The sequence below is a fragment of the Phodopus roborovskii genome, unplaced genomic scaffold (genome assembly GCF_943737965.1).
Source record: "Phodopus roborovskii unplaced genomic scaffold, PHOROB, whole genome shotgun sequence".
NCBI lineage: Eukaryota > Metazoa > Chordata > Mammalia > Rodentia > Cricetidae > Phodopus > Phodopus roborovskii.
This window is the reverse complement of record NW_026126433.1, coordinates 24,464,269-24,972,113: the sequence shown is the minus strand read 5'-3', so window position 1 is coordinate 24,972,113 and position 507,845 is coordinate 24,464,269. Positions and strand designations below refer to the sequence as shown.

General features: G+C 42.0%; 6 protein-coding genes across 13 annotated transcripts; 2 read left to right on the top strand and 4 right to left on the bottom strand.

Moving 5' to 3' along the window:
- Nucleotides 1–37,140: 37,140 nt before the first annotated feature.
- Nucleotides 37,141–94,349, top strand: Smg7 (SMG7 nonsense mediated mRNA decay factor). Of its 6 annotated transcripts, none has more exons than XM_051185974.1 (24): nt 37,239–37,386; nt 53,346–53,484; nt 60,592–60,623; nt 63,258–63,375; nt 65,041–65,173; nt 70,112–70,283; nt 71,439–71,510; nt 72,454–72,604; nt 72,944–73,079; nt 76,095–76,257; nt 76,852–77,005; nt 77,794–77,864; nt 79,939–79,999; nt 83,341–83,460; nt 84,124–84,412; nt 86,912–87,056; nt 87,462–87,844; nt 88,861–89,232; nt 89,878–90,027; nt 91,680–91,760; nt 92,065–92,224; nt 92,870–93,040; nt 93,162–93,307; nt 93,835–94,349. In XM_051185974.1, exons 2-24 carry the CDS (start codon nt 53,381–53,383, stop codon nt 93,946–93,948), a joined length of 3,498 nt encoding a protein of 1,165 aa, XP_051041931.1. In that variant the 5' UTR covers nt 37,239–37,386; nt 53,346–53,380; the 3' UTR covers nt 93,949–94,349. The 6 variants fall into 6 exon arrangements, with proteins under 6 accessions (XP_051041934.1, XP_051041930.1, XP_051041931.1 ...); XM_051185972.1 differs by having other exon boundaries at nt 84,124–84,544; XM_051185977.1 differs by lacking the exon at nt 53,346–53,484 and having other exon boundaries at nt 37,141–37,386; nt 60,596–60,623; nt 84,124–84,544.
- Nucleotides 94,350–97,106: 2,757 nt separating this feature from the next.
- On the bottom strand, nt 97,107–125,007 carry Ncf2 (neutrophil cytosolic factor 2). The gene is made up of 15 exons (XM_051185984.1): nt 124,614–125,007; nt 122,450–122,532; nt 116,775–116,883; nt 112,812–112,946; nt 109,852–109,959; nt 108,205–108,264; nt 106,925–106,968; nt 104,201–104,342; nt 103,920–103,988; nt 102,966–103,041; nt 101,387–101,412; nt 100,861–101,012; nt 100,624–100,735; nt 98,148–98,325; nt 97,107–97,365 (listed from the first exon to the last, which is right to left on the bottom strand). The coding sequence occupies exons 1-15, from the start codon at nt 124,785–124,787 to the stop codon at nt 97,253–97,255; spliced, it is 1,581 nt and encodes a 526-aa protein (XP_051041941.1). The 5' UTR covers nt 124,788–125,007; the 3' UTR covers nt 97,107–97,252.
- A 22,964-nt stretch (nt 125,008–147,971) lies between these two features.
- On the bottom strand, nt 147,972–157,422 carry Arpc5 (actin related protein 2/3 complex subunit 5). Its single transcript, XM_051185987.1, has 4 exons — nt 157,104–157,422; nt 155,052–155,124; nt 151,991–152,167; nt 147,972–149,315 (listed from the first exon to the last, which is right to left on the bottom strand). Exons 1-4 carry the CDS (start codon nt 157,244–157,246, stop codon nt 149,253–149,255), a joined length of 456 nt encoding a protein of 151 aa, XP_051041944.1. The 5' UTR covers nt 157,247–157,422; the 3' UTR covers nt 147,972–149,252.
- A 495-nt stretch (nt 157,423–157,917) lies between these two features.
- Rgl1 (ral guanine nucleotide dissociation stimulator like 1) lies at nt 157,918–396,681 on the top strand. 3 transcript variants are annotated; one of them, XM_051185979.1, is made up of 20 exons: nt 157,918–158,067; nt 247,941–248,104; nt 289,836–289,946; nt 327,193–327,401; nt 343,282–343,359; nt 357,482–357,666; nt 360,487–360,611; nt 362,158–362,373; nt 365,434–365,537; nt 369,692–369,776; nt 374,108–374,197; nt 376,212–376,298; nt 378,179–378,211; nt 380,882–381,003; nt 382,893–382,982; nt 386,485–386,671; nt 389,710–389,964; nt 392,642–392,756; nt 394,314–394,773; nt 394,810–396,681. In XM_051185979.1, exons 2-19 carry the CDS (start codon nt 247,973–247,975, stop codon nt 394,499–394,501), a joined length of 2,412 nt encoding a protein of 803 aa, XP_051041936.1. In that variant the 5' UTR covers nt 157,918–158,067; nt 247,941–247,972; the 3' UTR covers nt 394,502–394,773; nt 394,810–396,681. The 3 variants fall into 3 exon arrangements, with proteins under 3 accessions (XP_051041936.1, XP_051041939.1, XP_051041937.1); XM_051185982.1 differs by lacking the exon at nt 289,836–289,946; XM_051185980.1 differs by lacking the exons at nt 157,918–158,067; nt 247,941–248,104 and adding an exon at nt 288,421–288,833.
- On the bottom strand, nt 168,180–173,492 carry Apobec4 (apolipoprotein B mRNA editing enzyme catalytic polypeptide like 4). Its single transcript, XM_051185985.1, has 2 exons — nt 173,212–173,492; nt 168,180–169,309 (listed from the first exon to the last, which is right to left on the bottom strand). Exon 2 carries the CDS (start codon nt 169,278–169,280, stop codon nt 168,222–168,224), a length of 1,059 nt encoding a protein of 352 aa, XP_051041942.1. The 5' UTR covers nt 169,281–169,309; nt 173,212–173,492; the 3' UTR covers nt 168,180–168,221.
- A 6,914-nt stretch (nt 396,682–403,595) lies between the features above and the next one.
- Nucleotides 403,596–507,421, bottom strand: Colgalt2 (collagen beta(1-O)galactosyltransferase 2). The gene is made up of 12 exons (XM_051185988.1): nt 507,132–507,421; nt 442,463–442,573; nt 439,067–439,184; nt 437,428–437,562; nt 431,428–431,632; nt 425,850–425,969; nt 423,772–423,848; nt 419,832–419,938; nt 410,260–410,392; nt 409,043–409,170; nt 405,730–405,936; nt 403,596–404,244 (listed from the first exon to the last, which is right to left on the bottom strand). Exons 1-12 carry the CDS (start codon nt 507,392–507,394, stop codon nt 403,968–403,970), a joined length of 1,881 nt encoding a protein of 626 aa, XP_051041945.1. The 5' UTR covers nt 507,395–507,421; the 3' UTR covers nt 403,596–403,967.
- Nucleotides 507,422–507,845: the final 424 nt, after the last annotated feature.

The following is a 507,845-nucleotide window of genomic DNA, read 5'->3' as shown; positions in this document are numbered from 1 at the left end:
CATCTGTCTCCAGCAAACCTCAGACTATACTGAGCTCCTGTCTCCTCCCACCTTATATTCCTCTCTAGTGCAGGGATTAAAAGTATGGGGGTTCAAGTGCTGAGATCACCTTTGTGTGAGCTCTGTTTCTCTTTCACACTGGATCAATTTCATGTAGCTCAAGGTGGCCTTGAACTAACAGAAATCCATCTGCCTCTGTGCTGGGATAAAAGGCATTTGCCACCACTGCCTGGACTCTAGGGCTAACTAGCTGGCTAGCTTTGCCCCTCTAGTCTTTAGGCAAGCTTTGTTAGAACATAAACAAAGTATCACCACATTGTTTTCCTAAACATCAATCAGCCTGCACGGGTGAGGTGGCCATGCAGTTTTCTCCCTCCATTTCTCTAGAGGGGTCCTTGTCACTGTCCAGACTAGTGTGAGGAAGTAAGTGTTTAGGGGCAGAAAACGAAACTGCGCAAAGAGTGGGGAGACAGGAAAGCAGATGTGTTTTTATTTTCCTCTTTTCTCCCTGTGTGTGTCCAGTAGAACTTTAGACGAATTATCATCACATTCTCCAACTGAGGAAAGACTCCAAGAATTCAAATGGCTTGCCTAAGATCATCCAACCACCCTGCTTGGAAGAGCCAGGAAGCCCATGGCTTGTGCGTGCTAGGAGGCTCCAGGCTGCCTTTGGGAGGGAGACTTGCCTCAGAGTCCAAGGCTCCTCTCCGGGTCCCAGGACTAGGAATCCAGTCAAGGTCTCCAACTGTTTGTTACCTCTGAGAGCATGACAACTAGTCTAAAGGGGGACAAAAATACTTCCATCAGCCTGATTGACACCTCATTGATTTCAGCTGGGGACCCCAGAGAAAACTCCAGTGACACAAAGGAAGGAAGTGTACCATTCTCTGTGGCGACAGCAGTGCCTCACTCTGCCATGGCCTGTCCCCTCACCCACCTCTGCTGAGGCCTCTGCTGCCCACTCAGCTGTGGGACTTTAGACCTCAGACACAAGAAAGACTGTCTAACACAGGGAAGAGCAGACCATTTGTGCTGATGATGCTTTAAAGCTTCCTTTAGGTCACTAAAGTGGCTTCCAGAATGATCTGAACAGATTAATCACATACGGAGCCATCATTGATACATAGCAGAGTGTTCATTTTCCTATATAAATGTACCAAAAGGACACTTGGAAGTAATCAAACTTAACATAATTAGAAATTATGGGTCTTTTGCTTTGCCAACTTCTCTGGAAAAAGTGTAGGAGCCATAATGTGAATTCAAATTAAATATGCTACCAAAAGGCGGCAATTTCACAGCACTGTGGCAAGCAGCTTGCCTTCACTGCAACTTTGCTGGCACACTGTTCCTTGGGCTCTTTACCTCCTCCCTCTTTGACATGAGGGAGAAACGAAGCACTTTTCTTCTCATGAGAATGGCCTAGTGCAACTGTAATTCATCATCTAGAAAATGATGGAGCTGGACAGGGTGTGGGTGTGTGTGCACACACACGCGTGCCATGTGTGCATGCATGTCAGACCTGCACCTGAAAGCTCCCTAATAAATAAAGCAAGCTTGGACAAGACAAAAGTTTTTCAGCATAGATATTTGATCTGCACATGTGTGCACTTGTGTGTGCTTGCATTGAACAGAGGGAAGCAGGTAGGGGTTAGGGAGGGGAGGAGGAGGAAAGCAGCAGGGCAGGAGGGGGAGGAGGAGAGGGGCAGGGGCAGGAGGATGGTGAGGGGGAGGGGGTCAGGGGCAGGAGGAGAAGGCCACTACTTTAAGGATTAAGAGTTCAACATAGGAGGGTTGGAGAAATAGCTCAACAGTGAACTATTGCAGAGGACCTGGTCTCAATTTCCAGCACCTGCATCTGTAACTCCATCTGTAACTCCAGGAGATTCAATACCTTTCTGACCTCCAAGGACTCACACACACACATTGAGCATATACATACATACATACATACATACATACACAAACACACACACACACTCAGGCACACATACATGTAAGATGAATATATTTTTAAAATATTTCAGCACAGGAATTTTGGAGGCACACATCCATACCACAGCAATAAGCTAGGGATTTAATTATTTATTTATTATGACAGAAAGACTCTGGGCTGACAGTTTTAAAAATCAGCACATTGTCAACTTCAGAATATCCCAATTTCATTGTCTTGTCAGTGGACACTGGTTTCCAGAGTACCGAAATAGATGCAGGAATGGATCAGGGTCAAGACGATGCAACCGACTTTACTGTGTAGGCTCTAACTTCACCAACATAACTGTCTGAGCCTGTGTTTTAAGACTGTTAATCATCAGAAAACAAACATCTAAAAATGAGGCTGCTAGGAATGTATGGTAGGCATGGGTCTTAGCAGATCTCCAGCGTTAGCCACACCTCTGACTTCCATAGTGGTCAGTACAGTGATGGCCCAGGCAGTAGTGAGGGTCAGCTATGGAATACGGCAGACTTATCACCAGCTGATTGTTTCTTCACCTGCACTCCATCCTCAGTTAAGTTATCCAGGGTTTCCCTCTCACTGGAAAATGCTTTGTAGTTTTATCTGGCTGAGCTCTTTCTTGCTAAGAGGGTTTTGTAAAGCCACACTGAGGTTGTCTTTGCTTATCATTTACTCTTCTACCTTCTTCCAATCCTTCATTCTTTTCCAGACCATCTGTTTCTCTTCGCTGTGAAACCACAGCACTGTATTTATGACAACACAATCATTTCCATGGCAACAGGATATGGTCCCTCACCATCGGATCCTGATTTCACTCTGACCAAAAACAAGCGACTATAGTATGGGTTACTTATCTCATTGTTGTGATCAAATACATGACAAGCATCAATTAAAGGGGAGAATGGTTTGTTTCTGCCCATAGTTTGAGGGGCATACAGTTCACCATGGTGGGAGAAGGTATGGTACTGGCTGCTCCAGGGTGGCAGGATCATGATGTGACACTGTGTTCCCCCTAGTCAAGAAGCAATGATGGGGCATGAGATAAGACTGAGCTGTAAAACCTCCCGGTATACCACAGTTGTCCACCTCCTAAACCAGTGGTCCACCTTCTTAATGCTGCGACCCTTTAATTCAGGCATGGTGACCCCAACCATAAAATTGTCCTTGTTACTTCACATCTATAGTGTCTCTAATGTTATGAATCATAGTGTAAATATATCGGTGTTTTCTGATGGTCTCGGGTGACTCCTGTGAAAGGGCCATTTAACCTTCCAAAGGGGTCACAACCCACAGATTGAGAACCACTATACTAAGTTTCCCCAACCTTCTAAAACAGCATAACCAGCCAAAGACCAAGTGTCCAAATACTTGAACCAGTGAGAAATATTTCACACTCAAACCAGAGCTGGAACTATTCTGATATTTTCTCTTTTTAAGTCTATTTTTTCTTTGTTATTGTTACTATGTTTTGTTTTGTTTTTGAGACAGGGTATCATGTAGCCAAGATCAGTCTTGAACTCCTGATCCTCTTGGGTCAGCCTCACATGTACTGGGGTTATAGGCATGTGGCATTATCCCAGTTCTTTTTCTTTGTTTGTTTTGTTTTCTCTTTGAAGTTTTTTCTACCTTTGACTCTGTAATCTTGGACTCAGCCTGAATATATGTTTGGAAAATTAATTTATGAAGTTTTTGTTCAGCAAACAACTAGATATGCAGGTCAAAAATAACCATAATTTGAAATAAAATCATAAACCTACCTCTTGCATACTGCACTATAAAACGTGATTGAATGTGCATGACTAGCTCACAGCCTTCTGGCTTGGGAGAGAAGAGAATGAGAAATCCATTTAATAGACATGAAGCTTCCAAGGCTAAGAAACAGGCTTTGATGACTGATAAGCAGCGGAAGGCAGCTGACCTAGTTCCTACTCAATGGTTTTCTTATCATGCTCAGCACAAGAAAGACACAAAGGGCCTTTTCATCTGAGTTCAGATTATCTAACCAGAGGAAGATGGATGGGAAGTTTTATTCACATAATTGACCAATACCTGGATACTTTGTTCATTTGCTTTAATCATATACAACTTAATTGCTATTTGGGGGGAAACTTTGCTATGCTGTGATATTGAATAGGGGTAAGAATTTTTAAAATGAACTAGTTGAAGGAGCATCAATAAAAATGTCTTATTGGCCCACTAATTTGTTAGTCTTTTAAACAAATGAAAAGGTCTGTTTAGTGGCACTCTGCTGGACATACAGCATAATGCACAGGTATGAGTAGGATATATGTATAAGTATTTTGTATAAAATCTGTAGGTCAGAGACAAGTGTACTTATAAGAATTGGCTGTCTTCTTCCTTCTGTTTCTATTCAGCTTTGTTGAAAATAGAGTACATGGAAGTAAGCTAATAATAAGGGAATGATGGTGTACAAAACGTTAGAAGAGAAGCTAAAGTCTTTCTATTACTAGAGAAGAAAAAAGAAAAGGAGGAAGAGGAAGGGGAGGAAAAAGAGAAGGATGAAACTAGGTGGGAACATACCTGTCATTCCAGCAGTGGCGAGGATCAAAGTTCAGGGTCATCCTCTGCAGCCCTATTCAAATAAAAAAGAGGGGGGAAAACTACAATGGAAAAGATCTAGAAGGAAGAAGAAAGGGATAGAAAAAAAGGTAGGGAAATGCTAGATGAACACAGTGACTACAAAGGAGAGCCAGGATACTAGAGGCAGCTCTGCACTGTGGATGGATCTTCAGGGGAAAGAACAGGAAAGAAAGACTTTAACCAAGTCCCATTGTTTGCTATGCACTATGATTCAGCATCTTGCTTCTCTTTCCAGAGATGAAAGAAAACAAATTATTTTTCAAACTCTTAAAAAAGGATTTTGTAATTTTTTTTTAAAATGGGACAAAATAGTCAGATGAACACTAAGGCTGGAGAAAGACTATATTATATTCTGCCCCCTACACACACACACACACATACATACACACACACACACACACACACACACACACACACACACACACGACACATGCATGTATGCATGGACACACATACACATACAAATATGCATACACATACTCACCCTGCTCAGATTTTTGTTTTTATCAATTTGATACAAACTAGAATTATCTAAAAATAGGAGCTTCAATTGAGAAAATGCTTTCATCAGACTGGCTGGTAGGCAAATCTGTGGGAGTATTGTCTTGGTTAATGATATGGGAGGGCCCAGCTCACTGTGGGTGGCATCACCCTGGGCAGGTGGTCCTAGGTTGTATAAGAAAGCATTCTGAGTAAGCCATGAATAGCAAACCAGTAGGCAGTGTTCCTCCAGGGCCTTTGCCTCAGCTTTGGTTTCTGTATTCTTGCCTTGAGTTCCTTTCATGATTGTGGCAGTTTAAATAGGTATGGCTCCCATAGACTCATGTGTTTGAAGGCTTAGTCCATAGGGAGTGGCACCATTAGGAGGTGTGGCCTTGTTGGAGGAAGTATGTCACTGTGGAGGAGGGCTTTGAGGTCTTGTATCCTCAAGCTATGTTCAGTGTGGCCCATTAGGAGGTGTAGCCTTATTGGAGGAAGTATGTCACTGTGGAGGAGGGCTTTGAGGTCTTGTATCCTCAAGCTATGTTCAGTGTGGCACACAGTCTCCTGCTGCTGTTTGCGGATCAGGATATAGAACCGTCAGCTCCTTCTCCAGCACCTTGTCTGCCTGCACGCCATCATGCCCTTCTATGATGATAATGGACTACACCTCTGAAGCTGTAAGCAAGCCCCAATTAAATGTTTCCCTTTATAAAAGTTGCCATGGTCATGGTATCTCTTCACACCAATAGAAACCCTAACTAAGACAATGGTGAACTAACTATAAAGGTGTGGGGTGAAATAAAATTTTCTTCCCCAAGTTGTTTCTAATCATGATACTGTATCACAATAGAAAGCAAACTAAGACAACCTACCCCACCCCCACCAACACATGATCAACTTCCATCTCTTACCATTAGAGACTGTTGGTCAGGACTGTTTACTCTCAAATCAGTAATCTATGGTCTAGAACTTCTAACTCTAATGAAATTTAATTTTAACCTCATCAGATTTACACCCCCCCCCCCTTTTTTTGAATCAAAGAAAGGCAAGTGAGAAAAAAAAGTATAATTTCCTCAGGGAACCCTAAGGTCAAAATCCATTTTTGAGACCCAAAAAAGTCAGGATAGCATTCCAGAGAGGAGCACGGTGCCCAAAGAACAGGCGTCTCTGAGATGCAATATGCAGGCCTATCTGACACTGTTCTGAGTCTTGTCATACATTGTAATTACTTCAGAAGATGGGACATAGCCAGGTCTAAGGCCAGCCTGGGACATACTGTGAGACTCTGTTCCCAAATCCTTGAACCCAAAACTGAACCTCCTGTTGGGAGCCACACACTGAGGTGTGGATGTGGATGCTATAAGTGACCTGTGGTGAACGTTCCCTCGTTTCACATCACGGGTGTCTTCCAGGCTTGAGCCATCCTACAGGGTGTATACTCATTCAGGAGGAGAGTAAAGCAAAAATGGCTATCTGGGTAGAAATGGGAGATGAGGGCCAGAGTAGGAAGTAGCAGTAAATCCAGGGCCCCAAACAACAGTCTGAGCTAAGTCATCATGAAAGAGAGTGCTGTGAGAAGATAATTTCGGGTACCCTGCATAGTTTCCCACGGGGGAAGGACACACATTGATTTTTAGAATTCCTCAAATACCATCAAGAGTAGGAAAACCTACTTGAATTACATAATGAATTTACCTGCTCCTGGGAACACACATTATGTTAGCAACATTACTAATCCTACAAGTCACCAGTATATTTAGAATAGGCATCAACAAATATTTGGAATAGATGATATATGTATAAGTTTTATAGTAGGCATACTATTATGACAGCACCCCTACCCCCACACATCTGAAATACCCTGGGCTCTAGGATTCAATCTCTGTGAGTATTGACTTTTCTAGAATTTCAGTGTAGAGCTTCACTTCTGTAAGTCAGGGTGCTTCATAAATCTGTATCTGACACGGTGTTTAAATTGTATCCTTCCTTTAATTTCTCCTAAACAGTTGGTGACTCCACAGTGACTCTTGCTACTCAGGAAATCCTATGACAAATGTCTAAATGTCAACTTCTTTGTAGGGTTATATGAGTTTTTCATCTTCCAACATTCTAACTTCATTTCTCTAGAAACAGCATTTTTCCCAGGGAACCTGCAAATGAACCCACCCTGATGTTAGCAGATGAGCCATGTTAAATATCTGCAGCAGAACACAGGCTAATGGAGTGCTTTCATAATAAAATAAAACATAAGAAGAGCTTCTTAGACTGGTGCAAACAGGAGGAAATGTTTTGGGTTAGATGGCTCGTTGGTCATCCATGAATGGTACTACTTGAAAAGTAGCTTTAGTTGGTTAGTTGGTTGGTTGTTTGGTTGGGTAGTTGAGCAAATGAGTGAGTGAGAGTGAGTGAGAATGAGTGAGTGAATGAGTGAGAATGAGTGAGTGAATGAGCGTGAGTGAGTGAGCGTGAGTGAGTGAGTTTTGGCTTTCTCAGACAGGGTCTTGTGTAGCCCAGACTGGTCTTGAATTTCTAATCCCTCCTACCTCCTACTTCCAATTACTGGGCTCAAGACAGGTATCTGTACCATGCCTGGCTCACCTCTTTTCAGAGGAAGGATATTCAACCTACAGAACAATCTTCTATTTGAAGATTTATGCTCAACTATGTGGTATATTTCTTCAATTGTCAAAGAATTGCTGTTTCACAACTAATTTAAGTACTCTGTGTGAGTGGGGGGTCTATTTTAATTTAATGAATATGCAAATGGATATTTCTGACTTCAGGCAGATTTTTATTTCATTTTCTGTTTGTTTTTGAACATGTACAAATCATACACAAATCAGAGGCAGGAAAAAGCACATTATAAAATGTGTTTTTCCTCCCTGTTCCATCCCTCAACAATTCTGCCCCCTCCCCCACTTTAGCAGTGTCCTACATCTTCACAAACATGCATGCCTTCTTTCCCTCTCACAGATAACACAGTAGACACACTACATTGCTGATTTTCACTATCTTAGATGTCCTCTGCATGAGTACAGTGCTTGCAGAGTGAGGGCTTGGCTGTTTTATCAGCTGCTTGGTTCTCATTGAATGCCTGTGGTGTTTTAGTTTACGGTTCCACCAGACAGTACTGTTGCCATGATAACATATTATTAGCAATATGTTTGCTGACAAATGCTCACAAGTAGAATTTGTGTCCAAGGCACACCTACTTTTAATTTGAGAGATAATTGCAAATCACTTTGCAGACATCAACTATGTATGGTCATTTCCCTAAACCTGTTATCACACCAGCATTTTACAAAGAATTTGATTTTTGACAGTATGAGAGTGAACACACACACACACACCATGGGAACTGTCATGGTTAAAATATGAGATATCGCTCACAGGCTCACATGAGAAACACTTAGATGTTATTTTGGGAGGTAGTGGGAACTTTAGGAGAGGATACCTGGTTATAGGAAGTAGGTCCCAAAGGTTACACATAGTCCTTAATCCCTCCTTGCCCCCCCACACTGCTCTTTGTCCTCCAGGAGACAAGTTTCTTTCTTTACTCATTTCTAGATACCATAGTGTTCAGCCTTACCTCAAGCACAAACTAATGGATCCAGCCAACTACAGACAGAAACTTCTGAAAGCATGAGCCAGTGTAAGTATTCTTCCCTTTGAAAGGTTCTCTCAGATACACTGATCACAGCTACAGAAAGCTAGCAGGAGCCAAATAATTAGGGACTTATTTTCCAGCCATTGATTATCTTTTCCATTGGTATTGAGGTCTTTGATGGAGTTGAAGACAGATAGTTATGGTTATGGTTTCCTTAGTTATGATAAAAGATAAGTTACATATAAAACTTTAGACTCACTAAGATAGAATAGATGACAATGTATTTTCTTTAAATATTGCAAACCTTAATGGAATAAATGTTAACTATAGTTCTTGGTAGATAACTTTTGTTACACATAATTTTACTGTGTTAAAGTTAAAGCCTTTATTTTTATTTAGACAGAAAAGAGGAGATGATGGGGAATGTCCTACTGAATATATGTTTTTCTTATTGGTTGGTGAATAAAACACTGATTGGCCAGTAGCCAGGCAAGAAGTATAGGCAGTGCTGCCAATTAGAGAATTCTGGAGAGAGAGAGGATTCAGAGAGAGGCATCCAGGGAGGCACCATGTAGCAGCTAAAGTAATAACATGCTAGATTGCAGCTTTATGACATAAACCATAGCTTTATGACAATACAGACATTACTAAAAATAAGTTAATAATTAAGAGAGAACCAGCCAATAAGAAGCCTGAGCCATCAGCCAAACAGTTTCTAATTAATGCAAGACTCCGTGTATTTATTTAGGGCTAAAAGGCAGTGGGACCAGGCTGGACAGAAACTTCATCTACATAGTTGCCAGGCAGTGGTGGTTCACACCTTTAATCCCAGTACTCGGGAGGCAGTGGTAGACAGATCTCTGTGAGTTTGAGGCCAGCCTGGTCTACAGAGCTAGTACCAGGGCAATCTGTAAGGATTTAGGAATTATGATGGCTTGCTCCCTGTCACCTGGCAGGATGTACTCAGGCAATACCCTAGCTAGTCCAGAGTTCTATGGCTGCTATTTCACTAAGCACTCGGCACCCAGGTGTAAAGGGCCTTTAAGAGAAAACCTGTGCCCACTTTGACTCTCTCTTTCCCGCCTTCCTTTGAAGGGGCAGACAGGACTTTTTCTGTCTCTCTCTTCTCTTTCTCCCTATCTTTTTCTTCTTTCCCCCTTTCTCCTTCCCATTTTTTCATTCCCTTAATTCCAATAAAAGTGTGTACTTAAGCTGTGTCTACCTGGTGTTTGTCCCTCACCCACCATGGAATCCTCTTAAGGTCCACCTAACCCCATATTATATAACACAGGCTCCAAGGCTACAGAGAACCCTGTCTCAAAAAACAAACAAACAAAAAATGACCCTGAAGGCTCATAGATTTGCATGCTTGGTCACCAGGGAGTGGCACTATTTGAAAGGATTAGGAGGTGTGGCCTTGATATAGGAAGTTTGTCCCTGGGGTTGGGCTTGCCCCACTTCCTGCTATCTGCTTCCTGTGTGCAGGTTAAATGTGATCAGCCAGCTTCCTACTTCTGCTGTCATGCCGTGGTTTCCCTGCCTTTATGGATACTCTCTCTCTCTCTCTGAAACCATAAGCAAAAATAAACTCTTAAGTTGCTTCTGATCAAAATATTTTATGGCACTAAATGAAGAAATTGAATTCCAGGTGGAATGAGGCTGTTGCTGTGAAGAACCTGACCACATTGTGCTTGGGAGGAATGTGGAAGACCTTGGAAGTTTTGGGGTGGGAGAAGCCATTGAATACTATATGTAGAACTTAACAGGCCATTCTGGTAGGATTCGGGAGACAGAACACTGGGAGAAATGTGGAGAGTTTATAACTCAGTTTATAATGTCTCACAGAAGAACAAGGGCTCCATTAGAACAACACAGGCCATTCTTGTGATAGCTGGCTGTTTTCTCTCCATTGTCCAAGCACTAACCTGAGACTAAATAAAAGTGAAATGGATTAATTTCTTTGGCACAAGAAATTTCAACCGAGTCTATGGCTTGGTTATTTCTAATTACTCTACAGTGAGAGAGAGAGGGGGGGGAGGGACAAGTGAAGCAGAAATAAAAAGGATGTGCAGCATGGCAGGGAAGGGAGCCTTAGGAAGCTCAGGGTTGCCACCACATAAGCTGCAAGAGGCTGCAATTGTTGAGATTAACTCCATTAGAAAAGCCTCCTGCCAGATCTGCACTGGGATACGAAAGATGCCCTCAGAGCAAGATCACCCCAGCCAAAGCTCCAATTTGTGAAATAAAAGAGCCCAAGGGGTTCCCTGCTCCTATAATGCTACAATAGCTTCTGCCACTGTGGTCAAAGAAGCCAGGGTCCATCCCAAGCTGACAACCGAATTGACAATGTCAACCATTCGGTACTGGTTTTGGATGCCTGGCAGATGGGAGCAGTAGGTTATGGGTTCTTCTTCTGTGGCTTCAGAGAGCTGCTGCAGCCAGGAAATACATCCAGTGCTGGAGTCACTGTGAGTAGACACTGAGAGGCCATTCCATGAATCTCTATAGGTGAAGTCTAGGTTTCCATGGAGACCCTAAAATGTTGATGATGCTGGAGCAGTGAGACAGCTGACAAGGAGAGTTATATGTTAGAAGTGACCAGCTCAAGAAAGAGATGCATGTGGCAACCAACAAAGCTGGAGGGGTGGGATCATTTAAGTTCTTTGAAAATGAAGCCCCAGATAGTAGACACGAAGCTACAGGCTTTGCTAGATTCTGGGTTTGCTTATGTACAGTGTTTCCTTACTGTGCCCTATTCTAGCCCCTTTGAAGAGGGAAATGTATAATCTATGACATTCTATATTAGGAGTATGTAACTAGTTTTGGGTTTTGTTTGTTTGTTTGTTTTGTTTTGTTTTAATCATACAAGTAGGCACAGTTAAAGAGATTTAGTATCAGAAGAGACGTTGGGCCTTTGAACAATGTGAAGGCTTAAGTATTACCAGCACTTTTTAAGTTGAACTAAATGCATCTTGCATCATGAGATGGCCACGAAGCCATGAAAGATGTGGTCAGGGGCAAATGTGATGGTTTGAATGAGAACTATCCACTGTGGGCATGTGCGTTTGAACACTTAGTCCTTGGTTGGTGGTGCCATTCAGAGGATATTATGGAATCTTTAGGAGGAGCAGCCTTACTGGGCAAAGTATGTCACTGGGTTGGGGGGGGCAGCTTTGAATATTTACAGCCTTGCTCCTCTTCCTGAATTCTCTCTGTTCCCTGTATAAAGATGTAATGTAGTCAGCCAGCTCCCTACTCATGCCATGCCTTCTTGCTATTTTGGACACTATGCCTTGGGAACCAAAAGCTAAAATAAACTCTTTCTTCCTTGAGATGATTTTGATCATGGTATTTTATCACAGTGACAGAAAAGTGTGTGTGTGTGTGTGTGTGTGTGTGTATGTGTGTGTGTGTGTGTGTGTGTATCAACCTGTCTCAGATTTTGGCTTTCCTTTTAAATATATTTTTGAGATGTTTTGTCAAACAAGTACTAAACTTAGGGTGTTCTAATTTATTTGCCATTCCTTTATAATTTGTGTTGCTAATGCCATAGTTAAGGAATCTTTACTTTGGTAATGTGTCTTCTTACAACATAGCTTTTATTTTCTTTCAGGTTTAGACATTTATTTAGCTTTTAATTTGTAGAAATTGCTTTTAAATTATAACATGGAGGAATCTGGAATCCCCAAATATTTTTGCATGGTCAAAGGCATTTTTATGTTATTAAAATACTATCCCTTCCATTCTGATTTCATTGTGAGCAATGGGATCTTTCAGAGGCTTAACATGTGATGATGTCAACATTCTGATGACTAATGAAGTGTTATTTCATCATATGATTTACAAATTTAATTTCTAATGTAATAAAGATCAGTGGCTATAATTCCCATAACCAAACAACTGTGGGAACCTCAGTTAATTTTTATCCAAGAGGCATCCTGAAACAGTTTGCAAACTCTTAGATATGAAAACTCTTATCTCATAAGATTATGAGACACTAATACAGTTTTTTCTTTTTCCTTTTCTTTTTAGGACAGAAAGTCAACAACCCCTGAAACCATCAGGTTTATGATGTATGCTTTATCAAATATCAAGCTCCATATTTGCCTGTGTCCCTTCATTGCTGTTTTTTAATGTTGATACATTGCAGGATCTAATTACTGTAATTCTACAATGAACATCCTTTCTTGGCGGAAGAGGAGAAAAGTGTGCTCCATTCACTTTGTAGAACTGTTTTGGCTTCTCTTAGCCCATTTCTCTATGTAAGGGACTTTAGTGTCAGCTTGCAAGTCCCATACAAAATGTTGTTGGGATTTTGAAAAAACAGTGAACTGTGGATAATTATAATCCTTACCCTATTGATTTCCTATTCTGGCTTTAATATTATGTGCTTTTTATTCTAGTCCTCTTTTTGCCTTTAGGCACTCAAAATATTCTTCATGAAGGTTTTCCACATTCTTGGTTAGGTTGCAAAGTGTGTGAGACTATTCCTGTTGTGACTGTAAAGATCTTTGGTGCACAGTTGTATGAGTTTCCTGTTACTAGGGAACGAAGAACTGCTATTGATTTCCCATATCGACCCCACACTTAGCAATAATGCTAAGATACTTGGTTTTTTTTTTTTTTAATCTCTTGTAAGGAATAATATTATGTACACACATTTTTCATGTTTCTTTGCTTATCCTTTGTAGCGCCCGCACTACAATCTGTTCCACGAATCGGGTGAAGGCCTAGAGATTGAAATAAAGACAAGACAGCGGGTCATTCGTTCAATGGCAAAGTTGGAACACCAAATGCCGAATGCCGTTTATTGAAAGGGAAGAACGGGCTTAAATACCGACTTATAGCACAGTGGAAAATTACAGGAATTTTTGGCTTAGCTCCTCCCTGTATTGTCACAGGGCGTGTGTCACGAGGTGTGTTGTCACGAGGTGTGGTATCAAAACGGGAAGAGTACCAACAACAGCCTTGGGGCAAGGAGTTCCCGCCAACAGCTTCAGGCTAGCTCAAGGTGCCTTGGGGTCCTACAGGTCCCCCTTTCTTTTAATATAAACTAACACCTGTCTTAAGTGACAGAGGACGTCAGCATAATTCCTTACCCGTCATTGGAGAGGTCACCCAGGCCTGTAACCTTCCTGTCTTAGGTTGGATATTAGCCCCCTCTGCCTTACCCGTCACTGGTGAATAGTTTGTCAGCCACACATGGGCAGAGGCATTTTCTCTTGAGCAAAAGACAGTATCTGTCTTGTTAGAAAGTTGGCCTGGGCCTGTTTAATGCTGTGGCAAAGTTGCACCAAGTGCAAGGGCTACAAACCCCAATGTTCTGCCCACAAGTTGAAGTCCTTGTAAAAGGCCTTCTACATTTGCAAGTGGCACTCAGGTCTCATAGATGTTAATGGTCTGCATGGCTAAAGCATGTGTATAGCTTAAAAACTCATCACTCCAGGATTTCTGGAGAAAAAATGATGCATTAACACAGATATGTGTAAAAGATAGATAACAAGAAGCCATATGAGCTTCTCACAAAAATTCAAGTGTTCCTATAGGAGGTTAGTTTGTAAATTTAGTTTAAAAATGCCAATTTGTACTAGATAATTAAGTGTGCTTTGGGTAGCTAAGGCTTAAGCCAAATCACCTGCTAGTTGATCCACTGTGCTTGCAGTATTTACAGATTGGGAGAGGGCTATGGTAGAAACTGTTGCTTCAGTGGTGAAGGCGGCACTGGCAGCCGTGATCCAGGAATCTCCTTTCCTCGCTGCTGCACACCTGGGGTACCTGGCCCACAACAGCTGTTACAGTCAGCAGACCTGTTGAAAACAATTGAAACTTTCTCCAAAATTAGTAGCATTGATTACAACAAAAGAATGAAACCAGAATACAGTGCCTAAGATGAAGGTGAAATTCTTGTCCTTTGGATCAGTGTAAATTTATATAGCAGCTTGATCCAAACTATAATTAATGATCAGGAAAAAAGGCCACATATAGCTACTCAGATGCACAGGCATCAGGATAGGTAGATTCTGGAAGACCCATCGGACCTTCTTTCTGGCTGTTACAATCACCATCCCTCTGCATATGGCGAATCAGCCGCTCAGGCACCCAAACAGGGTTATCTGCGTCTTGTGGAAAGACACAAACTGACCCTCGGGCCCATACTAGAACTGGGTCAGGGCCACACCATTTTCCAGTAGTGACATTCTTCCACATAACTGAGCCATAGTCAGATGACCGAGGACACCAATGCCTGTCGGCCGCAGATCGAGCAGCACCATCAATAGTTAAAAAATTTAAAATGTATAGGACAAGAGAAAGGTGATTATGAGGAGATCCTGTAAACTCCCCCTTTTTTGTTTTATGAAGATAGGCTTTAATTGTGCGATGTGCACGTTCCACCATGGCCTGACCCTGAGAATTGTAAGGGATACCCGTCTTATGTTAGATAAAAAAAAATTTTGCAAAAAGAATTAAAACCCTGACTAGTATAAGCAGGGCCATTATCAGTTTTTAATTGTCTGGGCATTCCCTTATAAGCAAAGGCTTGTAAACAATGGCTCTTAACATCCTTGCGCCTTTCTCCAGTATGAGCAGAGGCAAATATGAGATGAGAATGGGTATCCACAGATACATGAACAAATTGTAGTCGACCAAAGGAAGGAACGTGGGTAACATCCATCTGCCAGATATCATTAGATGTGACACCACGAAGGTTAACTCCAAGGTGTGGAACAGGTAAGAACTCTGCACATAGGGGACAATTCTTAACTATATCAATAGCTTGGTCTCTAATAATTTTAAAATGGAATTTGGGTGACCCTGCATTAAGGTGGAAGGTTGTATGAGCTTTGCAGGCTGCTTCATACCCAGACTCTCTCATCATCATGATGGAACTATCTGTTTTAGTATTAAAATCAGCAATGGTATTTCCTTCACTTAAAGGGCCAGGCAAATCAGAATGCGCTCAGAGATGTCCTACAAAAATTGGATGAGAGCGCTTCCATAGTAGGCTTTGTACGGCTAGTAAATGTTCTTGTACACGAGACACTGGAGCTATTTAAACAGCAGCTTCTAAGGGAGCCAATATATGATACACATATTTACTGTCTGTGTATAAGTTAAATGGCACATCAGAAAAATGTTGAAGGGCTAATTGTACTGCAGCTAGTTCTGCAAATTGTGCAGACTTCACTTTAACTATAGAGCGTTTGATAATGGGAAAAGAAACAACTCTACTGCACAACCATTTGAAGAGCCATCTGTAAATACATTACAGGCCCCCTTCAGAGGATTTTGGGAAATAACCTTGGGGAAACACACAGGGTGATTTTTAAAAAAATGAGCTAACTTACTGGAAGGAAAATGACTATCAAAGCGGCAGGGTGTGGAACACAAGAAATGTGACCACTCCTCAAACTGTTGTTGAGTATAGGGAGTAACAATTAAATCCGGCATCTTGCCAAAAATTTAAATACTCATTTTGTATGCCTTTTGAATAATAGAAAGCATTGCCTGAGGATAAGATCTGACTGTCTTTCTTGGGGATGCATGTTCATGTACCCATAATATAGGATCAGTTTGCCAAAATACCGCAGTAAGGGAATACGCTGAAGCAAAGACTAATAACATCAAATTCTGAGAATAGTCAATATAATTTAAATGTGCAGATTAGAGACATTTTTGCACAAGCTGTATACATTCTCGAGCACCTTAACGCCTGATGCGAGGAGAAGTGGGATCAGAATCTCCTTGTAAGATATCAAATGGTCTAAGCTGCCCAGTGGTTAGGGCCAAACTAGATCGAACCCAATTTATGTCTCCCAATAATTTTTGAAAATCATTAAGGGTGGTCAGATTATCCAGCCTTAAAGTAATCTTTTGAGGACGGATACCAGAAAATAACAATTGATGACCCAGGTATTGATAGGGAAATTCTTGTTGCACCTTTTCTGGGTCTAATCTTAAGCCAGCTAGTTGAAGATTATGTTGCAATTCCCCAAAAGCCTCATTCACTTCCTTAGAATCCGGGCCGGCTAAAAGAATATCATCCATATAATGTAGAATATATAGGGATTGAAATTTCTCTCTAACGGGGGCAATGGCCAATGATACATAAATTTGAAAAATAGTGGGACTATTGGCCATTCCTTGAGGCAACACCACCCATTGATATCTCTTAAAGGGCTCTTTAAAGTTAACAGAAGGAATGCTAAATGCAAATCGCTCACTATCCTGAGGATACAAAGGAATGCTAAAAAAGCAATCTTTTAGGTCTATAACTAAAAAATGATAGCCTTGAGGAATACCCACAGGGGAAGGCAAGCCAGGTTGTGTTGCTCCCATAATTTGCATACAATTATTAACAGCTCGGAGATCTTGAAGGAGTCTCCATTTTCCAGTTTTTTTCTTTATAACAAAGATTGGGGTATTCCATGGGGAAGTGGAAGGAACAATATGTCCTGCCTCTAATTGTTCCTTTACAAGTTGATGTGCAGCCTGTAACTTCTCAATAGAGAAGGGCCATTGCTCCACCCATACTGGGTTATCAGTTTCCCAGATAATAGGAATGGGAACAGGCTGCATAGCAATAGCCCCTAGGGAAAATTTCCCAGCCCAGAGCGATCTCCGGCTCTTTTGATAATTAAATTTTTGGATGCAACAGACTGAGGGTCACCTTGTACGAATTTACCCAGTCCTTTTCCTTGTACATAACCTTGGTCAGCCAGCATATTTTTAACAGGCTCAGTAGTAAGGACTGCTCCCATGGCCTGAAGTACATCTCTCCCCCAAAGATTAACAGAGATATATGACTTAACACAAAAGGCTGAAAAATTCCTGTATGTCCTTCATCATCTGACCATTTAAGAAACTGAGTACTACGTTCTGGAGCCACAGCAGTTCCCACTCCTTGTAAATGAGTGGAGGCTGGCTGAAGAGGCCATGCTTGTGGCCAATGTTTTTTTGCTATTACTGAGGAGTCCGCTCCCGTGTCCCCAAGTCCAGAAAATCGTCTACCTTGTATGGTAAGGGTGAGCATGGGGCGCTGTTCAAGAGTTGATACCCAAAAGGCACCCATGGAGCCTGTGGACCCAAAACCAGCAGATCCCCTGATGTCCTTTAAAAAGGGGTGTTGGTTTTGAACATAGGGAGAAGAACCAATTGCGCTATCCGAGCACCCTGTGGTATCATTAATACCCCCATTTCTGCCCTAACCATGATTTTTATTTCTCCTTGAAAGTCTGAATCTATTACTCCTGGAATATCTCTAATTCCTTTCAACAAGGCACTACTGTGTCCTAACAATAGCCCTATTGCTCCTGGTGGAAGAGGCCCAAAGACTCCTGTTCTCAAGGCTTGAGTGCCCATTTGTGGTGTTAATATTGCTCGGGTGGCAGAACAGAGGTCCAATCCTGCGCTTCCTGGGGTACCTCTGATAAGGTCCTGGACATAAAGGGGTTTCTCTGAGGGATCATCTGTATTGGGCGGGTTACAGGTGTATCCATTGCCCCGTACACCTGGGCTTGAGGGGCCCGAGGCTGGCCCCGCTTCCAGTTTCCCTGAGCCGGTAAAGGATTACCAAGGGCATCTGTCTTTGACCTACATTCCTAGCTCCAATGATGACCCTTACTGCAACGTGGGCAAAGCCCTGGCCTAGTGCTCAATTGCATTGCCACACCCTGGGGGCAGTTCCTTTTGAAATGTCCTAGCTGTCCACATCCAAAGCAACTCTTTGGTCTGGCTCCTCCATTGTTCTCCCCTCTTTTCACAACTGAAGTTATAACCTGGCCCATAAATGTGATGACCATCTATGTCCCGACATATGCGTATATAGTCATTAAGACTTTTGGCCTTATGGGGACATAAAGCCTCTTTACAATACTTATTTGCATTTTTGAATGCCAACTGTTTAACTTTGGGCATGGCATTTTCAACATCACCAAAAATGCGGCCTGCCAGCTCTAGGAGGCGGTCTGAAAATTCTGAATAGGGCTCAGGCAGTCCCTGCAATACCTTAGATAGTTGATCTCCTGCAGCCTTATTAGGCAAGGCTTCCCAAGCTCTAGTAGCAGCAGCAGTAATTTGTGCATAGACCTCTGGGTCAAAAAGAATTTGAGTTGCAAGGGTAGTTTATTGACCTCCACTTGTTGCACTCATGAACATATCTAAATTCCTAGCAGGAAATCCGGCAATAGCATTATTTTGCAAAATTCTTGAAATTCGCCTCTCCAGAGCAAATAGTCACCCCCACCCAGCCTGGCTCTACAGAGCTGCATACAATCACTAGGGGTACAATTTAACGCTGTGAAAGACTCAAAAATTGAGTAAAAGGAGCATGGGCCCATAAGCAGTGACAGCCTCTTTAAGCTGTTTTATTTATATCCTTAAAATTTAATGGGCTGTGCTCCCTAACCCTGTTATCCTGAGGATCCACTGTCTCAATCACTGGAAACACCTGTCTTTCCTTTTCTAACATTTCTACCTTCTTCTAAATCTTGAACTTGCTCAAAAGTCCTATTCATCTATGCCATTTCTTTTACTTTATTGCAATGAATTCTTTAGCTGTCTTGTTTTAATCCTGGTGCCCTGCCTTTTCAATAGGGCCACTAATTGCCCACCGAGCTTTTCCTTACAGTTACTGGCACCCATCCTTCAATACACCCTCATTCACTTACTTTTGCCGGCCGGCCTTCGAGGGTGATCCTTTCTTTCCCGATCTCAGTGGAACCTCCACTTGTAGCTCCCGCGCTACAATCTGTTCCACGAATCGGGTGAAGGCCTAGAGATTGAAATAAAGCCAAGACAGCGGGTCATTCGTTCAATGGCAAAGTTGGAACACCAAATGCCGAATGCCGTTTATTGAAAGGGAAGAACGGGCTTAAATACCGACTTACAGCACAGTGGAAAATTACAGGAATTTTTGGCTTAGCTCCTCCCTGTATTGTCACGAGGTATGGTTGTCACAGGGTGTGTGTCACGAGGTGTGTTGTCACAAGATGTGTTGTCACGAGGTGTGGTATCAAAACGGGAAGAGTACCAACAACAGCCTTGGGGCAAGGAGTTCCCGCCAACAGCTTCAGGCTAGCTCAAGGTGCCTTGGGGTCCTACAATCCTTTAGTAGCTTTTTCCCCTCTTAAATACAGAGAGTAGAACTTGCGATAAAATGTTCACACAGGCCACAGCAAGCTTATATTCTTGATTCTAGCAGGAATGGTTCTATAACCTATTTATGCTTATTTTTTAAACTCTTTATACATTGCTATACCACGTTAGCCAAGAGATTTTATTTTTAATTGTGATTCTTAAACCCTTAATGTTTTACTTCTTTAATTTTTAGTGTTTGCTGAGGCTGGGGAAACATGTGTGCCCCAGTGCACAGGTGAAGGTCAGAGGACAGCTTAACGGAGTTGATTCTTTCTTCTGCCATGTAGATCCTAGGGATCAAACTCGTTGTCAGACTTGGTGGCAGTGCCTTTGCCTACTGAACCATCTTACCTACCCCTCATTCTTTAATTCTACTCACTGAGAGAAGCTATGGGTTTCTCCTCACTCTGATAATAAGGTAGCTTAGACAGTTCTTAAGAATTGTAGTTCCTTCTTTACAGTTCTGGTGAACTGTCCTTGGTATATTATTTTATATTCTTCACTGGAGTTGATAACATAGCTATTTTAAGGTTTTTGTGTCAGGGTTCGGACTGAGCTTCAGAAAGCCTTTTTTCTTTTACATACAGAAACTAGAACTTGTAGTCTGATATTGGTTTAAAAAAAAAAAAAAAAAAAAGACTTGACTCCTAGGGACAATTCCTAGCACCAAATGTGTTGTGGTGTAGAGCTGTGGTCTTGGCACTCAGAAGGTGAGAACAGGAGAATCAGAAGTTCAAAGTCATCTTCGGCTGCAGTAATGAGACACTTTCTCATATGGGACACAAGGCAGGGTGGGGAAGATGCTCACAAGTGTGTGTGTGTGTGTGTGTGTGTGTGTGTGTGTGTGTGTGGGTGTGTGTACCCATCTCACAGGGCCCTTTATAGTTTTCTTTTCTTTTTATTTGAAACAAAATCTCATGTAACCCAGAAAGTTGGTAGGCTAGCCTTGAATTTGCATATAGTTGACAACACCTTTAATCTCAGCACTTGGGAAGCTGAGGCAGGAGAACTGCCAACAGTCTGAGCCAGTCTAGGCTATACAGTGAATTCTAGGCCAGCTTGTGTTAGAGTGAGAACCTGATTTAAAAAAAAAATTAATATTGAGGCATGGTGATATACACCTTTAACCCCAGTACTTGGGAGACAGAAGCAAGCAGATATTTGAGTTTGAATGAGGTTGTGACTAGGAGTGGAAATGATATCTTATGACTTCTGAGGGTAGATGTCAAAAAGCCACGAAAGCTACATTTGCTGGAACAGTCTTTGCTGGATCCCTGAAATCATTATGATATGATGAGACCCAAACCACTTAGAAAAGTCACGTGGCAGTATTCCAATCCAGGCCTTGTCACTCCACCCTTGTCTTTTTAAAACTCGCCAGCAATTTCAAGTTGAAGTCTTTCGTGGTTGACATCCTGGACACTGAAAGGGAGACAAACTATGTCTGACCTATCTATCAGAATTCCTATCATGTGTGAGCCCAATAACATGGTTGCTGTTTCTTGCCAGAGTGTTCTGCAGTATTTCTATATACAGCAATATATAGAACACAAGAAGGACACACCTAACAGTACTTTCAATAAAGAAACATCACAATAGTGGAAGTAACAACTGAGATGACATAGAATTTTCTAAGGTTCTGAGAACTATATACATGACCAAGAGGGGTGCTGGGAACTGAATTCCAGTTCTCTGGAAGAGCAGCAAGCACTCTTAACTGCTAAGCTATCTCCCCAGACCCTAAATTTGTATTTTTATTGGAAAAAAAAATACTAAATTATGTGTTGCAACAAGAAAAGTGAATCTTTAATTAAATCTTAATATAGATAAACAAATGGTAAACATAAAAATTAATTGTATCTGTAAATTGAACTCACTGCTTGTGTAATGGTTTTATGCCCCCACAAACATGGAATTAACTTCTAGATGAAAATAACTACCTAATACATCAAGCAGCTAAAACATACCTTTGGGGGGGGGTGGAAGAATAGCTGTATTTTTTTTTTTTTTAACTTTTTGAAACTGTGAGGAAAAGAAATAATTAAGTATGCTTATCAGAAATTTCGGATAACTTTTAAAACTATAGACAAAATGTAATCTTCAGGGCCGGTGAGATGCCTCATTGAGGAAACTCAGTTCTCTGAGTTTGATCCCTGGAACCCACTTGGTGACAGAAGAGATAACACTTCCATAGGTTGTCCCCTGGCCTCCGCACATGCACCCTGCCTACAATAACAAATAAAAACAAAACAAAAATAGAATTTACAAAGTCCAAGTCAGCAGAGGTAAAGTAAAATGGATTGTTTTTTAGTTATCAAGCAACACAAAAAGAATTATATATATATATATAAAAAATAAGTCCATGAAAGAACCAGGCACGGTGGTACATGTATTTGATTCTATCACTCAGGAGGCAGAGGCAGGTGGATCTTGATGAGTTTGAGGCCAGCCTGGTCTACATAAAGAAGTCCAGGCCAGTCAGCACTGCATAGTAAGTCCCTGTCTCAAACAAAACAAACAAATAAACAAAAACAGAATAGACCAGCAAACCAAAGTACACAGTGGAGAATAGTAGAGATAACCTCAGACTGTATACGTCTGTGAAAGCCAGTTGTAAACAGAAAGTGCCAGGATTTAAATGAAGTAACACCCCAGCTATCTGCTGTTTATAAAAGAGGTGGCTATGAAGGAAATAACGAAGGCTGAAAATAAAGGGTAAAGTTCTAAACAGAACATGCTAAAGAAAGTGTAGGGGGCACAGCTAGAAAGTCCTTGTGCCCACATATCTTCAAAGACAGCAGGGATGCTAAGCACACCGGATTGTCTTTCCAATGGAAAAGATGTAAAACCTGTTCTTCCATCCAGAGAGCTGAGAATTGGATGTGAATAATGGCCTGCTGATCTGTGTTACCTGTCTGGCCATATCAAGTTCCTACAACCAGCACCAGAGGTAGCTAGTAATCTAAATGACCCTTTCGGGCAGGGACTCCTCAAGTTCCCAAACCAGACCAAGAAGTGGCTAACAGCCCAAATGACCTCTACTCTAGCTGTATGACTGAGACCAGGCCAGACCCTTCCTTAGGTCATTAGGCTAGTACAAGCAGCCATCTCTAGAACCCACCTCCTTGGAAGAAATGGCATGTACCCAAGTTTCTGTGTAATTACACTTCCTTGTGTACACCAGGAAACAATTTTTCCAAATTATACTGTGTTTAAATGTGTTGGGAATAAACTGTCTGCCATCAAATTCCCTGAAGTCTTGATCCAGGTTAGTGAAGTTAATTTGAACCGAGTTTGCACTCTCATCTGTTCACCGTTCACTTCCTGCCTGCCATGAACATCTGCAGGGGCCCTCTGGGAAAAGCAAGGTAAACATTACTATCAAACAAAACAGTATAAAGCAAAGGTATTGATACTGATGAATCTGATTTATAAGTACTGATAAATACTAAAACCTCACAATGCAAATTTTTAAAAAACTTATAAAAGTTCTATCCTGCTAACTACATAGCCATGATATGAAATAAGAACTAATAGAACTACAAGAAAAAATAATAATAATAATGGGGCCTCTGGTAGTGGATCAGTATGTATCCCTAGTATACAAATGGACTTTGGGAGCCCATTCCACATAGAGGGACTCTCTCTCTCTCTCTCTCTCTGTCAGCCTAAACACATGGGGGAGGGCCTGGGCCCTGCTCCAAATGATATGACTGACTTTGAAGTCCTCACCCTCCCTGGGGAGCAGAAAGGGATGGGGGTTGGTGGAGGGACCAGGGGAGGACAGGAGGGTGCCGGAACTGGGATTGATATGTAAAACAAGCTTGTTTCAAATGTAAATTTAAATATATATATATATATATATATATATATATATATATATATATATATAAAAAAGAAAAATTTCCCATGGGGTGGGGGGGATATAAAATATTAAAAAAAAAAGTTCAACTCAATTGGAAAGTTTTAATGTGTTCTTATTACAAATACAGATCCATTAAAATTTAAGAGGTTGGATGAAATTTTGTGTTAATTTTTCTCGTGCACAATTTATCTTTTAGCATGGTTCTTACTATGTTTGTTTTGTGCATGTACATTTATGCCCATGGCACTGACCATGTGTGGAGGTCAGAGGGCAACGTTCAGGGGTCATTTCTTTCTTTTTTTAGATGGTCCCCAGAGCTCAAACTCAGGTGCTCAGGCTTGGCTGTCTCTGCCTTTCCAGCTGAGCCATCTTACTTGTCCAGTTCATTCTCATGCAACAGTTTTTCTCTAGCTTTCTTCCTTCTCCACCCACTTCCCACTTTACTGCCGCTTCGCTATAGTTCCCAGACCGTGTTCCACCACACTATTCCTGGGGAGACAGGAAACAGGACCTACTCACCCAGACAGGGAATTGTCATCAGGCCGAAATAAAGGCAGCACCAAAGTTCAGCTTGGTGAAGCAATGATTTTTACTGGGGTGACTTACAGGCACGGAAATGACTCAGTGACATCTGCACGAGTAAAGCCCACCCCAGCATGGATGACTTGCTGGGAATCTGGAGAGCACTACATAGCCATGTCCTTTCCAGGTCTGCTCAGTTGGTCTGAGCCACTTCCAGTCACCTTGGCTGACTTGTTTTGTTCCTCCCGTTGCTTGGCTGCTCTTAGACAGTCTTGTGTCTTTCAGCAATCCTTACAGCTTATATATACTTGGGAAGGGAGGAGCCTAATAAATCCGATCCTTTCAGGGACTTCATGAAGCCTGTGAGTGGGCTTTCCTACAGAATGGGATGTTTCATCTCCCCTGAGAACATCCTGTTGTTTTGCCCCTCTTTTAACATCATGTCTTAAAATATTCTGTGGTTTCATCTGTCCCAACAAACGTTCCCTCAAGATGGAAGGAAGGTTTAATTTTAGAGGGCACTGCTACACAACAGACTCCTACCCACTAATCACTAATCCAGGTATGTTGATTGGGTTTTTGTTTTGTTTTGTTTTTGGCAGAGTCTCATAGACTAGCTCAACCTCCCTCGCTCTCACTAGTTGGAATTACAGGTGTATGCTGCCCATTATATTGGGTGATCTTTAATTTCTGAAGCTCAGAAATAAAATATCATGCTAATGAACCCAGTGGTATTTCTTGATTTCTTTCAATATTGAAAATTTGGAAACTGAGCATGGTGGCTCAGAATCTGGAAGGCTGAAGCAGGAAGATTGCTGGGAGTTCAAGGCAAGCATGGGCTACAAAGTGAGAACTTATCTCAGGATAGAAGGAAGACAGGAGGGGAGAATAGGCATGAGGAATACACTGTGGAGAGGATGTAGAAATTCCAAGTATGAGCTCACGGCAATGGCATTTCTACTACTTTCCCTTGGTTCTGTGGATGTAGGAATCTCTGGCTTAACTTGGCATCAGGTTTCTTCTACTCTCAAAAGCCAGAAACCTATCAAGAATCTTTGTAAATTTCCCCAGGACATCTGACTTGAGGTGGGAGGCAAAATATAAAGTATTTTGTTGTGTACTTATGTTTTTCCCCAATGACTTTCTGTATATATCAATCAGAGAAATTTTTTTTTTAAAATGTATTCTGATGTTAAAGTGCTTTTAACTTATCATTCTTGAACCTAAATTTCTTTAGTCCATAAAGTTTTGTAACTTTAAAGTTTAAGATTATTCACAAAGGGTTCAGGTTTAGTAAAATTCCACTAGAATAAAGCTACAGTTTCCTGTCATTATTATCCCATCAGAGATTGCCTTGCCCATCTGCTTTCTGGCACCCATCTTCTTCACTTTTCTCAGAGCCCTCATTCCTGTCTACTGGTCTCTCCTATCTGCAGTTTTCTATGTTGGATTGCTTCCTTTGCATTTTAATAAGACAAAGCCCCTCTGGTCTTTCATTCACTATGTTAGGTAAGCTCTGAGAAGCCATTCAAATAATCTACCAAACCACTGATTCCCAATCAGATTCCACTTAAATTTCTCCAGATTCATAAACTCTTAATCCAGACAAATGCAATGAGTTTGATGGAGATAGATAGCTCAGTGGGTAAAGGCTCTTAACGTATAAGACTTACACCTGAGTTTCATCCCAGAATTGACAGAAAAGCTAGAGGAGAGAACTGACTCCACAAGTCATCCTCTGACCTCCACATGTCCCCAATGAACAACACACACACATAAGTATATATATTTTAAAGTTTTAAATGCAGTTCAACACATCCAAAGTGAATATACATCCCACATGCCTCCAAATCCTTACCTTTAGCTCTCTACTTTGATACAGTTTTCCAAGTAGAAACCTGGATTTTTTTTTTTTATTCCTTTTCCTTCTTTCTTCCCAACAAGCAAGATATTGGTTATTATATTTCATTTAACAAAGTATTTGCAATCACAAGTTTGGTAAGTGCTGCTACACTAACTAAATTTGGCCTAAGAGTGACTGAGTCCATACAGGAGTACTTACTCAATGAACTTTAACCTTAGCCTATAACCTACACAAAGCCAACCTTAGATGTATATATTTGTAACAAGTAGCTGTGTCTCAGCCAGTCATAGCTAAATGCAGTAGTCTGCTGTTCAAAGCATGCTCAAATAAGGCAAAGGTTGACCTACAACCATTCCACCTGTCTGTGGGCCTCTGTTCCATTTCCAACTCAAAAATACTGATTGATCACATTGCAGTTCTGAAAAGCTGTTCTGGACCAGAGGCTGCCTGATTCTAGAACCATGAATAAAAGCCAATTAAGATCCCTTACTTCATTATAACTTCTAACAGTACACATTGAGTATCCTACACCAGATCTGTAATCCCAGTACTTCTGAGGAAGAAGCAGGATTGCTTCGAATTCTAGGCCAGCCTAGGCATATTTGCTTGGGACAATATCAGTCTATTTTTTTTTTTTTTTTTTTTGAGACAGGGTTTCCTTGTGTAACAGTCCTGGCTGTCCTGGAACTTGCTTTGTAGACCAGGTTGCCAGGTCTTTCAAATGGTGATGTCAGCAGCAGTGGGAGAAGGGACAGGGCTTCACACTGACACCTGTAGCAGCCTGAGGAGCTCTGTGCAGAGACCTGTACTATGGTGAAGCCAGGCTTTTGACTTTTCAGTGGAAAAGAATCTCAGGATGAATCAACACGGAGCAGAGTTAGTGTTTATTAGAGGAAATGTGTATGTAGACTTAATCGCAGGGATTACTAAAGAGAGGCACGGAGGAAAAGGACAGTACATACCAAGTGTGGACATAGGCTCCTCAAGTGTCCTTACAGAGAGTCACACTCAAGTGTCCTTACAGTAGTCATTTTTATGATTCTGGTGCCTCCTGAAGTCACACCTCTAAGGATTCCTAAGGGTAGTTCTTGAGGAGCCTCGGGCAAGGTTGCATGATAAGGGTTATACAAGGCAGTTAAGTCACACTTTTACTGCAAATAAAATTCATAATCTTGTGAAATAACTAGAACATTGCAGGCCCCTATCTGCAAAAGGAGTAAGGCTGTACTCCACAGTCATGCTTGCTTAGTTCCTTTTTTATTATTATTTTTTTAAATTTCATTTTATATTACAACCAAAATTCTCCCTCCCACCCCTGCTTACTTGGCTCTTAAACATCATTCACTGCTAGTTTAGCAACCTGACTGAAAATAACTCCAAATACAACCAGATATGGTGTGCATGCCTGTAATCCCAGCATTTGGGAATGGAGTCAGAGATTCAAAAGTTCCAGGTTGGTCCACCAAGATGGCTCCTCAGAGGGTAAAGGTACTTGCCAAGAAGCCTAATGACCTGAGTTTGAGTCCTGGGTCCCACTTAGAAAAAGAATAGAACAGATTCCTGGAAGTCATCCTTTGACTTTCTCTCCCTCTCCCCCTCTCCCTCTCTCTCTAAAATAGTAGTCTTTAACGACACAATGATTCCCAGGCCAGCCTGGGCTACAGGAGACCCTGTTTAAAAATAAGTAAATAAATAAAAAGGATAGCATGAGGAAATATCCCTAAATAAAGAGAATATTGTCTTTGTGGGCAACCTTCCGAGCAGATTTTGTAAATAAATGGTTTGAAATTCTTTACTGACAAAGGATTTAACCCAGATTCCAGAGTGAGATCTGCTTTCCTTTCCCATATCCTAATTGTCCTTGTTCTTCTGTGCAGCCTCAGCAGTGTTGTCCCTCAAGGGGTTTGTCGGGCTCCTTGAATTGGGTCTTACATGGAAGCATCATTGCCATAGATTATAGCCAAAGAACTAGGAATGGCCCACTGACAGCTAGAGGTTCCTGACTAGTTACATTCCAGAGAAGCCAGGAAGTTCGTGTTTTAGGAGAGGCCTTAGGCATTTGGGAAGGAGGAGGGAATTACAAAGTTAAGAGAACACAAAAAGCTCAGACAAAGGCAATGACTGTCATAAATCTTACTCAGGCCATGCATGCATGCCATCTTTTTCAGTCTGTGATGATTCTCAGAAGTGAATCCCAAATCTCCAAAGGCTGTTGGTCAGTAACAGTATATTAGAAAACAACCACCCTGTAGGTATCAGTGTTGGACATGGATTCAGACCACAGGGATTATCTGTATTGAGATCCTCCAATCAGCACGTTATAAAAAACTATTAGTTTTAATTGGACTTCTTTCCACTTCCCACATTACTTCTGGGCTCTGTAACATAGCAGATAGCTCAGGCATTTAGAAAAAGACAAATAAACAGGGTTGAGGTGTAGATCAGTGGTAAATACTTGTCTAGAACTCATGAGGCTCTGGATTGGAGTCCCAGCTTCACAAAACAACAAACAAAATTCCTAACTACAGTAGCAACAACAAAGAAAAACTGAAGCTAACTGTGGTGGTGTATAGCCATAACCCAGCCTGAACTGAAGCTAACTGTGGTGGTGGTGCATAGCTATAATCCAGCCTGAAGAAAGCTGAGGCAGGAATGTCAGTTCTCAAAGAAACCTGGGACATGCCTCACTCACTACCTGTGGCTTGGCTCCATCCTGCCCCTACCTTCAACCTCCCTAACCCAGAGGCTGGGCTTTGCCTCCCCTTTCCCACCTTCTGATTCCTATAGATTCCATTTTGGCTATGAGCTCTCTTGGCTCCTAGCTCGCCCTCTCCTGGTTCCTCTTGGTCCACTTGCCCCCACCCCCATCTCTTGTTCTCCTCTTCTCTCCCCTCATGGTTCCATCTGCTGGCCATGTTCAGTTTGGACCCTTCCAGATACTGTCCCCGGTGGTACTGTCCCCCGTGTCTACAATGGCCCTTCTCCTCAACCATACAGGAGCAGTCATGTCCTCATTTTCCATTCAAGAATGAGTGTGAGTTTAAGGCCATGTCTCAACAAAACAATGAAAAAGCAAAAGAAGATAAAAAGAGATTGGCTGTGACAGAAATAACTGCCATTAGTATTTTATTATATATAGTCTCATCGTTTTCTAGGTATATCTATTTTACAGTAACACTTTACACTTTTCTGTTTTCTGGGTATATTTTAGTTTATGGCACTTCAGGCATGAAAATTGCTACCTTCTGGAAACTTTAATTGCATAGTTTCCTCTTCCAAATGGGAAATAAAATTTGAAAATGAAAACTCCAACATTTCATTCTAGAAGTCTTTGTAGTGGACACTTTTCTCGGTTGACTGGGATGCTTAGAAGATTATCTTGATTACGAGTCTATATTTCATCCTAAAGTAGAATGACTCTGGAAATCTTTACTGTAGCATTATCACTTGAAGGACTGTTGCCCCTTTACTTAATTCCCTCAACTTTGAGCACTGAAAGCAAGACTTGCTTACCATTGGCATCCCAGCTGCCAGCATAGGAACCAACCAACGGAATTTCGAATGCATGGCTGAAGATTGAATGAAAGAATAAATAAACACTAGATGATTCTTTTGGCACACTTCCCCTTAGCAGTGGGATAGGCACAGACAGGGGTTTCCAGAGGTAAAATTGTGGTTTAGGCAGAACCATGTTTTAAAGTTTTGTTTTGGGGACAGGGTTTTTATAGACCATACGCCAGACTAAGATATTTGTCTTGGAAGAGCAGAGATTTCCTATTTAGGGATTGATTGATCAGACATTCTCTTTACATTCCAAACTTTACTACTTAATCTCCCTGTGCTTTAATTTTGCAAACTGGTGAACTCTTAAATGTTTACCTCAACTTAACCCCACCTTCTTTCTACAGCTAATATATACTGCTGTATACAGTGGGGAAATGATGCAGTCCAACACTTGTCATATCCTATAGACTTGGTGCAACCATAGGACCACATGCTGAAGAACTAAAACCATGTATGTCTTATTGAACAAAGGACTGGGTGACTTGGATGACAGAAACAACCAAAAGTTCAGAGAACACTGGAGAGGGAATGAGCAGGACAGTGGGAGATCTGGTATGCACATCCTAGCCAAGCCATCTGGGTTAGCTCCTGTCAAGTTTCTCTGTCCTCCTTAGCTTTCAGACAGCTCTTCATCTCGTCTTATAACATGAAATGAATGAGGTGAGACATCCCCCATCAGTAGATGTAAGCTGGTTTCTCTCTTGGCAGTTTATTCTTGGCATATGACATAACTGATTTGGAGGCAGTGCACTCTGTACCCCCTTCTCCTTGAATGAATTTCCTGTTCTTTTTAAAAACAAACCTACATTCACAAGCATATGTAAGTTCTTTTACATTTTGTGTATACAATAAGAGTAGCAGCATTTGTTGAGCTTCTATCGAGTGCCAGCGATGTTCAAATATTACATGTGAGGTACTGTGATCAGATAGTTTGCTTTCAGAAATTTAAATATTGCGTTTGCTTTGAAGTGACTTTTCAAGAATCTTACATCAATCTATTCACTCTATTCCATTATAGAAGAAGATAATAACAATAATGCTAGAACTCAATAACATTTTCCTGGTGAAGAGATTCTTGAACTTTTCATCCTAGGCCCTGATGCAAGTTTCTTTGTGATTAAATATATTATTAAAATGTTATTACTGTGTATGGGAATGCATAATGTGTGTGGGTGGATAGGAGGTCAGAGAACAACTGGGAAGAATTGGTTTTGTCTTTCTATCTTTATGTAGGTTCCTGGTATTAAAATCAAGCTGTTAGGCTTGTATGACAGGTGCTTTATCCACTGAGCTAATTTTTTGGCTCTTTATATTTATTTGCTTTTTACTTCATTTTTATTGAGACATGGTCTCAGTCCATAGGTCAGGCTGGCTTGGAATGTACAGTGGTCCTCCTACTTCAGTTCAGTGCTGGATTGCAAAGGAGAGCCACCATTCCAGATTCTTTACTTCTTAACCCTCAATTTATTTTCTGTACTAGTTTCTCATTAGCTGACAGCCTTTCCTCTTGTTTTCTAGAAGAAAATGTGCCTTCTAAAAGAAAATGTGTGTTTTTCTCGGGCTATGTAATGAACTGCTTGAGACAATTCCAAGTTAGAAACAAAGTTACAGTTAAAAATAAAAATGTCAATGCTTTTCTGTAGAAAAGGATCATCAGATTTTTCTGTGAAATAACCTGAATTTTATATTGAATTCTCTTTACTCACTGCCTAAGTTAATTTTATTTAATTAAAATTTTCTCTTTGTTAAGTATAAGAGCAGGTTTCAATTACCAACAAAGATTGAAGGCCCAATAGAGTTCTTTTCTAATTGTTTAGGTTTTTCCTTTAGAGAACATACCCAATAAAATGATGAGGACATTTGAGCGTGTCCTTAAAAGTCATGCTCCAAAGTTCTATAACTTCTTTTAGGTTAACTGATTTGAGAAACACTTAAGTGAACATGGATACACTAGCTACTTTGCCAGAGGAATGACTACAGTTAGTGCAAGAGGAACAAAATCCAGTGATATGGGGCTACAGACCAAAGTAACCAACCTGAACCCATAAGTGTCAACATGACTGTAATGAAGAAGCGGGGGAGACACTGTGGTGATATGATTTGTTAAAACTTGCCTGAAGATTCAGAAAAGAAGCCAGCCTCGAGCTACAGAGATCAGGCAGTGGTGATACACACCTTTAATCTCAGTGGCCAGAAACTAGGAGGTGGTGGTACACACCTTTAACCCTGGGACTCAGGATAAACAGGTAGACAGATCTCTTTGAGTCCAAGGTCACTAAGATATGCACAAGACAGATCCAGTCCTAGAGAGAAACAGCCTACACAAAGATGATCTCAAGACCTGGGGTCTCTATACTTTAAATTGGTAGATATTCTGGTATTATAACTTCTCAGAGGTATCTGCTTATTGGTGGTTGTGACAAATTCTTGAAGATTAAAGTTTTCTTTAGCAAACACTAGGAGAATAGTGAACATGTGTGTATGCTTGTTTGTACATGTGTCTGTGCACATGTGCACATGTAAAGTCTGCCTAGCTTCTAAAAATTATAATTATTATTTAATATCATCATCATCATAAATGCCATGGATCCAAACTCTGATCCTCATGCTTGCTCAGCAAATGCTTTATCCACTGAGGCATCTCCCCAGGCCCCACACCCAAAGGTTTTTAACCTGAACTTTGGACTATAAAGCTTTGAAACTATTTTTCGGGCTAATTAGGAATGAATGAATAGATGCACACTTGTAAGTTCTTTGAGGAAAGCTTCTAACCCCTGATCTAAGTTTACATGCCAACTTGTATCTGACTCACTATTTGAAGACTATGAATCAGTCATTTGACTGAATCAGCTTTATAGTTTGAGGTGTGGCCCTCAGCAACACCAGCCCACTTCATGTGTATTGTAAATGTGGGTGTGCAATTGATAGACTCATCTCATCAAAATAAGAGCACATATATTGGTGCCCAGTTACATGCATATGATTTGGAAGCATTCAGAATATGTAGGCTAAATATTGGGATACATTAGTGCTTGGTAAATCTCCTGCAATGGGTGAGATGTCTATCATTATAAATAGGGAGGAGGCTTGCTATGTATTAATTGTTGGGTTATGGAAGCTCTGGTTTTATTCCTATGCCATAGGAATGTTAGAAATAGCTTCTTAACATATTCTTATTGTTTGGTGGAAAAGTCACTTCTCCCTGTATGTAGGTAAATGGTTATACTCAGCTGTTTGGTAGTAATAAGGGTAATTGAGGTTTTAAATATCTAAAGAGGAACTCACAGTGCCTTGGTGTCATGTTCTTTTTGGTAATCAGGATCATAGATAACAAAAATTTGTATTATAACACTGAATAACAATAGATTTGACAATGTAGCCCATACTCTGAGTTCTAGAAAGGAGCAGACTGAGCAGGCCATGTGAGTAAGCCAGTAAGCGGCACTCCTCTATGGCCTCTGCATCAGCTGCTGCCTCCAGGTTCAAGCCCTTCTTGAGTTCCTGTCCTGACTTCCTTCAGTAGTGGATCACAATGTGGAAATATAAGCCAAATAAACCTTTTTTCTTCCCAAAACGATCATGGTGTTTCATCTCAGCAACAGGAACCCTATCTAAGACAACCAGGCTGGCTTCCAGATTTATAATGATACTCCTTCCAATTCTATTGATTTTTGAAAATAACTTTAAAGATAGAATCAATGTTTTATATTCTATGAGACATAAATACTAGCATTATTCTATCTACTTAATAGGCATATTCTAAATGATATTGAAGATTCTTATAAAATTCTAAGGAAAGCTGATATAAATACAAAGTGTATTTCTGACCTCATCTGTTTCTGTTTTGTTATCTCAATTACCAAATCCATCATTTGCATTCTCATCACTTCTTGTACTGCGATGTCTCTACCAGAAGGTGAGTTATTCTAAGTATCATCCCTCTTACACTGTGGTATCCATGGTAACCTGGACAGTTCCTGCAATATAATAATGCTCAGTAAATGTTTATTGAATATGTCAGCCAGCGGTAATAAAAGAATTCATCTTTCTTATCTCAAGTGAGAAGACATGAACACTTTCATAAAGTTAGTATCAGAAGTATATGGCATGCTTCCTATTTACTAGAGACATATGCCCCAACATAAAAAGGTTGTTGTGGTGATTATTTTATTTATTATGAAATTATATTGTTGTTAAAATCTTGAGAGTGTCCAACCATTATATTTCAGAAAGGAAACAATATTTAGCATAGTTCTTGAAAACATAGATAGAGCAATAAGACAAGAAAGATAAAAAATTATATATAAATAGAAAAGAAAAATCAAAGTATCTTTACTTGTAGATGACATGATGCTATACTTAAAAGACCTAAAGATTCCACTAGAAAAGTCTTAGGACCCCTATCCACTCTCATTAAAATATTAGGGTACAAAATCTATACATAGACATCAGTAGCCTTTTAAATATAGTAGTAATGAACTTACCCACAAAAAATAACATTCACAATAGCTTTTAAAACACCTTGGAAAAATTTAATTAAGGAAATGCAAGACCTCTACAATGAAAACTTTGAGGCACTAAAGAAAGACCTCCCCTGCTCTTGGATTGACAACCACCAATCTAGAAGATTTAAGGAAATACAAAAAATAACACCAAAAGACAAATCATCAGTAAATGGGCTAATAGAGGTTTTCAAAATAATAAATATAAATTTTTGTGAATGTGTTCAACCTTTTCATGAAAGTGCAAATTAAAACTGCCTTGAGATTCTACCTCACCATTAAGAATGGCTGTCATTAAGAAAACCAATCGCCACAGACACTAGAGAGGATGTGGCAGGGAAAGGAAGTCTCATATACAGTAGGTGGTAATGTAAGCTGACCCAGCCTCTGTGGAAGTCCCCCAAGAAACTAAAAATAGAACTACCATATGACAGCTCTGCCACTTCTTGTGGGTATAGACCTTAAGGACTGTAAGTCAACACAGCACAGAGATATTTATGCTGCATGTAGCTAAGAAATGGGACCAGTATCTACCAACAGATGAGAAAATTTGTTACATATATACACAATGGATTTTTCAGCCACAAAATGAAATTATTGCATTAAAGATTTTTTTTTTTGAAAAGGCAAGGAACTGGACATCAAACATTAAGGAAAATAAAACTAAAAAGACAAATATATTTTTCTCTCATACATAGCATCTAGAGCTAAATTGTGTATGTGTAATGAAAGTTCAAAGAGGACCACGAAAGGGGAAGGGTCTTAAGGGAGGGAAGTAGGGGGCGATAATAGAATTCATACCACTATGAATGCAGAAAAGAGGACTACGTGGGGAAGGAAAGAAATGTAGAGGAAGTCAGTGGGGAGGGTGGATAAAAATATGACATATTCGTAAAAAAATGCCATAACGAAACCCATTACTTTGTATGCTGACTTTAAAAAGAAAAAACCTGTTTTGATTATATATAGTAGTAACTTCTATTCTTTGGCTCTCAGAGTTGAAGGAAAGCACCATTCTACATACTGGAGATGTGGACAGTTTTTCACTAGGTGACTCTCTTTCCCGTGAGTGGGCGGTGCGTTGGTGCTGGTAGAAGATTGGGCCCATTGTACTTCTGCAATCACAGCACGTCACAGCGTCACAGAGCATCATACTCGCGTTTGCTTGCAGCATGAGGGGGCATAGTTCACTTTCTATTTCGTTAATGACAATCTGTCCTTGAGATTTATTTCCAAGTGGGCTGTACTTTCGTTTCCAAATAAACACTGTTCTAGGTTTTTAATAGGCATTGGATTCAGGAAAGGATCTGGAAAGCGTTTATTTAGGCAGTATGAAAACCAGAAGAAATCAGGTATCTAAAACCAAACCAAGATCCGATTGAAATGCTGGTTTGAACTATACAGTGAGGATTGTATTCCTGGGGGATTTTATGACCTTACATACTTTAAAACATTTTGGGATAGCGGCTTACATAACTTTTCAATAGGAATTGAAAATAAAACCTGTAAAATGCTCCATCAGAATAACTTCCTCGTTATTGGGAATCATTATTTCTGTTTAAACCCTAAAGCTGACACAAAAATACACATGTGCCAAAATATTTTTTTCTCAGAATCAGAAATTATTTTCGTAGGCTAATAAATCCAAGTACTTCTTTTCGTACAAGGTTTTCTTTTCAAAAAAAAAAAAAAAAAAGTGCCAAGTCCTAAAACACTGTAGATTTCTGAGGAGGGGGGACTTTGGAGATCAGCTTTCGATGATGGAGCGTGATCCATCCCCACTGGGGGGTGCCCCTGGAAAGGATGGCGGTAGTCAGCCTTCCAGATCACCCTCAATTCTTACTACGTGTTAGCCTTCTAGGCCGGGTCTCAGCTCTCACCCAGCCTCTGTCGGGAGGGTTCGCAGGTGACATAGAGTAGGAATTAGGGAATTGGTCGACCCACTAGGAAAAGTCGAACATTCCCGACTGCCGGAGCGGCATCGCGGTTGCTGCGTGCCATTCTCCTCCCTTAGGGACCCCGTCGTCGTGGTGGGGGGCGGGGGAGGGGGTATCCCGCCTCCCATCCTCAGGCAGTTGTGGGGAAACTCCTTCCCCTTCCTTGCAGCCAGGCACTGCAGTGTCGCCCTCGCTTTTCCGCTCCAACCCGTCGCCACCTTCAGACCCCGCGTTTTCTTCTGAGGCCCGGCCCTCTCCGCACCCGGCTGAGAGGAAGCTGCGGAGGTGGTTTCCACCCGCAGAAGGGTGGAAATGCCCCCGGTGAATGCCCTAGGGTCTCCCCGCAATTTCTGCAGGGAGGGACTAAGGGAGGAGGAAATGAACTTCACCGCCCGGTGACAATCTCGATTCTCAGCCTTTAGAGGGCAGGGAATCCAAGCGGGGAATCCTGGGCGGTTTCCCGGGAATCCGTTCCTCTAGGGGAGGGTCACCCGGTCTACACACACCGGTTACTATGACAATACAACCACAGTTTCCATGGCAGCGGCCTGCCCAAACCGATTGGTCTTTCTATTTCTCCCTGGGCTCCGCCCTATCCCCCTCCAACACTCTCCAAGAGTGCATGGGGAGGGGCAGCGGAGAAGAGGGAGACCTTTGCGTCACTCTTCGGCGCGCGAGGGAAGACAAGAGTCGAGGGATTGGCGGGCGGAACTGTAGGAGGAAGGGGTGGCGTTTCCGGTGGGGAAAAGTGAAGGAGTGGGAAAAGGAAGCGAGAAGTGGGAGGGTTGAAGGGCGGAAGGCTTTGAGTGTAACTCCCGGCAGATTCGGGCTCGATGTTGGCGGTGATCGTGGGGCTGCCCCCTCGCACGGGAGGAGCGGGCCGGACCCTTACCAGGCCGCCAAGCGCTACCACCAACCCCCTCAGCCGGCGCGCAGGCGCCTCACAGCTTGCTGAGCCCAAAAGGGAGCGGTATAGAGAAGCGGAAATCACTCCGAGGGGCCAGCACTGCTAAAGTCTCGCGAGAGCGAAGCCGACTTCCTTCCTCTGGTTTCCCTCTTCCCCCGCCCCCTTCCCTTCTCCCTCCTCTTCCCCCTCCCGAGCCGGAGCGTCCCTGTGTCCCACAGGCCAGAGCCGCAGCCAGAGCCGCTTTCCCCACTCCCTCCCCCTCGCCTCACTCCCTCTCCCCCCACCCCGCGCCGAGCGAGGAGGAGTCGGAGGAGAGGAAGATGGCGGCGGCCGCCAGCACCCGCGGGGCTGCGGGGCCGCTCCGAGGAGCCTGAGAGACCCACGGAGGCTTCGCGGGGATACGCGGCGGCGGAGGATGAGCCTGCAGAGCGCGCAGTATCTCCGGTGAGTGCCGAAGCCCGGCCGAGGCGTCGTGGGACCGGGGGGAGGCTTGGGGGCCGGGAACAGCGAACTCCCAGGTGGTGGGGGAGTTGCAGCGTCCTCCCGTCCCCGGACCGGGAGGCGCGGGCAGCTGTGGGAGGTGGCGGGCGCACACACGGCTGCCTGGCCCCCGGCGGCCGAGCTGAGGTCCCGCCAAGCCGGCGGTGAGCAGAGGGAGGTTGGGGAAGCGTGAAAGAACGTGTGTGTGTGTGCGTGTGCGCGCGCGCCTGTGGTCTCAGCCTGCGGGCCAGGGTGGGGAGAGGCACCCCGGGAGCAGGCGGCGACCCGGAGTGGAGGTGGGTGTGGAGGGGTCTGGTCCCCACCGCAGGGGAAAGGTGGAGTGTTGGCCGGAGCGATGCATATGCCGAGAGTCGAGGATGGAAGTCAGCACACCTGGGGGGGGGTTGGGAGGGCACAGACTGGAGGGCAAATTAGAGGAAGGGGAGACCGCAGGGAACGAGAGCTTGTTTTTATCGCAGGCTGTGAGTACTAAAAACAATGCCTTCTGTGGTTAGTTGGAGGGAGATAGAGGAAACCCGCAAAGGGGGGAATGGATGGGGAAATGATGGGAAGAGGAAGGTGCTATGAACAAGGTTATGTTCTCAGAAGAAACTGTTGTTGGAAGATACCATTCTGTGAGTCCAATGCATTCATTAAGTGCGATGTAAAGAACTTGTGTGATAGAGACGCATGGGTACTAGAGAGAGAGAGAGAGAGAGACTGTGTGAGTGTGTGTGTGTGTGTCTGGGGTAAAGAAGGGATTGATACACACTTAAAGAAGGTGCCCATGCATTGACACTATCTGACGTCGAGAACATTTTGAAGGGAACGACAGCAGCTGTTGAACAGTCAGAGTGGTTTCATGGATTCTGAGTAAAAGCTTGGAGGAAGCTAAAGGGTAAAATAAAGCCTTGACGGTAAAGGAAAGTAAGGTTGGAGCCTGAGATTAATTGGGGACTTATGAAGACTTAGAAACTTAAACACTGGGCCTTCTGTCTTTCAGGAACAACTTTGAAAAGACATGTCTTATGGGAAGATGCTTTTTTAAAAGTGGTTTCATACCTTGTGGAGAAGGGAATTGAATGGGTAGATAACTGATAATGAGTTGCTTTACCTGTTTAGAGATTAGTGAAGTGAAAGAATCGATGTGTGAGAGTGGACCCACATATATTTATATTGCAAGAGAAGGTATGTTGTTATGTGATACACGAGGTGGCTATTCTGTCTTTGAAAGTTGTTATTCATTATACTGGAGAGGAAAGAATAGTGGGATCGCTGAACCTTTGATGCATGGATTCCAGAGTTTAGCACAGCATACATGCCTGTTACTGTAAGTCGATCCCTTTTTCTTCTCTGCACCCTTATTATTTCACATATTGATGAAACTTTAAATTATGAATATAGGTGCTGTAGTCAGAAATAGAAACTACCAGGCCAGTTCTTAAACTTAAGGAATTTGCAGCTTAATATCCATCCATTAGGCAAGTAAATGAACAGCACAGACTAATGTAGTTATTAATACAAAAGGTACCATGTTGATGAGTCCGAAGGCAGCAGGTGACCAGGGCAACTGGGGGAAATCAGGAAAGGCTTCCTTTGTTCATTTTCTCTTTTATATGCTTATGATTCATCAGTTGTTTGGTTGATCACCTGTATGGGAGGCATTGTACCAACTGCTAAGAATAGAAAGTGAGAACTCCACCCTCTCAGAGAACTTACAACTTTGTTAGGCTTCAAAAGAAAAGAGCACTTAAACTCTGAGGACTAAAAGTGAGTCCAGAGAAGTGAAAGTATTGAGGATCAGATGGTCGGTGTGTAAAAACAAATTCAAATAAATGCTTGTCTTCTAACTTAAGGTCAGCTTCCTGGGCATGCTCATTCTTCCCCCATGTGTATATTGAGGGCTTCCTATGTTGTAGGAGCTGAGACTCCACTGGTGAACATGGACAAGTTTTTCTTGATAGAAAGTCAATAAACATGAACAGATAAGTACACTGTCAGATCCTGTGAAGTGCTAGAAAATAAAATAAGACACTTTTTCTTTTATGTAAACACAGTAGTTAAGGAAAACCTATTCTGTAACTTGGTGCTAAAAGGACCTTGGATTTTATGATCTTTATAGGTACAATGGATAGACATTAGAAAATTTGTGATGAGGGTTTTGGGATATAGCTTCATTTGTAAAATGCTCACCTAACGTGCACTACATAAAACTGGGTGATGTAGGCAGCCTGTAATTCTAGATTTCTTTGAGTAGAAGTAGGAAGATCAAAAGTTCAAGGTCATCTATTTAGCAAGGTCAAGGTCATCCTGGGTTTTGTGACAAGAAAGAGAAATCTGAGATGATGTGCTTAGAGGCAATCTATATGTTCATAGTTAATGCTTTGACAAAATTACTGTGTCATAAGATAATGGATATTTAGAGGTTAAAATGAGATCTTGGTAGTAGGACTTGGAGGGTATGATGAGGAACAGATTGGGAAAATGCTGATACTTCTAATGCAAAGAAAGCTGGCCTTGAGAAGCTTGAGTGCTGGTGTATTTTTTATTTCAGAAATCATCCTGGAGGGAAGGATTATCCTCAGGTATGGAATCAGTGACAGCTTGGGGTTAATTTAGCTCTGAAGAATGGAGAAAATAGAGTGAGCAGAGTTTAAGTGACTGATACATCTCCAGCTGCAATTGATAGACAAAGAGGGAGCATGGGTTCTAGAATCCCTTCACAGTTTCTCAGATCCAGTTTTACTTTAGTGGATCCGTCTGAAGTAAAGAAATTAAGTCTTAAAAGCCCGATACTTAGTGGTATATGCAGGAGGAAGATAGCCAGCAATAAAGATTTGTACTAGCTTCAGTTTTCTTCTGAACTTTATGTAAAGACTGCTGAGGGGAGACTGGAGGCTATCTCCAAGGAATCACTATGTTGAGTTTCTTTGAAAATAGAAGTGTTTTTTTTTTTTTTTTTTTTTTTTTTTTTAATTTAGTAGGTTTATTTTTATTGTATATGTTTGGGTGTTTTGCCTGTGTTAATGTTTGCATTGATTGCAATGCCCATGGAGCCAGAAGAGGGTGTCAAATTCTTTGGAACTGATGGTTGTAAATGGCCCTTTGGATGCTGGGAATCTAACCTGGGATCTCTGGAAGATTAGCCAGGGCTCTTAACTGCTGAGCCATCCCTCCAGCCCCCAAAACAGCTGAGACTTAGGGTAGGTGGTTTGTGATCTTGACTTTAGGAAGAGTTTTGTTGTCTTTTTGTCAGTGGGAGACGACCATGACTGAACAGTTTAGATGTCCCTTGTGTAGATGAAAATTGATTTCATTTAGCTGAATTTTAGTTTGTTAGAGTAAGTAAGCAGGGGTGGGGTAGTGGAAATGTAGGGAGCAAGGTGACAGTTTCAAAGAATGAGAAGATTATGAAGTAAGAACGAGAAAGTGAACTTAACATTAAGGGAACTGAATTCATCTCAAAGAAACATCAGAAATGAAAAGAACACCTCTGTAGAGAGGAAAGAGACGAACAAGACAAGACTGCAGATTTCTTTTGTTAGAAGTATCCTTTTTCTCCCTAGTAGTAGGCTGGCATGACTCCTGCTCAGAAGGACGTTGAAAAGACTTAATTGTTATAAAATGAAGACAGGTCCTTAAAAATGAATATTCTAGGTAGGAAACATTGGAAGTATATTACCCAAATCAAAGTAGAAGTCAGATGTTTTCTCTTGATTTTGACAAAATGAGAATTTTTTTTTTTTTTTGAAAGATTTTTTAAAAAGATTTTGACATTTCTGTTGTGTAAGAGTGGATTGAACATAGTTTTTCTGTTAGGGGCAGAAGGGTGAAGATAGACCATAGATGAGATTGTGAGGTGTAATATTATACTTTAAAAGAATAACTTCTTTTTTGAAGAGTAGAAATTTACATATTAAAGGCACTCTTGGGTTTCTGTGATAAAGACTATGACTAAAACAGCTTGAGGAAGAAAGGGTTTATTTCATTATACACTTTGTAGTCCATTGTCATTCAGGGAAGTCAAGGCAGGAACTGTCAGAGAAGCGACGGAGGATTGCTGTTTACTGGCTTGTCAGCCTTTTTTCTTATACCATGAGGACCATCTGCCCAGGAGTGGTACCACCGGCAATATGCTGGGACCTCCCACATCAATCAAGAAAATAACTCTACAGACTTGTCTACAGGCAATCATATGGAGACACTTTCCCACATGAGGTTCTCTTCCCAGGTGACTCTAATGTGTGCCAAGTTGACAAAAAACTAACCAGAGTACACAGAAAAAAAGGGGTGAAGGAAGCGGGTATTAAAGTACAAGACAGAAGACATCATAGAATATGAGAAAGGAATAATTATAGCCATAGACAATACTAGTCAAACAGCTCAAATCCTATTATATATGGTGTCAGAGATGGTACCAAATATCATCTGCTGTCACTGAGAGGTGCTAATTCTATTTTGTATACCTTACAACTTTGCTTTCATTCTCTGTCTTGAGTTTTCTTCTGTGCTGTACATGTTTCAGTGAAAATCAACTTGAAGTTGATTCTCTGGTGTTAGACTCCTTTAATGGTCCATAAATGCTTGCTTTGTTAAGATTTTCCCCTTTGATACTCTATATTGAAAGGACATTCCAGTGTCATAATCCATGTTAGGAACTTCTAAGCAGCAGCCACAGAATTGTTGAGATAACAGAAAAATGGTTGCCATTTGAATGGAAGGAAAATACTTCCATATTATTGTAAGATAAAATATTTCATGGTACATCTTGGCCGAGGCTGGTTAAGTAGCAAGCATAATCCTAGCCTGGTGTGAGGGGTGGAGAGGACAGAGTATTAGGAGAAATAGGTAAATATAGAGTGGGCTCTACTTTCTAGAACAGTCTGGTAGTGCTGAGTCTGGTAGGAAGCCTCAGAAAGACTTGTAAGCTGCACACTGATTTTAATCCATGTGGTCTGTTGTTGTTTGCCCACCCCTTCCCACCACTCTTAACCTTTCTAGGATGTGAAATAGCCTCAGTTCCAGAAAAATCAGTCAAACATGGCTGGCTGGTTGACCAAATATGGCAAATTTTTAAAAACTAACTTGATGCCCAGAAGTTTTTATTATAATGATGTTAATAGCACATTGCCTGCTTGAATTTTGACTAGCTGACTTATCTAGGTTAATTTCTGCTTCCTTTGTGGTTTCAGTTGGATTAAAAATGTGTACTTCCTGTCTTAGCTATGTTTGATTTCTTTGCCTTCTCACAGCTGCTATCATCTGTCTTTATGATAGAGGAAGCAATCACTGAGCTTTTTGTTGATGTTTTTAGTGAATAGACTATAGTAAGATCTGGACCCACTAGTATGGCCAGTTTCTCATGAGGCACTTCTTGGGGGTGGGGAATGGCTCGTATTTTAAAAGGACTAGCTTGTTCATGCTGTATTAAGTTGTTTGAGTCTTCAGCTACATCTCTAACCCTTACTAGACTTGTAGATTTTTATTAACTTTGAATTTGTGCCTGAAAGTTTAGCTGGTTAGTTTAACTGATGGTCTTGTTTAGAGATGAGCAGATAAATGTCTTTTCAGAAGTTTGTCATTGAAGTTTGCCATAAAGGTGTATTTCATTGCTGTAGCTAAACTTTCCAAAGGGCCTAGGAGATAGGAACAAAGAAGAGCTAATCATCAGTTACAGGAAAGTGATTTGGCAAGCATGTCACATAGTATGTGGGAACTTGTAACCAACTCCTTACTGGTTAACATGTAATGGAGCTGCTTGGGAAAGTTGTTTGCAGCCCAATTTTTAGTTAGTAGGATGAAGAGGTGACTAATTGTTAAAGAAACCTTTTAGGAATATCAGGCACACTAAGCAACAACTCTGTCCATTTTTTCATGTTTGCTTTATTTTGAAAGGTTTTTTTTTTTTTTTTTTTTGGCACCTAGTTCACATAGCAGGCTAAATATTCTTCATGTGGGTGGACATGTTTTATCTTGTGCACCTTGGGCCACTTAGAAGCCTAGCCTCCATAGTCTATATCCATTAGATGCCAATATCATTCTCCTCCAATTTTTTAAAATTATTATAACCAAAAAAAGTCACCATGCATTGTGTGCTGTTCTCTGGAGTATAAATTCTCTGCCAGTTGAGAACACTGATTTAAAGACTATGTGTATAGTATGTTAATCAGTTTTGCATCATTATAACCTAACTATATAATCAACTTAACAGAGAGAACAAATTTGTTTCAGCTGAGTTTCTGTCGGTTTCAGCCCATGGCCAGTTGACCCTGCTACATTTTGGCCTGGGGTTGATACAGCAAGTATGTGTGTGTATTCATGTTATGGTGGCTGGGAAGCAGAACAAGGGATTCATGCCCTAGTCTTCTTTGAGGGTACACATGTGCTCAGTGACCTCAAGCCTCCTATGAGACCATACCCTGAGAGTTCCATAACCTCCCTGTAGTGGCCAATGCAGGGACCACACATTTAACTCTTGGGCCTTTGGAAAATGCTTCAGTTCCAAACTGTAGACATAGCATGGATCCCTGTTCCTCTAAGCAATAGTTTTTTTTCTTAAGCTTTCTTATCAATTTCCCCTTAGGTAATCCTAAACTAGCTACCGTGTTCCTACTTGTAGACACATGTAAATATTTGTTTGGTTTTTCCAATTTTAAATTTTGCTCTAATGGTAGTTACTGAATATTACATGTAGAGTACCATCACAGAGTTCTTTAGTGGCAAGTTTAAAGTTACTGGTGACACATGAGTGCTTCATTTCTCGGTTCTTGCATTTGTGAACTAGAAGTAATAATATCTGCTACATAGAGTTAACACATAAGGTGATTAGAATGGTTCTGGTACATGGAAAGTACTATATGTTTTAGGTGTACATAATCTGAAAGTTTGCTTGTAGCACTGACTAATCATTTTTGTACCTCTGCCTTCTGGGTATTTGTCATTTGAGAAGGCTTACTGTCTGTCTTCAGTTCATTTCTATTGCTGAAGAAAGCAACTTAGGGGGAAAGAGGTTCGTTTTTGCTCAAAGTTCCATATTACAGTCCATTATTTGTGGGGCAGTCAAGGCAGCAGGAACTTGAAACAGCTAGTTACATCATATCCATGGTCAAGATTGAAGAGATGAATGCATAAATCTTGCTTGCTTTCACTCAACTCATTTTTCCACTCTTACACAGTTCAGGAACCCCCCACCTAGGGAATGGTGCAGTCCATGGTAAGCTAGGTCTTCCCACTTTAGATAACTTAGAGGTCACTTTCAGGCCAGCTCTCTTCCCGGGTGACTATAGGTTGTGTCAGATTAACAGTTAAAGTTACCATCAACTGCCATATCAAACTCCACACTTAAGAGTAAATAAACAGTGTGAGTTTGAAGGCAGCTTGGGATACATGAGACCTTGTCTATCTAGTAAGTAAATAAATAAGCTTTATATCATTCCCTTCTTCCATACAATTCTTTAAGCTCCCTCATTTCCCTCGTTGTAGGTGCTCTTTTGACTGTCTCCCATCTCTCCCACCTAGGTTGAACCTTGCAATCAGTCATCTTTGAGTTCTCCTCGTTTCTTTATCCTCTTGAGTATGTATACCACTCCAAAAAATGCTGTTTTCCACTTGTTTGTCCTGTTTTCTTACTGATTCTGTCAGTGTCTCACTCATACTGTGGAAATACTTTGCCTGCAGTTCTTCCCAGACCACAAAAAGTAGTACAGCACTGAGGTATTTAGTAGTGAAATTGACTGGAAAAAGTTGGACCCCCTGCCCCCCCTCAGGGATTTTCCTATGTAACAGTGCTGGTTGTCCTGGAATTTGCTCTATAGACCAGGCTGGCTTCAAATTCACAGAAATGCTCCTGCCTCTGCCTCCCCCGTGCCAGAATTAAAGGTGTGTACCACCACTGACTGGGTTAATATCTAATTCTATAAGATTACATTTCTCAAATCTAAATAACTGTAACAAAAATGTCATGTTTGTCTGAACCAATCATTTGTTGTTCTTTAATAATAATAAAAAAAAGAATTAGAACGTTTTTTAGTAACAACTCAAATGATGAGGCATATTGGCTATAAATTCTGACTTATAAATGGATAGGAAAAGAAACCAACAGATTTATTTTCTGATTTAAAAATAATTTGACTAAATTTGTACTCGGGGATTTTTTGTTTGTTTGTTTTTGTTTTTGTTTGGTGTTTTTGCTTTTTAAGGGTAGCAGCATGGTTTACCAAACTGACTGAAAGGTCTTTGAATTAAGACTGCCTTAATTTGTATTTAGGTTCTGAGTTCAGGTCCCTGACCTTAAATACTAATATTGTAACCTTAAGCCTTTCTATCATTAATTTTGCTGCTAGTGATCATGGTAGGTTACTAGAAGAATTTCATGAGAAGCTATAACTTCCTCATGTAAAGTCCATCCAATATAGCTTTAGATGGACAAAGAGCCTAGTTTCTGCATTGACTTAATTTTCTGTATTTTTAATATATTAATTTATAAATTTGTTAATGTAATCCTTGAAGTAGGTAGAATCTGTTGTGGTGTAAAGAGTTGTAAGATAATTGAGGGGTCTGTAGTGTGCAGTGAACATCTTCATTGCATGAAGCTACCACCTTTATTAATATATTTCATACTTTCAAAATGCCTTTATGTAATTATCTTCTAATCTTTAGAACCTGTGAATATTTTACTGTATGTTACTTGGTGAGAGGAAATTAAGGATTCAAATAGAATTTGGATGGCTAACTGGCAGACTTTAAAGTGCTATTATCTACTGGGCCCAGTATTTCCAGCCATTGTGGAAAAAGATCAGAAAAGCTAGAATTAGAGATGGCATTCTTTTGTTTTTGAAGATGAAAGAGGGCCAGGAGTTAAGGAATTTAGGTATTCATCAAAACCAGAAAAAGGCAAAAATACTTATTATTTCCCTACAGTCGCCAGAAGGCAGTACAGCCATGGTGACACCTTGGTTTTAGTATGCTAGAATTCGTATTGAACTTCTGATGATGTATGTTGTTCTAGGCCACAGATTTGTAGTAAGCATTAAACGAAACTAGGAAGTTAGAGCAGTATTTTCTTTCATAGAGCATCCCAAAGTTTAAAGTGTTGATTTTGGTTCCAGCAGTGTTTAATAGCACTATTTCTTCACCTCCTCAACAGTACTGAAGATTCTATGCATCTGTTCTTGTAAAGCAGAGCCTTTCATGTTTTTTTACTTGTATTACATATGGCAAACCTATCCGGAACTGCAGCATATATTAGAATATGTTCTGCTGATCAGCTTTCTGTTATATATAGAAAATGAGGGTTATCAGTACATTCAAGACAAAATAAGTTTAAGAGCACCAGATTAAACTGGATCTTTTGAGGACCATACAGGATCTTGTTATATAACCTTGGCTGGACTGGTTCTCACACTGTATGCAGTCTATGCAGTCCTTAAATTTGTGGCATTCCTTCTGCCTCAGCCTTTTGTGCTATGATTAGAGATAAGCACCATTCCACCTGCCTATAAAACTCATAACTTTTAAGGAGGTGTAGTTGTTCCTCAGAGTTTCCTAAGTTTCCTTAGGGAAGAACATGATGTAATGCTATTCTTCAAGGTTTTGTTTTTTACCTTCCTCTTAACTTCTCTTAACATGCCACAGCAGACATCACTATTCTTAGAATTCTACTACAGTCTTAACATGTGGCCATTCCAACCACAGCCTCACCTGCATTAATCTGCCTCTAGTTAGGACTTCCTGCTTATTCATTTTTCTGCTTTACTTGCCTTTTTTCTATTCATCCTCACTCTGTCTTGTCTTTTCCTGTCTTTTGACATCGGTTTACTATCTTACCAGTATCATCTTTCCCTCACCCCATTTCCCTTCCTCACTTGTCTAGAAAAATCTAACACTAAATAATTCTGACAGTCTGCTTCTTCAGATAACCTGTCATTAAAAAAAAAAAAGTGCATTTTCCCTTACTGGCTTGCCTAATTCTTTATAGTAATTATTTTACATTTTTACTATTTCTTGAAGATAGATAGATCTTGAGGTTTTCAATAATAATAATATTAATAATACTGCTTATTGCTGTTTTGTCAAGCTACATGTAGTAGTTTGCATTTCATTTAAACTAAATAAAAGTTAAAATTCAGTTTTTCTGTCTTATTAATCCATCAGGAGATAATATGGGTATTGTACAGCCTAAGTCTAGACCAGTGGTATAGGATATTATGTATAAAAGTCAATTCAAGAAATAGAATATATTTAAGGCTTTTTTAAATCCTGTAATTTTTTTTTAAGTAGTACTTTGACATTTCACATGTTAAAAATTTTCACTGACAACAAATCCTGCAAAACAGACATTATTAATCTTTACTTTTAGGGAGAGAGGATAGGATCTCATCACAGGCTGGCCTCACACTTGCTATGTAGTTACAAAGCTGAGGACATTGAATTTCCAGTCTTGTCTTTACCTTTTAAGTGCTGAGATTAACAGGCTTAAGACAAACCTCACTTAGTTTACTGGTGGGAAGGGGTTTGGGGATGGGGACATGGCTCAGATCAAACTTAGAAATTTATGTGTGCTAGGCAATAACTATACCTTATTAACTATGCCCCTTGGTCCTTGGGCAAATTTGTTTAATTTGAACTGTAAAGTTATGCTTAAGTCACTCAAGCTAAGTATGTTAAACAATTTGGATATTAAAAAAAAGTCTACATTTAGAGGACCATAGAAATGAATCAGCAGTTAAGAATACTAACTGCTCTACCAGAGAGGACTCTGGTTTGATTCCTAGCACCCACGTGGTAGTTCACAACAGTCTGTAGGATCTAGTACCTACTCTGGTCTTTTCAGGCACAGAAGACATTCATGCAGGCCTGAAAAATCTTTCAGTAGTTAATTTTATGTAATCTAAGCAAAATTCAGTTATTGAAAATTTACTGAATTTAGAGATGCTGTATAATTGTGAAATAGTCAAATTTTGACATTCTAGAGTGAAAAGAATTTTAAATCTTTAATTGGCTTTATATTGAGTATATGTTGAAATGGTAATATTTTGGGTAAGTTAGATTAGCTAAACTATATTATTAAAACCATTGTTTCTTTTTCATTTTTCATTGTCACTAGAGAACTTGATTATATATTTCTTTCCATTGGCCAGTAGTAATACAGATCATAAGGATTTTCCAACAAAGGGTTTTTATTGTGTTTAAAAAGAGCCATTTGTGTGAAATGGATGTTTAAATGTACAATTGTTTTTTGTTTGTTTAGGTAGGCTGTCCTGGAACTTGACCTGTAGACCAGGCTGGCCTCAAACTCAGATATCCACCTGCCTCTGCCTCCTGAGATTAAAGGCTTGTGCCACCACTGTCTGGCTGTTTAATTGTTATGTTTAATTATAATTTATCAATTTGCTTTATATTGCTTTGATAAACAACATGACCAAAAGCAACTTGGTTGGGAAGGAAAAGCTTTATTTACTTTACCTATTATGAAAAGCCAAGGCAGAAACCTGGAGATAAAAGCTAAAGCAGGTACCATGGAGCATTGCTGCTTACTGGCTTGCTTTCTGAAGCTTACTCAGCCTGCCTGGGAATAGCACTGTACACAGTGGGCTGGACCCTCCCCACATCAGTTATTAATCAAGAAAATGCTCCATACACCCACCAGATCAACCTAATGGAGGCATTTTCTCAATTGAAATTTCTTCTTCCCAGATGTCTGTGACTTGTCAATTTGTCAAAAAAGAAAAAAATCTAATCAGGACAGTAGTCATCCAACATATTTTTACAAGGATAACTATATTAAATACTTCCCTAAAGAGGAATTGAGTATGAATTGTACTTTTGACTTGCAAAAGAGTCAGAGTGTAGAGTTCATGAAGGGTTGTAAAAACAGAATTGGAAGGTAAGTTGTTGGCATATTGGGTGAAAGACTTTTTTTTGGGTTGTAAATTGTTCTGTTCTCAATTGGCGTGGTAAATTTTGAGAACTCTGCAAAAGAAGACATGACATAGAGATGGGAACATATCAGGATTATTGGGATAATGGAAAACATTACTGAGAGATTTTGCAAAGATGCAATCAATGGGTTTTAATAACTGGTTAGATATGAAGGAGAGATAAAGAGAAGATATTGAAGGTGACTAGGGGAAAAAGGATAGTGCTTTTTAATGAACATAAGGAATAAAGGTATGGATAGTAAGTAGACTAGGTAATGTATCATATCACTTTTGATGAGATACCAACTAGGCATGTAAAATGTTATCATACGGGGCTGGAGATGGCTTGGTGGTTAAGAGCAGTGGCTGTCCTTCTGTCCTCACATGATGTTTCACAACTGTCTGTAATGTCAGTCCCCAATTACCCAACCTTCTGACGTCTGTGAGCAACAGGCATGCACATGGTACACAGATACACACGTCGATAAAACTCCCATCCATGTCACATAACCAAAAAAATTATGTAAAATAAAATCATAGTGTGGACTGATTGCAAATAATGTGTTCTCTCTCTCTCTCTCTCTCTCTCTCTCTCTCTTTCTCTCCTCTCTCTCTCCTCTCTCTCTCTCTCTTCTCTCTCTCATTTTTTGAGACAGAGTTCCTCTTCATTGCTTTGGAGCCTGTCCTGGAACTAGCTCTGTAAACCAGGCTGACCTCAAACTCACAGAGATCCACCTGCCTCTGCCTCCCTAGTTAGTGCTGGGATTAAAGGCATGTGCCACCAACACCCAGCTCAAATAATTTCCGGTTATGGTGTAAGATTTTAGTATTCAACAAGCTGGAAGGAATTTCAGAACTTCTACTAGCTCTAAATATGTGCGTTTAGCTAACCCTGCATCAAATATATTCAGGAAAAACAAATAATAAATAAAATAAAAAAGAAAACCTTTGGACTTGAGGGAAGGCTAGCTCCATGATAAGAGTTCATATTCGTGAAGCCCTCAGTTCAGTTCCCAGCAATAATAGTAACCAGCATCTTTATTAAATATGCATGGATTTTTTCTTGTCATTCTCTAAACTATATAGTACCTCCACTGCTTATTTACTAATCATTTACATTGTATTAGGCATTAGAAATAATTCAGAGATGATTTAGAGTGTATATAAATAATGTGTATAAATTACATACAACTTAGTATATTTTCTATGAGAGCTGAAGCATATGTGTATATTGGTAGGGTTCAGGAACTAATTCCCTCTGAATACCAAGGGATACCTATGTGTAAGGGTATCAAGGCCAGAAAGTGTCCTAGAATCCAGGCTGACTTCAAGCTATGTAGCTGAGATTAACCTTGAATTTCAGATCTTTGCCTCCCGAGAGCTGGGGTTGTAGAGAACTGGGATTACAGGCCTGCTACTACCTCACCTGTTTTTTGAGTTCTCGGAATTGAACTCAAAGCTTTGTGTATAATATAGACAAGCACCATGCCAGCTGAGGAACGTCGTCAGCAACTGGATTATATACCCAGCTCAACTTCTGTTCTTAATGACTTTTAGTGATGTACTGTTGCAAATATATGTGAGTTAAGATTAGAACATCAAAGGGGAAAAGTGATAATACCATATTGCTACCACTACTGATAGTTAACACCTCCCAGTCATTTATATGAATCAAGAATTTGCATCTATAAATACAAATAAGTATTATGTTTAGAAACAACACAAACTACTTTCTTTGCCTTGCTATCTATCACATCACAAGGTGCCAGCCACATTGTCTTCTAATCCAGTTCAATCATTCAAACAACAGAGATTTCTTTCTCCCTGCTTTGGAGTGTGAAATCCATTCTGGGTGTTGGCATGGGGTCTGAGAGCACGGTCACAAAGAGCCCTTGCTAGTTGTCTATAGCCCCTTTATTAGATACTAGTCCCATGCCTTCATATGGCATAGTTTCCAAGAATCAGCATCTCTTAATATTGTTGCATGCATTTGAGAGGAGACAGAACATTTAAACTAAAACTAGTAAAGAGTTACTTTTACTTCTAAATTGTCTTTTTAAAATTTTATAGGTTAAATCTGCAACCTATATTGAATCAATTTTGTATATGTTGTGATATTATTTGAGGCTTTTCTTTTTCATTCATTTATTTATTTATTTTTGGTTTTCTTCAAGACAGTGTTTCTCTGGCTTTGGAGGCTGTTATGGAACTAGCTCTTGTAGACCAGGCTGGTCTTGAACTCACAGAGATTCACTTGCCTCCCAAATGCTGAGACTAAAGGCATGTGCGACCAATGCCCGACTAAGGCTGTTTTCTAGTTAAAATTTTTTTCATGCAGTTGTTATAGCGTCATTTGTTGAGAAATTATTTTCTCCTTTAAATTTCTTGGTACTTTTGTCAAAAATTGGCTAAATACAAAAATACATTCACACACACAAGTGTTTTAGTGCTCTGTTGCTATGAAGAGACACCATGACCACAGCAACTTTTATGTAAAGAAAGCATTAGTTGGGGATTGCTTACAGTTTCAGAGGTTTAGACAATTATCCAGGCGAGAAGTATGGTGATATGCAGGCAGAGGCATGCTGGAGAGGTAACTGAGAGCTCTATATCTCTATACACAGGCAGGCATCAGAAAGAGAGCCATTAGCCCTCTGTTGGGCTTCTGAAACCTCAAAGCCCACCTCTAGTGACACACTTCCTCCAACAAACCCACATCTACCCCACCAAGGTCACATCTCCTCCTACCCCACCTCAGAACAGCTCAGTGAGGTGGCTTACTTAATTATCTCTATCTTCTAACCAAACTGGGGCATATAGAAAAGTGATTCACCTCATGGTATATGGCTAGCAAATAGGGGAGCTTCATTTGAACCCAGGCAGTTGAAACACATAGTAAGAAAACACATAGCAGTGTGTCTGTTCCATGCTGTCAGTCTGTGAGATCATATATATAGAACACTTGAGTATAATGTCTAGCACATAAGAACTATAAATGAAAATAATGATCAGTGGCCAATAATTACCTCACTCTGCCCAAGTCTTTTGAGTTAGTACCTTAGAAAATTGTTCTTTTTCCTGTGGCTTACTTTCTATCACACTGCCAATAGCACATGATTCTGGAACCATGCTTTAACCACTACCTTCTTTTACCTGCTTCTTTGTTGAGCTGTTTATACAGTCTATATTGCATCACTAGCAAGGATTGTTACATGTTCCTGAATGCAGTGTCTCTCACATAAAAATGACCAAATACTGTTGAGTGACTGAGTGGAAACCTAAAAACCTGACATTTGCTGATCTTAGAATTTAAACATTGTTTATACCACCTGTATCTGTGATTTAATTGTTTTTATGTGATTTTCTTTTATTTATTTTTTAATTTTTAATTTAAATTAAATTTTAATTTAATTTAAACAGTCTTATTTGATATATCAATCCCAGTTCCCTCTCCCTCCCATCCTCCCATGCCCCCCACCAACTCCCATCCCATCTCTCTTCTGCTCCATAGAAAGTGTCCGTCTGTTGTTGGACTATGTGATGGCTCAAGCCTTTAATACCAGCGCTCGGGAGGCAGAGGCACAGGTGGATCTCTGAGTTTGAAGCCATCTGGTCTACAAAGTGAATTCCAGGATAGCCGGGGCTGTCAGAGAAACCTTGTCTCAAACAAGAGAGCCCATCTGTTTTGATGTTGAGGGCAGTCTCGCTCTGCAGATCCTTCCTAAGAGACTGGTGTTACACTATCCTGTAGAGATCACTCAGCTTGTAAATAGTGAAGTACATGAGGGCAGCATTTAGTGTTCAAAACCAAAGTCTGTTAGACATACATACAAAACAACATTTAAAGGTGTTTTAAAAAGCTAATATAAAAAGAAGAAAAACTTTTGATATTTTTCCTTTGCTTTTTGAATTAAGTCATTTCAAATAAATTTTTAAAAGTTTTTCCCCAGGGGCATTCTTTATTTTTTTGTGTTAACTCATATTTTCCTCCTCTCCTCTATCTAGAGTGTCTTAAACCATTCTACCTTGTGAGAAAGTGGATGTTCTTGCAGATAGTCATTGTGGGAGAAAACGTTTCATTTAAGTCCCAGATGAGGACCGAAAACTTGAAATCAGAGGAGCATCTGAAATCAAGTAATATTAGGTAGGATAAAAATACAAGGGATTTCTGCATTGTTATTAATTTCCAAGGTGTATATTAAAATTTTCATATTCTGTGGATACTTCAAAAAGAATTTGAGACTTTTCTGAAGGATGGGGGAAGGATATGTTAAAGATTCTATTTTTACTTATGTGGCTTTTTGAGAAATTAAGCTAGTAGGTTTACTTTGAAATTAACATTGATGTCTTGTCATCCAAGGAAACTTTTAAAAATGTCCTAAAACACATTTCAGGAATTTTTGTATGTTTAGATATAAAGTTTCTGAGTATATATAAACTTAGGGATATGTGATTTATATTTTTCATATAAATTTTTTTATTTTTATCTTATGTATATGAGTGTTTTTGCCTGCCTCTGTGTATGTATACCACAAGCATGCAGTATGCAGAATCTAGAAGAGGCTGTTGAATACCCTGGGCCTGGAGTTAAAAATGGTCATGAGCCACCATGTCAGTACTGGGAAATGAACCTGGGTCCTCTGGAAGAATAGCCAATGCTTTTTAACTGCTGAGCCATCTTTTGCTTGCTGAGGTTCATCTTATAAATTATTCTTTAGAGTTAAGGAAAATTCCTTTTACATATTTAGTGATTTTATTTGAACGCAGGAAACATCAGTTCTGAGTTCTACATGTCAGCATGGATGCAATTAAATATCACGAAGACCTCTTTTACATGACCAGTTGGTAACTCTTGCATCTTAAAATGACAACATGTCTGATTAATATCAGAGATATGGTTTTATACTTGGTGTTATACTTAGAGGTGGTAGTTGCCTCTGTAAGTTGATACCATGATTGATGGTGACATTTGTAGCTCTTCATTTCAGAAAACCTGCTACATTTTTATAATGCTTATGAGCTCTGGTTCTGGGATCACATTGCAAGGTGAAATCAAAGCTCTGGTACTTTCTAATCCCACGGCAGTGGGAAAATTATTTCATCCCTCTGTTCCTGCTTCATCATCAACAAAATGTACACATTACTACTTATCTGATAGAAAGACTGAAATTTAAAGTTGTTTGCTTGTTTTCAGTGTTGAGGGTCAAATATGGACTATTGGACATGGTTCAACAAGCACTCTACCATTGAGCTACACCCCTACCTACCCAGTTTTATTTTTCTTTTTTAAGGTAGAGCCTTGTTATATAGCCAGGGCTAGCCTTGAACTTACTGTCTCACCCAGGAATGACCTCCATACTTTCAACTCCACTGCCTATTTCTTGGAACTGCTGGTGCGTTACAGACATTCCACCTCTATGTTGGGTGGGATGTAAAGATTTTATATTAGATGAAAGCATGACAAGAAGATCTAGCAAATAATATTATTAGGCTATTGATTTTTAACTGATGGATTTGGACTCTTGTGAGCATGGCATTTCAGTCATTTATCATTTACTTCATAAGTTATCGAGTCTCGTTTTTAAATGTTATTTTGAAATAATCATAAGTGATGTTTAGAGAGAAATGACAAAATATCCTGACTCAGTTATTTTGTATTCTGTGTCTGCCACCAATGTTATTTTCTATTCATACTAAAAATATATTGGTTTTATTTTCTGTTCATAATTCTAAATAGCTTATCTTTCTGTCCTTAAGCATTATGTGGAAGTAAAGAACTCGGGTTTTTGACTGTCACTGTGAACTGTGGTCTCTAATCCATTGTGTTCTTTCAGAAGAGATCCTAGGAAGCATTAGGGGAAGGGGCAAGGGAAGGGACACTTGCTGACAGTTAGAATCCAGAATAGCAAATAGTTTGGTGGTCAGATTGTCTTTCTTTGAGATGTCATTTAACATGCTTTGTCTTATTTATTCTTCATGACAACTGTCATCTCTAAATGCCTGCCTGTTCACTTCAGCTTTCAAAAGTACCTCCTGTCCAAGCTAACTACCTGAATGAAGTGATGTTCTTCTCTGCACTATATTCTCTCTACTTTCCTAGTTTTTAAACTTTACAGATTTTTTGGAAAGGAGTTTTTCTACTTAGCAGTATCACCACTGACATGTTTCCAGTCTTGACCTTTAATCTATGCCTCATATATCTGCTGTCATTTTCCCGTTGTGTATGATCTGCCCTGTATGTATGCAGTGCCCACAGATGTAAAGTTACTATTATACTTTGAATTCCTGTTACAGGAATCTGCTGTCTTCCTTGGTTCTTTAACTTTGCTTTTTTTTTTTTTTTTAATTTTTGTCTGTTTTACTGTCTTAGTTTTGTCTTTTGCTCTCATCCCTGGAATTCCTAGATCAGAGTGGACCTTCAGAAACTGTATACATGTACTCAGAATATAGCTCACGGAGTGAATGTATGGTGTAGAGCAGTGGTTCTCAACCTTCAAATGCTATGACACTTTATTACAATTCCTCATATTGTGATGACCTCCAATCATATAATTATTTTATGTTACTGTAGTTTTACTACTGTTAAGAATTATAATGTAAATCTCTGATGTGCAGGATATCTGTGACCCCTGTGAAAGGGTCATTTGATCCCAAAAGGGGTCACGACCCACAGGTTGAGAAATGCTGATGTAGCATTTGGCATGTACAAAGATTTTATAGCCTGAGAGAAAGCAAATTCATATTTTCTTTAATCTGAACTGAGGAAAACTCAAAGTAACAGCATCTTCCCTAGAGTTTCTTCTAAATGACAGCAGTACAGCAATAGTTTTTCTCCAGTTAATTTGTTAGAAAACTTGCTGTCTAGAGAGCTATATATTTATATGTTTCTGTGTGTTCATGAGTACATTATGAACTGTATGACTAAAATAAGTGAATATTGTAATTATCCCAAATTGTTCCTTAGAACTATTATGTTGAACAAATGAACCTGGGCTCCTGCTTGGTAGGGAAAGGGGGAGGAACCCAACTACTTTTAGCAGCTTCTCCCAAAAATAAAATAAAGTGGCTTAGCGTTTGTGTGTTTTGTTTTGATAGCTGTGCGTTAGAATGGTTTCATTTTTTTTTTTTTTTTTAAACAAGGAAAATGGGTCTGAAGTTCAAGTAGAAAGATCTTTATTTTATGTGTTCTGGTGCTATGGGCTATTACTATCATACGCTTGAGTTTTATTTCCTTAGAAATAAAAGAGCTTAGCTGTAGTGATTAGGAACTAAACTCTGAAGCCAAAGTGCTGAGTTCAAGTACTACTTGAACTGTGACCATGGCTTGTTACTTAACCTCGATGTATACACTTATGTTTTCTTCAAATATAAAATGGAGACTGTAAAGCATTTAGTTTACATTAAATGATTACTTATACAAGGCCCTTAAAGAAGTGCTATACTGTAATGCTAACTCTTATAGTAGCTAGTGCTTGTAGTGCATTAAATAAATCTATAGGCCTTGATTATGTTATCTCCATGTAAATTGTTTCAGATTGTAGCTTCCAATGTATATATTATTGTTGATCCATACTTTTTTCAATCTCACTTTTATCTTTTTTATTGTTTAACATAGTTTATTTCTCTTAATGAATGACTAAGAGCTACTGTGTAGTAACACACCTGCAGTCCCAGAACTGGGAGGAGACTAAGGCAGGATGATTACGGAAGTTAAGGCTGGCTGGTACTATATAACAAAATAGACAAACAAAAAGCCCAAAGACAATATATACAATATTTTGAAAGTTTTACATTTAATAACTATCTAACTGTGCTGTTTTATTATGAAGAGTTTGGTGATTTAATTTTTGGATTCTTGGTATTTTCATTTCTTTCACTAATTATTTCAGTTTAAGAACAAACCACACCATTGCTCATATTCTTCTGAGAAGGACATTAAGACCCGTCACATCCGGACAGGTGGCACTGTAGAGGCAGGTGTATCCTGTAAGTGTAAATACAGCCTGTTCTACAACAAATTCCAGCCCAGCCCTGGGTATTTTTCTTGTTGTTGTTTACACATACATACATACATACATACAGACAGACAGACAGACAGACAGACAGACAGACATACATACATACAGGGAGGCCCTGGGTATTTTTCTTGTTGTTGCTGATTTTTTTTTTTTTTTTAAAGAAGATGCTTTTATATGAGCATTGACTATAAACTAGAATTAATTTGAAGTTCTTTATCAAGAATTGTTGGAATATAGTTTGTTTTTTGTTTTTGTTTGTTTTCTCCTTTAGAGGGAAAACTTAAAATTTCACAGATGGGAGAATATTCCATTTTGGGAAAAAGACAAGGCAGCTGTGACTGGTAGAGGAGGGTATGTGTTATTTTCTTAAGTTGTGTGTCCTTGGATTTTTAAGGTCATATGCTTTCAGCCTTGTAGAGATTTTTCTAAATGGTGAAAGTTAAGACCTAAAATGATAGTGAGGCGGGACTATCTGAATGATGAAATTTGGTATATAGCATTCAGTACTAAGCATTGTAGACAAGAGTTTTTCCATCCCATCTGCCTCATCCCCATCCCAGCAGCTGCTTCCAAATTAATACACAGAGACTTAGTATTATTTATAAATGCTTGGCTGATAGCTCAGGCTTATTACTTACTGGCTCTTAAATTTAAATTAGTCCGTTTCTATTCATCTTTTTTTTTTTTTTTTTTTTGTCACATGGCTTGTGGCTTTACCTATCCTCTAGTATGCCTTGTTCCCCCCCCCAGTGGCTGGCTGATGGCTCCCTCTGACTCCACCCTTTCTCGATGTATCCTCAGTTTGATCACCCCACCTATATGTTTTGACTGGCTATTGACTAATCAATTTTTATTAGCCAATGAGAATAATACATATTCATAGAGTACAAAAGGATTGCTCCATAGCAAAGCATAGCTATCTAGTGAGTATTGTTCATTTGCATTGATAGTTCTTTTGTGTTAGTCCCCATTGAGGTTCTTTTTAAAACACATACACACATACACACACGCACGCATGCGCGTGTGTGCAGGCACACAAGCAGTGGATATCTTTAAAGACTTAAAGGATAAAAAGATTCATTTTATACTTTACTGAAGTTGATATTTACAATCATGGGGGCTGGATGCTTGTTCCATTCCATTCCATGATAGCTCATAACCCTTTGTAACTGAGTTCTCTACCCTCTTCTGGCCTCTGCTGGTGCCAGCCACACAAGTGGTGCTCTTGTACACATAGACTGCCTTAGTTGGAGTTTCTGTCACTGTGATAAACACTGTGACCAAATGCAACTTGGGGAGGAAAGGGTTTATTTCTAGTCCATGATGAAGGGAAATCAGGGCATTGCTCACTTTTTTTTTTTTACAACTCAGGACCACTTGCCTAGTGGTAGCACCTCTCCCAGAGAGCTGGGCCCTCCCACATAACTAATCATCAAGAAAACACCCTGCAGACTTGTTCACAGGCCAGTCTGGTGATGTCATTTTCTCAGTTGCAGTTCCTTCTTATCAAATGACAAACTTGTGTCAAGTTGACAAAAACCAGGACACAGGCATAGCACCTGTACACATGAAATAAAAACAATTTTTAAAAATTTACAATTGCTATAAAATAATTATGTAAAATAGTGCTTTCTATAAAATGTTAGTACCTTAATAATCTTCTAGTTTTTGTTCCAGTTCTTTTGAAATGGGAATCTCATGTTGTAATAACCTTTAATTTTGTCAGTAGACATGTAATCAGACAGAGGGTACAGTGTGATGTTTGAATGCATTCATTCATTTGCTTATGATCCAGCCTCAGGATGTTTGGCATATTCTTCACCCAGTGAATGTATTTATAACTACTTTGTGGAGATAACATTCGAAATCTATTTCTCTGGATGTTAAGATTAGATAGTCAACATGTATTGCTAACTGTCATCATTCTTCTATGCAAGAGAATCCCAGAACCTTGTGGGAGAGCATGTTTTAGAGTTCTTGTTAAGCAATATGCTAGTCAAAAGGGATTCTAATGATGTGTTTTTAGAAGCTGTGATACTATTTACTGTAAAGTGACTTTGGTAGCCAAACCATTTTTTTACCCCCAGATGTGTTTCCCAAGGAAATGTAGTGCTCTGACTCAGACACAAAGCATGAGCGGTTGTTAGCCAGTAAAGGGGGGTGGTGTTCTTAGCCCAGGGACTCTCCTTTTCAAAAGTCCAAAGAGAGACCACTAGAGTAAAGAAAGAAGAGTGGTGAAAGCTAAGAGTTCAGAGACTACAGAACTTATAACTGAAGACTTTGTAGTGAAAAGTCACTAAATCACTAAGTTCAGGTGGATAGTTGGTAAGGTGAGCATGCATTCAAAAATACTTTTTGTACTAGTGCAGGTGGCTAAAGATGTAATGCAGTGGAAGTTCAATAGGTATTTAGAGGACAGCATTTCTCTAGCATTGCTAGCCTTTGGGAAAAGACTTTGGGAAAAGGTGGGTATGAAGGACATCTGGGGGGTTGCCTTCCACAGCTCGAAAACCTGGATAAAAGTACCAAGATGAAAAAGACACTCGTGAGAGAATGAAGAATAGAATTAAGGATGGACCATGAGGTCAGTTTAGGGCCTCTCCAATACAGACAGTTCTTGAATTTCAGAGGAGGAAATACTAGTTGTTGTTTTGTTTTGTTTTTGTATGGGAAACTTGAAGGTTTGACTGTCAAAGAGGTAGAAAGGTCCAATAGCAAAGGAACTCTCAAGATGTCAAAAAGACAAAAGAAAAATCTAGTCTTGATGAAATGCTAGAAAGAGTATTCCATTGAAATGAACTTTGCTCATAAGGAGAGGGCTCTGTAAATTTGGTAAATGTCCAGTCATGGGAATTGTTTTCCCAGAACCAGGCTATCAACTGTCATTTGCCAGTGGGAAAAGGGACCAGGAATAAGCAGCTTGAGAAGAGTGGAAATTTGAAATGTTTGTGGTAACCAGTAAATTGAAAATGAGCTAGTCTTCAAGGCATTGGGGGAAAACTGAGGAAGTTACCGATTTAATCGGTGAAGTAATTTGTAAGTTGTGACATCAATTTTTCAAGACTCAATGCTATCTATACTGGATGTTAAAGGGGGGCATAAATTTCTGAGCCATATACCCTTATTTTAGTGCATTGTTTCACTTGATAATTCAATGTGGATATATTTATTTGACTTGTTTTTTTGTTTTTTTGTTTTTTTTTTTTTAATTTATGTTCTTTTTTCTTATCTAGGCAGGCAGAAGTCCTGAAGGCTGAAATGACAGGTATTGGCTGTCTTAATTCTTTTTTATTACTTACTTTATTCTGGTAATGGAAGAAAATTCCCTTTCACACATTAGGTATAGTACAAAGTCCTATGCTGGTTTCCTAGAACAATAATAACTGCTTTAAATGCTTATTGGTCTTTGGGTTCTTCCCTAAATACTTCTCAGGAGTTTAATGTAGTATATGCCACATTGGAATTGCTGTTACTGCATATGATAACCAGCTGTGTTTGATTAATATTTTCCTGGCCAAGTGCTCTTTTTAGCTTATAGTAACTCAAACCTCAGTAGTAGGCAAGCCCTTCAGGAAAGGTGTTTACAGAGAAACTGTGCTGAAAGTATGACATTTAGAGAGCTGCATTTTCTCATGCATCTTTTCTGCTCTGGTTAATACCAGAAGCCCTTTGGTAAGAATTTTGGACTTAGCTGCTAAAATAAACAGAAAATTCAAAGCTAGTGATCAGCTTTTCTTTAGCATGTATTATCCTAACCAGTCAGAGAGATGCATGGTAATAGATAGTATTCTAGTTTGGGAGGAATTTAGTTGTATGGCTAGCCCATGAAGAATTCAGCATTCTGGCTAAGATTTGTAATTGAAACTGGAATATACTAATGTAGCTCCCGTGCTACCATCTGTTCCACGAATCGGACAAAGGCCTAGAGATTGAAATAAAGACTAGACAGCGGGTCATTCATTCAATGGCAATGTTGGAACACCAAATGCCGATTGCCGTTTATTGAGGGGGAAGAACCGGCTTAAATACCTACTTACAGCACAGTGGAAAATTACAGGAATTTTAGGCTTGTGAGGTGTGTGTTGTCATGAGGTGTGTGTTATGGAAATGGGAAGAGTACCAACAACAGCCTTAGGGCAAGGAGTTCCCGCCAACAGCTTCAGGCTAGCTCAAGGTTGCCTCGGGGACCTACATACTAGTAGGAGGTGGTGTTTCTTCAGCTTTGACAGGTACAGGCTAATGTTTATGAGGAATCTGATGATTATTTCATAAGAAACAGGACAAAAAGAGAGCAAGGCTTACAGTGTATTCACTGCTTTCCTTCTCTTAACACATTTGTGGCCATCATCTACATTGTGTACTACCACTGTAATTAAGTGACATAAGTACTGTTTGTATTAAGTGTATGGAACAACATCAAGCTGCACATATATATCATCTACTTTTCCCAAAGCATTGGACATTTGTTTAAGTTTACTCATGAATGACTCCTGCGGTCCTCTAAAGCCCAGTGTACAGGTTACACCTGTAACCTCAGAAGATGGGAAGTGAAGGTGGGAGGAACACAAGCTCAAGGCTCCCCTTAACTACAGTGAGACCCTGTCCCCAAACAAATGAATAAAAACACTTTATAAGACCAGTTATTACTAGCCAGCAAACCTCTATTAACTCAAATGTCCAGGGCCTTCTCTTTGCTGCATAGGATTGTGGTGACTTATAAATACTAATGGCCAACCTAAAAGAGGAGTGGAAATTGTGACAGTGTATAGCAGCAAACTTCTATATGAAATTAAATTGCTTTACTGTATATTGGCAATTTGTAATTGAAAAGTTCAGTAAGTAATTCTGTGGAGGCAGCTTACTGTCAGCATTTGAACTATTCAAACCTTAAAGGACTTTGGCAGAAAATGTGGCCCCAGTTCTTAAATATATAATCAGAACCTGACTCCTTAATTTTATTCCACACAGTTACTCTTCTGGTCTTTTGATCATTTTAATACCAGGCTTCTGCTTTTCTTCACATTAAATGGCTATAGTATAGACTGATCACAGAAGTGCCTTGGGTGGCCATGTACCATTCATGAAAATAATTCTCACTGTTAGAATAGGGTAGCATAATAGAGTAGGAATAATCCAGGCATCTGCTGGATGGTGAGCTGAAAGGAAAAATTTGTGAGGATCCTTGGAAGAAATGATTCAAAATAAAAAGGAAACATGGTTTGAATAGAGTTACAGTTTACAGGGGTAAACAAACAATTTGATATAACTCCATTATTTCAAGTGGAGCAACTTACTAGGATATATATGATCTGCTGTGACATGAACAGGCAGAAATCCAAAGCAAAGTGAATCTTTTTTAATGGCCATCTTAATTTCATGTTATTTTAAAACTGAAAGACAGGATGGAGAGAGTATGTCAGCACACAGAGTTCTTGCTGCATGACCATGGGAACTGGTGTTTAAGATTCCAGCAACCATGTAAAATCATTGTGGTCACACCTGTAACCCTAGCATTAAGGAATGAGAAGGTGGAGACAGGAAGATCACTGGGACTTTCCGACTCCCTCAGTGAAAAACAGAGCCTGCAGGCCCAGTGATACCTTGCCCCAAAGAAACAGGATGCCTAATGCTCTCCTTTGCTCTGCTCACCTAATGCATACATGCACATACACTCACATAAGCTTCATACACATGCACACACTTACATGGTTTTAAAAAATAGCTAAAAGACAAACCAGAAAGCATCAAACTTAGTCATTAGCCAAAAGGCAGAAGGTGAAAGCCATTTGAAATATAGTAACAAAATTTATGCAGCAGTGAATGGAGAGGAATCATTCATATGTCTCATGGATTGAATGACTTAACTATGTGGTGATGTTTTGTTTGTTTTATTATGCAGATTCTAAGCTGGGTCCAGCTGAAGTCTGGACATCCAGGCAAGCTCTGCAGGACTTGTACCAGAAAATGCTAGTTACTGATCTGGAATATGCTTTAGACAAGAAAGTAGAACAGGATCTGTAAGTATTATCATTTGAGATGTTCCTGTGCAATCGAGAATCACTTTAAGATTCTGAAACGTTATGGTTAGTTGTTAATCTTTCACCCTACCCTAATGTAAGCTTTTTCAAAAAATTCTAATACTTGTAATTTTTTTTTTTTTAAACACACATTTAACCATTAGTGTTTTCTCAGGAGCAATCTTGGGAGGTAAAAAGAGGAATGTTTAGGTCTGAATTTTACCAAAGGCAGCTCTTAGAGCATACTAGAGTAAACAAATTTGAACAAATTCTAAGAGTTTGTCTGTATTGAGTCTTGTATGTAAGCTGTGATCTTAAAGATAAACTGTTCTTTAATCAGTGGGATTTTGCATTTGGTCTTAGCTCAAAATCCAAGAAACTGTGATCATTATCACCCTGTTTCTTCAACAGGAAAGTGTATTTGACAATAAGAAAAGTTCATTTAATCAAATTCTTGGCTATATATAATCTTCCTTCCTGAAAATTAAAGAAAGATTTTGTGTGTTTGGCTGTTCTACTTGTTCTTTCTATGAAGGATGAAATAGCAGATAACCAGATTCCCCAGTGAGTAAATAAAGGTCTTTTGTAGAAAATCTTGTCTTATAAATTGAAACAAGGACAGTTAACTTGATGAAAAGTTAAGCAGCAGTTAAGAACGTTCTGTCTTTAATCCCAGCACTTGGTATTAAAATCCCAGCAGAGGCAGTCAGATCTCTGATTTCGAGGTGAGCCTGGTCTATAGAGTGAGTTCCAGGATAGCCAGAGCTGCATAGTGAAACCCTGTCTTGAAACCCTCCCCCCCCCCCCCCAATAAAAACATTCTTTCTAGTAAGGCCTAATAAATAGTCCAAGTTGTGATAAAGTTGGTTTTCCTTTTTTGCTATACTTTTTGTGCCCTGTGTTGTTAGAAAACTTAGTAGTTTAACTAAAGTAATCAAAACTCATGTCTATAATATTTGAGTCCGTGATGAGAAAGCATCACCATATTAAGGGAATATTGATGTCCTAAACTAGTGTTTTTAAACCCTAAGGTTCTAGAGCCTCAAAACTGAATGTTGACATTTGGTACTATATTTCACTATTACTGAATTTAAGCTGATAATATAATGACTAATACCATTTTGGCATGTTACATTTCATCATTGTGTTTTTTAAGTAATCAAAATTGAAATGTGACTTATATCTCATGCTGTAAAGAAAATATTAAGCCTTAGCCTATAAAATAAATAAACAAAATCATTAAACAGGAATGGAAACGAATGCTGTGGATAATTAGCTGGGGAAAGTAAGGGATAGAACTAATATGTACAAAGCCCAGTGTGTTAATTTGTTAATTAGCTTATTTTACTTTGATCTTACTACTGTGGTTCTAGTATTTATACTGAGACTCTTAAGTAGTTCTTACTGTAATAGCTCTAAAGGTTCATAGTGGAAGCCACATTCTGCTTACTGGAGCATTTGGTTAAGTGTCCACTAAAGTCAGTTGTATTCTACTGCTTGTCTAGTCTTGTTCAAAGAAAAGCATGAAGTTATTTGAATAAATAACTTTAATGCTAGTTTACTGTTTAGTGTAGTATAACAAATAGTTCTTTCTTGTTCTCAGGGAGACCAGTGTCTGCCCAGTGAGTCACTACTATACCAAATAGAATTACATTTTGTTTTCAGCTGGAATCACGCCTTTAAGAATCAGATCACAACACTACAAGGCCAAGCAAAGAATCGAGCAAACCCAAATCGGAGTGAAGTCCAGGCAAATCTTTCTCTGTTCCTAGAGGCAGCTAGTGGCTTCTATACTCAGGTGAGTTTTGCTTTATGTATGAATTTTCCTGGCTTTAATGGTACTCAGCTCTTTGTACACATTTTTTTTAAATAAAAGTAAATACTATTAACTACCTTAGAAGACATCTGAAAGTTGATCACATATAATGTCTGAAATTATTCATAATACCTTTATTAAAAGAATATAGTATGAGGTCTTACATTCAAACCCCAGTATTGCCAGAGGGAGGGAGAAAGATAGAAACTTAGGATGGAAGTTTAATTGTATGAATAAAAACAGGTGTAATGAGAGCCAAGCCTCGTGGAGCCATGGAAGTAGTCATGTGATCAAACCAAATGTAGTCATTATGAAAGTAGTAGCTATGTTGTGCCAGATAAGTTGTTAAAAGTTGCAGTGCTGGGATGAACAGATGGCTTAGTGGTTAAGAGCACTGGCTGTGCTTGAAGAGGTCCAGAATTCAATTACCAGCAGCCACATGGTAGCTCATAACCATCTATAATAGGACCTAATGCCCTCTTCTGGCAAACAGATATACACGTAGAGCACTAATACATAAAATATAAATTAAAAAAAAAAAACTCAAAAATAAAATGTTTCAGTGTCAATTGAGTTTTCATTGTATTATTTACACAGTGGAATTTATATGAATCATGAAATGATTTTAAACTACCTAAGAAATTGAGTCTTTTTTATTCAGTTTGATAAATAAGCTATAGTATCTTCACATATTTTCCTTTTCCTTAGTCACATCCTGATATAATTAACAAAGAAATAAATGTTTGTGGAATTTTCTTTAAGCATAATTATTTGGAAGAATTGCTATTTCAGACTGGAGAGGTGGCTCAATTAAAAGCACTTGTTCTTACAGAGGACCAGGGTGCTCACTAACATAGCAGCTCTCTGAACTGTAACCTCAGTTCCAGAGGACTTTCTAACTGCCATGGGATGCCACATTGTTTTATGGCACATGGATGTAAGTCAGGATAATTTGTAGGAATCAGTTCGCTGTACCTCATGGCCTCCAAGGATCAAACTTTGATCATTAGCCATTTCATCAGCCCTTGTAATGATAGGATTTTAAAGGTTGTGTACTGGAGAAATCTTTAGCCAGTTCTCCCTATGCTGCTTGCCCCCACCTATATATTAGCTTTATTTTGGTCTAATCATTTCTTTAAATGAAAAAAAAGAGAAAAAAAAAGTCTGTATTGGAAGATTTTAAATAATTGTCATCTTGTAGAATTATTTTAGGGAATGATAACATGTACCTTTAATTCCAGCACAAAGGCAGAAGCAGCTTGGTGTACATAACAAGTTCCAGGCCAGCCAGGTCTACACAATAAGACTCTGTCTTCAAGGAAGGAGAGGGGAGGGAGGGATTTATCTTATTTACACTATAAAAATTCCACCACAGTTCTTTGTTTGTTTGTTTGTTTGTTTGTTTGTTTGTTTGTGACAGGGTTTCTCTGTGAAACAGTCTTGGCTGTCCTGGAACTCACTCTGTAGACCAGGCTAGCCTCAAACTCACAGAGATCCACCTGCCTCTGCCTCCTGAGTACCATCACAGTTTTTTTATTGAAAAACCTCAAGTACCATTTTTATTTTCAAAATTTATATTCAAATTCATGCCAACTTTTACTAGTATAAATTGATGCTTCTGGAAAGGGGTTGATGTTCAGCAGAATAAATACTGAAAAATTAAATAAGTAAAGCATGTATTGGGCCAGCAAGATGCTTCAGAAGAAGATAAAGGAGAGAACTGACTCTCACAACATGCTCTCTGACCCCAACAAGTATATAATGCACACACAAAAACACACAAATAAATAGAAATTAAAATTTAAAGCAGGAATAGGAGAGGTAGCTCAGTGCATTTCCAGAGAAACCTGGGCTCATTCTCAGAATTTACATGGCAGCTCACAACATTCCATTGAATCCAATGGTACATGGATATATGTGCAGACAAAGCACCCATAAAATGAAAGTAAAGCAGGTAGTAAAGACATGTTTGCTTTACAGGTAACTGTCAAAAAGCCCCATGCTTTTTCTGCTTTGTGATTTTCCTTTGTTTCAATTCTATTAGGTACTAAGACTTTTCAATTTGTGGAATAAATGCTATTTGTGCCAATGAACTATATTATAACTAGAACTCTAAAATGTTTGTTCTAAGATACAATATTAGATACTGAAACTATGAAAGAAGTGATGAGCCATGTGTGGTGGTTCATGCCTGTATCGAAACACTCAGGGTTCACTGTAGGTTCAAGTTCAAGACCAACGTAGACTGAGTTCAGGATAACTAGGATTACATAGCAAGATCCTATCTCAATGTGCCCCCACCCCACCCCATCTCCCCCCAAAATAGAAAGTTACTCTATATTGTAGTTAGGGATGGAAATTAGATAGGGTGTTATTATAGGAAAGAATTGACATTTTGAAGTGGAGTCAGTAGGACTCCCTTTGGATTCAATTAGATATGTAGAATCAGAGTTAGGAGGAGTCAAAGCTAGTAACTACAGTAGCAGCAAATTGAATAGTTGTACTGGGGAAAACAAATGTGTCCATGTTAAATCAGTTAAATAAGGTGCTTCTTATATTTTTGAGAGGCTATGCCAAAAAGATAATTAGATAAGCTTGGAATCTAGTAGAAAGATCAAAGTGAAAGTCAAATTTATAATTAGTTCACTTTAATCAGAGGGGAACAGACTTAATATAGGAGAATCACTATTACAATTGGAGAATGTAAGAGAAATAGTTAAGTTGGAAGACCCAAAAAAAAAAAAAAAAAAAAAAACTAATAATCAGTGAGGGCAGAAGTAAGTCATATATGTACCCTGTTAAGTCAGATGAGATTTTTAAAAAGTGGGGGAGGGGGGGAGAACTAGATTCGGTGTTTGTAGAAGTCATTGGAAAACTTACTGTGTACTATATTTCTTCCTTTTTAAAAGTTTAAAATATATTTTAGCCAGGTGTGGTGGTGCATGCCTTTAATCTCAGCACCCAGGAGGCATAGACAGGCAGATCTTCTGTAGGTTCAAGGCCAGCTTTAGTGAGTTCCAGGACAGCCAGAGCTCTGTAGAGAGACTCTCAAAAACAACAAAACAAAAATCGTATTTTAATGTTTCTATAATAGAGATAAGCTTATGATAGACTTTTGGATTACCAGCATTTTAACAGGACTTTTTTTTTCCTCGATAGTATAAGGTATAGTGTATTGGGTTAGATGAAGTGTAATTAGAGTGGTGGAGAGTGGAGGATTGTCATAATTTTAAAAGCTTACTATGTGATTACTATAGTCAAGCTTTTTCCCCCCCCCTAAATAGTTTTGACCTTGTAAACTTAAGTGCCTCAAGCTCTACCAAATTCTTGGTAGAGTGGAAGTGTTTAACATTTCATGTAAGATGTGTTTGTTATTTCCATCCAGGAACATAGTAGTTGTCTCAGTTAGGTTCCTGTTTCTATGATAAAACACCATAAACAAAAACAACTTGAAAAGGATAAGGTTTATTTCAACTTGTGGTCTGTAGTTCATCCAGAGAACTCAGGAAAGAAGAAGCTCAAGGCAGGAACCTGGAGGCAGGAGCTAATACAGAGGTCATAGAGGGGTGCAGCTGAATGACTTGCTCCTCAGGTTTGCCTGTTCTCTTAAATATCCCAGGACCACTGCCCAGGAGTGGCACTAACCCTAATAAGCCAGGCCCTTCCACATCAATCAAGCCTGTGGTGCATTTTCTTATTTGAGATTTTCTCTCCCCAAATGCATCAAGTTGACATAAAACCAGCCAGCCCAGTAATAATCCTTACTCTAGGAAAATGGGAGAAGAAAGCATTAAGCACATTTCTATGTAGTGTGACAAGGTAATGATCTGCTTCATAATTAACTCCTATTTTTGGCAGAGTGAGGAGCTGAGTAGAAAAGGACAGTACAGTTTTCCCTTGGTGAACAGGCCCTAGGAACTGTCTAGTACTGTAGTGCTGACTGATTGTTGTTTACTATGCACCAGATAGAAGGCAGACATTTGGATGAATGCAATTGAAAAAAGAGGTTAAGTGAAAAAGCAATGTGAAGAAAAAGGAGATGAGAATCAAGTGCTTGGCAAGATAAGCGAGGGGTCATTGAAGGAAGAAAAATGAACAGAATGGTTGGAAAAACACTCAACTGATCCCTTAGATCTGCTAATTTAAATGCAGCAGCAAGTAAAAAAAAAAAAAAAATGGCTGAAAGGAAATGATCTTTGTATTTGGGTACTATATAGCAAATTGTCTGACACCTTAGTAAACCAGTGGTGAACAGTGGGTAGAAGAGAGTTGATAGAAGTCATATGTTAATGGCATTAAAGAGTGAGTAGGTATTGAGAAAATAGATGAGTAAAAGGTAAACTGCTTTAGAGGAGTCCAGTTGAGAAGAAAAAGACATTAGAAGATAGTTGCAAAGGATCTGGGGTCAAGGGGAAAAAATGTTTTTGTTTTGTGTTCTGTTCTTGTTTGTTTTCTTTGGGAAACCTTGATTGTTTAGACCGGAGGAAATGCGATAAATGGTTAAAGATGAAAAAACTGGTGTAGGGAGTAACAGACAGGAGACAGAACAGAACGGACTGACCAGAGAGAGAGAGTCTCCTCACACCTTCAGAACAAAGAGTGAATCATTCCAGAACTTAAGAAAATAAATGTCAAGACTTTGCCTTGCATTTTAGAAACCATCCAGTATTTGTAACCATCTAATATTTAAGGATTTTTATGTGTTAAGAGAATAGATTATGGGATTCTTTGTTTTTATGTGCTTGCTGATTTTTTTTTTTTTTTAAATGCCTTACCCAAAAGTGCTTTGATAACGAGAGTCAACCAGTACAAGATTACATTTAATCTCCACACAGTTTGTCTTGGAGTCTCAGCAGAATATACTTAGATACATATTGTTAGAACATTCTGACTTTACTAAATTTTATGTTTTTTCTTCAGTTATTACAGGAACTGTGTACGGTGTTTAATGTAGATTTGCCATGCCGTGTGAAGTCTTCCCAATTGGGAATTATTAGCAATAAACAGACGCACACCAGCGCCATAGTGAAGCCACAGTCTAGCTCCTGTTCCTACATTTGCCAGCACTGCCTCGTCCACCTTGGAGACATTGGTAAGCCTTTGGAAAGGAATTAATAATACACTCATCTTTTTCTTCTGGGTAGTCATAGGAAGAAACTTGGAATATGCATACATGGTTTAGATTGATATATGAATAAATTATAAAATTCAATTTTAGGAACTTATATTTCTTCATGTTTTGAGATTGGCAGAAGAATTTTGAAAAAATGGTCATTTAAAATTTAAATTCTCGTCAGACTTGATCCAGGTATAGGCAGATAGTAAACACTAAAAATGTAGTCAAAGGTAAATCATCCAAGTGATGCTATATTTTCTAAATTTTAGAAACTTGTCCTCCTTTGGAATGAAGTTTATAAATTAAACTCTTTTAGAACTAGATTGTCTATTATTTCTTCCTACTGGTGCACTGAAAGCTCATCTTACATGTTGCTTCCCTTCAAAGGTTATATTTGCATTTCTGTCATACATAAATTTTGCCTGGGGTTATTATATGACTTACCTTTCTGTTCGTTCCTTTAAGGTGATCTAAAAAGGTTATAAAACAAATTAACTATAGGATTATGTTTTGTCCTGAAATAACAAGGAATGTGGAACACTAGTGTGTTTAAATTAGATTTTAGATTTCCTAATGCCATAAATGAGTAACACTTTGAGAGGTCACATCAAAGGTATCAGTGACAGGAGGTTTAGGATGGTTTTGCTTTAAATGTCTGCACACACATATTAATACTGCAGTAAATGCGAGGCATTTTTCAAAAATCACTTTATAAGATATTGAAGAAATACTTAATTTTCAGATCATATTGTATAGTGTTTTTTTTTTGTTTTGTTTTGTTTTTAAGTGCCATATAACTCACCCCTTCTTGTGGGCCGGCTCCAGGTCACCAGCATAGTCCATAGTGGGAGCTGGTGATGCATGACACTGGAGGACCTGAAAATGGGGGCTAGGTAAGCTTTAAAATTGGTTACATGCTGAATGTCCCAAATAGAGAAGGCTGATGGACACTTCACACATAATCCTATAGTTAATTTGTTTTAAATTTTTCTGTCTTTAAAGTAATTTTAATGTCTTTATTATCTTTAGAATTTAAAGCTCTAGCTGTTTTGGACATGCCCTCCTGATGGTTTTTGTGTATGTTTATGTATATCTATTTGGTTTTCAACTGAGTTTTCTTTTTCTCCTCAGCTCGATACAGAAACCAGACCAGCCAGGCAGAGTCCTACTATAGGCATGCAGCTCAGCTTGTCCCCTCCAATGGTGAGTGGGCCTGCCACCTTAAGGTTGATCATGTCAGTTTGTTCTTTATCACATATAGCAGATAGGCTCTGCTTTTTTAAGTGTATTAAAAACAATAGATGTTGAATTTCAGGACCATTGAGTTGCATGTTTTCTTTTTTAACTTATTACTCCATATACTTAAAATGAATGTTTCTTTGAAGAAAGTTACTTTGTTAGAAAGCCAATATAAGTGGAATTAATGTGACTTAATAGTGTTTCTACAACTCTAGCATTCTTAATTGGCCTATAGAGTAATGATCTTTCAGGATAACCATTTCTCCTTAAAAAAAAAAAAAAAAAAAAACTAATCAATAACCTAAAAAAAAAAAAAATACTTTTGATGGCCCCAAAATAGGCACTCTTGAATTAAAAAGCTTAGCATCAAATACATACATTACAGATCATTCATGCTAAACCATGTTGAAATTTCTTTAGATTCTAGAACATATCTCAGAGCTGATGATAAAGATACACTGTCCATTTCAGTTGCCCATGTCAGCCTTCACCCATTAATAGCAGAGCTGTTTTGGATGAGTCCTCAGCACCCACAGAGCCAAGGAGATTTACTGGCCAACCCTTTCAGAATTCATGAATGCTTATTGTATTGATCCTATTTTACAGTTTGTTTGTCTTGAGACAGTCTAGTTAATATAGCCCAGTATGCCTTTTGAGCCTGAGTGCTCAGATTACAGTGTATGCTGTCATACTCAATATTTTATTGTGTGACTTTTTAACCTGCACATGATAGGGTGTGCCATCACTAATGTGTACAGTTTCACATTATATCCAGCTGTAATTGATAGTCATGAGATTTGTCTTATACAGTACTTTGCATTATTAATTCAAGGACTTGACTAAGCATTTCTATCTTGATGGCAAGATTAGTTCTTGGTGACATTAGAATCTTAACTTTCTCCTGTAGGTCAGCCTTACAATCAGTTGGCTATCTTAGCTTCTTCTAAAGGAGACCACCTGACCACAATTTTCTACTACTGCAGAAGCATTGCTGTGAAATTCCCTTTCCCAGCTGCCTCCACTAATCTACAAAAAGCACTTTCTAAAGCACTGGAAAGGTAGGGCTGACTTTTTTCCAAGAGAATTTTGTGTAACCTGGAACCTTAATCTTTTACATTTTAGTGTTCAGGAAATACTGCCCAGTGATGCAGCCATCTTTTATTTCTAAACCTATATCTAACATCATAATTATTTTGTGTGCAGTCACTGAATTTTACACAGTGTGTGATTTATTGCAGCTAAATGATGACTCATCTAAGTTGTAGCTGTGAAGCTAGATTAGACAGAATCCTTTTCTTATCTGTTGGGTATTCAAGGAACTTGCAACCTAAATCCAGTTTTAGGGGTTTTGCTAATTGTGCTGATTAAGATTCATGCAGGTTTTTCTTTTATTTCAGCCGGGATGAGTTGAAAACCAAGTGGGGTGTTTCTGACTTCATCAAGGCGTTTATTAAATTCCACGGTCATGTTTACCTGAGTAAGAGTTTGGAAAAATTGAGTCCTCTTCGAGAGAAGTTGGAAGAACAGTTTAAGGTTCGAGTTAAAAACAAAAAATGTTTGTCTTCTCTAAATCAGAAAGCTTAAGATTTGGAGAAAATTAACTTAAGAGTTTTTTTTTTTTTTTTTTTTTTTGTGGTGTTGGGAATGGAACTGAGGACCTAGCATAAGCTTAACAAATGCTTTCCCACTAAGCTATATATATCTAGATCTAGAGGACCAGACTCCTAGTTCCTATGTTTTTAGTTAATTGTGAACTCATAATAAAAGCTAAATCTAGAATATATGAAATCCTTGCATCTGGCTTTTCTCTTGTTAACTGAACTATGGTATCCAGGCATGTTATTAGCAACATTCTCATTGGCCCCTTCTCTCCCCCTTCCCTCACCAACTGGCAAAAGCCGGTCAAAGTAGAAGTATATTAAGAAACAAGATAATTGCATATACATTATTTTAAATGTATTTAAGAATATTTAACATTATTGAAATATTTGACTGTTTAGTGGGGTGCTGGAATCAGCAATGAACCAGATTCTCTGAATATTGTATTTCTTGGTTGCTCCTTTGTACACTAAAAGTTGTCTATAACTGAATGTTGAAAAGGCTTGTGATTCAAGGGGTTTAAATGCTTGTGTGGGTAAATGTTTTCAATGTAATTCCAGGATTTGGGAGGCAGAGGCGTGTAGATCTCTGTGAGTTTGAGGACAACCTGAATGAACTTCATGGCGAGTTCCAAGCCAGCCAGGGCTACGTAATGATAAACTGTCCGAACAACAACACAAAACTTAGAAAGTGAAAGCATAAATAAGCCAAATATAGGCAATATAAAATAATTACATAACCATTTGAGTTTATAAGGTTATATCATATTTGCAATAAAAATAGTTCATTGCAAAATAACCTTTCCTGGTATTTATAGGGTTGAGTGTCAACTGTTTAGCTTAGAAAAGAATGTGGAATTTGAATAGAATTTTTGGATTAAAAATATAACCAGCATAAATGGTTAGTTTAGCATAAATTGAAGGGGAATTTTTATTGGAAAATTTTGTCAGATATTAAGGAATTAAGTAAAGAAATGTTTGTCTTTGGAAAGGGGCTTAACATTCTCAACATGTACAGTGGAATGATAGATCACACAGAGGTTGAGTTGTTATCAAAAACAGGTCAGAATTTTCCTCCAAAAGTAATGTAGAAGACTTTGCTTATGTAACTTACTGTGGCTATTTCAGACTATATATAAATAAAAATAATCTCAGAATACAGTAGAGGTGACTGGCATGTGACATGGCAGGATCTCTAGTCGCTGGTGTGGAACTGTAAGAGCAATCTATTCTAGATCTTCAAATCTGTTTTTTTTTTTGTTTTGTTTTGTTTTTGTTTCTATACATCTTATTCTCTAGCCCTTGTTGACCTCAAAATTGCTGCCATCATTACAATCATGCCAAACCTTCTGTCTCAGCTTCCCTAAGTGTTGAGATTACAGGCATAAGCCACTACATCTGGTGTATTGTCAATTCTTACCAGAAGACTAATAGACTTGAGTCTGCTGTCTTCCAGACTGTTTGCTGGAGGGATGAAGGAAGGCTGGCCACAGCTAAAATTATCCATCCTAGTAGTTGTCAACTTTGTTAGGAACTTAGGTCTGGAAATTATTCCATGTGGGAATAATAAATCCCATCACAAATGTTAAAAGCAGAAGTATTTTAACTACATTGAGACCACCAGCTATAAGAATCTCCCTGGTAATGTCGTACGCTGCTTAAACAGGTTACTATGAACACAGTCACTACTATGTAAATGAAACTTGGATAAAAATCATGTTGGCATTTCTATGAATTTCAGTATGATCATTGTGAAGGAGCTTATTAGACATTCCAATGTCTGCTTCAGCATATCATTTGTTCTGTGTTCCAAAGTATGTGTTTTTTGACTTGTTTTTAAAGTTTTTGTTATTAAGTGAAAAGTACAGGACAAATTTTAAGTCATGCTTCATGTATCAAGGGTTCAAAAGATGCTTGAATTTTATTTTTGGAATTCTTTTACTACATATATCTGCTTTCAATCATTTGTCCTTTTTAAACATTTTATTCAATATATATGTCACTTACAAGGCAACCTCTAATGGATTAAAACATCTAAAGTATATGTATAGCTCCAAATACTATATTCTCAAGTCATATTAATATATATTGTTTCTGGGGCTGGAGAGGTTGCTCAACAGTCAAGAATGCTGGCTGCTCTTACAGAAAACCCAAGTTCCATCCCCAGCACCCACATGGGAGCTCACACTTACCTATATGTCGTGGAATAATAAGGATTGGGAAAAATATACAGGCTGAATAGATGTTTATTTAGGGAGAAATAACTTACAACAGAGATAGATGAACGCCAGCAGGTCCCCGTCCCAAGGATGCCTCTGGATGCTCTCTGCCTCCGTCCAGCGAGAGAGCGCTCCAGGGTCCCCTCCCTCAGACCTAGTTCCCCCAAGTCACATCTGCACCTGTCCCCACCCCCAATGGGCATGGTCAATGTAACAGGTGGGGACAGAGTAAATATCTACACCTATAACTCTAGTTCTAGGGAATCCAACACCATCTTTTGGTCTTTTTGGGTACCAGGCATGCATGTGGTGCACAGCATATACTCAGGTAAAACCTATATTCATAGTTTCTTTGGGCAAAAATGTTGCAAAAAAAAAAAAAAAAAATTAGTTTAATTGCCAGGCAGTGGCAGCACACGTCTTTAATCTCATCACAGGAGGTAGAGGCAGGTGGATCTTCTGTGAGTGAAAGCTAGCCTGGTCTACAGAACTAGTTCCAGGGCAACTAGGGCTGTTACACAGAGAAACCCTGTAGGGGGCGGGTGTAGTACCTAAATTAATTTTTTTAGAGAAGAGTTTTCTTTGTAGACATTAGAACCATGTAAGAGTGGGATAGTTTATAGTCATCCAATTACGATACTCCATGATTCTAAACATAGACTACTAATTCTTGTGTCTAAGATGGAACCTGCTCTTGATAATACATGCAGTATTTTTGTCTTCCATTACAGAGGCTGCTATTCCAAAAAGCCTTTAACTCTCAGCAGTTAGTGCATGTCACTGTCATTAACCTGTTTCAACTTCATCATCTTCGTGACTTCAGCAATGAAACAGAGCAACATAGTTACAGCCAAGATGAGCAACTATGCTGGACACAGTTACTGGCCCTCTTTAGTGAGTATTATATCATTTAACTTTGAAAGAGGTAACTTACATAATTAGGCATTTTTGTAAATATAGCCAAATAAGTCCTATATTTATTTATTTTTCTGAGACGCTTTCTGTGTAACAATCCTGGCTCTCCTGGAATTCACTCTGTAGACCAGGCCGGCCTCAAATTCACAGATCTGTCTGCCTCTGCCTCCCAAGTGATGGGATTAAAGGCTTATCCCACTACTACCTATCAAATCCTCTATTTTTTAATATTGAATCAGGAGACTTAAACATCAAATTCTGTCTTTTTGTCTGTAACACTTATCTGCTTTATATAACATTTGAACACAGAAAAAAAAGTTTTTTTCTTTTTTTTATGATAAGAGTCTCACTGTTTATTCTCTGGTGACTTTGAACTCATGGTTCTCCAGCTTTTAGCCTCAAGTACTGGGATTGTAGTAATGTGCTACTATGCCCACCTGAAAATTTATTTAGAAACTAAGATGCATAAGTGTTTAATTTCAGCAGAAGGCTCATAGTTGATATTTTGAACTTGTATGCTGTTCAAAATGCCTTACACATTCTGAATCTTTTTTTTCCACCCTACTCCCCAAGTGTCTTTTCTTGGCATCCTGTGCAAATGTCCTCTCCAGAACGATTCTCAGGAGTCCTACAATGCCTATCCCCTTCCTGCAGTCAAGGTCTCAATGGACTGGCTAAGACTCCGACCTCGAATCTTTCAGGAAACAGTGGTGGATGAAAAACAGTAGTAAGTGTAAAATTTTAAGGTAGTTGGGATATTTTGTGATATTCATAGACATAGGAAAACTGCCTTCTTAAACAATATTGAATAATTGAAGACTGTTGCCTTTTTCTATGAAAATTGAAGTGAAAATCTCTATGCCTGCTTTCATTTATTTGAATTCTTCATGTGAGACACAGTCTTTGATAGAAATTTGTGATTCCTGTATTCCAGATGCCATATCATGAAGAGACATTTTTTATATTTCAAACTGACTTGATCATTTTTTTTAAATCCATATACGTGCCACTCTTTTCTGCTTTTATTTAAATAATAAACTTCCTTTTTTTCCCTACACAAACTGATCATGCCTTGGATTATACCTAATTTATATTATATTTAACTGTAGTTGACTAAAAATTATTTTTACTTTACTCAGGACAATTGAGACAGTTCTTAATAACTTGATTTTAGTAGTGAATGACATTTTCAATGTTCTTTTGACTGTACAAATAATGTTTCAAAAAGATTTTGCAGTGGTAGAAAGTTCCTCCCCTGCATATTTTAGTTGTTCAAGTCTCTGAAGTTTTTGCTGTAGTCTGGCATGTGTATACTTACAAGTAGCTAATAAATGATAGAACCTCATTAAGACCCTGTGATATCTCTAGTTCAAATTCTTTTTCTTTTCCTATATGCCTTCATTTTTGATATTGTCATGAGTGGAATTTGGGAACATAGATACCATTTTTATAATTTATTAGTATTTTGTTTTCTCTTGTATATAAATAAAATCTGAATTTTTCTTTAATTTGTAGTATTTGGCCCTGGCTAATTTCTCTTCTAAATAGTTTCCATCCTCATGAAGATGATCTCTCAAGTACTAATGGTAAGAGCTGCCTAAATTGTATACTGATGCTGTGGCTCTCCATCACCCAGTGTGGTAATTGAAAGCCAAGGAAACTGAGCTTTTGGTGAAGCTTATTTGTTTTACTTGAATTCAAAAGGGCTCTCACTTGTGGTACTAATGAACTGGGTAATTCTCCTGAACTCACTCATAGTTTCTCTGATAGACCTTAAAGTAGACATTCATGACTTTTAAATTCTATCCATCTTCTTTCCTGTCTCTTACCATTGCTAAGTTGTTCTGGGTTTTTTGCTTTTGTATTGATATATTTTACATGTATGAGTATTTTGCCTGCATGTACATATTCATACCATGTATTTGCCTGGTGCCTACAGCAATCAGGAGAGGGGTTTGGATTCCTTGAAACTAGAGTTACAGACAGTTGAGAGCCACCATGTGGGTGCTAGAAACCACACTCAGGTTCTTTGTAAGAACACCAGGTGCACTTAACTTTTGAGCTGTCTCCCCAGCCTCAGTAATGATTTTGTTTTGTTTTAAGGAAATGATGTGAATATCAGTCTATTAGATACCTACATGTCACACAGAAGTTAACACATAAAGCATAAAAGACACAAATTGCAATAGTTTTCCCATAGTATAATGTCCATGTGATAGTGCATGATCTTAGGGCTATTTCCTATGTACAGACACGGGTGTCATATACAACTTTAAAACTGCTTTTAAATTTAACAGTGTAATATTTTTATTTGCTGCTAAACAGTTTTTATAATATTTTATTTCACATGTGTGTCATAGTCTATTGACCGATCTTTGAAATTTTCCTTATTAAGGGCCTGGGAAGATAACTCAGTCAGTAAAATGCTTCACCTCTCAAGCATGAGGGCCTAAATTCAATATCTAGACCCCATGTAAATAATTCCCAGCATACCTGAAATCCCAGGACTGGCAAGCCAGCAACAAGAGGATTCTTAGGTTTCTCAGTCTTAGAATTCTGGGAGCCCTAAGAATCTAGACTTGCCAGCCAGTCTAGCCTAATTGGTGAACTCCAACCCAATAAAGGACCCTTTCTCAGAAGAAGTGGGCAGCATTCCTGAGGGTGACACCTGGGGGGGATGTCCACTGACATCTACTGGTACACAAATACACATGAATGTACCTTTTTTGCGGGGTGGGGGGGGGTGTTGTTGAAATGAGGTTTCTCTGTATTGCTTTGGAATCTGTCCTGGAACTAACTTTGTAGACCAGCTGGACTTGAACTCACAGAGATCCAACTGCCTCTGCCTCTCGAACACTGGGATTAAAGGCATGCGCCGCCACCTACACCCGGCAGCATGTACTTTTATAATTTAAATTTTCCTCATTGATAGTGCTGCACTGAGCAACATGGAACTTCAATCTCTTCTCCATTAGTAATTTGCAATAAATCACCTGGATCTATTTTTAGGATTTGAAACATTTGGGATAATGCCCAAGACTATTTCTTGTAAACTCTCAATGATATTAGTGTTGTCACTGGATAACTTACAGGCCATGTGTAGCATGAACATTGGGTTACTGGAACTGATCTGAAGCTCTGAATTCTAACTTTGGCTTATTGGTTTGTGTTTTCTCTTTTTGGGGAGAAGGAGCTGGGTTTTGTTGTTGTTGTTGTTGTTTGTTTGTTTTTTGTTTTGTTTTGTTTTGTTTTTTTCATTTTTTCTTTTTTTTTCTTTTTTTCATGATAGAGTTTCTCTGTGTAGCCCTGCCTGTCCTGAAACTTGTTCTGTAGACCAGGCTGGTCTCAGACTCTCCTTTAATAGCTGAGTTAAAGGCATGTGCCACCTCATCCAACTGAAGCTCTAAATTCTTGAGACAGCTGATGAAGTGCATTGTGCTGGCACCTTGAATGTTAGGGGTTAGCCAGGTACCAAAGCTAACATGCAGCTTTTGTTGGATGACATGTCTTCAGCAGGGATATGGTGTAGGAAAGCAGAGACTGGACATTACACATTCTTTCTATAACTTTCCCACTCACTGCTTTCATATCATAAATATTACTCTTCTAAATAATAGGGTTTTAATTAAATTGTTTACAAATTTTGGTGTCTTTCTTTAGCCACACCACTTCCAGAGGAGTTTGAATTACAAGGTTTCTTGGCTTTAAGACCTTCTTTCAGGTAAGTAGCTATTAAGTTGTTGCAGTGTTAAAATTTATAGTAATCTGACTTGTGTGTCTTATCTTTTTAACATTTATTTGGCAGGAGGCATGGGCCATGGCATGGATGCATGTATGCACTCGTGTGTGTGTGTGTGTGTGTGTGTTCGTTATTCTTTATGTATATATGAAGGTTAAATCAGCTTAAGTATTTTTAAGAATTATAGAACAAATGAATGGAAGAGAATATTGCTTTCCCTAGTAATACTTAAATTCTATTTTTTAAACTTAGTTTAAAATTAAGGAATGTCTCTAAAGGAATTTTTCTGCCATTCATTCATTCATTCATTGTATTTTGAAATAGGGACTCACAATGTAGCCCCAACTGGCCTAGGTCTCTCTCTGTAGACCAGGCTGGCCTCAGACTCACAGAGTCTTCCTTAGTGCTAGAACTAAAGGCATGGGCCCCAGACCAAGCTATTTTATTTTTTTGAGGCGATCTCCAATAATCATTGCTGGACAGAAGCTTTTACATAGACCACATTGGTGTTGAACATACTGCAGTCCTGCTTCCTCTGCCTTCCAAGTGCCAGGGTTAGAGTCATGTGCTGCACCATACCATACTCAGGAAACAAAAAGTTACTACTTTACATTGTGTTCATATCAGTAATAGTGACAGGCCAGTGGTTCAGTGAGTAAGAATACTTGTATAAGCATGAGTGTGGGTCCCAGCATCCATATAAGAAACCAAGCATGGCTGAATGTACGTGTAATTCCAGTGTGTGACCGAAAAATAAACAAACAAACAAATAAATAATGCCAAACTCCAGTTCATTGAGAGTCTTAAAGGAATAAGGCCAAGAGCAATAAAGAAGACACTACAGTTCTTCTCTGTGTGTGCATGTATTTCCTTCTGTATTATGCACCAGTTTTACAAGAACATTTTCAAATGGTCTCTTACTGGCTTCTTAGTCAACCCTCTTTCTTGCTTTTTCCTTCATACTTTCCCATGCTGCATGTTTTACTCTGTTTACATTGTTTTTTCCAGTATATCCCCCATTGTTTTTGTTTTGTTTTGTTTAGCCATCTCTTCTCACATAGCTATCTTCCTTTAGCCTACTGACATTTAGGTCTGTTCTTTTTTAGTCTGTTAAATGAAATAAAATACACAATCTTTGTCTTTGTTGCTATTTTCTTTACTACAAGTTTTTATTTTTATTTATTTAATTATTTTGGTTTGCTTTTTGTTGTTGTTCTTTCTTGGCTTTAGAGACAGGGTTTCTTTTTGTAGCCCTGGCTGACCTGGAACTTGCTGTACAGACCAGGCTGGCCTCAAACTCATAGAGATAGATCTGCTTACCTGTGCCTCCCGAGTGCTGGGAGTTAAGGCGTGTGCTGCCATTACCCAATGTCTTTAAATTTCTTAAGAGCAGTGTTGACTACCCTTACTGACTTCAGTGTTTAGTCATTTCTCAACCTGCTACAACTTAAAACTGTTGTTGTATTCTTAGTTACCAAATACTAATAATGACTTGGTTTTTATGAAAACTGAATTTTTGTTAACTGCTACATACACTGTGTGAAAGATATTTAACTTGTAGAAAGTGAAAGCAAAAACAAAGACAGTTTAGTCACAGGTAACTCTATTTAACATCTTTATAACAGTTTATCTTCCCTTGTTTATTCACTTTTAAGCAGAGCTTTGTTTTTTTAAAATCTTGTAGCCTAGAGTCTGTTGACACACATTCACCAATCTAGAAATCAGAACAGCCTTTATTCCCTGCTTGTTTTATTCATCAAGATTTATAATTCTATAACTAAAACGCCTGTAATATTCAGTACTTTTCAACCAAGGAGCACTGACATCTCATCACAAAGACAAAGACTCAGATTTTCCTGTCTCTAGTCACTCTGCTATCTCCTTTAACCTTGTCCCGCTCCCACCCCTCCCTCCTCAGCCCTGTTTCCTGCCCCTTCTTTCCCCTAACCCATTTGTGTATATTATGCACTCACCTTTTGGAAGGCTCTGTATTTTCCTCTGTTGCACTTTGTTCATGCTATACTAGAACATTGCCTTCCCTTTACCATTGTGGTCAGCAGTTGTCCTGCCTGGTAAGTGCCAGCTCAGGTGTCACTCTGAAATTTTCCAAGGATCTTTTGGAAGGAACTCCATTTTTCTTTCACTTTGATTTTCTTATTCTTTGTATAGTTTTATTTAAGTCTGTATTGGGTTTGATTTTAATTACTTATTCCCGAAGATAGGTACTATTTTTCACTTTGTGTATCCTTTAGCTGCTAGTTTACTTGATGTCTTTTGGAGTTGGGGGTATGTGTGGTTTTACTTTCTAGCCCAGCTATCCTCAAACCTGCTGTCTTCCTCCAGCTCCCAAATGCCAGAATTATAGGCATGCACCATTACCCCTGACTTAAGTAACTTTTTTTTTTTATTACAATTATTGGCGAGAGACCTCAGGAGCTCTTTTTCCACATTGGCTTGGACTTCTGTCTATATAGTTTGTAACATTTGCACATTTTTCTGATTTAGAGTAAAGTGGCTTAAAAGTACATTGAGACTGTATTTAGTAGGCTCCTCAGGAGTAAGACACATGGGTAAGAGCAGCTGTTTTCTCTTATGAAGGACCCAGGTTTGATTCCCAGTACCTACAAGTCAACTCAAAACCACCTGAAACTCTAGTCTCAGGGAATCCAATGCCCTCTTCTGATCTCTAGGGATATCAGACATACACATGGTAAATGTACATACATGGAGGCAAAACATTCAGTCACATAAAAAAATAATAAATTTAAAAATGCATTTCAGAGACCTTAAGTATTATGATTATATTTTAATAAGACAAATTATTTAGAAAACAGGTGTTTGTGAAACTGCATTTGCCTAGCATTAGGCAAGGACCTGGGGTTCAATTTTAGGACCCCCAAACAAGCAACAACAACAAAAAAAGTTTATTCTTCTGGCTAAGAATCTTTAATAACAAAGCTTACGGATTATTTTTACTTCTTACCCAGAAAGTAAAAAATACTACTTTTTGTGGTTTGGTTTTGGTTTCTTAAGACAGCAGAGTTTCTTTGTGTAACTTTGGAGCCTGTCCTGGAACTCATCTGTAGACCAGGCTGGCCTTGAACTCAGAGAGATCTGCCTGCCTCTGCCTCCCAAGTGCTGGCACCAAAGGTGTGCACTTGTTTCTTGTATTTGAAATCTTTGGAAGTATAAATTCCAAATAAACACCATTGATTACTGTGCTCTGTATCCTGTGTGGGAAACATCTTCAAGTTTTTTGCATTTGGTTATCAGGAAATTTTCTTTAGTATTTAATCTTCTGTAATGTGCTATGCCATTTTTAGGAACTTGGATTTTTCCAAAGGCCATCAGGGTATTACAGGAGACAAAGAAGGTCAGCAGAGACGAATACGACAGCAGCGTCTGATCTCTATAGGAAAGTGGATTGCTGACAATCAGCCACGGTATGCCCATGGCTTTCTCCTGCATTCCTTTTTGATTACTTAGCACACACACGCACGAATGCAAGCACACCTCATGTATATTTAGGCTTTGTTGTAAATACTATTGATGATGAACTAAGGGGTATTTATAGTGTATCTCATGACCCATTAGTTTATTTAAAGGTCTCTCTTCTCCCTGTTACACTAACTGTTATCTATGATAAGAAGAATTAGTCTTGTCTGTCATGTGCTGCTCCAATTTATAAGCATTATTTCAATTGGATTGGACTCTCAGGTCCAGTGAGTGATTGTGTGCTGGTCATTTCCAGTCAGTACAGAACAGGATAAAGCTAGAAGCTAGAGACAGAGCAGATGTGGTTGCTGGGGTATGGGAAGAACACAAGTTTTGGAGCCAGGTTCAAGTCATGCTTTGTAAATAAATATAACCACAGTTAGTAGAAACATGGGAAGGACAGAAGAATGAATGTATTGTGGTGCTGTGAAATATGTAGTCATGATACTTTTTGTGCTAGCTGGATCTGTATTGTTCTATTTCCATTTTTTTTTTAATTTTGCCTAAAATATATATTCACTTGAAGCTACACAAAGTTGAGTTACTGTTTTCTTAGTTTTATATTTTTTTCATATATGGATTTATTCTTGTGCTTTTTTTTTTTTTTTTAGACTGATTCAGTGTGAAAATGAGGTAGGGAAACTGTTATTTATCACAGAAATTCCAGAATTAATACTAGAAGACCCCAGTGAAGCCAAAGAGAACCTCATCCTACAAGAAACATCTGTGATAGAGTCACTAGCTACTGATGGGAGCCCAGGACTGAAGTCAGTGCTGTCTACGGGCCGAAATCCAAGCAACAGCTGTGACACAGGAGAGAAACCAGTGGTCACCTTCAAAGAGAACATTAAGCCACGAGAAGTGAACAGAGAGCAAGGAAGAAGCTTTCCTCCCAAAGAGGTGAGAAGGGACTGTAGCAAAGGTGTAACTAAGGAGGATGGAAAGAAGGACAGCAACAAGAGGAGAGCTGAGACCAAGAGATGCACCTTAGGAAAGTTACAGGAAACAGGAAAGCAGAATGTGGCAGTGCAGGTAAGCTGTATTTGAACTTTAAAGCAGGTAGAAGAAGGCTCACACGAATGGCAAGGTTTCTCATTTGTTCTTAACTACCAGTACATTGGCCATTCTTTGACTGCATAGGAAGGTATGTAAAGAGTTGTGGTAAATTGTTGATTTATTAATTCGAAGGAGTTCCTGAGTCTGTAAAGCCTTCTTTAAGTGCTCCACACAGGATTGTATTTTTCTTTGTATTATTACCACTTAACAAATCTTTCAGAAGAGTTTTTGGGTTTCTTAACATCCAGTGGAATTAGAGGCATATTAAAGCTTTTATAGTTTGTGTGTCATTTTTTCCCCCTTAAGAGTCACTGTGCAGGCTGGGTGGAGTGATATATACACCTCTAAACTAAGCACTCAAGAGGCAGAAGTGGGTGGGTCTTTGAGGTAGAGACTAGCCTAATCTAAATAGTAAGTTCTAGGCTAGCCAGGGCTACATAGTGAACTTAAAATGATTCACTGCACAAAATAAAACTTAACTTTTTTGATGCACCTTTTCTTGACATTATAACTGTTCGAGCCATGCTGCTATGTGGAATTTAATATCCTGGTTCAAAAAATTGATAAAGCAAGAACTCAAGTCTTGCTGAGAAAAACATTTCCCAGCTGTTATCTTTTTTTTATACCTTTCCAAAGAAATACTGGTAATTTTATGTAATACAAAAAGACCTTGGCTGTTTTATTAATACCATTATTGTTTTGATGATTACTTAAAGTAGCTGTGTGATTTGTTAATTCATTGTGGGAAATGCAGATGGCTGTTTGAGGAACTTCATTGTGTAGGAGGCTGCTTGTAAGTAAGAATACACATGTTCAGTTTACTTGCCTGATAGAATTGGGGAGGGGGCAAATAAAATGTGGTTCCCTTCTTTTTTAATGTTTTTGTGAGCACGCTTGTGTGTGTTCGTATGTCTTGCTGGTACACATGTGTACATATCTGAAGGTGAGAGAACAACCACAGGTATCATCTTCAGAAAAGCCATCTGCTCCCCTTGAGACAGGGTCTCTCATTGACCTAGAGCTCACCTAGGCTCGACTAGCTAGCAAGTAAGCCTTCCCCCTGATAGGATTATAAGTACACACCACCATACCTGGCATGCTTGTGTGAGTTTGGAGATTGAATTCTCATGTTTGCAAGCATTCTACTGACTGAGCCATTCTCCAAGCTACTTGCATATATAGGGAAAGACCTGAACAGAGAAGGGCATGAAGGGAAAGAAACAACAACAAAATCCCATCAAATTAGCCAGACCTGTGTTTGGGGACTAAGTCCAGCATTTTCTGTCCTGTAATGGCCTCCCAGTAAGATCCATGCGGATAATAAAGTTTCCTGAAAAGATGTGCTCTATCCATCTCTGATCAACCAGTAAATAACAAAATAAGTCTGGCATACCGGCATGACTGTTGTTTATGCCTATATCTCAGCACTTAGGAGACAGGAGGATTGCTACAAATTTGAGGCAAGTCTGGGCTACATAGCAAGTTTTCTAAGCTAGCCAATGCTTAGCAGAACTTGTCTCAACAATACAAAACAACAACAAAAATTTGGGATGCATAATATTACCAACCAACTTTTTCTGTTAACACTGCCCTTTTTGGTTTCTTGTGTGTGTTGTCGTCATCGTTCCCCCCCCCCCACCCCCAAACAGGGTTTCTCTTGTGTAGCCCTGGCTGTCCTGGAACTTGCTCTGTAGACCAGGCTGGCCTTGAACTTAAAGAGTTCAACCTGCTTCTGCCTCCCGAGTGCTGGTATTAAAGGCGTACACTGACACTGCCTGGCCACTACTGCCTATATTATTGCCTTTTGCTCAAACCTTGAACATGCACATGGCATTTTATTGGCTTGATTTTTAGGACTTTGGGCCTGTTTGTTACTTCTAGAAATATTTTTCTCAGGTTTAAATAACCTTGAGTAAGTACTACCTAGTTGAAATTAAAGCGAGAGTCATAGTATGTCACCTGTGAGATAATAGTTTTCATTAAATCACAATTCAGCATGAAGAACCCTAGATAGACCCCTTACCAGACAGCTAAAGATCATAGGCAAGTCTTCTAGCCTGTTGGCATGAGGTATCTCAATTATACAACAGATGTTTGTTCCTTTTTCTTATTTAGTTTATTTGTGGTTGTGTGAAAGCAAAATAATTCTACTAGTAAATCTAAGAAGCTCTTGTTTCTTTTACTAGTAATTTATTTTGATTTTCCTGTATTTAACTTAGATGAGCTTAGGTTTCTTCAGCACACTTTGGACATAATAAGGCTTTAAATATTTTCTTAGAGTAGGTGTTTTTTCCCTAATGCATGGGGATGAGGTTTTTATAGTTTTGCTTCTGTTAATTATAGGTAAAATCCCAGACAGAACTAAGAAAGACTCCAGTGTCTGAAGCCAGGAAAACACCTGTCACTCAAACTCCAAGTCAAGCAAATAATTCTCAGTTCATCCCCATTCATCACCCCGGAGCCTTCCCTCCTCTTCCCAGTCGACCAGGTAGGTACACACTCTCTACCTAATTCATCTGTATGGAGTTTTTTGGGTATACTTTGTATCCTTAGGGTCATGCTGCTAAGCTGTAGTGTATAGAAGAGAGAAGTTCAACTTTTCTAATACAGGATTCTTGTTGAGTCTTTTTTTTTTTTTTTTTTTTTTAAATCACATATAAATGCTGGTTAACTGCTGTGAAGGATTTGTTATCATTAAACATGAGAAGTATCTTTAGTATAGTCTGATTTAATGTGTAAAGGAAAAGTAACTAAGTCTATCTTAAGGTCATGTTAAAGACATGCATGGTTGATTGTTGCTTTTTTAATGTATTAGAATGTCCTCCCCTCAAATTTTGACCCTTTCTTTTGTTAAGTTTCTTTAGAACTAAAGCTGTGTTCTTCTGTTTTGAAGGGTTCCCGCCCCCAACATATGTTATCCCCCCTCCTGTGGCATTTTCTATGGGCTCAGGTTACACCTTCCCAGCTGGTGTTTCTGTCCCAGGAACCTTTCTTCAGTCTACAGCTCACTCTCCAGCAGGAAACCAGGTGCAAGCTGGGAAACAGTCCCACATTCCTTACAGCCAGCAACGGCCCTCTGGACCAGGGCCAATGAACCAGGGACCTCAACAATCACAGCCACCTTCTCAGCCACCCCTTACATCTTTACCAGCTCAGCCAACAGCACAGTCTACAAGCCAGTTGCAGGTTCAAGCTCTAGCTCAGCAGCAGCAATCCCCTACAAAAGTCATACCAGCTTTGGGGAAAAGCCCACCTCACCACTCTGGATTCCAGCAGGTAGGCAATAGTTCTGTGTACTGCCGGCTAGAATAGTGAGAAATGCTGAGATTATTCAGTGTTTTACCATTTAAAGGAATGGTGTATTAATTAGTTCTTCACTATCATTTTTCCATGCAACTTAATTACTCACTCTATTAATAAAGATTTTCTGTAAATCTTATTTTCTTAATGTGAATGTGTGCATGCATATAGGCATGTGGGTGGGTGCATATGCACGTTTGTGCTTTAGTGTGGAAGCTGAAGGGCATTGTAGTGTCATCCTTAAAAATGTCCTATACCTCCTTTGAGACCGGTTCTCTCATTGGCTGGAGCTCACCAGTTAGGATAGACTAGCTGGTCCTAGGTCTTCCTATCTCCCCCTCTCTAGCACAGAGATCATAAGAATGTACCGTCATGACCAGCATTTTTGCATGGGTTCTGGGGACAGAACTTGGGTTCTTTATGAATTTTGTCATTCTTCTCACCCCCCCCCCCCACATCATAATAATTCTTACTTGGACATAAATAACAGAATGGGAATAGAATTATAATCTTGAGGTGATGGTAAGATGAATGTGACGCCAATCTTAGATGCCATGTCCTTACAGCACATAAAACAAGGGAATGCACATCCTGCCTGACTCACATACACATTCATTGCACTTAAGTAATTGAACTGAACAAAGATGGGGTCTTGGGGACCTTGTCAGAATCATTGAGTGTTAAAACGCTTATGGAGAAGGAAACTGCATTTTTGTCTGGAGTCTTGGTGTTAATTTTCCACAGATTCATTGTTTAAATCTTGAGTATTAACTATCAGTAAAGTTGAAGTTTATCAGCTGGGTACTGATGACTTTAATCCCAGCACTCAGGAGGCAGAAGCAGGTGGATTTCTGTGAGTTTGTGGTCAGCCTGGTCTATAGAGTGAGTGTCAGAACAGGCTCGATAGCTACTGAGAAACCCTGTCTTGAAAAACAAAACAAAAATTGTAGTTTATCTTCGACTTGACAGGCACCTCTTTTTTTTTTTTTTAGTATCAGCAGGCAGATGCCTCCAAACAGCTGTGGAATCCCCCTCAGGTTCAAGGCCCACTAGGGAAAATCATGCCTGTGAAACAGCCCTACTACCTTCAAACCCAAGACCCTATAAAACTGTTTGAGCCGTCATTGCAACCTCCTGTAATACAGCAGCAGCCTCTAGAGAAAAAAATGAAGCCTTTCCCCATGGAGCCATATAACCACAATCCCTCAGAAGTCAAGGTCCCAGAGTTCTACTGGGATTCTTCCTACAGCATGGCTGATAACAGAGCAGTAATGGCACAGCAACCAAATATGGACCGCAGGAGCAAGCGGTCACCAGGAGTCTTCCGTCCAGAGCAGGACCCTGTGCCCAGGATGCCGTTTGAGGTGTGTGTCCTTTCCCATCACCAGATTCTGTGAAGATAAGCCTGGGGTTATGGAGCTTTAGAGTTTCTCAAATTGACAGTTTAAAATTTATACATGTTTATGAGAAACGGACATTAATAAAGCCTACTCATGGTATAGGACTTGACCTCTTCAAAATCACATGTGTTTAGGGAACTGAAGAGTTTAGTAGTTGATTATTGAACTGTATTGGTGGCAGAAAAACAATCTAATGGCATCACGGTAGAGAATTCTGAGAAGAGCTGCTTAGTTGGGTTGAGTCATCTAAGTTTAAAAATAGGTTTCATGGATATTTAAACAAATTGCTTTCTTAAGTCAGCCAGTCATCTCCTTGCTCTGCTTACTCAGGAAAAACCACTGTAAACTTTGAAAGAACTGCTCTATGTTACTTTACTGACTAGCTGCATGAACATTATGTCCTGCTCTAGTGGTAGTTTACTCTTCTGTGACTTGTTCTTCCTTCCCTATTGGCTGTGTCACTTTGCCTTTGTATTTCAGCTTGTTCCTTGTATGCTACATCACAGTTAATTACCCTTGGCTTTAGTTGTGTTAGCCAACTAATCATGCTACTATTCTTATGTGCTTTTGTCCCTAATTACATCTCACAGTGATCCTTTCTGTCACTAGGACCCCAAGAGCTCCCCTCTGCTTCCTCCGGACCTGTTAAAGAGTCTGGCTGCCTTGGAGGAAGAGGAAGAGCTGATCTTTTCTAACCCTCCTGATCTTTACCCAGCTTTGCTGGGTCCTCTCGCCTCTCTTCCTGGACGAAGCCTCTTTGTATGTATTTGACATAACTCTGCTTCTTGCTCTAACCACAGCTGCTTTTCTGAGGCTTTTATAATACTTAGTGTAGGTGAGCTCTTCTTTCTAGGGCTTTCCTCTTTATGAGAATATAAAGTATATTTCCATATTGCCTGAAATTAACCTGATAATGTAGTAAAGCACAACCAGAGGTACTGACTCTAGTTCCCCCAAATTATAGTCATAGCCTGGATATGTGTCAGCTGGAAAGCGTCTGTGATGCTGGCAAGCTAACTCCCTTTTCAGGTAGTATGTACACCTGAACTCAAATGTCAAGTGTTTTTAATTCTCAGATGTATTCTAAATTAAAAGAAATACATTCCACCCTTTATAGCTGATTGATGGATTTCTCTTTTGGCTCACTGAACCATAAAAGAGCCCTGATCTAAATTCAGAGTTGGAATCATAAAACAAAATGGGTAAAAATGAAGGACCTCTCTGGAAACAGGGTTAGAGTAATATAAATGAGTGCCTGAGAATGTAAAGAGTAGGGATAATATAGAATAAAATGCAAGAGTTGGTTACAGATACCTATTTGAGAAGTCTTCTAGACCCCAGCCTGCAGAATGTCACCCATTATGCTCACTAGTATCTACATAATATTTTAACTCAGGGCGTGGGGTATAAATAATAGGAAGGAAGGTGTATTTCATGAAACTCCCTCCCCTTCTCTACATCTTAATGTAACATAAAAAGATTTTGAGGTTCCCCCCCCAGCCCTTTCCTACCTAGAAATAGAGGACAATAAAATAACTTAGAGAATTAAAATGTATTAATCATAGAATCAGGAGAAATAAAAATAGCTTTATGATAGTTGCTGCCATCCCTGATACTTGAACTTGCCTGGGTAAGTGGTAGTAAAGACTTCCTTGGGGATGGAGCATGGGACCATAAAGGGTGGAGTACTCAGCTGCTACACTGTTGGCTCACATGTGTACCTGTCCTGTGCCTTTTTCTGCTGGTGTGGTTTGAGATTGCAGATGGTACCTGTGTGTCCACTGTGTCCTTGTCCATTAACTCTTCTTATTCCTGCCCATTTGGTTAGAAACAGAGTGATGATAGAACAAGTGGGGCCTTGAATGTTTCTCTTATTTTGCATGTTTACAAAAAACAGTGGAAAGCAATAGCCCTTCTTGTACTTAACATAGTTGATAATGCAATGTGTGTGGAAATGCTTTACATATAATCGGTATTGAGCACGTTATTGAACTTCTGTTCAATGACAGCAAGCCTTAAACCAACTTTCTCTCTCCTACCCCCAATAACTAAATAAAAACTCAACTTAAAGTTTAATGTATATCACAAGTACAGCTGCTTTAGGAAATAGGAAAACAAAAGCAGCTATCAGAATGGATTTGAAAGGCTTTTTAAAGTCATCAATAAACCCAGGAAAGGAGGTTGACTCACCTGTGGCAACTGGCACTTTACTTAGCTGGTCATGGTATTGACATATGTGAATTTAAACTTTCCCAAGTCTTAAACTGTGTACACGCGAGACTGATAGACACGTGCTTAAATGTTAGTCTTTTATTGTGAAAGTACAAGTAAGGATCTTTTACTTTTTTACTCTAAAATGGAAGGAATCACTGTTTCTTTGTTTTGTCTCTCCCCCACCCCCGGGACTGAAGAAATCCTTACTGGAGAAACCTTCAGAACTCATGTCACACTCATCTTCTTTCCTGTCCCTCACTGGATTCTCTGTCAATCAGGTAGGTAAAGTAGTTCAGAATCTTACTTTAGGTTTTTATTATTTCTTCTTTGCAGTGTAGTAGTATTTTGTGAGTCTTGGCTCTGCCTCATTTGTCTCATTGTAATTGAACAGACTAGCGACTTAATATGTGATAAGTTTGGGCCTTTTAAATTTCTCATACTGAATTTCTGAGAGCTTGGTTGTCCATTCAAATAAAAGTGAAAGAAGTTAGTCTTTGGGAGTTTGTCTTGCCAAGAAAGCTGTGGCTATGGCATTGTCTTTCTTAATCTCTCTTTCTAAACTGTTAACTTAACATCTTTCAGGAACGATATCCAAACAGTAGTATGTTCAATGAAGTGTATGGAAAGAACATGACAACCAGCTCCAAAGCAGAACTGAACCCCTCAGTTGCCTCCCAGGAAACATCATTGTACTCCCTTTTTGAAGGGACCCCTTGGTCTCCATCACTTCCTGCCAGTTCAGGTATCAGCTAGTCTTTAAATTGTAAAATTTGCCTTGTCCTTTCTTTCATTTGAGTAATAATTAGTCCTTCAATAATGAGAAGGATTTTTTTAATTATCATATTTGTTTCTTTCTCTTTAAAAAAAATGTTTTGGGGACTTGTTTTTATGTGTATTTGCATTTGCCTGCATGTGTATTTACCATATGTGTGTAATGCCCATGGAGGCCAGAAGAGGGTATCAGATGGTTTGGTGGTGGGTGCTGGAAATCAAACCCAATTTCTATGGAAGAGCACCCAGTGCTCTTAACTGCCAAGATGCCCCCTTTTGTTTCAATTTCATAAGGTGCAATTTATAATTATTCTTAAGAACAAGATATTCTGATTCTGAGGGATAATTAAATATTTAGATGAAACAGGTCAGAACTGCATGTCTGACAGATTTGTCTGAAGTTTCTTTTTAGGGTGGAGAATGTGCCTTGGATATGTGCAGTCAGGCACATTAGTGATCTGACAGACTGCCTCATGGGCCTTCATCCATCCCTTTCTCCAAAGCCTTATATAATGCTTTCATCCACACTTTGATGATCAAATCTGAAGGAAACATTAGTTCTTGGTTTAGTTTGTGAAACACCTCTTAATGTTCTTGTGTTGTTACTATTTAACAGATCATTCAACACCAGCCAGCCAGTCTCCTCATTCCTCTAACCCAAGCAGCCTGCCCAGTTCTCCTCCAACACATAACCATAATTCTGCTCCTTTCTCTAATTTTGGACCCATTGGGACTCCAGATAACAGGGATAGGCGGCCCACAGATCGATGGAAAACTGATAAACCAGGTAGATTCACATTTCTTTATTTGCCAGGCAAAAGGAAAGTGACTTGCTCTAATTTTGCCTGGAGCTTGATATGTGCTGCTGATAAAAACATTTTGAATTCTTACCCATTTTCATCTCTTAGCTATGGGTGGTTTTGGTGTTGATTATCTCTCAGCAACATCATCATCTGAGAGCAGTTGGCATCAGGCTAGCACTCCAAGTGGCACCTGGACAGGCCACGGCCCCTCCATGGAGGATTCCTCTGCTGTCCTCATGGAAAGCCTAAAGGTGAGTAGATTGTGGGGCAGGAAGCACGAGGCTCCACTATGGAAGTGTCTCTGCTTTTTCCTCCATAAGATTGAGAGGAATATGGGTTAACCCAATGTAGTATCAGGGTGTGCAAAATGGGTTTGGTTTCAATCTTGTGTTAAAACTCATTTGTCTTGGTGTGCTTGATTTAAGGCTTTATTTGACCAATTAAGAGTATTTAAATGTTTTGTTTGCCTAAAACCTTTATAGTAAAGGGTGGTGCATGCTGTAATCACCAAATGGTGTAGGTGGGAGGGTTAATTTTTCCAGGCCAGTCTAAGGTACATATCAAATCCTGGCTTAGGGTTAAAAAACTGCAATTTTGCTGTTTGAAGTTTTAAAATAATCTTAGGAACAAATCTTTTCTTAGAGCTTTTCTTAGAGCTGAGTTGCTTGGGATTTAGAGGATATGTTTACTTTTACAGCTGGATAGGATTTAAAACAGATCCCTGTCAGACAAGCAAGACATTTGACCTCTGCTGACAACTTTCTGGGCTATTTTTCAGTCTATCTGGTCCAGTTCCATGATGCATCCTGGACCCTCCGCTCTGGAGCAGTTGTTAATGCAGCAGAAGCAGAAACAGCAGCGGGGACAAGGTGCCATGAACCCTCCACACTGAGGCCACAATAGCGACCCAGGGAATGAAGGCTCCATAAACCATGGCATGTTGGGTTTGCAGGACTGGCCCACACAGTCCCTGCAGGTGGCAGCCCTCTTGTCTGTTTCTTGCTGTCGAGAGGGTGTAAGTGTTCCACCAGCCCGCTGAGTGTGCACGAAATGTTCGCAGTGCAACAAAAAGAAAAAACCCATGCGGAACTCTGGTTCCCCGGGGCTTTCCGGAGGAGAGAGGAGCTGCTGTTTGTCTCACTCAGTTACTGACAGCACGCCTCTCACCTTCTCCACCGCGCATGTCCCCAACACGTGGGAAGTGGAAGCTGAGAAGGGAAGGCAGATGGGAGAAGCCAATAGGAACTTCTCAGTCCTTTTTTCCTCTTTGGGGAATAAAATAGGAATCCATTATGAGTGCTTTGCTGACTGAGAATGTAGTTGAAATTATTCTTAAACATCTTTTATTGTTATTTCTCTCAGTAGCAAAATATCACACTGAATTCTTCCATACACAGGTGTACTTCTAAGTCAGTGTGGAGCAAAGACAGTCCTGTTTGCTGCTCCTGTGAGAGGTCGGTGGTGACAGGACAGGGAACTGACCTCTTAAGCCAGTGGGAGTGTTCCGTAAGGGAGAGTACAGGCCTCTTAGAAGGTTCTGGTAGGCCTTCCTCCAGCCTGGAAACTCCAGCAGGAAATGCCCTTCACTCTGTAGGTGCTCGAGCCCCAATCGAGGATGCAGTGTGGGTGGTGCTGCTGGGCTAGACCAGCAGGTGGCTGCTGTAAGATTTCAAATTAATGTTTTTGATTCCTACACTTTTGCAGTAGCGTAGCAAGCAGTCTCACAGAAGGCAGGCTAGTCCATTCATAGCCTGGAACACATTTTAATAGGTGGATGCTTTCAGTGTGGTTATTTTTTAAGTTGGTTTTGTGTCCCCATCCTGCTTACCAGCCTCCACCCCTTTAGCCATATGCTGTATCCTAGTAATTGTTTTATCCCTAATGTGTACAACATCTCACCAAGAAGCAGCAACACGGGGCCAGCACTTGGGACCCAAAAGACGGTCTGAAGAGGAAGGAAGCAGTAGTGCCTGCATCGCTACAGAGGAGTCGGGCCTTTGCCCAGTCTCAGGCTCCCAGCCTTGACCTCAAGAACAAAACTGAAGGCAACAGGGACAAATGCACACTGTGCACAGAGGAAAACACAACGAATGCCGCTTTGGAAAGGGCGAAAGAAAGGAATAAACTCTTTATTTGATATTTATTGGGAGGAAAGAGAACTGAAGATGTTCTGTGTAGGAACAGAAGGACAGCATTTCTGTTAGTCATTTCCTGGAAAAGTAATATTTTAAGGGGAAATTATGGAAACAATCTAAATGTCCAATTGCTGTGCTAGGGTAGGGATTATTTTCTGGGAGGTAGGTGTGTGCCTGTGTGCATGTGTGTGTGTCCACACATGGCCATCTACTGTCCCAGAGGGCAAGGGCTAAGTGGAGTTAGTGTGGAACTTAGCTGGAAGACAGCTGTAGAGCAAAGCACATCCAGGAGCCCCGGGTGTCACTGGGGTCTGGGCGGCCCCGGCAATGAGAGGGGTGAGGTATTGCTCTTCAGAAAGAGTGCTTGGAGCCCCAGACTCACACTATTGCTCTTTTGTTTGACATGGTATTTGGGTTTTCTTGGTTTTGTTTTGTTTTTGAAAGGTCTGGAAGTGAAGCCCTCCCCCTTCCCCACCCAATGGCAAATGAAACCCTTTGTGCTGCTCCAGTCCCCTCCCTGTGTCCACCTTTGTCCTGTTCCCTGTTCCTTCCCTGCTACCTTCACCCAGTTTGTGTATGTAAGCTCTGCATTCAGACAGCTGCAACATTCCGATGTTGGAAACGTCACTGATTCTTGCACCGTAGACCAGCCAGCAGGTCTACCAGCTCCTGCCCAGTAGTACCCGCTTCCCATCTACAGCCCCAGTCTGCATGAGAATTTGATGTTTGGAATGTTTGATGACTCTCGGCAGGGTTCCTTGCCTTGCCATCCTCACTGTGGGGTAATGAGGAAGAGGAGGAGAATCTTCAACTGGTTTTGTGTAATACTTTCCTTTGTATTTTGATTTGGTTTGGTTTTTTTCTTTTTACTTTTTTTTTTTTTTTTTTTTTTTTTTTTTTTTCCTTTCTGATCTGTCTGTCTGTGCAAGATCTGCAGCTGCTGAAATCAGCTTTGCCTTTAATTAAAACCGTGTTCTCTCCAACCAGCTTTGTGTGTGGTGTTTATTCTGCCTTAAAGGTACAGAAGTAAAAACAGAGCTTAGAGCTTAACTACTCACCCATCTTCAGGAACAAACATAGATGATCACAACCAGCTATGCTGGACCATGGTGATGTGTGCCTTTAATCCTAGCACTTGATCACTGAGTTCAAGGTCAGCCCGATCTACAGAGCTAGTTCCAGGACAGCCAGGGCTACATAGAAAAACCCTCTTGTGAAAAACAGAAGGAAGAAAAAAAAAATTCATTTTCTACCTGATTTTCACTAGAAACTTGAAAAGTAGTAAAACCGTATGTGCTGCAGAGAGTGGCAGGGCAGTAAGGTCCCAAGGTGTACTGCTTAGGGATCCTTGTTCCCAGTTAACATGAACCACCAAAATGACATGAGTTTTTATCATGTGGGTTAGTCTTGAAAATCATGTAAAGCAGCAAAGTTTCTCCTGAACACAGCTTTTCATCATCCAAGTGCTAGAGGAATATGTTTACTGTTCAGCTCCACTAAGTGTCCATCTTACAAGACATAAAGAACTATCACTGTAAGAGTTTAATTATCCATGGGACTGAATCTTCTATTCCATGAGTACCTGATTAAACCTAGCTCCTCTTTAATGAAACCTAAGCTTGTTTTTCTACTGAGTTAATTTACTATATATATGTCTTCTGTATTTCATGTAAATTTGCTTTAAGCTCTTAATATCAGGAAGAATATTCTCAGTCATCTGTTGGCCCTAGACACTAGGTGTCAAGTGTTATTTTCATAACAGAAGGGTGCACCCATTGGCATGCATGTCCAGAAGTTCTCAGGAAGTTGAATATAATCTGGGTAGCCAGCACCCAATAAGAGGCCTCCATTGCCCTTCTAGAAAATTCATCTCCCCCTCCTCATGTACAAGGAAATCATCCCAAATTCTCACAACTGTGTGATGGGTTCAGTTTTAATAGGGAAATGTTAAGTTAGAGACCATTTCCAAATATGTCTTTATAGTGCATAGCAGAGATGGGTAAATCTTAGCAAAAAAAAAAAAGCACTCTTTTTCTTCAGCTTTGTAGCTTATAGAGCTTCTTACACTTCTCTGGGAGTGCCTTCCAATTCCTTGGCTTCACATTCTTCAACAAAGGCTTTAGGGAAAATGCCAACTTTCCCTTTACACTCTCCTTCCAGCCATTCTTCATTCACTGATAAAAAGCAAAGTATATATTGATTACCAAAACCCCATATAGAAAAAAAATGGCGCCATCATGAGTGGTCAGCACTTAACACAGCTAGTTTTCTTTCCCTGTTCACACCGTTTATGGTAACAAATACTGGAAAGTAATTTAGGGTTAAAGTGAACATAAAGTCTACCAGGTTCTGTTGTAGATAAGACAGTAAAATGTAGGATGAATTATATAAGGACTGAACATGAATCCTCAGGTGAGTTTTGTTTTTTCTGGACATTCTGATAACATGAAAGGGCATGCTTTCATGTGAGTGATTAATCAAAAACCTTAAAAGTTGGAGTTAGTTGGGTTTAGTACATTTGTAAAAATAAGCTTTAATAAGTAACTTCACAGTAATTCGGTTAGCAGCTATTCCCATTTTAAGGACAGGGGCACCCAGAGAATAAACATAGCCATCAAATCACATGATACTGGTTAATTATTATATCCATCTAAACAGGCCATAGAGCCTCAGGATGGGCCCTGCCCTTCTCTCTGGAAAGTACAGTTAAAGGCTTCCTGGTTTATAGCAATGGCAGAATAATTTAAGCCAATTACATATTGGAACAACCAAGATGCTATCATGGTCTTGTGCCTAATAGAGGAATGGATAAGAGGAAGCCCCACACTTGAATTAGCTCCTTTTGCCAGAAGCTAGGACATCAGTTGAAGCTTTTGGCTAAGAGTTGATGTTCTCTGTCTGACCTTGACCTTGTTTTTGCTAATACATGAGTTCGGTTCTGTGGACTTGGACTTACCATGGGAGAGTACCAAGATTACATCTCCTTCTACAAACTCTAGGTCTTCCGGCTGAGTGGCTTCATAACTGAAGATTGCTGTTACTTGGCTTCCTTCCTTAGGCTGAGGCTTTGCTGTCTGGGTATTGGCATCAAAGTTTTTACTTTCCTTGGGTTCATCTACCAAGCCTTGATCACCCTGAAATAGCAAGGAGCCTATTAAATGTGTTAATTTGTTGACCAGTGAAAGCCACTAATGGAAGCAGTTGTTACCATTGGCCTAAAACACTTAATGAATGTAAATAGAACTGAAAGGCATGCAGAACCCTATGTAGGCCTAAGTTGCCTTACTGAAATCTTTTTAAATAGTCCCAGGGAAATGTAGATGTTGTTCTTGCCCTTCATATTGGGAAATAATTTGAGGCACAAGTAAATGACAATCTATGGTATAAATTCAGCTAGCTTTGTGTGTATGTGTGTGTGTGTGTGTGTACCTGTGAGCCGTGGTGTGTGAGATCAAGGGACAACTTGGACAAGTCAGTTCTGTGGGAGTTGAGCTCAGATTATCAGGCTGAGGCATCCTGCTGTCCCTAAAGTTTCTTGGCACTGAACTCTTCCTAGCACAAACACTAAGGATCTTGTTAGAAATTCTGCTTTTGCACTCCATCTCAAACTTACTAAACCATTCTACCTAAGAGCTAGCTCTAGGTAATCCTCACTCTCTGAAGCTTCAGAACATGACTTTTAAAAACATTTCTGAGAAGCCGGGTGTTGGTGGCACATGCCTTTAATCCCAGCACACGGGGGGCAGAGGCAGGTGGATCTCTGTGAGTTCAAGACCAGCCTAGTCTATAGAGCTAGTTCCAGGACAAGCTCCAAAAGCAATACAGAGAAACCCTGTCTCTAAAAACAAACACACAAATAAATATGCCCTCCCCCAAGGAAGTAGCCCCAACTGAGTCTGCACACCTTGTTTTTTATGTTTTGCTTGCATGTATGTCTGTGTGCTACATGCATGCCTGGTGCCCATGAAGACCAAAAGAGGGCAATTCCTGGAACTGAAACTAGAATAACAGATGGTTGTGAGCTGCCATGTGGGTGCTGCGAATCGAACCTAGTTCCTCTAGAAGAAAGCACTATTAACCACTGAGCTATGTCTATAGCCCAATCCTAGGTTTTTATCCCAGCTTCCATTTACTAGCTGTGGGTCCCTTAAGTAGCAGTGTAGCCTCTCCTGACCAGAGAATGAAATGAGGTGTGGCATCATAACTGGCCCTTACTGAATACTTACCCTGAAGCAGTACTGTTTTGAGAATGCGGAAGTACTTGAATTTGGCTGGTGATACATATTGCACTGAGTGGATACGCAGTAAATGGCTATTTGCTTTGCTTTTCCTAATTAGTGAATGAGAATAATTTACAGCCTCCCCAGAAAACAGTAGCAGAGAACACCAACCATGATGAGCCTGGATGGAGCTCTAAAAAGATTATGTTGGGAGTATGGGGAAGATCTGTGTATATAGATGGAAATAGATTAGCCTCACTGGAGGAAAAAGTAATAATTTACAAAGACATTTTATGTGAAATCATTAACATTTAGAGTAAAGTCCTTTCTAGGCAAATATTCCCCCAACAGAGTAAATTGAAATTATCAGTACAGCATATACCATTTAGTAATCAAAAAGGAAGGTCAACCCATGTGTAAAATCCACTTATAGGCTGACAGACTGTGAGTGCCTTTTAGGGGACATAATAAGAAATAGAAATACAAACTTTTCTCTAGAAACTAAGAGGGGAAAGTTCAACTGTTCACCCATCACTGCCACGTCTGTCCTCTAACTTTGCTCCTGACTCCTGTGAATCTCACTTTGAAGTCAGGTGACTCCTGTCTGACTTCATGCCTTATAAGACAGCTTGTATTGTCGATACAGCATGATGACTGAATACAGACATGAAGCTGGGGTCTCCACCCCTGAGCAGCTCTGTTGTCTAGGTCAGGTCCCTTGACCTTTCTCTCCCTTGCCTCCTAAACATGATATGCCTACATGTATAGGAGCACTGGGGACCTTTAAGAGTTCCTTCCCGGAGTGCACGGTCCCGCAGGGCATGACCATGGGCAGTTCTCAGTAGATGCCAAGTCTCAGGAAGTGGCTGCTTTCTCCGTAGTGAATAAATGCTCAGTTTTCTGTCCCCCCTAAATGTGTCTCACAGAGACCTAAGGTGAAGAGTATAAGCTTAGCTTAGTCGTGCTGTCACCCCTGTCCTTGTTGAAAGTGATGGCCATGATCCTTGACCCAGCCAAACTGGTGGAGGCAGCTCAGGCTTGCTGTCCACTCCTGGCCCCATTCATGAGAAACCCTCTCCTTGCTGTAACGGAATGAGCCTGTAAGCCACCATGTCCCTGTCACTGTGCCTATTGCCTGGCATGTAGGAGATATTGGATCAATGCTGAATTCAGTTGGAAATGGCCTTAAATGCCCTGGCTCCCTCCACTCACCACGGTGTGCTCACACCAAAGAGTCAGGCAGTAGTTTTTCACTTGGTTCCAGGCATCCTTCATGGTTTCCTCCGATAGGAGCAGAAGCTCAGTGCTGTCCCGAGGCCGGTAGCTAGCAGGGATGATGGATAAAGAGCAAGGCAGAGAGTATCAGCACAGAAAGCACACCATAGCCAGCAGTCTGCATCTGCACAAGACCCTGGCTGTACCCCAAGCTGCCGCCTTCATGAGGCTTACCTCAGTTTAGTGTGTCCTGGCAAAAGCCCCAGTTTCTTTGACACCATGTCCCGAAGCTGGCTGTAGGGGAGGCCAAGCTGAGTCTCCATGACCACCGTGTATTTGTAATGCACCTTGAGCATGTAGGGCATGGGCACACTGGACTTCACTTCCTGACCAAGAAAGAACAAAGGACACCTTAGGGGTGGAGGCTTTCAGCAGCATCCTGGAGCACCACAGCCTCTCTCCACTTTGTGTGCAGGCCCCCCAGGACTGGCCCGGGAAACGGGAGGGGCTGATAAACAGCTGGTTTCCACATTCCCCGAGATGCCTTCCATTCAGAGGGCTCTAGTCCATCTCACTGGCACAGTATGTGCTCAGCTAGAGGCTAGTATGATGTGTGTAGAAGTCCCTGTCCTGTAGAGGCAGTGTCATGTGGCAACTAATTCAACCCTTTTGGTTGATATTCCACAATCTTAAAAGACATCCCCCAACCCAAGCCAGACCCATAAGTTATCTTCCTGTGGAAACAAGAAGAAGAACTTACCTTGGGCTCTTCTTTTTGCTTGTGACCTGAATGGAAAAGAAAATAGTAAATGAAGACTCATGGTGGTACCTGCCATCCACAATGCCCAACGTTTTACCCTTTAACACCTAAAAAAAAATCTCACTCTCTGAAGAATCTCAGAGACCACAAGCATGTGGACACAGCCAGTCTCTGCTTCTCAGGCTATCATAGGATTGGCCTAAAGGCCAATTAAACCAGTAGGATCCAAGGTAGAGAGAGAAGTCAGGTGACATGAGCCCAAGCTCCAGGCAGAAACAGTAGAGCCATTACCATTTCATGGTCCTATAGTTTTGAGTATGTTTGTGGTTTAAAATGCTTAATATATTCACAGCAGTGTGTGGGCAAGAGGAGTTATTTACAACCAAAGTTATTTATCACCAATGGTGAGAACCATTGATCACAAATTGACTCCCAGCTGATTATTAGAACCACTTGGGACGTTTTGCCAACATCAACCAAAGGCCTAGGTATATGGTAGTTCTTTCTTTCCAGCATTGTGTCCTTTCATGAACCTCCAGATAAGGAAGGTAAGAACAAAAAAGCTCTGAAGGACACTGTACAGGGCCACTGAAGGATTTACATGTGGAATAGGTGATGCCTTAGATGAGAAATTCACTCCTTAGGCAGAAGCTATGCCTGTTCGTAGGGGAGTTATATCCAGGCAGATTGTATTGTGTGTCTGTAACATATTTAAGTGGCTCATAGGGGCAGAGAGGTACTGACATGTTGTTTGCATTGAAATTTTTTGTTTTAGCATGTGTGTATCATGAGAAGGCAAATGCCCTGACGTGTAGAGGTCAGAGGACAGTTTCTTTGTGGAGCTGATTCTCCATGGCCTGCTTTATGTAGGTTCTGGTCATTGCAGTCATCACCAGATTTATGTAGCAAGTGCCTTTAACTATGGAGCCATCCTGCTGGCCCATAGCTGATGTATTCCAGTGAAAAAGTGTTGTAGTAATCATTGTACCCTACTTCCAACTTTTCAATAGGTCTGCAACTTTCTCAAATAAGTATGCAGGGGAGGAGCATAAAAGCAGTTCCAATAACATGTCCAGGTGGTCATGGACAGACACCTCCGTCATCTCCATCAGAATTGGCTTAAACTCACTAGGAACAAAAAGGCATTGCTTTCCCAGACAGTAGTACCCAGCTTAAGAGAGATCCTTCTGGAAAGATCTCCCATCCACACCATCCAGTGAGTGGTCCCTTCATGCCCCAAAACTCTGGAGAGCACATATAACTCAGTGGTTTGGAGAGAGCTGAGGGGAGAAAATGTAGTTACTGCTGCCTTTCTTCTTGGACCTGGTTTAGGTCATTTGATGAGTGCTGTCTCGACAGGCACTTACTGCCCCTTCATCTGCACTAATTTCCAAGCAGGTGGGAGAGAGGCATTGCCATCACCGTCCAGTGGGATGATGATGCAGGCAAGACAGGCTCTGAGGAAATAGTCATCAGCCAAGGGTCATGCTGAGTAAAGAAATCAGAATTTCCTAGGTGGCTAGGGAAGAGCTCTTCATCATGAAGCATCCCTGCAAGCTCCTTTTCCAGGGCCACCAACCTGGTAACAACTGGGATCTTCCTGGAGCACTGGTATTAGGAGGAGGTGGAATATCAGATTCTGGGGTGGTGTCGTCCTGGAGGTGACAAGAGGAAACAGTCAGACAAAAGCATGAGGGCTTCCCTGGAAAGAAACTGGATACAAATTTCTTCCTAAAAGTTAAGGTGATACAATACAGGAAAGGGGGCCAATTCATAGCAGCAATAAGAACCCTAATGCCCACAAGGCCCTTCGCCATCTCACCAGCCATGTTGAAACCCTACCAAAGTGGGATGACATGCCATGCTTCTATCTCGACTGCAGAGTGTACTGAGAAAGGGAAAATTCTGCTTCCCATCTGCAGGGCATTTGAAACTTTGAAGTGCCTCAATTTCATGACTCACCAGGGAGGACTCCACACATGTGCATCTTATTACACAATGTAAAGGGACAGACCATGTGCTGTCCTCAGAGGGCCGTGTAGCTAAGGGTGACAAGCTTCTGATCCTCCTGCCTCCACTTTCCAAGTGTTAGGAGCACATGCCATCATGCCTGAATTACTCAGTGCTGGGAATTGAGCCCTGGACTTCACGCATGCATGCTACACACACTCTGCCAACTGAGCCATATCCCCAGCCCTTACTTTGTTTTAAATTGTAGCAACTGACACACTGATCATTCTCCCTGGTGAAAACAGGTGCCTGGGAACACCTAGCTCTAACGGTAAGGCTTCACTTTCCAAGTCTTCCTGACCAGGACTCACAGGGTGTAGTGAGTCTGGTGGATTCTTAACAGCTACCTCTACTTTGCATAGCTGATCTTTTCCCCTCAGGCTTAGGCATTCAATACCAGCTCAAGTGGCCCAGAGCTAGTGAGTCTTTCTTCCATGACAGGGAGACTGTCCTCACACATTCTTCCCTCTGGAAGGCTGTGTGAAGGTTGAAAGGGATGGGCTAGGCCTTGACACTGCGTTACCTGGGGCTGTGACTGAGGATGGATCCGAAGCTCAACTGGCTCCAGGTAGTTGCAAGGGACAAGCCCCTTCTGCAGTGCCACATCCCAGAACCCAAAAAAGGAAAACAAAGACTCATTAGTACCCAAAACACAGAACAGTCTGCAGTCATACATAGGGACAATACACGGATGATGGCCCTTGGCAGGTCTGCAAATAATGCAGCAGATACTGTCCCATGGAAAAGCTCTGCCCTTTGCTGGGACCCTATGCCCTTAGCACCTCCCCCTGACCCTCCAAATACCTGTCCATTGAACATGACTGTGGCCCAGTTATCACTGCCCTTCTTCAAGACAAAAACGATGTTCCCTGGCATGACCTGTAGCTCTTCTGGTGTCTCCGGCACAAAGCCAAACAGCACTCGATGTGCCTCACCTTCCAGAGCCCTGAAGGGTACACAGAAGACCCAGCCCATCATTCAGCTTGGACCACACATATCTCCTTAGTGCAGGAGAAGCACTGGAGGCCAGAGACTTAGCTTGGCGCTCACGCTAACACCACATCTTACTGTCTATGGGACAAGAGCAGGGTGCTGGCCTGCATAGGATCCCGAGAGGACTGGGTGAGAAACTGCAGGTGAGTGTATTCCATAACCACACAGGAGTTCCCCTTGTCCTCAGGGAATACTACTCAAGCATCCAAGACATGGATGAACCCATATACGGTACCAAACCCTCATATGCCCTATGCTTCTATACCTCCGTGTACAAATGTGACAGCTTGCACGTCTGAACTGAACACACCACCCACGTCATTGTAACTCTTATAGTCCCTGGTGTGCCAGCAGAATTAGCACAAATTCCTTTCCGTTAACACTTAGTCAATGGAACACGCTGTGTAGAACACCCCGCCTCCATCACTCATCCATTTCATATTGTCTTTGTTTTTTGAAATGGGATATCACTCTGTAACTCAGGCTGGCCTGAGCTTTCAGCATCCTCCTGCCTCAGCCTCTCAGAGGCAGAGGTTAGAAATATAAGCCTCTATACCCTGCCCTTTTCCCTATTAAGTCAACTTTCACTTTTTAACATAAAAGACAGCCTTACAGCTTTGGCATAAACAGATTGCTGGTGTTGGCACTACTCTTGTGTTTTGGGTCCATTATTAATCAACACAGGGGGTACTTGATCAAGCACCATAATACCGTGACAATCCTTTTCAAAAGATACTATCGTTGCTTTATTTTACTGAACTTATTTTATTTCCATTTTTATTTTCTTATTTGTTGTGTCTGGGGGACATATTGCCACAGTGTGCGAATGGAAGTCAGAGGATAATTTTTGAGTTATTGCTCTCCTTCCACCTTGCTTGCTGGTCATGTCGTTTTGATTCTGTTTTGTTTTGTTTTATTGTTTTAATTAACATGCACAGTATTCGGTCTCATTATGACATTTTTCAAATGAAAATTGATTTTGTTGATTCTCCTCCCCCCTTTTCTCTCTAATCCCACGTCTACCCTTGTGCCCCTTTAAACACAAATAGCCCAGCCTCCTGCTTTCATGTCACGGGTGTTCTGTTTCACTCTCCCACCCCCTCACCACCCCCCTTTCCCTTTCCTGGTGTGACAGACAGTCATGCTTAGCCAGGTGACTTCCAAGTGACAGGTGGCATATACAGCATGATACACACCCACTCTAGATGCAGGGGATTTTCCTCCCAGCGTTCAGAATGTAGAGCAATTTAAAACATCTGCTAGTTGTTTCTTTGCTTGTTTTTCAGCAGGGAGGGCCTTGTTATTTAGCTCGCACTGGCCCCTAACTCCCTAAATAGACCAGGCTGGCCTCAAACTGGTGGCAGTCCTCCTGTATGCTAGGATCACAGGCTTGTGCTCCCACACCCAACATAAAGCTAATGGTTCACTTTTGGAACTTTGTAGTTTGGGGTCGCGGTAGGCCACAGGCATGTGAAATGGCAAGACTGTTTATAAAGGAAGACACTGAGGAAAACAGTGGGATGCCATCACCAGGACCACTACCAGATAATTCGGCCCGGCAGTCCTCATCCTCCCTTCCCTGATAAGGAGAAAGTTAGTTCCCAGGTTCTGGCTGGGGTGGACAGGAAGGATGGCCAGGGGAATCGCACAAGTGGAAATCAGGGAATTGTGGGAAGGGGATGGAGAGCCTGGCGCTGGGAGGCACAATGGAGGATCTGCAACGCTTTGCTTTATGTTAGGCCTGCCCTTTCCCCTTCACTGCCCCCGCCCCCCAGGCCCTGGTTACCCTACACCTGGAGGGGTTCCTTTCTGTCACCTGGAATGTATGCATGAAGTTGCCTTGGAAACTGCCCACAGATGGGTGTCAGGTTCCACCTTTTCATGCCCACTGGGCCTGGTGATGTGGGGAACTCATCCTCCAGTCTAGAGGGCTTGGGAATGGACCCCTTCAGCCCCTCACTTTGGGATCACCTACAATACACACAAACACTTTTTTGACGCCCATCAGAGGGGGAACTAAGCTTGCTTTGTTCTTCAGAGGGAGCTCTTAAGAAATCTGAGGTGAGGCCACTCTGCTGCTCGGTTTACAGAGTGACTTCCTTTTCTTGAGTCTTTCCCCTTTTTCAGAAAACACGTGTCAATTGTGTGTGAAGGCACTCACACAGGAAACAAGACTCTGTGATAGTTTCCAGAATCTAGAGAGTCGATACAAAACTGACTTCTCACCTCTGACCTGGGCCCTGTTCCAGAGGACACACTTCACATTTTAATGACCTCCCATCCTATCAGGGGCCATGCCCATTGGGATAGCAGGTTACTGCAGCTAGGCCCCCCAGTGGCCACCCCACCACAAGGAGGACAATTATCTCCCAACTCCATCATTTGGTTCTAGCCTTGAAAGCAGGAGGAGGCTAACGTCCTAGAAAGGGACACAGGGTTTGGACCTGACCCCATCTTTATTTCTGCACACCCTTACTGTCATCAAGTCAGGCAAAAAGTGTAGGCATTCTCCACACAGATCTCAACAGAATGTACCTGAAGATCTCTGGGGTTTTGGGTCTGGGTGGAGGCTCCGCTGCCTGTGGGACATTCAGGAAAAATGAAGAAAGGGAGGAGGGAGGAGAAAACAGAACGTTGTTAATGGTAATTTGATCATTACTGCAGATCCCAAACCACAGACTGCATTTCTGGGAGAAAGGCACAATTTGGGAAGCCAGCAGCCTGCCAGCTTGTCTGGGGCGGACTTCACCAGTACAGCAACAGTCATGACCCAGGCCCGGTGTCTGGAGAAGGTGTTCTTGCTGGAGGGGTTCTGACCTAGAGCCTTGTCCCTTTCCAGTGTTTGCCACAGTGTGTGACATTTCTGGACATTTAAAATCAACTCAACATCTACTGGCCATCTAGAATCCCCTTTAACACGTGTTTCTTGTTCTGCACTGAATGTCACAGAGTCTGTTACCTGGGACTTTATGTCCTTGTCCTCTAGCTGGGCTGAAGTTCAGCAAGCCTCTGAGGTTTTCTCTGACTTCATCATGTCAAAAGGAGACAAGGAATCTAGATGTTGGCCGTCATCATGCCCCTGTGTTCATCCTGTCCCCATTGCCCAAGCATGGGTCGCATGGTCAGGCAGTGATCATCCTGCCCCATATTTGGGGTAGAGGTCAGTGCTACCCTAGAAAGTGTATGTACTCAAGGCAGGGAGGTGACCATGTTCAAGGCCCTTTCCTCCTCCGACAGTGCTGATCACTGCTCTTACCCAACCCTGTGTCATGCAAACAAGCTTGGGTCTTCATTAATCTACCATCTTCCTGTCACAAGCTTTGTCTCTGTCTCTGGACCCACTGTCATTGGGGACCATGTCTGAGCCCAGCTTGGGCTGGTACTCTGCCTGTGTCCCCAAAGGACTCTCTTGTGCATGAACAAATGGATAGAGCCAAGAGAATCAAAACCTCAGGCTCTGTGCCCTGGTACCCCGCCACACACACACACTCCTGAACCTACAAAGAGACTTTATCACAAAACTTTCAGGTTGTGCATTTCAGTGTTCTGAGAGAATGTTCAGGGTCTCACAATGTGATCAACAGGTCTCTTAGAACTTGAGAAGGGTGGATTGGGATTTGGAGAGCTGGCAAGTTAGCCTCAGAGAATGTAAAAGAGCTGACATGGTCATAGTCTGCAGCAGCCATGTAAACTAGGGCCTGGGATAGAGGGCAAGCCCCTCAGCTCTGTCGAGAGACAGCTGAAGGAAGCCTATGAACAGTGTGTCAGCCTAGCTCTCTCACGGGGGACTACTTCCCAGATAGATCTGGTCTCACCTGTGGCTGCAGAGGGGCGAAGCCAGAAAAGTTGTCTTGATGAACCACGGATGCTACAACCTGAAACACAGACCAAAGAGGGGTGAGCTAGCTGTTGCTGGCTCTTCTTGCCCATCATCTGTGTCTTTCCCCATGATCTCCTCCTGCCTCACACCACAGAGCCACCGTCACTTGTGTAGCTTCCAGGCGGAGATGGAAGCTAAAGATTACCGTGTGCCTCTTCTGGGTTAGAACTCTCACACTCTCCTAGAAAGAAGTATTGCTGTTATTCATATACCATCATGTTGCCCATTTTAAGTGAAAATTTTCATGGTATTTCATACACCCACTAGGCTTTGCAGTGCTATCTTGTGCCAAATATTTTAATCACGCCAAAAGAAGATGTTGGCCCTATGAAGTAGTGTACAGTCTCCTCTCCTAGACCAGCAACATACATTTCTAACTCTCAATGGGTTGGCCCATTTAAAGACTTTATATAGAACTATACACACTTTTCTTCCTATTTGTGTGTGTGTTGTGTTTCATGTCTATGTGTGTGAACATACAAATAAAGCCCGAGGTTAATGTGAGAATCATACTCAGTTACTCTTCCTCCTAACTCAATGAAGCAGGTTCTCAGTGAAACTCAGAGCTCACTATTGTGGCTAGTCTTGCCAGCCAGCTTTCTCAGAGGATCCTGTCTCTACCTTCTGAGTCTGCAATTACAGGCAGGACTCCATGGCTACCTGGCAATTAAGTGGCTCCTTGGAACCTGATCTTCATGCTTACATAGAAAGCACTTTAACAACTGAGCCATTTCACCAGCCCTGGCACGTGACATTCGTATTGGTCTTCTTATAGACAGCATACATTTTCATCCATGTTGTGCGGCGAGCGTGATAGCCACTACACTATGGAAACACACCTTATAATATGGATAGGCTGGGTTGACCAGGAATTGAACCCAGGTCAACTGCTTGGAAGGCAGCTGTGCTCACCACTATACCACCAACTTCATCCATGTTGCAGCATACATTAATTAGTACTTTATCCTTTGTGTGGGTGAGTAGTATTCCACTGTCTGGAAACATCATATTGTATATATCTATTCACATATTCACAGATTCTGTTGGTCTCTGTGATTCAGCCAGCTCCAGCTACTCAGTCATTGGACAACTCCCATTTCCAAACTGTCAAAGTCAAACGCTGTTTGGAAAAGATACTGCTGCCTCACTTCAAGTCATGTCTGAAAGAATTTAAGACCTGGATTCAGAAGAAATATTGCTGAAGAAGGAATCCAGTTGTAGAACTGTGAAAAGGGGAGTGATTCCCCAGAATCCTGAGCAGCAAATTGCAGGAGCATTGAGCCAAGGGCTTTTCCTGCTGGCCCTCTACCCTAACATTCTCTCGACTTTCGGTGAGCCCTAGCTATGTCTTTTACCCTATGCCTCGGTCCTGAGACTCAACATCTCCACAGGAACCTCAGGAGTTACTGAGGGCTGGCCAGGATGATGAAAGAAACTGGAAGTGTTCATTCCTTACTGTCAGCAGGATCCTCATTGCCACCCCTGAACACCATAGCAGGGAAGTGTCTTCTTGAATCCCTTCTGCCTGGCCCCATGTGGTCCAAGGCACAGGAGAGGTGGGAAGATGAGTGGTCCCACTTACTGTAGCCTTGCCCAGATAGTCCTTCTTGGCCAGCTGAGCCACCTGCCTCTCATTTGGCCGGAACAGCCTACCCACGGGGATCAGGACGGGCTCGAACAGTTTCTGCTTCTGTAATAGAATGGACAGTCAATCACGAGTCACTCAGCAGTATTGGGTTCATTCTAAGCAATGTGCTGTTAGGTGACCTTGTGTGAGCATCATAGAGTGTACTTATACAACCTTGGTAGTTCAGCCCTGTGGAATGTGGCCCGTTGGTTGACTAAAACATCTATTCATCTCTCATGATTGTATCTCCTCATCTGAAAATGCAAGTGATGAAATCATTCTTGCTTTCCTCTTCAAATGGACCTCTGGGAAAAAAATCTCAAGAGAACATCTTTTTCAAACCATAGAGACTTGTCATTCTAGAGGGCTAGCAGGAGCAGTCGGGTTTATTAATTCTTTGGGAATTTCTGTTTTGATCTTATTCACCCAAGCCCTAACTCCTACCAGATCTACCCTCACCTCTTTTCTCCCCATAATTTAGTGTCCTTTGTTTATTTGTTTGAAACAGAGTCTTACTGTATAGCCTTAACTGGCTTGGACCTCACTATGTAGACTAGGCTGGCCTGGAATTCATAGAGATCTGTTTGTTCATGCCTCTGAAGTGCTAGGATTAAAGGTGTGTACCATCATGTCCAGCCTCTTTTTTTTTTAAATAACCCCTCAGCTCCAATATGTGTTATTCATATACTCCAGTGTGTGACCATCAATTGGTGAATGGTTGACCTACCAGGAGTCACGCCCTTAATTAAAATTTGGCTCTTTCTTCCTCTAGAAACCACCAGCTGTCCATAGCTTTTCAGTTATGGGCCCATGAACCCCTTTCTACTCCATGCTACAGTGTTGACTGGCTTGATAGTCTGCAGGCAACCACAGCTGTTCTGTGTTTGGTGCAATGGTCCTGTCCTGTCTATAAGCCATTATTTTGTTCTGATCCTCCATGACCCCTGGATCTTACAATTTTTTTCTGACTACCTCTTCTGTGATGGTCTTGAGCCTTGGGGCTAGAATGTGACACAGATGTCCCATTTGTGACTGAGCACTACTCAGTCATTGATTCTCTGCACTTGGAGTAATTGTGGTACTGTCTGTGTCAACACCATGTGTGTTAACCACCATCCACAGCTCCATTGCACAGGAAGAACTGAGAGCTGCAGTAAACTATGGGTATAGGGACACAAGTTTCCAGGGCAGTGTGACTGTGGTAGTTTGAATGTAGTTAGCCCCCATAAACCCATAGAGAGTGGCAGTAGTGGAGGTTTGGCTTTGTTAGAGTACCCATGGCCTCATTGGTACTGTGCCACTGTGGGGGTGTTCAAGCTATGTTCAGTGTAGAAACCATTCACTTCCTGTTGCCTTTGGATCAAGATGTAGAATTCTCATCTCCTTCTCCAGCACCATGTCTGCAAGCATGCCACCATTTCCTGCCATGACGATAATGGACTAAAACTCTGAAAATGTAAGCCAGCCTCACTGAAATGTTTTCCTTTCTAAGAGTTGCCATGGTCATTGTGTCTCTTCCCAGCAACAGAAACCCTCAGACAGTGATACTAGCCCATTTAGCAAAGCAATAGTAATAGCTTTACCTTTGGCATCTGTGAGTTCCCCAACGATGGGTATTTGGTCAGATTCACAGTACCAGGCATGTGTTTCCTCCTATGGAATGGGCCTTAAGTTCAGGCATAAAGCAGTTGGTTACCCCGTAGCATTCATGCCCTATTGTACCCATGGGCGTATCTCACCAACGCTGATCATTATTTCAGTTCACAAGGCTCACAGCTATGTAAGACTATTGATGCCTACCCCCCCCCCAGAAGTTGGCATAGAACCTTCTAGTACTATTAGAGTTAGCTAGCATGGAGAAAGCTTCCTGGTCAGTACCAACCTGATTTCTCCATGTCCTGTGACCCATGTATGTGCTGTCTTAAGCAATAGGGTCTTGTTGGAGCTATCCTACACAGAGGATTATGTTCATTCCAGAAGTCATAGGTTGCTGAATAAAAAGACCATCAGTCAGGGGCATCCAAGAGGCCTCCAAAACAGTACAGACTATTTCCATTGCTCTTGGTTGCCCATGGAAGCAGTTAGCTTTAACATCGCCTTACATTGGTATTGTTCACCCAACACTCTTTTCTAGAGCACTGACCTTTCTCACTCAGTGTGGTTTCTTGAGTTTCTCTTCTGACATAGAGGGCACCATTCCAAGAGTGACTCAAGAGCTGAGCAAGGGTGGTGACAATGCCTTCCCGGGACTAGTGTTGCTCTTGTACACAGGCATACAAAAACTTGGGCCCCTTTCTTGGTGTTTAAATATAGCTTATTTAAAACAACTTTTGGGGGCTGGAAGATGACTCAGAAGTTAAGAGCACTTTCTGATCTTCCAGAGGACCAGAGTTTGCTTCTCAGCACCCACATCGGACAGCTCACAACTGTGTATGACTCCAGCTCCAGAGGATCTAACACCCTTCTGGTTGCTATGACCACCTACCCATACATGCATATTCTCACACATAGACACATAATTTAAAATAAAGTATCACCAAAGAAAGAAAAACGAGTTTTGCTCCCAAGTAAAAACAAACTATGAATAATCATTTTTTTCACAATTACTTCACAGAACTGGATTATTTTTGTGGGAGCCGCATTGAGCCTGGCACTGTGCCAAACAGTGAGGATGCAAAGGTAAACAGAAAAATACAGCCTCTCTCTTCACGGTGTCATTGCCCAGGGCCCCTATGAGAGATCCAGGGACTATGCCGTTCTGTTCTCTAGCTTGTGGCTTCTCAGCTCGGATTCAGGATGGAAGGTGTTGAAAGAACATTTATTAACCAGAACCAGCAAAGAAAAATGTTCCCCATCGTGGTGTTCTAGGAAACAAGATGAGACTCCATGGATACGCTTTCCATCATCACACTCACCCAAATGCTTTCCATGGCCTTGTCAATTTTGGAATGCCTGGGTTCGGACTTCATGTTTGTTGCCAATGCTAACTGTTCTTCTGCCTTTTTCCATTCCTCTTTCTTGGCATGCATAAAAGCAATATTATACAACACCTAGAAAAGCAAAACCCAGACAAAGCTTGAAACTACCCCAATGCCAGGTACCAGGATGGATTCACATGTACACACAGGGAATGCTGTCTGGTGACACAATCCCCTTCCCCAGCATTCAGAGAAGAGCCAACAATTAGTCTAGCCACTGAGTACTGTCAGACATAGGGGCTGAGTTAAAACATTATAATGCGTAAAGCCGGTGTCATGTGCATTCTTCTAACAACCAACTAGGTCAGGAGGGGAGGAGAACTAGTGTGTTGCTCTAATATAGGAACCCTTGGGGAGGTGAGGCAGAGTTGAGAAGAGAAATGAAGATGTGTAATCTCTAATTCCTGCTATTACTATTGGACCTGGGTCCACAGGCCAGGTGCAGGGCAGGCAGATGCTCCAGACGCATTGTTCTGTACTTGAGCCAACAGAACCTGGCTGGGGTTACGTGAAAGCAAGGCTGTTACATAGTGGTATGCATGAGACAACTCCATGGTCAAAGTCCAACGGGGCTGGAAAGAGAATTGGCACACACAGAGCCCAGGGGAACAGTTTAGCTGCAATGGAGAGGCAATGGCAGAACTTTCCAGGTCTTTAGTTGGATTGTAGGATCATCAGTCTGCTTTATTATAATACTGTCAAATTTTCACATAGAACCAATTAAACTGGGTACACCAGTAAGAGGAAAGAAAGTTATGGACACAGAGGTGTGACACTGAGTTCCAAAGGACACTGATGCTCTGTCTTCCCTCTCTTAGATCATGTTCCTTTGGGGACACCAGGTGGCATGTCCTGACAAAACATAAGTAGTCCCATGGGGCTGTTTTGTAGCAAGAATAGAGGCCTCTTGCCAAACAACAATTCTACTAACCTAGACACACCTGGGTGACAAGATTGGTATTTCCACGGAGTTAGGGGCTGCCGCTGGTGCTAGGGGAAGAACTAACCCAGGAGTAGAGTTTAGATGACCTTTCCTGCCCTTCCTGAGCACCAATGAGATGGCGCCTTCTACATAGGTCTTTGGCTTACAATGGTTGAAATAAGGAATTTTTTCACACTGATTTATTGTGTGTGTGTGTTTGTGAGTCATGGCACATGAGGCCAGAAGACAATTTGTAGCAGTCAGTCCTTTCCTTCTACCATGTGAGTCCAGGGGCTTGAACCAAGGTCATCAGCCTTAATGGCAAACAACTCTTACCCACTGAGCCATCTTGCTAGCCCCCAGGATTCAGGATTTGGACTAGAGAGTATTTTTTTTTCAACTTAACAATAGTACAAAAGAGAAATACATGCAGTAAGGAAAAGCTGCTCCACATTTCAATTTTGTCCTTTTCCCAGGCTAATGACACATACTATAGTGCTCTTACAATTTGGTTAGTGTCATAGAACCTTGCCTACTAACCAGCTATGCAACCACAAAGAAAAGCAAGTGACACACTGGGAGAGTGTGGAGGCTTCAAGGGGTAGGGGTGGGATTTCTCTGTGATCACCAGAGCAAGTAGAATAAAAATCCATGGGAGGCAGGAAGGTACTTTGGTTCAGCACAACTAGGTAGCCATGTTGGTTCAGACTTTGGGAGTCTGACCCTGAGTGGTTTATTTTCAGCATATTTAAGCATGGCACAATTTGGTGGAAACTTGTCTAGTGATAATTAGGTCAATCCTGTGTGCACACTCATGCACAGAGTAAACTAAATAAAGATCAGATGTGACTACATTGCAACTCTTTGTAAAGTGCATGTGACACCTTCCATAAAGATGGGTTCTATAGATTGACTGAGAAAAACAAACTCATCATACAGGTCTAGGGAAGGATCCAGTGGGGTTTGAGCCACAGCACCAAGGTTACCAGGTATTAATCATGTCCACCCCCAGCCTTCTGGGTGGATAATGGTTAAGCACCCTTCCCTTTGAAAGAGTAACACTGTGTGTTTAACATTCCAGGTTTCCCTAGTGATGATCTGTGAGCGCAGGGACCTCCATTCCTCCTATGACACACTAGTGTGGTATGCCATAAAAGAAGGATGTATGTGGTATAGGTGTGTTAAATGCATTATTTACTTAAAATAATGGGTTTTTATCCTAACTGGGACTGGGGGTGTGGCTGAGTTGTGCTTGCTTAGCATGTGCAAAGCCCTGGGTTCTCTCCCCAGTGCCACATAACTACTGGAGGTGTACGACTGTGTTCTGAGCACTGTTGAGGGGGAGGCAGGAAGACTGGAAGTTCAAAGTCATCCTTGGCTGCATACCAAGTTTAAGGCTAGCCTGGGGTATAAGAGCCCCAGAAAGAGGGAGGGTGGGAAAGAGGCACACACACACACACACACACACACACACACACACACACACACACACACAAAGAGAGAGGGAGAGAGAGGAGACAGAGAAGGGAGTTACCTGGACAGAACCTGTTGTCCTAAGTTGAGAGGCATCTGACACAAACTTGGCTGCCCTAACTCATCCATGACATGTGAGGACAGAAAAGAGACCACAGGGAGCTTTGGAGTTTTTTCTCAGTCATCTTCTCTTGAGGCTTTTCCCTGTAACCAAGGCCTTGAGGTGCCATCATAAGAAATTGTAAGTAGGGATATGACTGATTTCCTGCTCCCTGGGTCATTTCAACCTTAACCACAGTAGGGACTCCTTCCTGTGAAGTTCTGTTTGCTACCACAGGGCACAATCCTTTTTTCTAGAGCTGTCTGCTCCCCCCATATGTGTAAGTGGCAAGTGGCCCTCAGCAGGATGAATGACAATCTTTGGAGACCATTTTGATTGTCACAAGGTGAGGTGAGATGCTCCTGGCATCTAGTGGGAAAGGCCAGAGAGAAAGTCAAAATTTCCACAAGAACAGTCCCTGCAACAAAGTGTCTGCTCCAGCTTGTCCAGCGTCCTCCGGAGCTGGTCTCAACACCAGCCAATTCCCAGAGTAAAGTTGACATCTTTCCTTGGGAGCCTGGCATAGCTGTGTGCCTGCTGCAGGGCAGAACAGGCCACATGTCCCCAAGGATTCGGGCAGTGATACAATCTATTTTTACTCGTAGCTCTGAGCAACCCTCGGAACACTTCATTTCGTGTGCCTGGTTCAGCAATGTTTCTAAATAAAGGTCTACGACATTGGCAGGGGTTTTTGGTTTTCAAGCTAGCGGTTTATATTTGGAAGCTTGATAGGGAAAGTTATTTGGGGAAGAAAAGTTCATAAACTCACAAGCCAAAGCCAGCCATGCCTGTCCTTTTTGGTAACACAGGAAAGAGGCTGTCCTTGTTTGGAGAACTTTACCACACCATGTGCATTGTCCTGTTCCTGGGCAGACTTGTACCGAATGACCCACTCTCTCTCTCTGAGTGTTAACCAAGTACCCAGATGGGTTACAATGGCTTCCTCAGACAGAGAATCTGTGATTTTTGGATCTGTTAGCATAATGCTGAACAAATAGCTTGTCAGATTGAACTGCTAAATAAAACATGCAAATGTCTACAAATACTCTCACAGACCTGCACATTCCTGTCTGGTCCCTTCAAAGTACACAGTAACCTTGTTTTTTTGCACAGACTTTTGAGCCACAAATTAAGGAAATGTTCATGTCAGGTAGCTAACTACTCTAGGAGGAGCCTGAAGTCATTGGATATCCCTCCCTCCTCCCTGCTCTCCTCCCCTCTCATTCCCTCTCCTTTCTTCCCTTGTCCATGTTGGGATCAGGCCCTCACACAGGCCCAGCAAATACCTTATCTCTGGATGTTTTCTTAACAGAGAGCCTGAGACTCGAGGCACATGAGTCAGCATGAGTTTAGCACGCCTTCACAGGACCACCACTTCCTAAATGTCCTCTGCAGGCCACCTTACCTCACAGGCAAACAGCTTGAACTGCAGCCCCAGGATCTTGTAGTCTATCAGTTGGTTCCCTCGAAGCTGAGTCAAGGCCTCTTTAAGGTCTTTGATAGCTAAGTCGTATCTGCAGGACAGGGAGAAGTAAGTCAGTCCGTCCATCCAGGTCACGGAGAAAGAAATGCAGAGTACATGTCTCTGTGCTTCCCCATTCTCCATCCATTCCAACCCTGAGGCCAAGCACTCGACAGAGGAGGTGTGAGTTTGCACCCTGGAGAACCTCAATCTATGACAGTAATGGGGATTTTCTTCTCTATGGGGCTGTGTACACATTTCCCACCTTCTGATGACCCCGGTGACCTTCATACACAGCTCCCACTCTCCCTGGAGAGCTCCAAGCAGTACCGCACCTGCCCACACTGCTTCTCTTTGGAAGATTCTAGGGGCAGATTCAAAGCAGTCCCTACCACCCTCACTCAAGATCATATCTGCTGGACACAGCTGCTAGCAGGGGGGAGGTGGGAGGAGGTATGGGGTGGGGTGGGGTGGGAGGGTTCCTTGTCACAGCCATAGCTTGGGCATCCTCCTCCTGCCTACAGCCGTCTTCTGCTAAGTTCAGTCTAGCTCTCAATTTTGTGGCCCCTTTCCTCCTGTTCACACTTTGGGGAAAGAGGGAAAAGTTACTCGCAGATGTCTCTGGGCCATCCTGTGAAGTAGGAGAGGGTAGGCTTCCAGGACCCCTCTCTGTAAATATGCAGGCTGTGTGTGGCTGTCTGTGTCCCTGAAGCAAGGAGGGGCAGGTGGGGGCACAGGTGTGCTGCTCCCTGAGCAGATGCAGTTTCCACCGCGCTCCACAGCCTGTTTGGGAGCTGGAGAAATCTCAGCGGGTACGCTGTCAGTCATCAGCACTGACAAATGTGCCCTGCTCCCCGAGGAGCTGGCTGGCTGAGCAGGTGTCTGCAGCTGTGGAGATGCCCCAAGTCTACCTGGCACTGCAGGGACTCAGCAAAGCCCTCCATGTCATTCTCTGTCTCATCAAGATGTCCACAGTGTGAAGAAGACAGCTTACCCAGATGCTTGTTTTGTGTGAAAAAGCTGGGTGGGGTTAACCCCGCTAAAGTCCATTTTTTGCTGTTGTTTGTCTTTTGAACTAGGGTCTTCCAATAGCCCAGGCTGGACCTGAACTCAGTATGTAACCTGGGATAACCTTGAACTTCTGATCCTTCTGCCTCTGCCTCTTGAATGTTGGATTGCATCCAGTTTATGGTGGGGATCAAGTGGCCTAGGGCTTCTTGCACGTTAAGTAAACCCTCTACCAACTGAGCTACATTTCCAGCCCTGATGTCCACTTTTAAACTTGGCTTCCCACAAATCATCTGCTTGGCGGCCCCTCCTGCCCTGCTGCATCTTCTCTCCTCATCCCTGTGCTTGTGGACCTCAGCCTACCCATGGCGGGGACTCAGCTTTCACACCGCTCTGGACATCACTGCAAGGGTCTGAATAGGGTCAGTTCTTAGGAAAAGCCTGAAAGAGACTCAGCCCTGGATCCTGCTGGCCTGCTTCAAAGTCATCTTCTGTGCCATCTGGAAGCTTCCTTAGAAGTCTGCCTAGAAGCTGCCACACCCCAGGGTGGGAGGGCTCTCTGTTCCAGCGTACTTTCCCTTGTCATTCCTGTAACAGGCCCTGCAAAGGCACCTTAGCAACTGCTGGAGCTGCTGCTTGCTTCTGCTCCCAACACACACACACACACACACACACACACACACACACACACACACACACAGAGAGAGAGAGAGAGAGAGAGAGAGAGAGAGAGAGAGAGAGTGTAGAATCCCAGAGCTCATATGCTCAGCGCTCTCCAGGGTAACAGTTTCAGGGTAGACAGGTAGACAGGCCCAATCTTCCCACTTCCGCCCAGCAGAAAGAAGGCCTGGTTTCCTCCTCTGTCTAGGTCAGCTCCACCTTATTCTGAAAGGTCTCACCACGATCTTATTTCCACAATCCTAAGATCCAGGAGGTCCATGGTATGAAAGACAACTTACAGACCCTCCCATTTTTGGGATGGCAAAGGTGGGGGACAGATGATTTGATGGGATGGAGGGAATCATCCTGAGCTACCATCTGCTGCTTGGGAAATGCCTCTGGCTTTGTTGTGTTAGAACTGAAGACAAAAAAGCAACACAACACTGAAGCCAGATGAGGGGGTGGTCGAGGGGAAAGAACCTTCCTTAGTGTGACCCTTGTTAAACCCCACTCTGCAGTGGGAATAAGTGCCCAACCCATTCAGCACTAAGTCACCCATCTGGTCACCATGTCCTTCAAGCCTGCCCAACTTTGTACCATGATCACCAGCAGATGACAGATTTCCCCTTGTCATCTACACCTTCCTTGAAGCAGAAACTTGCTTACATCCATTTAATTAATCCAACAAGTGTGGGTTTGTCAAGATTCGTGGACATGGATAATCCCAGAGTTTGGGAGGTGGAGGCAGAAGGACCAAGAAATCAAGGCTAGCCTCAGCTACGGAAACACTCACAAACAAACAAACAAACAAACAAACAAACGTAAAGAAAAAAACAAACGTAGAGAAAAGAAAATGAAAAGGGGAGCTAGGGAGGTGGCACAGTTGTAAAGCATTTATTTCTGGAACATGAAGACCTGAGTTCAGATCTCGAGGACTCACAAAAACAAAGACACGCAACTGGAGAAATGATTCAGTGGTTAAGAGCTCTGGCTGCTCTTGCTGAGGACTGGGGTTTCCTTCCAGCACTCACATGATAACTCATAACCATCCACAACTTCAGTTCCTGGGGATCTGAAGCAAGTTCTGACCTCCAGGGGTACCAGGCATGTACGTGACCCCCATACATACCTGCAGGCAAAACACTTGAACACTTAAAATAATCTTTAAAAAAAATGCCAATTGTGTCAGTATGTCCTGTAATCTTAGATCCGGGAAGACAGAGACAAGGCAGATTATGGGGTTCTGCTGGCCTGCCAAATGAGCAAAGCAGCCAAGTCTGTGTTCAGTGAGTGACCCTGGAAGGCTTTGATCTGAGGGTATTGTCAGTCTAAGTAGTGCAATGCTTAGCTGTCATTAAGAACAGCCACCAGTGCGCAGAGAACTTCAAAGTTTAGATGTGGTCAGTTAACCTGCTTGAGTGAGAGTAAAATGAGTCTTCTTGGAAGAATAGCCACAGACACGGAGTGCCTTGGGAGAGAGGGCTGGAGTGGGGGAGAGGTGGAGGTGGCTGTTGTAGACAGTGTGGCTGCTCACTTCTCAACACGATCTTCTCACCCTGCTTCCTGAACCCAGTATCTTCTCCAGAAGTCCAGAATATATACAGAGGCCAGCCGCAGCCCAGCACAGCCCACCCCAGCCTATTTAACCTCAAAAGACAAACTCCAAGGCCATCCTTTTCACTAGATCCAATAACTCATGGTAAAGAGACAGCAGAATAGAGAACAGACATCCAGAAGGAATTTCTATAGGAAAATATCTGGAAGTTCCAGAGCCTTCCTGGAAGGCTAAGATTTCGAATGACTTAAAAAAAAAAAAAAAAAAAGCCAGACGTGGTGGTTTATGCCTGTAATCCCAGCACTTGGGAGTTGAAGGCAGGAGGATTTGGATGACAAGGTCATCCTCAGCTAACAGACATTACTATACAAAACCCTGTCTCAAAAGCAAACAGAGGTGGAGAGGTTGATGGGAGGGACCAGGCAGCTGCTGTCTGTCGTGGCAGAATCTGCTCAGAACACGCCTGCCCCAGGCTGGTCGCCTTGTCAGGATGACCCCCTCCAAAATCCATTTCTTTCTTGTCCTTTTCTCCAGTGCCTCCCCGAGTCAGACCCTCATTTGCCACCAGGACAACTGTGTTCACTTCCAAATCGATTTTCCAGGCACCTGTCTTGTTCCCTTTAATTCATATTCTAGAGTGACTGAAAAAAGCCCCTGTCTCCGTGATCTGCTTGAGAATGTCCAGGGAGTCATCATCCAGCTCCCTCCCCACTCAGGCTGTCCTCTGCAGCATCCTTCCGTGCCCTGTGCCCACCCACACCTCTCAGGCCAGTTTCACTGTTGGAAAGTTCTTTCTTTCTCTCCGCCAGTCTCCTTTTCCTTAGAACTTGTGCACACACAGAGATACTCTCCTGTGCCAGTTTGCTGTCTGAAAAATCATGTTTTTAACATCACCCCTTTGTTATTTATATACTTGTTTTTTGGGGGCATTTAAGGGAAAGAAGGGGGTTGAGGTTAAAATTCATTTTGTAGTTTTGTCTTTTTAGTATCTGTCATGTTTTTCAAGAAAGGGTCTTTCTACATAGCCCTGGCCATCCTGGAACTCACTCTGTAGACCAGGCTGGTCTCGAACTCAGAGATCTCCTACCTTTGCCTCCCGAGTACTGAAACTAAAGACATGTACCACCATGACTGACTTTTTTTTTTTCCTTCCTTCCTTCTTTCCTTCCTCCCCCCCCCCCTTCTTTTCTGTCTCTGTCTCTCAATTTTTGTGTCTGTGTCTTTTTACTGCTTTATTGACTGTAAATAACCCAAAACATACACAGTGTGATAGAGGGAGGGACCTCACTATCATCCCACCATCCAGAAGTGATGATACATTCATTGGCCCTGTAAGGATGGAAAATTTAGCCTAATTTTCCCTAGACTCTGCCCCCTAGCAGTGAGTAGGCAAAAGGTCACATTCTTGACTGTTTATGACAGGGCGGATGTACCACAGCACCTGTGAGTGAATGAACAGGAAATGAGCCTTGTTACACTACCCAGAAGGCCTAGCGAAAGCAGACTTCCTGGGCTAAGTGCGGGCTTGGATAGTTCAAATTGATTGGTTCACACTGGATACTATGAGATGACTGGTTTGTGATGCCTGGGCTTTGTTGTAACCCTATAAAAGCTGTCTGAACCCTGTACCCAGGGTTCCCAGTCCTCCACCCCATGTGGAGTATGGCTGCGGACCCCAGTGCACTGGAAATAAAATACCTCATGCTTTTGCATCAAGACCGCTTCTCGCTAGTGATTTGGGGGGGGGGGGACGCCTTTCCTAAGTGGGGGCGTGAGGGTCCACACCCTCCATGGGTCTTTCAGCCCATCCCTTCCAATCTATAGTTTGTGTAACAAGTGGACTTTGTGCTAATACAATGCTTTGAAACCTTTTTTTTTTATTTGCCACCCACTGAGAACTTTTTCTAATGGAATATATACACTATTTGTATCAATTTTTACACACGAGGCTAACCGTTTGTATTTTTATTTTTGTGTTGGATCATCCCCCAAACCCCACCCAATAGTTTGAACTGGGCTTAGCAGACAACTTTCAGCAGGGATGAAGCCAGGGTTAATTTGATTTCACAATGACTCTTGTTTGGGGACTACTGAGTCCCTCACAAAGAGGCACAGTGGGTGTCCTCATTAGAGATACTGGTTCGAGGCCCAGCAGCTAACAGACAGCTAGTGGTTGTGCCCAGATGACTTACATGTGGTCAGGCTTGCCTCCCTTCCCCAGAAAAGCCTTTTGCGTGCTATTTATTGCATGACTGCCCAGAAAAAGCTAGCCAGCTTTGCTTCCCACTAAGGCTGGAGGGTACCTATAATGCTAGGTACACCATCACAAAGACCCATCTGTCAGACTTGTTGGCACCTTCTCCCAGTGTGGGGAGCATAGCATTGGACTACTTACTTCTCCATGCTGTAGTAGAGCATTCCTCTCTGGAAGTAGGCCACTGCCAAGTGCTTGTCTCTGTTGATGCTTTTGGTGAAGGCCTGCAGGAAGAAGGGTCCATACATGACCGCAGAGCCAGGCAGAGAGGAAGTATAAGAGTAGCCCCAGGGTGAGCAGGCAGGTCTGTCAGAATGATTCAGCAACTCAAGGTGACAAAATAGACCTGGGCTACAGACATCTTGGGTTGCAATGCCTTGGGGTGTTATTTCCTCATTTTATAGCCTGTGGTAAATTATCTAATCTCCCTGAACTTTTTTTTCCCCTATATAAAGTAAGTGATAGAGTTGGAAAGATATCTCAGCAGTTAAGAGTGCACTCACATGTTAGCTCACAACCATCTGTAATTCTAGTTTTAGGGGCTTCCTTGAAAATCAGGTATGAACATGGTGTCAAAACATACAGGCTATCAAAACACCCACTCACATTAAAAACAATAATAAAAGTAAAATGAATGTGATATAGTTAAAATAAGTTGTATTTGCTTGATATAAATTTATTGTATGAGTATATCACTAAAATAATAACAAGAATACATGGATAATGTTGTCAATAAATGATTTAACAGGCAAACAAGGGCAGAGATGATGAGGGAACCAGCAATAGAAGAATGGGAGGAGAAATCTTGACCAGTAAGAGTAGAAGAAGCTATTGATCTGAGTGTGTGAGGTGACCTGTGGATCAGCCTGGCCAAGAGTCCCAGGTCAGGCCAAGGTGTGAGCACCCAGGGCCAGCAGAAGAGCTTCATGCAGGATAGCTGCCTCCTCTCTCCACAGAGTGCTGTCTTCACAGCTCTCAGGATGCAGCCAGCCCCTGAGGGGAAGTGGAGGGGAAGTCTTCCCTCCAGGCAGGGGCTGGGCCAGCTTGCTGACAGAGAGCCTGAAGATATCAAGGCAAGGTCTCGGTCTGTTTTCCTGCCCAGATGTGAATGTGTGGACAATGTTCGTTCACCTGCTGCTCAGGGGATAGCTGGTGGGAACTGTTTCCTTAGAAGTGGCGTGGGGGGGGGAGGGGGCGTGGAGATGGGGAGAGAGGGGTAATGGGGAGGGGCTGGGGGAAAAGGGGGGAGAGCTGGGGAGAAGAGTTAGTAGCTAAAATGTGTGTCTCACAGCATGAGGAGCTGCATGTGACCTCAGCCAGGTGTGGGGCCATGTGCTTTAATCTCAATGCTGGGGAAATGGAGATAGGATCTCCAGCCAGCCTACTGTAATAGGCAAATCCTGGATCAAAAAGAGACCCTACTTCAAAAAGCAAGGAAGCAAACAATCAGGGTGGACAGTGTTTGAGATGGTTGAGCAGGTAAAGACACTTGCTGTGCAATCCCGGCGATCTGGGGTTGATCAATGGAACCAGGTAAAGATGTAAAGAGAGAACTCCACCAAGGTGTCCTTTGACCTTAACATGTTCACCATGGCATATGTACCCACCCCCACCCCATCACACACATACATACATAGTCAGTCAACTAATCAATCAAGTCAGTAGTCAGTCAGTCAATAAAGAAGCTGGGTGGTCATATCAAACTCCTTTAATCCCAGCACTCCGGGGGCAGCGGCAGGCAGATCTCAGGCTGTGAGGACACACTGGTCTACACAGCAATTTCCAGGACAGCCAGGGCTACACAGAGAAACCTTGTCTCAAATTTGGGGGGGGGGAGCTAAAATGCCCCATACCCTTGGTGGAGTTCATGGCTCAATTACAGTGTGATTTCCATCAGCTGGCCTCGGCATCCTTAGAAGAGCTCCCTGCATCGGTGATCAGAATTGTTTGAGCCAAACTGACCAGATGCTGAGTCCCTGGAAGCTGTAAGAGGCACCTTACAAGTGGGCACAGGGTGGTAAGACAGAGAAAGCAGGTGTCCAGCAAGAGTTGGTAAAACCTAACTGAAGGAGGCTTCACAAAGAGGTTACAGGATGGCCTTAGGTTATGTGCAGTTATTGGAAAGAACAGAGCCCCACCCAGGTGGCTCAGAAAAACCTGTCCTGGGAGCTTTTAAAACTGCCAGGCCAGCTGTTAGATGGGGCCTCCTGGAGCAGTTCTGAAGGGCTTTTGTTCTTTTATAGCTTTGGGAGGTGAGGTTTCCAGCAGACAGAAAAGCTCCCTGCACAAGGGCCCCTCAACTCACCTGCTCGGCTGCTGGCATGTTTTCCAGGATGGTGTACATACAGCCTATGTTAAAGCAGATCCTCGAGTGGGGGTCCTGCACCTCGCTGAAGGCCTCCAGAGCACCTTTCCAGTCCTTCTTGTCGGCCGCCAGCACCCCTTCATTCCAGAGTCTGATGGCCTCCGCCAGGGACATGGTTAGCTGTATGCCGGTAGGCAGGGAAATTCAAGGTGTCTCTTTCTCCCCCCTCCCAAGCTGCAGGGCACGCCAGGCCTCAGGGTCCCAACCTAGTGCTCAGGATGGGGTCTAGCCTCCCTCTGGGTGACTTCATTGTGTCAGGAAGTTTCCCCACTTTTCAGGAACTGACGCATAAGCTAGCATGAAAGAGAAAAGGAAAGAAGAGAGGGCTGGAGGAGGCGGGCTGGGAAAGGGGAAGTATTAGATGCTGCCTGCCATGGGCCAGTCAGTTCCTCTAAGTGCTTCTGCTACGCCCTAGGCACCTCCTCTGCCTCCACACCCTCTGTGGCAGCTTCAGAGCAGGGGAACCTCAGCAAGTCTGGCCAGGCATGCCCCTGTAGTTGTCTCTTTTCCTTGGTCTGATCCTCTGGGTAGCTGGCTGTTGACACTCTTGTTTGTGGTCTATGGATACAACCCATAGACCTGAATTCCCAATCTTCTGACCTCAAGACTCCCAAATTCTGGAGTTACAGGTGTGCAGCCACTACACTAACTGTTTTGTTTTGTTTTAAAATCTCGGGCAGAAAAAATAAGAATGCTACACATATCTGAAACAGGATGGGGTGTTGTAAGTGTTCATCCAGGTCTGAGATAACTTTAAGAGAATTCAGACATCCAGTTTCTTGTAAATACTCAAACTGGGGTGTGGATGTGACAGTAATTATCACCTGTCTGTGACAATTCACCAGTCTCTGTAAATAGAGATTTGGAATTCCTTTACTTACTGCCCTGGTAAAGCCAAGTTAATACAAAGACAAACAATAACAACTAAAAAAAAAAAAAAAAACCCCAAACAACAACAACAAAAAAACTTTCTTGAGGAAAAGCCAGGTAGTGTGTCTAAATGATGAAATCTGCTGGTCTAGACGTCTTGGTAAGCAAAATGCTTGTTAATGAGGGTAAAATACACGGATATTTCTTGTTTTGTGGTACCTGAAAGAACTCAACACAGGGTTGCAGGATGAAGGTAGGAGGGTTGAAAAGACAAATGTGTTGTTGCATAGACTCACCCTGTCTTTGGTAGGCCTTCTCTCACTTCTTTGCCTGGTAATCTCTTCAAAGTTCCAGGACTGTCCATCTGGTCTCCCTCCTGTGACAGCCAGACTATTTTCTCTTTGTCTTAACTACTCCTAAATACTGACTGTATTGTTGTGAAATATTCCTTTACAAGATATTTCACAGTGATTAGTTTGATAAAAAGCTAAAGGTATGTGGGATTTTCAGAGCTGGGAGAATGCTGGGAAGGAGGAGGAGTTGCAGGGAGATGTGGAGGAAGCAAGACATGTAGGAGATGAGGTAACAAGCCATGAGCCACGTGACAGCACATAAATTTATTTAAGTTATAAGAGCTAGTTAGAAACAAGCCTAAATATCAGCTGAGCTTTCATAATTAATAGTAAGTCTCCATGTGGTTATTTGGGAGCAGGCTGGCAGGACAGAGAAACACTCACTACATACAGTGTCCAATGTCCACCCATGTATATCCACATAAGGCCTGAGAAAACAAAATAAGTTCAAAACATGGAATCCAACATGGCTGCCTGGTGCAGCTTCTTGGTGACAGAGGTCTCTTGGGTAGGCTTGGTGTACAGAGACTGCCTACACCATGGGCTAACCTAAGCCACTCAGACAACTGACCTGGCAGTTTAAGATTTGTCTCACATGATCAAAGAACATTGCATATGCTCAGTAAAGACAGATCCAAACAAAAACAAACAAAACAACAGAAAACCAACCCTCTAAAAACAGTTACCATGCGTTTAAAAAATGTACATGGACTTAAAAAAGAAAAGAAAATGGGGTTAGACAGTCATAGAAAAAATAGTTTATAAATAATAAAACATAAAACAAAGTCTTTAAAGAGAAAATAAAATAATATGAAAAGATAAGCCATGTAATGATGAAAATTGCACAGAGAGCCTAGGTCCGATATGGTGTCCTTTTGACTCTAAAGTTTTTGATTGCTGATGAATGAACAATAGCTGTTAAAGGACACCAGATTATAAAAACTGCTAAATTAAACCAACCTTTATATTTTAAAAATGTCTGAATTTCAAAATGGAAGCCAAAGAATATGTTGCTTTGGGGAAGAGGTTATGTTTTTATTTCCACCGAAAACAAAAGGCTGTGGTTTCATTCAAGGTTGATAGAGATCAGATTTGATTGGGAGAGACCCCTGAAAATCCTGGCTACAGACACAAAGAAATAAACCTGGTGGTGGTGGTATATACCTTTAATCCCAACACTTGAGAGGCAGAGGAAGATGGAAGATGAATCTCTGTGACTTTGAGGCCATTGTGGTCTATAGAGTGAGTTCCAGAATAGCCAGGGCTATCTCAAAAAAAAAAAAAAAAAAAAGGAAGAAGAAGGAAAGGAAGCAAAAAGCAAAACAAACAAAAAACCCTACAATACAGGTGGTGTATATTTTACTTGTTCAAACATAAGAGAAAAAGGTCATCTTTGCCTGGCTTGTGTACAACACACTTCATATTTGTGTTAATGCAGATGTGTGTTACTTTTGAAAGTCTGTATGTTTTCAGAACAAGGGGACCAGACACCAATAAAAATGGGTGGCCCGTGTGATCCAGCCGATCAGAGTGCCTCTGTTGCATTTTCCTCAGAGTTCTGCATCCAGAACAGCTTCAAGGATACTGGCTGAGATAATCCAGCCTCAGACTATTCTAGTCAGCACTTGACCATTATCCTAATTTTCTCAGGGTGCCCTAAAGATACCAGTGCCCCAGACAACAAGAAGCAGTCCAGAGAAGCATGACATGTAGGAGATGAGTAGCAAGCCATGAGCCACATGGCAGCATATAAATGAATAGAAATGGTAAATTTAAGTTATAAGAGCTAATTAGAAACAAGCCTAAATTAGCAACTGAGCTTTCATAATTATAATAAGTCTCTATGTGGTTATTTGGGTGCTGGCTGATGGGACAGAGAAACACTCACTACACAGTATTTCCTCTCTATCTGCTTAGCTCTTAGGTCCCTTGAAAGCTGGGACACTACCTTTTATTCTCAGATCTTTGGCACTAACTCTTAAGAAATGATGGAAGAGTCAGGCATTGGTAGCGCACACCTTTAATCCCAGCACTCACTCAGGAGGCAGATCTCTATGAATTAGAGGCTAGCCTGGTCTACCTTGTCTACAGGGCAAGTTCCAGGACAGGCTCCAAAGCTACAGAGAAATCATGTCTTAAAAAACAAAAAAACAAAACAAACAAAAAGAGAAAGAAATGATAGAAGAAGTTAGATCCAGGCCTGGTGGCAAAGGCTTGTACCCCTAGCTTCTTGGGAGGCTAAGACAAAAGGCCAAATTCAAGGCCTGCCTGGGCAATCTAGGAAGATCCTGTCTCAACATAGAAACATGATGGAAAATGACCCTGAGGTAACAGCCACACCTGTGGCTCTGCCCAGTGGATGATTAGAACTTGACCTTCACAGTGATTATTCTCAGGAAAATCAAGTGGATCCATAGCCAAAGTAGATTTTACATAAGAAATATTTTAGTCATCATCATCATCCTAGCCTGACATTTAGACTTCCAAGTGATCTCCCAGGCCTTAGGTCCTCATTTTCTTTCTACCTCTTTTCAGGCTTCTATGGCTAGTTCCTCTTCTCAGCCACCCGTTCAAATCTGTGCATGGGATTCACCCAGCCCAGCTGTCAAGGCAAGTTCATATGTCTTCCAGCTGTCCTGAAGTCAGGCCTGTGGGCTGCAGCCCACAATCTAGTCTTCTTTCTCAACTTCTAAACCATCGCCTTCACCTCCCACAATGCAGCCATTCTTCACTCACGGGGTTACATGTGCTCTTACGTCTTCACCCTAGCACAGACCTCAAACCTCCAGGCAGAACTTAGGGTTGGGGTAACCCACCCTTCTATCCTCAGGATATAAGCAATTGGGTTGGGCTCAGTTTTGTTCACTTTCTCAAATCCCTGTCACCAAACAGGTTAAGCCATCATTAGCTCCAAGTTAACACAGTCTCCTAACCGTCTCTGAGTAAAACCTACTCCCTTCACTGTGCAACTTTCGAGCTGTTTCCAAAATCCACATGTCTTAGTTATGGTTTCTATTGCTGTGAAAGACACTGTGAGTACATCGACTCTTACAGAGGAAAACATTTAACTGGGGCTGGCTGACAGTTCAGAGATTTAGTCCACGGCTACCACGTCAGGAAGAATGGCAGCATGCAAGCAGACATGGTGCTGGAGAGAGAACTGACAGTTCTACACCTGGATCCTAAGGCAGCAGGAAGAGAGAGTGAGACTGGGCCTGGCTTGAGCATCTGAAACCTCAAAGCCCACACCTAGTGACAGACTTTCTCCAACAAGGCCACACCTACTCTAACAAGACCACACCTCCTTATAGTGCCACTCTCTATGAGTTTATGGGGAACATTTTTATCCAAGCCACTCCATCACTTCAAACAGGTCATATCACAGTTGTAAAGCACTTTCCAGACTACTCATTGGGCAGGCAGATCCTGCCTGTTGTCCTATGCTCACCCCAAGTTCCCCATCCTACCCTGTGTCCCAGCTGCAAGGGTGACTCCCTCCACTCCAGTGTCCCCCACCCAGTTCTGCTTCTTACTATCTTTCACTTCCCCACTTGGCCTCTAGGACAACTGACTGTGATCCCTCTGCTCTGTCACAGCACACACTTCCCTTTGATCACCTGAGGGTCACAGTTTGTTATCGTCCCCTGTGCAGACACTGTCTGTGTAGTCCCTGCTTCCCACTGTCAGTCAATGGGCTTTCAGCCACTCTTCCCTCCCAAGCATCCTTCTGTCAGAACCCAAGTTCTGTTCCAGTATCCTGAGTCAAAGTGAGGTGTGAGCCACATCTCCCACACTGCCCCAGGGAGAGTGTTCTCATGGGTTCAGTCAAAAATGCTGAGTTTTATCTTATTTTATTTTGGCTCTGTAGCTCTGGCTAGGCTGCGATCTGCAGCAATCCCCCTGGGCTGCCTCCTAAGTGCTAGGATTACAGGTATAAACTGCCTCACCTGAATTTGAACATTTACTCATTTATTCTGTATGTATGTATATGTGTAAGCATGCGTGTGCCACCGCACGCTTGTGGAATTTCAAGTAAAACTACATGAGCTATTGTTTATCCCTGTGTTGGTCTCCCACCTAAACTGTATGCTTTAGGAGTACAGGATCCGTGTCTGGTTTCATCTGGCTTCCCACGGCATCATTCATGCCTGTCATTTGTTTGATTATTAAATTGTTAAATATTGATGCTGTGCATAGTGCCTGAGGATGGCAAACACAGGCCGGAGCACAGCAAACACTGCTGACAGGTGATGGGAGATGCCATTATGTATGTATGTTTCTCATACTGGTTAATAAATAAAGCACTGTTGGCCAATAGGAAGGCAAGATAGGAGGGACTAGGAGACAAGGAGGAAATAGGAAGTAGGTAGGAGGAGTCAAGATGGAGAGTCTGGAGAGAGCTGGACGCCAGCAGCCTCCCCCATAAGAGAAGGCCATGTGAAAATACATAGGTTAGCAGAAATGGGTTAATAATTAAGGCAGAGCTAGCCGATAAGAAACAAGTAACCGGGCCAACAGCATTGTATCAAATACAGAGTCTCTGTGCATTATTTGGGGCTGGCGCGGCGGCGGGACAAGACCAGGCGGCGGGCTGGAAAAACCGTACCCTTTACAGACAGGTTTGCCCCTTTTGCCCCCTTTGCCCCTTTTGCCCCTTTTCCTCTCCCTTGCTAAAACTATTACATTCCTAAAGCTAGTCCCCAAAGTCCATTCCCTTATTGGCTACTGACTCATTCTTAAGACAAAACACCAAGTTCCAACAATCAAAATTCATCATTTGGCTAACATGTCCAATCAGGACTTGCCAACTCACTGTAGCACAGAGTCCCACATTTTCTCCTTAAAAACCCACTCCCACAGAAACACCAGCCCTTTCGCTCCTTCTGCTTGCCTTCCTTCTTGCTGCCGCTTGCTCTCTGCCTTTGCAGCTCCCCCTCCCGCTTGCCCCTCCTAAGAATCTGGCGTCTGGGGATGCCCTGTACTGACTCAGGGAGCAGGGTGTGGCACCTAGGGCTTACTAAACACAACCCAGGTTGAAACATATTCTCTCTTTTTTTTATTTTAATTTTATTTTATGTGTTTGTATGAGTATATGTATGTGCACCATACACGTGCTGAAGCCTGCAGAGGTCTGAGAGGTGCCAGAATCCTTGGAACTGGATGTGTTGTGGGCCACCACATGGGTGCTGGGAACTGAACCAGGACCCTCCAGAAGAACATAACATTCTTTACCATTGAGCTTAGACCCCCTCAGTGACAGCAGGGCACTGAAACTAACCCTAACGATTCCTCTCTGTAGGCTTAACATGCTCTGTGGGCATCATTTCATTTGTCCTTTACAAAAAGGTGCTGAGAGCAAAAGACATTGAGTCTTAGGTTCAGTAACTTGCTCAAGGTTTATTGACCTCATATAATTGGGATGGAAGCCACACCATCAGCCTCCAAAACTGCCTGGGCTCTGTGAAAAGGAGGAGAAAGCAGGAAGTGATGGCTAAACCTTTAATCCCAGCCCTGGGAAGGCAGTGGATCTCTGTGAGAGGCCAGCCTGGTCTACAGAGTGAGTTCTAGGACAGCCAGGACTGTTAAACGGAGAAAACCTGTCAAAAAATCAAATCAAAACAAAATGAGAGAGAGGAGACCACTTTGAAAGCATTGTACCCAGTTACTACATGTTTTTGTCTTTCATAGAATTCAAAGTTTGTCAAAGGCAATTCAGCTGTAAACCTGTTATATTTCCTCAAATTAAAACAAACAAACATTTCGGGCTGGAGAATGGCTTGGTGGTTAACACCACTTGCTGTTAACCTGGGTTCTAGAAGTGTCTAATGCCAACACCGTGGCTCACAATAGTCTGTAACTCCAGTCTCTGGGGATCTAATGCTCTTCTGGTCTCTTTAGGCACTGCATGCATGTGACATACATGTATACATACTTACAGACTGGCAAAACACTCATGTACATAAAATTGGGAGAAAAACTTAAAAATAGACCAAAACAATAAACACTGAGCTACAGAGAATTCTTAGTGTTTAAAGTACTTCTCACACAAGCATGAGGATGTGAGTCAAAGTCTCTTGTAAAACACTGGATGTGGAAACACTGGTCTGTAATGCCAGGAGAATCCTCAGAAGCTTTCAGGCCAGCTAGCTAGCCTGGCTTACAAAGCCACAAGCAAGGTGGAGAGGACCAATACTCAAGGTTACCCTCTGATTTCCACACACATGGTTGCACACTCATTACCTCCCATCTGACTCTTTCTCTCTGTCTCTGTTTCCCCTACCCCTTCCACAGAGAGAGGTGGGGGAGGGAGAGGCAGAGACAGACAGACAGAAACAGAGAGAGAGAGAGAGAGAGACAGAGAGAGTAAAACAACAACAAAGCTACCAACCAACCAACATACAGCAGCAAGAACAGGGTTTCTTTCATGAGTGATGTTATTGTATCTAGGGAAGGGAATGATGTGTGACGTGTAGAGATGTCCTAAGATTCTGTCCCATGACCTAAATGACTTAAGTACTTCCACTGACAACTGTACAGAAACCATTGCTTCCTCTGGGTGGCAGGGAGCCAGCATCACCTGCTAGAGTAGAGAAGGCTGGGAGCTCCTGAGGTCAAAAGTTGGGGCTAACACATACCTGTTCTCAGGAGACCTCTTGCTTGATTTTGCAGCCTGCTGATGGTTTAAAGTTTAGATAAACCAGAACTGTTTCTTAAACCTGTGATCACAAACAAGGTTCTGCAAAGGTAAATGAATGTAAAAAGAAACAAAAAATAGCCAGATTTGGGGGGAAATGCCTGGAGTCATTTGGAGTTGGAATACTGTTTCCTGTTTCAGCCTCTGGGAGCTGGCTCCCTCTGCCTTGGCTGTACCCTGCTTTAACTGAAGAAAATTGGGTCTGTAACTCCAACCATCCCGTTGCTCCCTCTCTGGGCCATGGCGCCTTCGCCAGGCCCTCAGGTCCACTTCAAGGGTTTCAGAATTCTTAAGTTTGGGCTGGGCACTGTGGCAGATACATAGGTAGTGGAACACTTTATCCTTGCTGGCAGAGGTTTGGTTCCTCCTCCCTTCCCTGATGATCCAGGAATCTGAAAACAAAGCTCTGCAGAGGTCATTTGCCAATGCCACTTGGAATGAATTCTTTACACCTCAGATTCTCTGTGCCCTAGCAGAAAGCAGGCAGATCTCTAGTCTCTGAGGGATTTTTAAAAACTCTCTGAACACTTCTGTACCTAGACAGATGCTCCCCGTGGCTTCTAGTCTTGCACAGCAACCTGGGTACCAGCAGCTGGAGAGCCAGAAATGCAATGGGGGCTGGACTCCTAGAGTCCAGGGACCATCCTGCACCAGCCACCAATAGGGAATGGAGGGCCCTGCTTGTCCCCAAGGCTAATGGCTGTGAGGCATGAATGTGTTTAACTGGCCATGAAGCTGCTTTAAAGAACTCTTCACAGCTGCTTCCAGGCAAATAATTAAGGAACGGCTCCTGGTTGTGTTTTTATATCCAATGCTTGTGCTTTGACTGGAGCTACTTAGGATCCAGCTTTCCTTACTGTTCAGGTAGAATGTCACATCGAGATGCCTCTAAATTAGCTGTCTCCTGAAGCTCACAGGGATTTCATTCTGATCAAGCCTGTCTTGCTGTTGTTTTAACTGAGTGAAGGAATTGGGGGACAGAAACCTTCAGTGGACTTCTCCCCCCTACCTCCCCATCCTCACCTTCCCCCACCTCCTCACCCCTACCTCCCCATCCTTATCTCCTCATCCCTACCTCCCCATCCTCACCTCCCCACCCCTCATTACAGCCTCAAGCATACTTTCAGTTTACAAGCATTAGTAGTCTCATGAGCAAGGTTAGGGAATGATCCTGAGGAAACGTAAGTATAACATGACCCTTTAGGAGGGTAAACAATGCTCTTCTCTGTCATGGGCCCATGTGACTTGAAATGATCAGGCAAAGCCATCTGGAAACAATACAGTACTTGTCCAGGTTAGAGCTGGATCCCATTTCCTGAAACTATGAATGTCTTATGCTTATTTTTTTTTTTTAGCATTGTGCATAAATACATTCTAAGCAGTTCTGCCTTCTGCCCAAAATGCCAGCTGGTGGATGTTGTGTTGTGTTGCCTTCGATGAACCCAAAGGGTTCCCCTTTGTACTATCTCTCAGAGCAATTGGCAGACATCCGGGTTCTCTGTGCCATTTGGAGGGTGTGAAGCTAACACCCTGCACAGGAGCAGAGCTTCACGAAGCTCCATCAGGTCGGAGGTCCAACCTCTGCAGCCTCATCTGATTGGTACTCTCTTGCTTTAGATGCTATTTCTCAACCACTCTTGAGCATTCGAGCTGGGTTTCTGCACTTCAGCGGGTTGCCCCATACTTCCTTCGCCCAGCACATGTCTTAGTTTCATTGGCTGTTTGTAAACGTTAATGGGTGGGAAACATATTGCAGCTTGATAGATGACCACTCAGTTCATGGAGCCGGACACCGCAGCAAGTGGGCGTGGGTGAAGGGCTCCAGCCAGCCTGAGCATGGCAAATATGGTTCTGGCAGGCCTTGTTCTTCCTCCATTCCCTCTGACATTTCTAAAGCTAGCCACCAAGGTCTATTCCCTTATTTGGCTACCTCCTCCTCCAGAGGCTGACCCCTAAGGCCCAGCAATCAAAGTATTCAAGTTCAGCAATCTAAAGCTACCCTTGGGCTCACTTAATTAACATGCCTAATTAAAATTAAACACCCTATCCCACCAGACTGATAGCTGGGAAGCCAGCATGGGACTGACTCAGGCCCCCCTGAATATGGGTCTCAGCCAGAAGGACTGAGCAGTCTAAGAGACCTTAGACAGTGGAGCCAGGATGTATCCCTGGTGCACAAAAGGACCTTGTGAACACATCCCCCATGGAGGGATAACTGCCTTAACCTAGAGACAGGAGAGAAGCCCTAGTCCCTACTTCACATGACCTGTCAGATCTACATGACCCCAACTGGATGGCATTCCCCTACATATGGAATTGGGGTGGGGGGATGGGAGGGGAGGGTGTTTAGGGTGCATGTGAGAGGGCAGAGTAAAAGGGAGGGAGGAAGAGGGAACTGGGATCGACATGTAAAATAATAAATTAAATTAAAAAAATGCTTTGACTCCAAAATTTAAGTTCAAGGACAAGTTACTGGGGAAAAGGATTTCTATTTTTGTTTTCATAGAAAATGAAAAGCTGTGGATTCCTTCCAGACTAATGTGGTTTGATCAAGCCAGACTGCCAGAAACAGAGTACCAGGTGATCCTACATTCAAAACAGCTGGACAAAGCAGCCTTACAGACTACAGCCAGGATTTCTGCATCTTCTTAGAATCCCCCATGACAGGGCCCCTTACCAGCAGGAAGTGGTTTGGAAAGAACGACGCCCAAATTCCCAAATATTGTCTATAAATGTTTGCTTTCATTTAAATGGACTTGGTTATATAAAATTAAAAAAAAAAAGAAAAAAAATTAAACACCCTATCCTGACATGGGGTTTCCCCTTTCCCCTTTATAACCTGCCATTTGCCTGTGGGCCACACCTGTTTCCTCTCCATCCAGAGGCAGTCCTTTGTCCCTCTGGGACAAATATCTCTTCTCCTTCCTCCCCTCCCTCATCCTCTATCTCTTGTCTCTGTGTCTTATACCTCACCCTCTGTCCCTCTGTGCTGAGAACTTGGTCTTGGGGTATCTTGTGTCTGTCCTTTCAGTGAGGTGGAGGGGTGGATTTGAATAACAAAATATTACCATTTCTGAGGCCAGTGAAAAGGGGAAAGAGACTGGGGGTTCAGGTGTCAGTGGTGAGGCCAGGTTTAGGGGACACCTTTATTCGTAGTCTCTCTTTGTTTAAGTCATTGCAACCACCAGGCTGTGTCTGTTAAACAGCTGGAGCCTGTCATCCACCCTCTTCCCACTCCTGGGTATCCCATGAGTCCGATTCAAGGATGAGGAAGTATTGACAGCTGTGGGACAGGCCTTGTGGTCATGTGGTTCCCTAATTTGGTCTGGCCAGCCTGGGCACAGGGTGCTCTGAAGCACTGATTCTTGGCTAGGGTGTAAGGGGAACTCTACCCTAACCAAGATTGTCACCCAATCTCCCGAGAGCTAGCCGAGCCGCATGCTTTGGGGCAGGTCTGTTTCTGCCTTCCATCTTGCTGTAGCAGTATTAGGATTTCAGATGTTTGCCATTGCACCAGGTTTTTAAAGAGGTTTCTGGGAATTCTCTTCTATCTAGCTTGTGGTTCTCCTGTCTGGAACTCCTCTGGGCAGGGGAGTAGAGGGCTGGGGAATAGAGGGCAGGGGAGGGGAATGGCTGGGAGAGGAGATGACCATGCAGAGTGAGGGGGGCTGCTCAACAGACCTTCCCAAAACTGTCATTTACTGTGATGATTTGAGTGAGAACCCCACCTCCTCCCCACATATGTGAACTTTTGGTCCCCAGTTGGTGGCACTGTTTGGGTATGTTGTGCATCTTTAAGCTGGAAGAAATACGTCACTGGGGGCGGGCTTTGAGAGTTTATAGTCTTGCCCCACTCCAGTCCAGTGGCTGAGATGACCTCTCAGCTTCTAGTTTCTGTTGCGTGCCTTCTCTGTTATTATGGATAGTTAGCCCTTTAGAGACATAAGCCAAAATAACACCTCCTTTGCTTCTGGTTGTGACATATTTTTCCCTACCGCATCAGAAAAGTAACTAATACAAGGACCACAGCTTTGGGATTTAAAGTCCACATTTAGAGTCTTTGTTCTCTAGTTCTATCGTGACAGTTCTCTGGGACAAATGATGGCTTCCCACGTCTCCACAGGAATGTGAAGAAAGGTTGCAAACATGCAAACAGCACATATACATCTTTATTACAAGTGTGTGTGTGTAGAACACAACTTATGAGACTTGATTGTCTCTTTCCACCACGTAGGTGAGTCCTGGGAATGGAAGTCAGGTCATCAGGCTTGGTGGCAAGTACTTTTGCCTACTGAGTTATCTCAGTGACCTCCACATGCACATTAAAAAGTACTGTGGGGGCTGGGGAGATGGCTCAGTGGATAAGGGTGCTTGCTGTGTAAGAATGAGGAACTTTAATCCAAATCCCCAGAATCTACATTAAAAGCCAAGTATGACTGAATGCTTCTTTAGCCCCCGTGCTCAGAGTGGGTACAAAGACACGAGCATCAAGATGGATAAGGTGGTGAATGATAGAGTGTACCACTCAGGTGCGTGTGTGTGTGTGTGTGTGTGTGTGTGTGTGTGTGTGTGTGTGTGTGAGAGAGAGAGATCCCATGACACACGCACACACATTGTCAATCTTTTCACTGTTTTATTTAATTTTATTTATTTATTTATTTATTTATTTATAGACAGGATCTCTCTTTTTTATTTGGCTGTTCTGAAACTTGCTATGTACAGCACACTGGCCTCCAACTCACAAAGATCCTCCTAAGTGCTGGGATATTTACTCATCTAATAAAGTACCCATGATGGCCTTGAACTTGCTATGCAGCTAATAATGACTGAACTTCTAGCCCTCCTCCCAAATGCTGGGATTACCAGCATGTGACTTCGCACCTTGCTTAACACACACATTTTATTGTTGTGAGGATGTTCTCCTGTTTTCTAATGCTCCATCAAATGTACCCCTGACTATTAGCAATGGTTGTGCCACGCTGAGCTCTGGGGCAACACCAGCAGCTCACTTGGCACAGGCTGGAACCAGGGCAGAAGGTCTGCAGGTCTTTGTTCCTTCAGTGCCCCAAAGAAAGGTGGAGGATGTACTGTGGAGGTCTTACATTCTGTTGTCCTTCCCTCTGTCCTTCTTTTTCTCTGTTTCCCATCCTTCCTGTCACCTTCACTTCCTCTCTCCCCTCTCACTTTGGAAATATAGTTTATATATGCAAAAAGGCACACATATTACAGTACAGCAGATGTACAGCCCTGATGTGATGCTCATAAAGGTGAGACTGGAAAAGAGTCTAATCAGTCACTGACAAAAAAGGTGGCAGAGAAATGGAAAGGGGTAGATGGACAGATGCTGATCTGCAAAGATGGCCAATGTGCTGCATAACTAAAGTGAAAACCTAAAGAATTTTTAGATAACCTTTTGTTTGATTTATGTAGCCCTGGCTGCCATAGAACTTGATATATTGACCATGCTGGCCTCAAACTCACAGAGATTTCCCTGCCTCAGCTTCTTGAGTGCCCATCACCCAGCCTGGCTTCAGATAACCTTTTGTAAAAACAAGAATAGGATTCTAGCACAGGTATCAAAAAGGGGAAGGGGAGAAAATCTCCTCCATGCAAAGCATCACTCTCTGAGGCCTCGATACCTCCCCTGCAGGCTTAGGTCCCAACTTCAAACTCAGGGGATGAAAAGCCTAAGGTGAACTCTCATATGGACAGCATTCATTTATAATGATTAAGTTACTCAGGGTCAGTAATGCAAGTGCACAGAAGATCAATTTGTTTTCCTTATGGCATTTTATTATCTATTGTCTACACACACACACACACACACACACTCATGAGAGAGAGAGAGAGAGACAGACAGACAGACAGACAGACAGACAGACAGACAGACAGACAGACATAGACAGAGACTTACAGGCTTAGGACAACATGTTTGTTTTCACTCAGGAGCCTGGCATGGCTAAGGTGGGTCCTCAGGCTAAGGGATCCTCAAGGCTAAAAACACAGAATTTAGTACAAATGTGCATGAAAGTGTCAAAATGAAATGTACTACGTTTTATAGCCAGTTGTGATAGTTTGAATGCAATTGGTCCTCATAGTCTCTTGAGGCGTGGCATTATTAGGAGGTGTGGCTTTGTTGGAGTGGGTATGAACTTATTGGAGGAAGTGTGTCGCTGTGGGGGTAGGCTTTGACATTTCCTATGCTCAAGATACGGCCTAATATCTCAGTCAACTTCCTGTTGCCTGCCTGCAAGCCAAGATGTAGCCAGCACCACATCTGCCTGCACATTGCCACGTTCCCCAGGATGATGATAATGGACTGAAACTCTGAAACTGTAAGTAACCACCCCAATTAAATGTTTTTTTTTTTTATAGGAGTTGCCAAGGGCTGGGTGGTGGTGGTGCACACCGTTAATCCCAGAACTTGGGAGGCAGAAACAGGTGTATCTCTGTGAGTTTGAGGCTAGCCAAACTCACTACTAGCTAGTGAGTTACAGGACAGGCTTCAAAGCTACAGAGAAACCCTGTCTTGAAAAAACAAAAACAAACAAAAAAAATAGAGTTGCCATGGTTATGGTGTCTCTTCACATCAAGAAAGCCCTAAAACACCAATATATGCCACTAATATTAAAAAAAGATACAACCAGTGGGAGAGGGGATAGATGCCTTCACCATACTGTTAACATTGGTTATGTGGGGCACGGACAGAAGGCCAGGCCTTTCATTTAGAGCTTTAACATTTTTATTTGAATTGGGTAATATAGTATTAGTTTCAAAACAAGAAAAACTTTATAGTCACTGAATTGTGCCCCCAGAACTCTTCAGGCTAGGCTAGCAGCAGGTGGAGAGAAACAGTAACATGGAGCGGGATAGAAAATGGAGGTCTCTATGGAGTAGAGCTCAGGTGCTCCTTGCCACAGGTGAAGTGTGGAGGTGGTGGGCAGTCGTTGATCCCTGGAATTCCTGGCTCCTAGTACTCACAGTGTATGCTTTCTTCTTTTTGACTGTGGGCTAGACATGTGTCTTTGAAGAGAGAGTTTAGCAGGAGTGTGGGGATGCCACTTCGAAGATTAGCTGACAGGAGCCCACAATTCCCATCTAGCGCTCTCTCTCTCACTTGCTAACTTGGATGAAGCCAGGTGCCATATTGAGAGCTACACTGTTGAGGGGTCTGTGTGGCCCAAGGACAGCCTGTGGGCCACAGCCAAAAGGCACAGAGTCCGAGTCCTCAGTGCCACATCCTGAGGACACTGCCATTCCTGGGGTTTGAGACGAGGCAGCTCCCACATCTGTTCTGTGTGTTGTGACCTTAAGCATCCCTCAGTCAGAGGACTCAGCTAATATCTGATTCCTGGGAGTTAGAGAGAGAAAGCAACATGTTGTCTTATGACTCCAAGTCTCGAGTGTGTGTGTGTGTGTGTGTGTGTGTGTGTGTGTGTGTGTGTGTGTGTTAGTGGATAGGTGATAAAGTGGGAAAACAAATTGACCTCCTGTGCACTTGCATGGGGCAGAACCCTGAGTCATAATAACTTAATCATCAAAAACTAATGAGAGGGTCACCTCAGGCTTTTCGTTGCCTGAGGTTGAATGTGGGAACTAAGCCTGACAAGGGAGGTAGAGAAGCCTCAGGGAGTGATGCTGTGACTTCTTTGTATAAATGTCTCGTATGTACGGGAGTGTTAACATGGGAGTGTTGAGCAGAGACATCTGTGGTAGTCAATCTCCAAGATGGCCAGAGCATCCGTTCCCTAACTTTACACAAGTGTGTAGTCTTCTTCCACAACAAATCAGAGCTGGCCTGGACAATGATGCATATTGTGGACTTGATGGCATATGAATTCTAATGTCGGGTCATAATGGCACTGCAGCCTCTGCCTTTCGTTGTTGGAAGTCAGCTGTCATACTCTGAGGACAATCAGGCAGCCCTGTGGAGAGGCCCACATGGAGGATGGAGTTCTGGACAACAGCCAGTAAGAACCTGCCATCCATGTGAGTGAGTCTGTGGAAGTTGTGTCCACCAAATCACAAGCTCATGAAAAAACTCAGTTAGTAATACTCAGGAAGCCACTCCAAATTCCTGACCCACAAAACTGTCAGAGGAGGCCACTGATGCGGTAAACTACTGGGTTTTGAAGGGATTTGTTACATGGTGCTAAGTAACTTATATTCTTTGTCGTTTTCTTTTTTAAATTATTTCTACATTCCAACCCCGGTCCCCCTCCCTCACCTTCTCCTTTCTCCCCACCTCCCCATTTTTCAATGGTCATTTAAGCAATGACATTTTCTGCATATTTGCCATGTAGTGACTAGACTTGGTAACTTTGCTTGATAAAAGATAATTAACTTGCACTGAGAGCTAGGCATTGGTGAACAGACAGTGCCCCCTTTCATGAAGCAGTACAGTGTATCAATGACCAAATAATCATACAAATGAATATGGACTGTAATGATGATGAGTACTACTCAAGGGCTATTGCCATTCAAAGCTACAAGGGCATTCATTTATATCATATAGGATTGGGGATGGTTTTCCTGGGTGAGTAAACAGAATAAGGACTTAGTCATGTGAATAGGAAGTGAGAATGAAGGGTATTTCTGGCGGAGGAAGCATCCTGAGCAAAGGCACTTTGGCTGGAGAGGAGGGAGCACTCAGGGAAAGCCACTGTGGCTGTGGCTCAGAGATTAAAGATGCACAATGAAGTTGGGAGATAGAGATATGACATATTGACTTATGTCACATAATGAGTTTGTAGTTTGTAGTTTATATAGAAATGGGAAAGCCCTTGAGGTGTTTATGTGGAGACACAGATGACTTGCACTTTGAAAATTTAGGTTTAAAAAAAAAATCTCATGCTGAACAGACAGCTCAAGGGGTAAAGCACTTGCTGTGCGAGCATGGGGACCTGGGCTGGAATCCCAGGATCCCATTTAAAAATGGGTGTGATCGTGTGCATCTGGAATCCTAGTGCTCCTACGGTGACATGGGAGAATCCCTGGGAACCTGCAGGCCAGCTAGACTAGAGTAGGTAACAACAGAGACCCTGTCTCAAAAGGGTAGAAAGGAATACCCACACATGAGCTTTTCTCTGAGTGCAAGATGTCCACCATGGTATGCATGCACACACTCGAATTCATGCACGCACGCACATATGCACATGCATATCACAATACACACAACGATACAACAACAGACTACAAAACCCAGAGTATAGAGAAATGGGTGGGGCCCTGAGGAGGAGGAGGACCTGCCCCTCAGTTATCTCAGTAATTGCAACACTTAGCCTCATGCAGCACGGGCACAATTCTCAAGCACAACAGCCCTCCACTTAGTGTCCCTTGAACTGGTTATCTGCAGACATGGTTCCTGGCCTCTTTATCCACCTTCTAAAGTGTCAGCAATGGTAGGGCCATGTAGAATGCAGACAGGTAAGATATCTGGAAACTGTGAAGTCCAGCTGAAAGCAAACCTTTAAGGAAATACCACCAGCATTTCCCCACAGAATGGCAGATGTGCCAGGTACAAGGCATTTTTCAGTGACTCATGACTTCACTTTGTACACAACACATAGGACTTCACAGATGAAAAAATGAACCCAGAAAGGCTAAGAGACCCATCAGAAGCTGCAGGACTGCAAATATACTTTATTACACTACAATTACTATCAGACTCCATCTAACAGTGTCTTTCATATGTAGAAAGCCTTAACTATTAGATACCTGAATTGTTACATCACAGTAACATGGATTCTTCTACAGGTAGTCCACGTCTCTAGCTAGCCTGATTAAAACGGGAAATAATTACTGATTCACTTGCTTACCTAAAGAAGTCTGATTATTCAACAAATATATGAGAGGCTCCAATGAGGTGCAAGGTTTTAGAAAATGGCCAGAGGTAAGATATGAATCATGGCCTAGAAGAACCTGTATATTAAATACTTTCGTTGTTTTGTGTGCAAGAATCCTCAGAACTTCATGATGGAACACCTTCACAGGGGAGGTGTGATCTAGCCCACTTCTCAGGAACTGGTTCTACGCTGACGTTGGATCCATCAGAATCTCTCCATAGGACTTTGGAAGTGGAATTGAGATAGAAAAATCTGTTTGGTTTGGGTGCCTGAGCTTCAAGGCAGGAACTTAGGTGTCTGGGGAACATTTTTCTGCGTACCTGGTAGAGGAGGAGAAGCTGATGGGTAACAGAATCAGGAGTGAGATGAAGGGTTTCCAGAGCTTGATTTGTGGACCTTGGTGGTGTTTCTGTCAGTATTGCCAAGATCACTGGGCACACCATTTATTCTGGTTCCTTGAGTGGCATTAAAGTACAACTAACTGTGTGGTGTGGATGATGATCCTTGGGGCTGTATGACAAGGTGGTTGGCAAAGAAGCTGTAAGGGTCAAGGTCAAATCTTCGAGTGCCGGATGTATTTTAAAGTAGAAATAGCATGAAAGCTGGAGAGATGACTCAGAGGTGAAGAGTACTGGCTGCTCTTCCAGAGGCCTAAGTTCAATTCCCAGCTTACAACTGTCTGTAGTGAGATCTGGTGCCCTTTTCTGGCATTCAGACATAGTATACATGTAGGCAGAACACTGCATTATAAGAAAGTAAATCATAAAAAAGTAGTATGTGTGCTGCAATCTGTCCCTGACCATCTGTTTGTCATGCTCACCTTCCGCAGAGCCCCTCAGAGTCACTCTCACTGAGAAACTTTGACTATATATTTCCTGTCCCAACAACAAATGTAATATGCCATTCCTAAGTGGCTGTGTCCCAAGGGCAGATGCTTTCCATCTGGTTAGAGTCAACACTGGGCTTTAAATATATCCAAGTTAAGGGAATCTCTTGCTTTTGAATGAAGAACTAAGAAAACTCGGAACTTGTCTCCAAACACTTGGTTGCATCGTAGTGCCAGTTAATTAACAAACAGGATTCTGGCTAATTATATGATTTCTGATACCACAATTTTCCCTCTGCCTTGTGTCCCTTTTCTGCTCTTTTTCTATTTGGCAAACTCTCTGTCTTCAAGACCCAGTGGGATGGTTATATATTTGGATTTTTCTTAACAATCACTGTTGGAGAGACAATTTTGCTGACTGTTATTCTACGTCCTTTATCTTTGCTTCATTTCCTACATGATTTTAGTGCTGCTCATGTGTTTATTTCCTAGACTCCAGGTCTGCAAGGTAAAGAGCATATCTTAAGTTCCCTATAGTCCCTGGTAGGTGCATATAAACAATAGAGAAACTGCTTCCTTTTGTAAAATACATGGCAGCTGGTGCTGTGGTTAGCAGTGTTCCTTAGAAAAGCAAACAGCAGCAACAACAACAAAAAACCCCCCCCCAAAAAAAAAAACCAAACCAAAACAAAAAAACAAAAAAAGAAAGAAAAGCAAACAATAAACAGACAACAAAACCCTTCAAACCATCAGAGAAACAATCAAACTGCTGGGCCTGGTGACATAGGTAGCAATCCTCGCTATTCAGAAGGCTGAGTCAATAGCATTTCTAAATCAAGTTGGTGAGATCCTGTCTCAAAATACAAACAAGAGTTGGGTAGATCAGTGATGGAGCATGTGTGAGTCTCCAGGTCCAATCCGAAAAAATAAAAACAGAGAAGTAATAAATAAATCTGTACGGCGTTATCCAGGATTTCTCCCATTGGTCACCGACTGAGGACTGAAATTAGCTTATCTCACGGGAGGCAAGTGTTCTGTCTGTGAGCTCTATCCTCTACTCCTTGTGTGGACTGTGGGATTTCATGTCTTGTATTTACTTTTTTTAGTAAGAGACAAGGGTTTTATGAGAGTTAAGCTGTCTTTGGACTTTCTGTGTAGATGAGGATGACCTTGAACTCCTGATGCTTCTGCTTCTACCTCTCAAGTGCTGGGATTATAGGAGTGTGTCACATTTCTGGCTATTACATGGCTATTACATGGGGGCAAACTAATTATATTAGGATCTTTGAATTAGAAAAAGAAATTGTTGGCAAGAAAAATACAAACTTTAAAATTATGCACATATTTAATGAAAAACATTTATATAGGTCAAAGGACTTTATAGGTATTTACTTGTGAGTGCTTACACTCTTGTTAAAGAATTATATTCTTCCTCAAGAGGGCTGCCAGGAAAGGTAGAAAGGTGGGAAAATTACCACTGTAGGAAAAAATCATTAGAAAACAAACGAGTAAAAAGGGAAATTATACAATTATTTGTTAAAAAAGACACTGACCCTTTGCTCAGGGATCAGGTGAGGAAACTCGTTAGGGTTACATCTGGAATTTTGATTTAGTTTTTTTTTTTTTTTTTTTTTTTTGGGGATAAACAAAATGAAGCAGGTTGTTTAGCATCTTTGTCTACTTACGGCATTGTGTTGGCACCATTAGAAAAAAGGTGATAACAGCTTCTGTGACTTCGGAGATGTCCCAGGGATCAGTAAAAAGTTCTAAGTTTGGCCACCTACAGAGCAGGAACTAAACAGAGCTGGAAGATAAAGGGCTTTTTAAAAGGCTCGACTGGGTTGGGCATTGGTGGTGCACACCTTTAGTCCCAGTACTCGGGAGGCAGAGGCAGGGGGATCTTTATGAGTTTGAGGTCAGCCTGGTCTACAGAGTGAGGTCCAGGGCAGACTCCAAAGCAATACAGAGAGACCCTGTCTCGAACACCCTCCCCCAAAAAAAGCCGGATTGCTGGATCAGGTGTGCCATGAGCAAATCAGTCTGCTTCATGCTATGAGGAACTTATGAAATTCCAGAGAAGTATGAGGACATGGAGAACATCTGTGTTCATTGTTTGAAAGTAGGACAGGAAGCCTATGGATGGACCAGCAGTGTGAAGCAGTGCCACCTACAGGCAAAACAGGCAGAGCACATTGGCCCTGGAGGTTTCCTACTTCCTCCCAGGTATCAGGGCTGAGGTGGAGAGGCCAAAGAAGTGAACATCTTCCTAATTGTTAAAAGGCTTTGGTTTAACATAGTGTGCCTCCATTCTTGATCCTTTTGGTGTTTTTTTTTTTTTTTAAATATTTTCCCTGTAAGAATTGTAAATATATCAAATTCTTGTTATGACCAATAATATCTTGGGTTTGGCTAATGACATGAGAACTTGGGAGGCAGAAACAGGTGTATCTCTGTTAAAATCAGTGTTAACTCTGGACCAATGAATGTACTCTGGACCACTAGTGTCTCAATAACAAGACACAAAGACAACAGTAGGAGACAGAATTGACCATTCAGAAAGACCAAGAATAAAAAGAGTAAAAACTAACCCCCCCAATTTATCTACTCATGTATTTATATGTGCACGTGTGTGGGCACACACACCTGTTCATGCAGACTGCTGACTCCCCGAGCTGGAGTTAGAGGTGTTCTGTGGGCTTCTGGCTTGGTCCTGAGCACTTTGATCCCAATTCCAGGCCTCAGGACTTGAATAAAGCCCAGCCACAGAGCCCCATATCCAGCGCACCAAGAATAATTTTTAATGAACAACTCTTTATTGGTAATTTAAGATGCCTTTCTTATAAAATTTAACTTTCCCATTTTTTTGACTATTATAAAAGGCACAAGCCTAAATGACCAAATATTTATTTGGCTAAAACCAAACCAAACCCTTCTGTCATTCCTTCCTGTCTTGAGTCTCTGAGACACTTCTTATACAAGTGCAATCTGTTTAGTGATGCTCATGGTCTAGAATTTTACTTTGTTGAAATGTTAAAGCTACAAGAGTGAACTAATCCCCTTAAACATTTTCATTCGTCTGTTTATGTCACCTGGATCCTCGGTCCTTCCCATCCTTGCAAAACTTAGTTTGGACTGATTTGACTCATTGGCCTTCAGCCTACTTGGTTTTTGCTGTTTATCCAACATCAACTACATTCAATTACATGCTAAATGGCAGGACGTGATTTTCAAGTACCCAAGACTTACTTCTCAGTGCAGGAGAAAGCAACAAGGCCCAGACTGCCTTCATCTGACACACTTTGATGTGATTAATCTGCATTACTTGCAGTTTTCACCTGTGCATCAGTGCATTTCCTGAGGTATTCAGCATGCTCACCCACCACCATTTCCTAAATGGTGCTGCTACCTAGGAACTGAAAAACAGGTGTACGTGTCTCCCTTTTTGGTGTGTGGGTTAAGATAAGGTACATGCCAACTTCCACCACTGGGCTACATGGCCAGCCCTTGGTTTTCTAAGATAGATTCTTGCCAGCTGGCCCAGACAGGCTCATGATCTGCTTGCCTCAGTCAATTGTTGAGACTTCTCGCTGCCTCTGCCCCCCTTTGAAGAAAGTAAGTAAGTAACAGCAAGCCTGGTATGGGCACACCTGTAATCCCAGGTGGAGGCTGAGGCAGGATTGCTGAGTCTGAGGCCAGGTTGGACTAAAAATCAGCATCTGTTTCTCCAAACAAAACAAGGGTCAAACCAAATCACACCTAACTGATGTAATTAAAGAAGAGCAACAGGCAGAGGGTAAAGGGCTGCTGTGACAGGCACACCTGAGTTCAGAGAGCTGGCACCCGGTCAGACACCGTGGTGTCTGTAATCTCAGCACTTTGGAGGTGGGGACAGGAAGGTCCCGAGTGGTTTGCTAGTCAGGGAAGCCACTGGTAATCTCTAGGTTCAGTGACTCAAAAAATAAAGTGAAAGAAAAGACACCTGATACTGTCCTCTGGCCTCCACACACACTGGCTGCCACATGGGCAACCAAGAGCCACTTGTGTGTAAAGTACTGGTTGGCACTTACCTACTTTACTATCTACCAGTGCCAGTCAGTATGACCTAGACAGACACACTTGTGGTGCCCACGGTCCTCAGTTGGTACCACCTTCATTCAATCCTACTCTGTGATTTTACTACTTCTACTTGGTAGAGCTGACAGGCTGACAGATTTTTACCATATCCACTCCCGTGAATATAAAACATGGATTACAGCGTTTGTCCTCCCTCCACCCCTATGAGTTAGGTCACAGAAATAGGATGCACACGCTCCCTCTTATCTCTAAAGTGGTTGTGCTATGCCTGCTTAAAGACTTCCAGTGTTCACCGCTTACCCTGAGAGAAGCAGGAATTTAGCCAGGTGAGGCTGAAAAGCAGAGCGGCTGAGAAGACAGGTTCGACAAATAGGTCTGAGGTCACAAGGGAAAGCATGAAAGCTAAGAGTGACTTTTGCAGCTACAAGACTTTGGGCCACTGGGTCTGACAGGTCCCCCTGGCACCGAGGGCTAGTCACACAGTGACCTCAGCAATGCTGACATCACTAGTGGCTCTTCTCTGCACCTGTCCCTATCAAGGAGCTTGCTTTGTACATCCTCTTAATACGGCAGCAGCACAGAACACCCTTCTCCTTAACTAACGAGATTTACAAGTATTCAATCAAGAAGCAGGAATTATTCAACACTGACATTTTATTTTCTGAAGTTTATCATAATTTTACAAAACAGAACAAAAGAGCAGGTATCAAAAACAGCAGTTTATAGAATTTCTGCAATGGTTCCCACCTCAGTCAGTGACTCTGGAATTGGCATCTTATGCAAACACTAACCAGGCTGACTCCCTCTTGGCCATGTGCATTCACGTGATTGCTTTTGGAACTACTTCATAATAACTTTTTACAAGCACCGGTCATTTTTTTGAGAACCAATTTGGTTTGTCCAAGAAAGTAAACACATTTTATTTATTTTTTTCACTGTGTGACATTTTCTTCCTTATAAAACACTGAGCAGAAACACAGAATATGTATTTGTTTGGATCAGAACCAAATTTTCTGAGAGTCCCCATTACCTGAAGAACACTGAAGACTTCACTGGGCATATGAAATGTTACAGTGAATACTTATGTAAATGTCTAAGGCAGCTACCTTATTTCTGAAGAAAGTAGTATTTTATTCAGAGGCTGCTAGAGTTTGAATTCCATCAGTTTCAATGTCCTTTCTCTGACTGAGGGTACTTTCCCTAGACAGCCTTATTACCAGAAGGAAAATGTGATGTTTGTGCCAAAGAGACACTTGTATTTTGTAAATACGTTTATACAGAGCAAGACTCCTTGCTCTGGACCCTGGGTAACCACAAAGAGATTGAGGCCATGATAACTGGATGCTAACAGGAAGTAGCACACTTACACTCACAGCATCATCTGGAGGCAAGCAGAAATAAGAAATAAACTGGAAATTGGCAGTGGGGCTCACCGCTACTTGCTATGAAAACACATTTTGCTTAAATAAGGGAAGTATGGTCCAGTTTTGCAATGTTGATAGCTGCCAGTCTCTCATTTTAAAAATAAAGATCACTTCCTGACTAGCAATGAGTTAGGAAACTGGCCTCAAATTTGATCAGATCTCTCAGTATTGGTTAAAAATAAAGTAAAACCCTTAAACCAGACAAAGATTTAAAAAATTGCACAATCTACTTGAATATAAATTACAGAATGGTATACATATTATTGACATGGTTGTGAAAAGGATCAAACACCCCCACTGAAACAAAATTTTCTCCACATTATCTTAATTTTCATTAAGGAAACTGACATGTAGTTTTCTTTATAGGTATGAAAAGGAAGCAAGGCAAAGCCGAGAGAAAGATGCTACCCACAGGGCAGCGGTGCCATTTGGTTGTTTTGGTCTTTGTACCAGCAACTCCCATTCCTGGGAGAGATGTCCAGTTCCAGCTGGACTACACAGTTTTTCTTGCAGTCAAAACACGAACGATGGACCCTACCCCTCCAGCAGCAAGTGCCTAAAACAAACCAAACACACAGAAAGGGTAATGAAGGGTCAAGTCTCAGATTAGGCATTCATTCCTTAGCATCTATTACGTCCCAGGCAGTGCTCAGTATGAGAGAAATAGACTAGAGCATAATAGAAAACACACCAAGGGTTCCTGCCCCTGTGAACTTACTTCCAAATATACACTGGTCACTATTCTAGCACACTGTGTCTAAATAATGTTTAAAGATGTCTGCAGCACAATGCACCTGACTAAAACAGGTTCAAATATAAATTCTGGACATTCTCCATCTCCCACCCTCATCATGGTTAGGAAGAACCTTAAGTCAGGACAAGTCACCCCAACTTGCTCTTAGTTTGCAGGTTTTCCTCCTAAGGTAAGAAGGTATTACTTAAGAGCTGATGATCTCTAACTCTAAACTTAAATAATTGAGAGTCATGATTAAATATCAGCAATTGGAAATTCTGGTTTACTTGTATTGAAAAAATATTTTGAGTATCATTATGAATTGTGGGGATATGAAAGTGAACAAACATCCTTTGGTCTACACAGAATTTTAGTATCATGTATGAAGTGGTGTGAGTTATCTTAGGGTGCTACAAAAGCAGAGAAAGGGGATATACCTAACCTGACAGCAAAAGATATTAGGGAAACTGACAGACTGATACCTGAAAACAGTGTGGAGGTAGGGTGTATTCAGGGAAAAGACACATATAGCCTAAGGGAGAGTGATATTGGCCATCAACAGACAGCGTTCCAGTGGCTGGGTAGAGAACAGACTGGTGCGAGATGAAACTGGAGGCAAGCCAGTTAGGCTGCTATGGCAGCCATCTTGAGATGCTGGGAAGGGTACATTAGAGACCAGTGGCATCAACAGAGACCTGTGCATTGACAGGCCTGAGCAGTACTGAGAAAGTCAACTCTCGAGAGGAGACTGGGAAAAAACAGACTTAACACATGGGCCACTTTCTCACCTCTAATAGTTTTTCTTTCTAACATTCTTTTGACGATTACTTGAGTTAATATATTTATAAACATCTCAGAAGAATGTTTGGACTATAACAAATTCCCAATCAATGTCACTGTGACCCTGAGGCTATATGGGACTTATGTCAATTGGGCTTTAGAGGTGGTTCTTCAGCTGCAAACTGAAGACAAAGACATGCACACACATCAGAGCTAGTGAGAAAGAAATGAAATGTAAACAAGTACAGAATCTACCAAAGAGTCCCAAGAAAATGACCGTACAAATTACTGCACGAGTTCCCTTCAGTGAAAGGGTGCACTAATGTTAGGATGGACACTGTACTGGAACACTGTGAGGAATGTTATTCATAAATATTAGCTCTTCTGTAGTGTATGAAAGATAAAGGGACTTAACTGAAGCTTTTAGTTTTATCTTATATGTGTGTTTTCACTCAGACTTGAGACTTGGGGGACTGAGGAGATGGTTTACAATGTTCAAAGTGCCTCTTTGCAAGCCTGGCATGCTAAGCTGGATCTCCACAAAAAGTCATGGTTAGCATCTGGAATCCCAGCATCTCTATGGGGAGATGTGGACAGCTTTTATGCCAGCTAAACTTGAAGCGTATAGCACAGTAGAGGAAACAGGAGGAACCCTGTCCAAACAAGGTGGAAAGAGAGGAGCCCCTTGAGTTCTGAGAATTCTAAGAATCTTAGAAAATATGCAGCCCTTTATCTGTTTTTTTTTTTAATGCTATTGTTTATATTTTTATCATCATAAGATCTAGGAATGAAAGATTACCTAAAATTACACTTGTTTGGTGTGCATGTGTATGGGTACAATGTGTGTGTGTGTAGGTAGCCGTTCCTTCTGTCCACCATGTGGGTTCCGGGAACCCACAAGTGAACTCAGGTTGACAGACTTGGCGGAAGAAGATTTTACCTGGTTCATCTATCTATTGACTTCTTACACAGAACTAACACTAATTTCTTTTCCTCTCCGAGACAAAGCCTCTTAATATAGCGTGTCATTCATTAGGTAGACCAGGTTGGTCTGGCATGCCTTTCTCTAGAGTGCAGGATTACAGGCATGCACTACCATGCATGGCCAATAACAATCCCTGAAAACAAAACAAAACAAAGCACAAATACAGTGTTGAGGATCAAACTTTGGGAATGTTAGGCAAGCACTCTAACCTTTCTCCATGGTTCTTGGCAATGTCTAGTAACTTTCTATTCCTTTGAGCTTGCCTATTTCATATAAAGAGAAATACCAAGTATTTGTTCTTTTGTATCTGATTTTCAGTTAGTACAACATGTTCTAGATTCATCTATATTGTAGCATGTATAAAAACTCCATCCCATTTCATAGATGAATAACATTCCACTGTTTGTATGTACCACACATTAATCCTTTCATTTTTAGGTTATTTTTGAATGGTATAAAAGAATTCTTGATTTCCACGATTTTCTTTTGAAATTTTCTTGGGATTCATACTTTAAGTACATAATCATGTATATACTGAACATATGCAAATAAATATGCAATGCAAATCAGAAGCTCTTAAGACCAAGGCTGGTAAGCAAATGTGAATTTTTCATCTTCATGCATTTCATTTGTACTAATAAAGAAACACAATCATGTTTTGTTTTCCAGGTGACAAGGTCTTATTCTCTACTATAAAGGATCCAGGTATAAGGACTTGTAGTTTGTAACTTACCTTTTCATGCCACTGTAGTAACATTGCACTGCTATTGTCAGAGGGGCTCTCAAAGCCTTTATAAATATACTTCATTAGGAGGTCCACACCATTCTTATCCAGAGACTGAACAGCCTTTTCAATATCATTAGCTTTAAAAGAGATGAGCACTTTCAAGACAATGCTGCCTGCCCGGTCCTGAGGGTAAATAACAAAACATTTAGACATGTGTATGCTGGGAACACGATTTTAGAAAGGCCACACTGGAGTGAAATTTGAAGGATGATTTGGAAGATGTGAAAGAAAGCTCCTTGGGAATATGGTCAGGGTTTAGATAATAAAGAACAAGTGCTGTTAGCGTGGGTTTCAGAGTGTTCAGAATGTTCGAAAGACCTGATGTGACAGAGATGAGTGGTGGGAGAAGCAGCTGAGGGAGTGAGAGAACATGACAGGCGAGGACACATCACAGGAGGGCCTGCAGGCCAACTGCAATGGCTCTGGTTTTACGCTAAAACAAGACAGTTTTAAGAGCAGAAGCACAATCTGATTCTCATTTTTGGCATCTCTGCCTAGAACAGCAATGACGGCGGGAGTAAGACAGAAGCAGGACATCCACTAGGGGCAACTCCAAGAACACAGGGTCGTCCTGGCTGCCATGATAGTAGAGGCGGAAAGAAGGGAGCCCATTCTGTTCGTTTGCTGTTTTTGAGGTAGGGTCTCACTGTGTAGCCTGGAACTTACTATGTAGACCCGACTGGTCTCAAAGTCACAGAGATCTGCCTGCTTCTGCCTCCCAAGTGCTTGGATTATAGCTGCCATGGTGGTAGAGGTGGTAAGAAGAAAATTCATTTTGTTTGTTTTTGAGACAGGGTCTCACTGTGTAGCCCTGGCTGTCCCAGAACTCTTTCTGTAGACCAGGCTGGCCTTGAACTCTGCCTGCCTCTGCCTCCTGAGTGCTGGGATAAAGCACTGGGATAAAGAACTGAAGGGAGAAGTGGAGATTTACTAATAGATTGATGGGAAAAATTAACAATCTATTATATCATTTAAAGACTTAAAAAACTCCCAATGAAAGAAGGAAACGGATTTATACAATTCTATCTTGTTTTTCTTTTTTTTTCGTGACATTTAACTTTTTATTATCAATTTATTATTCTCACTTTCACAAAACAACATAAGGTACAAGCATAGCATATAGCTGTAAAGATCAAACTTCTCTACATTTTTCTTAAGTAAATAATGCCTGCCATAAGCAAATAATGTTTTATTATAACTAAAGACATACATTAATTCTGCTGGGAGTTTTTCTTTTTTTTAAAGATTTATTTGGTATGTATATAGTGTTCTGCCTGCATATCTGCCTGCAGGCCAGAACTCATTACAGATGGCCGTGAGCCACCATGTGGTTGCTGGGAATTGAACTCAGGACCTCTGGAAGAACATCCAGTGCTCTTAACCTCTGAGCCATCTCTCTAGCCCTGCACTATCTTCCAAAAGTGGTATTTTCTTAAAAGCTCCTGTTTAAAACCATACAAAACTTTTTTAAGTTTCCCAGCTACAGACATCAGGTCCATTTATTCTCATTTCTAAACTTTCCCTCTGGTAAAGCCTGTTCCAGAAGCAAAGGCATCTCTTTATACATTGTCTAAGCAGAGGAAACACTTAAATCAACCCTTTCTACAATTCATTTCTCTTGCATGGCTATGGGCAGGATTTTACAAAACATTTCTACTACCAATGTCATCTTCAGATTAAAGACTGCAATTTCTCTATTTAGAAAATATCTTTGTATCTAGAGCTATAACCTCCCACCCAAAATCTGTAATTGAAAAAAAACAAAACAAAACCCCCAAAAAAACCAAACATAAGGGGTAAAACAGAAATTTTAATGATCTAAGAGCTTTTTACATACAAAGTTTTGTTGCCTTGATAATCACTATGCATTTACCTATATTAGTATCAATTGAAGTTCTTGAGGTCCCAAGATGTAGACCTGCAGATATAGGGCTTTGGTTAGCCTGCATTTTAAACAATAGACAACAAAGTTCTGTAAGAATTAGTTAAGGACTAATGCAGGGACGGAAATTGCAAAGTTCTTCTAAGGATTTGGCAGTACTTTGTATGTCAAAAGCCTTAAAAAAATGTTAGTTTTGATCTAGCATGTGTCTTCTAGGAATTTTATTGACAGAATTAAGATTTACCTAAGGTTACTCATTTTAGCAGGACAAACTAGGCAATCTAATATATAATAAAAGAGATTGGGTGTATATAGAATTTACATAATTGTATATTACAGTTAAAATGCTTTACAAATAATTTTTTTCAAAAAAATTATTTTATATGCATTGGTATGAAGGTGTCAGATCCCCTGGAGCTGGAGTTATAGACAGTTGTGAGCTGCCATGTGGGTGCTGGGAATTGAACCTGGGTCCTCTGGAAGAGCAGCCAGTGCTCTTAACCTACTGAGCCATCTCTCCAGCACCTAGAAATAATCTTATTGCTAAAGAAAGAAGTTTGTGAAATAATCTTATTGCTAAAGAAGTTTGTGCACATTTCTATACAGTTGAACTGTAAGATTTTGTCCTTTTTTTTTTTTTTAAAAAAAAGAATACAAACTCTTATAGAAACTTTTCAAATATGCAGCAATATCAAAGGCAGTAACTGACCCAAGGAAGCTACATGGTGATCATCTTTTTATGCTCATCATCATGCTTTTGCCTTCTATAATACTTAATTTTACCATAATTAACAGAAATGATGTCTCCATCCTTTAAATTGACTGTTCTACACCACATTATCCTAACTTTACATTTCACTATTTTCTGTGAGACGATTTTACTTATCAAGAATTTCCTTTAAAAAAAAAAAAAAAAAGAATTTCCTTTTAAACTGGATGTGGTGGCATATGCCTTTAATCCCAGCGAAGGCAGGAGATCTCTATGAGTTTTAGGCAAGGTTATACATCCAGACTCAATCTCAAAGAACAAAAACAAAACAAAAAATTCACATAGTAAATTCTTGTGTCAAGGACTTCGATAACAGTGAGATACCACAGAGACCAACGCTATAGCCAGCGACTCACCTTCACTGCCTGACTCTTTGTGTTGATAGGTGGGTTCTTAAGAGCCGCTTGGAGCGCAGCTGTCATGTTTCCTGTATTGCCAGTTAAGGGGATAACAACAAAGGACAGCCCCGTTCTACAGGATTATTGGTTCTTAACACTTGACTTTCTATAGCAACAAAAAATTACTATGGTTACTATGTTAGATATTGGAAACTATTTATTTCCATATGTCAATTAAAGGTTAAAATCAGTTAAGAGAACATAGGATTTTTTTTTTTTTAAAAACAAAGCTATCTTGACCTTGGTCCCAGCAAAGAAATTATACTTTCAGTGAAATGCATACAACTGTCTAGATAGGTATTCAAAAACCTTAAAATGTAAATCAGAATTATTAGGTCACCAACTGAAGCAGACTACAAACCAACTCCAACAAACAAAGCACCAACAAAGTATGCCATCTTGTTTGCGTGTAATTCTTATCAGAAAACAACCCTAAACTTTATATTGAAACTACGTTGTATATAAACTTAAATGCTGACTGATTACTCTGGCAATCAGAGTTGATGAACAAGATTAGGGAAGCTGTAAAAATCCACATGACCTGTAGGTGGCAGCTTACTTTTTTTCCTTACAGGTTACTCGAAACTGGGCTGGGCCATCCATACCTATTCAATCAGGCTCTGAAGCACTAGTGAGTTAGCAAGCATGGGAAAGCCAATCAGACTGTTAGAATAGGCAGTCATTTCCCTAAATGGAAAACCACAGTCAATTGTTCCTCCATCTGTAGTACCCAACCAAAACTGTATCTCCTAGATATAACGAAAAATTGTATCTTTATATTTTAAGATGGACTGACAAGTAGACTCAACTGATAATGGATACAGAAGTAGGAGTCTCGAGAAATTACCTAAAATATTATTTTAATAAAATATCACATACCCATCATAAAGTTTTTTTTTTTTCAAAGAGTAATGCTCACCACTTCTATGGGAAAGGTCTAACAAAAATTATCTACAGTCGATAGATAAAATTATCTACAGCCTACTCTCATACTCTCAAGGCTGCATGGTTTTCTAAAGAACACTTTTTTTTTTTTTAAAGAAAAAAAAATACCAACCCAAGTATTTAAATAAATACTCAAATTAGTCTCAACTGATGCCAAAGTTGTGGTAATGAAAGTTAAGCCTATATGGCATATGTATATTCAATGTTGTAGTTATCACTAAATATTTTTGTTCACTTATTTATTGCTTCATTATAATCTAGTAAAAAATTGATGAGGAAAGAGCTATATGATGAGACTTAACGAGTGGAGTTTTCTAAAGGTACAATTTGGGTTTTTGCAACATTTCTATTTTTCTAAGAGATCGATGCAAATGAATGTCAGAGTTATAAATATTCAGATATGCAAACCAAGGAATCAGGAACTGACAGCCATATTTTAACTAGAATGGAAACAATTTCAGAAAAAACGATTTTGGTTTATAGAACTGACTCCTCCTGTTTTATTCACTGGGGTTCATCTTAAATATTTCCAAGGATTCTCCACATGCATTCCCTATCCTCTTCCTATTGGCTTTTTCTTAGCAGATAAAGGCTCCAAGCTTTAACTGGAAATTTTGGAGAAGAAAACTCCCATCGCCCTTTGAGTGAATTATGTGCAACCTCGCCAAATCCTTTTCCCTAACAGTGATGATGATGATGAAAAAACCCATGGACTGAATGTACCGAGGGCCTTAATTTGCGAACCGCTTTCTCTCTCCTGGCTAGGAATTAACTATCTCATCGCTCCGCGAACCACACACCCGACATAGAACCTGACTTCAAGCGGGACCCCGGTGTCCCCACCAGGCAGGAATTTCGGGAACTCAGGTGCCCACTCGGGCGCCGGCCGGTCCCCCGCGAGGGCGCGGCCGCTGGGGCGGCGCACCTGAGGAATCCGGGCGCCCACAAGTTCGCGAGCACGGCCCCGGAGTTCCTGTCCTCCATCCCCACCCAGAGCCGGGCCAGCGCAGCCGGCCGCGTGCCACGCGTCCCCACGGCCCCCGGCTGCCGCGAGAGCAAGGATATTGCCGCAGGCATGAGTCCACCTCGCCCTCGTCGGGCCCGGCCTGGCCATCGCCGCCATCCTCCTCGTCCACGAACTTGTTCTCATCATATTCGTCCACGTCCACCTTCCGGAAGCGGGCCGACGACACCGTGTTCTTCGACATCCCGGATCGCGACGCGACGCTGGCCTCCCCTGCGCGGTGCCTCTTGGCTTTTGCGAGCCCACCCCGGCGACACTCACTTCCCTCTTCCGCTCTGGGGCGTCGCCGGTAGCCGCCGCTTGCTCGCTTCTGGGCCTGCGCGCTAGCCTGGCGCGGCTTCCTCCTCAGCCTCCGGCTCTCCTTCAGCCCCCGCCCCGCCCCCGCGTCCCCGGGGAAGCGCGCGTCGGCCAGGGAGCGCGCGGGACGCGCCGCGCACGCGCGGACCCGATGCAGGAAAGGGGGCGGGGCCGATGAAGGAGGCGGGGGCGGCGGGCGGACGGAAAGCTGGCTGAGGCGGTGCGGAGACGCGATTGGCCGCCGGGGGAAGCGTCACGTGACACCCGGGAGGTTCCCATAGAAACGCTTTTCTGCGGTCCAGCCTAGCGGGGGTCTCGGGTTGGAGGCTATGGGCACCTGCGGCGCGTGGCCTGCCGCTGCCGCCGCCGCTGTCGGTGCCAGAGGCTTGTTGTTGGGGTCCGGTGTGAGGTCTGCGTGACCGGACTCGGGCGTGGGGTGGGATGGACTGGCTGCAGGACCTAGTCCCCTGCAGTCAGCAGGAGCATGAGGCGGAGTGATGCCCAGCTGGGCGCCCAGCACAGAACTAGTGATCGAAGACCTCCCTTCCGACCGGGCTGCGTTCCAGAGCTGAGAGCCCCTTCCCGGGTTTGGGATCCCGCCGCGCCGTCGGCGGGAGGTCCCCAAGGACGGAGTCGAGAGGTCACTTCTTACCTGTCAGTGCGGTGTGATAGACAGCATCGCGGCCGGACCTGCAGAATCTGAACTCGGTATTCTCTCCATCCCGGAGGGAGGGAAAGACACTTGAGTCGGAGCTGGGGGCGGGTGGTGAAATTGGGGCAAACTTGTAGCATTTTGTAGAATCAGTCATCACATCTTAAAAATAAGTAGTTATTTGGAGCAAGAGTGCCAGAAGACGGTGGGCGAGTTAGGCTCTTCAGGGCTAAGGGAAAACAACGTGTGCAAGGATTAATAGAAACTGGACTTTAAAGGTTGCTATTTATGGTTTAAGATTCCTGGGAGCCCGTTAAGTTGTTATATTCTACATCCCTATTTGTGAGATCAGAGCTCTTATTGAGGAAGAAGCGGCACTAAGATTAAAGAAATAATAGCTGTGCCCTGTGTGTTATACTGTGGTACAGTATTTACAGAATAAAATTAATTCCGGTGCTTGGCTGTGCCTTGCTTGGATGTAGGTTTACCAGGTTTCACATATAGCAGAAGATTGGATACGGTCGTGTTGAGTTACCCCATCCCTCGTTTGCTGGGCTGTACCGAAAAGAGCAGTGGGTTTGGGATGAGAAAACTGGCTGAAGTCTCGATTTTCTTAATCTGCTTGATTGAGGCCACGTTGCTTAAAATTTGGAACCTCGGATTTCTTATTACAAAAATGAGGCTAACGTGCACTTCACAGGAATGTGCCCAGGGTCCAATACACGGAAATGCTTCAGAAAGACTCTGCATGTATGTACAACGTATCATTGGTTTTGTAGAATTAGCTTCATAAATTACCCGATGATATCTCACTGGTGAAAGAGACCCCAATATTCTGAAGGGTAGAGTCTAAGTTTTCTTATGTATCTTTTTCTTCTTATGAAAAATAATTAGGTATTCAGAAGATAAGTCAGTATATATGCTTGATGAGTTAGTAAAATATAAAAGGCAATACAGTTCGAGAGCCACACTGAGAGTAGGTAGTCAGAAAGAGAACGATCTCAGGATCAAACATTTGTTGAATTTAGGCAAACACTCATGTCCAGATATGTGTATACGTTTGTGTAGAGACAGTATTGTAAGTGAAACCCATTCTTTTTCCTTGTGAAGAAGCAATGTGGCATCCCCCTCTAAGTATATCATTTGGTTGACAGCAATGACATTTCCTCGATTAACATTCACATTGTGAGCTCGTAAAAGTGCTCATGTCTTAAGAGAGCAAAGACAGAAATACTTATTTTTAAAGTCATTTGCTGAGGTATAAGATCATTATTGTGATGATGGCATTATGTAACTTAGAATAAGGATTTGTTTAAATATTTTTTTTCTGTTTCAATCTTGTGTAACTTCCATAAAAACTACACAGCATATTTTTTAGATGTTAAAGCTAATTGTACTTTTTGTTCTTTTAAATAGAGATTTTCTTTGAAGAGAAAATTAAAATTAGATGCATTGTTGAGTGCAAATGGAAACAAAGATTTAAGAGCTAACACAGCCCTAATCCCAAATCTTAGTTTTTTCCTATTGTCTTACTTGGATAATTTTTTTGTTCTCTTATTTTAGAACTGGGGAAGAATTCTGGGGCAGAAATCAACTTAATGGAACAGTGAAAAGTGAGGAATTAAAAAAAAAATCAGTTGTCCAAAGATGTAATTATCTTGATTGCTGAATTTTGGTCCCTGTGTGAATTATGTTAAATTCGACAGTGTTTTTTGTTGCGGTTGTCTGCTTGCTTGCTTTGTTTTGTTTTTCTTTTTAGTAGTGCTTCATAGTGAACTAAATGCCTAGGATGTAATCGGTAGTCAATTAATGATCTCACAAATTAATTTGAAAGTAACATCTAAAAATCCAGTATTTTAATGGATACGTTACTTTCTTATTTCTTACTGGCCAATATTTAAATCTTTACAAGATTTAAAGGAAATGTTTGTCTCTGAAGAAACCTGTTCTTAATTTATCTTCTAATTAGAAACTGCACAGTATTATTCTTTCTTGTAAATTCTAAATTTTTACTGTTACCCATGACACTTAATTGATCCTAGGTAACTTTATTCTCTTTGGGTTTTTCAAATGAATGCTTTCCTCTGATATAAAAGGTTTGCTTGATTTAAGATTATTTATTGTGCAGATAGCTAGGTTGTCTTCAACATTAAGGACAACATTAAAGGAGACAGATTCAATTTCCTGAGATTTTACTGCTGCATTTGTAGTTTCTTATTTCTGTGATGTTGCAAAGGAACAAGGATTAGGGCCAGTGAGCTGGCACAGCTTGTGAAGGTCCTTGCTGTGACAAGCTGAGTTCAGTCACTGGGACCCACATGGTGGCAGAAGAGAAACCAACTAGAAAATGCACGTGTACACTGTGGCTTGCATAGCTGTGTGTATGTGTGCGTGTATCCCCCACCCCCATGTATGTTAAGAAGAAAAGGCCAAGGAACTAATGAAGTTGTCTTATCAAGTCATTTTTAGATATCTTAAGCCAAGTACTCTACCTTCTCTGTGTTTTTTTTTCCTCACAAAAAACCCAAAACAAACAAACAAACAAAAACAATTCATTGAGCCCTGGAGCGCAACACTGTTTTTTTTTTTTTTTTTTTTTTTTTAAATATTTAAAGTAAGAAATGAACGTTAAAGCTGGGGATATATATAGCTCAGTGGTAGAGTACTTACACTTACTTGGTATGCATAATGCTTTGGACATAATCCCTAGAATCTCAAAACAAAAAGTGAACTTTATTAATCAAATCCGTCAAGCTTGTACTACAATATAAAAGAAATGAATTTCACTTCTGGTAATGATTGACTAATATTTTTCTCAACATAACCCCTCAGTATAAAAATTTTAGCATGTTTACATATGCTATGCTGAAGTTTGATGCCCCTACTAAAACACAAATCAACTTGTCTTGTGAGGAAACCATACCCTTCAAAATTCTTTCTCTTTGATTAGTTTTACGTGCTTTTATGATTATATAGTGAAGTACAGCAGAAAGTTTAGTGATTTAATTGTGGAACCTTTATATGTTAGTACATAAAAGACTTTAATTATAAATCTGTACTCTTAGGTATCTGTGTATCCAAGAGTATATGGATGCTAGCATATGTGTGACATGTGGAAGGTCAGAGGTCAGTGTTGGATGTCTTCTTCTATTCCTCTCCACTTTATTTATTTATTTATTTTTGAAATAGGCTCTTTTATTGAGCCTGGAGCTCACCAATTCCATATGACTATCTAGCTAGTAAATCACCGGGATTCGATTTTCTTTGCCTCCCTGGTGCTGGATTATAGGCTCATGCTCCTACCCCAATTTTTATGTGGGTGCTGGGGGTCTAAATCCAAGTCTCACACTCAGGCAGCAAGCAGTTTATCAACTGAACTATTTCCCCAGAAAGGCTCTTGTCTTCCAGAGAAGTGATTAGTTTCAAAAGGATAAACCTTGCTTTTGGACATTGTAGTGAGTGAGATATTAACTTTTTATGACATATGGATTTGAAAATACATTATTGGGGTTGGAGAGATAGTTGAGCAGTTAAGAGTATGTACTTTTTTTCTTTTCTTTTTTCAGAATATCCAAGTTTGGTTCCCAGCTCTCACATCAGGTGTCTCACACCCCACCAGCTCTAGGATACTTGACATCTGGAATCTGTGGACACTTTTAGTCATATGTGTTCCATATATATATATATATATATATATATATACATATATATATATATATATATATAGTGTGGTCTCTGAATGAGATGGCATAGAGGTCAGCAGGCTATACAGTACATGTGACATCTCCTCTAAGGATGGACTCTATTAACTGAGAGCTAAGGAGGGAGAGGCTAGGATAAACATTCTGGGTGTTTGGATCAGGTCTGCCTCTATAGCAAAAGGTAGGTGAGGTCTGCTACCAGAGAGAACAAAAAGGTCATTAGGTCATTAACAATATCCACTCCCAGCTTTCTGTAGGGGAAAGCAGATATTTTATCTTCTCTACTGATGATAGGGCCTGCATGTTTAACATTCTTGGATTCCCTAGTGATCTGTGGGCAAAAAAACCTCTGTAGCCCAACATTCTTACTATTAACTATGTGAATAAAGTATTTAAAAAAAAGGTCAACCCTTTTCTCATTGAATCTGATTATCAAAAATACTAGCAACACAACTTTGTTATAGAAAATAAATTACAGGCTGAGATGATAGCACAGTAAAAAGCTTGCCTTGTAAGCAAAAGGGATTGAGTTTAATTTCCAGAATCCATGTAAAGAGCTGGGCAGTAGAATGTGCTTGTAAATCCCTTGTGTTAGGGAGACAAGACAGGCAGATTGCTGGGACTTAAGAGTAAACCAGGTTGGCCAAATCCACGCGTTTAGGCCAGTGAGGGGCCCCATTACCCTTATCCCACAGTGGAGGCAGGGCTAGAGAGATGGCTCAGAAGTTAAGGGTGCTTATGTCTTTCGTAGAGGACCTGAGTTTGGTTCTAAGTGGGGTGGCTCAGAACCACTTGTAACTCTGGTTTCAGGAGATCTGACACCTCTGACCTCTCATGCCATCAGCATTCATGTGCATATGCCACGTACACACATAAATTAAAATCTTTTAACAAGCAGAACGTAAGAATTCAAAACAACATGTGGGTAGCGATTGGGGAATGACACCTGAGACTGACCTCTGTCCTCCACCTGCACTCTACACATGTGCATGAGTAGTGGTCCTCCATGTTCCCTGCACACACACAAGCACATATACCCACCAGCACACCTACATGCATGCACACCTCCCTCCCACACACACACTCACAGTTTGCCGTCATAACTCCTTTGAAATGCACAGGTGTTTGGTATTAAGCACATTCACATTGTTGTACAATCTTAACCACCATCCATCATTTAACAGATGTGAACCTCTAGACCTATTAAACAATAATTTCCCACTTTCTCCTGCCAAGTCCCAGGAACTGGAGTTCCAGATGGTTGTGATCTGCCATGTAGGTGCCAGAAATTGAACTTGGGTCCAACCAGTGTTTTTTTGTTTGTTTGGTTTGGTTTGGTTTTTTGAGACAGAGTGTAGCTTTAGAGCCTATTCTGGAACTTGTTCTGTAGACCAGGCTGGCCTTGAACTCACAGAAATCCTCCAGCCTCTGTCTCCTGAGTGCTGGAATTAAAGGCATGTGCCACCACTGCCTGGTCAGCCAGTGTTCTTAATAACAGGACCATCTCTCTAGCTCCAAGGTTTCATTTTACATAACAAATACCACATTTTGTTTACCCACTCATGTGTCAAGGGATACTTGGTTTATTTCCTTATAGCTTTGGGGTAATATGTTATTTAAACATGGGATCCTGAATCTCTCAAGTCTTTACTTTCAGATCTTAGAGGTATATAAGGAGTTTATATGGTAGTTTTGTTTGCTTTTAATTTTAACAAATTTTAAGTGAAATGAGTTCACATTCAGTTTCCTCAGATGCCCTATTTGGCACACCACAGAACCAGACAATCCTGGGCTCTATATTTGTTATGTGGTGATTGGTTGAAGGGGTGTGGGGTGGGTTAAAAAGCCAAAGGTCTGGTGTCTAGAATTCCCTGAGATTCTCCAACCTAGATTGTGCAGGCCAAATCTAGAAGATGGCTCTTGGTAGTATAGTCTGAGCAGAATTACTGAGAAGTCAGAAGGAGGTACTGATGGCCACTGGGTTTTCCATGCACCATTACAGAAGTACTGAAGAAAAGAACATGGGCTCTGCAGTCAGGCATGGACCTGACTATCAGCTTAGTCATCAGGATTTGATGCTCAGGCCATTACAAATTCTCTATGGTATTACAATAACAAGTGCTTCATAGGATTATTGGAGGGATTGAGTTAATATGTAAATGCTTAAAATACCCGACATACAACTCCTTAGAGCCTTAAAAATTAGATGAATAGGATTACATTATTCTATGAACCAAATTTTGCTATACTATATGCACTGAGTCAAAAAAGAAGCATAGCAGAGTTCTGGCAAGATAGCGCCCTCGTTAAAGGCTGAGGCTTATACATGAAGTCAAGGTATGTAGCAGAAATGTAAAGAAATGAGATTTACTCTCAGGTCATGTCAGAAGGATTAGACTGTAACTTGATGAAACTTATTGAATATCAAGAAAGATGGGTGTGGTGCCTCATACCTGCAATCCCACATTCAGGAGGCTGTTGCAGGAAGATCATCTTGAGCTGGAGGCAAGACTGGGCTACATAATCACTACTAGAGCAGCCTGGATCACAGAGTGAGAACTTGTCTCAAACAACATTGTCAATAGAAAATCAATATTTTAGATTCAACAGGAGTTGGCTATAGACTTAGTGTTGTCTCTTACAGGCTGCATCTACTTAACACTTAGAAGACAGAAGCTCTTCCACATACCTTCTTATTTCATCCCAATGACAGATGCCTATCTCCATGCAAGTGCAGAATCAGATAGCACAAACATTTAACTCACACAGTTGACTGCTTGAATCCTCATTTAAATCTGGCAAGCTTCTTATTATATAATAAATATTCATGGAAAGACTATAAGCTGGGTGATTTAAATGTTTGTGTGCATATCCAGATGTAAATTCTGGAAATCAATTTATTAGCTGTCTTTACATGTTACTCTCGTGAGATCTGTAAATCTGTCTACCCCTGACCTAAATTCGTTCCTTTCATATGACTACATAGGTAATCGGGTCTACAAAACTGAGAGTCAAATTCTGAACTAAACTGAAGGTAGTGTCCTTTCATTCACCTTTATTGGTTTCTTCACTAACTGGTTTAATATGTTGGCTTATATTTTTATTTATTTGCAATTTGGTTTTGTGTGATGGAAGTGATGTACTTTTTTTTTTTTTTCCTGAGATAGAGTCTCTCTATGTAGCCCTGGCTATTCTGAAACTCTATGTAGATCATGCTGACCTTGACCTCACAGAGATCCACCTGTTTCTACCTCTTGAGTTACCATGCCTGACTGGGATTGATATTCTTAAACGTCTAAAGCATCTTAAACCATTGCCATTTTGCTGAAGAGGGTCAGAACATCTAAACTTCTCTCTTGTGATCTCTGGGCCAGCCATGCATGGCAAGGAATCCACTGTGTAGTGAGTGAGCTAGACATGGCGCTATATGTAGAGCTCATTCCTTGGAAAAGTTGCTTTGTTGATGTTTTCTTAAAGAAGGTGGAACTCAAATTGAGCTACCTCAGGAATCCAGTTCAGTTAGGACAATGCTTGCCTATCACACACAAGGCCCTGGTTTCAATGTTGAATACCCCATAAACTGTGTGTGGTGGTGCATCTCTTAATTCCCATGCTTGGGAAGTGGAGGTGGGGGTGTCAGGAGTTCAAGATCATCTCTGCCCTTACACCTTGCTTTTATAGATAAGGAAACAGACTACTTTAGACCACTTTTTGTTTGTTTGTTTGTTTTTCTGTTTCAGAAAGGTCTCACTATGTAGCCCACATTAGGCTAAGGGCATACATTTTCTTCTGTAAGGCTTTATTGTATTGGCTTGGAGTTACAGGTTCTCATTCACATTCTGTTACAGGCTGTGGTAGTTTAAATGTAATTGGCCTCCATAATCTCAAAGGGAGTGGTACTATTAGGGGGTGTGGCTTTTGTTGGAATGGGTGTGGCCTTGTTGGAGGAAATATGTCACTGTGGGGGTGGGCTTTGAGGTTTCTTATGCTTGGGATACCACCCAGTGTGAGTTGACTTCCTGCTGCCTTCCAGTCAAGATGTAGCCAGCCCCATGTCTGCCTGCATGCTGCCATGCTCTCCACCATAATGATAATGGACTGGACCTCTGGAACTGTAAGCAAATCACTTCAATTAAATATTATCTTTGTAAGACTTGCTGTTGTCATAGTGTCTCCTCACAGCAATGAAGACTCTAACTAAGACCCTAACTATAGTTCTGTCAACATTTCCTCTCTCTCTCTTGTAGCCCAGGCTGGCCTCAAACTTGTGATCCTCATGCCGCCTTCAGCAAATCCTACAAGTGTGCGCCACCACAACTGTTATATACATTATATGCCAAATTCATACTTGAAACTCAAGTTCATAGATTCCAAACACTTGGTATCTTATGGGTGTTGTGGTCTTTACTTCACCAACTTTGAATATTGGTTTTATGGCAATGATTTTATCTTTTTAATTTGGCAGAAGAGATGTTATTGAATCAAATTCAGGACCTTACAATGTTAGGCATGTATTATGGAGTTAGACCCTCAGCCTCAGCTCTATCCTTATGATAATCTGAAATGCCAAATTTGTTATGTTGGTGTCTTTTTTTCCCCAACATAACATTCCAATTTGTGGATATAAGATTTCACAATTTAATGATAAACTTCAACATCTCTCTTTAAATAATAATTACTGTATACCCATGATAAAATTATATTCAATTATTTTGATCAAATCCTGCAGGCTAAAGAAAGAAATTTTCTTTAACTATTTTATTCATGTTTATTTTAATCACAATTTAAATTCTATTCCTAAGACAGGTTTTTTTTTTTTTCTTTCTTATCTCCTCCTTCCCATCATGGAATGTTATGGGATTTAAAGTTAATATTAGCATATTATCTTCTCAGGGTAGCATGACTTTATATAGAGATTTTATAGTCAGTCTTGACTCTATATATGAAATGTAATAGGAATTCGCATTTGAATGTACTTTTTCTATAGTATGTATTTAGATATTTCCAAGGGAGAAATGAAGCAGCAAATGTGGGTTATAATAAGCAAAATAATTTTATTTAAGTGGCTTATAGGGTTAATAAAGGAAAAATTCTTTAAAAGAAGTATGTTTGGGGGCTGGAAGGATAGCTCAGCTGTTAAAGGCTAGGCTCACAACTATAATATAAGTAGTATGTTTTGAAGAATTTAAGAGATGGTACAAATATATATATTGGCAGAGAAGACGAAGTCAGAAAAAAAGGAAAGAAATACACATTCATTTTTGCATTGGGGAGCTTTAATAGAAGAGAGATAATGGTAACATAAAACCAAAGATACCCCATGGAGGGTGGTTAAGCAGGCACCTGCTCAGAGTGGATAAGGGATTTGGGGAGTAGTGGCTGGTGAATTTATTGAGTGGAGAGTCAACTCTGCTACCTACATTTTGAGTGGATATTGTGTTATATGTTATAGGAGAAAAGAGAGAGATGGAGGGACAAAGGGAGAGGAAAGAAAGGGGATGAGAAAGAGGGAGGGGGAGAGAGAAAGGAGGGAGGGAGAAGGGAGAAAGAGACTTGGTTGATTTGGAGTACCCTATAGAAAATTGCTATCTTGATAAGATAAGGAAATAAAGAGTTTGGTATAGTAATGGAGGGTGCTTTTGAAGAGCCTCACATATCATTCTGCTTCTATGATCTACCTGGGAGGGAGAGCACTGAGTCAGAAAGATCAAACTGAGTAGCTGGCTAGGTTTCAAAAAAAAAAAAAAATCAATTTTTTTTTTGTAGCCATATATAATCAATTTGCAGAAGAGCTTTTACTCACAAGACAATTTCAAATCACTGTAGGGAAAAAAAAAAAAAAAAGAAGGGCTGCCCAAAAATAATCTTCCAACCATAGTCAACAATCAGTGGAAAATTACTGCTTTGCCCTTGAGACGGCACTTGATGTCTGGACCTTTGGGTGCACTCTAATTTTACAGTGTATTTTTATACAGAAACCACTTCAAAAATTATTTAGTCCATGTCCTTTTTGGAAGTATGATGTGGGTAGACTAGAGTAGAGACACTCCTTTTCTGTCTCAAAACATTTATTTTGGGGTTGGAGAGAAGGCCTAGCCATTAACAGCATTGGCTCATCTTCCAGAGGACCTGGGTTCAATTCCCAGCTGACAGCTATCTATAACTTCAGTCTCAGGGGATCTGATGTCCACCTCTGGCCTCCAAGGGCACTGTACACATATTATGCAAGACATACATGCAGGCAAAATACCCATACACATACAAATAATAAAACACACATTTTAAAAAGCATTTACTGTTACTTTCAGAAAGAGAGTTAAAGTTGCTATGCCAACATGTGGGATTATGTTGAAAATAGTATCACTTATAGTAGTTATTATAGTAAATAATCAGGTTTTGCTTTTAATGCATAAAAGTTTATCCCCATCTCTGGGAGAGAATGTCCTTTTTTTTAAAAATTACCTGTCTACTAAATCCTTCGGCAAATGGCTGGCTTGATAAAATGAAGCTTATTTCTTCCATTTCTGTTTGTTCTTTTTATTTGCCTCTTGGCTGCTTCCAGACCCACCTGTGGCTTCTGCCACCCCCACTAGACTGCCTGAGGGAGGGTTTTTAAGGTCTTTGGCCTCAGGTGATGACAGCTGAGGCATATTCAAATGTCTTATCACATTCCTGGGTTTCTGTGGGTTTTGATCCACATGGATTGGTGGTAGATCTCTGTAAGGCACTAGCACGGAAACTACAGGAGTCTTGGGAACTTGTTCAGGATCGGCATTGTTTACTGGGTGGTTTTCTAAAGCTGCCGGAGCCTTTCTGCTCGGACTCTCTCTTCGATGGCTCTGAAGAATATCCATGAAATAAGGCTTCACTCCTGTTATGGCGTTTATTTCATAAGCATTGTACCTGTCAGCCAGTATTCTCCCTGCTGTAAAAGGCTGGAGAACAGTTGATCCTGGGACACAACTAACAAAATTTTCAAGAATAGAATGCCAAATGCTACCACTTATTGGACTCAAAGTGGCCTGGGGCCATAAGTTGGCCAGGCTCCGAAGAGCCTCCCTGTTGCATGCTGAAGTAGGAAATTGGTTCTCAGTATGATAGAGCTGAGAAAAGAAAATACTAAGAGTGACATCTGAATACATCATCAGGAAATTGTACATTTTGCTGATGCAGCAATATCTAGCCTCATTACAAGGGGAGTGGTTGGAATACAGAATGATATGCCTGATGTTGCTGTTATGAGATATGACTGAGGCAAGGTAACCATTCCTCTCAAATAGCATTGATTCTGGGTGGTTGTGATTCCCAGTGCAGTTGCTAGCATGACCCTTTTGTATCAGGTTCCCAGAGGAACTTCTTAGCTCATAAAATGTGAGGTGTTTTATTTGAGGGTATGTTGACCATGGGAATCCAAAAATCTGCTGAAATTCTGTGTAGGGAACTCTTGCTGCTTCTCCTGTCCTAATGTGGTAAGGGCAGTTGGTGCAATCTAGAGAGAAGCTAAGCCAGTAATAAGGTTTGACAATTGTTCCACCATATGTTAGATACTCCTCATACAGTGGCTCCATTGTTAATTTATTATCTTCTAGCTGCAGATCTAAACAAAGAAGAGAAATTAAAAACCTAGCAAGAAAAACTGAAGACAATTAATAGATTTTCTAAGCCCTAGTTTCCTGTATGGAAGCTAGCATAATTTCGCAAACTCCATTGAAGCACACTTGAGCCTAAAGGTGATATATGAGTAGATTATGGAGTTCGAGATTCATTTCTCCTCACTGAGACTATGGTAGGTGGTGGTGAGGGAGACTAGAGAGAAATACAGATTGCAACTTTACCTGTTTCATGGATTCCGTGTCTGTACAGCAAATGGGTTGACAGTTCTACAAACAAACTGCCTCATTCAAGGCTGTGCTGCTCTGCATCCCAGCTTAGTGGTCTTTGGTTAAGTCCTTTAGCCTCTGGGGCCACAGCTTCCTTGTCTGCAAAGATGATCATAGTACCTACTCAGAAGGTTGTCTTCAGATTTAATAATATCATACATATAATAAATACCAAATGCTTTACTGTGTGCCAGACAAGACTCAACCAAAATTAGCTTAGTGGCAACAGGACAAATCCCCTATTGTCTTGGTGATTCCTAGTTGTAAAAACCCAAAGAAAGAAACAGAGTTTTGTTTGTTCATGATTTCTTCCCTTTACTTTTATCTGAATGTGGTAGTGGCTGATAAGCCCATATATATGGGATATGGGTTTTGAGTGGCTTGCCTTTTGAATGAACTGTTTCTTAAAAACATTGGCAATGACTTGAAGATTCTATCTTTTTCAGAATTGGCTTATAGGGATAGTTTTGCTCAGGGTTCGAGACTTCTAGAAGTACACTTGTGTATTGTTTGGCTTGTGGGCACACATTCACTCACATCTATGGGTTTATTTTCAGTTGTTGGGCCTTGTTAGAAGGGTTTCAAAAATTAGTCTAATGCAAACAACATACTGTTTCCTTGGCTGCCCAATTCCAGATGTTGAGAACCTTAAGTAATGGCCTTTCTTTAAAAGTTATTTCTCAAATTATTATTATGGTTTTACTTAGGGCATTATGATGCAGTTGTTAAAGCATTTTAAAGTTGTGTATGAGTACTATGTGTTTCTTATAAAAAATAATTGCCTGTACTGATACAGAAAAAAGAGAAACTCACCAGTTTGTGCCATTATATTACATTTACGAATTTTAGGTCTGTTCTTCCAGCCTCTCTCTCTGTATTTTCTGTATTCCACAGGTTATGTTTTATACCCTTATTTCACTTATAGTACATCATAGAATTTTCCTCTGTTATTAAAATTACTTCAAAAAGCAACATTCATGGTTACTTAGAATTTTACTATGTATCTATAAAATCCAAGTTTTTGCCTCTTTTAAGTATTGACAGCATCTTGATCAATGTTTTATAAGTACATCATTTTCTATGTCTAATTCTTTTCATTTAGGATAGATTATTATTAAGTCATAGCATTAGGCCGGCTTTGTCAATTTGCTTCCTAGAAAGGCTAATTAGTCTTACTGAGTCCCATCTTCTGCTGGGCTGGCTAGCCAAAAGCCCTAGGGATCTGACTGTTGGCTTCCACCAAGCTCTGGGTTCACGGGTGGGGGCCTCCATGGCTGACTTTATACCTAAATCTTGGGGATCCAAACTTGTGGTCTCAGGGTTTCAAAGCACTTTACTCATTGAGCTAGGTTTCCAGCAATCTGCCTTCCAGTTCAAATAAGTCAGACTCTGTTTTATTTGATCAGATGGAACCTGTGGATTTCCTATGAGGAGAATTTTGTCCTGAGTAGAAAATGTTTTCAAAGCCTCAGCCTAGCTGAGGGTGAAGTATGGCTTTGTTTATTCTGGCACCACAGACTTTAGATTGTAGTTTTTGTTTGTTTGTTTTAACCAGGTCTCACTATGTAGCTCTGGCTGGCTTGGAACCTGCTGTGTAGACCAGGCTTTGAACTTGCAGAGGTCTGCCTGCCTCTTGAGTGTGGGGATTAAAGGTGTGTGTCACATCTGGCCAATATTGGAGATTTTTGTTCATCTCTGAAGTTACTTTAATTCACAGGATTAGATGCTCGTTTCAGCTGCCTGCAACAGAATTCTTGCCCTTTAAGGTTTCCCAGTCCTTGGAATAGCTTTGCTCTGGGAAATTCATTTAGCCCTTGGTAAAGGGCGGATCTCTTGGAACCTAAGACTATTGCCTGCTAATCCTGCAGGTCAGGTCTCCCAGAGCCTCCTCAGCCAAACATCAGTGGACTAAGAAAGCTTCTTAACACTAAGGCTAAGTGTGGACACTTAAGTATTACATCTTTAGTGTGGCTCACTATGAGTGACATACAGCTCACTACTCTAGTTATAATTCCAATCCACCAGAAAAAAATGCTGTGACATAGTACAAGTGAAAAGAATGTGACCCCAAACATGGTTTTGTGGTATGTATAACAAACATATCAGAAAGACAAGCAAGGGGGCTTGGGGAGATGGCTCAGGTGGGGTAAAGTACTTGCTGGGTGAGTGAGAGGAGGACTGGGGGATTTGGATCTCCAGAGCCCACATAAAAGCATGGCAACCAATTTGTAATCCTGAAACCCAAGGGAGACAAGAGAGAATCCTGGAGCCAGCTGGCTAGCCAAAACAGCCAAAATTACAGGCTCCAGGTTCAGCAAGAGAGCCTGTCTCCAAAAAATAAAGGTGGAGAGTAATTGAGGAAGACTTTGGAGGTTAGCCTTGGGCCTCTACACTCTTATCCACACAGATGCACACATACCCCACCACATATCCACACAATATGAACAGGCACACACGCATGCACGCATACACACACACACACATTTACACTTAAAAAGAACAAACTGGAAGGAACAGTGATGCCATCAGCAATTGGAAGATAAAATGATACAGATGAATTTTTTCTCCTTTATGTATCAGTGTTTTGTTTCATAAATGATACGGAAAAATACAGGGAAGGCCTTTTCTGCCCTTCTTTTTTTTTTTTTAAATCATTTTTAAGATGGTGTGAGGAAGTATATAGCAACCTATGACTGCCCTTAGGAAAGCAGGAGGTCTTTAGTTTTTTTTCCCCTCGAGACGGGGTTTCTCTGTGTAGCCCTGGATGTCCTGGAACCTGCTTTGTAGACCAGGCTGGCCTTGAACTCACAGAGATCCACCTGCCTCTGCCTCTCACATGCTGGGATTAAAGGTGTGCACCACCAGCACTTGGCTAAAGTCTTTAGACTTTAGAGGCAACAACATGGAAACACCTGTATTATTTCCCAGTCATACCTTTATTTCTACCCCTCTCCTGCCCAAGTTTCAGCCTTAGCTAGACACAGCACATTACTGTCCTAGAGGCAATCTTGGTGACCAATGGCTTTGATATAAACCAGGAGCTCTGGAGTCTTGTTCTTGTTAATGGCTTCTCATTGTCAACTCTCTGTTCTTTCACCAGCCTGAAGGAGAGAGCACCATTCCCTTTAAGCTTTTATAGAACTCAGGGTTTATTGTATGAATGTGTTATTGATTACAGACTACTTATATCGATAATTTTTGTTATCCGTCTCTTTGTTCTTTCCTATCCAGGTGGCCCAGGGCTACCTCAGTAGCCTAGACTGGCTCACAAGCCAAGTGGGTTTGAACTTGTGTCCTTGACTACTTGTATCACCACTGCTTTGTCTCTGTAGATTTGCTGGTAGCAAGCATGAGAGATGTGGGGAGCCCAGCCTGCTGGAGGATTCTTTTTCTCACATCCAGTGGCCCTGGACTGTAGCCATGCGAGGACAGGCTTCCTTGCTTTAACATAAACGAGCCGTACTGTGAGGACAGTCTGCTCTCGTTTCAGCCAGCTAGGATCTAGCGAGTGCTGCTAAGGCACAGTTCGCACTGGAGTAATTGGAGAATGGAGTTTGCCCTTCCCAATCTGTGCACAATCTGCTCAGAGCTAAAAACAAATGTTAGCAGTTATAATTACCACCGTTTTGTCTCCAGGCTTGGATCACGCTCCAGGTGTTAGAGGTGCTGGTCCGTCTTCTTTGTTTCCTCCCTGAAGTTTCATACCCTGTTTCACGTAGATTCAGAGGACATTTGTGCCATAAAGATTCTCCTCTGATACTGTGTCAGGACTCTCTTGCAGTTTCTATTAGTACTTCTAATTTTTCTGGCCCAAGTTAGTCCTTGCTGAGGTGTGGCTGCCTCTAAGAACACTGTTGAATTGGTGCCATGGTAACGTTTGGAAAGTAGCTACTGCTAGGATACGGCTCTGACACTTATTACTTTATTTGCATATCAAACCACCTCTTCCAAAGATGAAAATATACATCTCTGCTTGCTTATTCCAGTCTGGATAAAAGGGTGATATCTAACTGTTCAAGTGAAAGTGTTGACTTTTTTTCTCCCTGTGACTGTAAGAATAAAATTTAAGGTCCTCTTCTCAGCCCCTTCTCTCACGTCTAGAATAGATGCCAGGGTCACTTTGTAGACAATATTTGGGGCTTCTATTGTCTGTGCAGGCTCAAGGGGCCACTCTTTGGGAGGTATGCCTTTCTGTGATATTAAGATGACTTGATTTAGCAAAGACAGCCCTGTTTGGACAAACAGACCCATACTCCACAAAGGGATCTTATTTTTTTGTAATATTAAAAAAGGTTTATTTATTTTATATATATGAGAATTTTTCCTTGCTCGTGTACATGTACCATGTACACACAGTATATGAGGAATCCAGAAGGGTGAGTTTGAACTCCTGGAACTGGCGTTGTGAGCTACCATATGGATGCTGGGAACTGAACCCAGGTCCTTTGCGAAAGCAGCAAATTCTCTTAACTGATAAGCTATCTCTCCAGCCCAAAAGGGGAATTCTTGATTGTGTCTAGATGAATTTATGGAAAGTATCAGCACTTTTCATTGTCTAAGAAGTTCCCTGGGCAACTCTTGCTCCTGTGTGTAGCTCCTGTCCTTTTAAGACAAGCTTTGTTTATGGTGCAGTGGCGGCCATTTCTTTCTTCATTCTTCTTCTCTGTCTCCCACCATTTACCCCTCACCATCTCTCACACACTAGGTTCTGCTAGCTATGGTCCATTGTGCTCTTTTCCTTTCCCTGTGTTCTTCCTCAGGCTACTTGAATGAGTAATGATTCTTTGTGTATTTCTCTTGGTTCCTGCTGACAGGTTCTACGCATAGATATTAACTCCTCAGGGAGAGCAAGCCCCCAGAACCCCTTGTGCCTCTTGTATTGGTGTCATTGTGACAGGCTTCCATTGCCAGACTTTCATGGCCACTGGCAGCAGTCCTATCGCAGCCATGCGGCTCCTTGGGGCTGCAATGTTATCTTGGGTTGTGTACTTTCCAAGGCCATCACATGCACTCCTCAGGCTTCAGCTAGTGATACTCAGTTGCTTTTCCCTGTCTGGTTTCCTTGGCATGTGCGCGGGTGCGCCTCATCCATCCCCACCTTTTGCCCTTCTTGTTTTTCCTTTGTGTCTAGAGCGACTCCTCACTGAATGAGTTTATAAATGACTGGAAGTGGATGCTCATATCTCATCTTCTGCCTAACTCTAATAGATGATACCCTGATATGCAATATTAATTCAAAAAACCTGATATGCCTTTAATCCAGAATCTGGCCGATCTCTATGGATTGGAGGTCAGCCTTGTAGGAAGTTCCAGGCTAGCCAGGACTATAGATGGAGTAAGACCTTACCTCAAAAAAAATTACTTTAGAAATCTATTGGGATGCTTATGTAATAAAAAAAAGTATTAGCTGTTCAAGAGACTCTGGTCAAGGTAGGAGTTAATAAGCCCCATGGTCTCTATACCTTGTGTGCCATGCACCTTAAGTAGTGGGTTGGATACTAGGTAAATCAAGTCAGAAAGAAAATTAAAGGAAACATGAGCCTTTTAATACCAACCAGCTGTGTAGTAAGGCGGTTTTAGGAAGTTCAAGTCTTTATTATTTGAGTTGAGGACATTAGAAATCCCCACACAGTTTTGCAGCACACATTTAATTGCTGATAACCATGGATAATTGTCTGTGTTGTAGAACATTAGAGATCAGTTCTTTCATTCATTAGTCCCCTGTTCTCTGTCAACTCCTCACCATACTCCTTTCCTTGCCCTCCCCAGACTTGGGAACTCCAATTTTACAGTCTTCTATGAAATCAACTTTTAAACCTTAAGGTGTGAAAATATAATATTTGACTTTTTGTGTGACTTATTTAACATTATATACTCCAATTCCATTCTTACTGCAAAGGCATCCTCCCCCTTCTCCCCCTCCTTCCCAGTCTTCCTCTCCCCTGCAGGAGTATGGGTGCTCATGTGCCATGGCACCTGTGTGGAGATCAGAGAACGAGCTTGGGTGTGGATCCTGGCAGTCTATCTTGAAACACTTGTTCACAGCTGCTGTCACTAGATTTGCTGACCTGTGATTCTCCTGCCTCTGCCTCTGATGTCCAGTGGACACCTACCAGAAGGGAGAAGCTTCCATTTTAGCCCACCTGCCACACTTCATATTCATTCTGATGAACTGTGTGTATTACCCATGGTAATTATCCAAATGGAATTAGAATGAAAATTATAAAACCTACATTTACAAAGACTTTACTCTGTTGAATATGTCAGTCAGTGATCTAGCAACCTGATTTGGGATAGAGACAAAATGGCTGCGAATGCTGGACACTGCATAGGAAGTGTTTCCCTTTTTGGGTGACAGAAGTAATTTATATTCTATAATTTATATCCTATTACTTGCATTATTAACTTTTATTCGAGCACACTGTGCTCAATTAATGACATAATCCATTCTGAGTTGTCGCTTGATTGACATTGCCAATGCTCAGATAGATGTAGCGGTGGTAAGTCACCTGGAAACAGAACCCAAACATAAAAGGCAAGCCTGAAGTGAAGAAGGGCAAGAGGGGAGTAGGCTTTTAGGGAGATCTCCAGGTAATTTGATGGAAAAAGTAGAAAGGAAAAGTGTTGGCCTGGAAGGAAAGGAGGACAAAAGAGTGCAGGAACACAGGCGATGCTCGGCCTGTGGTCCAGCACTAGGGATGCAAAGGCAAGAGGATCAGGAGGAGTTCAGGGCTTTCATTGGCTATGTAGGGAGTTCTAGGTCAACCAGGGCTACATGAGCTCTTGTCTTGGGAGGGGGTGGGAGTGTGGGGGGGGGGCAAAAGAAATCTTCTGGTTTGGATTTGTAGACAAAATGGCCACAGGGTGGCAGCACAGTCCAAACAGCAGGGACTGGTTTGCCAGCCTTTTTTTTAAGTACACTTTAGAATTCTTGCATGTGGATTTTCCACCATTGCCAAGGAAACAAGAGCAATTGCTCAGGATTAAAGGGAGGGGAAGTGTAGGGAAAGGCACCATTGGGACCTCTGCTTGGTAAGCTCCAAAGGAGGCTTCAACCTGACAAGACTCATTAAAATTATGTCTAAAATACAATCATTCTTCTAAAATGTAATAAATTGTTTTATGAAAGAACAAAATGGCTAATGAACATAAGCTCATTTTTTCTATAATCAGTCGAACAGTCTGTACTTTTAAAAAAAATGAGTGTTTAAAAAACATAAACAGAATAGTTGTCAGTTTTTTGTTTTCTCCTAGCGCTGAGAATTGAACCCACAGCCTTGGGTGTGCCTGGGAGCCATGTTCCCAGCCCTGGGCTTCCCTTTGTTGCTTGCGCTTTTGTTGTTATAGCTGAGAAAAGATCTCCAAGACCAATGTGGTAAAGATTATACCCCAGGTTTCTTCTAGGGGTTTTAGTTTCCAGTCTCAGTAGTTAGAACTTTAATCCATTTTAAGATGACTTTTTTTTTTTTTTTCTGTTTTTTTCCTTTTTGTGCTCAATGTGGCACAAAGCTCCAGTTTCAGTCTCTAGCTTATGGATATCCAGTTTTCCCAGCAACGTTTGTTGATGAGAGTGTCACTTCCCACTGTATTGTTGTGGCACTCTTGCTAAAACTCATTTGATCACGTATGTCTAGGTTTATCTGGGGGCGCTGTATTCTGTTTTGTTGGCCTGTGTGTCTGCCACTGTGCAAATACAAACAGAATAGAGAAAAGATTTTCTCTTTAAAAGAAGAGTAGAGTAAGAAAAGGCATAGAAAGTATGTATGTAGGTGATTAACAATGAGAATCACTGTGTCATAAAACCTATGGAGTAGGAATATGTATGTCTTAAAAAGATGTGTGTGTGTGTGTGTGTGTGAGAGAGAGAGAGAGAGAGAGAGAGAGAGAGAGAGAGAGAGAGAGAGAGAGAGAGAGAGAGGAGAGAGAGAGGAGAGAGAGAGAGGAGAGAGCACATGTACATGTATGGCAGTCAGAGGACAGTTGGTCAGATGATAGTTCTTGCCTTTTACTTGTTTTCAGGACTGGTCTCTGGTTATTTCTGCTGCTGTGATGTATACTTCAGGCTAGCTGGCTCATGAGCCTCTTCGTGAGTCTCCTGTCTCCACCTCTCATCTCAAAATAGGAATGTGGGATTTCAGATGTGGGGCATTGCATCTGGCTTTCACATGGGTCTGGGAATTGAATTGGGGTCTGCAGACTTGCTCAGCTAGCAGTTTTATGCTCTGTGATACTTGTCTGACCTAAAAACTGTATTTACTATACTGTGTACACACATTTTATAAGCACTTTGTATTAACATATTTATTTTCAAAGTCTTTATTGTGTCCAACCAATTGCTTTATTTGTTTAATCTCTGTTGAATTGGTGTCAGCACTAGTTGGAGGATATAGCTTACCTGCTGTTATATTTTTGTTTAAAAGCATCATAAAACAAAGAAAATCAGATTCAGGAAGTGTGTTGATGAGCACACTGGAAGAAATTTTAGAGCAATTTCACTAGCTAAGGATACCAATTTTAAAGATTTGTTTGAAATGAAACAAAGGTGTGTTTTCAAAATTCATCACTAATACTTAATCCATGAACTATTCTAACAATTTATCCCAATTACATCAATTGAATTTGAATCATATCTTAATAAAAGGAATGGTTGTGTTTTAGCAGATATATGCATGGGTCCTTCATTGTAGAGAATATGATTTTGCAACATGAAAATTTTTTTTTCCAAATCCATGTATTTATTTTGTCTTTTCAACTGCTGCTGAAAAACAGGTCATATTTTCTATGTCCTGCTTCCTTGGAAATATTAACATTACTCCATATGGACAATTTTATACATACAAGGAAATCTGGCTGTACACTATCTGTGAAAAGTTAGAATGCCAGTGACACACACCTTTAATCCCAGTATTTGGGAGGCATAGGGAGGCAGATAACTGTGAGTTTGAGGGCAACCTGGATTACATAGTGAATTCTAGGACAGCCAGGGCTACATAGTAAGACTCTGACTTGAAAAAGCAAAACCAAAACCAAACAAGAAAAAAGAAAAGTTAGGTTGGCTTGTAGCTGGCAGAGGGCATTCCCAGCATGTGCAAGGCCCTGGGTATGTTCTTATGCAATGTCCCCAGCACCCCAGCCCACAAAACCAAACAACAGCCCACGGCCTGAGATATCCATCTGTACTAACAGCCATCTCCCCATTCCCCTACAGAATATTTCCCAGAGATAACCATTATACTGCAACATAAAATCACAGTTGTTTATGATCAGTTTTGTTGAGATATAGCTTATATATAATAAAACACACCACTTTAATATATAGTTTAATGAATTTGAACAAAATGTGTATATTTATGTTACCATAAAACACAGGCTGTTTCTATCTACTCCAAATGTCCTCTTCTCCGTCAGTCATTCTCCCCCATGGCTCTGGACAAATGTGTATTTGTAATTACCGTTGATGAGATTCGTTTTCAAAGTTTCCTAGTGCAGAGGCTCCCTGAGTCACAACGAGGCTCCATCTTGTAAATAATTTACAGAGTGTGGTGAAAGAGAATCGTAGGGAACTTTCTCCAGGTAGCCAGCTTAACACCCTCCTGTGGCGGCACAAGCCCTGCCTGCTTGTTTTGTGATTATGATTGACAGGCAGGGCGGGATGGTTGGGGGTGAGCTTCTCCAGAGAGAAACTGCGTATCACTAACTCCGGAAGGGATTAAGATTCAAAACTTGAAATATTATCTCTACTGAATCACTTTCATGTCTTTGTAAAGTTAAAAAAAAAAAAAATGTCAAGTTGAACAGTTGTGACAGACTGTAAATGGAGTCACCCAGTTTGTGACTCTGATTTCCTTTGCTTGTTGAGAACATTGATGTAACTGTGTGTATCACAACACTTCTAATAATGTCTTCTACAGTGGTTCCAGTGTAGTTGGTTGTTTTTTTTTTTACTCTACTCTTTTTGCTCTTTACTGTAACATGATAAATAAAAGGCTCAGAAACTTATATTGGGGTTCAAACTTCAAAATGAATGTCAGACAAGCAAAGTAGCCACTAGCACTTACCTCAAGCTGAATGGGCTGATTCTGTTGCCTCTCCCCAGCGTGGCTGGAGAATCCTGAGACTGAATGTCTTCCTTTCCTCAATGTGGCTGGAGAATGAATGCCCGATACTGACTACTGAAGACCCTGCTCCTATCGAGTACACCCCTCTAGTGCTGGGATTAAAGATGTGTGATCCCAGTTGCTGGGATCGTTTTTGTATGAGCTGTTTCTCTTTAGGACTGGATCAGTCTTGTGTAGATCCATCTACCTCTTAATATTGAGTCCTAGGATTAAAGGTACATGCATACCACCACTACCTCCTAGCTTCTGGCTGCTGGGATTAAAAGTGTGTGCCTGGCTTCTATGGCTTATGGCTGATTTTGCTTTCTGAATCCTCAAGCAAGCTTTAATAAATCATAAATAATTTTCACCATGCTTTATTCTTTTGAGGCCTGCCACCCAGCTCCCAAGTAAACACATAGAGGCTTATTATCACTTATAAATGCCCTGCCTTAGCTTGGCTTGTTTCTGACCAGCTTTTCTTAAATTATCCTGTCTACCTTTTGCCTCTGGGCTTTTTCCTTTTCTTACTTCTGTAATCTTACTTTCACTCTTACTCCTTGGCTAGCTGTGTAGCTGGATGGCTGGCCCCTGGTATTCTCCTCCTCCTTTTCTTGCTCCTTGATCCCTTCTATATTCTCTCTGTCTGCCAGCCCCACCTCTCCTGCCTTGCTACTGGCTGTTCATCTCTTTATTAGACCAATCAGGTGTTTTAGAAAGGCAAAGTAGCAGTTTCACAGAGTTAAAAGAGCAACATATCTTTGCATCATTAAACAAATATTCCAGAACATAAACAAATGTAACACATCTTAAAATAATATTCTACAATATTTGAGTTTCATGACAAAATTGAGAGTACACAGAATTCCCATACACTTTCTGGGTGGACATGTGTACCTCCCTCATTATCAACATCCCATAGCATAGTGCTGTATTTGTGAAGAGTCATTAGATTCTATTGACAGTTATTAACCAAACTCCACAGTTTACCTTAGCGTCCAAACTTGGTGTGCACATGCACATGATAGGTGTTTTATGGAAGTGCATGCTGGTACATATTGTAACACCATGCAGAACGATTTCACAGCCCTAACCGTGTTCTGTGATATTCTTGTGCAACCTTTCTTCCTCTAAACACTGCTAATCACCATTGCCAGTGCAAACCTGTGGTGTCTGCTCATCTCTTTACTGTCTCTGGGTTCTTTTCCTTTTCTAGAATGTTTCATTGTTGGGATAGTACTGTAGGCATCCAGATGGCTTTTTTTTTTACTCATTGTGTCATTGAGGTTTCACATGTCTTGATCCTTCATTTATTTGTGCTAAATAATAACACATTGTCCTAATCCCCCAGTTTGTGCATTCTTCTAAGGAAGGACATCTTGGTTGCTTCCAGTTTGGAATAGTGTTGAGTAAAGCTTTGCTAAATTTCCTTATGCAGTCTTTGAGGATGTAAGTTTTCAGTTCTTTTGGATAAATACTAAACAGCATGGCTGCTGGCCCATGTGGTAAGCCTTTGTTTAACTTCATAGGTAATTAGCACATCATCTCCCCAGCTGGACCTTTCTATGGGCATACAGCACTGAACATGAGGTCTTGTTCCATATCCTCACCAGTATTTGATGTTGTCAGTGGTTTGGGTTTTGCCATGGCAATAGATGTGTTTCATCAATGTTTCCATGTGAAATTCCCTCCTGTCAGATGACGGCGGCTATTTGTCTACATGTTCACTTGAATATCTGTGTCTTTTATAGCAACATGTCTTTTTGGATCTTGTGTTCATCTTAAGACTTGGGCTGCTTGTTTTCTTACTATTGTGTTTTAAGAGTACTTCATATTTTGTGAATAACACGTTCTTCATTATATGTGTCTTGCTTATATTTTTTTCCTATTTTTTGGCTTATATTCTCATTACTTGACATTGAATTTCATGGATCAGAAGTTTTAAGTTTTATTAATATCTAACTTATCGTTTTTTTAATGGATTATGCTTTCAGTGCTGCTTCCATAACATTCTCATTGTACCCAGGGTCACCTACATGTTACTCTGTGTTGTTTTCTTGGATTGCCTTTGTTTTGTATCTTACACTGAGTTCTATGGTATGTTTAAGATCTTTGTCTAGATGAATTAAAAAACATGTTGATACTCAATTTCAGGAGTGTTTGTTGATAAGACCATCTGTGGTGGTTTGAATAGGTATGGCCCCCCATAGTCTCATGTGTTTTAATGCCCATAGGTAGTGGCACTATTAGGAGATGTGTACTTGTTGGAGCAGGTGTGACCTTGTTGGAGGAAGTGTGTCACTGTGGAGATAGGCTTTGAGGTCTCATATATGCTCAAGTCATGCCCAGTGAGACAGACTACTTCCTGTTGCCTGCAAGACAAGATGTGTTAACTCCAGCTCCTGCTCCAACACCATGTCTGCCTTCATGCCACACACGATGACAATGGACTAAACATCTGAAACTGTAAGCCAGCCTCAATTAAATGATTTCCTTTATAAGACTTGCTATGGTTGTGGCATCTCTTCACAGCAATAGAAATTCCAACTAAGATACCATCTTTGTTCCTTTTATTGCTTATCTCAAATGGCACCTGGAATTCTCAGCATCTCCATTATCAGTGCACAGATTTCCCACTGTGTTATCACAACAGGAGAAATAAAGAAATAACATCAAACATTGTGATGCATGCCTGAAAGTAAAAGGGGGTGAGGCCAACACTCCTGGGACTGACATGGGAAGAGTTTTGTTTAACTCATCTGAAACTCTTCTTTGTTTAGGAAGCTCTAGGGTAGTCAAAAGGGCTTTGACAATTCCATTCTTCAGGCCTTTCTGTGTGGCAACATTCAGACTATTGGCCATCTTTCAGCAGTCTCTGGACTCAGAGGTGGCTTTTGCTTGCCTTTGACAAGTGTGTCAATAGTAGTGTCCTTGAATGGTGGTGAGTTGTCTCGGCAATCACTGAAACAGGCTAGTAATGCATCTGCTTTTCAGTAGCATAGCTGCCATAGGATGTCCCATGCCTCTTGAATGTATCAAAAAGCCCAAGCACATGGCTGTCTACAAGTCATAACTGTGACTGTGTGGTTATCGAAGTCAGTCAATACAGAGCGGGATGGCTGTCTGTTGTATCAGGAGACACACTTGACCAGCAGTGTCACTGCCCACAACAGTGCACTTAATTGTATGCATTACTGAAATGGTTTGTATTCATTTCAAATATTTCAGATTTAATACTGACCTCAGCAACACTATAGCAGGCTTTCAAGCTGGAGCGTGTTAGTTCTCTGATTTTGTTCTTTTGACAAAGAATTGGCTATTCTGTCTTCCTGCCAGCCCTGCCTATCCTTTCTCTGCCTTTCTATTGACCATTTAACTCTGTATTAGACCAACCAGGTGTTTTAGACAGGCAAAGTAAAAGAGCTTCACAGAGTTAAACAAATGCAACATAAAAGAATGCAACACATCTTTGCATCATTAAACAAATGTTCCACAGCATAAACAAATATTATCTTAAAATAATATTCCACAACTTTGGGTGTTCAGAACCCAAATGCATTCAAGATTGGACTTGTAAGTACAATAAAAACACATCCCAGGTTGACAGAAATCAAGGTCAGCACACTGAGGGACTTTCCCAGAACTATGGACTTGGATGGATCAGGTTTTTGTTCTCCATTTTCCATGTACTGCTTCCTGTGGGCTGGGTTTTGATGCCTGAATGGTGCTTCCACCATTGTGTGAGCTGTGTTAAGGTCTGAGGGTCTGTTATAACATTATTTGTATTTAGTAATACACATTTTTGAATCATAAGCTAATGTTTATATCCTTTCCTAGATATGAAACTTCTGTCTTTGCTTCAAAACACAAAAACAAAACAAAATAAAATACTCTCCCTCTGTTTTTAGCTTCTCGGTTACCACTAGCTGGTCCAAATATTACTATCAGTGTAATGTTTATTTATACTATTCCCTTTTCTTGATTCTAGAAATTTCCTTTCTTCCATGTCAGTTCAGCTGTACATTTAGAATTTTTTTGCTCTATTTCATCTAGCAAGCTAGGTTGCTCTGTTTGCTGGAACTAGAACTGTTGCTATGACAGTAACTATGCTCCTTTGGCTCCAACCTGAGGGGTCACTGCATATTTCTGATGCCAGGCTGTACTAGCTTGACCTAACATGCTAGGCTTACTAGTGTCCTCTGGAAACCAGGCCCTTGGTGCTTGTGTGTGTTCAGAGCCTGTGCTTGGGCTGGTTTGGCTTCACTTTACTCCAGCTGGTCTGTGTTACCAAGGTCCCAGCATGCTTTGAATTCCAACCCACCTGAATTATGTCAACCTCAGTTCGTTTTCTTCTGTTTCTAAGACTCTGTCTTCACTGACTTGCCAAATTCGAGTCTGGTTTCAGTTTACTTTCTGCACTCACCCTTCCACACAGGGTTCTATCCTGCCTTGAAAGCTTGTAGCACACTTTATTGCAATGTAGGAACAAGTCCAGCAACAGTTCAATATTCTAGGATGTGCTGATGGTCCTAGAAAAAACTTCTAACTTTCCCATTTTATTTAGAAATATCAGCTTATTGACTATGCAAACCCAAAGGCTTTCTAGTAAATGTTGATAGTATTTATGTTTGAGTATTGAGGTTAGAGTCTGACTTAATTAAAGGAGTTTATAGCTGAGGTTAACCTTTTGATTTCTTTTTATTTGCTTAGTTGATGAGTAGCAATAACCCTGCATTCTCATCCCTGCAACCCCTTTTGTGCTGAGGTCTTGTAAGGAAGGTGATTTTGGTGTAAAACATCCAGAGAACTCTTGGCAGTTTTGATGGATCATTTACCCCAGTTTGAACTTTCCTGCTTTTAGGAAACCGGGACAAGGTCACTACTGAAGTTAGTTTTCTTCAGAGAGCAGCCCCTGGGGTTTTGCTGATGTGTTAGTGTTTGGTTATGGGCATGGCTTTGAGGGTTATAAAGGTATCTGGTGTCGAGAGCAGGCTGTGTACTGGCAGTGATTCCCCAGGAGCCATGGCTTACATTGGTGGTCAGCAGTTTGCTACGTTTTAATCTATCGTGTGTATCCTTTTGGGTTCATTAGTTAATGTTCTCTTTCAATCATTTTGTCCTTATTTGGCTTTCATTTCTCACTTCATTTCCTTTCTTGGCAGTATCTTCAAAAGGAGTTAGGAGGCTGTCCCAGAAGTTGCCTTTGAAGATTGTTGCAATATGTATACCTGTCAAAAAGAATTGACCAAGCCTTGTGGAGAGCTGTTTCACTCAGCAAGGCCTAACTAAGTTCAGCACCACCTCTGCTGCTCAGATCCTCCAGAATGGTCTGAACAGAAGCCATCAGAGTGGATTGTAGACTCAGAGTGACTTGCTGACACCCCCACCTTCCCATTTACTCATACGGGGCATTGAGGATATGCATTCTGGCTGAATCCAGTGTATGTTTGCTTGGGATGAAAGGGAAACACTAATTTCAACTGCACATGGCTTCCTTTCTCTTTTCCTTTCCGTCGATTTTGCTGTTCCCTGTCTTCCATCTTGCTAGGTTGGAGCATACTGAAATCTTTAGAAAATGGAGGCAAGGTGTTATTTCTATTATAAAAATTAATTTACAGTGGAATTTAAGATCACTTATCATGGTGGGAAACTCCCTTGTGCCGATGTGCTCATTACAGTTTTGAACATCTCTGTGACTTAGTTGCTGTTTATGATACGCTAAATATACTTTCTTGAAATACTCATCCACTGGTTTTTAATTTGTTTCTGTAGGATGTTACAGAGTAGAGTTATTATTTAGTGTTCAGGCTGAAATCCAAGGTTGAGAAGCAATTTAAATTGCTTATGTTCAGCAGTAAAAGAAGAGAAGTAGAGCACAATGGGAACAGAATAGCAAACATCAGATTTTATTCCAATTGGCAAAGTCTTCCTGGAACATTTGTCTTGTGGCCTGGGAAGGTAGCTTAGTTGGTAGAGGGCTTGTTAGCATGCAGGAAGCCCTAAGTTCACACTCTGGCACGGTGTTTGCTGGTCACAGTGACACACACCTTAACCACCCCTGCATTGGGGAGGAAGAGGTAGGAAGGTCAGAAGACCAAGATCACCATCAGCTATTGTAAGTTTGAGGCCAACCCGGGCTACATGAGACCATATCTCAAGAAAAAACAGTACCAACAAAACCAAAATGTAATATCACCACACCCCACATCAGTAAATGATTTAATTAAATACTTATGTGCATTAGATTGCAGTGGAAGCTGCTGAATGATACACACCTGACTTCTCTGCAATCATGGTCTTAGCCATTCAATTTCCTGTCTTAGTCTAAGGTAAGTATTTTCTTTGCCTTTTACTCATCCAGACGTATCAAGCTCTTCAAATCTCCCTGCCATTCTGAATTCACTTGTGAACGTAGTATGTGTGAAGACCTGGGATCTGGAATTGTGCCCTTGACTGGGTCGACTGAAACAGGCAAGGGCTGTGCTCTGCACGCAGTTCAGTGCATTTTTGTGCAGTCAGGTTACAAACCTGAAGATACCGTGTGTAAATGAATAGAGTGGTGGGGGGAGGGGTCTGGCTTGGCACTGTTTAGTATAAACATGAGGTAAGCGGAAAGTAATGGCAGTCAAACCATTAAACTTTTCTTTCCCTGTTTCCTCACCTGTAGCACAAGGGCCCTTCCTTTGTGACATCTTGAACAGTTTACAACATTTTTGGACACTATATATATTATAAAATTTGACAGATAAGGGTATTAATGAACTCATTGTGGTTTTTCATACAGTCACGCACCATGCATTGATGGTGAACTTCCATCCTCTCCTCAGTGTTCCCTGCCCTCAACCCTGGCATTCTTTCCAGGTCTACTTTTAAGTTAACTCACTTTCTCACTTTCCTTCCTTCCCTTCCCCCTTCCTCCCTCCTTTCCCCCTTCCTTCCTTCCTTCCTTCCTTCCTTCCTTCCTTCCTTCCTTCCTTCCCTCCTTCCTTCTTTTCTTTCTTTGTAAGACTGTGCAATGTTTGTCATTCTGTGTCTGGCTTATTTTGTTTAATGTGATGTCCTCAAGTTCCAGTCATTTTGATGCAAATGACAAGATTTCATTGTTTTTAAAGGTGGATTATTATTCCCTTTTAATGTGTGTACAGACACACATTTACTTTAGTCCTTCTACTATTGATGGATACTACGCTGACTCCTTGCCTTGGCCATTGTGAATAATGCTGCAGTTAAAACATTAGGGCAGGTATCTCTAAGCTACTGATTTCCCTTCTTGTGGGTATGTGCCTAGCAGCAGAATTTAATTCTGTTTTCAGTTTTTTTGTTGTTGTGTATTTTTTTTTTCTGTAAATGGAGTTCTTAATTGGTCTAAGTAATAAAAACCCAGGGTCAGATATAGAGGAAAATGCTGAGAGGTCAGAGAGAAGGAGCAAGCTACAGCCATACCTTACCTCCTTAACATCTTAGCAGACAAGACAGTGACTTCCTGTTACTCTCTCCTTATATCCTGTTTCTGCCCAGCCACCTCACTTCCTGTCTGTCTGTACATACCTCCAGACTTCTATGGCAAACTCCATTCTCTGACCTTCAGACAGGTGTTATTTGTACAAGTAAGATATCACCACGGTTTTCAAGACATGGTTTCTCTGAGTAGCCATGACTGGATCTGCTTTCTCTGTAGATCAGGCTGGCCTCAAACTCAGAGATCCACCTGCCTCTTGGGCTGAGGTTAGGTATCGTTGCATTTTTGATTTGTATTTTCTAATCAGCTATTGATATCTAGAATTATTTTTGCATATTTTTGAGATTTATATTTCTCCTTCTGAGAAGTCTCTTCAGGTCATTTGCCACTATCATTTTTTTTAACTGAAAATATTTTTTCATATATTATATTCTGATCAGTTTCCCTTCCCTCATCTCTTCTCAGAATCTCCCCACCTCTCTAGCCATCCAACTCCCTGTGTTCTTTTCCTCTCTAGAAAGCAAACAGGCAGATATTTAAAAAAAAAAAAAAGTCAACAAACAAACAACAAACTCTCCAAAAATACTATTGAGTTACTTTTATGTTGACTACCCTTAAATGTGGTTTATATACCCAGTGAGACTCCATTGGAGAAAACTAATTTTGCCTTTGCAAGTGGTTGTCCATTGGAGATAGCTTCTTGGTTAGGGGTGGGACCCTGTGTCCATTTCCCCCTCTCACCACTAGGACCACATGTGGCTTGGACTTGTGCAGGCCCTGAGCAAGCTGCCACAGTCTCTATGAGTTCGTATGTGCATCAGTCCTGTCATGCCTGGAAGACACTGTGTCCTTGGTGTCGTCCATCTTCTCTTGCTCTTACAACCTTTCACTTCCTCTTTTGCATAGATCCCCGAGGAGGGGGTCTAATGAAAACATCCCACATAGGACTGAGTAGTCCGAAGTCTCTGTACCTTGTCCAGTTGTAGGTCTCTATATTAGTTCTCTGCTAATAGGAAGAAGGTTCTCTGATGTAGCTGAGCAAAACACTGAGCAGTGTCAGGCATGGATTCTATCTTGTGGAGTGGACCTTAAATCCAATTAGAGAGTGATTGGTTCCATCCTCTGTGCCTCTGTTGTATCAGCATCAGATCATGCAGGCAGGGTACCACTGTAGATTGCCATGTTTGTGGGACTTGATGGTTACCCTTCTCTGGTAATGTGGAAAGAACCTTCCAGTACCATGAACATTAGTCAGAAGGGGTAAAGGCTCTAGTTAGGTACCAGCTCAACTTCCCCATGTTTTAATGACATATGTAGGTGTTGTCTTTAGGAATAAGGCCTTACCACCAGTTGTGGAAAGCAATCAATACCTTGACAATAGCCTGAGTTGTTTGTTTCCATGGAGCCCCTTCGCCTTTGCCCATTTTTAAGTTAGATTATGTTATTGTTGTTGTAAGCTTTTTGAATTATATTCTGGATGTTATTATCTCTCAAGTTAATAACTGGCAAATATTTCCTCCCATTCTGTAGGTTTTCTCTTCACTTTCACTTAGGGTAGGGGTGGGGCTGCCACAGACTAAGCTTAGCTTCTCTGACCAATGGTTGTCCCTTGTTCTCTGGTCCCCAGAGTCACTCATTTTCACTTAAACAATAAGTCTCTTTCAAGATGGTACTCAGTCACAGTCCTTCAAGCCATGGGGAGCAGTAAAATGGGGGTCTCTCTACTGCTAAACGGTCTTTCTGGAAAAGTCACTCTCCCACCAGAACCTGTAGCAGGGTTTGGAGCTTGCAAGAATTTTCTTATGGATAGGACAGCATTGAGTCTCTTCATCAGGCTCGCCAGGGTTACCTTCCGTTTCCCACCACCTGCACTGTGGAGTATTCCTGCAGCTGGATCTGGCCACACCTTCTCTTTCTCCATACCTTTGAGCTGCCATCATCCCTCTTGTGAATTTCTCATGCTCTTTCTTGATTGTGGAAGTGTCTGCTATTTTTATTCTGTATCACAGGGGCACATCTCCTGACCCACCATCCTATCCCATCATCATATCAGGTCTGCACTTTTGTGTTTATGCTCTTTTAATGGGACACATTCTTCACCTGCTATGGTGATGGTAGTTATCTTTCACTTCTGCGCACAGGTCCTTCTTGAGCAACTTTTATTATGCTTGGCTCATAGCCATGAATTCGTTCCCCTAGCATTTGCTTATCTTGGAATGTCTTTCTTTTTCTTTGGATTCTGAAGGATGGTAACCCTCCAGGCAGGAGAGAAGATATTCTAAAGAGAGGCCCTTGTACCCTTCCTTATGGCTACTAGACTATAAAACAATGGACCTCAATGACACTGAAATTTCCTCAGGAATCTCTTACTGGCAGAAGGGAAAGACTGAAGCCTTGGTCCCAGACAGAGTGAATTTGTCTGTGAGGAGATTTCGCAGAATCCTGACAACTTGCAGGACAGACCTTAGAGCTGCTAAGATGTTGATACTTCCCTGGTGAACAGGACCACACTTTGACCAGGGACATTTAGTTATTTAAACTTAAACCTCATAACAGTGCCCTGAAAATAGACGTGGGTGTCCCTGGGCTTCTTTATTTGATCCTCTTCCCAATGTTTCTACATTGAATACATTTTTGTTCTATGTGTTTCACTATTATTTGTTTGACTAATTGCCATATTTAGGATGGGTAGCAAAGCCTAGCTTGTTAGAGCTGCTATAGTCTGGTCCAGGCTTATTCCCTAAAAACTCTAGTAACAACATGATAGTCTTGCTGGGTATAGTGATCATGGTTCATAGTTATTTTTTCTCAGTGTTTGAAATGTGTCCTCCTGGGCCTGAAGAGTTTCTGCTATTAAAACCTATTAAACTCTCTAGTGGAGTTGCTTTAAAAGCTATTAAAACTCTCTAGTGGAGTTGCTTTAAAATGTGGCTTGGTGATTTTTCTTATAGATTTAAAAGTTGTTTGTCCTCTGCTTTGACAGTGATCATAATCTGTTATGATGAAAATCTTTTCTGGGCATATATGCCATTTTGGAGCTTTTAGGTGTTCATGCCATTCCCAAGATTAGGGAAGTGTTTTGCTATTATTGCATCGTGTGTGTGTGTGTGTGTGTGTGTGTGTGTGTGTGTGTGTTTGTTTCCTTTTATGTGCATGGGTGTTTTGCCTTCATGCATGTCTGTGAATCACATGCCTGCCTGGTGCCTGCAGAGGTCTGAAGAGGGTATCAGATTCCATGGAACTAGAGTTACTGATGGCTGTGAGCCTCCATGTAGATTCTGAGAATGGAACCCCAGTTCTCTGGGAGAGCATACAGTACTCTCAGTCACTGAGTCATCTTTCCAGCCCCCAGCAAGGGTATATTTTTATAACCTTTATTTCTCCCTTTGATCAATCCAGTGATGTCAATGTTGATGCAGATGGTACCCCTCAGATCTAGGCAGCTCTCTCTTTCTTCCTTTTTGAATGTGCAGTTCTCAAAGGATGGCTTTAAGCTCCCATAATCTTTCTTCTTGGTCCAGTCTGCTGGAGGCTTTTGTCACTTTGTGGTCTGATTTCAATGGCTCTTTTCAGAATTTAAGACTGGTTTTTTAAAAAAATTGCTGAATTCTCATCCTGGACTCTCATTTTAATTTCATTTAAATTATTTGTCTTCTCTGGAATAACATTAGGATTTAAAAATAACTTTTGAATTATTTTTAAATATTTATTTCAGTCTCTGATATTTGTTGCCAGGAAGCTATGATCTTCAGGAAGGGCCACTTTTTCATATTTGTTGTGTTACTGTGTTGAGATTTACATATCCAGTAGAATGGACATCTCTGCCACTTTTGGAATAGCCTTGGTCCTAAACATCATTCCAGAAGCTGGGTCTTGGGAGATTGCTTGCTATGCAATACTGACTGTTTCCAGCTAGAAACTATAGCGCAATCTCCCTGGAGCATCTTTGACTATGATTGGTGAGTTTGGGCACAGCGTGCCATATTGGAAGCTGTGAGGAGGTTCACTGTCTTTGCAGTTTAGGCAAGTGTGATGTAGACAGAGGAATGTGTGTGGTGTAGCATGTACAGTCCCTCCTCAATGGCAGTGTGGCCTCCATGGCTTGATGGGGGTTTCCTTGAACACTGCAGTTATCTGAAATAGTCTCTCTGTGCCAGTAGAGGTGAGTGCCCTCCCATTAGACTTGGTACAGATCTTGGTGCTCTATAGGGAGTCAAGGGCAGGAACCACAGCATCTCCTGTGGTGCTCATCCTTGGTTTTGTCAGCAGGAATGTGATCAGACAGTTTGGGGTGACTGGTGGAAGGGATCTACTTGGGTGTGATGGCAAGATGGGAGCTGTTCCTCTCATCTGTTACTATGGGCATGCTGGTCCAGGAGTAGGAATCTGCCCCTGCACCCCACCCTCAGCTATGTGTGTGTCTCCTTCAGTCTTCCACTTGTAGTGTCTGCCAGCCATCAGTAGGAGTGGGTCACAACTGGAACTGGGTAAAATTCTTCTCTGCTGGGATGCTCCTGGGAGTGAGCCAGAGCAGAAGCAGCCAACATCTGGCAAAGGTTCTCTCCAGGCCTTCTATGACCGTGTGCCTCAGGGGTGGGGCACCAACAGGAACCAAGTTGGTATTGCAAGGACACTTAGAGTGTCTCTATAGGCAAAAGAGGAGTGGAAGCTGGGCCCTTCCTCCATCTTCTTAGCAGCAGGCCACCTCCACACATGGTTGACTACACTTCCGGTCCAACATATATGTGCATATGTGTACATGTGTAGTCCAGAGCTTGATGTTGGGTGTCTTCTCCAATCACTCTTTGCCTTTTGAGACAGCATCTATTAAACCTGGAGCTCATGGATTCATTCATACTGGATGGCCAGTAAGCCCCAAGGAGTCTTCTGTTTCTACCTCCCCAGTATTGGCATTATAGGTATGTCATGCCCAGGTTTTTCAAATTCTATTTTAATTTTTATGTGGGCTCTGGGCAGCCAACTGGGGTCACTACTCTACCGAGTAGCCATGTTCTCTGCCTCATGTTTGCCTTCTTACTGTTGCACTCCAGTGTGCTCCTGTGTCATTCAGCTCAGTATGCAGCCATGTGCACCTGTTGCATGGTTCCTCTTCGAGAAGGACTAGGTGAGTGCTGAGCGCCTTTGTGCAGCTTCCTGTCACCCTCTCACACTTAATACTACTTTTGTATGTAACAAACACGATAATGTATGCAAAAGGCTTAAGAATGAGCAGTTAGTAAATGCTGCCAAATGTATTTTAAATGATAACAGTCAATTGCTGACTGATTGGATGCCTCATCTGCTCAGATGTACTTTTGGCATATGCTACAAGTTCAGAGACCTTGTGTCCTACTTTGCCCATAGCAGTCCCAGGTTTGACCTGTTGCCCTGGCATTATAATAAGAGCGGTACCCACTTCCCTCTCAAATGGAGCATCAGGTCTGATTATTCTCCAGGTGTATTTGGGCAGCTCCTCCATTGTAGTTCAAACCACTTCTTTCCTTAGTACTTTGTCAGTTCGGTACTTCTGTGTAAGATGTCACTTTTTAAAGCCACTGAGTGTCATCTCAATTCTCTGTCACCACCACCACCACAGTTCTCCTTGTCAAGGGGCAGAACCAAGCCTCAAACAGGTATCTGCCCAGCGCTACAAACCTTTTCCTTTCACCAAACCACCCAGTTTTAACTTGACCCATAATTTTATCCCATGAAGATCTTTTAGATTCTGATTCTATCATCCAAATGTTATTATTAATGTTATGCTGCAAATACCTTTTATTATTATTATTATTATTATTATTATTATTATTATTGTTCATTCAACATCTGATGAACTCCCACAGCATGCCAGACCCCATTCCAGAGAATGGAGCAGCAGATCGGCTTGTAAGGCCTTTCTTCTAGAGAGCTGACATTTTAAAAGCTTGTTTTATGTTCCAAACCAAGCAACTTGAACAGGGACACTATGATGGCTATTCTTGGTTGTCAACTTGACTACATTTGGAATTAACAACAACAAAAACACTAAAACAAACAAACAAGCAAACAAACAACAAAAAAATTAGCTAGTTATACCCATGGAGTTTTAGTGAAGTAGATGATTTGAGATAGGAACAGCCATCCAAACTCTGGGCCACACCTTCTCTTGGCAGCCAATATAAAAGAAGAAAGAAATATTTGCTTTTTGCCTAGGCACTCTAACTCTTGCTGCAAGCTCATCTATCCCATTCCTTCACTGGCATTAGAGCCTGCTTCTTCAGGATTCTAACATACACTGAAGACTGGCTAGGACGCCCAGTATCCAGGACTGAACTACTACTGTTTTCTTGGACTTTCTGCCATGGTTGGACCAGTTGGACTACAGACTAAGCCACTCTAATAATCCATATATATGTGAATTTGTTAGAATAAATGTATACATATTTATTTATTCTATCAGTTCTGTTCCTCTAGAGAACCCTGACTAGTACAGCTTCCTAGAAGGATCATCTGCAGTCCTATAACTGGTTATAGATACTGTCCTCTGGATTAATACCAACTAAAAAGTAGAATTTAGTTACCATTTAGCATATGAGTCGGTATTATCACAGAACCTGAGTTTTTCCTTGTCCAAAGAAAAGCCTACTTTCAAATTCCCTTTAAAACACTCCATGCCTGGACCTGGAGGTATAGATGCTCAGCAGTGAGATCACTTGCTGCTCCTCCAGGGGACCCGAGTGGGTTCCTAGAATTTGTGTCAGGGTTCTGGGAGCTCTCATAGGTCCAGCTCCTGGTGACTTCTTCTGGCCTCCCTGGGCACTCACAACACATGTGGCATACTCACACACACATAAGTGAAAATAATTACGCTGTGTCGGTCTCACTTCCTGGGCTTAGTCTGCTATGGAAGAAGTGTATGAGCAGTTGAACTATTCATCTTCAATGAGTTAGCCGTGATTCCTGGTGGCCCCACAATTCTCTGAGTGTTCACATACTGCAGTGATCTAGTTTACATCTGTCATGAGCTATTTAGTCACAGAGCTACAAGCTTCCTGTTGTTTTTGTTTCTGTTTTCTCTCTTTTTGAGGTAGGGTCTCCTGTGGCACAGGCTACCATATAGTTCAGGATGGACTTGAACTTCACCAGCGCCTCCTGTCTCAGCCTCTCTACTTCTTGGGTGAACGGTGTGCGTCACTGCGGCCATCTCTCGTGCTGATTGCCCTTGAACTTGAGAGTTTCCCAAGTTCTGGAGTTGTAGGCACGCACTACCTCTATACTTATGCCAGCTCCTTCAGAGAAATTGAATCCTGTCTTAACATCACACTCAGCCCTGGATTTGCTCACCTCTCTGAATATATGAAATTCTTTGTTTAAGATTGGAAAAATTTACTGGTTGCTATTTATTAAGCCCTTTATGTGTGCAAAAACATCACCATAACATGTCCCTCTGACAGTGTTGTGTCAGATGAGATAGGTTATGTGGGGAGGGCAAGGTCACATGGGTGTGGTCACACAGAGCTGGGGCTTGGACCTAGTTCAAGAATGATGTGAGGCTGAGTGAGAACATGGTACCCAGAGAATGGACATGGAACAGGTTCTTGACAAAATAGCCTTCTGAAGTTTTTCTGATGTGATGAAATTAATCTCCCACTTCATTGATAATTTAGGTCTCAATTTGCAGTGTTATCTTACTTCCTAACTGTGAAGTTCTTAAATGAAAACAAATAAGTTTTGATGCAGTGGTAAGGTGGGGGGTGGGGGGTGGGCAGGGGATAACAATTTGAGGTGAACTGTGTACTTGCTTTCTTATAAAATATCCATTGTACGTATTCATTTGAATTTCCTCATTAATAATGGAACAAAGACTGCATGTGACAGTGTGTGTCCTCAATGACTTGTGTGTGACCTGGTGTGTCAAAGACCACATGTGATAGACTACAAAGCAGTGAAACCTCGCTTGCTCTCTGTGCAGCAGATTGGCTGGAGTCTCCTTTTGGACCTCTCTTTCTGTAGATTTGGTATTCCTTTCTGACAGGATACTTTTACTGCTTTGTGTCAGCCTTACTTCCCCCAAAGATCTCAGCTTCTATTGATTTATCAGCAACGTGAGTATGTTATTTTCTTATTACTAATGAGAAATAGTATCTATTGAGAGAAGCTCCACCTCTCTTCTGTTTGCTGCTGCATTTTTCTGTCTGAGCAGTGTCAGTGGTGTGTTGCCATGTGAGTTAAATGTGTGAGCTAGTTGGTGAAGGGCTAGCTCTGTGAAATTCAAGATTTCTTCTGTATCACTTGTATTTTTGTTGTTGATGAGCTGGGAAGCAAATGTAGACAGGTTTGTACACACACACACACACACACACACACACACACACACACACACACACACACAGGATAGAAGCACAAGAGCCTCTAAAAGCATTACCACTGGAAAGGAACATGGACTTCTTAACCTTTGTTAGCTTCGTGAAGACTCAGTTCCCACACCAGCCATCATCAGTGAGACAGTAATAGAAAAAAGTGCTTGAAGGGTGGGGTAGAGGCCTCTCTTGTCAGCTGCATTGTGAGCCCCAAATAGCTTTAGAGGATGGTAGGGTGGGCATTACCATTCTTCTTTCTGCCTCTAAGAGGGAAGATTGGGAGCCCTGGACCACAAAGGACAAAGTCTGTGTGCAGGTGTGAGCACATCTCAGCAATGGAAGGCCACACCTACAGAATCTGCTGATGGCCTCCTGCAGATGCCCATGGCAAGGGAGTGAGAAACTTATTTCCCCATGTAAGCCATAATTCTAATCTGAAAATATATCAGTGTTAATTATTTAAGTGAGAAAGAGACACTGTGTATGTGTCTTTATGTACTTAAAACTTCATCTGGAGTACTTCCCTTGGAGTACTATCAGTTGGATTAATGTAAAGAACTCTTTATTTTTCTCTTAAAATGTTTCAAAGTTCATTTTGCAGTAATGAAAGGTTCTTAACGTAAATGGGCAAGAAAAGCAATGGCCTGTTTATAACATGGATGAACAGTGCCCTCTATTGGTAACTACCTCAAATTATAACTAAGAAGAAGCATGAGATTTGCCTGAGTTTGAAGGCACTGATTTACAACTTCGGGCTTTTATAATTAGAAGGAGTTCTTATTTCTCTAAACATAGCAAAGACCCCTCAGCGTCTAATTTAAAAACATGCTAACATTGAAAGTTGCCGTTAACATTTTTAAAAATGTTTGTGAATTTTTTTTTTTATTGTCAGCTCTTATTTCTGGTAAAAGCTGGTGTTATTGTTTCAATGGCATAAATCTTTAACACAAATAGGGTAAGCAGATGTAGATAAAATCAAAGCATGGGCAGGAATGTGGTCAGATAACAACTTACATTGTCACACGTTTTTGGTGATACAGTAATATTGTGACAATTTGTCTAGCCCTTCAAAAAATTTTGTCTAGCAGTTAACAAACTTTAATTGATCCAATTGGAAAGATTAACTATTATTTATATAATGGACAAATTATGAAATGTTTGAGTATAAATCTGAATTACATTTTAAAACCTTAACAATTTCAAAATATTAAACCAATTCTTAATTTACCTTTTGCCCTACCAACACATCTTAGTTTGTATTTAACATGAAGCATCCTTTAAACTGGTCTTTTACATTTGTTTTTATTTTCTGTGTGCGAGTGTTTGCCTGTAACTGTATATACCATGTATGAGCCTAGTGCCTGAGGCTGGAGGAGATTGCCCAGAACTGTAGTTACAGATGGTTGTGGGAACCAAACTGTGGTCCTCTCAAGAGCAGCAAGCATCTTTAACTGCTCACCTGTGTTTCTGGACATTACACTAGTCATAGTTTTGATAATTCTAAGCCTCACATTGGAGCTTCTAAGAGTTGTCATCAGTCTGTCATGCCAGGCCATTGTTTTCAGGAGCCACAGTTCTTTATTGCATTAGCCCTCTGTGCAGCTTTCTTTTATAGTTGTGTGTGGTTGGAATGAGGTAGCACTTACTTTAAATAAATTGCTATACAATTTTCAGACGTTACATTTGTTTCCTTTTGAAGGGCCCAGGAACAGGGATACCTCATTTTCATTTCCTTCCATGGTACTTTCTTTTTCAGGGGGTGGGGGTGGGGGGGGAGGGGAGTTTGAGACAGGATTTTTCTGTAGCTCTGTTCCTTTGGAATCTGTTGAGCTGTAGACCAGGCTGGCCTTGAACTCAGAGATCTGCCTGCCTCTGCCAACAGAGAGCTGGGATTAAAGGCGTGCCCACTACCGCCCAGCTACCCTGTGGCACTTTCAGGGAATTTTCTTTCACTCTGTTTTATCTGCTAAGATAACCAGTAACCCCATTGTCATGGTCAGGTAACTTGGGTTTTATTGTTTCTCTCTTCTCGTGGTGTTCGGTTTCCTAGGCGTCTGCTGACCACACCCATCCCTTCAGTGCTATGCAGATTCCTAACATATTCAGATATTCATCATCACTCCCCAGAAAGCTTGGAGAAAGCTTAGACTTTGCCTGTCGGCTAAGGTGGCTAAGCCATGAACCTCCTCTGATTACACAGGTCCCTGGGTAAACTGGTCTGGTCTGTGACATTAAACACCACCTGTAGCTGATGGCTTCTGTAGCCCTGGCTTCTCTGAGCTTTAGAGCAGCATATCCAGCTGTCGGCTTTCTGTTTTTAACACCTTTACCCCGATGGCTGCTCAAACATGTTCTAACAAGAAAGACCTCTTTGATGTCATGACTCTTACCACATTTCCCCCAAGGACTTGTCCATCTTAGCTAATGGCTTCACAGACTACCTGTTTGCTCAGTCAAAAGCCTCAGAAACATGTTCAACTTTTCCCTTCTTCAAGGTAAACATTAATCTATCTGCCTTGGCTATTGTGTGTACTTCGTATTTCTCTTACTTGGGCTAATGGGTTAACAGAATCACTTCTCAACATTTTTTTTTCTTCTTCTGCATTTGCCCTGTCCACATTTGTGTTGCACATTATCTCACTACCTAGTTTTTAAAACTATATTTAACATATGGTATTATTCATGCATTGATTGTGTCTGGATTTCTTCTGCAAGGCAGATCTCATATAGTAAAGTCTATGGAGCAGAAGCTTTATTTCATAGTCATTGAAGCTCCTGGCCATAATAGATTCCCCCCTGCCCACCAAGGGTTTCTCTGTGTAGTCCTGGTTGTCCTGGAACTAAGTCTGTTGACTAGGATGGCCTCAAATTCACAGAGATCCACCTGCCTTTGCCTCCCAAGTGCTGGGATTAACGGAGTGTGCCACAAATGCCTAGCTCTCCTGGCCTTAGTAGATTTTATGAGAATGCAGGAAGGAAGGGAAATGCAGGAGGAAGGGAAAGAAAAAAGGAGGGAGAGATGGAGAGAGGAAGGGAGGAAAGGAGAGAGAAGAAGGAATGAATCTAGTCCTTTCGTTGTTTCTTTTTATTTAAATTAGAAACAATCTTATTTAAATATCAATCCCAGTTCCCTCTCCCTCACATTCTCCCATGCCCCCAACCAACCCCCATCTCTCTTCTGCTCTATAGAAAGGGTGAAGTCTGTCACATCATTTGGGGCAGGGCCTAGGCCCTCCCCCATGTCTCGGTTGAGAGAGTATCCCTCTGTGGGGAATGTACTCCAAATGTCCATTTGTGTGCCAGATATAAATGCTGTTCCATTACCAGGGGCCCCATACACTGCCCAGTCCTCCTAACTACCACCCACGTTCAGGGGGGCGGAGTCAGGCCTATGTTGGTTTCCCAGCCATTAGTCTTAGGGTCCATGAGCTCCCCTTGTTCAGGTCAACTATTTCTGTGGGTTTCCCCAGCCTGGTCTTGACCCCTTTGCTCATCATTCCTGATGACTGTTGTCCCAGCATCTCCGCATGGGGATCCAGTCTAATTTTCTTGCTTGTTTTCTGCTCTGAGGTCCCAGAACTCCAGAGGCTACAGAAAGGCCCAGATCTGAACTTGGGGGTTCATAAAACACATCTAAGTAATTTTAGATAATTTCTCCTGAACATATTTTCCTTCTTGTTCTGTTGTTTATGTGTAGCTGAGGGTGATAATAGTAACAACAACAACAACACTGCTTTAATGGCATCATCTATGAGACTTTATGCTTTTACTATAAATTTGTAAGCATACCCTAAGGTCTTAGAGATGAGGGCTTGCATGTCTTTAAAAGCAGTCAGATCAGATCCTGAGAAAATATTAAGTACCAAGAACAACATTTCGGCAACCACCTGTTCCTAATAACCTTCTAAAATTGGACTATGGATGCATGTTGATACCGCCAGTGCTGCTTAAAGGGCACCAGTTGGAAGTACTGTTAGCTTTTGCTCTTAAAACACTAGCTAGAAAATGAATCCTGGATAATATTATTCATGCACTTCAATGATTTCCCTTTCAGCTATCAAGAGGCATATTCTTCAGTATTCTTCAGAAAACTAAAATTTTAAAAATTCTGAGCAGATTGTTTTACTTTGGGAATACTGGAGGAACAGTTACCTCGTTTTACACAGGTGGTCAGCGTTCCTGAAAGCTGTTCCCTGTGTGCTGCAATGCAGGGCTTACAAAGGCAGTGGCTGACTGAGGGAGGTAATCCTCATGAATGGAAACATGAACTAAATAGCTTCCAGATGTTCTTTCCTCAATCTTTTATCCTTTAAAGGTAAAATACATAATTAAAATTATAGCAACACTTATCTCTAAATATCAATAGCCCAATAAAAATTAGTGTTGAACCAGTTACAAGTATTTCTTTCTGCAAACTATAGATTTGGATTAAACTTCTAAATCCCCAATAGATGTTAAAATTAAGTCTTTTTTCCTTAGCTCAGGTAAATACTCCTTAAGGTCAGGGGGATGGCTTTATTCAATTTGCTTTGTTTTGTTGAGATAATCTCACAAGGGAGCGTGTGCTTGTTTCAACTTCTTAGTCCTTTTTCCCCAGCCTCCCAAGAGTGGGATTTACAGCCGTGTACTTCATGTACTGAAACGGGGGTGTGTTCAGGGATAGTAGAGCAACTGTGGAGAGGATGAAAGAGACGCTATTTCCACACATTTGTGCCTTTCTGTTCGCTCTTCTCTTCCTGGGTGCCCTTTCCTCTCCTCTGGTAAACTCATGGTCATTTTTTTCAGCACCTACTTTGAACATTCCATTTTCTGAGATTACTTTCCTAACATCTCCAGCCACACAGTTGTTCCTTCTTCCTCCCTTCTACTGCTGTATAGACATCGTTCTTATCAAATTTGCTACATGTAATTGGCTCATGTTCCTTCCTTCCTTCCTTCCCTCCCTCCCTCCCTCCCTCCCTCCCTCCCTCCCTCCCTCCCTCCCTCCTTTCTTTCTTTCTTTCTTTCTTTCTTTCTTTCTTTCTTTCTTTCTTTCTTTCTTTCTTTCTTTCGCTTTTACTGTCTGACACAGGGCAGGAATTTAAAGCTTGTTGAATGAACAAATAAAAGGGTGATTGGTGGTTCCTATGGATGCTGCTCAGAGAGATGTGGTTTCTGGCCCTGTCCTTCAGTGGCCATGGTCTTTAAGAGTTCTTCTGAGGATGAAGACGGGGATGGCTGGGCTGATTACTGAGCAAGTGTTTGTTTTGTGTTTCCAGCATTGTGCCAAATTCTGTGGGAGAAACTACAGAGGGGTGAGGTGTAGTGTGTCAGTTTGGGGAGGTTACTAGTTAGGTTTAAAGGCATGCTATTTGTATATATCATTTAAAGGGAAATTGACTGCTAAATTACAAGACATGATAGTGTGTACAGAGGCCATAAAAGCTGGAAAGCCCTATTTAGTTAAAGGAGTTGGAGAAATCGTCTTAGGGAACCCATAAGTTAATTTGAGCTCAGCAGTGTTGACTGAAGGAAGGGCCTAGGAGGTGGCAAACCCTAGGCTAGGCAATATATGAATGGTTGGCTGTGTGGGAATTGGTTTATAGAAGAGCCTTTACTCTGGGAACCAGAGTCCTTTTGTGTGCACTGTGTTCAGGTTTTAGAGATACCTAGAACCCCAGAGTTACTAATAAAGAGCTTTATCTACCACTATGGGGCAATTCTCAGGGTCACTTCTCCAGGGAGAAGGTTCAGCTTTGAAAGGTAGATTTTGAAATTTTGCTATGACTTGTAATTTCAATCAAGAACAGGTAGCATTGATAATCACTTGTCCTTTCCTGAGGTCTTAAAGGAAGAGAGGAAAGAAGAATTCACACAGGAGAAGGATTGAAAAGAGGAAGGGGCATCAGGCTGATGCTTGAAAAGCAAAATAATGACACACCTGTCTACCTAGGATATGACCTTCCCTGGAACTGTAACATATTCATGGAGCCTCCTCGGTGGTTATGAAGGGAATCTTTAAGCAATGGACCTTATATCTGAGATAATGACAATTTTTCTCATTGTTGTCCCCATGAAAATACCCTGAATTAAAAAGTTGAAAATTCTGCAGACTTGTAGACTCTTACTCTGTCACCTTTATTTTAACCAGTTAACAGTCACTTTTTGCAAATTATTCCAGGTATCCTTTAGAGGTAGGAGAGTTGTCTCACTGAACTTGGTGGTAATTTGACAAAGATATGTATGTGTAGAAAACTAAAAATGCATAACCAATGTTAATTTAGGAATGTTGACTTTGAAGTCAATGAGTAAGAAAAATATGTGGGGCTGGAGAGATGACTTAGTGGTTAGGACTACTGGCTGCTCTTCCAGAGGACCCAGGTTCAATTCCCAGCACCCATATAGCAGCTCACAACTGTCTGTAACTGCAGTTCCAGGGAATCTCTGATACCTTCACATAGACAAACATGCAGTCAAAACACCAATACACATAAAATGAAATAAATTATTCAAAAAGGAAGTATGTAAGTTTCACAGATTACTCTGATTGGATCATTATACAATGCATACATATGCCTTGAAATATCATGCTGTACCCTGTAAATACATATCATTTTATTAATTAAAAATAAAATTTAAAAGAAATATTAAACATCAAGAGCTATGTCAGTGAATTTTCAAAATGTATTTTTCTGTAATGATATGATTTCACTTATCAAATCTGATAACTTTATACATGTGTAAAATGTTAGAATAATATCTTAATATGATAAAATTATTAATTATATGTAATACCATTTTTATTTGCAATCATTTCAAATACAAATATAATTACATTATTTCCTCTTCCCTCCCCTTTCTCCAACCACTCACATGTCCCCCCACCTCACTCTATCAAATTCATAGCCTTTTTCTTAATTATTTTATTGCTACATGTATATGTACATATATAGTATATACACACATATATATAAAGTACATATATATGTATATAAATATGTAAATATAACCTGATGTGTCTATTTAGTGTTATTTGTACGTATATTATTTCAGGGTAGACTTGATTTTGGATAACTGATTAGGGGCTCATCCCTAGCAAAGCAATTCTCCCTCACCCAGCAATCATTGTCCATAACTCTTTGTATAGAGTTGGGGGTCCTGTCAGATTCCCTCTCCTGAGTTAGTGCGACTGTTGGTGTTGTCTTGTTCAGGTCTTGTTTAGGCAATCATATTGGTGAGGTATCCTGGGTGTAGCTTCCCTGTCATTTCTAGGAGACACAATCTCTCACCAGACTTCCTCTTTCTTTGGAACTTTTATCTTTCTGCCTCCTCTTCTGTAATGTTCCGTGCCCCTTTGGTGTGTGGGGCTGTATAGTATCTATGTTAGAATGATGGGTGTTTAAGTTACTTTTTGTAACTTAAATAAGAATTTATTTTAGCTTATGGTTTCAGGAGAGGCATGGCAGTGGGCAGCCAAAGCAGGAAGCTGAGAGATCACATGACAACTGCCTTTGGGAAGCAGAGAGTGAGCAGGAAGTGGGGTGAGATATAACCCTTCAAACCTCACTCCTTGATGACACATTTCCTTCAGCAAAGTTGCACCATCTAATGGTTCTGTACCCTCCTAAGACAGCACCATCACTGTGGGCCAAGTGTCCAGATTCATGAGCCTATGGGGGAAACTCCTCACTCGAACTATAACAGGATTCCATTCTTTCTGAGTCTGAGCAATGTCCCACTATGTCTATAAACAACCTTTTATTTACCCGTTTATCACCAGCTGACACTTGGGTTGATGCGGTGTCTAGGCTGTTGTGAATAGTACTGCAATAAACATTGAGCCCAGATGTCTCTTCATTGTGCTAATTTAATTTCCTTTGTGTATGGAGATGGCGGTGCAATTGCTGGGTCACGTGGTAATGCGATTTCTATTTCTTGAGGCATCTCCATGTGTTTTCCATAATGGCTGTGCTAATTTGCATTCATACCAGCAAGGTAGGAGAGTTCCCTTTTTCTGCGTCCTTGCCAAATTTTGTTATGTTTTCTGTTTCCGATAATAGCCATTCTAACTAGTGTGAGTTAATTTGTTGGTCCATTATGGTTTTCATTTATATTTCCCTGACACTTAACATTATTGAATATTTTCTCCCAGGTTCTTGTTGGCTATTTGCTTACCTTAAAAAAAAAAAAAAAGAATTGTCTATTTACTCATTTGCCATTTTTCGTTTTTGTTTTTTGGAGGGGCAGGGTTGAGATAGGGTTTCTCTGTGTAGCCCTGGCTGTTCTAGAATTTGCTCTGTAGACCAGGCTGGCCTTGAACTCAGAGAGATCCACCTGCCTCTGCCTCCTGAGTGCTGGGATCAAAGGCGTGCACTACCACTGGCCGGCTCCATATGCCAGTTTTTAATAGATTTTGATTTTATTTGTTTGTTTTTTCTATCTAGTTGTTAAGTTCCTTCTTTATTTGTTGTTAATTCCGTGGTCAGGTGAATTTGCAGATATTTTCTCATGCTCTCTGGCCATCTCTTCCCTCTGTTGACTGTTGCCTTTGTTTCACACAAGCTTTTCAGTCATGTAATCCCATTTGCCAAATTTTGCTTTTGTTGACTAGTGTCCTGAAACATTTCCCTTGTGCTTTTGTCTAGTACTTTCAGTTTTTAGATCTTGTATTTGAATCTTTGCATTTTGAAACTTTTTTTTTTGTGATGAGCACTAAGAATATATATAGTTTCACCTTTCACCCTTCATATCCAGTTTTGCCAGAACCACTCTGTAGAGACTGTACCTTTCCCAGTATATGTTCTTGCTGCCTTTGCTGGAAGTCAGTGACTGTAGATGTGTGGACTTATTTTTAAGTCTGATCTGTTGCACTTGTCTGTGCATCTGTTTTTATGTCAATACCATGTTGTTCTGGTTTGTGTAGTTTGGTAATATATTTTAGCAGTACTTGAGCTATAGCTGGAGACATTATAATGCCCTCAGCTTTATTCCTTTTGCTTAGCATTGCTTTGGCTATTAGAGTCTTTTTTGGTTTTATGCAACTTTGGTTCATACAAAGAATGTCATTGGTATTTTGATAAGAATTTCATTGACTATTGATTACATTGGGTAATTTGGATATTTAAAAAGTACTGATTCTTCTGATGCATGAACATGGAATTACATTTTTGTGTAATTTGAGGATCATTTGTTTCATCACCTCAGGTAAATTTTTTTTTTTTTTGAAGTTGCTATGAATGGAATTGATTTGTCTTATTTTTAAGAACCAGTTTTATCATTTGTATATAAAAATGATAGTTTTTAGATTTATACTTTGTATTTATTTATACCTATGTGTATGTATTAACATATTCATGTGTGTGTGGGTGCTTGAGAAGGCTAGAGAAGGGGTTGAATCCCCTGGATCTGGAGTGATTGTGAGCTGCCTGACATGGGCGCTGAGAACCGAATCAGGCAAGAGCAGTAGGTGCTTTACGCCATTGATCCATCTGTCCAGCCCCAGTACTTATTTCTGAATGTTGACCACATATCCTGACACCTATTTTGTTTACCAGTTCTAACAGGGCTATTTTTCCTTTCCTTCTTTTTCTCTTTCTCTGAGGCTTTAGGTTTTTCATCTATATAATTGTGTTGTATGCAAATAGGGATAATTTGGTGCCTTTATTTCCTATTCAATTTTACATGTTTGTAAAATAGAAACAGATAACAGGGAAACTCAGAGGTGTGTGTGTGTGTGTGTGTGTGTGTGTGTGTGTGTGTGTGTGTGCAGATGCACTCACCTCTTTATCCCTCTGTGGAGACAAGACATTAACCTTGGGTGTTTCCCTCTCCTCTTCAATTTTTGAGGCAAGGTCTCTCAGTGACCCAGACTGAAATTCACCAAAAGTGACCAGATTAGCTGATCAGCAAGTCCCAGGACCCTCCTGCCACTGGGGTTATGGGTGTATGCTGCCATATCTAGCTTCTACATGGGTGTTGGGAATTTGAGATCATATCTCCTGGTCAGAAGACCATGTTGGAGCTAAGAGTAGATAGTTCTAGGAGGCCACAGTAAAGTGAGGGTCCCAGATTGTGCCATTTGCCTGTTCCTATGCTCTTTGAACTAGTGGAGAGCCTGCCTGGAAGATGACGCCGTGGAAGCTGAGAATTATTGTGTTTATAAGTTTTTGTTTTCTCCTCTGTTTTAAAACAGACTTCCCTTCTTTCTCCACCCCTTTCGTAAGTGTGCACAAACTGACATGCCACGGTATCGTTCTGTGTCATAAGTGGATTCTGGCAGAAGGACATGGAGATGAGCATGTCTTTTCTGTTCTAGCCTGACAGTTTAGCCCGAATGAAAAGAAAGCAGTCTTCCTCCTCATCCGGGCACTCTGGGATACAGAGCCCTGTTCCAGATAGCATACAGCATTGTGGCAGAGCTGAATATGTAGTTTGAATTAGAATTGAGATGAGATTGAGAAGTTGGGTGTTGTCCAGAACTGCCCTTGAATAGTGGTTCCTTCCAGAATTCTTTGGTTAAGCCTCTTAGTTTACTCTAGTTCAAAGTTATGTTTGTGTACCTTTGAAAGAACAGATTTGAATCTTGGTCCAGAATAAAATTTAAATAAGTATCTTAGAGGACTGTTAAAGCTGCTTTCCTCAATATTGTTTTATTAACTTTTTGTTTCCTTGGCAACCTTATTTCTGCTTTTCTGAATGGATGTTACTCTGGTCATCTGCCCAGAACACAGCTCTAGATGAGGGAGCATGACAGAGAACTCAATGTAAAAGTCTGGGAAGGGAAAGTTTACTCTATTTCAAAGCACACTGGCTGCACCCCAGGTACTCAACCCCAGGTGGTAGCTGTGGACAGAGCTGCTTGGATGGCATAGCTTCCTTGAGCTGAGCCTGCTGATTCCAGACTCACAGAGTGAAAGATTAAAGTTCTTGACTCCTACTCTTTACATAGCAGCCTTGCTAGCCATTCTTGCTTTTGATTCTCCCTCCGGGCTAGACTGGATTTTAAGCTTTTAGCTGAGATAACAGAGCAACTAGAAGTCTTGATGTTTGCCAACCCAAGCCATAGATATTTCTTAAGACCTTTTAACATAAAGCATTTGTCTTCCAGCTAGTCTGGAAGTGGATTGCAGAATGTGGCCAGTAATTGACTTCTTGGAGCTGAATCTTGGAGAATTAGGTTTGTGATTGGAGTCCACCATCTGATTTTTACATATCCTGTGGTCATCATAACTCAGATTTGCAAGTCTGGTTACTGTTGGGATTGTGGGGCTATTGTTTCTGAGTGGATTGCATATTTAAATGTAAGGCTAGAAGTAAAGCTAGTAAAGCAGATGGATTTGGAGAGAGTGACTTGTTTGAGGTCAAGTGTGAAGCCAAGAAATTGCTGTAGCAGCTCTAGCAGGGTTTTCAGGAAAATAACATTTCCACTTCTGTTAGTCTGCAGTCTGCCTGAAAATGTTATACTTTCCCATCAGTCTTGGTATTTGAGCAGCTGTTTTCAGAAAACACACAAAATGAAAAGCAAAGGAGTCCTTAGAATGACTAGCATCCATCCACTATCACGAAAGCTCTTGGATGACTTGAGTGGAAAGAGCTGAAGCCACACAAGTGAAGGTGTGTGTGACACAGTACATGTGTGCGGGCTGCTCTTGCAGATGTGACATCATGCTCTTGGCATCTGAAAGCTTCAGGAAGACTTCTCAGTGCCACAGCCTGCACACCAGACTCCCCCATAGGACTGCACCTTGAGTCCTGCTTTCTATTCTCTTAGATTATTTTTCTTTCCATTCACATGAGTCAGTGGGACCATCTGTTGATCTCAGACAACACCTGAAACCTAAAGATGCTCCAGATAGCCCAGTGTTGTTATGTCACTTACTCATGAGAACAAGCTGTGTTTGCTCCTAAGGCCTTTTTAATGAGTTGTCCCAATGTTATCATTTTTGATCTACAGTAAAAGGTTCCTTGCCGGACATTGGTGGCACTTGCCTTTAACCCCAGCACATGGGAGGCAGAGGTAGGTGGATCTCTGTGAGTTTGAAGCCAGCCTGGTCTACAGAGAAGGGTTCAAGGACAAGTTCCAAAGTAATGCAGAGAAGCCCTGTCTTGAGAAAAAACAAAACAAAAAAACCAAACCAAAACAACAAAACACCCAAAAAAACAAAACCAAAAAAACAAACAGAAAAAGGTTCCAGAGAATTCGTGTGATTTGTATGAAATGCATGAACAAATCATAAGACCATGAGGACAATAGACTATTTTTTGTCACCGGACAGTTTTCAAGCTCTCTGTACATGTGGCATGTATAAGGATGCTTAAAACTGGGCATACCTGCTATGGTGGCTTACACCTTGAATCCCATCATTCAAGAGGCAGATGCAGGTGGATCTTTATGAGTTCTAGGCCAGCCTTGCCTATTTACTGAGCTCTAGGCCAAATAGGGCTTCATAGTGTGGCCTTGTCTCAGAAAACAAACAAAAACAAAAAATAAAACCATGGGAAGGACTGGGTTATATCAGTGATTTCTAATGGAGTTTTGGACAATGAACACTATGCAGTAGCCCAGTATGTTCAGTACATGTTTGATTTTATTAGCATGATTATTTTAGAGGCACATGTTTCTAATGCTACCCATCTTCTAGTTAGCGAGGTATACTTTGAATCACTATCTATACTAAAGAGGTTTCATTCTTCCTGTACCCACCTCTCTGGTGTGTGTGTGTGTGTGTGTGTGTGTGTGTTAGTGTGTGTGTGCATCTTTGTGTGCATCTGTGTGTGCATCTCTCTCTCTCTCTCTCTCTCTCTCTCTCTCTCTGTGTGTGTGTGTGTGTGTGTGTGTGTTTGCGCGCATGCTTATCAGTACACCTGTGAAGGCCAAATGTGGATGTTGGCTCTCGAGTCCTCTATTTTTCTCCATCTTACTTTTGAGACAGGGCTTGTCACTTACTGATTGGCCAGACTGGCTTGCCAGGAAGCTGCTGGAATCCTCCTGTCCCTACCTCTCAGGCTGGTGTCATAAGTGCACGTGGCCATACATGGCTTTTTTGTGTATACTGGGGATCTAATCTCAGATCCTCATTCTTGCACACTGAGCACTTTACCCACTGAACCATCTTCCTAGCCTGCCATCATGTCTTAAACATGATTCAGTCACCAACTTCTGAAACTGCACTTGTCAAGGTCACTGCATGCCCATGTTGTCAAATATGGTTAAAACGCTGTTCTCACCCCATGGGAACTGTTAACTTTATTTGATCTTCACCTGGCTGTCTTCTAACCTCACTGACCATTTTTTCTCCTTCTGCTCTTTCCTCACTCCCTTGACTCTGTTAGAGATAATCAGTATTTCCCAACTAAACCATGGAACACAGAAAGTTATTAGGACTGTTTCCTCAGTTTTTTTCCAAGGGAAAAAATAGTACTGTTCTAAATGCACAGGCAGTAAGCTAATTCATTGCACATAGACAATGGGTGCCAAAGAGCACTGTGGTAATGTTTTCATATGACCTCAGTTAAGGTTATCAGGCTCAGTCCATAGACATCAGGGATTTGCTCCAATTTCATGTCTGAAATTTCATGTGTATGTTGACAAATCCAAAGTTTATGTCTCCAGTTTTGTCTTCTTGAATACAAGGTGGTTAGTATTGTATCCAACATTTTGACTTAAATATCTAACTTAGCATGTGTATAAACCATTCTTGTCTTCAAAGCTCTTTCACTCATTTGCTGTCACTAACCCCCACATGTAGTCACTCCTTGGACTTCTGTGTCTCCCCTCTATACAGTCCTATTGTGTGGATCTTTCAACCGCATCTTGAATCCATCCAGTTGGTCCTACCTTGACTTCTAGTACTGTGAATTCACCCACACCATCCTCTAGACTTTGACTGTTTGGCTAGCTCCCTGCCTGACATCCTTGTTTCATTGTTGTTCTTCTAAACAGTGGCCATTTGTGATGTCATTGTCTGTTTAGGGTCTATCAGTGGTTTCCATAGCTCCTGGAGGACAGCAACTAAAGACATCATGTGGCTCTTTGACCTGTATTGCCTCTTAAACTGCTCCCCAAAACACCTTCCTATGCCCAGAAGAGACTCCTTTCTGACCCCCCTCAGGCCTTACGTCCTTCTTTTATTTCTGCCAAGTATGATTAGTTGAGCCCTCAATGAGATCTTTCTCTACCAGTCATTAACAACTGGAAAAGCTCTTCAGTTTTCCATCCTCGTTCTATTGCTCTTTCTCTGTGTTGTGGTGGTAATTTTCTAGTGTTATATATATGAATTGATTGTTTTTATTGCCTATGTAGATTCCACATAGATAGTGACTTGTTCTGGTTTTATACATCACTATATGCCAAGTAAGTAGATTATCAATGAATATGTGAGCAATTTAAAATTCAGAATGTGATGAATGGAATTTCAGTCATTTTAAGTTATCACAGAGTATCCCTTAAATGTATCTCATAACATCTTAAATAGTCAGTGGAGCCATTAAAACCTCAAGCATCTCAGTAGTCATCCCTGTCACATCTTTAATTACAAGATGGAAACTGTCATTGGTGTTTCATGTTGAGGACAAATCAGAATGCCATGGGAAGCATAGTCTTTAATGAGTATATAGAAATGCAGCCTGCAAAAGCCTCTAATCCTCGCCTCCCTTCCCAATTCTCTTCTGTATGGGAGGAGTGATGGTACCTGCTGGTTGCATTTCTCCCATGTCATCACCTTTGGTTCAATAAGACCAAGCCAGGAGAAGGCTATGTAGGGGGATGCAGGTAGGGTGAAGTGAGGGACATCCTTCCCCTGCTTCTGAGGGCAGCACAGTCCATTGCTGTGTCTTTGCCTTCCATGGTCCACACAGGGGCAGTAGCTCAGGACTTACTGAGTTCACACAGTATGTTTCTCCCACAAGGATTGATGTAACTTTTCCTAAATGATGCTTTAAGGTTAATTTTCAGCATCTCATTCTATTGGTTCAGACTGATTAAGCATCACTGAAATGAAACTGTCAGCCCTGCATCAATGTCTATTCCAGAATCACCCAAGGCCATGTATTGGCTGTGATTCTGTTTGACTTCATTACAAAGTCCTTCAGCCTATCTTTCTACATAGATAGCCATTCCTTTGCTTTTGAGACCATGCCTGGCTATGTATTCCATACATAGTTCATGCTGGTCTCAAATTTGTGATCCCCCTGCCTCCACCTTGAGGAGTTCAGGTGTGATCCACCATTCTGGCCTTTTTATTTAGAGTGTGCAAATAATGGTCTGTTCTATGAAAATTTTCTTGATTTTAGTATCTTGTCATCTGCAGAGTTTACACATCCTGATAGATTGTGTTAGATCCAGCAATACTTTCCAGATGTGGGATCCGTCCATTCCCCAGATAGAACTGCTGGATCATGTATGTGTGCTGGCCTCTCCTGACTTCTTTCCTAGGCTGAAACTGGATGCCTCTGTTCCTTAATCCTGGCTTGAATAATGTAGTCTTTGATTAGTTCTAGTGTGCGCTCTTTCGTACTCCCCAGAACTGGCCCTCTGACTGTCTTGGGTCTTGTTACCTGCCTATCCATCAGCCTCCTCTTACTTCCATCCTTTCCCGAGACCTTCAGAGATGCCCTGAATTTTAGCTCAAAGTGAATTTTATCAGTTGTGGGTAGATTTCCTTGAAGCTTATGAGGTCTGTCTCTTGATGTTCTTGGAAGGGTCAGCCTCCAAGTCTCTGGTGCTGTGTCCTCCTGTAGGGACACTGAGTCCTCACCTTCACTGTTCCAGTTGCTGTCATTATATATTGGATATGATGCTGTGTGTGCCAAACTGAGCTTTCCCATATCACATGGGGATGTGCCAATTCTTTTGGTGACTGTGGTCAGATAAATGCTGAATTCTAATTCCTATTCTCACTCCTGTCTCCAGCCTGCTCAGACCTGAGCAAAGTAATGAGCCAGCCGTTTAAGTCCCATGATAAACCACACTGTGTACTTAATGACTCCAATTATTATGAGTGATTTTATGGGAAGAAAGAACTGTAAGTCTATGGTGGTGTCTGTTACTGACTTAGACCCATTGAGTGCAGCCCCTGAGGAAGGCATTACAGTTTGGTTTCAACTTTGTAAGGCTAGTTAGCATCTGTATGCATATTAACATGGATCTCACATGAAGCCCTATCAAGAAAAGACAGAAAACGTATTTCAAGGTTCTTTGGCAACCAGATGGGGACACAGAGACAGGAGTTCATCAGTTGTTAGCCCCGAGACTACCAATTCTCTAGGCCTGAGAGTTCCAGTGTTTTGATCAAGAGGGGTGTTTTCATTTTCTGAAGCCTTAAAGCAATGTGGTATTAGAGCTGTCCGGGTCCTGATGTTGGTGGTACCTGGTTAGAAGTCTGAATCCTTACTGTGACTTGACTATGTCCCCCGGAGTTCATGTGCAGTCTTGTGGGGAGGGGGCCTAATAAGAGTTGATTGGGTCCTTATGGCCTGCTCTCCTGAATGGATCAATGCCTTTATTATGGGAATGAGATTACCCACTTCCTTGAGAGTTAGTTACTTTTTCTGTTGGCTACTATGTGTTCTCCTACCCACTGCTCCCATCATGGAATGGCACAGCACAGAGGTGCTCACCAGATCAGTGCAGCTCCTTAATACTAGAATTCCAGAGCCATATCCTCAATAAAGTCCAGTTGTTAAATTGAATAGATAAATTACCCAGCTGTGATATTTGTTGGAGAGCATAATATAAGTTGGGCCCTCAGAGGTACTACTGCTGCGGTCCCCAGCGACGAGGTGTATGCTCCATTCCCAGCACGGGTCTCAAGCCTATATCATGTGGCTGGGGGACAGGCGAGGTGGCATAGAAGAGCATGTGCGCCATCAGGAAATGCTCACCATTCTTTTGACTCTTTCCTGCAGCTTTTCAGTGGGGAGCATCCAGTGGAGTTGGCATAGGAGCAGCCTTCCCCAAGCCTCCCCTCCACACTGCCTTTAGTGATGTTAGCCACTTACTCTTCTAGTTTTCTACTTTTTCAACATGCTTTTGTTTTGCAGAAAATGCCTTCTGCAGTTTGTCTTTATATTCACAGTTTGTTTAATGGTCCAGAAGTTCAGTCACACCCTCAACCACAGTGGCGGGATGGTCACATTTTTGGCTCAGCTGCAATCTGCTGTCCTCACCTGTGTGCTCTCACTCGGTCCTTCCTGCCTTAATGCTTTGACACCTGCCACAGAAGGGCCACAAAGCACCTGGGAACAGGGGAGAGACTTAAGCTTTGTTTTTCATTTGACTAAAGTAGGGGTGGGAGTTTATAGATTCTCCTGTCCCAAAGTCATATTGAATATATTGGATAAAAAGCAAACAAGCCAGACGTTTCTGGGCCCTAACAGTTAGTTTTGGAGATGAATCATGATTCTTTACTTGAATTCATCCATATCACGTATGTGACCCAGAATAACAGATCAGTTTTATGAAGAGGAGGTAGCAGGACTCCAATGAACATATATCTCTTCTCTTACTTTAGTTAGAAAGTATTTATTTGTTTGTTTGCTTATTTATTTTACCCATTGTGTATGTGCCTGAGTGTCTGTGTGTCCACAGAGGCCAGAAGATATGGATGGATTGGGTGGATCCAGTTGGATGGACCCCCCTGGAACTGGAGCTATAGACAGTTTTGAGCCTCCATGTGGCTACTGGGAATCAAACCTGGGTCCTCTGGAAGAGCAGCCAGTGCTCTGAACCATTAAGCCATCTCTTCAGCTCCCTTCCTCTTATTTTAAAATGAGGATAAGGCTTGATTTTCTTCCCTTGACCCATAATAGCCATTCCTTACTAGTAGATCAATGGAAGGAACACTGATTGCCACACAAAAAGTCATTGTATCTGTTAAGACAAGGGTCTTTTACCCACCTTCTCACATGGTATCATTCTATAGCCTAGGCTGTTGTGTAGCCCAGGCTGATAGCAAACCTTTGGCAATCCTTCTGCCTTAGTCTCCAAAGTTCTGGGATTATAAGCATTAGCCACCATACTTAGCTAAGACAAGGGTTTTGATTCACATGGAAGACAGCTATATGGCTGTGCAAGAGGTGATCACACATGAGAGCATGCTTGTGTGGATCGGCATGTCAAGATTGGACTGACCAAGGTTAGGGCATGTTTAGTGTCCAGATGAATGGGGAAGAGTGTTTTGGAGAATTGTTTCCATGAGAACAAGAGAAGAGAGTGAATAATGGACACTCATGGTAGGTACTTTTCAGTGTCTTGTGTGGAGGGAAGTGAGAGGGGGAAGTCTAAACCAGTGGTGGGGGTTGGTAGGCGGGCAGAGGATAAATACTTCCTGATTGTGTGCACCTATATTTCTGTCATGAACTTCTTCCATCATCTATGTGTGAACATGTATACATATGTGTGATATACATGTGTGTACAGGCATGTGGTCACGGTTACCTCTTTAGTGAGCTCCTTGCAGCTCAGTTGCAGCTGGCTCCCTTGCTTGCTCTCCAGGCTCGTGCATGGCTGTCCTCCATAAGGCCTTATTATTGCTCTGCTGCCAGGGTTCTTATTCTTCATGACCTAAGAGGTGTTTCATTAGGGCTGTAGAAGCATCTGGTGCTAGTGGCACGAGAGCTTAGCCACCTCTTCACTGCCAGCTTACTACCTGAGAACCACCTTCACCTCTCTCCATACCAGCCAAGACCTGTGACAGCACCTGAATCCCAATATGGACCCAGAGGAGAATGAGAGAGACATACATGTTTAGGAAAAGAATCCCTGCAGAGGCTTACACTTGCACTCCTGTAGGCATGGCTAGAGTAGTGTCCTATAGCTGTAACTGTCAGCTTGACATACCCTAGAAATACCTGTCAGGAGAGATGCTATTGAAGGTTCCCTAAAAATTGGCCTGTGGCCGTGTCTGTGGGCTATTGCCTTGATTGTTAATTGATGTAGGAGGGCCTGTGGGTAGCACCATTCCCTGGACAGGTAGTCTTCTTGTGCTGTCTAAGCTACTTGATTATAAACCTGTGTAAGTCAGTAGGCAGTGTCCCTTTATAGTTTCTCCTCCAAGTCCCTGCTTGAGTTCTTGCCCTGGCTCCCCTTGGTGATGGATTGTGACTGGTAAGTTGAAATAAATCCCTCATTCCCCTAAGTTTCTTTTGGTCAGAGTGTTTTATCAAAGCAGTACAGCAGAGTTCTTGCTCATTCCTTTCCCATCCCAGGATCTGGGAAGTGGACAACTAACAGGAAAAGGGTTTATTTGGGTGCTGCTTGTCTGGGTTCCAGCTCTGACTGGGCTCCAGCTCCTCCTGGGCCTTTGACACTGGGTGACATGTTTACACATGTCTTCTTCCTCTGGGCTGCAGTTCTGCCTTCTCTGGAGCCTTTCTTGCTAGACTTTTGTTGTTGTTGTTTTACCCTGAGCACCTGCTCTTGGAGGTTAATTGCACAGGCTCTTGGTGAGTCAGCCCTCTTGAGCAGATCTGAAAAATAATATATATATACATATATATATGTATATATATATAAAGCCACAAAATTCCTCAAGTATGAATTACTCTTCACACCATCTCTTTGGACCCCGGGAAATGCAAACGGTGCTGCATGGAGACTTTGCTTGCTGTTTAGTTCCTCACTCTATTTTTGTACTTTGGCTTCAGTCAGCCTCTTCAGTTGGAAGAGGCCCCAAATTGTGACATCCAGATTCTGGAGATGTTTGTCATTCTCCCATGAGCTGTCCCTGGATGTAGTTAATTGAACATTTGTCAGCTGTGCCTGTAACCACTCCCAGCTCCATTGAACATTTTTCTGGGATCCCTCCAACTCCTCCATCGTCTACTGCACTCAATGGGTGTGTGGGGTTATGTATGAGAATGACAGGGAAGCATCTCAGAGAGCAACGGAATATCACAGTCCACTCTGGCTGGGTATCCAGACCCCACTTCTGGTCACTTAGGTGAAGGGGGTCTCTAGGCCTCCCCTTGGCAGGCTGTGCAGGGGAATCCATTTTGCATCCTGTTATGATTACCCGAGGAATCCTGTTTGTTCAGGACTTGCTGTGTGCGGTGGGATTTAACAGCAAACTGAACTTTGCCTAGAGTGCTATGTCAGATAAACCCACCGGTTCCTCTCAAGCTCTACAGTGTTTGCCAAACTCTGGGGATAGGAAGGGGTTTTCAGAGGAAGAGCAAAAGGCATCCACAGTTGATACCGCTGATAACCCCCCAGATATGACACAATGACAACATTTTAGCTGTTAAGAGCTCAGCATTACTTACCAGGGCTGCCACATGGTATTGAGACAGGCTATGTTTTCTTATTTATAAAACTAGATTTATTTTGTAGGTTGCTATGAGGATCAAAGTATCCTAAGTCTTGGAATTAAAGTGGTCATAAAGCATTTCCCAAATGTGAAGAGCCACAGAAATGAGAAAAACTACTCACCAGGAAACCAGTGAGGGAGGGACTCTGCCCACCCTCAGCCACCCCTCCCGTGCTAGTGATTTCCTGGCAGAAACTGGCCTGGGAGGGGCTTTGACAGACATGACACAGAGCTCATTTAAAACAGCCCGATTGACATGTAGTTATTATTTTATCTTTGTAAAGCTGCAATGTGAGGCCTAAGACAGTGGGAGGAGGCCATGATGTATTCACTTGACAGCCTGTCATTGTCAACTCTAATGGGAGGGAGGCGTCAGTGGCCAGAGGATAGCACTGGGTTGTAAGTGGTTCGTTTTCAGTTTATCTGAAATAACTCCTGCTGGTGATTTAATGCTCTGACTTTGGGGCTCTCCCTGTGTGCTAGATAGAGAAGGAGAGAGGGGGAGGGGGAGGCGTGAGGGAAGGAGGAGAGAGAACATTCATGTGAACAATGAATGAATCCTGTTCATTCATATTGTGATGATCAGTGTGCCATCTTTTAGGTTTCTGAGGCTTGGTGTTAGCATGTTTTCCTGAGATGACTGGTTTGTACGATAAGGATGCTGACCAGTAAGTCATGCAGTCATTTCAGTCGTGGCTCTACTGCTATGGAAGCTGGTCAGCAGCAAGAATAATTGAAGATGGAAAGTGGGTAGGTGTGGATTTCAACCTCAGTTCCTAAGACACACTGGTCTAAAGTGAGGACGTGCTTATGGCAGTCCCAGCACAGAAGGGAGTCTAAGAAGCCAGGACTTCTGCTGGGCTCTTTCACTGCTGCAGAATAGGTGAGAGATTTTCAAGACGCACGCACTGTCTATCTTGATGAGCAAAGCAACTATGAGGCTATAATTTCCATCAGTTATCACTGGTTACTCCACGTGAACTGCGACAAGCATGGTTGTCATTTGGTGACTACATGCCAGTGCGATGGGCATTTTTTTTTTCAAAAGGAGCAATTTTGCCTTTATAAAAAAATCTGAAAGTATAGCATGCTATCTTTTTCAAACAACAGTTCTGGTTGAGGGCTAATTCTAGACTAAGAGGTAAATTTGCCACTACAGTATGGTTTCTACATGCTATAGACGAACTGTTTTATCTTCCCCAGATTCATGTATTAGCACCCAATCCCTAATGCACTTGGAGATGGGTCTTATTGGGAGCTAATTAAATCCCAAGAGCAGAGTGAAGAAGCTGGCCAGCTTGAGCATTGCTCATCTCCCTGATTCCTTCTGCCTTGTTTAAAACTGTTAGGCTTCCAAGGCCTAGTCCCTTATTTGGCCACTTCCTTCTCCAGAGGCTGACTATCTAGGTCCAGCTATCAAAGTATTGAGGACCAGCCATCAAAATCTCCCTTTTGGCTCACCTAACTAACATGCCCAATTAAAATTAAACACCTCATCCTAACATGGGGTTTCCCATCTTACCTTTATAAACTGCCGGTTGCCTATAGGCCATGTCTATTTCCTCTCTATCCAGAGGAAGTCTTTGCAACCCCACCCAGGACAAAAATCCCTGTCCCCTCTCCCTTGTTCCCTTCCCCTTCTCCTTCATCCTCTATCTCCTGCCTGTCTCTTATTCCTTGCCTTCTGTCCTCTGAGGCAAATAAACCTCCTTTGTGCTGAGAACTTGGTCTTGGGGCTCCTGAGCTGATACATTTCCTTACAGAGTCTTTAAGAATAGTACACTATCCTAATTAAAAGGCCCCAGAAAGGTTCCCTATCCCTTCATTCCCAAGAAGACTGAGGCAGAAGGTACAATCTATGAACTAGATCCTTAGACACAAAATCTGCCCTGACCTTGGGCTTCCATTAGCAAGAACTGTGAACAATCAGTTTCTGTTGTGTGGAAGTCATTAATTTCTGTAGCAGTCCAAGTGGAAGACAACACTGGAATGAAGACTTTTTGTACTGTTTATTCACTACTGGACCTCAAGCCCCAGAACTAACTCCAGTGTCCATTCAAAGTGTCTGATAAGTTCACATTTGTTTAGTGAATGACTCAGTGAAAAAGGACCTGATCTAACTAGGAATCGCTTCTCGGTCCTCAGCTTGAACTTGCCTTTGAACTTGCCATGTAAGTGTTGTAAATGCTAACATCTGAAGCTACAAGAAATACAGAATTTTCTTCACTGCACTGATGGTCTGTAGAATCATCATCCAGTGTTCCCCCCTTTTCTAAAATTATTTCTCAAATGACCATGCAAGGGGAGGGAATTACTCCTCTCTCTTTTGGAACAAAATTTTATAACCTTATTTCATTTATTATTTCATGTAGGTGTTCCCTGTAATGTTAACTGAACCCAGATGCTATTTTGTTCTTCATTTTTTTTTCATCTTAGTCACAGTTAGACTAGTGCCAGACAACAATGGATTTTAGCTTTCAAATGGCCATCTGTAGTTTTAAAAGCAAGGTAGTCCATCCTGTGCTTCAGCGCTAATTCATTCTGAAAGCTCAGATACAACATCCCATTTCTTGAAGCTTTGCCTGTACACAAAGAATCACAGGAGTAAGAACCATGAGCCAGGATTAAGGGAGGATGGCACTTTTGGTGAGACATTGGTGAGCAAGCAAGATTTTAGACTCAGTGATGATCTTAGCTTCATTATAGGATTTCAGCCCTTTGATTTATAAACAAAGAAACCAAGGCCCAAAGGGGTGCAGACTCAAGAAGCATAAGGTTTGGAGTTAAGAAATAAACTCTGAGTCACACTGCATTTTCTTTGCAATATTACCACAGCTAGCCACAGGGAGCAAGTGTTTTATAAACTTTTTAATGACTATATATCAAATGAGCAAAGTTAGGACAAAGAGTACAGATGTTATTAGTGGTATATTTTCACTGTCCCAGCCCCTAGGACACCAGAATGTGCTTCATGGCCTATTGCCAGCAGGAACTGGGAGTTGGAGTCAGTGTGGTACAGATGGAGAGATACTGAACTGGGGAGAAGGGGAAGCTTGGCTTCTGATTCCGGTTGAGTTGCAAGAAAGGAACTGAAATTTGTAGAACCATTGCCATGTTGTATGCATTTTATTATCCTGCCTAGTTGGCGAATGAAGAAATTATGGAATGTTCAGGAACCTGCTTAGATTAGGGTGACACAGCCAATAAGTGGCAGAGCTGCATTTGAACCTCAATCTATGTGATATTGTTCAAAAGTTACTGCCTAGTTCCTCCCTCTGAGATTCCTTCCCTATCTCTAAGTCTGAAGATTCTATATTTGATCTTGGTTTTTAAATAACTGATGTTTGGTTTTGATATTTAAGGTTTAATTCACTCCCTCCCTTCTACATTGTAAAGTAATGTTTAGATTTCATAAATCTATTTTCCATGATGGTGTTCAGATAACCACTGGAGATAGCAGACATTTGTTTCTTTGGAGTAGAAACCTTATTTCCTAGGATACTATGCTGTTAGTAGCTTAAATAATTAGGTGACAGATGCTGTTGACACTTTCTTGTGCATTCTAACACATAAGAGGCAAGAATGCAGTGTTTTGCCAGTTATCGTATGCAGTCTTTTAGTCTGAATTGTTACCCTCAGGTATGTGTTGATCTTGGCTCTCTCTTTCCCTTCTTCCCTCCATTTCCCTACCCCCCCCCAGTTCCTCCTCCCCTCTCTCCACATTTGTGTATGTGTATGTGGGTGCTTGGGAGAAATACTCTAAGGAATTTCTTCATGTAGCTATGGGGACCAGTCCTGAGACCTTTAGTTGGGAGCCAGGGCAGCTAACAATGTGTTCAAGTCTGAAGAGAGTAGACTGTTCTATCTTAAAGACAGAGAAAGGGAACTCTCCCTCACCTCACTGTTTTGTTCTATTTAGGATTTCCATTTAGGATTGGATGAAGCCTATCCATGTCAGGAAGAGTAATCCTTTTATGTGTGCTTTGCTTGCCTATCAGTGCACCAGGTGCACAGGTGGTGCCCTTGGAGGCTGGGAGAGGGTCAGGTCCCCTGTAACTGGAGTGACAGATGTTAGTGAGTCAACTTGTGGGTCCTGTGAATTGAACCCAGGTCTTCTGGAAGAATAATCAGTGCTCTTAACCATTGAACCTCTCTTCAGTCCTCCAGAATAACATTAAACTATCTGGACATCCATTAGTCCAATTAAGTCGATATATTCAAATAATTACCATGACATACTAGAACTGTTACCTTATCCCACTTTAAACAGAGCTGAAGTAACTCAACATAGCAAAGGGAGGGGAAGGCGATATGTCACAAAAGCCTGTTTACTAATTAATGTCAGTTTACTGTTAGGAAAAATGGGATCAAAAATTTATACTGACTTAAGCATAATTCAGGTTTATTTCTTGCTTATAATGAAGTACTGGTCAAATTATCAGGGCAATAGGGCTACCTTTTCATTCTCCAAGCCACCTGAGTTCACCCTTGAGATGGTGTCTCTCTCAGGCAATTTTGGGTAGGAAAAAAATCATGGAGGAGGGCCATATGGGAGGATTTTATGAGCTAAGCTGTCAATAGCCATGCCATTTCTGTCTAGTCATTTGTATAGAACTGGCCTGGCTGAACCTAACTGCTAGCGGGCTGGGAAGCCCATTTCCAAGAACTGAGTCTATCCAGTGGATAGAGGAACATGTATTTTCAGAGCTTAGGTAGGCATCCGTCCATACTCTGGGTGAATTCTACTACTGGCTTTCTTGTGAGCCGAAATGAGGGTTTAGACTGATAGCCAGATGTCATTTTGCTCTGCTCATTCCATGTAAAGACAGATGACTCTGCTTGGACACAGTGAAAAGTCCTGGGTGAAGGCAGTACACCTTCTTTCCTGATGTACACATAGTGGCAAAGCTGTGGGCAAGTCTAGGGATTCTGATATTTAACTGGACAAATTCTTATGCACAGGGCACTGAAGCATTGGTTTCTGGGAAACAACTTGCAGTACTTCAGGGATCTTCTAACTGGGGTCTGGCTACCCTGGAGTATATGAAGATTTTCCATGGGGTTATAAGCAGAGAGCTTGATAATTTCCTATGAAAATACATCTTATTTAAGTTGCTTATATCAATTATATATTCATAGTATTTAAACTATAGTCTTAGTCTTAAAACAACAATTTTGATTTGTATATGACTTTCACGTTTATAGCTGTTTTGCATTAAGACTATTGTAGAGTGGAAATGAAACAGAAGGGCAATGTCAAGGAGCTGAAGGGGTGATGTTGTATCTGGTAGTGATGGAAGCAGCTTCTGCCTCACAGTTAATGTGCTGTGGAGGGAGAGAGAGTCACTATGGGAATTAGTGAATGAAGAGGGTGATTTCAGGCATGGCAGCTCTGCACAGCAGCTCCAGGTAGCCTGCAGTCTTAGAAGTTCATTTGAGCTGGTAAGGATGGGGAACAAAGTCGATGAAATGCTTAGCTCATGCTTTTGCCCTAGGGCAATCTAGTACTGTGATGACATACCATTTTTATACTCACTCCTGGCTTCAAGGTCAGAATCACCTTAATGCTTATAAAACAGTTCCAAAAGATGTTGGGATCATAGTTTGCAGTTTGTGATGAAAGTGTGCCTAGCTCTTCTGTCTTACAAAGATTTCTTTAGGAGTTGGTGGGAATTTCACAAAAAAAGTATGTGACCCCCCAGTGCAGTGTCTCACCAATTCCCTAACATCCTAAAGAGCTAATTAGCTAAGGAAGCATAATTACAAAAGTAGTTTGCAAAGTAGCCTGTGTGTAAGCTGGAACTTGAATCATAGCCACAGTGGAGGTTGTGGAGGTTCCGTTGAGTGTAGGGTATAGACAGTTGGGAAGATGACTTTTTTGTTTGTTTGTTTGTTTGTTTTTGTTTTGTTTTTTGAGACAGGGTTTCTCTGTATTGCTTTGGAGGCTATCCTGAAACTAGCTATGTAGAGCAGGCAGGCCTCAAACTCACAGAGATCCGCCTGCCTCTGCCTCCAAGTGCTGGTATTAAAGGCATGCGCCACCAATACCTGGCTGGAAGATGACATTTTTAGCAAACATTTTAAATTAATTCTTAGAGAGTTTTATACAGTATATTTTAAATATGTTCACCCTGCCAACTCCTCCCATTACGACTCTTTCCATCCTTCCATCCCTTCTTACCCAACTTGAGATTCTCCTCCTTTCATAACTTGTTGAGTCCAATGTGTTGCCTCGCTAGCTAGTCTTAGGACTAGTTTTGAGGTCAACCTACCAGGGTCACATCATTAAAGGATGGTCTGTCTCCCTTTCTCAGCAGACATCAAATGTCATAACTCCTCAGGTAGTAGTGCAATTTCATGTCTATCAGGAAGAAGACTTTTAATCTCCAATAAAAATGAAGGAATATTTGGTATAATATACTATTTTCTTGATCATTATGAATCCTGAGATATGGAGGATTTACTTTTTAAATAGACCCCTGGGATCACAGGAAATCTTATGTTTAGTAAGTCTATAAATTGCCTTAGTCATGGTGTTTTATTATAGCAGTAGAAAAGTAACTAAGACAGCATGGCACAAGGAAGAGTGTTTGGGAGTCAAGATGAAATATTAGGAAAGTTCAGACTGATGGTCAGAAAGGTTTTCTGAGAGCGAAACAATTATGGAGTTGAATCTTTCAATATGCTGAGAAATACTACTTTCACCCTTCCCCCTGCTTTTAAGATAAGGTCTCACAAGGACAGCCATGTAGCTCTGGCTGTCCTAGAACTCACTATATAGACTAATATAGCCTTGAACTTCCAGAGATCCATGTGTCTCTTCCTCCCAAGTGCTGGGATTAAAGGCATGCACCACCATCTGGACTACTTACATCCATAAAAGTAATTACTATAGCATTCCAATACAAATTTGTTTTAGATTACTTGGCCCAGTTTTTTTTTCTTAATTTTTTTTTGATATTGTAATGTAACTATAACATTTCTCTCTTGCTTTCACTCTCTTCAAACTCTCTCATATACCCTTCCTATTCTTCCTCAAATTCATTCTTCTTTTATTAATTGTTATTGGATTCATATATATTTTAAGTGCCCATGGTTTGTATAGCAACTCCATATAGCACAAGACATATGTATGTATGTATGTATGTATGTATGTATGTATGTATGTAGTATGCATTCCTCAGTATAACCTGCTCAGTCTATATAATGTTACTTGTATGTATATTTTCAGGACTGACTTTTTGGCAATGGACAACCAGTTGTGCTGGAGATGACCACCTTGCCCACTTGCAGCCTCCTTCATTTTCTGTAGTTCTTAGTGTAAGGTTGAGGCTTCATGGGCTTTTCTCCATCCACTTTGGCATTCCCACTGGTGTTGTCCTTGTTTAGCTCATGTTTGGGAGTTGTGTTGGTGAGACTTCATGGATGTAGCTTCTGATGTTACTAAGAAACACAATTTCTCAGCAAACTTTCTGATCTGGCTTTTACAGTCTTCTTTGTTTTTTTGCAGTCATGCTCTCTGAGCCTTCCATTGTGGGCATTTTTGTAGAGGTACTGAGCTCCACAACTTTTTATTTTGACGGGTTTTTAAAATTTTTTTTTAGTGGTCTCTGTCTGTTGCAAAGAGTTAAAAGCATTTTGATACAAATAAGTCTTACATTGCATGGAAGACTTCTTATATTTTGTAAATTAATTAGGAATTTCTCAATAATAATTACATGGCCAGACATATGTTATGTTGCAAGTCTTTCTCCTACCAGCCAGCTCCCAAATAATGACACAGACTTCTTATTAGTTATGGAAGTTTGTCCAACAGCTTAGGCTTATTTCTAACTATCTCTTATGACTTAAATTAACACATATCTTTTAATCTACCTTCTTGTACATAGCTCTGTTACCTTTACTTTGTGATGCCCGAGCTGCTTTCTCTGAGTCCCCTGGCACCTCTGCTCTTATTTTTCCCATCATTTTCTGTGTCCAGAAATCCTGACTAGCTATTGGCTGTTCAGCATTTTATTAAAATTTTATTAAACCAATAAGAGAGACATATCTTCATCTTCACAGTTACAAAAAGATTATTCCACAACATTTCTCTCTTTTTGTCTAAATAAAATGGGAAGCCTTTTAACTCTAACATAGTAAAACTATATACAGTAAGAATAATCAACAAGCAAGAATCATACTCACAATATCCAGTCTATCTGCATTTGGCATATTTGGAAAAAATACTGTATTATAACCTGTCTTACCTGATGAATTTAAAGTTTTATATTTAAACCATTTCTTATTATAACTTGCATTGCCATCCTAAAAATATCTATCTTTGTAAACCTTCAAACATCTTTTCAGATAAATAACTTAAGCTTTTATAAACTTTACATCTCTTATGTAAGTTTTCTTTTCTGAATTTGGTAACAAGGAAAACTGAAACTATAAATATCTAGTCTTCAACTCTACCAGAGACCCAAGAAGGATAAAATGTTATTTGAGTAATCAGGAAGTGCAACTTCCAAAACTAAAACATGACAGAGATACCTAGCTGCCTGAACAGTCACCCCAAGGTTCCTCTATAATGTTGGGGCATCCATCTTTAGCCAATAGACCTAAAATATCTGACAGACTTCTGTGAAGCAAGAATTTTTGAAGGATTATCCTACCCTGTTTTGGCAAAGTTTGGCAGGTACTTTTTTGTGTGCTGCTTGTCCAGTTTGGACAGCATCTTGTCAGCAGTCAATGCAAGGGTAGTTTCTTCACCAAATGGCTAGCTTTTGCCACAAGGAAAGCAAACTCTATGTGGAGTTTCTTTGAATTCCATCATCCTTTTTGGAATTAAATTGGTGCTGTCAGGAGCAGGCATGTTTCACCATCAAGAAAAGTCATAGGTTATTAAAACATCTTAAATGTCAAAGTCTGTAGGTCTCTGAAGTGTTTGAAGACAATCTATCTAAAATATACCTTGAAAACATACTTAACATGGCCACAAAGTTGATAGTTATAGATAACTACTATCTACATTTCTTAATTATCTTAAATAGTTTGTAATAATAACTCAAAGACTAGAAATTTACATTTTAAATGAATTGAATAGGTACAGTATCTTAAACAAGAATAAAAACATATATACTGCATGGAAAAATAACCTTAAATTGGTATCAGTATACAAAAAATCCATACCAATGTAAAATATTTGAGATTAGTGGTTGTTCAAAAGTAGACTCAACAATCTACCCTTTTATCTTATCATTTCTATACCATACCCCCATTTTCTCTTCAGAAAGAGATCCCTGAATTTAATCTCCTTTGTTTAGCTTTCTCCCTGACCTTGACCAGTAACAATTTGTCAATTTGATGACAAACATTCATAACCCACCAAATGATCAAAAACCACCCATCCCACCTCTTGGGAATGTGGGTGTTGTGTTCTCTAGACTGCTTTATGTTGTCTTGGGGTGCTTGCATCTTTAGAGGACCCTGACAAAATTGGGATAATGGTCAAGTCCTGGGAGAGCTAGTATCATTAGTTATCTAATCTCTGTGTAATGGGAAAGCATAAGGCCTTATCTGAAATCCTGTCTAGAGTAATCTGTAAGGCTGAACCATCTCAGCTAACAGTTTTGAAGTTATTCTAGATGTAGAATTTTGAAGAAATTATAACTGAGGCATTCTGAGAGTCTAGCTGACTTGCCTTTATTCATTTCTGATCCTTTTGTTCTGGAAACATGACTTTTAAAGGTAACGTACATATCTGTATTAACACAAGTATGGAATGTGCTGTATATACAAGTCAACTAAAAATGATTTGTTTTATGTTTTAGCATGTAAAATACATCTGTCAACTTTATAAGTCTATTTGAATTGTATAACCAATTATGAGGGCTTTATAGCCAACAAGATTTACTATGTTTCATCCGGTTTCAGAGTTGTTCCAATGTAGAGGGATCAGCATACACACCATCTGTCTTATAGTCTTTTCTGGCTTCCTCCCTCATGTCTGCAGCTAAGATCCTTAGGAGGTCTCCCCCAGTCAAATCTAATTTTTATTAATTTTGAAGGAAACCATAGCTTTCTGCTTCCTATGAAAACAAAAGCACAACCTCTCCCCCCAACGCAACACATTTTCTGACTTCCACTCTGAAGCCGAGACATCCCTAAAGTATATAAGTTGGTTAAATCCAGTAGTCCCTTCCACAATTCAGTGTCTCTCAGCAGTTGCCATCATTAAAATAATTCAAAGTCAACAAAACAACATATAGGTTCCAGGTGCTCTGTGATTTATTTCCAATCCTAACATGGCTTATTTTTTTAATGTTTATTTTTTTCTTTAAAGACTTTAGTCAGATTTTCCTTAATTTACAATAACTTAATAGCTTTCCTAAGGCTAGAACTTGTTGGTGGTAGGACTTGCATAAGCAGGAAGGGACTGGGGGAGCCTAGAGGCTGGAATTGCCCTTGACAAGTTAAAAGGTACCAGTCATATGTTAAAGGAAGGGCCACAAGTTCCTTTTGCCAGAAAGTAGAATGACTCCCTTTTTAGCAAGCAGGAACTTTCTTCAAGCCTCTGATAATCTTTTTGTTCACTGTGAAGTTATGCCACTCTGATTGGCTTGGCTTAATAAAAAGCTGAATGGCCAATAGCTAGGCAGGATTTCCAGCATGGAGGACTCTGGGAAGAAGAAGAATGGAGACATCAGGGAACTCAGAGCAAGCAGCACTACAAAGTAAAGGTAACTGAGCCACATAAAAGAATGTAGATTAAAAGATATGGGTTAATTTAAGTCATAAGAACTAGTTAGAAATAGGCCTAAGCTATCATACAAGCTTTCATAATTAATAAGTCTCTGTACCATTATTTGGGAACTGGCTGGAGGGACAGAAACTCACAACAAATATCACACAGCAATGTTAGTTTGTACAATTCTTTATTTGATTTTGTGTTTTGGGAATTGTGCTATATAGAGTTCTGTGTAAATGATGGACACTTAAAATATATACTAGGTTTTTTTCGTTTTAAAGCAGAAACACCCACGCAGACTTTCATTTCTAGCCACAAGGAACAATAGTGTCTCCTCCTAACACCCTTCTTCAAATCCTTGTGAGACATCAAAGGACTGTGACTGCAATAAATGACACATCATGTAAACCAGGAGATTGTCCTGGCCTGATCCTTCAGGCAGTGTTTAAACTTCGATGCAGAGAGTGAGAAACAAATAGAGCCTGTGTTTTACTGAGGTGTGAAGAGGGATATCAGTGTTCAAATGAGCAGACTGTGAGAGACTGAGTACTGAGGGAGTGGGCTGTGAGAGGAAGGAGTTACAGAACCTGTGGAACCTGCGTTGGGTCCCCTTAAGAGAGAGACTCCTGGTAAAGAAACATCATTCAGTTTTGTGCATGGTGAACCATTCACAGATGCCACACAGGACCAGAAGTAATTTGAGTTTCTATCAGTGAGAGCAGAGAGGGCGTATGTCACACATGGCACACCCATTAGAAACCCTGTAAGGCTCAACTGTTAGTGGTAGGGTGACAAGAGCCCTAAAGTCGAGGGTAATTTAGACACTTACTAAAAAGCTTTAGAAAAAGCACTAAAAGATTTCAGCTAATCTGCAAAAGGTTTAGTTCTCAGAACAATGGGTAACATTAAAAAAAAAAGAATTAAAGTCAGTACTTAATGTCAAGTTCACAGTGCTTGGCATCTGATTTTTTTTTTTAAATTGCAACGCATACAAAATCAGGTAGGAAAGTAGTCAATATTACAAGCTCCAGAATGACAGAGTAAAAAAAAAAAAAATTAGGGAAGACCTGAAAGCAAGGTCATAAAACTACTCAATATGATGAACTGGTAAACAGTAAAATATGAGTGCAATGAGGAGAAGGGGCAATATTAAAAGACAGTTCATTATCTAAAATGATTTTCATTTGATGAAGGGGTTAATGACAGGATAGACATAGCTGCTGCATAACTTTGTCTAGGGAGACTTCAGAACATCTCTTCACCTCAGGTCCGGCACCACTAGAACAAAGGAATAATTAATCTGAATTATGTAAAGGGCTGTGGGAGAAGGTTAACATCTTACAGGAGCATAGATATCTACTTCACCAAAAAGTCGAAACCAGGCAATATGGACACTACCATCTACCATGTGCAATGGGGGGCAGGGATTCCTTGTGCCTGGTGAGAGGTCAGGAAGGAAGGCACGTGAGTGTTTGGAATCTCAGGTGAGGGTCCACTGACATTCTGTGCTGTGAGGTTGTGACATGGGCTGGACCTCTGAGAATTTTTCATAAGTAATCACAGCTGCTCTGATACCCAGAGGACAGAGTTCTATAGTGATGTCAAGAAGATGCTTGGAGGCTCAGCAACAGAGTCATCTCAAGTGAAGCTTCCTTACAGATATAAAAGCTAGGAGGATAACGAGATCAGCAAGGCAACTGGAAACATTTCAGTCATGGTCTTCAGAAACGGGAGTTACAGAAGAACAGGAAAAACATTTAAAAACTGACCAATATTTTTCCATATTTTTAAAGAATATAAACTTGATAGACGTAGAGGTGTCACAAAACGAATAAGGATAAAAATACAAAGATGACCATACCAAACCCTCACAGTCAAACCACAACAGATCATTTACTGTGAAAAAAAAAATTAGAAACTAGATAAAGAAAAGAGGGTATGTTTTACACGAGGAAGGAGAGAAGAATTTTAACATATGTCCCCGCTTCTGGAAGCACCGGAAGTTAGAAGACAACAAAACAGCTTTAAAGTGTTGGGGAGATTTCTACCAATCTAAAAATTCTATATCCAGTGAAAACACCTTTTAAAGACGAAAGTAAAATAAAACACTTTTTCTAGAGCAATGTAAACTCTGAAAGCTCGCAGTCTGCACATAGTAAGATATAGGGGAGCCAGGCATGGTGATCCCTGCATTTGAGAGGCAGAGGCAGGAGGATCAGGAACTCAAGGACAACCTCCACTACATGACACCCTGTCTCAAAAAAGAAACAAAACAAAGCAAATGGATATGTTAAAGGAAATTCTTAAAACAGAAAAAAAAAAAAAAAAAAAAACCTATGAAAGTGTGGATCCATACATAGGAGTTAAATGTTTTATGCTTAGTGGGAACTTGAAAATGGTAAATGTATGGCTGGTTATCACAGACTCTTATTATTGTTTTAAGATTTTTCAAATGTAATTGATCACTTAAATGTAAAGTGAAAACAATATATTGTGGTATCGATGACATGGGAAATTGAAAAATGCATGGTATCAATTGTGCCAAGTGCAGGAGGAGACAGGAATGAAGTATGCAATTATGAAATGCTTATACATAAGAGGTATGTCCAAAGTAGGCAAACTAGAGAAGAATAATACAAACTATAGATTAATCATTTAAAATAAACTGTAGCTAATAAAGCAATCATACTGGTAAAATGAAACTAAAGATAATAAAGAGAAAGGGGAGATGGGAGATGGCTCAGTTGGTGAGTGGCCTGTTTCACAAGTGTGAGGACTCTGGTTGGATCCTTAGCACCCAAATAAAAAGCAGGGAATGATGGATTGCATCTGTGACCTCAGTGCTGATGGGGAAGATGCCTAGGGCTCTGGGACCAGCCAGTTTAGCTAAATGGATGAGTTTCAGGTTCAAGATGCAAGATTGTGCCTCAGTGTAAGATGAGGGGCCTGAGAGATGGATCAGCTGGTGAGAGTTCTTACAGAGCACCTGAGTTCATTCCCAGTATCCATACCAGGTAGTTCACAGTTGCCTGTAACTTCACCGCCAGGGGATCTGAAACCATCTTCTGGCCTCTGCAGTCATACACCCACAGGGACATGGAATAAGCCCTTCCACACACATACCAAAATGTATTTTAAGCTTAACAGAAAGAAAGTGCACACAGTATTTGTGAAATTCAGCTGGAAGGGAAGTTTCTAGGCTTCAATGTTTATAACAGAACATGACAACTCTACAGGCAACAGTCCACATTACACTAGAAAATAAAAGTGCAAACGGCTCTCAAATTAAGTAGGAAATGGTAACAAATGGTAGAAGTGTCAGTGAAATCAGAACCTAGTAATACATACATGCTTCCACTCTAATTTGTAATAGAGCTGATTTGTATTGGAACCTAAATGCCTGGATTATTAGAAACTATCATGACAAAGAATTAAAGAAGAGTTACTTGTACTAAACTTAGTGCTTACACTGCTGGAGTAATCAAATCAGTTTGTTTTGTCACAAATCTGACAGAATCAAAGAACACAACAACATTCAGAAATAGACCCATGCATATTAAAATTGATTTCTAATGAAGATACTAGGCAATTGAACATGGGAAGTATTACCTCTTCATTAAACACTCTAGAGCAACTTATCTGTGTAGAAAAACATGAAGAACCTGACTATCTCACTTGAATTATCTCAAAATGTACCAAAGTCTCTATCCTGGTTAGCTGTAATTGTCAACTTGACAGTCTGGAGTTATCTGAGAAAATCCTCAACTGAGGAATTGACTAATCAGATTGACCTGTGAGCATCTCTGTGAGGGAGTTGTGTTAATTAACTGATGGAGGAGGGTCCAGCATCGCTGGGCAGCTGCATCATCCCTCTGCAGTTGGTTCTGAATGGCTAAGCAGGAGCCTGTCAGTAACCCAGAGAGCTAGCTAGTAAGCAGTGTACCTATGGTTCCTGCCTTGACTTCTCTTTATAATGGATTATGACCTGGGAGTGTAAGCCAAATAAATCCTCCCTTCTCCAGATTGGTTGTGGCCAGAGTGTTTTTTTTATCACAGCAACAGAATGAAATTAAAACAGTCCCAAATATAAATGGTAAAATGATAAAACTTCTCAGAAGAAACCTTATCACCTCTTTGTAGACAAAGATTTGGTAGCTAGGATGCAAAAAACATGAACATAAAAGAAAATTTTGTAAATTGGAACATATTAACAATTTACAAGTAATGTTCTTGGGGCTGGAGAGATGGTTCAGCAGTTAAGAACTCTGGTTGCTCTTCCAGAGGACCTGGGTTTGATTTCCAGCACCCACATGACAGCTTGCAACCATCTGTAACTCCAGCCCCAGGGGATCTGGTGCCCTTTTCTGGCCTTCTCAGCACTGCATACAAGGTACAGAGACATACATGCAGGCAAAGCACTGATACACATACAAATACATTTTGAAAAATTAAAATTAATGTTCCTCACAAAGCATTAGTAAGAAAATGCAAATACAAAGACCAACCTCAGACTGCTGGTGTGTGTGTGTGTGTGTGTGTGTGTGTGTGTGTACATACATGTAATGAGTTTAGAAGAACAGTCAGTGTTCTTAATCTCTGAGCCATCTCTCTAGCATCCCCCTTTTTAACTTTTTTATGTTACATTCATTGGTGTTTTGCCTGCATGTATGTCTGTGTGACAGTGTCCAATTCACTGGAACTGGAGTTACAGACAGTTGTAAGCTGCCATGTTGGTGCTGAGAATTGAACCCAGGTCCTTTGGAAGAGCAGTGCTTTTAACCACTGAGCCACCTCTTCAGTCCTTGAATACATTTTTCTCCAAAGGAGTTATATTGGGGTTCAGTGTTATTTGTCATCAGAGAAGTGAATTATAGCCACAGTATGATGCTGCCACGGGGTTATTAGGAGATTAGAGTGGGTCAGTTTCAAAGGCTGAAATTATTGCCTTTTGGTAAAAGATATGGAACAGTTCATGTACTACAGACCAGAGTATAAGACTGTACCAGAACAACTTGAATGGATTGTCTTAGCAGTTCTTTATACAGTTAAATATGCACCAGCATATTTAAAATTTAAAAAAAAATTTAAAAAAAAATTCCATTTTTAGGTATTTATCTAAGGGGAATGGATATGTGTGTCCATGTGAAAAGGTATGCACAAACATTCCCCTCACTTTCAAGTAACTATGCTGGAAACAACACAGATGTCTATTAACAGGTGGATGTATAAATAAGACATTTAACAATGGAATATTACCCCACAATAAAAAGAAGCAAAGCATTCAAATATGTAGCAATGTGGATGAATCTCAAAATACAGCTGTAACCGAAGAAGCCAGGAAGCAAGAGGAGAACTTGTACTAGAAACAAGGGAGTATACACTTGTCAGAACTCATAGAATGTGCTCCTAGGATGAGATATGTGTCTTAATAACGCGTTCAAACTGGGCTTGCATGGCCGATGAGATGGCTCAGAGGGTAATGGTGCCTAACAATCTGAGTTTGATCTCCAGATCCCACAGGAAGGAAGAGGAACTGATTCCCAAAAGTTGACTTCTGACCTCCACACATGCAGCATGGCATAAGTGCATATATGTGTACATGGGAACATGGATTAAATAATAAACAAATACAATAAAAATCCGAGTTTGTGCAGAGAAGTTTCTCTGTTTTTAAGGGGCAAATTCTTGGAGTCCATGAAGAAAGCTTTATATAGTTATTGACAATTTTTTCCATTTATAAAACTTTTTCTACATTGAACATTAGGAATTTCTGTGATTTCAGCATTTATGTTTGGGCTATGTGGGAACACAGTAGGTGGAGTGGGGAAAGAAGGCCATTAGGTTTGTGAGTTGATTTATTTAACAAGCATCTATTGAGTACTCTGTATGTATCAGTACATGCTAGGTGCCTATTATGTAAAGGGAGTATGAATAGCCCTTGGCCTCTGAAGAGCTCATGGCTACTAGACTAAACTGAAGTATGGCATTATGAGTGCTGTGAGAGGAGTATTATGCTCACTTACACAGGGAAGAGCGATGCATTCCCGACAGTGGTTTAGGACCCCAGAGGTGATAATTGCCTTTTCTTGGAAAACTAATCAGTGGTTAAAAGTATATACTTTGGAATCAGAGTGATTTGGAACAGAATTCTGGCTATGTTATTTACTGTGTCAAGTCAGAATCAATGTGAGGTGCCATAAAGTCAAGTGTCATGGAGTTACACATGAGCTTAATAAGCCATAGTTATTGTGTCTCAGTGAGGTAACGCAAGAAGAAGAAAGAGGAATGTTCTGGGTATAGGTGACCACGTGCACCAAGGTGTGGGAGGTCATAGTTTCAGACCAAGAAGTTTGGGATGTGGGGGAGGGGAGTTGGAGCAGTGTATAGGAGAGCATATGATCTGCAGGTCAGGGTGTGGTCACACCATGAAGGACTGTGCTAAGAACCCTGAGGTGGTGCATTCCTGTTGCAGGTTCCTAAGCAGGGCGGTGGTGTGTAAGAGGTTTCTGGGAAGGTGACTCTGATAGTGATGGCAGAGAAGGGAAAGGAGGAAGGCAGAGGCCAGTAACGTGGCTGTCGCAGTAGTTGAGCTTAGAGACAATGGAGATATATGTGAGGACAGTGCTCAAATGCAGAGATGACTCTAGTCTGAGATGCTTTTCCAAGAAGTTATCAGCAGAATGTTATGGTGCCTTGGATGAGGGGCTCCGGGAACGGAAGAAGTTGAGAATTCTGAAAAGTCCAGCTTGGGTATCTAGGGGGATGGTATGGTGGTTCATAGAAACAGGACATACATGAGGGAGACGTTTCTTTCATGAGTTAAGACAGTGAATGCTTTGCACAGAGATGACAGTGACATTGAAAGTGTTATATGTTAATAATATACAGGCAACAGTAGTCTAATATTCATATGCATTGTAAGACATACACAAAGTAGAGAAATCAGATGAAATTAAATACATACATGAATCAAAACTGTAATTTCCCCCGTAAACCTCAGGACAGAGTTTTGCATATCAAGAGGGACGGATGCCACCCACTTTAGATCCACAGGGTCAGGTCAATGCAGCTTTGCATAGAAGTGAGGTTGCTAGGGGCCTTCAGCTCAGGGAAGGCACTTTGTTCTTAATTTTCCTAAAAACATCTTTTTTTTTTTCTTTCTGAGTTTATGGTAAGAATGGGCATATTTGTGAAGCTTTCTTAGTATCATGGTGCATTGCTCTAGAAGATCATTGGTATTCAAACAAGCAAGTTTTAGCTTTCTTGCCACTAACTTTGGCTGTGACACAAAGTACCCTTCCCCCTCAAAATCTCTGGTCAAGAGTAACAGTTAAGGCCTCTCTACTGGGAGTCCCAACTGAAGAAAAGGAGGAAAACCAGGAGAGACACTTCCATGGTCTGGCCGGCACAAAGGAGTCCATGACCTCTTCTCCCTAAGATAATATGAGTGTGCTCCATTACTCTGACAGCTCAGAGCAAAACACAGGACTCCATATTTAAAATAAATGTCGCTGCTAATGTGCTACTGCAGTTTATCCAGGGCTCTGCCCTTCGATTGCAATTTCTTTGTGGTTATGTGAAGCCAGTTGTGACAGTCTGTTATACTTGGAGGGCTACTGCTGGCAGACTTTAATTCAGAGAGTACAGAACAGAATTTTCACTAATTGGTCCAGTAGGAACTGGGTTGGGATGGAAACAACTCTGGAGGTCTGTGGCAAGGAAATGGGGAGACTTCAGCTGTCCCCCAGGCTGCCTCCTGACAGATAGCCAGGCAGACTTAATCAATGCACTTATGTCTGGGATAAGACCTGAGAACTGATTGGAACAGATTCCATCATACCTCCTGCTATCTGTGGTACTATACACACACACGATCATGAGCCTGGGGTTCCTTTTAAGGGCATGAAACAGACGAAAACATAACATGAAATCCTATACTTTCTTTTGGTCCAGACTGCAGCAAGGAAGGAAGGGAAGGAGTGGGTAGACTGGCTTGTTGACATCTGCTTAAGTTTAGCTGGTGTGTGAATGGGCCTCCAGTCTCTGGGAGGCTAGCAATGCTGATCTCTCTGGTATCCAGAATCAGTGGCCCGCACAGCTGGAGCCAAGGCCTGGCGAATCACGAGCCCATCCCCCTCCAGAAGTGCAGGGAAAGGAGAAGTCAGTGGGCGCTGTAATAGGTACCACATGTGGCTTGAAAAAGGCTTCATGTGATTTGATTTGCAGATCATGTCATTCTGTAATAAAAATTTACATAAGTGAGCAAGGGGTGAAAGGGCTGTCTGTCAGGTTTTTGCTTCTGTTTTCTGACTCTTTGTTGTGGTGGTGTGAACTGTTTATGTTGCTGTCAAAGGGTGGGGTCAGGAAGGCTGATGGGAGCCAGAGATGGGGAGGAGCTGACCCCTGAAGAATCTGAAAGCAGCTCACTGTCAGCATGGCAGATAAGAAGAGCACAGTTCCTATAGCCATCCTGGCCTTTCTCTTGCTACTATATTAAAGTTACGTCTTTCTTTTTCTCCTTTTAACTTTTTCTTTCAGTTTACCATGCCCCAAGTTTCATTAATTGTATTCATATGCAAACATTATCATACTTGGTTTTTCTCTAACCCCCCCTCCCCTCACCTTGGTAGTTCTTTCTTAATAGTTTTTCCTTTTGTTCAAGTTGCAGATTTCAAATGCATTGTCCCCCACCCCATCCCTTAAGCTTTCTTCCTCCCCCCTCACGTTCCCCTTTGAATTTTCACATCACACCCACCTTGAAATCTAGATTCTGAAAATGAGAAAAAACACTAACATAACGATCTCCTGCTCTCTTTTCCTGAAAAAGTCATGATTTCAGTTTCTTCTCTTTATGGCTAAATAAAATTCCTTGTGTGTAAGCACCACACTTTCTTCAGCCAGTCCTCTGTTGATGGCCATTGAGGCTGGTTTTGTTCCTGGCGATTGTGACTAGTGTAGCAATCAATACAGATGTGCAAGGATCTTTGTGGTGTGTTGACTTAGGATTCTGTGGATATGTTCTCAGAGGTGGTACCATTGGCTTATATGGTAGTTTTACCTTTAGTTTCTCCATATTGATTTCCGCAGTGGATGTCTGAGCGCACATCTATCAATGGGTAAGACTCCTCTCACTGCATCGTCGCCAACAGTTTTGGTTTTCTGGCTGTCAGCCATTCTGTACTCTCAAAACAGTTTTATTTCCCTTTCCCTGGTGACAAAGGCTGTTCCATACTTTCCCATGTGTTTCTTCTATTTTAGAACCATCTTGTCTCGGTAGCCCATTTTCTAACTGATGGTTTGTTCTTTCAGTGTTGAAATGTTCCCGTTCTTTATGTATCCTGGATATTAATCCCATCTGATGTACAGTTGGCGAAGCTTTTCATTCCCCACTTGGCTGACTCTTCACTTTACTGATGGTTTTTCTTTCCAAAGCCCCAAATTAACATGACCGCAATTCTGTGGCGAGTGAAGGTCACAGAAAGGTGGTGTAAGAATAGAATTGTTCTGAGTCAGACAGATCTATTTTCAAATTTGGACTCTGTTGTGTGACCTTGGACAGATCACTCCAGTTCTCCAAGCTTCAGTTTCGCTGTAAGGAGGAATCACTGCTTACCACAGAGCGGTCCCTGTAGAAACTTGCTGCACCCCTCCCATTATTTGGAAACGTGTCTTCTCTTCCTCATATGTATGTGGACTGCTCGCCAACCGAGTTTAAGAGACTTCACCACTCTTACTTACTTTGGGCTTTTCCCTGTACTATACACACCTGAGGTGAGGGCTGGTCAGTAGCTGAGGAAAATGGCATGGTTTCTCCACCCCTCCCATGGGCAGCACGATGTTAGATGCACTTTTAGCATAGTCCTGAATGTTTCCTCTTTAAGTGGAAAGCCAGATAGGTCTATGAACTGCCCAGCTAGGAAGAAGGACAGTTCAATTTTGTATTCACAAAGTTACTGTTAAGAACTTAGAATCTAGAGTGTTCTCTTTTGGTTTTACTTTGATTTACTAGAAATAGCAAGGTCAGTCTGTGGTACTGAGGAAACTGAAGAGGAGTGGAAAGGTCTTTGTATTACTGTGGTAAAAGGAGGCTGGGAATGAAGGGTTTGAGGGAATACATGCGAGCCATCATGGCAGGGAAGGCATGGTGGTGGGAGCTTGAGGCGGCTGGTCACATCATAGCTACAGTCAGGAAGCAGAGATGACTGTGAGTGATGAGCTGGCTTCCTCTTTGATCCCTTTTTATTCCATCTGAGACTGTAGCCTGTCAGATGATGCCATCCTACATTCAGGTTGGGTGCTCGCCTCAGTTGAATTGCTCTGGAATACCATCACAGACAGGCCTTGAGGTATGTCTCCTTGGCAAGTCAAAACCCAGTCAAGTTGATGATGGAAGTGAACCATCAGAATCCTGGAAGGATTAAGGAGGGACAAATGACAGAAAGAGAAAAGAAACTGCAACCTATGAAATGAAATAGTGCCAGAGGAATGCAACGCTCTTTCCCTCAGACAGACGCTGGAATGCATTTCATGTGGACTGTGAAACGAAACTCCCCACATCCCACTCACTTCTCATTTGCTGCTATAGAAATTGAGGCATTTCAGAGTTTGGTTATCAAATACTGTATGCATGTGGAAAATGGGCAGATAAAATGGGCCAATTAGACCAGGGCAACATCTGCCCAAACCCTTACCCTTAGTGAAAGAGGAATCCAGGATTAAACCCAGAACTCCTGCAGATGTACATAAATCATTTAATGCAGCTTTTGAGAGGACTGTGCTGGCTGGTGCTAAGCTGAAGGTTGATGAGAAGTCCAGGCATGCTCCTGCTAGGAATGTGTGCAGCTTAAGAAAAGTTCAGTTCTTATTTACTATCTATGTAATGTATCCCAGTAGACCCTCCCCCTGGGCAGAGTTGAAAACACTCTTGACTCTTCCTATATAAAGTGGTTTTCCAAACATATTTTGACAACCTGTTTACAATTTTGAGAACAAAATTTAGTTTTGGGTTGTTTCATTTAGGCTTAAAGGGTTTTTGTTGCTGTCGTTCACTTTAAAATAATGTATTTCATCTTTAATGGATTGTAGAGATCAAAGTTTGAAAATTTCTCCTCCCAATATGCATAAGAACACTGGGTACACTCCCCACAGTACAGCGCGTCTACACAGAGCTTGAAGAAAGAGGAAAGAAAGGCATGTAGGAAGAGAAAAGTTTCTGTACTAACTTAAAGGTTTATTTATTTTTATTTTATGTGTGTGGATTATTGTGCCTGCTCATATGTCTGTGCATCATGTATATGCCTGGACGCCAAAACAGTGAGTGTGCATCAGTCCCCCTGGAACTGGAGTTACAGGTAGATGTGAGCCACCATGTGGGTACCAGGAACCAAACTAGGTCCTCTAGAAGAGCAGCCAGGGTTCACAACCACTGAGCCATCTTAGCATTCTTTTCCAATACATGCAGAGCACACTTCACATCATGATACAGCATTTCCTCATGAAAATGTCACGATATGATATATGGCAAGTTCATAATTTAAAAAATGTAAAAAAAAATAAAAGAATTCTGTTAAGCTATGGCCTTGGTGAGATGGTTTAGTGGGTAAAACATTTCCACACAAGCTTGGTGACCTGAGCCCAGTTCCTGGAACACTCCGGTGGCATATTTAAACACACACACACACACACACACACACACACACACACACACACACACACACACACACGAGTCTCTCACTGAGTCTGTACCTTACCAATTTGGCTAGACTGGCCGGCCAGTGAGCTCCAGGGATCAACCTGTCTCTATCTCCTCAGTGCCGGGATCACAGATACACATTGCCGGGATCACAGATACACATTGCTAATGCCATACCTGGCATTTTAGGTTGGTGCTAAGAATCTGAACTTAAGTCCTTATGCTTGTGTGGCAAATATGTACCAACTGAGCATTTCTCCACCCCACATTTGAGCTCTTACTAACCTCCCAAAAGAAACCCACCTTTAAATATTTTAAAGAGTCGATTCCTGGGAACTCAGGTTTTGTTTTAACATTTTTTAAAAAAATTTAATGTGTGTTTGTGCATGTGTGTGTAGTTATTTAGTGGTGTGTGTGTGTGTGTGTGTGTGTGTGTGTGTGTGTGTGTGTATCAGAGGACAACTTGCCAAAGTTAGTTCTTTTCTTCCACTAAGTGTGTTCCAGTCTCAGATTCAGGTCATCAGGCTTGGCAGCAAATCTCTTTACCCACTGAGACATATTGCCAGCTTGGAGCTGAGAGTTTTGACATCTGCATGACACAATTGTGTGAGCGGTGCTTTGGCCCTGTGAGGAGAGGTAAGGAGGAGGAGGCGAAGCTCCGGAGCCAACATAAGAAAACTGGGGCTCTCTGCTTAGGTTCTCTTGCAGCTGAGGTGACACTTGTGAGGTAGCCAGTGTCTGTGGGGTGGTCATGCGGTCAATGTCACTGTCAGAACTTTGAGACCTCAGAAGGATGGCTCTCACTTCAACATGTACAGAAAAAGCCTGCCCCTGTTGAACAGCATCTGCCCGCCTAAGGATTCTTGCCTTTTGCCTCCATTCAGCCCATTAAAGCTAGAGTCTACAGAACTGTGAAACATTTGTGCCTGGGACAGTTATGTGATTGACAGCTCTGTCTCATTTTAAGCTTTCAAGCACATAATAGCCGGGCTTTGGATCATGTCAGGCTGTAACTATATGGTCCCCTAGCTCCCCCTTAGCTACAGCCCTGAAGGATTCCTTGTGATCTCAGCCTCAGCTGTGCATTGGTGTCCTCTTCCTCCCAGCCTCCATGCCTGTCATTGTGGATGTGTTGCCAGATTGCCACACTGAATGGAGACCAGGAAGGGAGCCCTGCTGGGTCCTAGGGTTGGCAGTGAGATCAGCAGGAATCACTTCGCATAGCAGCCTTACTCTGGGGCAGTTCACATGTCTGTTTAGGCTGGATGTTTCTTTCCTTTACCTTTTCTTTCTTTTCTTCTTTCTTTTTAAATCAAGAAGTTCTGCCAAATACTATCAGTGCTCAGAGAAAATATATAAAATCTGAAGTCTAATGGGATCCACTTTTAGAAATCCTCAGCTTGAGGGTGCTGGAGGGCATGCAGTTAAGAGCACTTTTTGTTCTTGTTAAGAACCAGGTTGGTCCCCAGCACCCATGCAGCAGCTCACAACTGTCAGTAACTCTAGTTCTAGGGGAAATTCAGCACCCTCTTCTGGTTCCCACAGGTACTGCACACATGTGGTTCACAGCTATATATTCAGGCAAACATCCATACACATAAAATTAAAATGAATATTTTTTAAAAAACCTAGTTGAATCAAATAGGAATCCTTGCGCTTTTAAATTTTTGTCCATTTTACTGGAGACAGTTGCTCTCAGAGTTGGTTCTAAGTGCATAGACCCTGTTGTGCAATCTTGCTCAGTCTCCTGTGAGACCTTTATGTAATGAAAATTCCTTTGAAAATGGTTGCCCAATGATTGACATTTATTCCAAAATACACCATGATGGCAGCTGCTTAATCCTTTATTGTAGTGAAGTGCTTTTAATTAAAAACAAGTGTTTCCAAAGGGCACTGACTGTTTTTAAGACATCGAAGCAGTCTATTAAGTTGATGCCCAGTCTTGTTCTTGATGAGCTGGCAGTCTCATGGTAGAGGTCAGAGTAAGTTGTGGAAAGCTAAGCAAGCCAAAAGCTGTCTGCAGAACATAGGCAAACTGCCTTATAGAGGGCAGAAATGCAGTTGACATTTCAAAAAGGGAGATCTTGTGTGGCTTTGTTGCTGCCGTGCCTCCTAGCTGACATACCCATCATGGCACATCAAATGCAGCTGACATTTAACATTGCTCTGCAATGACATGTTCCTTGTTTCACTTCTGGATAGTGAATGCACAGTGTGGGAGTAAGCACAATGTATAAGTGATGAGCCAAATCCCAATATAAATCTTTATTTTATTTAGCAATATAAATTCTTTAGCACTATGAATCCTTCAACTAATATAGAATAATAATTCATACTTTTGGAGGTGAGTACATTATTTTGTAAGTAGAGGTGTAAGCTCCTTGAGCCACAGGAGTGGCCAGGCCCCTCCCACAAGAACCTCTGACAGTTTTTACCCAGAGACTATACTTTAGAACTACCCTAACTGGTAGACCCTGCCCCTCATCCTACAGAGTAAAAAGCCAATCTCTCTGGACATGAAATCCCACCATTCTCCATTCTGGAAGGTTCCACCCTGAAAAGTTCCACCCTCATCCCCAAGGAACTCTATATATGCCCTGTAGCATGTTCAGTTCTCTGGTGTTTCTTGCTTGAGCAGAGGCAGCCACCCTCCTGGTTTTCCTCCTCCCAATAAATCTCTTGTGTGAAGTTTGTTGTGAGGTGGCCTGCCCCTATCAACTGGCAGAATGCACTCAAGCAGTACCCTGGTCTGCCCAGGGTTTCATGAGTACTAGTCTGCAGGCAGGAACAAAGGACCCCTTTAAGAGAAAGACCCTGCCCACTTAACGGTCGCTCATCTCTTTCTGCTCTTCTTTCCTGCTGGTCCCCTGGGGCAGACCGACTTTTTCCTGTCTCCCTCTTCTCTTCTATCCTCTCTCTCCATCTCTGTGTCTTTTTATCTCTTTTCTTTTCCCCCTTCCATCTCTGTTCCCAGCTGTCCAACACCTACCACTCCCTTTAATCCCTTTCCCAATAAACTCCATGTGGGTTTGTTGAGTTTTGTGGTTTGTGCTTCATCGCCCACAGCTGCAGCAAAACAACACTAGAGGCTGTTCCTGATGGATGGGAGAGCTGGAGATAGTAGAAGATAATGATAAACAAACCCAGCTTATCTGGACAGGACTCCAGCTCATCAGGAAGAAGGATGAGGAGGAAAGGGCAGGAGGGTGGAAATGACAGACCAATAGTCCCAGAAAGAGAGTGGAGCCAGCTGGGTGTGCCAGGCATTTTCAATATTAATTTGTAGTTGAATTTGAAAACTGAAAAGAATTCCTCACATAGAAGCAAAGAGCTTATGCTTATATGAGACACAAAGAAAAAAAAAAAACTCGTGTATTATTGATACATGTAGTGGATTCTGCAGGGGTAGAGAGAAGCCCAACTTTGACAGAGGGAGATGGGAACCAGCAGAGCATCCCAGGAAGGCTCTGGATGTGGAACATTCCTTTTCCCTTCCAAAAACATTTAAAGAAAAGAGGGAGGGAAAAAGGGAGATAATTGGCAAAGGCTGTTTCATGCTTGTCACCCAAAGAAGAAAGTGAAATTCAATAAATTTATCAAACAAGGTTTAGGATGGAGTTAATAACACAGAGATTTATGAGTGCAGTCAGGCCCTAGAACTTACCTTAAAGCTATGTTTCAAGAAGGCTAACTTTCTGTGGTAGTCACAGATAATTGTTATCAAATGACAAGGATACTAATAAATAGCAATGTTTGTGTATTTGGGTTGCTATTCAGTATTTATGTCTGTAAGATTAACTCCTCCTCATTGACTTCTGTGCTTAACAGTCATCTGGGTGTGATGCCTTTAACTCCAGACCTTTATTATATCATGGAAAATGTGATCTCTAGTTAATGATTACTTTTGAAGGAAAAGAAACAATAGGTGATTAAAATTTTATGTACAGATGATATATTTATTAGCATAGTGTTAGAAGTAGTTTTGAAAGAATATGAAGGGGCTAGAGAGGAGGCTCAGAGAGTGAAGGACTTGCTGAGTGAGCCTGTGGCACACACTGGGTGGCCATGGTGGAGACAGGAAACCCAGGCAATCTGGCGTGGCAGTAAGAGAGAATCTACCTCAGTAGTTCTCAACCTGTGTGTCATGACCCCTTGGGGAAGGGTCGAATATCAGATATCATGCATGTCAGATATTTACATTATGACTCATAACAGTAGCAAAATTACAGTTATGATGTAGCAATGAATACTTTCATGATTGGGGATCATCACAACACGAGGAACTATCTTAAAGGATTGCCATAGGATATGAACCACTGCTCTGCCTCAACATGGAACATGGAACACAGTAGAGAGAGATGCACAACATCATTCTCTTGCCTCTACATGCATGTGTGTACACAAATGCACACGCACATATGCCCACATGCCACGTGCTTGCATATAACACATAAAATATACAGATATTAAAGTACAAAGTTCAAATATAAGAAATACCCCTTTACAAGGAAATGCCTCTTTCTCTCTAGCAATAATCATGTTTTAAGGTTAGTTATCTTACCAGTATTAAACTACTATTAGTTTCTTCAACTGACACATTGTGATTAGACTGATCCTTAGAAAATGCTAATTAAAGAAACCAAGACTGCATGGCTGTAGTGGAGGTGTCAGACTTGCAGGACTTGAAGTCAAGGTGGCCTTGGAAACCCATGCATGGCTTCTAATGGGGAAACCCTCTGTGTGTGCCTTTGGGAGCACCATCTGGGAGCACCTTTCTCCCACCCCACCACACTCTTCTTTCCCTGTCTTAATTTTACCCCCGTGCTTCCTGCAGCAGAGACAGTTTGAAAAAACTAGCTGCCCTGTAAACTTCTAGCTGCCCTTTTATGGGAGCCAGGAGGAGACTTTTAACTCATTAATTGCTGGAAGAAAACGTAAGTTTAAAAAATAATAAGTATAAAATACTTTATACTCAAAAAGGAATAGGCAAGTCAGTGGCCACGACTCAGCAAAACATATGGGATCCCTGAGATCAGGGGGCCCCATGTGCCTAAGCAGTGACTGTCTGTCACACACCTGTGAAGCCTACCTGGATCAAAACTTCAGACAGCAGGGATGGAGAAAAGGACTAATCTCTTGCTGGTAAAATTCCCTCTCTATCTAGCCTGCTCTTACCTGTGTACTACTGAGGTGTGAGCCTCTCTCTAGGGGGTGCTGTTGTGTCAGAGAGAAACTGACATCAGCCCTGGTGAACAGGAAGACCGAAGAAGGGTACCCCACCATGGATGAGAGGGGCTCTCAGAAGTGATGAAAGAGTAGGAGAGGGGATGGGGGCAGTGCCTTCCATTGGAGGTGGTGTGGTGTGGGGGCATGAACTCGGGAACCTCTGACTTCACAGTAGTGTAACACAGTTCCTTAGCCCCTCTGACTCTCACATTTCACCATGGTAAAATAGTGGTGACCACCTTGTAAGGTTATAGTGTGGCTGAGAGCTCAAAGGGGAAAACATGGAGCCCAGTGGCTGGTAGTACCTACTATCATTTGTTTTTCTTAACGAATAGACAATGAAGATGGGTGGACAAGACCTCCAGTGTCAGGGGCTGCATGGTGGGTGGAGAATCTCCAAATTTTGTAAGAGCTGGCTGCCTCTCCATGACCCTCCTCAGCTGCCGGGTGCTTTGGGACCGTTGCCAGTGCAGAAATGTATCTTTTCCCCAGACAGGGCAAGGAGCAGTCTGTGGGAAGTCAGTTCACAGTAGAGTTCAGTCCCAGCACTGAAAATGGGCCAACTTTCACCCACACGGTGGAGAAGAGAGCAGCTGCGGGCAGGCAGCAGAGGTGCGCTGTGGGATCGCTGGGTTGCAGTATGCTTACAGATGTACAGTGTTTGTTCTGAGATTTTGTAATTTGTTGAGATTATCCAGTTACATTTCCATGACATGTGGAGAGTGCAGCCAAAGCCATTTTATGTGGCTTCCTCACTTTGTTTTGATTTATTATTTGTTGTTTACAGTACTATCTCCAGTAACAACAATGGAATTTCCTTCCCCACCAATCTGGTCTATTTCCATTTTGCCTGTTTATTTTTAATTTCCTTTTTCTTGGCTTGAAACCTCCCCATGACTCTGCCTTGTTTATTTCCTTGCATGTGTCAGCGTCATTTATCAGCATGTCCTTTCAGAGGACCTTTGTCCACTCTTAATTGTGTGGGTTGTATTTTCCTGATTCCGATTGTGAGCGTGTGATGAGCGCCATGTTTCTAAATACTATATGATGGCCCGGGCTATCATTCTACTCATGGCTGCTCTTGCAAGCAGACGGCCTTGATGTCTATGGCTCCCAGATGGAGCCTGTGAGGACCTAAGGCAGAGAAAGAACTCCTCTGTAGAGGGACTTTTCTGTTTTTCTGATGTCACCCTAGCCCTCCCTCTGTCTTCACTTTCCATCTACTCTTATTTGGCAGCAGGTTACATGAGCATAAGCTCAACTCCCTGAAGCTAGAGCTGAAAAACCAGTGTTGTTAATTAATGATCAATTCTGTCTTGCAATATTAGCCACTTGGAATACATGCTGAATCTACATTAGTTCTCATATTATGAAGAATTTAGCCACCAAGTCAATGAGGGTTAAGGAGGAGATAACTTGGCTTTATTACTTATGTGAATTAGCAAATTGCTGTTTCTTTTTTATTTCTGGATTGTTATAAGTTACTAAATTATTGGATTAACATTCATTTAACATTTAATAACATTTGTTTTGGAATGGATTTTCATCTATTGATACAAGTTTAAGGTCAATTTTGTGGTATGTACATTTCTCCTCTTGTTTAGGTATTTTGTTTATACAGAGCTTTTAAAATGTAATGTGTAATTAAATACCGATTGTATATAGTTACATTAGTTAGGATTTCTAGATATACAGAGATATATTTGAGATGGATAGATAGTCTTCAAACCTTTAAAAGACATTCAGAACATGACATTTAAAATGGTTTAGGGTTTTTCATGACTATGAGACACAATTGGTTCTGGCAAAACCCATTATGTCTGAGAGGAAGATGGTCATCAAAGAAACTTGTTATGGAGTTTGCTTTTAATATAGCAAGACTAGCTATTTGGGCAAGAAACTGCTAAAGGGTGACTGCAAACCTTGCCTAGACTATTTGACTGTTGCTAATAAACTAGACATGCAAGGTCCACAGGAAAGTGATTGCTGAACTCAAAAAACAAATGGACAGTCCTGAAGGATTCCTGCCTCATGGAAGAGTCTACCAGACATTGTGCAGGGCACAGAAAAAAGTGACTGACAAACTGCCAATACAGGTGGACAGTTTAAAGTTCTCTACTTTGCTGAGGAGTCTTCCAGACACACTATAGCCTATGGGCCAAAGATGGATGTGCCAATTTACAGGAGAACTTTGGATAACTGTTCAAGTAGCAAGATGTCTCTGTCATTGCTAGAGTTTATATACTATCCTTCTGTGGTCTTTGAAGACAGATAGTTATGGTTATAGTTTTCCTTAGTTAGGATTAAAGATAAGTTATATATAAGACTTTAGAGTCACAAGGTAGGATAGATGATGGATTATTTTCCTTAAATCTTGCTAAATGTTAGTGGACTAAATATTGTTAACTATAGTTCTTATTTGATAACTGTTTTGTTATATATTTTACTATGTTAAAATTAAAGCCCTTCTTTTTATTTTAGATAGAAAAGAGATGATAGGAGATGTCATTCTGTATATATGTTTCTCTTATTGGTTAATGAATAAAGCCCTGTTGGCCAATAGGAAAGCAAGATAGGTGGGACTAGGAGACAAGGAGGATTCTGGCATATGTAGTAGAGAGAAGTCATGTAGGACATGAGAGAAGAGGTCCGGACCCTCTCTCCAATAAGATAAGACCACATGGAAACACTTAGATGGATAGGAATGGGTTAATATTTAAGACAGAGCTAGCCAATAAGAAACACTAGTAACTGGCCAACAGTTTCATAATTAATACAGTGTCTCTCTGTGTTATTTTGGAGCTGATGTGGCTGTGGGACCAGGCTGGCATGAAACAGCTCTAACACTCTAGTCTCAAGATGCTTAAGGGACTTGAAGGTATAAATGGAGTTGAAAGAGAGTAAATATTTTAAAGTTGTATGAATGTTCTCAGTACGTAGAGCAGGTCCCCTTTAAATCTTTTGGGGTATGAACTAGAGCGAAAAGATCATAAACAAGAACTAAAATGGCTGGGTGTCTTTGGATCCATATGTTTCTTCTTCCTTCTCCTCCCCCTCCTCTTGGGTTTTCTTTTCTCCCGGAGGGGGGGGAGAGGGCAGGGTTTCTCGGTATAACAGCTCTGCTCTGGTTGTTCTAGAACTTGCTCTGTAGGCCAGGCTGGCCTTCCCCCCCACCTCCATCCCTACCTCTGAGTGCTGTGATCAAAGGCATTTGCCACCCCTGCCCAGTCCCATTTGTGTTTTCAAACTGCTGAAGTAGTAGATGTCCTGGGTGGTGCATGCTCAGGAGGTGAAAGGAGTCAGGCACCCAGGCACCAAGGGCCTTTGCTGCTGTGTGAAGGAATTTGGGGTTTATTCTCTAAGAAAATTTTAATAAGCAGAATATCATGAACAGATAAGATTTTTGTAAAAATTACCCTAAGAAGAGTGTATTTGAATGAGTGAAAGCAATTAGATTCCTTAGGACAGCCCAACTCTGAAGCAGGTTGTGATACGAACCTGAAGGAGACCTTCTAGAGTCAGGATCCACTGAAAAATCTTGTTTGACTCCAGCAGTGAGCCCAGAGCCTAAGAAGGCAAGGCAGCTGGTAAACTCAGATGAGGGTCTCCTGCCTCCTGCTTCCGCTGTAGGCGTGGCTATTTTACTTACTGGTATTTGGGCTCAAACCCAGAGCCTCATGCATACTAGGTGAGTCCTCAGCCACCCCCAGCCCTCCATCACAGTTTGGAAATAGCATTCTGGTGGCCTTTCACATGTATATTGTATTATCCACACTAGTAAAACTTGTTTACAACCTTTCTGCCCTGGAGCATAGGCCTTAGAGATTTGAGGACAAAACTATAGAATTTTGTGTGTGCCTAGCACAGAGCTTTGCACGCACAGCTGCCTAGGGTATGTTTGGGGAGTATAACTCCCAGTGCTTCAGTCAATGTTTCTTCCAAACTATCAGTGAAATACAGAATATGAAAAGACCTCTGTGGCTTGCCTTTCCCCTGCCCATTTCCTCTCCAGGATCCAGAGCAAAATGGCAAGAGATATAATAAGCAGATTAAAAAAAAAAATTCCTATGACATTTGTATCACAGGAGATACAAAGATGGCTCAGCTATTGAGAGCCCATACTGTTCTTGCAGAGGTCCCAAGTTCAGTTCTTAGCACTGAGATCTGGAATCTCACAACCACCTGTAGCTCCAGGTCCAGTGTGTCTGATGCCCTCTACTGGCCTCCAAGAGTTGCACCCATGTGCACAGATCTCTCCATGTAATTAACAAGAAACTCTTTCAAAAGTTAAGTTTGTATTACTGTCCATTATCAAAATGTATCTTTATTCTTCCAGAAGCCAGCACTAAAAACCAGTAATAAATATTGATTATAAAAAGTGGCCAGCAGAGTTATGTCTGTAATAATAATGTCTTTAGTGGTTTTACTGTTCAAAAATTGAGCACAGTAATTTGCTTTCATATCTTTTCAAATATTATGTTTTATTTTAATCTGAATTTTATTTCATTCTCCCAACAGATCCGTAATGCCTCCTGCTTGTTTCTTTCAAGATGGATGGGAAATCCGTGGGAGAGCCTACTCAAGTGGTGTCTAAAGTCAAACTTTCCACAAAAGTAGAAAACACAGGACACTGGCTGGTCGAGGATCACACTCAAATATGGGAAGTTTTAAAGACAGAGGAGGTAAGACAATGCTAAACACCAGAGCTGGTACAATGATGGATTTGCTCATACCTGAGACTAGAAAATTCCTGGGATAGCTGACACCCCAGGCCAGCTAGAAAGTCTGTTCAGAGACCAGAGGCACAGCTAAGACTGGAGAGCAGTAAGCCAGAGATATGTCCCTTGGGCATTATTGATGACACAGCAATTCAGGTAAAGGTGGTAATAGTGCTAACAGCCAAAGCATAAAATCATAACTTGAGCTCCTATGTGTGTATCCTGCCCTGTGGGCTCAGATACCCCCTGGTATAGATGAAAGCATTTTTCTTCCTGTCTTCTCTCCCAGGGTTGTTCTCCTGTGGTTTTCTTTTTTCTTAAACCTTTTATTGAGGTCTCAACGAATGCTAGTATAGTGTGTGTGTGGGGGGGGGGGGCGAGTGTTGTATATGTGTGCATGTGTGTTTGTATGTGTGCATGTGTGTTTGTGTGTATGTTTGTGGGTGTATGTGTTTGTATATATATATGTGTGTGTATGTTTGTGTATATATATTGTATGTAGAAGACAGGGATGGGGACAAACCATTCATGTAGTGGAAAGGATACATTTGGCTTTTATTTTTGTGATGTATCTGATATATCTCATAAGTAAAAACGAGGTCCTGAAGAAGCACTTCCCAGAGGCACAACTGAATGAGAATCTGTAACAAGAAGATTAAAAACCAGGATGGAGTTGATAACTCAAGCTTGGGTAGTCATGACCACCTAGCCAGGTGGCTTTAATCCCAACGACACTACCCTACCACAAATGTGGGCAGACTGCACCGTACTCAGGATGACTCACAGAATGCTCTCGGGACACAGTGGGCAATGATGTGACTTTGACAAGTGGCCTTCTCACCTCTGTGTGGTCTATGACGACCCCTCATTAGACCCCTAACTTTGGATCACACCTTTCTCTGCTTGGAATACTCCCATCTTCCATCCTGTGCAGCACACTTACACTCCTCTCCAACACCTTGTAACCCCACTGAGCCTATACACCCGCTGCAGTGTGCCTTAGTTGGATATGCTTTCTCTTTCCTTTGAATAGAGAAGCAGTGAACATGGATGAGCAAATGACTCTGTGGTAGGAAGAAGTGTCCTTTGGGTATATGCTTAAGAGTGGTGTGATGGCTATTCTTGTTGTCAACTTGACTGCACTTGGAATTAATTGTAATTCAGAAATGTGTGGGTAAACCTGCAAGGGATTTTTGTGTGTGTGTGTGTGTGGGGGGGGCTTGGTTTAAAATATATGGATCCACTTCTGGTCTGGACCTCGAGATAGGAAGACACACTTGATCTGGATCGTGAGGCAGGAAGATAGAATTTTTTTAAAACTTTCTTTTTTATTTATTCTTTCTGTCTTTCACATCAAGCATCTTTATCCTGTTCCTTCATATCCACCCTCTACTCTTGCAAACCCCCCAATAGAATAAAATAAAAGTTAAGAGAAATAAAGGAAAAATTCAACCAATCTCATCATGGAAGCTGCAGGGTGACACAGTGAGTCACGCAGTAAACTCTTTTATCCATATTTCTTTACTTGTAAGCGTTCATTGCAAAGCTGGTCTTGTTTGAGGTCTATTGTCTCTGCTACACTATTGATGTTGGGTACTCACTGGGCCTCCTCTTGGAGATCATGTTGTCGTCCTGTGACATGGAGATCTTGCAGCTTTGGGTCTGCAGGACCAGCTCCTTCACATGCTCCAGCAGATCACAGATGAGGTAGATGTTGAGGTGGGCCAACCCATAATCCTGGTTCTGGGCCTGGTTTGTTGCAGGGTTGGTCAGCCCACCACCTCGATCTACCCCATCCTCACCACCAGACTGAGCTCCTCAGCATTGCCCTGGCTAGTTTACCCCTTGCAGTTATGAGTAAGGGGCAGGACCTGTTCTGCTTTCAGATCCACAGGGGTCAGCACTGTCATGCCTACACCATTAGGGCCAGTCAAAGTGCAGTTCTGCAGCTTGTAAGGAACAGGGACAGCTCTCCTACTCTTATGACGTCAGGGACATCTCTCCCACCTGTCACAGGTGGCAAGGGGTTGGGGGGCATATCTCCCCCATCCATACCACCATATGATAGAGAAGGGGTCTACCAGAGCACGCTGGTCAGTAGGGTCAGCTCTACTGTGTTGTCCAGGCAAGGTGCAGGGCCCACTTTCCCAAGTGTTGCAGTCAGTAAAGGGAAGGGTTAGCTCCCTCACCAGCTGAAGGTGGTAGGGTTGAGGGGGGAAGGCATCTTTCCCTTACCCTCTCACTACTACACCACAGATGGGTGGTACATGTAGGGGGTCTGGTCCACACCTTCCTATGTTATGGACATGGAAGAAGGAAGCTTTTGCTCTTTGCCTGCTTGCCCTTGCCTTGCTAACAAGTCCATTCCTTCATTGGTTTTATAGCCTACTTCTTCAGGATTCCAACCTCTACTGCAGACCAGCTAACCATACAGACAAGCCATTCTGATTAGTGTGAATTGAAAGTTTTGATTTCCATTTCCCTGATGACTAAAGATGTTGACCATTTCTTTAATGCTTCTTAGCCATTTGAGTTTCTCTTTCATGAATTCTCTGTTTAGATCCATACCTCATTTTTTATTGGGTTATTTGTTTTCTTAATGTCCAGATTTTTGAGTTCTTTATGTATTCTGGATATTAACCCTCTATAGGATGTGTAATTGATAAAAATCTTTTTTAATTCTATAGGTTGTTGCTTTGTCTGAATGACCTTTGCTTTACAAAAGCTTTTCAGTTTCATGAAGTCTCATTTAAGGATTTTTGCTCTTAGTGCCTATGCTAATGGCATTCTGTTGAGTCATTTCCTGTGCCAATGAGTTCAAGGTTATTTCCAACTTCCTCTTCTATCAGGTTAAGTGTATCTGGTTTTATGTTAAGGTCTTTGATTCATTTGGACTTGAGTTTTATGCAGGGTGGTAAGTATGAATCTATTTGGATTCTTCTACACACAGCCGTCCAACTTGACCAACCCTATTTGTTAAAGATGTTAACTTTTTTCCAGTGTATATTTCTGAGTTTTCAATCAAAACTCAGTATCTGTAAGGGTGCCAACTTATTGGTCTTCATTTCTATTCCATTGACCATTGAGTCTGTGTTTGTGTCAATACCACACTGTTTTTATTACTATGGCTCAGTAGTACAATGTGAGCTCAGGATGGTGATACCTCCAGCAGTTCTCTTATCATTCTGTATTGTTTTAGTTGTCCTAGGGTTTTGTGTGGAAAGCCACTTTAAAGCTAGTTCTTAGCTTGCCATTTTTTTTTCAGACTACTCATTGTGAGCATGGTGGAAATCTACAGATACGGATGCCTATAGTGGTGAATTGTTTTGTGAGGGTAATCCTCTCCATCTCTATCCAGCACTGTGTTTCAAGATGGTCAGCTTTCCCTGTGCTTCCCCAGAGGAAGATTCCCAGTTCATGTTAATGCTGAGGGAATTGCATTTTTGGTATTATGCAGTGTGAATTACATGTAGAGTTTCTCCACTGAACCAGTGCTAGAATTCGAATATTGTTCTTTGCATGACTAAAGTTAATAGAATCCTCATTGGTTACACCAACGCTGTGCTGTAACAAACACAGTTCAAAATGTAAGAAGTTTAACACACTAAAACTTTCTCAGTCACATATCAATCCAATTTCAACATCTGGTGAGAGTGCTTTTCTCCTACATGGTCATCATGAACCCAGGCTACTTCCTTCTCCAAGCTCCTCCATCCTGTAGGGCCCAGAATCTTCTGCATTTAGCTGGCAATCTGCAAAGAAAACAAAAACCAAAAAAGTAAAACAACAGCAAAACAAAACAAAGAAAAAAACAAAATCAGTAGAGGAAATACTGAATTTTGAGTCCTTAATTCACTCGTGCCATGCACTATATGAGTTTGTGTTTTATCGCGGAGAGAAAACCCCATTTAGATGTGGGGATGTCGGGGGTAATGTCTGTTAGGGAAGGTTCTTAGAGTGAAGTTACTGTGTCATGACAAGACAGGTACAAATGAGGTTTGGCTGACAGTTAAATACATTTCACAGACAACAAGACAGAGTTTTACCTGGCTTGGCCAGTGCCCTCTAATGGGTGGACGCTGACCTCAGAGCCCATCTTTGTGGGTTTTACTGCCTTCTAGGCTTTGGCTTTGGAGAGGTCTGATACTTTATTTTACATTTTTTTTTCCATCTACACAGCCCTGGCTGTCCTTGAGTTTGATATGTAGACCAGGCTGGCCTTGAATTTAGAGATCCCTTTACCTCAACAGTGTTGCAATTAAAAGTGTGCACTACCACAGACAGCTTAAGATATTTTGTTTTATCTTATCAAACTTTTTTAGTGTGAGAGTCCACTAGAGAACAATCTAGAAATATGAGTTATTTTAAAGTATGTTCTTAAAATTTAAAAATCTATGTTTTAAAAGTATATCTTTTAAGATGTATTATGCTTAGCAAGTATCATCGTAGGTCATGTAAATTTGTGTTATTCTTTGTTGTATTCAGTTAAGTATTTAGTTATATAAGTTTATACATTAATGAACTTTGTAATCATTTGAAAGTTTCATGTAGTCACCAATTAGTATCATCTATATTTGAAGCTAAAGTGTTTGATTTTTCAGGATAGTGATTAATCATAACTACTCCATATAATGCTCTAAAAATATAAATATTTAATTTTAGATTATAAATAAAATGTATATTTAACAGAAAATATCATCTTTATAGAAGATTCATTTATGAAAACTGTTTTTGTTAGTTTTTCAAGACAGGGCTTCTCTGTGGCTTTGGAGCCTGTCCTGGAAATCTCTCTGTAGACCAGGCTGATCTCAAACTCACAGAGATCCACCTGCCTCTGCCTCCTGGGTGCTGTGATTAATGGCGTGTACAACCACTGCTCGGCAAAAACGTATTTTTATAAGATCTCTGTAGTAGAGTGTAAATAAAATGTGTATTTAACAGAAAGTATTATAATATTTATATAAGATTCATTTATGAAAACATATTTTTGTAAGATCTCTGTAGCTTTAAGTTTCTCAGTGAAGGAGGGAGCAGTGGGAAGACTGCCCAGTTGTGTGATAACAATATCCATTAATTTATGTTATCAGTACTCATTGAACTATATGCATTACCTTCGCTATTGGGTTTTTTTTTTTTTTTAAGACAAAAAGTTTTACCTTGTAATACGGAGTGGTTTGGAACTTGCTCTGTAGCCTCAGACTGGCCTCAAACAATGATCCCGCTTTAGCCTCCTGAGTCCAGGATTACCGTGTGTACCGCCATGCTCAGCCAAAATGTGTGTATTAACTGATTTGTTTTGTTATTTGTCCATCTTAATTCCATAAGGTTTATCTTTAAAAATGGGGTATGGAATAGATGAAGAGAGTTAAACAAAGGAATTGATAATTGAAAGACAGTGTGGTATAGTCATGAACATCCCACAGGTATTCTCAGAGCAGGCAACATAACCTCATACTCTGTGGGTGTGGGTGTCAGGGAAAACAAACACCATAGCAAGCAGTACCTGATTGCATTTTTAAGAGGAAAGTGGAAATCAGCCCAGCCAAAAGGCTTTTTTAGAAGGGAATCAGGTTGACTCTCCATAGGAGAAGGAGTGTTAGAATATTCTAGAATCTTGAGCAACTGTGGCAGAAGAGATGTGGCAAGAGAGGAAGCTGAGAGTGACTATGTAATGAAAAGCCTTAATGAAAACTCAGAAGTTTGGAAGCTATCCTGTGGTCCCTGGGGAGTCAGTGAAGGACTTTAGGCACGGCAGTAACTTGGTCTCATTTGTTTTTCAAAAAGTCTCTATTAGACCTGTGTGGAATGGCCCAGAATGCTTCCAAACCACTGTCGCTTACACTACCTGTTCTCTTCTCTGCCCCCACTGTGGGAGTCAATGCTAAACTAGGGATTATTTGGGGCAGTTCTTTTTTTGCAAGATGGTAATTTTCTTTTCCCAAGGAGACTGTCTGTCCTTGAGACCGTGGCCTTCACCTTAATTTTACTTCGTTTATAAACCTCAAAGCACTGGCACCCTGCTAGACTCAGACTGAAATGAATGCTGGACTGATGGGTGAAGTTTTTCATGATTTAATGGTCATATGTTGTTTCTCTAAATATTGTCATTTCTGTGTATTCTGGAGAGTCATTTGATATATTTTTGAGGCAGCTCTCTGTTACAGTGATTTAGTTTATTATTATATTAGATTTTTGTGGTATTGCTGGTTGACTCTTATTGGGTTGTCATAAACCTTGGACTTATCTGTGTCCAGTTTTTGCATGTGTGAGGAGGCCACTAAAATGGGCAATGTTCTCTGTGGCTGTGGGACAGACACATTCTATGAAAGTGAAGTACTGATTGCATGAACGGGAACAGGACATGACCTTTCTCTCTTTATCCAGCTCAGGGACAGGGCTCTGAGTTGTCACATCACGTTCTCAGAGGAGGAAATAGTAGTGTGTTCATCCTGCAAGCTTTGGGGATTAAATCATACTCATCTGAGGGACAGGACGGGGGGGGGGGGGATCTTTTAAAAACTGGATGACAGTTTGGACAAGCAGTGGGAGTGTGTTGTGTTAAATTCTGAGGAGCCAGCTCTTTGTTGAAGGTAAAGGCTGGTGTTTGATGACAGAGCCCGGACTCTTCTATACAGTTCTCAGGAATTCCTTTTTCTGTCTGCCAAAATTTTCATATGAGGCAAAGAGACAAAAATTTACTTGCTAGGAAGTTATTAGTGCATAAAATGCTTTGAAGCTCGAGTTCTGAGATGAGTAAAGTTGACGTCATCAGTAGTGAGAAATAAAATATTGAGACTGAATGCACGTCAACTGAAGTCTGTAAGGAGAGACGATACAATTGACTGAGCGTCTCCTTTGTATTAACAACTGTGTCTGGCAAATCCGACTCCATGGCTTTTTTGGTGGCTTTGTTTTTTGTTTTGTTTTGTTTTTTGTAAGAGAGAGTGTGAAGGTAAATGAGAAGGGAAGTGGGAAGGATCTGCGAGGTGTTGGGGGAGGGAAAAGAATATAATCAAAATATATTGTACGAAATGCTCAAGAACAAATAAAAACATAAAAAAAAACTGTGCTTGGCACTTTCATACTCATCTATAAATTCAAGCATCAAGCATTCAAGTCCTGGGAAATTTCCTTTTGTTCATAAGAAATGTGAAGATTAGAGGTTAAGGCACATGCCCTAAGATAGGCAGCTGGTAAGTGGCAGAATGAGATTGAAATTCAGTTTGTCTCTCTCCAACTCTGCACTTTGATTTCTTTGTGAAGCTGCCTAGAAGCTTCAGAACCTGCCTGATTCTACGCTTTCTTTTCCCGTTCAAACTTTAGCCGGTTCTTCCTCCGACAGCAAGCTCAGCTCCCAACAAACCAGCAGAGCTTAGGAGAGCATTGCTCTGCAGTGTCCTGTAAACAGACGCTGATGGGCCTGAAGCCACCACCATCTCTATTCCTCACATCCTTGGCAGTCCTTGTGACTGAGTTTCTGTCTTGGTTCCCACCACATAGCATCTGTCTTAGCGGATTTAGGCAGCTATTAGATAGCAGCTCAGACAAACAGCTTATAAATAACAGGCAGTTATTTCTTACAGTTCTGGAGGTGAGAAGTTCACGACCAAGGTGTCAAGCTGGTCAGATTCCAATAAGGGGCCTCATCCAGGTAGCAGACAATTGACATTTTGCTGTGCCCCCATGTGGCAGGGAAAGATGGAGAGCCCTCCAGGGTCTCCTTTTCAAGACCATCCTCACATCCTGAAGACTTCTGAAGGCCCCACTTCCTAATGCACACTGGGAATTAGGATTTCAATGTTCAAACATTGGGGAACACATTCTATTATTATCAGTATCCTGGCTTTGTAAATGGCATCCTGAAACAATTCAGCTCTTTGTAGTCTTGTCTGAGTGACTGAGCTCTGCTCCATTTTGGAACATTTATGCTTCACCTGTTCCTTCCATGGACATTAAAGCCACCCAGAAGCACATCAAAGACCATTGTTTTGTGCTCTTTTATTAGGCAGTCATTGTGGTCATAAGGGGGCATGAAATAGTCATAAGAGGGACATGGAATGGTCATAAGAGGGACATGAAAAACTTTGGCGGGGGGACCAACTTGTCATGCTCACAGGAGGTAAAGCACATCACTCAAGGCCATCTGGAGAGACAGTAGTGTTCGGGAAGCAGTCAGGGGAGGTTTAGACCATTCTTATACAGGAATTAGAGCTGTCAAGCAAGGCAGGACAGGTGAACAGCTTAGCATTGGCTAGTGTGAGGAATTTTGGTGAGCTTTGGGCTGATGTCTGTCTAGCTGCCTGGTAACTAGCCTGGAGCAATTAATACAGGAGATAGCATCTCTTGACTAGATAGAAGTGGTAATTCTGGAGAGGTTAGTTAACCCATGAAGACTTGCTGTGGGCCTCTTACCTTTAGTAATTGGCCAGCTTTCCTGAGAAAGGTACAGTCTCTCATGGCCAAGAAGAGTTTTATAGATGTCGACACATCATAATATATAGAATAGAAGTATTTACAATACAGTTCTTGAAACACAGTTAACACTATGGGCATGCATCTGTAGTCGAGGAAGTTTCTCTGGCTCCAATGTACACTTTATGACTTATTGGTTTTCTCCATTGGTCCTTGTTGCCAGTCTCTCAAGTTCTCAATAACATGTCCCATCAGTCCAAAGCAAAAGGAGGCACTTGGGAAGTTGACCTTTCATTATGATTGACTTTACATTGACATTAGATAGTCCCATTTTAATGCTTCTTCAGGGAGGACAACCTTGATCCCTGTGGTCAGGTTAGTGATAGTCCTGTGTTCTTCTGCCATCACTTGAGAGGTATTTATACATCAAGGCAGGACCTCTGTCATATTCATCTGTATTGAATATTATCCAGTGTGTGGTGCATAGTAGGCACCCAGTACCTACCAGATACATGAGTATATTCATGTGTGAGTGTGTGTGCATTAAGAGAACAGAGAAAGACATTAGCGGTATTCCTCTATTATTTTTCTCTGCCTTATTCCCTTGTGTTGGGTTCACAAAAGGGCTGTGAAGTTAACTGTTTTGGCTAGGTTGGCTGGCCAGGGAACTCTCTACTCTCCAGGATTGAGCTTACAGCCTGTGCAGTCAGCCTGGCTTCTAAATGGGTGCTGAAGATTGAAACTCAGGTCCTCTTGCTTGCACAGCAAACACTCTTACCCACTGAACCATCTTCTCAGGCCCCTCTGCCTTCTTAATAACTCACAATGAGATTAAACTCTACCGTGACTTTCAGAGGGGACAAACCATATTTAAAGCTGGAAAGCGCTTGGTTACACCACACTAGCCATCAAGTGTACGACAGTTGCTTGAACTCCAAACATCTCCTAGATTCTGGAAATTCTCATAGTCCAGGATCACTGTTTTAAATGCATTAAACTTGGCCACACCTTTACCTGTGTCTGGTAAAGAGGCCTTCCTAAGGTTCATAGAGTGCCATCTTTCAGGACCCAGTTAAATGGCAGTGGTGTCCAGAGACACAGATGTTAGGGCTGTGGGCAAACCAGATATAGATGTGTCAGAACCCCTGGGCCTTCTTTTTCTCTAGCTTCAGCAATGTTCTTGAATTCAAGTAGATGGGTTCTCTCCTCTGTGCTTTATAACCTTATTTTATCCTGGCTCAGGTGACATGGGAAAAGGCAAACCCCTCTAGGACATCAGCCAGCATTCTCATGCAGAGACCCATTTCCTATAAAACATCTTAGACTTTTCCAGTTTAGCCTGCTCTTCTTAGGCTCCTATGCCTGGATTGAGTCTTGCTTTCACTATACCAGGCACGGGCATGTCTTTGTGTTTTCATGTAAAAAAACAAGGGAAATCGCAGTAAATTTAATTTATTAACAGGCATGGCGTGGGGGTGGGCATGCAGCCATTTATTAAAATAATTAATTCCTGAATATCTCAGTCTCTGAGAAAAAGGCTTGAAACAACTCTTTCAGCACTTTATTTCTTTTCTTTTTATTTTTTTCAAGACTGTGCTTCCCTGTGCAGTTCCCTGCTGTCCTGGAGCTCATCCTGTAGCCCAGGCTGACCTTAAATTCACAGGAATCTGCCTGCCTCTGCCTCCCCAGTGCTGGATTAAAGGCGTGCTTCTTAAAGTGCAGTAAACTTGAGGATCTCCTTTTGCTTCATCAGGAAACCCTTCATGTCAGGACACTCTTGACATGGGGCCAGGAAGAGGCAGGGCATGAGGTGAGGGGGCTTACAGAGCGACCTGTTTCCATAGATGTTTTGGAGAGTAGGTAAGTAAAAGTCTGTCAGTCTGTCCTTCTGACTTGTCTTTCCTCAGAAGTGGCAAAGGTTTGGAAGGGATGACATTATTTAAATGTATCTCTGCCTTACAAATATTGGGTAGAAAATTGGGAGAGGTTGTCTCTTCGCCATCATGGCGAGTAGCTGGTAGTGACCCCACTATCCTCTGGCTCGGGTTTGGCAGTGTCTGCACACCTGTGCTAGACTTGCTTCCTCCAAATCTGGTATCCAGTATAATAACCTTGTGTTCTTGGTGAGAGTGCCTGCTCTAGCAAGCTTAGAAAATGTTGTAAATGAAGAAGATTTCAGAAAGGCAGAGTTCGGGGGAATGAGGCGGGAAGGAAGATCACCCATGAGAAAGGTTAAAATTCTTCAGGACATTGCCTCTTTACTGGCAGCACTATGGCTCTGCACACCATGCTGGTCTTTCCACTGAATGCTGGGAATTTCCTCCCCGCCCATCACACTGTGATGCCCACCCATTGTGGTACCTGCATCCCAGCATTCAGGAAACTGAGACAGGAGGATTCACTATTACCCTGTCTCAACAAAGGAGGTGTGCCCTTTCCCTCTGTTTGTCCCTCTGCCCATCCGTCCATCCGTCCCTTCCTCCCTCTCTTCCTGTCTCCCTCCCCTCCCTTCCTCTCTCCCTCACCTTCCCTCTCTTCCAGTATTACACTTTGAAAGGCGCAGCTTTAGGGAGGAAGGATTTGTTGGCCCATAGTCCGAGGAGACACAGCACATCATGGCAGGAAAGGAAAGCATGGCGACAGTGGGAACAGTTTGTCAAAGGTGACAGCCCAAGAGTTTGTCAACTGTGGCATGGTCAGCATCATCTCTGCAGTCAGGAAACAGAGGAGTTGACTGGGGCAGGACATAGGGCTTGACTGTAACCCTCAAGGTCCACCCTCCAGTGACACACTTCCTCAAGCTAGGCTGCACCTCCCAAAAGTTCTAACCTGTGACCTTTCAAGCAGCCCCACAGCTGGAGAACGTGAGCCAATGGGGATGTTCAAATCTAAACTATAGCACTCTTTGTCCTTTCCTTTTTCTGTCCTCCTTCTTCCCTCATGTCCCCCTCCTTTTCCTCCCCGCCCGTTCCTCTCTCCTGGCCCTTGTTTCTTTAATGCACGTGTTGTATTAATTACTTCTTGCTTGTTTGAGCCCTTTTTTAGACACCAGTTCCTGGGATGAAGCATTACACCCTGTTTTACTCACAGCTGTGTCATTACAATGTTGAGATGTTTGTTGAATGAACACATAGCAAACAAGCGAACAAGGTCATGGACAGATCAGTAACTCTCTTAGTGTGTCAAAGTGACAATTTCCATCTCTTGGTATTAGAAATGTTTTTCTCTGACATCATGAAAGAACAGATCTAGAGCTCAGAACTGAGAGTTTCATTGTGGGGCTTGTGTTTTCCAATAATAGGAAGCATTACAGTTTTACTGGGCTTCTGAGAATCAACAAGGTATGTACATAGTAGAAACAGTGACAGAGAAACAATTGATGAAGAGAATCTTCCGTAAGCAGAGGTTCCCTCCCACTCTTGTTTACCCTTATGGGCGGCTGTGCTTACAAACTAGTTCATTGTTGCCTCAAACATTCATTTTCAGTAAGATAAATGCCATGCCGGAACAAATCTGAATTGTTTCAAAGTTGACCAAGGCAGTTAAACATGGCGGAAAAGAGACTGGGACATTGTGATGTGGGAATCATGTTTTATCATGATTTGGTTTTAAGGGGTAATTGAGAGTGTGTGTGGGGGGGATTCAAGGAGGCAAAAAAGAGCCAGGAATCCAAACAGGTGTCCAGAAGTATTATCATTTACTGAGCGAAGTTCAAACTTCAGGTACTATTGTGACAAATGAAGTGAGGAATTCTGAGGGGTTTACACTAGGGGCTCCATGGAACTGTGTGGGAAAGCCCTAGGTTTAAAGCATGCACAGGAAGTCTCTTGAGTGGAGGATGGCAGCAACTGTTTCCTGCAGCAAGCAGAGTGTGCAGGATAGAAGACGCAAAGGCTTTGCTGGGCCAGACCCAAGCCTCATAAGACCTGGAGGAGAGGACTGGGAAGACACAGGCGAATAGGCCAAGATGTTCATCCCAAGTATCACACCTGGTTTCATTGTGTAAAAAAATATATATAGTTTCCTTATAAAGTCTTCCCACACCACAAGTGTAAACTCTAGTCCTTATAGGAACATGAAAAAGATTCCAGGAACCCTTTAGTCAGTAGTTTGTCATTTGTCACCTTAATCAGGGGGGTTGATTCAGCCTTTTGCTACTGTTTTTATTGATTTGCTTTGATGCATAACACACACACACACACACACACACACACACACACACACACACACACACAGAGATCCTTTTTTGCAAAGGAGACATTCCGTGGACTCATGTTACTTCCTCACTTCCTATTCTTCAGCTTAGCCCTATTAGGCAGAATGCTTATGTGTATAGTGCTCTGTTTAGCTTAGCTTTCTGCACATTTATGAGCCATAGCAGCGCACAGCCCGTAGTAGGCACTTCATTGATATGTTAAGTGAGTGGATGAATAGCATGTGTGAAAGTCCATTCTCTGGCTCAGACAGCTCATGTTCCTTCCAAACATCGACAGAACTCTGTATGTAAGGAATGAAGAGAAAAGCACCACGGATTTTGCATCTAAGCACAATAGGTTGAAGTGTGGTCCTGACTTTTCCTTGCTGTGTAAACCTTGGGCAGGAGTTAATCCTTTAAGTCTAGCTTTAAAAAAATCTAGAAGATGTGTACATTAATATCCCTACAGGAAGCCTGAACATACAGTGTACACATACCATTTAGATAAAGGCTAGCACACAGGGCTCATTAATATTGTTCCCAATTTTTCTCTACTCTAGTTCACTCAGATTGGCCACAAAACCATTAGCATACATTTTTTTAAAGACATGTTTCACTTTTAATTGTGTATGTGTGATGTATATGTGTGTGTGTGTGCTTCTCTCTATGATGTATGTGTGGGTGTGTGTACATGACTGCAGGCATCCATGGAGGCCAGAAGAGTGTGTTGGATACCCTGCAGCTGGAGTTTTAGGTTGTGAGCTATCTGAAGTAGGTGCTGGGAACTGAATTCAGGTCCCCTGCAAGAGAAGAATGTGCTTTTTAGCCAATGAGCCATCTTTCCAGCTTCCTGAAAATAATCTTTAATAAACTGAAGTAATGTGAAAAACTATTGACATTTGTCAATTCCAGGTAGTGGCAATATGAATATGATTTTATATATTTGTGTTCCTTGTGTCTTTTACATATCTAAAGATTAAGTTATTAAAACAATTAGCTGTAAAGACATATTATTAGAGAAAACGTCTGAAATGAAATACTACCTTAGTGAATGTAGGACTCATTCCATTTATATTGAGTTAGGCTTGTCCATTAGCTCTCACGAGCATCAATGTAACACAACTCTGCCTTGGAGTCTTCACTTTAGTGGGAATACAGACTTACTTATTTAATGTCATTATTCATGTGATAAGGGCAATTAAAAGGAAATACATGGTTGCAGAGGGACAGAGCATAAAGAAAAAGAATAATGGGTGATATTTAGGGGTAGTGATATGTAAACTGGCACCTGGAGAATGGACAGGGTGGGTGTTATCCTCACCAAACAGAGCATGTGTGTGCACAGGTCAGAGAGACAGGAGAATGCAGAGCAGCTCAATAGGGATGGAGAGCAAGGGTGAGGCAGGGCCAGATTATGGCTGGTCATACTCACTCCCTACCTCTGGGGCAGATTTCGACCACAAAAACATCAAATATCCACCCCACATCTGCTGCTGTTGATGAGGTTTAACTTTAAACCATTATTATTTTTTTTTTACTATCTATCTGTTTATTTATATATTTGTGGTGTGTGTGTGTACATGAGTGCTGGTCCCTGTGGAGACCAGATGAATCAGATGGAGCTGGAGTTGCTGTGAGATATGGACATGGGTGCGAGACTTGAACTCAGGTCCTCTGCGAGAGCAGTGCTTGCCCTTAAACCCGAACCTTCTCTACAGCCACCAGGTTGACTCTTAAAAATTTATTATTGTGGCAGGTGTGGTGGCACACATCTCTAATCCCAACACTCAGGAGGCAGAGGCAGGTGATCTCTGTGAATCTGAGGCCAGCCTGATCTACAACGTGAATTCTCACAGAGAAATCCTGTCTTGAAAAACAAAAAACAAGCTAACAAATAAACAAAACAAAAAAACCCAAAAAAGCCACAAAACAACACTCCCCCAAATTATTATTATTATTATTGTTGTTGTTGTTGTTATTTTATATTGGGAGCTCATACCACAGACCATGTGTGCAGGTGAGGGGACAACTTTACAGAGTCTCTCTGTCCTTCCTCCTTTGCATTCTAGACTGGATGGCAAGTACCTTCACCCGCTCCACTCTCACGGGGCCAGGCCTCACTTTTTGTGTTCAGGTTGTCAACACCGAGGAACCGATAATTCAGAGTCTGGTTTCTAGGGAAACGCCATGTTTTCTGGGGAGTCTGCAGTCACCGCAGCTTTTTTTTTTCAACAGACAGAAATGTATGTTACAACATATGAATGCATTCAGCATAGAACTCCTGTCTCCTCTGTATTTTTAGTCAGTAAACTGGTGGAAGCTGGCCTGAGCCTCCTCGGTGCCTTGGTTGGCTTATCATCAGCAGAAGGCATTGATACAGGCTTTTCTTTCTCTCTCTCTTTCTTTCTTTCTTTTTGTATTTCTTTTTTTTATTTTATATAACCAAGTCCATTTAAATGAAAACAAACATTTATAGACAATATCTGTCATGGGGGATTCGAAGAAGATTCAGAAATCCTGGCTGATACAGGCTTTTCTGAGAACTGTCTGGACTTAGACGCAGACCTGAGGACAGTGGTTTGGAATCTAGCCTGTAGGTAGACAAGCTTTGTAGTGCTAAGTTAACTTTTTCCTTTATTGGCTGGTTCTCCTCTTCCATCAGACAGATCCTGTTTGCTGACTTGCTTTTGAGTTGTTGAAACTAGTAAGCGGTTTTACAATCTGGGAAATCTTTCTTCTTAACAGAGCCAATGGCATTATCATATGGCATCAGGACATGACGTTTGGAATACAGTTGCACTGGGTCAGACAAGGATGATTGCACTCTAATGACAGTCATTTGCAATATCTGATCATGTTCAAATGCAGGGCCATTCCACAGGGTTTCAAACAATTTGGTATACAGCTAACCATCTGGTGACCTTGCCTGTGACTCCTCAGGGAGGGAGTTGATAGAAAAGCTGAGGATTTGAGCTTGTGACTTACCCAAAGTTGCAGAATAACATTATAACCCTAATTTCCAACTATTGTTTCATAGACTTAGTTTTTACAATTCTGTGAGATTCCCAAAGACCAAGTTTTACAAAACCGAATTATGAGACAAAGTTCCTGGACATTCTCTTCTAATCTGGGAGTATACTTTTTATTGTTTTTTTTTTGTTTGTTTGTTTGTTTGGGTTTTTTTTTGTCATTCTGAAGAAATGACTAGAAGGGAGGATGATTTGTTTTGTTCAGTGCCAGGGGTGCAGTCCATCATAGTGGGTAGGATGTCATCATAGCGGGGAGGATGTCATCGTAGTGGGCAGGATGCCATAGCAAAGAAGCTCACCTCATGGTGGCCAGGAAGCAAAGAGGGGGCCTACACAGCTAACTTTCTCTTCTTCTTTTATTGTATTCATGTTCTGAGCCTTTGGGATAGTGACACCCATCTTTAGGATGCCCCCTGTTGTAAATAATCTTTTCTGGAGCACCCCCTTTGTAGATACCCCAGGGGGTATACTTCCCTTCATCTCCCAGCATCTATGATGGTTAGGGTGGTTTTAATTGTCAACTTGACACAATCTAGAGTCTCCAGGGAAGAGAGGCTCAGTGAGAGACTGTGTGCATCAGACTGGCCTGTGGGTGCCGTGCGTCTGCAGGAGATGATCTTGATGACGTTAATGGAGGTGGGGCAACCCAGTCTGTAAGTGGTCAGTATTCCCAGTACTCTCACTATAGAAAAGAGGAGAGAGCGAACAGAGCTGGGGTGTGCAGGCATGCACGCCCTCTCTCTGCTCTTCACTGTGTTTGTATGTAACCAGCTGTTTCAACTCCTGCCCCTGACACCTTCTCAGTGATAGAACCAACCTGGAATTAATTAAAATAACCCTAGTCTAAGGCTCCTTTTTCAGGGCAAAACCAGCACAGCATCTCTCAGTCCCATCCAATTAACAATCAAGATTAACCATGGCAATTGTTATTTGTGTTCTTTTGATGACTTTGTTCTCACTCTGACCCCTCAACCCAACCTACTGCTAACATGTCATCCAAAAGCGGGGTGCTTGAGGGGGCAGATCACCTTATGGTTCCCTTTATATGTCCAAGAATATCAGCTTACAGGTTTGGGGAACATCCCTTTTGCCTCCGTTTTTTTATCCCTAATATTTAACGTTCTCAGTAGTTCTGAACAGGATGCAGTTACTTTTGGCTCCATTTCCATCCCACATGGTGATTTTTAGATGGATCTGTGGAGTCTTGTTCTCAGAGGAAGATCTGAGGCTGCATTTTGAGGGTTAAACCACTACAAGGCCCAACTGGCCTCCATCAGCCGAATGTAGCTTGGGGTTATTGGCAGCGCTACTGTTTGGAATTCTATAGGAAAGAAAAGAAGCCATGTCCTCTAGGAGAGAGAAGGAAAAGAGGGAGGAGGAGGGAGGGAGAGAGGTGGGGAGGAGGCACTAAGGAAAAGCAGGAGATGGAGGGCATTGATAGAATGGGGCTTTTCTTAGTGACCGCATAAGCAGTAAGGGGAAAATTACCTACAAGCTAAGGTTTTATTAAGTTAAGGAAGATAATGTTTGAATACACTTTTTTAATGGTGTACGAGACTTAGGGACCTTATTTGTATAATATGTTCATGTTCTTTGTGGAGGTAAACAGAAAAATGTGGGTTATCTTGAGGGCCGCAGAAGTTAGGAAGAATGTAGAACCCAGAATGAAAGAGAGTGTACTATCCATAGTCAAGATTGTCCTCAGTTCACTTGTCTCCAAACAAGGCTTCAAGACCTTGGTCATATTTTGGAGTAGGACACACTTTTCCAGATCATTATCAAAAGTGAACCATATTCCCTGAGGTCTGTATTCCAGCCTTGTTTGAAGACAAATGAACAGTGACGAGGAAGCAATTTCTAAAAGAAACAATTCTGTTTCCTGGCACAATTATACACTTGGTACTGCTGAATTGGAGCCCGTTGACTCTCATTTCAGTCCTTCTGGAGACACCTGCCAGGGGCTGGAACAGCAACAGAGCTTCACACTCCTCTCTTACCACATCAGGCTTTCAGCAGCAAGGGAGCACAATAGCTACCTATTGGGTGGGGAGGTGTCAAAGATTTAAAATGACAACTTACAGTGTTGAAAAGGAAAAAAAAAAAAAAAAAAACAAACCAAACCCACAGAACCCTCCTTTGTTCTCTTGCGAGTAAAGAGATTCCATTAGAATATGTGCTTAAACGTGAAGGCATTAAGATGACCCCCAGTGTTAACTCGAGGACATTGTGTGTGGCAGCCCCCCAAAGTTAATTGTGGGCCATGCAAATGAGATATCCCCAAGATTCATCTAAGATTCCATGTGCTTCAGATACTGTGCACGTGCTGATTCAGATATTTATTATTTTGTGGATTGTGTTAGAGACTTTAAAAAAGGAGACAGGCATAGAGATGAGGAAACAAAATTTTATATGTTTTTATGAATAATGGGGAAACATCTGTGTAAAGATGAATAATCTGTTTGTGAAGGGAGAACTGGGCCAGGTTGAAGAATTTCCAGTTTATAAGAGGGAAAAGTAGCTAACTAGTGTGCAAGATGCTTGGGTCAAACAGTACTCAATGCTGATTGAGTTTATTCTTTATGTGAAATCCTTGGTGAGAGATGAAGGATGTGAATTTGGCAGAGTTCATGTTGAGTACCATTTCCGTGCTAGGGGAACCCTGTGAGCCTATAGAACAGTCGTACTGTGCTAAACTAAATCCTTTTCTTTGGGGAATGGTTGCATCGGGAAAGTGGACTCAAGAAATGGGTTGTCTGAATTGATGACAGTTTTTCTGCTTGGAAATTAATCTAGAAATTGTACATCTGTGAGATGTTGCTTGGTGTTGTCATTCCTCATCTTTTTGGAACAAATGCCAGGTGATGCAATTTTAATGTCCCTAACATGTTTTGTGTCATTTTGCAATAGCATGATAAATTTGAATGAATACACCCTTCTGCTTTGGACCAGTGCCCCTTGTCATCAAAGGCATCCATTTTTGAAACAGCTGTTTGGGTTGAGGGATTCAGGATGTGGCCATGAGACAGATCAAAGCTAATTGGCCCGTAGGGTAAGAAGGCTCATGACCTTGGCCTGTAACTAGCCGAAGTAACCTGCCCCATGGGCGGGTCGCCTTCCTTTCCTGGAGAAGCTCCAGCATTTAGAAATTATCCAACAGGGTTTGTCATCTTACTGATCTATCCTCTTCTTGTCCCAGTGAGAAATGCTTGGAAGATGGGTGAGATAGAGAAGATTCTGGGAAGATTTTGAGATTGCTATTTGGGGATAACTGTCAGGTAGACAAAAGAAAATTAGTCACACCTATGTGACAGGATTTGTTTCCAATCAGTGCTAGCTGGTCTTTCGCTCAGATAGATGTTAACCTCGTTCCATCCTGGAAGCCACTGAGGTAGGTTTGAAGCAATAGAATGCCCCTTGGTGTGTATCATGTACAGAAATTAAGTGACCCTTTCAGCACAGTGGCCTCTTCCGCCTCAGCTTTGCCTTCCATCTTCATACCATGCAGATAAATACTTGAGTGGGCCACTTAGATTGTGGACGTGCAGTGGATTAATGAAGCTGCCATTTGAAGCTGTACACAAGAGCCAAGACTCCCCAGCACAACGGAACCATGCCATTAGTGGAAACAGAGCCACCAGCTGCTCTTGGAGGTCTGCTCTCTGTTCTTGGTTTGTTGGTCTGTTGCCACAAAGGTTCGTCAGCTTCCCCTGTGGCTGGCCATCAGGAAGAGGGAAAGTTTGTTCGGTCTTCTGGTGAGCTTGGGACCAGGTTGTGATCCTTCATATTTTCCTGTAAGAACCAGTGATTATTATCAAAGATTCTTTTAAAATGAAGTAAGTATGAAAACAAAAATCAAAATTCTGAGATGAGGCCATGATTACTCTTTTTTTTTCTATTTCCTCCTCCACCTTGATGCATAGTAAACACTTTTTTATTTTTATTTATTTTTTTATGGATGAGACTATTACAGATTTATCTTCTAAGAATCTTTCCTTCCCTCTTTGTCCATATACCTAACTGCTGTTGAAGGCATCAACTTAGAGACTCACTGAAACAATAATAGCATATTAGGTTTTGCACATGTGTATGTTGTATACATGTGTATTCACTGGTGTATTTATTTGTGTATGCAGGTCAGAAGTTGTCTAGAGTCGTTCTTTATTGCTCCCCTATTTATGTTTTGAGCAAGGTCTTTCACTGAATCCAGAGCACATCATTGTGACTAGATTGACTCCTCTTCCAGTCCCTGGGAGCCCCCTGTCTCCACCCCACCCCCACCCACTCCCAACAAGCAATGGGATTTCAGGCTTGTGTTTCCCCACCCAGAAGCTGGAGATTGAAACTCAGGTCCCCACACTTGCCCAGCAAGCACCTACACACTATTCACTGAGCCATCTACCCATTATTATTGGATGATAATAATAAAAAACTCAAACAGAGTTACCATATCTTTCCCCAAAGCTACCCTCCCATACTAAGCTGTTCTAGAACTCCATCTCAAGCCCCTTAAAAAAAAAAAAAAAAAAACTTAGGCAGGAATACGTCCTTGAAATTCACCCCAGAAGAAAAAGATCACACACATGCTTCTCTGTATGTAAGTAGTCTGCTCCATATATTCGTGTGTTGATTTTAACATGTAAGGGGCCATTCTGTACATGCTGCTCTGTCCTTGGCCTTTTTCTCCACAGTGATGTATCTTACAAACAATTTGAAGTTGGCATACACAGACAGATTCTTATAACCAGTGTAATGGATTATTATGCATCATATAAACATCCTATTTTTATTTAACCAATCCTGGGCCTGGAGACATTTTGATGTATTTTTAAACAGCATGACAAATTATGCTTTAATAATAATTCATCTATATCTTACTGAAATGTTCTGTAAATCCATAGGGTACATTCCTAGCAGCGACACAACTCTTTCATCAAGGATGTGGGTTTTTTTTTATTATAAAATTTATTCACTTTTTTTTTTTTTAGCTCTGGGGATAGAACCCAGGGCCATTTTCAAGCTAGGCAAGCTGTCTGACTCAATGATTCTTTGTATCCTAGAGAGAACTACATTCTCAGGTTTGGGTAGAAAGCAGTCTTCATTGAGTCCAGGACAATGATGCTATAAAGATGCACTTTTAATAGTGATGAATATTGCCAAATCATGTTTGTGCCCATTTTCACTCTCAAGAGTATAAACATGGGTTTTGAATAGGTGGAAAAGTATTGCTTTCTCAGATAAATGTACCTAGTTTCTGTTTTTATTCTTAAACTCTTGCCTGTGATTTAGCTTCTAGACATCTGGTATACAAATAAATGATGTTCAAATTGCCCCTCTTTCCTGCCTTGAGGCTTCATCCAGCTTTGAAGCCAACAAGACTATCTATCTCCATCACACTTTCAATGTCCCCACACACTGGCCTTGAGGAGATACCAGGATTCCAGTTCCGTGAAGAGTGTCTCAGAAAACAGGACAGACACCCCCTGTTAACCCGAAGACGTGAGGTTTTGAGAGGCAGCCCCTGGCTCCTTTACACAGCTCCATCAATCTGTGAGCATGAGAGACTCTTCTCTGATGCTATCAAAGGAACTCAGCCCTGAGCTTGAGCCGGGATGTGGAGCTCATCTCCCAGAAGGGGACGCTGACAGGAGTGAGTAATTGCTTGAGGGCACTTTGAAGCATGTTCAGTCATAAATGCTCCTCCATAAAACCTGATTCGTGGTGTCTGGTTGGCATCGTAGGCCTCCTGACCATTGAGCCTTTGGAGTTCATGCTCTAGATCTGGGCACTATATTTTTACATCCAGTCAAACAGCAACATGACACATGAAAACCATCTGAATGTCAGTGTTATGGAATATTGCAGACAGGAGACTGTGGTTGGTGGGTTATAATTATTTTTTCTGGGATTGTGATCCAGCCTTTCCTCGGGGGTTTAGTGGGATTGCTGTCCTATTTTCTTAGGTATCTGAAAATTCTAAGAGAAAATCTAGGGGAAAAGTGCAGAATAATGACACACAGTAAGCATCACGCTGCCTGTTCACACGGTGCCATACACACTGACAAAGTAAGAGGTGGTGGGTTCCTTGCCTAGATCCATTGTGTAGGGGACAAGAGGAGTGGGCGGTGGGGTGCTGTGTGGTGCTGTGTGGTGCTGTTCGGTGCGGTGTGGTGCTGTGCTGTGCGGTGCTGTTTGGTGCAGGGCAGTGTGGTGCTGTGCTGTGTGGTGCGGTGCAGTGCGGTGCTGTTCGGTGCAGTGATGTATGGTGCGGCACAGTGCGGTGCTGGATGCCAGGATTAACTTCATCCATTTTAACCACACTTGGAAACCTCCACTTGTATGTACAAGTGTGGGTCTCCTGTGCCTTTTTTCACTATCCGGTATCTACAGGACATTGAGAGGAGGGTAGAGATGTGCTGCCCATGCCTCGTGTGTGTGTGTGTGTGTGTGTGTGTGTGTGTGTGTGTGTGTGAATGGATGGACAATGCTAAGCGCTCAGTGAGAGCTTGGTCAGACAAGGGCTGTGGAATGTTACTTATGCTGTGAAATTAAGCCAAGTCTCCTTTGCCTTTTCCTCCCCATTCCCCATCTTCCTCTTTCTCATTCCTAGATTTTGCTCTGCTAAGTAATCAGACATGGATCTTATTCCCATGATATTTATATCCTTAGTGAGATAAGACAAGTAAAATAAGAAAGAATGCAATAAAATTCCAAATCAAAGCCTAGATAACGGGTCACAGGAGATCAGAGGGAGATGGAATTTCCAGCCAGGGTAGGGATATATTATAGTCTGTCTTGTTTTTGAGCTTACTATTTATCAAGAATGTTTAAATGGGATGGAATGGAAGAAAGCCCTCTCTAGATTTTGGGGTTGGCAGGACTAAACTGGAGAAGTCTGTAAACTTAGGGCATGGAGGGGGGGGGGACAAATACAATGAGATGATTTGGGCACAGTGAAGGGTATAGAAACATATGAGAAAGAATTTTTAATGGCATGCTAGGGCTCTAGCCTCTATGTCTTTTGCTGTGGTTTAAACTATTGTTAGAAATGGCTGGGCTTGCTACAAGCAGCAGAGTATAGATCTATACACAGTTTGGGGCAGGAACTTCAGGAAGTCTAAGCTGGCAGGCCAGATACTGGAAGGGGTTGCAGAAGAATATGGCAAGATGACAGCCCAGCACCCAGGCAACTAGAGTTGGCATTGGGAGGGGAAAGGAAGGTTTAGGGACGGTGCAGTATGGGAACAGGTGGCACTTGGAAATGTAATCAGGAATGAGGGAGTAGAATGTGTGTCCACAGTCAGCAGGCTCCAAACACTCCACTCAGGATTGTGGGCTGAATTCCAAGCTCTAGGAAGACAGGGCAGGATGGAAAGCGAGAAGCTGGGCCCCAGCCACAGAGGGACCAGGCAGAATGCCAAGCCAGGAGTCAGGCCTGGAACATGGGGCCTGTCTAGCAGAAAAGATGGCTGGATGCTCCATTCCAGAGTGCTGAGCCAAAGGCTTTTCATTCCTTGTGCTATGGCTGTGACTGATCTTAGATGCCGGGCTTACAGGTGGGAGCAAAGAGGTCCAGCTGTGCAGAGAGGACGCTGCTGGCTGGAGTTTGGGCTTTGTTTGGTAGGCAAAAGGGGAAAAGCAGAAAAATGAGCACAGAGAATATCTCAACTGAACTATTTTAGGTAGATTAGTAGTTTGAGCCTGGTGTGGAAAATGAGCTGGAGTGAAATGAAGCTTTACCTATGACAGATTTTTGCCATTCCCCTTTTGTATTAGTGAGAGTTCTCACTAGGGAATATATATATTCCCTAGTGTATACAAACACACACACACACACACACACACACACGAATATATACATACATATATATATATACATGTACATAAATATTTTATTAAATTGGCTTATACTAAAACAGTAACTGAGAAAATGAGGCTGGGCCTCTCAGTGGTCAGAACACCCCTACAAATGATGGTCTCATATTGGAGACACTGAGAACTTGCTAGTTACTCAGTTAACAAAGCTAGGTGCTTAGGAGTCCCATTTTGCCACCAAAACCCTGGACTTCCCAGAGAGCCCCTGGTCCTTAGTGATGGAAGCCTGGGAGTGCCAGTTCCGATAGCAGTAAAGGAATCGGCAACAGGATCAACGGGGTGAATCGATAAAGCAAGAGGGAAGGCCAAGTGGAAAAAGAAAGCCTTTCTGTGGCTGTGTTCTTTTTTTCAGGACTGCTACTAGAAGGTGCTGTGCACATTTGGGGTGGGTCTTCCCACATCCATTAAGGCGATCGGGGTAATTCTTTGAGGGAATTCCAATCTGTGGCATGCGGACACAGAAAGCAACCACCACACCTTCCTAAGTCTTTTTCCGGGGTGATCATTTCCCCTTGTGCCTCCTTAAACCCTGTGCAGCAGAAAGCAGATAGCATTACAGTCACTAAAAAGTCATTCACAAAAATGTCAGCTTTATCTGTCCCTTTTCACTTTTTAAGTGGCGCTTTTGAAAAAGTTGAACTTAGTGAAGTAGCTTACAAGGCATTTCCCTGGAGTGCTGTTCTGACCCTTGCCACAATGTGCTCAGGTCTCTGGTGTGCGTGCTCTCTCTCTCATACATTCTCATGTACTTACATGTTTTCTTGCATTTATTTATTTATTTATTTATTTATTTATTTATTTATTTATTTATTGTGTGTGTGTGTGTGTGTTCTCATGAGTATGTGGAGGTCAGAGGACAACTTGTATAAGTTGGTTGTCTTCTTCTACCATATGGGTTCTGTGAACAATCTCAGATCATAAGGCTTGGCAGCAGATGGCTTTACCCACTGAGCCATCTAGCCATCCCTATTCATTTATTTAATTGTCACAACATCTCATATATCCCAGGTTAGCTTTGAACTCGTGTAACTGAGAGTCGTCTGGAGCTCCTGGTCCTGCTGTCTGTTTCCTCAGCACTGGGATCACAGGCCGGTACCACCAAGCCTGACTTGTGAGGGCTGATGTAGGGCTTTTGCACCTTAAGTGAGCGCTCTACCCACTGAGCTACATCTTCAGCCCTGGCAGCTCTATCGAACATGAAAATTTTGGTGTGAGACTCTTCTGCATGATGTCTTCCAGTGATCTGCACTGAAGGTCATGGCTCCCAAACCGCACTCTGGCTCTTCCCACTTTGCTTGAGGAGTCCTTCTCATCCTTCAGCGCTGTCAGACGACTTTCCACTCTAACTGGGAAATTGCCTTTGGCATCCATCTCTGCTATTATTTGGCCTATCTGATCACTTCCCCACTTTTCATCTACTGAGCTTTGCTTCCCGTTACAGTCATTTCTTTAGACATGTCAGACTGCTTGACTGTGAATGAGCTGTCCCTCCTGGAAGTGAGGCCGTCCATGCTCCAGGCCAGCACTTCCCGTGTGACTGGCGAGGACAATCACTGCTCTTGTTCTTCCTTCAGACTGTAAGCTCCTCTTGGCTCTTTTCTTTTCCCGACCCTCTCATTCCACCTTCCTTTTTGTTTCTCTCTTCTTTTGACCTGGGGGGGGGCCTTGCCAGGGTGCTCACACTGGTATCAGACTGCAGGACAGCTAAGACTACAGATGTGCAGGACCACGCCCAGCTCTAGATTATAAGACTGTTTGAGAGCTTGGCTTCCCATGCACACAGAGTTCCTACCTAGGCTGCCTGCATGCCTCTCTGGGAGAACAAGTGATGCGATCACAGTTACGTGCCTGTGCCAGGAGAGAGGCGCTGGGAGGAAACCCTGGAGAGAGCCATTGAGAACATAGTTCTTGAGTGTTGGTAAGTGTGTGACTGCACCTCCAATTCTTGGGGGGGGGGAATGAAGCACTAATGTACTCCCTAAGATGCTGCAGCTCACAAATAATGGAGATAGTATATACTAGCAAAGGTGGCACTACATAAATGACCCAAGTGAAAATGCCTTCTTTTGAAATTGCTATATTTGGAATCAAAAGACTTGATTTTTGACTGTGGTCCAGCGTTTATGTTGTATGTGGTATTGATGTTTCTGTTTCTTGTGACATAAAATGGAAAGTGAGAGATGATCAAGAGGACATATGCAGCAGACGTTATAAGCTACAAAGCAGCAGAAAGCGCCAGTGGTCACCAGTACAGAAACGTCTATACCTGCAAGAAGGTATAAGGCAAGCCAGTCATGCTGTAAGGATTAAATGCTGGGTAGTCACGACCTAGCCAGGAAGTGCTAATCCCAACCACACCACTCTACCGCACATGTGGGCAGACTGCACCGTACTCAGGATGACTCACAGAATGCTCTCGGGACACAGTGGGCAATGATGTGACTTTGACAAGTGGCCTTCTCACCTCTGTGTGGTCTATGACGATCCCTCATTAGACCCCTAACTTTGGATCACCCCTTTCTCTGCTTGGAATACTCCCATCTTCCATCCTGTGCAGCACACTTACACTCCTCTCCAACACCTTGTAACCTGAGCCTATACACCCGCTGCAGTGTGCCTTAGTTGGATATGCTTTCTCTTTCCTCTGAAGGCTCATGGGAGTTAGTACTTCTCAAGTCTTTGTTCCTCTTTCAAATTTTTTTCTCCCATTTGTTAGTCAGGGATAGCCCTGACACCTGAGAAACAAGAGGCTTTTCCTTAAAGCCTGGGTTCTTGTCCCAGTTGTATCCCCACCTGAGACCTGTGAGGCGATGTTTGTAAATGGAACACAGTGTAACACTAGCACTGTAATTTGTAATTTGTAGTCAAGATGGTTCCATACAAGCCCACAATTCCCCTCCTGGCTGCTTACATTATACAATCCCTATGTTTGTTCCCAGAGAAGCAGAACTAATAGTATATAAGATCTATAATGAATTACAAAGATTGCCTCATGCAATCATGGAAGCTGAGAAGTCACAGGGTGTGACATCTGTCAATGAGAGGTCCAGGAAGGAGGTAGTGTAATTCCAAGGGCAAAGGCCCAATAATCAGGAAGAGCAAGGATGTAAATCCAGTTTGAGCTCAAGAGAAGATAGATGTGATGTCTCCGCCCAAGTAGTGAAACAGGGAAATCCCTCCTTCTGTCCAGCTCATGCCCTCAATGGTTTCGGTGAAGTCCACACACAGAGGAGAGGGCAGCTTGCCCACCCACCAGTCTCAAATGCTAACCTCTCCTACGTGCTAGACGTTCTCACACACAACTCACAGATAATCTTCATTCGAGGTTCTCCTGTGTATCAGATCAGTCAGCATGCATCCTTCCTTTCAGTCCAGGCTAAATGATTATTTCTTAACCTGATCCTTTATAGGGAATTATGGGATTGCAAAATATAAAAACATATTTTATGTTCTAGGAGGCATTCACCTGGTTAGTATATTATACCAAGCAGTCCTCCAAAGCCAAGGCTCAGTTACCTGGGGTCAACTGTAGTGTGACATGTTAATATTTTTCTTGATTCTTGGTTTTCTTTTAATTTTTGTTTTGCCTTTATTGTCTCAACTTTTGTGTGTGTGTGTGTGTGTGTGTGTGTGTGTGTGTGAGAGAGAGAGAGAGAGAGAGAGAGAGAGAGAGAGAGAGAAGTCACTTTCTCAAATGTATGTGATGGCATGTTATATGTTCTGCTTTATTGTTGGTTGTTGCTGATTATTTCTCTCTTACTGTGGATAAGGGAGGACTAGAAAAACATAGGTACTCACGAACAGACACTATGTTGTTTCCTTTTTAGAGAATTGTACCCTGTCAGTCTTTTTGACATATTTGTGAACTGACTTAAAAAAAAAGTGTGTGTGTGTGTGTGTGTGTGTGTGTGTGTGTGTGTGTGTGTGTGTGTTGGGGGTGTTGGGGTGTTGCACACATGTCCAGGCCAGAAGACAACCTCCAGTGCCGTCTTCAGGAATGCCACCTACCTCCTTTGATATAAGGCTTCTTATTGGCTTGGAGGTCAACAGTAAGGCTAGCCTGGCTGGCTAGCAAGCCGTAGGAGTTGTCCTGCCTCCATTTTCCTCGTGCTGGAGTTATAAGTAGGAACCCCACCACAACTGAAGCTCTTACATGGGTTCTGCAGGATGAACCCTGCTACTGCCCCCCCACCCCTGCATTCTTCTTCATCTCTGATCATAAAGTAACTCTTGACCTGGCTCCCTGTCTGTTTCCTGTCTGGATGGCTCCTTCCTTCTTTTTCTTTACTACTTTTGATTTCATGGGGCAGGGTTCACCTTCGAGATAATTTTCTCTGAAAAATGTGCTTTCAATCCTGTACGTTCGTTTGTTTAACCGTGCTCGCCACTGGTACATCTCCTCTCAGTTTCTATTGTGGAGTAAGGAAACTGGTCTGTTGGTCATTAGTACTGTGAGGCATACATCACAGCTGTGTGGTTGAGTTCATTCTGAGATGTCTAGCAAAGGATCCAGTATACTGTGGACACTCAGTGAGCCTTCACTGCATGATAATAATTAGGCAAAGACCTTTGTCTTAGTTAGGGTTTTATTGCCATGAAGAACACCATGACCACAACAACTCTGATAAAGAAAACATTTAATTGGGGTTGGCTTACAGTTTCAAAGGTTCAGTCCATTATCATCTTGGCAGGGAGCATGGCAAAATGCAGGCAAAATGCTGGAGCAGAGAGTGCTACATCTTACAGGGAACAGGAAGTCAACTGACGGTCACACTGAGGGAAGCTTGAGCAAAAGAGACCTTAAAGCCGGCCCCCACACTGACACGCTTCCTCTAACAAAGCCACACCTCCTAATAAAGGCCATTCCCTTTGGAGGTCATTTTCTTTCAAACCATAACAACCTTTAAAATCTGACTGTTCCTAAGTAACTATTGGTGATGTGATCTACTCTGGTGAAGTGGTTCACTTATAAGCCCTACTGATTTCTGTTCTGTTTAGTAGGTATACTGACTAGACAAGTTTAACAACTAAGAGCTTATATTTTTCTTTCCCGGAGACAGGCAACCATTGACTGGCATAGCAGCTGTCCTGGGAGGCAAGAGACTGCATCAGGTCTTTTCTTGATGCCATGGAATGAGAGTTCCTTGACCCTTCCTGGAAGGTCTAATTTTCTTCTGGTAGTCTTGAATCCTGTATCCAAAGTCAATGATTCTCTTAGGGTGCTTGGGACAGATCCTAAACCTTCTGAGTCCTTTGAGAAAGCCTGAGTCTGGTACAAATATGTAGAGTCAAGTTGAAGGGTTTGCTGGTACTTGGTAAACCACCATCCATGAGCTTCCTCCCATGAGAAGATCAGAAATCTTGTCTGGATCAGGCATGTGTACCAAGATTGACAGCTATTTCTCATGGTAAAGTCATGAGCTAAAGCCAGGGCAGTGGTGTTCCAAGGTCATGGCACATCAGCCTAGGAAGTATACAGCCTGGCAATGCTGGTCCTGAGGCCATGACATACCAGCCCCAAAAGTGGGCAGCCTGGCAGTGTGGTGCCCCCAAGGCCCATGACACATCAGCATAGCAGGTCACAAATTCCTTTGAAGAAAGTTAAATGCTATCTGCTTGACTCTAAGAGGAATCTAAGAGGAAGGCATGTCACTTACTGGGCTAGATGATTGCCATAACGTTTGTCATTGCATCATCATTCTTTTCTCTCTTCCTTCCTTCCTTCCTTCCTTCCTTCCTTCCTTTATATTACTGGGGATTGAACCCACAGCCACCCACATAGTAGGCAAGCATTCGATGGTGCTGAGCCCAAATGTCCCCTTGAAGGCAGGGTATTGAGTTCACTAGACCCAAGATAAATGATACATGGGTGTTTTATTGGGGAACAACTTACACAGATAATAGTAAGGAACCGCCACAGCATTCCTGCTCCAGAAGATGCAATCTCTGCCCTTCCAATGCAATCTATAGATCTATGTCTATGACCCTGACCCGAGAGAGAGAGAGAGAGAGAGAGAGAGAAAGAAAGAGAAAGAGAGATAGAGAAAGAGAAAGAAAGAGAGAAAGAGTATCCTCACCTGAAGCCACACCCAAAGGGGTGTGGCCACTAACACAAATTCACTGGCAAGGCAAGATGCTAGTACATACACCTACATACACTACTACATACACCCTCTCCTCCTCTTTTTTTTTTTTTTTAAACTTTTTAGTTTGAGATGGGGCCTCATGCAGTTGCACAAGCTGGCCGTACACTCATCTGCAATTTGGCCTTACACTCATGCAGGTCCTGACTCAGCCTCCCACAGAGCTACATTGCAGGCTTGTACCACCAGGCCTGGCTGAATACCATCATTTCTTTTCTTTTTTTTTTTTTCCTTTCTTTCTTTCTTTTTTTTTTTTTTTTTTTTTTTTTTTTTTTTTTTTTTCAGTGTGTTCCCATAGGGTATACGTTGAGAGAAATCATTAAATTTTATGTCTGTGCTTTGAGATGAAATCCAGTTTATTCTATCAACACTCCCCTCTCCTAACACACACAGGCACATAGACAGACAGATAGACACACACACACACGCACACACACACACACACACAGAGCACCATTGCCACTACCACCACCACCACCCTTGGAGGAAGGATTAAAAGGGAGAACATGGAGGTAGATGTGAGCCCTTACAGTTGTTAGGGGTAGCAGCTTCTCTTTCACCTAGGAGCCAAATGAGCCAATCTAACGCCCCCTCTTACTTCCTACCTCAAGCAAAGCAGCTTCCATTCTATAGCCTGTGCTACCTAAGGGTTTTGTTGTCGTTGTTGTCAACTTGACACAAGATAGAGTCATCTTGGAAGAGGGAACTTTAATTGAGAAGGTGCCTGAAGGCAAGTCTATGGGTTGATGGGAGATGTCATTCTGTAAATATGTTTCTCATATTGGTTAATGAATAAAGCACTGTTGGCCAATGGGAAAGCAAGATAGGTGGGACTAGAAGACTAGGAGGAGAGAGGAAGTAATAGGGAGGAGAATCAAGATGGAGGATGGAGAGAGAAGAATGCCAGCCCCTCTCTCTGGTAAGATAAGACCACATGAAAGTACTTAGATTAATAGAAATGGGTTAATAATTAAGACAGCTAGCCGATAAGAAACTAGTAACTGGCCAACAGTTGGTATTTTTTGTTTTGTTTTTGCTTTTTTTTTAATTGTGTATGTATATATGTGGGTATATGTTTTCCCTTTTGGTTGTTTTTAAATTTTGGTTTCTTGTATTGGGATTTTAAAAATAATTTTTATTTATTAATTTATTTTTCTTATTTTACATATCGATCCCAGTTTCCCATCTGTCTCACCCTCCCTCTCTTCCACCCTCCCATGCCCCCTCCCCCGACCACCCTCCCATCCTCTCCCCTCCAAGTCCACATGTAGGATGATGACTTCCAGGAGGGGTCATCAAAATCTGTCAAGTTTGGAGTAGGGACTAGGCCATCCCTCCTGCCTCTAGGTTAAGAGAGTATCCATCCATGGGGAATGTGCTCCCAAAGTCCTTTCCTGTACCGGGGATACATCCTGGTTCTATCGTCAGAGGTCCCTTAGACTGCCCAGGCCTTCTAACTGAGACCCATGTTCAGGGAGTCTGAGTTGGTTCAATGCTGGATTCCCAGTTATCAGTCTGGGGGTCCATTGGCTCCTCCTTGTTCAGGTCAGCTGTCTCTGTGGGTTTCTGTAGCCTGGTCTTTCCCTCCTTCTCTGCATTTGGATTCCAGTTCGGCTCAGTGTTTAGCTGTGGATGTCTGCTTCTGTTTCCATCAGCTACTAGACGAGGGCTCTATGATGGTGGATAAGTTAGTCATCGATCTCATTATCAGGGAAGGGCATTTATGGTAGCCTTTCCACTGTTGCTCAAATTGTTAGTTGGGGTCAGTCTTGTAGGTCTCTAGACATTTCTCTAGACTCAGTTTTCTCTTGAAACCTCTAATGGCTCCCTCTTTTATGGTATCTCTCTCTCTCTCTCTCTCTCTCTGTGTGTGTGTGTGTGTGTGTGTGTGTGTGTGTGTCTTGTCTATTCCTCCCCTGACTCAATCTTCCTAGTCCCACATGCTTTCTCTCCTCCCCCTCTCTTTCAAACTGAAAGAAAAACCACATGATCATCTCACTAGATGCTCTCACTAGATGCTTTTGCCTTTAACAAAATCCAACCCCCTTTCATGATAAAGGTCTTGGAGAGATCAGGGATAACCGGAATATACATAAACATAACAAAAGCAATATACAGTAAACCAACAGCCAACGTCAAACTGAATGGAGAGAAGCTTAAGGCGATTCCTCTAAAATCAGGAACAAGACAAAGCTGCCCTTTCTCTTCATATCTCTTCAATATTGTACTTGAAGTTCTAGCTAAAGCAATAAGACAACAAAAGGAGATCAAGGGGATACAAATTGGAAAGGAAAAAGTCAAACTGTCACTTTTTTTTTTCTTGATTAGTGGTTGATGTGGGAGGACTCAGCCCACTGCTGGCAGCATCACCCCTGGGCAGGTGTCCTGGGTTGGATAAAAAGGCACCCCAACATGAGCTCAAGCACAGTCATTAAGCAGTATTCCCCCATGGCCTCTTCTTCACTCCTGCTCTGACTTTTCATGGACTGCAAGCCATAAGAGGAAACTCACCCTTTCCTCCCCAAGCTGGGTTTGGTTATGGTGTTTACATAGCAACAGAAAAGCAAATTAGTATAAGATCTAACTCCATGCTTTGAAAGAAGCAAGATCAATATGGGCCACTGTGAACTGATCCTGTTCATTTAACAGGCAAATATCAAGGACCTAGCTATCTAGAGTTTTTCTTGGCAATGCAATGTATGAAACACTCTCTGTTTTCTTTTTTCCTTGAAGAAAGTAGGGGATGCACAATCGACTTTCTAAAGTATAAAAACCCACTTCTTCTTTGTGTTTCTGGTTCCCTGCGTGAGTAGTTAGCACATCTGTGGCAGTATGGCAAACTTTTGTTAAAGTTTCATTACCACAATGTAGGCTTTTCTTTTCTTTCCACCTTCTCAGACGTTGTTCTTGAAGCCAGGAACTTTCCATTCTTGGTTTCATCCAGAAGACAAATATTTCTGGGAAAACACAGTGTTTAAGCCATTCAGCAATTCTGCTGTTATGTAACTGACCACACTGAGACTTTCAATTAACTTTGGTTACATTTTATTGAAGAGTGTCATAGAATAACTGCGATAATTTTTTCAAAAACATTTGTAGGTTTTTAAAATAGACAGAACTCTCTTAAAAATCCACGCAGCATCTTGCAACAATGGTAGAAGGCAGCACTTGTTTGAAATATTGACAAGTCCATTGACTGTCTTCCAACCCTGACTTCAGTTGGAGAATTTCTAAGTGCAGTGAGCTTTCTTCTCATCATTACTTCCCACAGCTCTGGCCCTCTGCCTTCCATCCTTGTTCTCTTCTCTGGCACTTTTTGTGTTTTCCTCATAGGGCACATACTGTGAGACTGGTTGCAGGCTGCCCCCCTGCCCCCCACCCCCCACCCAGGGCTCCCATGAACTCTTCCTGCTTGTGGACTTACATTTCTAGTCTTCACCTCTGTTTTGGTCACTCCTCTGTCACTATCTCTAGTTTCCTTCTTCTCAGAACTGAGCCAATTGTTTTCCCCAAAGCAGAGTCCCTTTTTACTTCATCTTTATTTACAGGTCCCTGCATCCTCAGAGTTCTGGTCCTAAAACTTTTACTTTGTTTGTTTATTTGCTTTGCTCACTCTTTTTCTTGTAGCATGCCACCTATCATTAGTTGCAGCCTTTCTTCTTCCCATGCCACAGACTCAGTTCTTTCTTTCCTATTGTCCCTCTGAGTGTAGCTGCTAATTTAGAAGAGTGCTCCTTCCACAGCCTTCTCTTGTCCCTTCCCCCCCACACAATCTGATCTACAGACAAGCATTAGAGTCATCTAGTTGATGTGCTATTTTAGCATTTCTAATTATCTTTAAAGTTTGTATTGTTTTTCTTGTACAATATATTTTGAGAATTTTTTTCTTCCCCCAACTCCTCCCACATCCTCTCCATATCCCCATCCACCCAACTTCATGTTCCCCTCTCAAAAAAAGAAAAACAAACAACAACAAATACCAAAGAAAAGAAAATCAAAACAGACAAGCAAACAAAACAAAACACAAACAAACAAACAAAAAAAAAAAAAAAAAAAAGGAAGAAAACCTATCAAACCATGGAGTGCATTCTGTGTTGCCCACGTCTTCCAGGCATGGGCCTGCCCTGGAGTATGGTTGATTCTGTGGTGATACTCCATTGAAGGAACTGATTTTCTCTCCCACAGCACGTATCAATTCAAATAGCTTCTTGGCCAGGGGCGGGCTACTTTGTCTATGTCTGTTATCTTGGACCACGGGGTCCAAATCCTATCTCTTTCTGTCTCCTTTGAGCATGTGGTCCTCCCTGTGCCCTCTCTTTTCTTCCAAAGCATGCGTCTCCTTGTCTTCAAAAGTCTGACAGCAGCCTTTTAGAGGAGCTGCATTATATGATGCATTTTAAAGGATAGATTTATTTATTCTTTGACAATTTGATATATGCATATGGTACATCTTAATTATATCCATCATAACTCTCCATTTCCATGCCCCTCCTGGAAGACTTAAAGCTTATTAAAAATATATTTTAAAACCATGCACATATGTGTATGTCTATGTGCATTTAAGTGTGGGTATCATAGAAGCCATACATGGCTGGAGCTGCAGTTATAGCTGCCCACTCTAGTGCTAGCAACCGAGCTGGGGTCCTCTGAGAAAGTAGTATGTGCTGTTAATTTCTGGCCTCTCTCTCTCCAGCCCCTGCAAGGCTTTTTAAGAGTGAGCCCTGCCTGGTAGAGTTTCATTCTCTCAGTGCCCCCTCGCTCCACTTGCTCTGACCTGCTTAATCTTACTTGCTGATCTTTACTGTTGGAAAATCATTTTTCACCCAGTTCCTTAATACTTCTCCTTTCCTTTTAAAGTATAATAAACAACTTTCAGATAGTGACAAAATCTAAGATTTATTTGTCATTCAACAATATTTATTAGTACCTTGTTGAATTTATAACACGATACCCCCCCCCAATCTAGCTGTCAAATCTCTCTCTCTGGCCATTTTTGGCATCTGCATTGCTAATAACCATTGCAGATCTCTGTATGCTCAGCACTGTATGGAGCTAGCATGGTGAAAGAAAACCTGGCATCACCTCTGCCTTCATAGAGTTTACAGTCTAGTAAAAGAGTCTTAATAGCGAGCTTGCAACTGTGATTGAGCCACAAGGAAAGAGAAATACCAGGCCATGACTGCGTATGATACAGGTATTTAAACCAGAGCAAGGAGAGGCTAGGCTGTCCCTCATAAAGAAAATGATGTCTTCCAAGGCCCTCTGGCAGGGGAAGTTGGATATGTTTTAGATATCAAACACAATCAAGCAGCTAGAGTGTGAGAACACAGTGGGGTGAGGAGAGGGAGGCTGGGGAAGGCAGAGGCCAGCCTCAGCCAGGCTTTATGGGGTAGAGACAGGATTTGGGCTTTTATCCTTGGCAATAGGGAACCCCAAGAGGGGGTAAAGAACAGGAAGAGATGGTAATGTGATTTGAAAAGATTTCAGTGGCTACTGCGAGGAGGAGAATGGATTGAAGTAGGCAGGAACGTTGAGTACTGCATTTTTCTAGGTTTGTAGCAATTCAGGAAATGTTGCTCATTGGACTGAACAGTGGGTGAGTCTTAGGGCTCTCTGTGGTCTTTGTGTCATGAAATTCTGTCTTCAAGTGATAGAATCTTGAGCTACTTAAAAGAGGGGCCAGTTTTGTTTTGTAAACACCAGTAGTTTGCTGTATTTTTTGCAATTTTTTAACTTAACACATGGAGGCTCCTACTGCTATTAGCATTGAGTAGTAATGAGATATTGGGTACTGGGCTGAAGGCTTGATGTGTATTATCTCAATTAATTCCTGCTGTGAACCAATGACAGAAATGTTTATATTCCTATCTCCTTATAGGACTTAGTGGGTGACATGGCCAGGCTGGACCTCAACTCCAGATGCCTGTGACAGAAGAGCCAGTGCTCTGCCATTTTGCCATACCTGTCCCTCTTTCTTTGAGGCTCACTACTTACTATTTCAGCACCATGTTTATGACAAAAGGAGGTTCCTTTACCTTTGAGGGGAAAAAAGGTGATCTGGTTAATTGTCCAGTGACTCTTTCCAGTACCCTGGTCAAAGTCCTTCATGTTTAGGTTAGGTCACCCTCTGCGGTGTTTTATTATATGTCACACAGAACCTGGCAGCATGTCTCAGCTGATTGCTGTGTTTTGATCTTTTCATCTCTGTGGACACATTTCTGGCTGTGTCTTTTTTTCTTTTATAGAAATCTATAATTAGGTGAGGCATTGATGCACATTAGCCACAGATGGTACATTAGGTACAAATGGTATTCCATAATTCAACTTCTTCTATAGGTAAGCATCATCAGCAATTAAGAGTAGCCACCAACAAATCATTAAAGTATTAGTTGAAAAACATTTGCTGTCATGGCCACAGGAACCCTTTGCCTTGGGCCTGCAGTTGCCGAGTGGTATTTGTTTATATTTCTTCTGTCTTTATATTCCATCCTTGAGGACAGCCTTTTCTTTGGTTATAATAGAACTGTCTAAAATTGGCTCATAATTTGCTTACATGAATAGAATAATGTACTAACCAAACATTGAGAATTTTAATTGATACCTTATAGTATCTCTGTGATAATTAATAAGGTCAGTTTGAATTGAGAAAATGACAGCAACTGCCAGTTGTTTAAAGGACATTCATCTTTAACCAAGCGTGACTGGCATCTTGCCCTTTGCAAAGCAAGGTTGAAAGTTCAAGCAAAAAGCAGGCGACTGGGGCAACTCCAGAGTTTTTGTTGTTTTTTTGATTTCGGGGCTGGTGATTGAACCCAAAGCCTTGAAAATGCCAAACACACACTTTATCACTGAGTTGCATCCCCAGTGCAACCACAATTTTCACAGCTGGAAACAACCATAACAGAATGCCCAGATGATACTGGGAAAATGAGTAAGGGAAGCTATTGCTAAGCAACACAGCCTGCAGACCTCAAGAGCAAGGAGAAGCATTCGTGGGGTTGTTCAGAGGATTGAGTGCCTCACGTTTCAGCCATACTTAGATATTGCTGAAGGTAAAGTTAAGAGGATTGTGATTTATTTCCTTATATCTTCCTCCAAAATTGTTGTTAGTGACCTACAGATAGCTGAAGGTATAATTATTAATAAAACTATCGCAAATGGCTATTAACAGTTTCATTTTAACTCTATTAGCAGTGAGTAGGAAAGGTTGCCCCTTAGGTAGTAGTTGTGGGCTAGTGGAGACAATTGCTACTCAGCCATGGTAAGACAAGGTATAAAGGGATTGTAACCCACTCATTTCCTTTTCTTCCTATAGTCATTGCTATTACTCTACTCTTAGCTGCTTTCCTTTGAACTTTTATTTGTTTGTTTGTTTTTGTTTATTCAGACAGGATTTCTTTGTGTAGCCTTGATTGTTCTGGAACTTACTCTGTAGACCAGGCTTCCCTGGAACTCACAGAGATCTGCCTGCCTCTACTTCCTTAGTTCTGGGTTTAAAGGTGTGAGCCACAGCCACCTGGCTCCTCTAAACTTTTGATTGAGCATAGGACATTGCAGTCCAGCCTTGAATTTGGGGATGGCAAAGCTGAGGTCTTGCTATTTCTAGCCATCTTGTGTTGGTATTGTCATTTTTAAGACAAGCTTTTTAAATGACTTCATTAAGGTACGAGTGGCATGTTACATTCAGTATAAATAAATATATATATATATATATTTATAATTTGATGAGCTTGGAGATCAAAACATAGCATGAAACCATCACCATCATCAAGGCCAGTGGCAGGTGCACTTTCTTTAGTGTTTCTTCCTGCTCCATTATTATTGTTGCCATCGTATTAACATAAGATCTATTCTCAGGCAAGTTAAAAATACAATACAGTACCTATAGGTCCTATGCAAAAATTATCTCATATTACAGAAACTTTGTATTCTTTGGACAGTACCTTCCTAGCCTCCTACTCCCACACCCACCAGGTATAACCATTCTATTCAGATAGTATGTGTTTGACTACTCAGATTCAGTATGGAAGTGAGATCTTACCTTGTCTTTCAGAGCTTGACTTATTTCACCTCAGCATAGCATCTTCCAGGTCCATCATGTAGTCATGAATGACAGGACTTCTGTCTTTTTAAATGATGGATGATACTCCATTGGATCACATTTACTTTTATCCATTCATCCTTTGATTGACAGCTAGATTGTCTCTGTAGCTTGGCCGTCATGAATAATGCTGCAATAAACATGGAAGTGCAGGCATAGCTTAGAGATCTGTAGTTACATACTTTTATAAATACCCATAATTGGCATCACTGAATCTTATGGTAGTTGTATTATTAATTTCTTGAGCAACAGCTGTACTGTTTTTCATAGTGGATGCTGCTTCCATTCTCAACAACAATATACCAGGGTTCCTCTTCTCTGCATCCTCAACATGTTACCTCAGTGTGTGTATCTCCTTCTCTTCTTCCCCACCTCCCTGCCATTTCCTTTAAAAATTCATTTTTTAGTTAGTGTATGTTGCAGTTAGGGTTCTTATTGCTGTGAAGAGACACCATGACCTCAGCAACTCTTATAAAGGAAAACATTTAATTAGGTAGCCTACAGTTCAGAGGCTCAGCCTATTATCATCATGCACACATAGCGGTGTGCAGGCATATGAAGGGAAGAAAAAGATTTTTTAAAAAATAGCAGACTTTATGTGATTTAGAACTATCAAATGTTGAAGTCAACGAGGAATTTTCAATTTTATTTCAAAATACTTCCCCTATAGGCAATGTAATCAACATTAACTTCTTACCAGGGCTTTTGTGTTGAAGAACACATTCTTAGCTATAAGCACAATCATTCTTGGTGAATCTCTCTGGAACTGCAATTGGGAAGAGCTTGTTTCAGATTTCTCTTCATTGCAGACATGATACAGCTTCCTATGGAGTCTGGGCCAGTAGTGCTTAGTAGGGAGGTAGCAGAGAGAGAATGGAACCTTTGGACAATTCTCCATGCACCAGGTGATTTGCGTGGGTGAGATAGTCCCACTTTGTACCCAAGGGAGTGGTATCTAACCTGATTGCACTGTTAAGTTGGGGTTTGAACTGGATCCCATTGTCCCTCTATTTATACAGCAGGTAGTCCAGACACTGCTGCAGGATGAGAACAAGGGAGAGTACCTGGGAAGGGTCCGAGCCACCTTCTCCAGGAATTCCTGGAGAAGAAACTGCTTGTCCTTTATAAAGAAGTTTTTCAATAATCTTCAAATTTACAGTCTGGATGGGTTAGAGCAGTCATAAAATCAACCCCAAGGGTTGCTTGCTGTCCTTGGTCTCCTCTTGTCTTCAAGGTCACCAGAATTAAGTCCTCCAGGTGTGGCACAGTGCTTTGAAGAAGGCCTACAAAGTCTGAGGTAGGGCCTCCACATATTTTCTCTCTGACCCCTGGAACACTCTGTCTTAAGCACTGAGTACGGCAGAGGGAGCACTTGCGTGTGTGTGTGTGTGTGTGTGTGTGTGTGTGTGTGTGTGAGTGTGTGTGTGTGTGTGTGTGTGTGTGTGTGTGTGGTGTGGTGTAGTTGATATTTAAATTATAGAAGCAGCCACTTTGGTTGAAAAAGAACATTCTTCTCTCTACACAGTCCTGGACCCCTGAAGCTTGGGGCTGTCTGAGGAGCATATGATTTGCATAAACTCTGAAGTGTGCAGAGATCCTTTGCTTCCTTGGTATGCCCTTGCTGTCATTTCGTCTGCTCTTCTGGGGACATCATACATTCTATCCCTTGACATTTCAGCTCATGGTATATTTATTACTAATTAAAGCTCAGTGCTATGCCCTAGCATAGCAATTAGGAGGAGGTCTTTTTCAAATTGACCAGGGGTGATACCAGTAAAACATACGGGCCCTAAGGTTTTTGTGATTGGTGTGGAGTGCTAGAAGGTGCAGTTTTAGCAGTATTATTATTGGTTATCTCTTGCTGCTGATGTGTTGAGACCAGATCTTTTAAAATGTAATGTATTGTCCCACATAGATCTTTGTGTTAAGATAAAATCTCACCAGGGAAGGCCCTTCAAAGGGCAATAATTATCCCACTGTGTCCCCACAGTGTAGACATCCATTGACTACTCACAGAGACTCCAGAAACCCCCAGGACCATTTATGGCCCATGCCACACACTGTCAGATACAGCAAGACCCTCCCCAGCGTTGTCTGCTCTCACCCACAGTAGCCAGGAAGGCTGTAACTAAGCCTTATCATAATGGGTGGTGGAGTTGATGCTCGCCTGTAATCTTATTACTCAGAATACAGAGGCAGGAGGATTGCCACAAAAGTTCCAAAAGTTCAAGGCTAGCCAGGGCCACCTTTTGTCAAAAACAAGCAAATGAACAAGAATGGGCTGTAGGAACAAATCCAGGCAGTTGCAGGTGCAAGGTAGGGTAGAGCTCCCAGGCACAGTTTTTAGATACCCAGGTATCTTCTGACTTTATCCTAATGAAAAGCTTCCCGGAATCCAAGGGCACTCTGATGTAATTACTCCAAGTTCCAAATATCAAGCAGATCACACAAGTGTCCTTCATCCTGAATTCCCCAGTTTCCTTCAGCGAAGAACAGGCCGTGCACACACACCGTGTGGCACACATGGTTTTATTTTGGCAGCTGGTGGCCACCAGGAAACCCCCTTTCGACTTGAAAGCTTCGTTTTCCCGACCACTCCGGAGCTGGAGAAACGATCGCTGGCTGCCTTGATCCGCGGGGCTTCCGAAAGGGAGAGTGCGCTCGCAAGCACAAACAGGAAAGCCTGACATCACCGAGCGGCGGGGAGGAGTCTGTGGCCGCGGGCTCCCGGGCTGCTCTCTCGCTCTCTGGCCGCTCTCCTTTGTGGCCGAGTCGCGCTCGGCGGAGGAGGTGGCTGTGGGGCGGCGGGGCGCGTGGGAAGAGCAGGGACCCGGAGCCGGGCCAGCGAGACGCCGCGGCCGCCTCGGAGCAGGGCGCACCATGCAGTGTTCGCGTACCGGAGAGAAAACTGAGAATGAAATTGCTTTGGCAAGCTAAAATGGTAACGCGAGTTCCCTGCCTTCCCTGGACGCTTCTCTGCTAGGGGACTCTTCCCACCTCCAGCTTTCTCGGGCCGGGTTGTTAGAGTCTTGTCGAATTGACCCGAGCCACCCGGACCCCGCGCTCCATGGGGAGCTTTCTCACTCTGCTTTGTATCCCTCCCCTCTCTGAGCCTCTTCTCCTTAGAAACGTTGCCTGTGTACTCAGGCATCACCCGCGGGGTGTCTGGGACAGATGCGCGTCAGGAGAGCAGAAGTTGGAAAGGACAGAACTCAGTCTGGGGGAGCGGTGCCGCTCTACTTCCCAGCAGCAGCCCTTTAAGGCACATCTGAGATTTAGCAGGCGACATGACTATCCAGGGCTATCCGGGGGTCGCTGTGTGAATTTCAGTGGAAGCTGTATGAGGATGTGTTGTTTTTTTTCTGCACTTGCCTGAGTTTTACACTTTTTTTTTTTTTTTTGGAAATAAAAACTTTCCACATCTCTTTAACTTTTTGGGGTTCCAAAACAGAAAGAGGAGAAAAAGACATACAACTTCACTTCCCAAAGAGCTCTTGGCATTAAAACACTTGTTTGTGGGGAGTTTAAAACCGACATTGCTCAAATGTTTGAGCACTTAGAGAGGGATAAACTTTTGTTTTTGCAAATGAGTTCTTTTTCGTTTCACTTAAAGCGACAGTTGATCAGGACTAAAGCACAGTTTCCTTATGAAGGGAAAAAAAAACTTGAAAGAGTGGTTTAAGATATGTGGCAAGTCTAGGAAAAATAACTGAACTGGAGAAGTCGAAGGATCCTGATATGGCAGGAAAGGGCTGCAGGCCAAGAAAATCTCAGCCTTGCCTATTGCAATGTGTCTTGCATTGCTCTGATTGGAATATTTATTCGAACAGCCCATCTCAGGCTTTGAATGCTGCTGAAAGCAGGGAAGCAAGCTAGTGAGGGGGAAGAAAACAACAGCACACATCGACCCTCTTTTTCTTTCTCTTTATCCCGTGCCTGGCAGAGCTCGATTCAGGACTGGGGTGAAGAAGTTGAGGAAGGAGCTGTTTACCATGTCACCCTCAAAAGAGTCCAGATTCAACAGGCGGCCAATAAAGGAGCAAGATGGCTAGGGGTGAGTAGAGCTCCCGAGATCTTGAACTTTGGAATTTCAGTGTCAACTCTTCTGTGAATGTCATTATTATTTAGCCAAGGCACCCCTACCCCCGCCTTATAAAGGAGACTGTGGATGGCCAAGCATTTGCACTAGCTGTACAAGTCTGTCTTAGTACTTAGTGTTTTCCAATGCATCTCCCCTAAGTTTGTCAATAATTCAGAACCTTCCGGAAATATCTTGAAGTCCTTGGCAAACAGATTAGGGGTGGTGTGGCAGAAGATGGCAGACACACAGAGACCTGGCCAGAAAGCACAGCTTGTTTCTTCTAATGCCATAAGCCACTGTGCCCAAGAGGCACACGTTTCCCTTTTACCTGTTGCTGCCAACAGCCAGAAACTCAGAATGCACAAGCAACAGTCCATTCAGAACTGCTCCTTTTGAGGGGTGGCAGGTTTCCCATTGTGACCTTCTGTCTATGGTGTAAGAGGAGGCAGATGCATACTTGGTATTGGGACTTTGCCTGTAGAGTATGGGGTGGGGGTGCAGACACTGGAAAAGATTGCTTTCCATAAACTATTGGGGAGGGTCATGTGAGTTCTTAATTCATCCATTGACTCTTTCAACACATCCCAAATGAAGGGACTATGCAACACAGAAAGCCTGGCAACAGGATCACTGTTTGGGTGGGAGCACTAAGGAATGAATTCTTCAGGTGAGAAGAGAGTGGATGCATATGGCATAGGAGCCTGGAGAAGGAACATGGTGGTGGCTGAAGGGAGTCAGGAGGGGGAGGGTGTCCTCTTGGCTTCAGTAGAGCCATGCTAGGGCTTTGTGGGTGATGGCCTGAAGTGAGGAGTGAATACTTGCATCACAACTTACTGACTTTAGTTCCAGAACATTCAACGTTTGGAGCAGTGTCCCCAGGTAGACTGTACTATATCCACGACTGCCTGGGAGGAGCAGAGGCGACATGACTTATAAGTCTCAGAGTTGAAGGCAGGAGGCCTGGAGCCATGCTTCCTCTGCCATGACTGCTGACACTTGGTTTTTTGTTTTTTTTTTTTTTTTTTCCTTTTTTCTTCTCACATTGGCCTTCCCTGCTTAGATTTTGCTGCTCCTATGATTTTGACTAGGGCAGTTAAGTTGTTGGTGACTCTGAAGATGAGGTCGACGAAGATAGGAACTGTGCTGGTGAAAAGTCGAGGTTTTTACATACCAGGGGATGCCTTCTTCAGGACAGGAGCCTGGCATGAGCTGTGTTGAGGCTGACAAGTCACCGTGTTCCTCTGTTGGCTTTGTGTATATATGCATTATTTAAATGTGATGTTGGTGTGGTGTTGACATGTATGGCTAGTTCTAAATGACTGATAAGCTCTGAGACAGTTGTCTTCAAATACCCTTTGCATTTTTGGGTTGTTCTCCTCTCTCTAATGATACAAATGTTCCATGGGTGGCAATGTTAGTGTTTAGCCAGATATGGTAGCAAGAATGTCGTGGGAGCAATAGAGGGGACCTCACCCCAAATAAACTGCTGTTCGTTTAGATGTTGACAGCCACTTAGTGATTCTTAGCAGCTACTCTAGTCACTGGATTTACATACAGAGATATACCTGCCTTTGCCTCCTGAGTGCTGGGATTAAAAGCGTGCACCATCACTGCCCAGCTTGCATTCTCCTCTTATCCAGCCTCTCTCCATATCCTTAGATTTATAGAGTTTAGAGCAGTTGGCTCTGAGTTAAACTGTAGATCTGAAATACTGAGAAGAAGGAATCATGTGAGATTGTTTCTGGTTTGTAGAAGAATTCTGTACTCTTCCCATGTGAACAAGTGACTCTGGGACACCACACCTCATCAAAAGTCAGTTCTTAGAGCTCTCTTGAATGCCACTTGCTTTCATGTCTCAGGTGCCCTGTGGAGAAGCTCTGTTTCTTGTCCCTGAAAACCCCAGACTCAATTTGACTCAATCAATTGAAGCATAACAGCTATGACATCTTTTTCTTTTCCCAGTTGGCTTCCTCGCGTTTGTTTTCCTACATTCCAGTAACCTAGTCAGGATTCTTCAAAGTGAACAGTTTTAGAGTTAATGGGGTTGAGGTGAGGCGAGGAAGACGCTTCATGCATATTGGAATCTGACAACAGCTTTATGGGGAAGGTGCCATTATGAAGCTCTCTTTTATATACTAGGAAAACAATGCCCAGAGTGAGTCACTTGCTTGCAGGGTCATGTAGTTAAGGAATAGCAGAGGTTGGATTTGTACACAGGCGTTAGCTCTTTGCTGTCAAGTACTACCCAGACCATAAGGCTGTTTCCATGGCACTTGAGGACATCAGTGGTTCACAACACAAGGACACTTCTGGCATGCTTTCCCTAGAGTTGAAAAATGTAGCCTTCTGATCTTCTTTGTTCTTTGGATGATAACCAGAGCTGCAGATTATGGGATGTATTATGGTTGTGTATATCTTATTGATATCTCACTACATAGGTTGTATAAAGTGTGGCACCTGACAAAGGTCCTGTAGCATGTGAGTGTGGTCACAGTCCTGCTACTGGGTCTGTAGCGCTATTCAAGGAGCTTAGCACCTGCAATCCTAACACTCAGGAGGTAGAGGCAGGAACAGGAGGAGCTCAAGATCATCCTCTGCCACATAGTGAGTTCAAGGCCAGCCTGAGCTACATAAGACCCTTTCTAAACGATAACAACAACAGTCCCCAATCAAAACCAAGCCAAACTAGTTTCAAAAAACAGAGCACAGTTTTTATATTTTCTAGTGCTAAGATTTCAGGATAATTAATATTCAGTTATAGGAAGCATAACTAAATAATTGCACATTTGGGGCCGGAAAATGGCTCAGCTGTTAAGAGTACATGTTGCTCTTGCAGAGAACCCAGGTTTGGTTCCCAGCACCCTCACGGTGGCTCACAACCACCTGTAACTCCAGTTCTAGGGGGATCCAATACCTTCATGCAGGCTAAACACTCATACACATAAAATAAAAGAAATCTTAAAAAGGTAAAGAATAATTACACATTCTTAGCTATAAGTACATAAACCAAAACACTTAAATCATACTATTTTTTTTCTTAAGTTGGTGCTTTGTTTGTGATTACTTGAGGAAAACCCTATGGCAATGGTCCTAAAATAGATACTAAGTATGATCCAGGCCTGGTTTGCTCATACTTGCAATGGTAGTCTTGCCCATTGACACTGTGAATATATTCACAGAATATATTCTGTGAATAAATTCACAGAAATTTTGACCCATTGTTTCTTTTCGATAATATCTAAAGTTAGGGCAATTTTTCATTTGGCTCTCATTGTGGCTTCCATCATGTCATAGAATCACAAAAACCCGAGGCTGGAGGAGACATTAGAAATTAATTTCATCCAAATGTTCTTTTAGTTTTGGAAGGGTGAATGATCAACTTGTGTTATTTACCTTTGATGCCAGCATTGTGGTATACATCCACAGTGGCAGGAACAAACGAACTGAAAAATACCAATGCCCTCTGAAATAGGAAAAGTATGTTAGACAAAGTTCCCAGAAGGAGCCAAGGAAAAACATTCAGGGAAGGGGCTTTGTGGTCTGCAGAACAGGACAGAAAAAAAAATGTATCACACTTAGGATAAGTATAACATTGAATTGTTAGTAATGGGTTCACTTCGCATCCTTTGGGGAGTGAATTGGGTCAGTGGATAGTCTCATGGTTTTTCTCACTTCTATACTTTGATAGTCATGTGACCCTGTGGTAGAGCCCTGGTACCTCCTTTCCAGTGCCTAGTTCTTGTCACACTCTTGCAGACTTCAACTCTTGATGAGTTTTTGTTCGGATGGGTTGAAATTTTTGATAAGAGACACAAACAGTAAACAGAGGAGGGTGGACTATAGAAATAAGAATATGTGGAAAACTTATATAGATCCATGGAAATAGGTGGATTACCACCCACCTTTGGGCTTCAGGAGTGCCTTGGTAAATAAATATCAGTGACATCTGGATGGAGGCTTTCCTGCTCCTGGTTCCAGCATTTACACAGACCCTGCCTGATAGGTCATTGGTGTTGCTGTGCGTATTGCAGTCATGCGGGGAAATTCCTAGAGCTGTCAGATAACTTTGATTCTGGAACTTTTCTTTGAACCTCCCAGGGTGGTTGAGCTGTACCTCTGTGTGTCTCAGAGCATTCTGGGTCTCATTATATGTTTACCTCATGCTGCTGTAATTGTCTGTTTGTTTATATCCCCCACTAGATAGAATCTTGTAACTACAGCCAATAAATGCTTGTTTCATGGATGGATCATGCTTCATCCTTCTTTGTGGAACTAATGTTGTCTTGATAAATATGAATGTTTATGGTTGCTTCTTATTTAAAGCCAAATCACCATAGGATGTGAACCTATAAGGAGGAGCAGAGGGTGTGGTGTGGGAAAGAGAAAAATCAATTAGGTAATGATTATAGCTGTCCCAACATTCTTTCTGGCACAGAGCAGGGCACACACAAAGATAGTGATTATTCTTTTTAACAACAACAGCAGCAACAACAAATTCCCAGTGCTTTCTAAATCTGAGCCCTGAGCTCAGATTGTGCTGGCCTGCTTGTGGGCCACTGAAGAAAGAAGGGCAACACACGAGTTAAAAAGTATTGGCAAGCATTGCAATCATGTGTGGTTGGAAAGAGGAGTGGGATTTTAGATTGAAAGGAGATAAGCCCCGGAGGAGCCTCTGGTTTACTGTTGGCCATCCTTGTTTTCATCTAGGAAAACAGGTCTTGGGCTGAGCTATTCATGTCTGTTGGGATGTTTAATTTAGGATTCAGAAAGTAAAGCTCAAAATTTAGCAGCCATCAGAAAACTGAGCAACTGGTATTTTTCATTCTGACCTCGGGAACATGCTTTTCAAATAATTAGTTCAATAACATGGTAGCCTGCGTCAACCAGGAGAATGTAAGCATTAGGACTGCCTGAGATACTGGTTTCTTGCCTTTCATTGCTTTCAAAATCTCTTGAGCTCTGCATAAGCAATATGTTGTATCTAATTAAGAATATCCATTTCAGTTTGGCAGTCCAGAGAATACTTAATTTAGCTTTAAAAAATGGCATATCTAAGGGCTGGAGAGACAGCTCAGTGATTAAGAGAACTGGCTGCTTTTCCAATGATCTGGGTTTGATTCCCAGCACCACATGGTGCCTCACAACCCTCTGAAATCCAGTCCCCGAGGATCCAACACCCTCTTCCGGCCTCTTTGGGTACTGTGTGCATGTGGTAAACAAGCAGAACATAAAAACACAAAAATAATAAATAAAATGTTTACAAGCACTAAAAGTACATGTCTACCTCTCACAGATGAGAGCAGCATAAACCTTAGAGATATATTAACTCTTTATACTTAAAAGTATACCTCCTATTCCTATTACGGACACATTCCTTTCTTCTCTGAAGCTATAAGGCATGGCCCTTGGGGTTTTGAATTAAGAGAGAAAAGAAGAGAGCTAGGTGGCATGGCTGTCCACATTAGCTTGTTGGAATTTGTCACAGCACTGGAGTATTTGTTTCCAGATCATTTATCCCCAGCATAATTTCCTTTTAAACCTCCCCTTCTAAGGGATGAGGCTTTACAGCGAGTGTGGTACATGTGCTACATTAGAGCACACACAAATTCAAGTACAGCATCTCCACCATGGTGAGTGTTTTGGCAGAAAAGGCTGATTTCTATAAACAGAGCAAGGCAAGTGTTGGAAATGGGGAGAGATCATAAAAGTTGCTTCATTCTCTTAGACTCAGCCAACAACAGCCTGTCTGTGGCTGGCCAATGGGTGTGGCTAGTTTCTTGGAGTTGATTTGGAGTTCTCTGGAGCTAGCTTCTGGGTCATTTGTGGGCAAACACAATCAGTATTTCACAGATAACATGCTAAATGTGGGCCTACAGCATTCAGCGAAACAGTTTTCTTCTAAAATGGTTACAAAGAGGGGAGACAAAGTCAAGTCAATTCCAGTATGTTGTGGTGGATGTGATACCAGCTGGGGACTGTGGAAGAGACAGGGTTGTGGGTTACCCTGGCATGTGGTACTTCAGAGAGGGACTTAAAACTAGTCTTAGGGCCCTGACACTTCAGTCAGAGAGCACAGCATGTGGGAGGCAGGGAGGCCAGGGATGGAATTTCTGTCTGAGCCTCCCCTGGGGAAGAGGCCAGAGCTTGGTGGGGAAATGACAAGAAAGGGGGCCCCAGAGAGAAAAGGTAGGAACCTAGTGTAGAGAGCCCTGGTTCTCAGCTGTGGAGTCCCCAAGCTGTGGAACTGGAGTGGCACTATCACAGGGGCCATCGCAGTGAAGGGTTTGATACAGGGCAGTGTGGCCAGATTTGCGTTTTAGTGATGACAGAGTCTGAGGGAGGATGGAAGGAAGCTAAACTGCAGCAAGGGGGCCCCAGAGGAAGCTTGTGTGGTAATGAGTGAAGAAAGAAGCGAAGACCTGAATGGAGACAGCAGAGTAGAGAGGATTGGGGAGGGATGAATGTCGGGGGTGGGGTAGATAGGTCCCATGGCAGGCGGAAGGTCTTGGGCACTTGGCTTTCTATGAGCTGGCCAGACCAAAGCTGGCCTGCTTTCCTGGGGACAGAGTCACTCTCCTCTCCTTGGGTCAAATGTACTAAGATAACTCACTAACAATGCCTCCTTTCCCAGGAGGAGGACACTGCGATCTAGCTGGGTTTGATGTGTGGTGACCAGAGACCTAATCTCAGTGTGGGCTCACCAAGACGAGGCAGGAAGCTCTGACTAGCTTCTCGGATTCCAGCAACTTTGTGGTGGGGTTCGTCTGTTTTGCCCTGCAAAGAAAACCCATTGGATCTGTAGCCTGGGAGGGAGAGCAAATCCAGAGCCCACTGTACTGTGATCAAAGAGCTGTATTCTAGACAACAGCATTTCAACCAATAATCATGTTGTTAGGGACACAAGACATTTTACAGTTAGGTGTTCTGCTCTTTATCTCTCTCCACATTCAACGTCTAGTCCTCCCTGCCACTGTGTGTCTGGGCTGCTGGCATTCCTGCTCCTGGAGGATCACTGTGATTGCTAGCTCTCTCTCCCTCTCCCCCCCCCCCCCCACTACCCTTCTCCCTCAGCCTACATGTTCAAGTATTTTCTCACACTTTACTTTTCAAGATTTGTTGTGTATTTATACTGTCCCTTTTCAGTCTCTTCTGGATAATTGATCAAAACTAGACCTTGTCACATTTGGTTGCCTCGGCTGTGTGGTTGTTGAAATCTCCTGACTAACTTTAATCTGAGAACTGCCTTTAGTTTTTTGGTTTTTTTTTTTTTTTTTTTTTTTTTTTTTGACTACAAATAGAGGAAGCACAGGAGGAATAGAGCTAGAACAAGCTCACAGTGTTCAGTAGGCAACCAGCTAGTGGCCTGCTGCAGGAAGTCTGTGCACATGGAGAAAACCTGCTCTTTCATGGCTCCTTTAGCCCCACACCATAGAAACACCATGTTTCAGCCCTGCTGTGGCCCGAGCTGTGCTCCGATGACGTGGGCCTCTGTCTAGGTGCGTTTTCCAAAGCCATTTTCTCCTTTATACTATTCAGAATCTGTTATGACTCCTCAGGGTCCCATGGTGGTAGTTTGGGAAGAGATGGTGTCAATGGCTTTAGATAATTTTTAAACTCTCATTAAAACAACGAACAAACAAATATCCCTTCCTCTGACATTTTAGCTTTTTATTGCTCAGCACAGTCCATTTAGTTGAATTCATTTCAACAGTTAATCTTATCCCATCTAGGCAAATCCAAGAAATTTTCTGTATATTTGCTCTTTTCTATCAAGTATTCAATAATGCCTTCTTTTTTTCTGAATATTTTCATCTTTTATAAAAGCGAAGCCAAGGCTGAGTCTTTCATTTCATAACTGTAAAGACGATTTGAAGTCCCATACTGTATCTTTTCTGCTAACAATGGCTGCTGTCAGTCAACCCGTTAAAACTGAGTCTCTGGTGTCCTCTGGCAAGTGATCCTTTCTCTAATCATAAACCTGCAACTTCTGTTACTGTGGTGGTGGGTTTGGGATCTGTGAACAGTTCTTAACTTCAAAATTAGACCCAAGAACATTTAGTGGATATAGGTAAAAATAGCTGAAGTTGGATTAGATGCTGGTTAAAAATACAATGTTTTATGGCCCTTTCCCTGTTGAAAGTGCAACACTTGAAGTTGTTTATTGAGACAGCTGATGATTCTAAATGGAAAAACCCAGGAAATCGGAAGCTTTGGGTTAGTTTTGCAAGGCATAGGGAAAAGACTAGCAGTCTCTGTCCAAAGGTTGACTTCTAATTACAGACACAATAAACAAATACTTTTTAAAAAAATGACTTAAGCAAGCATTAACAGGGAGAGCCCAGCACCATCAAGGCCTGGCTGGAGAATTAGCACACTGTTCTTTGAACTCTGCTGTGTTTTTCTAGGAGCTGGGTCTTCCTGGCTGCTCTTGCCTTTCAGGGATATTTCTTTTAGGAGTCTGGGGTAGGAAGTCTGCTTGATGGAGCCAGGCAGACATGCTTTGAAAATTCATCTCTGCCTCGTGTGTGCTGTGCTGGCTGGAGCTAAGAGGTTATGTGCCTACTCTGAGCCTGGGTTCCTCTGCTGTGGAGATTATACAATGCCTTTCTGATAGCATTGCTAGAGGGTGAGAATGGCTCAAGCCAATAAGGCACTTGGCATAGGGTGTGGAGTCTGGTGTACCCCTTACGCACTGAGTGGAGGGCCTTCTCAGCTACCCACTGTGGAACCCTCTTGTGAGCCTGATTGTAGAACTTTAAAGAATTTGTGTGGCTCTGCTACATGTACCTCCTGACGCTTGGGATTATGAGCAACCTCAGGTTGCTTAGGAAACTGAATTAAGCACGTCCCCAACTTCGTCCTCTCATTTTACACACAATAGTGGAAGGCCAAACCATGGCAAGGGGTCCATAAAACTTGCTTATTCCAATAATACGGTGTCCTCTTTCTCATAGCTCTGACAAAATGCTGTATATAAATGCTTAAAGGGATTTATTTTGTTCACTGTTTTGCAGGTTTCAGTCTGTCGTGGGACAGGAAGGGTGGAGGGACAATCTGTAGCATTGTGGGCAGGAAACATGGAGAAGTGACAGGAAATGTATGGAGTGTAAGGCATAGCTCCAAAGGACCTAAGTCTTCAGTCATGTTCCATCTTCCACAGTGTCACCCCCCTCCCAATAGTCAGTTTGGGTCTTAAATGCAGCAACAGATTAAGCCCAAACTGTCAGTGCTCCTGCTGCAAGGCCTCTGCAACAGCTTCATAGACAGACACACCCCAAAGTGTGCTTTAACAGGGCATGGCTCCCAATCCAATCCAGGTGGTTAATCAAGACTAACCCTCATGAATATCTAGTGTCTTTTCAATGTCTGGCCACCTGCATAGTGAAGGACAAAATCATTCTTTAGAATCCAACATTTTGCATTTAAATTTCCTTCTATTTTTCTACAATTAATTTGATGGTAGTATTATGGGTTTTTTTGTTATTTGTTTATTTGTTTGTGTTTTTAACTGGGCAAGAGTGGTTAGGAGCCCTTGCTGCTCTTGTGGAGGACTAGTGTTGAGTTCCCAGCAGTCATGTGGGGGCTCTTACAACCACTTGTAACTTTAGCTCTGGGAGATCTAACACCTTCTTCTGGCCTCTGTGGGCACAGCCCACCTCCGTATACATACAGGTACATACAATTTAAAAAAAAAAACAATAAAATTTTAAAAAGTACCCAGTAAGTGGCAGTGTTCTGTCTTTTGTATTTGATATTTCTGATGGAAAATGGGAAGGTAAGAAATAGTTCTATTTCATTATGTTAGACTCGGTTGAACAAAATCTAGGGTACTAACAAATTTTGCAGCAGAATGATAAAATCCCTCATTGTGCCACTTGCTGATTAGTTAATACTTGAGCCTCAAGCCAATAGAAACTGTGTGACTGTCCCTTGATTTTTAAATCTTACAGTGGTTCTTCTGTAAAATGAAGAAGCACCTGTTTTCCCTTCTGCCTATGGGTTTTCTGAGGATGCCTTAGTTAATTAATGTATATCACTAAGATGTAATACAAACATAAAGCTATCCTTGTTATTTAACCTAAAGACCTTTCTTTCTTTCTTTCTTTCTTTCTTTCTTTCTTTCTTTCTTTCTTTCTTCCTTTCTTCCTTTCTTTCTTTCTTTTCTGCTCTACTCACCGCCTCCCTTTCTGCTCATTAGTCCTGCCTCCCTTCCCTCATTCTGTAGGAGATATTCTGTATTTCCCTCTTTCCACCTGCTGCTTTCCTAGTGGCATCTTCCACTCTGCCCCCCACCCCCAGTCATAACCTCTGGTGCTCGGAGTGCGGTGAGGATGCAGAGCGCTGGCATTGTCTGTGGATGGGTCCCGGGAATAATCCTTCCTCACAGGATTCTCAAGATAGCAGTCATGAACATCCAAAGTAGGAAAACTTTGTGCTTCTCTCTTTGATGCCTCCTTTCTCGTTGGCACTTTTAATTTATTACACAGAAAGTGGCGAAGCGACTGCAAAAACCAGCTCTTGGTTTGAGGCAGATGTGGAATTTGAACTCATGACCGAATGCCAGAGGCAAGACTGTTACTGACCACCCAGGACCTACCCTCCTACAACATAGGCATTTAAAACACTTCCTTTGAAAAGTCCTGTGGCTGCTCTCCGAGCTTTCTCCCCACCTGCAGCCCCTTTCCTGCAGCATTCCTGGCCTCCCTATCAGGGACACAGCTCTGAAGTGCCTTTTTCCTCCCTGCCTTTCCCCCTGCTTGTGACAGATGCTTCCTTCTTGCTTTCCATCTCCCCTGTGTGAGTTCCTTTTTTTGTTCTTGTTCCTTCCTGTCCTTTCTAGATTAAAAATAGTCTCCAGGCTCTTTGACTGGTTGGCCAGCCACAAATCTGACCTTCCTTCTATTCAAATGGGTCTGTCCTGACTGTCTTGTAATGCTGTCCCTGTTCATTTGAGACAGTCGCACCTCAGGACCTGTGCTGTTAATCTGTGCCTATTGTCAGATGATTTGTGTGGCTAGCTGACCCTTGTACCCAAGTGCTAGCTGAAAATTAAGTCTCCTATACCAAGATGCTTAATCAGTGACTTGCTCACATTGTTCCCTACAAATGATGAACTCTCTCACCTGCTGACTGCGTGTTGTGCAGAAGTAGGGACCGGCACATTGACTCCGGACTCACTGTGACATTCATCCTTATGTGAAGTGATGGCACTGTGATCAGTGCAGGCTTATGGGCTAGCTTTTAGATGCCATGCCATCTAGAGTGTCCTGGGGGGGGGACCTGATGTTCTGCCCCCACCAAATGTCTTTTGGGGGTTTCACATTGCCTCAAATTTTTCTTTATGAGCCACCTTTGCTTGGGGTTGAAAGATTATGATTTTTTTTTTTTTTTTTTTTTTTTTTAACAAAACTAGCTTCCTAGCCAGTGTTGACTGTGGCAGTCCCCAAATGAGTATGTGCTCTAGGACAAACGCTTGGTGGACTTTTGATGATTAGCGGAGAAGTGCTGACTTGAGCCTCAGACCTTGACCTGTGCCTTAAGGTCCTGCAAGAGGGTTGAAGGGGTTCAGCCAGAACCCACACAGGAAAGGGCATGGCCTCAAAAGTTCCCGTTCTCCTGGCCCTCTAGCTCCCTGCCTGGTTGGCTCCATGAAGCGCTTTAGACCTCATTCTACTTAGTGAAGCTCAGATTCAGATTTACTCTTCATGTGGCACGGCCTATGCAGCCGTGTCTGCCTGTCAGCCTTCCAATCTCAATGACTGGTGGCCAACTCTACTTTCCTCTCCAGTCAGCTCCGATTCGATACCATCTTTTGTCTTCTGTTTTCCTAACCTCTTCTGGATTTATTACTCGGGTGGGGAGGGGCAAAGGCAGGGTTGTTCTTAGCACTTACCAAAAGCTCTGTTATGGCGCTTGTCATCATGAAAATTTTTGTTTGTTTAGGACAAGGTCTTGCCCTGTAAACCAAGGCTGGGCTTAAACTCAATGGGTAGCCCAGACTGGGATTAAGTTTGTGTTTCTCCTACTTCAGTTTCCTGAGTGTTGAGGTTGCAGGTGTGACCCATCATCATTGGCCTTTAGGTATACTTTTCCTTTTCCTTTACCCTACTCATTTTAGTGCTTCCAGGCTTGGGTCACAGTTCATTAATCTTTGCATCCCCATAACCTGGGGCATTGTCTGAGATGTTATCAATACTCAGTAGCATCTATTTTCATGCTTGTTTGTTTGAAAGAGTCTTTCTACATAGTCCAGGGTATCTTGGAACTAAAACATGTACATTCAATGCTAAATTATTTCTTGTCATTGATTATATGCTCAGTCTCAGTTTTTGAAACAAAAGTAAAACATTAAGTAAGCTAGATTTTATTTACAGCTCACTAACCAACTAATCATACAACAAGGGAAGGGAATATTGCCTTTGCTTCATTTTATTTATTTATTTTTATTATTACTGCTATTTTATTTCTACACTGCAGGGTCTTGTGAAGTGATGGTGAGCTCTGTAGGTAGGTGGGCTGGCATGGAGTCCAGACTTCACCTATAGATTTTCTAGATAATGGTTTGAGTCATGAGTCCATAAGGGACCATTAGGAACTTAATTTCTACTCTGAGTTCCAGAGTCAATCTACTTAGGGTTTTCACCTATCTTACATATCTGAGGTCTGTAATCGTCTTCATATTCATTTGCACCTAGTGTCAAGCTGGTCTGGCTTTACTCAGTTGAATCTGTTTGTTCACAGGGACCTGGCATCCTCCATGTACATAATAATGCAGGGTATGTATGTAATTCAGCCCCTTACAATGGTACAGGGTATGTATGTAATTCATCTGCTTACAATGGTACAGGGCATTATGTAATTCATCTGCTTACAATGGTACAGGGTATTATGTAATTCAGCTGCTTGCACTGAGATGGATGCTGTAGGCTTGCTGTGTAGCCCCCTTCTGAAGGTATTTCTCTCATCAGGACTCACTCACTGGCAGTGAGACAAAGAGAAATGCAGCTCAGCTGGTAGAGTGTTTGCCTAGTGTATACAAAGCCCTGGGTTCTATAAAAGCCAGGCATGGTGGACAAGCCTGTAGTGCCAGTACTATAGAGGTGGCAATCTGTGTTTGTGTGTGTGTGTGTGTGTGTGTGTGTGTGTGTGTGTGTGTGTGTGTGTGTATGGGAGGGGGATTGTTTATTTGTCTGTAACTCTGGTCTCATTATGCAACTCTGATTGGCTTGGACCTCTCAGAGATCTGTCTGCCTCTGCCTCCAAGAGCTGGGCTTAAAGGCGTCTGCCCCATCCCCCACCTTTTGCTTGTTGCCCTCCGATCTTTATTCTCTGACACTTTTTGTTATAGCTGCTGTTGGGATTTCTGTTCAGTTTTGTGACTAGCAAATGTTATTTTTCAGAACAAGTTCTCTAAGATTTACTTTCTGATTTGAGTGGTTTGTAGTATTTGTTATGTTTCTGATACCACAGGACCCCCATCCCTACCCCCAATGCTTTGGGACATTGTGTTTGAGGCATTTCAGGATGATAATGTCTGTTATTGGTTTACAAGCCTCCCTTCTGGTCTTTTCCTTGTGAAATTCCTGGCTTTTATCAGTGCTCTGGAGCCTGTGGAGGAGCTGGAGCTGATAGTGTAGCAGCGTGGGGTGAGGGCACGTGACTGGACTGCAGTGCAGAGGACTCAGCAGGAGTGGACCATGCCTTCCTTCTTTCTGCTCCACACAGCCCTGTGTGGGCTGGCTTGGGGGATATGGGACCAGATGCCCTAGGGTTGCACTGCCCAGTGGTAGCTCCTTGTTCCTATGTCTCCAGAGCACTTGAAATAAGTTCCTTTGTACTGAATGTCTGTCCATGCAAAGTTCACTCCAAAGCAGGAAGACTTGTTGATATTAAATGTCACAGTGATTTCTTGTAGTGAGCTTATGGTAAAATGATGATATCCTGGGTATAAAAGACTAAATAAAATATTGTTAAAATTCATAAAAAAATGTTTCTTTTCACCATTTTAAATATGGCTCTTACAGAAATTACCCATAGATAGCATTATATTTACTTTGAACAGTGGTCTCAGACCTTGGTGTTCAAAATGTAGGTTGTGGATTCTGAAATCAATTTATTGGTTAAGAAAATAGTATTTTTAAATTAGGATAAAATGGAATAAAGATACCAGAATGGCACTATTGTGAAACCTTTTGTTAACATTACATGTGTTTAGACCAGGACCCAGGTAAAAACATGCCTTTTATTTTTTTAAACTGTGAATCATGGTCATAAAGTCTGCGAAGTCACTGTTCTGGTGGCTGACTTCATCTGCAGTGTTACCAGAGGGCAGGTCTGACTGTATAGGTCTAAGAGGCTAAAGCTGGTCTGGAATTCTTCAGCTAAACCAGACCCTACACAGGCTGGAAGCTCATTTCAGTTAGCCAGGAGTCTCCAGTGTGAAGGGAATCAGGGCCATGCCATTCTGTCCCTTGATGGCCATGTGAGGCCAGCCCTAAGGTGTTCCCAGAGTCTAGGAGGGATGTGTGTGTGTGTGTGTGTGTGTGTGTGTGTGTGATTGAAACCTTTTTCCAAAATGGTCTCATGGGTGGCGATTCTTTCTTAGAAGTGAGTCGTTTCTTAGTGACCTTGGGCTCTCGCCAGATTTAATAGATTTTGTTTTGTTTTGTTTTGTTTGTGACTGCAGGGCCCTTCCTTTCTGTGTCCTGTTGACATCTGTAGAGGCTGGCTGTGGGTGAGGGGTAACTGATGAGGCTGTTGTTCTAACCCAGGATCATATCAGTCTTCTTCCAGAAAAGATGTCCTTGCCATACGTTAGATATAGGGACAGTCACCAGGGCTATATGTTTGACTGGGTTCTAAACAAAGGGTACTTAAAGTCATGGGAAGGGGTAAAGCCCCCCACCCAATAATAAAGTTTATGAGCTTACATGGCCTTGTATTTATTCTGACAGTTGTAAAAATTCTTTCTAGTTGACCCATTTTTCCTTTCTTAATTAAAAAAAAATCTGGCATGCAAGAGTAGGAAATGTGAAACACGTGATTAATGCTTCAGCTCTTTCTCCTGGAGCCAAATTCTTTAAAATTATGTCTTAGACACACTTGATTTTTATAAAAACAATTGCCCACAAAAGACACCAAACATTTGTTCCTGAAGCTTGTAGATTTGGATGGTATTTGTCTTCAGGAAGGAATCTTAGAGCACAGCAGTTAGGAGTCGCTGAACCGGAACTGCCACAGTGAGTTAGCTCACCCTCGGCATAGACAGGGGCAAGCAGCCTTTGACTCTCTTTTGCCTGGATACTTCCAGCCATGGTGGTCCTCAGCCAGGATTTTTAAGGGAGTTGGGTTCCTTTGGAGATAGAAAGTGCCAGAATTCCAGGACAGGCTGACCAGTCACCAGGCATTTGGACGGCTGCTGATCAAAAGCATTAATTTGTTCCTGTACTTATTTATCCCTTCCGACCCCAGCCTCTGTGCAAGAGTCAGGTGTTTCTGGAGCTTTTATCCCACAGATTTGAAGGCCACCGTAACTCTCATGCGGCTTTTCCCACGAAGTGGCTCCAGTTTCCCAAAAGGTAGTCACATGACCTTCTCAGTTCATCAAAGCACACCATACTCTTGGATAGCCCATGTAATCTTCTGCTAAGTCATACTGCATGCAGCCATCAGTTTTGTGTTAAAAACAGCAAAATATTGACAATTTTCTTGTAGTTCTGTCTAAAATTAGCTGTGTTCTGTATGGAACTTGAGATACATCTCTCTGTGGATGTGTTACATTCAAGACATATTTAGCAAAAATTCTTTGGTATTTTTTAAAAATAAGAATTACTATTAAGTCCTATTAAACTGTCTTAGCATGCCTGTGCTTAGAGATGTTTTAAACATCTAAATATGGAAAATATTTGCTTTCACTAAATTTAATTTTATTAGTCTTAGCCATTTTCTTCCTAGTTGTTCTCAGAATCTTTTAAAATCCTGGTTTGGTAAAGCAATGGCTCAGCGACTGCTTTCAGTTCGGTGACCAGAGGCCCTGTGCTGTCGGCTCTGCCACACTGCTTCCCACTCAGCAGGCTTGACTGTGGGATTCCAACTAGGATCTAGCTGGCTCCACAACTACTCATCTCACACATCTCCCTCCTGACTCTAGTGATGGGAGGGCAGGGCTGGGGTGGGATGGTGTTGGTGCCTTTGAAGTCTGTGAGCAAGCCCCAGGGGTACCAGTGTGGGTCAGGGAAGGAAGGATCATTAGTTTGGTATGACTTTGTTTTTCTCATGATATCACGTTAGCTCCTAGTGATCATTATTTGCAAACCAAATCTGAAATTTTGACCCAGCCATGGGAACATCAGCCTATCATTTGTGGTCTCCATTTATTCATCTGAGTTTGCTTCCTTTGCGAGCTGCCACACTGGGATGCCCAGTGAACTTTCTGCTTCTGTTGCATTCATCAGTATCGGGATCACTTCAGCCTCAGCTTTCAGTGTCTCCCGTCTCTAGAGATGGGAAATCATTAAAGGGCTAAGGGTTCTTATTTTTCACCCGTTCTTTCCTGAGCTCCAGTTTCTTCTTTGCTGTGTTGGTCTACCCTTTCTAGTTCAAAGGCCTTTTACTTGATAGGGAAGATAGGAGCCTAGATAGGGCTGAATAGTTCTGCTTTCTTGTATTATCAGTCAGAATTACCCCACTATCAGCAATGAGCCACACCCTTCCTTATTCTTGCTCCTAGAATAGTTGAAAAAAGTCCCTTAACTGGCCTTATAATTTTCACAGTGTTCATTATTATCACGACTGTTAATGTTCACATCTCTGTGTTTGGGGTGTGCGCTACTCTAAGCGAACTCTCAGTCTTAGTACAGGACCTTCTTTCATTGCATATTTAGGACTCTTGAATTCATTGCCTTGTGTGTATGGTTGTTACTTGCATGTATGTCTCTGTACTACTTGTATGTTCCTGGTGCTCCAGGAAGGAGAGTTACAAGTGGTTGAGAGCCATTATCTGTGTTCTGGGATTTGAGTCAGGGACCTCTGGAAGAGCAACCCCGTGCTCTTGACCACTGAGCCATTTCTCCACAGTCCTTTTTATCTCATAATTTAGAAACACGGATAATCACTGTATTAAGATTGTTCAGGGTTACTCCAAAGAAAGAATGTGAGAGTAGGTCAACCTTAAAAACATGTATTTATTGATGCTTATAATGTTTATACTAACATATATTGAGAATCTGTAACAATGTGTTTATATATGTATGCATAATGTGTTTGGTCATAGTCACACACATCCACCCCTTAGCATCTCTTGCTCCCCTCCCACTCATGCTAATCCACTTCCTCTTCCCAACTAGCTCTTTTCATGTCTCTTGTCTATCGGTGACCCACTGAGTATCTTTACAGTTACCTACTGGCATCACAAGATAGGCTTGTTTACAGGAGCGTGGGCACCTTACCAGGGGCTACACCACTGCAGAGAATAACATTAAATGCCTATGAGTCCTCAAGGAGAGGTGGGGTTTCCCTTCCTCCACTACACAGTGCTGCTGGGTGTGATTTGAATGAAGAAAAGTGGGGACATTAGCAGAAACAGATTCGGGATAGGACTTCTTTGTGGTTCTGGAAAGGCAGTGACATGACTGCATTTTAGACGTGTTTTGCTGGAATTGTTTCCACATAAGAAGCACTCTGGGGTTAGTGAAGTAGATACATAGTTTCAAGTACTTAAATGAGTGAATGACATGAAAAAACAGAAGAGGTTGAAGGCTGAGTTTGGACTGTTGTATTCAGAGGGCAGGAGGGTAGAGGGCAATTAGTATAGTTAGAAGATTACAGTTTATCTGGGTGGCCAATGTTTTAAGATATTTAAAATCTTATATGTACACTACAGGTGAGGCCCACCCTTGGACTTTTGGGCATTTCATATTTTCCTTTTTTGAAAAAGCACATTTCAAAACTAAATGCCAGGGCTGGCTGGGGAAGATGTGCTTCAGCGAGAGAGCCTACCCAATATTATATAATGTGGAGAATGATGGGAAGACACATGACATCAGCTTTGGGCTTTCACATTTACATGCACACATGAGCAGTTTGACTTCACACTTGTAAACTGGATACACGCACAACACAACACACACACAAAATAAATACGATAGAGAATAATTGAGGAAGACACTTGACATTGACTTCTAGCATCCACCTCTCTACACACATGCATTTACACATAAACACACACACAACAACAACATGTATACACACACCAAAACAAAACAAAACAAAACAAAACAAAACAAAAAAAAAAAAACCAAGCAAATAAGAATAACAGTACAGATGAAGCAAGTCACCTCAGAGGACAGGCCAGGAGAGTGGCATTCTTGATGGGGCCAGCTCTTAATATATAGCACATTGGTTACTGCCTCCTTACTGTCCAGAAATAGCAATTTGAAGAGAGTGGGTCAAATATCCCCTTGACTGCAAGGCTTTCTCTGTGTACTCACTCAAGGGCAGTCTTTCTTATCCTAGAATTCCTGTTGTCCCATTTTCCTCACTTTTTCCCAAATGCCATCACCAGTATACTCCTTTCTTCATTTGTTTGCTCACTATGGTTGGCTTTTCACTTTATGCCACTGGAATCTAGACTCCAGAGGTCATGGGGCTTAACTATTCCTTCCCTTACTGCTATAGATATCCAACAGATAGATGAGTATCTGTTGAATGAATGCATGCAAGGAAAAGATGCTGGATGGTAAAATCCCAGGGAAAGAATGAGAAAAGCCATGTGCTACTGTTTAGTTTTGGAATAAGCACATTTATCTATGTCAGAGGCACATACCACAGTACTGTTCACAATTGGTGGCCTACTGGGCTGTGAATGAAAGGGTAAATCACACTCAGTATATTCTGCTTTTGAAGGCAGAAAAAGAATGTATTTTTGAAACATTTCCATCAAAAGAAATGAAACTTTTAAAACACTGGTGTTTAAAGACACCCCCCCATAAGAAAATAACTGCATACACTGACCCCCCCCGCAACCCCCCACACCCCTAAATCCCCTTACATAATTTGGATGTTACTTCTTTCTTAACATTGGTTGTTTTCCTCAGCCTTATTCACACCCTGAACATCTCCCCAGGTTTACTTGAAGGCCTTCTTAAAGATTTGTCTTCACCCACCACAGAACCCTGTCTGCAGGTGTGGGATGGCTCTGCGCTGCACCCACAAGGCGGCTGCTAGTCCTGTAGATTCCTAGACTCTGATTTGTTGTGTGACGTCAATGAACCATTTGTGCCTCTCACATAGTTTTTGGAAAAGTGAATCAGTTAGTGTTTCTAAGTGTTTGTAGAGGGCCTATCAAGTCATACAAGTACATTTGAAAAATGCTGCGATTTCCTCAATTAAGGCCTAGCTAACAGCATAGCTCTTTCGTAGATGAGTCTGCCTCTTTTCTACCTTTCTTACCCTTCCCCATAGTTGTCTCCTAAACATTAAAAACACAAACTTTCTTTTTCTCATTCTTTTTATAGCGGGGCAGGACAGCTATGTACATGATTTCTTCAGCTCAAAATAATTTCAGCTTTTTAACCTTATATGCTAGAGAAGGGGTGAAGGGAAGCTTTTGGATACGAAGGGCAGGCCTTCCCATTTTGATCAGAATGACAGAGCAGTGTGGCATTTTGTAACAGCAGTCATGCAGCTCCATTGCTTACATAATGGGATGGTCACTCAGAACAGATACAGGAACCCATCACCCAGGACCATTGTGTCCACTCGCAGAGACAGTGCCTCCTTTGTTTGTACCAAGTCAGCAGCTCGTGGCTATGAGCTCAGCTATTAAGTTAAATCGCATTCCTGGAACGGAACATGCTTCAACCAACCTTCCTTCCTTCCTTCCTTCCTTCCTTCCTTCCTTCCTTCCTTCCTTCCTCCTTCCCTTCCTTCCCTTCTTTTTTTTTTCCAAGTGGGAGGGAAGGATGCCTATTTGAAAATCCAAACATGCAATTACTGCTGGCGACATGGCAATTACACTTCCCTGACAAGACAACTTGTGTTTTGTTAAGATTTAGACAGTTCTAATTTTCCACAGTCCCGTGACCTCTGTTATGTTAATATGAAATCTAAATATTTGGAGTGGCTTTGTGAAAGTGAGGAGGACATGAAAGGATTGTGGGGGTTAAATATGATCAAAATGTATTTTATACCTCAAGAATTGAAAATTTATTTACCTTGAAGTAATTTTAGTAATGCAGAACCTGTATTTCGTAGTTTGCCTACATGAGTGCTATGGTTTGGATAGTGTTGGCTCCAGGGTGTGGTCTCAGGGTATGGTGTGGGAGGTGGCAGAGAAGAACCTTTAAAGATGTGGAGCCCTGTCAGAGATGTGCAGAGCGTTGAATGTGGAGTCTCCCTGAAGTGTTAAGTTTGCAATTCCTGGTTCTCATGAGAGTGAGTCGCTGCAAGAACCAGCCAACCCTCCAACCCACTCTTCTGTATCCTTTTTGGAGATGTGATTTTTGCTCCTCTGCTTCCGTCTTGTCTTCAGCATCCTCACTAGAGCCAAGCCCATGCTAGCACCTTGCCCTTGAATCTCCAGATTGCGAGCTAAATACAAACACCCTCCTTAGGAAGTGAGCCTGCCTTTGCCATTTTGTTATGATAATGAAAACTTAGCTGATACAGGCTTTTCTTTTTGTATAGGACCCAAATTTCTGTTCCGTTTACAGTATCAGCCCACATGGAGTAGGCTCTTGATATCTGCCATGTGCATACTGAGTGTCAGGAAGGTCAGCACAGGACAACCTTGCCAGTGTCATTATCAGTACAATGGAATTGATATGAGGGTCTGATGCGGCTGTGTGTATAGGGAGTCCCTGAGTGTTAGAAAAGGCCACACAGATAAAAGTAGTTTATCTCTTGAGATTTACCGGTCACATGCAAACCTGTATGGGGAGTTGACTCATGTGCATGCCTTCTCATCTGCTCCAGTTGGGAACAATTTAACGCAAATGTTCACTTCTACTTTGAGTAAAACCGTTCTCAAGCAATGACTGAAAAGGAAACAGATTGGCCCCTTGTTCAAGGTTAGGAAGAAAGGGGATGTTGGAGAAGAGAGGGGTAGCACAGAAATTCTAGAAGTGGGCATCGTGGCCCGGAAAAGCAGATTTCTTCATTTCTCTCGTCACTGGTTTTGTTCTCATCCTCTTCAGAGTTCATCTAGTCCTGTTGCTGTGATCCCTACTCAGTAATGTTTGACATAGTGGTGCAGGCCCAAGCACACAGCCTGTATCACAGAGTTTGGGAATAGTGGGTGGAGGCGAGGCATGTAGCCTGCCTCTCATAACATTTGAGACTGTGAGCCACACTTGGAGGTGCTTTGCTCCTGTCCTCTCCTGTCTTCCAACCTGTAGAACCATTTGATCACAACACTCACATTCACACTTACCGGTCATCCCAATATACTCACCTGCTCATGACTCCCGTCTGTCTCGCAAAGATGGTTGGGTGCAAGACCAAAGTCCTCCTGGTGGGCATGCATTCCAGAAGGAGATATTTGGATGTTCATTTATTTCAGTTTTATAAAAACTTACTACAAGCCCTGAGACCTCAAACAGCTTCCAAGACTTAGAAGTTGGCTGGGGAGAAGGGCAGTCAAAGGCTTCGAATGAAACCCCACCTTACTTGGTGTGCCGTCTTTGATGTGTGGAACACTGAAAGCTGTTTGGTAGGCCGACACCACACAAGTACATTGCTGGCAGTGTGTTTATTCACACTCACGTCCTGTGGCTGGTGGGTTTGATTGTGCATTCATTTCTCTAGCACTCCCACTCGGAACTGTAAGAAACCAAGCAAATGCAGATACCCAGTCTCTGCTTTCAGATGGGGCATCAGCTCTGGCATATACAGCTGACAGAACAATAAGAGCAATGGGCTCTCTGAGACCAAAAGTTTGATTCAGCATCTCCATCTTGATAGGAAAGGAATGCTAGAGAAGAAAAGTCTCATGAATTTTATACTTTTTTGTTGTGACAATGAACTATAGAGCTGACTACTCTCAAAAAAATTTCATAACAGTGATTTTGGCAGATGCACTGCAGTTCTCCATCACCACGAAGAGAATACATTAGTTTACTTTGTTTTCCTACGATTTTTAGTTTAGATTTCTGTATTTTTCATGGAATCTGAGAATATCATTTGCCTTTCAAAGATATTTTAAAATAATGCCTACTTTAATTCTCCTATGTGTTTTCTATTCTGCAAACATTTATGGGACCCTCATTGCATGGTAGAGCCATGACCAGGGACAGAGCCCAGGACAAGACAGGATTGCTGTTCTTCTGTTTGTTTACAGATAGTGCGTGAGGTGGTCTAGTGTGGCAGGGGACATGGGCAACGTGACTGCAGAGGGATATTGGGGCATTGGGATTGATTTGTGCTGATACTGCTTGTTCATAAGAATGAGTGAGAAGCCATTCAGAAGCCCATGATTGGCTCTCACAACACAGAAGGAGCTAATACAGAGGTCATAGGCATGAATGAGCCTGCTGCATTCTAGGAATTTCATGCAGATGAGTGAGTAAAGCTGGGGCTTAGGGAGGGAAGTGGATGGCTGTGGTGGTAAAGGTCAAGGGGATAGTTGGTAAGGGCCTTGGGAGTTCAGGCAGAGGGCTGGATCATCACCAGGTATTACGGAAACCTAAGGAGATTTCAAGCAGGAGAGTGACATGACACAATTTACATTTTTTTAATAGTTACTGTGGATAACCTAGTAGTTTAAGAGGAGTGAATCTTCTAGTCATGAAGTTGTAAAGAAAGAAAAAGAATTGTGTGTTGGTTTTGCTGTGGTAGTTCATGAGGCAAACATTCTGATCACTGTTCAGGGCTTGGTTGATATGGAAAGGGAATTGCTCTGTACAGTGTTCTCCTAAGTTCCTGGCCTCCTCTGGAACACAGATAAGGGGGACTGCCACATGGATGATTAACTTTATTCTTATGGTAAGTGGAATATCCCTGTAAACAAATAGTCTGAAGTAGAAATGGTGTGGCTGTGATGAATAAATCTGCAATTCATCTATCTTCATCTTCCGGTGGATGGACACACTCAGTGCTGTTGAGAACATCCCTGGGGTGAACTACTGTGTTACAGGACAAATGTAGCTCTTGTAGATGGTTTGACCTCAGTCTAAAGCAGAGCATGCACTTTAAAACATCATCATGGCTTCAGGTCAAAGGCTAAGGTGAGGTTGGAAGCAGGTGAGTGAGACCACCCTCAGTTAATGCATGGGGTCTGCATTAGGTCATGGCAATGGGTCGGAAGAGGTAGAGTAGAACAGAGGGGCATTAAATACAGGATGAGGAACTAGGGCTGAGCCTATGGGTCCACAGGAGAGTTTTACAAGTGCTGAGATAATATTGTGGCCCAGTCAAAGTCCAAGTTAAGACCACTTGAATATGAACCTGCCTGGAACAAGCTGTTTGGCTTCTCTGGGCTTCAGTGTCCTCAGAGAGGGAATAATAGATGTATCTGTTTTGTAAAGTTATTATAAGATATTCACTTATTCTTAATATCATTAATTGTCATTGTGAGTTTTTCTTAGAAGAGAACAGCTTTATTGAGTACCCTGCATGGGTCAAGTAGTGACTAGAGTACCATTTTTAACCTTTTGTTGTTCTTGAGCAAAAGAGTCACTGAAGTCCAGGGTGGTATTCACAGTGCCAGTCCTGTGGTTGCCACAGGAAGTAGGTGCTAAAACATTTTCACAGGGTGAGCAACCAGTGGGGAGAGAAATGAAGGCAGAGGCCAACTCTGTAGTCTGATCGTAACGCCTTCCCTGTTTGTCACAAAACCCACACAGTTTCATAACACAAATACTCAAGAAAGATTGCCATGGTTTGTTTCTCTGAAAATGTCTTGGGCTGTCGGCATGTATGTAAGGAAAGTCTTCACATATTACATAACTCTTTAATCTCAAGTATTTGGAATTTTATTCCACAATTAGAAAAGCCATCTTCAAAATATCAAGGTGAGTTAGTAAAGACTTATTGATGTTGTTCTTAGCTTGCAGACAAGAAAACTAAGAGTAGGGGAGGTCAGGTGGCCTTGTCCCAGCATATATTAGTTAATCTCTTCCTTGTCCCTTCAGTGAGTCTCATTTATTTTTGCTTTCACATTGTCACACTGCATTTCTCAAATGGCAGCCAGTGCACCTTCTGCAAGAGCACCATGGTCACCATTCTTTTGTGTCCTCTGGACCACAGGGTCACCCAGAACCTGAGATGTTTCTCTTGAAGACTACTGTGTTTGTGTGAGGAGACAAGTAAATCCCAAAGTATGCATTTTTTCTTGCTAAAATAATAAAAAAAATAAACTATTTTAACATATTTTTTATCATTACTATGATTGAAAATTTGGAACCTTCTTTTGAACTTTTGTTATTTTATAAAGTTGAGTGGTGCCTTTGATTAAGGGGAATAAATGAATATGAGAATCCATTGCTTGGTTTCTTGATGCTGTTAGAAACAACAGATAAGTGTACTGCTTTTTATATAGATTTATAAGTATAAAGGACTGCTATTTGCATTCATCTGACCAGTGGTCCCATCTGCAGGCACTATTCACAGCTACAGAGGACTAATTAGGAGGGACTGCTCCTGCTCTGTTCCTGCTTTCTGCATGTGCATATGGCAATGACACAAACCACAGCTCTTTGGCTGTGGGATAGGGCCCTGTAGGCATTAACCAGTCAGTGAAGAGCCCAGGAATCTGCTTTCATCTTATTTAATTGTAGAGGAGATACATTCATCTGGGTGATATCTTGGCATCTTGTCTGTCTGGTTCTTTGCTGTGTCTGTGACTTCCAGCAACCATGTACTAGTGACCCAACAAATGTTTGTTGAGTGAATTAATCAACTTAAGTACACTAGGAGCAAATGAAAACAACCAAATTATGTATTAGTCCACAGCTGAGAGGTATAGAGGTGTAAAAAACTAGCAAGCTCTCAATGATTTATGGGTCTGGAACTAGAAATAAAAATCCAGTCTCTTGTCATTTTACTCTGTCACTTATAATCCTTATCAGTGAATCTTGGGGTTCTGTAATTTCTCCTTTAAGGTTTCTGTGCATCTATTTCATGTCTGCTCTTCATTATAAAGTGTCAAGCTTTATCCCTTCGTGTCATTAACTGAAAAAAAAAATTCACATTATAATCTGTGCTATTGGATTTTAAACAGCAGAAACTCCTCTTTTCTTTCATGTACTGAGGTTTCCTTCGTAGTTCATTTTGGTTTCTTGCACAGTGGAGGCCATTTTAATACTGTCTTCACTAAATGACATCAAGAGTGGGTCAACAGCCACAGGAATCATGAGCATGTTAGGTAGATAAGTTTTTTCTTTACAGCTGACACCTGCCCTTTTACTTGTGTATTTTTGACCAATAATGTTTAGTAAACAAAATGTTGATTTTTTTTCCAGTATCTGTTCATTTGGAGAAGTTGTACCTCTGTTTTCCCCAGACATTAATATTTTCAATAATCTACCTTCTTTTTCTTTCTTAAGTATCAGACTTTATAAATCTACCTAGTTTCAGTCCTGATGCTATTTCTTTTTTTAATTCTCTAAAAATCTTGACTCAAGAGTAGACCTAAACCTAGCATGTAGGTAAGTAAGTAAATCAGTTAACAATCTGAAACTTGGGACAGAATGTGAGTGTTCTCTAGGGACCTCAGCTGTTCTAGGGTTCAGTAGTTCTCCATGCAGCCACTCAATGCTCACCTAGCTTCTCTTGCACACGTTGGTGAAGCTGCTCATCCTTCATGATTAGTTATCTGAGAATGTGTTATAATGAAGGTGACTTGTTTTCCTGTGAAGAAGACCTTTAGTTATAAGGCAATATTACTTTTGAGTGTTTAATGATTTCAGTCTGTGTAAGGAGTTAAAAAATAATACTGGAGAGCACTTGAAACGATAAGACTCTTTTAGTGAAAGTAGCATGGCTAGAGGAAAAATGAAAAGGATTTTAGTATTACATACAGTAGTTTATCTGTGGACAGCAAATAATGTGTAGCCCTGCTCTTTGCCTTTGTTTCTGTTACCTAATTTTCTTTCTTACAAGAGTAATTGAAGTGTGTAGATTCTAGGGTATTTCGTTTTGACACTCTTCAGTGTTCAGATATGGAGACTTGAGTATACAATACCATATCACTTTGTGTTCTTAGGCAACACATTGCCATGGGGGAAGAGAGCTGCACTGCTGCCCATATGAGTGGGCTGAGTAACTCTGGAAGTAGTGACAATTCCTGTAGTAAAGGATGCCTGTAGGGATTGGGTATCTGGTCCACAGTGAGAGCTCAATATTGCACACCAGCTCTCCCTTTCCTTCCTCTTTTATAGCATAAAAGCAGTTTCTTAGATTTAAGTGTAGGAGAGAGGTGCTCAATAAAAGATAAATGTAGTGACTCTTTCCGAGAGATGTGCTCAAGAGAAGTTAGAGTAGGTTCTCTATTCAGTTGTCTGATCATATGCTTGAAAGATTCTTGTTTGCTCTGTCAGGAAGTCCATGCTCTAGGATGTTACTTAGGTAAATACAGTACTTAGGGAGAAGGGATTTGCCAGACACCCGGTGTCCCACAACTTGGTGTGAACTATAAAACTGCATTTTATGTTTGAATTTTTAAGTCACACGTCAACTTTATTTCTACTTGATTGATTGACTCATTCATTGTTGTATTGGAGAAGAAAAGAAAGAAGCCTCACAATATCATTTTGAAGAGTCCCAAAAGGGAGTTTCCCTAGCAGATTGATGATGGAGCCTCTCTCTCTCTATCTCTTCCTCCCTCCCTCCCTCCCTCCCTCTCTCTCTCTCTCTCTCTCTCTCTCTCTCTCTCTCTCTCTCTCTCTCTCTCTCTGTGTGTGTATGTGTGCGTGTGTATGTATTCATGTGTATGTGTACATGTGTGGCAGGACATTCATGAACCTGTGTATGCTAGTGTATATGGAGGTCAAATATCTTTTTCATTCCCTCGACATCTTAGTTTTTTGAGACAGTGGAGCTCACTGAGTCTAGATTGTTCCACCCATTCTGTCAGTGATTCCCATGAATCCTACTTTTTCTATAATAGGCATGTGCTAAAGTACCCAGCTTTTATATGTAGGTTTTGGAATTCTAACGTAGGTCCCTCATGTTTGTATGGTGAGTGCTTTGTCAATTGAGTCAACCTCCAGCCTGGGATTTTGTTTTTTACCCTTGGTCTTTGTAGTAATGATGACAGTAATAGTGGGAGACATTTAAGTTTTTGTTTATTTTTGTTTTATGTATATGTATATTCTGCCTGTTTGTATGTCTGTGTACATGTCTATAGTACCTATGGAGGTCATAAGAAGGCGTTGGATCCCCTGGAACTGGAGTTACAGATAAGTGTTAGCTGCCTGTGGATACTGGAAATAGAACCAAAATTCTCAGGAAGAGCAATCAGTACTCTTAACCACTGAGCCATCTCTCCAGCTCCCTAATAGTGAGAAATATTTTGGTTGAAATTAAATTCATCTCATAGGAAGATGAGAAAGAGAGGTATCTCCCTGTGACATGCAGAATAAGAATCAAGCTAATGACTTTAAGTTGGAGAATATCAGCCAAGCCAGTTCTGCCCCCACCCAAGCTTAGGATCTGAGAATGGGAATTTAGAACTTCTCAAGGAGATCAAGCCCCAGGAAGCTGCCTGTGGGCTTTATAGTTGAGTGGGAAAGCTCAGGGCTGTGGAGAAGGCTTTCCATTCACAGCTGGCTCCATTCACAAAGAATAGTAGGTCATAGGGAAGCTCACTACCTCCTGCTGACACAGTAGACATTGGTTTGGCTACACAAGTCCAGATAGCAAGGACACCTGTGGGCCTGGGACCTCTATGTGAGAGAACAAGGAGAGGGTAGTGATTTGGGAAGTTCATCCTGGATACTGTTCTCTGTGGGACAGTGTGCGATGTTATTTACAAAGTGTAGCAGTGGCTATTCTAGTTCAAACTCTAAATCTATTTATAAGGTAGGTGACCAGAACAGTGGAACTTTAAGGTTTAGCTCTAGTTTCTATACTAAATTAATCTCAGAAACTGGGTGCTGTAGTCACAGGCATCTCAAGTCCCAGGTGCTGGCGGCACTGAGGCAGGAGGATCACTGGAGTGCTAGGGGTTTGAGGCCAGCCTGGGCAGCAAAACCCGATTTCAAGAAAAGAAAAAGAAATGGATAAATAGACAGAGAGGAGCAGGGGTGAGAGAGACCACTCACAGCAAAACCTGAACCCTTAAAAGACGTGCAGAAATGATAATTTGTGTTAGAAATGTTGAGTCTGTTGTGGAAAAACAACTTCCTGTTTTCTCAGGGAAGGTTCCTGGACTCTCTAGGGGCGATCTGGGAAACCCTGCTGAGAGACAGGATGGGGGAGGGATTTCTGTGAGAGAAGGCCAGCTATTGTTTGCTGTTAGGACTACCCTAGCTTTTTCCTGAGGATGAAGGACACTTTGCAGAGACCTAGCCATGGAGCTTCATTGTGACAGGTGACTTCGGGCAAGGTCAAGGTCTTTTTGATTGCATTCATTGTTGTGAACACACTCAGGCCTCCTCCTCCACGTTTCTCCTTTTCATCATATTCTAGAGGCATAATTTTCTGTCTTCTCTGAGGTCGAAGACCATAGTGATAACAAAAGACTTCACTTGGAGTGGACTCAAAGAGAAAGGGTTCAGCAGCCATCGACACATTCTGAGGACTCCTGGACAGTGGGGTGCTCTGGGAGAACATTGTTTGTCAAATTTTTGTTTGTGTGTTTGTTTTTGTTACATTTGATGTACACATTCCCAGCATAGTTGAATTCATACTAATAGGATGCCGCTGACTATAGTCAAGAAAGAATATGCATAGTTGGCAAGTGGTACATGCTGGCTCGGCCTTGGTGTGTTTGCGTGATTAGATGGAAGGTGCATATGTTGGTATGTGTGTGTATGTGTATATGTGTAGTGCAGTGAGGATTTCTTCTGGGTTCTCTGCCCACAAATGCTGTCACAGGATTTGGCACATGTGTAGGTGCCCCATCTCAGCTTGCTGTCTTTCCTCTTGAAGCCTCGTTATTTTTACATCAATCCCATTGCCATCTTCAGCCTGTCACTTTTTTACATATCTGCCTGGAAGATCTTGACTAGTTGTCATCACAGAGTTCCCTCTGGACCTCATTTCCCCTGCTTTTAGATTTCTTTTTATTGTTTTGATTACTGTGTGTGCTGGAATGTGGGTATGTGCACATGAGTGCAGATGTCCAAGGAGGTCAGAGGCATCAGATGCCCTGGACCTGGAATTTCACACAGTTGTGAGCCACCTGACATGGACGCTGGGAACTGAACTTGGGTCTTCTGGAAGAGCAACAAATATTCTTACATCATGGGTCATCTCTCTGGCCCACTAATTATTTTTCTTAATTGCCCCTTGGATTCCCATTTAATGTCCCATTTAATGTTCATACTACTTTAAGAATCCTTAGAGTATGGTCAACTCAAGTTGTGTATTTCTATTTTAATTAATTAATTAAATTTGTATGTGCTGTCTATGTGTGTTTTGTATTCCTTTGTGTGTGCATGCACGCGCGCATGGCATGCTATGGGTATATGGAGGCTAGAGGTTGACATCAGTGAAGTCGGGTTAAAGGACGTCCACAAATGCCCAAATAAAGAATAATAGATATTTATTTGGGGAACACTCACACAATAAAGGTAAATAGACACGGTGGTCTTTTGCCCCTGGAGGCACAAGATCTGGGATGCTCTGACCACAACCTAAGAGAGAGCCTGAGCGAGGCCTCTCCTTTTCCCTATAAGAGGTCATATCTGTACACTGAAGCTGCACCCTAAGGCCATTGCCCCAAGTCTATTGGTGGAACAGGAAGCCACTACACATCAGGATGCTTTCAACTTCTCTCTATGTTACTTTTTGAGACATGGTCTCACTGCACCTGGTAGTCACTCACTGGCTGGAACTGCTGGCCACATGCTCCAAGGACCCACCACTGCCACCACACCTCCCCACACTAGGGTTGCGATGAGTTGTGGCGGCCTTCCTGTGGGTGTCAGGGATCCAGATTCAGACTCAGGCCCTTATGCTGCTTCATGGGAACTTTACCAAGGAGCCATATCTCAGCTCTTCAAGCCCAATGGTTTCTAAAACAGAAACCAGTACTTCTCTACAGCCCTCCTTCTATTTTCTTTTATATGGTGACACCATTTGTGTACAGTCACCCATGCCAGGAGTCAGGAAAATATCCCCAATTCTTTCTTTGCCTTTATCTTTTACCTCTGTATAGAATGGCCCACCAAGTCTTCAAGGTTTTCTTTTTGTTTCCTAAACATTATCTTTCTAACTAGCTCTTTGAAGTAGACAGTCCCCAGTTGTTTTCCTGGCTTTAAAGTGGTCCTCATAAATTTTCTCCTTAGTACCCATTTCTTTGACTACAGTTAGAGTACACCCTCACCATTGGCTTCCCATTTCCTAGAGGACCTGGCATCTCCATCCCCTAGGGTACATCATTTAAATTCTCTGTTGTCAAGTAGGCCCCAGCTGACTATCTAGCTAAGCCATCCTCCCCATTGTCACATTGCCTCTGCAATCGTCTTCCCCCCTCATGCTTCATTCTCCTTAATGACTTTGTTTATGCTGGGCTCTATGCCTGCTGTGCCCTTGCCAACATTGTGCAGTTGCAGTGTGGGCACCGCCTACTCAGGAAGCCTTCTCTGGCACTTCCAGCATACTGGGTCCTTCTTAGTGTTTCCAATATACGCTGTCTGTCTCTTCACATATCACTCACATTGAGTTATGTTGGGACACAGAAAACGATGCCCCCAAGTAGGCACTTTGGCATTTGAGGTGCTTTGAACTGAAGGACAGGGGTGCAAATAATATCTTCCTGACCTTTTGACTTCTCATCTCCTTTATCTCCTCAAACAGAAACTAAAGCACTTCTTCCCCAAAGCTGTTGGAAGACATAAATTGTTACTCAAAACTCAACGCCATCTTTCTGTGTAAGCTTTGTTCATAAATAAATTATACCTGACTTACACTATCTGGTAATAGCAGCTAGTACCCTCATTCCAGAAGGGGTTCTACTCTGCACTCAGAGGAAGACACACATGGAACAAGATGTTCCCCATATTCTTGGGTATCTGAATACTTGGTCCCTTGTTGGTGGTGCTACAGGGGTGAGTTTAGGAGGTATGCTCTTGCTGGGGAAGTATGTCACTGGGTGGTGGGCTTTGAGGTTTCATAAGCCATGCTCTGTTTCCAGTGCTCTCCCTGTACTTCTCATTTGTAGTGTAAATGTGAGCACTCAGTTCCTGCTCCAGCCTTATGTTTATCTGTCTGCTGCAACGCTGTCTCCTGACCCCAATGGTGATGGACTCTTACCCCTCTGGGACCTAAGCTTTCTTCCCACAAGTCTCCTTGATCATGGCATCTTATCATGGCAATAGAAAAGGAATACATCATACTCTACAGGTAGAGTCCCAGCAGGCCATGCTGGGTCCATCTCTTGCTCTAGGTGATGCCCTGTTGCCCACTTTAGTCTCTACATGCTATCCATTCTTCACTGACCATAAGGACAAGCACTCTGTTTCCCCCAAGCCTTTTCTGAAGATCACAGGTCATAGAAAACTTTGAATACATAGTTTGCTGTGGGCTTCGCTTGCTAACCTGTCTTTAGTTGTGGAGTTGGAACTTAAGGCCTTATAATAGGTGGAAACAGCAGCATACCTTCTGCTTCTATGGTTCTCATGGCTTCCTTTCATGTTTTCTCTATTGTTCTGGACAGCCCAGTGTTTAAAATGTAAGGCTTTGCTGACCCGTGGTACTGTTGTGTTAATATGTGAGTGAATAACTAGATGAAGATGTGGAGGAGACATCTATTCTCCCTCCATTCACTACATGCTGCTAGCATAGGACTGTTGACAGCATCTAATAAAAATATAGGATACATTATTGGTATAGAAATTCCTAAACAAAGCTATATGGAATTACCTACCATATAATCAGGCAATCCTACTATAGAATATATCTCCAGAGGAAGTGAAATAATTTAATTACAGGAACAAACAAACAAACAAACCTGAGTTTCCCTGTTACTGCAACACTATTTACATTAATCATGGTGTGGGATTGGTGGGTGAGTGGGTTGTAAAAGTGTGGTGTATATATGAACAGTGGAATATTATCCATCCTTCAAAGGATGCTGTAACTTCCAGGACCATAGACAGAACTGGAGACATTGTGTTAAAGGATGGAAGCCAGGCTCAGAAGGACAAATGCCACATGTTCTCACATGATCATGTCAAACAGAATATTTAGGACCACAGACAAAGTGTAATGTATGCACTTTAAAACAGGTAGAGAGAAATGTAAAGGTTGGAAATGTAGAGATGACAATATTTGCTGTGATAATCATAAACATGTCTTGATTTGCCCTACCCACAAATAAGCACATGTATGTATGTATGTATATATATATGTATATATATATATATGTATGTATCTATGAGACTCATTTTTATATTTAAAATAAGGAGTATATTTTTTTTAGCTCTGTGGGTAGGTTTCAAATACCACATGAGGCATTCCTGTATACCCACAAATTATTTAGTTATTTATTGTTTATCTGCAATTAAAATTTTTTTCACTATCCTTTAACTGGCATGTCTAACCTAATGAAATTGGCATGTCTAATCTATTAAAAGAGTGAATCCATACTTAGTAGATGTTCAGACTGTGTTAAAGCTGATGTTGAGCTTGTGGTCCTGGACCCAGAGTTTTCATGAGCTCTGGCGATTAGGAACTTGCACATATAGCTAGTTACGTGGGCAGAAGTCTAGATATTTATGTCATGGGCATTAGGTGTGCTGTCTTAGAAGAAGCTGAGTTCTGGTAGCAAAAGAGTTGACCAAAGAAACAGCCATGCAGCATTTTTGTGGCCTTGGTATCACGGTTTTGTCAGCAAAGTCATGGGTTCTGATTAAACCCAGATTGAACTGTTTCCTGTTAGCGTGCTAACCGACAGGGCAAGCTCAAGCCTCCTTGTCTGGCTTTCCAAGTCTGACTTATTAAACGCTTGTCTGCCAAGGGTTCCTCCCTTTTCTTTGAAACTTCAATTAGAAGTTATTAAGATAATACAAACAAAAATAGGCTCTGAAATCCCCCTAAAGGATTATGAGCCTATCAATTCTTTTGCTGCAAAAATGAAACTTTAACATTTTAGATTATCCAGTCTGGCATACAGATGGCATTTAAAAACAAATGGTCTTTTTTTTTTTTAAACACTTATTTATTTATGGGAGTGTGTGTGTGTGTGTGTGTGTGTGTGTGTGTGTGTGTGTGTGTGTGTGTGCACCATGATGTACTTTGTGGAGGTCAGAGAACAACTTCTGGAAGTTAGTTCCCTCCTTCTACCATGTGTGCCCGTGGTCAGTCTTGATGGCTAGCACCTGTACCACTGATTGCTCTTGCTGGCCTAGTGGATATGTTTCTACATTTCATTTCTATACCACTTCATTTTAAAATGATTCCAGTAGTCAGGAGATAATTCTAAATTGTTTGTTTGTTTTGTGAAAATGTACTCTGTTTGAATGTTGGTCAATTAGAACTCACCCCAAAACAAAGCAAAACGAAATCCTGGTCTGTCCAGTGACAGCAAGCAACATTTAAGTTACCCATTAAAAATATAGAAACTATTGGAAACATTAAGCGAATGTGCTGACCACTCAACACTCATTGTTGAGTTTTATAAGAATGGTTCCAGCCAACAGCACAACTCTATACTTCTTTTTATGATATTGCTCCTTGCCCATTGCAGTCACAAGTAATCTTCTAAATCTGAGCACCAGCATATTGTATTAGATGTCTCCTAAGTTCCAAGGAGCAGGAATCAGGCAAGACACAAAGGAGGACCATGCATGCAGACAGGGAAAGGAAGTGAACACTGAAGAAGCGGCTGGCTAGAGCAGCCATTCCATTCCTCAGGGAGTAGCTTGGCTGCCTGCTTGTTCTGCTCTCTGGGGGCCCCTGTGGTCACTATCTCCAACAAGCATTTTTCTCTGTGTTCAAGTTTTTGGTCACATCAATATCAGTGAAAAACAAGTTCTTTTAAGCCATCACTACTTAAAAAACAAAAAACTACTTTTAGAGTTTGTACTTCAAAGTAAGGTAAGACTCATCAAATTACAAAACTTTGTGGGAAGGGAGCCCTGACATTATCACAAAGTAAGGAAGCTTAATTTAAAATTAGAGCCTGACCATTCCTCCCAGTGGAGAAGCCATGTTTTGTGCCAATTATACTTGGCACTGAATACTTTTTAACGACTACTGCATTATTGTGTAGGCAGATAATCGTTTTGACAGAGTCTTTTGATGTACAAAGCAAAAACTACAAAACATCCTTCCATTTTAATATTACATTAAGAAAGAGATCAAAGAGGCTGGGCAGTGTTGGTATACCTTTAACCCCAGCACTCGAGAGGCAGAGGCAGGTGGATCTCTGAGTTCCAGGACAGCCTAGTCTACAAAATGAGTTCTAGGACAGCCAGAGCTGTTACACAGAGAAATGTTGTCTGGAAAAAAGAGATGGGGGGAGTGTGATTAAAAAGATATAGATGTTTTTAGAGAAATGCTTTTTATTGTATTATATTTAACTTTTTATTTTTACTATTTATTTATCTATGTATTGAGAAAAGGTCTCAGTATACCAAGTTGATCTGAAATTTACTGTGTAGCTCAGGCTGGCCTTGAATTCACAGTAATCCTTTGGCCTCAGCCTATGGCTGGCTGGCTGGGGGGGGATAGGTGTGAACTATAGGCCTGGCTAATTAGCATTATATTTTATAATGTCTTTACTTGTATTTTTCTCTCTTAAAGTAGAAAGTGGTAAACATGAATTCAGTACATTTTAGTTCATTCTGAAGTTCTGTAACATGGTTTTAGGATAAAGGGGAATGAACCTAGAAATGCTGTGTATCATACTTACTTGCTAGAGTTTAGCATCATATGCAGACACATTGAAGCCAAGGAAAGTCAGCAATAAAGAAATGTCTTTGATTTTATTGAACTCTGTAGTCTCCAAACTTGACCCAGGGTCTTCTCTTAAAACAAAACAAAGTAAAACAACCTAATTTTTTATGGTACATTCTCAAAGCAGTACTTTGAGAGTAATTAAAATGTAATTAGAGTTTGAGACCATCCATCTTTCACTCATTGTTTCTGCTGTAAGTTAACTGGAACTTCTGGGGAACAGATGGACACTGTAGCTCAGCTTGCTTTAAAACTAGTGCAGAGTGAAAAAGACTAGCTCCTAGGCCCCAGCCTGAGCCAACAGTTCTAAGAGCCCTAAAGAAATACGGGTGTTTTTCCTGAATCAAACCTCTGTCCTCGGAATTTTTTTTAAATAAACCTTTTATTTTATTTTTGTGTATGTATTGTGTGTATATGTGTATGCATGTGCATGCATGCACATGCCTGCATGTATGTCACATGTGTCTTTATGCCCAAAAAGGCCAGAAGAAAGAATCAGATCCCCTAGAGCCCAAGTAACAGGTAATTGTGAGCTGCCTGACATGGGTTCTGGGAACTGAAATCGAGTCTTCTGGGAGAATAGGAAGCATGAGCTGCTGGGCCACTGAAATCGAGTCTTCTGGGAGAATAGGAAGCATGAGCTGCTGGGCCATCTCTCCAGCCTCATCATCAGAAAACCTAAAAAATTCAATAAGGAAACAAAACCATGCACCACATACACCATCACCTTTAACATCAATTCCCATCGGCAGCTAGGCATAATGGCATTAAGCTATTCTAACTTCACAGTGGTTGCCACCGTGTGGGTCTCTCTGAAAGCAATCTCTGGATCCTTACAGTTATACTACTGACAGGGCAGGTGAAGGAAAAGCAAAGTGCAGAACTCGTCGTCACTAGAGACTCAAGTCTTTCTTGTCACTCTGAATTCTGCATGTATGACTATTTCAATGTAGGACTTTAGGCAATCTATATAAAGTAATTCCATTTATAATTCAGATAAATTGGCTGGTAGTTTTCTGCACCAGTGATAATCTTTGTATGAAGGAGAATAGCTATTTGCTTTGGAAACAGAGTTATTGTAGAACTCCTCTTGGTAGGTCAGTCTTAGCACCCACAAAGGAGTCCAACTTGGAAAATTACATCTGCATGTAATTTGCTAGGCACAGATCTACTGTGAATGGGAGGCGCACCCTTATTTTTCTGTATTTTGATTCTCTTTGCTTATCCTCCGTTTTCAAGCCTTTCACATGTTACCACCAATCTTTATGCATTATGTTTTATGTGTATTAATGTACAGTGATATCTACTGATCCTTACTTATATTTGCTTTTCTGTGCTAGCTCTTTCTCATAAGCACATATCCTTTAGTGTTTTCACATTTCTGGAGAGCAGGGTTGTGCACCACCCCCCTTTCCATGGCTCCCCTGGGAGAAGCCCCATGCTGCACAAGACAGCTGTTTCTCACCCAGTTCTCTTGGTTGCTGGTAAAATGTACATTGCCGTCTATGGACTGAATACTTAGATTATGGTGAGATCTCCATAGGGTACCATTAGAAACAGATTTCTACCATTGCTGATTTTTCAAGCTGTGACCATGATGTCAGCTAGCTCACACAAATCCTATGCATATGTGTGTGTGTGCGCGTGTGTGTGTGTGTGTAAATGAATGTGTTTACACACATATAAAATGTGTGTGTGTATACACACATATACATAAATATTTCGAAGCAGTCGGCTTTCCAGAACAATTATGTGTTGACTCCTCCAGCATACCATGGTAGGCACTGATTTTTAAAATGAGCAGTACAAAGGGGATTGACATTTGCTAAACTCTCTCTGAGTGATGGAAAACTTCATTGGTTGAAGTATTGCCAGCACCCTTGCTGTCACTAGGGATGGAAGGAGAAGCCATTGTGTAGCTGAGAAGTAATCATCTCTCTTTTTTTCAGAGAGAAAGGGAAGCCACCTCTGCATGCTTGCCTCCATGGCCACTATTCTGCCATACTGTGTTCACAGGAAAGTACATTGCTTTAGGGAACCTTCAGAGAAGCTGTATGAGTATATACCAAAACACTGACTTGAACTAGTACCATGTTTTCAGTTTGACATCAGGAAGTCATGGCATCTAATGGCATCTAATAATGGATTTGTCCCATAGGTTGAAGGGGACCAGCTGCCTCCAGGCCACACAGTCAGTCAATATGAGACCTGTAAGATCAGGACTATCAAAGCTGGCACACTGGAGAAGCTTGTGGAGAACCTGCTGACAGCTTTTGGGGACAATGACTTTACCTATATCAGCATCTTCCTGTCGACCTACAGAGGCTTTGCCTCAACTAAGGAAGTGCTGGAGTTGCTGCTGGACAGGTAAGATGAAAGGGTGGGTGCTGATGCCAGCCTAAGGCTGCACTCAAGGACAGTGTGTGCTCAGTCTCAAGGGCACTTAGAAGGCTGGGAGGGAGGAAGGAGGAGAGATTAGCTGAAAAGGCCAACCTTTGGAACAAGTGGCATGCAGAGAGTCAATTATATGGTTTGTTTCCAGGGTAAAGAAATCACATTCAAAAAGTTCATAAAGGCTGGGCATGGTGGTACATGCTTCTCATCTTGGTACCTGGGAAGCTGAGCCAGCCTGGACCACATGGCAATACTTTGTCTCAGAAGCAAAACAAAACCAAGGCAAAACCAAGTAATAGCTGAAATCTATTTTAAAATTTCAATAGAAGAGTTAAAATTAGGTTCAACTATTTTTAAGTTTCAATTTCTGTTTCCTACCTCCTAATTTCAAATTTGATATAGATTAACTTTTTGTTATTTCTATACAAGTACTCGACCAGCCAGTAATCTCCTTGTTTTGGGGACTGAATGTGCACATATGTGTGAAGCATGGTGCTCCATCCTAGATCGCCAGAAGCCGCTGATGAGTCGGGGCTTTGGCAATGACAGTCATGACCATCAACGATCACCTTGTATTCGGTGTTTTATGGACACGTGTATGAGTGATGTCCATGCTCCATATTGTTAAGGAACACATACTTGAGCAGTGTACACTGTAACTTACATAAAGACAAATCTTTTTGTTTCTGCCTTTTGTTTTGTTTATAGTAAAACTTAGACATTTTATAAACCTATTGCCATGTTGACTTCGTCCCAGGACAAAGAAAACTGCCAGCTAAACAATTACTTTAGAATCATGAGACTCCTCATTCAGATCTTTGTCGTCTGGGGTTTCCTGCCTAAGGAAGGAAGTAAGAGCCAATGCTTTTGTTAGGCTTGTTACATATGTGGGTTTGTGTATATATGTATATATGTGGTGTGTGTGTGTGTGTGTGTGTTTAATTTAAAGGTGTATCCAATCTTGTTGAATGTTAAAATTTCCTATGCTATGGAAATTATGAAAAGAAATATTAAAGTTTTCTCAAATTGCATTTTTCTCAAGTAACACTTATTAGCTTTTAAATATAAACATTTGTACAAAGGACAAAATTAAGCAAACCACTGTCTAAATAGGCAAATAATGCAATATTAACAATTAAAAAGTAATCCATATATATGATAAAGTTCACACGGTCTAGGAATTTGTAAAAGCAAAAAATGCAATTTCCTTTTCCCTTGGTTTCCTAGTCCCATAGCACCTTGGTGATCTTTTTGTATTTTCCCCCAAATTTATATGTATGTGTGTGTGTACATCCTTAATATAGACAGCTTTCTAGTACTTAGTAGTTGATAATTTCATGGACAGAGAATTAAGAATTTTGTAGTTTTAAAAATTCTTTTTAAGAATTTGTGAGCACAATGCCACAAGGAGCATCTTCATACATAGGCATATTTTCTGCGTGCTTTTTGAGATTCCCATAGGATAATCCCGTAGAAGAGTGACTGATTCATCAGGATGTAGAGATTTAGAAGCCTGCCAGATGTCCCCAGAAGGTTGTACTAGCCACTCTGCCATTCCAAACATCCTACCACAGACCACACACTTCCCAGCTGGTGGTGGCCAGTCTCTTCAGCTGAGCTATCTTTACTATGATCTGACCATTGCAAAGTCATTTTGGGATGCCTGCCTCTTGTGTTTATGAGTAGAGTTTGCTATTTCAAAAGACACTAATCATTTGTTGTGTGTAAACTCTTTTCCTATACTATACTCTTTCTCTTTGAACTATTTAACCTAATTATAATTCTTTGTATATTAAAGAAATTAGATTATTTGCTTATAATTGTGTTGGAAATATTTTTTTTTTTCCTAATTTGTTCTTTGATTTTTTTTTTTTTTTTTTTTTTGGTTTTTCGAGACAGGGTTTCTCAGGCTTTGGAGCCTGTCCTGGAACTTGCTCTGTCAACCAGGCTGGCCTCAAACTCACAGAGATCCACCTGCTTCTGCCTCCTGAGTGCTGGGATTAAAGGTATGCGCCATCAACACCCAGCCTAACTTGTTCTTTGATTTTAAGTCTTCATTAAATATTGGTATATAACTATTTTATGTAATATTTCTGTCTGCCTTCAGAAAGATTTTGAATAAACAACTTTGTCTCCTAGGTTGTAGTTATTGAGAAGAGTAGATTTGTCCTCAAAGCACTTGTTATCTTCCTGTCACTATGACACATACCTGACGTAAACAACTGATGAAGGGGAAAGGGTTGTTTTGCCTTGAAGTTTTAGCGTTTTCAGTCTGACCACTTGGCCCTGTTGCTTTTAGTCCTGTCCCAATCAGTGTATCGTGGTGGGAATGTAGAGCGGAGTGAAGCCGCTCACCTTTGAACACACCGTAAAGAGGAGGGCTGAGGTCTTACCATCTCTTCTTGAAGGAGACTAAAGTACCAAGTAGGCTCTGCCATGTAAAGGTTCCACCTCCTTCCAAAAGCCCCACCCTGGGAATCAGGCCCAAACATTGGGTCAGTTTTTTTTTTTTTTTTTTTTTTTTTTTTTTTTTGTGTGTGTGTGTGTGTGTGTGCACACATGAAAGTTATTGGATCAGTGCTCACTTGTATGTTCACATTCAGGGCCACTTCAGGAAGCATACATTCTTTATGGTACACTGTCATGTATTACAGTATAAGGAGCTCTGCCATTTTCTGCAGTGACAGTACTTGACAAAATATTAATCCTGGAATAACATATGAGTCATTTTATCAAGGTTCTTATATAATAGTTCAGATCTTTAAGTAGAAATTGGAGAATTATGTGAATTTTCTCTTTTCAATACTTCATAGCTGTAAAAAGATGGAGCCTAGTAAGTGTTGGCAGGCAGTATTTGGAAATGAAAATCCCTTACAAGTTCACTTTGAAATCGGTGACCTCTTCTCCATAGGAGGTAACTTCACTGATAATAGCCCACAGATGTTCATAGTGCGTAAAGGAGTGCACATAAGCCCCAGCTGTCTGTCTTAAAGACTGGACACACACACACACCAGGAAGTAAGGTGTTTAGTCTATGATTTTTATTTGATGATTTTTTAAAAATGTCTTTTCTTTGTTCTATGGGTAGAGAAATTGGGATTTCCCCTCCCCCCCCTCCCCGACATTAACTGGATAACAATGATTAAATGGTAGATCCAATAGAACTCAGGTCACACTGAATTCAAACTATCAGTTGAAGTATAGCTAAATGAAGAGTTAAGATTTAGTCTGTACCATGTGAGTAGGCTTAAGGCTGGCTTTGAGTGTGATCTCATAGTTCAATCTGTTGCTTGTTTCTGAAATGAGGGATTAAGTGCTGAATACCTGTGTAATGTAATACGCAGAAAGCACTCTGCAAGACATCACATAGATGGGATTCGGATATAAACGATTTAGTTTCTGCCCTGAGGTGGTTCAGAGATCTGTGAAGCTGCTGGTGCTTAAGCTCAGGGGCCCCTCACTTGGCATCGATCTCTCTATAAGAATGAGTTTTATAGTCTTAATTTTGTATTCCTTTCCCTTGGGAGAACCTGTCAAATTGCAAAGGCCAGTTCCATCAGACTTTCAGCCACTCTTCAGGACTTAGTATTTTCCTGCAAAACATAAGGTTAAGTAAATCATCACACATGGTGGTATAAAATAGAGTTCTAATATGTGCTGGTATAGGGGTTCAGAGAAAGAAATCCCATTTATTTTTGCTTTCTCTGCAGAAATTTAACCTTGTCTGTGTGTGTGCCAACCTCAACAGGAATATTTCTTCCTCACTCCATTTCTTACACTGAAATCTTGTGGTTATGTTTCAGTTTCCAAAGAGATCCAACTGTAAATCCTGTGAATTGCTATGCTCCTAAATTGGCTATAAATCCCTATAATGAAGAGGAAGTGATTTATTGTACAAACTCACCCATTCCAAGGATAAGCATTTCAAACTCATTTTCATACCAATAGGTTGGTAGACTCATTTGTGAGCCTCAGGTAGACTTTTTTAGGTATTTCTTCTGCTATCTGCATGGATCCTGAAGGAACACTGAAAGCTGATTGCAGTATGTGCTAATCCAGTAATAACCAGACAAGAGTAGATTCATGCAGATGTAGTATTGTTTATTTCCCATCAGAGCACGGCTTATTTGAAGTCAAGCTTTGATTTCCCTTAAGACTTCAGTTGTGGCTTTCTGTGTAGGGAACTGTTTATTTTCTGGGATTTCTTTTTAATCTTTTCATGGTTCTATTTTTTCTTTTCTAATATGGGTCTATGTGATTGACAAATAGATAGTGGTTTGAAGTCATGAATAGCTAATCCCATGTTTACATTATTATCCTTTATTGGGGTGATGGGTGCCTCAAAGGGCTCCTGCTTGCTGTGCTTCTTGCCATGGCCCAGACTTAACTCAAGGCTTCCTTTTAACCCAAGAGGAAGTTACTGAATTGGGGTTTGATGTGTTAGGGCTTTGAGATTTTCTCTACACTCAGAGCAGTCTGGATCTGTCCACCTCTCTATTTAAAGGAGTGGGGGTGGATACCACTGAAAATGTCTAACCTCAAAAGTTGGCAGAGGCCTGCCTGCTTCAGCCAGTGATCTTCAGGGAGGGCTGGGAACATTCCACAGAGGTGTGGATCCCGCTGTTTTCTCAGACATTCTCACTTTCTCTGATAACTAAATTAGTAAAAAAAACGCCAACATCATACGGAACAGGAAGATCTGCATCTCCAGAAACGCAGGACAAGCTGTTTTCAGTCCCTGGGTCGGGGGGAAAGCATCAAATTCTCCCAAATAGCAAGTGAATTCCCTCAGAGGAGACCTAAAGCCTAAGACTTGAAGCCAACTACAAACCTATGCTTTAAGGTGAAAGTTTTGTTGATGTCATAGAGACAAGGCTAATCAGTAGGTCTTTGAACAAATCTCTTCTTCCTATATTTGCAGACTTTATCTCATGGGAAACCAGTGGCTTAGAAACAGCCAATCAGCAAGCAACAGGGAGCTGGGATTAAAAAACATGCCTATATAATCCAGACCCTCTCTCCCAGTATACCCCAGCACCTCCCATGCTAACTCACAAAAAAAGGGGCAACTGGGGAACTCTTGTTAGTCATCTTCCTCACCACTTCCTCAATTCATTTTCCTTAGACAAACTTGATTTGTCAACTCCAGTTATATCAGCTGATTAATATGAGGAACCTACTTTACAAGGCACTGAGTGAACAATGGTGGCAGCACTTGCCACGGTTCCCACCTTCCACCTTCTCAAATATGTAATGCATGTGGGTAAAGAGTAATGCTCACCAAGCCAATATGCAAACAAACAAACAAACAAACAAGTATATAGTTGAGACTGCGGGGGCCCTCATGCCTTAGAGTCCAGCACTTCTGGCTGGAGGCAGGAGGATTACTGTGAGTTTGAGGCTGGCTTGCAATACAGAGTGGGACCCATCTCAACCTCCTCCCACTAAGATGTCTTAAATTAACTTTGGAAGTTCCCCCCCCCCCAAGGCCAAAAGTGCTTCCTTCTTTCAGAGTTTTAGGATGTTTTATAGAAAACAACCTCTCAGTCATAGGATTTGTATTAGGCATATGCACAATGATTGAGTGGAGCATAGGAATTTAAAAAAAAAAAACATACCTTTTAGTGTCCCTCAAAGTCTATGTGTCTATGTGATAGAGGCTTGGATGCTAGTGTGGTGCTTTTGGGGGTCAGGGCCGGGAGCTGGGGAACATTTAAGAGGTGAGCGTCTCCAGATCATTTGGGATACGCACTCAAAGAGGACAGGGGGCCTCCTTTGCTCTTCCAAGTCCAGGCTATGAGGTAAGCAGGCTGCTCTGCATGGCTGTGGTTGTGATACCCTCCTGGCCCAGGCAGGTGAAAACAACAGGGCCAGCCAAGCATGAACCAGAATAACCTTATCCTTGTAAGTTACTTAGCTCAGGTATTTGTTATGGTGAGAGAAAGCTACTTAGCTGGCTAACACACACTCCTCCCTTGCTGCAGTCCTCTGAGAGTGGGGTTCTTCAGCCATACGATAGCAGCGTAAGGTAAGGTGGGTTGTAGGGTCCTTTTGAGCTTTAACGTGATGGTGCAGGTGAAATTTACTTTAAAGACTGGCACATGACTGGTGCTTTCCTTTCTTTGTGGTATCTGGAATCCCCATGCCTCGGAGACGAATGATGCATGCTTTGGGGGTTTAGGAACACTGCCTGACAGGAACAAGTTATCCATGTCTGTCAGAGTGCTATACTGTAAGGTATAGCAGTGAATGCCACCAAGATTGTGCTCATATCTAGTGGGAGGGTATAACCCGCCTGTTGAGTGGACTATCCCATCAAGACCGTGAGGACTAATATATGTTTTTATAATAAATAAATAAGTAAATAAATAGGTCCTCTTGGCAATACATTTTGTAAAAGGCATACCATACAAATAAATCCATTTAGTTCTTTCTTTATGGATAGATATATTTGAAATGCATGCAGTACAGTAGGTTCTGAATGCTTTTTGTTAAACCTCACTTAAAAATAATTAAGTTTTCATTTAGTTTTAAGTTAAACTGGGCACTTATATTCATGCTGGCGTGTGGCACCCAGAGAAGATGGGCAATTCCTTTGCTATCTGTTCCTTCTGGAGCAGGCAAGGTTTCCAGTACCTTCTGTCTGTCTTTCCAGGTCAAGGGAAAGAATGAGGCTCTCTGTAGAGAGAGTTCTAGAAGCAGGTACTGGAGGGGCTCAGATTTAGTCTTCTTCCCACACACTCCTGAGTTTTCTGTCCTTCTGCCTGTCTTAAGAGCGCTAATGTTCCATGCCATTGTCTTTAGTAATTCTTTCCAAGCTCCCTCAGGGCCAGGCGGTAAGAAGTAGATGAAGGTGCTGATGAGCCATTTCCCTCTGATGCACGGAGGGAGATGTTGAGCTTTAATGGCCTGCTGGTTTCTGGGTGCTTGCCTCGTTGATTTAGTGTGAAAATGTTCAGGGAATCTCAACATTGCTTTGTTTTTTTATCCAGTTAAATGCAGACATCCTGGCTATCTGGATGAGGATGACAGTTTCTTAGCAAATAAAGGACATTTTTATTTTATTTTATTTTATTTTATATAGCAAAGTCCAATTAAATGAAAACAAACATTTATACACAATATTTGGGAATTTGGGCGTTGTTCTTTCCAAACTACTTCCTGCTGGTAAGGGGCGCTGTCATGGGGGATTCGAAGAAGATTCAGAAATCCTGGCTGTAGTCTGTAGGGCTGTTTTGTCCAGCTGTTTTGAATGTAGGATCAGCTTGTACTCTGTTTCAGGCTGTCTGGCGTGATCAAACCACATTAGTCTGGAAGGAATCCACATCTTTTCATTTTCTGTGGAAACAAAAATAGAAATCCTTTCCCCCAGTAACTTGTCCTTCAACTTAAATTTTGGAGTCAAAGCATTTTTTTTTTAATTTAATTTATTATTTTACATGTCGATCCCAGTTACCTCTCCCTCCCTCCCTCCCTCAGCCCTCCCTCCCTCCTTCCCTCCCTTTTACCCTCTCTGCCCTCTCACATGCATTCTAAACACCCTCCCCTCCCATCCCCCCACCCCAATTCCATATGTAGGGGAATGCCATCCAGTTGGGGTCATGTAGATCTGACAGGTCCTGTGAAGTAGGGACTAGGGCCTCTCTCCTGTCTCTAGATTAAGGCAGTTATCCCTCCATGAGGGATGTGTTCGCAAAGTCCTTTTGTGTACCAGGGATACATCCTGGCTCCACTGTCTGAGGTCTCTTAGACTGCTCAGTCCTTCTGGCTGAGACCCATATTCAGGGGGGCCTGAGTCAGTCCCATGCTGGCTTCCCAGCTATCAGTCTAGTGGCCGTTAGCTCCTCCTTGTTCAGGTAAGCTGTCTGTATGTGTTTCTGCCGCATGGTCTTGTCCTCTTCATCTGCTTCTGGGTTCTAGTTTTATGTATGGGTTCAGTGTTTATGTATGGGTGTTTGCTCCTATTTTCAACAGGCATTAGTTGAGGGCTCCATGGAGAAGTTAGTTGTTGATCTCACTCTCCGGGAAGGGCATTTATGATAGCCTTTCCATGGAAGCTGAGATTGTTAGTTGAGAGCAGTCTTGTAGTTCTCTAGACCTTTCTTTGTGTTTAATTTTATCTTCAAACCAATATTGGCTCCCTCTTTTATGTTCTCTCTCTCTCTCTCTCTCTCTCTCTCTCCTATCTTCTATTCCTAACCAGGCTCAATCTTCCTGGTCGCACATGTTTTCCTTTCCTCCCCTTCATTTTCTCCTACTTCTCTCTCCATTTGCTGTTCCCCCCCCCACTTCACCTGAGCTCTGGGGGACTTGTATAAAGGACATTTTTTAAAGACTTTTTTTTAATAATAGATAAGTTTAAACATCTAGGTCTGGATTTTGATGATTCTGTGGGCAAAGTGAAGCCTTTGGATGTGTTTTGATTTAAAGAGAGAAGAAAGACAATTTGATAAGAGACTAGTTGAACTGAGGTTAAGTCTCTGTCCAATGACTATAAGAACCATGAGATTATTGGGTGGTATAAATGAAGAGGGCCTCAAGAAACTGTGGGTGTCTGCAGCATAAAGAATGAGTATTAAAAATTTGTAGATATTCTGAAGGGTTCATTTCCTTACTGTTTCATTTTTTCTTGTATGGAGAAGAACGATTTAGTTCATAGAACAACAGAAGACAAACCTTGGTAATAACTTACACATCCATCTGTGTCAGACAGAGAGGCAGGGGAAGGAGGCCATGAGCCCCTCAGAAAGGTGACTAAGCTGATTCTTTCTTAGAGCATGTAGAAAAGGACAGGGTCCATCTGACTCTGAGACCCATGTTGGACTTCAGACCAATGTTAACCATTGAACAGTCAGGTGTCGGAAGCTACCAAATTGGTGGCAGTGTTGTAGCAGCAATAGCTAAGAAACAAGGCCATGTTATTAGGGAAGATTGTCTCCTAAAATGCTTGCTCCTGACTCAAGGATACCAAAGGGCGGGTGTCTACCCCTTGCCTCTGTTTTGCTCAGGGCTGCATATCCTGGTCATCTGTGGTCCCTGGCTCAGGAAGCACCACCAGAACCCAGTGAACACACACTGTTGCTGTTTCCTCTCTGTAACCATGCCAGTTGCTTTGGGTTAACCGGGAAACTTTAATATGGTTCCATTTTAGAATTACCTCCAACCATAATCACAAGAGGGAAACTGAAAATAAGTTTTCTTCATTCTCCGTGGGTGCTTTGATTGTCTTTGATTTTTTTTTTTCCCCTAGTGGACTTGCCTCCTACTCTGCTGAACTGTGGGAATTGTCAGTGGGAACATGTCGGGACAGCAGAGACCTGCTTTATGGGATGGTAGTGAGGTTCTGCTAACTCTGAAGGGACACTGTCAAAGGCTTTGCCTCAGATTATAACCAGGCTGGCTTTCTCTTCCTTCAGTAGGGTTTGTAAGACCTAGGGGATAAAAATGTCTCCTTTAAGTTGAGCTAAGCCTTTTTGCTTTCCTTCCCCACTTAGCAAGTGGGACATGTGGTATTCCGTATGCAGTTAGCTTTTTAAAAAGGAATCTGGAATACTGAATTACTCTGGAGTATTCTTTTTAAAGTATGTGTATATTTGGAAATTAGAAAACTGATAAGAACTTGAAGTAGACAATGTGGATATATTCTGAGTGGTAACTGGAAAGTTTTAAATTTAACTCATAGTTTAAAGCAACAGTTTTGACCATTTTCTAGTAATTGACAGAAAAAGTTGATCACAAACCCCTTTAAGAGTGTCCTACGAGGTGTCAGAGATGACCCAATGTGTCAGGCACAGTCCAAGGACCTGGAGTGTGAATCCCAAGCATCCACCTAAAACATCAGAGTGACCACTTCCATCGGTAACCTCAGTGCTATGTAGGTACTGAGACAGGAGGGTTGCTGCCCCAGGTTCATCAAGAAACCCTGTCTCAATGGAGTAAGGTTGAGAGTGGCAGAGAATGCCCAGCCCCCCAGTCCTCCTGTCTCGGGCCTCTACATATGTGTATGAGTGCTTGCACCTGTACACATGTAAGTGCATACATTACACAATACACCTCACTCATATTTACACGTATAACCCCCCTCCAACACACACATTCACACAAGTCTACTTGCTAACACTGGGATCTTTCTTTATATATATAAAAAAAGGTGCCAATAATAATCTTATACATGTAATTTAGGGATTCTCTGACTTTTGGAAATTTACTCTCAAGAATCCCTGCTTCTTTCTTTCCAAGCAAAGGGTGTCTAGAATATGTTCCTGCTCCCCCCTCCTTTTTTTCCTGCGACTTAGGCCTTCCCCTCCAATAACCAACTTTGCATTGGTAACCCAACTTTTCCAAGGTAGGCTAGGTGACTGTGACCCAATTCCTTGTCAGATCTGGGAGGTGTGAGTGCCTTCCATGGAAGACATTGTTCAGGGTGCTTCCAAAACCCCTGCCTGTCCATCCCTTTAGGATGCAGGGCAAAGCCTTCCCGGGCTTTAGTTGGTGTTCCAGACAGCTGCTGGCTGCTGTGTGTGTGATGTTCTCCTGAGTCAAGGTTGGCTTCTGGACATTTTCCTTATGCCTGCCCTGAGTTCTTGTGGGTCAGTGAAGGATGCCCAAGTGTTCCGAAGCTGGGATTCATCCAAACACTCCCAGAGGTCCTTGAGTCAGCAGCTTCCTGTGTGGTCTCCCTCCTTGCGCTTCCTCCTTTTTGTCCTCTGCGGTTCCCACCAAGTATCCCTTCCTTTCTCTGCCCTCCCCAGGCTTTCCTTCATTCATGGCAGGAGAAGGAAAGCTAGTTCTTGACTGCATTCAGTGTCTTCTATGCCAGGCCCAAGGCTGTAGTAGAAAGTGAAAGAGAAGAGTAAAACCCAGTATTGCCATGATGTGCCAGGCCATCCTGACCTGCATGTTTGCGCCAGGCCTGGCTTCCTATCCGCTGTGCCCTGCACTCTCTCGCTCCTTAGTGTCCCTTTAAAAACTGCCATCTTACCTCTGTGCTGTGTGTTCCAGCTCTTTCCTGAGACATCTGTGGCTCACTCCTCCTCTGGAGGGCTTTACTTAATTGTCATGTCTCCCATTGAAACAGCAGCTTCTGACTTCCATACTGCCTAGACACCGAGACCTGCTTCTCCATTGTCTGTTTTACACTGACCATGTGTGAACTTCACAGGCCTCTATATCCCATCAGTATAGTTTGAGCTCCATGGAAATGGATTTGGGTCTCCTTATCCTTTTTTTTTTTTTTTTTTTTTCAGGTGTGTGTACATATGTGTTGAGTGTGTGTATGTGTGTGCATGGGCATGTAGAACCAGGAGGAGGATGTTAGGTGTCCTGCTCTGTCCGTCTTATTCCATCGTTACATTGTCTTTCACTGGACCTGCAGATAGGCCCAGTAATCAGTCTTACTATCTGCATCCTCCACAGGAGTTTTAATTGTGTGCAGCCATGCCCAGCTTTTTACTAGGGAGTTGAACTGGGGTCGCCATGCTCATTTAGGAAGAACATATATCCACTGAGCCATTTCCCTAGCCCCTGGCTAGGGAATAATGTCTAGAGTAGTAAGTACCTGGGTATAGTCCTTAATAATTGATCCTCATCCAATGAGAATGAGTTCATGAATGAATGAACAGGGTCTTGACATTATAAAATGAACAAGTTGATAGGGCCTTACAGCTTTCGTGGGAGGGCAGTGACCTAGCGATGGGCCTCGGGCCTGCTTGTCATGGTTCAGATCCCTGCTCCACTTACCAGTGGTGTCATCCAGAGGTTATTATGTAAGCTTTTGGGGCCACATTTTCCACCTATGTGAAACTGGAAGAATGATACCACCCTAGGATGAGTATGAGAATTGAATGAAACAGTCCACAAAAAGCAGTTGGCACAGCTCCTGGCATATAACAAGTTACCTGCTGTTACCAGTGGCTCATTTACCAGCATCAAGGAGGGAGGGCTCACAAAGTTCTTCAGGGTGACCCATCCTGGCAGCTTTTGTTGAGACTTTCCTGTTGGGGCAAAATAATGGAACAGATTCCTCTATAGAGAGATGGTATCTGTGGACAACTTGGGAGTTCTTTGAACTACCAATGCCTTGGACATCCTTCATTTCAGTATTAGATGCTTTGCCTGCTCAGATGGGTTTCAGAGAAGACCCTTAGAGATGGCTCTTTCTTATTTAAACATTATGTCCCCCCCCTCTTATTCAGGTAACTTTGAGGCTATAGCAAATAATTGCTCGCTGCTATACTGTAAGACATTTGTAAATCTTTCTTTTTTGTCTGGTGACAACAGAGTAAACCGTGTCAAAAGTCATCTGGCAATTTGAATTTCGATTTAAGTTTTATAAAGAAGGGCACTTGCTCTGTGGTAAGCTTAACGGGGGCCTGAGCTTTGATTTTAAGTCCTAAGGAGGGTTTGTGGGAATTGGGATGATATTGTTGACAGATTTGTCTGCAGCTTTTCTGCTGCCACTAATTAAGCACATGCACATGCCACATGCATACTCTTTGTTTACCCCTTGGACTTTGATGGGAAGTTGTGACCAGGTTTAGGGAAACATCAAAGAGGCATTCCTGGTCTGGTAAAACCAACTCTAACATGAACATTAAAGAGCTCTCAATCCCAAAGCTGGATACATTTTGTTTTTCCTGTAGAGCACTAATTCTCCCTAACAGTGAGAATGTAAAAGAGTAGACAGTGGCTCTTCAATGGATTCTAGAAGGTTCTCACACCCTTTTGTCTGCTTCAGAACAAATACACACACCTTTGGGGCTTCATCCTGCTAACACCTTCAGGACCTCTCTTTAAACATCTTACAACCTTTTTTCATGTTAATTTTGGATGTTTTGGATAACCACAACCAAAGCTTAAAATGAATATTTTATGCTCTTAAGCCCTTAGAAATGGGATCACAGACAGGTTAAGGCCCTGTGTGAGCTGGGACCAGATGGTGCTTTCGCAGCCTTAGAACCTTGTCCCTCTGGTCTCAGCAGAACATCAACTGCTCACCACAGATATCTCTCTGGCATTAGTTGGGTGCAAGCCTCGTTGTAAGTTCCAAAGAGCAGTGAGCACAAGAGTCAAAAATGCCACTCACATAAAGTTCCTGTCCTAGTGGATACCCAACAGGTACAGCCACTGTATCGTATTAGAAGGAACTGGGAGCTGTGGAGAACAAGGGGCAAAGGGCCTGATGTTAGAGTAGGGTTGCGTTTTGAACAGGATGTCTAGGGAAGGCAGCAGCAAAGCCCCAAGGGGGTGAGGGAACCTCCCATGGGGAGCGGCAGAAGCAAGTGACAGTTGTGAGGCAGAGGGGATGACTGCTGGTGGGTGGATGAGGCAGGTGGGGGCCATGGGCAGCAGCAAGTGAAGGGAATGTGGGAGTTACAGGTAGAGCACGGTGAGCCGGAGATTTCAGGGTTTGTGAGAGAAGCAAGACTGGTCTTTTCTCAGATTGGGATCATGGGAGGAGGGGTCCATGGAGAAGGACCATGATCTGATTTCCCTGAACAGAATAGTTGTGATGACTGGGCAGACTCCAAGAGATCAGATTAGTTGAGTGGTTGTTGAACTGATTTAGCCCAAAGAAGGCGGTAGGTAGAGACAGGGTAGAGACAGGAGGCATGAGGAGAGGTGTTTGGATTCAGGTATGTCGTAGATGCAGAGCTGGGGCTTTCCCCGTGGATTGGATGGAGCAAGACTGTAGCAATTGGCCTGTGCCCTTCAAACCCATGGCCGATAACTGACAGCTCTTGCAGGCCTCTGGGTTATTTTTAGATCATCACCTTGTCCCTAGTTGAGGACACTGGCAGTGAGGAGAATGGATAGTTGTATGATCTTAGCCATTATCAATGGTTAGCAGGCTAGTTCATGTTCAGGAATGCTTAGTCTTTCTTGGCACCAACTGACAGTACACTGTGGCATCCCATTTTGGGGGAGGAACTGAGATAGCTATTGGTACCACCCACCCTCCACGTCAGCTCCAAAAGGAACCAAAAAAGAGCAGGAGAGCATGAGAAACTAGTGGGGGAAAAAAAAAAAAAAAAACAAAACAGGAAGGTCTGGAAACTTTGAGTTAAAACCTCTTTGAAAAGAAAGTTATCAGGGCAGTAGAATGTGTATCTTTTCCTTGAAAGTTTGCTCCTAGTGTATTTATATCCCTCACAGTTCCTATTCGGAAGATAAAAGACATTTTCGGAGAGAACACTAATACAAATTAACATAACAAAACAAAGATCAAGTGCTCTATTTAGCAAGCGAGGGCTGCAGTGAGAGATAGGAAAGCGCTGTGGCCTTGCAAATGGCCTCCTCTTTCCTGCACCCTCCCCAGTCTCTCTCACTTCAAACCACAAAATCCTCCGTGAGGCAACACGGGGCCACAGTTCACGATGGTGGTGGCCAAAGGAAAGAGCCAAAAGAATCCCAGTTTGTTTATTTACTAGGGGCCTCGCTTCCCACCCCTGCCTGGCTAATGTGGGATGAGGAAGTCTTAATCTGACAGAGCTCCTGTCTCAGGAAGGGCAGTGGGCAGCCCCTGAATCTCTCACTTAGCAGGTGCTACACGGGATGAAGAGGGCAGGAGGGTTGGGACCATGGTAAATACCTCTGTGGGGCCAAGAAACCCATAAGGCTGAAGAGCTGGAGAAAGGAGCAGGCGTGCGTGCGTGTCAGGATGGGGTGACAGGGACACCAGATGGACTGACAGTCAGTCAAAGCAGATGGTGGGCTTTTATTTTGTAAAGAATTTGTAAATCCTAGGAACAAGAAGCCATAGGGCGTTGGAGCCTTTAATCCCATTACACAAGACAAAGTGTGCTCTTTAAAAAGGTAAACCAACCAAATATAGACTTTCTGCATCAAAACCTTGGGGTGACAAACAGCTTTGTAAACTCCAGGGACTCTGAATTCTTTCTTGTTGGGAGGAGGAACTTCAGAAATAGTCCAGCCCTTCTGAGTTAATGGCGTCTTCCTTAGAGACTGGGTGTCAATTTGCTAAATGCATTTTCTCTTACTTTGCTTGCAGAGTTGGGCACTGAAGCCAGGGCTTTGGGCATGCTAGGCAAAGCACTCTACTACTGAGCCACATCTCCAACAAAATGTGACATACTAGTACAAAATGAACTAGCTCACTTGTGGGGTTGAAAGAAAAGCTAATAGGGTACTTAGCAGTGGATCAACTTATTTAGTAAAAAATTGAGTCTGTTATAAGCAAAATAATAAATTCTGAACACTGACTGCTTCCTCAAAAGTAGGACCCCTGTCCCCCTCTTCTCAGGTACTGGGTCAGCTTGGTGGAGGTATAATCACACTGCTATCCTAGTGCCAGGAACACAAGACTCTATTGTTCAGCCCTTGTCTCCTTCCCAGCCTTTGAGGTCCAAGGCTATTTCCAGGGTCCTCCAACACTGCTCTATTCAAAAGAAGACCACACTCCCAAGTGACCCATGGATGCACCCTTCTTGTGCCCGTGTATGGCCCAAGTCTGGAAGCGTGGACACACAGCTGTGTCTCCCTGGTGTAGAGACAACAGCGCGTGGGAATAAGCCTGTGTCTGAGAGCTCAGGAGCAGTCTGCCTTCTTTGTAGCATGTAATACCTGATGCTCTTGCTGAGATGAAACCCTGTTGTGTAGAAGAAGTCACAGGAACTGTGGAGTATAGCAGGGCATTTTAAAGATGTGTGGTAACTAAATCCTGATTCCGTTCGGCCTGCACTGGTCTCTCCAGCCTGTGCTGTTTTTAATGGGGCTTCGTGTTGATGCTCCTTCATCTGTAGTCATGTCCTTAATTACTCCTGACTTGTTATTTTGTGCTTGAAGTTGTATAGAGCAGCCTTCTGACTGTATTTGTCTGTTTTCATCTTTAAAGGTATGGAAACCTGACAGGCCCAAACTGTGAAGAAGATGGAAGTCCAAGTTCGTCTGAGTCCAAGGCTGTGATCCGGAAGTGAGTGTCTTCTTTCTCTTTAGCTGTGTCACATGTGAAACCAAGGCTGAAGCATTTGAGAATTTGAGACCAACCTGGGCTGAATGACTGAGACCTTTTCTACAAACACAAAGTAGTTTAGTAGAGTCTTTCACTCCTCTGGAGTGAGTGCTGTCATGCTGCCAGGCTGCTGTGATTTTCCCCATAATACCTATATGCCAGGACTGGAAAGAGGGCTCAGCAGTTAAGAGCACTGTGTTGCTTTTGCCAAAGACTTGAGTTCAATTTCCAGCAGTCACCTGGTGGCTCACAACCATCTGTAACTCCAGTTCCAGGGGACCAGACTTCCTCTTCTGACCTCCAGAGGCACCAGGTTCGCACATGGTGCACAGACAAGACACTCAGACAAATAAAATAAAGTAAAATAAATATATTTAAAAAGTTTTAAAATTACCTATATACCTACACTTTTAGCAACACTATCTAATAATACTCACTTATTTACCCAGGAATAATGCATTGCCGTTGGCTAGGTACTATGTGAAGGGGTTTAAATAAACAAGGAAATAAAACAGCTGATCATGAGGAAATAGTCTTAGCTGTTATGAAGTTTATATTTTTAGCAGAGGGAGACAAAGACTAATCACAGGAGTGGAGAAGAATGCAGCAAGGAAGTGTCTCAGCCCCATGGAGCTCAGTCTCCTGCAGGGAGACAGGAAGAGGCCCTCTGATCTGGGGCACTGGAGCACAGTGGCATGAGGTGCGAGCCCAGTCCTGTGATGTCTAGAGGCAGAGAGGATATGGGAGAGGCCTGGAGGTGGGGATACAGTGACACAGAGATGCAGCAGGGAGATGCAGCAAGGTAGCACGGCAGGTGCTCAGGATGTAACTCGGGAGCTGGTAGTGAGGCTCTGAGGACTTGGGGTAGGATGTTGAGTTTGATTCTGAGGAAGGTAAAAAGCACACGGAAGGCAGTGAGAACATCACTGCAGCTTAAGTTTTCAGGCTTAGCTGATTCTATGTGGACAGTAGATTAGCAGTGGGGATAGATGCAGGGTTGCCAGCAGGGTTAGCGCCTTTGTAAGGGTCTAGGTGAGGGGTGATGGGAGTGGACGCAAGCAGGGACTTAGAGACTCCTCTGCTTGTGCAGATGCTGAAACAGATGGCTTAATCTAGAAGACAAAGGGGGGCTAGGACTCCATCAAGGGAACCTTCCTGAGACATGACTGGGAATGGGATCAAGTCTGGTGGGAGTGTGTGTCAGCAAGTGAATCTTAGATGTTAATTTTGAGGTAATCAGGGAGCCTAGGTGGTATTTAAAGCAATAATGCTGGCTATGACCTCCTGGACACGGAAGGTAGATAGCCAGAAGGGAGATGGTCCAGAAACTGGCCCTTAGTTCCCTTTGTTGGATTGGTGAGAACAGAAGGTTTGTTGAAGAAGACTGGAGCAGCTGTGGGGTGAGCAGAGCAGGGGAGAAGACAGATGAAGTAGTTAGACCTCAGAAGACGTGAGGAGAGGCACTGCAGATGGGCTACTCATCCTGTCCAGTGCTGCCAGAGGGGTATGAGAGGTGACTTCCTGCCAAGCAGTACTGTGGGTCACAGTGATAAGGGGGTGTGGTTTGGGCAGATGGAAGTGTGGTGAAATGTAGATAGGCAGGAACAGTTTTGCCATAAATGGGGATTCAGAAATCTCATAGCATGTGATCTTGGAATTAGGAAGGCATTTTGGTTTGTGTACCACATGTGATTTGTTTTAATGGACAGTTGTTTATACTGATGAAAATGATCTAGAAGATACTGGAGAAATAGCCATGATGTGGGAATAGAGGCCACTGTAGGGATATGTTCTGGAGCAGGTAGGATGGATTCTCTGGGAACCAAAAATAATCTCTGCTGCTAAATACTCAATTTGGGGATAAAACCCAGAGAGTGGGAACATAATCAGGCTTTTCTGTGTAGTCTTTAACACTCCACAGGACTCACTGATGGTTCCCACGCTTTAGGGATCGTAGGTGTGAAAGTCAGAAAAAACATCCTTTTTAATTCCCAAGTAGGATCTATACACCTTACATTTAGTTTTTCTGTAATTTTATTGCAGAAAAGTAGACAAGCTAGTGTACATATTTAAAAGTCTAGGGCAAGGTATGGTAGGAGAAACCATTACATTATTGATTGCTACAGGAGATGGGCTAGGGGAGGAGGTGGCCTTTGAAGGATGATCAAGACTTGGGCAATGGCTGTCCAGGCAGAGGGATCAGCAGGGCTCATCAGGGAAATTCATTGTGTGTGGAATTTTGAGAAGCAACAGAGAGTTGTTGGGGTTACTTCATGGAGTTGCTTGTGGGTCAGGAGAGTCTGTGGAGCTGAAACTAGTCTAAGGTTGCACTGTGAAGGACTTGAATCTTTCACAATAGGGTTTGGATTTCCCCTGGTGAGCTGTGGGCCAGCAGGCATACAAGCTTTGCTCCCGTGGGAAACATTATAACATAGGTCATCAAGACTGGTTGGGCTTGGAGTCATCCTTGCCCACAGTGTAACTGAGGACCAGCAGCTCAGCATCCAGGAAACATTTTAGAAACAAAGTTGAACTGCTTCTAGCCCAGTGTTTCTCAACCTGGGGGTCACAACCCCTTGGGGTTGTTAAATGGCCTTTTCACAAGGGTGGCATATTAGATGTCCTCCATATTAAATATTTACATTATGACTCTTAACATTAGCCAAATTACAGTTATGAAGTAGCAACTAAAATAATTTTATGGTTGGGAGTAAGTTACTACAACATGAGGAACTGTGTTAAAGGGTCACAGCATTAGGAAGGCTGAGAACCACTGATCTAGCCTGACCCTTGTGGGCTAGAATCTGCAGCTTCAGATCCTCAAGTGAGTCCTGAGCATTTTTGAGTTTAGAAATCTCGAGATTGAAGTGTTTGAAATTGTTTTTGTTCATGCACGAGAAGAAAATAGTGATTCTCAGAGGACCCTTTTTGTCATGGGTGCTCCTGAGAATACCCAAAAAGAAAAGGCAAGAATCCAGAGACCGGCGTGACAGGTGTGCTGACTTGTGTGTGGACCCAGTGAGGAGCCCACTGTCAGCCACCAGTGTTGGAAGCCAATCAAATCTGCAGTTACTGTTCAGTTAGCCACAGGAACAGCCAGGAAGAGTAGAGTCTGAAACATACCCAGAGCCTTTCACCAGAGGGTGTTTCAAGATTAAATAGGTTTGGGGGAAGGAGCACTTAGGAAAATTGATTGTACCCTGGATGTGAAAAGCCGTCTTCATTATTTTAAAGGCCCACTGAAATTCATTGTACACTCGGAACACTAATGTGGGTGAAACTCCAGGCTAAGCTGTTTTAAAGGGCTTTAGAGTTTTAAGCGTATGAAACCTTAACAAAGAGCTTCACACAGTACTCCCCTGAGGGGTCATCATCTGGGGACAATAGTCCTTTCCCAGAGCCTCACAGTGACTTGGAGGAAAGTTCTTGACCCCTTTGCTCAAACTGAGTTGCCTTTTTGAAAGAACTGTGCCTGATGAACGCATAGCACTTTATTTTATAATAGGTCACTCTGTTCCCCCCCCCCACACTCTGGAATGCTAAAACCCCTTCTCTCTGGTGACCTCTTTCTTTCTTCCACTTCCCTTTCTTCCATTTTCCCCCTTTTATTAATTTGTATTCTGTGTCTCCATTATCGCTTTACACTGTCTTTTCTTGTGGCTCTCCTGACAATGCCCATCTCTATAGATGGCCACTGCTTGTTTTCCTGAGAAGAAACCAGGGAAGCACCCCCCCATCTTCATGTGACTCTGCAGACCCCTCAAGCACCCCAGACCTCTGTTCCTTGACCTGGAACAACGAATGGCAGCTTCCTTTTGGCACTGGTTCTCACAGGGTGACTTTGTCCCCCAGAGGACATTGAGCAGCACTTGGAGACACTTTGGTTGTACATAAGTGGGGCGTGTGTTACTGGCATCTAGTAGGTAGAGGGCAAGGATGATACTAAACATCCTATAATGCACAGGACAAGGCTTGTCTTTTCCATTTGATGACATGTCATTAAATATCATCAGTGCCTTGGTAGGGAACCCTATTACACAGTAGCTTAGTTCCTGTAAGCATGCTTGTTCCTTTTTTACAGTTGGGTGAGTCATATACAGAGGTGGTCTAGGGCCAGCCACATGGAGGGTAAAGCTTCACCTCCCGGGCCTTCACTCTGTCTCTTCCTAGCCACGTGCCTCTGTTAGTCACTTTACCTCTCTCAGGTACAGAGTTTTCATCTGGAAATTGAACTCCTGGAGCATACAATATCTGAGTCCTTTTCAAATCAGTGACAGCCAACGTAAAATGTATTTAGTTTTTCAAAAGCCAATATCAGACATGTGGTCCAAATACTGTATTAGGCTTTTGGACATTTCCCGGACCAATTTTCTGTCTGAGAATGCATATGTAGGAGACTGAATAAAATGGTCAGAAAAGAGGGGTCTGACCCTGTGATGTCACAGCTGCTCTCTGCAGTCATTACGAGTTGAGGTGAGACACTGTCCAGCAGGGGTGGGGGTGGGGGTTTACAAGGACTGGCAAATGTCAGTTGTTTTCTTTTGCCATGCATCTGCTCCCTTGTGATTTCAGGTGGGCAGCATGCAGCAGGAGTCTAATCACTTCACCTCAGGGCTTTTGCCCTCGATTAATTTTTGTGGACCTGGGTTGAACTGGGAGCAGGAAAAGGGAATCACTGTTGTATTTAATCATGAACACAAAAAAAATGTCAAAGTTGTTTCACTTTTTTTCCAGTTTTTGCTGTAAATTGTAATGGGACACTTATACTTTATATATGCTTACATGAACCAAGTTGCCAGTCATTTCTGATGCTCTAAGTATGGATCTAATCAAGCTAACAGAGGACCAATCATAAAGATGGAAAATATGAATCTGCAGATGAAGCCTTAAGGTGGCTTAAGATTGGTTTCTGGTGTCTTGAACTCACACTGACTCGTGTTCTTTGTGTGTTTATAAATGTTATCAGATTGCTCCGGGTGGCTCCAGCCTGTGGGGTGCCCCATCTGACTCTTGTATCCAGAGCTTCCAAAGTCAGCTGGCTCAGTGAGTGTCTCAAGTTGCCAAGAATTCTGTTTCCATGGCTTATAGTTTCAGACCTTTGCCACACAGTGACTTGTGGTGTTCAGATTAGGTCTATGCAGAGAACAAGCTGGTCTGTGCCGATGCTCTTTATTTTAGGACCCCTGAAAATGGCCGCGATTTGGGAATCAGGAAACCTCCTTCCTACATGGAAGGAAACAACTCTGCTCACATTCCTCTCACCTGTCCCCTCTTTACCCTTTCTTTTGGCATTGTTACATGGTAAAATGCTGTCTTTCTAAACAGCAAAATTTGAACCAGATAAGAAAAAGAAACTGTTCATAGGACAGATTTACTGCAGCCATCGAACTCCAAAGAGAAAAGAAGGCAAGGAAGGAATGGTAACCGTTCAGCTTTTACATCGGGAATTCTTTGAAATGTGTGCGATGGCTCTGTGTGTGTGTGTGTGGGGGGGGGGTTAGTATGTGCATAACATTATTTAAAGAGATTTAAAACTCCCCAGGCCTTGGTGTTTTGTTGCTTTCCCTTAGTCAGTACTCTTTAATGTCAGAACAGCTTCTGTTTCCTTTTCTTTAATTGGATCTCACCCCTGCCCTCCTGGAATGCCAAATTCTGTTTTCTTCATCTCTTTACCATCGCCCTGCTTCAGTCTGTTGAAATCATCCCATTTTCCTTTCCACACATTCAGAAGATACAAATGCCACTCTTGTAATCTTTCTCAGAAGCTGGGGTACTGACACTAGTGCTCAGGGGAGGTAAGGGAACTAGCAAACAGTATTAATCCAAGATGTCGGACACTTTTTGGAGAAAAGCTGAAGTCTGAAGTTATTAGTGCCTGGGGAAATTACAGTGGAAAGTATTTGAAAACGCTTCCTGGAATGTTTGCAATCAATAGTCATTCCAGAAAATCCAAATGCCCTAAGAAGGTAATTGAAACTGAACGATTGTAAGGAAAATGGGAAATTTAAGGGGGGGGGGGGAACGAGACATAAAACACCAAACATTTTTAGAGATGCACACCTATAATATCAGCACACTTAAGTTTAAGACCATCCTTGAATACACAGTAAGATTCAGTCTCAATGAGCAAAAGTCTACAACAACAAAACAGTGAGCATAGTAAAACTTGCAAATTTAGAAGAATTGAAGGTTATAATGTGAAAGAAACATATTTCTCTTTTAAGTGAAACAAATTAAATGGAGCAATGTGTCATATTAGAGAGTTGTCTTTAAATGTCCTTACAGGATAAGGAAAGTTATAAACTGTAATTTATCATCACACTTTTTGTGGGATGTGGGTAGAAACCTCCAGAGAAGAAATTGGTGCTCTAATAACCAAAGAATAGTAAGCCAGGGATTTAAACTGAATTTAAAACAGTGATTCAACATGAAGAAAAATCAGCAAGGTGACAGTATTTTCTTTTGCTTCTCAGATTTATGTATTATTTATATGTATAAGGGTGCTTTGCCTTCATGTACCATGTGTGTGAAATGCCTGGAGGCCAGAAGAGGTGTCATCCTCTGGAACTGTATTTACAGGAGATGGGAGCTTCCATGCTGGTTCTGGGAACCAAACCTGAGGCCTCAGTAAGAACAATTCATCAAAGAGCCTTCTCTCCAGCCCTGGGAGTATTTTCTACCTGTTGGAAAAGTCTTTTAGACAACACAAACAGCCCTGTCAGTGGAGTGTCATCTCAGCGTTTCGACAGTCTAACCCTTGCCATACTAGCCACTACCTTTGCTGCCTGTTGGTGGTATTCCTGCATAGATATGCAAGATATGTGTTTTCTTTTACCACCACAAATGTGCTGGGGTCTTGTCCTCACTTCATAGGCCCATCAGTTGAAGTTTCATCAAACTTGTGTGCTTTGGCTCAGATCAAACAGCTCAGTGCCAAGGGTTTGGAGTCACGTTCAACAAGGCTTCCCGCCTAGGTTGTTCACTCTCAGACTTGCCATTTAGGAACAGGAATGGTGATTCCCTTCCCCTGTTAGTACTTTACAGTAATAAGACCACATCTGTACCTGGAAACCCAGACAATTGGGCATCAATACCTTTAATCCCCACTGTTTTGTCTAGCTGTTGCTTTATTATAACACCCCCAGCAGGGTCCCCAAATAGCTGTTGTGCAATGTGAAAGGAGATGGTCTGAGGATCTGAGGAAAGATGAAGGGAAGACCAAATCAGCCGGGCCCATCAAAGGAGGACTTGCTTTCTGTCCTTGGTACCTAGTCATACCTAACACTACCAAGGGAATCTTCCATTCATGGTGAAACAGCATTAAACTCCAGCAGGTTTTAAACAGAAGCCCCTGTTTATAATACATAAACTCCATTCTCAGACTGTGGGGAGCTGGCAGGGGTGGGGGAGTCATCAAGATCCTGAAATGATAATTTTGGTGAGTGGCAGATGCTCTTTTCTAATAATAACTAGAAGTTATTGATTGCACAGTAATGGTGCCCTGTAGACGCTTTAAAAATTCTCCCAGTGACCTTCTATAGCGTTCTTCCATCTACCAAAGAGTAGCCTGGACAGTTGAGGAACATGCCCAGGGTCATGCAGTAAGTAAGTGAGAGTGCTTGAATTTCACAAAAGCCATGCTCTCTACATCGTGTATCCTTTAATTCTTCCCCCTGTGGTAAAAATGAAAATATTTCTCCTAAGTGTGGGAATGAAAGACAGATGTGTGAGTAACCTTGACTTTGGGTAATAGGTTTCAGGTGCATCTCATCCTGCTGCTATTTGCTCAGTCGTCCCTGGGTACCTTCCTTCTTCCTATTCTTGCCTGGAGGACTTAGTCCTTTTAACTGCCCCTCCCCGCACTCTGCCCTGTCCACATCTCCTGTGCTTAGATCTTGACTTTGCCATTGTTTGCATATTGCACCCCCCCATCACAGCCCCTCTTTCCTGTCCCACCACAGCATTTTAATCCTTATTTACCACAAACACCACAGTGTGACAATGGAAAGTACAGGAAGCTGAGGCAAGATGACCCTGACAAGTCCAGATAGTAATGTTTCCATCCCTTGGGGAAGAGGGGAGGAGAGAAAAAAAGAAGCTTTGCCCCTCCCTTCCTTCATTCTTTCTCATGTGGAGGGGGGGCATCTTGCTGGCAGCCTCTATCTGACAATCTTCCCTGAGATGGAGGACAAGGTGGAGGGTTTAGCTCTGTCAGGTTCAAGGTTAACGAATTACTTTACACTCCACCAGCACGGCTTGGCAAAGCACAACCATGTTCCCTGAGAGGGGCACAGTTTAGATTGCTCCATGTTTGTTCATGGCGGTGATCGAGTCTTGTAGAGACTGCCCTAGAATAAGGAAACATTTTGCTGTTTTTCTAAAAATTTCTGAGTCTTATCTTCTGGCAGTGATTATAATACATTATCATCTCAAAAAGATTCTAGAGCAGGGGAAAAAAATACCTCCAAATGGACAGCATTTTTTTTATAGCAACAAACTTACTTTTGCCAGTTACACATCGGGGAAGAGATGATGTACCCCCAAAACTTTGTATTAAACTTATTAATTCTATCGTGTTTAGTTGCCATTGAAATGTTAGAATAATTTTATATGTTTACTCACACTCTCTGGGTTTGTCACACCTATGCTTGGGGCACAGCTGCTGCTTTGGTACTGAGAGTCCTCCCTGATACTGGGAAGTCTGTGCTCCTCTATCAAGGCTCTTGCTAGCCAGGTGTTTCCAGGTATGACCTGTGCTTACTGAGAAGTCAGTGAACATAGCATGTCACCTCACAAAGCATGTGTCACTGTTCTGTGCTTCTCCCCACTCATTCTGTTCGTTCCTTAAACAATGCCTAAGCCCACTCAGTGCTCTGCCATCTCACCTCCAGCCTTTGCTTACAGTGTTACTCCAGTTTCCATGACACCGATCTCTCCTGATTAAGGTCTCCTAGGGAGACCCTCCTGGAGCCTTGACCAGGTTCCTTCTAAAGGTCAGTACTTCCATGGGTCTCTGGACCCCCTGTTGTGACATTTACCGCGTAGTTAATAAAAAGCACTCAGTAATGCTAGTTTGGTTAGTCACATTGATTTTCCCTGGGATCTCTCCTGGAAGGAAAAGCCTTTGACTTGACCTTGGCAGGCTCCACATATGGGCATCTGATCATGTGTGTTCCTCTCCCTATAGGCTTTTGCAATAGGCAGGAAAGATGATTCTTGCCAAGAATACCTGAGGTAGAAAACCCATGCTGGTAGTCCACTTTGCCACGAGAGTTGGCTGTTGTTGCTGGCCACCCATCTGCCATGTCTACTTAGATCCACACCTCCTTTTAGGATAGAGAAGTTCTGCTCTGTAACCCACCAAAGGGTTGCCTTGGAAAAGAGGTATCAGTCTTCCCTCTTAAAGTAGAGTGTGGCACAATCTTAATCTCTCCACCTGGTTTCAGTACTCCTCCAATCTGCAGACATTATTAATGATCGTCCTTCTGGTTAATGCTCTATTTTGGATGTCTTTGAATTGCTCTTTCTTAGTGTGTCCTCTGGAGTGTCTGTGCATGTATGAGTGTTCGTATATGTGTGTGGTCCTGCCCACAAGTGCATGTGCAATATTTGTTCAAAGCTATGACCTTCTTCCAGCTGGTGTGGGGTCACAGATGTTGAGGCACAGTTTGTCAGTGTGATTGGTGGCAAGTTCTTTGACTTCCGTGAGTTGATCTCACCAAGCCATTTATCCTTTTTAGTCCCATCCTTCTGTGAGCTTTGGTAGGTCACTGATATCATGTTATCAGTCATGTCCCTCTTGATGTATCTCAGAAGGTCCTATTGATATGTCATTTGAAATCACAACTGATCAGTGTCAGATAGATGCAGGCAGGTGTTTTCTGTCCCTTCTCTGGTTAGGGGGTCAGTGAGACTAAGTGAGCAAACTCTCCAAGTTGACAGGGGGTCCTGCTGATGAGGAATTGTGTTTTCCCTTCTCCCAGCCCCTTCTTGTCCTGTGCTGGGTGGTGCGGGGAGGGGCAGGTGGTTTCTCCAGTTTGCCTGTGTACTGTGACTGCAGCCAGGATCTCCCTTCCGGTTCCTGGTTCTCTAACCCTCTCATCCAGTCCTGGTGAGGAGTAGAGCCAGGCCAGGGAAGATGGGAAAGCTGCTGTCCCCTTTCCTTTGTCATATTTGCGATGTCACTCTCCTTCTTGGAACCTTAACAGCCCCACATTTGTATCTGCTGCTTGCTCTCTGGAGAATGCAAAGTTTCTTCCCAGGCCTGGCAAACATAAGGCTACTGTGAGCCATGGGCAAGGGTCCAGGCCTTTCCAGAAACCCCCCTTTCCTGGCACACTGAGGAACACTGCAGATCAGAGGGCAAGGGTCTGCTTGTGTTTAGTTACGCTGTCTCTGTTTTTCTCTTCTCTGATTTCTTCCTTCTCCTCCTTCATTCCTTTTTTGTGTGAAAATGCTTTTCATGTCTGAGATTGCAGTGAACTCTCAAAACCCCTTTAGGCTAAGCTGTAGCAAGGTCACTGTTAGAGCAGACAGATGGGGAACTTGTTCACCAGAGTGAGTTAAAAGTGTTAGACTGAGGATGGAATGGAAACGAGTCCCATACGGACCAAGGTCATTCCAAGGTTACTCTTTTGGTGGCTCTTATGAATCTGTGACTTTTCTTGAACACTGACTGCTTGGGGAACTACTCACAAATGTTCACAGACATTAACTAAAACACACATTTTACAATTGTTTGCAATCAAGAGAACCTGAAAGTTATTTAAATATCTGCCTTCCAGTAGAAAAATCCTTAGATTCTTAGATGTGTGTCCACGCAGTAGGACACATTGTTTATGAGAAACTGTAGGGGCAGTGATTGGAGAGGTGGCTGTAACATACCATTAAGTAAAAACAAATGTTGATTTATATTTGCATATCATGTATACTGAATATGTCTGTACAGTGACAGAAATACCTAGAAGTATATACTATAAACTAGTAACAAGTCATGGGGTTGGAATGGGGATGGAAAGTGGAGTAGATATTTTGCTTTTTAGTTTATGTAGATTTGTGAGAATTACTATTTTACTTTATTTCCCTTTTCTCTGGTCCCCTTCCCTTTATATTGCTGAGACAAAATTTCATTTTGTAACCCAGGTGACTCTCTTGACTCAGTCTCTAGAGTACTGCAATTGCTGGCAGCTTTCACCTCATGGTTGGATCTGTGGTCCTTTTGACTTCTGTTTTGTAATGTGAAATTGCCCCCCCCCCCCCCCCCGTGTGTTGCGGGGGGTTTTCATCAGTATCATTGCAAGGCTGTATATTCACTGAAATGGGAAGGGAGTAGTAATCAATTCTCCTTTATTTTAAAAGTCACAAAAGTGAGTGAATCAGGCAGTGGCAGTGCGTGCCTTTAATCTGAACACTCAGGAGACAGAGGCAGGTGGATCGCTGTGAGTTCAAGGCCAGCCTGGTTTACAGAGTGGGCTCCAGGATGGCCAAGGCTACAAAGAGTAACCCTGTCTTGAAGAAAAGAAAAAGAATCACAGAAGTGTTCTTCTGTAAGACTCTGACTGATGTATGCAAATGTCAGGTTTTCTGTGTTCTGGTGTGTCATCCCAACCATGTACCCCTCATGATTATGGGTTTACTGCTTACCAAATGAAGAGAATTACTCACAAATTACACTTTTGTTATAAAAATTAAACATTAGGTGATAACTTGATTTTTTCTTTTATTTATTCTTTGACAGTTTTATACATGTATATAATGTATCTTTACCATATCCACCCTTACGTCTCCCCTTCCAAGCTTACCAAACATCTCCAGCCCATTCTCTTCTGACCTTTGTGTATTCTCCTTTTGTTCTTCAATGTCCTACTAAGTCCAGTTAGTGGACTTCTGGAATATTAACTGCTGATAAATGTTTACAATTATGATATTAAAGTCTGATAACTAAAAGGGAGCAATAATTAATATAGTATGAGGCCCCACAAAATATGAATCCAAAACCATTGACTTCTTTCTTTCTTCCTTCCTTTCTTTCTTTCTTTCTTTCTTTCTTTCTTTCTTTCTTTCTTTCTTTCTCAAGACAGGGTTTCTCTGTGTACCGCTGGCTGCCCTGGAACTAGCTCTGTAGACCAGGCTGACCTCAAACTCACAGAGATCCACCTGCCTCTGCCTCCTGAATACTGGGTTTAAAGGTGTGGGGTCACTATGCCCAGTTCATGTTTTCAGTTTTAATCCAAAGTCCAAATTACTTTCTATCCATTTTCTGAAGGGAAAATAGAGTTTTTGTTAATGTTATTTGATTTAAAGATTTAGAGTATTGAATTATTCCTATTATTTTGATAGTTTAAATTCATTTGTTTCATGTAGATGATTCACGATGATTCCAGATGCCCTAATGTCTATGGTAATGAAACAATGATGTACACAGTAGGGAGCAGTCAGTATGTAAATGTTCCTGCCCTAAACGCTAGGTGTTAAGTGGACTTGTGTGGTAGGCAAGCCTTGATTGCAGTTCAGCTCTTCGGTATGAAATTACAGTATTGAAGTTAAGACACTGTAACAGCTGGCTGTAGTTCTGCACAGTGGATAGTAACTTCTACTCTAGTTTTTAATTATAGAAACAATTTGTGTGAAGTACAGTACATAATTATAATTTCCCTTTTTGTGATTCTGTGGGCCAAACCCAAACATGCCTTGTGCATGTTAAACAAATACTGTACCACTGAGTTACATTCCAAACACTCTACAAAACATTTTGCGGTTTTGGAGATATAGCTCAATCCGTGAGATGCTTGCTGTGCAAGCATGAGGACCTGGTTGGATCCCAGTAAAGTTGGACATGGTGAAGTGTATCTATCATCTCCAATGCTGGGGAAGCAGAGGCAAGAGGATTCCTAAAGCCTGCTGACCAATTAGCCAAACCTAATGATGACCCCAAGTCCCAGTGAGAGATCCATCTCAACAATCAAGGTAGATGACTCCTGAGGAGTGACTTTGGACGTTAACCTCTGACCTACACACACACACTTTTGTGGGTTTAAGAATTTTGTCTTTGCCTAGTGATGCACCAGATGTACTGGTTGCCCTTGTTATCTTTTCCAGCCAGCATCAGGGATCAGTCTTTGCTACGAGGCTGTGTTATTAGGGAGAAAGAACATCTGTCTGTGGAAAAGGGACCCAACCCAGCATGGATCTGACTCTGAAGTGACTTTGAAGCATATCATTGCTGTGACTCTGCTCCCAAGGGAGGAGCTATCCCCAACTTAAAGGCAACACCCTGTGTTACTCAGGATGTGTCTGTAGCATGCCAAGCACCCAAAATAACTCTGGTTGTCTCTCTGAGCTCTAGCACCTGGTGTACCTTTGTTAATCCATCAGAAGAAACTATGTTGCAGTAGTAGTGTTGCTTACCAAGTTTTTTTTTATCTTTCAGAGACCTAACTTCTCCACCCCATAGTTCCTGAGTTGTGTTCTCATTGTAATCCGAGAAACAAAGGGATAATTTTATGAGGAAATTTTTGTGCTTGTGCTAAAGCCCCCGTGGTGTTTATAAGATTAATCTTACTCATTTCCCCTCCAAACACAGGCACTTCTCTTCAGATGTATTTCTGGCATAATGGTAGCCAAGTATCTCTGATTAGTTTTATGTTTCTTTTCTGTTTTATTACATTTATTCATTTATTTGTGTGTCAGTCTGAAGGGGTGGCCTGAGCATACCACAGCACAGGTACAGAGGTCGAGGGGCAATTTTTAAGAGTTGTTTTTCTCCATCTACCATGTGGGACCCAGGCACTGAACTCAGGTTGTCAGGCTTAGAAGAAAGTGCCTTATTCACTGCGTCATCTTGACAGCCTGGTTTTGTGGTCTTTAATTAGTGGATTGTGTTTGGATTGCTTGGAAACTACTTTTGGAATTCACTAAACCCTCTCCTCCTTATTTGTCTGCCTTGGGTGGATTTTTCTAACAACAAAACTTTATCAACACTGCCCCCCCCCTCCCCATACCCCCTTCATCTACCAGCTGTGGTGTCCCAGCTTGTCCTGAATCCCACAGGCATTCTGTTCAGCTCTCCATTTCGTCTTCTCAGTGCCATCGCTTCCATCCTGCGGGCCTGGCTTGACCAGTGTGCAGAGGACTTCCGGGAGCCCCCTCACTTCCCTTGCCTGCAGAAACTGCTGGAGTATCTCAAAAGGATGATGCCTGGCTCCGATCCAGAGAGGAGAGCACAAAACCTTCTTGAACAGTTTCAAAAGCAGGAAGTGGATTCTGACAGTGAGTACCTGTTTGGTCCCAGGGAAAGCCTAGGTTGGGATTCTACAACATGAAGGTTCCCCATTTATTGGCTGGATAAGAAACCCTGGTACCCTCAGAAACCTGGGGTAAGGTTTAAAATTATTGAAGTGTTAACTTCAGAACCTTAAAGTTTTAGAGTGAGAAGAGGGATTTTCAAGACTGGCTCCATGATTTTACAGATTAAATGGCTCAGATGAGCTAAGCCATTTCCTGGAGTTCCTTCTGTTACCAAGAACAGAGTTTCCCTGATTTTTTATTTTTTAACTTTCCCTTGTCATCAGGGGCCATACTGACCATGAACTGGCTACTTATTTTATGCCTGACATCTTCTGTCAGATGTAAACCTGTCATAAACAACTGCACCATAGGGCTGGCAAGGATTCGGGCCCATTTCCCTCTTCCAAAAGCTTAGAGGAGGTGTTTCTCCTTTGTCCTAGAAGGTACTACTGTGATGTGTCCCCAGCAGCCTAGATTACCGCCATCTACTCTCTCTGATGGCTGCATCAAAGGAAGTTTCTGAGGCTGTTTTTTCCTATTGGAGGCTGACCTCTAATTCCCAAGGACAAATGCAGGGGCCACCACTGCTGGCCATAGAGTGTGTTGACTGCCAAGCTCTGAAGAAATTAATCAAGAGGTTCCATCAGGCTTCCAGGGTGATGATACATCCTTTCACTGAGGTGCTGGTAACAGTTTCCATGGCAGCTGACCCACTTGGAACTTCAGATGGGCACTTCCTTGAAGTAATGCCTGATTTCCTCTGTGAGGGAAAGGAAATGGGTCCTAACACAGATAAGGGGCACTACCCCAGAGCCAAAGCAAATACAGGAACTTTAAATTCTACTTGGTACCTGTTGAATGGTTTGTATATACTGGGGATGGGAGAAGGGGAATGCAATTGCATCACTTGGCTCAGATTGCCAAAGGCTTTGTATCTCCAGTGACTTCATCTGCCGGGAATGCTTGAATACCCGGGAAGTTCCAGCTGCCAGACCTCAGCTCCCTTCAGGGCCTCTGGCCCAGCTCTGTGCAGGAGTGGAAAATGCTGTTGCTGTTGCTGCTGCTGCTGCACGGGGGCCCAGCTCTCCCCAATGGGGCTGCCTCTGGCTGCATGCCTAATTGGGGAACCAGTGGGACCAGTCATTGGTTGTCTCTAGCTAGAGACTGGAGGGCAGAGCTCTTTTGGCAGGCAGAGGCAGGGACCAGGGAGGTGGCCTGACTTCACAAAAACTTTTAGGCAGTGCCCAAGAATGTGCATGTGCTTAGAGTTTTTACATACCCCCTGGAGAGAGTCATAGGCCAAGTCCTAGAGAAGAAGGATGATGGTCTTCACATAAAGTCACATTTTAGGTGCTAACTGGACTTGAAAAGAATGAATGAATGAGTGAATGAATGATGTTAGCCCTTACCCTGTGCTCTCCTTGGCTGAAGCAGGACAGCTTCTGCATTGTTTTACAGATATTGTGGTACATTGTAGCTGTCAGGGGGGATGGAAGGCCCCTTAGGACCTTTGGTTGGCTCATCAGATTTCTTACTTCTCCGCTGAATGAAAAAGTACCCGAGTTGAGCGGAGGGAAAGTACTGGGATCAGGCTCTGGCATCCTGCACATGTTGAGATTTTAGCTCTTTAATTGGTACTTGTTTGCATCCAAGATAACAGCAATAGGCAGTGATGCTCTCCTACCTTTTCCAGATATAACCCAACCCATTTACAACAGAACCTTCAGCTCCGAGGTCCTGAGCCAGTCCTGAAATCACAGCCCTGCCACCAAAGTGGGCAGGTAGCACATGGTACCTGACAGGGAAGGTGGTATAGACTTCAGCTGGGCACCCTATTTCTCATAGGTAGCTTAGAAGAGGCTGCATCAATTTGATGATGTAAGATGCCTAACAATGTCCAATCTAAAGAGGGGAAAGGCTTAAAACGTAAACATGCTGAGGGAGCAGTAACACAGAATGGAATTTCTGCCAAGATGTCACTGTGTGTGTGGGACTAGGATCCCCCCACCCCACCCTGTAGAGCAATGGCAGGTTTGACAGGAAGGAGAGTGAGTGAGGAGTGTGATGACAGGAATGAGGCTGGGAAACAACTCAGGAACTGAGAGAAGATTCCAGTGAGGGGACTTCAAGTGGAGGCTGGGGCCTCCTGCAGCTGGGCTCTTCAGTATGATTGGTGGGTGGTGATTTCCTTTGACTTCTTCATCCTGTGACACTTATCACTGTCTGATGACTGATGATCATCTGTACAGGGTCCCAGTGAATTTAGTTGAAATTTATTTTACATTTTGTACACACTCTTGATGAAACAACGCTGAGTGTTTGAGAATGGGAAGTATTTTTGCAAGTTCTACAGGTCGCATGCATGTCTCTGATACCCAAATGGCCTGTCCTACCCGCCAAAGCCTGGCCTGCTTCCTGCTCTTTTAGGTTCATGGTTTTAAGTGGCCCAGCAATCAAAGATCCTGTGGCTAGGGTGAAAGCAGCATTAGCAGGGTTAGTCCTGGAAGTGATGATGGTGCTGGCAGGAACCAAGATGAGGGTGTGTTCGGTTTGCCTTCTGGAGTCTTTGCCTAGGCTAACCTCTGAATGACTCCCCAGGGGACAGCTCAAGGCCTCTGAATTTAGTAAGAATGAGCACACGGGATTGGGCCTCCAGTTTGCTCCGATTTTGCTTCCATTCATCTCTACCTGTGGTTTTCTGGAGAGTTATCTCTCTTCTTCCTAAATGAAAGAGGTGTAGCTGTGATGCCATGAACGGAACCCTATGTGCCCCACTTACTGCTTGTTTGCCCTTGTGGACAGGTGGACTTCTCAACACCAGCTCCTTCAGCCTGGAAGAGGAAGAGGAACTGGAGAGCGGAGGATCAGCAGAATTCACGAGCTTCTCAGAAGATCTGGTGGCAGAACAGCTGACCTACATGGACGCAGTAGGTCTCTCTCTCTGTATCTCAGATATGTTTCACTTAAAACACCTGGCGGGGACAACACTAGAGGCCCAGAGAGGCCAGTGGGCAACACTGGGGAATGTGCTAGAAATCCTCCAAATCTTTGAGACAGTCTGTGGCTGTGAAGGGAGAGTTAAGATGCTATGCGAATCACTCCTGTGAATAATTCAAGCCCAGCTCTGCTTGCAGTCCTGGGTGAAAGTGCATTTTCCTCGGAGCTCGGGTCACAGAGGGAAGTACAATTTCTAATCCTAGTGAAACAGAATCTCCCCTGTTCTGTGGGCATTTCTCTCCCTTCGGACTCATAAATATTTCAAGAGCCGAACTGTTTATTTGGAGGATTGTAAAGGGGTCAAAGCACAACTCAGGATGGAGTAAATTCATTGAATCCACATGTGACGGCATCTGCCGCCTGTTTCCACGTGTACTTCCTGCACGTTTGAATTTTAACTGTTTCTGTGTGCTGTGCATATTTGATCATGCTAGTCACATTTCAAAGCTTCAAGTTTGCTGGAAAACATAGTTAAAGAATTAGCAATTATCATGGTGGTTTTAGCCTTCTGCGCTTAACTGAGGCCTGTCACTTTTGCAACATATGAAATGGCCAGTGTTTCCATCTAAAGGGAAATGAAATAAAGTGTGGAACGCGGATCAGATAGTCTATATGGAATGCATGCTGGCCATCTTTCTTTTACACAAACTTCTACACATCTTATATTGAGTTGTACAAATGAGAATCTGATCTACAACTACCCCCACCCCCACCTTTGGTCATACAACTGATAGGATAAGGGAAAGATGAATAATATCTTATTTTTATTGCTTTAAGGAAAAGACATGGAAATCAGGCTTAAGTTCCCCATTCTCCTGTGTAGTTTGTGAGATTGAATCTCCCCCCTCCCCCGCCCTTTCTGTTAGCATCTTTCTCTGCCTTGAAAAATGAGAAACAGTTGCAGTGAAAGATGTGGCATGTGCTGTGTTATGTGGACTTCTTTTCAGGTGGGCTGAAAACATATATTTGTATGGTAGACAGCTGGTTGTTCTTGAGTACCCAGCACACTCGATACGATCACCTTTTTTCTGTTTTGATCTAGCACAGATCTTAATAGGGTTGCTTGACTTTCTGTGCAAAGTATGTAAATAAAAATGGCTTTGGTTATTTTCATTTTCTTTCTGTCATACTTTTTCTCAATTAAGCAAATTTGAAAGATCATGTGGGATCCAGGTATGGTGGCTCATTCCTCTAATTCCAGCACCGGAGAGACAGAAGCAGGTGGATCTCTATGAGTTTGAGGCCAATCTGGTCTACATAGTGAGTTCCAGGACAGTTAGGACTACATAGAGAGATCCCATTAAAAAAAAAAAAAAATCTAAAAAACCAACCAAAAAGACAAAAACAAACACCATGTAGCATGTCAAGCAGAAGGATGATTTATCCACTTACAAAACACCAATTTACAGGTGCCCTAGATGACACGTGTATAGAGCATGTGTGTTTTCCTTAATGTCAATTCCTCTTTTGTTTCAGCAACTATTCAAGAAAGTAGTTCCTCACCACTGCCTGGGCTGCATTTGGTCTCAGAGGGATAAAAAGGAAAACAAACATTTGGCTCCTACGATCCGTGCCACCATCTCTCAGTTTAATACCCTCACTAAATGTGTCGTCAGCACCGTCCTGGGGAGCAAAGAACTCAAAACTCAGCAGAGAGCCAAAATCATCGAGAAGTGGATTAACATTGCTCACGTAATGTCTTATAAAAAAAACTCTTATGTTTGGTAGATGGCCTTCCTGACTTCACATCTGGGTTTTCAAACGTGAATTACATACACCCTTCTGGGGCTCAGAATCTAGTCTATTGGGGCCGCCACTCACATGTCACCTGATTAGCGTCTGTCACCATGTAGGGAAAGGCATAGTCTCCAAGTCATTGTTTGTGAGTTTCCAATGCGTCTGAGTCCCAACATTATATACCTTAGGGGTCTAATAAGCCCAACCACAATTGATTTAGCTGTACAGGAGTCAGACTTACTGAAATGATCTCCACCTGTGCAGGAGAGATGTCAGCAATATGAATTTTATAGATGTGGGAGCTAAAAAAGTTACCTCTGAATAAGGTGATCAAGGAAGATGGCCTGAATGAATTTAGCTTTATCTATCAAACAGTATGATTTCAGGTACTTGAAGGTGAAAGTTTTTCTCCTAGGCAAGAAGAAGCTACAGTAAATATGAAAAAAAAAAAAAAAAGATTGTGAAATTAGTTGATATATAAATACCCTGTTAGTCTATTATGTTCTGGGCCATGGTTAACCCTCAACCAAAACAAAACACATTTTGCTTCATGTCCCATTAGATGTATTTTTCCACTAAGCCTGCTTTATAGGACACAATGCTGAATCTTTCACATTTTCTTTTATTATTTTTGACCAAAGAGTAAAGCCACAAAAGTTCCAGAGAATTTGCCCTCTTTTTCAGTCTTTAGGATGGCCTGTCACCCACACATGCTAGTGTCTGAAAGAAATGAGCATGGAGCAAAACACAGACATTGTAAAGAAATTATATCTCTTCTGTTCTAAGTCAAACTTATTTCTCCACAAAATAACCACAAAAAGTTTTGAGGGAATTTGACACTAGCATGTGAGAGCTCTTTCTTCTTAGAATTATAAGACGATATTTTTGCCACTACATTTATGCCTAAAAACTAATGACCTTTATGCCCAAATTCATTGACCTACTTAGACTACAACATCCCTGTGTGTGGCTCAAATAATGACTTTCAGTTGGCGTTAAATATAAATTGTGTGTTTATATGATAAAGAAACTGGATAACTCAGAGTGTATTCCACGTCCCATAGCATGTGTACAAAGCCAGGAGTCTTTATCCTTGCTCTTAACTGGCTTTTCCCCAGTGTTGAGTTTGTTATGTCTCTTGAAATCATGTAGAATAACTTCATAAAACCCTGAAACTCACAGGTGGTTTTCTGCCAAGATTTATTTTATTCTTCTCTCGTTAGTCACAGTTGATTTCTATTGAAAAAAAAGTTGGAAAAATGATATTAATTTTACATGTAGAAAAGATTTCTGACCTAATATGGGTGTGTATTCTTGGCCTGGTCTCTGTGCTGCATTTTTGGTTTTTCATTGCATCTTTTGGAATATGCCTCCTTAAAAAAAAAAAAAAAAAAAAAAAATGACTGGATGCTTCATTGTGTTCCCTTAAGCCCTTAGCCTCAGCCCTGTTACTGAATAATGCGTTCCATATGTTTACTACGATGGACATGATATATCAGGGCCTGGGTGTCTTTATTTATTGCAAGTTTCCTGATTTTTAGAACATAATTTTGGGATGCTGAACCTTTGTTGAACCATGCTGCCAGAGTGTGGTTTCCAGACAGCAGCAGCTCTACAGGCTCCCTCCCCCCTCTCCCCTTCACTTGCTCCCTTCTCCTTTATCCCTTTTTGCTTTCCTCTCTCCCTTCTTTCTCCTTGCTGGCTGTCTTATCTTTTTCTTTTTCTCTGTTCCTCACTTTTATCTTCTCACCTTCCTCCATCCTTTCCCCCTCCCTCTCTCCCTGCCTCCCCTATTTTTTTTTTTTTTTAATAAAGGGGGAATCAGGACATTTTTAAAAGACTGGGTATGACTTTTTTGACATTTATTCTGAAAAAAATGTTTGAGGGTTTGGTTGGCATGAAAGATTTTGTCACTCCAAATTGGAGAATTCTGTTTTTCCTCCATAGTGCAGACCAACATTAACTTAGCAAAATGATTCTTGAAACAATTTACACTTATGCCCAACCACCTTGGCATGTCTTGCCTGGGGTGTTCTGCATGAAGTCAAACATGTACTCATCAGTGTACTCAGTTGTAAAACCTTACAGTGCACTCCTGTGTCCTTATATATGAAATGTCTCCTCTGGCATTTATATAATGTGGTCACCACCCAGGCTAACCAACAATGAGACCTGTTTCCTGTTTTACTGGCCCTGCTGTCTGTAGGGTTTTGTGCCTCTAGGGTTGATGACTACTCACATATGGGCTTGGCTCCTTATAGTAGGATGCCTTTAAGCAAAGAACCTTCTCCTTACCAGAAAACGACACCCAGCATCTTTCCTGCTCTCTTTCTGTTTTGTTTTAAAACACTGCCAGGATATGTTAAAAGCCCAAGTTATTTTGGAAGCATTGAAGTACCAAGGTGTTTCTGAATGTTTATGATTGTGGGACAAGCCAATTTGAAACCAAATGAATGTGTATAAAAATATTCCTCCTTGGTTAAAAGCATGAAAGCCGAAGTTCAACTTGTGGTGAATTTTTACTGCCAAGTCATATACACCTCCCAGGGCACGAGCTCTTTGTACCATATGAACTTACGGTGGCGGCTGCCCAGCTCCCTCAGCTCCCTCAGGGAGCCATGGGGCACAGTGATCCTCTGCATGTATTTTTAAGGCATCCTTATTCTTTCTGCAGACGAAAGTAGTGTTCTCTAGCACAGCCATGAATGCTTGCCTCCTTGAGTTTTTACTGGGAAAGCTAGAGGCTATAAAACTGTAACAACAATGAAAAAACATATTGGGGGCGGGGGGGGGGGTGGTGGGAGGAGACAAGAGCCTACAGTGCCAAGATCTATAAAGTGTTTTGGTCACTGGGGTGGGAGGAAGGAGCCACTTTTTGATGTCCTGTATTTATACAGCTGCCTATTTAGTGGTAAGAATTCATAGCAGCTGTAATACCTCTAACACAGGAAACCAGCAACCCACTGTAATACTGATATTTAAATGCCTTTTATGTCTCCGTCACTCCCCATACAGGAATGTAGAATCCTAAAGAATTTTTCCTCCTTGAGGGCCATCGTATCCGCACTGCAGTCCAATTCCATCTATCGGTTGAAAAAGGCTTGGGCTGCCGTCCCGAAGTAAGTTCCCCAGTGCCGGCTCAGTTTTTTCTCTGGCCAGGTGATATGTTGCTGCTTCCATACCATGAGTGCTTACCATTAGAACACATATTATGTGACAAGAGAAACATACTTGAAACTCTGTGTGTGTTCATGGATTTCGAGGGAGGGCTGCTGCAGATTCATATTAATTCTTGGTGTGTGCCAGAGCCATGATTACCAACCTTGGAGATGGTTTGAAGCGTGGTGCTTAGTATCTGGATCTTGAGGGACAAGGTGGTGGAGTGATGAGGTTGGGCAGTTCACATGACTTCTGGTTATTTTTCGGCCCCATTCCAAAGACCTAAGCTGCTGCAGGATGTGAGGGATAATGTGTGTAGTGAGGGCCTTAGTTCCTGATGTTCAGTAGGAAGCTACTGTGTCCACTTCTGCTCCAGCATATAAGAAGCTGTCTTGGATGAGGGGCTCCTTTCAGGGTGCCTGACGACGATTATCAACCACTAAGGTCCCATGCTGTGTCTCCTTCATACTTTTTGGTCCAGTCTTTAGAATAACTGATAATGCAGTGTGATTGTACTCTGTCACCATTGCCGTTTCTCCCACTTCTGGAACTTTGATTGTGGACCAGAGACGTTCCCCCCCCCCCCAAAGGAAGAGATAGTTTGTTCTCACATTAGTTCAAATTTAGAGGGTGTCTTAGAGTTTCTACTCATTTGACCAAAAGCAACTTGGGAAGGAAAGGGTTTATTTCACCATACAGTTTACAAGTTCATCATCCCGGGGAAGTCAGGGCAGGAACCTGGAGGCAGTGACCGATGCAGAGGCCATGGAGGAATGTTGCTTACTGACTTGCTCAGCCTACTTTCTTGTCTGGGATGGCACCACCCACAGTGAGCTGGATGTTCCTATATCTGTCATCAATCAAGAAAATGCCTGTAGGCCATCCCTTCTTCCCAGAATACCCTTGCTTGTGTCACGTTGACATGAAAACCAGTCAGCCCAGAGGGGAAGTTTTGTGTCATGGGTTCCAGAGGCTGCAAGCCCTAGGTGCTTAGTTCCATTCTCAGCCAGAAGTGATTAAACTCTAGGGGACTGATGCTGATTGTGTTAATGACTTGTCTGGTAACTGCTACAAAATACTTGAGCAAAGCAATTTAAGGGAGAAAGTGTTTTGTTTTGTTTTGTTTTGTTTTTGGTTTACAGTTCTGGGGGATATAGTAGGTGTGGCAGTAGGAGCAGGAAGTGGCTGGTCACTTGTGTCTACAGGTGGAAAGCAAGCAATGAATGCTCTCACTAAGCTTGTTTTTTTTTCCTTTTTGTTCATCCCAGGACTCCAGCATGTGGGATGGGATGGCCCACATTTAGGGTGGTGTCATAGTTACTGCTCTATTACTGTGAAGACCAAAGCAATTTATGAAGAAAGGTGTTTAATTGGGGGCTTGCTTACAGTTTCAGAGGATTAGTCCACGGCCACCATGGCAGGGAGCATGGTGGCAGGCATGCATGGCTCTGGAACAATAACTGAAAGCTTACATCTTGATCTGAAGACAGGGGAGAGAGGGTGCTGAATCTAGCATGGACTTTGAAACCTCCAGTACCACCCATAGTGACACACCTCCTCCCACATGGCCACACCTCTCATCCTTCCCACACAGTTCTGCCAACTGGGGACCAATTCAAACATATGAGCCTATGGAGGTCATTCTAGTTCAAATCACCACAGTTGGGGTTTTCCACCTCAACCATATCTAGACTATTATTATTATTATTATTATTATTATTATTATTATTATTATTATTTTAGAAATGTACCTAGAGATATATTTCCATGTTGATTCTAATCACTAATATGCCATTTAAACCTGTAAGAGGCCCATATCAGCAAACTAGAGTGTCATAAGTTTATGCTGGAAAATGGGTGCCAGAGGACTCAAGCTTACAGATGAGATGAGAAGTGACTTTTATTGACTAGGTAATTCTTTGATGCTTAAGAAAAAAAAAAAAATTACAATGAATGATAGTTGTCCCAGCACACAGAAGGAAGGCAGGTGGACCTCTGTGAGTTGGATGCCAGCCTGATCCTTATAGTAAGTCCCAGGCTGGCCAGGGCTACACAATGAGACCTTGTCTTAAAAAACAAATCTTAATATGCTTTGAGTTACAGAGCCACAACAGCCACAACAGCTGGTCTACAGAGTTGCAGCTGTGGTTATGATACCTTTATCTGTCAGAGCAAAATGAAAGCTGGGCTTTCCAAGTGTGCTACACCTTCCTGGGAGACCGTTCTTGCTTTTCTATCCCCTCTCCTCTTTTCCTATTTTCAGTAGTGCCTGTCGCCCTGTATGAGAGCGATTAGTTGATTCATTTTCCTCTGAACTTACGTTTAATGAAGATACAGGTCTTAAGAATCATTAGTTGGCAGTTCCTGGAGAAGTAGGAGGGGGAAATCAGAGGCCTATATCCTCCTCACCTTGACATTCCCTTCTGCTCTCCTCATTACTATTCAATATAAACAAAGGAATGGTCAGATATTTAAATGCAGCCTTGTTTGACTTCAGAGAAAGATGAGCATGGCTTTCATTGGTGATTGACTAGTTGAGCATTATGGAAAGCTGCCTAGCTATAGCTCAGGAATTTCTTTTGCAGCAGGTGTGAGCCTTAAACTACAAGTTCAAAAACTAGTGCACATGGGGGCTCGAGGGATGGCTGAATGGTTAAGAGCACCCCATGTTCCTGTAGAGGACCCAGGTTCAGCTCCCAGCACCCACAGTCGTCTGTAACTTTAATTCCAGAGGACCAGATAGATGCCTCTGGGCCCTGAGAGCGCTGCACTAACACACCTCACACACAGGCACACATAAACACCAAATGAAAATAATATAAATAAACCCTTAAAATAACAGTCTACAGTGCATGTGCCTTAGGTTCTTGGGTTGCTGAAGAAAAGGTCCATTCTTTCAGCTGGCTTCTTTTTAAAATTATCATTATTTTTTTCCTCATTTTATACATCCATCCATCAGCTGACTTTTAAAACAACTTTTCAAAAACAAAAGAATGAAAAATCTCAAAACTGAATCCTGTTGGACATGTGTGATTTGTTGGCTGGTTAGCTTATATTTTAGAAAGGTTGCCGTTTCTGTATCAGTGGCTAAATTCAGGGAGGTAGAGTCAAGGTATCTTATTTACTAACCACCTTTACTATAATCCTTTACATTACTAGCTTTCAGTAGACAGGTAGCTACCTACCTACTCATTTTTTTTTTCATTAAAATACTTACATAATTAAGTTCTTAATTGTTTTTCTCCAAAACAGAAATAGCTTTCATGATTTGGTTATACAAATAATATTATATTAGTTATAATGCAAACAAGTCTTCAAAGTGGACTTTTTATGATAATAAAGACATTGTACACATGGGGATTTGGCTGCTAATCATTTGTGGCCTTCAGAGTCATCCATTCAGTGGCTGTGGAGAGAGGTGTATACAGACAAGTGGGGTGTTCTTAGGGTGCAGTGCAGGCAGAGGGACATGAGCTTCACAGGTGCTTTTACATGTGTCATGCTTCAGTGGTTTTCCTATGTACAGACGAGAAAACTGAAACATAGCAAAGTTAAGCAACTTGTCCACGATCACCAAGGAAGTAAGTAGGCTTGAGCCCATCCCCCATGGCTATAGAACCCTCCATGGTTCTACCAATCCACTCTGACTCTGAGAATAAGAATAAGGATCCAGGATGCAGAACATTTGGGTTCTGTATCTGCAGCTCTCAGCAGCTATTAGTGAGAACTAGGGCAAACTCTTGGCCAAGGTATCTTCCTCTCTAAACCTAGGTGTCTGGCCAAGATGACTTCTGGAGGATTTTGTGTGTATTTGGAACAAATGCTTTTTAAACTTACTTAAGGGAATATCTCTCTTGAACTTGATGCTTTAAGTGAATCATTTTTTGAAATAAAATATGTATGATTTAGAACAATTCCTCCTGTCGTTTGGGTAGCCATGTTCATCTTTTACAAACGCTACCCCTATGAGGACACTCATTAGCTCCATTTGTGTTTAATTTCCCATCAACCCAGAGGTCCACACAATCTTTCATGGGAATACATCCTGAAGACAGCTAAGTTTTAGACGTCAGAGTTGTGCTGTTGTTTACTTTTTCTTCATCTTTGCTCATAGGGACCGGATGCTGATGTTTGAAGAACTTTCAGATATCTTCTCTGATCACAATAACCATCTAACCAGTCGGGAACTACTCATGAAGGTGAGAATCCTGGGCAGCCCTGAGGTGACTCTGGGAAGAGCAGATTGAAAACTACTTACATTCCTTCAGCCTCTCAGGGAAGCAGCATTTTTTAAAAATCTTATATGTAATCTAGAAAACTTGGGACTGAGAAAATTCAAAGCCCAGTTGAGCTTTCTCCTTCTACCCTTTGCTCCTTCCCACCCACACAGTTTAATCAAAACTGGGGTTCATATGTGTGTGTCTTTAACAAGCAGCCACTCAGAGCTAGTTGCATGAATGAGAGCCCTTAGAATATTCCTTCTCAGCAAAATGGCTTAGAATGGCAGAGGCCAGTCTGCAGTTCCAACCCCCCCCCCCTTTTTTTGACCAAGTTGCACAATGTTTTACAGTCATCAATGTTTATTGAATACTAGATAAGTGGTTACTCCTGAACTGCCTGCTAGGCAAAGGGAGAGCCTGGCTCATTATATGTCTTTAGAAATGTGTTCAATGCCTTGTATTTATAAAACGTTGAATTTGTCTTTAGAAACAGCCTCTGTGTCTAGGAGTTCACCTGTAATCAAGGACTATGGACACTATACAATAATTACATGATGGCACATAATTTTACGCATACTCAGTAGGGAGTTAATATAGGCCAGTTACTCTCTTCACAGCTTTCTACCATTTAAGTTTTGTCATCACTATTTTGTAGATAGCCAAGACCCATAGGTGGATGTATCATGGCCCTAATTCCTAAGGTGCACACCTAACATGTAGTGTAGCTGAATTGTGAATCCAACTTGGGGTCTATCAAAGACTTTGTGCTTTATTTTATAATGCTAGGTACAATGCCTTGTGTGAAACACACACAGAGAAACTGTTGTTGGACTGATGGATTAGTGGGCTTGTCACTCATATAACTTTCTATTTTTTCTGCTCTTGTTCCTTCTTGGAGTAGATGATATAGGGTGGACAGGTTATGCTAATGTCTGACTTTGGCTTTAACTGCACACGAAACAATGATTCATGTGACTGTGTTACTCCTTGTTTCACGTCTTTCTGGATTCACAGTCTTTAAATGGAAACCCATCTGGCTGGAAGACATGGCTTAGTGGCCTCCCAGTCTGCAGCGCAGAGCTAGACTAGCTGGAGCCGCACATTGAAATCCCAAGAGCCTGAATCACCCCTCCAAGGCAGATAAATTGAATTGTGTGCAGCTCATTGCCTGGTGACAGTCTTCTGGCTGAAACCTTAGATGCGGGCTATATCTAGACATTAAAGATCCCATAAACCTTTCTCAAACGGAGACATCCACCTCGGTACTGTAAGTTAAATGTCATATAAGGCTCCAATACCAATGGACTGCAAAACTTGGCGATGAGTTCAGGTGGCCTGTACATTGTCATGAATACTGGTGGAATGCTTTGTGCAGTCCATATGTGTGTGTAGATATCTTTCCCATCATCTCTGTTGATCATTATTCATGTGAAGTGTATAGTTCTGGGTGTGACTTCTCAACACAGTTGTAAATAATGAGATCAAGGTACTTAAGTTCTCAAAATAAGGACTAAGAAAAACTACTGGGCCCTGTTATGTTGCTCCTAGACTCTGATTTATAGTTGGGTAATCTTGGTTTAAAATGGCCTATCTTCTACTTCTGGGTAGATGTAATATGTCACTTCTCTAATATTATGGCCCACACAACATAATATTTAGTAAACGTTTGTGGTTTTTCTATTGAGAAAATATCTCCTTCATTTCTTTTCAAAAACTGTCTTTAATTTATGATTTATTAAATCTTATGATTTCTGAAACTGAGAATAATTACAGATCATTGAATCCATAGATTTCAAAACAACAGAAAACAGGATACCACCAAATCATGGTTCTTGTGCCTCTTGGTAGATGATAATTATTCCTGGTTGCTTTAATATGAACAACTTATAAAACCTCCGGGAGTCTGGCTCTAGTGGAAATGAATGGTCAGTGAAACTCTACAACATTCATATCAGGGTCAGAGCAAGAGGCCATTCACACTGTGAACACCCATCCAAATCACAGTTTCTGGCAGCATCTGAGCTACAATGTCACCGTCATATCTTAAAATTGAGCCAGTACCCAGCAGACAAAGTCATTGGAGACCTAGCATTAAGTTTCTCTGAGGCTCTGGAACAGCATGAAGACACCTGGAGTCTGCAGAAGTAGAGATAAAGGAAAACTGAGACAAAGGGGAGAAACTCACACTAGGGAGAAGGTCAGAGGTGCAGAGGGCAAGAGGAACGAGGATTGGTGTGAGAGGTTGGAGGAAGCACAGGGAGAAAATTGAAATTCACACACACAGAGGTGATGACTGAAGTCACTTCCCATGATACAAGTCTGTTGGAAAACAAGATGACTTGGGGAGACAAAGAGTAGCCATGAGTGTGAGTGTGAGTGTGAGCCATGAAGGAGGCAGGAAGAAAGACCCATTGAGCTGCATTACAGGAGACCACAGATGGCATGATGGATGTTGAGAGGTTGTGGAATAACTATGTAAAGAATTTTACATAGGCCAAGGGAGGAAATAACTGCAAATATTGGACATGTAATAGAATGGATTTCCAGTTGACATCCCACTGGGAAAAGCAGGCAGTGACCAGTCACCTCCTTTTTTTTTTTATTTAGACTTCATCTTACTGTGTGGTCCAGGCTAACCTTGAATTCATGGTGTGTCCCAGGCTGGCCTTGAACTCATGATACTCCTGTCTTGACCTCCCAAGTGCTGGGGTTACAGGCGTGCACTGCTCACGGCTGACTCATCCATTTTGTGATAGTGCTGCAGCGGATGACTCTCAGTCAGGAAGCCACCAAGTCAGGAAGTCAACAAATCTTGCTCTGTGCTTCTGGTCTTTTTCTCTCCTGCTCATAGGAGGGAGTGTTCAGTGCGCCATAAGGTCCCTCTGTGGTTTTACGATTCTTAGGTTTAACTTTTTAGAAGTCTTTATTAGAAATTTTAGATAGGCAGGGCATGGTGGAACACACTTTTAGTCTCAGCATTTGGGAGGCAGCAAGTGACTCTGTGTGGGGCCAGCCTGTCCCAGGCTAACCGTAACTACGCTGTTAAACTCTGTTTTTTAAAAAGAATTTTAAGCGTATCTGAAATCATTTCCAGCACTTTCCTTCCACCCATAATCATGGATCTAGGAGAACTTACACACTAGGAAGAGGTCGGTACCTGTCTTCATGTCAGCAGAATTGATTTCTCACTTCAAACTAGAGCTTAAGGATCTGGGAGCTCTTGTTACCAGCTGGTATGAGTCCCTAGGAAAAGCTGTGTGGACCACCATTAGATGCCAGCTCTTATCATCTGTAACAGGGACCACTGAGATGGATCTTGTTCCCCAGTGCATGCCCCAGACAGGGTCACAGTTGGTAAATGATAGAATGTATGATGTCTTGGCACTATCAGTCAGGCCCTGACGCCGAGAAAGATTCCGTTTGTAATTGTACGGTAATATAATGTCACATGCTTATAATGCAATAAGCCCAGGAGAAACTGACTAAGGGAAAACTAATATAGAGGTTACACTGAATTGCAAAATCATCTTCCATTCATGAAGTTCCTGGAAAATGAGAACTTAACAAGACCCTGAAACCACAAAACTGAAACATTTTATGTTCAGTCAGCAAACACATGGTTAGTTGTTAAGTAGAAGCTCTGGTTCTTATGCCAGGCAGCAGGCAAGGAGCATGGGTGGCCATCTGTCCTCAGACCCCAAGAAGGGTAGACTTGTAAGAGTTCCGAACTGGAGAGACATCTTGGGAGGGCTAAGGGAACCCTGCAGATGATGGCCTGCCTTTCATTAATTGAAATGTACCCCAACACTGGACTTCCTAAAATCTTGCTGTGCAAAGGTTTCATTTAGCTAAGAAGTACCACACAGTTCCCTTCCTTCACAGGATGCTGGAGCATTCATTCTAGGCCAAGATAAAGAAGCCATAAAATGTGCAGGAAGAAAGCTTCATTTCTAAGACATAGGATTACTTGACATGCAAGCCAGGATATGTAAAAAAAGTCTTCCATTTTAGGAATCACCTACCTTGTGTTCATGATTGATTTTCTCGTGAAATTAGGGACCCTGCTTTTACAGAGTGGCGGGGGTGGGGTGGGGTGGAGAGAGTAGTATAATCCCAGACCACTGAGTGCAGAGACTAGTCTGCAGCAAGGTCCCCACCACAGCCATAATACAGCCTGAGGCCCTTCAGGAGGCCTCTTCATTTGCATGGCATCTTGAGACACAGGAAGAGATTGTATTCAGAACCTAGATTTCCTTCTCTTCTGATTGGCACCCTCCATGACTCTCCTCTGTGTATGTTCTGTTTCTTAGGAAGGAACCTCAAAATTTGCAAACCTGGACAGCAGTGTGAAAGAAAACCAGAAGCGGACTCAGAGGCGGCTGCAGCTGCAGAAGGATATGGTATGTCTGCCCTGTTCTCTGGCAGGAGAGCTGGCCCTGTGACCTTGGCTAGGCAGCTGGCACATGACCCCAGCATCTTCCCTCTGCAGGGCATCCATACTTGTCAAAGGTTTCTCTCATTCTTTGACTTAAGCTGGGAAGTTTTTAGCAAAAGTGTTAGACCCAGTGCAAAATGAATACCAAGAGCTGCAAATTCCACAGCCCCCCTGGCCACACACGCCGAATGATGATGAAGGAAAGTGTACAGTGGGCATGTCTCCATCCCTCTTGCCATCCCCTCCACCCACTTTTACACTTGCATGCTGTTGCCACTTCGGTCAGAAGCCTCCTGGGCTTTTTACCTACACTGGGTATGCAGTGGCCAAAGAAAAAGACATTGTCTCCCGCTAGGAAGATTTGGTCCTTGCATTTAGAGATCATTTCCTTTCTTCCCAAGCTCCCTAATCATTGCCTAGCTCCACTTACTAATTCTGGGTCCTAAATGGACCTAGTTCAGTTCTCAGAGAATAGCAGGCCTCCTTCCTGAAGGCAGAAGGATAGTTATTATCATCTTTGGCTCTGTCCTTAAACCCCCAGCTTCTAGCAGAGGACAGGAGGGGAGATTAGAGATTAGACAGATGAATATTTTCAATCTGGCTTGTCAAGACTTTTCCTTAGGGCTGGACATGAATTAGCAATATTTTAGGGCATTAGAACTGTTCTGTAACCTAAGACTGATCAGACTCAAAAGTGTTTCACATTTTTTTGTTGTTCAAAGACAGTTAAAAATAGTTGCTACGGAGGGAGGGGCATAGATTATTTTAGTTCAGGATAAGACCTTGTACACACAACGGGGAAGGACAAACTAAACTACAGCTGACAGTACGTTTCTGAAGGACAAAGTCCTGCATGGTGTAAACTGGCTGAGGAAACAGCCCGCCTTGCGCCAAGTGGCCTGGTCTTGCCCTGGCTCAGACTGTTCCTGCCACCGTTTTCCTAAGTATTTGCATATATTACAGGGCGTCTGTGCCCTGCCTACCATTTCTTTTCCCTGAAGAATGCTTGTGCCTCAGTGGCCTTGTGGAGAACAGACAGTTTCAAAGGAGATTTGGTGGGATGAAAGAGAAACCTTTAGTCATTTATCATCACTTTTAACATCGTCTATAATGGTGGTGTAACAGGCAATCCCAAGAAATGTACACTAACAGAATCCTGTTAATTAAAACCCAGATTTCACATGGAATTCAATGCTGTCTGCTCTAGGACTCAGTCAAGCATAACAGCAACACTTAGTTGTCATGATTTTTACTCACTTCTAGTCCATGGCAGCTTCAAAGTCTTAACTTGTTTGTCATGACCTTGACAGCCATCAGGAGTACCACCCAGGAGTCCTGTAGAATGCCCCACAGTCTCAATTTGTCTTTGTTTGTCTAGTGATTAAACTGAGGTCACACCTGTTTGAAAGAATTTCACAGAGATGAAATACCCCTCTTGTCACATCCTGTCAAAGAGTGTGGTGTCAGCATGGCATCTGCTGTCATGTTGATGGTGTCCATGACTTGGTTAAAATAGAGTTTGTCCTAATAACCTATGTAAAGTCAGTATTCTTGGTTTTTCTGAAGGTAAATCACTAATAGTGATGACCCATACTCCTTTCACTGAGAAATAGTGGTCTACTCTTAATGATGCTGAAGCCATGGCCATCTGGGACATTCCAAATAGCTGCAAGTTTCTGCACACATTGAGGAGAGCAGAGTCCCCTGACCAGAGCCTGAGCTATGGACCCCGCTGTGAACACACTTGTATACACATGTGTGATCTGGTTAGACGCTTGCTTTTCCTGAATGGAAGTTAGACATTAGGTCATGCAGTTCCTGTCCTGTTTGCATAGGGCTTTAAAACCATTTCAGTCCTTCAGGAGACATTTATGACTCCAAATTAGCATTGGCCAGGTCCATTTTCTCTGGTGTATGGGTTACTGAAGCCATTAAACATTTCAGTACAGTAAAGACAGCCTGCTCTGACTACTCTTCAGGGTGTGATGCAGGGTACCGTACCTTACCTGGGCACCTTCCTGACCGACCTGACCATGCTGGACACTGCTCTTCAGGACTTCATTGAGGTGGGTTCTCTGCATCAGAGCTACAGCTGCCTTCTTGGCTGCATGGAGAAGTTCAGTTCTCACAGTATCTTTTTAGAGCCCAGAATGCACATGGTAGTAGGCTGGGCAGCGGGAGAACAAAACAAACACCAGAAGATGCCAGAAATGGCCTGGAGGCCCGTGAAAGGAGTCACTGCTTATTGAAACAGGCAGCGGTGGCTAGAGATCGTAGCAGTGTGAGCAGAAATGCAGTGAACAGCGAGGGAGTGTGTTAGATGATGGAGCATGGTCAGGTCCACATGAAGACACGTGATTAAAATGCCTTTCCAGGGGTGGGGTCTGAGCATGGACACTGGGGATGGACTTGAAGGGATAATACCCCCAACTCTCCACCTGGAGAGTAAAGAGTGAGCCAGACTAGTGAATTTCAAGAAAGTCCTCCTCATTCCTTTGTAATTACTGTGTCACTGCCATCTGATTTCAAGTACACACTTGAATCCACCTGCTGTCTTTCTTTTGCAGTGAAGACAGGTACATTCTACCCAAACAAGCAGCCTGCGAGTAGTAGTAATAAAATGTTAGGCAGAAAAGGATTTGACATTTGAAATGAGATTTAAAGATTATTTGTAGGGCTCAGCTTCTAACTCAGAGCATTTGCCTTTCACATCCTGGGTCAGTTCCTAGCAATGCCAAACAAACATAAACAAATCACAGACAAAACACAACACAGAACGCTACAAAACAAAAGCAGCTGTATATGTACACATCAAGGTCTCCTGTGCAACCTGCTTCCCATATATTGCAGCTAGAAAGGGAAGCTAGAAGCCTTGCTTGTCTCTGTTTCTTGTTTGTTTTGTTTTTGTTTTTAAAATCCTTTTTTAAGCTTTTGTTAAGTTTTAAGTGGAAGTTTTCGGGCCCCACATTGTAGGCACTGATTTGTTACGAGTAGTTCGCCCCCCCCCCCAGCCTGGTCCCATAGCCCCACCAACCCCAAATAACACATAGAGACTCTGTATTAGATACAGTTACTAGTGTTTTTTATTGGCTAACTCTGTCTTAAATATTAACTCATTTCTATTAATCTAAGTGTTTCCATGTTGTCTTATCTTACTGAAGAGAGGGTCTGGACCTCTTCTCTCTAATCTCTACATCTTAAATTAATTTCCTACTACATCTCCCAGAGTCCTCCTTGTCTCCTAGTTCCGCCTATCTTGCCTTCCTATTGGCCAACAGTGCTTTATTCATTAACCAATAAGAGAAACATATTTACAGAATGACATCTCCCATCACTGTTTTACATATTTCCAAGGGTTCTTTAAGTGGTGTAGGCATGCTCATCCATTTTGCATTTTCTGAGCTTGTGTGTCTTCCTGTCCTCTGCCTCAGCTTATTTCAGGAAACACCCTGAGCTGAGAAGCTGCATGGAGTGGGCAAATACTGAGAAGTTAAATGTTACCTACTGAGGATAGGGATGCTGGGGATGAAGAATTGAAAGTTAATTTCCAAATTCTCATGATGCTGTGGGGAAGTCACTTCCCTTATGATAAACATTGGTTTCCAGCAAAAGTCAGTAGCATCTATTTTTGGTGTATTAGGTCAATGGGCCGAGTGTAGTGGGCTTTTGTTCTTCACTAGCTTGACAAATATGTTGGATTCTGACTCGCATTGCCTTATAGTGCTCTTGTAGTTGGTTTCAGATTTTAAGAGATGGTTGCCTACTCTGCTCTGTCATAAATGAACACTTTTCTTCAAGAAAAAGATGGCTATCTTCCTCTGTAGTGATTATGTTAATAAGATCATAAATAATACAATTCTCATCCCTTCAACGTATTTAGTGTGACCCACAGCAGCACAGGGCTCTGCAGTTTTCTTGGTTACATTCTTTTAAACATTTCTTTCAGGGTGGACTGATCAACTTTGAGAAAAGAAGAAGGGTAAGTAGAACTCTTGCCTACCTTTTGCCATTTTGTTTGATGGGCATGAAAACCTGAAAAGTGGACACAAATTTTTTTCTTTTGTTTTTGAAGAGGCAGAAAGTTATATTCATAGAACATTTTAAATATGAATTATGTTTGGCATTTTCTCATAGTCACTCCATGAAACCCTGTAAGGTCTTTCCCCTCATCTTCAGTTAAAGGAGAGGATGGAAGAGATTGAGAAGCTGGCCCAGAGTCAGCTGGTAATGAGTGGAGTTCAGATTTTTTCCTGTGGCTCAATAATAAATTAAAGGTAGTGTAGAGTTGGGTGTATAGCCCAATGGGAGAGCACTTGGCCTAGCACGCATAAAGTTTTGCATTTGATCCTTAGACAGAGAGGGAGAGAGAGAAGGAGAGGGAGAGGCAGAGACAGAGAGAGAGAGAGGAAGAGGAGAGAGAGAGAGATTGAGAGATTTCTTTCCTTACCTCCGCCTCCTCTCCTTCTTTACAGTTACTTTTAGAAAAATGGGTTTACTCTATAGTTAGTAATAATGTATTATGCATGTGAAAATTATTACTGAGAATAGATTTTGAATATTCTCCTACAAAGAAATATGTGAAACACTTAATATGGTAGTTAGCTTGATTTAGTCATTCCATAGCAAATACCTATTCTAAAATATCATGTTCATACCTTGAATATATGCTTTTTGTTTGTTTGTTTGTTTGGTTGGTTTTGGTTTTTGAGACAGGGTTTCTCTGTGTAGCCTTGAATGTCCTGAAACTAGCTCTGTAGACCAGGCTGGCCTTGAATTCACAGAGATCTGCCTGCCTCTGCTTCTCAAGTACTGGGATTAAAGGCATGCACCACTGAATAAAAACCAAGTTCATCTATTAAGGAAATAAGTTTCTAAGAGTGAATGACATTAAGATGGTTACTCCTGTGGGTCTGTATGGGTGTGGAAAAGACATCATCAGTCTTCCCCATTAGATGTAGGTGGTAATCTTTTATCTTTCCTGTCAGTTTAGGAAGGATGTTCTATATTGTACTTGAATCTTTCTATGGGTAGAATAGTTCTGCACTGTTTTTTAAAGTGCAAATTGTGTGATAATTTTTGTGTCAGATGGACGTGAGAGAGATGTTGGAGTGTGTGAAAGGAAAGTGGGTGGAAGTAGCCACCCTGAAGTGCCTCCCTGCCTTTCATTCGTGTCTCCATCCTTTCATTCTCCCAGCACTGGTTGTGTCTAACAGGGAGTTTGGAAACTTCTGCCATGGGAAACCAGAGCTCCCTCCCCTCATGAAGTCCACAGTCCAGGACAGAGACAGGCAGATGAGCAGGCAGCCATAATTCGTCTTCATCCAAGCTCAAAGCAGAGGTGGAGGGTTTTAGAGAAGCGTGGATGGGGCAGAGTCTGGTCTGAGCTTGAGGCCAGAGAACAGTGCAGGAGCAAAGAACCTGGGGCTTGATGGGAACATGGGGCAGAGCAGCTAGTCAGGCTAGCCTCCTCAGCAACAAGATGCCAACATGGACTGACTAGAGCTTTCTGTCCCTTGACCACTGAGCCTTGTATGGCATGGTGGTATAAATACCCCATGACAGCACTGGGTTAGGGAGAAGACCACTGATTTGAAGGCTGAGATCCAAAGACTCCACCAGCCATTCAGTTGCCTCTGTCATGGCCTGTTACGCCTCCACAATGGCCCGTGCTGGGCCCTTAACTCAGCATAAACCTGTAAATGACTCTTTTTGCCTTTTAAGACTAAGAAGTTAAACATTTGCAAAGTCTGAGTATGAAATCTAAAGCTTCAGTTTGTCCTGATGGCTGACATTAAGAAGGGGACCTTGAAGCATGTGAAGAGATATAAATAATTTTGGACATAATCATGTACTTGCTTCTCTTGTTCTCTTGTGCACTTTAGAAGGTCAGCCAAATGATTTACTAGAGTAGTAAAAACCCAAGGATTTGGGAAACCTAAACATTAAGCTCTATGAGACCTGTACTGTTTAGATGGTCAACCTCACCAGTGTGTATTTATTGAGGAGAAAGGATTGTACTCACTTTCTTTTCCTAAAAGAAATAGGAGTAAAATCTCTTCATATATTTCCTCAGTCTTAAAAGAAAAAAAATCCCAAGAATGGAAATAGGAAGGAAAAGGTGTTCTTATAAATTGAATTGGACTTCTTTTGATGGTTGTTTTAGTTATAAGTTTTGTTTTGATTTTTCAAGGAGAAGAGAGCAGAAGCATACAAGGCCTTAAGGAGTTTGAATATATATATATATATATATATATATATATATATATGTGTGTGTGTGTGTGTGTGTGTGTGTGTGTGTGTATGTGTATGTATATGTATTTGTATATGTATATATATGTATATATGTATGTATATGTGTGTGTGTGTGTGTGTATTTTTAAATTTATCTTTGTTTGTGATACTAGGGATTGAACCCAGGGTGTTGTATATGCCAGGCAAACACTCTACCACCGAACTCTACCGCCACCCCTAATTTAGAGCTTTTAAGGTTTATTCATTTACTGTCTACAGCCTCAGAATGTCAGAGTCCTCCCTCTACAATGGTTTTCTCCATATTTTTACCCCTAGAGTGTTACAGCTCCATGTTAAATAGACTTATATTTGTTGCATCTTATTATTCAATCTCCTTTTGATTTTCTCTCTCCTTTAGGAATTTGAAGTGATCGCCCAGATAAAGCTCCTACAGTCTGCTTGCAACAGCTATTGCATGACCCCAGACCAGAAGTTCATCCAGTGGTTCCAGAGGCAGCAGCTTCTAACAGAGGAGGAGAGGTAGACTGAGCCGTCTATCGCCTGTCAGGGAGGAACTGTGGTGCTGGCAAGAGACCAGCAGTGGCCAAAAACTTGTTTGGCCATCTCTTCAATGGTTCTTGGTTGGCCGTGCTAGGGTCCGAGGTCCTTGGTTTCCCGAGGGAAGCTAAGCAGGCAGAGCCAGTGAATGGCCTTTTAAGTCTTGCCCTGTGACTCATCTTTGTAAACTTGAACAATTCCTTTATTCTTCCTCATCTTCAGGATGCCTGTTTGTAAACTGTTTTAAACATAAAATCATATTCTGGGAAGCACTATTAGAATGCTAACCATTTTGTTATCAGCACTACCACTGCTGTGTCACAGAGTTCATGGTGTTAGCTTTCAGGGAGAGACAGGGGGAGAGGAAGAGGAAGAGGAAGAAGAGCCCATGAGAAACTGAAATAGAGAGTAACTGAAGTTCTGTGGAACCTGTGGGCAGGAGCAGTTCATTGGCTGAGGACTGATGTCGGATAGAGATAATTTACAGATATTACTAAGTAGGCCGGGCTGTAAAGAGAGATTTTACCAGAAGTGCCAGAGAAGAACATTCCAGACAGAGAAAGACAGGAACATGAGCAAAGGCCTGGTGTCATGGCAAGCTTGGTGTTTGGAGGGCAGTGGTGTTTCTGGTGTGGGTGAGGCACAGGGCATGGATTTCAAAACACTGTCTGGTGTGCATGGAAAGGTGCATTGAGTCTAGCTAGTGCTTTGGATACTGGGTCTGTGGGTTAAGACCTTCCCTCTAGTCTGGTGGTTGTCAGTAGCCTGCAGGCCATATGTGGCCAGCTGCCTTTTTTCACATTTTAAGTAAAAGAAGAATAATATGGCATGAGATAGTTATTTGAAATTCAAATTTCAGAATCTATAAATAACTCGTTAACGGATTATAGCCCATTCATTTACATCTTATCTAATCTATGGTTGTTCTCATGCATTAAAGACAGACCATACGGCCTGCATCCTAAAATACTATCTGGTCTGATTCAGAGAAAGTTTACTGATCGCTGAGTTAGACCTGAGATTTTCTTTGAAGATTTATCATAAGGAAGAATAGCATTGATAGCACAATAAGTATTTGAAGGGTACTGTGACTGGATATGGTAGCCTGCCTGATTACCACCTCACCTTTCAGGTGGCATGACGATGGGCATCATGACCCACCACCTCCTCACTGTGTACCTGGGCTAGTTACAGCTACAAGCTTTCACAGGAAGCACTTCCAGTCAGAAACTCCTCTTCTCCTCTCATCAGTTACTGCGTGCCTGGCATACCCATGTCTGCAGCCCGGGGACTTTTAATTGAGAAAGTTTTGGCAATTAAAGATAAAGTTATAGTTATATGTCTTTATAAATAATATAATTGCTTTTGTCTATTCACCGTTGGTTAGGTATTTTACAAAAATGCCTTCTTTCCTGTTCCTACCATAAAAATGCATGCATGTGCACATATGTGCATCTACACACAAACTCACTGGAAGGAGGAAGCAGAAAAGGAATGGTGGTGGGGCTCGTTGGGGAGGAGGATTCCTCCTCTGGCCTTGCGATGGGATGAGGGTGATCAAGGGTCAGGCTGCAGACAGCTTCTGATGCTGCTAGTGTCACATGCCCTTGTATCGAATCCTGCAGATCAGGACAGGGTCTGTCCATCTGCATGTGAAAGGAGGAGGGGAGGAGGGCAGACATGCAGTGTACATTTATCAAATGGGGCCATAAGCCAGCACCCTCTGACACTCCTGCTAGAACACCACAGCCTACAGCTTTACTTTGAATATTCAGAGCCTTCCTCTAAATCCAGGATTCCAGCAAGTCACATGAGTCTGGAATCTGTTCTGTGCTTAAACACTGACCTCAGACCTCCCCTGCCTTTCCCAGCTATGCCCTCTCCTGCGAGATTGAAGCAGCTGCTGATGCCAGCACCACCTCCCCCAAACCTCGGAAGAGCATGGTGAAGAGGCTGAGCCTGTGAGTGGTTCCCCCGCCCCCATGGGTCTTGGCCCTGAGAGGGTCCTGTCAGAGTGGGGAGAGGAAATACATTCAGCAGCAGAATGTTCACTTAAAGAGTATATTTCTTGTCACGATCAAAAGGTCCATTGCATCCATGCATCCCTCTCTCCTTCCCCCAGTATGAACCACCATTGGCTCATACCTGGACCACCCCATCAGCATTTTTGCCATCATCTGGCTGTCCACTTGCCCCATCAGTTCATTCTTTACTAAATAGCTTGAACAGCAGATGGCGTAGCTTTTTTAAAAACATCCAATGGTTATATTTTGAAATGAAGTCTCAACTCTTGGTCCTAGTTTACTAGGCCTTATGTGATGACTCCCAACTTTCCCTCTCTTAAAACACTTGGCTTGGTTCACTAAGGTCCACCACACCAGCCTTCTAGCCATCCTTTGAACACACCAGGCTGTTTCCATCACACTAGCCCTTCCCATGGCTTGAAATGGTCCCTTTTCCTGGATGTTGGCAAGAATGGTTATCTCCTAAGAGTAACTTTCCCACAGTGTTGTCTCTTTGGTCATCCTCATTCATGCTGACTTTTTACAGTTTAGAGTAAGCAGTATTGTAATAGAAACATTGTCCATCAGGTATAGTAGATGAAGAGGCCATCTGTGGTCAACTTTGTGAGACTTCACTCCATCTGGATAGCATCCAGAGATCTTAGAGTATCTGCAGGACCCCATTGACCCTCAGCATCAGCATCAGCCTGTCTCCATCTGTCTGTCCTCATCTTTCCCTGTTCACTCTACCCTTTGTACTTCAGCCACCTCAAGACCTCCCTGCACACACTAGGCACAGTCATTCTGAGTTGCCTTTGTTTTACTAACTCCTCTCCCAAAGAGTACCTGGCTCACTTTCTTTCTTCCTTTAGGTGTTTGTAGAAATGTCCCTTTAATAAGCTTGCTGACACCTATAACCCTTTCACATTACCTGTCCTTGGCGCCCTCCTTGGTGGTCTTCCATCTTTGTTTTTTCTGTCACATTTACCTTCGTCTAACATACTGTATACTGTATGTGTCTGTATAGAATTTAAGCTCCCTGAGGGTAAGCCTTCTTTTTATTTGTTGCTCTGTTTGCAGAGTCTAAACGCTGCCACATACACAGTAAGTGAATAGTGAGTGTGTTTAGAATAGCTAAAAGGAGCCGAATACATGTGTTTATAAAATCTACAACATGATCTGGGGAACAGGTTCTATAATGAACTCCAATCACATAGAACAGAAAACTGAAATATGGAAAAGGCACATCATGTGCTTGTAATGGGAGGACCTGGATGTATACCTAAGATTCGGCTCAGAGTTGCGTTTATAGACATTTTACCTGTGGTGACCTATGAAATTACATTCTGAAGGAAGACAGAGATAGACAAGTTAACCAAGGAGAACAAAGGAGGGAAAGGGGAGGAATAAAATTATTGTTCATTAGACCCTAGGCTTTGATTGGACCAGTTTCTGTAGAAAGAGCTTGAGAATCTACTCCTCTCTGTAAAGTTGAGCTCTAGATTTTAATTCTAGGAATTTTCCCCCTCATGCAGATGCATTAATGTATAAACCTGAGTGATCTTTTTGGTGATGTTGCCTGCACTGGCCAGGGGCAAGCATGAATAGCCCTTAGGGAATATTGGCCAGTTTTCCCAGGCCAAGTAGTTCACCGTGACGCACATCAGCCCATCAACTGTCACGTAGACATCTTGACTATCACTTGTGGTAATCGGTGGATTGGATCAGTGGATTTTTGTGGCTCACCAGTTGTGGAATCTTCTCAGCCATTGTATCTTCCTACATTTCCTTTGTCATCTCTTCGTCTCGTGGCACAGCTCTTACACTTGTGCAAGACTTTGTTTTCCTCTGCTTTGTTAACCTCTGCTTCCATATCTTCCTTTCTCCATTCTGATTTCTGAGGATCTTTTTTTCCAAATCTACTCATGATTTTTTTTTTCATGGTTGTTTTGATTGTTTTCTTTAACAGTTATTTTAACCCTACTGAGTTTAGTTATTTTAACCCTACTGACTTTTTAATTTAAATCCTTCATCTCACTTAGATATGATAATTTTTCAAATTCTCTCTCTCTCTCTCTCTCTCTCTCTCTCTCTCTCTCTCTTTGTTGGAGTGGCCTTGCTCTGAACAGATTTAAATTTTTCTAATTTCTTTAATATTTTAAAATATACTTATAAAACTGAGCCTGTGGTGGACATGCAAATATTTGTCAAGTGAATGAATGGATGATACTTTCTCTCTGACTGTTCCATATCAAAAATTCTCAGAAGTCAGTGTCTCCTTCCCATTATGTTTGTTAATTTTCTTTGAGTGGAATGGTTCTTTGTAAAGAATTGTTTATAAAGGAATTGTTTGCAGCTTGAGTAACAGTTGTAGTCTTCCTGAAAAACAGATTCATTCTATCCATCCATCCATCCATCCATCCATCCATCCATCCATCCATCCATCCATCATTCCCAGTGATGGCCTGAGGCTTCCTAACATGTAGACCGCATAGGTAGCAAATCAGAGTGAAGCACAGGCCAGGTTCACACATGTGTGGAGACATTATTCCTTCCATACAGATTCAGGCGCCAGGACAGACAGGCTTTCCTGTTGTCTCCTGTGTCTGTGGCAAGATGTTTTTCTAGCCCATCTCTTTACTGAGGGGGAAAGCCCTTTGAGTGCCTGCTTTATATAGGAGATTGGTTTCTAGCATCCTTACTTTCATAAATAGAACCCTTATTTCACAGCATTGTGTACATGTTAAGTCTGTGTGGTAGTTTGCACTGTACATATGCGTGGAAATATTTAATGGAACCCCATTATTATGTATAATTAAAGTGTGTTAATTTTTTAAAGGACGATTTTTGCCAACATTCATACCTCCCATTTCCCAGAGACAGCAGCTGCAGAAATAGCCCACCAGCTTCCGATTTTCAGTTCTCTTTTTTTCTTAAGTCTTGTAGGGATTTCCCTTACATCTCGCCAGTTCAGCTGAAAAGAAGTTTTAATATTTCTTGCATAATCATTTTATGGAGAAGGGGTTTGGGTCATTGTAGTTCTCCAGATGACTCAAAGCAGAAGTGTTCTTCCTTGGTTTCTTATCCAGAGCACATGCGCCTCTTCCAGCTGCAGGAAGTTCCAAGTTCATTTTAGGGTAGGAAACAATAAGGGGTGGAGTGCTGGTATTCTGACCCTGTCACAGCGATCCATAGACTGCTAAAAGATGGAGGACCAGTGACTTGGAAAGGCTGTACCAGTTAAACAATCAATGTGTTGCTTGGGGTTGGACATAATCTCCTGGGACAAGACAGTTACTACTATTTGTTAGAAACATTATAGCATTTGTTTTCTTAAAACACATAGCGCAGAACATATATGATTGAGAAAATTCTGAGGGCTTAATCGGCACATATGTTTGCTCAGTCATTGGTTCTAAGTGTTTAACAGCCCACATGTTTGACATTCTGGTTTCTAAAGACTGTTTCTGGGGTCCGACATCATCACTGGGAACACTCCCACCAAAGAGCAGCCCAAGTCCACGGCCAGCGGGAGCTCTGGTGAGAGCATGGACTCAGTCAGCGTGTCATCCTGTGAGTCAAACCACTCAGAGGCCGAGGATGGCTCCATCACACCCATGGACACACCAGATGAGCCTCAAAAGAAGGTACCCTAACCCTTTCCACAATTCTCACTCCCATTGCAGCCCCCAGCATGCTGCTGTCACATGAAGAACGCCATAGGTGTCACAGTTGTCAGAGTCTCTTCTGGGGACCCAGTCCTTGAGAAACAGCTGCAAAGTGCCTTGAAACATTTTTACGCCCATGTCATAACCAAAGGGTTATGACCTGTAAAATAAGTATGGGATCAAGAGAATCAGGAATGCTTGAGGAGGAATAAAACATAAGAAATGGAGATATGCCAGCTTTTTGGTGTCACATGCTATCTTAGCCACACGTACCACACTCATGCCACATAGGAAAAGATTCTAAAACTCAGGGACTTAGAACAACTGCCATGTTTCTCAGGGCCTGGCTACTTTGGGTCAGGCTTTGCCCTATACAAGTTTTAAACCAGGTCTGCTTGCTTACCTGTCATTTATTTGGAGTAGTGGGGCTTACCAGAACATTCTCTTAGCATGCTGAAATGTATGAAGAAGAAAGGCAGAAGCCCCCCTCTTTTAAGCGCACGCAGAGATCCTTTCCTTGGTCATACCTACCAACATTCCATTGCTTAAAGCAGTCATGTGGTCAAATCCAGTATAAATAACTGAAGCAGGGTGATACAATCCGACTTCAGTGGGAGGAACCGTAGTGAAACAAATCCCAGGGCAAAGGGCGCAGTTTGCAGCAGGGTGAGGAGTTGATAATGATGATACAGTCTGCCACAGCGGAAATAGATGATAACAAGCTGTAAGCTCCGATAGTGGGACCCTCATCCAATCCATTTCTCACAGCTGCACAAATAAGAGAAAATTTCTGCACTGCTACAGCAAGATGGGAGACAGGGACAGAAGGCCACTCGGAAGCTCACAGGTCAGCTAGCCTGCTATATGTACAGAATGGTGACCAGCCTGTCTCAGACAAGTTAGGAGGCAGGAACTGACACCTGAGGTTGTCCTCTCACATTTGCACGTGTGCCCTGGCATACACACACCTGCACTCACACACATAAATGTGCACACATCTATACACATATTACAGTTCTTTCACTCACACACAGAGATTTTCTTTTTAAATACACATAGATTTTCAAAAATCTAGAATGAGGTCTTACTTGCTTTTTTCACAGGGTCTAATGTTTTATGGGTCTCATAATCTGCTGGTGAATGTGACAGGAAAGTGACCATGGCTGTGCTGCCCACATGTCTTTGAGGGGTTTCTGTCTCTGTCTGGGAAGGAGATGGAATCCATTGTTGGAACATAGGTCGAATAAGATTGCTTTAGCCTTGAGAGAGCATGAGATGAGATTAGGGCGGAGGATGTAGCTCATTGGCAGAGTGTATAACTAGCATGAACAAAGCCTTGCACACACACACACACACACACACACACACACACACACACACACACACACACACAGTGTCCTGGAAATCATGAGGATGCTGTTGTTTCTACAGCTCTTTCTGTTTTTTTTTTTGTCAGCTTAATTTCTTTCATGGGTTATATTTATATGTGTTCAGGTGAATCTATCCAAGAGCCAGGTTTCTACAGACTTAAAGATGACTATGTGACATGGATACATGTAGTTTGAGTACAGTTCTGCATGGCGCCTAACTGGGCCTGGATGTCTTGCACATTCCTAGCCCGGGATCCTGTAGTGATTTCCTCTCTAGTGGCCTCCACATGGTCTCTCTCCCTCCCATGTGAGTCTGTTACTTTAAAAGCGAAGTATAATCTCTGTTCCTCTTTCTTCATGCTCCTTGTCATTATTTATAAACATTTGTTTTTCATCCTCACTCCTTACCACTTAAATTCTTACTAGGAATATGAAGGCCCATCTGATATTCTCTTTATAACTCATGTAACCTCCCCATCCTTAATGCTTTCCCATCTCAATTATACATGTTTTTAAAACTGTGGAAAGCCCAAGAGAAAGAGGAATGTGAAAGTGAAAAAATTCAACCAACATTTGGAAAGCAGGCCTTCTTGGTTAACATACTTGCAGACAAAATTATACTATTAAAATTATGCCCTCGAAGAGAAAATTCCAAACAGCAGCAACATATAGCTAAACTGTATCATACAACCCCACTGTAGACACCTCATACCGGAGTTGGCACTGCAGTTTGTTACCTATAATAGAACAACCATGTTGTGGAATTGTCGCCATAGCAGGAAGCAGGCACCAAGAAATTAAAGATAACATAGTTCCTACTTTTTTAGCAGCTACATTGTCAGAAAACTAAGTTTCTTAATCTGTTTCTGTGGTAGGGCAGACACACATGAAAGAAGTTAGTATTGAATATTTTGTAGGATTATTTTAATTTGGCTTAACTCATTGCAAATATCACACACACACACACACACACACACACACACACACACACACACACACACACACACACACACACACTGAACACCATGGCAAAGGGGAAGGGGTGCTGCTGGTCCTGGTAGCAGTGAGACTGGGTGGAGGAACCTGGGACACAGTGTTCTCTCTGGGCGTTGGGCTTCTCTAGTTGAGAAAGAAGTCATGTGATCTCTAACTCTCCCCCGCCCCACGCCCCTCTCCAGAACTACATAAGCTGTAGTCCTTAAGACATTTATCTCCTACTACAAAGTCTGGATGTGAAGTAGAGTCAGGACAGACTGCTCTCCGTGGCCTCATTGGAGGTGAGAAATGTTAGTGGTGTGAAGCAGTGAGCTGGCATCTGCAAGCTTTCTCCAGCATATATGGCCTGAATAAGCTGGTATCTGCTGCCATCTCCTGGTTGACTTTCATAGGACCAACTAAAAACAGGATCTCAAAGAACCACTGTGCCTTTCCTAGATTCAGAGTAAGTAGATCACACTGAGTCACTGACAGCCACATCAGCACATGGTCTGAAAGTGTGTGTGTGATCAGATACGAGAGATCCATGAGATACTGAGGAGGAAGTAACTGGAGTCGATCACTTTCCACATTTACTCCTGTCTTGAAAACTGTGAAGCATGCTTGGTCCAGAGTCTAATGGTGCTGTTTTCTTTGTGTTAACTCTTACAGCTCTCTGAGTCCTCCTCTTCATGTTCCTCAATCCATTCCATGGACACAAATTCCTCAGGGATGTCATCCTTAGTCAACCCCCTGTCCTCCCCTCCAACCTGCAACAACAACCCTAAAATCCACAAGCGCTCTGTCTCTGTGACATCCATTACCTCCTCAGTGCTGCCTCCGGTTTACAACCAGCAGAATGAAGACACCTGCATCATCCGCATCAGTATAGAAGACAACAATGGCAACATGTACAAGAGCATCATGGTACGGGGCCATCTTGTCTGGGAGGGTCTCCATGGGAAGAGCCCATGCCCCTGTGTCTATCAACTGTGCAGACTGATACCCTTGAATACGCATGCTATTTATCATACCTGTCTCTGTGTGCACACAAAACCAACATGAAAAACAGCAACATCCTCCTGGGTGCAGATTAATGGCATGTCTATCTAATGGTGGAGGTGCGTATAGGGTATAGTTTAGTCATCTTAAGAATTATTTAAACCTATTCATCCACGTTGGTGTCCCATTCTATGATGATCATTGTGGGTGACTATGTGCCAACAGTCCAGGGAGGGTGCCTCTGCTTCACATACCTTCTTGGAACTCTTCCAACATTTAGACTTAGGATAAAATAACATGCCTTTTCAGCAGCGTGGTCCCTGCTAACAAAGCTTTCTCAGGCCTGACTCAGGCCTGGCTCCTAACGAGGGAGACTCAGGTAGAAATGCCATTCGGGTAAGCAAGTAGCTACACTAAGTAAGTGAATGGAACCGAGTTTTATATGCTTCTTACAGAACCTACATTAGACTAGAAAATTCCAAAGCTACTTTTGATGATAGTAGATTTTTTGAATACATACAAGGCCTCTCATTGTGATAACCTTGACTGTGTAGGGTCTTGTGTTAGATCATCAGATCATTAAAATCCTTAGTTGATAGGTGTATCATACACTAAAATAAATAAATAAATGATAGGTAAATAAATAATAGAGTCTTCTGAAGCCAAATCTACAATAAATTCCATTTCTGCTTTCTTTGCCATCGTTTGCCTCCAAGCTGAGGTGGTGTAGAGTCATTTCTTTTAACATCCCAGAGAAACCTTTGCTGGCCCATTCACTGAATGAGGTCATTATTGAGCATGTATTGTTACTAGTTATTGCCCTGGGCTTGGAGAATGAAAAGATGAATAAGACTCATTGATCTTTAAAGAATGTGCAATAAGAGAGAGAGAGAGAGAGAGAGAGAGAGAGAGAGAGAGAGAGAGAGAGAGAGAAGAGAGATCTTATACCAAATGTTCTAACAGAAGCCAGACCAGATTGGAAATGGTCTTGTGGCTTCTCGGGGGACTTTGTGTTAACTCTACAGGCAGGAGGACTCCCTGGAGGGATGGTGTTAAGAAACACCAGATTTGTTCATTAGAAGAATAGCTGCCCTTGTGGAGGCCTACTGCTAGACCAGGTGTGGGTGGGAGAGCACTGTGGGCAGGAAGCAAGCTAGGAAGCTGCTCCTGTCTTTCATGCAGGGCTTGACAAGGGCATGGGTGATGATCCTGTGGCTGGAGATGATATGGGAAGAGGTATTATTGTAAGAGCCCATTCATCCCGTTATCAGCCTTTTGGCAACTGTTGTGGAGGGTACGGAAGAGGGAGGATTTCTAAGGAAGAGGGAGAATTTGGGACCATCTGGTGGCCTGGTGGCTGGTGACTCTGTCCAGTGAGATATGAACTGCTAGAGGAGAAAGTTTCAGGGTCCTTAAATTAAGACATCCAGATGGCATTTAATAGATTATCAGAAACACAGAGATGCAGGGCTAGTGTTGTAGTCCAATAGTACACTTTTTCTGCCCCATGGAATGGGAATGAGTGTGAAATGAGACCCAGTTCAAGTTGCAGAAGGGAGTAGCTAACAAAATGCACTAGAGAAATAGCTCCCCATGGGAGCCCTGGTCTTCGGGAGTAGTCAAATTTTCAGCACACTCTAGTCATTGTTGCCAACCAGAGAGCAATGGGCCACCCGCATGACCACATTGTCTTGAAATCATAATACAGATTTGTGCACGCAACAGTTACACTGTATGTCCTGCCCATAGCTGTGTGCTCTGCTTGGTCAGGGGAAAACAGTACATCCAAGAGACATCTGGGAGCAAGGACAGTAAATAGATGAATTACTACTGGGATAGGGACTGCATTTGGGAGAAGAGCCCCTCTGCTGTCCTTTCCCTGGGACCCTTTATGTTGCACAGGATGAAGCCTGGAGCCTTCCTTGTTGGTAATGCTAATTGTATGTATTAGTTTTTCTCTCTAGCTTTTGTCCTACAAAGTAATAAACACCCAAAGAAAGCCTTTGGCCACTGCCCTTATTTTTTAGCTTGACTTTCTCCCTAAATAGGAAGGCCTGATTTATAAACTGAAATCTATCTTTGCCTAACATTTACCCCACAGGTACATTACACTACTAATCTACTGTTTGGGGATAATTTCCTTTATATTATCAAAAATATGTATTTTCTTCCTTTAAAAGTTTGTGTGTACCAATTCTTTCCTTGTAATCACATAAGCCAGATGTTTTGGTAATAGGCAAATACACATGGCCCTCATTGCTATTTATTGAATAAGAAACACCAGCTGCTCAGGTCATAGGGAGGCTCTTAGGCTCTGGAGGAAATCAGTCTCTCTCTCTCTCTCTCTCTCTCTGTGTGTGTGTGTGTGTGTGTGTGTGTGTGTGTGTGTGTGTGTGTGTGTGTGTACTCTGTTATTACCTGCCTGCCATCTTTTGGCTACTCAGATGGAAATAGTACTAACACTCAGTAGTCATGGTTCCTTGTCCCATTCGTATGCCACCTACTCCATCCTTCCTGGAGAAGTATATGCCACACAGGAGAGCAAAGGCAAGCTTAGGAAACATGAGCTAAGCATGTCACTGATGCCTTGTTGTCTTTGCAGTTGACAAGCCAAGACAAGACCCCTGCTGTGATCCAGAGAGCAATGCTGAAGCACAATCTGGACTCAGACCCAGCTGAGGAGTATGAGCTGGTACAGGTCATCTCGGAGGACAAAGGTGAGCACATTCTCTGCCTGGTGGGTGCCAGCAGTGTGCACATTTTGGCTTTAGTTGCTGAGAACAGAAAGTCATGAAATGTTTTCCTTTTTATTGGAACCTATTGGCATGAACTCATGTGTATGTACATGTATGTGTACATTACATGTGTGTGGTGTATGCAGCACAGGGATGTGGTATATGCACAAGTGTGTAAATGTGTGTTTGAGAGTGCGGGTGTGCATGTATGATGTGTGTGTGTGTGTGTGTGTGTGTGTGTGTGTATGCGAGCATTTGTGACCAGGACAATACAATGGGTGGTCTGTTCTCAGTGAGCCTGGAACAAGGCTGGTAGCCAGCAAGCCCAGGCAATCTTGTCTCCTACCCTGACAGGGTATAGTTACAGTCACACAGCTTTTTATGTGGGCACTGGATTCAAACTCAGACTCTCATGCTTGAACAGCAAGTGCTCTAATCCACAGGACCCTCTCTCATGCCCCCTGGTGGTGTTTTTGTTTTAACTATGCAAAGGCGACAAGCCACACCCACCTTACTGTAGAATCAAGTGTCTGAAGCTGCTCCAAACTTTGTTGTTTCTGGCTTTTACACAGAATTCCTTCTGCCCATCATTTGTGTTCCCCACAAGAAGTGCATTTTCATAGACAGTGTGTGAGTGTCAGGAGTGTGTATCCCCCACTGGAAGTTCGTTTTCATGAGCAGTCTCTGTGTCAGGAGTGGGGAGCAGATGGAACCACTTGGGTCTGGGCAGGTGAACACACGCATTCTTTACTTGACACTGATTCTCAGACCTGGAAGCACTCATTCAGAATTTCTTAACTGTTTCTTCAGTGTTTGAGAGAGTTGTGGGTTTGTTGTTTGTTTCTTAAATTTCTGATCAATCTTCAGTTAACCAAAGAACTGGTGAAATGTGCCTTTGAGGCCAGAACTCATTGTTTTAAAAATGCTTTTCAGAGGTCTCTTCTGGCAAATAGTCACCCTTTGTGTATCTGTTTGCTCATCTGGTGGGTTTGGGAGAGATGGAGACAGGTGAATAACCTCTCTCACATTGTGGAGGCCTGCTCAGTCAGAATGAGACTGTACTCCAAGAGCAGACATGACAGTGCACATTGCTGACCGTCACTAGCCCTGCTGGCCAACAGACCCACACTGGCATCCCATCTTAATGGAGGGCGGGCGCTGCTGGGAAACAAGGAGCTCCCCCCTCCCTGAGAAACAAAAGAATTATGCAGGAGCTGGGAAGCTTGGCTTCTCCTTTCAGCTCTGGCTCTGGAACCATCTTGGTCCCCACCTGCGTGCTTTCATCAAGCTGTAACATTTTGTGTTTGAATAGTAAGTTCACAAGAGGAATTCTGACACTTTATTTGCACTCAGTTTCAGGTGGGGCTTAAGATTTGGGGAACAGTCATGAGGAAGTATCCCTGCCTGGTCCAGATTACATCCAAAGAATGTAACCTGGCCTCCATCCAGGCCTTGTGCCCAGGCGGGTTGGACTTCAGCCAGTCAGTGATGGACTGTGCTATCCAAACTGACCAGCTGCTGTTTCCTTGTCTCTTCCAGAACTGGTGATCCCAGACTCTGCAAATGTCTTTTATGCCATGAACAGCCAAGTGAACTTTGACTTCATTTTACGCAAAAAGAACTCAGTGGAAGAGCAGGTGAAGCTGCGTAGTCGGACCAGCTTGACATTGCCCAGGACAGCTAAGCGGGGCTGTTGGAGTAACAGACACAGCAAAATCACCCTCTGAAAGGGACAGTACATCCTGACTTGCCAAAGGCAGAGCGAGGGTGAGAACAGCTGTGGTGACTGCAGCCAGTGTTGAGGGTCGTTGGTGAAGCCAACAGATATTTATTGAGTTCAAATGTGTACCAAGCACTATGCAGAGAGAGTGGAGGTGAATCTGACATTAGAAATGATTCACTGATGCTCTTGGACATGAAAGTGAAATACAAAATGATCCACGTTTTAAAAAGTACATACACTCACATATCTAGTTTGTGTGTGTGTGTGTGTGTGTGTGTGTGTGTGTGTGTGTGTGTGTGTGTGTGTGTGTAGATATAGAAGAGGAACTTTACAGGATGTTCTGGACTATGGAAAAACCAATTTGCACAATGGCCTGTGAAGATGAGGTCACTTTTTACAGGGAAATAGAAGGGACCGAGAACCTAGTCTCATACCTTCCAAATAAATAGAATCAGATCTACCACACAGAGTGTTCTTCATGCCAGTATTATAAGCCCAAACTCTATTTTTATAAAGGGAGAGGATTACTTTCTCAATCATGTGCCACCAGATGAACAAACTGCAGAGGTTGTATTGGCCACAGGCTGCATGAAAGGCCATCAAGGGAAGGTTTGGATGAGTCAGTGGTCTCTGCCCTCTGCCTGCACCTGCTGGAGCTTCAGAGGCCTTCGTGCCTTGCTGGTCCCCATCACAATGCCTCTGGAGTCAACGCAAGCTTGTTTCAATTTCTGGAAACCCTGCTATGCTTCTGCGTCCTCTCCTAAAGAACACGTCACAATCATAACTGCACAAGTAGCCATGGTCTTCCATAACTTATCAGCCAGAGAAGAAAGTGCAGAAGACTGGTGACTCATTTGGACTCTTCTCTGTCTTGGAGTGCCGCTATGTCATTGCCTTTCTGATTGCCTTTCGCATGTAAATGTGTATGTCTGGAGTCTTTTGCCATCTGGAGCCTTGTACCTCTATCTTTTGTGCAATTTGTTCCTCAGGTGTAGACATTTTACTGAGATTGACTAAATTTCAAGCCGGTGGAAGACTTCTGAGCCCTCAAAAATGTTCCCTCCTCATAACAACACCTAGTTTCCTTCTTTACTTTGGTAGCATTGCCTAGCCACAGGGAAAGAAAGGACCTGTCCCTGACTCAGCTCTTTTTCAAAGAGCTGCATCCATCGAGATGGAAACAATAGCATCCTTCCTTTCTCATCCCCACACCTGCTGTCCTGGAATCACTGCTAAGTGACATTTTTGTCTATAGTAACACCCTCATGCTTCTGCTTCTGATCTGAGCTATGTGGGGGTTTGAATGAAAAAGCCATATGTGATGAGTTAACATGTATAAGAAGCACTTTCAGATTGTTGTCCCCCTTTTTAAGAAGAAAAATTTCCTCAAATACCAGTTTTTATTCCAAAAATAAAGAGAATGAACCTAGGATATGATGTCCGGATTGTAACAGGGAACATTTTTTTCCTAACAATGTACTATACATAGCTCCCAAAGGTTGTGTGGGGTTTATGTTATGTAAATAGCCATATTAATTCAACAAGAAACACCGGGAAAGGCTCAGATATTTGTGGCAATGGACCAAAGAGAGAGGCAAGAAGTCATCATCTTTCCCTTGGTGCTTCTACGAGACTGGACTGGGCTGTGGAAGCCGGCTAGGTGTCAGCTAGTCAGAAGGCCCTTTCTTTTTTTTGTTTGTGAGCCTTGTTTTGTTGGTGCATCTGTGTATGGAGGGGAGATGGCAAGGATCACAGCCATCAGGAAGACTGAAGTAAACCAAGCCTCAGTCTGGCTTTCTCAGTGTCAAGGTCAAAAAGTAAATGCAAGGTTGTTGGCCTGGTTTAGGGTGAGGCTCATAAGACATACATGTTATGCCCAATGTGCTCACCCTGTGTAATTATACTGTATATGTAGAGCCTAGATTTATATTCAGCAATGTAAAAAAATTATATATATATATTTACCTTTTTTTAAAAAGACAATGGAAATCCCAAGTGGATAGAACATGGCCTCATTTATTTAATGCCACTTTAGTTGTTTTAACTTTGCTTCTGGGTGAACAGCTGGACATTGTTTCCAGCTGCTCGCACGCTCGTCTTCCTGCATCTCCAGCATCTGTTTACCTTTTGGTTAAACTAATAAACTGGTTTGGGACTTGGTTGGCATGTGCTGCCAGACCCGAAGGGCTTGTATCTGGAGTGTTAATTGGGTGGGTTCTGGGCTCCAGGTTTGCCAGCTTTCAGTCCAAGGCGTTCTCTGAATCAGTTAGACAGAGCAGAGGAACAGCAAGTGGCAGAGCATTGCCTCCACCGGCAAGGGTTGTCAGCTTAGAGGGAAGAGGGATGTGCTCTGGGCACACCAGGCAGTGATGGCGCTTTACTAGTTTGCTTTGCTTAGCAGGCACACAGTGGCAGTGGGGCTGCCTGGGCTGTAAACCTGGGCTGAGGATTCCATGTAGGCCTTGCTAGCTCACTGAGAGTGGTTCTTGAATGCAGTGCTGCCACCATCTGGACAGTTGTGAAACCGTTGGTTTCCATAGCAAGGAAACCCTGAATCGAGGGATGGGATGTCTTCTCAGAAGGTGTCCCATCATTGAACCAAGTGCGTATTTTATAAGGGAATTGATAATGTGGCATGATCTCTGGCACCATGTGACAACTTTTTCAAAGAACATTCTAGAAACAAGCCCCCCCATCCTATATGTAGAAACCAATCTTGGAGAGTTTTGCCTGAAATCATGTCTTTAGGTGGCCTCTCTGAATCACTTTCAAATTTCACCCAGTATGAGACCGAGGGAGGCTCTGTGCTGTACACTGCTCTGACCTCAGTGGGATGGAGGAGTTTCCTGAGAGTCATTGGCTTTCTCTACAGATGCCTACAGTTCCAATATAAGAAGTTAATTACATTGCTGTTTTCCTTGAGAGATGTCTAAAATGAAACACCACTGGAAATATTAATTAGGCTACCTAGACTAGACTGAAGTAACCGTGAAATCTCACTAACTTATACCAGAGATTTTCTTTTTCATTTGTACTGCAGAAGAAGCCAGGCCGGTCTTTTAGGGACTCAGCTACCTCCTGCCTAACAATTCTACCTGCTTGATTTTCCCCCTACAAGTCACAGTGATTTCTAAAATGTTTTTAGTCATACTGTTCTGACTGACATGGTATGCCAGCCATCATTCATGGTCGCATTACTGGGTAGCTCCATCCGGTATCTCTGTGCAGGGGAGGCAAGACACTTGAAGACCTTGATGAACTCTGATGTCTCTTTCTAGACGGTGTTTAGAATAGATGGCGAGGGCCTATGAGGAGGCTGCATGGTGCAAATGAGAGGCTGAAGACAAGAGATGCTGAGGGGGTAAATATTAGAAAGAACGATTTAAATTTGTCTACAAGGCAGAAAAATTCAACAGAAGCCAGTCCATTTTAGATCATAATTTGCCGATGACTGTTGCGTGTGGGCCCTCGGTGTTTCTACCCAGCAACCCTGCAACCTGTGTGGAAGCACTTCATTTTATCTAGCAGTTTGAGGAATCTAATGTAAGCCATACCGACTATTCTTCCCTCCCTTTCCTGTCTCTCCCCCTCCCCCCGCCCCTTTTGCAGGGGAGCGTATGTTGATGCAGGATCTCCCTTTCTGGGAGAGCCTAGGCTCTCTCAGCCTCTGTGCTCCCATGACTGGTGTCCACGCCCTTTATCACAGTTTTTCATGAGGAACCATCATACCCCTCCACCAGAACAATGTGGAGTAACACAGGTCTAGTCTTGTACACAAGCATTATAAGTGAGTGGCAGTATATCATCTTCAACAAGAGACGATTGAAATTATTTTTTAATTGTTCCCATGCTCGAAAAGTCAAGGTGCCAACTTTGAAATGGAAGCAGCTTTCTAAATGACTGTGTTTTCTCCCACACATTCGTGATCTCATTTATATGACAGCAAACAGCCAAGCCTCCAGCAAAATCTTCTCTGAGAATGTACACTATGGTGTATGTGTGTGTATGTATGTGCACATATATATGTTAATTTGTTGAGTAATTAGTATATCATATATCATGTATCAGAGCTACAGACTCCCATATATCAATCAGAGAGAGAGAGAGAGAGAGAGAGAGAGAGAGAGAGAGAGAGAGAGAGCTGACAGACATTTTGTTGGCAATGCAATTTGCTCTGCGTGTATGGTGGGGGAGATCTGACTGCTGAGGAGACTGACTCCCTGGCCACTTACCACCTTAGGCAAATTATATTACTTACCTATTGCCTTAACTGAAAAGCTGTAAATAACAGACATTGAGGTTTAAAAATGACAAGTGACACCACATGCAAAAAGCTCTTCACTTGGGTGCACAGGCTCATCTGGCTGAGGGAAGTTAGCCCTGACATTCTTGGGTCAGGGAGCAGCCCAAATTCCAGGTGTGAGATCAGAAAATCTTTGAGGTAGGGAGTCTATATATGGAACAGCACCTTGGGAAAATCTTGGCCTGCTGCTGCCTTGGGAAAAGACTGACTCATGAAGTTGGAGCATGGCTCCTACAGCTTGTTTCTTGTCTGTGACCCAAAAAGACTCATGAAGACAGGCATGTAGGCTCTGCACGGACTCCTTGGCTAGCCTTCAGACTTTGCAAGGAGGGTGCTTTTGACAGGCAGCCTGAGCCCTAAGCTGGAGTATCCCTCTGAGGGTACCCACCTTCCTGGATGCCCTCCGCAGTCCTATTGAGTGAGAGAACGTTCTGTGTGAGTCTAATCCCTGCATCTTTCCTTTGGCTGCAAAGGTCCTGTCCAGAGGCTTACACATGCCTGAATCCAGGCTATTGCTGCTCCACCATTGCAATGCTGCCTAACCCCATCTTAGTCTCTCCCACTGTGGTAGGTTTCAAAGGATAAAGCAGTCACTTGAAGGACTAGGCTAGTAACACTTCTGTGAAACCTCCCTCCTACCAGTTTCTGCTTGTTTCCTTCCCTGTCCAGCCTGTGCACCAACATCACTACCTCCAAGCACGGCCTGGCATCCCCTCATCTCCTCTTGTTCTTGTACTTCTGTCCCAGAAACCCTCTGGGCATCTGCTCCCACTTTCCTCCTTATTCATTCCCTCAAATGTGCTTTGTTTTGTTTTTGTTTTTCTTGCACGGCCAGACTGGATGATCATACAATCCCCATCAAGTTTTCACGTTATGAGGCTGATGTAGAATAGCAGCTGGAACCTTCAGGCTCACACTAGCACACCCTAACTCAACTCTGGGCAGCATGTCTGTTCCACTCGCTGCTTCTCTTTCCAGCGGGACACTTTCTCACGGATTGTTTTCTAAGCTGCTCTGAGACAAAGGGGAAGGTTGTGCATTCTTCCAGGATTGAGCTTCTGGACACCTCTGGGCTGGGAACTGAGCAGAGGAGCGCTCTCCAGGCTTCCCAGGGCTTTGAAGCAGATGGTTTTCAGATCTTGGAAGCGCTCTGACATGGAATTTGACTTGCACACCCATTTCAAGAGAAGCGAAGCTGAAGAAACCAGGGAGGGGCCTAAAAATGCAGTTTATTCAAGAGTAAAGAGAAGTGATTCTCAGATGATTCTTCATTCTTTCCACCCTCCCACTCTTCTCAGAGCAAGGGGAGGATGGCTCGGGTGGTGAGCAGTGCTGTTAGGGTGGCGAGAGCAGCCTGAGCAACACCAGGTTAATTATGAACCTGAACAGCGGGAGCAAGAAAGCTCCCTCCCTCCCTCTCCCTCCCTCCCTCCCTCCCTCCCTCCCTCCCTCCCTCTCTCTCTCTTTCTCTCTCTCTCTCTCTCTCTCTCTCTCTCTCTCTCTCTCACACACACACACACACACTTCAGACTTTGCAAGGAGGGTGCTTTTGACAGGCAGCCTGAGCCCTAAGCTGGAGTATCCCTCTGAGGGTACCCACCTTCCTGGATGCCCTCCGCAGTCCTATTGAGTGAGAGAACGTTCTGTGTGAGTCTAATCCCTGCACACACACGATGGAGGGGGAGGAAAGGAAGGGGGATAAGGAGTGGAGAGAGTTTTCAGTGAGTTCAAGAGCAAAGAGGCTCCCTAAATTTTAATGGCATACTGTTGGCCTGGGATCCCACCTGGTGTCTAATACTTCATCAAAATCTCTTCCCCCTACACTAAAGCAAGTTCATGTTTTCCTGTCCTTGTCACATGTAGTCTCTGGTTCTCTTCTCCAACTGGGCAAACAGAAAACCTGCTAGACTTTTCTTCCTTGCCTCAGATGCCCTGTGCTGAAGAAGCTGTCATTTGAGGGTCACAGAGGACTCCATTAGTCCTTTCTCCTTCCAGCTTCTTCCTTTGGCCATATTTATGAGAATGTCTCTGGAGCAGCAGGTTTTCTCTGAATAAAAAATGCAATGTGGCCATCCTGACATTTCCAGAACTGCCTGTCCTTGGGTGTAACCAACCCATTACATTTTGCTTCCTCAAATGCCTGCCTCACTGTAACTTTATTTTGCGGTTATTTAACTCCATATTGGGTCCTGTTCCATTATCACTCCCAACACATCCTCAACTTTTCCATCCCACCAGCTCTCATTAGCTTTCATTGTGCCTGGAAAGCATCCCCAGCAGGCACACCAAGTCCTCCTTCCTCATCATCCATAGGCCTCTTCAGCAGAATCAATTCCTCTGGTACCCTATAGCTTACTCCCTCTCACATCTCTAAAATACAGCAACCTGCCCATGTAGCTCCTAAATTGACTGGATTTCACAGTAGTGAGGACCTGTCCGTGTGCCCTGAATATTTCTGTCCCTATCACAAGGGCCTGAAGCCAGGCAATGCTCACATATGTGTCTGGAGACTTGAGGGAAGTTTGATTTGAAATACTGGAGTCACTCTCCCCACCATTTTATCTTTGAAGGGTTGGATGGATTCATGTATTAGCACAATGAAAGATGGGCACCCTCAGATCCCTCTAGGGGGAGACTTCTGCCTTGAACATACACCATAATCCATGCTAGCTCAAGCATTTCTACTCACCTGTCCACAGCAGCTCCCACAGAATAAGGATGGAGAATCCCATGACAGTTCATGGTTCTCTTTGGTTTTCAATACCCTAATGCAGACATGGAGGTCCCGTTGGCACGGGTCACTAGGGTTTGGAGAGCCAAGAAGCAAGCACAATTTAACTGTAAGGTTCTGTCTTTGTTTTAACTTTTATGAAGAGCTCCAGAAGGCAGTTCATCACTTTCCTACCCTGAAATAGCGCAGCAGGACAGACTAGGGTGTGGGGATGCTTGCTCCTTCAGGTTCCCAAGGGATGCGTCCTCTGCAGACTACAGGTGCCAGCTCCTACAGCAGCACCTGTGCCGCCAAGGTCAGGCTTGTCCATCAGAAGATCCCATCTTAGGAATCAGGATAGGTCCAGCTTCTCAGGCACCAAGAAGAGCTCCAGGGCCAAAGGCAAGTGTGCCCTGAAGCCTTGGACTGTCACGGGAAAGGGCAGATGCCTAGGTCTAAGACGAGAAGTGGACGGGACAAACTGGGAGGCCAAGGAACCTCTGGGTTGCTGAAAAGATGACATCTGCAAGCACCAGATCTTCAGTTTATAACACTCGCATGAAAACACCACTGAGGACTCAAATCCGAGCAGTCACAGACACAGGCTGGACAAACAGAGTCAGAACTTTATTCACAGTTAAAAAAGTCCTAATCTAAAATTATAGAATTGAAATCCATTGTCTTTTAAGAATGGAAATCCTTAAATCCGTCAGACCAGCTGACAGGGCAAATGGGCAACAACAACAAGAACACCACAAAAAGCAACCCAGTTTTCCCCAACTCCCAGCACACCTCCCATCCTCTAAAAAACATATTTAAAGCAAGACATACTTGTGCACATTCAAATTATGGACAAAATACCTAACACCCAAGGAGACTCAGGAATCATATAAGGTTTCTCACAAGCTATCCAATGCTCTTCCTGTTGTTCTAGATGGAGAAGAGGCAAACTGGAGTTCAGTAAGCCTGGCTTCTTAGCTTCAGTTGAATAGGTAGTGCAGAAGACCAACACAGTCAGCTAACTGAGGTGAAGCAAGATGCTCTCAGACACCTGACGACTGTGTGTCTGGACAGCGTGACACAGTCCGACGTTGCACCTGACAAAAAATTAGTCTATGAAGTAATTAGGAAGAAGCTTTAGGAACCTTTTTTTTTTTTTTTGAGAAAGGGTGTCTAGGATTTTTTGGCTTTAAGAGTTGCAGATTGTTGACTGAAATCTATTGTCCGGACCAAAGTCTTCCCCACTCACTGGAGAATAGTTTAGTCCTAACTGGTTAGTTAGCCTCTTTCACCAGAGGTCTTCCCCGCAAGGCCCAGCTGAGAAATTCAGGCAACTCAGATGTTTGGACACACCTGACTACACTGATGTTCCCCCAGTACAGGATGAGAGCCTGAGACATTTGTTTCTCTGCCTCACCCTACAGACAATGTTTTTTTCCCCAAATTTGTAAAATAAATAATTCAGAATAAATGACAGTCCAATGCAAGGGCAATTGTGAGCCTGGAATGTGTTCTGCCTCTTAACAGTGACATACTAAAGTCACACCTGCAGTTCATTCCCAAGCAAAGGAGTGACACAAAGGGTGGGAGGTATTGAAGCAGCGAGTGAACCTCAGCACAGGGCTGGGGTCACCCCATACCTCACCATGTATATATTACAGTTTTCTTTATAAATACACATATTGGATTCAAGGAGCCACAATAAAAATGCCAAAGGTTGAGATACTTCTTCCATAAATATCTAAATATCATAGCCACATGGAAACTAGACATTTTTATGAAAAATCTAGCTGCCATGATTGTCAAGAGCCACATCTCAGCCCAAGCCAGCTACTCACCCCACTGGATAAGGAGGCCAAGAATAAAACATCCACTTTGTAGTAGGCTCATGGTAGAGGTCCTCTGAATAAAAGCCGTATTAATGGTTTTGATTTCTCCATCCCCAGGCATTTGTTACATAGGCCAATTTCCAAGGTCACATAAAGTAGACCAATAAATATAGTATTGATGGCTTGACATCTGCCACATAAAATGGACCACTCAGGTGAGTAAACTGGTCCAGTGGCTTGTCTGCTTCAACTGCCTACTTACTGGTGGGCAGCTTGGTGGTGCCATCTCTTGGACCACCAAGGACACAAGCCATGTTGCCATATCAGTGTGGCAACCAGTGTTCTATAGCTAGTGAGAACTGGGCATTTGGACTGAAGTTTAACTCAGCCATTCCAGTAAAGGTATCCCAGGGAATTTGGTTTTTAATTTCTCCACTCTTCGCTATCCAAAGTATATTATACTGATCAATTGCATCAAACCATTTTGATTAGATGGCTGCCATCTCTCTAAAAAACAAACAAAAAACCAACCAATCAACAAACAAAAAAACCTGGAGCAAACCGATGAGCAGCCCTTTAGAAAAGCCAGACAGTGATGAACCATGTGGACCATACTGCTAGGGAGTTCTCAGAGCTCGTCCCTTGAAGGCACAGTGTCCAGAGAAGTTGGTGGTGGCAGTGCTTCTGTGTTCTTGGCATTGCTGTGGATGTGTCCTTGCTTCCGGGACTTCCAGGAATGTGTCCTGTCCCAGTCAGTGGCTACCGTCTCATTGTCCCAGATGGTTGAAGTTTCTGTGTCACTCAGATAACCCGGCTGGCCTGTGTAGTGTGTGGGGTAGATGAGCAAGGGCTCTGCAGAGAAGGCTTTCAAGTCCCTGGGTTCATAATACTCCTTGTACTCCGCTCTGTAACAAGATGTGCACAACCACATGAGGGGCGGGTCCCTCAGGGAACAGGGAAGGGCACAGGGCCCTGCTTGTCACTTCTCAAACCACCCATTCCTGCTTTTGAATTTGTATCATTTGTAAAGAACCTTAAGCTACAAACACAACAAGCTTTCAAAAGATCTGTACAAACAAATAAGCAAAAAGTTCAGGCCCAACCTGTTGCAGTTGGGTAGAACAGTTTAGTGAAGGAGCTTCACGTTAAACTGTTGGACTCCTAGTAATAAATGCACGTGTTCATGTCACAAACGGTGTCTGTTCATGGATAAACAAATGACACCTGAAACCCTGACAGCAGCAATGGGGTAATTGATATGGAGATGGCTTGGAGGCATGCTAACTGGACATTGCATTCCAGTTCTTGTTTGCTACCTTGGCTCTATGCAATTGTAAGGTAGAGGGGCTTCTTGGTCCCCCTCCAAGGGCTCCTATGGAGCTTACACAAAGGATGCTGATGAAGTACCTTTGTCTGTGAGTGAAATAAGTATCAATTAAGTAACTACTAATGTCTCTTGTGTTTGAGGAGATAATGGTTTGACTCTACATTTCTGTCAGGATTCAGAGGTAGATCATCTGTCAGTATTCAGAGGTAAAGCATGTTGCATAAAGGATGACGTTGTAGCTAGTTCCATTTTTGTTGATGACAGGAGACAAAAATGAGCAAGCTGCATCATGGGAGCCTCAAGAGCGAGAATGAAAGTCAGAGTTGGACATCACTTAGCAATTGAAGGAAGGAGCTGAAGTTAGAACCTGGCCTCCTGCTCCACTCATGAGTTTAAGAGACACCCACTGGTTGAGCAGCTTTTGCACATACTCTAAGGACCCAGAGTTTGTGGCTGTTCCTACCTCCAAGGGTTCATAGCCTACAGTGAGGACTGACAGGCAACCATCATTTACCAGACCATTTGATAAGTGTCTGTCAGTCATAAGCCTTTGGGATTCTGAGTAACTCCCTTTTCCATCAATGTCTGTCACAGGGGTCACCTCCTCATTCCCTGATTTTCTTGCCATCTCCATGACTATAAGTATCATGATACATGATGATTTGTACATGGGTCTATGTTATCTCCAACAGAGCAAGCATTGAGAAGATGTGTTACACCGCCTACTAGTGCTACACATATAGAGTGAGCAGAATGAGCTCCAAATCTGGGGTGCTTAAGAAAATGACATTTAGCTTCAGGGATGTGAAGTTATGGGATCAAAGAAGACAGACTGTGGCCCTGTGAACTGGGTAATGAAGAGGACATTAGACAAGGCATTCACCTCATCTGCCTCGTCCTTCCAGTGTGTTCAAAAGATTACTTAACCTTCCAGGTTATGATTATAGAAGGATCCTTTAGAAAAGCCATACAACTATTAAAAATAATACCAAGTTCTACTCAGGAGACTTAATTCATGAACAGTGTGTGCCCAAGGAACAGGTGGCCACAGTAGGAGACTTACACAGGATGCTTGTTGTACATGATTGGCAGAAACTCATCCACTGGCAACATCTTCCCGAAGGGATCAGCTCCAACAAGCTTCTGTGCTCCCTCCAAAGAGATGACATAGCCCAGCGTCCAGTAGGAATAGTCAGCTTCAACCAGATTTACAACATTGGGCACAGCTTTCTCTGGCTCCTTGACTTGCATTCTTTTCCTACCGATGTAACTGTAAGGAAATGGGGATGAGGAGAAACATTCCAACTTGATACTAGGATACTGAATATTAGAATATTAGAGCACCTATGTAGTTTGAAAAGATATTTTAAAGACCAGACTGTTGTATCTTTTTCTAATATATAGTACCACAAAGGCCCTTCTACCAGTATCCATAATGTTGTTGGTCCTCATGAAGTCAGTTCCCATTTATCAGGCTCCATTTATCAGCACACTATTCAAGCCTAGTGGTCTGTCTTCAAGCCAGAAAGGGAAGATGCAAAGAGATGGAAAAATTGCTTGGATGATTTCCCAGGGATGATAAGGGATTTCCAGCTGTGCTTAGAGAGGTTGGAAAGGAATGAAAGAGGCCAGATGTGGGGATCTTGAATTTGTTGTCATCATATCCCTAGAGTTTCAGCTTTAGAGGCTTTTGGTACCACTTTCCAAGTGCTGGTGTAAACAGGATAGAAAAGGCTGTGGTAGACAGAGTCAGCAGTAGAGGATAGAGACACCCAAGAAGAACCCCAAAGGGTTCCTTCTGGACAGTTTGAATGAAAACTCTGAAAGCCTTTCCCTATTCACACTCTGCCCATGCTCTGAAGAAGGCCATGAGACATGCAGAACAAGATCACATTCCATCTTCAGCTCTTCTGGGGACCTCAAGTATACGTTCTCACAGTCACTGTCATTTTAGATCAAAGAGTCTGAATTTCTCGTGTGTAGTATCAAAGAAACTTCTAGTGAATACTTGAAATATACTGCAAGGGCTGAGGAATTGAGTTTATAATCTTACTAATTTAATTTCTGATTTAGATGGTGCCCCAATGGACCCACCTCCAATACAGTCCCTACACTTAAGGCTTAGGGAACATCATGGAAGAAGGGGAGGCAAGATCCTAAGAGCCAGAGGCACAGGATGTCTGCTATGAGACTGCATCTCTCAGGAGTGACAGGGAAGCCACACCCATGAAGCCTCAACAACATGGCTGCCTAAATAAGACCTGAATAAGGATGGCAACAATAGGCATGCTAATATAGATGGGGGGAAATCTCATGGCGTTTCAACCCTAGATAAAGAGCTACAGGAGACTCAGGAAAACTGAGGGGGCAGGAGACAGAGTCTCCTCATCCCAGGGAAGACCTCCAGATTGGGTACCCATTACCAAGTGGTCAGCCCTGATATCGTATACATACTCACAACATTCTACAGACTAAACAAGTCATATTTACATATTTAGGAATATATGTTTATATCCATATATAGAATATATATTGTATGTAACAATAATTTTTAAAAAAGGATGCAAAGGCCATGAATTTGAGAGAAAGGAGAACTACATAAGAGGAAAGGGAAAGGGGGAAATGATGAAATTATATTATAGTTTCAAAACTTAAAAAGAATTTTAGAAAGAAGTTACAATTTGGATATTTTAGCTCTGTAAAATGCTTTTCTTCTGGAAAAGCAAGTTTATTAATTTGTAGGACTACAGTTTAACAGTTGACATTTTATTTCCTGGGTTTAAGTGTATTCTGGGTATAATTACATATAGGGCTTTAAAGATGGTTACACATTATAAGCTATTTCATTAATGGTTAGAAATACTACTTACATGCTAAAAAAGTGATATTTGGATATATTTGGCTAAATAAAACATTTTAACCTCATTTTTTTAACTTTCAACGTGGTCAGAAAATTTGAAATAACATATTTGGCCCCTACTATATTTCTTACTGAAGAAAACTCCCCAGATAAGTCTAGTGACTGTTTAGACTGTCCCGATTTATTATTTCTTTATTTTGGAAACAATAAGTCAGTTAATAGTTCTTTAAGATCTGTGACATTTTAGAATACTCTTTTACTCTTCTCATCGTTATCAGGACAGCTGTCCATCCTTCCTTCCTGGATCTGATGACACTCTGCCCTGAGAATATACCAACCACACCACACATGAGAAGGGATGTGTTCCGAACACATCTGCTTTAGGTGTTCTGGACTGTTTTCTGTGACTATCAAGTGTCAGTCAAAGTTGCCTTTCTGTGTGCCCCCTGAGCGCAACATGTCTTCCAGTCTATGTGGGCATGAGGCTTTACCACAGGCTACACAGCACAGAGGCAGACGGGCTGAAGAGCAGTGATCTCAACAGTATAGAGTATGGATTACATAACTCAAGTCTGACAGGGGAAGGTCTCTTTTTTAGTACATTGTACTGGTTTTGAGGTCTATTTTCTATGAGTTAGTTGGGCCATCACTGGGTTTTTTTAAAGGTCAGAACAGGCATTTTCTGTGAAACAGGTCTTCCACCAGAGTCCAAAATTAACTTCTATGATGAGGACGGAAAGACAAGCAAAGCTTGTTCCAAATGAGCAGGCTCTGATTTGACAGTATTACCTTAGATACACAGATGGGGACCTTAGGATGTTTCCGCCTCATTGGAGGGAACAGAAAGCACTGATTATTTTACAAAGAAAGAGAAAGAAAAGGAGGGGGGAGAAAGGGAAGAAAGGAGGAAGGAGAAAGAAAAGATGCTAGCCCAGATGCAAGAGACAAAGCATTAACTAATATTAGTGCTGAGCCAGCACTCTCTTAGTGAGCCTGGCCTCCTGCCCCAAGCCCAGGCATCAGGGTTTGCCTTTGTTAGACAACCCCATCCCAATGCATGAGCTTTCATCTGAGCCTCCCACATTCACCCACACCATCAGGACTGCAAAGGCAACCCTTATCCTGGGAGCTGAGGTTCAAGTTTGCATTAGCCCCTTAATGAATGCCTCCTACTCCCTCTTTACGCCCTGCCCACAGGCAACTTTGCTTTGCAGGCGAAATTTCCACTGTTTTGTCATGAGGTCCCTGATGGTCTGGCCAATTCCAATCTCATAAAAACAAAACAAAACAAAACAAAACAACAACAACAACAAAAAAAAACCTATAGTTTCTCACCTTGGAAAGTAGATGGCGCTAAAAACAACTGCCCAACCTCTCCCTACTTCTTATTTCTGGAAACATCTGTGGTATGAAAACCAGGTAAATGGGAGGAAGCGAGAATCTCCTACCAGCCAGGGGGTGGGCTTTCTGTGCTTGGGAAAGACTGCCTTTGAGTGCTACCCATCTTGTGACTCACATCAGTTCCCAGTCCAGCCGAGCCTTGTCAATGTCATCCATCAGCTTCATTAGCTTCTTCTTGAACTGATGCTCAAAACGCACGTCGTCCTCAATGACGAGCGTCTTCTCCAGTCCCCTGTCAATAACCTGTAAAGGCCACCAGTGGGGAAAGGCTGAAAACTCTGATACCCATTTTCATTTGTGAAAGCACATAGCTTGGATTCAAGAAAATGTCTGTTGACAGCAGGATGTGTAGATGAATGTGCCATAGTCACAGCAAAGAGGACAGATGATCTACAGTTAAATTGGTGTTACAGTCCCAGCAATCTTGCAAGTTAATGTCTCTCATACACAATACTGAGGTGTCATATGCATTGTGTGGTGCCACTCAATAAAGAACAGTACAGAGACAGGCCAGACCATGCTCTCAGAGGCCAGGATGGTGATAGCCCTTGGGGATATTGGCCAGAGTGTTGTGCAGTGGGGGACACCTCTGGTACATTTGTCACCTGTTCTGTTTCTTGATCTAGTATTTATTAATATGGGTGTCTTCTATGTGTGAGATTTCACTGACAGCACCTTATAAGCTACATACTTCTATATGTTTCTGTGATGTTTTATTTAAGCTTAAGGAAAGAAGAAACAAGAAAAAAAAAAAAACACTGGGTCAGTAAAGGAGAGAGGGCACCAAGGGGGTCTGCATTTAGTTTTTGTTTTGCTTTTTGTTATTCTCCTTTTTTGTGGGAATTGAGCCTTGTTCGTGTACCCTGCATTCCAATGCCACCCCTGCTAGTATCTGGAGAAATAAGACACAGGATCTATGGCTCTGACTCTTCTTACCTGAGACAGTTAATAATTTCTGCCTGTGTGAAAAGAACCCACCCTTTCTCACCCTGTCTCACATGCCTTCTGTGTGATTCCTGCATGAATTCATTTGATAAATGATAACATTACAGACATACACAAACAATTCCTGTTTACAGTGAAGATGAACTAAGAAAAAATAAAGTTCATACGGTATGAATACCTTCACCTGCCACCATCCCAAGTAGCACTGAGACCACCATCCTAGTGTCTTTGTTGCTGGCCTTGGGCTGATGGGATGCACAAAGCAAGAGCAACATTTAAGCATACTTCTAAGACAATCATAGGCTCCTTTTGCATCTGGTTCTAATCCATCTGGAAAGTTCCATTCTCCCTCTTCTCCATTACCAGCATGTTCCTCTAAAGAATTACCTCTTTCCAGATAGAGAAGTGACTAAGGAAGCAGCCAATTTCGCCCCGTGTTAAAGGCCTCGAGGAGTAGGGATCACGGTACCCTGGTAGCATTTCAATGTTCCAGGCCTTCAGCTGGCTTGTGTTGAGTGCCCTACATGACAAAGAACACGCATGAACATATCTAAGTCAAGCAAGGTATCTCCACTCCAGAGAGGGGAGGAAAAGAAAAGACTAGGGAGGTAGGGAGGGATAGAGAGAAGAGGGAAAGGGAGAGGAAAAGAGAGAGAGAGAGCATGTTTCTGTAGAGCCCCTCTAAACATGGAGAAACACATCAGTTTTGGTGGACTTTGGGTTCATTCCCTGTGAATAGCCCTCTTTGCAGATATTCGTCTGATAGCTTTAACATTATAGTTATCTGGGCAGCATCACCAGTTAGGTCTCAGGAGAGGCTACAAAAAAAGTTCAAAGGAAAAAACTGAGGACTAAGATGTTTAAAATGTGGGTTTTTGAAAATCTCTGTCTCTGAGACTCTTGGAGAGAAAACTATATGTAAGGCTGTAATCTTACAAGAAACAAAGTCCCAAAGACCCCAGTCTCTCCCCTCCTGCTTTAAGCCTTTAGAAGCCAGGGAGAAGGGCAGTGAGGGCAAAGGGATTCAACACGGCAATTAACAGCAAGGATTTTAAACAACCCAACTACATGCTGTTCACAAGAGATGGGATTCAAATTCAAAACACAAATAGATTGAAAGTAAAAGGATGAAAAACCATACACAATGTGGACAGTAGCCATAAGAGAGATGAAGGGTTAGGTTAGAATCAGAAAAAACAAACCTGTAGAGAAAATGTATTCTAAAGACAATGAGAGATGATAAATCATTTAGGAAGACATAACACTTAATGTATAAATAAAACTTGAATAATGCTATAAGTCAATTAGACTTAACAAACATCTGTAGAGCACGCCGTTCAATGATAGCAAAGCAAGTGTTTAAGTGTACCTGGAATATTCTTTAAGAAAGCCATGTGTTAGACCATGAAGACCACAAAGACTATAAGTCAAACCTCCAAAAATTAAAATGATACGGTAGAATGATCAATAACAACAGAAACTGAGAAATTCACAACCCATGAAATTATCACCCTTTTAAATAATCAATGACTAAAAAAGAAATCATGAAGGAAATTAGAAAATATTTTGAAATGAGTGAAAATATGGGATATTGCAACTTACAAACTGCACTTACTACAGTATTTAGATATGCAATTACAGCTGTAACAATCTCATTATAAAGGAATACATGTGACCTACCCAACCATTTTTGAAAACTAGCAAAAGAAAAGGCAAATTAAATTGACATTAAGTAGGGAAGCAAGAACAGTAAGGACTATAGTGGAATAAATAAATTATAGAATAGAAAACAACACAGAACACACACACACACACACACACACACACACACACAGCCTATTTATTTGAAAAGAACAACAAAACTAACAATCTTTCACCTAGATACACAAATAAACAAAGTAAGTACACTCATTTACTACTATTAAGTTACTAAATTCAAGAATGAAAGAGCAGGTATACTATTTTCCTTATAGAAATGCTTGTTTGCCAGTTTTTTTTTTTAAACCTAGATTAATGCAAATTTATACAAAGATGAAAGTGCTTGAAAAATAAGAAATTCTGACTAGGTCTAAACAAGGAAAAAAGTTGGGTTAGTAATCTGAAATATTCCACAAATAGAAGCCTAAAGCCAGATGTTTAAAGGAGAAATAAAACAAGTTCTTAACAACCTTTTCAAAACAAATAGAGTAGGAGAGAACCAATCCCAAGTGACTCTATGAAGGAAAACTAGAAAGCTACAGGCTAATATTCCTATTACTATAGGTGTAGAATCTTCAAGAAGATACTAGAATGTAGAATCTAGCAACAGAAGTGAGGGATTGTATGCATGACTAGGTGAAATCTTTTTCCCAGGATTGCAAGTATGGTTTAACATGTGAAGATAGACAAGAAGTTTTGTGATGATCTTGACAGAAGATGTATCTGACAAACTTTCATGTTAAGAAATTACAAGAACTCATCCTTGGCCCTGCTGGGCCCACTACTTGGGGTGAGTGTTTTGACCAGAGCGTGGGTCCAACACCCCCACCCTCTCCTTGGAACTTCCTGGGTTGGCTCTGTGCATACTGGACCCGCCCCTCCACAAGCGAACATCTGGAGCCTGCCCTCAACTGACCTATGGGCTCATTCGACTTCCTTCTGCCTGAGTGCTTGAGAGCATCTGGAGCCTGCCTTCCCCACATCATTGGCCCTGCTATGGCTCTTTTGAGAGACCTTCAAGAGAGCTCTGATCATCCAGAGTTACAGACATTAAACTCCTGACCCACCTACACCCACCAGGGTGTAGGGGAGAGAGAGAGACTCCACCTGCACCCACTGGAAGAAGCTATGGAAAGACAGCAATACAAGAAAATATTCAACAATAGAAAGACCAGTATGACACCATTAGAATCTAGGGACTCCATACCAACTAGACCTGAACACACCAAAGCAGATGAAGCAGAAGAAAATGACCTAAAAATGATAGAGGCCCTCAAAGATGATATAAGAAAATCCCTTAAAGAAATGGAAGAAAAAGAAGGAAAAACAAAAACAAAAAACTGGAAGAAATAGAGGAAAAGACTAAGCAAAAAATGCAAAAAAAAAAAAAAAAAAATGAACAATCTTAAAGAAAGGAAAAAAAAAGAAAAAAAAAAAAAAAAAACAAGAAAAAAGATGAAGGAAACAATTCAAACAGTTCAAGACCTGAAAACTGAAATAGAGACAAATGATCAGGAACTACAGATGCAAGCATAACCAACAGAATACAATATTGAAAACAGAATCTCAGGCGCTGAAGATAAAGTAGAGGAAATAGATTGATTGACTAAAGAAAATCTTAAATCTAACAAATCCTTAACAGAAAACATCCAGGAAGTGTGGGACACCATGAAAAGACCAAACCTCATAGTAATAGGCATAGAAGAAGTCAAAGAAGCCCCGCTCAAAGGTGCAGAAAACATATTTAACAAAATCAATGAAGAAAACTTTCCCAATCCAAAGAAGAACATACCGCACACCATGGACCAAAAAAAAAAAAAGTTCCCTTGCCACATAATAATCAAAACACCTAACATACAGAATAAAGAAAGAATATTGAGAGCAGCAAAGGGAAAAGGCCAGGTAACATATAAAGACACACCTATGACTTCTCCATAGAAACTCTGAAAGCCAGAAGGTCCTGAATAGATAAATACTAACAGTCCATGGATGCCAGCCCAGGCTACTATATCCAAGAAAACTCTCAATCACTATAGATGGACAAAACAAGATATCCCATAACAAAAAACAGATTTTTACAATACATATCCCAGTCCTGCAGAAAGTTCTGGAAGGAAAACTCCAACCCAAGGAAGTTAACTTCACTCAAAAAGACATAGGCAATAGATAATTCCAATTTACCAGAACTCAAAAGAAAAAGCAGCACAAATATATTCACAATACTACCACCACCAACAAATCTAAATCAAACAGAATTAACAATCAATGGCCCTTACTTTCCCTCAATATGAATGTTCTTAACTCGCCTATAAAAAGACACAGGTGATGGGAGCTGCCATTCTGTAAAGAAGTTTCTCATATTGGTTAATGAATAAAGCACTGTTGGTCAATAAGAAACCAAGGCGGGACTAGGAGACAAGGAGTTTTTGGGCAGAGGTTGGAGGATTCAACATGTAGGACTAAGAGAGCAGAACAACGGACTGTCTCTCTGGTAAGGTAAGACCACGTGCAAATAATTAAATTGATAGAAATGGGTTAATATTTAAGACAGAGCTAGCCAACAAGTATTGCTAGTAACAGGCCAACAACATTATATCTAATACAGTGTCTCTGTGTGTTATTTGGGGCTGGCACTGCTCTGGGACCAGGCAGGTGGGAAAACATGCTCATAACAAAATGGCGCCTCAAAATGGCTACTAAGATCTTCCACATAAAACTTAACAAAAGAACAGAGACAAGCAAGGCTTCTTGGTAGGAGCATTTTTTCTCAGTTGGGCTCCGTTTTGCTAGAGACAAGCAGAGATTTGCGCAGCTCCTTTAAGGGAGGCTTCCTGACTCAGCATAAGCAGAAAAAAAAATTGCATGGCTTTTAAGAAGTGCTGCTAACAATTCAGCTGGAGAGAGTAACTGGATATGGTGGCAACACACCTTTAATTCCAGCACTTGGGAGGCAGAGGCAAACAGATCTCTGTGATTTCAGAGTAAACCTGGTGTACGGAGTAAATTCCAGGGCAGCCAAAGTTACATAAACAAACCCTATCTCAAAAAAATACAAAAATAAAAGTAAAAAAAAAAAAAGTAGAGTAATAAGCCACGTGATGATGGAAAGCACAGAAAGAGTCTGGATACTGTCTGCTATGGTGTTGTCTTTAAATTGCTCAATTACTAAGGAAGGAATAATTGCTACAATATACTCGATTATCAATGCTGCTAAATTAATCCAATTTATATATTTTATAAAGGCTTTAACTCCAAAATGTAAGTCTAAGGACAGGTTACTGGGGAAAAGAATTTCTATTTTTGTTTCCACAGAAAATGAAAAGCTATGGATTCCTTCCAGACTAACATGGTTTGATCAAACAAGACCCCCTGAAACAGTGTCCCAGGTGATACAACATTCAAAACAGCTGGGACAAGACAGCCTTGCAGACTACAGCCAGGATTTCTGTATCTTCTTAGGATCCCCAAGACAGTGCCCCCTACCAGCAGGAAGCAGTTTGGAAAGAACAATGCCCAAATTCCCAAATATTGTCTATAAATGTTTGTTTTCATTTAATATGGTTGGTTAATAAATAGTTAATGATCACAACCAATTTCTTTAAAGGTAAAAAGGGGATTATGGTATAGATATGAATACTTTGTTTTGGAATAGATTTTCATTTATTGATACAATATAAGGTTAATTTTGTGATATGTATATTTCTCCTCTTATTTAGGTATTGTGTTTATATAGCTCATTTAGAAATGTAATGTATAATTTAGTACAGATTATGGATAGTTACCTATAATTGTCGAAACTTATAGTTAAGTTAGTTAGATTTCTAGATATACAGAGATGTATTTGATTCTTCAAACCTTTCAAAGACATACAGAATATGGCATTTAAAATGGTTTAGGGTTTTTCTTGACAGTGAGATGTAACTGCTCCTGGCAATACCACCTGCCTCAGAAAGGAAGATGGACATCGAAGAAATGCATTATGAAGTTTGCTTTCAACATGGCAAGACTAGCCATTTGGACAAGATACTTTTCTTGTCTGGACTGTTTGATTTTATGCTGTATAAACTGGACATGCAGAACCCACAGGAAAGTGACTTCTGATTCAAGATGGACATTGCTACATGGTTCCTGCTTCATGGAAGAGTCTGCCAGACATTCTGCAGGACACAGAGAAAAATGACTGACAAACTGCCAATACAGGTGGACAGTTTAGTTTCCTGCTTTGCTGAGGAGTCTGCCAGACACACTATTGCTATTATAGATGGAACATTACAGAACTTCAGGTGACTGATCAGGTAGCAAGATGTCTCTGTCATTTCTAGAGTTTATATAGTATCCTTCTGTGGTCTTTGAAGGAGTTGAAGACAGATAGTTATGGTTATACTTTTCCTTAGTTAGGATTAAAGATAAGTTACCTATAAGACTTTAGACTCACAAAGATAGAATAGGTGATGGAATATTTACTTTAAATCTTGCTAAATGTTAATAGATTAAACATTGTTAACTGTGGTTCTTATTTGATAACTGTTTTGTTACATATTTTGCTATGTTAAGGTTAAAACCCTTTTTATTTTAGACAGAAAAGAGGAAATGATGGGAGATGTCATTCTGTAAGGATGTTTCTCATATTGGTTAATGAGAGCACTGTTAGCCAATAGGAAAACAAGATAGGCAGGAATAGGAGAGAAGGAGGTTTTGGGGAGAAGTAGGAGAGATGTAGGACTGAGAGCAGAATTCCAGACCCTCTCTCTGGTAAGATAAGACCACGTGGAAATACTTAGATTGATAGAAATGGGTTAATAATTAAGACAGAGCTAGCCAATGAGTAATGCTAGTAATAGGCCAACAACATTATATCTAATTCAGTGTCTCTGTGTGTTATTTGGGGCTGGTGCAGCTCTGGGACCAGGACGGTGGGAAAACCTGCTTGTAACACACAGGGTAACAGAATGGACAGAAGACAAAACCCATCCTTCTGCTGCATACAAGAAACACATCTAAGCTTCAAAGACAGACACTACCTCAGTGTAAAGGGTTGGGAAAACATCTTCTAATCAAATGGACACAAGAAACAAGCAGGTGTAGCTATCCTAATAGCTAACAAGTTAGACTTCAAACCAAAATCAATCAAAAGAGATGAAGAATGTCATTTCATATTCATCACAGGAAAATCCATCAGTACAAAGTCTCAATTCTGAACATCTATGCCCCAAATACAAAGGCACCCACTCTCCTAAAAGAAACATTACTAAAACTCAAACCTCACATAAAACCTCACACACTCATAACGGGAGACTTCAACACCCCACTCTCATCACTAGACAGGACCACCAGACAGAAACTTAACAAAGAAACAAAAGAACTAACAGAAGTTAAAGACTTCCTAGAATTCAATGAGAATGAAAACACAACACACCCAAACTTATGGGACACTTTGAAAGCAGTGCTAAGAGGAAAGTTCATTGCACTAAGTGCCCATATAAAGAAAATGGAGGATAGTCACACTAGAGAATTAACAGCAAAATTGAAAGTCCTAGAAAAAAAAGAAGCAAATTCACCCCTGAGGAGTAGATGCCAGGAAATAAACAATTTCAGGGCTGAAATTAATAAAGTAGAAACTAGGAAAATAATACAGAGTTGATTCTTTAAGAAAATCAACAAGGTAGACAAACTTTTATCCAAACTAACCAAAAAGCAAAGAGAGAACATGCAAATCATCAAAATTAGAAATGAAAAGAGGGACATCCAGAGACTCTTCAGGTCATACTTTGAAAATCTGTACTCTTTTTTATAAGGGTACAATTACCTTGGTACAAGCCACACAAAGACATGATTAAGAAAGAGAACTACAGACCAATATCCCTCATGAACATTGATGCAAAACTACTCAATAAAACAGTGGCAAATCTTCAAACCTAGAATGGCACCCTCTATTATGGTATTTCCTTTTTTCACTATTGTCTATTTGTCCCCCAACTCAATCAAACTGACTTTAGAGAAATGTCCAGAGACCTACAAGGATGACCCCAACTAACAATCTGAGCAACAGTGGAAAGGCTACCTTATATGTCCTTCCCTGATAATGAGATTGATAATTCATTTATATGCCATCATAGAGCCCTCATCTAGTAGCTGATGGAAACAGAAGCAGACACCCACAACTAAACAATGAGCTGAACTCCTGGTTGTAGAGAGGGAGGAGTGATAAGTAAAGGGGTCAAGACCAGGCTACAGAAACCCACAGAGACAGCTGACCTGAACAAGGGGGAGCTCATGGACCCCAGACTGATAGCTGGGAAAGCAGTATTGGACTGACCCAGACCCCTTGAATATGGGTCTCAGTTATAAGGCCTGGACAGTCTACAGGACCACTGACAGTGGAACCAGGATGTATCTCTGGTGCATGAAAGGACTTTGGGAGCACATTCCCCATGGAGGGATATTCCCTTAACCTAGAGGCAGGAGGGAGGGCCTAGGTCCTACTCCAAATAACTTGACAGATTTTGATAATCCCTCTTGGTAAGCCTCGCCCTCCCTGTGGAGTGGGTTAGGAATGGGGAGGGAGGAGGGTCTGGGGGCATGGGAGGATGGGAGGGAGAGGAAACTGGGATTGATATGTAAAATAAGAAAAAATAATAAAAAAAATGACAAGAAAACAGTAATAAAAGGTATACACTATCAACTGTATAAAATTGCATCTCTAATGTAGTACTTACAAGAGAAAAACCTAGATGCTTTCTCTCTGAGATCAGGAATATGATCATATGACAGAAGGGTCAGTTTTCATCATTTCTTTTTTATCGCTGTACTCAGGACAATAGCCAGGGTCATAAGGTAAGAAAAGGAAATAAGTACTATCCAGATTGGAAAAGAAGAAGTAACACTTTTTCCAATTGTAAATGACAAGGTCTTGCCTACAGAAAAACCAAAGCAATGGACACACACACACACACACACACACACACACACACACACACACACACACACACACGATAAATTTGGTTGCAGATTATGTAATCAGTATACAACACCTATAGTGTTTGTATACATTTGGCATTAAATATTCAGAAATTAAATTAAGGAAATGATGATATCACCATGTCATCAACAATGCCAAGGAATAAATCTAACGTAAATGAAAGATTTACAAACTGAAAACGACAAAGTGTCATTCGAAGAATCGGCATAGATCTAGCAAATCAAGTGACTGATGATTCCTGGCATTCCTTCACCTGATCTGCAGATTTAGTGCAGTTCCTCTCAAAACTCAAGCTGGTGTGTGTGCGTGCGTGCGTGCGTGCGTGCGTGCGTGCGTGCGTGCGTGCGTGCGTGTGTGTGTGTGTGTGTGTGTGTGAGAGAGAGAGAGAGAGAGAGAAGCAATTAAAACTCACAGAACACCAGGCACCTATGATAGGTAAAATAGCCTTGCTAAACAGTAAAAGAGGTGCAGGGCTCCCACTTCCTTAAGCTCAAAAGCTACAGCCATGAAGTCAACGTGGAACTAGCATAAAGATGACTGTGTGGATTGATTTAATGAAATTAAGAGGTCAGGAGTATTCTCTTACATTTATGGTCAACTGATTTTTGACAAAGGTTCCAAGAATCCAGAGGGAAAAGTGAAGTTTTTAAGTAAGTGGTACAGGGAAAGGCAAATGACCACATGCAAACAAGAAGGGAATCCCTGCCTCACATCACAGGTAATACTTAGCTCAGCTTGGATCAAAGGCTTAAATGTAGGAAATCAAAACTGACTGGCACACTCCTGTAAACCCCCTCCGCACTCTGGAGGCTGGGGCAGGAGAATAACAAGTTCAAGGCTAGCCTGAGTTATAGTCAGTTCTGGATGTGTAGGATTTTCCTGTCATACTCCCAGGAAAAATGGCCACTGTGGTCAGACCCAGTGTAATCTAGGTGTCTCACGCAACAGGACACGTAGACTTTTATTTGCTTGGTTTGTTTGTTTTCTTCAGTCCTGAACACAATTCCAAATACATCCCCTCTACTACATGAGAGAAAATTGGAAACCACCACAGCTCTGAGAAATGGACAGAGACAGGACAGTCGCATCTAGTGGTGTGAGACTCATAAGTCACTGGCTGGGGAATGGGTCCTAAGCCCACTCAACAGGCAGAAATGAGCATGACTGCTACTATGGGCATCCTCCCAAGCATCTGTCCTCCATGGCCATGCCCCTGGCTCTAGGACTCCTCAGTCAGAGAAGGCACCACCCTGCTCCAACCACACCTGCAAGGAAGACTCACTTCCCATCGACAGCCTCCACGATCTTGACTTCAATCTCCTGCTCATAGAGTGTGCGCAGCATCCGGTCCCGCCTGTCCTTCCTGCGTTTGAGGTTAATCATGAAAATCTAATGCAGGAAGCAAAAGGGGAAAGAGACACAAGTGACTCACGGTTTATTTTAGGTTGATTGAAAAGCTGAGCAAAACAAATGTCAGGACCGGAGGGGTTTGCAGAATAAGGAATGAGAAGAAAGCTGTGGTACAGTGTTGTATTTCCTTATTAGGCTCATGGGGTGCGGTGGGGTTGCTATTTATCACAATGGAGATGATTTCTAAATGCAGCCATCAGCAGTGGCCTAACCTGCTGTTTCCCTGATATTCACTGATAAATGTATTCTCTCTACTCTTGAGAAAATAAAGGGGGAAAAAAACCCACCCCAAAGGCCAAAGGTGAATGAAACTGCACGCACACAGCCCTGACTGGAAGGAAGTAGTTTGCCAAATGGCTAAATCAAACCAAGTGACTGAATGCATCAGCATCCTTGTGTTTTTGAAATGTTGTTTGCTGTTTGTCTTAGGCCTGTTGCTCTTATGCCTTAGTTTCCTCATCCAGGAGTTGGGACCACGTGGCTCGACCCCATAAGCACTGGATTCGGTATCATCACAGCTCACATCCTAAAAGGTAAGCCTCACATCTTTCAAAAACTAACAGAAATCTGAGTCTTCATGGAGTTCACTTTGAGGATGAGTGCCAAGATCTCAGTTTCAGAGGATTGTTTTGTTTGTTTTGTCAGAATTCTTCAGCTCTCTGGGGCTAAGAGAGAAAAGAAATTGAAGAAAACAAGGCTATTCATTCTCTTGGGGGTTACCCTCGATCTTGGGGGTTACCCTCGACGGAGGAGAGTATAGTGCACAATGGGGATGAATTTTTGTAGTGTGCTCTAGAAAGGACATCTGTGGGCTTGTGAATAAGGAACATCATGTTCCTGAGTGAGTGCTGAGTGCCCCCATACCCCTCACTTTGACCTGTCAATGCCGACTGACATCAGTGCTAATACATAGATAACACAAGGCAACGAAAGCCTGCTGAACACAGTTGCAGGTAAGTTAGCACTTTATGTTTGTTTGCTTATTTAGTGTGTATAGTGTAAATGCGTGGCACATGTGTGGAGGTCAGAGGACAATCTACAGGAGTTAGTTCTCTCTTCCCATGTGGGTCCCAAGGATCAAACTCACGTCTTCTAGCTTAGAAGAAGGTACTTTCACCCACATAATTATCTTATCCATCTATAAGTTATCATTTGAATAGGGGCCACTTGGTACAAGCGGTAATGAACTGACTTTGAATATTAAACAATTTGACATCAGGAGATGTTAGCTGCCAGCAGGAATTTATGTCACAGTGAAGGAAAAACCTACAGGAACAGGGCAGAGGACACTCATCTCCTCCTGATTAAGCAGGGGACGTGGCGGAGGACTAACCCTCTGGATGACTCTGGCGAAGACATTAAATGCCTCTGGGTCATTAGCTCTGCTCTCTAGAAAAGGAGGTGTTTGAGCAAAGCCATCCCTCAAGACCCATGAAAACTTGTATTTATCTCTTATAATAAAGTTGGCTTCATCCTGACTTCATCCTATAATCAGGTTGGGGCTCAAGTTATATTATATTGAGAGCTTTGGCTCAGTGATCATCCTGAATATAATTTAAAATATATGTCTTAGCAGGATCAGACGTTATACTAAGCTTGATATTTTCCCTTGTAAAATAGGTCTCATCCCTGTTCACACATAGGTTCATGGGGCAACAGAACCTTCTTTTAACATCTCTGTGTGATGGGGCTCTGGCAGGCCTGTGCAGCAGGATTTGACTCCTTGGTTTACCCAACTGGATAATAATTAATAAAACACAACAACAAAAAGCCACTGTATCTATGTGCTGTATATTGGGACTTTATAGCTCAAAGCACTGTTTCTTCATGCTTCGTTTCCTCCCTTTCTAGACTCCTGTCAAGGACTATGTTCCCTTCCCAGGTTTTACAGACTTAGGAAGGAAATGCACATCCTCTGTGCAACCAGGGAACCATCTGGGGTCACCCAAGGAGACAAAGCAAAGCAAAACAAAGCAAACAGAGAAGCATCCAAAAGGTTCCCTGCAAACTAGAGGCTACCACCTGAGGAAGCTTTCAGTAAATAATAGTGCTGTCCTGGGCCCTGCCAGGGCAAGGGCAATAAAGTCAGTAGCCACGAAGGAAAAACACAGACGGCTTGCTCATACTTAGTAAACAGAGCAAAGAACTGACAGCCAAATGCAGTCAGACACTTGCAACCAGGCCACAGCATGGGAGGACAGAAATGGCCTCTGACACCCCTTTTCCACAGCCCAAGTCTGCTGCAGACAGAGAGATGATTATCCCTGCTGGCCCCGCCCCGGCTGTGGAAAGCAGAGGCCCTGCCGGCCTTACTTTCTAGGGCTGGCCTAACACCAGGTCCTGCCCATGGCGGAGCCAGATGGTCCTGGTTTTGTTTCATTTGCTGGGATTTGGTCCTCACAGAAATATGATGCCAGGAAAAAGGGAGATAGGAAAAGACACTTGAGCGCTCTCTCTTCAGCAATGAGGAGAGTTCAGCACCCAGTGGAATAAGAGCTGCACTCAGTAGGAGCAAGTGGGAGGAAGCAGAGGGGAGGGGGGGTGAAAGGAGGGATGGGGAAGGTTCACCCAGGTAGGGCCCGCCCACCCTTGTGGCTCTGGTCAGTTTGGGGAACTATTTACTAATTTTAGTAAATAGAAATAGGCTGAATAGTCTATTTATACTTGAAGTCTAGCTTCAAGTAAGTTTTATAGAAGAGATCCCAGTTCCTTGTCCCTTTAGCTCCTTGGGATGGGCATGTTTTTGGGGACACAGATGTTAATATGATAAGGTATTTTTCTCTCATTAATGTGCACTGAGTTCAAAGTACAGTGCTTGGCTTAAATCCAGACCCTCTGGAAGAATTCTGTCTCAGGTTGTAGACTCCTGGCAGGTCATAGCTCCAGACCACAGAGCTCCTCAGTACTGACCAGCAGCCACATAAGAGGCCAGCAAGGGCTCAGCGACATACACTTGCAATTCCCGCCCTGCTGACCATCTATCTGTTGTACACACTACCAAGAAATCACCTCTTTATGTTCTGCCTGCCTGCCTGCCTCCCTCTCTCCCTCCCTCCTACCCTCCCTCCCTCCCTCCTTTCCTTCCTCTCTCCTTCTCTCCTCCCTCTCTCCCTCCCTCTTTCCCTTCCTTTCTTCCTCCTTCCTTCCCCTCACCACTCTCCTCTCTCCCCATTTCCCTACTCCTTTCTTTCTCTTTCTCTCTTTCATTTGGGGTGCTAGGTATTGAGCCCAGGGCCTTTACTTATCCCCAGAAAGTGCTCTACTGAGGAGCAGAAGGCCCGCCTCTCTTTTGTTATTTACACACAACTGCACATAGATTTGCCCTAAGGGAACTACCAAAAGTTCTTGTCTGCTGAAAGACAGAATTGTAGAACATGTTTCTCTCTTCATTTGTCTTTTCAACTCTGTGCTCCAACCTTTTTCCATGGAAGAAAAGTAGAAAGAAAACAAAGCATTGAATGTTCTAGTAGAATAGTTTCCATCTACTCACCAATGGCAGAATAAAGTCAATGTCTCTAGAACCTAGAACATAAACCTTCTTTACCTTACCCTTGGACCTCAATAAAAAGTACACAGCAAAGTCACATTCATTGCTAAATCATTCTTTTTGACTCATTTTTCTATGATCCTCCTTTGTGAAGAGCAGAAGATAGAATGACAACAAATCCAAGTCCTCAGTGCCTTTTCAGTGGCCAAGCTGGCCTGCTTGCTCTCAGACAGGTGTCTGATGTTTTATTTCAACATGAACACAAAAGTCTGTGCACTTATGTGCATAGTCACTCATTCACACACACACACACACACTTTCCTACCTCGTCAAATCCCATCTTGTCTGGATATTTAGGGACAACTGACACAAACTGTGACGGTTCCATTGGAGGACGATCAACTGGAAGACAGAAGAAACAGAGTGCTATGTTAGAGAAAGGGCTGGGGAACAGACCTGTTCCAGCACTGAGACTCTAGGATGGAGACCCATGCTTGACATTCAGGGTCGGGACAACTGCTCTGCGGCTCCTCCAGCAACACCATCCATTTCTTTATTCCACACCTGTCAAGGTCCCTTTTTCTCATCTCACCCTTGCCTTCTCTTCACCAATTCCAATCGGCTTGTGTCTGTCATTGCATTAAAGTGCTTCTTATGAAAACTGAAATCAGCTCTCTTTCTATTCCTCCACTCCTCTCTTGACAGGGTCTCATTCTGTAGCCCAGGATAGTCTGGGACTTGCTATGTAGCTCAGGCTGGCCCGAAACTCTTGAGCCTGCTGCCTTGCCCCTAAGTGTTAGGATTACAGGCATGAGCATCTGCTACAGTGTTCTAGTTTGACATTTCCAAGGGTCACGTCTTCATCCTCATTTCGCTTGGCTTCTCAACAGCATTTGGCTCTTTCTCAAAACATATATCCTTATTAGTTCCCAGCTTTCTGGCTGTTAGTCTGCTCTGGGGATCTGTCCTCCTTTGTTTTACTACATGAGGTCACACTGTTCCTTGGCTTCAAATATCCTTGTGGTGCTAATGACTCTCAAATGTCTCTCACAATGGAAATCTCTTCCCTGATCCCACAGAGCCATACATCCACTCATCTCCTTGCCTCTCTATTCAGACATACAATAAATACTTCAAGAATACATGATGAAGTAAAGCCTTTTTGACTCAGTAAGTTGTATGAACCAAAATATTGGAATTGTTCTTAATTCCCTGTTTGCTTTATGGACTGCCTCCAAGCCTCTATAAATACAATGGGTTCTGCTATTAACATGGACCTTAAACCTGTCTGTTCCTCATTACCTCCTTGCTACAGCTCAAATCTCATCCACTAACATCTCTCTCTCAGCAGGATAAATGTATTAATCCCTTACACTCTAATATCCACACCACAGCTTAAGTGATCTTCTAAATACATAAATCACATCACACCACCCTATGGGCTCATGTTGCTTAGGATAAAATCTGAATTCTTTGCCATGGCCAGTGTGTTCTTTATCCATCCATGACTTCATCTCTCTCTACCCAGCCGTTCATTCCCCACCACGTTGGCCTCTGGCCCTGGAACTCTCCCAAGATTTCTCATCTCTAGTGGTCCTTATATGTATTGTTCTTTTTGCTTGAAATTCTTCCTCCAAAGATTCATGTAACTGCTTCCTTGATATATTACCTATCTCTCTGATAGAATATAAGTTCTTGATGGCAAGGTTTTGCTTGTTTTGTTCATTGCTGTATTTAATTATTATGGGAAACCGTGCATGTGTTGAGTAAATATTTCTAGCCTGACCTTTTATTCCCCCTAAAGCCTTCATTGGGTTTTTAGGATGGATAATCCTTTTTCTGGACAGTCTGATTAAGGACCAATTCAGTCAAGTAACTTCAACTTCTTAAACTTTACTCCTAATATTTTAGCCCACTTTCTTCCTGGATGGAAATTCCTTATCGGCTCAGTCTCTTCCCTTACCTTGTAGTGTCCTGACCATATCAGTCCTCTTGTTTGGCTTACCCACTTCTCCCGATATGGCCTGAAGAAGCATCCGGGCTGAGCATGACCACACAGGCCACAGTAACTTTATTCTAAATTGGTCCCATTCATAGCACACTGTACTGCTGGTGTGTTTTTTGGTATTAGTCCTGTCTCCCCAATTAAACTGCAGTCCTCTGAAAACAGAGGGTTGGCTATGAAATGTTTGGACTTCCTGGTACCTTTGTGGAGTGAATCTTATCACAGGTATGGGTTCCACATCTATTCATTGAAGATTACGTGCTCCAATGCTTCAATCATTATTTCCCAGTAACTCTCCCAGTAGCTGGGTTCTACTGCCTCCTGAATATCCTGTGTGGTTTGATGCCTCATTCACCTCTAGTTAGAGATTTTACAGCCCTGGATCCCCAGTCACTCACTCATTGCTTCTATCTGCACATGGATGAGGTTCTCGATGTCTTCCTGCAGCGTCTGATGGGGCTTCAGAGGGATGGGCAGGTAGCCATAGTGCTCTTTGTTGCATAGGTACATCTGGATGCCTGAAGATTTGAGAGAACAAAGTCAACCAACCAAAAACCACACTTCTTAGTAAGAGAGGGAGACTGGACTGTGGCTGACACAGAGTTCAACCCTGAAGCTGAACAAATGGCTTGTTTGGGGAACTGACTATAGAGCTTTACAATATTCTTTTATTAAAAAATTAAAACACAGAATTGAGGGTTCTTCCAAAACCAGGGGCCATCCTTCAGTCCAGAGGAAATCTATTTTTCTTTCTGAAGAAAAAGCTTGTTTGTGGCCTGAAATGAACACAGTAAAGGCATGGAATCAGACAGGAAGAAGTGTTTGCCATTCCCAAGAGTAGAACGGAACAGTCTAATCCATTTACAGGAAATGATAAGAAGATGAGGAATGACATCCATATTGACATGAAAGCACTCAGGGTGATCCTATAAAGCTGATAGATTATTAATGCTAAATCCAAGCACACAAAAACAAAACATTTAAAAGATACAAAGGAAATTTATAATTTCCCTTCATTCTTCTTGGTTTTCTTTTTCCCCCCAGTGGCTGGCAAGGATTTGGAGTGACCAATGAACAAAATTCTCAAAAGTAAGTCCATAAAGGGATAAAAATAGTCCTTTCTATCAAACCCTGTTAAGAACCTGCGGTGTGGCAGTGCCAGCAATGTCATCGTTCTCTTATTCAGTTCTAATTCACAGCCCCCACCAGTGAACTTGGAGAATGAAAAAGAGCCTCTGTTCATCCAGACAGTTAGGAATGAGGACTCAAGATGGTGTTATAGTTCCAGCAGTGGAACCAGCTTACTTAGTTACAAGGACAAACCTGCCAAACTTCAAACTATGCACCCAAACCTCTGACTTGTTAATTGCCATAATCATTGCTGTTTTCCTGAGGAAATTACCCACGTTGTGACATCTTTATTTGGGGCAGATGAAATTTCCAGCAGTCAGCTACATCACCTGCCAAGCCAGGTGAAGCTGTCTTACAGGATTAACGGAGAGGAACAAGGAAAGAAAGGGGCTTTTGTCCTCTACCTTTCCTGATTCTGGTTGGTGTCACTAGGTGCTGTTATCTCTGCTGCCTTCTTCAGTCAAACTCACTAGCTGTGTTATTTGCTCACATGAATGTTTCTGGGAATTACAAACCAGAATGTGACATTTTACAAAGTTGTAATGAACAAAGAAAGTAGAAAAAGAAGACTCAATGTTTAGGCTGCCTCTCTATTCTAGTTAGACAAACCCCCTTTTACCATTTAATGTCCAAGGCTTCCATACAAAGGGGATATGATACCTAGCCCAACTATCCATCAGGTGAGTGGGTACAAGAAAGGCACTTTCAGGCATGAAATGCAAGTCTATAAAATATTTACCTCCCATCACACTTTCTCAGCAAGTTACTAGATGATGAGGAAAGAGGAAAAGAGGAGGTGCGTAAGAAGAAGGAGAAGGAAAGACTCAAGACACAAGAAAGGTGATGCAAGGCAGAAGCAAACTTAGTCCCAAGTTGATGGCTGTGACAGCTCTGAGATTAGAGTGTATCAGAAGATATAAAGACAGACATCTTGGAATCTTCTAATATGCTGATAAATATAAATTCTCTCAGAGTTTGAGAAGTAAATAACTAATTTTCAGTTTTATTAGTGATATCTTTCTCTTTCACATACACACACACAGAGAGAGAGAGAGAGGGAGAGAGAGAGAGAAAGAGAGAGAGAATTACTAAGTTTGATATAGGAAAACTTTATACTGATCTTATGTTTTATGGTTATAATAAAAACCTGCACCATATTTTAAAAGATTTATTTTTATTTACATGCATTTGTGAGTGCTTATATGTATGTTTGTGTGCCACGCATGTGTGTAGTATCGAAAGAGGTCAGAAGCTGGCCTAGATACCCTGGAATGGGAAGTACATGCAGTTGGGAGACACTGTGTGGGTGTTGGGGACCAAACCCAAGTCCTGTTCAGAGCAGCATATGTTCCTAACTACTAAACCACTTACCCACCCACAACACTCAGCATATTAATTACATGGAGAGGACAAGGTGATAAGGAAGACTGTGCCAAAGGCAAGTGAGCAAACTTACCATGGTCTATAATGAAGGGTTGATTTGGGGGGGGGGGAAGGCTAAAAGAAAGAAAAGAAGGGTACGTGCTACTTAGGATCAATGACATACAAACTACACTTCTGTGCCTATCTTTAGGAGTGGCATACTGGGGTACTCATTTTAATAAATCATAGGTCACTGGACTCTTTCAAGTATGTTCATGAATAATATGATATAAATATAAGGAGATACCCTGACAATTAGATAAAGTCTCTGAGAGTATTTTGTAGTAACAGTTTCTGGTGAATCTTTGGGAAGGAGAGGCAAGTGTTGTGAGGAAAGTGCTTTGTTATCCTTAGGAAGACACCAAACACTTTCCTAAGCCACACATACCTGAATAATAAAGACTGATAATTTCTTTCCCTGCGATGAAAAATTGGATTCAGGCTGTGATTGGCTACACAGTAAGTCAATAGTATCAAATCTTTGTCCCTAAGGGCTGGTTCCAACTTTTCTCTCTTTCCACCTGGAGCTTACAGCTTAGTGTCAGGCTGATAACCCCGGGACTGCCATCCCTGCACCAGAATGCACTTATGACTGCCACCACTGATGTCCCAGAGGTAGACCAGCCTACCCTCCACACATTTATTTGGCTCACAGTGGATTATTTGGAAGATGCCTGGCTAGTACAGAAGTCTGATCCCTAGCTACATGGGAACTAAATTCTTGTCCATGGCTTCACTATTGTCACTAAGACTTGTCTATGACCCTCCCTCATGGTCCTGCCTGGGACAGAAAGACAATTTGCTCTTTTTGGCCCATTTAAAAAATTATGTCCTGATGGATAACACACATACAGAGAATTTTGGAACAGTGAAAAGAATACCAGCTCTCTCTCAAGGGAGAGAGAAGTATTTTAATTTGAACCCAATGAAGAAAGGGAGAGTCTTGAGCTGTGCCAGGGGCTACAGGTATCTATCTCCCAGGTTCATTCGTCCTTCTTCTGAAAAGGTCAATGAAATATGGAAACATTATTGAAATATGAACTTAGAATTCACAGCTGCCAGGCTGTAGCCTTCAGTAATTCTCTTTTTCCCTGTTTGTGTCAGCACCGTTTATCTGGTCCTCAGTGTTCATACTAGTCTACTAGTTCATACATGTCTAGTTATGTCTCCACAGCTAAGGCTCTGAACTCTCCAACAATTATAAACTCTAATAAAATGCCAGACAAAATTGTAGGGCCTCTTTCCTTTTCCACCTCTAGCTTCCCTCAGATAATTTACCAACAGCTTTGGGCATCTATATCTGCTTTCAATATCCCAGGAAGATGTCTAGGGAGTCTGCATAATGTCCTGGCAAACCAGCCATTCAAACAGCAAAGATTAAAAAGTCCCAGTATAGTCTGCATCCATTTTCTTCGATGTTAGTTTAAAATAGACATATCATCATTTAGTCCCTGGGTCACAATGATATATTGTGCAGTGGGTATAAAAAGAGATCTGTTGGGCACTGACAAGCTTCATAATCATAAGAGCTCACTTCTCCTTGTTTCAAACTCTGAAGCAAAGGTTTGGCAGAACTTGCTGGAACAAGAAGGTTCTGCCTCTGTTTCTGGCCCTGGAGAAGTCGGAGCTTCCATTAACATGGACACATTTCCATGTTAGGGCATACATATAAGCACTCACAAATGCATGTAAATAAAAATAAATCTTTTAAAAGATGGTGCAGGTTTTTATTATAACCATAAAACATAAGATCAATATAAAGTTTTCCTATATCAAACAGTAATTCTCTCTCCCTCTCTCTCTCTCTCTCTCTCTCTGTGTATGTGAAAGATAAAGATATCACTAATAAAACTGAAAATTAATTATTTACTTCTCAAACTCTGAGAGAATTAATATTTATCAGCATATTAGAAGATTCCAAGATATCTGTCTTTAAATCTTCTGATACACTCTAATCTCAGAGCTGTCACAGCCATCAACTTGGGACTAAGTTTGCTTCTGCCTTTGGTCAGATTTCCAGACAAGACAAGAAGTGCCCTTTGCTTAACATAAGGCTCCTTGAATGTGTACATCTGGCCAAGCAGTCTGAATTATCCTACCAAACAGGAAAACCAGCCTTACCATTTCTACAAAATATCCTCTTTATCCTCTTTCTTCTCAAATGTACACTAGTGAGTGGGACATCTATGTCTTGTGTATCTTGTAGCTTGGATCTGTATTGACATTCTCATCTTCCAGCAATCTCCCTAGATGCCCTGAATCTTTGCAAAATTGTTTTCACCATAACTTAGGTAGCCATCATGAGTTTATTTCACCATCTTCTTGTTTTCTAAACTCATTTTGTTAGAGGCTAAACAGCACATTCTAACAGGCCTCTGGCTGCTGTCAGGAAGGCTTGAGTTACTTAAGAAAGTACCTTAGTAAAGCCAGGAATCTTCCTGAACTGGTTTTGTGAATTAGTCTCCCCCAGGGAATGGGAGAAGGAAAAAAAAGAGAGAGAGAGAAATAAAAACAAAACACCTTTCCTTCCTATTGGTTTGGCTTTGTCAAGAAGCCCACAAAATCCAGTGGCCATGATGACTCACCAGGTACTTAAAGTCTGGCTTTGCATCTCCTTCCACTGAGATGGAGGCTGGGACCGCTTACTACCTCCAATATCTGTTCCCGAGAGTGAGAGAGTGGGATTTATGACCACACAGAATGAATGTGTCATTCTGAGCCTCCCTCCCAGTTAGGAAGAGACCTCTTGCTAAGTTCTGGCTAAGGAAGACATGCATGGAAGTACTTACTATGTTCAACTTCTGGACTGCACTCTGATAGGGGCAGAGTCCTATAGTCCAGTTTCTGCCTTAATGTGTAGGGCTGAGGTATCTTGGATCCTACTAAATTACTAAATAATTACTAATTTAGTAATTACTAAATAATTACTAAATAATACTAAATCCTACATAATTACTAAATTATGAAAAGATAGTGAAGAAGGAATCTGGGCTGCATGGAACTGTGGGACAGATCCACTACAGTGGCACAGATTATTTCTGAGAAGAAATAGTTCCATTTGTGAAGCCTGGAGACTTCACCAGTATTGTTCTAGAGTCCAGTTTAATAATAGAATTCTTGTAATTAGCAAAAGCAATACCATTAGCTCTATAGAGTCAGTGAGCTTTATGAGACTCTCATTATCACTGTCTCCCCATCAACTCAGATTCTTCCCAGAAGGGAGTGGAATCCTGTGTGGAGCCAGCCCGTGGTCTTGATCTTTGGCACTCGGGGCCAGCAACACAGAGGATTATGGCCTGGTTAGTACAAATAGTGCATCGACTCTCACAGACTTGAAATTGGTGCTTTTAAATATGCACAGGACACAGGAGCATGCCTTTTGCAGTGTTTCTATGGCAGCCTACAGCCAAGCACAAAGAGTACCTGCTTGCCTGCTGGAGAAGGCAAAAACAATGATGTCATCAAAGGTCCAGGTGTAGTCCTGGTGTGGGGGGTAGAAAGCCAGATTATTGGAGGCCTCTTTCCTGAGGTCAATCAGGAAGGTGGAGTGGACCATGGGGACTGGGAAGCAGCCCATCCTCTTCCACTCTCTAATCTGAAGGTAGTTGGGTGTCCGCTTATAGAAGCCCTGGAAGAAAGCAAATAGATGGAGGCCTCATCATTCAGTCATCTGCCATCACAGGTCACCAGAAATCTCCAGACTACCTCCTCTCTCCTTATCCTGAACTAAGAATTTCTCTCCCCCCCTTTTTTATTATTTATTTTTCTTATTTTACATATCAATCCTAGGTTCCTCCCTCCCTCTCTCTCTTCCTCTCTCCCTCTCTCCCACACTCCCATGATCCCCCGACCACCCTCCCTCCTATTCCCCCCTCCACTCCACAGGGAGGGTGATGCCTTCCAGGAGGGATCAACAAAATCTGTTAAATCATTTGGAGTAGGGTCTAGGCCCTCCCTCCTGCCTCTAGGTTAAGGGAGTATCCCTCCATGGGGAATGTGCTCCCAAAGTCCTTCTGTGCACCAGGGATACATCCTGGTTCCATTGTCAGAGGTCCCTTAAACTGCCCAGGCCTTCTAATTAAGACCCATGTTCAGGGGGTCTGAATTTCTAAATGAGCTCTAAAAATGAATCTGCATTTACAACACAGAGGAGTTTTGATGTCAGGAACCATTTTTATCTCATTTCTGTTGATTTAATAATTTCACAAAGTGAAGTGCATTAGGCCTATGATTAAATATGGAGAATTAATATTAATGCAAAAGGGGACAGAGAAGAAAAGTATGGACAGTTCCTTATTGTTTATAGGTATCTCAACCTTGCAAAGCCTTTTCCCCAGCTCTGAAACTCCAAAGGGTTTTTTCCCCTACACAATTAAGCAAGGTGAAACTATAAGATACTTAGAATAATATCTAACATTAAAAAAGCATTAACTGGGACTTCAGAGATGGTTCAGTGGTTAAAGAGCACTGGCTCCTCTTCCAGATGACCCAGGGTCAATAACCAGCATCCACATGGCAGCTCACAACTGTCTGTAACTTCAGGAGATCTAACATCCTCACAAAGAAATATAGGTAAGACATAAATGCAATGCACTTAAAATAAAAAATTGCTTTAAAAAAAGCATCAACCATTATTAGCTAGCATTGAAATGATTATGTTACACTTGGCCAATGTTTTTGAAACAAACATTATTTCCACATTATATATTGGGATTTTTTTTTCAGTACAGTTTATGGCTTGGTATTTCAGTGTAATTTCAACTTCTTGACACTTTTGGGGAAATTCCCCTCACCCCTGTTTTAACACTTCCTCCTGTATGAGAGTACTGGACAATCTACCTTCTCACTTTGTGGTTTTCAATAACTTTGGTGTGTCTCAATTTGTTTCCCATCCAAATTTAATTTCATTCAACAAATCCCCATGGAATGCCTGCTGTAATCTAGGCATTGAGAGAAATGATGGAGAGTTAATAAATGAGATGGTACAGGACTATCTCATGTGGGGTGTAGAATCTTGCAGAGGACATCTACTCCAATGGTATTCCTGGAAACATTCCAGGAAGACGGACAATGCATCTCACTAAAATAGACTTTAAAGTATGCAGAAGCTTTGAAAGGCATTTACAAAACATGTAGTAGGAGATGGAAGCTCAGTGGGATGACTGGGAAGTTCCACAAGACAACCACTATGAGGCATGCAATGCTCACTGGATACTCAAGTTTCTAAGTATTCTTTAGGCACTCCTGCTCCTATATGGTGCATTTCTGGTTGTGATGTCAGCACCATCCAACAGGCACTGCATCTCCTTCTACTTCTGTGATACTCCTTTCAGTGTGTAGAAGAGTTACTACTAACACCACCACCCTGTACAACAAGGTTGAAGGACCATAACCCCAGACTTGGAAGATGTGAGTCTTTCAGTCATCGTAACTACCTCCTAGCTATTTGACCTTAGTGCATTGACTTCCTCTAATGCCCCAGCCTATGGGAGCTCTTTAAGGGATAGTGGGAACATTGGTTTTTCAAAGGGCTCCCTACAGACTCAAGCTAATATGGTTAGGAGTGATATCCTTAGGATAAGAAACTTGAAAGTTTTTGGAGGATGATGAACCATTGGATGTCCTCAGAGAGATGGTAGGCAGCAGAGAAAAAAGAATTGACATGCTTCCCAAAGAGAGGTGGATACAATAGTTGTATCATTCTTTCAAAAGAATGGAAGTTTAGTGATAATAGGTGCTGCTCATTAGAAAGGCAATGCCAAGATGACTTTGTTTTGGATGTGTTTAAAAGCTCTGGAAAGCTTATGCCTTGAGCTTATGAAGTCATTGGCCATTTCCATTCCTGTCTAAGTTGAAAACAGACTAGGGTGGAAGAAAGCCAAAAATAGAGGAGGATGACTCTAATTGGCCCAGGTTGAGTTTTGCTCTGCAAAATAAATGAGCACTTTCCTCCTACTCGCTTTTAATAAGGAATTAACAGAAACTTGGAAGCTGCAGTTGCTGGGATAACCTCCTCTCAATGCTGTTGCTGGTGGCAAAACAGAACTCACTCAAAACAAGCCTCAGGTGGCCCTGCACGTGCAACATTGCAGATTGTTAGTGGAGAATTTATGCTAACTTAATACAATGTTTTCTCCAAAGAACTGAATAAATGTTCTACACATCAACCTGTTGTCTCCCTCAAAGACAACTGGATGGTAAGAATCATTCAAAATCCCTTAGAAACAAGGACTATAATTGCAACAAAAGATGAGTTCCTGGTCTAGGGCTGTATTGGGGCCACTGGTTATTACATTTTCAGCAGTTTTGCAAGCCATTTGAGATGTTGGTAGATTAAAATATGCAAAAGCAAAAGTCATGTCAACCCTTACCACTTGTGTGAGAACTTGTTTTTGTGAGACAAGGTGTTATAATGTAGTTTAAATTAGTCTTGAATTCTTGTTTTATGTTTCTGTTCTGATTATTTCAGACAAAATTTGAGGTAGCTTAGGCTCTGACTTCATTATGTAGTTGAGAATGCCTGTAAATTACTGATCCTTCTTCCCAAATTCTGGGATTATAAACATTTACAATCATGCTCTATTGGCCTTGAACCTCTCTCGATCCCACCATCCTGTTCCCCTACCCCCCACCCCGTGTGTGTGTGTGTGTGTGTGTGTGTGTGTGTGTGTTGTGTATCAGTTTCCTCTGTGATTGAAACATTCTATCCTGTAGAGAATTCCCAGATTAGCCAGTGATGGGGGCTGTCCTTCTCTATATATGTTTCTCTTATTGGTTAATGAATAAAACACCGATTCACCAATTGGCCAGTAGCCACACAGAAAGTATAGATGTGTCTACCAGATGAGGATAATTCTGGGGAGAGGAAGGCAGAAAGGAGCCTTGAGAGAGACACCATGTAGCTACCAGAAAGATCAGAAAGGTAGTACTCCAGGCATTTGCCAGTAAGATGAGGCCATGTAGAAATACATAGATTAATAGTTATGGGTTAATAATTAAGAGAGAGCTAGCCAGTAAGAAGCCTAAGCCATTGGCCAAACAGTTTATAATTAATATAAGTCTCTGTGTGCTTTCTTGGGACAAAAAGGCTGGGGAACCAGGAAGGCAGAGACCCCTTTCTACAAGCCATGCTACAAAGAAGGCACTGAGACCAAACTTCCAGTTGCTTGGAAGAAGCAGAAATTCCCCAAGCTGCCTGCAGGAGGTTTAGACCAACTGCTTCACTGGGATGGGACACTCTCCAACCTGTTGAGCTGCCTACAGGCTATAGAGTGAGCTCCAGGTTTTCAACCTTTGGGCACTGTCATCTGTGCTGGAGTGGGCTTTGGTGATGTGCTGTTTATGAGTCATTTCTGCTCCTGTAACTAACCCTTCACTTATATTCCTATGAGAAATCTCAATAAAACTTACAATTCACCTAGTTGGACTTCATTGGTATCTGTAGGTCTGTCATGGGTTTCCTATCTGGGGTGAATAGATGTATGTATAGCATCTCCCTAGGAAACGTCTTGTTACACAACATGTATCTGTGTATGTGCATGATTGTGTGTGTGTGTGCATGTGTGTGTGTGGTATGTACACATGTGTTTGGGGGAAATGCTTGCACCCATGAACACATATGGAAAGCAGGAAGATCTTAGGAATCCTGTCTAATCATTATCTTCCTTATTCTTTTAAGACAGGTTATCTCTACAAAGTGAGTTCCAGGACAGCCAGACCTACACAGTGAACATCTTGAACATCTTGAACAAACAAACAAACAAGACAGGTTATCTTAATGATCCTGGAGTTGGGCTGGTAACTGGCATTCTGCCGTGATCTTACTGGGTCAACTCCCAATAGCACTTGGGTTATGGTCACACACAAGACCATGCCTGGTGTTTTACATGGTCAGGTCCTCATGCACATATAAGAAAAACAGTGTCATTTTCCCAGCCCCAGCCCCTGAAATTTTCCATCCTCCTGCTGGCAGCCTCCTGACTACTGCCTTGCTATGTATTTTTAATAACTATATCACCAAGGGGCTATGTTGCAGTTCTTTATATGAAAGGAGTATTTACATAATAAAAATTAGAACATGCTGACAATTAGTGGCTTCTCTGCAAAAGCCAGTTATTAATTATCTATCATTCTATTAGGCCTCATTCTTTATCTAAAGCCAAACCAAACATAAAAAGAGAGGCAAAACTTAACTCTCTGGCCATGAGAACACATTTCCCTCTTCATTACATTTTTGTCTTATATGGCTACAGTATACTGGTGAGTTTAATTTATCTGTCTAATTCAATAAGAATTCAAATAAAACACTTGGCATTTACTGTAACAGATATCTAAAATTTAAGGTTTTACTACAAAAAAAGAATTAGAAATTCACATTTTTCACATCAATTTTTGAAAAGCAAGCTTCTATGTCAGTTTCAATCATGAGAACTCTATGGAAATAAATTTATCAATATATATCAAAGATCATTATAATACACTTTGACTCAATGATTCCACATTTGTGGTCATTTGAATGATAATGGCCTCCATAATCTCATGTTTGAATGCTTGGTCCCCAGTTAGTGGCACTGTTTGGGAAGGGTTAGGAGGTGTAGTCTTGCTGTGGAAGATGTGTCACTGGGGTAGGCTTTGAGGTTTTAAGTCCAAGCCAAGCTTGTCTCCCCAATCACATGAGCTTTCAGCTACTGCTCCAGCACCATGCCTGCCTGCCGCCATGCTCCCTGCCTTGGCCACCATGGACTAACCCTTTGGAACCATAAGCAAGCCCCCAATGAAGTGCTTTCTTTCAAGTTGCCTTGGTCATGGTGTCTCCTCATAGCAATAGGGAAGTAATAGAAGACAAGATCCAAGAAATTATCTTAAGGAAATCATATATAGATGCAAAAATATTGCATCATTGGTGATGGTAATTATAATTGTTAAAATGGTTGAAAACAACTTGGATGTTGAAGTAAGGAAGTTTAAGTCAATTATTGATAGCCTTTGGTCACGGTGTAGTCATTAAAGAAATGCAAGTGTTTATTTATGGTGTTGGGATGAATATTTTTGGCTGTTATACCTTTTTAAAATACCTTTCTGTACTTCTAATTTTTTTTCCTGATGGGCGTTTATATTGTATTTTAATTGCAATAAAAGAAAAATATACAAAAACAAAAAACAAAAAACTAATAAATCCCTGAGCTGGATAAAAAAGAAGACAAAATCTGTTATACTTATGGTTAATTGAAGCTTCTAGCACTTAGCTCTTTAGAATATTTTGTTGATAATTCACACTGAGTTGTGGCATTTGATGTAGGTTTACCTCTTTTCTTCAGTGACCCTGTGACACAAGTGTCTTTAAAAAGGAGACGAGAAAGTGGGGCTACTATTGACCTGATTCTGCCTTGTCATATTTCTCAGTTAGTTAACCAAAAGACTTGCCTGAGGTGTGATTCCACACCAGAAGTTAGAATACAGGCCCCGGGATTCCAGCATGGGGGCCACAATGGTTCTGTTCTCTGCAATCATTAGGGTCAGGGTCTGTGGATTAGTCAGGAAATTGTCGACATCTATAAACTAGGAGAAGAGAAAGACAAAGTCAATACCCAGGGCTCGATGACTCAGCATATGAGATCTGGGGTGAGTTCTTATATTCACCCTCCTTGGTGAGAATCATTGCAGCATGGCAACTTTCATTCAGTCAAGTACATGTAGTCAAACTTCTGGTGTTCAGCTCAAAGATGAGAGTTGGTGTTGCTGCACTGGGCACATATACAACCAACAGGACACAGTTTACACATTGGTAAGTGATTTAAGATGCTAATGGTTTCTAAGCTCCTACGGACTCATGGGAATATATACCTGTTGCCTACTCTCAGTACTCAGGGGTAGTGTCAAAAAGGCCCATAACTGACCACCAGAGCTATTGCAATGTCACAAACAAATTTTGTTTAAATTATATTTTCTCAACCCATGCAGCCAAGTATGTTTGTCAGTAGAAAATTCATGTCAACACTGATTTATGTATAGAGACAGAATCAGATTCCATCTAAAAGAAACATTTGGTTTAATAAAGCCAAGACAATAGATTATATATTTTATGTAACTGAAATTTACAATCAGAAACACTTACTTTTGCTTATAAACAATTTGCTTAGGAAAAAATTTATAGTTTAACATTTGTAGATTTTTAATAACATTTTAGTGGTTGCATATAATATCACATATTATAGAACAATTTAAATTTTCTATAAAGTTGCATGTATGGACAATGTTTCTGAAACATTATCAAGCTGAGTTTTCAGTGGATAAGGGACCGGCATAGATAGAAACATTCCTTTCTTATGGGAGTCAGAGTCTAGTAAAGGCGGATACCTACCACTGTACTACGATAATATTGGCATCACTTCTAGTGTCACACTGTGCTCAACAAACTCATGAGAAAAACCCTCTGTCTGGGAAAAGGATGGCCACTCCTTTCTCCCTCCGCAGCAGATGCAGCAGGCATCCTTTCCTACTGAGAGGATTCATTGAAGATGAGGGTGCATAGAGTCCTAGTCACTAAGCCCAGCATTTGTTTGAACCCTCTGTGAGCTCTTAGGACTGTGATGGAACCCCCCAAGGAGAGAAATTCTGTGTGAATAACAGGTGGTGTCCAGGGATACAGACAGGAGATTACATTTCCCAAGTCGCCTTATGGATGGGGGTGGGGCAGAGTTTCAGATGTGTTCGTTACAATCTCATTTTATATAATTATTTTCTTATTTGGCTTTAAAATTCTTACAAAATTTATTAAGACTTCAACTACTAAAATGATTCAGAGTTTCTTATGCCTGTGATATATGAAACACGTAGTTCAGAAGCCTTGCCATCCACATAATTCACTGAAAAAGCATTCCAAAGGGGATCTGAAATGAAGTCCCGGTATTGCAATGTTAAATCACCAAAAATTTCCCTTGGGCGTTTCATGGGGAAGGTCATGCCTAAACAAAAGCATGTTTTGACTGCTCCCTGGGTACCAATTTTTGGTTGTGGATACATCTTGGAGAACAGTTGTTAAAAATCAAACATCTGTTTTTACCAGGATGTAGTCTGACCATTTTTCCCTCGCAGTTCGAAGGGCTGCCTGTCGCAGTTTCATGACATGGGCAAACCGGGAGCTTGGCCAGTGCTTTGGTCCGATTTCATCAGGGTAAGACCTAGAAGAAGAACTGACAGTCATTGAGTGTCTGCACGGATGTAGTCCAGCCATCAGTGTTTGTATGTGTTGACTCATTCCTCCATCACTCTAGGGACCAGAAGGCTAGTATTATCATCATTTCTGTATCATAGATAAGTAAACTGGAACAATGAGAAAATAAACAATCGATAGTCATTATATGAAAAACATCAGTGGGTCTTCTCTTTCTCTTTGTCCTCCTTCTCCTCCTCCTTATCGCCTCAGCCTTCTAATTATAAAGTTATGATCACTGCTGTGCCTGACTTTTCTTTAGTGGTATTTAAGTGCCTTATGCAGTAATCTTTCTGTTTTCTCAATTTCAAAGATGATAATACTGGTGTAGAGTGGTTAATGTTACAGTAAGTGGTACCATCAGAATTCATATGAGGCAGTTACTACCCAAAGCTTGTATTATTAGATACTTAATATGTCTTATCAAATAAAGGTGGAAATACAGGGTAAAGGAAATCAAAGGTTTATCTTATTCTTTGAAATCTCAGGAAATGATTCAATGAAGTTTAATTGATCTGTCTTATATGAGCTGATGGAACAGACACATAATGTTCTAGGAATTTCTGTTGACATTCATTAGAAGGCTATACCAAGACTCTTAAATAGCCATAAAGGCAAAGATTCAGTGAATGCCATCTGAAAGCTCTCAGCTGAGATGGTTATGGATGTTGTCACTCCAGCTGGCCAGCATTTCAAGTTCTTGGAAGTGTGTGGGCAGTGTGTTTACCTTAATGATTAAAAAGTCACAAACACTAAGACTGTTGCTACACAAATAATGTTATATAATTAATAAACTATATACAGCCCAGGAATTCTCTGGGATGTCTTCCTCAATTACTGTTCCAGTGGAAATTAGTGAAATTTCTGTTTTTCCAAATATATTGCCAAAAATAATGCCTTATGAAGTATTTTGTTTTATATTGACCTTGGCATATACTCAATGAAGTAAAAATCTGGCTACAAAGAACATATCTGGGAAGCAAAATAGGGACATACTTTTTTAAAGTTAGGCTGTGTAATTTTTTAAAGTTAGGCTAAATTCCATCACAAGAAATACCAAAGTACTGTTTAAAATCTTTTATAGTGTTCAAACTTGTTTGACAAATTTGCTTACTATATAGACCATAGACTTGGATTATAGATATTATATATACACATATGTATTCAATATGTGTTTGTATATGTATAAAATAGAGTTTATAAGAATACATTTGTTCTGCAATAACATTTGTTATTATTACTATACACATCTGGCTTTCAATAAATGGCTTTTCCTGTGCAGAAACTCAGACTACTTCCTCACTCAACTTCAATAAATCCTAAAGTTGAAATCATAGTGGCCTTGGGGACATTTACAATTTTATGTTTTAGATACATTTTTTTATTCTATTCACTCATTTGTTCATCCAGCAAGTTTTGATTTGATTGCTGCTAAAAATACAGCAACGAGGGAAAATACAAAGTTTTTGCATATTGCACCCCCTGACAAAAGCTCACAGTTAATTTGTAAAAAGCTTAAATAAATTGTGGTTAATTTAAAGGTAGCTCAATGTATTATATCAAAAGGATAACATAGAAAATAAGCAATTCAAGTCTGGAGAGATGGCTCAGTGGTTAAAAGCACTGGCTGCTCTTCCAGAGGTCCTGAGTTCAATTCCTAGCAACCACATTGGTGGCCTGCAACCATCTCTAGTGATGGGCTCTGAGGCTCTCTTCTGGTACATACAAATAGAACATCATACACACACACACACACACACACACACACACACACACACACACACACATATTCTTAAATAAAAAAGAAGAAAATAAGAAATCTAAGTAAAAGTAAGATCTACACACTTGACAAAACCCCTGCTTCCTCTAGTGTCTGTGACAGGATCAGAGCTGGCTGTGAAGAGAGAAAAAGCATTTCCAGCACCTGCCTCAGTAGGAGCTGGGGGTTGGAAATAAACTTGATATTCTGGATAAAGCATATTTTCTTTGCAGAAGAACAGGAAATACGGGAATCTTGGATACATGTATCGGGTATTTGAACTTTGTTCTGTATGGACTTGAGATCCATTTGAATCTTTGTAATAAAGAAATGAAGTTATTTCACCCATATCTCAGGAAGATTTCTTTGGCCATATGCCACTGTAATAGTTGATCCTAATGACCAACTTGATTGGGTTGGGAGGCACCCAGGGGATTAGTAAAGTACACTTGGAGGTGTGTCTGTGTGTGCATTCCCAGCGATGGGTGGCATTTGGAGACACAAGTGTCAGGGAAGATCCACCTTAAATGTGGGCAGCATTGTGACAGATGAAAGGCTCGTGGGGATCAAAGGTCAGAAAGGGAGGAAGCCAGAGAGTACAGGAAGGTTCTACTGTTCCTAAGCAAGAGCTGTACTCCTATCACCATGGAATTAATTAATTCAGCCTTTGGATCCTTCAACCTTTCAATGGAGACGCAAACCAGTTACTTTCCAGCTGTTCCCAGGCCTTCAGCTGGGGCTGCTAGTCCATTTTTTCTTGTCCTAACACTTCCAACTTTATGGATTGAGAAGACCCTGGTTTCTCTGGCTGTCAAGCATGCAGACAGACAAACATTGTTGGATAATCTAGACTCCACCCTGTAAACCTGTCTAAAAAAAATCACCACATACATAACATTCTCTGTATATACTATGACATTTTCCCTATTAGTGTTCCTTTTCAAGAGAATAGAGATTAATATAAATATGTGGGATGATTTGGAGATGGAAGTGACTAAGAAATTGCTATGTTAAGACTGAAATGACCTGTATGTTCAGCATTGAGCTTTGACTAAATAATCATGATATATATGACAGATACCATGCAGTTCAAAGTGAGTAAGTGCCTCAATGACAGATATGCAATAGTCTTCAAGACATAACTTTAAAAAGTAAGGTCTGTATGGAAGATATACAAATGTCCACCATGATTTCTTAAAAATAAAACAGTTCACACTAAAAAAAGCAATAAATAAAACAATGTTTAAAATATATACCATCATCATAATTTATAAGCTGTTGAAAACCTTAGCTTGGCTGGCAGCCCAGGAGTAAAGAGGCAGAAGGGGTGGTGAAGGTCTGTTAATAGAGGAATAGGCCAAGTTTGTAACTCAGATGCAGAAAGGATGGCCATGAAAGTCCACATGCCCTCAGGATCGGAAGCCCAGATGGCTGGAAAGCCAGTGCTGGAGGAGGATGGGTTTACGCAGCTTTCTCCTGTTACTCACTCTGGCTCATCCATAGGCCTCCACTCCACATAGTGATATTGTCTCTGGACATTTCTCAACCACTCCCTGAGTATTTCCGTTGTATTATCCACATTGTGATCAGTGGCTGCCCTGAATGAGAAAAAGCATAATATGATTCAGTTACATCATTTAAAAAAACAAACAAACAAACAAACAAACAAAAAAAAAAAAAAAAAAAAAAAAAAGGGAGGAAAATTCCAAAGACCCCAGATTCACTAAAAGGAGAATGATGAGTTCTGGGAGGTGAAGTAGACTAACTGTGTATAAAGTAATTCTCATGGACCACACTAGACAGGAAGTCTGAGTGAGAGGTGCTGCTTGTCATCTTCATGTTGTTAGAGCACAAAGCAGGACTCGCAAAATGGATTAACCCAGAGAGTAATATTGCTAAAATGGAAGCTCTGCTCTCTAATGTTACTAACACCCTTGTCTAAGAAAAACGTGAGTTCCATTTTCATTTCAGATCACAGCAAAATATTTAGTCAGGACTGCCTTAGTCATTTGTGTGAAGATGAAATCACAATATTTCCCAATGTAAAACTCAAAATCTAAGGTAGCTTTACCTATTTGGGACTAGCTTTCTCATCACTTACACAAAATAGAGTATCTGTAAAATCCTTCAAATAATATATGCAAACGTATTTCTGTTCTAATTAGAAAGTTGCACTAACATATACACTTAAGTTGGGGCTGGGGGAGGCTTACAGGGTCCAGAAAGATGGCTCAGCTATTACCAGCACTTGCTGCACAATGATGAGGACCAGAGTTCAGATCCCAGCAACCACATAGCAAGCCAAGCATCCCACAGGCATCTGTAACTCTGGCTCCAAAGGTTAGGGTATCATCTTCCAGCCTCCATTCGGGCACAGATGCAAGCACACATGTGTTCACACACTCAGACAGACAGACAAACACATATACATGAATCCTTTTTTGTAAGTCAGCCTACATAGCTTCTAAAACCAAAACTATTTTCAAGTTATATTACAAAATATAACCCAGTTCCATGCTATAGATGAGGTTTGCAGCTTATCTGCATATGTTCAGGATTAAATAAAAGTAAAAGAGGAAAGAAGGTAGGACCTGGGAGAGACAGAGGGACAAAGACTGAAAAGAGGTACTGAGAAAAAGTCATGGGCAGACAGACACATCTGAAATCCTTAAAAGGCAGCAAATGGCTAGGACTTATTGGCAGTTCAGCTGCCCCTCCACTGAGGGAGACTCTAAGCCTGTCAGCAGCTGGCCCCTGGGGACACAGCCCTGACAGGAGCAAGGGGAAGAGTACTTACTTCTGCCATGTATGGCAATGTGGTTTTGCTAAGCCTGCTCCCCACTGGATTTCTTGTTATTCTCTTTGGGAATTTTGTTCCAAACGTAATATGAAAAAGATCTTTAAGACACAGAATATTCAGGAATATAGAAGAACAAAAGCAGTTCCTAGATAAAACACAGCCAATAGGGGATACGTTTCTGTAAAATATGAAATAATTAAAAGCATGGGACTTTAAGTCATAGGTATGGGGAAAGGGACGATGGAAGCATGCAACTGATACTGGAACAAATTTTTTAAAATAGATACTTGAACAAATTAAAAACTAGCTTTACTGGTTTATTTTGTGCAAGGCAAGTGTAATGCAGGTTCAGTATCAACAAGTTTTCCAGAAGTTTCTTACAGTTTCATAATTAGAGAAAAGGAACATCAAAATTTTACTCTTTGAGAAAAAGAATTAACTACCTTGGTCCAGAAATTCTTTTAATTCTGCAGAAGTCTAACCATGCTTCGCAATGTAAGTTTAAGAATATTCTGAGTTCTTTCTTGATAAACCCCCATTATTAAAACTGGAATACTGTTACAATGAGGTTAATCAAGTGATCAACTTAAAAGATCACAAAAGCAAGTACATATAATTCAAGGACAGAGGCATAAAGGAAAGCTCACCATGTCAATAAAAAATCAATTTGAAAAAGGTGAGATTATGGAGTTAAACAAAAGTTTAACTAATACTATTTATTAGAAGTTTAATTAATGCTACCATTAGAATAAGTCACAAAGATCTATATTATAAAGCCAATTGGCTTTATAATAGTTCTAACTGTGTCATGGGATTTCCATGTTAGAAGCAAAAGAAAGTGCATATATTCGATAGTGAAGGTAAAATCCACTGCGAAGCTCCACCACTTCAGAATGGATATATTCTAAATGACTAAAAGTTCATTGAGCTACACAGACTTTGGGTCTAGTTATCTTAGTGTGTGAGGTTTTCTTTTTTGCAAGTTTTTTTTTTTTTTTTTAACAATGAACTTCATAAAATAGATATTTGGATTAAAAGCAGCCTTAAAACCTCACCCCAAAGCTACAAGTATCAATGCTCAACCGTGGGGTACTTTCAAGTGTCTTCTCACAAGTAATTAGAAGTAGCTCCTTTCTTTGTGAGGTCTAGAAAGGATAGCCACCCTCACCCCGCCTGGGCATTGTGTTGCCTGGAGAGGAAGAAGTGCTGTGTGAATGGAGTAGAGTGCCATACCAGGAACACTTAGGACAAAGACCGGATTAGAGGAGGCAACAAACAACCAAGAGGAGGTAGGAATTGTTTCTGAATAGGGGTATGGAAGCGCTTGTGTTCCTACCAAGAACTGTAGCCACAGTCAGATCTACTTTGACCAAGAGCCAATGGCCTGCCACTGCCCTGTGTAACAGGGAGCCACAAGGAGCATTAGGACATGAAGACACTGTCTAATGAAATGTAAAATGTATACAGCCATTTCTGGATCAGAATTAGATTTACAGCACACCATTCTTCACTCACAATATTGTAAGTAAGAATAAATTGAAGCAATACCCCTCTACAGCAATATTAGCCCAGAGTTACTAGAATCTGTTATTTTTAATTTTTAAAGTACTGTAGAAAATTTACTCATTTTTCTTGGTTATTGTTTTGTCATACAGTACATTCTCTTTGTCCTCCCTGCATACGGAAGCATTTCTTAGTCCCTTTTAAAGAACTTGGCATTAAAGGAAATAAATCTTTCTAGTCTACAGATGAAACAATACCCATATCTACCTAAATATCCACTGCTGTTGTGGAAAAATGCTTGTGTGTACTCTGCAGAGATACCCATGTGCAATTAAAAACAGAAGTGTAGCATTAAAGCATCCTCCCCAGAAACGTTCTCCTCAGTTCATTGGTGGTGGGTAGAGCACTCTTTGTTCTCAGGCTTCAGCAGAAAAGAACAACTTCCCAGCTGCAGCTGAGGGAGAACCTTTCCTGCTGACCTTTGATGTGAAGGGTCCATCTCCCCAGCAGTGAGTCCCAGAGGAAGAAGAATGGTGCTGGACCACCCAGCCCACAGAGGAAGCCTTTCATCTCCCACCAAGACCCCTCTAGTCCCTTGGTACTAGCCAAATACACCCAAGCAGACAGGTCTATGTACTGCTTCTCAGTTTCTTTATTAATAAGTGCGTCTGTGTTTCACAATAAGAGCTCAGGGCTATTCAGAGAGGGCTGGGGCAGGAGAAAGGTACCAAAGGCCCAAAGGGGTTCCTGGAGGAAACATGAGGCTTCTGTTAACCATTTTATTTTCACAGTCCTGCAGAATAATGTACCAGCAAGGGGCACATTCTGCCACAAGACTCCATAAGGAACTGAGCACGAAGATATCTGTCCAACTGTGGTGTTTTCCATCAAGCCAGTGAGCACAGCACAGTAGATGCATGATTCCCTTTAGGAGAAGCTGAGGTACTCTGGTTTTTTCTCTCAACTTGAGAGTTCCATCAAGTCCTCGTAGAAAGTGAGAACTGCCTTGATGCTGTTATCCTGTTCTCTATAAGACTAGGAAGGGCACCCAGAGGAGTAATGGAGCATCCTTCAGAGACTGTGAAGAAAACTGAGGATGTGGATTGAGATGCAGCTCAACAGTAGAATACTTCCATAGCATATACAAGGCTCTGGACCCAACACCCAGTGTCGGGGAAATAAAAACACACCAAGCAAGCACCAACACAAACCCACCATGATGCAACAGATAGCAGGACACCTGGACATGTGTCCCACAAATAATCTGTGGCCACTAAACCAGATACTGTCAGCAAAAACACAAACATGCTACCATGATCTAAATGCTCCCCTAGAATTCAAACTTCAGGAGATGGAACTTAGGGTCGATGTGACAGCGTAAGAGGATGGGCCTTTAGGAGGCTACTCAGTCTCACTTGTCATGAGGGTGGGCTGGCCTTAGAAGGAAAGTGAGCTCTATGGTCTCCTCTTGCAATTTTGGGGTGCAGAACAAGCTCTGCCGTCTATGAGGCAGAGGTGGAGCCTTCATCAGAAACCATCTCTGTCAGCAACCTGATCTTATACTTGCCCGGATCCAAAACTAAGTCTTTTTGCTTACAGATGACGTAATCTAAGATGCTTTGTTACAGCAGCTCAAATTAAGACACATGGGCTTGCAGGAAAACCAGGTTCTTGGTCATTTATGATTGTTCCCCCTACCACCACCCCCAATCTCTATGCCTTAGGATAGAGCATATGGAAGCTCAGACCTTGAGCTCTATTCATTTCTTTCCTTCTATTGTTATTATTATTATTATTTTATTTTTTGAAGAGCAGGGTCTTGGATTTCTATTGCTGTAGAAAATACTAAAAGAAGCTTGGGGAGGAAAGGGTTTATTCCGGCTTGTAACACTCAGGTCACAAGTCATCACTGAGGGAAGGCAAGACAGGAACCCGGAGGTAGGCAGCAATTGAATCAGGAGTATTGGAGGAACACTGCTTACTGACTTGCTTCCCATCACTTGCTCTACCTGCTTTCTTACACAACTTAGGACCAAGGGTGACAGTACCCCAACAGGCTAGACTCTCCCACATAAATCGTTTATCAAGAAAATGCCCTACACACTTGCCTATAGGAAATCGGATGGAGGCATTGTCTCAATTGAGGTTACTCTTTCTAGATAACTCCAGCTGTGTCAAGATGACAAAAATCCAATCAGGATAGTCTGGTGGCAACAATTATTTCTCTTTGCCTCTGAGGAGCACCGAGACCCCCAGCACCTCTCAAGGTATCCCTTTTCCATGTTAGGGGAGCCATGGCCTTGGAATGGCTTCACTGCTCATGGTTAGGCCCTGTCTGTCCATCGGTGCCTCTTTGCTTATTTTTTCAGTGTTCAAGTATTTTAATTTTATAATTTGTTTTTGCCTATGGTATTTAAATATAATTTTATAAAGCGATAATTATAAGAATAAGTGAATGAACACCATGAATAAAGATATAATTTGTTACTTAAAACAGAACAAAAAAAGGAGAGAGAAAACTATTCAGGACCAACATTTCCATATACTGTTAAAATTACACAGCTACCAATTTGATCTAGATAATTATAAACTGAGTTAATTGTAATACCCAGGGAAACCATGAAGAGAACAACTGAAGACCATGCACTGAAAGCAATGACTATAGACAAAGCCATTTCATGCAAAGGAATGCCACCATGGAGACCTGAGTAATTAAAGAAGACATCATCATAGGAAATAGAGAGGATTACCTGCTTCCACACTGAGACAGCAGGCTCACAAAAACAGCACCCACATGGCTCTGAGGGACACCCTCAGAGCTTCTAACCCTGTTCATTTGTCCCCCGGTCATGTTTCTCGTTCTTGTTTTCCCAACCTTTCTCACCTCTAGCTTTGAAAGTCAAGAAAGGTTCAAGGACCTGGACATCCAAAGCAGTACCCAGAACAAAAGCAGGAACTCACTGGAATTCTGACCAATAGCACATGTAGGTTGTCCTAGCTGCGGAAGTTCCTGGACTGATGGACACATTTCCACTGGGGGTGGAAGAGGGCACATGGGCCACTGAAGATGCCTGTCTGTAGGCTGAAAGGGCTTCACTGACTGCAGGGCTGGGGGCAGAACACAGATTTACCTGGTGATGGCAAGGCTGGAGGCAGAACTGAGAGTTACTGCTGATAGTCAAAAGCAGCAGCAGAACTAACCCTGACATCTTTCCTCGTGCCATAAAAATCAGTTCTTACTCCTAAATTCGGCTCTTAAATGACAGCCAGCTTGAAATAATTAGAAGTGACTCACTTACTTTAACCACAAGTCCTTCTGAGGCTGTGAGGGGTAAAGTCACATTGGTAAGCAGGGTGTCGCTGGAACTGTATTGAAGCTAGACCGGACTCCTCAGCTATGGAGGGCATGCACTCTCGATCACTCCCACATGCACTGGGCATTGGGTAAAGTCTAGGCCCTGGCAATGCATAGCAATAGACTGCAGCGAGTGTGAGAACAATGCCATCTCTAAATAGATGCTGCCTGAGAATCTGAAAAGTACATTCTTCAGAGGCCTGCTGGATGCTGTTAGTTAGCCAGGGCCTGAACTATTCCCACCATGAGCAGTAACTGGCAAAAAGTGAATTTTCCAGTTTGAGATTTCAAACCTTCATGTGCCCTCTTAAGTGCCCCCCCCCCCCAGTAGTGAAGACTCATTGGTAGAGAAGATGAAAATTCCACCTGAAATAAAACCCCCCTTTTGGAAATAACTAATGAAATTAATAGTCAGTAAACGTCACCCATAAAGGACCCTGTCTGCATTCTGATCCCAGCAAGATCCCAATCCCCAGCTGCAGACTTCCCAGAGGGAGGGGCATGCTTAGCCTCAGTAAAATATGCCCATTGTTTCTTGCTTCTCGGTTACCCAGTAGTGTTTCAAATGTCTAGAACCCATCTTGATGGGTGGAAACTATATCTTAATTATGGATTATAGACAAAGACATGATTAAAGATATAAATACAGATTAGGAACCCAGGGAGTTATCCCAAAAAAAGCCTTTTTCTAGATCCGGTTAAACTAGGAAATGAGAGAGATTAATTTCTCATGAAACTCTTCTTGCCAATAAAATAGATACCTGTGCTCTAACCACTGAGCTCAGTGCACCCCTTCATTCCAGAAACCACCACAGATATAGCACAGAAGCCTGGGCAAGCACTACACAAAACAAGCAATCTGTGTGGGAGGAGCTAACCAATGTTTGATTTTACTTCAGGCTCACTCTGTGAAATGCTTCTTAGGTGACCAAGAACCGGGGACTACATAGCCTAGGGACCTAAGGTAAAACCATATACTACTGTTCTACTAAAGGAACACAGCAAAAGACAATCCCTGGTGACATTCTGCTGTACTCATAGACCAGGGCCTTACTTAGCCATCATCAGAGAAGCTTCCACCTGCAGCAGATGGGATCAAATACAGAGAGACCCACATCCAGACAATATGTAAAGGGGGAGAGACCTTGGAACACTCAGCAGTAACCACAGTGTCTCCATCATATCCCTCTCCTTGGGGTTCAGGGAACCCTGTGAACAAGGAGGAAGAAAGAGTGTAAGACAAGGAGGATGGAGGACAAAGCCTTCTAAACACAACAGGACCAACACACATATGAACTCACAGAGACTGTGGCAGTATGCACAGGTTATCTCTAACTATGACCCCTCACAAATGGAAATTTAGTTTTCTGCAAGGGAGTCTTACTAAGGAAACAAACCACTCCTAAGGGCAGGCCACATGCCCAGCAGTAGATGGACAATAGAAAATGAACTCAGTGGCATCTTTGGAGGTTCCTTGTCTCATGTCATTTCAGGGATTTTCCTTTATTTCTTCTTTCTTATCTCCCCCACCGCCCCCCATACAGATCCTTTGCACGTATATTTCAATTTTGTGTTTCTATGGGATTCCCAAGTGTGCAAATGAAGGGATCTCTGCATCAATGTCTGGTTCTTGTGCCCTTTCTTGGGCTCTTTTCCATCTGTCTGTTTTCCATCTTTCTGTCTTTCTTCCTTCTGTTTGTTTTTGTTTTATATTATATTATAATCTCATCAGATGTCTTCTAATAAGAGACAGAAACGGGGTGAGAGGGGAGGTAGGGAGGAACTGGGAGGAGTAGAGTGAGGGGAAGTATAATTCATGTATATCATATGAAAAAAATCTATTTCAATAAAAGGATAAATCCCATGCAACCTGCTAAATATCATGAATTTTGCTCCCAGAGAAAAAAATAATTCTGCTGAGAAAATTTGCCTATAAATTCATAAGCCTAGTATTATTACAATGAAACAGAGGTTAGCTGAATGAAGTGTCAATGGGTGTTTCTGGATGCTTTGTGAAGGATCATTCTCTGTATATTGAGGACTTAACCTGGGTGCCGTCTATCACTCTGGCCCTACAATGAACTAAGTTATGCATTACTTCAATTTTGTCCACTTTGGAGGCCTTCTGAGCTCCAGCCCAGCTTCCCCACCACACTGTCCCAACAGCAGCAAGTGGATGCAGACGAGACACCTGCCAGATTGGAAGACACACTGCATTATGTAAGGGACATTAGTCTACACAACCAAAATGATCCCCTTAGTATGAGAGCATGAAACTTTCCCAACAGAAAACAAGAAAAATGGGCAGCTGCATCTGTTCACTACAAGCTGAGCTTGGGTTAATTCACCACAATTTCCCTTTGAGTCAAAACCTTAGAATTCTATGAAAATATCAAGTGCATTATCTGAGACAGGACCAATCTGTTTTGCATTTGTATGAGTGCCTCTTTTTCCCTTTCTTACTCTCTTTTGTTCCTTGTTTACTCATCTCCACCCATTATCACCCACTCATGGTTTCCCTTTTCCCCTTCTTGGTTCTGATATTTTTTCTTTGAGTACCTCTGAAGTCAGCAATGAAGCATGTTCCTCCCTCTGAGGCATTCATTCATTGGTCCTAAAGAAATGTTTCAGTGGATCCAGCTTGTCTCTTGGAGTCTGACACCACCCCCTCTCATGTTAGTCAGTTCAGCCTGGCTTAGAAGCCTGGATCTGTCATTAAACTTACCCTGCATTCTTTGGATTTCCTTTTCTGTTATCAGACCAGACTATCCCAGTCCCTATCAGAGTTTATAGTACAAAGTTGCCAAGTGTGGATTGGATGAGTGAATGAATGAGAAATCTCTACGGGTTTTTCCCATGTAAGCCCCATACCTTCAAAAGTTGGGTACAAATAGGAATGACCCATGAATGAGAGGAGGTCTCTTATTGAGCGACACCCGCAGGTTCCGTCTGACTGTAGCCATGAGGGATTTTGTTCAGAAAAGCTAGGTTGTCCAATTGTTCAAAGAAAGCCGGCTATGCAGGTTTTAGAGATAAAAGTCTTCTTTCTTTCTTTCTTTCTTTCTTTCTTTCTTTCTTTCTTTCTTCCTTCCTTCCTTCCTTTCTTTCTTTCTTTTTTCTTTCTTTCTTTCTACCTATGAGAACTCTCAGGCTGAAATGCCATGAAAATATTCCAGCCTGGCAGAGCCTTTCAGGAAACCATGAACCCAATACAAAGACGACATTATTTCAGCTCTTGGTAGTCAAGGCCCATCCATCTACTGCTCGGGACACATAGTTTAGTAATTATTTCAAATATTCCTAGGAGGGTAGAAAAAAATTACTTCTCCATTTGCATCCACACAGAAAGCCTCTTCAGTGCAAATGGAAAGTTACACACAGGTGGAATGCTCTTGCTTTCTTCTCTTGCTGATATAAAATACTCTGGTGAAAAGCAAAGGTCCAGATCATAGCCAATCACTGATATTAGTGTGGGCAGGAGCTCAGGCAGGAATGGAAGTAGAAACCACGAAGACCACTGTTTGCTGGCTCACTCTCAGGGTCATCCTTAGCTAGATGTCTTCCAGGACTATCCACCGAGGGAATGTTCTGTGTCCAGAGGCTGGCCCTCCATCAATTAACAATCAAGACAACCTACCCCCCCCCACACACACACACAACAGACATGCCTACAGGCCCAAGCTAAGCTAGGCAATTTCTCAAATGAAAGATTTCCTATCAAGCTGTGTCAGAATTGACCATTAAAGCTCCTAGGACATAGAACATGGTCCAAATAATTCTGCCAAGCAGTTGATGGGAAGAGGGTGTTAATGTGGATCAGATAGAAACATTGCATATATGTATAAAAATTCTCAAACAAAAAATGGAGTAAGTGCACACCTCCAACAATATGTCTTCACCCACTCACCCACTGATTAGGGACTAAGATATCATCACTGCTTTTTTTTTTTTTTTTTTTTTTTTTTTTTTGTGACAAGGTTTCCCTGTGTAATAAATAGTGCTAGCTGTCCTGGAACTCGCTTTGTAGACTAGGCTGACCTTGAACTCATAGAGATCCACCTCTACCTCCTGAGTGCTGGAATTAAAGGTGTGTGCCATCACTGCCCAGCCATCTACACAATTTTTAAGCAGCATTTGCTTTTTGATGTATGCCATCAGTGACTTTAAATACATTAATGGACTTGCACAACTGTCACTATCATCTAATTGAAACTACCCTCTTCACCTCAAAAAGAAACCCCTTGTCTATGAGTAACCCTTCCCCCTCCCAGTCCCTCATAACCACAACTGCACTTTTTCTCTCTATGGATGTGTCAGTTTGGGATATTTTGTACAAATTAAATTGTGCAATGATGGTCTTTTCTGTGTGATTTCTTTCACTTTTCATGTTTCCAAGGTTTCTCTATGTAGCACATACCAGCACTTCATTTCCTTTTATAGGCAAATAAAATTCCATTGCATAGGTATATCACATTCTTTTTTCCCTTCCTTAGTTAATGGACAGTTGAGTATTTTTGTTTTTTTAGTGGTTATAGATAATGCTGCTACGAACATCTATGCATAAGTTTTTTTTAAGTAGATGTGTTTTCATTTCCCTTGAGTATTGTTGCTCCAAAATTTTATATATATCCATTTATGGAAAGCCTACTGTATTTCAGGCACTGTATTTCCAGCACTAAACTGCATACATTATGTACACAACTCTAATCTTGAGAGTCTATACTGACATTACTATATGCTAATTTTATGGTAATTCTATCCTGATACTATTAGCTCTGTCTTATGTGCATGTTGTATACATGTGTGCACGTATGTTCAGGCACACTCACACATGTGGGTGCATGTCTTCTCCATCTTACATTTTGAGACAAGGCCTCTCATTGAACCTTGCCTTTTCGGCTAGACTGGCTGGGGGGCAAACCACAATTATCTGCCTGTCCCTGTCCTCCATTACAATCCTTACAGGCATTCACCATCATTCTTCGTCTGTACGTGAGTGCTGGGAATCTGGCTACCAACTGAGATGTCTCTCCAGCTCCTATTGTCCCCATCTTATAGATGAGAACCTTGAAGCTGAGGGACTGTCTCCCAAGGCTTGGTCTCTTTTTACTTTCAGTCAACCCTTGATACACATTTCCTTAACTTTTAAAATTCTCAGCTTCCTATTTTGAGGCACAGGACACTTTCTGAACTTCTCAGTGTCCTCAGTGTCTTGACTTCATGATGTGAACAGACACAAAGACTCAGAATCTCAGGGCAGTTGTAAGGACACGGAGTTGTCAGGTCTTCGTGGGGGAGATGAGTGGAGAGGCTGGAGCATGACCTGATGAGTAAGCCCTCACAGGGTGCACGCCAGCACTGCCTAATGGTGAGCCTGGGTAGTTGCCACCGATGTAAACAGTCAGTCCTAGGGCCTGGCGGGGCAATGCCATGGCAGTTTAAAACATGGAACATGTGAAACATGAGGTCATGGTAAGCTGGAGCCAGGGTGACTACAAAGCCACAGCCCAAGACCTGGGTTAACAAAGCAACTGGCAAGAGGGTTTCAGCAGCAGGGGCTGCTTTGGATAGACTGTGTTGACAGTGTAAGGGCCACCTGGTTCCTGTGATGAAGTCTCCAGGAGGCTGTGCAGAAAGGCTGGCTTTGATTCATCCCTTTACAAAAACCACAGCAGTTAAAAGAGATAGTAAGTGTTTTGGGTACTGGGCTACTGGACTCAACTTCTTAACACATCATATCCTTAAAAAAACAAAAAACTTTTATTCTTTTGTCATACATTACATCCTGACTGTAGTTTCCCTTCCCTCCTCTCAGACCCTCTGTTTCCCTTATAAAAAAAAAAAAAAAAAAAAAAAGAAAGAAAGAAAGAAAAAGAAACAAAGAAAGAAAAGAAAAAAACAAAAAACAGAGAGAAAGAAAAAGGAAATGAGAAGGCCTCCCAGGGAAAGCCACCAAACATGGCCGTTATTATATCTTGTTACAGATACAATAAGCATAGACACAAACATTCACGGCACAGTTGGATGTGGCAATCCAATAGGAGGGAAAGGGTTCCAAGTGCAGGCAAAATATCCAGAGACACCCTCCACTCCCGCTATTGGGAGTCACACAAGAACACCGAGCTACACAACTGTAAGGTATGTGCAGAGGACCTAGTTGAAACCCATATAGGGTCCAGACAAACCATTAATGGAATCAAACAAGCAAGCAAGCAAACAACCGATAGAGATTGGGGACATGTTTCTACTATCAACTAGCTCTATAATCTAATAAATTTACTTGATCTGTCTGTCTGCCCCCCCCCATCAGTAAACATTACATCTTTCAACCCTCAGCTGAGAAACTTCTGTTTGCAGTATATATTGGTTAACACAGAAATCCACAAGTGGCCAAGGTGTAGAGATCAAGAGACCAGAGAATTCCCAGACCTAATTGGAACATTTCCACTGCATCCCTCCTCCCAGGTCTCAGGGATCATGGCAGAAGAGGGTGCAAGAAGAGTGTGAGAGCCAGAGGCCATGGATAACCACATAGCCTTTTGGACACCTGAGGGGAGCTGTACAGAACTCACAGTGATCACGACAGTGTGCATAAAACACGTGCTGGACTAAATCTCCACATGGAGATGGGAGGTGGGCACGCTATCCTACCCCGGCAGTGGAGATGTTAGAATTGTTAGCTGCTGGGAGAGGGAGGGACACTTTCCTCTAAGTGTGGTCTTTGGTAAGTTGACCATGTTCCTGTGGAAGACCATAACCAAGAGTATTTATTCGGGCAGCACAAATTGGCCTTTATAGGTTGAAATAAAAGGACACAATGTTTGCTGGAAGAAGGGGTAGGTCTGGGAAGAGTTGGGTGAATGTGACCAAAACACATTGTATGACACTCTGAAAGAACTAATAAAAAGATTAAAAAAATATGCACACCCATTTAAACAAGGGGAGAAGAAAGGAATGGGCTATAATTATTCCAAACCATTTTTCTACTTCTCAATAGAATTTAACTTTGACAATGGCCATTCAGATTAAAGAGTAAACTGCACATGTGGTGAAAATGGTGTTATTTGCTCTGCCCACTCTCCCCCATTACATTAAACCAATTCCTGGATACACTCACAGGGTATGGTTTCCTTCTTACTGAACCCTTAACCTGGTAAGAATTTACAAAAGCACTGTGTAGTCCCCTAGTGGTGATATGCACCTTTAATCCCAGCAGCCATACTAGTTAGCCATAGAGCCAGGTGGTGCTGGCACACACCCTTAAGCCCAGGACTCAGAAGACAGGCAGATGGAACTCTATTAGTACAAGCCACACTGAGCTACATGAAACTGATGTAGTCCTAAAGAGAAACAGCTCACACAAAGGTGATCTCAGCACTTGAGGTCACATGCCTTAAATCCCAGGAGCAGAGAGGTATGAACAGCAAAGGAGAGGAGAATTAGTCTCCAGTCATGTTGAGGAGAGGCAGCAGTCTGGGATTGGTGTCTGAGGTTTGGTGGAGACAGGGCTGCCATTTTCAATGGCTTGGCTGCTTTGCATCTCTGATCTTCAGCTTGAAGCTTACACCTCAATATCTGTCTCTGGATCTTTTATTTTTTGCATTACATAAAGGTGCTTAGGTATTTATAATTCTGTTAGTCACTGGCAGTCACTGAAGAAGAGGGGATGCCTGGAAGGGTGTGGGATGGACCATGGGAGATTTCTTAAAGAATAAGAAGCCTGGAGGAAATATAAAAGAGCAGGTATCTGGGAGGAATAGAGTTTTCCAAAGAAGAAAATGTGTGGAGAGTATGAGATGGTGTTGGGGAGCCAAATGCAAATCTTGTCTGAGTGTCTGTGCAAAGCATGTGTGTGTGTGTGTGTGTGTATACACAAACATACAGTTTATATATGTCTTTGATTGTCATTAGAACTCACTGTCTTCTGCAGAGGGAAACAGAGAAGACCAAGCTAAACACTCCTGATCTGCCAGACTAAGACCCAAAACTCTCAGAGCATCCTGTGATTCCTCCCAACTGCACTTCAGTGCAGTGCTCTTTAGCTCCATGATACGGACTAGAAACATCAGGTGCACAGAGGCCTGAAGTTTCAGAAGTAGTAAGAGTCTGAGCCAGCCTTTGGTCAGGCAGCTGGCCTCAGAAAAAAGCTCCCCTGTGTCTTACCTGGAAATTGTACTTTGGAGAGAAGTTCAAAGCAGGAAATATTTTGAAATATGTAGGAGGAGGCTGTAGTTCCCCCCATAGAGTACAAGGTGTGTGTATCAGCAGGCTCTGCGTTGTCAATATAACTGCCTCAGCCACAGGGAACTTAGTTGTTTGAGAGCCCTCATTAACCATCCTTATTACCTCCAGGGATAAGTGAAGTGTTCATAATTTTGAATGGAGTCTTGAAGAATCAACAATACTTAAGAATAACTGGTTCGGGCTGGAGAGATGGTTCAGCCATTAAAGGCTAGGCTCACAATAAAAAAAATATAAGAATAATTGGTTGATTGTACTTCTTTATGCTTCTTGAAGCATAAAGGTTCCTTGAACCTTTGTCTTCTCTCCTCCAACAGGTAGGCTTAAAGATCTTTGCCCATTTGTTGCTGGTGTTTTGTTCTGTTTTGTTCATCAGAGTCTTGTTATGTTGCCTAAGCTTGCCTCAAACTTGAAATCCCCCTGCCACAACTTTCCAGGTGCTGAGATTACAGGTATACCACCAGGCCCAGTTTAGCAGTTGCTTTGAATTGAGAATTGCTTAAGCACAAGTAAGACATTTGTTTTTTGAAAGCTCATTCTGGATTTCATTGGATGACTTTGGGAGTTAGGTCCAGCATTCTGTATCCTCAACTTCCATGTTATTAAAGGCTCCCCGACCTCCCAAGTGAGTCAAATCCCTGACTTACTATGTTTGATACCAATTATCTTTTTCTTGATGTGAGACTGAATGATTTATTTCTCCACTTCTAGTATATCGTCTCCACAAGGACAAGGATATGTAAGGTGTCTGTCATTGATTGTATCCACACTGTGTCCCCAAGCCCAGAAGAGCATTTACCAACACAAGTAAAATATTGCTAAACAAATTATTGAATGTGAAAATACTATACTTGCCTTTATTTTCCTTTCTAAATACAAAATATGTGATTTCATCCATAGAAATAAGGTTTCAGGTAAAGATAGTGAAATGTCTTTGGGGCATTTCCTTCCTGTTTAATCAACCCTGTCTGAAAGTCTGACTTTTGAAGCCAGCCCTGGAAGGAGGCTGGGGTGGGATGCTGTTTGGTGCTGAGTTTTGAAAGTTTATTGGAGGAGCCCCATAACCTGCCCAAGAGGAAGTAGAGAATGTGATCAGTCGCTTTGAAGGTAGCACCCCAGGAGACACTGGGCCAAGGCAGAGTTCAAGAAAATGTGAATCTGGATGGTGATAAACATGGCAAGAGGTGAGTCACCCTTCTTCCCGGCTCTCATCAGGGTGTGTCTTCAGAGCCAAATTAGAAATCCAGCAGGAGGATTTGGCACTGTCCATTGTAAACAGAGTCCAGTTGAGCCAGTTCAGGAGAAGACAGCAACTTCTCCTTCAGGCCGCCCTAGGACCAAGCAGAGTAGTGGCAGCCCTTGTTTCCCCAGGTCAGGCTACCCCATGCTGAAGGAAGCCCTTCCTTCCCCAGCCCAGGCTACCCAATGCTGAAGGAGTGCTTTAGAGACACAATGAAAGGAAAACCAGTTGGTCCAATGGTCAGAATTCATTTCTCTGGAACTTCCCCACTAAGTTTTCAATTGTCTGCCTCTGAATTGCATCCTGGAGGGACATTGTGTAATCTTACTTCCACACCCACATGCTATCTGTAGAGGAGGGATGAGGCACCACCAGAGCCACTTACAAACCTACTGACCCCACTCTCTTCAGCAGAGAACCACATTTCACCAGACTTCTACCTGTATACCGTGAATGGCAAATGCCCTTCGCTGCAGCACTCATACAAAGGTTCTGGTAAATGAATCACAGGCATTTTGCTTTTAATCCTTATAAATTCTAGGAAGGAGGGGGCTCTTGTGTTTCCTGGGTGAAAAAATAGTCACTAAACCGCTACAGATTGAATATACTAATCTGAAAACCCTCCAAATACTCCAAAATCTGAAACATTAAAAAAAGAAAGAAGTCGGGCATTGATGGCGCAAGCCTTTAATCCCAGCACTCAGGAAGTAGAGGCAGGTGGATCTCTGTGAGTTCGAGGCCAGCCTGGTCTACAAGAGCTAGTTCCAGGACAGCCTCCAAAGCCACAGAGAAATTCTGTCTTGAGAAACAAAAAACAAACAAATAAACAGAAAAGAAAAAAAAGAAAAAGGTTGGCTGGTTGTGGTGGCCCATGCCTTTAGCACTTGGGAGGCAGAGGCAGGCAGATCTCTCCATGAGTTCTAGGCCAGCATGGTCTACAGAGATAATTCCAGGACTACCAGGGATGTTACACAGGGAAACCATGAAAAAGAAAGGAAGGAAGGAAGGAAGGAAGGAAGGGAAAAAGAAAAGTTTGGAGCATTTCGGATTTAGGGATTAGGAATAAATTAATTCAAATATTCCAATATCCCAAAGAATTAGAATCTAAAATATCCTGACTCCAAGCATTCTGGGTAAGGGATACTCAACCTGTACTGGTAGCCCTGCCTAATTAATCTACACATTAAAGAACAAATTTCAAAAGAAATAGATGAAGTTTGTTTGAAGTCTCAAGGGTAGCAATAACCGAACGCCAAGCATAAACTTAAATGTCTTGTATTAGCCACATTTTTAAAAAATAGGAACTAAGTCACCAGCACCTGACTTTATGATAGCAATAGATTCCATTCTCTACAGGGACTGAATCTTCCAGGTTATCAGTCTTGACTAAGTCACCCAAGCCCATAGCCTTCGTTTTCCTCAGTCATCCGCAGATTTACCACAAAGAAACAAGATGGGAAAAGCAAAAACATGAAAAGCAACTGTGTATGTGTGTGTTTGTTGTTGTTGTTGTTGCTGCTGTTATTGTTCCAGACAAGGATTTGCTACGTTGACCCAGGCTGACTTTGAACTTGTGATCCTTCTGCCTGTACTTTCCTCCTGAGTCTTGGAATTTTAGTCATATGCCACCATACCTCACTAACAGTCATTTATTTTATTTATTTATTTTTAATGTATAAAATTCCCAAACCCTTGCAGCAATAACTTGCAAACCTAAGTAGCTCATTAATAAGAAATTTATGCACTACAACACAATAAAAGACATTTGGCTTTGATCCAGTAAGAATAAAATCCTCCAAACAAGCAGAATTTTTTTAAAAAAAAATCTAATTTGTTTGCAAAATGATGCATAATCTAATGAACAATTCCAAATGCATATAGTCATGTCTGAACACAGATGAAAAACAAACCCCTAGTAAATGTTCTAAACCCAGCCAAAGAAGTATGCACTGGAGTTAACTGGGGTGGTGGGGAAAGGGTAGACTCCAAGGATTCTTTGTGGCATTTTCCCCAAGGGAAAAAAAAAGATTTTTTTTTTTACTTTTTTTTTTTTTTATCCCAAGTGAAGTCTCAGCCTTGAGAAATCAGACTACACCAGACAGCCAGAACTCAAGGCCTTCTTATAGTGCTTTGTTGTGTATTTGCTTCCAGGCAGAAAGCATGGGTTTCCTTCCTTCCCTTCCTTCCTTCCTTCCTTCCTGCCTTCCTTCCTTCCTTCCTTCTTTCCTTCCTTTCTTTCTTCCTTCCTTCCTTCCTTCCTTCTTTCCTCCCTCCCTCCTTCCCTTCCTTCTCTTTTGTTGTTTGTTGTTCTTGCTTTGGCTTGCCTATTCCTTTTTCTGAGAAAAGGTTCTGAACTTTCTTCATAATTTTTTAACTGAACACCTGAATTGCTTAAAATAGTCTAATTACCTTACCATTTGTAAACGTGTCATTTTCTTCTTCAGGTATACTCTTGAGAAATTGCTCTGAATTGCAGCAATTTTACTTACAGGGTACAGTGTGATATTTCAATACGCACCTGATCAGATCTGGGACTGTGCAAGCCCATCACCTCGGAGAGTCATCATGTCCTTGTGTTGGAGATATTTTAAAATCTTCTCCACTGGCTATTTTAAAAGCTGTAATTAATTGTTCTCAATCATAATTGCTGCCCTGTCCTACACAGAAATTGCACCCCTGAATCCCAGTCCTTTCTTTACCCCTTCCCCCTGCGTGCTCCACTACCTCTCTCTTAGTTGCGCCTTCATGAGTGAGGAGATTGACAATCTTTTGCTATTCTCTTCATTTATCTAACTTTTTTTTTTAATGCAACACTTTCATGATGATCTCTTTCCTCCTAACATTCAACTCTCTGTTACTTGCCCCACTGGTAACATGTGTATTTTTAAAACTTTTCAAATATACTGAGTGTTGTTCTTTTTAACTCTTTGATCTGAATTAACTGATTAAACCAACACTAGAATTCTTGTGTTTTTTTACTCTCACAATAATCTTATAGAATTCACTTTAAATTATGGTCTGAGTAGTTTGACCTCCATTGTCTAATAAACTGCCACACTTATGAGACATCAATTATAAATGACATAACAGATTTGCTCTGAGTGCAGCAGCCTCACCACAATTATCATTGACTCTAATCTCAAGAGGAGAGAGAGACCTAGGATCTCCTTTGTATCACTGATGCACCCTCAGGGAACTGACTGGCCCTGCCACCATGCCTCTGACCCTCTTCAGTAACAGAAGAAGGCATAGGAGGCTAGCAAGACAAAAACCAGAACAGTCCAAAGAAGCCCAGATGTTCATCTACTGATACATGAATTACAACATAGACAATGATTGGGTTTTATGGCTCAATAAAAAGACCCAAGGTATTGGAACTGATGAGATAAAGCATAAAGGAAACATGGAATGAGAAGATGACATAAAAAAGACCCAGTGAGCTCTCCTGAATGGGAGCAAATATTCAGACTTTCAAGTAGGCTGGGACTTTGCTTGCTGGGACTTTGCTTGCTGGGACTTTGCTTGTTAAAGGTGTCTGCCTAGAAGGGAGGAGGGGAGGACTGTTGGATAGCTTCTGTCAGCCCTGGCTTCTCTAACACTCACAGCTACATTAGAAGATTACAGTGAGAACCATCTGCTCACAGATTGAGGTTGGACCCATAGCAGAGATAACCTATTATAAACATGATGTTCTACGTCCAGAGGGCATCACCTCTTAGGCAATCAAACTATTAACTATTTAGCCTTTTTACATTTTTGAACTTCACTATTGAAACACTTTCAGAGGTATAGTGCTCAAGTTCAGAAGGGACATGACACACATCAGGTCTTTAAAGGAACAAAGTAGTAGCTGAAAACAAATTCACAACCTGGGTCAGAAGCATGTATCAGAACTTCTGAAAACAAGAAGCCCCGTGTCTGACACTGAGCCTACCACCAACTTAGTGTGAAATTCCAAGCAAATGAATCTACCACTCAAGTCTATTTTCTGCAGAATAAAACTGTCTTTTTGCTTAACAATAAAAAATATTTACTGAAAAGCGTTCTATAGATGTAAGACAGTGTCAATTGTCACATTTCTTATTGTAATTTGTATTATATAAAGTCTATTCATATATCTTAAAAGTAAAAGGTAAAAGAGTCTATGTCTTTAAGAAGACTTAATAGAAGAATATGTAAATAGATCTAGTGTTGGAGAAGTGGCTAAGGTTTGTAAATTTACACAAATCATCCACATAAAGCCATGGATTATTTTAATGAAATAAATATAAGAGGCTTAAATTTTATTTTAAAAAGCCAGGCATGATGGCACATACCTTTAATTCCAGTACTTGGGAGGCAGAGGCAGGCTGATATCTGCGAATCCAAGGCCAGCTTGGTTGACATAATGAGTTCCAGGACAGCCAGAGCTACATAGTGAGACCCCGTCTCAAAAATCCAAAACAACAACAAAGAACATCTACTAGTTTAAGTAGCTATCTTAGAAATTCACTGTGTGCTTCCAAAAGTTCCTAATTCTCTCTCTCAGCCAGTAACAGCCGATCTGAATTCTTGCTATTGATTATCTTGCTGCGTGTCTTTGTGTGTTGTATACACCTGTGTCAGTACGCGTTCAGAGGCCAGAGGAAGTCTGTTTTCCTTAATCACTTCTCTACTTTGCTTTTTGAGGCAGTGTCTCCCACTGAACCTGCTGTTCACTAATTGGCTATACCGACTAGCCATCCAAAAGTTTGAGACCAGTCTGGTGAACACAGTGATATCACATCTCAAAGCAGACAAATGGGGGCTGAAGAGGTGGCTCTGTAGGGCCCTGCATGGACCCCCCAAAGCGCCTTAAGCAAGCCTGAAGCTGTTGGCTGGAACATCTTGACCCCAGAGTTGTTGCTGGTACTCTTCCTGCTTTGCTAACACACATCTGCTGGGGAGGAGCTGAGCCTGAGAACTTGCACTCTTGACCCTGGGTTGTTGTCCTTTATGCTGTGAGTCAGTATATAAGCCTTCTCCTTCTTCCCTTCAATACATGGAATTCCGCATTCAGTATTCCCGTGTTCCTGTTGAAGGAATGGCCTGCTGTCTTGTCCTTTATTTCAATCTCTTGGCCTTCTCCCCATTAGTGGAACAGATTGTAGCGCGGGCGCTACATGGTTCAGCGGTTGAAAGTGAACCCTCTTCCTCCTGTGGACCTGGGTTCAGTTCTCAGCACCCACACCCACTCTGGATGGCTCACAACCTGTAACTCCAGGTCCAGGAGATGACCTCCCTCATCTGGCCACCAAGGCACTGCTTTCAGGTGCTCCTACCCCCTCATATGGATATAGACATACTTTAAATAAGATAAATCTTAAAACAAAACAAGAAATAATAAGATTTTTAAGGAGTGTACTTTCTGGTAGGTGGTGTTAAATAGACATTACTGGATTGTTATATATAATTTTTGTGAATTTTAAAAAATCCTGTATTGGATTATTGATCCTCTTTACTGTTTTTAACTTCTTCTATTTCATTAATTTTTGTATGTATAATTCTTTCTTTCACTGACTTTATTCTGGATTTTTCTTTTGTGTCTTAAGACAACAATATTTCTTACAGTAGCTGTCAAGCCTCTGTGTCTTCTAAATCTTCATTACTATCTATTTTTGATATTTGACTTCTTTTTCAAATATAATAGCAATATTTGCATTCCCTTTGTGTCGGCCACTTCTGTCTGGTATTACTTCCCAAGAAATATTTTATCAGTTCCCTTCTGTTTTGGTTTTGAAATATATGTATGTATATATATATACATATATATATATATGTGTGTGTGTGTGTGTGTGTGTGTGTGTGTGTGCATGTATCTTGTGTATGTGTATATATATATATGTAAAATTCCCATGTGTGTCTGAAAAGAATCTAGGTTTTCAGCTGTGATTTTGAAGATATTTTCCCTCTTTTGCTTTACTTAGGTTCCACCTGTTTTCTACTCTCCCCTGTGATAATTAATGACTAGCATGGAAATTAGGACATGGGTCTAATACAACAAAATTTAAATTTGATAAACATTTTTATCTTCTTCAAAGAAATAGCCTTAGAATGATTTAATTTCACGTTGGCTCAGACTCCAAATAAAACATTATCATTATACCAAATTTTAGTTCTACCTTTATTTTTAATACCCTAATTAGACACTTGATATTTTATAGCACCAATAGTCTGATTCCCCAATGCGTTCACCACTTTCCTCGCACAACATCGCTTTCCGCACCACAAATGTTCTTTCTGATATTGTTTTCTTTATTCCTCAAGAAGTTCCTTAGTTAGCACTCAGTTGAATGTGTTCCCTCAAGCTCCTGAGTTAGAAGCTTGCCCTCCCCTGTGTGGAGGTGCTGGGAGGTGTTTGGGTCCCCTGTGCTTCGCTGGATGAGTGCAACTCTGTTGTTGCCTGAGGAATAGATTCACTATCCCAGCATCAGGCTCCTTATAAAGGGGCAACTTTGTTCCCCTTTCAGTCATTCGCCAGTACATGCTCCCCCACCTTCCTTCTGCTGGGATGATGCAGTAAGTCCTTTATCAAAAGAGGGCAACTTGACCTTGTACTGCCTGTCCTCTAAGGTGTGAAGACTTTGAGCCGTAGTTCATTAGAAACCATTCAGACAAGGGTGCAAATGTTCTCCTACTAATGATGGCTTGACTTGGTGTTTCTTTCTCTGTCAGGTGAAGAGCAGTGTGCATCTAGGAGAAAGCCTCCTTGTTTTGATTAGTAGCACTATGTGATTGGTGCACACTTGAGAGGCTCAGCAGCAGAGAGCCCAGGGAAATGCCAGGAACTCTCCAGTGCATGGCATTGCTAAGCTGAGGTGTTCAGGAGGCTGAACGAACCACTTTTCAACTAACCATTTTACAACATAAGATGGATTCATTTGAATGAGCTACCATGTGAGCCCGGCATCATCTGTATTCTGTTTCCGCGGCACAAAACATATGAAGAGAGTATCTATCAGGAATCGGCTCTCCACTTTGTTTGTTTGATGTTTGAAAAGGTGTCCAAGTGACTCCTGTTGAGAGGAAGCTCTGCTATGTAGAATTTTACAATCCAAAGGCTGCATCAGAAAGACAAGCTTGACACTACTTCTGGGAATAACCCACAGGTCTATGGGTTTGGACTTCATGTTTTAGGGCACAACCCTTCATTTCTTTCACAATGGTTCTTCTGAGTAAAGCTTCCTGTTAATGACAGTTAGAGCTCTGGCTCTGCTGGTCCATACTGGGATCTTATCCTCCTCAGCAAATTCTGAGGGCCACCATTTCTTCACCTCACTACTATAGACAGACAGCAAACACAAGGCTCCCCAGAGTCTGGCATGGGAGTCAGGCTGGTGTTCCCTTCTGTCCATCCAGGCCGCCTCTCCAGCCCACATACTGCACATCTAGAACCTGCAGGATGGAGGTCCTGAACCTGTCAGTAAATGGGTTTGATTTAGACTAGCCTGGAGTGCTGTCAGGTGGCAGCTGCACCAGGCTGCAGAAGGAAACCTGGGATGAATTCCAGGCTGCAAATAAACTCGTGGCATCTGCACTGCCATTCATGACTCAGCTCTCCTGTATGAAAAGGTGCACTGTGTGAGGAGCAGAAGGCCAGAAACTCTGAAAGGGAATATTGCGGAGGACATGACAAAGCCACTCAAGTCAAGATAGCACACGGCTGATGCCACGCTGGGACCGCTATGTAGCACCAGGGAGAGAAATCACCAGTTCAAGAAGAATTATCATGAGCTTCGGTTTTGGTTGATTTTATGGTCACTGTGCCAACACCACACAAACAAAACAGGGCCAAAGAACCTTATTGAGGTCTCAGAGTGAAGCAATCGCATGTGGGGGTGAGTTGGAGAGATGCTGAGTTGGGAATATAATCCTCTTCTTGACCATTTAAAAGAGGGACCCAGATCTAAGTCTGACTCTCTGCTTTCTATCTTTGGGAATTGGGACAAGTTCCTTACTGTCTCTGAGCTTTGGTTTCCCGGTGTGAGCCTTAGCAGTGGCACATACAAAGGAACACCACAGAAACTGCTGGCAGCCTACCAGCATCTGTTCTCTTCATCCCACATGGTAAGAATTATGATGTTACACAGGCAAACCACTCAGATCCAAGCAGGCACTCCCCCAAATCCCACACCTCTGTATGCATGAGTTTAGGCTAATAATATTTAAGACGGGCCTTAGATGACTTTCAGGAAGTCTCCTTACAGCAGGAGAGTGTGTGCTCTCTCTTCTTTTAGTGCATTTTGCTGCTTGGGACTGGGAAGACATGGCAAGCTACCATTCTGAATTACAAGGGTAAAGGCAAATTAGAGGGACTTAGGATGGAAAGCTGGAAGATAGGGTTCCTGATGTCATCAAAGCATCTCCATACTGGTCCTGAACTCTTTACCTCCAAATTCCTTCACAGAGATAATTTCTCATGGGAGTTAGCCAATATTATTCTGAGGGTTCCACCAAAGCCATGGCGATTTTTGTGCAATAGCTAGGCTTGAGTAGTAACAAGGACTTTTCTGGCTAGTGGTACTTGCCAGGCTCCAGTGTGTTATAGACATGGCCTCTAAGGTCCAGACAGCTCTTTGGGACCTGGGTTGACTACAGACTTGAAGTTTTAGTAAGTTTACAAATTTTAGTAAGTTACTAAATTTTGCACTTATAGCAATTACTTTTTAAGCAAGGAATTCTACTCATAAGACCATAAATGTAGGTGGTCACATTCATAAAGAGATATAATAAAAATGTCTTTATTGCATCATCATTCATGGTACCAAAGGCTTGAAAATAAACTCCATGTTCAACAGAAGGTGATATTTTAAGCAAATCATGTTCTGCATGACATCCATTATCCCATAGCTGGTAACAGTCTGAGGAAGAAAATTCCCACTGCTGGAAAGTGTTCCATTTTCCAGTACACCTGCAACAGTATCTCCTATTTCACAGTATTGCTTGGGTATTTCTCCAGTAAAGAACGTGGTCTAAGCCTCCTCTGAACTCTGGGCAGTAAAAGTGATGCTGTGGGATTTTTAAGAACAAGGCAAGGTAGCTTCCTCCTTGTTCAGAACACCCACACCCAGAGTGCAAGGCTCCTGTGCCAGAGGCTGATATACTTTGAGGAAGAGGAAGGCCCTGTGTATGTCTTCTGCTGGTCACTCCTACTCTTTGAATCTGCCTGGTCCAGAGGTATGACTTGGGGTGGAAGAGCCTTCAGGGTGCTCTGGATTCCTGGCTTTCAAGTTCTTCATGTTGAGAATCCAGAAATCATGGAGCAGATAAAAATCCCCCTGTTGCACTTCATTAATTTCTGAGTCACAGAATTAATGATCATGGTAAACAATTGTCATTGTATGCCACTAAGCTTGGGGGAGTTTGCACTGTGTTCATAATGGGTTTTTAGGAAAATTCTTCACTGTGAGCTTTTTCATCTCAAATTTTCTTTTACCACATTTATTATGCTTTATTGCATCTTCAGGTACACATAAAACAAGGACATTTGTTTCACGTGTCACCAGGAACAAGCAGGTATCCAGCTCCTGCAAAATGTGCTAAAAGTCCAAAGAAGATAAATACAATATCCAAGCCTTCATAGTTTTAAAAATCAGATAACCTATTAGCAATCTGAACAACTGCAACACTAAACAACACATCACACCCTCTGTTAACATCTCCTTTTCCATGACAAACTAGTAATTAAGAAATGAAACAGTTAGTTCAGAACCCAAAATCTAAAACTGCACCATTTTTATCTAGACTGAGCTGCATGCTGAACATAGCTTGCATTTTCCATCTCTGAACAGAGAGCCAGCCACAGCCACACCCAAGTTTGGTAAGAGCAAGGTAATCTTGGGGCAGCGAGGTAAGAACTAGAGGATTTAGATCCCATCAATCCCCCTTTCCCAAGCATTGCTGAAAAGCAGTGCACTTTTGGAATTGACAAACTGTTTAATAATGACAGGGGGGAAATAAAACTGAATAATCCTCTTTGCACGATGAAGAGGCTACTGAAAAAAAATGCAGATGTAACCAGTAATCCCAAGTAATATAGTAAGTAAGACCGCAAATAACAGAGTAATTTATGTCTGTTAGTGGCTGGGCACTCGTCTTTAATTCCAGCTCTCAGAAGGAAGACAGGTGGATGTCTCTGAGTTCACAGCTAGCCTGGCTCTATAATAAGTTCCAGGCCAGCCAAGGAAGCATAGTGAGATTCTATCTTAAAAAATAAACAAGTAAGTCCTTTAATGTGCTCTATATCCATCCTAAAAGCATTTTCAAGTTCATTTATTTAATTTACAGATCTTTTTGAGGCAGTGTGAGGTAGCAAGAGATGACCAGTTCTCTACAAAAACCACGGAGCATTCACATCATAAATACAACACAGGATTTTCTATCTTTATAATTTCCAAAGCAGCATGGAAAATGGTTCATAAACATCCTGTGGGATACAATGACCATTTAGAGAGAGCATTAGTATTCTGGGAATTCTGGGGGGGAATTGCTTTAATATACTACATGACAAGAGTCTCAGTGTGGGGGCAACAGGAAGTCATGGCACAGGGGAAGAAGAAGTGGGAGGAAATGTCACAAAGTACTTTGGTCAAGGGGCAAGAGGTTTATTATATTTAAAATCCTCCCTATTTCAGAAAGTTTGTGAAAATCACTGAGAGTAATTACTATTTTATGCTGACATGAAATCATCTGCCAGCTCAGAAAGAACCTTACCCTGGAAGGAAAAGACCCCGAGAACACAGGGAGTGTTCTTCTGGCCAGTGCTCAGAGACCCTCTCAGTCCTGGTTTGCTGGACCTGGGCCAAGCAAGCACAAACAGTCTGCCACAGAGAGGGATCGATGAAAACTTGCAGATGAAATATTAGCAGGGAAGCCCCAAAGCTCTCCCGGCTTCCTGACCCTATGGACTCAGAGCCATCAATAAACATGAAGTCCTTACATTGGATGGCTTTATCTTATGCTTTCTCACAAAGAACCTCAAGCCTCGGTAGAGGTCCTCAAACACCTAGGAACTCATGAGCTTGTCATCTTCACATCCTCCAGCTTCTTGGTGGCTCCCACAGACATGGTGCCTCTCTGGCAGGATGAGTAGTAACGAGGACCTTTCTGGTTACTGGTCCTGGTCAGGCTCCAGTGTGTTATAGACATGGCCTCTAAAGTCCAGATAGCTCTTTGGGACCTGAGTTGACTACAGACTTGAAAAAGAGTCTCTACTAGGTGTTCCTACCTCAAGTCCTCCTGTCTTGGGCTTTGCTGACAGGATAGCTGCTCTTCTGGAAGCTGTCTCAGCATGTATACCCCACCCATAGTCATGCTCACCGTGTCACCAGGCCACACCCACACAGATCTGGTTCTTGGGTGCTGCTACAAGTGGAGTTATTCCCACAGACATCTTCTTTGCCCTTGTGTAGATCCTGGAACCTGTCTTTTGGGGGTTGGGGGGGACACTACCTGGCAAGCTCATCACAAAGGCAGGTCATGCCTGAACCCCCAGCACAATGGAGAGAACACATGGCTCAAGCACAGTTCCTTGTTGCAGTATGTTCAAAGTGGAAATGGCAAGTTACTGCATAGGTAAGAAAGTCAGTCCGGATCCTGTAACTTGGTCTCTTAGTAAGACTTCTAACAGTGAGAGCAGGACCTCTCCCTGGCACTTAGCTGGTTTTGGTAACCTCTTTCACATGTTGAATTGCCTGTTGGGACAGGTGATCCTTGATGACTTACTAAGAGGAGCTGGGTCCTGCCTCAACTTAATGTACCATGCTGTGTGCAAGCCCATGGGAAGCCTGCTCCTTTCTGAATGGAGGTGGAGGAGGATTGGATAGGGGAAGGGGTAGATGGGAAGGAAGAGAGGACGGGGGGGGGGGGCAGATTAGTATGTAAAGTAAGTGGAAAAATGTTATTTAAATAAGAAAAATTGTTTTTTAAATTTTGATTTAAACCAAAACAGTGCTGGGGAACACGTAGTCAATAAACAAAGCCTTTGTGACTATGAATTTAAAAAAGAAAAGGGGAGAGGGGCACAGACATTGAAAGAGACAATTAATAAATGGGACCTCTTCAAACTTAGAAGCTTCTGTAAGGCAAAGGACACAGTGGACAAGACCAAACGGCAGCCCACAGACTGGGAAAAGATTTTCACCAATCCTATATCCAACAAAGGGCTGATCTCCAAAATATACAAAGAACTCAAGAAACTAGTCAACACAACACCAAATAACCCTATTAAAAAATGGGGTACAGAACTGAAGAAAGAATTCTCAATAGAGGAAATCAAAAAGGCTGAAAGACACTTAAGAAAATGCTCCACATCCTTAGCTATCAGGGAAATGCAAATCAAAACAACTTTGAGATACCATCTTACCCCTGCCAGAATGGCTAAAATTAGAAACACCAGTGATGACTTATGTTGGAGAGGATGTGGAGAAAGTGGAACACTCCTCCACTGCTGGTGGGAGTGCAAACTCATACAGCCATTTTGGAGATCAGTATGGCGGTTCCTCAGGAAAATGGGAATTAGTTTACCACAGGACCCGGCAATCCCCCTCTTAGGCATATACCCAAATGATCAACATCCATGCAACAAAGACATCTGTTCAACTATGTTCATAGCAGCACTATTTGTAATAGCAAGAACCTGGAAGCAACCTAGATGCCCCTCAATTGAAGAATGGTTAATGAAGATGTGGCACATCTACACAATGGAATACTACTCTGCAGAAAAAAAAAATAATGGTATCTTGAAATTCGCAGGCAAGTGGATGGCACTTGAAGAAACCATCCTGAATGAGGTAACCCGGTCACAAAAAGAGGAACACAGTATGTACTCACTCATATATGGATTTTAGACCTAGATCAAAGGATCACCAGCCTATAATTCACACCACCAGAGGAACTAGGATACAAGGTGTATTCTAAGAGATTCATATAAAGTCCCTCACAGAACCGGGAAGGGACAAGTTCCCCAGAGCTCAGGGAAAGTGGGGGGGCAGCGAATGGAGAGAGAAGTAGGAGAAAATGAGGGGGAGGAAAGGAAAACATGTGCGACCAGGAAGATTGAGCCTGGTTAGGAATAGAAGACAGGAGAGAGAGAGAGAGAGAACATAAAAGAGGGAGCCAATATTGGTTTAAAGATAAAATTGAACACAAAGAAAGGTCTAGAGAACTACAAGACTGCTCCCAACTAACAATTTGAGCTTCCGTGGAAAGGCTATCATAAATGCCCTTCCCGGAGAGTGAGATCAACAACTAACTTCTCCATGGAGCCCTCAACTAATGCCTGTTGAAAACAGGATCAAACACCCATACATAAACACTGAGTCGAACTAGAACCCAGATGCAGAGGGAGAGGACAAGACCATGCGGCAGAAACACATAGAGACAGCTTACCTGAACAAGGAGGAGCTAGCGGCCACTAGACTAATAGCTGGGAAGCCAGCATGGGACTGACTCAGGCCCCCCTGAATATGGGTCTCAGCCAGAAGGACTGAGCAGTCTAAGAGACCTCAGACAGTGGAGCCAGGATGTATCCCTGGTGCACAAAAGGACCTTGCGAACATATCCCCCATGGAGGGATAACTGCCTTAATCTAGAGACAGGAGAGAAGCCCTAGTCCTACTTCACATGACCTGTCAGATCTACATGACCCCAACTGGGTGGCATTCCCCTACATATGGAATTGGGATGGGGGTGGGTGGGAGGGGAGGGTGGTTAGAGTGCATGTGAGAGGGCAGAGAGGGTAAAAGGGAGGGAGGGAGGGAGAGGGAACTGGGATCTACATGTAAAATAATAAATTAAATTAAAAAAAAAATGCTTTGACTCCAAAATTTTAGTTCAAGGACAAGTTACTGGGGAAAAGGATTTCTATTTTTGTTTCCACAGAAAATGAAAAGATGTGGATTCCTTCCAGACTAATGTAGTTTGATCACGCCAGACCGCCTGAAACAGAGTACCAGGTGATCCTACATTCAATACAGCTGGACAAAACAGCCCTATAGACTACAGCCAGGATATCTGAATCTTCTTCGAATCCCCCAAGACAGCGCCCCTTACCTGCAGGAAGTAGTTTGGAAAGAACAACGCCCAAATTCCCAAATATTGTGTATAAATGTTTGTTTTCATTTAATTGGACTTTGTTATATAAAATAAAATAAAAAAAAAAAAAAGAAAAAGAAAAGGGGAGAAGGACAAATGGACCCTGGAGCACATTCTCATCTGTAGTTGCTGACTTGGGACTTAGGCACAGAAGAAAGGGGAAAATCTTGTTGTTTGAGGAGAGTTATGTGAAAGAAGCCATGTGGAAGCCAGCTTTACCCTGTCCTTTGTGTCACTTTCCACTCTAATTCCTGGCTGAGCAAAGGTGGAATGTGCTGCCAGGGCCCCTCCCAGTGCCCCAGGGAGCACAGGATTAAACAGTTTGGGGAAACACTCTCTTACTCCACTCCCATGTGTTGAACATTGTGCTTGTATCAGCAATGCATGCTTGGTTCATAAAACTCTCACTGCATCTCTTGTAATTTTCTTAGAAAAGAGACAAAACTGTGAGATCAGCAACAAACGAACACTAAGGCAGCTAAGAGGCTGTGTATTTGTGTTATAAAGCACCTCCCAAGAGAGTAATAGCTCACAGTGCAAGGAGTGCTGGAGCCTGATCCTAAACCCTCACCATCCTTGCACAATACATCACCTTCATTCTGCTAAGTCGCACTTCATTAATGCTAAGGACCTCTTTCTCTGAATTCACTAGCACCCTGCAATTTCCAGCATCATGCAATCACTCCACAGTAGGTGTGACCTGGTTGTCTCTGCTGACAGAACATGGTTGCTTATCCTGGTTTACAGTCTTTTAAAACTTTCAGACACTCAAAGGCACTTTGAGAGCGTTCAAGGAAAGGATTTTCCTCATGACATAGTCTGGAAACACCAAGTCAGAGGCAGCATCGGTGACTCAGATGAGAACTATGAAAACAAAGCCCACTACACTTTCTAGCAACTCTGCCACCTAAGCAGAATTCAGAGAATAAGATCACATGTGACTTGTGTGGTGGTGATGCTGTGAACATGTACTCTGTTGTGAAGTTTCTGACACACCTCAGTCACACTTCTTTTATATTTTCTGTTTGTGTGTTCACAAGGTATCAATAGCTATGCCCCAGTAACTCTAAAAGATGCCCTTTGATAAACATGAAATAAAAACTCTAAATGATAAGAGAGAGTTACATTACAGTTTAGAATATAACTTTCTTGCTCTACAACACACAAAGTAACAGCATATTTAGACATATTTAGACTTAGTGAAATACCATTTTTAAAACATGAGGTATTCTACAATAACAGAGACTGGAGATGTTTTTAAAATGCTATTTAATACTTGTAACAAGTCATGTGGCTTTTACTTTTATCTGCTTTTGGTCTTGCCTTCTAATAGGTTGTTACTCTTTGAAGGAGCCTTAGTGATGGGAGATGTGGTAGAGGAGAGTCAAGATGTAGGGACTTGAGAGACAATGTCCGGACTCTCTCTCGGGTAAGCCAAGGCCAAGTGGAAACAGATTGATAGAAATAGGTTAATATTTAAGACAGAGCTAGCCAATAAGAAATGCTAGTAACAGGCCAACAGCTTTATATCTAATACAGAGTCTCTGTGTGTTATTTGGGGCTGACACAGCTCTGGAACCAGGCTGGTAGGAAAAGTTAATTGTAACAAAATGGCGCCTACAAGGTAGGTACTAAGAACTTCCACTAAAAACTTAACAGAAGCTTAAGAAAGGATTTTAAAAACAAAATAACAGAGACAAACAAGTTTTCCTGGTAGCAGCTTTTTTTTTTTTTTTTTTTTTTTTTTTTTTTGGTTAGGCTCTGTTTTGCTAGAGACAAGAAGAGATTTGCGTGGCTCTTTTAAGGGAGGTTTCCTGACTCGGCATAAGCAGCAAACCCTGCTAATAACTTAATGGTGTGTCAGAGAGCTGGCAATAGCAGTGACCACATCTCCAAGCTGGCAGCATGCTGCTGGATGGCAGCGTAGACCAAGGTGGCGAGCACGGCTCTCACTGCTTGGATAGATGGCAGCTAAAACAGCTGTGACTTTAATTTTAACAATGTTGTTTAGCAGGATAAAAGACTCGTGGTCAGATAAAGATAAAGATTTACAGTAAAGATTCAGATAAAGAAAAACCTCTAAAGGTTTACAGAGTCTTTTAAAATATGTGTAAGCTTGGGAGAGAAAAAGAAACAGGATAAAGTGGTTTAAAAATATAGAAAGAGAACAGCTGGATGTGGTGGCACACACCTTTAATTCCATTACTAGGGAGGCAGAGGCAAGCAGATCTCTGTGATTTCAAAGTGACCCTGGTGTAGAGAATGAATTCCAGGGCAGCCAAAGTTACACAGAAAAACCCTGTCTCAATAAACGGAAAACTAGAAGTAAAAGAAATAGAGTAATAAAAAAGCCACGTAAAGATGAAAAAAAAAAAAAAACAGAGAGTATGGATACTGTATGCTATTGTGTTGTCTTACATTGCTCAATTGCTAAGGAAGGAACAATAATTTCTACAATAGACTTGATTATCAATGCTGCTGAATAAATTCAATTTCTATATTTTAAAAATGCCTTGACTTCAAAATTTAAGTCTAAGGACAGGTAACTAGGGAAAAGAATTTCTATTTTTGTTTCCACAGAAAATGAAAAGCCATGAATTCCATCCAGACTAACATGGTTTGATCAAGCAAGATCCCCTGAAACTGTCCCAGGTGACCCAACATTCAAAACAGCTGGGATAAGGCAGCCTTGCAGACCACTAAAGCCATGATTTCTGCTTCTTCTTAGGATCCCCATGACAGCACCCCCTACCAGCAGGAAGCAGTTTGGAAAGAATGACACCTAAATTCCCAAATATTGTCTATAAATGTTTGTTTGCATTTAAATGGGCTTGGTTATAAGTGGTTAATAATCACAACCAATCTCTTTTTAAAGGTAAAAAGGGGATTATAGTATAGAAATGAATAATTTGTTTTGGAATGGATTTTCATTTATTTATACCATTTAAGGTCAATTTTGTGATATGTATATTTCTCCTCTTATTTAGGTATTGTGTTTATATAGCTTATAGTTTATATAGCTCATTTAAAAATGTAATGTATAATTTAGTACAGATTATAGATAGTTACTATAATAGTCAAAAATTATAATTATGTTAGTTAAGATTTCTAGATATACACAGATATATTTCAAATGGATAGGCATTCTTCAAATCTTTCAAAGACCTACAGAGGTATTTTAAATGGTTTAGTGTTTTACTTAACAGTGAGACACAACTGCTCCTGGCGACACCACCTGCATCAGAAAAGATGGACATCTAAGAAACTTGTTATGGAGTTTACTTCCATTATGGCAAAACTCGCCATTTTGGCAAAATACTGCTCTTGTCTGGACTGTTTGACTTTATGCTGTATAAACTGGACATGCAGAACCCACAGGAAAGTGACTGCTGAAACAAGATGTGCTTTTCTGTAGGGCTCCTGCTTCATGGAAGAGTCTGCCAGGCATTCTGCAGGACACAGAGAAAAATGACTGACTAACTGCCAATACAAGTGGAAAGTTTAAAGTTTCCTGCTTTGCTGAGGAGTCTGCCAGACAAACTATGACCTATGGGCTGAAGATGGAACATTACAGAAGATCTTCAGGTGAATGATCAGGTAGCAAGATGTCTCTGTCATTTCTAGAGTTTATATATTACCCTTCTGTCTTTGAAGGAGTTGAAGACAGATAGTTATGGTTATACTTTTCCTTAGTTAGGATTAAAGATAAGTTACATGTAAGACTTTAGACTCACAAAGATAGAATAGATGATGGAATATTTTCTTTAAATCTTGCCAAATGTTAATGGACTAAATATTGTTAACTATAGTTCTTATTTGATAACCGTTTTGTTATATATATTTCACTATGTTAAAGTTAAAACCCTTCTTTTTATTTAGACACAGAAAAGGAGATGGTGGGAGATGTCATTCTGTAAATATGTTTCTCTTATTGCTTAATAAATAAATCACTGTTGGCAAATAGGAAGGCAAGATAGGCAGGACTATGAGACAAGGATGATTCTGGGAGATGTAGTAGTGAGGAGATTCAAGATGTAGAGACTTGAGAGAAGAGGTCTGAACCCTCTCTCTGGTAAGATAAGACCATGTGGAAACACTTAGATTGATAGAAATGGGTTAATATTTAAGACAGAACTAGCCAATAAGGAATGCTAGTAACAGGCCAACAGCTTTATATCTAATACAGCATCTCTGTGTGTTATTTCGGACTGACACAGCTCTGGGACTAGGCTGGTGGGAAAACTGCTTGTAACATCTTAGAATGAGGGACTATGGCTACTGGAACCCAAGACAACAGCTTCATTTGGTGTGAAACTCCGTGGCACTATTCAAAGTAGCCCTATCTCCAGGGTCCACAAGCTAAAGCCTACTCTTCAAACAAAATGCTTTATAAAGAGCCTTGCCCCCTTATTAACTTTCATTTGCTGAAGTTATCTTCATAAAAAAACTGACAAAACTAAAATACTATATTTTACTGAACCACATACTGAGGTTCATCTTATTCATCAGCTGCCTTTGCCTGGGTACATCCTCCTCACTACAGATAAACAGGGGAGCACAGAGTGCCGCCTGATCATGAGGAACTGGAAACCTAATGAGACCAATTCCCAATCCTAAAGGAAAGCTTTACTATACAATGGGGAAATTAGAAACATATTAACTAAGTCATTGAGTTAACATAGCCAGCAAGAGTTAATGCCATCAACCTCTAGATATGATGCTAAAGACACATGGCTTATAGTATCCAAGAGGATGCACCAGTGCAAAGAGGACACTAAAGACACATGGGCTATGGTACCAAGAGGATGCTAAAGACACATGGTGCAACAGTGCCAAGAGGACACAGAAGACTTGATTACAAATAAACGCTACAGAAATCAAATTGTATTGAAAAATATCAGCCACAGGAAAGAGCAATAAAGATCGAAATTAAATATTAATTCAAGTTAAAGGAGACTAAAGAAAGAATAGCAATACAATAGATGATCTCGAAACATGTCTTATTCAAGAAATGAAGATAGAGCAGGCCTTGCACTAAGGTCTCTGATCTGTTCTTGAACTGAATTTCTGTGCAGGGTGAGTGACAGGGATCTAAGTTCTTTCTTCTCCACGTGGCTACTCAGTTTTCCTAGCACTATTTGTTGAAGAGGCTGTCTTTGGAATTTTTATAAAAAATCAGACATCTGATTTTGGTCAGAGTTGTCCAAGAGACTCTAAAACATTATAGGCTATTACTATCACCCTTGGTTGCCCCCCTTCCCCCCCAAGAGATGGAAGGTACATCCCTATTGCTGAAGACATCATGCACTTCAGACAGGAGACTCAGAGAACTCTGAGCTGGTGCTGACTTGAAAGCCTCCTCCCTCAAGTACCAAAAGATACATGTAAGTTTCCAAAGAAGAGAAGCAATCAACAGTTCTATGGTATGTTGCCCATGAACCACAAAGATGACCAGCATGGCATGATAATCTTAGGAGGACAATAGTGGCACACACATCTTTGTTATAATCAACAGCTCTCTAATTGTATTTAAGCATAAACCCTAACTACATTCCAAATATTTATCTTCACACTCACCAGTAAGTGCAGTTCTTACTCCTCTTCAAGAAAAATTCTCTTTGCAACAAACGGAGACCATTATAGAAAACTGCAGTCAATTAAATGCAAAGTTATGGAGTCACAGCTGCTCCACTTAAGGCTCAAGGATCATTGCAGGAAAGGGGGTGGATGAAACTAGAAAAACAGGGAGTTTGCTATGAGAGTGTGTCTCCTAGGGAGACACCCCCATGAAGTCTCACCAGCATGGCTATCTAAACCATGAACAAGAATTAGCTAAATAGGAATGATACCAATAAATAGGCTAACACAGAAGGGGGAAAGATCAGGAGGCCTCAACCCTAGACAAAGAACTGTAGGCAACCAAAGAATATTTAGAATGGGAGAATTACTCTTTCTTAAGGAAGAGCACACCAATTTGTTATCCAATACCAAATAGTAGTTATCCCTGCAAATATACATACAAGCAACATTATACAGAGTACATTGTATTTATAGATTTAGAAACACACACACACCAACAATTAATGAAAAAAGACAATATGTAGTCTTTCTTCTCTTTCTTCCCCTTTTTCTTTCTTCTTTCAACATTAATTCTGTTAATTCATGAGCATGAGAGTTCCTTCTGTCTTCTAGTGGCTTCTTTCTTCCATATCTTAAAATCTTACTTCCTTGGTTATGTTTATTCCTAGGCATTTTATCCTTGTGAATTTATTATAAACGGATTCTCCCAGTTTTGTTCTTAGCATGTTGAGTCTATAGAAAAGGTACTTATTTGCATGCATTGGTTTTGTATTCTAATGCTTTGATGAATGAGTTTTATTACTCTAAGATAGAGACAGTTTTTAAAAAATTGACAAAAAGTGCTCAGCAAATGAAAAAATTTCTGTGCAAGTGTGATGGCATAAATTCAGACCCCCAGAGTCATTTGGAAGCTTATAGCCTGTCTTGTTGATGACAACTCTTCAAATTGTTTCTGTTTCACACCTGCCCTCTTTAAAAATCCTCCTCGCTTCCTCCTGACAGGTAGTGCATCTGTAATCCCAGTACTCCTAGGGTGAGTGGGGGAACTCTCTCCTCAGAAGGTCCTGGACCAGTTTGCATAGTGTATGAGTGGCAAACAAGCAGCTCTGTCTCAGACAAGGTGGAAGGTGAGGACTGACAACTGAAGTTGCCCTTTGACCTCAGTACTGTGTACAATTAATATATGCCAGGAAGAGAAAAATGTCAAAAAAAAAAAAAAAGACAAAGAAATTCATGGAATTAAGATGCAGATTATGAACTAAAGTATTATAAACTCCTTGATAGAATTAAACTGCAGATAGGTGAGAAAATATTCGTGTGGGGCACGAAGACTGTTGTAAGACTGTTCCTTGGGGGGAATATGTGTGTGTATGTGTGTGTGTGTGTGTGTGTGTGTGTGTGTGTGTGTGTGTGTGTGTGTGTGTGTGACCTGCTTAAACGTATGTGCACCACATTCGTGCCTGGCGCCCATGGAGGGGAGAAGGGGCAGAAGACAGCATCTGATCTCCTCAAACTGGAGATATGGGTAGTTGTAAACTACAATGTAGGGAACCAAACCTGGATCCTGTACAAGAAAAAGTAAAAAGTGCTCTAATCACTGAACCTTCTTTTGTTGTATTTATAAGATTGAAGTTGGAAAAATCTCCATTTGTAAGTTGTGGAATAAAATCTAGCACATGAAAAGGATAGCCGTGTGGGCCTTCCCACCACAGTGTTAGGAATCATAACATATTAATCTCCAGATCTGTGGAAAGGAACCCAATTGAAGATCAGAGAGATGGCTGTCAGCAGTAAAGGTGATTTCTTAAATGAAGATCAAGAGGAACAAATTTCCCTTCTGTTCCCGCATTCCTGAACAGCGTTTTAACGAGAGATTGACATTTTTGTAATCAACCTAATCTCCCAAATCCCCTTTCAGACAGAAAAAGTGTAAATAAATGGACAGATGTATGATTCCCACAGCCCGATTTGGCAATGGCAACTCTTCAAGTTATTTCTGCTTCTCAGGGCACTGTCTTTACAAGTTCTCCTCACTCCCTCTAAACAGCAATTGCTGTGCTTTTTTAAGATTTAAACTTTAAGTTATATTTGGCTACATAAGGCCGTTTCCAGGCAAGCACATAATGTACCTTGAGCATGGCCACTCCATGCTCCTAATTAGGCTAACTCCTAATTCCTATACTCCTCTTTCTTTCCCCTCCTCCCTCCTATCAGTCCCCTTTGTCTACCTAGAGTTTCTTTTCTGCTTTTGTCTGGCAATATATGGTTTTGTTGATCTGTTATAAGCAGATAATCTCAGAGACCATTTTCACATTAGCTTTACATTAGACGATATCACCTTCCCCCCTCCGCCAATTTCAAATTTCTCAACACCCAGAATATCAATGATAAAGCAAAAAGTTAATGATACTAAGAGAGTGTGCTGCAATGATATTTGTGTGGAAATTTAAAAATTGTGATAACGATGATTGTTTACAATGTGACCTATTAGACATAATTTGTATTTATTCTTCTCTTTCTCATATTCTATCAACACTGTGCTGAAGACTTTGCCCAGACAGAAATCTGAGCAGTTGTAATACATAGACACTAGCGAGTGAGGACAGTTTCACACACAGTGCCCATCCCCCACATTCGTGTAGGCACAATGACATTGCCAGCTGACACCACATAGGCAATAGTGCCCTTTGTCTAGCACTGAATACAGAGAGGACTCTGAAAACCCTGACTCTGGGATCCAGGTTTTGTCCCTAAATATCTACAGGAACCGACAGTGACTCAAATGGATAACACTGATGAGAAACCTCGTGTTCCTGACTCAGAACAGGGCCAATACTCTGACGATTGGAAATTCAAGCTTAGTGATGTCAAAACTTCAAATTCATAAAGAGAACATAAGAATCTGGGTTTGTTTGTTTGTTTGCAGAAAACAAAATAGCCCTTGGTACTTTGAATAAGAATGGCCCTACAGATCATCTATTTGAATGTGTGGTTCCCAGTTGGTGAACTGTTAAAGGAGGAGGATTAAGAGGTGTGGCCTCAATGAAGGAGATGTGTCCCTTGGGGGTGAGCTTTGAGGTTTCAAAGCCCACTAGACTCAGTCTTTCTCTCTCTTTTCCTTCATCCTGTGGATAAGATGAGAGCTCTCAGCTACTGCTCCAGTGCCTCCAGTGCCAACAAGCTCCCAGTCCCGATGGTCATGGATTCACCCTCTGATAGATATGGCAAGCAAGCCCCCAGCTAAATGCCTTCTCGTAAGAGTTGCTTTGGTCACAGTGTCCCTTCACAGCTGTAGAACAGTGACTAAAACCGTGTTCTACTGGCTTCTTCAGCGGGTTGTCATCATAAGGCTCCAAGTTTAGGGTTTCTTTAAGGGTGTTTGGCCCTCTGAATCTCCCCACAGAGGGCGAGAGCCACGGACAGCTCCACTGTGTAATTGCCAGATGTCTCCAAACCACCCCAAGACCAAACCCCAAAGATGCGGTGATTTCCAGGCAAAGGGATAGCTCCACAAACAAAGACAGGTTTCATGTTTCCCATCTCCCCTCCCATCAGTCGCCCAGTCTCTTCTTGATGGAAGAGGTCACAGGCCTGAGCAAAGGAACTCCAGGAATCATGGCTACAGGAATAGTTGGTTACCTGAAATGGCAGACAGGAAAGTCCCAGAGCAACCATGAATCCCAGCCAAGTGTTTCCAGATAGGAGAGGGCAGCAAGGTCCTTGGGACTTTATCAGCCTTTGCCCTGAAGGCCCTGGTCACCTCTCAGAACAGCACCAACAAGGACCTCTTGTCTAGATTTTAGAGAGCAGGAACAAATAATCATTGCCTTCCAGGAGATGCTCAACAGCCATTAAGTAAACACTGGCATCACTCTGCAACCAGGAAAGCAGATACACCAGTCAGTCAGTCAGTCAGTCAGTCAAAAGTTCCCAGTGGCACCATGTTGTGGCTAAGGTACAACAAGAGGCCATTAACTTCTCCATCGGCAGCAATATACTAAAGAAGCCAGGGGGAGCCAAGGGCTACTTCAGTTTTTTCAGGAAACGATTCAAAGCCATATGGGAAAACCAAAACCCTCATTCCCTCTCTTACTCCCTAGACATGGTCTAACACATAAGCCACTATCAATTCTCAGCCATTGCTAGCTATGCAAGTACATTCAGTGTATGCTGAGCCCATTGAATGAATGCTGGGAATCTGACTTTTCATCTTCCTACCTGTTCTCCAACATGGTTCTCTGGTGACTTAACTGGGAAGGAGAAATATCTAGGGGCAGAGGAGGGGAAGGGGGAGACAGACAGAAAGAAAAGAGAGAGAGAGAGAGAGAGAGAGAGAGAGAGCACTACTGGACTCTATTCTGCAACTCATAATTCCCAACTACTCTCATGTTAAATTCAACCTCCCATTACTGCAAGGCTGTTTGCTGAGAGTCTTTCCCACTTGGTTTGCTTCTGCCTGCTACAAGAAGAAATGTTCAGTACTTAATCTTCCTCATGGGGCCAGCCAGAATCTAAAAAATACTTTCTGTCCCAATTGGCTGCCATGTTTCTTGCTATTAAACAAACAAACAAACAAAACCCCATTCTTTTAAAGATTTTAATTTTAAGTTTGTATATGTGCGTGTGGGAAGAGTGTGGGCTTCTATGTGTGAATGCGGTGAGTGCAGTTCCCATGAAGGCCAGGGAAAGCACTGGGTCCCCAAGAGCTGGTGCTATAGCAGGTTGTAGGCAGCCAGATGAGTGTGCTTCCTCTGCAAGAGTAGGATGTGCTCTCAGTGTATGGGCTACCTCTCCCTCCTTGCTTCTCAGTGTTGAACGTGTGTTACAGAGCACTCCTGCAGGACTGCAAGCGGCTGCAATTCTCAAGCCTCCCCCTCCCCTTTGTTCTCTGTGGAGTCATTATAGTTTTAACCACCATTCAACTCTCTCCATTGTCTGTCCTGTTACTTTTAGCTTTACTCGAAGCCCAGGTGACCATCAGTCTGGCCCACGTGTTAGTATATTCCCAGGCTATTGTATAAAGCAGTTACTAATGTCACCCAGCCAGCAGGGCTTGATTGGGAAGTGCAAGTCCTACAAAGTCTCTGCTTTTACATTGGCTTTCACTACTCAATGCCCAAAGGTCACTCAGAATTCTGGTATCTCCAGGGACAATGCAGGAAAAGAAGGAACTGCCTTGGCTTTCCTCATGCTTGCTGAGGATGCATTTTACAAACTCGTCTTTCCAAAGGAGAATGAAAACAGAACAATGAGGCAAGGAAAAAGCAGGGCCCCCAGCTCCCCAGAGTCTAGTCCTCCATGCGCCCACAGTCTCATCACATTCCTGCTGCCTCCTTTAGGATGGGCAGTGTGACTGACCTTAAAAATCCACTAGTCTCATAAACTGATTTACACAGAAGCTTTCAAGAGTATATTTAAACTTTGTGTAGTCATAGCAGTACCGAAAACACAGAAATTGCTTGATTAGAGATTGCGACAGTCACTAAATTAAATTCAACCCCCCCCCGTGTGTGTGTGTGTGTGTGTGTGTGTGTGTGTATGTGTGTGTGTATATGTGTGTGTGTATGTGTGTGTGTATGTGTGTGTATGTGTGTGTGTGTATATGTGTGTGTGTATGTGTGTGTGTATGTGTGTGTATGTGTGTGTGTATGTGTGTGTGTATATGTGTGTGTGTATGTGTGTGTGTGTGTTTTCTCCTAAAGCAAATGTAAACACGATGGCGGGTCTTCTTTCCAAATCCTTTGTCTCAAGAGAGAAAAAATAAAGTCTCAAATCTAATTTCCATAGCGACTCTGGTGGCTCTTTGAAACAAGAGAGCACAGTCTGTCTCACTGAACTGAGTATCATGATAAATAAACTGTGTGAGCGTGGAAAGTCTAATGAACATAAAATTCTCCTCATGTGCCCTCTGGAATGTACACTTTCCCCCTGATCAGACAAACAAAACAAGATGCAGGGTTCCATAGAAATAATTCTGCGTTTCCTGCTTCTGAGAAGTTCTGATCCTAACTTTGTTACCAGAGAGGCCTCTAGAGAGCTGGGGGTGGGGGTGGGGGGAACCACAGTTACTTGGGGGCTTTCATTGAATCCTAAAGTGAAATAGATAAAACCAGATTGGTGGCAATCTATTAGAATAACTTATTTATCCTTTCCCAAATATTTGTTGAGCATCTTCCTCCATGGTGCCTCACATGAGGACACAATAATAGTGGTGAGAGGCTGAGAACAGGGCTCTGATGCAGAAGGGCAAACAGTTAAAATAAGGCCATGGAAGGTGGAAAGTGCAGGGGGGTCATCAAGGAGCTCTCAGCCCATACTTCAGTGCCTACATGAAGCTACCAGAAGGAAGACAGATCTGTGGTGAGCCTTGGAGCATAGGCAATGATGGAGAGCGGAAAATCAGGATTATTCATCAGGATTTAGCGAAGAGTCTTTAGTAGTTCAAAAACTCAGAGGGCAGAGAGAGTTGTGTCTCATTAAAAGACAGCTCCATAGAAATGCACCAGGAGGGACCAGAAAGGAAGGATGGGGCCAGAGAAACCAGTAGAATCTCCATTGTTTGTAATGGGCCTTGTGCTCCGTGCCAAGTCATCAGGACTTCTCCTTCGAAGATCTGTTGTAGGTTGGTATCGACATGGCCACTCCCATCTGAAGAAGGCTTGCAGTATAGCCATTGGGTAGATTGATGGAAGAAAGAGTGGAGCAGGCCCATCCACTGGAGACAACAGTGGCTCGAACCAAAGGAGCGGCAGAGGGTAGGAATGAGTGAAACCCTTCTAGATTAAAAGGGGGAGCCTGGAGCTCTAGAACAGAGGGCAAGTCTGTGATGGACAAGGTAAATCGATGTCTAGAGTGTTGTATTTTGCATGTGAATGACAGAAGAGCTCTAGCTCATGCTGTCACTAGCAGTCCCTATCCCTGGAGACTCTCAGAGCACAGCGCCACCCTGAATTTGTAGGGGTACTGGCCTTCTAAAACAGAGTGGGGTTAGCAGCGTTCTCACCCTGAGAGTTGATGTTTTCAGTAAATGGGTAAATATAAGGCTGTCTCCACATGGCTGTATATCTCCTAACTTGATAAAATGAAGCCCTTGAGTTCCATCCAGTCCCTGCTCAGGTACTTTTGCAATGTTTTGAGCCCTGGGGCCTGCAGGGCCAGTTCCTGGCCCTCCCTGTCAACTTATTCTGTTGAAAGTCAGGGATGCATGGCACACGCCTTTAATCCCAGCACTCTGGACATATAGGTGGACGAGGTCAGCCTGGTCTACAGAGCTAGTCCCAGGACAGTTAGGGCTGTTACACAGAGAAACCCAGTCTTGAAAAACAAAACAAAACAAAAACCAAAAAAGGAGTCAGGGAGGAAGGAAAAAGAACAATGGTACTGATGTGAAGGAGCGGTAATCAGCAGGTGACAGATACCAGGTCCCCAGGACCCCTCCTGAGTAGGACAGAGAGTTTGAGGAATTGAGCTCAGAGTATATACATGAAACTACGAAGGGACTTCAAGTCTCAATTGTGGGTGCCATGGTTTGTGTGGGATACACACACACTAGAAATTCTAATTCACTGACTGACATTATTAATTTCAGTGAACATGTTGAAGAACTTAAAATATCAAAGGTGATGCTGTAAAAGTGAGTTCTTCCTCCAGGCCTCAAATTGTCACTCGTGTCTTTATTTCTGGAGCCATGTGTAGTTAATAAAATGTGACAGAATGATTTCTTGTGCATTAAATGATAATTACTAAATTAACCTGAGTCAAAATGATTTAGAGCTTTACACCATGGCTATAAATTTTTGATGACAAAAACTGTTGTCATTCATGGAATTACACCAAAGGTCCAGGTGGGAATTATACTGCCAGACTGGAAGGGAATTCTTCTTGTGCTATGAATTGTTCTATTCAGTGTGGCAAAAGCAGCCATCTAGAAGATTTGTGAAGTGTTTGATTGTGGGAAATGATTGTTAGATGTTAAAAATGGTACTGATAACTATGAACTCAGGGATGCTTCCTTTTTTTCAGTGTGGAATCAAGCTAACTGTCATTAGTTTTGAGAATGCTAACAATGAATCTTCATCAGTGGACAGTTGGTTTCAAGGTAATCAAAGATGAAGACACCATTTCTGAAAGAGTGTTTGTATCAGTCAAGGAGAACCATACTACTCTAAGGCTATGAAAGCAAGGATCAGGTGGGATTGAATCTAGCCTTTGTAAGCATAGGTTAACTTGTCAACCCATTTTTTTTTAAGGCATACAAAATTCCAAATGTTACATTAAATAAGAGCGACTACTTTTATGAATATGGGTGTTTTATCTATCACATGCATACAGTGCCAGAAGGAGCCAGAAGAGAGCATCAAATCCCCTGAAACTGTAGTTATAGAGTGTTGTATGCTACCATATAAATAGTAGGAATCGAACCTAGGTCCTCAGCAAGAGCAACATTAACTGCTTAGACAACCCCTGGCCCCCAAAGTGACGATTTTCCACACAAAAAGTAAGGTATTTATTTCAACTAGGAAAATAAATCCACCATATTTTTAGAAGTTGAGATGTTACAAAAATCCAAGACACAAAGCATAGCTGGCATGCTCTTGTGTGCTGCTATAGACCTCTTTTCTTCAAACACTTCAATTCTGCTCTAGCTCATGCAATGTCTCCACTGTAGGACAGTTTCCTCTGTATTGAAACAGTCTCCCCAGGAGATTGGAGAGCTCATCAGAAGCAGAGGTAAACAGAAAGTTGTTAGAAGTCTGGAGCTCTAGAAACTTGCAAGATTCTTGAAGACTTTTTCCATTTTCTAGAAGAAGGAAATAGCCACTGTGGTTGGGGAAAACTGGTTGAGCCACACAAGGTGATTTCTCACCATTGAGCAGCCTACCAACAATGCAGAGAACTCTTAGATTACAACTTCTGTGAGTTGGGCGAGGCTTTCCCATTCTGGAGCTGCTGTGGGGTCATCCCTGCTCCTGTAAGTAACCTCTCACCCACACTCCTGCTAGTAACCTCCATGAAAATTCATTAGTTCACCAAGTTAAACTTCAGCACTATCATTACTTTGGGTAGCCATGGGTTCCCTTTCTGGGGTGAGTGCATGTTCTCTTTCCCAGGGGAAAAAAAATCTCTCACATATTACTCCCATAGGAAAAAGGATGCATGCCTGATCTATTTATAATATTCAGTTATCTAATATTTTCTGGTAGAGATTTTGTTTTAAGCAGGCATTAGTGAAAACTGGGCCATTCATTTAAATGGCTCATGTCTGATGAAAGTGACTTCCAGAGGCAAAGTTCAACTGCCTTTTCTTGTCTCCTGACTCGCTGATGGTACCAGCTGTCAGAGTGTCATGTGAGTAAAGACCCCATGCTTCATCCCCATTACTGCATGAACTGGGAATGAAGGCACACACGTTAAATCCCAGCACCAGGGAGGTGGAGACTAGATGGTCAGAAGTTCAAGGTCCTCCTCAACTACCTAGTGAGTTTGAGGCTAGCCTGATCTACTTAATTTTTTTTTTTTAAAGTCACTCTAACCACTATGTTATGTTTCCTTTTCTAGGAAGCCTGTAAAGAATTCCACTCTCAGAAATCAAAGTTTCAAAATATCTTCAGCAGCAAAAGAAAACAAGATGGAGGGCCAGAACCGGCAACGGCCGCATTCACAAGGAACAGTTCCATTCTGACAAGTGACTGCATTCACAGGAGATAGCTCCCTTGCTGTCATCAGGAACACTACAAACCTTTGCAGACTGTACACAGCTTTCACTTTACCTTGAAAATCTAAGTATTTAATAAGATATCAACGGTAACACAATACAAAATACTGAACTGAAAAGGCCTGATATTTTAGAGCCAAATTGAACACAGAGACCCCTACAGAAATGAACATGCAATCTCTGAAAGTCATGTATTAAAAGGCCGGAAGAGCCTCCAGACAGCAGGGATCAAAATAAATGGAGAAGGGAGGGAGAATTTCTGCCAGTAGCAAGCGGAAAGAATGCCAAATGTGGAGGAAGCTCTTAAAAAAGCAAACAGCTCACCATGGACCCAGTGTCTGCAAAGAGCCAATCAGGTCTTCATTTGGATTTTGTTAGAGATTAGACCCTACCACATCTTGGACATGAACATTTCCATTTGAGCAGCTGCTGTCCTTCACACAGCCACTGTCACGATATGTCTCCCTTTCCAAAGAAAGGAGACATGGCTCTCTGCTCTGGTTTTTGGCTTGTTGCATCAACTTAATTCTTGGTGGTGCTGTAGAGGAGGCAGATGAAATGGATGCCTTTGACCTGAAGAATCTGGATTTTGTGGGGTCTAAAGAGCATTGGGAGGGATCGGGCAGAAACATAGAGAGAAACACCCCGGCACTTGTTTTTCAAGAAGAAACCAGTACTGGGTTTTGCCAAGTAGACAGCTATGAGCTCACTCACTCACTGGTCTGAAATAATTATTCATTGAGACTTTTCCCCAGGACAAGGCTAACTAACAGGTTTACAGAACATTTTTCTTTAAAGTCAATAATTTGTTTTCTCTACCTATACTTGGGAATGACAAAGTTCCTTGTTATATTAGCTGATAAATTAGGAAATAGAAATTAATAAATTAGGAAACAAAATGAATATCCGATCCAATGTCCAATGAGGTTTTTAAACAATTGTTCTTCACATTTTCCGATATTATTTCTAATTTTAGCTGTGGAATCAAAGCCTCAAATAATTGGAACTAATAAAGATTTTTTTTTAAGAATCCAGTACTCTATAGTTGAGGTCCAACATGTAAGTGCACAAATGGAAGCAAATGCCAAAGAAACTGCTGTAGGTAGCCCAGAACTGATCTGAGAAGTCTTTTTAATCACAAAGAGGTGTGTTGTAATTTCACCTGAAGGAACAGGAACACTAAAAGGGACTGTGTTCACAGGAACACTAAAAGGGGACTGTGTTCACATGATCTATCTGTGAATATGAAAAGTAAGATCTAAAACACCACTGCCCATTTTCATAGATTTTGCCACACACCCAAAGGGGGGAAAAATGGAAGAGCATCTATTAATTCACCTAAAACTCAGCTGCTACCTGGATGGCTGACAAGTCCAGGCAACGGTCTTAGACTGTGCTTTAGGAGAGGATATAGGTACAGATCTGTGTGGGGTCCAAGCTCTGACACCAGTAAAGGAGGAGAGTCACAGGGAGATGCCAGGGATGGAAGGCTGGGAAGGATGTTAGGAGCCCCAGGAAGATAAGACAAACTTTACTCACTGATACCCAGCCAGTAGGCAGGCAGCTGCCAGTAGATACCCATGTGCATGCCAGCACACAGGCTGATATGTACAGGCAGGCTGTCGAAGGTGAAAGCCTTGCCCCAAGGCCTTATTGAGGCTGACCCTATCCAAAAGGGGCATTCTGGCCAGAGCAGTTAGACAACATGACAGTACTGTTTGTTTTTGTACTCCATCTGCTGCCTGCCATTTTGTGCTAACTCAGACGGCTCATAATGCATTACATGCCCAGTGTTAAGCCATCAATGACCATCTTGGCTATCTGTATTAGTGATTTTTGTCTAAACATAAACTGGTCCTTATGGCCTTCTGTTCCCTATAATCTGATGTTGTATAGCCTGCACCTTGTTTTTAGGCCCATTGCACGATTTCCTAAAATGTCTCAATAATTGTGTAAGTAGTACATTTACTAAATTTTATTTCATGTTTTGGAATAAGATACTCTGAGTTCTCATGAGTTCTGACACCCTCCCCCCACCAGCCCCTGTATTCTGCCAATGACACCAGAGCTACAGAAGGCCCTTTAGGAATATTCTACTGTTAATTCATATTGCTGGGGATGTTGCAGAAGGAAATGACCAATTCTGCAAACTCCAACAACATGAACAGAGTTCGTTTCCTCCACTGAAGATGGTAAACTGTACTATCAATGGTACAGCATCTACAGGTGATGGCTGGGTTTTGGTGAATAAATTACTGAACTTCCCTTTGTTTTCCTTTGTCCTGTAGCAAAAATCCATAGGAAAATAAGCAGCAGATTATAAAGAATTGACATCAAGGTATCTTATTGTGTTGTTGAGAGTAAAAGTTATTGATTTCTTTATTAATAAGTTCAACGAATAGAAAGAAGGCAAATGTGCCCCGAGGCCACACTGTTGTTAAGTGAACAGCCCTTGTATGTTTGCTCTCAAGGAATCCCCTCGGTGACTTCCTTTCCCCTCCCTTGCGATAAAGCAGCTCCTTCTCATCACTCAGGTCCTTTCTGAAAATCCCTTCAGCTGGAGCTTCAGAGACCTGAATCTTCATGGGGATGGAAGACCTCATCCTAGGGGCTCATTCACAAGCAGCAAGTTGATGATGGCCGTTGGTTGCAGGCCTTGATTCTCTCCACGATTGCCTCATTTGGGAACTGCTTGAATGTCCTCATGACATGGAAATTTTTTTTTTCTCATGGAACAAGCAACCATGAGATCACTTCTATTACTTTTAATCATCTGGTGCCAGCAATCTCACAGAGTCTTTTCCAACTCCTTTGTGAAGTCACACCATTCAGCAAGGTGGCAATTGCAGGAGTGAACTCCAGGACAGAAGGATCGTGGTGGCTCACACTGCAGACTAGTGTTTTCAGAAAGCAGACCATGGATGTGTAGCAAGAAATGTTCATGCAATAAGAATTTTTACATTCACCATTTAAAGGACTTTAATAAAGTCATCGGTGCTTTCGACCTTCGACCTGAAAGGAATATAAATTGCAGGGCCAGGGAGATGACTGAGTGGATAAAGTACATTGCACAAAAGGCTGACAACTGGAGTTCCATGTAAATGCAAGATATAATGCCAGTCATCTCCAGGGCAGAGGTGAGGAGTTCCCAGTGTGAATGGGCTAACTATGCTACTGAAATCAGGAAGCTCTGGGTTCAGTGAGTGACCCTGCCTCAAAAGAACCAATATGGAGAACAAACAGCAGACAGAGGGAGACATTGACATCTGACTTCCATGTGCACACCACACACACACACCACCACCACCACACACACACACACACACACACACACACACACACATACCACACCACATCCGAGACACCCCCCACCCCCCACACTTTACATGGAAACATGATAACATACATGCATGAGAACTACATACACACACAAAGAAATATGAATGTCTTAGTGACAGTATAAGTGAAAAGAATTATTAAAATGACTACTGATGCCCCCCCCCCTTTTTTTTACTTAGAATGTTGTTGTTCTTTTTTTTTTTTTTTTTTTTTTTTTCTTCTCACTGTTTACTTAGTTGGAGACCTGCAACACTCAAGTTTTTTGAACCGTCAAAGTGGGATTAATGCCAGTTTAGACTAAGCTTCTGGGAGTTTTAAACAGTGTTTGGAAGCGTGTCCTTAGACAGAATCTGTAACCCATCTCCCTTTTGAGACAGTGACATATGCAGTCCTTCTACCAAAAAAATGACCTCATTTGTTAACAGTTGATTATTCAGGAGTCTGGAAATGACAGTGTGCGATTTTACCACCAAGTGTGAAATTAACTACAGACCTCAGCCGCCGGTAACCTTTACCTTCACCTTCCTGGTGATCAAACAGAAAAGAAGACTTTTTTTTTTTTTTTTTTTTTTTGTTTTTGAAGTTGCTGTCTGGATTTTTAAATGTCATAATCATTTTTCACAAGGTGAATGGAGTACACAGCTTTTCAAGTAAGCTTTCCCCCCAAACATTTCAAATAAGACAGAGAAGGGTCTATAATCACCACTATCCAAACCCATGATATGGGTAAAAATAAACTAACAAAGGCCAACTTGGGGAAATGACTCTTTGGAAACAAAAGGAAAGACTTAGAAAGGACACAGAGCTAACCCTAGAGGTGAATAATGTGAGAAGTGGGGTTAATGAATAAGAAAAGTCTGAAGATTCAAAAGGGAAAATGGCTTCAGAAAGTGAAATGCAGCTGTGTGCCGGCTGCCATCAGGGCTGTCAAGTGTCTCTCTCACAGAAAGAATTTTCTCTCTAGTTCAAAGTTACCGAATGCCAGGGCAGTTCATTATCTGAAACCTGACAAGTGGCATACTGATCAGGAAGACAACATCAGCTCTTAGACACTCTGTTGCATGGAAGAGACACACAGTTTCAAAAATCCACATTATTTCAGAGCTGAAATGGTTCTGTCCCCAGCCTGTTAATGCCTGCTTGCTGTGAGGTCAGAATTTAAAAAAAAAAAAAAAATTACCAGAGCATTGTCTAATTAGCATGCCCTGGTCCCAACATTAGTTACCAAGGCCTTCTCCAAACATCATCTTTTTGAGGCTCAAACATCTGGCACTGGCTTTAAGGACTGCAGGCAGACAGCTTACAGCTGGGGAGTGTCAGCTAAGCAGCCAAAAGCAGAGAGCTGAGGGAGGCAGCCAAGGATCAGGGCTTTCTCAGGGTGCTTCTGACTAGCAGAGGGATCTGCCTTTTGATTTATTGGTTGCTGCTTGGAAAGGGAAGAGTTTGACTTTGGAGACTGAACCCCAGGTAAGAAAGTTGGGGTCACTAGTGAGAACACCCTGAAAAAGAATATTCTTTGCCTTCGTGATTTGACTTTCTTGCAGGAGCTTTGTGTTACAATGACCCTTCATGGTGTTTAAACTTTGGTCTCAGAAGACATCGGATGCAGGCCAGGTTTTAGCATTTCTGATATAACGGCAGCTCAGTGAAATAAAATCTTTCCATTGCTCATTAGCCTGTTGAGACTGGACTTCCAACTGCCAGGTTCTTCTAATCCAGTGGTTCTCAACCTTCTAACGCCATGACCCTTTAATACAGCTCCTCACATTGTGGTGACCCCTAACTATAAAGTTATTTTCATTACTGTATCATAACTGTACTTCAGCTACTGTGATGAATTGTAATGAATATCTGCTTTCTGATGGTCTTAGGTGACCCCTGTGAAAGGACTGTTAGACCCCTGAGAAGGGGTCACAACCCACAGGTTGAGAACCATTGTTCTAAGCCCTACAATGCATAAGTAAGCTACTTCCTCTCATAGTAGACTGAACAGAGTGCACTGGGCTACAAGGCTAACCAGCAGCCTTTGCAAAGAGCAAACACATAAACTGTTTCTCATCATAGCCACAAATGTCAAATTTCCATTTACGTCTTTTCCACAGTAAAATAGGAAATATTCTAAGAAACAGTTGTCTTCACTTATTTTGTAAGCAATAAAAACAGTTAACTATAACAGAACACCTGCATTGTGTCTGCTCACGGAGCAAGTGTTTTATCCCGAGTTCTGGCAGCAATGGCTTCCCCAATTGGCAACAGGCTTCTCTCATAATATTCTCTGCATGCTGTTTCTTCTCTTCCGAGCCCTGACTTTGGCATCCAGTGTTCACAAAAGCTGCATTTTTTACTTGTGGCAAAGGGATAAAGACCCCCTTTCCAATACAGATCAGTTGTGGCATCGAGAATTGGAGATATGGACAACTCAAAACCATGGCAAAATTCAAATGTAAGTGAAAATAAGAGAGGCATGGTAGTGTGTACCTTTAATTCCAGGGTTTGGGAGATAGAGAAGGGCAGATCTTTATGAGTTTAAGGCCAGCCTGGTCTATATAGCAAGCTCCAAAGTCAGCCAAAGACTACATAGCAAGACCCTGTCTTAACAAACCAGTGAACAGATACAACAAAAAGTGGGTAGAGTTCAGTGTGTCATCTCAAGTAACAAGAAGAGGGGGTTTAGGGTCTAGGAAGAGGAAGTGCAGATACACAGATGCTTGCAGCCTGCCAAGGCCAGGCAAAGCATCCGGGGAAATCTCAGAGAACAGAGGACATGAGGCAGAGACGGCATAAAAAGCAATCATTCAAGAACTCTAATGTATCTGATGCTGAGAGACCTCCGACAGAATGTCAATGAATACCTCTCACTTCCTTGGAAGGGCCAGAGGATTGAGAGAGGGGTTAAGGAATACCATCTTCTAAGCAGGGCATGGCCATGACAACCGTGAACCCACAGCAGCCATGCATACTGGTACTGGGCCCATAGAAGTGGGGTCCTCCTAACAGTCGGCCATGTCATGGGAAGGGACTCATTGGGCCCTTCCACATACTGCTGATCTTTAGACAACAGATTCTGAGAGAAGGGGAAGGTGAGTACCCACTGCTGAGACCAGTGATGCTCTGACAGCTCCAAACTCAGGACCACAGATGGCCCTGATTAAATTCTGGGCACTAAACAACATATAAACTAGTAGTTGGAGGAGAGAAATTTCCAAGGGGGAGGGACTTCTGGGAGGGGCAGGAGAGAAATGGGACAGACTGGAGGAAGAGGAAGCTAAATACATAATGTACACATGAAAAAAACTGTAAATGAACAAAACTGACCACTCCTACTAATAAAATAAACACTAGGCCCTATTGTTTTATTGCACAGCTACTGGGAAGCAGAGGCAGAGAATCAGGTGAAGGTGCATCACCTGATCGCTCTAAAGGCTCTTCCGAGAGGCAGGCCGCAGTACATTCAAATGAAAGACACCTGCGCACCATGGAGGAGTCAAAGGCCTCTTCCAGGTTGATGAAGCACATGGCAAATGAAGTTTGAGTCCCCACAAAGTGTATCCCAGTGGCATGTGAGGGGGCTGAGACTTCCAAGTTTCCACAGGGACCCTGAGTAATCTGCCTCTCCCTGGGCTGGGGAATCACAGTGTACTCAGGGAGTGATGCTGCTCCTCCCGGCAGATAACACATTAGTAGTTTCCTATTCAGCTCAGCTGTATTTGCACAGACCTCATGCAAAACCTGTTGTGATCCAGAACTACAGTCAAGAGAACTTAGCAGAACCTAATGTAGTCTTTGATGGGCAGAAAACTGGGCCAGTAGTAGAGCTGTAACCCTAGTCACCTGCTGGCATAGCTGCAATCTGATGCCTGAATAAAATGAGGCTCCCTTGTGGTTTTGATGCCTGCTCAAAGCTTTGAAGCTGTGTCAAGACCACAGGACAAAGGCAGCACTGTTTATGCAAATCCAGAAACCTCAAAGCCATTAAAAGTAACTTCAGCAGCAATTCAATACCCAGAGATGATCAGAGATCCTGCATCAGTATGAAACAGAAAACTCCAAAGCAGAGCTGGGCGATTTACCAAATCTCACAGTGGGAAGGGACCCTGGGCTAGCCAGAGCCTGGCTCGGTGTGTGTAAAAGCCTTGCTACACACAGTTCCCCTAGCCAAGGGGCAGCCATCTGTGCCAAGGAAGTAAGTCCTGACCTAAAGCTGCTTCTACACCTGGTGCACAGAACTCTTCATAAGAAATTGCCAAATGTGCCTCTGCGAGGCTGGTTGTCATGTTGCCACATTCCTCTACAGGTCAGTCATCTCCAGCACATTCCATCCAAAAGGAGGCAACAGCTGTTAGAGAAGAGTCTCTGGAGCAGTAGACAAAGGGGCGGAAGACCATGTGATCCTAACAAAATTCTACGTTTTGAAGCCACTCTCAAAAGATTTAAAGTTTGACTAGAGGTCCCTGAAGAATCACTTCTGCATTTATGATTTGTGAAAGTTCTTGAGTATAGTCATTCTCATCAAGGGGGAATACTGTCTGATTTTAAGGACATCTGGCTCAGAGGTTTTCAATCTTAACTGCACACTGAGATCTCCTGGGAGGTTTACAAAATATGTCAGCTGTCCCTGGCTCTATTCCATCAGCCCTGTCCTGGGTCTTTCCTTAAGACTCCATCCAATGATTCTGATAATTAGCACCATTTGAGAACCACAATTCCAGGACATCTCTTATTCTACTGGACAGGAACCTGAGACCCACGGGGAACAAATTGCTTATGCAAAGTGATCCACACAGCAATGCATCTCACTCCTTCCACAGGACAGCAAAATTAACCAACTGAATGCCTACTTCAGGGGAAGCGGGGAGTGGGTGGAGCTGCTTTGGGGGCAGGGAACCATGCACTTAGTTTCACTTCATCCCTCAATGGCACATATTCAGTATAGAAAGAGCTCACATTCTTGAAAAGAAAAGAAAAAGATAAAAAATACAAATAAATGTAGACACTTAGGAATCTTTTACTGTTTTTTTGAAAGAATAAAAGAAAATTGGGAGTGAAATAGTAGACTAACAGCCAAGTCATTATTGTCCCCCACAGGAAGCTGTATGCTTGCAACTATAAGAATGCCACTATATTAACTCCTTACACTATGTATCTGTGACAAACCCAGAGCAATCCTTTGTATAGAAACAAGAAAGAACAATAAGATTTTTTAAGGAGTGTACGTTAAGTTCCTTATGAATGATGAGGTCCCAGGCTTGGGAACTTTGTAATATCATATACTTACAGTTGAATTGCCAGCTATTAAAAACAGTCCAATGTTATTAGTCACAGATAAGAGGAGAAGTTTTCAGTGGCATGAAAAAATCAATATAAGAATATTAAGCTGGTCATGGTGGCTTATTTCGGTAATCCTGGCACTGTGGAAGCTGAGGTGGGAAGATTGCCACGAGTTCAAGGCCAGCATGTGCCTACACAGTTACAGGATGGCACAGGCTATGTATGTGCATGGCTTTGTCTTTCTAAAAGGCGTGTTTTCACAGATGGAGGGGTAGGAGGGTGTTCAGCGGGTAAGAGAGCTTTCTGCACAAGCATGGGGACTTGAGTTCGATCCCAGCACCCACACAAAATCATAGTGTAGCATTGTAAACTCCATTGCTAAGGGATGGAGACAGGCAGATCCCTGGGACTAACTGGCCTTCAGTCTAAGCTCCAGGGACAGAGATCCTGTCTCAAAGGAGTAAGGAAGAGAAAAATGTAGCCGAACACAAAAAACTACATGTGCTAGTACACACACACACACACACACACACACACACACACACACAGAGAGAGAGAGAGAGAGAGAGAGAGAGAGAGAGAGATGGGAAGAAGGAAGATGATGATGATGAGAAGGAGGAGAAGAAATAGTTAAATACAAGCAACAGGGAACCAAGATCAAGGAAAATGGGAATGGATTTAGCTCAGGTAAATACTTTTTAGTTGGAGGCAATCACAAATTTCATTTCCTTCCATTTTAAAGAAGTTCATCAATAAATATCTTTCTTCTATAAAACTAAATGTTTAATGAATTTATTATGTAGAGTAAGCTGAGAAGGGGGGACTTGAGGAAGTGCCTTTTTATACTGAGCCCCAATGTAAGGAACTACATGTAGAGGGTCAACCATTTGTAGCTCTGTCTTTAAACAATACGTATTTGAAAAAACAAAGCAGCCCTGGTAGAGAAAGAATGCATATTTGTTGTCATATTCTGGTCTACAATAATCTCTAATGGTCTTTGTATTTGTATAGTGCCATTGAATGTCTTCCTTTTATTCATCTCTGATTTTATTTACTAGAATCTGTAGAATGTATAGACTATATTACTGTAGTTAAGGGTTTGTCAGTTGCATTGGTAGAATAGCTTTTTTTTTTATTATCTTTCAGATATTTTTAACCTTCCATTTATTCCTACTCTGGTTTTCATTATTTCTTTCCTTGTATGAACTTGGGGGCAAGTTTTCTTTTGTCTCCTAGTTCCTTGATATTTATCACCATTAAGCCATTGGTGTGATCTTGCTAAAGTGGAAACTGAACAATGGGAATTAGTGTGTTTAGTAAAGTTTGAAATATGGGAAGACTGAGAAAAGCTAGAGAGGAGGGTGATAATTTTCTAAAATATTTGCAATGCTAGCTGTTTCAAGCCTTCATGTTAGCTCCACAAAATCCACCTAAACAAGACACAGTCTGGCTGCCTGGGCACTCACCACTCAACCTGCGTTTGCAGAGGGAGAGCAATCAAGCCAGAGCTGCATACAAGCTGGCTGTTCAATGGTGCAGTGATGACATGAAAAATCCTGATCCCACTTGGCATCAGTTTCCTACTGTTTTGGCGGGTCTACACCATAATCACTCTGGTGTGTGCCACTTGGCCAAGATTACGAGGCTGGCTGGCCACCAAGAAACTAAAAAGCCTTCTATTAGCCCAGCAAGGCACTCTGTGTTGGGAATGCCAGGACCCCAAATGTCTACAAACACATTTTTCACAGTTATCCCAGGAATTTCATTTGCACTGTTAAGTGTCTACAAAATTATTCAGTTCTTAAAACCTTAAAAAGGAGGAATTTCTAACTGAAACTTTCAGTGAGAATATCAATCATTGCACATCTTAGATTCCTCTGGTTCATGTCACATCTGTCACCTATGAGAGCAAGAAGCTTGCAATTGCCCTCTACCCTCCCTCTCCAAAACATGGACAGTCACTCTCAAAAGAAAGTCTGGGGAAAGCCTTATACTATCATAAGAATCCTATTGTCAGTGGGATGTTGGTGGTGCATGCCTTTAATTCCAGAACCCAGGAGGCAGAGGCAGGTGAATCTCTGTGAGTATGAGACCAGCCTGGTCATAGGGTGAGTTATAGGACAGCTAGGGCTACACAGAGTCACCCTGTCTTGAAACAACAACAACAACAACAACAACAACAACAAAAAACAAAACAAAACAAAAAAAACCACAAAAAACAAATTAAGAGAAGAAAACCAACCAACCAGACAACAAAAATTCTATTGACTAAAATGCATGCACTGTAGTTTAAGTCGTCGTCGTCGTCATCATCATCATCATCATTTGGCAGCTAATAGCTAAATTGGTGAGATCTCAATTTAAGAAGCCTTTCTCCAGCCTGGTATACACCTCTCAGATGACTTTAAAGTAACTGAACCTGGAAGAAAATGAACTATTCTAACACAGCCAACGTGCCATTGAACCCAGATACTCATAAAAATCCGTTAACAGAAGCTTTTCTGCAGGCTTGATTTTCTGCCTCATTTGGAGAGCTGAGAGTCTAGTGATGGGAGATGTCATTCTGTATATGTTTCTCATACTGGTTAATAAATAAAGCACTGTTGGCCAATAGGAAAGGAAGATAGGAGGGACTAGGAGACAAGGAGGAAGAGGAAGTAGGAAGGAGTCAAGATGGAGGGTCTGGAGAGAGCAGTATGCAGCAGCCAGCTCCGGTAAGAAGAACACGTGGACATACATAGAAATGGGTTAATAATTAAGACAGAGCTAGCCGATAAGAAACAAGTAACCAGGCCAACAACATTGTATCAAATATAGAGTCTCTATGTGATATTTGGGGCTGGTGCATCGGCGCGGGACAAGACCAGGCGGCGGTGGGAGGAAAAACCCATATTCCTTACAGTCTAGGGTCATATTCCTTACGATTTTCTTGCTTCTGATGCATGTTTTCTAAAGGTATCTCCAAACAGGAACTGAGAACACTGGAGGGAGAGAGTTTTTCTTGTGTTATGTTTATGGAATAACAAAATCTCAATGAGGCAAGAGATAGACACCAGCTTGTTGAATTTGCCAAACAGCTAAAATAATAATAATAATAACAATTATATTTTCAATGAAATGAACTTGTTACAAAGCCCTGAGTTTAGCTTTAGCAGACCTTCAGGACATTGCTATTCAAAGTTCAAATCTGAAAAGAAAAAAAAAATCTTGACACATATGGTATTCCTGGAGAAGAGAAGTACTTTCTGGCCAGATCTAAAGTTTAATTCATGTGAGAGACTTGGTTAATGCCACCAACAACAAATGCAGTTTTTACGGGGCAGCACGTTCCGCTAAATTAACTGTAGCCATTCTGTGTAAATTCTGCCTGGATTTTCAATTACTACCTATAACAAGGTTTTTATTTTTTGTCATTATGAATATTAACACAGTTTTCCTACTAGAGGAATGGAGAGCAGAAGGAAAAGTAATATGATCCTGATTTATTTACCACCAGCTCAAGCCTTCTAGTTCTCAGTAGTTACTACTTGGGCCCTAGCCTGAGAGGGAGTACCCAAATACCAACAGAGGCCAGGTACATCAAATCAAAGAGACAGCAGAACCTTATTGAAAACTCATACAATGTGGGACTAATGGGGACTTGGCTGCCTGGACAAAGGTCATGGAACAGAGTCTAGTCAGCCCTAGTAACATTGTGGAGAAATGCAGACCTGGCAAGGTCAAATATTCATTACACAGGCATATGCACTTGTGAAACATTATAAACTCAGACATTTATGATGTATAGAATTTGGAGATGCATTTTCAATTCATGTGCAATTATAAAAAATTACAAAAGTACTTTTTAAAGATTAAGAGTGCTGGGGAGGCAGCTCAGTGGTTAAGAGCACTGGTTGCTCTTTCTTAGGCTTATGTTTGAGTCCAAGCACCCACATGGTAACTCACAACCATATGTAACTCCAGTTCCAGGGGGACTCAATGCCTTCTTCTGACCTCGGGGGACACCAGGCACACATGTGGTACACAGACATACATGCAGGCAAAATGCTCACACACATAAAATAGTAAAAATTTTAAATATTTAAAAATGGTGACTGGGGCAGACCTTCTGGAGGACAGAGTCAGATGAGAATGCAGGGCTGATGGGACCCCATAGAGTAACTCCATGAAACACTGGTTATGAAGAGGGTTTGATCATGGGCACTGGAAAGCAATGTGGTGCCTTGTCAGTGTTTAAAGGCCTTGATACAGAAAAAAACGTGTTTAAAAGCATCATTGTTATGCAGGATACAGGCAGCATCTATATTTGGGCCAAAATATGCACATATATTGACAGTTTTTAGGCAACTGTGCAAAACATTCTCATTGTTCTCCTCTGGCAGGTGGTGTAAAGTAGAAGAGAGATTTACATTCCATCGAATTCCTACACACACAGTGATTGTTTTAGTATGGGAATCTTGCATTTTAACTTATAAAAGATAAAGTGTTAGAGAAATTTTGTATTGCATTATTATGAAGTAAATATATGAGAGTTCTAAGGAATTCAGCCTTTAAAAATATTTTTATTTTAAATTATGTGTATATGTGTATGTGGATGGGGTTGTACACAAGTAAAAACCATGAGAACAAACCCTGTCAGAGATCAGAGAGGGTTACGGATCCCCTGGAGCTGAAGTTACAGGTGGTTCTGAACCTCCCAAACCGAGAGCTGGGGGAACTAAACTTGGATCCTCCGCAAAAGTAGTATTTGTTCTTAAGCAATGAACCATCGCTCCAGCCCCAGATATAATTTCTGATCATTAAGTTTTGATATGTTAACATAAATGCAATTAAATTAACAAGCCTCTTCTTTGAGAGTAAAAATGCCAAAGCCATACATTTTGTAGCTCTTGATGAATTATAGCTATGGTTTAAATACACAAAGTGAAATCTCTTCATAAGCTGGTAACTGGAGTACAGTCTACTACAAATACAATATAGACTAACGGCTTTCTCAGCTTTACTGTACAATGTTACATATTGTGAAGAAATGTGTAGAAACAACCTTTACAATCCCCTACTATCATCCCTGTGAAAGTTCCATAATGGCCCCACTATACTACTCTGTGGAGTGGAGACAGTGCCACATAGTGAAATGACACATGTGTGCATTTAAGTGTTGGGAGAGGGACCACAGCACAACCGACAGCATTCCTGCTTACAGAGCTTTCATTGTTCATATCTACAGCCACAGGAGACAGCCAAGCAGGAGGACTGTGAGAAGCACAGCCTATGACCTGAGTGGCAAGGGAATGCAGAGGCAGAATCACTCGGATAAAGACCTGAAGACATATTTGTAAAACCAACCTCTTCTTAGGATAGCTGGCATGATTCACAAACCAGGAGAGGCGTGCTCTAACATAAACAACATTGCAACAGGCTCTCAGGATTTAAAAGCTGAAATTGATTACCATGTTATTCACTATATAACTTACTGGGGGAAATGCCTTATCTGCCCTGTGCTTTGGAGTTCAATGCATGCAATTCAATATGATAGGATGGGAACAATTTAGGGACCCTATCTATTGCTGCAGACAGTTTGTCATCATTGGGGCAATGAGATTGGTGACATGCATTTGTTATTTCAGTCAGTATTCAAAGGAGTGCAGGGTTCAAAAACCAATCATATTTTAAAATTGGAGCTTGACAGGTTTCACCAAACATTGCAAAGAAAATTGAGTTTATGGGACAAGCAAATCTAAGACCACCCACCGAGGAAGCTGAAAATGGACTGTTTTAGCAATAGGGACCCAAATGTAGCCAACAGATGTATACAAAATTCTGATTATTGCCAATAGTCATACTTGGGAGATTTCTTTTGGTTGCAGGCAGTGACTTGCATACATTTGCACAACGTGCCTTTTAGTGTTATTTTGTTCCTGTGGAATCTTCTAAAGTAGAGCTGAGCTCAGTAACTAGTCCATGCCTGAGCTAAGTGATGAAATGATCAGGACAGCGGAAGAGAACCACGGAGCCCCTGGTTCATTCAAGCAGAAGATACAATTCTCATTGGAAGAAAACATCTCCCCAAGCTGGGTCAGCTGACAGAAGCAGTAAAGCAGCACTGACTGATCCTTTTGCTCTTAAGCAGACTGCGTTCACTTTGTGAGCACATCCATCAATCGCCTGGCTCACATTCTGACCATGTACCAGCCCTGAGACCTTAAGCAAGGCTTTACCATTCTCTGTGCCTGTTTCCTCCTATATGAAGTGAGGAAGTGAAATATGCCCATGATGACACAGAAGACTTAAGCCCCAGTCTAATTCTAATTTATAAAACCCTTAACCCCATCCCAAACTATCATGTTGGAAAAAATAAGAAAAAAAGAAGAGACAGGTGGAGAAAACAAAATACTATCAGGAAGGAGACTCAAAGAACCATGTATTTTCAAAGTAAGCTAAAACTTGTCTTTGAAGGGATAACAGTGCATGCCAAAGAAACTATGACACATCTCCACCCTGGGTGCTAAAAACTATCACTGAGAGCAGTTTAGGATGTTTTACAAACACTTACATTAGTAAGTCTAGTTGACTGTGTCTGCCAAAATGCTCTTGCTTGGCCATTAAAAATATGAAATCCACATAATCTCCAAACAGTGCAGAGATAAAGTAGAGAGCAAAATATTGGCACTAGTTCCTCAGAACAAGCAGAAGCTTATCACTGCACATTTATGTCCACACAACCTCTCACTCTACTTAAAACTGTAAAATGGTTCTCAGTTTAGTACACTACTTTGTACCACTCCACCAGATGAAATGCCCAAATTGTTCCACAATCACACAGCAGTTATTGCCTTGTGACTGTCTCCCCACAAGCATCATAGGAACTCCAAATGATAAACTTAAGGTCTATTTTTAGATCAAGTATTTCTTCTTTTGGGTCAAATGTGCCCATTTCGGTTTTTGCTACTGGTACATGGGCCTTACTTACCCACACAGCTCTGGAAAGTGGAAGGACATCAGGCTTCCCCTCTATAGCTATGGCCACTTGTTTGTGGCACCACTGAATTAAAGAGAAGGCACCAAAACACACTGCCTCCTGTCACAGAGTCTCACATTGTAATGCAATTTTAGTTCATATAAAATTCCTGCCTTGATTCTTATCCCAGGTTGCAATGATTAACAACAGTTTGTTGAGTTTTGATATCACACAAGAGAATGAAAAAGTTTCTCTTTTGCTGCTGTGAAGTATCTCTGAAATAAAACCTTCCTAGTGTTCAATCAACCCCCCCCCAAGCCCCACATTTTGATGCTCATCAAAATAAATGCATTTTCCAAAAAGTAGGAGTTCTTCCACTAGTTTGTTGGTACCCATCTCACCTGTATGTGCAGTGCAGCTCAAGTCTAGAAAGCTGTGTAAAATCACACAGCAAGGAAGTCTGCATGAGGTCCATGGGCCAGACTCTCAATGACACTGTGAAATGTCTTGACCTTCAATGATCTAAAAAGGAATCTTATCCCATGTTCTTCCAGCCCTCAGCAGAAGATGAAGGGAAAGAGTGAGTCTGCATGGAGTGAGATACTGAAATGTGTTTCAGTGAAAGTTAGCATCCCAGACGCTTCTCAATGATGCTTGCTGAATGTTCTCAATAGTGCACCGCCTAGCCTTGCAGAGTAGACATCCTGTTTGGCATCTCTGATGCTGAGTAGTTCTTGGGTTTATGATTCAATCATGAAGGAAGCAACTGGTAGGAGCTCCTTGTGGCTACAACATCCCACCGAAACAGTCTAGGTTATAACCTAGCACCTTCCCAGACAAGTACCCTTCTAGTGCCAAAACCTGGCATTTCCAGAGAGATGTTGTAGAAGAATATGCATCTGGAGGCCAGCAGTTGTTACACTGGTCACCTGCATAATTCGTCTGAATGGAAGATCCGGTCAATGCTCCTAGCTTCTGGAAGCTCCTCCTTCTGGAAGACTTCCTCTCCAGGAGAATTCCTCTTGGTATTCCTATTTATTCTTCTATACTCAGTTCTGTCTCACTATCAACTTCCCTAAAAGCCTTCAAGGCCACACATGCACTCCAATATGACCTAGAAATTCTTTCACGGCCCCTAATATCTAAGTACCATTCCAATTATGTTACTGTCCTTTCAAAAACTTGTGTTTGGGGAGCCAAAGAGTGGAGCCACATTTTGTTTAATTTAAAATACTTAAGAATTTGAGGAGAGTACTTTAAAATTGACTTTTAAAACAGATTTATTTTTCATTCATTTGCACATGTCTCTGTGTATATAAGCCCACATGTATGTGGGTATCTGCTGGTGCCAGGAGTTTCTGGTGGTTGCCAATAGTCTGACATGGTGCTGGGAACTGAACTAGTCCTTTCAAGAGCAGCAAATGCTCTTAACCACTGAGCCGTATCTCTGGTTCCCTAAGAACTAGCATTTCCATTGTCATTTAAGGCATTACACAGGGATTTTAAGATAGAACCTAGCTTCTTAAGACAAGAGTCTCCAGAGCCTAATGCAAAGGTTGCCTATATCCTCACCCAACTTTTACAATCTTCCTCAGTCTTCTCATGCTGGCTGGGGTGGTTTGAAAGCAAATGGCCTCCAAAGGGAGGGGCACTGTTAGGAGGTGCTGCCTTGTTGAAGTAGGGGTGGTATTGTTGGAAGAAGTGTGTCACTATGGAGGTGGGCTTTAAGGTCTTATATATACTCAAGATATTGTCCCATGTCTCAGATCACTTCCTGTTGCCTGCAAGAAGTAGAACTCTCAGCTCTTTCTCCAGTATCATGTCTGCCTGCATGCTGCCATGTCCCAACATGCTAATAATGGATAATAATGCTAATAATGGATAATAATGTTGTTGACTCACCCCAATTAAATATTTTTCTTTATAAGGAGTTGCCATGATCATGGGTCTCTTCACAGCAATAGGAACCCTAACTAAGACACTGGCCATAAAGAATGACTTGGAACGTAAGTGAAGATAAGGGAAAAGAGTCCACAAAGGTCTGTGCAGATCAAAACACCACTGATCTAAGTAAAACATCAGTATTCATGTAATCTGGAACACTCATGGAAGTTAGGATAGACATCAGTTTTCTCGTTGATTACAGTTATGTCATAAAATCAAAAGATCTAGGGAGGATTGTTTTCATTTATCCCAACTCCTGCATAGTTATTAAAGTCAGCATCTATGGATTCTATAGCGTGTGGTCCAATCACATATCAAGTTATTGAGAAACAACTCAGATATCCTAATTTGTAATTTATAGATGGCTGCAAATCTTGCTTATATCATGTTCCTAATCTTCCTACCTTTTAAAGAGCTGTCACGCCTGTAGACAAACTCATGGGTCAAATTTGTGCTTTACATTTTGTGGTGGCCATTGTCCTTTGCCAGATGGATTAGATTTGGATCTAGAATCACCATGGAAAGACACTTCTGGGTATGTCTATGAAGGAAGCATGAAGACCTACCCCAACTAAAAGTGGTATTGTCCCATGGCTGGGCGCCCTGAACAGAGTAAAAAGGAGACAACAACATCCATCTCTCTGTGTTCTGACTGTGGTACAATAGGGCCTCAAGCTCCTGCAGTCATGTCTTCCTCCTCCACTGAACCACACCCTCAAACTGTGAGCCTTCCATTGCTTTTGTCAACAGGCCATTTGTTAGTTCTGTAGCTTTAAGTGAGTCTCAGTACTTGCTTCTCTGCTTCCTAACTTCTTCTGGTAAATACGTAAAGGTTTTGAAAAATTAAATAGTGCATAAAAAAACACATGTAGAAGATTTCTTTTGCGAACGAAGCAGGAAAAGATTTGAGATTTGAAAAATTGTTCTGGCATTCCAGTGGTTAACACACACACACACACACACACACACACAGAGAGAGAGAGAGAGAGAGAGAGAGAGAGAGAGAGAGAGAGAGAGAGAGAGAGAGAGGCTGGCCAACGTTCCCACACAACACGTTCTTCTTCGTGGAAGCAGTCACGTATGGCACGGTGTGAAGCGAAGCAGTGTGCCCACAGTGCTGTACTGTGCCCCTTGTTTTCACACCTCAGTACTCTCCCACCAGGTACTGTTAACATGCCAATTCCTTCCTCCTCTCCCTGCCCATCTCTGCTTTAAGATCTGTCTTGTCTGGGGACAGTTCCCTTCAAAACCGTTCCAGGGTGACCTGAGATGTTATTCTCAAGGATGAGAGGCTTGTCTGCCAATCTGATGGCTAGTCTTCCCTCGCAAATGTTTATTTCTGCAAACCATCGAGAGGTCTTCTGGCCAACTCTACCATTAATGCTTGGATATAAAGGTGTGGAACCCTGACTGAGGTCTAGAGGAGAGGGGGGGGGCAGACTTCCATTGATTCCACAACAAATACAAAGGGACCAAAACTAACAAAACTCAGCTGTCCATCCTCCCCAAAGTGGTTCCATCACACCCCAGAAGAAACCCCAGAGTACCTCACAGCAATGTGTATCTGCAGCGGGAAAGTGTCCCAGGAGGCTGAACAGGCAGGAATCTTCTGGAGCTTCCAAGCAGCCCACAGTGTGGTATGATTGGAAAGACTCCAAACAAAGCAATATATTCTCCATGCCTGGGTTTCAGATACCCCAGGGGAAAACCAGGAACCAAGTTAAACAGGGAGCAAGAGCTTAGCACCTGCAAGTCAGAGAGCCTCATTCTCCACCTCTCTAGCCTCTGCAAACCCCTTTGCCAGCCCAAGTTAAGTTCTGTGTATTCATCTGGAGGCAATACTCTCTCCCTTCCCTTCCTGCCCCAGGGACACAGAACAAACCCGAGAACTGAAAGGGAGGGCTTGAAAGTCTTCCTAAGGAGGTCCCTTATCACCGGTGAGGCAGAAGAGGGGGATGAGGAAAGTTATTTCCTTATCTCACCCTCATCTCCCTCCCGGTCCCACCACCCGCCCAGTCCAGGACCCACGGGGGCAGCAAGGGCGTGAGCGTGCCCGGCTGCCCTGGTCCTCCGCGGTGGCCCGGGACCCCTACCCGCTCACCAGATGGCCATCCTGCTCTTGGGATAGTCTAGCCGCTCCAGGCAGCCGAGGAAGTGAGGCAGCGTGTGCGCGGCGTTGCGGGCGAGGACAGCCACGAGCACCGTGGGGCTCTGTAGGGACGACTCGGGGAACGCCACCGTTTCCTCTCCATCCTCATCCGCATCGGGCTCAGCAGCGAAGCGCGCCCGGCAGCCGCGGCGGAGCAGGGCGGAGGACAGCAGCAGCAACAGCGCGCAGGCGACTGTGGCGCGTCGTGCAGCCATGTTCCGCGTTGGGCTGGAAGCGGCGATGCTGCCGGTGGCGCCGGGGATGCGGCTGCCCCGGGGACGGCGGGAGCGCGCACGGGCACCGACTTCTGTAGCTCCCGGGTCCCGCCGTCACCCAGTCCCGGCCCGAGGTCCCCACACACCGACTCTCCACCGCTCGTACTGGCGCTGCGCTGCGCTCCGCCCCGCGGACGGACAGGTCGCTGCTGTGAGAATGTTCGTGCACTGAAACTTTCCCTAGTCCGAGCTGTGCTTGTACAGCTGAGGTCTGTGGCTTCCTCCAGAACAGCGAGGTGTGGCCCTGTCTGCCAATGGGCGTGTGTGTGTGTGTGTGTGTGTGTGTGTGTGTGTGTGTGTGTGTGTGTGTGTGTGTGTGTGTGTTTACATAACGGTACAACCCCAAGAAAATGTGTGTGTGTGTGTGTGTGTGTTTACATAACGGTACAAC

Coding starts and splice junctions, on each gene's coding strand:
- Smg7 (XM_051185972.1), top strand. CDS start 53,381: ATGTTCTTGCAGATAGTCATTGTGGGAGAAAACGTTTCATTTAAGTCC. Junction 71,511..72,453: donor TCAGCTTGTCCCCTCCAATG/GTGAGTGGGCCT, acceptor TTTCTCCTGTAG/GTCAGCCTTACAATCAGTTG. Junction 83,461..84,123: donor ATTGCTGACAATCAGCCACG/GTATGCCCATGG, acceptor TTTTTTTTTTAG/ACTGATTCAGTGTGAAAATG.
- Ncf2 (XM_051185984.1), bottom strand. CDS start 124,787: ATGTCCCTGGCGGAGGCCATCAGACTCTGGAATGAAGGGGTGCTGGCG. Junction 122,533..124,613: donor ACATGCCAGCAGCCGAGCAG/GTGAGTTGAGGG, acceptor TTCTTCCTGCAG/GCCTTCACCAAAAGCATCAA. Junction 97,366..98,147: donor AATCTTGGTACTCTCCCATG/GTAAGTCCAAGT, acceptor GCTTTTTATCAG/TGAATGAAGAATGGCTGGAA.
- Arpc5 (XM_051185987.1), bottom strand. CDS start 157,246: ATGTCGAAGAACACGGTGTCGTCGGCCCGCTTCCGGAAGGTGGACGTG. Junction 152,168..155,051: donor CAAAGAGTCAGGCAGTGAAG/GTGAGTCGCTGG, acceptor ATTTACCCTCAG/GACCGGGCAGGCAGCATTGT. Junction 149,316..151,990: donor TACTACAGTGGCATGAAAAG/GTAAGTTACAAA, acceptor GGTTTGTTTTAG/GCACTTGCTGCTGGAGGGGT.
- Apobec4 (XM_051185985.1), bottom strand. CDS start 169,280: ATGGAGCCACTGTATGAGGAGTATCTAACATATGGTGGAACAATTGTC.
- Rgl1 (XM_051185979.1), top strand. CDS start 247,973: ATGGATGGGAAATCCGTGGGAGAGCCTACTCAAGTGGTGTCTAAAGTC. Junction 365,538..369,691: donor GCTTGGGCTGCCGTCCCGAA/GTAAGTTCCCCA, acceptor CTTTGCTCATAG/GGACCGGATGCTGATGTTTG. Junction 378,212..380,881: donor ACTTTGAGAAAAGAAGAAGG/GTAAGTAGAACT, acceptor TCTCTCCTTTAG/GAATTTGAAGTGATCGCCCA.
- Colgalt2 (XM_051185988.1), bottom strand. CDS start 507,394: ATGGCTGCACGACGCGCCACAGTCGCCTGCGCGCTGTTGCTGCTGCTG. Junction 431,633..437,427: donor GGTGTGGAATCACACCTCAG/GCAAGTCTTTTG, acceptor GCTTTCTTCCAG/GGCTTCTATAAGCGGACACC. Junction 404,245..405,729: donor ATGTACAACAAGCATCCTGT/GTAAGTCTCCTA, acceptor ATCTTGTTACAG/AGCGGAGTACAAGGAGTATT.